This window comes from Lissotriton vulgaris, chromosome 11, assembly GCF_964263255.1.
Source record: "Lissotriton vulgaris chromosome 11, aLisVul1.2, whole genome shotgun sequence".
Taxonomy (NCBI): Eukaryota; Metazoa; Chordata; class Amphibia; order Caudata; family Salamandridae; genus Lissotriton; species Lissotriton vulgaris.
Window position 1 is genome coordinate 958,647,691 of NC_141699.1, and position 576,716 is coordinate 959,224,406.

At 45.1% G+C, this 576,716-nt stretch overlaps 1 protein-coding gene across 1 annotated transcript; it reads left to right on the plus strand.

Annotated features, from left to right (window-relative positions):
* Positions 1-3,209: 3,209 nt before the first annotated feature.
* Positions 3,210-267,382, plus strand: LOC147683754 (vomeronasal type-2 receptor 1-like). The gene is made up of 6 exons (XM_086944906.1): positions 3,210-3,619; positions 153,751-154,042; positions 218,986-219,843; positions 243,441-243,665; positions 264,482-264,605; positions 266,166-267,382. Exons 1-6 carry the CDS (start codon positions 3,390-3,392, stop codon positions 267,158-267,160), a joined length of 2,724 nt encoding a protein of 907 aa, XP_086801032.1. The 5' UTR covers positions 3,210-3,389; the 3' UTR covers positions 267,161-267,382.
* The last annotated feature ends 309,334 nt before the right edge of the window (positions 267,383-576,716 follow it).

Consider the following 576,716-nt stretch of genomic DNA (forward strand, 5'->3'; position numbering starts at 1 on the left):
CCAGCTACGCCACTAGTATAGCAGGAGCAGTCCATCAGAGTACAATTCTTTAGTTGCAGATCAGGGTTCCAGCAGGGCAGTCCTTCTTCTCTTTGCAGTTTCAGGCAGGGATCTCAGTTGCTGGGCAAAACTCCCATATTTAGTCACAGTTCCTGTGTGTCAAGAAGGGGGGCACTCCTGACCAATGGGATGCAGGGTACCACTAAATTGAATGACCACTTTCCCCAAAGTGTGGCATATTCTTGACCGAGAAAGCACTATTCTTCCAAAATTCAAAATGGAGAAACTCTCTCCTGGAAGGTTAGATCTGGCTAAGCCAACCCATTGGTGGGGCTAAGTTTCCCTAACACTCACCTTCCAAACCCTCTGCTAATCAAATTACAGGGGTTTCTGTCTTGCTATGGGGTGCAGGAAGTGGGGGTGAGTTTGTGCTACCTTAAACTGTCATTCCCTCTTTGACAACCAATTTGGCTACTCCACCCCCATCCTGCCTTTTGGACTGCAGCCTGCAGTTTTCCTCCCACCGGAAATCCTTTGTCTTTCGTCAAGCCACTTCACACCTCATTAAGACAGCTTGGTTCAACCTGGCAGCTTCTGACCAATCAGAGCAGGACTACTTGAAGGCTGGATTTTGGCTTACATTAAAGAAAGTTCTATAACTTATTTTCTGTGATTGTTATAATAAATCTAACAGTGGCAAGTTGTTGTATTTATCCTCACTATCATTTTGATACTTTGAAGTATATTTTAGCGCCTTTCTTTCAATAGTTACACGTTAGAAAAAGTAATCCCATGTTAGCCTATAGAGCCATTGTGCTACAATGAGGAAAAAACGACATTGGCAGCTTTTCCCTCACAAAATATCATTTATAATGCCCCTTCTTATAGTTACAAGGCACCCTACCTCCGGGGCACCTAGGGGATACATTAGGGATGATTTATATGCAAAAATAAGTTAGTTTGAGACTTTGGATGTAGCTTTAGTTCCAAAGTCGAATTTGTATATAATTATGTTTAAAAGCAGCCTGCAAGCCAGGGCTGGCTTTTAAAATGACAGCATGCGCTACAGTAGTGCACACTTAAGTACATTACATCAACTGGACCTCTAGGACTACATGCCCTACCATATACTAGGGACTTACAGCTAGGTTGTCAGTACCAATTGTAATTATACCAAATTACCATGTACTTTAATCAGAGCACAGGCTCTGGCTAGCAGAGCTCAGAGCACAATCAGAGTCAGAAAAACAGCATCTAGTAGTCAATATTGGGGCAAAAAGTGAGGAGGGGCACTTCAAACAAGTCCTAGTTTCTCACACTCATCTCACTCTCCCCCTTAGGTTCCCTGCAAATGCCAAGCTCAATTTAGCTCCTTGACGCTCCAACTTACTCTCAGATATCTAAGTGTCCAGCCTCAATCTTATCTTGCAGAGGCACCTGCTAACTGCAGTTTCAAGAGACTTCTGCCCACCCTTCTGAACCTCACTCTCCTAAAACCTATCACTCTTAGGGCCCCATTAGGATGGCGGGCAGATCGCCCCTCCCGGGCCGGCAGTAGTCACCATCGACCCGGCGGGCGATCCACACGCCATCCTCGCAGCAAAGACCCCCCGCCATATTAAAATGGCTGGGGGGTCCGCGGCGGACGGAAAGACCGTCCCCCGCTTTTCCAGGGTTCAATATGGTGGCGGTGTCTGTTAGACACCGCCAGCCATATTAGAATGTGTGCTGGGACATGCCCTTCCGTGGCGGCATTGCAGCCACGGAAAGGCATGCGGAGTCTGCTTGGGGGGGACCGTTGCCGGCCCTCAGGGTACTCCGGTATTACCTCATCTGAACACCAACCCAGTCAGAATGAAGGCAAAAATCTTTGATTATAAATTGTAATCTGCACCCATAATTACTGGTATCATACAATAGGGTACAAAAAGAAAGACATAAAATGCAAGACTTCAAACGTAATGCATTTTGGCAAAAATATGAATGGTCACCTCATCCAACCGTCAAGCACTTGCCTCCAAATGAAATGAAATGAAAATGCGTTTTGTAAAGCGCAAATAGTTGCCTGGAGGCGTCCAAGCGCTATGACTAAAAGGTGTTCTTACAGTAAGGCAGATGGCATGGTGGTTGAAGGGGACCTATGCTATCACTCATGATGGATTAGTAATTTGACCTGTTTTACGTCAGAAGGAGATGAGGTTGGCTGGATTTGGAATTTTTTACAGGTCAAAAACTTAGTAGGCAGACATTTTGCATGGTTAATTATTTTGGGGTCTGCTTTTGTGAGTAGCCTGTTTTTTTTAAGTGTTCACTTTCACATCTAATTAATCTAATTGAGAGACCTATATGGATCTAGGAACCATAATACAGGCCTCACAAGTACGATTGCGGAAAATAACTTATCAGATATAATATACCAATCTAACTTTTTGTGCCTGCCCAGTTAAAAGGCTTTGAGCCAGTTCACAAAAGCATTTATGACTACAGAACAATGTACTACTGAAGCCATAGTTGTTGCTGATTTACCTTACACAAACAACCATTGGCTTTTTCAATGGTTGTTTGTGTAAGGTAAATCAGCAACAACTACGGCTTCGTTGTATAGAATACTGAAAATGCTTCAGTTCTGAAATGATGAGACTGAAGGTGTTAAAGCTAGTCTCTTTGACGATACCTCAAAGTAGTGAAGGGTGAGGTAAGGTTTTTTCCTTCACCCTGAGGGCAAAAATGTAGAGCCCTAGCTTGTATTTTAACATGTTTATTATGCAATAATTGTGTGTATATTTTATGTTTATAGAACTGCCGGTGCTGAGCCCTGGAAAGCCCGGCCCACGTAAAGCCCCCGAGGGTAGGTAAAAGTGCACCTCAAGAGTAGCGCTTTACCTAGTCAAAAAGGCCTTGTTTATATGCCCGATGGTGCTAGTAGAGCCTCGTGCCAAAACCAACAAAGCAACAGAAGCGATCTGAAATAATTAAGACTTTTCAATTGTTTGCACTGAATTGTTGCATTTCGTTGCATAATACCCCGATAATCAGTGAGAGAAGTGATCTGAGGAGTCGCTCCGTGTTTGTCACCCCCGCATCCTCTTCTTTGACAATTAGCGACGCACCTGCGCGCGAGCCCCAGCCGTTGGCTCATTTCTAAATGACACCGCATGCAAAGCCTCAGCTCCGCGCATTGCACAGAGCAGGAGCGTCAGTCGCTTGATTGACAATTACAGCATGCTCAGCGGAGAAGCCACAGCAGCCGCAGGTTCTGTCTCCGAGGGACTCTTTTCCACACATGCCACGGGCCAGCAGCTTCTCGGAAGCATCCACCGCAAGGACCTGCCTGATAAAGCGCCCTGACAAGCTCCCGCTGGTCCCCCCGCGAGGGTAGTCCGCTCACCATGGGCAAGGTGAACTTTTGCATGCTTTTTGGACTTTTCTTCTTCCTGCAGCGTCACCTGGTTGTCCGCGGCGAAGAAGAGTGCAGGTTGATTGGAAAATTTGACATCCACGGATTCGTCGAGTCGAAGGACCACGAGCTGATCATTGGAGGGATGTTTCCGTTCCACTTCAGGACCATACTAACCAATGAGTCGAGCTGGGAGGAGCCCAAATCGCCGAAATGTGAAGGGTAAGGATGCGACCCTAACTGTTGCATGTTTAAAATAGCTGTTATTGACACAGGTGGTTCTGTGTGGCTGCAATTGCGATGCCAACTGGTGTACTGCTGAATATTACGTCATAGGGCCTCATAAACTGCCCTTCAGCCTGAATAAGCGATGCAAACCGGTGTGTTTTGCATGTTATGTTGTTATAGGAGCTCATATAGGACCAAAGACTGCGGCATGCGATGGCTGCTGGTGTACTTATATACGCTACGTCATTGGGCCTTATAGACTGCCCTTTGGCTGCAAAAGGCGATACCAAATGGTGTACTGCTGAAGGTTAAGTCTTAGGGCGTTATAGAGAGGTCCATTGGAATTATGCGACCCTGGAACACCGTATTTTGCAGCACGGGTGACTAAATTATGCGACAAAAAAGCAAATTATGCATTAAAATGCGTCACATTTTTTTAACTGTATTAATTTTTTTGTCGTTTTTACACATTGTAATACTGCCTGGTCAGAGATTTCACCTCGTTAGTACCAGTTCGACAACCAAATACACAGTGCTTCAAATGGAATAATAGAAACTCATTTACGCAGGGCCGGCTTTAGCTGTTGGCGCACGGTGCCATAATAATTTTTGGCCCTACTCTCATGACCACCGGGCAAAAGGGGCCCTCGTCTCTCCATAGAAACACTCTCACATACATTTCATTTGTTTTAAAGCACTGGTAAGGCCGACTTTACTAATAAGAATGTATATCTACCCAAACAAATCCTTTTCATCAACATTAGAAACAGATAATGAAAGACTAGGGAGAAATACATAACTTCCTAACCTATTTTATGCAGTTTGCATGCAGCTCTTTGATGCCAGTTCGCAACAGTCACTGTTATATATTAGTGTTGTATCTTATGAACTGCGGTAACAAACGGATCTCTGTGGCGAAAGTGGTAATCCACTCAGCTATTCACACAAAGTACAAATCTGTGATCTGCACTGTAAGAGTTATTTGCAGCAGGTATTAACCCTCGGAGCTACTTTATGGCAAGTAAAAACTGCCCCTAGACAAAACTCTGATGTCTCTCTCTAGCAGGGTGTTTATTAGCCTTTGATCCGTTTCTGCTAAAAAAAAATGTTTGTGTGAAAGTATGCAGATTGTGCAGCCCGTGAAGAATTATGTGGCAAATGCAGCAAATCCATCATTTGCTAAAAAGTTGCGGCCGCAGAATTGCATAATTCCAGTTGCCCTGGCTTCAGCTGCAGTAAGAGATGCCAACGGGTATCCTTTTGGAAAATATGCTGTATGACCTTACACTGGCCGCAAAGACTGTACTGTGTGATTGCAGCTGGTGTACTTAAAAATTTATTGTTATGGGACCTTCTGGAGTACACTGTGTGGTGGGTGCCATTCCTTCTGGTGTATTACTAAATGTTATGTTATCAGACCTTATTGAGCACCCAATGGCTTTAGTGTGTGATGGTCAATCGTACAATATTGAATGCTATATTGTAGTACTTTACAGACCACACTGCAAATGCAGTTTTGATGCAGTTGTTATGTTCTAGGACAGGGGTCTCCAAACCGGTCCTGGAGGGCTGGATCCATGCCAGATTTTTGGGATATCCCCATTGAGATACATGTAGTAATTTAAAAAATCTGGCATGGATCGGCCCTCCAGGACCGGTATGGAGAGCCCTGTTCTAGGACGTTACCCAGTGCAGAATATCTGCGGTATACTACTCCCAAAGGTCTACTACTCACTGTTATATTTATAGGACATAACAGAGCTCATTGTGGGTGTGACACTGGATGCCCGTCCTTCTACCACTGAATTTTATGTTATAGAAACTTACCACTTTGAGGTGGGTGCGGTATGTGAATCAATTTGTTGTATTTAAGAATGTTATGGTATAGGACTTTATAGAGTTCCCTAAGGGTGTGTTATTTAATGCCCGAATTGTCTACTACTGAATGTCATGTTATAAGACCTTTTAGACCACACTGTGGCTGCAGCATGCAATGCAAGTGTTGTACAAGTGAATGCTATGTTATTCGGCCTATACAGCAAACAATGGCTTCCGTTTGTGATGCTCAATGACCTAGTATTGAATGTTTTATTATAGGACTCTACAGACCTCACTACAGCTGCAGTATGTGATGCAACTGTTATATAAGGGATAACGTTTCCTCTGCCGTACATTATAAGGATAATGCAAGCCACCAAGGAATTCCATAACCATATAGAAGAACAAGGACAAAGGGCAGTTTGTTTATAATGTTATGGAACTCTGAGTGGACTTGCAATATCCTTATCATGTACACCAGTGAGTACTTTAACCCATATAATACCTGGTCACACCATCACCCTTCCCACAACCCACTTAAAACCTTGACACGTAGTTCTTTCATATGAAAGAGCGATCATGTTTGCAAACATGAATAATAAAAATAAAACCTCTAGTGTAAAAAAAACCCATCAAAAACCTGTTAGATATGTGTTGCAAACAGAACTTTAAAAACTGTTCAGTACGGTCAGTTAAAAAAAAAAAATCTACAGTGCACAGAACATGCAGAAACAGGCAGAAAGATTCTAGGCTTTTTCTAGCTAAGGAGTGAAAAAAACACATTCTCTTTGCTTGTCATTATAAGCTATTAAAATAGAGCTGAAGAAAGAAAAGCAACACAGGTGCATCAGGGTCGCCGGTTATAAAGAAATTAGAGACCGTTGTTTATACAGGGATTACAGAATCCCTTGTAGCATAGGACCTTATAGAGCACACTAAGGCTGAGGTATACCATGCCCAATGGTCTACTACTTAATGCTATAGTACAGGACTTTATAGAGTACACATTGGCTTTTGTACAAGATTTTCAGTGGTCTAATATTGAATGTTATATTATATGACTCTACAGACCGCACTACAACTGCAGTGTATGATGCAACTAGTATGTTATGGGACCTTATAGAGAACACTATGGCTGCGGTATACCATCCCCAATAGTCTGCAACTAAATTTGATACTAAAGAACCCTATGGAGCGCACTATGGCTGCGGTATACTATGCCCAGTGATCTACTACTGAATATTATAGGACCTTATAGAGCACACGCTGGCTGCGGTATACCAGTGCTTAATTTGTAAAATATTAAGCACCAGGGCTGTGATCAGGAGGCCACTGCAGCTTGCACCATCCATCACCCTGTCATTGCTGCCAAAATAATTACTAATCACCTCTCTCGGATGTAAATGCAACAGTTCAGATTATTCCAGGTCCCCAAAGCTAAAGGAATGGCTGGGGAGGCAGGTATTAGCAATTTTTTTTATGTATATTGTTTTCCTAAACAACGGTTCTACTTCTCATCTCTAAATTATATGAGCAGCGCCACCTTGTGGCAGACTGCCCTAAGTGTGGTGTTGACAATTAGGTGCCAGTGCCGAGCACATGAAACCAAGTAAGTGCCGGTGCTCAGGACCGGAAAGCACCGGCTCAAATTAAGAACTACCATCCCGAATAGTCTACTATGGAATGTTATAGTATAGGACTTTATATAGCGTGCTTTAGCTTCAGCACTGGGTGCCCAGTGGTCTACCATTGAATATTATGTTCTAGGACTTTGGACAGGGGCTGCAGTATAGAATATCACTACCTGCAACGTTTGAGGATGTTGTGGCCAGTCTTGGACTATTGACCATGTTCAGGGCTCTGTTGCTTCCTAGCCCGGTTTGCGCTATACAAGTAACCCTACTTATATACCTGTATAGGACCTTCTAAAGCACACTTTTACCACCCGTGGCATATCCAAACACAATTAATTTAAATTTTGATAAATATTTATTTATAAATGTTTTAAGTAGCGTCCACATCAGTCATTACAAATGTTGCACTGTCTTAAATTCATAGAAACCTCAGTAGTCTTCTATAGCTTAACATGCCAAGGCTAAGTAAGTTAAGACAGGCTGGACCCTGATGTCCCTCTGTGAGCACCGTACCCAGCCCTATTGGCCCACAACCGCCCCATCAACAGAGCTGTTGAATGAAGCAGGAGGTGACACAGAAAAACAGACACTGCACCCAACCACACTTATGAATTTGTCCAGATACCTTTCAGTGCAAAGCAGTGTTGTTTGATTAAAATGTATAAATTCTACCTTGTTCACACACCTGTGGCCCCCTTACAATTCACCTCTAGAGGCACCCCTGGGATTGAGTGCTGGATATATATAGTATACAAAAGGACGGAGCGTTTGAGCAAATCAAACACTCACCCCCAGTCAACTGATCTGGAAGTAATCCATCACCATTCTTTACTCACTCCGCCAACCAAGTTCAGACATGGCCATATGCAAATCAGTCTGACCCTGTGCCTCATGGGAACAGTCCAGCCCGAACTGCCAAGTCATGTCTTACCTGGACTGGAAACAAGCATCCTGGGACCGGTTTCGGGTTCATAACCCTCATCAGCCAGGCTATGTTGAAACCAGTGGCAAAGTGAGAAAGGGACTCACGTCTGAGCATACCCTGCCAACTTAGGGCGTACAAAGCGATACAAAAGGGGATGATGGACGGAGCAATTGAGCAAATCAAACACTCACCCCCAGTCAATTCGGTCTGGACTGTTCCCATGAGGCACAGGGTCAGACTGATTTGCATATGGCCATGTCTGAACTGGGGTGGCTGAGTGAGCTAAAGAAGGGTGATGGATTAAACCCAGATCAGTTGACTGGGGGTGAGTGTTTGATTTGCTCAAACGCTCCGTCCATCATCCCCTTTTGTATCACTTTGTACGCCTTAAGTTGGCAGGGTATGCTTAGACGTGAGTCCCTTGCTTTCTTTGCCACTGGATTCAAGATAGCCTGGCTGATCAGGGTTATGAACCCGAAACCGGTCCCAGGATGCTTGTTTCCGGTCCAGGGAAGACATGGCTTGGCAGTTCGGCTGGACTGTTCCCATGAGGCACAGGGTCAGACTGATTTGCATGTGGCCATGTCTGAACTGGGGTGGCGGAGTGAGCTAAAGAATGGTGATGGATTAAACCCAGATCAGTTGACTGGGAATGAGTGTTTGATTTCCTCAAACGCTCCATCATCCCCTTTTGTGTCGCTTTGTTCGCCTTAAGTTGGCAGGGTATGCTCAGACGTGAGTCCCTTGCGCCATTCACATTTGTATTCCGGCCACCGCACCATACACCATGAAACAAAAATTAGCCAGCCCCTTTCAGCCACTGTCTAACTTTACTGTGAGTTACAGAACAATGGGGAAACCCAAAAGCCACTGGACCTGGGTTATATACAGTACAGCACGAAGTGATCACAGTGGAGATATATTAATCATTAGAAACATCACCTTAAGTTATTAAATTATCCAATTTAATTATACTTAAATTTATTCACATCCGCAATCTGATAGTATTTCTCAATTGTTTGAATGCATCAGAAAGGAATGAATCCCTTTCTGAAGCATTCGAGCAATTGATGTGGATGGACAGGTCAATATTATTCTATGATAAAAATATTGCACATTGCCTTTCCCTTTCTTATAACCTTCACCTAAATACATTCTCGAGCACTCATTTCCTCTCTCTTTGGAGCACCTTAGTATAAATATGCAGATACTTTGCACATCAAAATGCGGATGTGAATATATTTAAGAATATTAACATTGGATAATGGAATTACTTAAGGTGATGTTGTTTCTAATGATTAATGTATCTCCACTGTGACCACTTAACTTTACTGTGAGTGAGGCAGTCTGCTCTTTGACCAAGAGAATATTCACACAATATAGTTCCATTCAGTACAATGACTATTATGTCAATTGGTTCTTTTTAAGACCCCAAAAATATTTTTTCTTTTAGACATTTTTTTTAGATTGATCGAGACCCGGCAGCTTCTCAACAATAAAGTTTTACAAAACCGTGATGAACCAAAACAAGCATTGACAAAGTCAAAAGGATGGTAGACAACGCCAGTTTTATATTTGCTTTGCCAATGCTTGTTTAAAACGGAGGTATCTGAATTACCTTATTGTTACTAGAGCAGAAAATTGTTTTATTTGCAGAGCAGCAGGCAGTTGATATTTGTTTCACCTTAACAAACACAAGAAACTATATGCAGTGTAAATGACGTCTTTTAGTATGAGATAGTGGTCTTGGAGAATGGTAGATTTGTGCTGCATGTTTATAATACTCTGTCAGTTATCATTGCTTTAAAGTAGTGTGTATGTTATTTATAATGGTTTGTATATCTGTTGGTTCTCAATTTGCCAAATTACCAACTTAGTAAGCGACTTGTTCACATACTGCATAATTTACGAGTGTGTATATATATATAAATATATATATTCACTGAAAAAACCATAGGTTTCAGACATGTTATAGTTAGAAATTAGCATTTAAAAAACCTTTCAAATTCACTGAAAAAACCATAGGTTTCAGACATGTTATAGTTAGGAATTAGCATTTAAAAAACCTTAGAAATTCACTGAAAAAAACATAGGTTTTAGGGGTGTTATAGTTAGCTGGACATTTCACTCGTACAAAACCATACAATACATCAGTGATGTCATTTGAGATGTCATCAGTGATGTCATCAGTGATGTCACTGACCATTTCATGAAGGATGTAATATGTGACATCATCAGCAGTGGATTGCGTGCACGCGAGTTATACTTAGTACAACTAACTATGATGGAGGAATTTCAATGGTTTTGTACGAGTGAAATGTCCAGCTAACTATAACACCCCTAAAACCTATGTTTTTTTCAGTGAATTTCTAAGGTTTTTAAAAGCTAATTCCTAACTATGACATGTATGAAACCTATGTTTTTTTTCAGTGAATTTCAAAGGTTTTTTAAATGCTAATTCCTAACTATAACATGTCTGAAACCTATGTTTTTTTCAGTGAATTTCAAGGGTTTTGTAAAAGATAATTTTTAAATGTATTGTTATATTTATTTTTTTGATACTGATTTACTACATTTTTTTACACTTTATTTTTAGATTTTATTTTTTAAATTACATTATAATTACATTATAAAATATACTTTCTCAGAATGAATTACTTTAGTTTAAATACTTTGCAAATAGGCAATAGACATTTAAGTACAGTAGTTACAGTTGTTGCAATGGGCAACACAATTTGAAACAGAATGCAACATTGAGCTCAATGGGAATTTCTAGTTAAATTTAATTAGTTACTTTATGGATTACCTTTCTAACCACAGGACTGGATCCTAGATTCAGTCCTGGGACATCTCCTGTAAACAGTTGAGTAAAAGTGTTTTGATTACAGTTGTGATTTTTAAGGAATATTATTGTATTTTAATTCATGTTCAGGTACCTCACCTCCTGCCTGTAAGGCAGAGTGAATTCACACAGTAACCATGGCTCCTTCATCCGAATGGAGTATTTAATTTTCCTTATTGTAGAATCTCAAATGTTCACCTTTCTTATAGAAGAACACAACTATTTCTCCCACCAGTTTATTTCTTTTTGTTGTTGTAATAGTGTCTTGGCGCTTGCCGATTAGTGAGCAGCCACTGTTCCAATGAGGTTGATTTGTGGGTCTATATGTATGTCGAGTCCCTAAAGCAGTGCTGATACTTTTCACTTGTAGTGGCTAATGCTGCAGGTCCTTAACAGCAATCTTACTTTCTCTCACTCCTGGTCTTCCTTATGGATCAGGGGTAGCACATTTTCTGAACTACCAATTAAGTACTCCCCCTTATACTCTGGGAAAACCCATAGACAAAGGAGGTAGGTAGGTCAGAACTGGGACTCAGAGTAATAAAGATTCCTGGTATTTAATTGCTGGAAGGATGATGGAATGCGCTCCATGTTTATGAAGGCAAATTTGTACTACAGCAGAGTACACGACTAAAAGAGTAACTCATGGTCAGAGTTTTTTAGTGCAACGGAGTGGAGAGCTGGTACGAGTGACGCAGGCTCCCACATGTCATTTTATATAACAACACAAGTGTCCAATATTGGTGATTGATGACTCTGCCCTGACAAAATTGCCTTGAAGGATTGTTGGCAATGAAACATGTCGGCTGAGTAATAAAGTGGTCTGCGTAAATGCAGCCAGTTTTAAATTCTGAATAAGTGCACAAGTGAAGAATAAAGTTGGGATATTTTCACGGGTTTTCGTCTTTGTGGTAGTCGTGAGGTACACATCACTGTGGTATTAATTTTTTGCATTAATTTTTGGGACACATTTTTATTTTAAGGCAAGATGGTTACCAATGATGAGAAAAGTGAGCATAGCTGGTGAGTACCAATCCGCAAGCTCGACTGGTGGTGTGCATGTGAGGTGCCATCTTGTACTTGCACATTTTTTTGTAAAGGTAACACATACATTGATGTAACCGGTTTTAGATACACCTTAAAAACCACACCCCTATATTTACAGGGGGATGTGGGTATTGACTGTCATTTGCAAAAACTTTTGCTTTATGAAACTTAAGCAGTAAAGTGGAAGGACACTATCTCCGATAAAAGTGAGGAGTGGCAGGGAAAGAGAGTGACGGAACCCCCACCTCGACTTATATGAATACACTCAAGAAGAGAAGCTGTGGATGAACAGCTCTTTGTGTTTATGTGATGTAATTGCTTATTACCTTGTCATCCAATTTGAGGAAGTATCCAAGTCAACATCACTTAATCACAAGCAAAAAAAATTGCTGCAGACAGAGGTTTACACATGTGAGCCAGAACACCAGAAAGTGTGGTATCCTTGATACTGCCTTTAAAGCAGCAGAACCAAAAACCCTACTCCAGCAATGCCTCTAAATCCCTTCAGAAACACATCTTCATTTTCAGTGCTGCAATCAAATTTGCAACTTTTTCGATTCAGCTCAGACCATTTATGATCTGCAATGCTTAGTGCCTTATAGGATTAGTATCTATGTACAAGACCATCTTCGACCTAATTAAATTTGGTGCATTTATTTATTTTTAATATGGAGAGGGTGTGTGAGACGCCCTCCACATCCAGGTATTGGGACCCTATCCCTCTGGACCTGGCCAATTTCTTACAAAAAAAAAGCCAGCCAGGTATTGACCCTGGGGTTGCCATTCTCCGAGGCCAACAAACAAAGATTGCTTCTGGCTTTGGGGGGGAGGAGCAGAATAGTTCGAGCGTGGCAGGAGCAGAACAGAACCTCCCTGCCTGCGCTGGCAGGGACAGTGAATGTGCTGTTGCAGTGGGAGCAGAAATTAAGTTCCCAGTGGGTAGGAGCACACCTACTGTTGCCATCAACCACTGACACCCAGAACGGGTGCTGGCTGGACAGCTCCCTTTGGCCCCAACAAAACAAGATCTTGTGAGTGTCCTGGTATTTGATGGGGCACCCATCAAAAATAAAAACAGGGCAGAGGGCCCTTTGGCCCTACAACTAGGCCCCCCCCCCACAAAGCAGTATTTTGTGGGTGTTCTAATTGGAACATGGGGCACCCACCATTAAAAAAAAACGTGGAGTGAGGCTGCATAAACCTAGGCGAGCAGCTTGGCTGCTTATCAAATATTCACTGCTTTAGAAAGCAGTGCCCCATGATTCCTTGCGAGGGGTTTCTATTTGCATTGTTTTCTCTGTTGTGGTGTCTCAAGGAGGGGCAGGGGCACCACTAACTATTTTTTTTCAAATGTTTTGATGGGCTGCAGAGACTGCAGCAGCCCTCAGAACCTTTTAAAGAAAACTTTCAGTAAGTCTTCTGGGTCATTAAATATATGACCCAGGGAAGCTTCCTATCATTTTAAGCACTTTGGTTTGGAGAAGTATGCTGTTTAGCTGGAGTGCAGGAACACCTTGTGGTTTGTTCTTAAAGATGTAAACATAAGATTATTGTTGTTTTGATTACAACTGTTTTATTAAAAATGATTTAGTTATACTTATTTTTAATTAACATTGTATTGTATGTATTCATTACAAATACACTGGATAATGTTGACAATAGTTTAATTTGGAAAATATGATTACTTTACTATCGTGGTGACCTTTTGACAAAGGCAATGGGTCTGCTTTATATATGTTGAAGGGAATGACCCACTGAGAAAGCTAATAAGGCTGCCTTTAATGTATTGATGTTCTGAAACATGGACATACAGTGGGTCTGTCTCATTCAAAATGACACCTTTTATATTGTAGTGATCAACCCATATGGCCCAGTGGTGAGTATCTCTGCTCTCCTGTTTTCCTCCTGTTTCTACTTTTTTGCCTTTTTCTCTTTTTCTACTTTCCTTTGCCGCTGCTCGTCCCGTGGCTACACCCCCTCCAGAACCGCTTACTGCCTCCCAGCTGTCCAGCCCTCCCCAAACACTTCCTAATGGCAGCCGAAGCTTGGCTGAGCGGCTGGCGTGCCAAAGGCCAGCCCGTCTGCGCCTGGACCGCGCCCAGCACAGGCCCTGGTTCCTGCACCTTCCATTGCTACAACGCCATCACCCTCAATGCCTCCAACACTGGACGTACCACCACATGTCGCTTCACGTTGCTCAAACACACCCAGGGCCTATTCACCTGCCCCAACTGCACCTTCTCCTGCCGCCGCACACCAGACCCACCAACCACACGACCAACAAGAACCAGACCTGACTACCTTACCTGCATTCTACTCAACACACATTCCCTCCACAAGCACTCCGTGGAGATCTGGGAGCTGCTGAACTCCATCTCCCAGACATCACTTTCTTCATGTAAACCTGGATGAACCCCACCTCAGCCCAGGACACCCCCACCACCATCCCCGACGGCTACAAAATCATTCACAAGAATCGCACCATCTAACCTGGAGGAGGTTTCCCCATCGTACATAAAAGCACCCTCTGCTTCACAACTAGCTCGGACGACCACTCAGAGGCCATTCATGTTGGTGGTTTGGCACAGTTAGGTATGGTAATAATATATTACTTTACATTAAAAAACCCTGGAAATTCACTGAAAAAAACCCAGTTAAAATTCACCAGTTATACTTAACTGAAGCAACAATAATTTGCGCCTTAACCATGCACTGCTTATGATCTCACGTGTTGCATTACTTATGATATGTTATATGACATCATTGATAACATCAATGATGACATCTGAAATTACATCATTGATGACTACACTGTGCATGGCGAGGGCTCGAATTATAGTTATCTTAGTTAAATATAACTGGTGAATTTTAATTTTCCGAATTAAAATATTCCATATTAACTGACTATACAATCACTTTAATCTATCTATTTATCTATCTAACTATCTATCTATCTATCTATCTATCTATCTATCTATCTATCTATCTATCTATCTATCTATCTATCTATCTATCTATCTATCTATCTATCTATCTATCTATCAACGGAATGCCCGTGACAATCGCGGCAATGCTAGTAGGCGAGGAGGGGGGAAATGTACAGCCACCCACTGTATGATACTTGCACTCACACCCTTCCTGCGCCGTTCTCGCTGTTTTTCCTACCCCTTGCGTCGCTATCTCTCACTTGTACACCATTGAGCACCAAGTATTTTATGGTTGTCATTTGATTTGTCTGAATACAGTGCTGCTACAACTGTATGATCATGACCCTGTTTTACAATTCCCTTTGAATACAAGATGAATAACAACAAAAGAGTAATTGAATATCTGTCTCCTTTATTTCCTTTCGTGTAATGTTTTCAACATACATGTATAATTGTCTACCAAATATTACCTGTTGGGATATGTAGCTTGAGTAAGCACACCAAAGTCAGGATTTTGTCAAAGATACACAATTTCATAATAATTCCAGATCTCCAGCTGTGGCCTTGCACCTTTGCAAAATCAGTGTGGTGGTAAAGATACTGATGAACTCATTGAAATGCTTACCTACTTAACTTGTGAAGTTCCACCATGCTTCACCCATGTGTAGGCTACAACAAGAATTGGCCACATGCAGCAGAGGTCCTTCTAGATTTCAGCTCATTAAGTCATCACAAAGATCATCTGGTAAGTTAAGGATTCTAACCAGCATACGATGCATGAATGGTCAATCTGAGACCATGGCAAGGAGCTTCAACATGGGGGCATGGTTGTATGGCCCATGTCCTCCATGTGACTGTGTAGCACAATGCCCTGTGTTCATGTTGTAGAAGTGGAGAGATCAAGTGAAAAAAAGTGTTGCTGTACTCTGCCAAACACCAAATTAGAAGAACCGCTGCTCCTTTCATTTCAGCAGCTGAGCAGAAGACTGTAAAGACTGTCTGGCATAATGCGCCATTTACCTGTGTCTTACTCAGTGGTTAATTTGTCCTGGAAGTTGCTGGTGGGTGGTCCCACCTATCATTTTAAGGGACCGGGGACTCTTATTTACCTCCTATGGGCTGTGATGCGGTTTGCCAAGGCTCTACACTATGCCATGCCGCTCCTTCCTTAGCGTCGGCCATTGCCAACAAATGAAGCCTCTTTCCTTGGCCCCACCATGTCACTAAGCAGGGACTCTCTTTCCTGAATGCATGTGAACCTTGAATTAAATGGAAGCATGTAGTCTGTGTTGTTAAAATTGTTAAAATTGTGTGTGTTACAGCAGACCAAGCCCATGAACAGACATATGTATATTATTGTGCAGTTTCTCAGCCTGATTCGGTACTTCAGAGAAATCACACAACAACATGAGTCTCCTGTAACTGTGTAGCTGTGCAGTACAGGTCCCAGTCAAGGGATGTTAACCCTGCTGTTTGGCCATGGAACTGCCTGAGCTATCACCTGTCATCTACCCTCAAGAGCTATACTTGTGTCTAGCAGTAGCAATCATGATCTGAGAAAATGACTTGCAACAAGCAAGTGGTGTGGTGGGGATATTTAGAAGTAGCCAAGGTCAAACCATGCACCACCAGAGATTTACGCTTCACCCCATACTCTCACATTCTGCAGAGATTCAGCCTCTTACCCCCTGCAGTTTCTAGCGGTTGACAATTATAGCCTTCATACTGCCTTAACCAGGGTCAGCTGACCCCCTGTGGTTTGGTCTGGGTGATTTCCCATTTGGTTCCCCACACCCACAACTACCATCAGCCTGCTTCAAAAGTCTAATTGAACTCCTGCTGGGAATCCTGGGAAATCTCAACATCTTCTGAGTTTATGACATGGAACCAGTAGCCCAAAGTACTTTCTTAGATCAAATAAGGACAATGCTGTAAACTCAAGGGAGATGGAATAATTACAAGATAACTAGAACAAAATGCTTCCAGAAGAATTTACTTTAAATACAATGAATGTAGCACATTTCATAAGATTAATGACAATTTGGAAAAAAGAATCTCATTTGTATTCACACATATATATGTAAATATGGATAGGAAGAGGGTAACAAGAAGCAAACTCACGTAGAACAAAGAGCATAAAAAATTAAATTTAGACAATACACAGTCAAAATGTGATAAAGTTCTGCTATCAAGACATAGGCATACACTTCCAGCTAAACACATTTTTTAAGTACAAGATATATTCATTTTTAGAACTTAGTAAGAACCAGCGTTGAACTTTCGATCGCACAGTGTTACACATTCACAACACATTCACAATGCTCTCCTCAGGACATAGTACATTCTTAGTTCCTATAAGTATAACCAAAGCTACAACCGGAACATAAACAGAGAACAACATCAACAAACAATACACAGTCGATACAACTAATGATTTTGACACTATTAGGATTACATATGATACGCAAAAAAGTCAATAAAAAGCACAATAAATTGGCATAGCAGCCAATTAGAGTACACCATATTTATTTAGCAATACTTCCTGTAGAATAGAACATCAAATAGTTTGCATAAAAAAAACACATCTATAATACCCAACATCAAGAGAAGGTAGTCCAACACCAATATCCACTAGTTCACCATTAGCCAACACCATGAAAAGAAGGCACCCGTATGTGGATCAGGTAGAGTAATTAGTAGAACAAGAACACCAATGATGGTCAGTCATCCCTCAAACTGCCATGTATAAATCACGTAGCCAATTAAGTGCAAGAGTCAGTCAAATTAGTTGGTGTTGCACTACAATCTCTTGATGTTGGGTATTATACACTATGCACCATTTGACCCCTTTAATTAAAAAAAATCGTAAGAGGTGTGGAAGCTCCTGAATCCCATTTAGGAAGACACGCTTGCTTTATTTGCAGCTTTTCATGTCAGCTGTTACACGCAATCACTTACTAAGATAACCAGCTGCCACTGATCCAGCATGTTATATTTTGAACAATTTACTTAGCAAGAGCATGATTGAACCGTTTAGTCTCCTTCACACAAACAAGAAATACTTGCCCCTCAACCATACTCTAATCTGACAGGTAGTGAGAGCACTGCAGGCTTTGGACCTCATCAGAGATGGAAGAAAGATGTGCCAGTGGTAGAGGTGGGCCAAGAACTTGTAAGAAAAAAGTTTGGGCACCTGCACTTTTTTAAAACAGATTAAGCACTGATTTTACTATGTAATTCTTTGCTTCTTGCCAAGTATAACACACACCATACTCTGTTATAGAGTAACACTCCACTGAGACTGGATGAAAACAAGATAGCCTGCTGTGCCTATGCTTCCATTGTTCTAGTGCAATATAAACATGCTTGTGCAGCTGCAGCTTGTCTTGCTTCTGGGTAGGAGAGTGTCTGCTGCACCCTCAAACTGAGAAGCAGTCCTTGTGTACTGATCTGTGCCTGAACGGGCCGTTTTTCATGCTCTGAGGCCCAGATCCTCTCTGAATGAAGACCGGCAACAATGCTGATGCAGGAATGGCATTGTTTAAGGATCATTGAAGTTAATTAAAAGAGCATAGTTTTCATTAAGGATAATCAAGAAAACAAAGGATCCTTAGATACTCCACAGTAGGAAGCAGAGGAATGAACCACGAGCAAATTAGATGTACAGTATGAGAGGGTGTACAAAGGAAGCGCTTGAAGAATTTAGAGGCAAAATCTGTGTATGTTAGAGTCTTGTGTCTTTCTATTATGCTATGATTGCTGAAAGTGTCCAAAGCTGCTGACTTGTCAATATGAATGAGTATGGTCCTCGGTCCCTCACTGATTGTTCACCGAGTTAATCTGAGGACTACCAGTAATATATGTAAGAACTTGAGCAAGTTTTCCCATTGCAAATTGTAGCTCCACTCCCTCTAATTTCTTTACCTTAGTTTCAGATCAGAGAATTATATATTTGTTGTTCACCTATAAGGGATTGATTGTCTTTTTCCTCTTTCAAATTGTTTGAGACAAGGATTACAACAATTTCCAATTTAAAAATAGCAAAGCTGTCATTTTTTTAATTGAACAAATTTAGGACATCACTGGCACTGTATTACAAATCCCTACTTCAAAAAGATCTAAGCCTTTTCCTCCTACCGCTATTGTTATAACTCCCAAAACACTTTTGCTGTAAAGAAAGCACCCTTCAGTCTAGTACGCATTTGAGAACAAAAGGAGAAGGACCAGGAGGCTTCCAGCCTGGAGTCGGTAAGCGTGGGGCATATTTGATGTGACAACTATTCCTGGGGAATGTGGAACTTTTATTAGACTGAAGGGTGCTTTCTTTACAGCAAAAGCGTTTTGGGAGTTATAACAATAGCGGTGTAATGAGGGACTAATTTTAAGTTTTAGGCTTTAAATACAGATATATTCACCTGGAATATAATTGTTTTTTCCCCATTTCAGACCTGTATTCAGGGGAAACCATGCTTTATATACCATTCAGAAGGACATAGACCTAAGCAGATATCTAGGAGGATTCATTGTAATGCCTTAAAAGAATTTTAAGAGGTGAGAACCAATACAATTTATGAATGGAATAGTATTTTCCATTGTGATGCTCAGAAAAATAAAGGATTCTTTATATATAATTTTTTTATACCATAGAAACATATAACTGAAGAAGCGAATAATTTAAACTGAAGTAAGGGGAGTGTAAGGACAACAAGCTCCAAGGACAGAACTATTAGGTAATTAGAGAGCAGGATGAGAAGTTATACCCCTGGAATGGTCTAAAGGGGTCCTGGTGTGTAGATCACAGGAATGGCAAAACTATTTAATATGGGAGTTTATCAATATTTTTTTTTAAAAGTGACTTTGAAACAAACTTGTTAATGGGGTCTGTAAAAACCAAGGACTATTGTGGGGATGTAATGTCATGAGATAGGACCAATGTACAAAATATATGTTAATTCACCAAGGGAGATCGTGAAATTAATGTACTCTCTGTGGCCCTAACAAGTGTTATAGCGAAAATTGCATTGTCAATAGCACAAGTGTGTTGTTAAATAGATTGATAATATTTTAGATTATTTTATATTATGTTTAGATTTTAATTTATAATCAGTCTATGTTTGTGACAGCCCTAAAGAAGCGCAGCGGAGCGCAAAACACGTGTTGGTTTTTTCTGACTGCTTACAGTATTTAAGACTGGTTTTGGATTGATTGACATGGAGAATAAAACTTAAAGAAAAAATAAAATACAACTAAAGAAACCAAACAAGAAGATTTTGTTGTGAATTGTTGTTCTTGTGCACATCTCAGTATTGTGTGGTGTTTTATTACCTACTGGCGGTGGCCAGAAGGTAGTTATAGTTAGGACCAAGTTTCCATAGGAAGAGCATTTTTGTTTTGCTTATAACTTTGGCGTTGGTTGATGAATCCTCATCAATTTTCAAAACGAATTCCTTGTTCATATCAGCTCCTATGTTGAAAGTTTGGGGGTGATTGGTCAAGGGGGGTTCCAAAACGTGTTGTTTCCATGTTAATTTCCATAGGAAACTTTAGACAAGGCTACAGGTTGAACAGGTGAACGGAATTACCCGAAATTTGGCAGGGAGAAGGGTCTTGGTCTACAAAGCACGCTTTTTTTTATTTGGTGTAAATCCGTTCAGTAGTTTTGGAGAAATATCAAAATTTACAGATATCCATATTTGGGAATTCTGCCATCTGATTGGCTAAGGAGTTACGAGCACGAGCTTGCTGCTTATTGGTTGCGAGCGGTTGCAACTAGGAAGTGTTGGCCCCCATTTTGTGATTCTGTTGAAGCGAGTAAGGGGAAAAAGGGTGAAGAAAGGAGGATAGGAGCACTGTAACCTCCGTGAGGGAGTGCGAAGTGAAGTAGTCACTCTTACCGGTCTGAAAGTGTGGTGTTGCTCAGAGTGACATGGTGCTGCGATGATATGCTGCTACACTCGGGTATGAAACCGAGAGCCTAACCGTGAGCTCATTGCTGTAAAGTGATGTGCTTTGGTCTTTGTAGCATATGTGTGCAAGTAGTGTTAGTAGGCGATAATACCATACACGGAGTGGGAAGCGAGCTACTGACCTCTATCGTGCGTTTCTACTATACCGGAAGTGGGAAGCGAAGTAATCACGCCTACCGATGTGAAGACTCGGGGATCAAACCAAGGTGATTGCTGTAAAGGGATGGACTCTGGAAGCTGTAGTATACCTATGCAAGTAGTGTTAATAGGCGTTTATACCATACAGGGAGTGGGAAGCGAACTACTGACCGCTACCATGTGTTTATACTATACCGGAAGCGGGAAGCGAAGTACTCACGCCTACCGGTGTGAAGACTTGGGGATCAAAGCGAGCTGATTGCTGTAAAGTGATTGGCTCTGGGCACTGTAGGATACTAGCCATTGTAGTATAACTGTGTAAGTAGTGTTAGTATGTGTTTATAGTATATAGGGAGTGGGTAGCGAACTACTTTCTTCTACTGGTCTAAAGACTTGGGGATTAAACTGTGAGCCTAAATCGTGAGCTCATTGCTTTAAAATCATGGTATACCTGTGGAAGTAGTGTTCGTTTGCATTTATACAATACAGGGAGTGGGAAGCGAACTACTCACCCGTACCGGTTTCAAGACTTTTTGATGAAAGCATAGGGTCATTGCTGTAAGGTCATGTGCTCTGTGTAGTTTTCCAATGTTAGTCATAGTAGAATGTTAGTGTGTAATTCTACTAGAATGTAAATATGTAATGTTAGAATGTAGGGCTGTCATGAGGGGAACCTTGGGGAGTTTGTACACGGTACTGGAGAAAACGGTTGCCTTGCTGTCTGCTCCTGTTGGTGGCTGTTTAAGGTGTCTTGTTTTTCTGCAATAAATCTACTTATACGATCCACTGCTGTCTTCCTCTTCACTACATAAATTTGGCAAAGAGCGGGAGAAGTTGTTTGCGTTGTGCTGAAGACCCGTTTTCTTCTTGTAGCTGTTTCTACTCAACCCATGGTCGTCTGCTCATTGAACTATGTCATCCGACCTCTGGTAGGATTTATATTTTTAGATTTTGCGCTTCCTCTGCCTCTTCACCACACTCTGGTTGCTGTAGTACACATGTATAAGTAGTGTTAGTATGCGTTTACCAACCAATGCATCATGGTCCTAGGGAGCACAACCTCCTAGGTGCAGCTCATACAATGTCCCGGGGTGTGCATCCGCAGGACATTTATTTATTATTTATTTATTTAAAATATTTATAGAGCGCGGCTGTCACCTGGCAGGTATCCTGGCGCTAGTAGCTACTCCTGGGGTTTATTGCCGGGGGGAAATGAACTGTGGCTAGCTGGTTTAAAGGGGTAGAGGAAAGAGCCATGTTTTGATTCGTTTCCTAAAGGGGAGAAGATGGGAGATTTGTTTTCTATTAGAGGGCGGGTGCATGTCTTCCACCCTGTGATAGCAAATCCTTGTTTGACTAGTTGAAGCGAGGGGAGGAAAACCACGTATCGCTTTAATAGAGCGGATCCGGATGGCAAAAATGAAAGAGAAAAAAAAGAGAAGCAGGGTCTCACCCGTTCATTTAAATGTGGCCCCTGGTGGGTAATGTTCCATGGCCAATCCTTTTATTATATTGCGGGTCTCTGTAGGACTGGGGATCTTAATGTCACATGTAAATTAGGCGCAGGAGGGCACAGAGACATTTTGCAGCCTAGGGGATTGCCACCTTCCTGGGTATTGTTTCCTAATTGTTCGGGGGGCTTCGAGGCCAACTGAAATCCAGGGATCGCCACCCTCCTGGGCTTTACTTAAATATGCAGGGTGGGCCTCGGCAATCCCTGAAGCCTTGGTGGTCCTAGGCAGTGCCTTATTGGTTCTGTAATCACACGGGCAGTACTCATGGTGTTATAAAGTGATACACGCATAGAACCCTTGCAGTTGTAGAATTACGCAGGCTTCATTTATGTAATAGTCTGTTGGTTCATATTTGGTAGGTGCACCACAAAATTACAAATGTTTTCCATCATAACCTCCTATAAAGAGATGATTTTCACAATAAGCTACAGACAAGTGTTGTCAGAAAAAGAAGACCTATACACTCACTTATTTATTGGGAAAAAAAGAACCTTTATTAAAACAACACAAACAAATGGAAACACAAGTTTATTAGAACAAACAACAGTATAACATGAAGTATGTGGGTCGGACTCCTCCGGAAGCAGCGTACAAAACCTGCAAGACAAAAATGAAACCTAAGTATGTGTGCCATGTGGAAGAGGAAAAGAAAGGTAGTCCGAATGAAAGGAAGATGGCGAGAAGGGAAGGGAGAGGGGGTGAGTGGAAGGGAGAAGGGGAGGGAGAGTCAAAATAACAGAGGGAGGAGGAGACAGAGCGTCGGCCTTCTGCAACAAGCCCTCAGTGTTTACCTCCCGTCACCCGTTTTTCTAGGGCGCTGGGGTCTGCGAGAAAGAGTGTGGTCAAGCAAGTCCTTAAAATGAAACATATGAATGAGGCCAGAGGTTACATTATTAGCTACGGAAACATCGCTTCCCTGCACCTGTGCACCCAGGGTACTGCACCTCAGCACCTTCCGCCACACTGTGCTCAATTGTATGTCCTGCACACCCAGGCTTCACTGCTCACCTGCTTCCATCGGTGTGTCCAACGACATGTTGGTGCAAGCCCCGAGTCTGGTGTACCTTTGTAGGGTGGGAGAGCAGGTCTCCGGTTGGGGACGGTGTCTTGATACCATGATGGAAGGTGTAAAAATGCCGAGGCATCATGACGGGGTGAGCACCCGCTCAGCCCATTTTGGCTCAATCAATTCAGTGTCTGAAAAGGGAGAAATAATTTAATGGTGGAAACGTCTGGAGGTAAATAAAGGTTTATTTCAAGCTTAATAGAAAACACCAGTTGAGTGCATCCTTCGTTTTTGAAGTACGATCTACCAACTGTTAGTAGTAATCGTGGTTCAAAGAGGAGTTGGAGTGCACGAAAATACAGAAGGTTAAATAATAATATGTTATGCCATTGTTTACATACAAAGGAACAGAGTGCATGCTAGAAGCATAATGTGCGCGTGTAATGCAGTGGCAGAAGCCTGTGTGCATGTACACTTAGTTATGTTATGTTATATAAAGCTTAGTAAGTGCTCGAATGCTGAGGCGTCTTGGCGCTGATGTGTGTAAGCAGGGCAGGGTGCTGAGCTGGTTACTACTCGGAATTAAACAGCCGGGATTTCAGGCTTTTCCTGAAAGATAAAAGATTCGGCTGAAGTCTCAAAGCCACCGGCAGTTTGTTCCACAGTTATGCCGCACAGCTGGACAAAAACCTGCCCCCCCATCTAGCCCGTCAATACCTTGGGGTACATATCAGGCCAAGATTGGCCGACCGTAGGTCTCGTGAGGGGGTACAGAGCCTGAACCTGTCCTGACAGTCCTCTGAGTCACCTCTGTATCATGCCTTAGGCACCAGGCAGAGCGCCTTGAATTAGATTCTCTGCTGGATGGGGAGCCAGTGTAATGTCCTCGTACCCTGAGTCGTGGGGTGGCCTTTCAGAAGCTTTAGGATCAATCGTACTGCAGCATTCTCAGTGATTGGAGTTTGCTGATCTGATGCTTATCGATGCCCAGAAACATTGTGTTGAAATAGGCCAATTTGGACAGAAAAAGGGCGCCAATACCGTCTTCTGCAGTACAAGGGGAATAAACGGGAAGATTTTACGCAGGGTCTTTAATAGGAAAAAACTACTGCCAGATGTTAAACTGTTCACCTGAGTCAACATGCTAAGTTTGTAGTAAAAAATGACCCAAGATTCCACACCTTCTTAACGGGTAGAGGACATTCCCCAGCCTCCAACAGACACCAAGAGTTGTTCCAAATTGGTGGTCCGGTTACCAAATTCGATCACTTCAGTTTTTTCAGTATTGATTTTCAGAAAGCCCAGACTCATCCAATTCATGACATCCTTCAGACAGGCGTGAAAGCACGCCGCTGTTAACTCCGGCATGTCTGGCACAGATATCACCAATTGCAAGTCGTCTGCATACGACACAAAAGTGAAGCATGTTTCCTCACGAGCATAGCCAGCGATTTCACATAAACATTAAACAGTGTTGGGAACAAAGCTGAACCTTGAGGCACACCACAGGGCAGATTAAAACTGTCCGATTGTAGGCCGTCCCTGTTCAGACTTTGTTTCCTGTTCTCTAGAAACGAGGAGAGGAGGGCCAGAGCCAGATCACTATTTCCTATCTCCTGTAGTCGCCGCACCAGCACCGTGTGGTTCACGGTGTCGAATGCGGCCGACAGATCTAGGAGAACAAGGATTGCCCTACCCCCACCATCCACTACTCTCCGAATCCTCTCGGCTGCAGTGATCAGGGTGGATTCAGTAGAGTGTCTTGGGAGAAAGCCATAATTGGAGGGGTCCAGTAGCCTGTTACTGTCCAGGTATTCAGTTAATGTCTTATTGATCGCTTTTTCAAGGACCTTAGCTATGAATGACAAACCCGAAATTGGCCGATAGTTTTTAAATTCAGTAGGGTCTAGTGTGGCCTTCTTCCGGATTGGCCTTATACTCGTGGTCTTCCAGGCTGCAGGGTAAGTCCCTGATGCTAGGACTTGATTAATCAGAGGTGTAAGGATTTCACTGATCCTCTCAACGGCCAGGTGCATGATGGCCGGGGGCAGGGGTCACAGGACGACCCAGATTTAATAGATTTTAAAATATCTGTTACCAGCTCTTCCGCTAGGGGTTTAAAGCGGGTTAGTTTAGATGGCGCTGTCTCTGCCCCCTGGGAGAGTTGATGTGTACCTGCCAAAATGTTTGGTGAATTAGCCAGGCCATCGTATATTGTTTGTACCTTGTTCTGGAAAAAAAACGCCAGCTGATTACAGAAAACTTGGTCAGGTTTAAACAAGCTACCCTGCTGCGGTTTGGCTAAATAAGTCACAGATTTAAACAGCTCTTTTGCTGAGTTTCCAGCTCTTGAATTTTCAAAGTGAAATACACTCTTTTGGCTTCTAGAATGGCCTCCTTATATTTATTCAAGGCTACGCTGTAGGCATCTTTACTACTCATACTGTAATCCACTCTCCAAAGACGTTCGAACTTTTTGCATTAAATCTTTAGCCCTTTAAGTTCAGGGCCATACCACGGCGTTCCCAGAGGGCGCCTCCTAGCTGTTCCGGTATGCTCAGGAGCAACACAGTTAACCACTCTCAGGATCCATTCATTAAACTTTGATGCGGCAACCTCATTATCGTTATCTAGAATTGGAGGGGAGTGGTTTAGAGCGGCCTCTAAATCTCTGCTTGTTATCTTATTCCATCGTCGAAACGTCACCTTAGTGGCTTTGTGGGGGGAACACCTCCTGGTAGCCTTACCCCTAACCTCGAAGAATACCGCATTGTGGTCCGTCCAAGGAAGTGCCTCCACCGGCCCATTAAAATGTCAGGGTGGTTGGAAAAGAGTCCATCTAAAATATGACCCCCTTGGTGTGTAGATTCAGACGCTAACTGATGTAAGCCATACGCTTCCATGAGGTCTAAGAGTCTCCCTGTCTCAGGGTTTGTGCCCAAATCCTAATTGTAGTTAAAATCACCTAATATTGTGAAAAATTCGGAATCTGTACAGGATTCCACGTAGGACATGAGGGCCAGTGGAAAAGCAGGTCTGGGGCCCGGCGGCCGTAGACCAATAAACTGTTAAATAAAATAAAGTCTTAAGCCTAACACAAAATTGCATAGCTTTGGCCTGGGGATCAGCTACTGCTTCCACCTGTACCTTCAGGCCGACTTTATAAATGATAGCTATGCCGCCCCCTCTGTTTCCTGATCTGTCTAGGTTGCATAGTGCGTAACCAGATGGCAGAGCCACTTTCCAGTCTGGGACTGAAGTTTCATCCGTCCAGGTTACTATTAAAAAGACCATGTCAGGGTTGTGTAAATTCAGAAACATTTCTACTTCATATTTGTGCTTAACTACAGTACGTGTGTTCAGAAGTAAGTACAAAAGACTGTTTACTGGTGTAACCGCGGGTCTTGTCGCCGGCCCTTGATCATTGGGAGTGGGGGATGTGTTGTTGTGAGAGCCACCCTGTTTTCCCCCTCTACGTTCTTAGCTTCCCCACCATTCTTCCTCGTACTATTATCCATGTCCCCTCCCACTCGATAGTGACAATGAGTGTACAGGGACGCTCCCCTCTCACCGTCCATGTTAAATATGGCGCAGTCTCTGCAACGCTCCCCACGGAGCTTCAGCAGCGCCTCTCTCTCTCGAGTAAAATAGGGGCCCCAAACAACCAGGGGTCCTAGCGCTGGGCGCGTTCCGGGCGCTGACGGGCCCAGACGGGCTTGCCTTTGGTGTGCCCACTGCGCGCTCGCGCCGGTGTGATTTTTAAGCAATTGGACGGTCGAGAACTAGAACGCTGACCCAAGTGGAGGCGGGCCCGCTCTTACAGGTGAACACCGCGGGTCATAGCGTAAAGGAAATTCTACCCAGGAGAGTGTGTCAGCAAAAGTTAAAACCGGCAAAATTAAAACCCAGACAATTTCTCTAAAAGTACATTACATTTAGATATTTTGCACAGTGAGCACACTCGCAGCCAGAGTAGCCGCCTTTCAACAGCACTCAAGCCACAGCATTACACACCTTAGTAATGAGCTCACTGCTGCGCCCAAAAAGTCAACACCACATGTCTGTAGGGCAGGGCTGGCCGCTGTCTCTGGCCTACAGTACTGTCCAGCCGGTCCTTAAAATGAGACAGAGATGAGACTGAATCAGGTCAGAGATCACATCATTACACACGGGAACACCGCTTGTTTGCACCTGCGCACCCAGGCTGATTCACCCCGCCCCTTCTGCAGCAATGCGCTCTACACATGTCTGTAGGGTAGCGCTGCCCGCTGGCTCAGGCCTACAGTACGGTCCAACGGTTGTTAAGCTTAGACAGAGATGTGACTGAATGAGGTCAGAGATCACATCATCACGGATGCACCTAACCCCTCCCGCAGTACGGCCAGAGATTAGATTATTGCCTGCACCTGTGCACCCAGGCTGCTGAACCCCAGCACCTTCTCCTGCACTGTGCTCAATTGTAGGTCCTGCGCACCGAGGCTTCACTGCTCATCTGCCACCATAGGTGTGTCTAACGACATGCCGGTGCAAGCTCCGAGTCTGGGGTCCTTTTGAAGGGTGGGAGAGCAGGTCTCCGGTCAAAGACGGTGTCTTGATACCACGATGGACGGCGTCAGAATGCCCAGGGCATCATTACGAGGTGAGCACCCGCTCCGCCCATTTTCGGTCAATTAATTCAGTGTCTGAAAAGGGAGAAATAATTTAATGGTGGAAACGTCTGGAGGCAAATGAAGGTTTATTTCAAGCTTAATAGCTTAATAGAAAACACTAGTTGAGTGCATCCTTCGTTTTTGAAGTACTAACTGTTATGTTATTGGTAATCGTGGTTCAAAGAGGAGTTGGAGTGCACGACGATACACAAGGTTAAATAATAATATGTTATAACAAGGATTCACATACAAAGGAACAGAGCGCATGCTAGAAGCATAATGTGTGTGTGTAATGCAGTGACCAAAGCCTGTGTGCATGTACACGTAGTAATGAGGTCACTAAAGTGCCCTAAAAGCCAACGCCACATGTCTGTAGGGCATCGCTGCCCGCTGGCTCAGGCCTACAGAACGGTCCAGGAGGTCTTTAAAATGAGACAGAGATGTGACTGAATCAGGTCAGAGATCAAATCATTGCGCAAGGCAACATCACTTGTTCGCACCTGCGCACCCAGGCTGATGCACTCCACCCCTCCCACAGCACCGCCCTCAATTACAGTCCCTATGCACCCAGGCACCACTGCTCACCTGCTGTCATTGTTGTGTGTGCAAACACTACGGGCAGCAGTGTTCACAATTCAGATGGAGTTTTGATTGCCAGGATGGTGTACACCTCAATGATTCCTTTTTTTTATTGCGCATTGTGATATGCGAGGTGAATGCGGCCATATCACCTGAGGCAGTGTGGAAGAACTGGGACATGTGGCGTCGTGGTTATCCTATTTATGCATACGCAAAGTGGGCTGGGCTTTTGTACGCAAGGCCAGCGTAGGGGGGTGAATAATTTTTCCGGGGATCTGGGCGTTGTTCAGTTCCTGCCTGACCAGGAAGTGTAGATATGTGTGTTTCTTTTGTAGTTTTGACGTCGCAGAATGCGCAATGTATATTAATGTAGAATGTATCGGTGGCAACTATCCCTAATGAGATGCTGTTCGAAAAGATTGACTGGCGAACATTACATGTCGTTGTCAAGGTTGTGGATATGGGCAGACATGCATGTCAATGGTGTGCGATAATATTGAAAGTGTGGCTATCGCGAAGCGTACACATGTGAATGTGATCGGATGGAGGGAGGATCAGCAGTGAGGCTATACACAGTGATAATCCTCATTACAGTCAAGCAATGTATGTCAAACGTGAATCTGAAAGTCACACAAATGACGCACTACTATATTGGTAAATCCTGACAACAGAGAGTACAGCAATAAAAATCTGCACATTACTGTTTGTCACATGTGATCTAGGATGTGCACTCTGCCCATGGCTGATTATATTCCTTAGAGCCACCAATACCCAGACCGAAAGGCAGCACAATAATGTGCACACACACACACACACACACACACCAGGGTCGTGTAACACACATTCGTTTTTTGAGGTAAGTTTGAGATGCATGGCCATCACACTTGGAAGGCTTATTGTACAGAACATGAATATTGATCAAGATGATGGTTGCATGTTGTGTGTAGTATAAGATATGTGTACACAGATAAAAACTTTTCGAAAAAGTTGTTTAAGGTGAAGTAGTGTTTCTCATCAAATGCTGTAGAGAGAATGACTAAAATGGGTGGGGTCGTCCAACTGTTACAATGGGTAATGTTATGAACTAATCAAATGCTTTTATTTAAGGTCACATGGCAATCGCGCACCGAGCGTGCATGGAGACCGCACCCGATGCGATTTTGAGAAAATATATTTATCTTAATATAAGTTTACTACAGTTAGAAATATATAAATGTTTAAAATATTTTAGATTATCGCTTGCTCTCATATACTGTTTAAATTTATTTAAATATTCTTTTGAAACCCCCCCCAAAAAAAGAGGGAATGGCGTAACCGGCGACGCACTATACGTCTGTGACGTAACACAGGGCCTGGCGGCTTGCACTCGTCGCATACGCATCGCGCGCGACCCAATACGTACATGATGTAACGCGTGGCTTGGTACTGCGTATCCGCATACCAAAGTAGCAACCGGGGCGACTTCATGCATATATGATGTTCCGTGGGACGCGGTGTCACAAACCCGTCGAATACGAAATGTGCATCATTTACGAGTCTAGCAATATGGTGAATCGGATTCGCGTGGTGATGGAGCTTGGTACGCTACCGGTATGGGAGTGCAGTTTTCTAAAAAAATGTTTTTTTAAAAATACATATTTTTGGGGGAAGATATAAAACATTGCATAATTTTTAAAATTAAAAAAAGAAGTATAATAAAGTTCCAAAATATTTAAAAATATAATAGGAAAAATATAGGTTTTTTAAACATTAAAATATGAAATTAACATTTACAAAACCTTTGAAATTCACTGAAAAAAACCATAGGTTTTACAGACGTTATAGTTAGGAATTAGCATTTAAAAAACCTTAGAAATTCACTAAAAAACATAGGTTTCAGTAACGTTATAGTTAGTTGACCATTTGAATCATATAAAACTAGAGAAATTCGCCTGATATAGTTAGTTGAGTTAACTATAACTCGCGCGCCCGGAATGCACTGGTGATGACGTAACATATTACATCACTCATGACATGGTCAGTGACATCACTCATGACATCACTGATGATATCTCAAATGACATCACTGATGGAGGGATAAAAATGTATATTCCCACTCCAATGATTGCAACAGTAGGGAAAGTGTTGGATAGCGGAGGGGTAAAGATTACTATTCTCCCTCCAGTGAGTGCAACTGTAGGGAAAGAGTTGGATAGCGGCGGAGTAAAAATAACCATTCCCACTACAGTGAGTGCGCCAGTAGGGATAGTGTTGGATACAAAAGGGGTAAAATACTATTCCCACTCCAATGAGTGCAACAGTAGGAAAAGTGTTGGATAGTAGAGGGGTAACAATTACTATTCCCACTCCAGTGAGTGCAACAGCAGGGAAAGTGTTGGATAATGGAGGGATAACATTTACTATTCTCACTCCAGTCAGTGCAACAGTAGGTGTTGGATTGCAGAAAGGTAAAAAAATAATATTACCACTCCAGTCAGCTCAAAATTAAAACAAACAAAATATCAACAACAAAAATATTTTAAAAAATAAAGAAAATACAAATATATAAATATATCATCAAAGCTTTATTTCGATATAAAAATATCATAAAAGCATTTTACAAATTATGTAAAAAAGATACAGTGTAATAATTACATAAAGAAGCCAGGTTAAAAAATCTTAAAAACATCATTCGGGGAGTGCAAATTGCTTTACAAAAACAATAGAAAACCTATTCTAAATTTTGAACAGATAATAGACTGCATACCATAACCTGGAAAATTCATTTCGCGTAATCATCCCATCAATAAATAAAAACTTGTTAAAAGATAAAAAAGAAAAATGCCCGCGTGGGAAAGTTAAAAGATGAATAGATCTATCTCAGCTTTGATACAGAATAAGAGCGAATTTTAGAAAAGTCTTCAACCAGGACATAGCGCTTTTGATCTTGTCTCCCAAGCCCAACTAAGGAATTCGGCCACACCGCAAGCCAGAGTTGTATTGGTATCAGCTTGCAATATTTTAAGCGCTTCACGGTAATTCCTGGTTCCTAATTGCCAGCAGGTAGGTTTTAACCATCTAATTCTTAGTTTAATGTAAGCAGGGCATGCGAACAGAAGATGTGGGACGCTTTCAACCACTCCTTTACAGTGTGGGCAAGTTGAGAGTGTTTGATGGGGAGGCTTCCATTTATTTGTGTGTTCACGAACAGGGAGTGTGCCCAATCTAAACTGATTATAAAGGGCCCTGTCCCTGGGTTTCTGGATAAAATCTAAATAGGACTCCAAGCTGGGGGCCTGTTTGTGCTGACGAAACTCGTCAGTTAATCTACCTGGGCCAGGATTTCTATTTTCCTGGCTGTCAACCCATGCCCAATAGGCTCCCTTAATATCTAACCTGGTCAACGGAGTCCCTAACTCCCAGGCTGCTTTGAATCCCAATACTATAAGGAACTTTTTTATATTTGTTAGCCAGCTAATCTTATAGGATCCCTCAAGATTCATCACTTTTCTTAGGCCGTCGGCGTATTTAGATAACTCAGGTGTGCGCCAGAGACGGGCCCAATAGAGAAGTGGATGTAAGATAACAAGATCCTTCATTGAGCGACATCCCAAGTCGCTCAATAGTGGCTTAGTGGGTGTTCCCTGTGGGAGTGAGACCAATTGGCATATATCCTAATGATGTCTTAGGAAAATCAAATGGTTTGATTGCTGCAGAGGATGATCTAAGTAAAAGAATCCAAATGGCCTACAAGTCAGCTAGGGAACATTTGACAAAAGTGAAGGTCTCTTACAAACAATATGCAGACAGAAAAAGGAGGAGCAATCTAGAATATTGGAAAGTTGACAAGGTGTGGTTGCATACTCAACATTTACATCTAAAAGGAAACAGGAAAATCCAACCCAGGTTTTTAGGACCATTTAGAATTAGTAAGGTAGTGAATCCAGTAACAGTGAAACTCATCTTGCTTCTCCAAGTGAAGGTTCATCCAGTTTTCGATGCTTGAAGAAATTCTTGCCTGCTTGTTTATGAACTCATTTGGCCAGAAAAAGATGCAATCTGGCCTTGTATCCCCGTTGGGTAAGATGGCGCCCGCATGCCTGTTTTCTGTTAGAAAGATTGATGCACCATATTATGTACCTTGAACCAATGCTCACCCAACATGGCGGCCACCATGCTGTCTGAGGACAGCGTTCTAGTTGTTGCTGTCTTTCTTGCCTGACAATGCTGTTGAAGAGCGAAAGCAGTAGAAGCCTCGCACTTCAACTGAACTTTATTGAGGAGAGCAGTGTTTTCGTCAGGTGCCTGCTCTGAAGAGATTTTCAAGTGTTCTCTCATCACGCCTGTTCAGCGATTAATCAATTACTTTTTTCCCTATTTTTGGCTCCTCCTTCAGGTGAGTGGTGTGCACACCAGGAATTTCTCTCTGTTGGACCTGGGGTCTCCAAGTCACATAGGGTAGCTTGGCACAGAGTAGGAAGGCCTATCCCCAAAGATACATGTGTAAAGCTTGCATCACACCCTTCAGTATCACAGCGTCCATCCACCAAAAATAATGACACTACACTGTAATTTATAAAAGTAGAAAAGCTTTATCTTTCCTTAAGTTAGTTTTGCAGTTACACGCAAATTATTAAATCATCAGCTAATCTGTTTCCCTCTTTTAATTGATATCATAAACACATGGACTAGCATAGGTACACCATACAAGAGCACTACTCCCTTCGCAATTAGATTACCATGTCATGGTATACTCATCAATTTATTACATTTCCTAAAAGGGTGAGAATTTACACTGATGACGATTTTGCACACTGGTACCTTGTTAAAGGAAATAATCCACTATCTGCCTAGAATTCTAATTGTGGTTGGTAACAGTACATCATTATCCTTTCATTGCATTCGTTTAATTACATACATTAAAGAGTATTTATTTATTTTATTTATTTATTTATTAAGCAACTTGTATCGCGCAGACTAAACCCGAAGGTATCAAGGCGCCTACCAAAGTAAAAAAACAGAAAATACAGAATACCACTACGGGTATGCAAGTGTGAAGAGATGAGTTTTAAGCGCGGATCTAAAAGTTTGCAAAGAGGGGCTAGATCTTACTTCCAGAGGGAGGGCATTCCACCACTTGGGTGCCAGAAAGGAAAAGGCCTTACCTCCCCATCTTGCTTTTCTGACACGGGGTACAGAGAGGAGGAGTTTGTGACTGGAGCGAAGATTCCTACTAGGGTTATGCCGAGAAAGAATGGATCCCATGCTTGTAGGGCTGGGTTTAGCAAGAGCTTTATACACCAGGCACATGGATTTGAAAAGGATCCGTTGTTCAACGGGGAGCCAGTGCAGTTGTTTTCGGGCTTCAGTGGCAGAGGCACGTTTTGGTAGGTCAAGAGCAAATCTCGCTGCCGCGTTCTGGACCACCTGCAAGCGCTGTAGGTGACTCTTGTTCAGCCCTGCATACAGCGCATTGCAGTAGTCCAGTCGCGAGCCCAGAAAAGCGACAGCAAGTTGCTTTCTTGCCTGGGGTGACAAGAAGTGCCTGATTTTCCTCAGTGTGTGGATAATCCCCCAGCAGGTTGAAACAGTCCTGTTGACCTGTTGGCACATACTAAGGTTGGGGTCGATCATAACTCCCAAATTTTTTGCTGACAGGGTGGGCTCTGGACATGCGCCCAGCGAGTTCGGCCACCACTCCGCCGACCAGATCGATTCCTTTCCTCCAAAAACCATCACCTCCGTCTTCTCCCCATTCAGAGTATAATTCAGATTCTCTTTACATCCAGCCTTCCGGGATTTCCTGGAAGGATTAATCACTTTATGGAGGCCACTCCTGAGGTAAATCAATCACAAGAGGCTTATTTCTTCAAAGAATACTGGCAACCCCTACATTTCCACAACACCTTCTGTTCCTTTCTTTCTTTCAGCACCAGTCCCAGGTTCGCCCAATGTTAAAGAGGGTGGCTCTTGAGCTCCTAGATCGAACAGTGACTCCCCCTGGCCTTCCTGGCCCTCCTCCTATTAAAATCAAAAGGGTGACTGGTCTCCTCACGTTTCAATCGGGGATATGGGAACACTGCCTGGCCTCCCTCCAGCCCAATGACCCCACCTTACTTGACGTGGTGTGTGAAAATCAAGGTCCTCGTGTTCCCGAGTGCCCGAAGATGTAACGTCCCCACAACAGGCGTTCTCTGCAGTCAGGCAGGAGGGCCCTCAGCGGCTGGCACACGGAAAGGAGCTTCAGCTGACCCCGCCTGTCAGAAGCCGGCTCCTGGTGTCTCCGCCCTTTCGCTCTCCAAGAAGGGAAGTTCCTCCCCGGAGTCTGGCTTCCTTCGCAAATGTTCCGCCTCCTTGCGCTCTTACTGGTGGCGCGGGGCGGAACTGAACTCGCACCCGATCTCCTCACCTCACACAGATCGCCTCCCTCTGCCACACGAGCAGACTCCCGGCTACCAACGGGTCCGAATCCCGCTCTACACCAACTCCACAGCCGGGGCGCCGGGCAGCCTGCAGCAGCCCAGTCAGGTACGAAGACAGCTTGGAATTTGGGCCAGTGGGAGGGGGTGGATTCTGAGGAGTCCGATCAGATTACCAGCGGGTTGGTGAACCGGACCTCCAGGCAATTTAGCGAGGGCAGAAGGGGGGTGGAATACAGCAAATCCAAGCCCTCATGTGAAGAGGCTACTCTCTCCCTTCAGTCCGATGGCCTTGCCTGCCCTCTCACCCCTCCACTGACTCCAGGACTTTTCTCACAGGAACGTTCAGAGAAAAAGAGGGGGGGGGGGTTGCAGTGATTTCCTAACCCCAAAGCAGCAGGGTCAGATCCACACGCAGGGGAAGTATCAACAGCAGGGGATAGCAGCCCCAAGGGACCATCAACCCGCCTTCAGTGCACTAATCTCTCTGACCGGTGGTCTGGACTCCTAGCTGAACTCTCTGGTTTTCCCACTTCTAAAATGGCTGCCCTGGTGTTGACCATTTTATAGGCTAGCCTCAGGCTTCCAGAACCAGCTGGAAGGTTCTGGAGCTTCCCTATATTGTCCTATGGGTCTATCCTCAGAAGAAAACAGTTATGGCAGTTAATGGCCACCATTTTGTGTATCCCCTAGTTTTTAGTCAGGAAAGGCACCTAAGGCAGGGGGCAACCAAACCTACAGGGGCAAGGAGCACCTAACCCCTAGGTCAACATCTGAAAAATGCCAATGGACATCAAAAATAAAAAGATTGAGGAGCAAAAAGGAGACAAAAATAAATAATTAATAGGAGGGATCACCCAGAGGGCTGACAGGTCTAACACTCTCTATCTGAATGTTAGCATCTCTGGATAATTATGAGGGAAAACAAAGTGTTCTGAAGAATCCTGTGAGAAGAGGAAGTCTCGACATCGCCAGTTAAAGGACAGTAAGATTCAAAGTTACTGTTTATTATAGAGAACCTTGAGTTATACTTCAGACTTGGTTGTCGTATTTGCTAGAAGTCTCAACATCACCTGTATAAGGACAGTTACATTCAGAGACATTGTTACAGTTTTTTCTTAGAAAACCTTGAGCTATTCCACAGACTTGGTCTGTGACATTTGCAAAACATCAACCTTGAGATAATTCCAATATTTCCAACTTTCAAGTCGTATTATCATTAAGGGAATAATCAAGGTTTTTTAAAAATTTATATTATCACATTTAATAAGAAAGGGGCCAGCCAGTACAGTGTCCAGGTAGAGGAAAAATATGATTGGTAAATGAGTATGTTAGAAATAAGAGGAAGTTAGGTAGGGTGTTTGAACAAATGTTTTGTCACCCAATTACAGGTTCCGCCATAGAAATTTCCCTGGATGTGAAAGGTTACCAAGTGCAAATTAGATGATCACAAGCAGTATCGAGCGAAGACTCAGGCGGAATTCCTAGACCTGGATGCAGTCTCTCTTTGTTTCCCATTCTTATTTCCCCTGTGTGGATGTGAGGAGATTTTTGAATTCTGATCTGCCCTTGCATCTCGCACAAGAGATATGGGAAAAGGCATCTGCTCCTGTGGAAGTTCCGGCACTAGCAAGTTCTTGACTGTTAAAATATATATTTTTATGTTCCCTTTGACATATTAGTAAATCACGCTACTTAAGCCTTTAAGCCCACAAAGCAGGGTGCATTGTATTCAAAGCAGGACATGTACAAAGTTAATCTTATTATGTCCTTAATGTTAACATGACCTAATATCTATTTTCACTGTGGCAGGCCTAGCTGACCCATGAAGAAAATCAGAGTACAGATTAAAATACTAATACTGCATTTTGGGAATGGGAAACTGCTATCTTTAAGATTTTTAATAATTATTAAAAATGTATGCCAATTGTGAAGTCTGACTTTTAATAAATATTTTAATAAATATTAAGGAAAAGTACTTTTAGTAAGCTATCTTTCCCCTGTTTGACATTCCCAGTGGCTAATTTGCATTAATTCTCCAATTTCCCCCAACATGTGCTCAGCCTGAGAAAAGGTGAACCCAACACATTGACCTGAATGGCAGAGATGACATCTCAGAGCACAACAGAACATGCACCTCCTATTGACACCTCAGTCTCAAATTCTGTATGACAGGTCTGTCTGCAGCACATGTGAAAGGGAGAAAACAGGATCCCAAGACAATTCTTTTGCATCCCAGATCTGACTGCGTTTGTCCTACCAGACGTCTGTGTCTTGGTTTATTGTGGGTACAGTGCCTGCCTCAAACTGGATTTTATTGTTTCCTACCGGGGGTAATTTCCCTATGACACTCCCACACACCCCCTCTAGTCTTGAGAGGTCAATGTCAGTTTGATCAAATAATTTTATTATCTTGAAAATGCCCTGACACAAGGCTTTTTGTACCTGTTTGCATTCAAACAAGAACTAATGAAAAAGTGATTAGGGTCCCTCCCTGGAACTGTTTGGTCAGGCAATGCCCAGGAGTCGCCCCACCCACTATCTGTTTTCAAGCACAAAAATGACATCCCAATGCATCTTGATCAGAATACTGCTGGGCTTGTGAAACAATACCAACAGGACTGAACCTGTCAGCATCTGCGACCTCTGAGAAGGACCTGAAAAGGTTGCACCACCTTCCACTTGCCAAGGACAGCAAGATCTCCAAGGATCTTAAGGCTGATCTCCTAGAGGGCTCTAGGAATACAACATAGCAGAGGATGACCTTCATGTGAACAATTCCAGCTTCCCAGTGGCAGCTTGCCACCTACTGAACTTTGCTGTTGCCCTCAGACTGACACCCTAGAGGATCTAAGTGCTCTCCCTTTGTGGGCCAGGGGGCCTTAGAAGTGTACTCCTGTTGTTGTATGGATACCACAAGATGTTTATTTCCAAAGCTTTTCCTCCAGAGCTTCAAGGAGACCGACCACGAAAAGTATGCGAATGGCAGTTCTATGGAGCTGTAATGAATTTCAGTTTTGTCGCTTGTGGAGAAGAGTTTTTCATAAAAAATCAACAAAGTCCCCTTTGACAGGCCTAAAACTTAGGGCACGTCCTAAAAAGGTCCAGAAGGCAGGTGCATTGAATTTAAAAGTTGGACATATACTTTTAAGTTCTACTTATCCTTGTAGTGAAAAAAGCCTACATTTGTTTTCACTACTACAAGGCCTACATCTCCCATAGGATAACATTGGGTTACCCTAGTACATTTAATAAGTGATACCTTTTGTGTGGGAGTAAGTAGGAATATCATATTTGGTTTCTGAGGAATTGTAATATAAAACCCTCTTTAATGTTACAGTCGGATTTTATGTCCCAATGTGGAAAATGCCACTGAGACAGCCACACAACAGAAGGTCTGCGTGTTAGTAGGATAAGCCATATCTGGCAGAATGAGGGGGCAGTGCTGTTACCTACCACTCTTGCAATTCAATGGGGCAGCCTTAGCACACACACATACACACACAAAGGACTTCACACAAGCCTATTGTGCCCCCAGACAGACTGGGACCAGGGCATGAACATTTGTCTGTAGGGGGAACGAACACTCCAGGAGCTTCTACCACTTTAAAGTGGGCACTGGGTAAAAAAAGGTAACCCAAAGACACACTCAGTGAATTCTTGGACTCCTAGATACTACAGAAGTAGGATACCCTGCTTCCCTGCCACTTGAGGCCTGCCGTACTTGCCAAGAAGGAAAACTGGACCAGCTCCCTTCATTTTAGCCCGAGTGACTCCAAAGGTAAGCTGACTGACCTACTGTTCTGAGCTACAGGAACATAACAAGCTCCAGAAACTTCCCTGCATATGCACAGCTGACCTGCTAGCTGGACCTGCAACTGGATCTGCACCTGGAACTGCCTGAGCCCTGCTTTCCTCTTCAAGAGTGAGTTCTTAATCATCAATTTGTGCCTCCCTAGGCCCTGGACCCTTGGCCGGCATCAGAGTGCACTCCTCAGACTCAAAAAGAAGAAATCTTGAAGTTTTGGGCTCTTTGTGACCCCAAATAGGCCAGTTCGCACCAAGATCTTACTGCCCTGCTAAATGACAAAGCAAAGCTCTGGGGAACGCAACTCTTCGCGCTACATCAATCGTCAGCGACGACCGACAATGGAAGTTTTGCACATCATGATACAGCATTGTCACCCACAGTCACGGCCAACATGAATTGCCAGTGATGACCATCTGCGACCCCTAATGGGATCTTTGCTCTACAGTGACAACCGTCCATGAGACTGGACCTGCGCTTCACGCTGAATCAATGACCATACACAACGCTCCCCCTGCTCCTTGTGGCCTCCTTCACTGAGAATGGATCTCTTTGCACTGGATGTCAGAAGGTAACTTTTTCTGTGGGACTAACTTGCTCCATGTATCTCGCCAGCGCTCCATCCTGATTGGCCTTAACTTGTGACTTTCACCCAATCACGTACAGCCAGACAACCAACAGCGACACTTTATGCTTTTAGGTGGTATACTTACCTTAAATCTTTGAAATTACAAATGTCTGATTCTACTGATTGGATTTTTGTAATTTTGGTGCCAAATAATTTATTACATTTTACTCTATTTTTCTAAATTGGTGTGGGAATTTTGTTGTGTTGTGCTTTTACTTTATTGCCCTTTGAGTGCTGCATAAACACTTTACTTATTGCCTCTAAGTTAAGGATGACTCTTTTAGTGCCAAGCTACCAGATGGTTAACCCCTTCGATGCTCATGACGAGGTCAGCTTGTCATGAGGCACAGTGGAGCTGTGCTGATGACGAGCTGAGCTCGTCATGACCACACCCATTAACATTGCCCCTCAGCACAGGAGGGGAAGATCTCAAGCAGTGATGGTGTTAAGCATGGGTTAGCTTAGTGACTCTTGTGGTTCACCCTGCCAAGGATGGTGGCTGTTCCTTGAGAAGTGCTCACACCCCTTCAAACAACAACCAAATTTCTCACAACCTAGAACTTCCAGGCTGTGTAGTTGAAAGATCGCTGGGATTACATATTGCTGCAGCTTGACTTCCACATGACTTGAGACATCTGCCCCGCCGTTAGAGTTCAGCAAGGCTCCCATTTGCAAGGCCAGGGAAGTTTAAGGCACCAAGCACTGCTTTACCTGAGACATCTTCCATCACAAATAACCCTGCAAAGCTCTGAGTGGCTTGCAGGCGAAGTTTAAGGCATCAAACCCAACACAGCCCAGTCACGAAATTTCTATGTGACATGTCCTAGCACTATATTACACAATAGTTATTGGGATCTTCAAACGCCTACAACCAAAAATTGTACGTTTATAGACTATGACTTATCCTTCTCGGTTATGTTAAAAAAATAGTTGAACATCCTTCCATTACAATGACAATGTGAATGCTTATATAGCACACTTTAGCACCAAGAGAGCACTTTATGATGATAGCTACTATTAATAAAAGCACTTTAACGTAATGTAGCATAGTATAACATAACTGACAACCTCCCCAACCAATCATACGCTTAAAAATGTTCATTGATTGCTTAGGTCTCAAGGCTTTAACATCATCAGTGGTATTACTATTCCACCAATGCATGACTTACTGTGTAGCTACTCTTTCTGCTTCACCTGCCCTTTATGCCACTCTTCTGTTATCCCAATGGCATTTCCACCGCCCCTCTCCTCCACGGCACTTTGTTAGACCCGCCAGCTTTATGGTGTTTTTCCCCCAAAACGTTTTGCCTGCTTGCCTCACTTTTTGCTGATCTGTTTTTGGTGGCCTTAGGACTCTGGCACTTTACCACTGGTAACCAGTGCTAAAGTGCATGTGCTCACACCACTAAACAGGTAACATGGTAACATTGGTGTATCCACAACTGGCATATTTCATTTACTTAAGTCCCTAGTAAAGTGCACTATCTTTGCCCACGGTCTGTAAATTAAATGCTACATTGACTTGGCATTCAAAACCCCTTGCTAAGCCTTAAACTTCCTTTTATTATGCATAACCCCTTCCATGCTCATGACAAGGTCAGCTCGTCATGGGCGTTACCTGCGCTGTGCTTATGACGAGTTGACCTTGTCATGAAACTATAGTATTCAAGCAATCTCAGCACAGGAGGGGAAAACCCCCTAGCAGCCAAGGTGTTAAATAGTCACCCCTAAGGAAGGACCTAGGTAGGCCATAGGGCAGGGTGCTGTGTGAGTGAAAGGTAGGATATATAGGTTTTAGTTTTACATTTCCTGGTAGTGGAAAACTCCCAAATTCATTTTTCACTACTATGAGGCCTACCCCTCTCACAGGTTAACATTAGGGATTCCTTAATTCATGTATTAAGTGTAATTGCTGAGTGAGAAGGAGCATTTTTATATGCTAACTCTGCTGTCCAGAGGATGTTGGGCATTCACCTTCCTTATCTAGGAGATACAGATGTAAGTACTATTCAATTTCTTGATTAACTCTTTCTGTCTGTTCTTCTGTTTCTGGGTGGTAGCTAGTGGAATATTGAGAATCTACTGCTAGCTGCTGCATCAAGACCCTTCAAAATCAGACAAATTGAGACTCAGGATCTGAAATCATTACTGCTAGAATACCATGGGCCCTGACTATATGTTGTGAAAACAACTGAGCCAATTGAGGTGCCCTGGGAGTCTTCTTTAGTGGAATAAATTGTCTCATCTTGGTGAAGGTATCGACAAATACGAAAATCATGTTGAATCCCTTGTTTGAGGGCAAATCTACAATTAGATCCATGGTAATTAATTGTGTGCCAAGGGTAAGGAGCAGTGGGGAGAGGTTGAAGCTTTCCCTCTGGGGGTTGTCGATTTGCCTTTCCTCAAATGCATTTTCACAAGTCTGAACGTATTGTCTTATTTGGGGGGTGATGGCGGGCCACCAGAAATATCTTTTTACTAATTCTGTGGTTTTTGAAATTCCTTTGTGGCCAGTCAAACGGTCATCATGACAGGCCTGTAAGGCAGCCATTTGAAATACTTGAGTTGGTAGATATAAGGCCTCTCTGACATAAGATAGATTCTCTAGGACTCTTCTATTCTTGTCCTCTCTAGCCAAATTTGAGATTTCTTTGTCTGAGATGGTTTCTTTGATTTTTTTCCTTGATCTCGGAAAACTGTAGGATGCAACCAAACTTCTCCTCTGGAATTATTGGAAAAGTATTCACATCTTCTGATTATGATTTAGTATCCATTCTTGATAAGGTGTCTACTTTACCATTAGTAGAACCTGGTCGATAAGTAATGATAAAATTGAAATCGGCAAAGAACAATGACCATCTTAATTGTCAGTAGTTATGGTCTTGGCTGATTTCAAGAATTGAAGATTTTTATGATCAGTGAATACTGTGACTACGTGACGTGCTCCAAGCAAATAATGCTACCACTCTTGAAAGGCGTCTTTCACCGCAAGCAACTCCTTGTCTGCAATTGTGTTGTTAATTTCAGGTGGAGTCAATTTCCTCGATGTAAAAGTGACTGGATGCAGTTGTCCTGTTTCCTTGTGTCATTGGGACAGGATTCCTCCTATGGCTTGGTCTGACACATCTGCTTCCACATAAAATGGTTCATTTGGATCTGGATGAAGAAGAATCAGTGCTGAAGTGAACGACTTCTTTAAGAAAGTTAATGTCTCCTCAGCATCACTGGATCAATGTAACGGTACACTGTTTTTAAAAAGTCTGGTAATAGGAACAACCTTCGTAGTAAATTCCTTGATAAAACGACAATAGAAATTGGCCAACCCAATGAAGCTTTGCACATCCTTCACATACTTGGGTGAGGGCCAATCCAGGATGGCTTGAATCTTAACTGGATCCATGGAAATTCAGTTCTCTGACATATGAATCTCAAGAACTCCACTTCTTTAACATGAAACGTACGTTCCTCCAACTTAACATACAAGTGGTTCTCTAAGAGCTTCTTAAGAATTGCTTTTACATGCTCCACATGATCCTGTAAATTTTTGGAAAAGATCAAAATATTGTCGATGTAACCCACTGAAATTCAATCCAGAAATTCATCTAAAACATTGTTCACAAAGTGTTGGAAGGCTACTGAGGCGTTACATAGCCCATAGGGCATGACTTGATATTCGTACAATCCAAATCTGGTACGGAATGCTGTTTTCCGTTTGTCTCCTTTTGCCACACGAATCAAGTGGTAAGCACCACAAACATCTAATTTTGTGAATTCCTTTGCCTCTTTTACCTGGTATAACAAGACGGAAATCGGAGGCAATGGATATCGATTCTTCACTTAAACCTGATTCAGGGCTCTATAATCTATGCAAGTTCTTAACTCTTGATTCGTTTTGGGACAAAAAAAGGGGGGAAGAGACGGGATTGAGAGGGACAGATGAAACCATTTGCCAAGTACTGTTTGAGATATTCCTTGAGATATTTATTCCTATTTTCTTTAAGGGCATAGATTCTACTACAAGGCAAATTCCCTCCTGGTTCCAACTCAATCTTGCATCCATAAGGCGGTAACTTTTTTGCCTCTGCCTTATCAAAGACTACTGCTAAATCTTCATACTCCACAGGAATGACCACTTTATCCAAGGCACAGACTATCTTGGAATCTTCGTCTGTCAATCCATAACAATGTTTCTGGCAATAACTTGAAGTTAGCCGGACTGTGCTTTGCTCCCTATTTACTTCTGGGTTGTGCTCTGTCAACCATGGTAAACCCCGAATCAATTGGAACTGCGGGGCCTTTATGAGATTTAATGATATTCTTTATCGAGGTCCAAGAGGATCCTAGAGCACTATGGGTTCCGGCTCATCTGTGATTGGACCAGAGGACAAGTTGGTACCATCTATGGCTCTCACTGACTCTGCGACTTCTTTCTTAATGACATTTATTCCTGTTCTTTTAGCGTATTGGATGTCGCACAAATTTCCAGTTGCACCAGAATCTATCATGCCTGAAACTTCCTTCATAGTCTTTCCTCCAAAATTGAGATTGAAAGATTTGGTTAAATGGGCGGAAGCCGATTGTACGTTATTTGCCACCTGTTGGTGATCTGGGAATGATTTTTGATGAACATCCATCAGGGTAATCCTCTTCACTGATGGGTTTTCTCTTTTCCCGAATTATTTATCTTTGGTTTCTTAGGACAAAATGTCCTGTTTTACCACAATATAAACAGAAGTTTCCGGATCTTCTTTTTTCTTTTTCTTTTTCTTCCTTAGTTAAGGGACCTGTAACACCGCCAATCTGTATTGGTTCCTCCACAGGGTGCCCTTCAGAGGTCTTGGAAACTTCTGCCTTGCTCCTGTCAAATTGTGGTGGCATAGGGCAAACATCTCTTTTATGTTCAGCTCTCCTCTCAAGCAAGCATTGGTCAATCTGTAAAACTAAATCTATTAATTTTGACACCTCTGCAGGTCAATCAGGTATTTGAGCCAGTGCATCTTTTAATTCATCACGCAGCCCTTGATAGAAAATCGCTGCTCCCTTTATTTTTCTAGCCATTCTGTTTCCACAATTAATTTATTAATTGGGCCAGGTACAAAATCAGATCTCTGTTGCCTTTAAGATCTAGTAGCTTATTATCAGTAGCTTGGGAGACTAGTCTGCTATCAAAAATTCAAAGAAATTCGGTCTTAAATTTTTCAAAATCATATAAGATGGGGTCGTTTTGAGAAACCGATGGCATGGACCAGGATGCCGCATCACCACTCAAATTACACAATACAAAGGCAGACTTAGACTGATAATCTGCAAAAATAACTGGTCTGCAGAGAAAATGCAGTGAAAATTAGGTGAGGAAAATTTGGGCCTCATGAGGATCTCCATTAAAGCGTTCGGGAGGGGCTAAAGGAATTACTGGGGAAATAAAATGAATTACCTGAATGGTGACCTCAGGAGTTGGGTTTAGGAAGTTTTACACGTAGTTTCAACAGCACTAGAAGATGTTCCTTGAGTTAGTACATTTAATCTTTGCATCAGTTGTTGAGACTCTACCTGAGAGTTTTTTAATTTCCTCTCTTAAATTTTTATTCTCTTCAATAGTTAAGATCAGTTGTTTCTGCGTATTATCTATGAGTGTGGCCAGGGCATTTACGTCTGAACTGTCAGCCATTTTGCTCAGGTGAAATATTATGCCACTTCAATCTGTCAAGAACTTACTAGTGCCGGAACTTCCACAGGAGCAGATGCCGTTTTCCCAAATCTCTTGCGCGAATGCAAGCGCAGATTAGAATTTGAAAACCTGCTCCTCGCATCTACCCGGGGAAAAGGGGAATGTGAAACAATGAGAGACTGCCTCCAGGAATTCTGGGTGAGTCTTCCCTGGATACTGCTTGTGATCATATGATTTGCACTTGGTAACCTTTCACATCAAGGGCAATTTCTATGGTGGAACCTGTACTTGGGTGACAAAACATATGTTAAAACATAGGTTAAAACACCCTACCTAACTTCCTCTCATTTCTAACATTCTCATTTACCAATCGTATTCTCCTCTACCTGGACACTGTACTGGCTTGCCATCTCTGATGATATGTTATAATGTATGTTAAAAATCCTCGAATACTCCCTTAATGATAATACGAATTGGAAGTTACAAAATATGGGAATTATCCCAAGGTTGATGTCTTGCAAATGTCACGAACCAAGTCTGAAGAGTAGCTCAAGGTTTTCTAAGAATAAACTGTCTCTGAATGTAACTGTCCTTATGAGGATGATGTTGAGACTTCTAGCAAATACGATAACCAAGCCTGAAGAGTAAAGGTTTTCTATAGAAAACAGGTACAATGTCTCTAGACTTTGAATCTTACTGTCCTTTAACTGGCGATGTCGAGACTTTGTCTCACAGGATTCTTGAAAAAACGTAGTTTTCCCTCAGAATTATCCGGAGACGCTAATCTTCAGATAGAGAGAAATTCCTGGTGTGCACACTGCTACCCTGAAGGAGGATCCGAAAATAGAGAAAAAAGTTGTTGATGAATCGCTGAGTAGGCACGATGAGAGAACACTCGAAAATCTCTTCAGAGCAGACGCCTGACGAAAACGCTGCTCTCCTCCATAAAGTTCAGTTGAAGTGCGAGGCTTCTACTGCTCACGCTCTTCAATAGCGATGTCAGACAAGAAAGGCCACAACAACTAGAACACTGATCTCAGACAGCATGGCAGCCGCCATGTTGGGTGAGCATTGGTTCAAGGTTCATAATATGGTGCATCAGTCTTTGTAACAGAAACCAGGAATGTGGGCGCCGTCTTACCCAACGGGGATACAAGGCCAGATTGCGCATTTTCTGGCCAAATGAGTTCACAAACAAGCTGGTAATTGTTTTTCTGACAGGCTACAATGGTAGGACTGAAGCCATGTTTTCCTTTGTCACACTAGTTGATGGAACAGTAAGTTCTTCAGGCCACAGGTTATTTTTTTAACTTTCCAAGCCATGGGTGCTGTTTCTCCACCATATACTATAGCTCATTAAGGATTAGAGGATGGATCTAGTTAATGTATGTTCTTATCTTATTATAAGTATCAATTTGTAGATCAAGTTGTTGGGTTCGAGAGGGTGTTGCCTAACAGCTAGAGGGGTTAACCTCAAAGCAGGGGAGCCTGGTTCGAGTCTCGGCAGGGAGGCTCAACATCCAGTGATAAGATAAGGTTCTTTTATTGTTGAGTAAACAAAGGAGCTGGTTCAGAGCAGTGAACCAGATTATATGAAAAGTAAACAGCCAACACATGTTTCATATGGACTACTCTGAACAGGACGTCATAAGCCCTTTTGCCACTTCAGATCGCAGTTCTTTCAGCTAACACATTTGACTGGGCATATATGACTCTCTACAGGACCAATAGAATTGCTGCCTTGAGAAAGTCTCAGGCCTGCATACCAGAAAGGGGTGAAACACCTGTTGGCTGTTAACTACGAAGTGATACTTATAATAAGATAAGAACATATCTTAATTCAATCCATCCTCTAACCCTTCATGACTTATATCTTAATGGGTAAAGGGTTTCCCATTCTCTGAGGACAATTAGGAATTTCAAATTGATCCAATAACAAAGGATTGGCGATCCCTGGCACATCAACACCTCCTTCTTTCTATAACTATATACTTTAGGGCCTTATATGAGTTAAATATATGGCAAACAGAGATTAGACAATTTCGACATGTTTTAGAGGTCAGAGTGTATACACTGGGCATTGTACAAGAGTCCCCCAGGGTGCAGAGTCCAAAGCCAGGGATAAAAGTAAACAATAATGGTGGTGAGCTCACAAAAAGGGGCATTTTTCTACACTTTGAAAAAATGTAACAGCTCCCTAAACAAGCAATCTTGGCCAATGGAGGAATGCATTAAGTGGATATCAATTTGTTTTACCCAGAAGCAAACACACTAGAAGTACCTTTTTCAACCCCATAGAACTTATTGCAAAAGTAAATCTTTCATCTGGAAGTTATTGGCTTAGATTTACTTTGAAGAGGCCAATTTACCCAGAAGTAGTCAAGTAGGGTCAGTAATCAGTCTTTGATGTCTAAATGATGATTAATGCAAAAGGATCAACTGTAATTTAACCTAAGGTGCAATATAAATCTGAAGACGTCTTTTCTTTCAAAACAAGTTAATGTCAAATTTATCAGGGATCGAAGATACAGATCTCTATTTTCCTCCCTGTATTTCCCCCATCTCTCACTTCCTGCAGCTCTAGCATGCAATGTCTCTCTCTCTGGCTCTTTGTTTAGCTGGCTTGCCATTTTAGTGATGCCTCTCTCACATGCTATCTACCACTTTACTATTTTCTGCATGTTACTGCACTATGTGCCTTTCTCTCCTGCCTTAGCTCCCTGTTAACCTTAATGTGTATCTCTCAACCCCTCTCCCTTGCCTTTTCTTTCTCTTTGTATCTCTAACCATCACTTTTTTATATTTACATATTTTCACCACTTTCTTCACATCTCATTTGCTTCATCTGCCTCAGTCAATTCCTGTCTCCTGCTAGTCTTCTCCCCACCTGACTGTCCTCTGCTCCTTGCTGCCACATTCTAAGCATACTACATCCTCACCCCAAGTAGGCATCTCTGTACTGGACACAGTCAGGGGCAGAAGAGCTGGACACATTTTTTCTAGTTGCTAGGTTGCACTAGTGAGTAGTCTAAGAAGGGAGGAAGTAATCTATGTTTATCTGGAAAGTAGCTCCATGACTAGGGTTGCCACTCGGCCAGTATTTTATTGACATAACCGGTAATTCTACACAAATACCAGTAATCAATTTGTAAAATAGTGACATCCAGATTTTTACTCTTTTTTGAAATCTAAACTTAAAACAGCAACAGGGGCTAGCTGGGATTTGGGGGTCTTGAGTGTTTTCAGAGCTAATAAGAAGACAAGAATAAATCTCCTGCAGGAATAACTAGGGTGACCACCTTCCTTAAAGACAAATACTGGCTATTTGCTCATGTTTTTGAGGTGCTTGAACATTCTTCCTCCCTCTCCTTGCCGAAGGGCTACTCTGCTCCTGTAATACCCTTCATCCCTTAAAGCAAACCACGAAGGAGCCTCCCTGATAATTATTTGTTACATTCATACCTTGAAATAATTTTGGACTCCATTCACAAAGTTTAGGTTGTGATGGACTTGACTTACCCTTGTAATACCTCTTGCTTACTAGTGTATACTAGGAGTGAGCCATCAATACTCTTGCTTACCCCTGCAATTCAGTAGCAAGCTAAAAGTACCACAAGAATAAGTCACTCCTCACAACCAAAACATTGTGCATCAAGCCTATAATTCTTACTTTTAGAAGCTTTGCTGATACTGGTAATTAATGTAGTTTTTCTTCATATGGTTTATGCTGGATTTATGTTTTGTGATTTTGTTTATCTCACAAACCTCCAACAAACCAATGATTAGATGTTGATATAATGCGTTTTACTAAGGGGCATGAATCACAAATCATTTGAAGAAGAGTGTACTTGAGGAAAGGAACACAGTCCACACCAAAATGATGACAAAACTATATTTCTGTTATAACCTTGCTTACCATCATCTTGGTTTGTCCAAATTAGATGTGGAAATTCCAAATTTTTCTTATCCTTTCTTAAATATCAAAGAGGATCAGCTTTAAATGTCAACATCAAGGCTAATTTTCTCATTTTAGGTTTTAATAACAGGTTGAATGACAGCCAGTCAGGAGGCAAGATCCCTGAAAATAAAAGCTGCACCTTTCACTTGTGATTTAATTGTTCCATAGTCAGAGGGGCAAATAGTCCATGTCATATGGTTAGAGAGTTTAAATGTCAGCGAGCAATTTGAAAGGGCTGCAAATATTTTCTGCAGGCAGGACATAGATCTTCTCAGGGGGCCTCTGCTGACGTCTTGAATACGTGGCACCCACGCTTGCTTGACCTTTGTGATAGTCGGTGGGATTTTGTCTGCTTGTGTGTCTACTACTGTCACCCTCTAGTGGAATTCTGGTTTGCCAAAACCTAAAATCTCAGTGCATCCTACTATGGCTGAACTTCAAGAGAGACTAAGATACTAGAAGCAAGCTCTCCTCATCCATCAAAATGGATTGCAGAGAGATACACACCCAGGATTACCAGTTTGCCTAAAATAAGTCCCCATTTCCATTATTGAGGAATGAAGATGGATTGAAACTTGTCAGAAAGGTCTTTATCAAGTCGAGAGCAAGAATCGTATGTGATCAGCAAGATTATGTGCTGAACATTGCTTGAGAAGAGAGCCAGTCTAAACCACTGTGCACTACTTAGCTGGATTGGTCGACCATGAGCACCATGGCCCAGATTTACATAGCAATCAGGAAACACGGGCCGCAAGTACAACTGCAAGCTGCATTGTGTGAATGGGAAAGAGCAGAACAGTGCCATATCTACCAAGGTGTGTCATACAAAACAATTAACTATAAAAACGAGAACTAAATTAATGTAAACTATACTAAAGCAGGGATTAAAGTAAATGATGTTCCTATAACTGGTAATTCAAATCAATCAATCAAACAAACATGTGTAAAGCGCGCTACTCACCCGTGAGGGTCTCAAGGCGTTGGGGGAGAGCAGCTACTGATCAAACAGCCAAGTCTTGAGGAGTCTCCTGAAGGTCCACAGGTCCTGACGAAGGTGTATGGGGAGGGTGTTCCATGACTTGGCGGCGAGGTGGGAGAAGGATCTGCCACCGGTGGTTGTTCAGTGGATGCGTGGGACGGTGGCGAGGGCGAGTGATGTATATACATGTGTTCTGTACCACCTACATTAATAATTTGCACAAATACCTACAGAACTCAGTTTTGAAGTAAAGTGAGTGTGAATAGGTAGTTTTTGCAAAGATTAAAACAAATGAACTTCATAAAATGAGGGATAATACAGATTCACAACATGTAATAAAAATAACTGTAGTAATATTAATCAAGGTTGTTAAGCAACAGGAATGTATGTAGCTACACTGTACTTCAGCAAGTGGTCTCTTGTCACTGAAGGAATGTAGCATTACTGCACAATGACGTTCATCCTTACTGTATGAAATTGGGTTGGTGCTTGACTGGGGTGTAAGCCCATGGTGAAGCAGCAACCACAATTCTTATCAGGGTGAGGCACTAGCCAACCATAAATTAACCTTTGCTTAACCCTCTGGTAGCTTGGCACAGAATAACCCGCCTTATCTTCGCGACAGTGTTTAAAGTGTTTGTGAAACGCTTCAAACAGTAATAAATTGAAACTACTGCAGAAAAAGGGATCCCACACCAAGTAAAATAAATAGAGTACTTTTTAATAAAAAAACAAGAACAAAACAACAAAAAATCCACTCATTAGAACTGGAGATATTCAGTTTTAAAGGTTTAGTGAAAATAGCGCCAAAAAGCACAAAGCGACAACTATGGGTCAGATGTGATGCTGACAGGATGCCCACTCTGCTCAACTGCTGCTCTGAAGGACTGTTGCCATGCTGTGCTGACCTCCTGCCTGATGCCCTCTTGCCTAGGTAAGAAGAACTGGACCTGTATATCTTGAACCCCGAACCCAGAGTAGCTCCAAGGGCTAGCTGGCCAGTCTCCTGATCTGAAGCCTCAGGAATGTAACAGGCTTTCAACAATCTTGCACTTGCACAGACTCTGCCATCTGTGAGTCTATCCTGTCAAGTGGTGCCATCCCAGTCCTGTACCCTGGAAGTGGGCTAAAAGTGCTCTGCCAACCTCTGTGGGTCCAGCGGAACTGATGTATCTCCTCTGCAGCGCAGCATAAATCCGAGCAGAACCGATGTACTGTAGCTGCTGCATCGATTGGACTTTTCACAAAGACCTGCATCATCTTTGCAGCCCCACCGAAACCTCCGCTGCGCGAGGCACCTGAGGCAGCCTCAATGAGGACATTGAACTGCACAGTGCAGCCTCACAGCTCTACGGAACAGAAGGATCGCCCTGTCTGTGCACTGCATCCTTGAAGCCGAACTTCCCTTCGTAAGCCCCGTCAATGGATCCTGGACAAGGACTCAGACCCTAACATCGCAGCCTCATTGCATATCGGAACTAACACATTGCTTCGGCTGTGCAACGCATCTTCAACCAGGATCCTTGTAATGCTCTGCAAACCAGGGTTTACGGTACTCTGTTCCGCCGGTCTAACTTGGTCACTGTAGCTAGCCTAAGCTCCATTGCTGTCAGCCTGAACTTGTGACTTTGTTCCAGTCCAGTGCAACCAGACAAAACATCAGATATAAGAGCGTCCACAAGATTTCAATAAAAATATCTGTATCATCAAGATTAAGGTATCTACTTAGAATGTGCATAAAGCACACAACGTCCAAACAGCAAATACGAGGAAGGAAAATCTGATGGGATGTCAGTAATTGTGTTGGAGTCATTAATTTAAAGGGGTACAGTAGAATTGTTGTGATCTAATCACAAATCCAGAAAGTACAGCGATCATTCTGGTAAAGGGAAACCCCGTCAGTGTGCTCATTCAAATGCCTAATTTAGCCGCCTCATTCCACCAGCCTCCCGTCTTGGGTCACTGCCCAAAGTGAAGTGGGAACGAGGCGGCTAAATTAGGCATTTGAATGTGCACTACAACCAGTCCAAGTACATCTTGGGTACTGTAGTTCATTATAACAGTCACAGTGCCTGGAATGTACATTAAAAGTACATGAAAATGAAAGTAGTAGTTTAATTTACAAATACAGATAAACCCAATACCTATAGTAGTCAAGTATGTTTTAAATATATAAACCATTAACATGTAGAGAATGATTCAACAAAATAGGCACCAATAGTATGCATGTAACTGGTTCAAATGCATCAGATCCCAATGATAAGGTCAATGCCCAGAATACATTTAAAAACTCAACCATATGCAGAACTAAAGTTGTAGGACTAGAATAATGTTTTTCCATCCTGTACAGAGTAATATAATGTGCATACATCAATGATAAGGGTAGCTTCATATCAACAGTTTGTACAATAGATACCACTACATATAAATACATATCAGCAATAAATATAACATTACATAAAGAGTTACTAGGCATCTGGAGGCCAAACCCAATAACTATCCAGTTAATTAATGATATCATCCAGGATAATTGATATTTTATATCAGGCACATAAATAGGTAGAGAGCCAAGACTCAAGGAAATAAGATAGTCCTTCCAACAAGTTGAGGCCAATGAGTTTTAAGGTGTAGAAGGTCAGTATTATGCCAGATTCCATCTGCATCGTCTCAACTCACAGTTGCCTCATCTCAAATGTATTTTCGGTTTGTATATCCATACAAATTTTAACAGTTTGAAATCATCACATTTTGTAATGACCAAAATATGTTCATTATCGGTTGCTTGATGGGTTTGATCATGCTTCTAATGAATTTTTTCAACAGGGATAGATTATCATTTAAATCAGATGAGTTGTGTTATTTTAAATTAATTACCATTGTTAACATATATTCTTATAGAATTTGTGCAATGGGGACAGAGTACCCTGTCTGCCAAACTTAGGGTGTGCCCGCCTGAATTTGAGTCAGACAGACCATAAGTTTTAGATAAACAGAGTAAAATCTACTTTGTTGGTGTAAAGCTTCCTTCAATGTCCCAATGGACTAGGGTGGTGGAAGGTAAGCCATTCGACCATCTACCCTATTTAGAGTGGACCGTCGAATGGCAATGCTTTGACTATCTATTGCTGCTAGGTATTTTTTTTTCCTCCAAAACAAAATCTCACTTTAGGAGAGTGTTTTTGAAAAATTACAAATATTGAAAATGTTTTACAGCCATCCGTCTATTTTTGATGCAGTTTTCTGTCAAACCTTTCCTACATTAACAGAAACCGCCAATGTACCAGCTGACATTTCTGCATTTTGCAGGCAGGGTATTGGCTGGGTGGCTGACGTAAAGTCCTCTGCTACCATGTTTGTCTTTACTCCATCATCAAAATCTTGAGTAAGGCCCTCTATTTACAGTGGTACAGTAGACGCAAAATGATGGGTTGAAATGCTTCCCGAGCGATTGTTAGTGGTCATACTATTTTCAAGCATTCACCCCGTCACCCTTTGGGTATTTGTTTGCCAGTAGTGTGCCCAAAAACTTGAAACTGACACAGCTTTCCATGCCTACTACTGCCAATGTTTGTGAATTACATAAAGTAGTAAATCCATATCCATTGAAGGAGAACTTATACAGGTGCAGATTTACTCCTTTTTTTGGTAAACCGGTCACTATATATATTTAAGTTCCTGATCCAAAAAAAATGAACATGTTAAAACCTGTTAGTGAAATGAGGACGATGAGAAACACTAACACAGACATATCTGACCCGACTCAGGGCCTCCAGACCCACTACCAAACCAAGAAAACAGTTATTTGGTAGGTATCGCAATTCAAACTGCCCCTGTGTAAGCTTCATATAAAGGGGTTGGGTTAGATTGGTAAATCTGTGTGTCTGTGTTGAGATAAACACATTGTCAAATATAAAACAGTTATTATATGGGCACCAAAGTACAATGCTTATCAGCAGTTGTGTGTGCTTTAGAAGTGTCCGAGGTCTGGCACTAGGAAAATATTTAATGGACCTGAGTCCATTGGTGTGTGCTATATAGGTGTACAGTGATATTACATCCATGGTCATGCGGTTAAGCATGATACATTGGTGTCTGTATGATAACTTTTTTTATTTGGTAAACAAGTTTACAGGCAGATCAGCGGGCCAGCTATAGGCACCTGCTTTGCCCCCTGCTATGCTAATTTGCATATAGGCTGGTGTGAGAAGCAGGTGCTTGTAGACCAATGCGCTGAAGAATAGACTCACACTGGTTTTGTGGACCCAGTATTTTGATGATTGGTTTATTATTTTGAGGGGATCTACATGTTCTATCAAATCCTTCATCCAGACACTTATACATCCACTCATTCTTCAATATGTAAAACATATTTAAACGTTACAGAAACACTCAGTCACTGGATGATGTCATCAGTGATGTCAAATGAGATGTCATCAGTGATGTCATCAGTGATGTCATTTGAGATGTCATCAGTGATGTCATCAGTGATGTCACTGACCATGTCATGAATGATGTAATATGTGACATCATCAGCAGTGGATTGCGGGTGCGCGAAATATAGTTAGTACAACTAACTATATAGGAGCAATTTCAATGGTTTTTTAAATGCTAATTCCTAACTATATAAGGCCTGAAACCTATGGTTTTTTAAGTGAATTTGCAAGGTTTTTAAAATGCTACTTCCTAACTACATAAGGCCTGAAACCTATGGTTTTTTAAGTGAATTTGCAAGGTTTTCTAAATGCTAATTCCTAACTACATAAGGCCTGACACCTATGGTTTTTTAAGTGAATTTGCAAGGTTTTTTAAATGCTAATTTCTAACTATATAAGGCTTGAAACCTATGGTTTTTTCAGTGAATTTGAAAGGTTTTTTAAAATGCTAATTCCTAACTATATCAGGCGTGAAACCTATATTTTTTTTTCAATAAATTTCAAAGGTTTTGTAAATACTAATTCTATTATCGGATAGTTTATATATGTTATTATCCTTCTGGGACCACCTGAGCAGCCATCTTGTTTCTCAGGAGAAGTCAGGCACAAGAGAGCACAAAACAAGAGTGGAAAACGCAAAAAGGGGGCAGGGTTGAGACCCCCTAGCCCTTCTCAGGGGGTTCCAGAAGGACCACCAAGTGCAAAAAAAAATTCTTTTTTTTTTAAATCGCGGGGTACGCACACGGTACGCGTACCATACGCATACGGTGCGCATACCACGCGATTTCAAACTTTTTTTTTGTTGCCCTTGTTGGTCCTTTTGGGACCCCCTGAGAAGGGCTAGAGGGTTGGGGGGTCTCTACCCTGCCCCCTTTTCGTGTTTTCCACGCTTGTTTTGGGCTCTCTTGTGCCTCAGTTCTCCTGAAAAGCAAGATGGTGGCCAACACTTCCTGGTTTGGACAGCTTGGAATGTTGAAAGTCGACTGCCAGCCAATCAGAAACTCGCTTGCGCACGTAAGGGTACGCGCACGTACTCGTACGGTACGCGTACCGTACGCGTACGGTGCGCGTATGGTGAGCGCATATAGATATATAATTTGCTCAAATTCAATTTTCTCAACAACTACTGGAGGGATTTTCACCAAATATAGAAAAGGCACTACTGCATACCTGTCCCTACCATTTTGCCAAGTTTGGTGTAATTCCGTTCAGCCGTTCGGGCTGTAGCCGTGTCTAAAGGTCCCATAGAAAATGCCATTTGAAAAATTTCAAATTCAATTTTCTCAAGAACTACTTAAGGGATTTTCACCAAACATAGCAAAGGCACATCTGCATACCAGGCTCTACCATTTTGCCAAGTTTGGTGTAATTCCATTTAGCCGTTCGGTCTGTAGCCGTGTCTAAAGGTCCCTATGAAAATTAACAATGGGAAAACACGTTTTGGGACCCCCCTTTCGGCCCCCGCTTGACGAATCCCCCCGAAACTTTCAGGGAAGGAGCGGAGCGGAGCTTGCCAATATTCCGGAAAATTACACACAGATTCCTCAATCTGCGCCAAGTCTTTCCCAATAGAATGTTGAGCGCATTTAGATATATAATTTGCTCAAATTCATTTTCTCAACAACTACTGGAGGGATTTTAACCAAATATAGAAAAGGCACTACTGCATACCTGTCCCTACCATTTTGCCAAGTTTGGTGTAATTCCGTTCAGCCGTTCGGGCTGTAGCCGTGTCTAAAGGTCCCATAGAAAATGCCATTTTAAAAATTTCAAATTCAATTTTCTCAAAACTACTAGAGGGATTTACACCAAACATACAAAAGGCACTGCTGTATACCAGTCCCTACGATTTTGCCAAAACTGGTGTAATTCCGTTCAGCCGTTCGAGCTGTAGCCTTGTCAGAATGTCCCTATGGAAATTAACATGGGGAAAACATGTTTTGGGACCCCCCTTTTTTCTTGGCCCCCGCTTGACGAATCCCCCCCGAAACTTTCAGGGAAGGAGTGGAGCGCAGCGAGGCAAATTTAATGAAAATTACAGGCAGATCCCTCAATAGGCGCCAAAGTTATTCCCAATAGAATGTTCAGAATTTCCCATGGTAACTAGGTCCTAACTATATATACCTACTGGCGACCGCCAGTAGGTAATATAGATATAGATATAGATATAGATATACATAGATATATATATTATTTTAGGCTTAGATTGCTGCATAGATTAGGCAAAAAAAGGAAGCAAGGGGAACTCTGGGTAGACCCAAGTTTAGGTGGAGAGCAGTTCTCATATAGAGCACCGTGCAGCACCAGTATTACTTTGAATCTACTCACCTCAAGTGTCATTTTTTAGGCATAGGATTAGCGCAGTGCCCTCCATGCCGAGCTGGAAAGTGACAAGGTCTTTTGCCATTTTTACAGCAAAGTCTTTAAGCAGCTAGTGCCATCCATGCCGAGCTGAAAAATGACAAATCCTTTTACCACTCCAGGCACTGTATTGAGCGTTGGATTAATAAAATATCATCCAAGCCAACATGGAATGAATAAAAGCAACCCATGACGTGTTTCGCTCTTGTTTTAAGTTCTTCAAAGAGATATTGCCTTGTCCAGATACAAGGGAGCAACCAGTATACATCAGAACAATACACTGGCAGGCTGCGAGTGCTGCATAAATTATGAAAAAAAGACAGCGAGGAGCTCTTCCTTTTCTGTATCATTTATGTAGCCTACTATATATGAAAGTTCGATGTTCCCTACTACAGGCATGCACTAATAAACGCAGAAGACACTAGGGCACTTGTAATGAGGCCCCAACACCAAGCACTAAGCAAAACATAAAGCATAAATCATTTATTATGCAACCTGATTCACCAGCAAATCCCCAGGTTGGATAAAATCATGTGCCTGCATTCTAAGATGCAAGCCTGGTCTGATCTACGACATTCTCATTTAAAGATACCTTTGTATTGGAGAAGGTGATTGACCATATTGACGTTATTTCCCATATAGCATTGCATACCCTTGATTATTCAATATAAGTGTTTACTCTCAGATATCTCCCACCTGTCGCAGCATCAGCTTTTGTTTTAGTGTGAGGTGTTTTATATAGATACAAAAATACCACAATCTGCAGTATCAGTTTCCCATTAAAGAAACAGATAATTGTGAGCTGCGCTTTTAGGGGAATGGTGCTAGTTTTATATGCATATCCTAAACTGAGTTAAAGAGAAATAGCAGGTAAAAGATATATAAAATATTCTGCAAAAGTATACATACAAATCATAACTGAAATGTTCCTATTATCAATAAAAGCAGCATCTGCGTTCATTTCCTTCTCTTGCATCACTCGCATGTATCTTGTTATTTTCCACAGATCAGACGCTCCTGTCTCAGTTTTACCTGAGGCCTGTTCTCAAACACCTTGCAGGTCGAGCCCTTCCTTCGCCGTGTTAAGGCTTTCGTTTCAGAGGCAATTATTTCTGTCCCCAAGCTCCTGTTATTACATGGTTTTCGCAAACACTCTGTCACAGCAAACTGTCAAGGCAGCCTTCCCCGGGGTCGTATTTCTGCAACCACCAGGAATCTTCAGCATGCTGATAAAACTGCTATATTCTCCAGCGAGGACTGCTCTTCCACCTGCCCTTTTCTGATTGGCTAAGGAAGAGCAACTAAACGCCAGTATCCCACAATGGAAGGAAAAACAGTGCATTCACATCAGTGAATACCCGTTTTACCAAATAGTAATTAATCTACAAATATAGATTAAATAATTAAAAATCCTTTAAATACGTCAATCGATGCGAAATATGTGATCTCATGACTTAATTATTTAGCAAGGTACTCAGCCCTCGAGAGGCAAATACATAATCAGATTATTATATAACATATAACATGAAATCAAAACAGCTTAATCTATGGAAATGTTAGGAAAACGTATGCAAATAAAAAGTGGTTCAATCAATCAATAACTTTATATGATTATTTACAAATAATCTTAAAGAGCAAACATCAAAAATGTACAGGTCAGTTTCACAATATATAGATAAAAATACATAACAATTTCAATGAGTTCCGCAAACGCATAGCCTTTACTGAGCATGACAAAACCCTGGTTTAGCAAACATACATAAACAAGCATTTGCAATGCAATAGTTTTCGCATTTGGGAGAGTTTGACCTGCAAGCGGGGCGTAAAAATGCACTTTGTACTTATAGTCATTGCTTACGAGAAGCACGGCTGGCAGTAACTGTACCACTTTTACTGCTAGCCTTAATGTGAATGATGATTCTCACAAAAGGTAACGTACTGGTAAAATACTAAAACATGAAACAATGTGTACAGAGTAACCTAATTAATTGATACGAAATTGGGCATTTCCTTCTTAAAGATGAGAACCCTCACTCACCACTCGGGTGACATGCTTCATCATTGGGTTCCCTCTTACACACAGTGCCCGCAAGGTGTACTGTGTGGGTTATAACTCTCCCTCAGGAGAGGAGCGAGAGGTGTTTTTCACTCCAATGTCATAAGTGAGTGAGGGGCAGAGTGCAAAAATTATAACAAAAAGTGTATTAAAATCAACTCATCTAGGGAAAGTTTTCTTTACTCGGTATCCCCAATGGATGAAATAAAAAACAGTGTAACAGTAAGGATATAGATTTTCCTCATCAGACTGGGTCAACATGTTTCTGCCAGGTAAAATTTGCGGCATTCATCAGGACCATTATCATGTCACTCTGCTGTAAATTGTGATAAACAAAATACCATACTTATGTGAATTCTAACTCGACCACTATCCATCTGGTCTAGTCTCCTTAAGCAGAAACAATTCTGACTCTACCCTACATAGGTCCTTTGTCTAAATGAGGGTACCAGAGCGCCCGTCATCACGGCTTCCTGGACAAAGGCCAAAGGGAGGGAGCCTTAATGTGAACACATCAAAATGATTTTATGCACAGCAAGGGAGTCTTGTGTGGACATTTGAGCGCCAAGAGAGCCATTTGCAGAACTCAGAATGGGACCCTTCGTGTGTGCACACAGGATGAAGTACAGCAATGACTGCACACATGTCAAGTCAAGTCAAGTCATAAATTTGTATAGCGCGCTACTCACCCAGAGGGTCTCAAGGCGCTTAAGGGAAGAGGGGTTCGTAATGATCGAACAGCCAGGTCTTGAGTTGTTTTCTGAAGGAGAGGTAGTTCTGTGTAAGACGGAGGTGGGTGGGGAGGGAGTTACAGGTCTTGGCCGCCAAGTAGGAGAAGGATCTTCCTCCCATGGTGGCTCTTCGGATGCGTGGAATCGTGGTGAGGGCTTGGTTGGACGATCGTAGTTGGCGGGTGGGGGTGTAAAAGGTCAGGCGAGTGTTGAGGTATCTGGGTCCTAGGTCGTGAAGGGCCATGTGTGCGTGGGTGAGGAGACGGAACGTGATTCTCTTGTTGACGGGGAGCCAGTGCAGGTCTCTCAGGTGACCAGATATGTGGTTGTGGCGAGGTATGTCTAGGAGGAGTCTGGCGGAAGCGTTCTGAATTCGTTGAAGTCTATTCTGTAATTTGGCTGTGGTTCCGGTGTAGAGGGTGTTTCCGTAGTCCAGACGGCTTGTGACAAGTGCTTGGGTGACCATCTTCCTTGTTTCGGTGGGGATCCAACGGAAGATCTTTCGGAGCATGCGTAGGATGTTGAAACATGATGATGAGACGGCGTTGACTTGTCTGGTCATCGAGAGTGAGGAGTCTAGGATGAATCCCAAGTTGCGAGCATGGTCCGTTGGTTTGGGTGCGCTGCCTAGGGCCGTGGGCCACCAAGAGTCGTCCCAGGCAGAGGGGGATGATCCTAGGATAAGCACTTCCGTCTCGTCTGAGTTCAGTTTTAGGCGGCTGTTCTTCATCCACTCGGCTACGTCTTTCATCCCTTCGTGTAGGTTGGTTTTGGCTGTGGTTGGGTCGTTGGTGAGGGAGAGGATCAGCTGAGTGTCGTCTGCATAGGAGATGATGTTGAGATTGTGTTGGCGTGCGATGGATGCAAGGGGACTCATGTAGACGTTGAAGAGGGTGAGGCTGAGTGAAGATCCTTGTGGTACACCGCATATGACTTCGGTGGCGTCTGATCTGAAAGGGGGGAGACGGACTCTCTGGGTTCTTCCGGCTAGGAATGAGATGATCCAGTCCAAGGCCTTATTTTGTATTCCGACGTTCCTGAGTCGTTGTGCAAGGGTGCGGTGGCAGACTGTGTTGAACGCTGCGGAGAGTTCCAGGAGGATGAGGGCCACTGTTTCCCCGTTGTCGAGCAGTGTCCGGATGTCGTCAGTGGCTGCAATGAGGGCGGTCTCGGTACTGTGGTTGGCTCGGAAACCGGATTGTGAGGGGTCTAGGGCATTGTTAGATTCAAGGAAGGCGGCGAGCTGACTGTTGACGGTCTTCTCTATGACTTTGGCGGGGAATGGGAGGAGCGAGATGGGACGATAGTTCTTAAGCTCGGTGGGGTCCGCTGTAGGTTTCTTCAGGAGGGCACTAAGTTCGGCATGTTTCCAGCTTTCCGGGAAGGTGGCGGTGTTGAAGGAGCAGTTGATGATGTCCCGGAGTTGGGGGGCGATGATGGAGTCGGCCTTGTTGAAGATGTGATGGGGGCATGGGTCGGGCGGCGATCCGGAGTGGATGGAGTTCATCGTGCAGATGGTGTCTTCGGTGCTGATCGGGGTCCAGGCGCGGAGGGTGGTGGTGGGGGGCTTCTGTTCTGTGGTTGGGGGAGTGGTCAGGTCGCCAAAGCTGTTATGTATGTCAGCGATCTTGCTGTGGAAGAATGAGGCAAGAGAATCGCAGAGGTCTTGAGAGGGAGTGATGTCGTTGTTGCCGGCGTTGGGGTTGATGAGCTCTTTGACAATGCTGAAGAGTTCTTTGCTGTTGTGGGTGTTGTTTTCTAGTCGCTCCTTGAATGCTGATTTTTTGGTGGTGCGGATCAGCTGGTGGTGTTTGCTGGTGGCGTTCTTGAGGGCGGTCATGTTGTTTGTGGTTGGGTTTCTTCGCCATGCTTTCTCTAGGGTGCGGCAGTTCTTTTTGGAGTTCTTGAGGTCGTCTTTGAACCAAGAAGCTATTTTGCTTTCTGGCTTGTTGGGAGGGTTTTTCAAGGGTGCTAGTTCGTCAGCGCAGTGGGTGATCCATTGTGTGAGATTGATGGCTGCTTGGTTTGGGTCCGTTGATCTGGCGGGAGGGTTTTGGTTTAGAGATGTGGTGAGTTGGTCGGTGGTAATTTTGTTCCAGTATCTTCGGGGAACTTGTTGCGGGTGGTGGTGGGTCGTGGTCTTTCTGAAGCTGAAGTGGACGCAGCTGTGGTCAGTCCAGTGGAGTACTGTGGCGTGACTGAAGGAGATGTGCTTGCTGGAGGTGAAGATTGGGTCGAGTGTGTGTCCGGCGTAGTGGGTGGGGGTGTTCACCAATTGTTTGAGTCCGAGATTGGTGAGGTTGTCCAGCAGGGTGGTGGTGTTGCTGTCGTTGTTATTCTCCAGATGGAAGTTGAGGTCTCCTAGGAGAATATAGTCCTCGGAGGGGAGGGCGTGCGGGCTGACGAAGTCAGCGATGTCTTCGCTGAATTGTGTGCGGGGTCCTGGGGTTCTGTAGATGTGTGCGCACACACACCCAGAGCAATTAGACTCGGAGCACACACACCAAAATGGCCTAGCGTATGTATGCATGCATAGTAAGGGGACCATATATACACCCAGCGTGGTAGGGGCTGTGGTAGAATCCGGAAAAGTCTGGGCTCTACATTGAGTTGGCAGTGTAAGCTGGTTTCTCATTTTTCCTCTTTGCTATCTTGCCATGTCACATTAGCCAAGCACCTTTCATATGAGTAATTTCAAAACAAAGCCAGCTTAGACAAATACATTTCGGTGATTTACAAAACTGTATACGTAGCACACTGATAGAACATTTAGAGAACTGAATTGGGTCACTAGAGTGAAATAGAGTAACTTGGTGTAAACAGGGTGCAAGTTGAGATTCCAAACACTTCGGACCTCACAGGACATTGGGGCTGGAACAGTCAGTCACGTGTAATGCCAGGCTTGACATGAAACACTCAGCCTAAACCCACATTTTTTTAGAGGCACTGGCATGTCATGTGGTGTGGGGAGTGACATGGAGGGTGGGGGCATTGAGAGGGTTTCGATTTTTGCTACTATCCATTCTGCCACTGCTTTTTTTTATCTCAAGCTCTGCTATGTTTCTCAGATCATTATCGCCTTGTGATTATCACCATGTGAATATTTGTTCTTTGGGGCCAGTTTAAATTTTTCGCTTACAAAGCTAGATAATACGCCTGAGGCCACAACTACAAATTCGGTCACGTTTGAATGCAGCCAAAAAATCTTAGCTCGGTCAAACACAGCGTGTACCCTGCTGGTATGTAATAGACCTGAGAATCTTCCCGAAAATTGACTAATGCGTGATGTGATTTCCAGTAACACTATCTTTACTTCCAACATGTCCCATGTCTTTTTTAAACCACATTTTTGACCACATGCACCCATCAGTGACTGCAGATGATTGTTTTAGCTTAAATAAGTAGGCACTCATCGTCTGCACTCCCAAGTCAGCCTTGCACGTAGGAATGCGTGTGTGTCGCTTTCCATACCTGCGGCAATACTCCATGGTAGTGAACCCAATCCAAAGCGTGGGAGGAGTCAGACCCCACAAAGTATAGACAACAGATCGCCTAACAGCGCAATCACTGTTTAAGCCTGACCTAAAAAGGTTGAATTTTCTGTACGTGTTGAATGTGCATATGACAGGACTTGAGAACAGAAGACAGCTGCTCTCAAATAGTCAACGGTGAGTCAAAAAATCATCAAGGTTCTAGTAGAACAGAAAAATGGGATAGTAGTAGGGAAGGACGAGAAGCTATACTGAATAACGCAGGTATAAAGAGGATCTCACTTTTCTTTGGAATACGTTTTTTAAAAAGTGCAGAACTATTTGATTTTCTAGAGCAGATAAGCAGGGCATCATATAATCATGGAGAGAGTCAGAGAAAGTAGAAAAAGAGAAGTAGACATGACAGTCGTTAGCATAGAAATGAATGTCATAAGTGTAACAAGAAAAGATAGAGGCTAATGGAATGTAATGCCTTTTGTAGATTAATGACAGCAAATCAGAAGTGACAGTTGGTTTATCTTTGTTTTGAAAGTATGCATAGGATTTGCTTATTGATTGCTGTGCTATTGTTTTGAAACCTCTTTGGGTGTAAATAAAAAACTCTTTATTTTCTCTTTTCGGCTATGTATGTATTTATTTTATATATATCTATTAGCTGGTCAATGATCCAAAGACACAACCAAAGAATAAGAATGACTGACACGGTAACAAATAGTTCAAGATGACAACACAAAATTCCATCTTAGATGCACCTACACTCATTTTCTCGCAAACACCACAACATTAAGAGTCCAACTGCTTGCTATGTGTCACATTCCAGCATTTATATTTTATATTGCCAACATCCCTGCCAATGGCAAACTTATTCTCTCTACTCTGAAATGTAACATTGATGACTTCTGAGGCATGTATAGCACCCAATTTAAAATTATTCAGGATAATAAACCATTTCCACATCAGAAGTCACGAAAAAGGGTTAGTTGGTGAGGCAAGATGGCGCCGGAGTGAGTGGTCGCAGCAGCAGCGCTCTGTGAGCCTGGGCAGGCTCGTCAAAACCTTTAACCTTGACCTCGACCCTTCCGTGGTACAGATGGCCTAAGAAAACCCAGATGTAATGAAGGGCATGAAAAGCATGAAGGTCAAGCCTTCTAAGGAGAGACATTGAAAAAAGAAACCCGTGACAGGCTACAATCTTTTGCGATCGCCGTCTGTTCCCTCAGCCGCACTCCTCCCACACCTTTGAAGTGAAGCTTAGCTTCACTTCAAAGGCCCCTGCTGCTTTCACACCCTCTCCCCGCTCCGCCCCCTCCCCTGCCCGCCGTGTCGCCTTTCTCCTCCCCCCTCCCCACAGCAATGCCCTCAAGTGTCCCGGAGCCCCGCGTCTGTCATAGTCTTCTTTTAAAGCAAAGGGGCTATTGTTGGGAGACGTCTGCAGACTGTGAGTTTTGCACTATCGTTTGTGTAAAAGACCTCTTCCTACCTAAAAATCGACACAATAATGCATGCCATACTAAACTATAGCACTAAATGCCAGTTTTGCATATCACATCATTACATATAATTTTGTTCCATTTTTCATAAATGTATGCGAACTAAAAGAAAAGAAAATTACACACATTTCACACACCTTTATAAATACTACCTGCTTAGTGACCTCTACCTTTTCCTCAAACTTTCTCCTGCTTGCTTTGTCTTTGTTCCATACATCACCGATGAGGCAGTAAGTGGGCTAATCAGCAAGCTCATGCTACCCTTCACCTGGTTTTGCCAACACTAACCTACTATAGCAAGTGTTTCGATGTCTTCTTTCTCCCTTCCCCATCATCCTCTTCCTTATCTTGCAAAGTTTGAAGTGCTCAACACCTTCCCAGTGAATCGGGTACAGGCAGAACTCTCAGCAAATAAATTCCTTCAGCCGCAGCTTGACACAAATGCATAAAACACTCACTGGATCTTAGCATTTGTGAAGGCCGTAAAGTGTGTGTTACTTTGTGCTGGGGGGAAATTAGTAGTTGCTCTGCCATATGATGTAAAATAATAAAATGACCATGCCTAAGGCTATAGGCCTTGTTTGTTTATGTTAAAGCCAATAGGAGCGGCTTATTTTAGTGAAATGTCCATGTCATTTTGATAAAGGCAATAGGATTCTGGGTATTGTCGCACCACACGTACCACAGGCTGGAATCCTGTCCCTTGATTTGTGATATCCTTAACAAAGCCAGTAGGCACACCTTCTTGATAGTGAATAACTGTTCAGATTTTTGCTATAGGGATATAAAGGGGTTTTAATATTTTGAAGGGTATGGCTTGCTGGTGCAAACATTGTGCTTGAAGCCTCAGAGATAATCAGTACAGGCTCTCTTTAGAAGGTTTATTGCCCACTGTGACCTTTCCTTATAATATATGACTTAAACACAGGTTATTCTGTGACACCCATTTATGAAGTGTTCCAAATTGTAATTCCACCTGCAGTCCTGAACGTATATACAATTTTGCACATTGTATTTAGTTATGTGTGTAAAGTACGTTTCCATATTAAAGAAAGCTGTCTGTCATAGTCTTCTTTTAAAGCAAAGGGGCTATTGTTGGGAGACGTCTGCAGACTGTGTCCAGGAAACGGCCTTTTCCCAAAATGCACCCGAATAGCGGGCTTCATTTGAACAAACGGGACGGATATTTGCGAAGAGTGTACACATATTTATTTTACACTCCAGGGGAACACTTGTTCTAGTGTGTACCGTGTGCACAGCAAACCGTTACCTGCGCACACACGCCCACGTACACGCACACAATGGTGCAAACGCGCGCGCACAGACACATACAGAGAAACACACTCGCATGCATATAGACACACACACTACACACAATAGCACGCACATTCACATTAACGCAGGCACGTGCGAGCACACATACACACGAACATACATGTCGTTTTGCAATGAGACTCCCACAGATGATGATAAACACCTGCAGGCACGCAGTCACACGGAAACAGTCGCAAACACACAAACACTTCTACAACAGATGTCCCTTCAACCATTTTCTAACAAAGACTGACAGAGACACACAGACCTTCCCAGAATAAATGCACGTAAAAACGGACAGACACGCACCAGGACACACCACACAGACGCACACTGTAGGGGTGTAACAATGTCCTACCACTCACGCCTCCAGGGTCACCAGGTCACGTGCATGTTACCCACCTGTGTGCCACTGCTGTTATGTCAATAATGCCCAGCTCTGCTGATACAAGGCTTCTAGACAATATACACAACCACCCCATCCACCACCGCATCCACCATCACCACATCCACCTCATCCACCACCACCGCATCCACCACCACATCCACCATCACCACCACATCCACCATCACATCCACCACCACCACCACATCCACCATCAACTCCACATCTGCCATGACATCCACCACCACCAAATCCACCACCGCATCCACCACCACCGCATCCACCACCGCCACCACCACCACCACACCCACCACCACTACATCCACCACCACATCCACTACCACCACCACCCCATCCACCACTACCACCACCACCGCATCCACCACCACATCCACCGCATCCACCACCACATCCACCATCACCACCACATCCACCATCACATCCACCACCACCACATCCACCACCAACACCACCACATCCACCATCACCTCCACATCCACCATGACATCCACCGCCACATCCACCACCACATCCACCACCATCACATCCACCACCGCCACATCCACCACCACCACCACATCCACCACCACTTCCACCACCACCGCATCCACCACCACCACTTCCACCACCACCCCATCCACCACAACCACCACCCCATCCACCACCACCACCCCATCCACCACCACCACCGCATCCACCACCACCACTGCATCCACCACCACCACCGCATCCACCACCACCACCGCATCCACCATCACCACATCCACCGCATCCACCACCACCGCATCCACCACCACATCCACCATCACCACCACATCCACCACCACATCCACCATCACCTCCACATCCCCCATGACATCCACCGCCACATCCACCACCACCACATCCAACACCACCGCATCCACCACCACCACCACTACATCCACCACCCCATCCACCACCACCCCATCCACCACCACTACCACCACCGCATCCACCACCACCACCGCATCCACCACCACCACCGCATCCACCATCACCACATCCACCATCACCACCACATCCACCACCAGCATCACCACCACATCCACCACTACCACCACCACCACATCCACCATCACCTCCACATCCACCATGACATCCACCGCCACATCCACCACCACCACATCCAACACCACCACTCCCACCACCACTACATCCACCACCACATCCACCACCCCATCCACCACCACCACCACATCCACCATCACCTCCACATCCACCATGACATCCACCGCCACATCCACCACCACCACCACATCCACCACCACTTCCACCACCACCGCATCCACCACCACCACCGCATCCACCACCCCATCCACCACAGCCACCACCCCATCCACCACCACCACTGCATCCACCACCACCACCGCATCCACCACCACATCCACCACATCCACCACCACCACATCCACCACCACATCCACCATCACCACCACATCCACCATCACATCCACCACCACCACACATCCACCATCACCTCCACCACCACCACCACATCCACCATCACCTCCACATCCACCATGACATCCACCACCACCACATCCACCACATCCACCACCACCGCATCCACCACCACCGCATCCACCACCACCACCACCCCCACCACCACTACATCCACCACGACATCCAATACCACCACCACCCCATCCACCACTACCACCACCACCTCATCCACCACCACCTCCGCATCCACCACATCCACCGCATCCACCACCACCACATCCACCGCATCCACCACCACATCCACCACCACATCCACCATCACCACCACATCCATCATCACATCCACCATCACCACCACGTCCACCATCACATTCACCACCACCACCACATCCACCTCCACATTCACCATCACCTCCACATCCACCATGACATCCACCGCCACATCCACCACCACATCCACCACCACCACATCCACCACCGCCACATCCACCACCACCACCACATCCACCACCACCACCACTTCCACCACCACCGCATCCACAACCACCACATCCACCACCACTTCCACCACCACCGCATCCACCACCACCACATCCACCACATCCACCACATCCACTGCATCCACCACCACATCCACCACCGCATCCACATCCACCACTTCCACCGCATCCACCACCACCACATCCACCACTTCCACAGCATCCACCACCACCACAACCACCACCACATCCACCACCTCATCCACCACCGCATCCACCACCACCACATCCACCATACCCACCACCATCACTTCCACCACCACATCCACCACCACTTTCACCACATCCACAACCACCACCACCACATCCACCACCACTTTCACCACATCCACAACCACCACCACATCACAACATCCACCACCACCGCATCCACCACATCCACCACCTCCACCACCACCACATCCACCACCACCACATCCACCACCACATCCACCCCCACATCCACCATCACCACCACCACCACATCCACCACCACCATATCCCCCAGATCCACCACCACCACATCTATATGTGTGTGGCTATTTGTGTGTTTAGGTGCAAATATATGACTTAAACACGTGTTATTCTGTGACACCCATTTATGAAGTGTTCCAAATTGTAATTCCACCTGCAGTCCTGAACGTATATACAATTTTGCACATTGTATTTAGTTATGTGTGTAAAGTACGTTTCCATATTAAAGAAAGCTGTCCACCACCACCACACCCACCACATCCACCACAACCACCACCCCATCCACCACCACCACCACATCCACCACCACATCCACCATGACATCCACCGCCACATCCACCACCATCACATCCACCACCGCCACATCCACCACCACATCCACCACCACTTCCACCACCACCGCATCCACCACCACCACCGCATCCACCACCACCACCCCCACCACCACTACCGCCACCACCACTACATCCACCACCACATCCACTACAACCACCACCCCATCCACCACTACATCCACCACCACATCCACCATCGCCACCACATCCACCATCACATCCACCACCACCACCACATCCACCACCACCACCACATCCACCATCACCTCCACAACCACCACCACCACCACCACATCCACCATCACCTCCACATCCACCATGACATCCACCACCACCACATCCACCACATCTGCATCCACCACCACCGCATCCACCACCACCACCACACCCACCACCACTACATCCACCACCCCATCCACCACAACCACCACCCCATCCACCACCACCACCACCGCATCCACCACCGCATCCACCATCACCACATCCACCGCATCCACCACCACCGCATCCACCACCACATCCACCATCACCACCACATCCACCATCACATCCACCACCACCACATCCACCATCACATCCACCACATCCACCATCACCTCCACATCCACCATGACATCCACCACATCCACCACCACCGCATCCACCACCACCACCACACCCACCACCACTACATCCACCACCACATCCACTACAACCACCACCCCATCCACCACTACCACCACCACTGCATCCACCACTGCATCCACCAGAGCCACCGCATCCACCACATCCACCGCATCCACTACCACATCCACCGCATCCACCACCACATCCACCATCGCCACCACATCCACCATCGCCACCACATCCACCATCACCACCACATCCACCATCACATCCACCACCACCACCACATCCACCACCACATCCACCATCACCTCCACATCCACCATGACATCCACTGCCACATCCACCACCATCACATCCACCACCACCACATCCACCACCACCGCATCCACCACCACCACTTCCACCACCACCACTTCCACCACCACCGCATCCACCACCACCACATTCACCACCACCACCACTACATCCACCACCCCATCCACCACCACCCCATCCACCACCACTACCACCACCGCATCCACCACCACCACCGCATCCACCACCACCACCGCATCCACCATCACCACATCCACCATCACCACCACATCCACCACCACATCCACCATCACTACCACATCCACCACCACATCCACCATCACCTCCACATCCCCCATGACATCCACCGCCACATCCACCACCACCACATCCAACACCACCGCATCCACCACCACCACCACTGCATCCACCACCACCACACCCACCACATCCACCACAACCACCACCCCATCCACCACCACCACCACATCCACCACCACATCCACCATCACCTCCACATCCACCATGACATCCACCGCCACATCCACCACCATCACATCCACCACCGCCACATCCACCACCACCACCACATCCACCACCACTTCCACCACCACCGCATCCACCACCACCACCGCATCCACCACCACCACCCCCACCACCACTACCGCCACCACCACTACATCCACCACCACATCCACTACAACCACCACCCCATCCACCACTACATCCACCACCACATCCACCACCCCATCTACCACCCCATCCACCACCACCACCACATCCACCGCATCCACCGCATCCACCACCACCGCATCCACCACCACATCCACCATCACCACCACATCCACCATCACATCCACCACCACATCCACCACCACCACCACATCCACCATCACCTCCACAACCACCACCACCACCACATCCACCATCACCTCCACATCCACCATGACATCCACCACCACCACATCCACCACATCTGCATCCACCACCACCGCATCCACCACCACCACCACACCCACCACCACTACATCCACCACCCCATCCACCACAACCACCACCCCATCCACCACCACCGCATCCACCACCGCATCCACCATCACCAAATCCACCGCATCCACCACCACCGCATCCACCACCACATCCACCATCACCACCACATCCACCATCACATCCACCACCACCACATCCACCATCACATCCACCACATCCACCATCACCTCCACATCCACCATGACATCCACCACATCCACCACCACCGCATCCACCACCACCACCACACCCACCACCACTACATCCACCACCACATCCACTACAACCACCACCCCATCCACCACTACCACCACCACCGCATCCACCACTGCATCCACCAGAGCCACCACATCCACCGCATCCACCACCACATCCACCGCATCCACCACCACATCCACCATCACCACCACATCCACCATCGCCACCACATCCACCATCACCACCACATCCACCATCACATCCACCACCACCACCACATCCACCACCACATCCACCATGACATCCACATCCACCATGACATCCACTGCCACATCCACCACCATCACATCCACCACCGCCACATCCACCACCACCGCATCCACCACCACCACTTCCACCACCACCACTTCCACCACCACCGCATCCACCACCACCACATTCACCACCACCACCACTACATCCACCACCCCATCCACCACCACCCCATCCACCACCACTACCACCACCGCATCCACCACCACCACCGCATCCACCACCACCACCGCATCCACCATCACCACATCCACCATCACCACCACATCCACCACCAGCATCACCACCACATCCACCACCACCACCACCACCACATCCACCATCACCTCCACATCCACCATGACATCCACCGCCACATCCACCACCACCACATCCAACACCACCACTCCCACCACCACTACATCCACCACCACATCCACCACCCCATCCACCACCACCACCACATCCACCATCACCTCCACATCCACCATGACATCCACCGCCACATCCACCACCACCACCACATCCACCACCACTTCCACCACCACCGCATCCACCACCACCACCGCATCCACCACCACCACCACCACCACCACCACCACCACTACATCCACCACAACCACCACCCCATCCACCACCACCACTGCATCCACCACCACCACCGCATCCACCACCACATCCACCGCATCCACCACCACCGCATCCACCACCACATCCACCATCACCACCACATCCACCATCACATCCACCACCACCACCACATCCACCATCACCTCCACCACCACCACCACATCCACCATCACCTCCACATCCACCATGACATCCACCACAACCACATCCACCACCACCGCATCCACCACCACCGCATCCACCACCACCACCACCCCCACCACCACTACATCCACCACGACATCCAATACCACCACCCCATCCACCACTACCACCACCACCTCATCCACCACCACCTCTGCATCCACCACATCCACCGCATCCACCACCACCACATCCACCGCATCCACCACCACATCCACCACCACATCCACCATCACCACCACATCCATCATCACATCCACCATCACCACCACGTCCACCATCACATCCACCATCACATTCACCACCACCACCACATCCACCTCCACATCCACCATCACCTCCACATCCACCATGACATCCACCGCCACATCCACCACCACCACCACATCCACCACCACCACCACTTCCACCACCACCGCATCCACAACCACCACATCCACCACCACTTCCACCACCACCGCATCCACCACCACCACATCCACCACATCCACCGCATCCACCACCACATCCACCACCGCATCCACATCCACCACTTCCACCGCATCCACCACCACCACATCCACCACTTCCACAGCATCCACCACCACCACATCCACCACCACATCCACCACCTCATCCACCACCGCATCCACCACCACCACATCCACCATACCCACCACCATCACTTCCACCACCACATCCACCACCACTTTCACCACATCCACAACCACCACCACCACATCCACCACCACTTTCACCACATCCACAACCACCACCACATCACCACATCCACCACCACCACATCCACCACATCCACCACCTCCACCACCACCACATCCACCACCACCACATCCACCACCACATCCACCCCCACATCCACCATCACCACCACCACCACATCCACCACCACCATATCCCCCAGATCCACCACCACCACATCTATATGTGTGTGGCTATGTGTGTGTTTAGGTGCAAATGCAATGTTCTTGGATTTTCGTCACAATAAAATACACTGAACATAATCTTCACAAAAGTTATTTACAAACGTTTAAGCTATTGCCATTATAAAATACAATAACTTTTATTTAAGTATTAATTATTTACAAAATTAAAAGCCATTGTTATTTGTAATATCAATACATCTAAGTCACGTAAATACAACACACATTGCATTACAAATGCTATAGGTGTCACATTTGCAAAAGTTAAAACTATTGACATTGTAACTGACAAAGCTATTAATTTTGCTACTTTCAAAACCAACACATAAATAAAAAAAGTGTCATTTACAATACCAATAGCTCAAACTTTCCTAATGCGAGACCTATTGCATTTCCAATGCTTGTTTTTTCTTTTGGTGCTCGTAGCTGTGACTATGATCCTGTGATTCTGTGCCTGTGTCCGAAATAAAGGGAAAGAAAGGCGGAAGGTTTTGGCTGTAAAAACTGTGAGTTACCCGTGCAAACCCATCCCGTGAATATACATATATACTTTCAATGTTTCTCTCCAACTCGGACTCTGACTCTTAGACTATTGGTGGGTGTCTACGACCCTAAATTCAACTTGTGCCTTGCCTAATCACCCCCAAGGTCGGACTGTGTTTGAATTATGAGAGAGGATAAAGTGCACTGCTTGTAAGGCTGGAATGGAGCTGGCGTTTTTCCGTGAGTGAGGGGAGGAATGGAGAATAAAAGGTAACAGAGGCTTCTGTTTCTCTGCCGAATTTCTATTTTCCCTGGCTTTTCTGGACCTCCTCTGCCTGCCCGTCCTGCTCTTTGCCCGCTCTGATTGCTCATGCTTCGGCCTCATTCACTCTTCAACTCACCTGGTGTTTCTCGGCATCTGACTCGGCTGACTTGCCGGACTCTGAACTCTGTCAGTTCTGCTTGGCGCCATCTGCTCACACGACGACAGGCGCCGTAAATCTCACACGCAGCTCTTATCCTGTGCATCTCGGTGCCGTGAAAAACGTGAGAGCCTACGCCTATGCATGCAAGGAGAGAGGGGCAAACAGAAAAGAAAGCAGAATAAAAGGAGGCAAAAAAAAAAAGGGCGAATGCAATTTAAAAGGCAATCCAAAAGGCCGGTGTGGCAGGAAAAGCCTCGAGATTACTTCGGAGAAACTAAAAAACATTTTGAAACAGCAAATAAAGTCAATGTTACAATAATAGCGAAAATACATGTTTTCAACACAGACTGGCATATTGCAGGTGCCCTGAGCAAGCAGTATAGCACATTTAAAGGAGGTGCTTGCAAAGCTGTTAAAGCGGCGCCAAAAGTGCCCAAAAAAACGACTTATTGGTGTACCAAAAGGGGCAGAGAAGGTAGAAAACTACCAAAGCAACCTCAGAACTGGTGGCAGTTACGGGCACAGTACCAGACAAAGGAAGAGGCTTCGTTTTTGAAAACTACACAGGATATGGAGAGAAGGGAGAAAGGTGATGCTGCTGCCGGAGATGTCGGATCGGCAGCGGAGGCACAAACAGTTGTGAAGCATACTACAGCATTTACCGGAGATAATGGGGAAGAGGACGCAACGGCTTTGAAGAGCACAAGTGAGGTCCAGAAAAGAACCCTAGAGGACTTGAGAAACTCACAGATTCTGGAAAACAATCAACCCCCACAAAACGCTGAAATGGAAATGGTATATGCTTCGCAAATAACTAATGATAGACACAGAGGCCCTGAAACAAGAGGATCCAAAGCAAAGGAAAAGGAAAAAGATGTGGAACGGCAAGAACCGCATGAGAGTGGAAGAAATAAAAATAAAAATGCGGAAAAAAAAATAAAGAAGGAGAAAGAAAAAGCAAGACGGAAAGCCAAAGAGAAAGAGCGTGAGAATGAGAATGAGAATGAGAAGGGGAGAGATATAGAGGATAACGCAAAATTGGAGTTAATGGCCAAGAAAGCACAGAGGCTTCAAACAATAAAAAATTTAAAGGCTGCTGCAAAAACAACAGGCTCCCAGGCTACCTCTCAGCCCAGAATCTCTAATATTTTTAGTCCCCTACCCAAGGATGGTCCGACCAATGCTTTAAAAAATGAAAAATTACAGATCAAACATCCAAGCAATTTGAGCGTGGATGTCCAAGGTATGCCCCTAGAGAACCTCGATTTAGAGGAAAATGACACTTTAGATCCAGACCTAGGAAATCAAATCGCAGATCCTAGTGTGGACATGGAAGGGACTAGTGCTCCCATAGGGGTAAAACCGGTGAAAATTAAGCAAGGGGAGCAATCAGACCAAAGCAAGATGTACCCTATGGGCGTTCTAAATATCGAACATCCCTCTTCTTCTCTTAGTTCCCAAATGCTTCCACGAGGGAGAGATCTACATTTAGGAAATAAATCATTCTCCGAGGAAGATTCTGATTCGGACATCTACGAAACAGGGATGTCCATTTCAAGTGAATCAAGCGAATTAAGTGACACAAGTAAAGCAAGTCCAGGCCTACAAATCGGGACCTTATCCTTGGAGGTCTCCGGCTCTCACGAATCGAGAAAACCCAGCGAAACAAACTCCAGGAAAAAACGGGGAAAAACGAGGACGAGACGCAAAAGAGAATGTAATCCTCCTAATGAAGAGACAACAGATCCAGGCACTAATACGGATCACGCCAAAGCCAGAACAAATTCCGCACGAAGAAGCCAGATTTCAAAATCATTGGGAGAAACACCACGTCAAAACCACAGCTTGGATGAGATAGAAGTGGGAAGCCAAAAAACAACGGGAAACAGAGGCAGCCTTGGAATAACAGCAGAGCCCTCATTGAGTGAAGTGTTGAGCTCAATAAAGAATTTTCATATGGATGTCAAAAAAGATAGCCAAAGGAACCGGGCTGCCATTGAAAAATTGCAAGACGCGGTTAAAAAAGTCAGTAACATATGTACTGAGATCTCAGAAAGAATGGCCGCAGTAGAAACTCGCACGGAAAATTTGGAAATTGATGTCGCCAAACTGCAAAAAACAGAAAAGGAGCAGGATGGAATAATAAAAGACCTCATGGCAAAAGTCGAAGATCACGAGAACAGATCCAGACGTAATAATCTAAGGTTTCTTGGTATCCCAGAAAATTTTGAAGGAAATGACGCTAGAGGGACAATGATCAATATACTCAAAACAGCGTTCCCGGAATTGGAGGCCTGGGATATGGACAGAGAGACACAGCGTGTCCATCGCTTTCCTTTGATGCTACCAAAACACGCCCATAAGCAACGCCAATATCCCAGGGCCATGCTGGTCCATTTTGGAAACTTCCTTCTTCGTGAAGCAATCTATAATCTTGCCAGACCTACAAGCCAAAGGGAATACAAAGGGTTTAAGTTTTTTGTAAGACCAGATTTCGCCCACACCACCGTTGAGCGAAGATGGAAAATGCGCCAACTTTTCGCGCCTTTTGAAAAAATTGGAGCGACAGTTTTTTTACAAAACCCGGCACGGCTGAAAATCATATTCAAGGGCTCAACATGAAGCTTTACTAGCGAAGTACAGGCCGAGGACTACTTAAGAGAAATTTCAGAAACTGGGACACGAAATTCAGGAAAATAATTTAAAAAAAAAACCAAAAAAAAAACACACTTAAAGGAACTGTGGAAAGAGATGGTCATTGAACTTAGCTGTCCTAAACAGCCTTAGAAAGAGTTAAGGTTTGGAAGTATGGGGAATCACTAGAAGGGTAAAATGGGGTGGAGAAGAATACAAGCTTATAAAGCAAAATTTTGTAAGGTTATCTGAACAAGTATAAAGACTCTGGGAAACACTATATTCCATCAACCTGCTCAGGCCACGGGGTCCTCTGTGGCGATCTGATCATACGGACGCCCACAACTAGGACCCGGGACCTAGGATGCCTCATAGGATGGTAAGGGGGGGGGTTGGTGGGGGGAATCAGGGGTGGGATAAGGGAGTAGTGGGGGGACGTATAGGACCAAGAAATTCCAAGCATATGAAGGATAGAAAAGACTTTGTCACAATGGTGCCAGATAATTCTGTAATGACCAAGAAAATAGGACATGGATATGATACAAGGCAAATGATAATAATATTCATGATATTATGGCTAAGTTGAAAATTGCTTCACTAAATATATGTGGCCTCAATGATATTAAAAAAAGGCAGAAGGTAGCGGCAGGGCTGCAATTAATGGAAGCTAATATAGTTTGCTTACAAGAGACTCATATTGAAGGTTCTCAGCATTTCTTATTGAAATCATTGGGGTATAACCTTATCAACGCCTCGACACAGGGAGTCCGAACTAAGGGGGTGGCGATTTTAGCAAAAGGTGTGGGGCTCAATTTGACCGAGTACTTTCTGATAAATTTGGTAGATGGGGAATCGCCGAATGCAAGTATAATAATGGACTGAATAAAATGACAATCTGTACCATTTATGGGAGTGTTTGTGATGAACCCGAGACGCTTACATATGTTTCTAATGAGTTAACTCACTGGCCCCTACCTCTCATAGTTTGCGGGGATCTTAACTTACATCTCCCCGGTGACTGGACAATGGGGCTGGAATTTAAATATCACGGTAGGAAACCTAGAGTTTTTCGGGCACTTAAAGATCTGTGTATGGTACATGGCCTAATAGATGGGTGGCAACATAATCACAGTGGAGATCCTGGCTTTACGTTCTATTCATATCCACATTCGAGACATGCTAGATTAGATTACATGTTTATGTCAAATTCATTGAAAGCTGCATGTACGGTAGATAAACTTCCACGTTTATTATCGGACCATAACCCTCTAATTCTGAACTTATCTTATACTTTGAATAAACGTCCAATTACTACCTGGATGTTTGAACGGGCTCTGCTAAAGAATGCAAATTATTGTCAACACATGAGGGGGTGGATCCCGGGTTTTATAGCAGATAATTTTGGAAGTGCTCCCGTAGCTATAGTTTGGGATGCTCTAAAAGCGGGCATAAGAGGCAAGACACTGCAATTCTCGCTTAGGTCTAATAAGGAAGGGAAACTACGCTTAGCTGTACTACAACATAACCTGGGTAAAGCCGAGGAGGATCTGATCGCTGCAGCTCAAGAGGGCCAAGTGCTGGACAATGCATTGGCTCAGGTAGCCATCGCAAGACATTTTATCACAGAAATAATAGTAGAAAAGGCCATCATTAAAGCAATAATCAGTTAATAAGTCAGTTAATAAGGAGAAAGTGTACGAGCTGAGCGAACTGGTTGGGCATCAGCTGGCGGTGCGCACTAGAGAAGTGGCATCAGCAAGCACTATCAAAGAAATTCAGGACCCCAGATTAGGCTTAAAGACTGAACCAAACGAAGTAAGGGCCGCATTTCAGAGATTCTATCAAGAACTCTATACAGAACCCATTGTGGGGCTTGGGGACCCAGATTTATATTTTGGATGTAAATCTGGGGCCCATGCTCAAGAAGGAAGATCAGGAAATGCTGGATGAGTTACCTAATTGGGATGAGATCCTGCTCTCTTTAAATGCGCTAAATAGTGGGAAAGCGGCAGGACTGGACGGGATTCCATCAGAGTTCTATCTGAAATTTGCCGATCAATTAAAAACAGTAATGATGGCCTTATTTGCTCATATATTTCAGGGAGGGACCCCTCCCTCCTCATGGTCTGAAGCTAAGATTGTGGTCTTCCTGAAAAAAAACAAAAATCCACTTGATTTAGGTTCATATCGTCCAATTACCCTGATTAATGGAGATTCAAAAATGTATTCGAAACTTCTAGCAGCTAGACTGGCCCCAATAATTAATAAAATAGTCTCCAAATATCAACATGGGTTTATACCAGGACGGTCAACAACTGACCACGTTCAACGGGTGATCTCGCTATTTGATTATACAGAGTCAACAGGAGACGCTATGGCGCTTATCCTCCTTGACGCGGAGAAAGCATTTGATAGGGTCTCCTGGAGATTTTTATGAGAGGCAATGTCTCATTGTGGAATCAATAACAGATTCATCATGGCTTACCAAGGGCTATATAATAAGCCAAGTGCTAAAGTATTGGTTAATGGGCTCCTGTCAGAGAATTTTGCGATCACAAGAGGAACCAGACAGGGTTGCCCATGCTCACCTCTGTTGTTCGCGATCTATATTGATCCTTTTATTCGGTGGTTAGACAATTGTGTATCTATACCACCGATTCAAATACGTAATTATAACACAAAATTTTTTGGCATACGCCGATGATATTGCGCTTGTCACTAGAGATCCTAATTTAGCCATGCCAGTGATTGAAGAAGAGGCACACCTATACGGATTAGTATCTGGATATAAATTGAACTCCAACAAAACCCAGATTGTACTCAATAATAAGATTGTGATGGTAGATGCAAGAGTGACGGAGGAGGCCGTTTACCTAGGTGTTACAATAAGTGCAAAAATTCTAAATATTGTGGATATCAACCTAAACCCATTGATCTCTCGTACTAAGAAAGAGTTGGCCCGACTGGATAACCTACATTTGACCATAGGGGGCCGCTGTAATCTGATTAAGATGCTTTTTTTGCCCCGTTTTTTATACTTCTTCAGGACCATTTGCCTTGAGTTCTCCCCCAAAATCTTTAGGATTATTGAATCTATGATTTCAAGCTTTATTTGGGGATATAAGAAACCCCGAAGAGCCCTTAAACGGCTGGTATTACCAAAGGAAAGAGGAGGGTTATCTCTACCTAACTTTAAGCTGTATTATTGGGCCACCGTCCTGAAATATTGCGTTAAACTGATATCATTTGATGGTATTAACCTAGAGATCCCGTCACCTCAAGAACTTATACTAGGAGAAGATTGCGTTGGTTGTTTTTGGCGACATACCAACGATAGCTACTTTAAAAAAGTCAAGTTTAAAACTATTGTAGGGGTTTATAAAGTATGGTGTAATGTCCGTAAGATTTTGGGGTTGGGACGATTTTCATTTTATACGCCAGTGAACAGCAATAACGATCTACCCCCTATATTTCACGATAGCTGTATGAACAGATGGGCCTCGGTAGGGGTGGTGCAGCTGGGCTGTTTTTATAAACAAGGCTGTCTCAAGATGTTTGAAGACCTACATGAGGAATATAATATTAGCCATAGGGACTTCTTTAAGTTTCTGCAGGTCAGGGATTTCTTATTAAAGAAAACTGGCGGGCGGGAGAATTTTCAGAATAATCAATTGATTGATAATTTATGTAAAGAAATTACCCCCAGGATTGGGGAAATTTATGAAATATTGAATCTAGCCTCCCCAGATGATATGGATAAACAATGCACTGCTTGGCAGGCTCTGCTGGGAGTCCATATTACAATCCCCCGCATGGCTTATGATTTAGCCCAAAACTCGTTAATGTCGATAAAGCTACAAGCACAATTTTATAAAACATTTTTTTTCCTGTATTACACAACTAAGAAAATCGCCAATTGGGGAACAGGGAAGGGAACTACGTGTCGTCGCTGTGCACTCTATGGGGCTGATATTGTTCATATGTTTGCCACTTGTAACATGCTCTCCGGCTTGATTAAAGATATGTCAGAATTTCTTTCTGAAGTATGCCAAACAAGAGTAGAAGTTTCAACAGAGGAAATCATGCTGGGGGTAGCGAATGGTGAACAGCAGTTAAACATACAGGGATTGATATTTGTGGCTATGGCAATATTCCGACTTAGTATCGCCTCTGCATGGCTAGATCCTAACCCACCGGCATTCCAACAATGGAGGGCTAGACTATTAGCGACCTGCAGTCTGGAAATGGCAATCTATAGGAACAAAGGAGCTAAAAAAAGATTAAGGGGCATGCAGATCTGGACACCTCTCTTGTTGTGGATTCAGAGACATTTATGATTGTATTCTGTTTGTTCATTTCTTTTTCTCTTTCTATGCTTAGGAAATGCGAATCGTAATGTATTAATTTCAGATTTATGAATGTAATAAGTCGTTTCTTTATGACATGGTCTTGGTCAGGGTGACGGGGGGAGGGGTGGGAGGGAATGCATTTATTATGTAAAAAATGTTAATAAAAAGATTTAAAAAAAAAAAAAAAAAAGAAGTCACGAAAAAGCCAACCCAGAGCGGTACGAAAACATACCAATAACAGGCACATGCCACTTGGAATAACGTAATACATATTTCTAATGCATATCATTTCCCTTTTACGAGTGCTAAGGAGTGATCATTCAGCATTTTTTGGGTAAAAATGATCACCTGCAACGATAACACATTTTACTTGGTAAAGGAACGTATATATGTAAGCAAAATACATTAAGATGTGTGCAGAAAATGTCATACAGTAATGGACCTGGTTATTGAGGGACTCACTTGTTACGTCGATCTTGTAATGAGGGCCAACGTGGCGACTTGAATAAGTATAGACAGGGGGCGTGCAATTGTATGAAATCATCTGGTCCATATCCTTGTCCGTGCCCCACGTTGCATTGCATGTCTCCAGCAGGAACATCCTCAATGATTGTACATGCGCCCGCAAAGAGAGATGTGTATTGTCATAAAACCTTTCAGTTTCGACCTACCTTTCAGTTTCTGGGGCTCAACCCACTCATATTTTTTTTAACAGCGCTACTTCATAAACTTGTACTCTTTAGATTCCGAAAGAAGTGAAATAATAGGAATTATGTTGTAATTGCCGCAACCTTCAACATTAGACCTTAATACAGTAACAAGAAGATTCCCATTGGAATCAGTTCTCCCTCATTCTGCTGCTGGCAGTGTTCTGATGTCAAAAGATGCATGTAGGGCACACTTGTGAAGAAACTGCTGCTCAGAAACTAAAACATTCAATCATATTGCTGTGGGTGACGTGAAATGCCAACACAACTAAAACAAGCAGTGGCGAGTGCAATCTCCTTTTAACCCACTTACCCCCTCATCCTGCTGGTTTTTGCTGCCGTTTATATGCATTCAGGTCGGTTAAAAATAATGCTAAATCCAGTGACAAAACAAGTACATAAAGCGCAGCACTCGTGAAACGGGCACTGCACTGACACAGAAATGACAAAACGCGAGCATTTGAAAAAGTGCTTGTTCTAAATAGAAAACTAGTGGTGGACAACAATCAGAACGGCTGACTCGGGAGCAGGGGATCCATGTTCAAGCCTCAGCGTTGAATCAACATTCTGTGAATCTGGGCAAATCATTTAATCTCCCCTTGCCCAGCTATATGCTACTAATTTAAATTAGACCTAAAAAACAGCAATCTTGGAGGAGTGGTGGGTGCAGGCAAAGACAGCAAAGGGAGACAAGCTAATGTAAATGAAACAAAAGATAACAAGCAGCATGCCCGTCAATGGGACTTAACTTGTGAAAAAGGTGGGGCATGTACCAACCATTAGCCACTTGCAGGCTATCATTTTTGAATGACACAGTAAATCCAAAGCGTTGGAGGAGTCTGATCCCACAGTAAAGACAGCAGATCGCCTAACAGAGCAAGCACTGTTTAGTCTCTACCTAAAAATAAAAAGCAGGTTTGTGCTGATAAAATCCACTTAACTTCAAGATAGACCGTACATAGTGTTGATAACAATCATCATAAAATTACAGAATTGAATAAAATTAAGTAAAGTCTCTGGGGAAGATTCATCACAAGGGCAGATTAAAACTAAAGCAGAGTCGAATGGACCCAAAGGGAAGCACAGATAACTTTTTATTGAAACAAGAAGAAATTTGGTCAATAATGACCTTTCCCATACATTTGTACCTGAAGGAAATAAGGATCTATACCAGCACATGTCCGCATAATGGCATTGTTGCATGGTGTTTTTCTCCATTCTACCTTCTCTCTATTGGCATGCGCCAAAATCCTAAAGAGGGTCTCCACCTTAATACCACCCTCCTTAACAATCAAATCAGTGGATGACTACAGGTCAGGTCTTCCAATGGCTTCAGTTATACCCTTAATGTAGTGTAGCCAACGAATTTTGTGACCTAAATCGCACGATAGACCAGATGTAATAACCTCATGATTAAAGGTAGTGTGCTGGTTAATGTGAGAACTTGGCCTGATATGTGATGTCCACTATTCTAGTGGGCACATTGTATCAGTCCAAACAACCCTTATGGTGATAATTGTAAAGTCAACCTTATAGACCAGCTATCCTAGTGGTAGCATGGACAAAGCAGTTTTAGGTTAAACTCAAGAGGGCATGTGAAGCCAGCTGTTTTACCATATGTAACCCTTTTAATACCAAGTGAAAGGACACCACACAGGTTGTATATCAAAATATATATGTATTTATTTCTAACACAATCCTCTGAACTCTGTATGAGGTCAGAGGCACCAGCACAATACAAGATACTTAATTAAAATACAATAAGTTGCACAAAATACAGTAATGACCTAGGGGCACTTTGAACCATATACTAAATAGTGGTATAAGAACCAAGTCACGAACAAAGGAAAGGCCTAGGGCCTGGAGAATCGCTGGGGCTACACTGTACTACCAATGGATAGAGAGCAGGAGGCCCACGGGATGCGCGTGCAGGGTCTCATTTCATTCAGTCCTCCCTGCCCCAATACACTATAGCCTGTCTGGGGTGGTTCTAGCACCTCCAAAGACAGGAAACCTATTGTCCAAGCCTCCCTCGCTGGAAGGACTCCCAGCAGCAGGAGGTCAGACTTGTGTCTGTGGCAGCAGCATCCATTTTGTGATGCTGAGGCTCTGGTTAACTTTAACCAGGATTACTGGAAGTAACATGTCTTCTCCCTCTAGAAGGGTGGAATGCTACCCCCGTCGCCAGAACTGGCGAGGGGGTAGTATTCCAAAGCGTATGACACCTTACACAACATGTTTTGATAAAGCCAAACCAGAGTTAGCATTTAACCGCGAGGTTCATAATGCACTTAAGAGTATATGGTATGGCAATATCCTAGAACAGCTATAAGGACATGGTTCCGAAAGCTGCAGACAGGCTCAGCTCATGCTAGAGCACCATCTCACATCAAACCAGGCACTCTGCCTCCAGGATTGTTAAGGCCTGACATAGGAGTGACTTATAGGTGCAAATGTGTCTAGATATAAGGTTAGATATAGGTATACTATATCTAAGCAAGGGGTGGTTACATGACCTTGCCCCAGCTGAGTGATCAGCCAGTTGTGTCAGTTTGGATGGCCAGCCAGGGTGGCAAAAGATATGCTGCAGCCCCTGGTACGCCTTGGGTGCACCTATGCCCTGGGTACCTATAGTACACTGTACAGGGACTCACAAGAGTGTCCCAAATCCCAATTGGTGATGTACCTAAAGTACATGGTGTGAATTTAGAGTGAGAACAGCAGGGCTGTGGGCCTGATTAGCAGGCCCACAGCCACAGCTAAGTCGAAAACCAGTGAAACAAAAAGCAAAAATTGGGGTGACCATAGGAAAGCAGACCCTACTCTCCTACAGTTAACACATAATGAAATCCAAAGAAGCAATGGGGCAAGTTTCATATAATTCTCTACACATGTAGTGAGGTTTAGATGGAGGTAAACCTAATAAATGTCTACAAAACTGATTCTCTTCCTGCTAGAGCTTTGAACACTCTTGATATCCCCAAGCAGCCACTCCTTTAATCATAACCGGCAAACATTTGCGCTTGTAAACTTTCAATATGGATAAAGTCTGTGTGCTTCCAATATCTCTTATATAGTCAAACACGGCCCTTACAGAACTATTAAATTTGAGACATCTATTACAGACACAAGATAACCATGTGCTATGTGAATCAAATATAACCCACAAATATAAGGACTCATTGACCTTCAATATAATCTTCCCCTTAACATGGGACTAATTCTACTAGTTGAGAACCACCTGCCATATAATAAGTTTTAGAAATGTTGGTCTCCCAAGATCTACATTTTCCATAAACCTAAAGAAATTATCTATAAGTGTTTGAAGGTCATTTGAGGTGTGAGAAATCAAAACTGCCTCCCCAGCCTACGGAAGGACCAGGACAGGGGTAGAGCCAATGTTGGGCATGTTGTTACCTTTCAAAATTGAAAAAGTCATTCTGACTATATTGACAGCATCCCTGACCAACCCCACAGTCTCAGCCAGAAAACATGGTACACTCACTCACAGCCCCATACCAAACAGTTGTTTTAACTCCACAGTTTAAAGTATGTAAAAATCTAGCAGGGCACACGGCAGCCCTATCTTCTGAAGGAGGACAATAACTTAGATCAGTTAACCCAATCAAAGGTGCTGCCTAAATCTATGAAATCCATGAAGGAGAGGTATAAAGCCCCCTCTCATATGCTTATTAGTTAATAAGTGCTAATTCAAGCATTGCTGTTGTGTCTCGAGCCCCTCCCTAAACGTGGATTGAACTGCACTATTAACATTATTGATGTCTGCCCAACCCTCAATTCTACGTAGAACAACGTGGCCTGAAACCAGGAACAATAACTGCTGACTGCCATGATTTAGGTATCCCAGTAGCAAACATTGCATCCAAAATATTAGTGATAATCGGTGCCCTTTGATCAAGATTTGTTCAAATAAGTCTATAGGAAGTCAATTGGGAATAAACTAATGTGATCATTTAACCTAGCCCAAGATGGTTTTTACTTAATAAGTTGCTGTGCTAGATTTGGCTATTCATAATTAATGATCTTACAAGTCCCCCAAAACTGTTTTTCAGTTGGACCAATCCAGTTAACCCTTGCTGAAAATAGGATGTTCTCATTATCCAGAATGTTAATTAGTATTTTTAGTCGTCCAATGGAACGCCTTCCACCGCCCCACTGGTAATGGTGGAACATTTGCCAGAATCGTTACAAATGGGCAACATTCAGGTAGAAGACTAAGAAGCTGGCAGAAATATGTAAGCTTGATTACCCTGCATGCATATTTGTGCTGATATGTCCCTGTTGGAGTTTAGACAAATACTTTGTCCACCCCAAGCATCAGGTGGCACAACTAAAGTAGTGGATGGCTGAGAAATACTTATTGGCAAATGATATAGGATGGGCCGTGAGAACCCACTGATATTTCACCTATTGCATGAATAGCAGTTGGAGAAACTGGTGTTGGGACATAATTCCAGGAGCTAAATTCAAACTTGTAGTTTATTTCATTACTCCTCCAGATTTCTTACTTTTGCCCCAAGTAGAGAAGTGTGATTCAAAAATAGCTCTAATTTAACCTTTTTAAGATCTCAACTTGGGATGTTACCACATCCTCCTGAAAACATGGACCCATCATCAGGATTCCCGGTGTAAGAGAAGTTGGTAGGGCATTCCTTTAGCCCTAACAAACGCTTAACCCTTTTTTGCCCTTTTTGGTAAAGGACCAAAGGGTTGTGTCAGACTAAAATAACAAACAAAATAACCCCCCTTGGATCCTCACAAACTGCAGGAGGCCCTAAGGAGGAAACAAGGGGAGGAGTTAAAGGATGATCCTTGGGGGCTTCAAAGATAAATGTCTCTCATCCAGATCAATCTCTTTGGAAATCACTCCAACTGCTCTTGCTAAAAAAGCATCCAAGGAGGTCCCTTTATATTTGGTTACAGCCTTAGACCTAGGCATCCTCCTCCTCCCCATTACAACTAGATGGATTGAAGGGGGTAAAATCTCTATCGGAAGAAGAGTCTTAAGGCTAGCCGGGTATGGTGGCTACAGTGTGCACTGTAGGGGTATGCGTTTGACCTCATTGTCACAGATTCAGATCTTGGCAGGTCCACTCAGCTTTTCATCCTTCTGAGGTCAATAAAATGAGTACAATTGAGTTGAGTAACAATAAACATCTGTTTTTCAGCGCCAAGATACCCTTCGGAGTAAACGTGAAGTTTACAAATACAGATGGTATGTTGCTTATCTAGTTAGTACGTAATACAGCATATGCTAAATGAAAGTAGTAACAATAGCTCATAAATAGTGCAGCACAATGAAGAAGATACAGTAGCCAAGGGACTTGGCACAGCCCAGTCTCTTCTGGGCAATGATGAGCAAAAACAAGCCCGATCCTGGCCAAAGTCTTCGTCCGAGGGCAGCCTGGCATGTTTCACATGTGTCCTGCACTGTGGGCTTCAAGTGTGATTTTTATAGCGCTGAAGGAAGTACCCCTCCTCTAGTCACAGCAGTAGTCACAGCACTCTGATGCCCTCAGGTCAAGTCTGTGCTATATGAAACTCAATAAATAAAAAAAGTAAAAAATTATATGCAACTGAGTCCTGACCGACACCTGCAGCAATAAGGTGTCCTGCACTGCGGATTAAAAGTGTATTTGTTATATCACTGGAGGAAGTACCCACTGTCCAGTCACAGTGGAATTATGGGCAATTGAGTCCTGGCCAAATTCTCTCTGCTCAATAGAGTTAGGAAGGCCGGGATCAGACCCAATACATCAGTGCAGCTGTCTTTTTGTAGAAGTTTCTTCCTGACCAATTTCATATGTCATATTTATATTTCATATACATGGTCAGACTGGCCATAGAGTGCTTTAGGAAATTCTCCGTTGTGCCAGTGTCTTGAAAGCAGTTTTTTATAGGATTGGGCCTACCTCACTCACTTGCCCCTCATTTCTCTAAGTGGCTACTGGTATTACCGTTCCAGTTAAGGTCTGGTGTTAGCCAATACATTTTGATTTTAATAAAATTATATATAACATTCTTATAGGGGTATTTATTCAGTCCTCTTCATCCATTTGTCTGTTATTGTGTCATTCACATATTTCTTCTGTCCACTGGAGCACACAGCATGGGGCAGTAGGTCTGCCCTCTTCAGCCATTGGCTAACTTTACTGTGAATGATGGCATTCAGCGGTTTCACAAGGAGAATACACACACAAAATAGTACCCCGCAGTAGAAGGAACTTGTTGCAAGGAAATGAAAGATATGTAGTCCAGTGATGTATATTAGGATCAGAGCTTTATTCTCGAGAGAGTATCCAAGCTATGCCTCATACTATGCTTCATACAATGCCCCACCAGAAGCAGCCTCCTTGCCGCTCAGCCCTTACACACCGACTGATTCCATCTTCCACTCAAATACACTCAACATTCTGATGACATCACATAGACTGAGCAGCAAGGCAAAGGGTAACAACAGAGAGGATGCATTAATCACTTACTAGATTATAAAACAACTACTATAGCAATTTGTGCTTTTTGAGACCAAAATATTTTAGTTTTTAGCCAGTTTGTTCCTTTTTTATATTGTTGAGGGTCCAACTGCTTATCCAATAATTTTATACAAAACCCATATAAAAAAACAAGCATTAACAAAGACAAAAGGCTAGCTGCGAACAGTAGACCTATTGGCTTTGCCAGTACTGGTTTTATAGTTAGTCTGAGATTCTGACTTTGCACCAGTTTAGACAGTTGTAGTCCCTCGGAATAATAAATAAAATCACAAAGGTGAACTGCACATGTCTGCTTGGCCGAGTTATTGTACTGAAGAAGAGCTCCATTTAGAGGAATTGCCCTGCTGCAAAAGGGACTCACCTCTTGTTAACACAGATCATCCCAAATTGCAGGGTACAACATATCCCATACAGTGTAATTATGATGTCCATCACACTGTACATGTTACATCAGCCATTGCCAATCTCAATGAGCTGCAGTTCCAATTTACAACAGATTGCGCATGCAGGTAGCAAACTAATGTGAAACATACAAGCAACCAAAAAGCTTAGGCTTTTTCAGATTTACTCTGCGCTCCATGTAAATATATATTTTTTCTACTCAATAAAAAATTACGGAAATAAAAAAAGAACCACTGGAAGAAAAACGTAGGACAGGGCAAACAATGTGTAACCTGGGTGCTGTGGCATCCCTTTTCATTTCATGCTTGGATTTTCTTTCCAAGAAGCTTTGATCATTTTGACTCAGTATCATTGTACCATTGGTCAACTGATTACCAAAGCATGTCATTGTCAATGTAAACAAACAAACCCAAAACATATATTGGAGTCTTGTGAAAACAACAATGCCAAGGAAAGAAGTCAAAGGTAAATAAAACAAAATCAAAAATTTAAAAAAAAAAAAAAATGGCAAAGAGTATTAAGTGGAATCATCTGACTTACATCATATGGCCTTTGACCTAACTGACAATGACATCACATAACATGTGACCTAGGTCAGATTTGTAGGAAATAACAGTGGCTCTCTGGGGCAGTTTCCTCAATTCAATTCTCCAATAGCAATATTTTAGAGTGACTAAATCCTGAGACTTGTTATGAACCGAAAATCCTGAAAGTAGATCGAATCATAAGCAGCATAAGGAAAAATGTGATATCCTAGTTAAACATATTTTCTACCCATGGGACTTGCACATGTTCCCCAGGTGGATACTGAGTTAAAGATTTATTAAAGGTTTGTGCAGTGCAAAATGGGGGAAAGTGGTGCAAACAACAGCAATGGATCGACTTTCAAATAGCAAGAGCTATTATGTATTGAAGGTTGACCCCCTCCCAGAATCCAAACCTTTTTGTACCATTGTTTTGTTAATGCTTTCAAGGGTGAGTGTGGGGAAAAATATATCTCAATCCCATATTCTCCTCCACACTGTCTCAGTCCTCCTGAGCTAACCGCTCTGACCAAGCTACTTGCTCCGTGCTCCTGAACACCCCTCCCCTTACAGATCTATTAAAACTTGACCCCGAGCCCTACATTGACCTCATTGACACGTCATGGGTTAACAGCTGTGGAAAGCCTCTGAATCTTGCAGGTTGGCTTAAACTTGCTTTCTGGTCCCTTGTGCCCATATATTGCTCTATGTTCTGAGCCTGCATGGCACTTCTATTTGTATATGTACAACCGTATTTGGCCTTGGCCACATCTTATGAGTTTACTGATGACTGCACTTTCTGCCCTATATATTCTGCTGTGACTATTCACAAAGGGCAGAAGAAGCTTGTTCCAAGACGTGACAGTGCGTCTGCATTCTGCCTTGGCATGCCAATAAACGGACAAAGGTGCAAGAACATTTCCTGTGTTTTGGGAGGCAGCTGTGGTTTATTTGCTTTGCGTCTTCGTCTTCGCTCTGAGGAGGAGGGTTGGAGGATTTATTACCCAGCTTAATGGATTTATTACCCAACAGAAGTGGTGTTAGAAGTGGGATCATTGAAGGACTGTAAAGTCACCAGTTGGTAAGTAGGCTGTAAAGCTAAAATAACTTGCTGACGTGACCTTTCAGTGTTTCAAATGGTCAGTTAGAACATAGTATTTTTTTAAACAAAAAAAAAAGAGAGAGATGGTAGTAACCGGCATCTAATATAACTAGGGGACTGGAGAGAAACATTGATTGATTTTTTTTTTCATCATTGATTGAAGTCTTTTCCATCAAGTGATTGAAATTTATATCATCATTGAAATATTTCTCTGTATCAACACCTTGGAGTTGATATGCGGCAGGGGTCTACGGGATCCCATACGCGACAGAAGAGCCTAGGCAGGACAATAATTTATGACCCAAGAGTAGAGGGTTGAAAAGATAAAAAAGCCCTCCCAGAGTGTGGCGAGGGAAGCGGTGACCATTGGCTGGCTGCAGGACACAAGGAAATGTTTTTCAATTTTGCACTGTCCTGTCATTGATCAATGACTGTATTTAATTATGTTTAGAGTCTTTAAAAAGTATTGTCCTGCTATGTTTATTTGAAAATGCTTCTTTGAGTGATATCAAAACAAAATTGCATCAGAGAAGTCAAATTGTTTTATGTGGTGTCTGAGTGTTCCACAACTGTATATTTTTTTCTCTCAAGTCTCTCTATCCAAATCTTAACAAAATTTTACTTCCAGGAGACAAATTTGTTTTATCTTTCAGAGTTTGAAAATTGTGAGTAAAGGGCACAATGGGTTCTGGTAATTCTAAAGGAACTATGGAGGTGGTAAGGCCTCGCATGGTGAAAAAGACAAAGAAATTGTTTAAACAACTGTCATTAGAGAAGGATTTTAAATTACCAGCAGATAGCCCTGCAGCTCAGGTTGTGAAAGATACAAATTGTTTAGAATATGTAACTCCTTTTTGCGCACTAGTATGGACGTGGAAAGGGAATGAAGGGCTGTGGCCTAGATTTGGTTCTCTTGAGATAGATGATATTGAACGCTTGACAGAAAGAATACACTTAAAAGGTGACCCATCATGGGATTCACATTATGTAAAAGATTGTTTACAGCAGTGGCTTTCAATTGCAAAAAATAAAGCCCTCCTTTCAAAAAAGAAAGGCCAGGGGAATGCCTCCACTGAATATAAAGACTGTTCTGCAATATCAATGGTGAATAGTGAGTGCAAGAAGCCTACTAAAAAAGAGCTAGAATTAGCAAAAGATTGGCCCGCATCTTATAGCCAGTGTTTATTGGAATTAAGTAACTATGTGCAAACAGAACAGCATTTGTTGTCACTATGGCAAAAGTGTGGGTTTTCAACAATTGAAGCAGAACGTGTTAAGGAAATACCAAATGCCACTACTTCTAGGCGGGCTGCTGCTCTGCTATGTATTTGGACGCACCGCCAAGTAAATATTGATATAAATACGTTGAAAAAACTGTTTATCGCCTCCAAGCCTCAAGGTCTTTTTGTCAAACTGGGGGAAGGAACAGACAATGAGCAAATAACTAGTAGCGCATTGACTGAGGAGGAGATTTTGTTGTTTACTGAGGAAGAAAGGAAAAGACAGAGAGTAGATGCAAATAGTGAATCTAATTCCTGGGTCTCTCATAGAGCCAGCAATGAGAACAGCCACCAAACAGTGGGACAAAACACCCTTCAGTCTGCAGGGCCTGTTTCTCCTGCACCTCAATTCTCATCCCCTCTTCCAGCAACTTCAATTTACCCATCACTTTCAGGCCCCTACAAACAGTGTGAAAGACATAACACACCTGAGCAAGCACTGGCTTCACAACCAAGCTTAGCACGTGTACCTTATTTCCACATATCCCTGGAAGGTGATTTAACTAGGGTACCTGACATACCAACTAACCCCAGAGAGGGCAGTTTTAGAACACCAGTCTTGAATGGGCACTTATCCTTAGGGGGGGACATGCTACATGCTTTTGAATCCCCAGCCCAACCTTCCACTTTTGGTCTGAGTGAAGACTTAGAGCTGAGTGCAAAAGAGAGAAAGGATGAGGAACATGAGCAGTTGGCACACCTGAGGAAAGAGGCAGATGAGTTCCAAGAAGAAGTGAACACTGATAGGGAGGAAATACAACGCTCCATTAATAAACTACAGGATAAGCTAGAGAGAAGGGAACGGCTGATACATATACAGTCACAAACACGGTCCCTAAAGGGAAAGGGTGAGAAATCATATACTGATGACATATTATTGAACACTAAACTAACTGCACCAAAAATAGTGTTGGGGGGGACAGCCATGCTAAAACCATGGACACCCTTGGAGGCAACACAAATGACTAAGGACGCACCTGACCCACTGACTGCCAGTATAAAATATTATGAGTGGCTCCAAAAAATATGTATTGCCTATACCCCCCTCCCTCGAGATGTAGAAATGCTATTAAAAATAGGATATGGGAGCAGATGGTCTTTAGTAAAAAGTGCATTCCAAATTCCACAGGAAAGGGATTGGACCATACTGACTAATAATATGGATGTCACAGAAAAAAGATTGATTAATTGGTTAGAGTCAATCAGGGACACAATTAATGGCCTAGCAGTTAAACATGGTGATTTTTCTCAAGTCACTGCCACGTTGCAGAAGCCAGGTGAGTCAGTGGCTGATTACATCTTAAGGTACAATGAAGCATGGGATAACAGTGCAGGGGTACCATGCACCACAGAGGCCTATAAGGTATTGGCTACGCAAACCCTTATGAATGGATTGCTAGCTTCTGTGGCCCACAGTTGTAAACTACGCCACCCTGATTGGTCCACTAAAGGATATCACGAGTTGTGCACGCTTCTCATAACTATGGAAAGAGATGGTATTTTTAAGGTAAGGAAGGACATCGCTAAAAATGACAAAGGAATGATGTTGCAGCAAATACAAAGAGAGGAGGAGCCAGAGGGAATGTACTATCAGGGGGCACAGCAAAGACAGGATAATGGACAAGGATACCAGAGGAGAGACAAGAGTGGGGATCGGTGCTATTGTTGCCAGAGGTATGGGCACTGGGCACGCAATTGTAGAAATAATAGAGGTAGAAGGGACTGGAATGAGAGAAGTGACCAGTATAATAGAAATGATAGAAACAGGAATGAAAGGTCCGACAGAAATGAGACCCAGCCATCTGCACCACCCATGCCCAGAGACCTGAAGCAGACCCAGCACTCCCTGAGGAATCCTTTCCAGGAGCAACATGGATCAGCATAGGACAACACGGAGAGAGAGATGGGACAAACTGCAGCAACCAGAGCCCAGTGCTTTATGATGAAGGTATCAGAGACACCAGAGGAGAATCCCATGTTTCAAATTAAGGTAGGAGATAAAGAGATCGATTTCCTGATAGACAGTGGTGCAACCCTATCCGCAGTAAGAAACAAGTTGGGTCCTGGTAGTGGTGAAACAGTTACTACTATAGCAGTAAATGGAATGATGATGCATGAAGAATTGTCAGAACCCCTACCAGTTTCTGTTGATGACCTCACAATGACCCATCAGTTTCTGCTGTCACCAGATGCACCCATCAATTTGCTGGGGAGAGACCTCCTCTGTAAATTGCATGCAACATTATATTTTTCACAAAATGGGATTTACTTACAAGTACCTGAGGACAGGTTAGAATTGGCTAATAGAGCACTTACTGCTTGCAAATTAAGTGAGGACTCTGTGTTATGTGCACCCCCTGTCTTCTCTCTCTCTCCAACACGTTACCAATGGACTCCATTACATGGAGGTTTTTATGAAAACATGTTCCAAGAACTGTTTAAATACAGCCCTGACATTGAGAGTGAATTGGTCACTCATTTAGTACAGTTGACATTAGTACCTGAGCCCATACACTGTACTGCAGCATTTTTCACAGGAGCAGTGCCTGAATGGTACGCCTACAGGGCAGATAAACATTTGCACTGGACAATGGAGTTGTTTGAGCACACATTATATGTAGGAAAAGAAGGGTGTGCAGTGAGCATTGAACTAGGACCACAGGAAATGAGATTATTTCAAGTGCCAGATTCTGAACCACATGTATCCATAGCTGTAGCACCAGGTTACTACCCTAAGGATTTGGGCCCCATGGTCAAACGCCTTCAGGACTTACCTAGAACTAAGGATTTTACATTTCCTTTAGGAATGGTGTCTGTGTTAGGAGATGGAGAAGGATGGTGTTGGACGTTGTGTATGAACAGAAAGGACAGGACTGCAGTTTTTGACAAACTTGAAGGGAATATGGCTTTACAGCTGACTAAAAACAAAATCCTAGAGCAAGTGAACTCAGAAGTCTGGGGAAAACACAAAAATGAGGCAGGATTATTGAAAACATGCCCTCCCCATAAAGTGACACTTAAAGAGAATGCCGAATTACCTTATGTCCGTCAGTACAGGCTGTCACCTCAGGCAGAGGAGGGAATAAAACCTGTGATTGAATCTCTCTTGCAACAAGGTATCATTAAAAAGACATCCAGCCCCTTTAATAGTCCTATCATTCCATTACCCAAGGGCAATACTGGGCAGTATAGGTTCATACAGGACTTACGACAGATAAACAACATTGTGGTTCCTTTAGCACCTGTTGTGCCTGACACCAATACCATATTATCTTCCATACCTGTAGAGGCAGAGTACTTTTCAGTCATTGATCTCTCCTCTGCATTTTTCAGTATTAGAGTCCATCCAGAGAGCGAGTACCTCTTTGCTTTCACAGTGAAAGATACCCAATATACTTTCAGAAGACTGGCACAAGGCTATACTGAGAGTCCCACGGTCTATGCACAGGCAGTAAAGAGAGACCTGGATAGCCTACACCTGGAAGGAGGTAGTATCATCTTGCAGTACGCGGATGATTTACTCGTGGCATCCCCATCACTTGAAGCCTGTGAAAAAGACACTGTAGCGCTGCTGAATCACCTCCAGGAGAGAGGACACAAAGCTTCATTGTCAAAATTTCAGTGCTGCCAAAAAGAGGTGACTTACCTGGGTTATGTGGTATCCAAAGGAACTCGCCGCATATCACCTGACAGGATAAAAATGATACAGGCCATGCAGCCTCCGTCTACCAAGAAAGGAATGCTGTCATTCCTGGGGATGATGAACTACTGCCGCCAGTGGATCCCTGAGTACAGATCCTATGATGCCATCCTGCGACAATGTACACTACAAGATGCTCCCAACAACATTGTACGGACTAATGAACTTGCAATCTGTTTTAAGAAACTGAAAGAGACTTTGTGTACTGCGCCAGCCCTGGGGCTGCCTGATTACAAACTGCCCTTCCATCTCTATGTGTCAGAGCAAAATGGCATTGCAAATGGTGTGCTGACACAGCAGCATGGCTCAGGAAAAAGACCTGTGGCATACTACTCCGTGACTTTGCCTGCAGCAGTAACTGGGCATCCAGCTTGTTTGAGAGCAGTGGCGTCAGCAGCTGTGATGGTAGAGAGGACGGCTCCCATTGTGTTGGACTACCCTTGTATTGTTTATGTGCCACATTCGGTACAGTTGTTGTTGTCATCTGCAGCAACACAACATTTTTCGGCGGCCAGGCAAACAGGTTATGAGGTCACTCTGTTGTCTAACACCAATATCACCATTAAAAGATGCCCACCTGTTAATTTTGCAACATTATTACCTCCACTAGGTGATTCAGATGAGACCCCTGACCATGACTGTGTTGAAGTTGTAGAGACATGCACCACACCCAGACCAGATTTGCAGCAAACACCATTGAAAAAAAACTGACTATGAGTGGTACACTGACGGTTCCTCCAGCAGACTAACAGACACTGATTACAGAGCAGGGTATGCTATAACAACAGTAGACACCATAATTGAAAGTGCAGCCCTCCCACCTGGCACATCTGCCCAGCAAGCCGAGCTGTATGCTGTAACAAGAGCATGCATCCTAGCGGAGGGGAAAGATGTTAATATTTACACTGACTCTCGTTATGCCTTTGGAGTTGTACACGATTTTGGCCAGCTGTGGCAGTATCGTGGTTTCATAACAGCAGCAGGACGCCCCATTCAAAATGGCCCCTTAGTAAAGAATTTGCTACAGGCAATACTACTGCCCAACAGAGTAGCAGTAATAAAATGTGAGGCACATACAGGAGCTAATACTGAGATAGCCAGAGGTAACGCGATGGCTGACACAGCAGCAAAAAAGAGCATGTTACAGCCAGTACAGATGGTGCCTTCAATGGCAAAAAGTATTCCAAAAATACAGCTGATTCAGAGACAATTGTTGCTAGCTGATGTGAAAGAAGCACAATGGTCTGCACCTCCAGAGGAAGAAAGAGCGTGGAGTGATGCTGGATGTGAGCCAAATGATGAGGGATTGTGGGTACACCCGGATGGGAGGCCTGTGGCCCCACGCAGTATGTTCCTGCCCCTTACAAGGCTTGCCCATGGACCCACTCACATGGCTCAAGGAGGGATGAATGCTTTGATTAGACAAGAATGGTTTGCACCAGGGATAACAGCTTTCACTGCACAATTCTGCTCCCAATGTCTTGTCTGTGCCCAACATGCTAAAGGTCAGTCCCCCGCTACTCATGATCACTTGCCAGTACCAGAGGGTCCCTTTACCAACCTTCAAATAGACTTCGCCTACATGCCCCCAGTGAATGGATTCAAATATTTGCTGGTATGTGTGGATCAGTTTTCAAAATGGGTGGAGGCGTTTGCCACTAGGAAGAATGATGCAGCAACTGTTGTGCGATGCTTGATGAATGATATAATACCCCGATTTGGGGTCCCCCAGAGCATAAACAGTGACAGAGGGGGTGAATTTGTTGCTGCCATTGTGGAAAAGATGTGTGAGTGTTTGGGAATAGAGTGGAAACTGCATGCCCCTTACCACCCACAAAGTTCAGGGCAGGTGGAGAGAATGAACTCCACAATAAAACATAAATTAGCCAAAACAACTGATGCAACAGGCCTGAAATAGCCAGAGGCGCTGCCTTTAGTGCTGCATGCCATAAGAGCAACACCATCTAGAACAACTCTCTTGTCCCCCCATGAGGTATTGATGGGGCGGCCTATGTCGGTGGGGTTGAGGTTGCCTCTCACAGCATCCCAAGCAGCACTGCTGTGGACGGATGAGCAGATTTCTGACTATGCTGTACAATTATCAGTGGTATTGAGGCATCACCATCTCCAGGTGAAGGAAGCTTTGCCCCATCCTTCCGTAGAACAAACACACCCTTTTAAACCTGGCGACATGGTCATGGTGAGAAAAATAAAAAATGTTTCTCTTACTTCTAGGTGGACTGGACCCCACATTGTGCTCCTGGTTACCAGAACATCACTAAAGGTGGAGGGACGTCCCGAGTGGCTGCACGGAACAAGATGCAGAGCTGCACCAACAACGCCTGAGGCAGAGTCACCTTTAACAGACGAGCAACGGCCACAAGTGGAGCAGCGCGGAACACAGGACAAGGGGGAGACAGACCAGACCTTTCCTAACAACAACGCTGAGGGTCCTTCATCAAGTGTCCCAGGAACGGTGACACCAACTGATGCTGTTGAGTGAAGCACGCAGGGCAGGTCCGGGAAACCGCCCCTGAACAAGACGACTACGGACCAGGAGGAGAAGCAGATGACAGCACACCACAAGAACTTTCATTATTGACACTTACAGAAAGTACCCTGGAACTGAGACAGAAAGGCACTGCCTAACAACATTTTAAATTCTGAAAGGAACATTTACCACTGTCCAGAAAATGCATTGCATTATACGAACAATATTTTTAAGTACCTTAATTATGTGTGTGCTACCTGTACTGCAACAACCTGCTGACCATCCCCTCATTGCAGTACATGAGAAAGTTGCCCAGGCTTTAGGTCTTCAAAATTGCTGGATTTGTAGAGAGTTATCCAGACACCAAAGCGACCCTATTGGCCTTTATGAAACGCCTGTGCCTATACAAAATTATGCGCAAGGAATAGGATGCCTCATATCCAATGTAACCTGGGATTGTGGAGAAGGAAGGATTGGATGGTACCCACGTTGTACCATACTGCCAAATATTCAAGCCCAATATCAAGTGTCTCCTACAGTAGAATACAAAGACAAGGAAAAAGCATTTCCTGTATGTTTAAAGCATCATGTTTCAGGATATAACCCAGCTTCGCGATACTTAGGACATTTAAAAAGCAGCCAGTGTCCTAACATATTAGAATTTGATAATATCACAGGGAATTGGAACATAAAAGACAGACAGTTAGTAAGTAGGAACTGGACAGCTAAGGTACGGGGAAAACAAGTAAACTATACTTTGCATTACTGGAACATCACTGTAGATAGAGAGACACTATTAATAACACCTGATGGCCTTCTATATGATCCATTTATTGAGCAAACGAATAAGCGCGCTAGGGCACCAAATCTGATTTCTAAAATATTAGAATACCCCTTATGGTCAGCTCGCTGCTCATACATGGCACCATGGGCAAATGTTACGCTTATAAATTCTTCATGGATTGATTACAAATGGTGTGATCAATTCCAAAATACTTTCCCTGAAGGGGTAGGCCTTCCGCTTAGTAAACATCACACATTAGACACACAGTTACAGGGCGGAATGTATTTTGTTTGTGGCACTAAAGCATACAAGGTGCTTCCCCGCCACTGGGAAGGCATGTGTGCTATTTCTTACCTTACACCAAACATTTCAGTCGTGCCACACATTGCAGCTAATGAGCCACTAAATTTGGGGAGTTTTGCTCATAGATATAAAAGAGATATGCATGCACCTATTCTGGAAACTAGACAAGGTCTATTCTTTGAACTAATGCGTATATTTATTCCTGGATATGGGGTATATGATTTAGAATTGGCTCTAGTTAATATGTCTGCTGAGCTAGCTGTAGCATTCAATGCAACAAGAGATGCACTTCAACAGTTGCAGATGGAAATTAACTCAGTAGCTGCCATGACTATTCAACATCGAATTGCACTTGACCTCCTGACACTACAACAAGGAGGACTGTGCGTTTTATTAAATTCCTCTTGCTGTTATTTTTTAAACAAAGGTGGGAACATAGCAAGGGATGTGGCACAAATTAAGAATGCAGTTCAAATATTCCGTGGAGCTGAAAAAATTACAGATTCTGATGACTGGTCCTGGCTATGGTCATGGCTACCAACAGGATGGTTAAAGCACTTACTTTTAGTGCTTCTGGGTATCTTTTTAACAATAGTGATATTTTTGTGTTGTCTTCAGTGTTGCTGCTCCATGGTACAGCAATGGTGTAGTAAAAGCATCCATTCAATTTCTGCAGTTAAAACTCTACCTCCTACAGAACAGGAGCTAGCCTACAAATATTTCCAAATACAACAGGATGTAGAGAAAGCACACAAAGAAACATTTCAATTAATGGCTATAGAGATATAATATAAAAGCATTAAGTATTAGTATATAATTTTATCTATGTAGAAAAATGAATACCTCTTGGATGGTTCTACGCCAATATATGCATGTTATTTAAAGACTGTGATGCTAGTCAAAGATAAGTACTTTTTCGATATTTCTACCATATGTATGTAGTCATATTTTTCTTACAATGGTATTTGATATTGCTATCAAAAAGGAGGGATATTGTGGGGAAAAATATATCTCAATCCCATATTCTCCTCCACACTGTCTCAGTCCTCCTGAGCTAACCGCTCTGACCAAGCTACTTGCTCCGTGCTCCTGAACACCCCTCCCCTTACAGATCTATTAAAACTTGACCCCGAGCCCTACATTGACCTCATTGACACGTCATGGGTTAACAGCTGTGGAAAGCCTCTGAATCTTGCAGGTTGGCTTAAACTTGCTTTCTGGTCCCTTGTGCCCATATATTGCTCTATGTTCTGAGCCTGCATGGCACTTCTATTTGTATATGTACAACCGTATTTGGCCTTGGCCACATCTTATGAGTTTACTGATGACTGCACTTTCTGCCCTATATATTCTGCTGTGACTATTCACAAAGGGCAGAAGAAGCTTGTTCCAAGACGTGACAGTGCGTCTGCATTCTGCCTTGGCATGCCAATAAACGGACAAAGGTGCAAGAACATTTCCTGTGTTTTGGGAGGCAGCTGTGGTTTATTTGCTTTGCGTCTTCGTCTTCGCTCTGAGGAGGAGGGTTGGAGGATTTATTACCCAGCTTAATGGATTTATTACCCAACAGAAGTGAGCGTGTCTGAAAAGGGCCAGTGCAAATACCATAGCTTTCAGGACAAAGCCAGTAGTGTAATCTCACTTGGCGCTAATGCCTACTTTAACCAGGCGCACGCAAAGGGTCAGCTGTGTCTTACATGCCGAACGTGCAACACTTGTGCATTATACTAATGCACATATCTTACTTGTCTGATTACTGCATTGTTTACATTTATTTTTTATTTTTTGTAAACAATAAGATCTGCGTGTACAAGTAATCATCTGCAAAAACACTTCATTACAGTTATTTCATTACTTTTAGCAACGGTCGACCTCACAATCCTCTCTCTATTATTACATATAATCTTCTGAGTCACTTTCTTCCTCGGCGGGGTGGCGGGGGGGGGGTATATATATCTCCTCTATACATATTCCATTTTCCCCATACGCTACTCCATTTTTTGGGGTCATTTCCTATTAACAAATGTGGCCTTCTCCGCCACCATAGCCACATCCATATCATTGTTCTATTGCGCCACAGATGGTGTGTTTTCAACCCCCCACTTTCGAGCAAAGTTTCTCTTGGCTATCATCATGCCTGTCGTTGCCCATTGTCGTTCGGCGTGTGTAGGGTCCATAGGTCCCCATATATTTAAAAGACAACATTTGGGCTCCAGCTGGACTTGTTTCTCTGTTACCTCTGCAATGGTCCTCACCCATGCCTCCCAGTATGGTCCCAGTTTCGTACAGCCCCACAGCGTGTGATAGAAGGTGCCCACATCCCCACACCATCGCAGTCAACTCGGGTCAGAGAACCCTCCCATCTTGTGTAGGACTACCCTGGTATAATAGGACCTATGTAGTATTTTGAACTGTATCAGCCGCAATTTGGAGGAGATTGCCACCTCCTTAGGCGACGCTACCGCATCTCGCCAATCAGGGTCATCCATTTCTCCTACCTCTATCTGCCAGGCTTCCCTGAGACGATCAAGTGGGTCCACCTGGTTATTTATTATTTTTTATATGTTAGTAAAGTTGCTCGTTTGTATAAGTGGTCCGTGAGCAATCGGTCTTCTAGGGGTGACGACTCCAGGAGAGTCTCGGCTGGGGGAAGAACCGCCTCTATGGCATGTTTGATTTGCATGTATCTAAACTGTTCCCTCGGGGCCATCTTGTACTGATCTTGCAGATAGGCGAAAGTGACCACCTCCCCATTACGCCATAGGTCCCCCAGCCGGGAGATTCCAATCAGGTCCCATTTTTGGAACCCGTTGCTATTGCCCAATGTTCCTAATCGGCCTGTGTCCCATAAGGGCGTGTGCTGTGTATACCTACCCGTCCACCCCAGATGTCTATTAGCCGTATGCCAAATGTGAACAGTATGCTTCGCTGGGCCCATGAGGTTACTGGTTCTGCGTTGGGCATAAAACGCTCTTTTTTTTTTTTTTTATTTTGTTTTTCTTTTTTTTTTTTTTTATCCTCATTTGCCGTCTCGCCACCCAAATCCTCTAACTTAGTCCACCACTAGGCTTTTTATATCTCATAAGCTGGTTAGAGTATTGGGGCATAAACTCCACCTATTTTGAATCCGGCCCCCAATCGACCGTCCGTTCTTGGCCGTTTGACTCACCAGGTGTGTCCACCCCTTACTCCATTCCGACCTGGACTCCCGTATAATAAATACCAGCGAGATAGGCGGGGGCTTAATCATCGGAAATTGTATCAAATAATATTATCTAGCCAAAACGTTACAAAAAAGGCACCCAAAAACTCCGATTTCTCTTGGTGTGATCTAAAGTATCAAGCTTAGCTGTATACCTCATAGCCAATATCCAGTCCATTAAGCTGGGACTGAGTGGTGAGATCTATAATTTACATATTTCTCTACGTGCTAATAAACACCCATAGAAAGTAAGTCTTACATTATCATTCATGCGTTTACTTTCTAAATCAAATCTTCCTGTAATTATTAATTCGGGGCTTACCTCTATTTGCAGAGTCAGAACTTCAGATAAGCAATTACTTACGTCCAGCCAGAATTGTCTTATATTTGGGCAAGAGACGAACATGTGAAGATCATCCACATTTGGAGTTTTACATTTCGGACACCCCACAACTCCGCCATTTTTGAATTTGAATTTGGATAGTCTGCGAGGGGACCAATATGCCCTATGAATAGTAAACAGAAGGTTTCGCCCTAAATTTGCGGGTTTAACAATACTGTACAGCATAGACATTGTTACTTGCCATTGGTTCTCTGTCGCGATCTTCGGCAAGCACTCTTTCCACAGCACCTCCGGAAGTAGAAAAGGTCCGTCTTCCATTTCCAATATCGTCCAATACCAGCAGCCACTTTTTTTCTTAAAGGTCCCTAAGCCCAACTTCATCTCAAAGTCATTCTGAGTCCCAATTACATTTTTTGGATCATTTGCCCATCTCTGGATCTGTACATACTTATATCTCGAAAATACCTGGCCCCACAATTGTTGACAAAGGCCCCATGGGACTAATTCACCTTCTTGAAACAAGTCTTTCTATCTCTGCATATCATCCTCTTTTTTTAACTGAGCAGCGAAAGCATCTTTTGTCCAAAGTGGCGCTCCAGGAGAGTCCCATATTGGGGCCATATAACTGAAATAAGGCAATTTCAATTTTCTTCTTATCTTATATCATACCTCCGCTAAATCTCGTAAGACCTTTAATCTCACCTTTTTGAAAAATTTAGGGTCTGCATACTTATATAAGAAACCGAAATCATTATATCCACAGCTTTTCAACATCACATCAAATATTTCTCCAATCGTTGAGTTAATTAGGGTACCGAGCAGCATCCTGCAATTCTTTAAACAGAAAACCCAAGCATAAATTTGTAAATCTGGAGCCGCCAGACCACCTTTGTTAATTCTCCTCCTTAACTTTTTCCACGATAATCGTGATCCTTTTGAGGCCCAAATGAATGATGCTATCTCACTCTGTAATTTAGCTATCCATTCTTTTCTAAATCCAAGGGGGATAGTCTCAAATAAAAACGTAACTTTTGGCACAATCACCATCTTCACAAGATTAGTCCGGCCATATAACGTCAAAGGGAGATTCATCCACCCTTTTAAAATGGCCGCAACTTCTTTTTTAATCTTGAAAAAGTTCACTTTAGCCAAATCTCCAACATTTTGAGTTATCCTAACCCCCAAATACCTCATTTCTGATTTACTGATTATCCTTTCAGTGTTTAGATTCCAAGCCATTATCTCAGTTTTGTCTTGATTTATCTGATAACCTGAAACGATTCCAAATTCTTCTGCTATTTTCACCAACTGTTCTAAAGAGTTATGTAAATTAAATGAATAAATAATAATATCATCCGCATATAAGCCCAATTTTTTAGACCAGTCACCGATTATAAAGGGGGGTATCTCCTCTGAGGCTCTAATTCTACAGGCTAAAGGCTCAATATATAAATTAAACAACAAGGGTGATAGAGGACACCCTTGTCTAGTTGCACGCATTACTTTAATGGACTGAGTAAGTATCTCATTGACTAAAACACGTGATGTCGGAGAACAATAAAGAGAAAAAAGAGATTCAGTAAAATTCATTCCTAGGTTAAGGTACTGCAAAAGTGTTTTTAAATAGGCAAAGTTAACTCGATCAAAAGCCTTGGCGGCGTCTAAAGCAATCACTGCCAAGGGAAGCTCGTGCGTTGAAGCCATATCTATTATACTAATCAAAGTAAAAGTTAGATCTTTCAGATATCTCCCTCCAATAAAACCTTTTTGGTCCTCGTGTATCAGTTTATGAATGATCTTACTGAGTCTATCTGCTAGAATTTTTGAAAAAAACTTATAATCACAATTCTGTTAACCCCTCCAACCCCCAGGGTCATCCTGTCTAAGTGATATGTGGGATCTGTGTCTGGTACATGTAAGCACTGGTTAATTACTGTGAGTTTGTGAGGCTCAGTAGTACGCCTTTATGTATGGCAGGGCTATTCCGCCATCGTACCAGCTCCACGTCAATTTGTGTGCAGCTATTCTGTCCGGTTTGCTGTCCCATAAAAGGCCTGTTACCTCCGAGTTAACTGCTTCAAAGTATGCGTCAGGGACTGGGTATGGCGTGTTGTGCAGGACGTATAGGAATCGGGGCAGGGCCATCATCTTAAAGAGGGCTGCCCTGCCCAGCAATGTAAGCGGTAGTGCTCTCCAGTGTTTGGTATCTCTTTTTAGTCTTTGCAAGGGGGGCTGTAAGTTTAGGGTAAAGAAGGAATCTTGGTCTGAGGTAATATGGATACCCAAGTACTTAAAACTGTTTGTGACTATCTGGACTTTACAGCCTCTCGGCAGCCGTGGAGGGTCTTCATGCAAAACATATAGGGGCTCATTATGATCGCGGACGGACTTGAGTCCGTCCGCGATCATCGAAGAGGAGGGAACCTCTGCATGGCCTGCGGAGTTCCCTCCTGTCCAATTAGGATGTGACCGCCACCCTGGCGGTCACATTCTCTATTTTTAACATTGCGGCGGGTGCGGCTTCAAGCTGCACCCGCCGCAATGTTAAAAATGCATACATTGCATTTGTATGCAGAAAGCGGCAGGCACCGCACGCTGCCTGCCAATTACTGCCTACAAATGCAGGGGTGTACCATAGGTACCCCAATGTGCACCCCCCACCCCCCCTTCACCCAGGGGGCCCGCAACGGGCCCCCACAGTGAAGCTCCGTATGCTTTTCCACTGCGGAAAACCCGCCGTGGTAAAGCATTTCTTTTTGGGCATCCTAATATGGCTGGCGGTTTCTGAGAGACACCGCCACCATATTAGGGCTTTTCTGCCGCGGTTTTAAGGCAACCGCGGCGGAAAAAGCAGCGGACAGAAACCAGGACCCACCAGCCATCCTGATGTGGCGGTGGGTTTTTGGTGGGTCCGCTGCGGTTTTTCAGCATCCTCCGGGCCGGCGGTGGCTTCCACCGGCCCGGAGGATGCAGAAAAACCGAAATCCTAATCTGCCCCTAAGTACAGATTTATCCCAGTTAGTGGCATATCCTGATACTGAACCGAACACAGCACAGATGTTAAGAATGGCATGTAGAGATCGTGTAGGCGAGGTGATATATAGTGATACATCGTCGCAATAGAGGGATATCCTGTCCCCCCATTCCTACCTCCACTTTAATCCATGTATCATAGGGTCCCATTATATTCACGTCGCCAGTGGCTCTAAGGCTAATGCAAACAATGGGGGTGATAGTGGACAGCCCTGTCGTGTCCCTCTACCCAGAGTCATTTCCTTTCATATATGACCATTTACTACTACGTGCGCAATGGGGTTGGTGTAGAGTAAATGTACCACAAGCAGAATTTTGGTCTGAATCCTAGGTGTTGGAGTACCGCAAATAGGAAGACCCATTCCACCGAATCAAAGGCCATCTTTGCATCCAGTGATAGGACTGCTGTGTCCTCCAGTATAGTGTGTTTTGTGCCCAAAACGCAGTGTAGGCGCCTTAGATTTAGTGCGGTGTTCCTACCGGGCATGAAACCAGACTGATCCGGATGAATCCGTTTCAAGAGGTATGGTGCGAGTCGAAGCGCCAGTGTTTTTGCCAATATTTTCCCCTCCATATTGAGTAAAGAGATCAGGCGATACGATGAACATTCCTACACTGGTTTGCCTGATTTATGTATGGCTACGATAGTGGTTAGCTGTTGGACTTTAGGGAGTGTCCCCATTTCTCGACGTGTCTCAGACATACGCAATAGGTATGGGGTTACCTTATCGTCTGTGCACTTATATTATTCTATAGGAATACCATTTGGGCCGGTGGCCTTCCCCGATTGTATTTTAGTGATAGCCACTTTGAGTTCATCTACTGTCATGTTAGCTTCTAGTTTGTCAGCCTCCTGGGGTGTGAGTCGAGGCATATGAATATCTTTGAGAAAAGCTATTGCTTCCTGTGTGGTGGTGGTATTTGTGGATGTGTAAACTCGCTCCTAGTGCTGTGCTAGTGTGTCCACTATGATTTGTGGGTTCGTAATGACGCCCTTATGTGTTTTAATCTGTGCTATACATTTATGTGATTTTTCCTTTTCTTCAAGCCACGCGAGGAGCTTGCCCGCTTTATCTCCGGATTCGTGGATCCAGTGTTAAGTGGCTTTCATGCGGGACATGGTAGCGTTTCAAAGACTTTTGCGGTATTCCTGTCTTTTAATGCGCACAGTGTGATCGATCCCATCTGTAGGGTTTGACCTGCCGGGATTCCAATCGCTCTATCTCATGCTCCATTGTTTCTAACTCCTGTTTCTCCCTTTTCTTATGCCCCTCAATTATTGATATAGCGTGACCTCTTATTACTGGCTTGTATGCTTCCCACAACGTAACTGGGGAAGAGACTAAACCTTCGTTATCTTGAAAGTAGTGCATGGTTGCCCTGACTAAGGTTTTCTTGATCTTAGAGTTCAGGAGGTACCCCAGGTATATAGGAGACATACGAATTTAAGTAGTGCGATGTGTTACTAGTTCTGCCGTGACCGGTGAGTGGTCATAGATACCCCTGGGTAGGTGTGCGGCTCTACCTAGCTTATTTAGGCTGTCTACTGCTACTAGTACGTAGTCTATACTAGAGAGACTATTGTGCACGCCTGAATTGAATGTGTAGTGCTTCTCATTTGGGTTTTGGAACCTCCATATTTCTAACAGGCCATGGGCATCTAAGAAGTCGGCTAGAGGTAAGCTAACCCTATTTTGTGGGTGGGTCGGCGTGCGATCCAGTGTGTTGTTTGTAGTCATATTAAAATCTCCTCCTATCACTGAGTCTCCCTCTGGTAGTGTTAAGAGAAATTTGCCCAGATCCTGTAGGGCGGGAGTTTGTAGTGCAGGCGGTATGTAGACAAATACTAAATTAATTGGGCGTCCTTCCCACTGCAAAGAAACTGCAGCAAAGCGGCCCTGGTCATCTTTAAAGGCAAGGTTGAGAATGAGGGGGAACAGTTTCCGTATCAGTATCCTCACCCCCTGGGATCCGGTCGTGAACTCGAAGTGCGACACTAATTGGAATCCCCATCTGTCCAGGGCCCGACATGTGGAGCCCGTCTGGTGCATCTCTTGTAGCAGTGTAACGGTCGGAGACATATGACTCAGGTATTGCAGTACTAAACCCTGTTTTATCATATCCCGCAGGCCATTAACGTTCCAGGAAAGAAAGGGCAGCCTCGGCCGTGTGGTACGCTGTGTTGTTAGGTCATGTAACGCCATTGGGCATGTTAGTCTTCGTGTTAAGTTGAGGTGTGAAAGTCGTGATGTGTACGTTTTCAAAGTGTATATACAGTGACAACTGCTGATCTAGAACCATTAAAACTTCAACATTATAAGCATATCTACCAAGACGATACAAAGATAGCAATAGTAACTTCCCCATTTCTTCCCCCCAAACATTTCTCCCCTCCCTGCATCCCTGCCTAGTAGGTTCAAAACTACCCACCTCCCCAATAGCAGAGTGCCTATAATTCCCAACAATGAAGGAATCATGAACATAGGGTTGCATGGTGTGGCGCCTGTGAGTCTCTCCCTCCCGGGCCCGTAGCAATCCCAATCATATTATACATTCCCTGATAACGTATATGAGTGTCTTTAGTTCCCAACTGAGACTGTGCACCCCCAGTTCGGTCACGAGCACCGCTGAGGCTTCAAATCAGAGCTTGTCCAAACCCCATTCTAGACAAGCCAATAAGTAAAATATCTACCGACCATTGTAGTCGTTGCAGTCTTTCATTTCCCGGAGCGGGCAATGTCGCTGCCAGGGCTCCCAGACCTGAAACTTCTGGATCTTGATGGTGAGCGTCGCCTATCTTCGAGTCTGCGATCCGTGTCTTTGGTGTAGGTATTGGCATTTATGTTGGCTGTACCTTCTCTGTGGCGTTGGGACTTGGCCGGTCCCTCATCAAGCCTTTGCTGGGCGTCGTCCGGTGCCGTGAAGAACCATGATTTTTCTCCATCTAGTACCTTCAATTTAGCTGGGAAGAACATCATATACTTTATACCTCTGTCTCTGAACGCCCACTTAACGCCCTCAAAGGAGCGACGGTCTCTCTGCACTTTCAAGGTGAAATCGGGGAAGAATCTGATCGTCACGTTATCATAGGGAAGATCTTCTTTCACTCTAGCTGCTTGCAGGATTGCATCTTGGTCACGGAAGTTCAAGACACGAGCAATAATAGTGCGGGCGGTGCACCAGGCCGTGGCTTCGGGATTGAATCCCTGTGTTCTCTCTCCATGGAAAATAACGGAGAGGGACTCTTGGGTTTGACTTGATTAAGGATAAGGTCTTCTAGGAAGAGCTCCAGTTGGGCCCTTACGCTCCTTCAGGCACCCACACTGCTCGTATGTTGTTACGACAGGCTCGTCCTTCCTGATCAACCAGGTGTAGCACCATTTCCTTATGTTGATGTACCAGTTTTTATACCTTTTTCTCCAATTCATGAGTGGCGTCTTGCAGGTCGCTTATATTTTCTTCTGTGGCTGTAACTCTTTCAGACGTCTTCCGCATATCAGCCCTCATAAGGTTCATTTCGATCGTGACCTTGTCGATGTTGGTCTCCAGGTTAGTTCCAACTGCCTGTATTGCTGCCATTATTGAACCTAGCGAAGGTTCTTCCACTGGCGCGTCCTCTTCATTTACTCCAGAGTCCATCGTAAGCTGCCCTGGTATTGCGTATTTGTCCATTTTGTTGACCTGGACGGTGGTCGTTCCAGTCTTCGGTTTCGTCATGGTGATGTGGAGGAGTCGTCTGGACCGCCGCAGCGTCACAGCTGTACAATTGTTTTATTCCGGGTTGGGAAAACGTTAGGGATGCGTTCTTTTTAATGGCACCCCGGAATGCGGAGCTGTCCCCGCTACCGCTTCATTATCTGCCGGTGATGCACCGTGTCTGCCTCTATTCGTTGGGTGTTTCCTCACAGCCCCCGTCAGAGGTCCGCTCCTATGTCGCCACCCGCCAATTCCTCCGTTTCACCTCCGCCAGGATTGCTGTGTCTATGGGCGACAATGGAGCTTACAGTGGCTGGTGCTTAGTTTTGCGCCCTTTGCAACGTGGCTTATTCCGCACCGGTTACACCCGGTCTTCCTTGCTCCTGTATCACGCTTGTCCGTGCCTCACTGTAGGGTCCTGCCTGCACCCCTCGCACCCTCAGGTATGGGCCAAATATGTGTTATATTCCCGCACCTGGCTGCCGCTTTCTCATGCACTGTACGAATCCTGGCTGTCTCAGCAGTGGCTGGCGGTCAATTTGGCGCCCTTTGCAACGTGGCTTAGTTGACACCAAACACACCCGGTCTTTTTAAAAAAATAATGTTTTAATTAATTTATTTATTGGCATTTCAAACAAGAATCAAAAAAAGAAACAAAGGACCAGCACAGGAATTAGTAGCATTAATCAGCGACACTGTAGAATACACTTATCAGTCCAATAAAAGGACAGCATTTCAGAAACAATAATCAATACTAACATACAATAAAAACATAGTCACACCCAGTGTGCTCAGGCTTAGCCCACTAAGGGCATATCAAACGTGGACCCAAGACCAGTCCGGAGCCCCCTTGGTCAACAGTTACCTACTCGTCAGCGTGAAGGGGCGAACCCACCTGTGACCTCCCCACCGTCAAAGTTGTGTCAGCCTAAAGTGTAGTGGAAACGTCCCGACCAGACCTTTTCTACAAGTACAGTGCCCAGAAGTTCTTGGGTCTATTGCTGGGGGGGGGGGGGTCAATAAGTCGCCATATAACTCAGTTTGTGTGCAGCAGTAAAGCATTTCTTTTGCCCACTGGGAGAGCGTCGGAAAAGGGCCAGGAAAGAGCAACGCACCTCTTGGCAACAAGAAAGGCCATGTCTTCTAAGGTCTGTCACAATGGACTTAGAGTTACCCAAAATAGCCAGCAGTGGAGCAGGGACCAGTGTAAGTGCAGTGACTCTATTTACTTCCCCATAAACTGCGCACCAAAAGGCAGAAATTCTCGGGCAGGACCAGGACAAGTGTACAAAATCAGCCGCTTGTGCTCCGCATCTCTCACAACAAGGGCTCTCTCGCAGTCCGTATCGAAAAAGCCGTCCTGGGGTGTAATAAACCCTATTTAAAAACTTAAAATGCAGCAACCGATGGAGGCCATTTAACGATATCTTTTTGATATTGGCGCAGCAGTATCACCACGTTTCATCAGGTAAGTCAACGGCAAGGTCAGTCTGCCACGCTAGGTGAAGCTTAGTGTAATCCGTCGTTCTTTCTGAAAGAGTGATTCGGTACAAATTCGTTATTAGCTTAGTCGAAGTATTAGCATTAATGATAAAATCATATGCCGTAATCACCGGAGGCTCCGCCATGTCCTCCCCCAACAGGTCTTTTAGCGCATGTCGGACCCTGTGAAATTGAAAGCGTGGAAGGAGGGAGCGAGTAGTATCCTCGGATTCTAGCTCTTCCCAAGTACGGGCCTTGCCATCCAAGAATAAGTCTCCCATGTGATTTATATCTAGAGCAGCTAGCGCTGCCAGCACTCCCCTATTCTTGCAAGGGACAAGCCATGAATACCAAACCAGGGGCTCCCTTGGGGCATTCAGTCCGCCCTCCTCATAAGGACGGGTAAGGATATCCCATGCGACTCTGGGTTGTTTCCCAGCCCATGCCAGCCGAAGAATAAATGAGTGTAGTTGCGGAAAAAACATACTAGACAGGACCATGGGTATGTTACTCAACAGGAACAGAAAATGAGGGAGCACAATCATCTTTATGAGGGAAATGCGACCCATCAAGGACAAATGAAGTGCTATCCACCTAGCCACATCGTCTTCTAGCTTGGAGACAGCCACGCCACAGTTCTCTCTGAGAACCACCTCAGAATCTGTGTGCAGTCGGATCCCCAGATACCGTACCGCATCTGTGGTCCACTGAATGGGATATTCCGATTCAAAGCTCTTGGTGGCGGGCGTGAGCGGGAACATGAGCAGTTTGGTCCAATTTGCGTGGAGCACCGTCTGCAGGTTTACCTCCGGATCACGCTCATACAATAATGTGTCGTCCACGTATGTGGACACAATCAAGTTGTATGTAGGGAACCGTATACCCCTATGTCCATGATATTCGTGCATGCGAGAGGTTCGGCCACCAAAGCATAAAGTATAGGAGAGAGGGGGCATCCCTGCCTAGTTCCACGACCGATGTTGAAGGAGTCCGTGGTAAGCGACCTAATACGAACCCGGGCCATAGGATAAGTGTAGAGCGTATTCAGTAGTTAATGAATAGGTCCCCCGCCCCCATACGATTCAAGACATGACGTAGGAAAGGCCACTCAACAGAGTCAAAGGCCTTTTCCATGTCCAAAAAGACAGCGATAGCGGAGACATCTGGACGAGTATGTTGGAATGCTGCAAACACCGTCCTCAAGTTGCAAGTGAGGTTACGACTCGGAACAAAACCCGCCTTTTCAGGGACAGCTAATGTGGAGACCATAGGGCTGAGGAGATTAGTGATGATTTTTGCGAAAATCTTCGCATCAACATTCAATAACGATAGCGGTCGGTACGACGAGCAATCCCCCGGGGGTTTCCCAGGTTTGAGAATGGCAACAATTATCGCCTCTCGCATCGTGGGGGGCATCTCACCCGCCTCTGCCATGTTTTCAACAAGTGTCAATAGTCGAGGGATCAGTAGGTCAGAGTACGTTTTATAAAACGACACAGTTAGTCCGTCACTACCCGGCGCACTCCCGGCCCTCATTGACGATAGAGCCCAAGCAATTTCCTCTTGCTAGAACAGCCGTATCAAGAATTCGCAGTGCAAGTTAGACAGCCAGGGTAGCTCAATATGAGTCAGATAGTCCAGAACACGTTCCTCCGGGGCAGGGCCTCTGGAGGCATATAGTGAGGTATAAAACTCTCTGAAGCTGTCCGCCACCTGCTCATCAGTTAGGAGCTCGTCTGTCTGGGGCGATCTCATGTCAGGAATCGCTGTTCTACTCCTGCGCTGCTTGGTCAGCTGTGCCAAAACCGACCTGGGACATTCCCCCTCCCCGTAGGATCGCGCAGTGGCATATTTCCCCAAGTGCTTAACCTCGGTATCAGCTTCTTCACTCGCGCAGCGTTTGGGCAAGTTCCATGAGTTAGGTCTTCATCATTATCCAGTAGGCGTCGTGGCTCAATATCCTTAAGCCTGTTTTCCAGCAGCGTCAGGCGTCCCCAAAGAGATTTAAGGACCCCCGCGTGTTTAGAGATGACAACTCCCCGTATGAATGCCTTAAAGGCCTCCCAGACGGTCAAGAAAGAGTCAACCGAGCCGACATTAGCGTCAAAGAATTCCTCAATGGCTACAGCCAGTTCCTCCCTGAAGGCAAGGAATAAGGGGGGAAGCACCAAACAAATGGTGGGAGGCGTTTCGCCAGCGCAGTAAGTGTGATAAGGACAGGGGAGTGATCCGAGAAGGTGCTCTGGAGTATCGAACACGCCCGGACCTGGGAAAGAAGATGGCAAGTGGACAACCAGTAGTCAATCCGCGTATGAATGTCATGTGGAGCTGAGTAGTGTGTGTACCCCCCTTGAGTAGGGTGCCTAGATCTCCAAACATCTTGCAGTCCTAAGTGCGTCATCTCCGCATCTAGCACTCTGGCAGAGGCCAAAGGGTGGCGATCAGGGCCATCAGATCTATCCAATAAGGGCTGTCTTGTCATGTTAAAGTCGCCCCCCCCATAGAACATGTCCTCCGCAGTATTCTCAGACCCTAGTAGCTAAGTCAGAGTAAAAAGCAGGATAGTCGTAGTTAGGTCCGTAAGTATTCACTAGATGAAACTCCATACCTTCCCCATGCATTTGGTGATCGTGTATCGCCCCTCCCTGTCCGTCATAATAGGGGTAAAGGTCAGGGATGCCTTAGGGTTAACCCATGTTAAAACCCACCTAGCGTGTGAGGTAAAGCCTGCAGCGTGTATGTTATTCAAGAAACCTCTGTAGCGTAGTGGCGGGCTGTCTGGGCGTACGTGGGTCTCATGTAGCAGCGCTACATCAATCCCATGTCTCGAGAGGTACTGGAGGACTCTCCTAACCTTGCGATGGTCATTAAGACCCCTAACATTCCACGTCAGTATTGTAATGGTATCTGTAGTGTTCCTCTGGGGTAACCATATGTAGGGACGTCTGTGCAGTGTAGTCCATACCTGTACCAATTGTACATGTCGCTTCGCATCTATGCAAAAAGGTCCATCATTCACACATACAACTCGTAACCAGACCCCCCAACCCCAGCAACTATGAAAAGCAATAAAACACTCCCCTCCCATAGCCCACCCACACCTGCCCAACCCCAACTAGGCCGCAATCTACCCTCCATCCCACCAATTCGCTCTCACTACCCACCCACACCTGCCCATCCCCAACTAGGCTGCGAACCTCCCTGTCCCCCAACTAGCCCACCCCGATCTCCCCTCCCAACACAAAATTTCCTAAACACATAAGGGAACAGTTCCGTAGTCCAAATTCAGTGGGATTCACACGAGGGCAAAGGTAGCAAGCAATATTCAATGTTTGTGCACAACTTATTCATATTGTCACCCCTCCCTCCCCCGTCTCAATATCCAAATACCTTGTGTGTGACCTTAACCTGTATCCTCCCAAAAAATTCCTCTTTTTATCCTTCAATCATATTTAGGGTTCCCTCGAGCAACTTACTATGGAGTAGCATTGCCTTCAAAGATATCAACCCCTTAATCATAAAGCCTGACATCAGTGCACTACAGGGTCATATAAAAGAGAGATCTTCCTGTTGTGGGGACCATGCGTTATGTATCTGCTCACTTGGCAGCGGAACACGCAGGAGATCTGAATCTAACCCAGGTCGCCTACCTCAAGAGGTGTCCTCCACCAACAGACCTCCCTCCAAGCTACTGCAAGCCACCCGGCGACAGGGGGCACACCCCCGAAAGGGCAGCCATCAGGCCATCGAGTCCCCCCTCCCCCTACTCGTGTCACCATGTCCCAGGGGCGCATAGTCCAGAACCTATCTGTACGATGAGACGTTAGTCCTGATCTTCCAATGAGCCCCCAGCCGCTTCAGACTCTCCATTCAGGGAAGGTCTATTCTCTTTCCGCCATTCTTTAATGGACATTTGCAGTACTTTAGGATCCGTGGAAAAACAAAGACTTCCCCTGTCGGTTAATCCTAAGTTTCGCAGGGTATAGCATTGCATAGTCAGCTCCCAATTTGCGCAGTTGTCGTTTCATCAGTGTAAATTGTCGCCTTGCCTCTTGCACCTTAGAGGTGAAGTACGGGAACAGTGAAAGGGTAGACCCTTAAAATTGTAGAGGCTGTTTATCTCTTGCCAACCGGAGTGCTACATCGCGGTCTCTATAGTTAAGTAATTTTGATATTATTGGTCTCGTAGGAGCCCCTGGTTTGGGTCACGGGCTCAAAGAGCGGTGGGCTCTTTCCACCATGAACATTGTGGAGAAGGCTGAGTCTCTGAGTAGTTTCTTAAGCAGACCTTCTACAAAGACCTCCATATTTCCCATCTGCATGGTCTCGGGCAGGCCTGTGATATGTAGGTTACACCGCTGAGAGCGGGCCTCGAAGTCCTCTGTCTTGTCCAGTAGGGACTGCATGGCTCTGGACATCTGTTTTTTGTCTGTATCCAAGGCAGTCTGCGCTTCTTCCACCTCCGTGATGCGCCGCTCCGCCATATCCATCCTCTCCACCTGTTTATCTAGTCGTTCGGCCACATGATACGATCCATGCGATAGGAAAGAGCGTCCATCTTGGTGCCCAGTGAGGATATGCCACCCTGCAGGCTCTTCTTCATGGCCAGCAGTAAGCCTTGGATATCTTGTTGTGAGGTGTCTTCCACCGGGTCACGTTCCCCCACATCTTTACCCGCTGTGGTGTCGCTTGCTTTGGTACCCTTTCAATCAAAGGACAGTTTAGGTTGCGATCTGTCTGTACGTCCCATGGCTGAAGGGCCAGTCGTGTCCCCGCAGCAGGGGGGAGGCAAAGTAGGATCAAAAACAAGATCACTGCAGTATGGCGTATTATAAATGTGTGTACTAGTATGGACTTTGTACAGTGGGCACGATCACTATGTTAGCCCCTCTGAGGCAGTTCACAGCAGTGCGATCTCGATGTGTCTGTGTACCCTCTCATCTCAGCTATTCACCCACTGGCACCACAATGCACTCGTCCAAGGGTATCGCTTTGTTCCACAGGAATATCTCACTGCAAAGCGGACTTAGCGAGAGTTATCAAGCCTCATGGGGTGAACCTAACATCTTACACGGAAGACACTCAGCTGGTACTGGCTATACAAAACAACGGAGAGAGAATAGCAGCCAATTTTCAGCACGCCATGTTGGCTATCAGCAATTGGATGGCCACTAACTGCCTTAAACTCAACTCCGAAAAAACGGAGGTGATGATTTTTGGCAAGCTTTACCCGACTTGGTCAAACTCTTGGTGGCCCACAGATCTAGGTCTTCCGCCCAACCCTGTTACCAAGGTCAGAAACCTTGAAATTATACTTGATGACAAATTGACATTTGCTGCTCATGCAAATACTATCGTCTCAGCCTCTTTCTACAAACTTAAAACTATTTAAAAAATCCTCCCCTATCTCCCCCCTAATTCAGGAAAAACACTGGTCACAGCTTTTGTGATGTCCTCACTGGACTATTGCAATGGACTCTTCATTAATGCCCCAAAAAAATTTTAATTTGAAAACTGCAGTCTGTGCAAAACGCCGCAGCCAGAATGCTTTCAGGAACCCCAAAGTTCAAATTCATTGCCCAAAATATTAAAGGCTACCACTGGCTCGCGGTGAAGAACCGAATAAAGTTTAAGGCACTGTGCATCGCCTACAAAGCTTCCTGCAAGCAAGGACCACGCTTTCTCCTAAATTCTTTAGTCTTTCGTGTCCCCAACAGATCATTACGATCTTCTAATGCACTTCTGATGTCTGTGCCACGGACTAAAACCGCCTCCTGAGGCGATCGTCGAATCGTTGTTTCCACAGCCAAACTATGGAGCTCTCTGGATATGGAGATCAGATCCAGTCCAACACTGATGGCCTTCAGAAGAAAAATAAAAACTTGGTTGTTCAATCATTAAACCCTCCCCCGCCCTCCCTAATGCCACGTTCACAGCGCCGAGACGCCCTTGGGCATTTGTGAGCTTTATAAATGTCATAAATAAATAAATAAAAGTGTATTAACCCAGCGCAGGTCCTCGCGATCCTTCCCATCCCTTACGCTAGCTCCAGAAGGTGACCTCCAACCAAGACAGGCGGGGGGAGGGGGTGAGACTACCTCAGGGCCCCCCACCACCAACCCGGGCGAAATGAACAATGTCAGAGCCCCTCCGCGATGCCTCCAGTTAGCAGCAACTGACTATATGCCAGGGCCTGTTGTGATTTCAGCAATACCTCTCAGTCAAAATGGCGGCTGTCTCACGCTCTCCCACTGCCCGGTGTATCCCTGACCTATCTGCCTCCAAAGCGTAGAAGGGGACGGTCTGCCCTCACTCGTGTCCCTCGAGGGAGTGCTCCCCTACCGACAGGACATCAGTTCGCAGCTCTCCGCTACAATCAGGGCGTTGAGGCGGTCTCCCATACCAGGGGTCTCTGCCGAACCTCTGCACTGCCGCTGCCCCCAGGCATCTCTCTGTCGTCCGCGGGCGAGCCTCCCAAATAGCGATCTCAGGCCGGCACTCACTCCAGGGACCCGTGCCCAGCCGCCGTTTTCCAGCCGGGTGCTAACGTGTAGCTTGCTCCCCACAGAACGCGCGGCTCACCGTCTCCGAGGCGGGATGTTGTGGCGTGCGTTGCAGCTCTTTGGGGGGGGCGGCCTGATTCCCTCACCCTCCCCACGCCGATCTCTGTCACCCTTGCATGCCCAGCGTTGCTGCAGTAGACACGATGTGAGCGCTTCACTCTGCTGCAGTCCCTGATAGCTTCTCCGCTGTCCGATGGCGGCCGAGCACCTGGCTCCGACCTCCGCTCTTGCCGCAATTTAGACCGCGGCTCTCTGACGCGGCTCAGCACCTTAGGCCTCGGGGGTCGTTTCGGTCTCCTCCGACAGGGTCCCAGCCCGGATCTACGCCAGATCGTGTCCCCGGGTGCTCCGCTCCAAGAATCTGTAGCTTAGGGGGATTTTACATCAGCACACGAGAAGTATAAATGCATGATATTTTTTTCTTGAGATGGGGGAGCTCTCTGCTCATTACTTGGTCCTGGTGGAGATTGTAGCTATGACGCATTATTCAGTCGGCTAATATTGCCGTTTATTATCATTCATAGACACGAGAGGTGGGACAGTACTATGCCCACGTTGGATGGTGATGAAAAATACATGGATGAGGAGCATCCGACTGCACCCAAAACAAACACAGGTAACTCACAAGATGCCTGCGTTCCCTCTTGTCATCATGTTGACAGTGCATAGGAATAGAAGGAGTTTACAAAAATGGCTCCTATTATTATGTTTTTACAGGGTTTTACTACGTACATTCAGGCTTGAACCAGTATCACTTTTCCAGTAAATTCGCCTCATCTTTAGAATTGAGGGATAAGGACACCTTGAACACTATAAGGTAGAGTTATACCGTCCCTCTAACTAATACCCTATGAGTATCACCCTTGAGGAATGACACTGATAGACATAATTATATCCCTTACAGTGCTATATTCATTATTGAAATTGCATCCCATCGACTACATATTCGGATTTAATAATTTTTGGAAGAAGCCATTCCTCTCAACACCATTCTGGTAAATATTAAATTTGGAGTCCTATCATGATTAATGGACCGTTTTTAGTGAGAGCAAGTTTTTCTATATATACATGTTTTTAATATCTATTATTGTAGGATTGAAGAAAACTTCTTGGGAGCGTGGGAATAATCGCCACCCCATTCTTCTGAAAGGGTAAGCCACTTAGAAATGGGTAGGGCTTGACCTCTACAGTAGCTGCGGCAGTACTTATAGAATCCCTGTTTTTGTTGTAGGGTCATCTATTACCCTTGGTTGCCTCGCCAGTTCTTTGTCCTGATGAAGACTCGCATGGCCAAGGCTTAATTGACCGACAGGCCGTAAAGACGAGTCGAAATGTCGACGCCCTTAGTAATAAATACCTGGACCATTTTGTCTCTGTATATTGATGTGCAGACCTTAGTGTTGACACTGAGGAGTCATGAACATTCAAAGAAAAACATTTGAGCCAATTTGTTTTTGATTTTGGCCAGGTTGTACACTACGATTAATTAATTTCTTCGTATGGTATATATAAAAAACAGTTATGATTATTTTATGTCATAAATATTTTCTGTGAATTTCCTTTTCCATCTTAATCCTTCACACACTTTTTCACCTAGAGCTTTTCTATCTGCATGCTCGAATCGGGGCAACCATTGCTATTTATATAAACAATGTTTGAAATTAGTAATTTGCTGACCTGGTAATATTAAATATTACTTGTGCTTGAATTATAATTTGTCTTTTGCTGCTGCCTTTTTTGAATGCTTTCGAAGTTCTCATGTCTTGTAGAGTGAGATACATTTATTGTGATGAGCTGATCTGTAATGACAAGCTTTTGATTTGAAAATGTACTGATTAATTCAGGTATCAATGAAAACATAGAGGTTTTGGACCATTTTTTCTGTATCGTAAATAACTCAGGTCCAGTACCTTTTTGGGTCACTCCATTACTTTAATGATATATTTTTTCTGGGCTTTTCTCAGATTTTTTGTGATGTTTGTCAAGGGCTGATTTAAACTTTCCTTTGTCCATCAGGTCTTTGGATCGGCGCCATTGTCGTTCAAAATGTTTGCACTTGCTCTTCTCTGATCTAAGATCTGCTGAGTACCAGGGGGTCTTGGGACGGGTTGAGGCCTCAGCCCATTTTTTCATGGGAATTAGGGTGTCTATGGTGTGTCTAATAGAGTCTTGGAAAGTTGTCAGGCGTTCCTCAACTGTGGCCATAGGAGATTGGTGGGGATGTATAAAAGTTTCCCGAAAAAGGGTTGGCACACGTTTGTGCCATTGTCTGTAGCTATAGGTCGTTGAGGATTTATTGTGTGCGTGCTCGTGAGGGCCAACCAGGTCGAATGAGACTATCGAGTGGTCGGACCAAGTCAAAGGGTTGGTGGATTTATAAATTGTCTCGGAAGAGTTGGAGAGGACCTGGTCTAGAGTATGACCAGCGATGTGTGAGGGGGCGTCATTCTTTTTTATAAGGCAGAGGGCTGCCATTTCTTTAAGGAAGGCGGCCGCTTCTGGGTCCTCTGCGTCCTAACTATGGACATTAAAGTCCCCAAGGAGAAGAAATGTATTGGAGGAAATTACGTGGGGAGGAATCAAGTCCATAAGAAGTGCAATGGAGTTGGAAAGAGGTCCAGGGGGGCGGTAAACAAGTGCACCCTTCCATCTCAATTGTGCATGGAGGTCCAGCCTGAATATGAGAATTTCTATTTTATCACAGATATATTGGTCTATTGTAGTGGCTTTTATTCGGTCCTTGTATATAATAGCCGTCCCGCCTCCCGCTTTGTGGGGTCTGTCCAGTTTTATGATGCAGTAGCCATCAGGGAGTGCAAAAGCGATGGCTGGGTTGGAGGTTGGTTTTAACCATGTTTCTGTCAGAAATCCAATGTCATGGAGAGATGTGGCTAGTATATCCCAGATTTTAGTGGCATGTTTGGGGAGCGAACAGACATTGGCCAGGAAGCAGTCCCAGCTGGCTTTGATGGAGGCACTGCTATCCATGTGGGAATTAGTGTAAGGCTTACTAAATACTGTAGGAATACTTTGGAAACCACAATAGAAGCACGAAAGGGTCCCTTCCATAATGAGAGGGAAGTGGTGAGAGCATACGTGAGAACCAGTGTCCAAGGTGGAGGTAGGTGTGCGATCCCTGATTAGTAGCAATTCCTGACTGGAGTAAATTGTCCTTGTTTTTGGGTTGGGGGTATGATCAGCATGGAAACCGGCAGGGTTTCTGGCTCCTGGCGACAGTCTGGCGCGGACGGGTGTAGACGGGCTTGCCTTTGGCGCGCCCGCTGCACGCGTTCGCTGCGCGTCGGCCAGGGCATGGGTATTTATCGTTCTCGCCAAAGGCCAGCTGATCTGGTCTCTGACGTCACTTCCTGGTGGTGTGACACTCCCTCTACACAATCGGAACTTTCCGTGGTGGAACGGGGAGGCGCTTAGTAATCAACACATGCAGACAAGTACAAGGTCTTAGCGACGCAATGTGAAGTTAAAATAAGTGAGAACTGTGATTTTTAAAAGAAGCAGTGACTTTGTTCTGGCAGGGCAATCTCAATAGCGCTAAACTAATGTGTGGCAATAGCGAGCGTGCGAGCATCGGAGGGGGTGTGTCAGGAAGGTTTCAATGGCAGCGTGTCTTTCCCAGAGCTAACTGCTTTCCCAGAGCTGACTACTAACCTCTAGCGCGTCCAAGGGGGGTGGGGAAGCAGAATAAAATCAATGGTAGAGTCTATTTTTCTACCAGTAAAAGTTGGGGGCATCGATTCACCATCATCAAAAAATCACTATTAAAAAAGTTATGTTTCAAGATGCTCTGGTTTCGAGCAGACCCATAGGGAGAGTGGCTAAGGTGTGGTAGATGTTCCTCATTCCCTATTTCAGTCATTTACCCTGCAGACCCTATCTATGCCAAATGAGCATGTAGAAGCATTACATTTGCCTGCTCATAAAATGGACCTCCTGTCTGGGTTTCTCAAAGAATAGTCAGAAATAAATTGGCCACTTTCAGCTATCATATCATTTGGACAGTTTGAATTTTTTTAAAATAAAACTTTATTACAAGAACGTCCAAAAACTCACAAAGTCATATTGTATTGTATTAATTAGCTTCTTAGCTTTTCAATTCCTATTTCTTAGTGAAATGAGAACTCCTTAAGCCCCTTTGGGTGTACCGGACAGTCTTGCAGGTGCACAGAATTATTGGAACCCATCAACATAGAATTCCTTAAGAGCCCAGGTGTCCTGGTAGCAAACAACATCATATTCTTTGATTAGCTCTAATCAATCTCTATTATCCAGCTTGTTGCAAATACCCACAATATTCCAAAACAAGAATTTTGAACAATCTGATTCAGCATCACTCAAAATTCACGGAATTGATTGGGTTTCAGATCTCATAGTGATGGAAAAGATGACTAGAAGGGTTGGGAGCCGTTCTACATCTGACAAAGGGTCAAAATCTCAAAATAATTTTCATGCACTAAAGAAGGAGTCGGCTTACAAGTTGAAATGGGGATATGACATGTAGAAGTACAAGGCACTGGCCTAATGTGTGTTGGGGGGAAATCTAATGACAAAGCACGGATAGTACATTTAACACTTACCCAATAATTCAATCTGTGCAACAACTGACTTACAAGTCAAGGATTTCTAAAGTTTATGACAACACAATCACCCCTCTAAAGCTTAGGTGAATATTTCACCAGGCCCCTCTTCTTGCCGTGATAATTTCATCAGCAAGGTTTGTGGGCCAGCATGAATTTACTGTACACCAATGTGCAACTTTATTTTTTTTATCTTGACAGTCCTCGTGGGTGTTATTCGATAAAGGGGGGATGCCCTCTAGAAGGATAACGCATGGAGCACATTCTTGCTGGAGCTGTAAAAGGTCCACAGGGTGTTTGTTTGTGGGGGAAGAGCTCCTTCCAGATGGGTTGTCACAAGAACGGAGTTCCGCTGCATCAGCAAGTGCTTGCCAAATGTTTTGGTGCCTATCAACATTTTGTGTTGGATGAGTAGGCAGCCTACTCGGGATTAAATAATTCAAAAGGATTCGATTTAGACCTGCGACCCTGTTCCCAGGCCTACGCTCTCCCCTCAGCTCCGCTCCACCTGCGCTGCCGCTGAGCCCTCCTGCCCCTCCGGGAAGGGTTCGAGATCACTGCCAGCTTGTCATCCTGTGAGCTCTGCGCCTTGCCTCCTCACTGCTCCCGTAATCATTGTACTGTTATTTTTTTACTTTTAACTCTGTTATTGTTAATTTTGGTTACTGTACTGTCTGCTGCGTTTTTCTTCGCATCTCGTGTTCCCTGTTTGTGACGCCCAATTGGGCTTCTGCTAAGCTAAGTTGTAGCTTCCTTGCACTTCAAGCAGTTCCCGCTGCTGCTGCCCCTGTGGCCCGCCCCCGTTCATGCCCAATCGCTCCTCGCCTCCCAGCTGCAGTCCCTCCCCTACTTAATGGGGGCCACTGCACGGCCGCGCAGTGTGCGCGCCGAAGGCGTGCCTAAGGCAAGCCCATCTGCGCCCATCCGCGACCAGCTCCAGGAACCCTGGATAATCAAACATCCATTGCTACTACACCAACTCCCTCCTCGCACTCAACCCCAGAAGACGCAGAGACTGCAAACTGGCCTCATCAAACACGACCTACGGCCAGTTCTCCTGCCTCCGCTGCCGCCAGACATTCACCACCACTTCGACCTCCAAAACACCTAGAACCTACACTGGCGACACCCTCAGCTGCATCCTCCTCAATGTGCGCTCCTTAGACAAGCACGCCATGAAAATCTAGAACCTGCTTGACTGTCTTTCGCCCAACGTCGCCTTCTTCACGGAGACCTGGACTAACGCTGCCTCCGCCCATGACATCAACACCGCCATTCCGGATGGCCACAAGATACAGAGGAAAGACCGCCTAAACCACCCGGGAGGAGGCCTCGCCATAGTTCACAAAACCACCCTCTGCCTTACCACTTCCAGCGAGACCCTCCCCTCTTGCAGAACACCTGCACTTCCCGATCTGTGGGGCGCTCATCTACAGAACCCCCGGCCCCGGGCACGCTGTGCCACCACCATCACGGACTTTATCGCACCCTACGCCATCACATCAACAAACTACATACTCGTCTGAGACACAGAGCAGTGGACACCATCGCTCCCCAACTACAACACACCATCAACACCACCTTCAAAACAGGCAGCTTCCCTGATAACTGGAAACGCGTTGAAGTGAGACCGATTCTCAAGAAACCCACAGTGGACCGCACCGACCTCAGAAACAACCAGCCCATCTCACTTCTCTCCTTCGCGGCTAAGGTAGCAGAAAAAGCAGTCCACAGAGAGCTGACACAATTCATCAAAGAACATACCGTCCTCGACCCATCCCAATCCGGATTCCGAGCCAACCACAGCATTGAGACAGCACTACTCGCCGCCACAGATGACATCCGTACCCTCCTGGACCAGTGCCATTCCGCAACCCTCATCCTCCTCGACCTGTCTGCAGCCTTCGACACTGTCTCCCACCGCACACTAATCAACAGACTATGAGAGGCCGGCATTCAAAGAACTGCCCTAGACTGGAGCCACTTGTTTCTCACTGGAAGAAGCCAAAGGATCAGACTACCGCCCTTCATCTCTGCCCCCACCGACCTCACCTGCGGAGTACCACAGGGGTCATCTTTGAGCCCGACCCTTTTCAACATCTACATGGCTCCCAGACATCGTCCGACAACATGGCGTCAACATCATATCCTAGGCCGACTACACACCCAGCTCATCCCCTCCCTCACCAAAGACTCCCCAACCGCAAAACTCCAAAACTCAACTTCCAGAGAGGAATGCAAGAAGTGGCAGTCTGGATGACCGACAGCTGCCTAAAACTCATTGTAGAGAAAACAGAAGTCCTTGTCCTTGGAACCACCCCCTCAGCATGGGACAACACCTGGTGGCCCTCCGCCCTCGGAAGCCCACCCACCCCCTCAGCCCACGCAAAGAACTTCAGCATCGTACTCGACGCATCACCCACCATGAACCGACAGGTCAACACAGTAACCTCCAGCTGTTTCAACACCCTCCGCATCCTCCGAAAGCCCTTCAAATGGCTTCACCCCCGAATCAAGGAAAACAGTCACCCATGCACTCATCACCAGCAAACTCGACTATGGCAACGCCGCCATCAACAAGTCCCTACTCCACAAACTGCAAACAGTACAGAACACCGCAGCCAGACTCGTCCTCGACAACCCCCGTCTAGAACACATCAGCCAACACCTGCTGCGACTCCATTGGCTCCCCATAAAGAAGAGGGTCACCTTCAAAATCCTCACTCACGCCTACAAGTACCTGAACAACTACGGACCCAAATACCTAAACAACAGAGTAAACTTCCACATACCCAAAAGAAACCTGCGATCCTCCAACCTCGCACTGGCCGAAACCACATGGATCCACAGACCCAGATCAGGCGGAAGATCGTTCTCCGATATTCAAGCCAAGTCCTGGAACAAGCTGCCGGCAGACATCAGACGTGCCCCCTCCCTCAACACCTTCAGGAAGACCCTTAAGACCTGCCACTTTGGCTGAAAAGAGCTGCACCCCCCCCTCCGCCCCCCTCCCCAGCGCCTTGAGACTCTCACGGGTGAGTAGTGCTCTGTATAAACCCACTGATTAATTGATTGATTGAAAATGGGTGGTAAAAGGAGAGGTTACCTTAATATAGCAGGAATTACTCCAGAAATGACTGTAGGATGACAAGAAAGACTATTTTGTAGCATGTTCAGGTTAGGCAGGTGATCCGTGAGGGCTTGCAATACATGTAAATGTATAGGCATTTATATAGCGCACTACTTACCCGTAGGGTCCCAAGGCGCTTCGACCGCTGCAAAACCCTTCCTGGCTTCCCTGAGAGATGGTCCCTTAATGGGTATCTCCAGGGTGAGACCAGGCATCCCCGGCGGTCTGGTGGGGCCGTTAGTGAAGATGAGGCAAGCTAATGCCCAGAGTTGCCGAGTGTGATCGCTGATCAGAGTGGGCACCGAGGCGAGAGAATTATCGAGTCCGCTGACCCTGGTCCAGAAACCTGCTGCGCCAGGAATCGAACCCTGGTCCCGGGCCGTCCTCTGCTCTCGGGTCTGCCGCCTCTAACCAGTGAGCCACACTACTTCACTTAATGACTTAATTTTTGAGAGGGCAACTTGTTGGAAATACCATAAATTAGCCTCCAAATTATGAAAGAAGGGTTTACGTGCTGCCTGAAATATAAAACTAAGTTCTGCAGCTGGCATGGAGTTACTGATATCATTAGGGGTCATTCCATCCTGGTTAGTGAGCGGTCTTTTTGCACCAACAGTGTCCTATTGGATGTTTTTTTCTTTTTGTTTTTCTGCTTAGCTGGCAAAGGTTTAAAGGTGAAAGGAATCTGGCTGTTTGTGGTATTCATAAGAAGATTTGAGGGGTAATCCTGAAAAATACCAGAAATTGTGCAAGAAGTACCAGAAATCGGAGCTGTCACTGGGGCCAATAAACTGTCTTGCCTGGGATTCAGGGCAACTTCCAGGATGACATCGGATGGGGTTAGGGAGAAACTGAAGGTTGACAAGAATCAGTTGTAGCAATATGTTTTTGCACAGCTTCTAGCCAACTTTCAACAATCTCCATTTCAGATTAAATAACACCCATGGCCGAGGGAAAATAGGTTGTAATTGGAGGCGTACCGTTTGTACTCTTAGCCCCAGGCTTCCTTTGAGCAGAGATGATCTTTTTCCCCATATCAATGTGTGCTAAGCTTTTCTTTCATGGTTGGTGCTAAGGATTTTTAACTACATCCCCCTTTTCCCTATATCCACCCTTCAGCCTGTTTACAAGGCCCACCCACCATTAGAGTATGCTTTGGCGAGCACGAGATGGCCGATGATGAAGCAAGACACCCAGGGGGTGTGTGAGGCCATCCCATTTATTTTAAGGAAATCCCCATCAGGTCCTACAGGTGGAACACTGGGACAGACAATTCACCCGCAATAGAGGAGTCTCTCAAACTACAGGGTGTCTTGCCCTGAGTTGTTACTCTTTTGGCAAGGGTGCATTTGTTTTTTGTTATTTAGCATTCACAGATTTACCAGAAGTGGTAGATCTGGGAAAGTGCCAAAATGCTACACCTTCCCAGGGGAGGCGTTGCAAGGATAAATATATATTGTTATCCTTGTCTAATCCTCTTTTTACCTGTGGTCCATACTGCAGCTCCCATAGAAAGAGAAAACAGCCTCAGAGGATTGTTGTAGTGTCCTGCACAAAAAGAATCTTGCTTGCAACAGAGGCTCCCTTGCACCATGACACTGGAGTACCTGCATTGGTGCTAGGCACCCAAAAGTGCACCGGAGCAAGGAGAGGACAGAAATGAGCCATATCATGTTAAATATGGAACATTCCTGTCTTCTCCCTTTCACACAGCGCAGTGAGGGGTTTAGCTGCGTTGTGTTGCATAAAATATTGATAAATCTGCCGCTAAGTGTGGGAGATGTATAGCCTGTGACCTAACGAATGAAACAAAGCTTGTTCAGTATCGAAACCATAACATCACTCTAAAAGGTTTCGCTACTCTAAAAGGTTTCACTAACGATAGGGTTAATAGTGGGTTGAAGGAGTATGAAGACATCAGCAAACAAGAGGTCAATTTTATCAATGGCTGAACGTTCTAATTGATACATGGCAATATCGTCATCAAGCATATACAATCAGGTTCCTGGTTTCACTATGGGATGTTAGTTGACAACTGTCAGGATGTACTCTGTGCACAACATTTGAGAGTCATTCACTGTTTGTTTTTAGGATGTGCGGCAGCACATACGTCTTGCGTTGTGAAACGCTATTGTTTACAAAAAGGGCTTGCCATTTGTCTGCTACAGCGTCAATCTTTGCGGCATCCCTCATTTGGCAGTCCAGCCGAAATGTCATTTCGGATGCTTGCTGTTGAGCAGGGACCAAGCACAGGTTAATTAAACCTAATCCATGCCTGTTCACTGCTCCTGGCGTGATTGAGGTACTATTTATTCCCCCTCAGGCTCCTTAAATCTTGTTCTTATAACATTTGCTGGGCATTCAAAGACCGAGGTCAAATGTCAGCCGCTGTTTTATGCTTCCGAGTTCTCCCTTTCTGTAAACAGGTTTGTAAACCTTGTTCTAAACTTGTCTCCCTTGCTGGGCATTCAAAGACCAAGGCCAAATAGCAGGCACTGCCTTCTGAGGGCACTTGTTTGCTTTTCTTTTGCTGACTTCAAAGTGAGAGGATTTATGTGACAATCTTGCTGGATACTGGGGGTAGGTAGAAAAGAGTTTTTCTAGCACACGACATTTAAATGAACTGTGTTAGTATTTCAGAATATATCAGAATTAGCACACTTTTTGTTATTTCTAAAGTGTGTTGGAAACAAATACTTTAATATGATCAAAACACATCATTACACTGAGGTGATGCAATTTCCACACGTTTTCGTCTGTGCACTGTACAATTTTATTAGTACAAGTGTATGTCTGTGCAAATGTAATAATCATTTCAATTGAAAGTGTGTTGTCTGTAATGGCAGTGTGCTTCCACACCATGCATACTCTTCTCCACTCTACACCACTCTACTCTACTCTGCTCTCCTCCACTATACACCATGCCATTGCACTCTGAGCCACTGCACTCTACGACACTCTGCACCACCGCACTCTATGCCACTGCACTCTACTCCACTGTGCACCACTGCACTCTACTCTGCACCACTCCACTTAACACCACTACATGCCTTTGCACTTTGCACCGCTCCACTCTACACTGCTGCACTCTGCACCATTCCAGTCTAGGTCACACCTATCTACTCTGCACAGTTCCACTGTACGCTATGCCATTCTGCAGCACTGCACTCTTTGCCACTGCACTCTGTGCCAATACACTCTATGCCAATGCACTTTACTCTGTAACATTCAACTCTATGCCAGTGCACTCTACGCCATTCCACTGTCCACCACTCTAATCTACTCTGCACTATTGCATATTGTTCCACTGCATTCTACACCACTTTAGTCTACGCAATTACACTCTAAGCCACTCTATGCAATTGCCCTCTACCCTGCACCACTCCACTCTACGCCACTTCACTCTATGTTGAAACAATTTACTCTACACCACTGCACTCTATAGCCCTCTACTTGACTGTACACCACTCCACTCTATGCCACTGCACTCTACACCACTCCACTCTTAACCACTGCACTCTGTGACACTGCACTCTACACAACTGCACTCTATGTCACTGCACTCTACACGCCTGCACTATACTCTGCATCACTTTATGCCACTCTATTCCACTCTGCAGCACTGCACTCTGATACTCTACTCTGCAACACTGCACTCTCCACCACTGAACTGTACGCTACTCTACTCTGCACTACTCCACCCTCCGCCCCTGCATTTATGTATTACCAATGATCGGATAATTACTGCAGCAGAACAGCTTAAACTGCCTGCATTCAAGGTATGTATGGAAACATATGGCTCTCCCTTCTCACATCGACCTTAATTACGTCCTCATTATAATGTCCATGGATTATCTAAAGCCAGTGGCGTAACGAAAAGTGAGGGGGCCTCCCTGCACGGTACTTAGGGGGCCCCCTCCGAGCTCAATCAGGAGCGCTCCCGGCCAGAATTCAGTGCTGAGGAGGCCCCTTGGAGCAAGGGGCCCCCCGCACCGCGTGGGCTGCGGGGGCCTGTGTTACGCCCCTGTCTAAAGCGATCATTGTGTAGATATTTCCAGAGCTTTGGACTTCTTCAGGCTTACTGGTCCATTAAGAATACAAGTCGCTGCTCTCTTTACAAAGAGCAGGGCACAAGTCGGGGAACCCGCTATTTTCACAGGGTGGACTCCATTCCCCCTGGCACGAAGTTGGGCCCCAGTGAAACATGCTGAATGTATCCTGGTGTAATTTACCGGCACAGAGACACATTCAGCACCGCCTGCATGTCGTCTCCTTTACGACAAAAGCAGCAAAGTGCAGGCGGCGAGGGGGCTTTCTTATCTGAGACTCCAGCTGGGCCCATAAGAAAACCCCAGTGTGAAGGGCCATCAGCACTCCTTTTGTTCCAGTAGGAACCTGGTTGGGGGTATCTGGGGCCTAACACCTAGATGCCTATGCAATGGAGGGGAAATAAAGGCACACAACTTATCCCTTTACAAGTACTTAACAGAAAATACATCTGGAGCCTTGTTTTTCCTTTTGTATTCAGCCTCTGTATACAATTAATATGCAAGCACAGGTTTGCTTGCACCACATACAGCTCTTGAGGCACAGCCGGGAGCAGGGCACTGACAGCCCATTTTAAAACTATTGGGATAAAATTTGTATTGCTTTCTTTTACTTTGCGCCGCATTTCGAACCTTCTCCTACTCAGCAGAGTGCTTGCTGACGTAGGCTCAATCTTCCCTGCTGAAACGACGGGATTGGCCGGTCGCTAGGCCACGCCCACCTCCGTAGCCACGCCCCCTCTGGACCCCTCTTCCCTCTGCTATAAAGCATGTGTCCCCACCGGACACAAATCTGGGCCCTAAATGTCCCCACAACGCCCCCCACCATTTCCCCCTGCCTCTGGTCAGACCACTCCCTCATTTCCTTTTCCCTTGCACTATCCCCTGAGGCTAAGGCCCTGCTCCCCAAGAACACTTGGATTAGGAAATGGGGCAAAGCAGACATGCCGTCTCTCTGCTCGTCCTTGTCCGAGTCCAGCCCTGACCTTTCAGGCCTTGCAGCCTCAGCCCAATTGGAATCCATCAATAATTGGCTGATTAAATCGGGCGACGATTTCGCTCCCCTGAGGCGGATTACGGTCAAGCGAGCCCATGCAGCAAATAGGTGGTTCCACTCTGACCTTAAGGTGAAAAAACTAGCGGCACGAAGAGCTGAGAGAGCTTGGAGGAGAGCCTACAGCCCCTCACTGAAAGCCGCATACCACTCTGCCTTACATATTTACAAAAAAGGCATTCTTGAGGCTAAAACAGAATACTACTCAGGAAGGATTTTAGCGGCAGAGTCCCAATCCAAAGAGATTTTTGCTACCGTCCATGAACTGGCAGCATCCAACAGAGTCACGACAACAGTCCCTCCCTCTCAACATCTCTGCGATTCGCTGAACGAATTTTTCATTGAGAAGGTCGCACAGATAAAAATCAATATACCACCTCCTTCTCTAACCTTTGTTAACCCATCCCCTCCCCCTTCTATTTCCAAACTGGCTAGCATTCCACTGCTGACCAAGGACTCCCTCCTTCCCCTCCTTCGACGGGTGAAGTCGGGTTCCCCTTTGGATTTTGGTCCCGCCCATGTTTTAAGAGAGATCTTCTCGGCCTGTCCCACCCCTCCTCTTACTTTCCTTAATGACTCACTAAGCAATGGTGTGGTTCCTCCCTCCCACAAATCAGCAGTCATTATCCCGATTTTAAAAAAAAATGGCGCTGATCCCCTGTCCCCTGCCAATTACCGCCCCATTTCCCTCCTACCCTATTTGGGAAAGGTCTTAGAAACCCACGTCACGAGTACCCTGAGCACTTATGTGGAGGCAAATCAGTGCCTCTCCCCTTGCCAGGCGGGCTTCCGACCTCTGCACTCCACAGAGAAGGTGGTGATCTCAGTGATGGACAGACTCCGCGAGGGTATTGACATCAACCTCCCGCAAGCCCTTGTTCTTTTGGACCTGTCCGCCGCTTTTGACACGGTGGATCACTCCATCCTTCTCACTCGTGTCAAGGCGGCGGGCATAGAGGGCTCTGCCCTCTCCTGGCTTAATTCCTTCCTGTGTGACAGGGCACAGGCTGTTCATCTCACTGGTTTTACTGCCTCCTCACGAAAGGTGGAGTGTGGCGTCCCTCAGGGCTCCTCCTTATCCCCCCTTTTGTTTAATTTATATATCTACCCCCTTATCTCTTCACTACAGCAGCTTGAGGTCACGGTGTTTAATTACGCCGATGACCTCCAGCTTATCTTTAATCTCTCTCACTCTGCCTCCTCTGTTCAAAACTTTCAAACCGTCATGTTATTCATCCAAGATTGGATGAACAGCAACCACCTCAAACTCAACCCTGACAAGACAGAGTTGGTCTTGACAGGAGGTGGTTGCAGTCCCTGGTCCCCTTCGTTCTGGCCCCCTTCACTTGGTGTCCCCCCCCTCCCGGTCCCTAAAGTTAAAACCCTTGGTATCTTTCTCAATCCCCAACTATCTGTAAACCCCCAGGTGAGCTCAGTGGTCTCCTCCTGCTTCTTTTCCCTCCGGATAATTAGAAAGATATCCCGCTTCTTTTCCCTTCCGGCACTGAAAATAATTGTGATGGCAATGGTGCTCTCGCGTCTCGATTATGGGAACATAGTCTACAACGGCGCACCGGCCTATGCCATACACAGATTGCAGCTAGTGCAAAATCAGGCTGCCCGCCTGATCCATGGGCTGCCCAAATACCATCGAGCAACCCCACTGCTGAAATCATTGCACTGGCTACCTGTGAGGGAGCGGGCCTTATTTAAACTAGGTTGCCTCACCTTCCAGGCTAGAATGGGCACTGCCCCCGAGTTTATGTGCTCGGCCATCAAACCTTACCTTCCGGGCAGAGAACTCCGCTCTACCCACATGGCACTCCTGGCCACCCCTCGCTTTAAGAAAAAGAAAGCAGGCGGGGCGAAATTTGCGGTCCTCGCACCTGTCTTCTGGAACTCCCTCCCTATGACCCTTAGATCCGCAACTTCCTATTTGGAGTTCCGGAAGAATCTCAAAACCTTCCTCTTTTCCAGAGCTTTTGATGCCTAATCTGTCCCTGTTGTTGCTGTTGCTGGTAATAGCTCCTTCAGCGCCATGAAACCGCTGGGTATAAGCGCGCTAAACAAATGCTTTTAAATTCAAATTCAAATTCAAGCACTGTGAAAATGTCAGCTAAATCAGTCTGTATGAGTATTCACACGAATAACAATTTTAATACCGTTATTTTTGTAATTTTATTATTTTATAGTGCTATGCTTTTAAGGTGTTGGAATGCTTTACATCACACACAAATTATGTATTGACAGTAAATCATACAAGTTTGCAAATCAATGTACAGGATGTGTTCCATAAGGCAATGAGGGTTACAAGTTGTAGGATTTATATACTGCCCTTACCGGTATGCATTACGTAATATGAGTGCATGGCCAGGAGAAAGAAAGTCAGGATTTCAAATGTAACCCAGTGCTTGGGGTGGTCTATGCTAATAAGACTTTATTACTACCCAAAGAACCCCTTTTTAACAGCCTTATAATAACAACATATTGAGAAAAAACATGAAGGTATAAACCAAGGCCACTGGAATGATGTGGCAGCAGAAGTCCAAATCTTACAGCAGCAGGGTTAACTAAATTATGCGGGAAGAAAAGCAAATGATGCAGAGTAATGTGGCACATTTTGTGATTTCATTAGCCTTACTTCATTATTTTGTCAGTTTTACACTGCTAACATTGTTTGTCCAAATATTTCACCTTATTAGTAGCAGTTTAATACCCAAATACAACAATAAGCAACTGAAAGATGACCAGTCAACCATTGAAAAGGGCTTTCCATTGCACAAGGACACATGGCACCATACTTTTAGTAACTTTTGATCTGTTTCAATTAGAAACAGTTTTTTTGTTAAATTTGCAGATTATGCAGCAGATGGAGGATTGTGTGGAAAGTGTGCCAAATCCATAATTATGTGGAAAACGCTGCAGCTGGGGAATAATACAAATCCATTGGCCCTGGCAAACCCATGCTTTGCAGTTTGCATGCAAGTACTTGATGGTGCTTCACAGTGGCATAACACAGGCCCCCAAGCAAAAGGGGGCGCCCTCAGCGCAGTACTCTGGCCAGAGAGCTCCTGATTGAGTCCGGGGGTGGGGGGCTGCATGTTCCTTGCAGAGGGCCCCCTCAGGTTTTGTTACACCAGTAAATGTAAATGTCCTGGTACTTATAGAGAGCACTGTCACCAGACGGTCACCTATTCAGTTTCATGGCGCTGACACTGATACCACTGAGGAACCCCTCCTGGCTTTCCCTGTGAAGTGTCCACTCCTGGGCACCCACAGGGTGAAGCCAGGCATCCTTATCGCTGTTGGGGCCGGTGTGGAGGCTAAGCAAGCTATTGCCCAGAGTTGCAGCTTGGGGCCCATGATCAGAATAGGCACCGAGGCGAGAATTAACAGGTCCGAGGAAATCGAGCCTGAGACCCCGCCGAGGCGGGAATCGAACCTTGTTCCCTGGCCAGAACTCTGCATCAGGGTCTGCCGCTCTAACCAGTGAGCCACACTCCTCCACTTACACCAGTGCCGCTTCATAGTTTATTACCAATCTACATAAAATAAAAATCTCTCATCTGCATGTTACAGGATGTGCTTTGCAGAATACACAGTAACTTTCTATGCTACTTTATGAGTTGTGATATCTTTTAATTTCTCCTGTTTTGCATTAAAGGTTAATGCTTTGACTTTAATTCTTGGCGCACAAGGGTGGAACATGGGTGGCAGGTGAAATCCACATGCCTGGCAATTGTCATGTGCACCTTAGATGTAGCTAAAATTTAATTGATGGAACCTGGTTGCGGGAGCGGGCTGTTCTGGAGACATCAGCAGAATGTTAATTATCCATGACTAAGAGGCAGGAGCCTCTCGAAACGCGTCGTGAAAGATTGCACATGAATGCTGCAGCACGTTTACTTGAAAATAAGTCGGATGGTTCCTTTTGAAGTTGAGTGCGTTTTAAAGCTTTGGGGCATCTTTGTATGTATATATATATATATATATATATATATATATATATATATATATATATATATATATATATATATATATATATATATATATATATATATATATATATATATATATATATATATATATATATATATATATATATATATATTCCAGTACTCTATCCTTCAGAATCCAATCACCAGCCAGGACTCAGATAGACAAACGCGGACCCATTTTTTCGTGCTTTTCATTATTTATTAAAGGTTATTTCGCCACGCATCAGTATGCCGCCATGACACGTTTCGGTCCGACCTGGACCTTGATCACGGCTCCCTCCAGCTCAAACACATGATTGTAGTTATAATTATGCCGAAAAACTTGCGCGAATGTGTATATACAATGTTGCACTTTCAACATGACATTTAATTCGGGCAACTCATAAATATTACGAGTTGTTTGCGAAATGTTTAGAACTCGCTAATAATGCACTAGCCTGCTTGAACTACGAGTCTTTTACTTATGTCTATCTTGTAGTCCACTGTCACGTGATCGGGGTTGTACTTTGCACTGATGTTATAATTGCCGCTAAAAACATTAGCCTTCGGTGATCAAGCCTGCAGGACAGGCGAAACGTGTCCGAGGGGCTGACTTAAATAAAAGAATTTTGGCCAGCACATGGTATCGTCAAGCGTGGTGTTTCGCTGCGCGTTTGAAAAATTAATGTTAAGGACTTGGCTACGGAAGTCCTCCTACGACGATACACCCGCTGATCTGGCAGGCAAAGGCGTACTCTGTAGGAAGGAGTTGGGAAGATATATATATATATATATATATATATATATATATATATATATATATATATATATATCGCAGCTCAATACCTTCTTGATTACAAAGATATATGGACGACACCAGTGGTACGTTGCAAAATTTCTTTATTGCAGTCACACAGCAACGCGTTTCAGCTGTCATTTATTTTGATCATATTAGTGTTTGCATCCTAGCATAATGAGGACAGATAGAAGGGGGCCAGTACCCCTGATTTCATTCGATTTGCACTAATGCCTTATTTTACACAAATAATTGCACTAAAGGCGATATTTGCACATTAAGAATCTTGCACTTGCTCTTTATATACCTGTTGATCTAATACACAGCAATTGATATAGATTGATATGGCACTATAAACAATAATGCTGTACCCAGAAATGTGGATATATTCAATTTTTATAGTCTTCAAAATGTAAGGTATTTGACCGTGACACCTCGTTTTAACCATAATGTTGTCAATGTTGACAGTCCAATTCAATGCACTATTTGAATTGTCAATTGTTGCTAAATTTGGTATTTTACTGTAATTTATAAATAGCATCTAACCAACACTTTTATACATCGCAACTACCGTATAAACCTAGTATTTTGTTTATGTCCATGCACAGCCCTCTCATGTGACGACAGTGAACCTAAATGTAAATGTAAATGTAAATGTATTGCGATTTATATAGCGCACGTATCACCCGAAGGCATCAAGGCGCTTGCCTTGGGAACCCATCCTGGTATTCCCCTGTGAGATAACCCCAGCAGGGTATCCACAAGGTGAAAGCCAGGCATCCTATCACTGACACTTTATAAGGGCCAACCATATACGAGAACATTGTCATGTGAACAAGGCTCTTGGAGCCGAAACGTCATGAGACTACCTGCACTAGAAAATAAATAAGGAAATCACCTAACTGGTCCGTGTCCGTGTGCTTTGTATCCTGGCTGGTGTGACCCCAGAGCGCGAAACGAGTGACGGAGTGTTGGATATATATATATATATATATATATATATATACATCAGCACTTTACTGTAAAAATGTGTGTATATATATTTATACATGATTCTTATCATTTGCTTAAACTTGGTAACCCACATTTTCTATAGATTAGCGCAAATTGCACTTTATTGCTCATTTGCACATGGGTAAGGTTTAATCCATAATATTGCATTGGATTAATGTCAACTTCAGCAAAATACAACAGAGACGGACTATTTTAGAATTATATGCAGTCACTTTGCCTAGTTTGGAGTGTCAAGTGTCCACTTTAATATATATTGTTTATACAATGTTATACAATGTATCTTATAAGGATGAATGTAAAGACCATCAAAATGTGGATTTTAACCATTTTGCACTGTTTGAAACAGACCCTGGCAGAAATTGTTTGGAAAACAGACTACGAAGTACTATAAATGTAGTATGTCCTCACCCTCTATGATCACATGGTGTAATGCAAGAGAAAGAAGAAAAAAATTTAACTTGAAAAAAACTGTGGAGCACTAGGGGCCTCATTTATGAAGGCCTTGCGCCGCCGGTGCGTCACTTTTAAAATGGCAAAAAGTGACGCACCGGTGGCGCAACGCCCTCATAAATAAGGCCCCAGGTATTTAACTGTGGTTGTTTTACTTACTGACTGTCTGTGAGCAAGGGCGGATGCCCGAAACGCGTCAGATTTTGTTAGACTCAGCTTTTAAATAAACCTTTGTGCCTTCAATTACGCTGGATTTGTGTGGTTTTCCATGGTCGTGTGAAACGGAGCTCTGGGAGGCTGCAGCTGTTGCATATATATATATATATATATATATATATATATATATATATATATATATATATATATATATTCACAAGAAGTTCCATTTAGCGGGGGTTCCGACCCTGCAGGGCGGCCTCTTGAAGGCAGGAATGAAGATTCTACTGCTTGTAACTCCTCACAAAACTCACTAGAGCCTGACTTCGTCCAACAGCAAGAAGCCAACTTTATTAGTCTCGAGCATTGCAGCTTGTGACACACTTAAGTAGTCCCGACGCGTTTCAGCGTTACTCCGCCTTAATCATAGGTAGGTGTGTCTTAATTACTTCCAAGTGGCCCTGGTCCCTCAGTTGCTGAACTGCAGGTCCCAACATGCACCAGGTAGGTATCCGCAAGTTATACTGGACTCGTGCCTTTCTGCTCGATAGCGTTCTTTCTCCCAGAATCACCAATACTTTTGCCAGCCTGACGGTGCATTAACATTTCTGCTGCCAAGTGCTTTTCAGTTGCCATGTGCTTAAGTAGATGCTGCAGTGTTCCCAAAATGTGTGCTTCAGCAGCGAAGTTGCAGGAGAAAGGAAGACACCCTTCTCCTCTCCCTTTCTTCAATGAAATACCAAATGGCCAAGGAAATCCAGATATGGCTGGCAACGTTGCAAGCGGGTCATCCCCCTCTATTAAATATTCACAAAGAGTTCCAACTTCGTCAAACAGCAAGAAGCCGACTCTTTAAATAAAAAAATAAAAATAAATAAAACAGACAGTGAGACACATCAACACTGATTGTTAAAAAAAGATGCTGGTATAGAACATCAGAGTTGTGCATCTAAATTTCAATCCTCATCCGAAATGAGTAAGGATACTGAAACACAATGCATCTTTAAATGGGTGACTCAAGTGACCCAGAATGTGCCCCCTAAGAATTCAATAAACGAAAAGAGGAGCTCAACAATCCAGGTATTAGCGCCAGAAGTTTTTGACTTTACAACTAGATCCAACCAAGCCTCCTCTGCTGAAATGTAATGAACCTTCAAGGGAGTCTCCCGGAACAAAACTTAGAAAGGGACGTAATAAACACTGTATAAAAGGAAATTCCCTCTTCATGAAAGGAAGCTGGTTCTACTGAATCATTGTGACACAAACTCGAGCACAATCCATGGACAGTTTAACACTTAAGTGCCCAAACGCATGGCTAGAGATAGCGATTCTTTCACTCGCAATGTCTTGTTCCAGCATCCTACACAAGAGAAAGTCGAGAAGATATTTTAAATATGGGAAATCTTTTGTGTCTCTTTGCGGCCATTCCAGCACTGGCCAACATCAAGTCATATGATATTGTTGATTGAATGCGAATTTCTATAGCGTGAACATTACCCGAAGGTGTCAGAGCGCTTTACAAAAGAATCAGTTGCGATATAAGGTTACATGAGTTACATAAAAGATACAAACAGGAAAAAAATTGCAAATGTACAAGTTGTAAAGTCACACAGGGAAGAGATACACATAGAAAAAATTGCAAATGTACAAGTTGTAAAGTCACTCAAGGAAGAAGAGATACAAATAGAAAAAATTGCAAATGTTCAAGTTGTAAAGTCACTCAAGGGAGAGATACAAATGGATAAACTCTAAGTATCACATAGGAATGGTAGTGAGTACAAAGGTCTACTACATATACTAGTGGTTAGAGTTATCTCTATATAAATATATGCAAATAGTAGATTTTCTCAGGATTCCATTTTACCGGGGTTAAGGGGGTACAAGGCGCAGTCCAGGGTCACACATTGTCCAGTAAGTCCATTTGCGCCAGAAAGTCCGTCAAGATGGAAGATTTAGGTTAAAGGCCACTACGACAACACTACAAAATGGTGGTGTTGCTGTTTGGAGAGAAACCAATCGGAAAAACTGTATGAGTCCACGGGGAGATGGGAGGGGAAGGCAAAAGTGCGGCCCCCTTCTCTCTCTCCAGGGCCCCCTTACTGATTCCGGGGGTCCCTCTCACCTCAGTCTGTTGTCTCCCGGTGTCTGTGCTGTCTGCAGGCCTCTGTGCCCCCGCAACGCCCTAGGAAGAGGCTCCAGCATTTACTAAGGAGGGAGGCCAAGCCACCACTCCCAGACCCTGACTGTGGCACTCTAATCTCCGTGCCTGCTGCCAGGCACCAATGTAGCCAGGCTCTCACCAGCGGCAGCCAATCCCAGCGCCGTAGGTGTCGCCTGCTCCTCGGCCAGCGGAGCCCCGCTTCTCGGCACACCAAGTTGCTCGCAGGCCTCAGCACCCACGCGCGCCTTCCTCAAGTTCTTCGCTGCTCCCATGGTGTCTGGTGGCACTCTGCTTAGGTGGGCCGAACTACAGTCCGTGGTGCTCGCTGGGCCCTGTTTCAGCTCCTCCGGACACTGGGGTCGCCTTCGGGCACCGCTGCAGTCCGGTCTTGGCGCCCTGTCCGTAGCCACTAGGCCCAGCGCCGGGCGCTCTGGCTCGCTTCTCGGCCGGCGGTGCTCCGTCGTCTTGCACTGCGGCCCGGTCCCTCCGCCACTGTCAGTCGGCTGTCCGGGATCACCCTGCCTGCTACAGCTCCGCTAACGTCGGGAGAAGGGCATCCGCAACCACACTCAGCATGTCCCTGTGGCCGAACAGCCCCGGGTGACGTCTTGCCGTCAGTCACTCCCTCAATGCGCCTCCATTTGGGTCGGCCCGGGCCAAAGCTTGAACCAGGGCATCCCCGAATTATCCACAGCTCCAAATGAGGGCACCCAGTATCCCGATGGCAAGGATAATTTAGGATATTCTTCTTTCCTCTCAATTAATAGCTAATATTACCCCCAAAAATGGAGCTCGATTTAGTGTTTGCACGCCTTAGAATAATCGTTTTTGTTGTCATGAAGAAAGAGCATATTTACTCTTTTTTTAGGCAGTGTGTGGCTTTACTTTCACTTTGATTGATTGATTGCCTCACATCAGCGCAAGAATGGCCGCATTCTTCCCGCCACGGAGAGCTCTTAATCAGCTTCCTTCAGGTCCGGACAGGGGTGGGGTGTTAGGAAGGGTGGGGGCGGGTGTGTGCCATCCATGAATGCAGGAGCATTTGCATTTCAAACCAACATGGAGTTGTGGGCCTCCCAGTACAAAGTCCAAACCTTCTCTAAGTAGAAGGTTTGCTGCTGGTGGATTATAAAAGTGGTGGGACAAAAAACTGTATTATAGTGTAACGAGCGAATGAAGAGAGCGAGCCCGAACTGCAAAAGGAGGGTGCGGGGGGGGGGGGGGTTCCCCCTGCAAGAAATTTTTTCAAAAAATTGATTCAAATGGCGGCTTTTACACCACAAATTTACTGCAAATTTTTGCAAACATAGGCTCCAAATATAGCATTTTAAAACACAAGTGAGAAGAAAACTTTAGAAACATATCAAAAATGTGCCCAATATTATAACTGGTCTGCTTGCAAAATGACCCTGAAGCCGAGCAACGGAAACAGGCCCTCTAAGTGTTTTCTACCTGTAACATATCTCTGTCTCTTTACTGTATTGGTTGATGAAGTCATCAAGGCTCACATCATTGGTAACATCGTACATTGCAAATACTTTAAAAATTAGATGGCGAAAGAGTTCCATCCCAGGATTGCTGTTCAACCTTGTTTTTTTTAAGATTAGCCAGAGAAACATAAATTATATTCCAGCAAACTGTGTTTAGTTTGTAAAATATAACATTTATATACTATAAATGTACACAGACAGAAGGTCCACATAACAGAAATTGATGTGTTTGTCACCCTCCTCCCTCTGTCTCCCTCCCTCCCTCTCTCTCTCTCTCTCTCTCTCTCTCTCTCTCCCTCTGTCTGTCTCCCTCTGTCTGTCTCCCTCTGTCTGTCTCCCTCCCTCTGTATCCCTCTCTCTCTGTCTCCCTCACTCTGTCTGTCTCCTTCCCTATGTCTGTCTCCCTCTGTCTGTCTCCCTTTGTCTGTCCCCCTTTGTCTGTCTCCCTCCCTCTGTCTGTCTCCCTCTGTCTCCCTCCATCTGTCCCCCTCTGTCTGTCTCCCTCTGTCTATCTCGCTCTGTCTGTATCCCTCTGTCTGCCTCCCTATATCTGTCTCCCTCCCTCAGACTCCCTCCCTCTGTCTCCCTCTCTCTATGTCTCCCTCTCACTGTCTCCTTCTCTCTCTGTTTCCCTCCCTCTCCGTCTCTCTGTCACCCTCCCTTTGTCTCACTCCCTCTCTCTTCATCTCCATCTCTCTGCCTCTATCTATCTGCCTCTGTCTCTGCCTCTATCTCCCTGCCTCTGTCTCTGACCCTATCTGTCTGTCCCTGTCTCTGCGTCTATCTGTCTCTGTCTGTGCCTGTCTCTCTCTGTCCCTGTCTCTGCTGCAACCGGCAGTGTTTGCTGACAGTCTTAAAAAAAAAACCACAGGTACGATGTCTGCAAGGTCCGTGGGCTGCCAAGGAAGGCTTGACAGGTCGCTGGTGGCCCGTGGGCCGTACCATGAGGACCCGTGGCATAAATCAAACACAACACATGTCCAACCACACAAGCCACAGGGTGTAGTGTGCTACCTGCATCGATAAGCCGACAACATAGGGGTAGTAAGTGCCTTACAAGCGCTATAATACAGTACAGTAAAATACTGCAGTGGCCTAAAACTGTGAGGCTAAAGCAACAAACATTTGCAATGCAATAGGCCTTCCAGCCACATAAGCCTAAGCCACTAGCACTACATACGACAATGCCTTCCATTTATGTTTTAAAACAAAAACAAAAGGCATTGTCACCCACAATGTCAACAGCTCAACCTCGCACAAATGCAAGACCTATTGCATTGCAAATGCTTGTTAGTACATCTGTGAACCTGGGCCACTTGGCCAGTCTGTTACTTACTGACCAGTTATTACATCAGTTAAGAGGCTGACATCACAGTAAGCGAATTAGCTACATGCTTTTTTAGGGCTGCTAGAGAAGTAGTATACACCAACACCAGTACACTATGCTGGCCCTCTTGGTATTTCTTTTGACAAATGAGTGCACTCTGGGAATTGTAGTTTTTCTTTGTTTCAATTAAAACAACTGAACTAATGCACGTAAAATGAAATGAAAGAGGAATCAGCAAATCTTCTAGGTCACAGGAATGATGGGAGACTAGAGTAAAGGTCGCCGTATACCGAAAAAAAACAACAAAAGGGACCCCAAGGGCCAAACTGGGTTCAAAGTGTAGCAGAACTCGCAGTTTACAGGCATAGTAAAAAAGACCACCTGCCACTTTGCAGAGATGGCAAACATGACCTAAGGCACTTTCTTATTGGGTCTCGCACTAGTGCAGAAATAACTTCCCTTAGATCCAGCAGTGCCACGACATTAAAGTGGTTTATTAAAAGGGCGGGTAAATAGCTGCTGTTAACGTTTACTGGCACTGTTAGCTTGAAGGGGAAAGCCCAGCAACAAGTACCACCCTAGAAGCGCTTACTGGACCATGGCACATTCATCTGCCAACGTGTGTATGCTGGTGTGCCACAGGGTGAGTCAGTTCCATGGGGGTGCCTCCCGTGAGCAAATCAATCTTGTAAACACATGCGCTCTCCACGTCCACCAGTTCAAAATGAGAGCCTGTACACAAACTGTTGTGCACATGACACCACATCCTCCCAGTGTGCCCCGCAGGCCCCTCGCTCCCACCCTGACCCCCTGCTCTAAGTGGCTGCAAAAGTGGAATGAAAACAGACCATCTCGATTGTTCCCAGGGAACCCAGGGATGCCTCGAGGCCACGCCTTAACCTCTTCTCCTCTTCCTTGCTTCATCGTCTGGCCAAACTCTAAACAACCCGTCTTGAAACAAAGAGAAGACACACCAACCAGTTCACGTAGCGCAACGCAACATTTAGGAGCATATTATCAACGGGCAGCGATAATTATCGCAGGCCATGCTTAGCGATCATTTTTTTATCGCAGGCTAGCTCCGGAATTCATCGCTCTGGTAGCGCGTTATTAACAACACGTTACTCCAGGGCGATAACATTTCCAGAGATAGCAAGGTTATCGCCGTTTTGCAAGGAACATATCTGGTTTTCCAGCGTTGTTCCCTGCAAAACGGCAATAACCAATCCACCCTAATGTTAGGGATAGGTAAGTCTGCATTTTAGCAGACGTTAATTACTGGAGAAAACGGTTTTCTCCAAAAACTAGTGTGTGCCAAAATGCTGGGGCAGCCTTGCAAATATCGCGACGTGAACATCAGCGATATTTGCTAGGTAGTCCAACCGTGGTACGCCAGTGACGCCCATTTTGCATCTCATTAGAGATGCAAAGGGAGGCGTTGGGAAAAACGGTGCTAACATGCGATTATGCATGTTAGCACCCTCTTGTAAATAGGGCGATAGTTTTATCTCCGCATTTTTGGCTTTTTATGCTAAGTCCTTGTAAATATACCCCCAAGTCTCTTCATACACAAACCCAACCAACTACACAACCAGTTCAAACACAAACTCACCAACCCCACACAACACCAAAGATAGTACAAGTGAACACTGAACAACCACTAACAACTACCCAAACTCACCAACCACCCACAACACCAAACATAGCTCAAGCAAACACTCACCAACTACTAACAACTACCCAAACTCACCAACCACACAAAACACCAAACATAGTACAAGCAAACCCTCAACAACCACTAAGAACTAACCTGACATATAAAGCCATTCACAATTACCAGGACAGGCATTGAAGTACCCAACTGCACCCATAAATAGCATAGGCACACAAACTCTACTGGCCCGTGGTACAACTACCACAAACACAGAACTGAAAACACATGTTCACTACACACCTCAAACTCAGATGTACCATCAAACATACCATAGGCCTACATCCAACTCACACAAACTCCCACATCGCAGAGTGACCATATACCCATCTAAAGACACACTGGCATACACCAAATCCAAGACCAACACAATCACGATACACATAGAGCCTGCATACACCCTTACCATTTTGAGATCTCAGGCACCAAACATACAAGTACACTCAACATTCCAGACATCAAACTACCCGCCACACATTCTCAGCTCTGTTAACATACAAAGGTGTGTGTGTGCGCACACACATGTCCAAATCCACTCGATAAACATTATCAAGAACAGACACATAACACACCATAGACACAAATGAAACACCTGCATATACCCCCTACAGACAGAGCCATGGACATGCCCCTTCTCCCCCACCCACACATATAACACAGGAATAAACACTGACATACATCTACACCCATGCAACTACTCTGTAGACATAAATTATGACACACACCACAGGACCACAGCTAAAAACCTGGCACCCACATACACATTATCTGTCACACACAACACTTCAAACACACACATGCGTACCCATCATGCATGCACATGTGCACAATTGCTCGACCTCACATGCAAAAACATAGCCAACGCCTTCACTGTGCATACACATAGAACAGACAGGACACACATTTGCACACACACTCATGCCACAGCCACACTAATGATAAAAAAATAGCCAGGGCCACATTAATTATGCGACAGGGAAGGATCGAATTATGCACATTCCCTGCAAGCACACTGACTGCAAGAACTGACTGCAAGAACTGACTGTGTATGCGCACGTCTAAGAGCAGCCCCTCAAACACACACGCAGTGCACAGTCCTGGCACACAACCCCTCAGCTTGACACTCACATACAGGCTGCACAAGAACACCATAGGCCTGTAAACTCACACATACACACCCGCTCCCACCATTCCCAACCTAACCCCCAACCCCAGCCCCGGCCCGAAGGAAGCAGACCAAGAGCTCTCCATGGGGATTTGTTTTAACACCCCTCCAGCTAATGACACGGGTGGACTGTGGTGCCCAGTACAGGAGCATGGGAGCATTTAGACCAGGGATCATGTGTGTGCAGAAGTGGTGAAAGGAGGTGCAAATACTGAAGATGCTCCTCCTTTTCCCCTTTTGTTCTTCCTCCGTTGGGTCGGCTCCCTGGTTTTCTTTGGACTTGGCCCTCGTAACTTTTAGACTGGAACTCGTGTGCGCCCCGCCATTTTGGGACCCTCTCCTGTTGTTGCTCTAGCCCTGTGTGCATCTTGCCATGTTGAGATGGTTTCCATTGATGCCCACGACCCGGGTCTCCCATTTTGTTGATTCTTGTCCTTTCCTTTGGTCCCTTGGATTCCATCCTGCTGACCTTCAGACATTTCACTTACGCTGGACTGCCTTATCTTTTTCCACCCCTCAGGTCCCCCTCTCTCCTCTCACCAATCTCAGCCTCCAACTCTTCTCCCCCACATACCGCTCTCGACCCCTTTCTATTAATAAAAAAGAAAAATCAATTTTTTATTTCTCTTTTTACTCTGTAAATATGTGATATATACTTGTCCAAGCCAAATCGCTGGTAAAATGTAATCCTGAGAAAATCTACTATTTGTATATATATGTATATAGAGATAACTCTAACCACCAGTATATGTAGTAGACCTTTGTACTCACTATCATTCCTATGTGATTCTTAGAGTTTATCCATTTGTATCTCTTCCTTGAGTGACTTTACAACTTGTACATTTGCATTTTTTTCTATTTGTATCTCTTCCCTGTGTGCTTTACAACTTGTACATTTGCAATTTATTTTCCTGTCTGCATTCCCCATGCAACTCATGCAATCCCAAGTCCCCACGCATCGCAACTGGCTCCCCCGCAAAGCGCTCCGACTCCCTCGGGCAATGCCCGCGCCATAGAAAATCGCATTAAATAAAATAAAATAAAGGGTACACAAATGCCCCATAGCTCCAGTGTGGCCTATGGAAGAGCAGCAGTTCTGTCTGCACACAACCATTGACGTGCCTTGTGAGACTGTGACGCACACACATTCATTCAACCACATATGCACCCACTCCATGCATCACGGACTAGAATTGATTCTGTTGACAGGACTTCTCAGCAGCAGGCTGCAGCTCAAAACAGCCTCGGAAGGTGGCGGTGCTCAGTTACCAGCCTCATTGTACAGCGAGTGAGTGCAGGGCATCGCAGTGCAATCCTGGCCCTACACTGGGAGTTGGGGGAGTTGCGGGGGCTTGGGAACTTCTCTATACATAGATATTTTTAAATATGAAGCACTATGTTTCAAATCTATTGGCTGTCAATCAGTAGGTTTCACAGGCAGTTCTAAATAGAAACTCTTAGAACACGGAGCATTATTTTCCCACAGGTGCAAGTCTTGTGCGTGCCACTGCCTATATGAAAAATGTTTTGTGCCCTCTCACTTTTCTGCTAAGCCCGTCTTCCTGCAATAAATCCCTGGTCTGCAGCTTAACAGGGGACCAGCCCAGATCTACTTAGAGAAGGTTTCTTTTATTTTTATTTATTTTACTTAATGCGATCCTCCACAGCACGAACACCACCCGAAGGCGCCACAGCGCCCCACAGAAGAACCAGTCGCGACACACAAGGACCCAGGACCACATGAGCCACATAAAAGATACAAACAGGAAAAAAAACTGCAAATGCAAATCGCCTCACTTCCCGACGGCACATTAATTCAGATCTCTTCACCCCTGATGCCTGGAATATGTGCCCCCTTTATGTCCCTATACTTCTCCTCATCACTGCTTTCCTAGTAACACCCTTCTCATATCCCCTCCACCCTCCTCCTCCTCATTTTCCCAACATAGTCCAAGATATCTATATTAGGTATTCACACCATTAATATTTTCTAAACTCATATAGACACCAACCCATGACAAGAGGTTACTTGATAATGGGAACATCCTAAGGAGCGCCTTGGGAGCACAGCAAGTAGTGAGGAAAACAGGACATCTCTATCAACAGATCCCTGGTGAACAACTTACCAAATGCAGAATTATTTTCTACAAGGAATAACAGGCCCCAAAATCAGCAGATTGGGGTTGGCTTCCATTACTCCTTGACTCGTCCTCATACACGTATCAGCTAGTTAAGTACTCTAAACTTCTTGGAGGCAATTGGAGTGTGTTATCGCTACTCTCCTGGAATACAGCTGGTGTAAATGAACTCAAAATTGATTCAGAGCTAATGGGATGGGTAAATAGATTTAATGTAACATGATATGTCTACAGGAAACATGGACAAAAGAAAATGGTGTGCCTCTAAGGTGAAACCCACTGTGCAGTTGTTGGAACCTGAAAGACCATTGGCAGCCTCACAACATTTATTTCCAATATGTTGGACCACACATGGTTGACAGTAGAGATAGCCTCTAACTACATCTTAGTCACAGGTAATACATTTCGCAGCAGGAATAAATTGTGAATTATGCCTTACAATATATATATTCACCCAGATCTTGCTAGAAGAAGATTAGCCCAAGAAATACCGTTCATTCACCTGAAGGATCAACAGAGCACAAGAACCTGAGCACTGGTTAGCAATGGTGAAGAACACAGACTCCTAATATCATCAAAAACCTGGTCAGAAAAAGTGTAGAAGGAAGGCAAAAAATTGGAGGGAAGATGACCCTAAGGCTGTCAGGTCTAACACCAGACATGTTAGAAGTCTTTGTAAGACTTTGGGCCAAATGTTAATGCAGACAATTTTGATGCTTCTTCCTATGTATTAAAAAATAAATATATTTGAGCTGAGATAAAACATGGTGTCTGGCACCATCTACCCCTCTAGCCTCTTTTAATGAAGATGCCACACAGGTTTCTTGCAATTAATTATCTGTAAATAGGGGGAGAGGGGGCCCCGTAAAGCACCAAGCCTGGGCCATGATACCTTCTCTGCACCACACTAATACTCTGATTGTTCCAATCCCATTGAATAACTTTGCTTAATTGGAACATTCTTGGGAACGTTGAGAGCTGAACAGCTAATATAACATCTCAGAATGGAGTCCATAACTCTTGGGATGGCACTGATCTTGAATGTCTCAGAAAATACATCCCTCATCCAAAGCTCTGGTAATAAGAAGAGAAGGAATTATTGTAGGGCTAGTGCGAGTGCTTAATTTGAGCCAGTGGTTTCTGGTGCTCGGCACCGGCACTTAGGGGCTGATTCCGATTCCGGTCGGAAGGGCTCTGAACCATGTTCGGAGCCCTTCTGAACGCATCGGTATGAGCTGGCCGGATTCCTTTCCGACCGAGCCATTCTGATGGGCTCGGTCGGAATGGAATCCGACTCGGATTTCCGGATGGCTTACGACCGGCTCGGAGAGCCCGCCTGCCATCCGTAAATCCTTCAGCACTCCCCCGGTCGCCTCTTTACGACCGAGGGAGTACGATGGTAGTTTTTTACTGCCTCACGAAAAGGCAGTTGGAAACTGTGTCTGGGGGCCCCCAGCAGGGCCCCCATGGGTGCGAGGACGCCAAATGGTGCCCCTCTGTTGATCCCTGCACCCGGTGGCAGGCACCTTGTGGTGCCGGCCACAGGGTGCAGGGATGAAGTGCACCCCTGCTTTACACAATGCAGGCATGCATTCCGCTCGGAATGCATTCTTCCATTGTGAAGCATATGAATACGACAGAACAGGGTTCGGTCGCATCGTACTCGCAGGGCCGTAACTGACGACAGCAGGTCGGTCGGTTATGGTTCCTGACCGATGTCGGACGGACCTGAGTCCGTCCGACATCGGAATAGGCCCCTTATTTGTGAACACCTGCACTGTGACAGTCTGCTAAAAGGTGGCGCTGTCCTTGTATTTTAGAGGTGAGCACAACAGCTGTTTATTCAATATACATTAAACACAAATAATTCATGTCACTCAAGTCATTCTTTGGGGGCATGGAATAGTCTGAACAACTCACTTGAAGGAGTGTTATGGTTGGTAGGGTTCACTGACAGAATATCGATGTAAAAAATATAGCAGTAAAAAAATATTGATGAAAAAATATAGAACGCAAAAATATCAACTTGCTATTTTTAAACAGGTAAGAACAAAAATATCGGAAAAATAAATCGATGTAAAAAATATAGTTCTACAAAATATCAATTTTTATATATCTATAAAATAAAATAATAAATATTAAATCTGTAAAATAATAAACTGTTTATAAAAAAAAAGTAGATTTAATATAAATGTGAAAAAATAACAAAGTATTAAAAAAGGTAAACAAATACATAATAATTAATATATATTTACTTTAAAACAATTAATAAACTATTCATTTTAATTTATTTTATGATTTTAAAGTTATATAAACATTTACAAATATATATTTATATATATATATATATATATATATATATATATATATATATATATATATATATATATATATTTATATACACCAATAACATAACATCTAATAAAAACATTCTATTATAAATTAAAACATTAAACTATTTAAAAATCTTCAAACTTAAATTTCACACTCCAGTCAGTGCAACAGTAGGGAAAGTGTTGGATAGCGGAGGGGTAAACATTGCTATTCCCACTCCAGTGAGTGTAACAGTAAGAAAAGTGTTGGATAGCGGAGGGGTAACAATTACTATTCCCACTCCAGTGTGTGTAACAGTAGGGAAAGTGTTGGACAGCAGAGGGGTAAAAATTACTATTCCCACTCCAAAAATTGTAACAGTAGGGAAAGTGTTGGATAGCGGAGGGGGAATAATTACTATCCCCACTCCAATGAGTGCAACAGTAGGGAAAGTGTTGGATAGCGGAGGGGTAAAAATGAATATTCCCACTCCAGCGAGTGCAACAGTAGGAAACGTGTTGGATAGTGGCAGGATAACATTTACTATTCCCATTCCCATTCCAATCAGTGCAACAGTAGGGAAAGTGTTAGATACCAGAGAGGTAGAAATAACTATTCCCACTCCAATAAGTGCAACAGTAGGGAAAGTGTAGGGTAGCAGAGGGGTTAATATTCTCACTCCAGTCAGTTCAAATTTAAATACAAACAGCATTTTAAAAACTCAAATATTTAAAAAACAAAATAAATTAAAAAATATATAAATATGTTACAAATTTAAATACAAATATATTTAATATTAACATTGTTTAAAAACATATTATAATGTTAAATACATATGACAAATACTTACAAAGATTATGTTAAATAAAATAAAAAATTACTTCAAAACAAATAAATATTTTTAATTAGAACTATTTAAAAACAAAATCATTATTACATAAATTGACTTTTTTAATTTCCTTCCGTATAACACCATACAATTCACAACCCACATCTAAATTTTTTTAATGTACTTCTTTAATTAACATAAATAATTACCAATTAAAGAAATATTGTTAATTAAATAACAGATTAAAACTCATAAAAAAATTGACTTCCCACACTTTACCCCATAATCCCCACAGTTACAATGAAACTGTAAAATAATTCATTACACAATTCAAACTTATTTTCAATTAAAAACAAATAGTGTTTAACAACTAATTATAAAGTAAGTAACATTAATTTACTCCCACACTGTACCCCATAACAGTAAAACCCACACACAAAACAAATATATACAAATACCCTAATTAAATATCAATTAATTAATTAATATTAATAATCAACCAATTATTAATTAATTGAACATATATTACTTCCCAGGTTTTACCCCTATAAACCCAACAGCCAACACCTTAAATTAATTACAAAATGTCCATATTTATTTTCAATTAATTAATTAATATTAATGAACTACTAATTATTCATGAATTACTTCCCACCCTATACCCCTATAAACTCCAAAACCCGCACCTAAAATTAACTAAACAATTTCCATAATTAATTTTCAATCAATTAATTAATATAAATTACCAACTAATTATTAATGAATTAAACATAAATTACTTCCCACCCTTTACCCCTATAAACCCCACAACCCACACCGAAAACCCATTACACAATTACAATAATTCATTACCAATGAATTAATTAACATTAATTTACAACGAATTAATAACAAATAAATGACTTCCCATCTTTTACCCCTATAAACCCCACAACCCGCACCTAAAACAATTTCACAGTTACCATCATGAATGACCAATTAATTAATAATTTTTAATTAACAACCAATTAATATTTATTGGCAAATAAATTACTTCCCACAATTAACACTATCAAATTTATAAATAAAAAATTATCATTAATTTATTATAATTAAATTACTTCCCACCCTATTCCCCTATAAACCCACAACCTGCTACGGAACTAAAAAACGCAAAATGTGCTTAAATTAAAATTGATAGCTACTAAAAATGTAACATATATATTAAAAAACATAATACTTATAGAAAAAAACATACATCACATACATTTAAAATATAAATAAAAACACATACCACTAATTTAAAAATCCACATTTTAAACAGCTATATTTTTGCCATCGATATTAATGACTTCTATATTTTTTAAAACAGTATTTCTTACCTTAAATTCGATATTCTTGACCATGATATTCATGCTGTCGATATTTCTGTGATTCGACATTTCCAACTTGATATTCTGTCTGAATACCAGATGGTAGTTGCATAGGTGTTGTGGTTGTCAGCGCTGGCAAGACAATGGGTGGTAACGCTGCAGTGGCCTCCTGGCGCGGACCCTGGCACATATTTTATTCCAAATTAAGCACTGACTAGTGCAGCATAAATGGAAAGAGACACGATAGAGAAGGGGGCTGCACTGGCAAATCATATCAACACAGCTTCACTAAACAGCAGATATGGGCTCTAATGCTAGTTATTGTTTCCTACAAACCCACCTTACATATTGATTGATTGAAACAAGCTTTATTTCGATATATAACACATATCTTAAAAAGCATTACAAAAACACATGTATATTAAAAACACAGTAGAATGTAAAAACGTTTCATTTCATTATAAACATGGAGACGATATGGTGCACAGATACAAAGTAACCAGCTGGCTATTGGGGTACTATGAGTAGCTTCAATGATCGGGTACGCCATGCCCAGGCCAAGAATTTAGCAAGGCAGGTAGCAAACAGAGGGCGTGGGTCAGATTTTAGGATTCGAAGAGCTTCAAGATGGGATCTAGTTCCGAGACTCTTACACAAAGGCTTTAACCAGATTCGGCGTGGGGCAAAATAGGCTGGGCACTCAAAAAGTAGGTGGGGCACAGACTCTATTCTGCTGCTACAAAAGGGACAAAAAGGAGATGGATGTGAAAATGACCTCCAGCTAGCCGTCAATTTTCCCACTGGCAGTAACCCCAACCTGAATTTGATGTATAATGACCTGTCCCAAGATTTAGTAATCAGATCTAAATATGGTTCACAGTAGGGGACATCCTTGATCAAGAGGAATTCAACAGAAGTTCTACAAAGATTGGAATTACAACTTCTGTTGGCCGTCACCCATGACCAGTATAGCGACTTTAATGCCTGTTTAGGCGGGGCAGATCATGCCAGCCCACGCATCCTCAAGGCCCAGTTCGATTAGAAGACACTTGACTTCCTTGAACCAGCGGATTTTGGAACAGCCCGGTGTTAAAAGTAATTCCCTTAGACCCTCAGCATAGCTAGTCAATTCTGGTACCCTCCAGATACGTGCCCAAAGGAGGCGGGGGCGCAACCTCGCCTGATCCCCTATGGGACGGGTACCTGAATCCAGGAGGATTGGGAGAGCAGGAGTGCTGTGCGGCAGGCCCATAAGGTCTCTGTGAAATTTGTTTTCCGCTCTAGACAAAAGGTCTGTGTTCTGGATGCCCCAAAGTTCGGATCCATAAAGTGCTGCGCTCAACCCACTTGCCCTGTAGATATCCAATACTGGGCTAATGGGTTTGAGAACCGAGGCCCAATGTTCTTTCAAAAGTGCCCCCACCACCTTCTTGTGGGCCAACGATGCCTTTTGTAGGTGGGGTTGCCAGCTCATTGAGTCGCTTAGGCGAATGCCCAAATAGTCGAATTCCTTTACCCTTTCAAGTGGGACAGAGTCCAAAGATGGTGGGGTAACAGTTTGCTTACGGGCGTTCAAGGCCAGGAACTTGGTTTTGCTCACATTTATTAATAGACCCCTTGCGTCGCAGAAGTCCTTAAAGCCAGAGAGTAGGCGTTGCAGGCCCATTGGTGTTTTTGAGATCAGGAGGGTATCGTCTGCGAACAGGAGAGTAGGAATTTTCCTACCAGCCAGGGAAGGTGCGTCAGCAGGATGTTTAAGAAGATGCTCCACCACTCCATTAACGTATAAAGAAAATAGAGTGGGGGCAAGCACCTTACACATCCTTGTCTGTGGCTTATCCCTATAAGACAAACAGCCAATAAGTAAAGTTATTGACTGGCTGTGTAATGATGCATGAGTTGCAGTGACAATAAGAAGTTCATGTTACATTTCTGCCCCATTCCTGTGGGGCTTTTTAAAGTAAAGAATCTGGCCTGCAATCCCTGGGGCAACTGACTAGATTCTGTGCCCATCAGAAACAGACACGCAGATGCAGTATCTTCCTGGTGCCCATCTCTTTAGGCGAGACTAATTGACCTGTGAACCACTTGCATTCTGGTATGCCCTGAGATGATTAATATAACACAATCTTTCTTGTGCTAGTTCATCATGCAGTTTTAGAAGCTTGATGCAAAACATATGCCCTCCTCCTCCCGCTGGTTATGAACAGTAGCCCCTAAGTTTCAAATCTCTCCCACAAATTCATTGCTTTGAGCTGAATGGGGGCCCCTTCAAGGGTTGGGGTGCCCCGAAGGGTTGGGGGCGGGGCTGCTTTGCATTACTCCCCTATGTAGTATAGTTTTTCTCATGAGTTTTCTGAAAGCATTGACATGCAAACAGCAAGTGTTTTATCTTTACATTCCAAGGGTAACATTGATTGGTTCAGCGACATGATACGTTTTATGACCATAGCAACAACACTATTTTGTTCTTTATATGTAATATTGATGTAGATTTTGCCAAAAATCACTTGAACATTGTTAAATAGCGCTTTACATTCATTTTCTAAATATATGTCCGAAACTGTGATATTTTGTTACTTAATTTTTCATTTACGTGACTTTTGTAACACAGTCTTCTTCTGAAAAGTGGATGTTTTGGATTCTTCTATAAGGCGAAAGCCCACACTTTTTCGACTAGTACACTGTGAGATATATTTTCCTGTTTTTCCAGGTTTAACTTCCGAAGTTTACGCTGGGCCAGAGCCATGATGCACGCGATCAGAGAAATTAATAACAGGACGGACATTCTGCCCAATATAACTCTGGGCTATCAGATATTTGACACCTGCTTCACCATATCCAAAGCTGTGGAAGATACATTGACGTATCTAACAGGGCAAAATGAAACAATGCCTAACTTCCGGTGCAGTGCTGGTGCGCCATTGGCCGCAGTGATTGGGGCTGGTGGATCAGCCCTGTCGATTGCAACTGCGAGAATCTTCGGCTTGTACTACTTCCCACAGGTATGTTTAGTGGAAAACACACAAACATTGCTTTGTTAGATAAATGTTACCACTGAATTTGTGTGCTGCCCAGCTAGTTAATCGCAGTATTCTTGTAAGTAGGCTTTATATTTGCCATTTAAATTCACCATGCACGCTATAGTAAAGGTCACCATTCAGTAGAATTGATTCACAACAAATGTTTTATTTAGTTATGCATTTTTATATAGCGCTTACATTATCCAAAGGTGCTAGAGCTCTTTACAATAGACATATTGTTGGACTTTGCCCTTTCTGCAGGATTACTGCCAAACTTTTTGCCTCCACCCCTTCTGTTTTGTGAACTGGTTTTTGTGGGCTTTTAGGACTCTGTGCACTTAACCGCTGCTAACCAATGCCAAAGTCCTTGCGCTCGCTCCTTTAAACATGGTACCATTAGGAAAAAGAGAGAGGGACCCTATAACACTAAAGGGTAGGGTACCAATAGACCAAAGTCAACAAACGATCCCCTTGGGAGCAAATATTAGGCCACAAACACTACTAATCACATACACCACTCACAAATTCTCATTCAGACAGGAATATTTGGGTGGTGTATTTGATTAGTAGTGTTTGTGGCTTAATATTTAATATACTTATAAGTTCTTAGAAAATATTAATAGTGTTTGTTTGGCAACAGGTAGAAATGTCATGTTTTTTCTAAAATTAATTGTGATTTATAACCTTCTTTAATTGTAAAGTCGGATTTTAAGTAACAATTCTGAACAGTTAGCATATTCTTGTCCTAACCATTTGGCGCCTGCAGCTGTATCCTGGGTTACATGACTGATTTGCAGTTGGCATTTGACCTTTGTGTTTTCCTCCCAGACAATGAGACAAAGGGAGACCAGATGTTGTCAGGATGGCCAACCTACCAGGATGGGAGGAGAGGAGCTATTCCCTGCCCCACTCAAACTTTAATGGAGCAGCCTCAGCACACTCTATTGTAACCAACACCACTTGGAGCCTGGCCAGGGAAGGAAGGAATATCCAGAACCAGATGTGGGGGGCAGTCTATAAGTTCCTCCCACTTCAAAGCTGGCACTAGGAATAAATATTGGCCCCTCGTACCAACTCTTTAGTACACTTCTGGATCTATGGACATTGCAGAAGAAGTACTGCCATGCTGCCAGGACTGCCCGGCTGCTTGCGACCTGCCATGCTTTATGAGAAGGAAGACTGGACATGCTCTCTTCATCCTAAGCTATCTGAGGGACTTTTTTTGTAAACACATTTTTATTGAGTTTTCTGGAAATTAATGTCACATTTGTCCGTACCACTTTTAACATTGTTTGCTTAGTTCTTATTACAGTACTACAAAGTTATGCCCCTCAGTGGTAAAGCATTTATCAATGATATTCAATAGCTTGACTTCGATGACTCAAATTCAAATTCAAATTCTTTTATTCGGTTAGACAGTTAGTTAACCATAAAAAGTACATCATAATTTTAAAAATACATATTCACATGAATACAAGACATATAATATTATTACAATGTTATAATACAGTTTAAAACGCCTATAACGTTACAAAGAAGAATAAGAAAAGGGAAAAATACACTTTCAATCAACTACCTTGCTCGATGTTTCAATGTGTTAGTTCCTCATTCCCTATTGCTTTACGCATTATTATACATGATTTCAAATACATTGCCAGGCTTTTAGCCTCGTGTTGTGAGTTTAGCTGTTGCAGTGCAAGAAGCGCTGGTCGACAGGTCCTCAACCCCATCTGACGCAACACGGGCAATACCCAGCGTTTACGGGGTGTGGCATAATAAAAGCAGAAAAAAGCTATATGCATGGTGGTTTGGGATGAGACCTTATCGCATGGGCATTTCTCTAGATTGTGGGACCAATTTAATGGATTTGGAAAGGTTATCAATCGGAAAAACAAATTAAAACGAAACCTAGTTAGGAGGTATTTTTCGTAGTTAGTCAAATAATAAGTGAGATAAGGCTGTAAGCCTGGAGATACTTGTACCATCATGACATGGGCATTAGATTGCTTGGGTAGTTCGCCGCTCAAACGAAGTTCCCTAAGATGGTTAAGGCAATGGTACTTAAAGGTTTTTCTAGTTAGCTCACTGATTAATGACGGCTCCGTTATGTATTGGTTAAAATCCAAATCTTCCAGGAATTTGACAACGTATGCCAACATGGGATCTTTTTCCAAGAGGTCAGCCCCAGACAGTCCGAGATCAGGGCACGGGTAAGGTGACATTCAGGCTTAGACCAGATACGGTGCCATAGGAGCATTGGTTGACATTTGATGTAATCAGCTAGGTAGTCAATCCCAAGCTCAATATGGCATCCGTATGTGGGGGCACTCTGGGGAAGGGCCAACAAATATTTTACGAAGCCATTTTGAATTTTTTGGAGTTCAGCCGTATTTACATAACCCCATACACCAGCCCCATATGTGGCAATGCTCTGGCACTTAGCTTGATGGATTTTAAGTAGTGGGGTGGGAGATGGCTTACCCAGTTTTCTAGAAAGTGAGATTAGGGCAGATGTAGCACGTTGGTACAGCAATTTTCTAGTTACCAGTGCCCTTTTCCATGTTAGCTGGTCATCTATTAATATACCCAAATAAGGGTATTCCCTGACTCGTTCTAATTTTGATTGCTCGATAGAAAGGTACTTCGAGCTTGTCACCTTGGGCCCCGATTGCATGACAAAGGTCTTGGTCTTATTCACCTTTAACCCCAGGGAAAGCATAAAGTTGCAGTATTTGTCCAGTTGTTTCTGCAGTTGTACCAGAGATCTAGCAAAAATAACTGAATCATCAGCATAGAGCAATGCTGGGATAGGGCGGTGGTTAATGGTAGGTAAATCCTGGCTCCCTTCAAGCATGGCTGCTTCCAAACCATTGGTGTATAAATTAAACAAGAAGGGAGCCAGGACACAGCCCTGCCTAACTCCGCGTGTTATTTGGAAGGAAGATGTTAGTTCGCCACCTGTGCCAAACCTTACGCGTGCCGAAGCTTCAGAGTAAAGCTCGCGCAAGAATTTGATTAGCGGCGGATCAACCCCCAGTTTCTCCAGGATGGGCCATAGCTTGGCGTGAATTACACAGTCAAACGCCGCACTAAGGTCGACGTAGACCATGTATAGGTTTCCCCGTTTAGCTCCCACATACTTCCCCATTAAAAGTGTCAGATTTAAAGCCTGTTCGACAGTGCCCAGTCCCTCCCGGAATCCATATTGGAGGTCGGTAAAGATGTTATTCTCAGCCGCCCAATCCTGCAAACGGTCAAGGATTAGGCGACCCGCGACTTTTCCCAATGAATCCAGGAGGGAGATGGGCCTGTAGCAGGCAGGGTTGTTTCTATCCCCTTTTTTAAAAATAGGAAGAAGTATGGAGGAGGACCAAGAATCCAGAAGGCCAGTGCTAAGAACTGCTTTCATTAGCTGGGTGATAATTGGAGACCATAGGTCAATATTGGAGACAAATATATCTAATGGGACGCCATCCGGGCCGGGAGCCTTTCCAGTTTTTGAAGAAGATAGAGCGCTTATGACCTCCCCCAGGGTAAAGGATAGATCAATTGGATACACTCCTTTTCTTGGGGATCCAGGTTCTTGATTGCATTGTGCCGTACTGTCCGAGGGGAAATCACTAAAGATTTTAGAAAAGTGAGTCACCCACTCATCCGCGGACACTGCTACGTCTAGGTATTGGTGAGAATTGGCCTCAAGCAAGAAAGGAGATTTTAAAACTTTCCAGAACTGGGAACTGTCCTTTATTAGGCAGCTCTCATGTAGCTGTGCCCATAGTTTTACCTTGGTCTCTTTTTTACAACTAATTTGGGCCTGCTTATATTCAGATCTTAGCTTAGCTATTTTGGCATTATCTCTGACTGGATTGTGGAGTTCTTTCTTTAGGGCATTTAATGCTTTTCGGCATGCCGTGTTGAACCATTTTGGACCTGGATGGGTAGCTGTTTTGTGAGTTCGGACTAATTCACTCTGGATAGTTTTGAGGATTTCCCCAAAACTGGAAATAATTTGGTCGGGGGTAGAATCCTCATCAAGGCATGAATTTATCCAGGGGAGTGCTTTGGTTACAATTTTAGTTGATGTTATTTGGGGGTCTACCCGGGACCATTTCACTGAATAACCATTGGTTCTATCCATAGTTAGTGCATTTTGTGTCAATAAACTCTTCAGTGAAGGGTGGGGAGTATTAGTAGGTAGCTTCAGTGCAATGCTGTTGGAAAAATGATCACTAGATACATCTGTTCCTGTAGTGAATTGAATAAGCGTACCCTTTAAAGAATATGAACACAAAATAAAATCTATAGTACTAAAACAGCCCCTACCGTGGAACGTAGGTTTAAATTCCACTAGGGGGTCAACTAGTTCGTTGGCATACAACAGTTCTAAAAACATTAAACTTTCGTTAATAGAGTCTCCTACCGCAGAATGAGTAAAATGTGTCAGTGGGCAGTCGTTTTCATCTGTAAGGCCACAATCAGTTGTCCTATGTTTTGGGCACAATTGTACATTGAAATCGCCACCCCATATTACATTACACAATGTGGGTGAATGTTTAGCACGTTGTTCACTTATAGACATAGTAATTTCTGACACAATTTTCATACAGTTTGGCGGGGATAGATTATTGTAAAAGTTGATTATGCTATATGATGTACCGTTTTTAAAAATGATCACAAGAATTTGATAATTCGAAGAAGTACGTTTTATAAAAAGTTTTCTTACTTCAAGTTTATTTGAAATATATATAACAAGGCCCCCATCGGTCTACCGTGAGTTGATGGGCAGGCCGGTGAATGAAACGTTAGGTAACCCTGTATATGCAGTGGGACAATTGCCCAAGTCTCTTGGAAGCAAAGTATCTGATGTGCGATAACAAAGTCCAGCCAAGCAGTAGATAAGATCTTGGTACGGAGACCTGCCACGTTCCAGAACAATATTGATACTAGCTGGAGCGACTCCGTTTCATTAATAGATACAGGGCTTCTTATCTGTGCAGATGGATCCAGAGATGCACGGTTGATGTTCTTAAGGGGGGAGAACTGGGAAACACCGTTGCTGGGGTTAATAACATTGATTGCATTGGTAGAACACCAAGACGGGACTGGGTGGAGTGAACCTTCCGCCTCAATAATGTTTATATCTGTTGCAATTTTATCTACTGTGGGAGATAAAAGCATCATATTAAGCTGCGGACTTCGGGATTGAGAGAGATTTGCTGGGGTTGAGGATGGTAGATCAAATAGAGATAAGATCTCATTTTCCAGACCCTGTACTGCTGATGGTCAGTCCACCATCTCCAGGCCGTCAAACCTGTTGTAGGTGGATACACCCCTCCAGTCCGGAAATGACGTAGTTTCCCTGCCTCCTTGTCCTTGCCAAGTTGACCAGTTCGTTTTATTATTCCAGTTGCCAACCTGGGTCCAGTTCCATTCGTGTCCTGGTAGTAGGGGCTTGGCTGGTGGGTAGAAAAAAGCTAATCTTTTTGTTGAAATTCCTTCAGGGGAAGTTTGAGGCCCCCATGAGGAAATAAGTTCCACGGTTTGGGGGTCTTCAAAGTTTATTATTATGCAATCCCCTGGGATCAGTTTTGGCTCCTTCCCTACCCACGGAACTCTACGGACCGATACAACTCTGTTGTTTGCGTAGGGGGGAAGTGGACGATTCATTGACAACCAGTGAAGAACCTTGTTTTTTAAGGACCAGCCGGGCTCATCGGAGTTAATATGTAGCTCCGGGACCCCAGTCATAATAATGACATAAGGTGTTGCTTCTGGTGGAAGGTAAGCTGGGCGCGCACCATTGCGTCTAGTATTATATGCTGCGTTCTTTGTAGCGGGTGTCTTGTTGGGTACGGTCGTCTTTTTAGGGGCTGGTGTCTTTGCTGGAATTGGGGTAGGAAGGTGATTGGTAGATTGGCCCTCTAGTACAGGTGGAACAAGAAGGGAAGAAGAGGCAGTGGTAGTAGGTTTGTTTGCTGATGTAATGACTGATGGTTGCTGCGAATTAGTGTGTATTGTGTTTGCTGATTTTTGTTGGGTCACTATTTTCTGTTGGACCACCGTTGTAGCATTAGCCGCTTTGGGTGCTTTGTGTGCTTGTGTAGGATTTGTTCCCCCGGCAGTTTTTTGTTTTGAGTTACAAGTTAAGACTGCAGGTAGTGGGTGCGTAGGAGGTAAGTTTTTCTTGGATTTAAGGTCGGAGGTTAGTGTAGCTAAGGATTTTTCAATCTTAGTTAATGATACCATGAAAGGTTGAAGGTGATACTTTATTAGTGCCTCGATTGAGTTTAGCAGGTTGGTATCATGTATAACTATGTCCTGCCCGGTGCACATATTGCCACTCGAAAGCAGGTTATGGGTGTCAGATGAGAGATTTATGGTTTCTGAAGCAGGTATAGCAATTGGCTGTTGGAACATGGCCGAGTGATTTGAAGCTGCTGATGAGGAGGAATTTTTATCTGATTGTATCAAAAGATCCTGTCGTGCTTTGCTGGTATTTTGGGGGGAGTTCTTATTTCCTTTTCTTTTTCCCTTGCTTTTTTTCGGGATAGCACCTTCTCTCTGGCCCCTCGTGGAGGGGGATGGAAGGTCCTCCTCTGGGGGGTTTGTAAACAGGGTCGGGGTTCGCTCAAGTGATGGGGGAAGGTGAGATACAGAGGTTTGAGATATTTGAGTTGTGGATAGGTCAATGGACACAGACAGGTCTACAGTCCCAAGGACTGTTGGGGTCTCTTGTTGGGTACCAGAGCCGAGGGTACGTTGAGGAGTTACGGCGGATGCGAGTAGTCCCAGTGAGGAACGCCTTGCTGCCGCTAGGTCCTGCGAGACCCTCCTTTCTAAAAGGAGGACTCCTTGGTTAATAGCATCGTTCGCCTTGGCGATGAATTGGTCAATGACTCACTTCTGGACCATCCGCTGCAGACTTAGAGTCTCAATATGTACTCATTATTTAGCTGTAACTTCACATTACCTATGTATCTTATGCAAACTATCCCCAACTGTTCCCTCCCCCCTCCCCCCTGGGTGTGTCACATTAGCCCTTTCAGTATGCAGCCAGTGCAATGTAAGGCCACCACTTCTGGCTATAAACTCAGATATCGTTTATCAGCTGGCTGACCTCATGTCCTGGGCTACAGGGACACAACAAGCTCCAGAGCCCTCTCTGCAACTGTCCAGCTGAACTGTTGCAACTGGAATTGTCTGAGCCCTTCTGGCCTCTGCTAGAGTAACCCCTGATCTCCAAGAGGCAGCTCCTCAGGTCCTGGGCCTTTGGCTGGAATCGGAGTGCACTGAAGGAAAGTGACGAATCCTGAGGTATTGGGCTCTGCACAACCATGACCAGGCCTTTTCACGCCAAGATCTTGCTGCCTGCAAATACCGTCCATGACGCCCTGCCTGTTATTTGCACTATATCAAAGACCAACTGCAGTGTTCTCCCTGCTCTTTGCGGCCTTCTCCACCACAGCCTAACTCTTCACACCAAATTTTGAGAAGGTAACTTTTTTAGTAGGACTAATTTGTTCCCTATATCCGGTCCACACTCCATCACGGTTGGCCTAAACTTGTGACTTTTCCATGGTCTAGCATGACCCGATGACCGTGAGAGGCAATTTGTGCTTTTAGGCGCTATACTTACCTAAAATTTGAAGCTGCATATCTCCGTTCTACTTATTGGATTTTATTAGCATTTTGGTCTAATTTTTTTAATGAAAGTTTACACTAGGGGGCTCATTAGGATGACGGGCAGACTTAGTCCGCCCGCCATCCTATCGGTGATAGGGACCGCCCGCCATAAGGGCGGGGGCCCTGTGGGGGGTATTTGGATGCGCCCGCCACAGTGGCGGGCGCATCCTGCAGTTTTAACATTGTGGCGGGCAGTGCTCTCAGCACCGCCCGCCACGCTAACCCACAACCCGCCAACCCATGCTAATATGGCTGGCAGTGTCTGATAGAAGTGTTATTTTGTTATATGTATGTTGGAGTTTTGTTGCTTTTGTCTTGTTTGGTTTAGATAAAGATATGTTATTCTTCTAAACTGCTGTGGTGTCCATTTGTAGTGTTTTCACTCTGTTTCTGAGTATGTTATGTACAAATACTTTACACATTGCCTCTGAGATAAGCCTGACTGCTCGTGCTAAGTTACCAAGGGTATGAGCAGGGTTTGTCTTGGGTGTGTAATACCCTTACCCTAACTAGAAAGAAAAGGTCCTTACTTGGATAAGATGCAAGACACCGTCAACTAGAGACCCTCATTTGTAACACTCCTCTACACACCTTTCAGTGATTTTTTCAAGGAAAGGTAGGTTGAAGATGATTCAATAGTTGTTAAGCTCATTAGTATCGGCAAAGGATTTTTTGAGGAAAGGGATGACCTATCCAGTTTTTAGGCAGTCGGGCTATGCTCTTTGGCTGAGAGAGAGATTCACCAATTTTGTCCAGTAGGGGAGCATGTGAACATAAAGTCTTTGTCAATTGTACTCAGGATTCAGTCTACAAAGTGGTTTGAGGGTTTGGTGTTCATTATAATTTAGAGTAAGTCTTCCTTCATAATTATGTTAACTAGTTGCCAAGTGTCTTTAGATTTGCATACCAAGGCAAGGGTAGGATGGATGTCTTGACATAAAATCGATTTTACTTAGGAATCTAAGAACTATAGAAACTCTTCTGCTTTCGGTGGTGGGTCATCAAATTTGATAGGTATGGACGTGGAGAGGTTGTTAGAAGATTTGAGCAGATCAAAGAGTCGCTTCACTTGGTTCTTGGCTGAGTCCAAGGGGGAACTAAAGCAGTTACATTTCTCACATACAAATTGTCTTGTGCACAGGCATCTTGCAGTTTGGAGACATTTGAGGTTAGTGGTGGAGGATGACAGTCTCCATTACCTCTCTAGAATTCTTAAGGCTTTCCTCAATGAAGTCCTTGTTGAATAATGCAACTGATAGTTTGGGGCGTTTAGTTTGGCCTTGTGATGGAGCTACATCATCAAGAAGAACTAAAAGACATTCAAGGCTGTCAGTGGTCCAGCCATTGACACCTGTGTTTGGGTTGATCAGAGGTAGTACTTTCTAAGCAGTAACATATAATTGCTCTTTTCGGTTGGCCAATTGTCATGGTGTGAGAGAGTTGTACAGTGAAGGGAATATGAAAATGATCATAAAAGTCTACCAGCATGGGTTCATTCTTTAAAGGCAATTCTTTAGAGATTATGAAGTCTAGTTTAGAACCTTCTGTGTGTGTTGGTTTTAGGTTATGTTGGATCACATTACTGCTGAAGAGAGTGGAGTTGAAGTGGTTCACTGCTGAATCTTCTGTGGTGCTCCAGTGCAGATTAAAGTCTCCCAAAAAATATGGGTTGTTGGGTCATTTACAAGGTCCCTGCATTCCTCTGAAAAAGGCCTTGTCATCACAAGGTGGGTGGTAGATTGGATTTATTCTGAAATGGGAATTGTGTAGTGCAGTAGATTCATAGTAAAGTAGGAAAGCATTGGAATGCATAACAATGCCTTTGGGTATTTCTTTGCATTGCAGTGAGTCTCTGAAGTTGGCTGCAATGTCTCCCCTTACTTTGCCTACGTGCTCCTTTCTGATGCTGGAGTAAATTGGGGGAAGTAGAAGATCTGATGTGTTGTAGGATTTGTCATTGAGCCAGGGCTCTGTAAAAATTAAGAGATCAAGGTAATAGTGTGTGAAGATACCCAAAATGTACAGCTTGCGGTTCATTGCAGATCTGTAGAGATTAGCACAGATTGTGGAGCACACAGCATAAAGCTGAGATAACTAATTTGGTGTAAGGGGAGTCAGGGTTTTGGCCATGATAGGAATAATGTTCCTATAAGCCATTGTCAGCTTTGGGCGGGGTAGGTGTTTGGAGTGAGTCAAGGGAATGGTCTGAATTCTGGGTTGATTAGAGTTATCTATGGTGGTGGTGGTGGTAGTGAGAGTAGAGGAAGTAAACATGGCTGGAGGTAACGTGGAGTTGTAACTCATAATTAGGTCAGCAATGTTAGTTTGGGAGAAAATGGGTATGAATCGATTGGGTCGATCTAGCCTACTACTCCTCATCATTGAGCTCCAGGGATAGTGTGCCTTCAGCTAGGAGGTACAGAGTCACAGAGAGAAAGTGGTCTAGAGCTTAGATGGGATATAATATAATTGAGCTAGAAGAGTTTCAAGTTGAGTTTGTGTTCTAGAGGATGAATTATGGAAATTAAAGTATGGTGGGAGTGGAGTTAGAAGGATGGCCATGAAGATGTGTGGTGTGTAATGGTGGTGTGTGCAAGAAGATTAGGCTGTGTGGGTGAGCGAGTTGGAAAATGATGTAAGGTGCAGTTTAAGGGAGTGACGTCAGGTGATATGTGATATGCGTCCTTGGTGGGATTGCAGAAGGTAGACAGTGGTGGTAATTGAATGAAGTGGGGACAAATACCAGTTGCTGTGTGCTGTTGTCATGTGGTGAGAGGAAGTAAACTGAGTGATAGACGAGGAATTGTACTCTGAGTGAATGAGGGGGATGCGCACATAGCAGGCTAGGTATTGAGATTAATCGTCAGGTATTGGGCACCGGCATGATGATTGTACAAGCGGTGATTTGGTATGAGTGGAGAGTTCTTGTATAGTAAATTGAGGGGGGAAGGGTGCAAGGTGGTGTGGGCAGGAGTCATCACAGGAGGTGGTGTATAATGTGTGAAATCAGAGGGAAGGTAAAAGGGGTGAATGGGGGTATGCTGCTGCTGAAGGCACTAACTCACAGTAGGTCACACAGAAGGGTGTTTGTAATGTGGGAGGGGACTGGGGTGTTACGTGGTCTGTCACTGTGAGGGGGAATGTTACAAGATGATGTAACATTGAGTTTGCTGTGGAAACTTGTTGATCCATGACGTAGTGTTTCATGGGAAGAAGATGAGGTCAGTTTTAAGCTTTTCATATCGGCCACTGTGGTACTGATAGGCAAAGAGTGTGTCTGGAAATTCTTCTAAGGTGTTATATTTAGATCTTTTTGCCAATATTTTGGAGAGATTCGAAGGGTATATATTTTTAATTAGTTGTCTTCTGCTTTCTCCATCTTGATGGACATTGCAGGTGATTTTGGGGCAAATGGGGTAGTGACTCAGAGTAGTGGAAAGTCAAGCAGTAACAAGAGTTTGCAGTTCGCATCAGCATAGAGTTCACTTCCATGATTGCCTGCCCGTCCGCGCCTGGACCGCGCCAGAACCCCTGCCCCCTGCGAACGCCACGATGCCCTTCTCCGCTACGAATCCAGCACCATCCACGCACTCAACGCCGGTCGATCACGCATCTGCTACCTGCCCACCCCAAAGCGCACCCAAGGACCCTTCTCCTGCCAGAACTGCAGCTTCACCAGCATCTGACCCGCCAACCCACCGACCGGGAAAGAACCCAACCACCGCAGGTGCATCCTTCTCAACACCCGCTCCGCACGCAAACACGGCGTTGAAATCTGGGACCTTCTCGACTCAACCTCCCCAGACATCGCCTTCCTGACGGAGACCTGGCTGAACCCCGCCTCGGAATCCAACATTGCCATAGCCATCCCGGAAAGCTACGAGATCACCCGCAGGGACCGCACCAACGGAGTAGGAGGAGGAATCGTATCGTCCACAGGAACACTCTCAGAGTCTCGACCAACAACGATGACACCCTCAGCACCACTGAACACCTATACTTCCAGATCCACACCGACCCCAACACCACCCTCAGAGGAACCCTCGTCTACAGACACCCCGGCTCCTGACCACAGTTCAGCGACTCCGGCACCGACTTCGTCAGCACACACCCCCTCGCCTCCACGGACTACATCCTCCTCGGGGCCTGAACTTTCACCACAAGAACAACAACAACACCCACACCACCACCCTGATCGCCAACCTCGGACTCAGACAGCTTGTAACAACACCCACCCACTCCACCAGCCACACCCTCGACCCGATCTTCTCCGCAAGCTCCCACGTCATCTTCAGTCACACCACCAAACTCCACTGGACCGGCCATCGCTGCATCCACTTCTCCTTCCGGAAAGCCACCATGCACCAACGCACCCAACAGATGCCTCGCCGCTGCTGGAGCAAAGTCACTGAGGACCAGCTAACCACCACCCTCGCCCGGAGCCCACCCGCTTACCCCACCGACCCCGCCACCTGCAACCTCAGACAGTGGATCGACGACTGCGCCAACACCCTCTCCCCACTCAAGAAACCCTCCAACAGCCACACCAGCAAGAAAGCCAGCTGGTTCACTGAAGAACTCCAGGCCTCCAAGCAAACCTGACGAAAGCTAGAGAAGAACTGGCACCGTGAATGAACACCGAACAGATACGCAGCCCACAAGAACGCCACCTGCAGACACCATCACCTCATCAGATTCGCCAAAAGGGCATCCTTTTCAGACCGCCTAGACAACAACGCACACAACAGCAAAGAGTGCTTCAACATCGTGAAGGAACTCTACAACCCCGGCTCCAACACCAACGACATTCCACCTTCGCAAGACCTGTGCCACTCGCTTGCCACCTTCTTACATCACAAGATCACAGACATCCACTACAGTTTCAACGCCATAACTGCCTCGACAACCACTGAGACCTCAGCCCCCACGACCTCCATCCGCACCAACCGCCTGCTCTCCTGGACCAACATAAAAAACAACAACACCATCAAGATCATGAACACCATCCACTCCGGGTCTCCGTCAGACCCATGCCCACACCACATGTTCAACAAAGCCAGCACCACCATCGCACCCCACCTCCGGAAAGCCATCAACATTTCCTTCGAGACAGCAACCTTCCCGGAAAGCTGGAAGCACCTCAAGAACTTCCGGCCCATCTCCCTGCTCCTTTTCCCGGCGAAGGTCATCGAGAAGACCGCCAACAAACAACTGACCCGCTACCTTGAGGAGAACAGATCTTGGACCCGTCCCAGTCCGGGTTACGCAGCAACCACAGCACCAAAACTGCTCTCATCGCCGCCACCGAGGACATCAGGACCCTGCTTGGCAACGGAGAGACCGCGGCCCTCATCCTCCTGGACCAGTCAGCCACCTTCGACACGGTATGCCACCATATACTACGCACACACCGCCATGACACCGGGATCCAAAAGAAGGCCCTGGACTGAACCACCTCCTTCCTCTGCGGCAGAACACAGAGCGTCCACCTCCCCCTTCAGCTCTGAAGCCACCAAGATCATCTGCGGCGTACCCCAGGGCTCATTCCTCAGCCCAACGCTGTTTAACATCTACATGGCACCGCTCGCCCACAGGCCCGGACTGGCCATAGCGGGCACCGGGCAATCCCCCGGTGCACCGCAAGGGTGGGGGCCGGTTTTGAGCCCCTGGGGGCCGATTTTGTTACAGCGCCGTTTTTGCAGCATAGCTGCAAAATCGGCCCTGCAACAAAATCGGCCGAAAACCGGCCCTAGCAAAGCGCTCGGCGGCACCTCCACCTCCCCCCCCCCACGAGTGGGGAGGGGGGGGGGCAGCCAAGCACTTTGCCAGGGCCGGTTTTGTTTCCCAGTCCGGCCCTGCTCGCCCACGTCGCCCGATTCAAAGAATTATGACAAATCTTCTTAAAGGCATAGATGGTGTTGTGGTTTTTCAAGATGATGTGTTGGTTCATAGTGCAACATCTGAGGGACATGATGAAGCGGTTGGTTGTGTTTTAAAAACTTTATGTGACGCAGGTGTTGTATTGAAGAAAGAAAAATGTGTTTTCAAGGTACAGAAGATAGAGTATTTGGGGCATGTAGTGTCTGAACATGGTGTGGAGCCTAGACCAGGTCTAGTCAAAGCTATTGTTGATTCACCAGCACCTAATGACAAGGTAGGTTTGAAATCTTTTGTTGGGTTGTGCGAGTTTTATTCGCGTTTTCTTCCTGATTATGCTTCAAAGGTTAAACCGTTATCTAATATGCTTAAGAAAAGTGTTCCTTTCGTTTGGAATGAGGAGTGTGATGCTGTTTTTAAGTGGATCAAAGAAAGCTTGGTAAGTCCTATCGTTTTGAAACCTTTTGATCCTAATGCCACATGTACCATATCTCTGGATGCTAGTGGTGTGGGTTTGGGTGCCATTCTCACTCAAAATGTTAAGGGGCAAGAACATACTTTGGGCTATGCTTCAAGAGTTTTGCATGGTTCAGAATTACATTTTTCTGTAATAGAAAGAGAGTTATTGGCATGTTGGTGGGCCATAAGAAAATTTTCTCCATATATTTGGGGAAAGCATTTTAAGTTATGCACGGATCACAATCCCCTTGTGTCTATTCTTTCTGGAGACAAATTGAAAGAACATACGCCCAGAATTGCGCGTTTGTCCACCAAACTTTTACAGTTTGATTTTGAGGTTTCGTTTATTCCTGGATGTAAATACGTTAGAGCGGATTATTTCTCTAGACATCCTGTAGAATGTGGTGAAGATCCCATGGAAGATTATGATGAGGATGATTGCTTCGTGGCTGCTGTTATGTTGGATGAAATGTGGGCTATAAGTAAAGAAGAATGGAGAAGAAAACTGCCTGAGGACATTTTACTTGGTGAGGTAATCAAGTGTGTGAAAGGTGGTTGGTCTAAAGAGAAGAATGCCCACGTTTCTCTTCAGACTTTTGTGAAGGTAGCTTATGAACTATCCATTGAAGATGGATTGTTGATGCGTGTAGATAGATTGGTTCCTCCAGATTCTGTAAGGTCTAGGTTGATTCAGGGTGCTCAAGAGGGTCATCTGGGCAGAACGTTCACAAAAAAAAGATTGAAGGAAAATTTCTGGAGGCCACAGAAGGACAAGGATGTCGATATTTTTGTTGGGAAGTGTGTTATTTGTTCAAATTCAGAAAAGAGTTTGAAAGTGCGGACACCTCCTCTTCAACCTATTGACTTACCTAGCAGACCATGAGAGAAAATTGGAATTGATTTAGTAGGACCCTTTAATACCCTTCCCATGAATGCAAGGTTTGCTATTGTCGCTATTGATTACTATTCTAAATGGCCAAAGGTTTGTTTTATTAATCAGCCCAATTCTGTTAATGTCATAGATTTTCTGAAGGCTATATTTTTACGAGAAGGTTGTCCAACCACCATTGTTAGTGACAATGGTGTAGAATTTGTAAATTGATATAAATTGATACTTGTATAGCGCACTACTCACCCGCAAGGGTCTCAAGGCGCTTGTACGAATACCGCTGTGGAACCCATCCTGGCTTTCCCTGTGAGGCATCCACTCCTGGGCACCCCCAAGGTGGAGGCCAGGCATCCTTAGCGTTGTGGGGGCCGTTGTGGAGATTAAGCAAGCTATTGCCCAGAGTTGCAGAGTGGGACTCCATGATTGGAATAGGCCCTGAGGCGAGAATTATCAGGTCCGTGGAATTTTTGAGCCCAAGACCCCGCTGAGGCGAGGAATTGAACCCTGGTCCCGGGCTAGACCTCTGCATCAGGGTCTGCCGCTCTAATCATTGAGCCACACTTCTCCACTAGTTTTTTGTTAGTCAAGAGTTTGAGAGTTTTCTTCTCCAAAGCGGCATCAAACATAGTAAAAGTGCACTTTCTCACCCTCAAACCAATGGTTTGGTTGAGCGTATGAATCGAGTGATTAATAATTGTGTACAGTGGGCTTTATCAAGTCAGTGTAATGTTCAGAATGCTGTAAGATCCATGCTATGGTTCTATCGAACCACACCGCATTCTTCTACTAAGGTATCTCCCTTCGAACTTCTTAGGGGAAGGAAACCTTGCTCGAAAGTTTGCCCTGGTTGGATGGCTAGTTGGGTTAAAATGAATACTTTAAACAATGTTGACAACATTGTTAGGGACAATGTTTCTCATGCTCAAAGTCAACAAAAGAAGCATATTGATTTAAGGAAAAGATCTGCTTCACAGGTCATTGAAATTGGTGATTTAGGTAGGATTAAGATTCCTACCCTTGCGAAGAAAGGTTTGTCTAAATTCTCAGAACCATTCAGAGTTGACAAGATGTGTGGAAATGCTGTAAGGGTTAATAATAAAAATTGGTGGAATTTATCTAGAGTGGTTAAGATGTTTAATCAATCAGGACTCAAGGTGAATGAGATATATGATCAAGGAGAACACAAGTCTGATATTTTGTATCAACCTTCATCTAATGATTCTGTTGTTTCTACTTCATGGAATGATTCTTATTCTACATGTAATCATACTGTTGATTCTCCTTCTTCTTTGAATTTGCGGAGAAGTGAGCGTCAGCGATCCTTGCCATTAAGATACCGATTTTAAGATTCTAAGATACTGGTTTTATTCTTCTGTTTTCATCGCTGTTTTTTTTTTTTGTTCTTTTCTTTTGTTGTTTTAAGAGGAGGAGGATAATGTAGTATTCTCTTCATTTCCTTGTGCTTGTTTATTCACCCATCTTGGAATGCTATACATGTCACAGTTAATCGCATTCCACTTGTCACTGCGGTTTTCAAATGTTGAGTCAGTTGCTGCCAGATTGATTTAAGATGACGCCGCTGCTGCGCAGCACCTGCTAAAGATAGTAAATTTATCTTACAAACTATATATTGTTGTGACTACTTACTACAATCTGCTTCAAAACCAGCACATTCACCCTGATGGATCTAGAGGTGTGATATCAATGAACACCGCTAGAAAGTGCTACCTCTGCCTTCAAGTCAGGCCTGCCACATGCTCAGCACACCGCGGTCACCAACAGTCAACTCATGTAGGCCAGGCTGTGTCAGGCCCCGTTACGCCACACTAGTTGGTAATCAATAACTCTCACAACGAACACCACATTAAAAGTCTGCAGCTATTGATTGTATCTATAGGCTGAATGCCTTATATGCTTCTTAAATTGTTTTAAATCCTTTTTATTTATAGGAACGCTGCAATTATTGTATGTTTCATTAAACATAAATCGCTCTTTAGGTCCATGTATTCAGTAAATAAATAAATATATGAGCATCTCCTGTACTTGTTTCTAGCACATATGAATGAAAAATTACAAAAAACTTTACCCCTGACTTGCCTCTTGTCCCAACGGCAGGCCACCTTTCAGTTACTGATTGCTCAATTTAAGTCACAAACTGGTATAAATGACGTGAAACCTTTGCCCAATCAGTATTGACATTTGTAAAAAAGACCAAATAGTGAAGTAATACTGCTCCAAAATGTGCCCCATTACATGGTATAAATTGCATTTTCTTGGTGCATAATTTAGTCAGCCCTACTGCATAAGAAATATCTTAGTCCATTCGCACTCCACCACAAATTCATAGAGTCTTTTTCAACTCCAGTGTTATGTTTATGTATTAACTTCATTGATGCACAATCAAACACAAAAAATGTCTTCCTAAAATATCTTTCATGGAACTTCATCTAGGCTAAGATTAAAAAACAAATATATATATATATCGTACATAAAACCTTAACATGAGAGTAAGAGTTGATATCACTTCCTAAAGAAGACCCTTGAGCCATAGAAGTAACTTTCCTCCACTATCAAAAACATCTAATTTCAGTGAATATTTTGTTTCTATGAGAAGATAGAACAAAGCCAACACATGTAGGGACCACTTAGTGGCATAACAAAGCCCCGACAGCCAACGCGGTGGGGGGACCCCCGAGCTCCAGGTGTGATGTGGGAGATTCAGATGTGGACAGAGCTAATTATGTATCACCAAAGTAAAAATAAATCTGCCATACATCCTAAAGGATGCAGTAGTCTCCCTGCAGGCAGCAAACTCCCTGCAAATCCCCTTACCAAATTTCAAGTATTATTATTTTGTAAGGTTTTGCAAGCTCTGGAGAAGTTTGCAATGTACCACAATACCAAGGGTGCTGAAGCTTGGGTGGCGGCTATTATGGGAGTACTGTTGTACTTCACAGGAGAGCTGTGCCGTCTTGCGAGAGTCACTCTCCCTTTGGATCCCAGTCACAAGTTTCAGAGTGTCCCTATACTGTGCCCTTAAACTACTCTTTTGAAATAAATTCATGATATTGGGTCTAGTCCCTAATGGGCACATGCATCGATCCCGCATTTTGTGATTTCCAAATATTGAATTTTTACTGATTCGCTATTTAGAAATCGCAAAATGCAATGCATGAAGGAGTCGCAAAAAAAATGTGATTCCTTGAAATTCCTTAATTGAGACTCACAATTAATGAATGGCTTCGATGGGCCCCAGGCCCATAGAATCAATGGGAATTGCATGCGTAATTTGCGAGTACCATATAGATACTTGCAAATTGTACATGCAATTTCAAGGGTGTTATGGGGGCCAAAAGGCACCTGGATGCACCCCTAAAAGAGCAATTAAAAAACAGATTTCGAAAAATGCACTTTTGTGCATTTTTCAAAGTTGTCACGAATTACCATCAACTTGACGTTGATAGTAATTTGCATTTCTTAATAGCAAAATCGCAATTTTTTTTTAGTTGCACTGCTTTTAAGGAATTGCAATCGCAAATTAGGAACTCACAAAAAATTGCTAATTATTAAATTGCGCTCCCCAAACATGTTCATGCATCGCAAAAGGCTAATTTGTGATTGCCAAAACCTTTGATGCATGTGTCCCTTAGTCCAGTAATGGCAGCCGCAACATTTTTCTCTGGGTTGTGGCCAGCCAATAAAATTGCTTGGTTCTCTGGGACCGGTGCTGGTCTTCTGGCACCAAAAGGTCTGACGAGATACAAAGCTCCCTCGGCCAATTGGAGGGCCCCATTTTTTCAATTTTTTTGCTACAGCAAATTTACACCAAATCAGAAAAGGCATGCTTTCTGAGTAAAGTTCTAACTTTTTGCTAATTTGGTGCAGTTCCATTTTGCCATTTTTGCTGTACTGATGACGGACATTTCGTATCAGAAATATTGTAGAAAATAAACATTTTGAGACAACACCCCCCCCCCTTTTTTTCGTGGCCTCCCCTTGATGAAGCACTCCAAAACTTTCTGGGGAAGAGTTACGTTGGATTAACTTTTTTGTGAAAGTTTTGTGCAAAGTTGTTAATCAGAGCTAATGTTATTAACAAAACAAAACACTCCCTATTTTTGCAAACTCTACCTAACTATGACTAGTTGTGGCATCACAGCCAGAGCTGGTGACTTGGAAACTGAGGAACTTGGGGGGTGATTACGATGTAAAAAGGCCCGCCACCTCCAGCCGTGCGGTGGCCGGCCCTCTCCATCGGACAGCAATTTCCCCCGCCAAATTAGGATGGCACGAGAAATCGGACGCGACTGTGGCAGGGGCAAAGACCGCATGCGTGATGGAGTGGTCAGCATCTCCAGAATTTTGGGGGTGCCTAGCAGGCCCGTCTGCCAAATTACAATGATGGTTGCAGCCTGCCTTTCTGTGGGGGGTAAACTGCCATTGAAAGGCTGGCGGGGATTGTTTTGGGGTCCCCTTGCGGGCCCACCTATTGTTGCGGGGAGGTGGTGGTACACTGGGTGGGTACCCAGGGTACCCCCTTACATTTTCCTGCGCTACGTGGCAGGCACCGCATGGTGCCTGCCACATAGTGCAGGGAAACACACTACATGCATTTTCACATTGCGGCAGGTGCTGCAGCCAGCAGCACCCGCCTCAACGGCAAAGATGCAAGATACGAACACCACGGTGGCAGTCACATTGTGATTCTACGTGCGGGACCGCCGCCATACATGTGGGCAGTCCCAAGCACCACCACAATGGCGGATGGACTCAAGTCCACCCGCTATCATATTGACCCCCTAGGTTCGAGCCTTGGCATCAGCGAAACATTCTGTGATTCTGAGCAATAGCTTAATCTCAACGTGTCTAAAAACCAAAATGAATGTGTCCATGTGTAATACAACGGTTGCTCACTTAAAGTGCTCCAATACCTTTGAGTCAAGTTTGTGCTGTAAAAACACTGCAACAGAAAAAGGGCTCTGGTTAAGATCTCATAGATTGCATCACTCATGACATATCATTGATAGTATCTTAAATAACAGCACTGGGCACAATGAGGGCACAAGTTCAAGTTAGCTCAGAAAACTATAACAGGTATTTTTTTGGGGAGTATGAAATGTAGTTTTAACTGGCGTTTTCAGCTAACTGTAACATCACTTCAACCTTTCTTTTTTTCAGTGAGTATATATATAAATGTAGTTAGGCTAAACATCCCCCAAAAATATTTTCGGACCAAAATATTGTGTATAAAATTATATTGTGATATGGAAATATCATCTGCAAGAATATAGTTGTCAAGAATATTGATTTTAAGGTAAGTAATATCAATTTTGAAAATATCTAAACCATTAATATAGTTTACAAAAATATAGTTGTTCATAATATCATTTTTTAATTATTGTTATGTATATTAGTATATATTTTGAATGTATAGTTATACAAGTTTTGTATAATTATTGTTTATGTTTTTTAATATAGTTGTTTAGCAATTATTAAATTTAGTTTAATACATGCTTGTGCTTATTAGTACAATAGCAGGTTGTGGGGTTCATAGGGGTGCAGGTCAGGAAGTAAATTAATTATAATTAATTAATAAATACATTTAGATTAATATAAATTATGTAATAGATAATTAATTATGTAATTATTTTTTATGTTAAATATGAGGTGTGGGTTGTGGGTTTTGTAGTGGTATATGGTGGGAAGTAAATTCATTATCATTAATTGATAGTCATTTTTCTAATACTACATATTTAATTGATAGTTAATTATGTTAATTGTGTAATGTTTTTTATGTTACATTTTAGGTGCTGGTTGTGGGATATTTAGGGCTATACGGTGAAGAGTAAATTAATTAGAATTAATTAATTACTTTTAAATTAATATTCATTACTTAATTGATACATTTTTTTAACAAAGATTTTTAGCTGCATGCTGGGGGTTATGTGGGGGGATAGGGGTTGCACTGACTAGTGGGAAATGAAGATTTTACCCCTCCACAATCTTACACTTCCCCTACTTTTGCACATACTGGAGTGGGAATAATACATTTTACACCTCCACAATCCAACACTCACCCTACTATTTCACTGACCGGAGTGGGAATAGTACATTTTACCCCTTCACAATCCAACTCTTTCACTAGCGTTGCACTGACTGGAGTGGGAATAGTAAATTTTACCTCTCCACAATATAACACTTTCCCTATGGTTTCACTGACTGGAGTGGTAATAGTACATTTTCCCCTCCGCAATCCAACACTTTCCCTACTGTTGCACTGACTGGAGTGGGAATAGTACATTTTACCGCTCCGCAATCCAGTACTTTCCCTACTGTTGTAGTGACTGAAGTGTGAAGAAAACGTTTTACCCCTTCGCAATGAAACATTTTCTATACTGTTCCACTGCGTGGAGTGGGAATAGTAAATTTTGCCCCTTCAGAGTCCAACATTTGTATCAATTGAATTGTGAGTAGTATATTTATCATTTGTAGAATTGTATAGTTTAGTTTAGTTTATATAAAATTAAATGAGGTTTTTGTGTATGTAAAAATATAATATTTATAATTAATAATAATTTAATATTTAATATATTTTTTGTGCATTATTTTTTTTATGTTGTTTAATTTGTTTATTTTAATTACATTGGTATGATTTTTTTAAATGTTATTATGTTATTAGATATATGTATATAGATATATGTTTACTAAATTATAACATTTAAAATACATTTTAGAATCAAACATTTTATTAGGCGGCTCAGTAGCACAGTACACAGCCCAGCTGCCTACATCTATTCGCCGTCTGTGCGTACTCCTACATGAATCTTACACAGCGTCTGGGCCTACAACCCAGAGGTCGGCCCGCGTATCTGTGGTAGCAGAATCACTCCACCGGATGCATCGTAACCGCAATTTTGAAAAGATAAAAGTCCAAAACAAACAGAAAAACATTTCCACCTACCCCTACCCCCTCCTCCCTGCCAACCCCCTGTCCGCCCCCCCTTCCCCTCCCAGCCCACCCCACTCCGCATTAGACGAAACCAGGCACAATTATCACACAGGCACCCCCCTTCTCTGGGGCGTGTCTCCCAAAGACTCAACTGCACGTCGTGGCTCCCACCGGTTCCAGAGGGATAAGTTGAAGAATTTGCAGATATTTCGGGCAAGTCACTTCCCGAAGGTCTTTGGACAAGAGCTGCAGAAATGGCGCCCATAGAGTGGCATATTCCGACCCCCTGCCATCCATGCCTAGGGAAAGACGCTCCATAGCTAGGTTGTGCCACAAATGCTGAAACCAATCTCTAATGTCAGGCACCGCCTGCGAGCCCCACCTTGCCAACAGCACCTGTCTGGCAGCCAGTAGCGCCAACGCCAGTTGCCGGCCTATAATTGAGCGTAATGGGAAATATTTAGGATGAGGCAACCCAAGTAGCATGTGTTCCGGGAGTTGGGGCAATGTTATCTGAACGCACTGTCTAACTCATCAAGCACCATTGTCCAGTAGCGTTCTAATTTCGGGCAGCGCCACAGCAAATGTATCAAATTCCCAGACATCCCGCACCCCCGCCAACAGAGGCCTGATTTGGCTTTATCCCACTGTGCGACACGCGCCGGTGTATAGTACCAGTATGTCGCTGTCTTGTATGCTGATTCGGTCCCTGCCGTGTTGGATGTCGTGTGATGCGCCCGATAGAAAACCTGCTCCCATTCCTTGGTCGAAAGGGGTCGTCCTAGCTCTACCTCCCACCTCACCTGCGCCTTTGGGCACTGTTTCGAAGAGCAACCTAGGATCATAGCATACAGCTCCGAGATGAGACTCCGGTCATCAGTTTTATGAACAAGCCAACGTTCAAAGGCCGCAAGAGGTCGTGACATAGGGGACACATTAGCTGGGCTAGTCACCCAATGCGCCACCTGAGCATGGAAGAAAGCGTCCCCCGGCTCCAGCGGAAAGTATTCCGCCCGCAACACAGGGAACGGGATCAGTCCATCCAACTCAAAGAGCATTCCCACTCTCTTGCAGCCCTTCTCGCGCCAGCGGTGGAAGACCGGCGACGCACGCCCTGGGGGAAAGTCAGGGTTGTCCACAATCAGCGTCATATGAGAGGGGAAGGAAGTCCATCCTCTACGCAGCGCCAGCTGGTCCTAAGCCCGTAGCGCCGGGGAAGTCACTGGAGAGGAGTACAACCCCCACGCTCTATGTCTACGCGGCAACCAGAGATCCCTCCAAATATTGCGGCCTGCCACCGTTTGATCCATGAAGAGCCAATGTTGGCTGGACATGGGTCTGTTCCATTCTACCACATACCGCAGGCAGGACGCCTGAAAGTATGCCGCGAGATTCGGGAAGCCCAGTCCTCCTGCCGCCTTCGGGGATGTGTGCGTTTGTTATACCATAAGAATTTATTGAGCAACCCCTGGAGTTTCTGCAACATGCCCTTCGGTGGCGTCAGTGGTAGCATTTGAAACATATAGAGTATTCTAGGGAGGATCGTCATCTTAACGGCAGCTAATCTACCAAACCAAGCTAAATTCATGCGGGACCAATCCAATAAGGACTTAGATACCTGCTCAGCCAGCCCAGTGTAATTCAGGGCAAGCGTTCTAGGCAGGGTCGGGGCTAGACGGATACCAAGATATGTAGTGTCGGACTGTGTCCATTGAAAATCAAAGTCCCGTTGTAGATCTGCCACATCGACAAGCGGGACCGACACATTCAGAATTTGAGATTTGGAAAAGTTGACCTTAAACCCTGCCGCCTTTTGGAATGCCTGAATTTCTGCTGACAAGTGTCGTAGGGAAGGGTAGGGATCCCGCAGCGCCAAGATAACATTGTCTGCATATAAACTTATTTTATGCTCATCAGCCCCGAAGCGCAGGCCGGTGATGCCGGGGTGGGACCTGATACGTTGGGCAAATGGCTCCATATAAAACGCAAGGAGGAGCGGCGAGAGTGGACACCCCTGCCGCGTCCCACGGGCAATGGGGAAAGATGTCGACCTGCAACCATTGACTCGTACCACAGCTTTGGGAGCAGCATAGAGGCATTGGACCCAGCGCAAGAAGTTGCCACCAAAGCCGAACGCTCTCAGCACCTCGAAGAGGAACCCCCAATCTACCCGATCAAAGGCTTTCTCCACGTCAATGGAAAGCAGAAAAGCTTGTGCCTTCGACCGGTGCACCAAGTCCAACAGATGGAGCAGTCTCTTGGAGTTATCGCCACCCTGCCGGGTGGGTATGAAGCCTGTCTGATCGGGGTCAATCACACCATCCACTAGAGGGCTAAGACGCGCTGCTAATATTTCCGCGAACAACTTAGCGTCTATGTTCAGGAGCGAGATTGGCCTGTAAGAGCTGCAGTCGGCAGGCTCCTTTCCGGGCTTGAGGATGACCATGATGGCCGTGTCGGGCATGGACAGGGTGACCGTCCCAGTGTCCAGGAAGGAGTTGAAGAGCCGCGTTAAAAATTGGGCCAGTTCCCTGCAAAAAGTTTTGTAAAAAATGGCTGAGAACCCATCGGGCCCGGGGGACTTGGCCAGCTTAAGCCTAGAGATGGCCGAAATGACCTCCTCGACGCAAATCTCAGCCTCAAGCGATTCCGCAGAATCAGGGCTTAGGGGCGTGACACCAGCGGTCTCGAGATATTGCTTTATGTCTGCAGGCGCCGCATCCTCACTTACGTATAGCGACTGATAGAAGTGGTGAAAGGAGTCAACAATTTCCGCATCACTATTACGGGACATCGCCCTATTATCCCTAATTTCCGTGATGGCAGTTGCCTGGGCCCTCGCGCGTAGGCGGTGCGCCAGCATCCTGCCGCCCATATCGCCACACAGATAAAATTTGTGGCGCAGGCGCAGCAAGGCATATTCTGCTCTTTCAAGATCCAGGTGCTTAAGCATGCGTCTCTTAGTTTCTAGTTCTCTCCACACCCTAGGTGCCCCTGTCCTCTTGTGAATCGCTTCCAGTCCCCGCACTTCTCCCTCCAACTCCCTCGTTTCTCCCTACCCAGCCTAGCATACGTGGCCCCTAGCGCAATGAAGTCCCCTCTGACCACCAGTTTTAACGCCTCCCAAATTGAAGCTAACGCAGTGTCCCATACTGTATTTTCAGCCAAGTAGTGGGTGATCGTGTCCCTAATTTTTGTGACAACTGAATCAGCATGCAACATGGAATCACGAAGCCGCCAGCCAGCAGAAGGGGTTCGTGGGCTATTCAGTGAGACCTTTACCGAGAGGAGCGCATGGTCAGAAAGGGAGCGTGGGGCGATGTCAGCATCAGACAGGTGTGGCAGAAAGGTGGATGTGGCCAGGAAGTGGTCTAAACGTGCATAGGTTTTGTGTGCCGCTGAATAATATGTATAGTCTCGCTCTTGGGGATGCTGTACGCGCCACACGTCATAAAGCCCACCCTCCTCAAGCCATTGTTTCCCTTCCTGGGACTAAGCACCGGTGTGAGACACCCTATTTTCTGACCTGTCCAACCTCCCATCCATCACAAGATTAAGGTCCCCACCAATCAGTATGAGCGTATCGGGGGAAGCAAGAACCTGCGCCAGGGCCGTGCGCAGAAAAGGCTCCTGTTGAGTATTTGGGGCCTAAAGGGACCCAATGGTGAAAATCGTGTCCCCCCACTGAACCCGCACCGCCAGGAACCTCCCTTTGATCTCTACCAGCTGGGCCAACACTTTGCATCGCACACGAGAGCTAAACAGCAGCAATACTCCATTCTTCTTAGCGGGGCTCGAGGACCAGAGCTGCAAGGGGTAGCGCCTGTCACGCATGTGTCAAACATCTTTAGGCAGGAGGTGAGTTTCTTGCAGGAGGCACACATCACCATCCACATTCTCAAGTAGGGACAGAACTGCAGAACGCTTCACAGGGTTATTGAGCCCACGAACATTAAGGATCACCACTTTCAGCTCCCTAGACAGAACACCACAGGGAAAAGATGGGCGCTATCGTGCTAGTCCCTACCAACCACAGGCATATTGTACTCTGCCGGCTGAGTACCCTGGTCCATCTCTCAACAACCCAGTGACAGCACCATCTTCGCAGCACCCTCCCGGGCTCCCTCTCAGGCACTCTCTCGTAGCGTCCAGGAGTCAACCACACCTCACACTCTTTCAGAAGCCCCCCATGTCTGATGCGGAGCCCCCCTCTCCTGAACCACCCACCTCCAGTTCCCCCCACCCCCCAAAAAAAACCCCAACTGAAAAAAACAAGCTAGAACAATGAGCGGGCAACAAACGACAGTTCGTAAGGCAGGACCCAAAGGTAGGGGAATGTGGCACCAGTCGTCATTCCTCCAATTCCCGATACGGGACTCTCCCACAATTAAGGACATAAAGTTCAAGTTGTACCTGTGTGGAGCGACCACCTCCAACGCCAGCAATCTACCCTCTCAGGACCTCGCGGGACCTTTGCACCGTCCTTCATTGCAGCTTCTGTTACGAGGGCCACAGAAGCCACCGCAGCCCCTCTCTCTTGACGGCTCGCCGATGGGTCAGGCAGCTTCACCGTCACAGGCTTACCCACTCTCTGCCAATCCGAGGGGCGTCGCTGTCGCCCTGTAGATGTGCCGCCGCCGTCGGGCTCGGAGTCAGGGTGATCCAAGCCCAGGATTTCCATGGCTGTTGCTAGGGAACGCACCCTGATCGGTTTATTCTGCCACCTGAAGATGAACCGGAACGGGTGTCCCCAGGAGTAAGCCACATTGTGCTCCCGCAGGTGAGCCGTAACGGGCCTGAATTCCCACCTTTTCAGCACGGTAGAGGCAGCCAAGTCCTGGTAGAGCAAGGGGCGATGGTCCCGAAACTGTAGAGGGTCGAAGTCGCGCGCTTTCCTGAGAATTCGCTCTTTTAGCTGAAAATCATGAACGTAGACCAGAATATCAGGGGAGGGGCCTTCGGACCCCGCGGTAGCCCAACACGGTGCACTCGGTCCATGCGTATCTCATGTAAGTCCTCTTCATTCAGGTCTCCACGTACTCTCATAAGTCCGACCCCTCCCCCTTCCAAGGAACTGCATGAATTCTTATATTATTGCGGCGGGACCTGTTCTCTAAGGCTTTGGCATGGGCTTGAAGATCCAGGTTCTGTTCCGTCAGCCGAATGACATCCTGCTGGAGCTGGTGTATGTCCTCCGCCATCCCCAAGTAGTGCTCCTCCAGCGTCGCAACCCGTTCCCCCACTCCATCCACATCTCTCCGAATTTCCCGTAAGTCCGATGCCAGCTGGGAACGCAGTTTTGCAATATCTTCCTTGATGGCGGAAAAGAGTTCGATCATAAAGGCCTTGGTTGCGGGTTCCTCATTCCCGCCCTGACGCGGTGACTTATCAGCCACGGGTGACACTGACTGCGCTGCACCTTTCGGTAGGCCATCCTTCCCTGTCTTGTCCTTTTTCAATCCGGCAGTCGCCATGCTGCCCCCCCTCAAACCGCACCGTCAAGGCACACATGGGACAAGGGGGTGTCACCACAGCCGTCTAGGAGCGCTTCGCCTACCGCACAACCGTGGGGGAATCCAACGCCGATTCGTCTAGGGCTCTCACACCAATTCCCTCGTGAAACTCCGCAGGCCAACAGGCTCGCTACTCCACTGCTCCGCACACCTCGCTCTCGAAATGCACCTCCCCAAGCAGCAAGCAGCCAAGGAAGGCAGCACGATGACTCTTCACAGTGCTGGCCTCACTGGGATGTTCACATTGGACGCACCACGGGCCTTCTCCTCCATGGGGCGCCCCGCAAATGGTCGCCTAGCGCAGCTCAATGCCCTGCTGGCTGCCGGGCGTGTCTCCCATCACCGCCTCTCACCTCCGCAATATCTCACCGTGCAGGACGGGCTGGATCTCTGGTCACCAAGGCCAAGCCGCATCAAGCCGCTAATTACTCCAGCGGGGCCCTGCTGCCGCCCCACGGCCGGCAGATCTCTCAGCCCTCTCCCAGGGCAATGCTAGGTAGTTCGGGGCTCCCGCCCTGCTATATCGATGTTTCACCACTCCTACGTCGCTGACTTCACGGGCCCCAGGCCACCCTTCGTCACATCAGGGCCCACAGTTGCCGCCAGCAGTGACAGCGCCGCGGGGGCTCCTCCAGCGTTATCGGGACACCAGGCCCACCTAGACCCCAAAGCCCCGGCCTCGAGTGGGCGGTTCAGCCGGATCTCCGCACTCCGCGCCCAATTCCCGCTCACTGTGCCTCACGTCGGCGGGCACCAGGGGTCACCGTAGCCTCACTTCCCGGCGCCTCCTCCAGCCGTGTGAGGTATGCCGAGGCTCCGACTCTGCCGGCTCTCGCCCGGCAGCTCCTCCGCTGCACCGCCTCTTCCATTCCGGGCACTCCCGCAGCTAGGGCACACTCCAGCACCTGGTTTCTGGCGCGCTTTAGGCCGCTCCTACAGCCGCGGCGAAATGTTGCTCCGATGGGCGAAATAGGAATTCCAGCTGGTCCGCCGCTGCAACAGAGCGTCGGGAGGCCAATAATCCCCGACGGACAAAGCTTTTTAAAATACATTATAAAATGCAAATATACATTGATAATCATACTAATAATAATATTATATTTACATATTATTATACATATATGTTAAAAAAATTGAATAAGTAAAATAAATATGTATATGTTTAAAATTAATTAAATCTGCTGATTTTGTGTTATGTTTGTGTTACTTTTGAATATATTTAATGTTTAATATTAATATATATTTAAAAAACAATATTTTGTACAATTATATTAATGACAATGATCTTTTTAAATCAATATTTATGTAATGTACATCATAAATATAGGATTACAGAATTTATGACAATGATATATGTCACGATAAATCTGAACCTAACCATAATGTCCCTGAAACCTGTCTTTTTTTGTGAATTTCTGTTTTTAAATTTTTTTTATTTCCTAGGGGCATTCATATATATATTTATATACACACACACACATATATATATATACAGGTGCGCGGTGTGTGAACAAGAGCACAAGTTGCTCGAAACGCGTAACCTGAGAGGTTTGGATTAAAATCTCCCTTACTGCAGCCTTCGTGGTCCGTGTCTTCATTTCTGGCAGGAGTGTGCTGTTTGAAGATTTGTTTGTATATAAATTTATATATATATAACTTCATTCTAAGCTTCTTGCCAATCCCCTCAGTCGGGAAAAACGAGTGCGGACTCTAATTCACTTCTGCAAAGTATTTTATTCAACCACTAGCAGCCCGCCCCAGCGTTGCCTGGGGCAGAAAGGGGCTGGGGGCAGTACACCCGCTCCCGCCCGACCCCCTCCCGCACCGACTCCCTCCCGCCCGACTCACTCGCGCCCCCCTCCCGCCCCGACTCACTCGCGCCCGACTCACTCGCGCCCCCCTCCCGCCCCGACTCACTCGCGCCCCCCCTCCCGCCCGACTCACTCGCACCCTCCTCGTAAACGATAGGAGAGAGGATGTGCTGTGCTGTGTTTCTGAGCTAACTAAACCACAATTAGTACTTATATGTTTTAATGAACTGTGTAAATCAATGTCCAGTTTGATGGCTTCCAAGAAAACTTCCATTGAAAACCCATACCCCTTCCCCTCCACCAATGGTTTAATTGCACCTGTTCAGTACTCGCGCCCCCCCTCCTGCCCCGACTCACTCGCGCCCCCCTCCAGCCCCGACTCACTCGCACCCCCCTCCCACCCCGACTCACTCGCGCTCCGACATTTTCCTTTACTGCTGCCTCCTTATTGCCTCCCCCTGCATCACACAGTCTCGCACTGAATTCTCCCTTTCCTTACCTGTGCGGCCGCTCCTCACTGCACAGCCGCTCGTCACTGCACCGCCGCTCCTCCTTCGTCGTCATCACGCAGGTCGGGTCGCGGTCATCACGCACATCGCGTCGCGGCCAGCGCTAGGTCCCGGCCGGCGCTACTTTCAGGGGACTACTTTGTTTACAAACTTAATTTTTTTAATTTACTTTTTTTTTTAAATTTATATAGCCTATCTCCATCTACACACCCTGACATTTTCATAGATGTATTGGGTGTGTAGATTGGCGCTGTGGTTCCCGAATTTACCTGGCCAAAAGGTGCAAGTTCTCTCTTTATAATAGTAGTATAGATTACAACGCCATGACCTGAACAGGCCTTGATCAATGACGCGGACGAAGAGTAAATTACCATATTTAAAATGATGAGTGCATAAACATGTGGTGCAAGCTACAATAAACAGAGAAGACATACGTTTGGATGCATTTGTATCGTCTTTGCCCAGGAGAACTGCAGACAGATACACATATCTGATAAAATTACGATGTCAATTGGAAACCACAATTTACTTTAGTTCATAAATATACTGTATATATGTTTTCTCTCCAATAGATAAAGACTATTTCGATACAAAATAAAATTCAATTAATTGATTGGTACATTGTGTACCTATTTATTGAAGCATTAATGCTTTGTATGTGGTCTTAATTAATGGTACCTATAATCATGCATATTAACATTGTCATGTCCTCTGTGACTTTGACCACAAACAATATAGCCCAAGTGGGTCTACTTTCATTGCATCTTTCTGTTAGGTATTACATTTAAAGTGCCTTGGTGCATAAAAAACCTTAAAGTGCCACCCTAAAAAACAAACACTGTTCGTAAGTGCTAACTTGAATAAGTGATGTTTAAAATATGAGACTTAGTGAATTGCATAAATGGGACATGCATGTCTAATGTATTCCTGAAATTGTGCGTTTACCTTACAGGTAGAAATGTGATCATTCCTAGATGTTAAAGACAAGTATAAAATTCCTCACTGGAATTATGTCCTTGTGGAGTTTTGGTGTCAAGCTCAATGGTGTAGCGTGTTTCAAGTTTTCTTAGTTCTGCCTCTCTGTTGCCTCCATGTCTTAAAATGGGAACTGAGTCTACAACAAAGTATTTGAGATGTTCTAAGTTGTTGTTGTGGATGTCCTTGAAATGTTGTGCAACCGGATATGCTGGGTCTGAATTAATAATTGCCCTCAAGTGTTGGAGTATTCTCTTGTGGACTTGCAGTTTTGTGCTGCCCACGGTTTGCAATCCACAAGAGCACTCCAAAACATATATTGCATAATCCGTTTTGCATGTGAGGAACTTTCTAATGGTAATGGGCTTGTCTCTGAATGGGGTTTTGTAGCTTGTCTCGTTTACACCGAACCTACATGCACGACAGGTAGTGCATTTTACAAACCCTTTTCTTTGTGTTAACCAGTTAGTTATTGTTTTGACTTCCTGGCTGCTACTGACTGGGGCATCACTCATGGAACTTGCCTTTCTAAACGTAATGCTTGGATTTCTGGGTAAAACACCCCCTTGTACTGGATCGCTTAAAACAATGGGCCAGTTTTTCTTCATTATCTTACGCAATTTGTTTTGCAGTTTATTATATGTAAGAATTAACCTCCTGTTCGGGTCTTTATGTTGTGTTGTTGCTGTACTTGACTCTTTGTTAGGTGTAATGGCCAACTAATCTGATCTGTTTAGTGCTCGGGTTTTTCTAATTACGGTATCAGTTGTATTTTCAGAGTAACCTCTGGCTAAGAACCTACTTTTGCTGTCATTTTGGGCCCTGACTAAATCAATATCATTATTGCATATCCTCCTAATTCTAAGCATTTCCCCATAGGGAATGCTGTGTATCAAATGCTTAGGATGGTAGCTTGGGGCGTGCAGTATAGTATTGCCAGCTGTCTGTTTCTGATGCAATCTTGTTTCGATGTTATGATCATCTATAAATATCCCTACATCAAGGAAACACACTGATTGTCTACTTAGGGTAGCCATAAAGTGCAAGTTAATAGGCACATGCATCAATTGCGCATTTTGCGATTTCCAAATAGCAAATTTTACCGATATGCTATTTAGAAATCTCAAAATGTAATACATGAAGGATTCGCAAAAAAAATGCGACTCCTTCAAATTCCTTAATTGCAACTCGCAAACTGCGAGTCGCAATTAAGGAATGGCTTCCCATTGATTCCTATAGGAATCAATGTGAACTACATGCGCAATTTGCGAGTACCAAATAGGTACTTGCAAATTGCGCATGCAATTTCGAGTTTGAAAGGGGGCCAAAAGGACACCCTGATGCACCCCTGAAAGTGCAATTAAAAACATGTTGCAACACACACGCACCAAGGGCATGTTTGTGTGCAACATAGAACTTAGAATAATTCACTTTTGTGCATTTTTCAAAGTTGTCGCAAATTAAAATCAACTTTAAGTTGATGGCAATTTGCATTTCTTAATAGCAAAACTGCACTTTTTTTAGTTGTTGCATTGCATTTAAGGAATCCCAATTTGTGATTCATTAAATGCAATCGCAATTTAGGAATTTGTTGAAATACCTGATTTTGGAACATGAAGAAATGATTTTCTAAACAGAATAAGACCATACTGACTAACATCTTGTTGTGTTGGTAAAGATACATTGGTCTTGAACCTAGGAAAATTTTTATAGCCCTAGTACCGTCTTGATGGTGGATACTAGTAAATAATGCAATAACATCTAAAGACATTAATAGATAATCTGAGTGCCATGCACAGTTACTAATATTTCTGAGAAAGTTACTAGTATTTTGGATATAAGAATGCAGTGATCATACATGTTCCTGTAAAAAAAAGTCAATGTATCGGGAGGTATTTTCTAGGAGGCTTTTTCACGATGAAATGATATATCTTCTTGGTGGCCTGGTGGCTTGTTTGTGTATTTTGGGGATAAAGTAAATTACAGGCATGATTGGGTGATTGTTCTTCAGATATCTGTATTCATCTATACTCAGAAGGCCTGCACTTTTCCAAGCCAGTAATTTGAAATAAACTAATTTCCAGGCACACAAGTTTTCTGGTTGTTACTTCTTTTGTAGCACTCTCGTTGTTTAGTTGTTTCATTGTTTCTTCCAAATAGTTCTCTTTTTGCCAAATTACTATATTGCCCTCTTTGTCTGAATTATGTATGACAATTTGATCATTGCCTTGTAACTTCCCCTTTCGCTCCTATCTTGAAAGTTTCGGGGTGATTTGTCAAGCGGGGGCCGAGAAAAAAGGAGGGTCCCAAAACGTGTTTTCCCCATGCAATTTTCCACAGGAACCTTTCAAACAGCTACAGCTCGAACTGCTGAACGGAATTCCATGGTGTAAATCCATTCAGTAGTTCCTGAGAAAATGACATTTAAAGGTATTTAGATATCTATGGCCGCGCAGGATCCGCTCACCCTAAGCGCACCCTGCCGTGCACGAGCTGTATTCTAATTGGCTGTCAACACTCCAAATCAGAAATTGTTGGCAGCCATCTTGTGCCTCGGTAGAACTGAGGCACAAGAAACCTATAAAAACAAACACGTAAAACGCGAAACGGGGGCAGGGTAGAAACACCCTGACCCCCTAGGCCTATTCAGGGGGTCCCACAAGGACCCCCAAGGCCAAAAGATAAAAAAAAATCTGCAAAATCCGTGCAGGGTGCGCGGATCTTGCAGATGAAAAAAAAACGAAGTGTGGGCTCAAGCGCTATATTAGTTATTAGCCCCCGGGGGGCCAAGTCCCGGGGGCATCTTGATAAAAAGAAAGTGTTGGGGGGCCAATCCCCCCATGCTGCCCGGGGAACCGCCACCCCTGGGACAAAAGTATGTATAATTGCAGGGGGCACACTGTCCCCCTCAGCCCTGGGGACCGCCAGCCTCAGGGCTTAATACTTTATTGTTGGGGGCCTCTAAGGCTCCCCGAGCCCGGGGACCGCCACCCCCCGGGGCGTTTTAAAATTTTTCTTTACATACCCTGTGTGGGGGGGGCTCAAGTCCACCCACATGCCTTGGGGACCGCCACCTCACCGGGGCACTAAATATTTTAATTTGGGGTCCGTGACCGAACCCCCCATCCCCGGGGACCACAACCCCCGGGCTTTTGCAGATGGTGGGAGGGGGTGCGGCCCACCTCCTGGAGCCTTGCAATGGCCCTGGGGACCGCCACTCCCCCCAGGGCCGGCTCTTGCAGTGTCCCGGGGTGCCCACCCCCGGGACACTGTAGTTTGCTATGGCAGGGCGGGAGCCTCGCGGCTCCCACCCTGTCATAGCAAACTGCTTTGCCATTTGGAAGAGAGAGCAGGAAACCTGCTCTCTCTTTCAAATAGCAAAGCAGATTGCTTTTCCACATGGGGAGAAGCATGTGAGCTGCTCCCCATGTGAAAAAGCAATGCTGGCTCCCGCAGGAGGCAGGGAGGCGGCAGGACTGTTGGGGGATTGGGGACCACCCCACGGTCCCCAACGGAGTGGGCCAGCCCCGGGGGATGGGGTCCCCGGGGCTATTAGTGGCCCGGGAGGGGGGCCACGCGCCCCCCTCCCAAAATGTAAATTATTAATAAATAAATAAATAAATAAATAAATAAAGGACGCCCCGGGACCATGAATGGCCATAAGGAGGGGGGAAAGGCAACCCCCTCCTATATGTAATTTTTTTTTAAAGGGCCACGCCCCAGGGGATGGGGTCCCCAGGACCGATTATGGCCTCTGGAGGGGGGACACGTGGCCCCCTTCCCGAATAAAAAAAAAATAAAAATTTAGGGGGTAGACCGTGGGGGATGGGGTCCCTAGGGCCAAACTATTAGGAAAAGAAGGGGGGGCACACAGCCTCCCTTCTTAAACCCCCAAAAAAGGAAAGAACTGGCATCACTTCAGAGGCCACGACCCCTTCTTGTAGCACTCTGCAAACGCGCCCCCTGGCGCGTTTGCAGAGGGGGAACAAATTCCCCTTGAATACTGGGGGTCCCTGGGGGCCAACTAGCCAACCAGAAACCTCCAGTATGCGCCAGGGGACTACGTTGCAGAGAGGTGTTCTGAGGCATGCCCCTTTTTACACCTCTCTGCAACGCAGCTCTGTGGCGCTTACTGGAGGTAGCTGGTGGGCTAGTCACACCCCAGGGACCCTCAGTATTCAGGGAAGTTAATCCTCCACCTTAAAACATGCCACAGTGGTGAAGGGAGGGGGCGGGGCCTGAGTTCACATGTGTGCAAACACACCCTGTGGTGCAGTTTAAGTTGGGGAATTAATTCCTTGTCAATCCTGAGGGCCCCTGGGGGGCCAAATAGCCCACCAGGTACCTCCAATATGAGCCACGGAGCTGCGCTGCAGAGTGTTGTAAAAAGGGTCGTGGCCTCTAAACACCTCTCTGCAAAGCAGTCACCTGGCGCATACTGGAGGTACTTGGTGGGCTAGTTGGCCTCCTGGGACCCACAGGATTGAGGAGGAATTAATTCTCTAACTTAAAACGCACCACAGGGTGTGTTTGCAGACATGTCACCTCAGGCCACGCCCCCTTCCTTCACCACTGTGCAAACGCGCCCCGTGGCGCATTTTAAGTTGGGGAATTATTCTATTTCAATACTGAGGGCCCCTGAGGGCCAAATAGCCCAACATGTATCTCCAGTACGCGCCAGGGAGCTGCGTTGCAGACAGGTGTTCAGAGGCCACGCCCCTTTTTACAATTCTCTGCAACGAGGCTCTGTAGGGCTCATTGAAGGTACCTAGTGGGCTAGTTTGACCTTAGAGACCCTTAGGATTGAAGGGGACTTAATCTCTCAATTTAGAACGGCCACAGGGCTCGTTCACACAGTGGTGAAGGGAGGGGACGGGGTCTGACGTGATGTGTGCAAACATGCCCTGTGGCGCGTTTTAAGTTGGGGAAAAAATTTCACTTAAAACCTGAGGGACCATGGGGGCCAAGTAGCCCACCAGGTGCTTCCAGGAAGCACCACTGCGCTGCGTTGCAGAGAGGTGGTACAGGCCGTGCTCCTTGTTACATCTCTCTGCTACGCATCTCTGTGGCGCTTACTGGATGTACTTCGAATTCCGGTTTACTCACCTGTTATCAGGAGAGACCTCAGGGCTGCATCTTTGAACCCAGTACTGATCCTGAAAAGTAATTCTAACCATACTTACCAGTAACTTGAATTCTCCAGTATTAGGGTGTCTTTCATAGATTCACATGCTTGAATAATTCCCCTTCGTTGAAGTGGGAGTCCCACGGTACATAGAATAGTAGTAAGAAACATATATACATAAATACATAAATATATATATATATATATATATATATATATATATATATATATATATATATATATATACTTGGGATGTATTCTTTGAACATTTTTTCAAAAAGGGTTTGTTAAACATTGTCCTCTTGTAAATCATGAAATTTAACAATGGTTTTAAATGAATTATATATATTTATATATTTATATGTATATATTTATGAAGTTTTTTTGTACATGCTATTTATTTGCGTATTTGCACATGTATATACTTCAGTTTATTCACCCACTATGGGTTATATTCAAGATGGAACTGGACTATATAAAATAACGGTAGTCCCTTTATTGTTTCCATGTACCCTTTTGAAAGAATGCTAGGTTTTAAATGTGGTGGTTATAATTTAGTCCACCTTTAGTGTCTATGACCAGATGGATAAAATCCCATGTAACTTTGCGATCACATCATGTGATCAAGACAGTGGATACTGTCGAAACGCGTAATGGCGGGCATGCTGAGCGAGATTGAGCTGAAATAAAATCACACTTGTTTGGCACCATTCCTGGGTTCCTCTCTTCGTTTGTCCAGAGCTGTACAGGATTTTTGCAGCCTTGTGGATTTGGGACGAGTTTTTCTTGAATATATATATATATATATATATATATATATATATATATATATATATATATATATATATATATATATATATATATATATAAAAGATATACAATATAAATATCCAATAGTATGTATATTTAAAAATAACATTTTTGAAGTACCATAAAACAGTATTGACTCATAGAAAGCATTGAGGGAGTGTACACTTTTCTAACATATCCATGTCATTATAATGGTCAATATTCCAGCCAATCAGGCTGCAGCACCCTCTAGAACAGGGGTCTTCAAACTGTGGGGGGCGACCCCTAGGGGGGCCGTGGAACGATGCAAAGGGGGTCGCGCCTTCACAGTGTCACTTCTGCCTCCAGGGCTTCAGCCCCCCTCCTCCCCCATCCTGTGTCTCAGCCCGGGCTGCTGCAGTGCAGCTCGCGCTCCTGGGGCCTCGGCTGGGAATTGTCTGGAGTCTAATCTCCGGCCGAGTTTTCACAGGTCTTAAAAGACCATTAGCATATTTACATGTCTTTGTTAACTGATTACTAAAGATTAGTTTTTATATGGTTCCAGTACCCCCTGGGCCCCCACTCTGTCTATTTCTTACATTTGTATTTTTACACTTACTGCTGTAGTGTGAGAATGCATTTAATGAAAAGAAATATAAAGTTGGGTTGCCAAAAGAAACATGCCTGGTATGTGTTGTTTAAAGATCCTGCAGAGGCCTACTCTTGACACTAAATTGAGTTATAAATAAAAAAGTATGTATTAATTAGGTATGTGACTGTTCTGTCTTTATTCTCTTTAATTATTAGCCATGGATCATTAAGGCATCCCTAGAACACAATTAAAAGTGCTTTCTATTTATATTTGCTGTTCTAAGTATTCACAGATAAGTGCAAAAAATACAGCTGTAGGTGACTGCTTATTTCTGGGCCATCGAAATTATGAGCTGGTAACCCTAATCATTAGACTGGAAGTTTGTTGCAGGATCAGCACATTATTTATTTCCTCCACCCTCGAACCCTGATTAATGCCATTATAGCAATAATTTAACTTATATCTGAAACCCTACGCTTCAAGTTTTTGGGAATGCACCCTGCTTTCAGACTACTCACTTCTCATTCTCGCCTTCACTTTCACGTTCACCCTGCACTCCCAACAATCACAATGCACTCACACTGATCACCATGCACTCATAGCGATCACCATGCACTCACACTGATCACAATGCACTCACACTGATCACAATGCACTCACACTGATCACCATGCACTCACACTATTCACCCGCTCACCCTGCACTCACACTATTCACCCGCTCACCCTGCACTCACACTATTCACCCGCTCACCCTGCACTCACACTGATCACCATGCACTCACAATGATCACCATGCACTCACACTGATCACCATGCACTCACACTGATCACCATGCACTCCCACTGATCACCATGCACTCACACCAATCACAATGCACTCACACCAATCACCATGCACTCACACCAATCACCATGCACTCACACCAATCACCATGTACTCACACAATTCACCCGCTCACCCTGCACTCACACTGATCACCATGCACTCACACTGATCTCCATGCACTCACCCTTGCTGCTCCCGGCCATGGACAGCTGAGCTTCTAATGTGGCAGCGTGTATTTCTGCAGATTGGGAGGCCCTTCACAGAGGTTGACTAGACATCTTTCTGTTGTTAATTTCTGTATTTTGGTTATAAACTGGTACTGATGGGGTAAATTCTTTCCTCAGTATTACTGTGTTTAAAACAATTCTAAATAATAAAGCAGTGCTACCCCAAAATACACAGCATCACAGAACATTATTTACATTTTCTACTCACACAATTTAGTCAAGCCTGTCGCATAATTTGGTCCTCACCTTCCTCATAACCTAGAGGTTTAGAAATTTTTGTCAGGAGGGGGTCCTTACGCTTGAAAATGTTGACAGGGGGGGTCTCGGCATCCAAAAGTTTGAAGACCTCTGACCTAGAGGTTTAAAAAATGTTGTCAGGAGGGGGTCCTAACGCTTGAAAATGTTGACAGGGGGGTCTCGGCATCCAAAAGTTTGAAGACCTCTGCTCTAGAACCTTCTCCTCAGAAGCTCTAACCCTCAGATTTTCTACTGCAAGTCATGTGAAGGGAGTCTCTCTGAGCTTTGCTCACTTTTCTTCTATCAAAATACTACAGAATCTTCAGAATATGTCTTCTTCTAAAAGGTCTTTGTTTCGACCTTGTGTTGCCTGTGGAAAACTTCGCCTTTTTTCTGAGGACCCTCATAAAAAATGCATTTATTGCTTGTATCCGGATCATGAGGTGAGGAATTGCAAGTTGTGCAGGACCTTTTCATCAAAGACTTTAAAGGACAGAGAGGCCTGTCTCCTTCTGTGGCTGCAGAAGTTGAAGACCTCAGACAACCCAGTGTCTGATGTAGAAAGCGTGTCTTTCCACCATTCCAAGACCTCTCTTAAGCGTGGGTGTGAGACTGAGATTCCTTCTCCTTTCCTTAAAAAGAAGAAGCTCTCTGATGCTCTAAATCCAGTTCCCCCACAGAGTTTGCCGGCCTCTACGCCTACGGGACCTGGTTCTCTGGTGCTGCAGACTCCAGCTGTGCCCTTTTCCTCTAAAAAAGGTGCCAGCCCGTCGACGAGCTTGTCGACGCGCACGTCGACGACGACGAAATCAGTCAACGTGATTTCTACCTCGACGACGGCCTGCTCTCTGTCGACGAAGACAACATCTTCAACATCGTCGACGATGGTTCTAGAGGTTCGGCCTATCTTGTCGACGATAAAAATCTCGTCGACGGCCAAGAAGTCCGTCTCGTTGACGGCTCCCCCCAAACGTCACTCGTCGACGAAGGCTTCGTCTTCGCGTACATCGTCGTTGATCCTAACCTCTTCATCGACGATGGTCTCGTTGTCGGCGAGTACCTCTTCGGCGGCAGTCTCGTTGGCGGTAGCATTGCCGTCGACGATGGCTCTGTCAGCGCTGAAGGCCTCGTCGACGCTAGTACCCTCTTCGTCGACGGCAGTTTAGTTGTTGACGATGACCTCCACGACGACATCGACGACGAGCTTGTCAACAGGAGCGTCGACGGTGCATTTTTCTTTGGCGACTGCAACCACCTTCACAGTGGCAACAGCTACAACTCGACGTCTTGCACCACTAGTTTTGAGCCCTGTGCAACATTCCACAGCTCCGCCTGCTCAACTATTTGCATCTGCAGATGAGGATGCCTCTGACGGTTCAGATGTGGATGACAACTTTCGAGCTGCAAATATCCCGTCTGAATTGAATATAAAATGGCAAGATTACGATGACGAGGATCTAGAGTCTCGTATCTCCATTGCAGATGATGATAATGATGATGATCAAGGAGTTCCTATGGCTCAATTACCACTTTCGTTGATTTCAAACCTACAATATATGTTAGAAGACTATAATCGTAGTTTGCCACCCTCTACGCAGGCCTCTCCCCTACCAACATCAATACCGGTGACAGTTCCGGTTGCACCGGCTCGGTCACCAGTTCCTCAGGACGCCGATGATGAGGATAATAATATGGAGCAGGATGATGACACTGTTCTGCAAGATTGGGACAGTTACCAAACTCATACTCCGTCCCCTCCTCCAGATCCCCCTCTAGCATCTCCTCCGGTGGATATAGGAGGGTTCAACCTTTTAATGGAAAGGGCAGCAAAGCACTTTCATTTACCCTTGGTCACTAGACAAGAGGATTATTTTGTCTATGATTTCAAGGATCAACCTTTAAAGCAAGTGCGTTCTATACCAATTATAAACTTTATTTGGTAGGAAGGACTCAAACTTATGCAACAGCCGAATTCAGTTCCGGCGGTACTCCCACGCCTCGACAAGAAATATAAGGCGCCTGACAATTCACCTGCCTGCCTTGTTTCCCAGCCAAAGCCGAACTCTGTGATTATGCAGGCTGCCCAAAAGAGATCCCGTAATCCGGCTTTTCCTTTAACATCCCCGCCTGACCAAGAAGGTCGACGCCTGGATACCATCGGCAAAAAATTCACCACCATGACTGCTACTACAGTGAGGGCAGCAAATTCCCTGGCCATCCTTGGACGTTACGACCGACAAATGTGGTCTGAGATGTCAGCATTTGTTGACCTTATTCCTGATTTATTTAAGGCGGAAGCCCTGAAGATCCTACAAGAGGGTGAAAAGATTTAGTCAGAAATTATAGATTGCGCAATCGACATTTCCTCTATAGGTTTCAGACAGCTGGCAGGAGCCGCAGTTTTAAGAAGGCAGGGCTGGCTTAAAGCCACGTCCTATCGACCTGAAGTGAAAGCAAGAATACTTGACATGCCTTTTGATGGGGAATCCCTCTTTGGCAAGCATGTGGACGATGCCTTGAAGTCCATCAAAAAAGATACGGACATTGCTCGTGCATTAGGATCTCTCCAATATCGGAAGCCGCCTTTTCGTGGAGCACGTGGCCGGGGCTCCTCATCCTCCTTTCGTGGCTCTTCCACTCAATATCGCTCCTATAATGACAACAGACAGCATTACTCTAACCAAAATCAAACCAGACAAACTGATTCTAAACAGTATAGGAGGAAATCTACCTACAGGGGAGGCAATTCCTCTAAAAAACAATGTCTTTCTCAAAATCAAGTCACATCCTACTGCGGAGATTGGAGGTCGGATCTCTCAATACTCTTACAATTGGTCGAAAATAACATCAGATCGTTGAGTCTTGGATGTGATCTCAAAGGGCCACACACTAGAATTTGTCAAGTTTCCTCCCAACCGCCCTCCAAGAGGTCCCCCTACTACACACTTAAAGGAACTGTTGGCGCAAGTTGCAGTTATGATCCAAAAAGGAGCAGTCAAAGTGGTTCCTCGATCACAACAGGGGACAGGGTTTTATTCCCAATTTTTTCTTATCCGAAAGAAATCCCGATATTAGACCTCAGGGCCCTCAACAAGCACATCAATTCTCAGACTTTTCGAATGCTGACACTGACAGAAATCTTACAGTTCCTAAACCCCAGCGAGTTCCTATTTACAATCGACCTCCAAGATGCCTATTTTCATGTGTCAATCCACCAGAGGAACAAAACACTTTCAATTCAAGGTTTTACCGTTCGTCCTTCTTTCCGCTCCAAGGGTCTTTACAAAGATCATGGCTCCAGTGGCGGCTTTTCTATGACTGCAAGACATACAAATTTACCCCTACTTAGACGATTGCCTGATAAAGGCTCCATCCTTTCTCACAGCAAATCAACACACTCAAACTTGCCTGTCAGTCTTCAAAAACTTGGGTCTTTCAATCAATCACGAAAAATCTCAAATACTTCCGGCACAGAAACGAGTCTTTCTGAGAGCATTGGTAGACACAAACCTGGCAAGTGTGTTTGTTTCCATAGAATGCCAGACACGCATCCCCAACATGGTGACTCTTCTACGTTCAAAAAAGATCTGTTTCAGTCTGAACATTTAAATCCTTTCTGGGTATGACCTCTTCCTGTATTCTGTTGATCCCCAACTGCAGTTTACATATGAGAGTAATTCAGGAAGAGTTGGACAAACAATGGCGGCAAGTATCAGGTACGTTCAACGACAAGGTCTCACTGACGCCTCGCATACAGGTGGCATTGGAGGGGTGGGCTCACCCTCCCAACGTTGCAAGAGGACACTCTTTTCTAGAGACAGCTCCCACACTTACCCTTACCACAGACGCTTCCATGGTAGTTTGGTTTGCCCTGTTCCCATCATGCACTGGGACAGGGACAGACTAATTTGCATGTAGCCAGGTTCGGAGCTGGGATGGTGCAGTGAGCTAAAAATCGGTGATGGATCAAGCCCTGATCTTTGGACTGGGTAAGAGTGGTCTGCTTAATTCAGACACTCTGTTCATCACCACCCCCTTTTCTGAATCGTCCATGGAAGGTTGGGGCACTCACCTACAAGGAGTGTCCATCAATGGCAAATGAACGTGGCACATCAAACGCCTAGAGCTCTTGGCCATCTTTCTTGCTCTATAGTCCTTCCGTCTCCTAGTGGAAGGAGAGTCAGTGTTAGTGCGAACAGACAACACCACCAGTATGCACTACCTCAACAAGCAAGGAGGTACGAGATCACTACTACTCTCCAAGCAGGCACAGCAGATCTGGGAATGGGCAATAAAACATCGAATTCACTTGACTGCAGTTCACGTACCGGGCATCTCCAACGCCCTTGCAGACTCTCTGAGCAGATCTGCCACCAACAACCACGCGTGGGAACTCCACCAACCAACTCTGGAGTATGTCTTTCGCCTGTGGGGCCAGCCGGATCTGGATCTCTTTGCGACTCCGCTCAGTCGTAAATGCCTTCACTACGCAAGCTGCCATCCCCACAAAGGGTCGAGCGGGAATGCATTTTCGATCAATTGGTCGAGAAAATTTGCATACGCTTTTCCACTGATCCCTCTTCTGCCTCGCCTCCTGCACAAGATGAGAGCACAACCATGTCACATCCTGCTAATTGTGCCCAGGTGGCCATGGCAGCGCCGACCATGGTTCACGGACCATCTTCTCCTCTCTCAGTGCGGACCAATAACTCTTCGCCCCCTGCCTCAACTTCTTACCATGAACCACGGACAGATCTGCCATCCAGACCCGGTGTCTCTCAAGCTTACCACTTGGAACCTGAGCACCATGAGTTTGCCCATCTAACTATTGCACCTGACTGTAGGGAGGTCCTCGCTCATGCACGGGCTCCTTCTACCATTAAAACTTATAAATTAAAATGGAAGCGCTTTTGCATTTGGTGCAACTCAGTAGACATTGACCCTATGCTCGCTACCCCATAGCAAATCTTGCCTTTTTTCCTTCTCCCGACGAGGTCATGCCTTTCTGATCCCACACTGAAAGTCTTTCTGGCTGCGCTTTCTCGCTTTCAACATGATGGTTCCACATCTCTATACTCCTCCAGGATCATTCGCCAGTTCTTTAAAGGGCTATTCCGGATGTTTCCACCCATCCGACGTCCTCCGCCTTCATGGCGCCTGAATCTCGTCTTGGCCCAGCTTCTCAAGCCTCCATTCAAACCAATCCACTCAGCGGATTTGAAATCCTTCCTTGGCAGGTTTCCCTCCTACTCGCACTTACGTTATCCCGGCGTGTGAGTGACATACAAGCTTTTACTATTCAGCCCCTTTTCTACAGTTTTAATAGGACGCTGTCATACTACGTACAAATCCAAAGTTTATACCAAAGGTTCCATCAGATTTCCACCTTAATGAACCTGTGATGCTCAAAACTTTCTTCCCTAACCCTCAGTCTCCTGCGTAGCGTACTCTTCATTCACTTGACCTAAAACTATGCCTTAAGTTCTATATCCAGCGTACTGCTGCATATCGAAAAGCGGACCAATTATTTGTAGCATATGGGCGGATACGCAAGGGGCATCAAGTCACCAAGCAGACTATCACACGCTGGATTTCTTCTGCTATTTCCTACTGCCATCAACGGGCTGGTAAGCCTCTTTCTGCTCCAGTGCGAGCACATTCGACGAGAGCAGTTGCATCTTCTACTGCCCTGTTCGCTGGAGTGCCTCTCCATCAGATCTGCAGGGCGGCAACGTGGTCCAGCAGGCACACGTTCACAAGGCACTACTGTCTGGAGACAGCTAACACTGCGGATACGGCTGTGGGTCAAGCGGTGCTCCAAAATCTCCTCAAATAAAGGTGAGCATCTGTTGCTTCCCGCCTCCTGTCATTAAAGGTTTTCTTGTGCAGATAATGTGTTGTTACCAATTTGTCTTTCTATGATTGCAATTTCATGCATTACCTTTTATGGTTATTGTTATTATTGCTTACTGCTTTCTATTCTTATTCAAGCATGTGAATCTATGAAAGACACCCTAATACTGGAGAAGAACAAAAGTTACTTACCTCCCCTTAGAGGCTCTCTTCTCCTCATGCACTCCTTGGTCACTCTTGTGCTACGAAAATCTGAGGGTTTGAGCTTCTGATGAGAAGGGGGTGCTGCAGCCTGGAATATGGACCATTATAACAACATGGATGTGTTAGAAAGTGTACACTCCCTCAATACTTTCTATGAGTCAATACTGTTCTATGGTACTTCAAAAATGTTATTTTTAAATATACATACTATTGGATATTTATATTGTATATCTTTTTATATATATATATATATATATATATATATATATATATATATATATATATATATATTTATGTATATATGTTTCTTACTACTATTCTATGTACCGTGGGACTCCCACTTCGACGACGGGGAATTATTCAAGCATGTGAATCTATGAAAATACACCAATACTGGAGAACCACAGTTTACAGGTAAGTAACTTTTGTTCTTTCCTTCCATAGGCTAACATTGACTGGTTTCACTTGGAAATTCTTCTAAGTGTGGAGTTTTGGAACTTTAAAATATTCCCCTAAAATCATCCGAACAACGAATTCCAATTTACTCACCTGTTATCAGGAGAGAACCCAGTGCTGCATCTTTTAGCCCAGCACTGACCCTGAAAAGTAATTCTAACCGTACTTACCAGTAACTTGCATTTCCTTCTATAGGAATCCATTGTCTGGTTTTCACCAGAAAAGTTTTTAACCCCTTTGATGCTCATGACGGAACGGTTCCGTCATGAGCGTCGGTTGGCCTGTGCTCATGACGGAACCGAACCGTCATGAGTCCATAAGCCCAATGCACGAATTTGCGCCGCGCTGATGAGGTTAAGTGTCTATTTTCACAAACTACAAATATTCCTAAAAAATCGCCTGCATGACTTAAACAAATTCTTTCTGCTGTTTACAGGAGATGCAGCAGTGCTGGATCCAGGATCTACCACTGAGTAAGAAAAAGTAACGATAACACTACTTACCTGCTAAGTGAATTTCCTTCTATAGGGTAATATTGACCGGTTTTACTTGGAAATTCTTCTAAGTGTGGAGTTTTGGAACTTTAAAATATTCATATAAAATCAGCAGAACTACGAATTCCGATTTACTCACCTGTTATCAGGAGAGACCTCAGTGCTGCATCTTTGAGCCCAGTACTGATCCTGAAAAGTAATTCTAACCGTACTTACCAGTAACTTGAATTTCCTTCCGTAGGATATTATTGCCTGCTTTTTGCTGCAAAAGTTTCTAAGTGTTGATTTTTTAACCCATAACCAGCGGCGCTAATTCCGCCGCGGTGCGGGCGTTTCCTTGCGCGGGCGGGGCCTCGTCAGCCGTTGGACGTGCGCAGCACTACGAAGGTAGTGCTCGCGACGGCAAACAGCCGACGGCTGCACGCAACGGGTTAAACTTACAAATATTCCTCTCAAATCAGCCGAACTACGAATTCCAATTTACTCACCTGGTATCAGGAGAAACCTCAGTGCTGCATCTTTGAGCCCAGTACTGATCCTGTACCAGTAACTTGAATTTTCTTCCATAGGCTAACATTGACTGGTTTCACTTGGAAATTCTTCGAAGTGTGGAGTTTTGGAGCTTTAAAATATTCACCTAAAATCATCCGAACAACGAATTCCAATTTACTCACTTGTTAGCAGGAGAGAACCCAGTGCTGCATCTTTTAGCCCAGCATTGACCCTGAAAAGTAATTCTAACCGTACTTACCAGTAACCTGTATTTCCTTCCATAGGAATCCATTGTCTGGTTTTCACCAGAAAAGTTTCTAAGGGTCTATTTTCACAAACTACAAATATTCCTTAAAAATTGCCTGTATGACTTAAACACATTCTTTCAACTGCTTACATGAGATGCACCAGTGCTGGATCCAGGATCCACCACTGGGTAAGAAAAAGTAATGATAACACTGCTTACCTGCTAAGTGAATTTCCTCCCATAGGATAACATTGGCGATTCTATGTGAAAATTGTTCTGTCAACTTTTAAAATACAATAATATTCCTTAAAAATCACTACTGTAACTAAGCGCTTTTACTCAACTGTTTACCAGCCGCGGTGCGTCCATTGGGGCGTAGGGGCGTAGCCCCACAAGCCACATGGACCCGCATCGCGGCCGCAATCCGGCTTTTATAATAAAATTACTCACAGTCTAGTGTATGAGTCAGCCGCCGGGACACACCCGGCGATTTCGGAATGTGCAGGGGGGGTTGCCTGCTGCAGCTTGAGTGACAGTACACTCAGACTGCAGCAGACAGACGGACCGTAGTGCGCACGTGTAAGTTGAGATCCAACTTTCCGAAGCATGCGCAATGAAAGTTCCCCAGCGGGGCCCAGGGGTACTTCTTAGCCTGCTGTAACGGGGTGCCCGAGGCGCCCCCTGGGGTCAAAGTAACTTGTGGACCCCCCTTTGTGTTTCCACAGCCCAGCCTGAAATCGCCGTGTTGGCACCAAGTGGAGGAAGCGTACAGCGGAGAAGAAGAGGATCTGGGCGGCGGCCCCTTTAAGTGGTCTCCAGGTGATGAGGGGGAGTGGCCACACTACACTAGAAAAGAGGCAGGTGAGCCAGAAGAGGTGTGTTTGTACACCGGCGGAGCGGTTTGTAGGAGGAGAGGAGCGGAGCGAAGCAGGGACGAGGAGGACAACGTGTGGTGGGACGACGACTCCCCGGACTGGAGACTACAGCGACGGATTCAGCCCAGGGAGCCTACGGAGGAGGCAGAGACCTACGAGGGATTCCAGCGGATGCAGGAAGATCCCCAGGACTACCGACAGGAAGACAACGCGGAGCCGGAGCCAAGCCCGTCGGAGATCAACCCCGCAGAGGAGAGGCGTCCGGTGAGACTCGAGGGAGACTTCGGAGAGGTCGTCTACAGGGTTGACGAAGAGCGAGTGGAGCCCCGCCGAGACGAGAGACAGCCATCTCCTTCCGGAGGGGAACCAGAGCTAGGAGCTGAGCCGGGAGGCCACCGACCCCGCGATCCGCCCAGCCACTCCCCCGGAGGGGCGTGGCTTCACGAGGTACGTGAGCGCATAGCGGGTTGGATCGGGAAACGGGTGAGGCGCTAGAGCGCTTCAAGCGTAGACACGGGAAAGGGGAAGGTGCGGATTGGTCACTTCTGCCCCTTATTCGTCTCACAGTCTCACGGGGGTCCAGAGCCTATAAACTTGGGAGCACTTTGCCGAAGTCACCTCACACCCTTTCCCCCCCCTGGTGTATGGGATTTGTAAAGAGAAAGGCCGTGACAGTAACGCGCTTTTTCTCCCTTCATTTATATGTATCCTGGTTGAGAGAGCGACACGACGGAGCAAGACGGGGCCGACCGAAGGCGGACCTTAAAGACAAGGCGAACCGAGGGTGTCCTTTCTAAGAGTCGGACTGAGAGGAGTCGTTCCCCAAGGAAGCACCCTGGCAGACTCAGAAGTACCGACCAGCTTTTGTCCACAATAAAACCTTTTCCTTTGGTTACAAAGACCCGCCTACTGCCTCTTCCTGTAGTCCCGCTTACAGTGGTGGAGAATGCGGGCAGTTTGACCATCTGTGACGCCAAGATGGATGAGGTGGTGCAGTCATTGGTAAAAGGACAAGAGAGATTAGAGTGGGCCATTCAACAGCAGATCATCACGTCAGCGGCAGACAGAGAGGCCATGAAAAATGTGGTGGCTGCAAGAGCAATGGAGAATCCAGTTATCACCGGGCCAGCCACCGCGTCAGCCACTAACCCGCATATAAGCGGCGTATCCCTCCAAAAGTACCAGCCAGGCGAGGACCCGGACGCCTTCCTGCTCAATTTCGAGAGGGCGGCCCGGGCATGTGGGTGGCCAGTGCCCAAGTGGCCGTTCTTTTTGGCACCCCTCCTCGTAGGAGAGGCACAGGCGGCCTATCAGGTGGCCAACCCCACGGGTGATACTACCTACGCTGATGTGAAGAGGATTATCCTAGATCACTTGGGCCTGGACCAGGAGGCCTACCGAATCCGGTTCCGTAAAGAGAGAGGAGCCCCCGGAGAGTCCCCAAAAACCTTGTTCGTGCGGCTCAAGATGGCCGCCGACAAATGGCTGACCCCGTCAGTAAGCTCAAGGGAAGAGATCATGGATAGGATATACTTAGAACAGTTCTTAGAGGCCCTGCCCTACGCCACCCAGAGGTGGCTGCGACAACACCACCACCTCACTATAGAAAAAGCCGTGGACATGGCGACGACCTTCTCTAGAGTCCAACCTAGGATTGCTCAAACCTGGGAGAGTGAGAAACATAAGACACCGATGAAAACCGAAAAGAAACCAGTGAAACCTACGGAAATCCCTAGGACAAGAACCTGGAGAACCGAGGGGCTTCTGCCTGCAGGGCCGCAATGTTTTGAATGTGGCACCTGGGGACACATCGCCCGGCTCTGCCCCCGTAGGAAACCTCCGGAGGAACCTATGGAGGTCGGGTACCTTCCCAAGGCGGTGATGTTCTCCAGCGAAATGGGACAGGCATTCAGGGTAAGTGTTGGGGTAAACGGCACCTCCCTCCAGGCCCTGTTAGACTCGGGCTGTCGCCAGTCCGTAGTACACGCCCGTCTGGTTCTACCCTCCCAGATCCTCTCACAAACCCGGGTGAACATACGCTGTGTACACGGAGATGTCAAGGCCTATCCAGTAGCAATGCTGCCCATTGAACCATGGGGGAGGAGTCCACATACCCTAAGGGTGGGGGTTTTTGCCACTCTCCCTGAGGACCTCATTATAGGGACGGATAACCCAGATTTTCTAAACATGTTTAAGCACAGCCTATCAACAACAGACCCCCCCCCAGAGACGGGAAAAGAGGAGAGAAACGTCCCTGCCTTGATATCAGACGAACCATGGGTGCTGGACCGTAGTTTTCGGTTCTCTCAGTTAAATGACGCATCCCTCTCCAACGCGTGGGACGCGGCAGAAAGAGATAAGAACCTACTTCCCTTGCAATATCCAAGGTTTATGGTCAAAAACGAATTACTGTATAGACAGGCACAAAAAGATGATCCAGAGCAACTGCTAGTACCCTTATCATTCCGGGAGCAGGTGTTGTTCTACTCCCATGCCCATTTGGTAGCCGGTCATATAGGGGCAGAGAAAACCACGCAAAACCTGCTCCGCCACTTCTATTGGCCCGGGATATACAAAGACACAGTGAGGTACTGTCAGGAGTGCGAGGTTTGTCAGAAAAAGAACATGACCCGCCCCCCGGCCGTCCCTCTACAACCCCTGCCCATCATAGGTACCCCGTTTGAACGGATTGGCATGGACATAATAGGACCCCTACCAAAAACAAGAAAGGGTTATCAGTACGTATTAGTGATTGTGGACTATGCCACTCGCTTCCCAGAAGCCTATCCATTGACCGTCACGACAACCAAACACATTGCAGACCGGATGATTGAAATGTTTTCAAGAGTAGGATTCCCGAAGGAGATCCTCACCGACCAGGGCACGCCCTTTGTATCAAGGCTCATGAAAGAGGTGTGCCAGCTGCTAAGAATCCATCAGATCAGAACGGCGGTCTACCACCCCCAAACCGACGGCCTCGTCGAACGATACAACAGGACCCTGAAAACCACCCTAAGAAAGATGCTAGAAATCAACGGAGCAGAATGGGATCAAGTACTTCCACTTGCCTTGTACGTCCTAAGAGGTCAGAAACAGAGTAGTCTGGGGTTTTCGTCTTTTGAACTGTTATATGGGCGACAACCCCGATCCCTCCTAGAAATGACCAAAGAAGCCTGGGAGAAAGAAACACCGGACGAAACATTGAAAACCCTAGAATACGCCCGTAATCTCAGGTCCAAAATCGGAAAGTTAAGAGAACTCGCGTATGTCAATCTTGAGAAAAACCAACAGCGCCAGAAAACATTATACGATAAAGGAAAAAAATGGAGAAGGATGGCAGTGGGTGATTGGGCTCTGGTACTCCTACCATCCTCCTCCCAAAAGTTCAAAGCGGAATGGGGAGGCCCTTACAAGATCATAAGTACTATCGGTAACACCAGTTATAAACTACAAATCACCCAGAGGAAGACTCAAGTCTTTCATATCAACCTATTGAAGAAGTGGCTGGGACCCCCCCCTACCGGGGTACACTTGACGGAACACCTCCCCATGCCGTCCTCCAGCACGATAGACCAACTAGTCGTGAATGAAGACCTGATGGACAAAGACAGACGAGAGTTGATGAACACCTTAAAAAAAAACGCAGGAGTCTTCTCAGATGTTCCCGGAAGGACCACGTTAGCCACTCACAGGATACGTACAGAGCCTGGAAAAATCGTGAAAATCAGGCCATACCGAGTCCCAGAGGCCAGACGCCAAGGGATAAAACAGGAAATCCAGGATATGTTGAAGCTGGGCGTGATACGCCCCTCAAAGAGTAACTGGTCCAGCCCCATAGTGTTGATTCCAAAACCCGACGGAACAAGAAGATTCTGCATGGACTTTCGCGCCCTTAATGAAGTATCGCTGTTTGACGCCTATCCGATTCCCCGCATCGATGAGCTGATCGAGAAGTTAGGAGAGGCCAAATTTATCAGCACCATCGATCTGACCAAGGGGTACTGGCAGGTACCCCTCCACGAGGATGACAGACATAAAACAGCGTTCTCAACCGAGGACGGTCACTATGAATTCACCGTCCTCCCCTTCGGTCTTCACGGTGCCCCTGCCACCTTTCAGCGATTGATGAATACGGTATTGAAAGAGTTGTCCATGTTCACCTCGGCATACCTCGACGACATTGTCGTCTTTAGCCCTGACTGGGAGACGCACATGGAACATCTCCAGAAGGTATTAGATACACTGCAACAAGCAGGATTAAAAATCAACGCTAAGAAATCACGAATGGCCTATCAAAAAGTAAAATATCTGGGCTATGTCTTAGGGCACGGGATGATAGAACCCCAGATAGAGAAAGTCCGTGCCATTGCCGAGACCCCGTTCCCCAAAACGAGAAAAGACACGAGAGCGTTCTTGGGGTTGATTGGCTATTATCGTAGGTTCATTCCAATGTTCTCCCAGATTTCGGCCCCCCTTTCTGACACCCTAAGAAACCGGATCCCGGAGAAAACACTACTCCACCCCACTCGGGAGATGGAAGAGGCTTTCACCAGCTTGAAAAAGTGTATCACTTCCTCCCCGGTTTTGACGTCCCCTGATTTTTCAAAACCTTTCTTTTTGCACACAGACGCATCAGATTATGGGATAGGGGCGGTCCTCTCACAAAAATCCGAGGAGGGGACAGACCACCCTATACTATACGTTAGCCGAAAGCTTTTTCCCCGAGAACTGAAGTATGCAACGGTAGAGAAGGAATGTTTAGCGATAAGGTGGGCAGTTGATAAATTGTCTTATTACCTGGAGGGCAGACCGTTTACCCTGTATACTGACCACGCTCCCCTGCAATGGATGGCCCGTAATAAGGCGAATAACGCCAGGGTGATGCGCTGGTTCCTGGCCCTGCAACCTTACTCCTTTTCTGTGGTGCATAAACGGGGAACTGACAATGTTGGTGCAGACTTTCTTTCACGCTATCCCCTTCCCGAACGGAAGAGTTCAGGGGGGGAGGAATGTAACGGGGTGCCCGAGGCGCCCCCTGGGGTCAAAGTAACTTGTGGACCCCCCTTTGTGTTTCCACAGCCCAGCCTGAAATCGCCGTGTTGGCACCAAGTGGAGGAAGCGTACAGCGGAGAAGAAGAGGATCTGGGCGGCGGCCCCTTTAAGTGGTCTCCAGGTGATGAGGGGGAGTGGCCACACTACACTAGAAAAGAGGCAGGTGAGCCAGAAGAGGTGTGTTTGTACACCGGCGGAGCGGTTTGTAGGAGGAGAGGAGCGGAGCGAAGCAGGGACGAGGAGGACAACGAGTGGTGGGACGACGACTCCCCGGACTGGAGACTACAGCGACGGATTCAGCCCAGGGAGCCTACGGAGGAGGCAGAGACCTACGAGGGATTCCAGCGGATGCAGGAAGATCCCCAGGACTACCGACAGGAAGACAACGCGGAGCCGGAGCCAAGCCCGTCGGAAATCAACCCCGCAGAGGAGAGGCGTCCGGTGAGACTCGAGGGAGACTTCGGAGAGGTCGTCTACAGGGTTGACGAAGAGCGAGTGGAGCCCCGCCGAGACGAGAGACAGCCATCTCCTTCCGGAGGGGAACCAGAGCTAGGAGCTGAGCCGGGAGGCCACCGACCCCGCGATCCGCCCAGCCACTCCCCCGGAGGGGCGTGGCTTCACGAGGTACGTGAGCGCATAGCGGGTTGGATTGGGAAACGGGTGAGGCGCTAGAGCGCTTCAAGCGTAGACACGGGAAAGGGGAAGGTGCGGATTGGTCACTTCTGCCCCTTATTCGTCTCACAGTCTCACGGGGGTCCAGAGCCTATAAACTTGGGAGCACTTTGCCGAAGTCACCTCACACCCTTTCCCCCCCCTGGTGTATGGGATTTGTAAAGAGAAAGGCCGTGACAGTAACGCGCTTTTTCTCCCTTCATTTATATGTATCCTGGTTGAGAGAGCGACACGACGGAGCAAGACGGGGCCGACCGAAGGCGGACCTTAAAGACAAGGCGAACCGAGGGTGTCCTTTCTAAGAGTCGGACTGAGAGGAGTCGTTCCCCAAGGAAGCACCCTGGCAGACTCAGAAGTACCGACCAGCTTTTGTCCACAATAAAACCTTTTCCTTTGGTTACAAAGACCCGCCTACTGCCTCTTCCTGTAGTCCCGCTTACACCTGCCTAGCCCGGGTTTGAAGGGGCGACAGGGCGAGCAGCAAATGGGCCCCATGCAGCGCTAGGATTGGCTGGTCCAGTGCAGGCCAATCACTGTGTGATTTCGGGACTCCCGCCGCTGTGACGTGTAGCCTGGAGCTGGAGCTCGCCTCGTGCGCAGGCAGCAGCACCAGACCGTGTGTGTGACTCCCGCCTCAGAAGCCATGGATTCCGAGCCTCGAGTGTCCCGGAAGATAACCACGAGCCAAAACCGGGTCAGTAAATAAGTCTTAAATAATGTGAAATATGTCAAACAGGGCTAAGACAGTGCGTGCGCCCTGAGAACAGGACGTGCCAAGCTTGCTTGTGGCTTGTGTCTGCCTCTGTGTGAGGTATTGTTGTGTGCCGTGCTGGCTGTCCACGTCTGTGCCCAGGGCTAATATCTCAAGGATGTCTTCATCTGTGCAATATGGATGCGTCCTGCTTGGTGTGGACCTCTTCATGGGAAGTGGGTTCGAACGAGGCCTCGGGCATCCCTCTAAAGTGGCACCGAGTTCACCTTTACCGCCTCTTTCCTGCAATGGAGGAAAGATTTTACAATTAATATTTAAACCAGTGAAATTCTGTCAACAGCTTTTAAGAAGGGTGCTATAAATCTTCCTTTTAAAAATATGTAGCTACTCGTTTAGATGTTGGGGACAGTGCTTAATTTGAGCCTGTTGTGGTCACCGGCACTCGGTTTGGGGACCAGAGTTTTTTTTTCTACATCAGTCAATAACCAAAGAGAAAAAAGTGGGCTAAAGCGCTAAATGGGAAGACAGAGAAAGAGAAAACTGGTAATACCGTCACAAAGGGGGAACTCAGGGGCCTGCTAGAGTGAGATACAGTGGCAGGGAGTGCCTGGCAGGGGCAGTGGTTGACATATTCTTGAAGTTGTGCAGACTAAATTGGGCGGCTGCTGTCTAGTGATAGAAAGGATATATAACTGATGCATACAGTGCGAGGTGTCGAGGGACATAAACGGGGTTGTGCTGAAAGGCAGGATGGAGGAGACGTGCGTGAAAAGGTGTACCGTGTGACTCACCGTCGTCACGGTACAGGTAAGGCCACAGTTTGTGCATTATATGCGTTCGCATGATGCCAGGTAGTATTCAGCAGTGTCTTTGAGCCCTGTGTGTTTTACACTGTCATCTACGGCCAGCAAGTCTTCGGCGGTGTCTTTGTGGTCTGTGCAGGGCCGTTTCTACAATTAGGCAGCACTAGGCGGCTGCCTAGGGCGGCAAAAGGGGGAAACATTTTTTAATTCGAAGGAGGCAGCAGCACCGGTGTGATTGTGAGTGCAAGCGCACCTGCTTGCACTACATGCTGCGTGCGCAGCGCAGCCTAGCGTAGTGCCACTGTTCTGGAGTGGGCCGGTGGTATGTAACAATGTATGTGGATGACTTGTCCCAAAGGCCGTCAATCTTGTAGCGCAGGAAAGCGCTACTAATTACGGCCCTGGGCATCAATTTTGCCAGTCCCCGAGAGGTGCTTAAAAAGTGACGGTGACTCACGGACGTGCACGTCGTACCACCTCATCTCTCAGCGTGCAGGGGATGGCTGTGTGTGTCGGGCTATGCAGTATCAGGAGGCAGAACGTTCTCATGTTGGGTGAGTGACACCTCCAGGCATGTGCCATGTCTGTTCAGCATGTTGCGGTGAGAGCAAACGAGGCAGGGATGTGAGCAGACCTGGATGTGATGACACCTGAGGCAGAGTTGTGAGGACAGTGGGCACGCAAGTAGGACAGTGTGCGCAGGCAAATCAGCGAGGTGACGGTAGCTGGGTTAGGGCACGGTGAAGAAGAGCAGCAGATGAAGTATACCAGTGAGGGTAGGTGGAACACTGTGAGAGCAAGCAATGCAGGGCAGTGAGAGCTGATGGTACATTACAGTAAGCACAGGTGGGGTGGGCAGGATGGCGAGTGCAGAGAAGGTAGACTGGGGGTAGTTGCGGGTAAAATGGAGCAGTGAGAGCAGACGAGACAAGTCAGGAAGTGGAGAGGAGACAAATGGTGAGGGCAGGTGAGTCATGGCAGTGAGTGAATGCATGTAAGTGAGAAGAAGTGAATGAAGGTGAGAGGGGTGAAGGCAGGTGGGAAAAGGCAATGTGATAAGGTGAGACAGAAAGTCGAAGCTGGAGAACATTTGTGACAGGACAGTAAGAGGTGGTGAGACAGGGCTGTAAAAACAGATGAGAAAGCACAGCGAGTGAAGCAGGACAGTGAGAGGCAGAAAAACATAGTTGCGGTAGGAAGTATAAGTGAGGCAGGTCAGTGAAAGCAAGGGGATAGTGAGGTGAGGTGAGACAGGAAAAGAGTGAAGATGAGGCAGGACAGTGAGTGCAGGTGAGAAACGACAGTGAGAGCATGGATATAGTAGGGTCAGGTGAGACAGGAAGTGAGCGCAGGTTAGTCAGGACAGTGATTGCTGGTGACGCAGGGACGTGAGAGCAGGGTTATAGTGGGGTCAGTGAGACAAGAAGTGAGTGCAGGTGAGTTAGGACAGTGAGTGCAGGTGTGGTAGGACAGTGAGAGCACAGAGCTAGTAGGGTCAGGTAAGACATGAAGTGAGAGCAGGTGAGTCAGGACAGTGAGTACAGGTGAGGCAGGACAGTGAGAGCACGGAGCTAGTATGGTCAGGTAAGAAAGGAAGTGAGTGCAGGTGAGTCAGCGCAGTGAGTGTAGGTGAGGCAGGGTACAAAACTGCTGAGACAGCTCGGCCAGCGCAGGGATATCCTAGGAGTGGACAGTTCCTGAGCACTGGACACTAGTATTTTCCTCAGCATTGGGCATCAGATATGTGCCTGAGCACTGGACTCTCGGGGTTATCTTGTACACTCTGCTTTGGGGTCTTCAAGACACTGCTTATCTTTAGAATTACAATGCAGTGAGTACTGGCCATTCGTTAGCATTGGAGATTGAGACATTCTAGACACTGCTTGTCTGTCTTTAGTATTACTATGCAGTGAACACTGGATATTCCTGAGCACTGGACATTGAAGCTTTCAAGACACTTCTTGTCCTAAGAGTTACAGTAAAATACCTGTAATACCTGTAATACCTGCTGCAATGTTTTCTTCGGTGGTATGATTTAATAGCCATTCAGCACACAGCAATGTACTTGGCATCTGAAGAAGATTAGAATGTTTCTTTACTACTGGCAGAGCGCAGATGTGGAAAATGCCCCAATTTGAAGCATTTTATCCTTGCTACTTTAAAGTATACAGGCATGCTCTTGCTCCTCTTTCAAATCTCGTCCCAGGTGCTGTAAGGTTTCTTGAAGCCACTGGGCAGAAGGTCTTGTGGCGCATATTAAGCAGATTAATGTACCTTGTTTACACCAGGTCATGAAAATCCTGAATTGTTTGGGCTCTACATGGATCCCTGGCTAGAGTAGAAACTAGGTGCCAGATAATGCACATTCTGATTTTATCATGTCAAATTTTCACTCTCTCAATTTTCTACTGGACATCTTCTGAAACCTTTACAGGTGTGGTGGTAGGTCAGTCACACTTCAAAGTCTGTCCTTACATGCTGATGGGTACTTCTCTTTCGCTCCCTGTCTTTGCTTTTACCATTCTTCCCACTTGTCTCTCCAAGCGCTCACATTGCCTTAAGTGACTTATCTGAAGCAAAAAAAAGCGAAATCTTGTAATTGTCTGAAAGTGATTGGGAAATGCTTCAAATTGAGTTTTTGTGAATACATTTGCATGCAAAAAAATGAACCTGCACAAAGATCAATATTTAACAAACCTACAGCTGTAATTGAAAATAAAGGACTTTTCATCCAATTTCTCGTGAGTATCCCACCAGATGCTTCAAATAAATTCCTTTCCCTGTCCACTAAAAAAGCACCCTAGTGCGTGGCATATATTTCTTTGCTTGGAATGTAATCTACCATCTCTCTGTGCTGATCAGGGCACATGCCTTCTAGAAGCTGTTCAACGAGAAGGTTTGTTATCTGTGAGGTGCACTGGCACCCACTGAATAGTATCTTAGTTATTTATGCATGCCGAACTGAAGTCCCAGAGGGCTTGATTCAGGCCACAATTTTCAGGATTCCTCCTGAAAGTCAACGAGATTCGCAGGGGTTCTTTGTATGTACATATACCTTATGTGGATGTCGGGAAGATGCGCAGTTTATCAGTTTGGGTGAAAGGGGAAGAGACGGGGATATGGATATGCATGCGGTGTGGCTTTGCTTTTATTTGATAATGCATGGACAGATATAGGGGTCAGGCAGGCTTGTTTGATTAGCCGTCCTTCCTAGGAAAAAAAAGCTCTGTTCAGGAGGGCTTGCCACTTGTTGGAGGAATAGGCCAAAGGATTTCCCTGGGCTGTCCCATTTTGAACCAAATTGTAGGAGAGTAATGATCTGCGTTACACCCTTCTTTTTTTCTTAATCCTCCAAAACGTGGGTGGAGGTTTTTTATAGTGTCGCCTGCTGGCAGGTATTCCTCGGTGTTTCTGAGCTCTGTGTGTTTTACACTGTCACGTGTCGCTGGGTATTCTTCATTAGTGCCTCAGAGCTGTTTGTTCTAAACTGTCACCTGCAGCCAAGTATTTTTCAGAGGTTTTGGCTTTAACTCTCAGCTTTGGGTGTTTTATAGTAGCAGCTGCAGACAGGTATCCTGCCGCGGATTTCCTTGTGTTTTATAATGTCACCTGCTGCCAAGTATTGCTCAGCCGCGTCCCTATGCTCTGTGTGTTTTACGTCACCTGCTGCCAGGTTTCAGCTGCATTACCTCTGGGTATTCACTGTCACCTGCTGGCAGGTTTAATTCGATTAACTTACAGCCTAGACATGATGATTTACCTACTACAAGCAGGATTTTCCATTTGCTCAGCGCTGGCTTGCCCATCTTGAGTCGCACAGAATTTGGTTTGACTTACATTTATATAAATTAAATATATATTGTGAAGTATATACAAAGGTTGAGTGAGTCCCTGTCTAATAGCTTAAAAAGCTCAGTTGAAGGGAAATTGATGAACTGGGTGCTAAGTGGTCTGATCTGTGGTGTGAGCACTTTTGAGAATCACCGGCCTGCTTGGCACGAACTACAAATGAGGCATCAGACACTGGATAAGCATGTACCTCATCTATGATAAACTTAAAAATAAGAATGTGTCATTTTCCAAGTGACCTGAATGTTATAGCAAAGAAAGTTGTTCAGCAATTATGTGGAACGTTTTTGTATGACCGAGTAGCTGATCCAGTCCATGTTTTTCTTTGCATTCTGGTGCTTGTTGTCTCGGCTTTATAAAGGCATACACATGACTGAAAGTCCCAGATTTAATGAAAAACAGTGGCTGGAGTAAGCTATTCCCACGTGGACCTAGAAAACGTCAGAGCTCTGGAGTAAAATTGTCAGAGCCTACAAGCTACTTGATTCCATTTGTAGGCAAGGGATTAATTGCACTACTATACATGTAGTCTGAACATAAACAGGTCAGATTAAAAGTAACCCTTAACACGTATCACCAATTGACGTTGATGGATTTAGGATTTCAAGGATTAGGCAAGGTTTCATATCTACTAAGTGGCTTCCTAGTTTGCAACACTTTCACCCAGTTCTGCCAACATCACTGCCAATGCGGGTGCTACCTGACAACACTTCTAAAAAATAAAAACAAAACTACATGTATCAAGTTACTAAGTGTCCATAGCTATTAATGTTGTTCTTGATGACGGCATATTAGGTGGCATATACCCTATTGGCAGCTATTGGGTGGCTATCATCAGCAGGACACTCAGAAATTTCACTGTGATCTCAATCTTTGACAACTTTTGAGGTTTAATGCATAGTTTGGGGGTAGGTTTACTGGACAGAAAGGAAAACATTCGTTGACATCTGTGAATGGCTGATCCCAGAGTCCCTGGGCAAGTAATAGAGAGCTGGTCTCATTGTGTTGTCTGTTAAGATGCAAACGTGGCATTTAACTGGGGTTCTGCATTGTGTGACTAGGTTGGAATTAGAGGAAAAAGTTAACCATGTCCTAATGAGTTTTGTGATGTGTGTTTATCTGAAATGGTAATTAAATAAAAATCGAACAAATGTTACGTCGTTTTTTATGTAAGATCAATATTGTGGCAGTTTATATTTTTAAGTCTGTTACAAAAAGTTTGTCATCTGGAATTATTATATTATAAAGGTGTGTTAAATGTATCTGGGTTTCTGTTGAAGTGCTTCGTATCCAGTGGGCTGTGTCCTTACACCATGAGTTTCAGAATGGTGAACTACACACACTTAAAGTGGCCAGTCCAGTGTGGAGAAGAAAATCAGATCTCTTTATCTAGGCTTGCAACGCTAATACCTACTAGCTATAGGCATTCTAGAATGTTACTTTGTTTAATGTCAGCTTGGATTTTGAGATGTATTCTGACATCTTTCACCGGATTGCTTTTTAACTCCAGTGTTAATACTTTGAAGATGTGCATCACCTCCAGTTTTTCAAAGCGCTAATGGCGCTCATAGTAATTGGGGTTCTACACTGGACAGAAGCTACGTTGACATCTCTTGTGTCGCACAGTGATGTTTGATGTCCTTCACAAATAGTACTTGAACATGCATTTTTATGGCAGTGAATTTTCTCAAGAAAATGTGATTCTTAAGCATAGAGCAATTAAAGTAAGATACGAGAGTCCGGAATTTCTCGGCAGGTCGCAAATAGTCTCTACCAATTTTAGCTGAGGTCATGGTCGTTATTCTTGAAACAGTTGTTGACTTTCATGTCAGTGAGGCTTTTGTTTTCATAAGTAATATTTTGTACACATGTAATTATTTGACATGGTTTTAAAATTATTTTTTTATATTCGAAGTATTTAGTCTTTTAATGTTCCCTGTGGAGGATGTCGGTTGCAAGATTAACCTCCCAGCTACTGATGGAGACGCCACAATGCTGTGGGTCGAGGAATCTGGAAGATGCATAAACATTAAATATATAGGATAGTGCTGTATGGGTGTTGCCCTTGAGCAGAAATCCTCCCCTTATGGAGGTCACTAGTTCCCTGTTTATCAGTCTAGCCATTGGCCAAGTGGATGGAAGCTGTGCCTATTTAATATGCAGCAAGTCCCTGTGCTCCCAAATTGTTAACCAGCCACTATAAAATTAACCAAGTATGTTGCCAACAGGTTTAATAGTTTAGTCATGCAGTCTTGTAACTGTAGAATTGGATGATGTTTTTATGTCCTGTCTTGTATGCTGTGTATCCAGCCCTGGTTGTGGAGGTCGCACCTTCAGGTTGAATCCGTAAGTAAGAACATTGTCTGCTAATGGAGAGAACATCTAGAGTATTGTGTCCAGGGCCACTGCTCCAAAAAGATAAATAATGCAGATTGAAGACAGATGTGAGGCAAGCCATGAAGGCTGTACAATGCTCCTCTGATATTTTATGAAGAAAGATGAAAGGACAGGGTGGTCGGAAGGTGGACAGGGGGCATGGGGTGGGTACAGGTGGGCATTATTCCCCAGGCTTTTCCAGGGCCCAACGCCCATACTGCAAAATGTATTTATGATTTTTGGAGCAAGTCTGGTCTGTTTATTAATGATGACACAACCAACACAATTATGCTACTAGATGGCGCCAGACGCTTCAGCTGCTCTCTTTTCTTTTGCTCCAGTACCATCGGGTCGAGTTTGTTCTATATAAAACTGCACAAAAAAAATCGTTTCACATAGGATGGGTCATGAGGTCTTGCGGTGCAGGAAACCCATCTTGGGGAGTGGGTATGAGATAGCACAGGGTAGAAGTCACAATGTGAGGAGTGGACATGAGCAAGTACAGGGCAGGAGCGACATTCTGAGGAGAGGACATGGGGTGGTACAGGGCAGGAGCGACAATCTGAGGAGAGGACATGGGTGGTCCAGAGCAGGAGTAACATCCCATGGAGAGGTCACTGAGACTCTCAGTGACCTCTCCATGGGATGTTACTCCTGCCCTGGACCACCCCATGTCCTCTCCTCAGATTGATGCTCTTGAGACTATGTAGGAGTCTCACCCATTGAAGTGGGCATGAGGTGGCAGTGTATGAACCATGCTTTATAAATCTTTGATTGATTGACATCCCAAGGAGTGGCCATGAGGGGACACCTTCCATGAGTCTCATTCTGTGGCGTGGATATGAGGTAACACTGTGTAAGAGTCAAAACCCTATGGGGGATCAGGTCTTCGCCACTGACTGGACTCAACACGGTCTCATGTAGATTCCAACAAGTAGAGTGAGCATCAGAAGACTGATGCATGCTTTGTCAAGCAGGCTGTGAACCAAGTGACATGGGATGGGCAGATTGGACTCCATTTGAACGAGGGTACGCTGGACTTCACGTGACACTCTGCAGGCCACATCCATGGGTAGTGAATGTATGAAGCTCTGTGGTTATACTGAATAAGCAGCTACCTATGTTATGCCATCTATTAATGTAATAACTGCACTTTCACAATTGCTTTATTAACCTTCCTGCTTTCTCAAATTTGCTTGAAAATGCACGATTTTTCTTCATTTTTTTCAAAATTTTCTTGGGGGGGGGTTATCCCCCCAAACCCCCCTTTTGGGGTTCGGGGTCGCTCGCTGCGCTCGCTCGCTGCGGTGCTGTATGCAAATCACATTGCGCCGCACCACTTTCAAATGTCACCCACCGCCCCTGCTGTTTACAGGAGATGTCCCAGGACTGAATCTAGGATCCAGTCCTGTGGTTAGAAAAGTAATCCATAAAGTAACTAATTGCATTTAACTAGAAATTCTCATTGAGCTCAATGTTGCATTGTGTTTGAAATTGTGTTGCCCATTGCAACAACTCTAACTACTGTACTTAAAAGTCTATTGCCTATTTGCAAAGTATTTAAACTAAAGTAATTCATACTGAGAAAGTATATTTTGTAATGTAATGTATAATGTAATTATAATGTAATTTAAAAAATAAAATATCTAAAAATAAATAGTTTAAAAAAATGTAGTAAATCAGTATAAAATAAATAAATATAACAATTAATACATTTAAAAATTGTCATTTACAAAACCTTTGAAATTCACTGAAAAAACCATAGGTTTTAGATATGTTATAGTTAGGTATTAGCATTTAAAAAACCTTCGAAATTCATTGAAAAAACCATAGGTTACCGGGATGTTATAGTTAGCTGGACATTTCACTGGTACAAAACCATTGAAATTCCTCCGTTATAGTTAGTTCTACTAACTATAACTTGCGCGCCTGCAATCCACTGCTGATGATGTCACATATTACATCATTTATGACATGATCAGTGACATCACTGATGAAATCTCAAATGACATCACTGATGACTTCACTGATGACATCATCCACGTGATAATCTGATAGACCTCATCATACACTAGTATAACCTTTCAACACTCATTATAAAATATGGGGTACCATATTTGAAACCATTGACACACCAATACAAGTTTCTATAAACCCACTCAGTGATTCCTACATCTACTCACATCTAAACACTTACCTATAGATTCACTCATACATGCTAACAAAGATCAATAGAACATTATTAAATATACTTATACACCTACATCGACATTACACACCAGCCCACATCCTATTAATTTATCACTCATCCTACTCACTTATACAAAAAATTGATCATACTTACATTTACTAAGCTACACACTTTATTTATTCACATAGATAGTAACTCATACTTAGGGGGGTCATTAGGATGACGGGTGGGCTTAGTCCGCCTGCCATCCTATCGGGACTAGGGACCGCCTGCCATAAGGGCGGGGGTCCCGTGGGTGGAATTAGGATGCGGCCGCCACAGTGGCGGCCGCATCCTGTATTTATAACATTGTGGCGGGCGGTGCTATCTGCACCGCCCGCCACAATGCCATAAATGCATGTATGCTTTTGCATACACAATGCGGCAGTCACCGCACGGTGCCTACCGCATTGTATATGCACATGCAGGGGGGTCCCACAGGTACCCCCGCGTGCACCCCCCACCCCTCCTTCAATTTGGGGGCCCGCAGGGGGCACCCCAAGTGAAGACCGCATGCCTTTCCGTGGCGGCATCACCGCCAACGAAAGGCACCTGCCCAGGGCCATCGTAATATAGCTGGCGGTGTCTAATAGATACTGCCACCATATTATTCCTTTTCCGCCCCGGCCGCAAGGCGACCGGGCGGTAAAAGGGGCGGACGGTCTTGCCGTCCGCCGAGGTCCTCCCCGCCATACTAATATGGCGGGGGGGAAAACGAGCGTGGATTACAATGCAAACACAAATGGTTTGGTCCCAAACTTCTGTTTACCTATGGTAGCTTTTGCTGCAGCCGGTACCCGCCTGCAGCACAAGCTTCCATAGAGAAATGGGATTTTGTGGGAATCCCTACACCATGTGGCAGGCTCCTCACGGAGCCTGCCACATGGTGCAGGTATTTTTCCAGGCCCACAACAGTAGGCTGTGGAGGGAAGGGTGCCCTGCTAGGGGCCCCCAAAGTCATATCCGACAGTTTTTCCATGTCGGAAAGCCCAACATAGAAAGCCTGTCAGAAACCAACATCATAATCCCGATGGTGGAAACGCCATCCGTTAGGGATTGTATGCTGCTTCCCACTGGAACCCAGTCGGTCTGACAGATCAGTTTACACTCCAACCACCGACATCATAATTTGGCGGTCGGAATGTAAACCTACGATGTCGGTCGGTAAGCCTCTGACGAGCGGTCAGAGGTTTACCAACCGACATCGTAATGAAGCACTGCGTGTTGACCATGTGCAGTGCTCCCCTGTAGTGATGTGCTCCTTTGTTACTGAAACTGAATCTAATAGATGGTTTATTATAAAGAACATTTATTCAATATTACAATGTAAGAAGAGGATTCAATCCTCCAACGAAGGAATGTTTGCCTAGGCTTTCAAAATGGGATTCACTAATTACAGAGAGAGTTTTAATAACAACGAATCATACTAGGAGTGCTTTAAGTTTATACATTAAGTGAAATTGTGCTGTAGTTTGTTGTCAAATGATTATAATCCAGAGGAAGTTTCATATCAGAAAGAAGAGTTATAAGTCAAATATCCAGAGCCTGATTCATTAAGTCTATTCAGGTCATACATTTGCATTTACGATCAACAAAAGGATGGAATTGCACTTAATAGTTACATCAGGACACATATCAGACATAAATCTATTTACCTCTGTTTAATTTTACATAGCAACTGCATACTTTTACGTCCAGGTAGCTCCCGCTGAGGAAGGGAGATTTGTGGGGACATTGCATTGCAAGATATAGTAAGCCCAGGGAATTTCTGATATGCAAAATATATGCCAATTTGTCATCCTTAGAGGGATCAATAAAGCTGTTTTTGTCCTTAATCTTTTTAATTTTTAATTTGTATTTTATTTACGTTTAAAAATGGCTTTATGAATCATGTCTAATGCTCACCTTATCATAATAAGCTGAGTTTGTCAGTCCACGCAGTGCTCTTTTTGCCTTTTTTGACACTAATAAATTGGGAAGTTCTTTCTATACCATTTTCTGGCTACTAACTGCTGTATTTTCACAGAAAACCAATGTTGTAAATTGATCAATGTTTGTTGAATCACTCCTGAGGGACCATTGTTCAAAATAACTGAATGCTACAGAAACTTATTTTTGTTAGCCTTGTTCTGATTTTCATTGGTTCTCTTGCTTCTGTTTCGTTATAGGTTGGTTACTTCTCTTCTTGCTCAGTTCTTAGTGACAAATTCCAGTTCCCTTCCTTTCTCCGCACTATTCCAAGTGATGCGTATCAGTCCAAGGCAATGGCACAACTTGTCATATATTTTGGTTGGACCTGGGTTGGAACCATAGCAGCGGATGACGACTATGGGAAATATGGAATCAAGCTGTTCAAAGAAGAGGTTGAGAAGGTTGGCATATGTATCTCTTTCTCTGAAACCCTTCCCCGAATATATAATAAGGATGCAATCCTCAAAATAGTGGAAGCTGTGAGAAAATCTACAGCAAATGTGATTGTTGTATTCTCAACGGATATCGATCTTAGCGCTTTAATGGAGGAAATGGCAAACACAAACATAACTGGCAAAACATGGATTGCAAGTGAGGCCTGGATCACTTCCGCACTGATCGCCAAGCCAAGTTACTTTCACCTCCTTGGTGGAACCATAGGATTTGGAGTTCGGAAGGGTAACATACCAAATTTCGAGAAGTTTCTCCATGAAGTACATCCAGAGAATACTGAAGATGATCTGCTCTACGAGTTTTGGGAGAATGCTTTTAACTGCACATACCATGCAGATAGAAAAGCTTTATATACAGATAGAGTCAATGACACCATTGAACGTGAAAAGCATATTTCTTCTAGACATTGTATTGGAAATGAAAGGCTAAGAGATATTAACAACACGTATACAGATGTTTCAGAGCTCAGAATAACATACAGTGTTTACAAAGCGGTGTACACCATTGCTCATGCTCTTCATAATTTAGACACATGTGTGCCTGGGAACGGACCATTTCCATCAAAGTCATGTGCTTATATTCTTGACTTCGAGCCATGGCAGGTATGTATGCTTTTTTGGTTAAGAGGGCAATATAATATTGTCAATGACTGTCTATGCATCGATCAGAGTTCTAAAGGTGCTCTTCTAATAATATAATATTACATAAGGTTGTATCCAGAATATCGACGGATAACATAATGGTAAGGTAAGTATACAACCAAGAAATTCCAGATGTCAAACGCCACATGGCAAGGTCTCAATTTACACTATGGAGAACCTCGCAAAGACACACTAACCTTTTTCACTCAAAAGTCAGAATAACACCAAATATCCATTCTGACATTGGACTTCATGACCACAACAGCCTGAACTTTATGTACACTGACGTCCCATCACAAAAGGTTAAAGGTCGGTGATTGATCCTTTAGAATTACTCCCATTTTTAGAGCAATTAGATACTTTTTTTGGAATTCTGATCAAATTATAGGAGTACCCCTGGAGAACTCTTGTAGTTGTAGTTTTCCAGGAGCACTCACATCAGCATTTACACATGCAGAGTTTGTTGCAGGTATACAGTTTTGCATTCTGAAAAGCAACGCTAATGTGCATTCTTAAATGTAATTTTTTTTTTGGTTTCTCCACAAAAAAACATTTTTACCGATGCAAATGCTCCTGCCAAAACGTCTTCCTCCAAACTTCCATAAATGATGGTGGTGTTTCCTCTGGATTCTCTTCCTCTACTTATAAACCTACTCTTATCTTTTAGGAATGAACATCTTTTGCATGGTATTCCCCCCTGATTTTTGCCTTCTTTTTCAAGTCAAGTCAAGTCAAGTCAAGTCAAAATATTTGTATAGCGCGCTACATACCCAGAGGGTCTCAAGGCGCTTGAAGAAGGGTGGGGAGTTACTTGTCGAATATCCATGTTTTGAGTTGCTTTCTGAATGCTAGGTGGTTCTGGGTAAGGCGAAGGTGAGTGGGAAGTGAGTTCCAACTTTTAGCTGCTAGGTAGGAGAAGGATCTACCTCCCATGGTGGTTTTGTTGATGCGAGGTACAGTGGCAAGGGCTTGGTTGGAGGATCGTAGCTGGCGGGGGGGGGTGTAGAAGGATAGTCGTGTGTTGAGGCATTCGGGTCCGATTTCGTAGAGTGCTTTGTGTGCGTGGGTTAGGAGCCGGAAAGTGATTCTCTTATTGACGGGGAGCCAGTGGAGGTTTTTCAGGTGATCAGAGATGTGTTCTTTACGCGGGATGTCTAATATGAGCCTGGCTGAGGCGTTCTGGATGCGTTGTAGTTTTTTCTGGAGTTTTGCGGTGGTGCCGGCGTCAAGGGTGTTTCCGTAGTCCAGTCGGCTCGTGACCAGAGCGTGGGTGACTGTTTTTCTAGTTTCAGTAGGGATCCAGCTAAATGTTTTTTTGAGCATGCGTAGAATGTTGAAGCAAGATGAAGAGACGGCGTTGGCTTGTCTGTTCATCGAGAGTGAGGAATCCAGGATGACGCCCAAGTTCCGTGCGTGGTCCGTCGGGATGGGTGCTTTTCCAAGGGCCTCTGGCCACCAAGAGTCGTCCCAGGCGGAGGGGGAGGTACCTAAGATGAGGACTTCTGTTTTGTCCGAGTTCAGTTTCAGACGGCTGTGCTTCATCCACTCGGCTACTTCTTTCATTCCTTCATGTAGGTTGGTTTTGGCTGTGTTAGGGTCTCTGGTGAGTGATAGGATCAGTTGAGTGTCGTCGGCGTAGGAGATGATGTTGAGGTTATGTTGGCGTGCGATGGTCGCGAGGGGGCTCATGTAAACGTTGAAGAGGGTGGGACTGAGTGAGGACCCTTGAGGTACGCCGCAGATGACTTCAGTAGCCTCTGACTTGAATGGTGGAAGGCGGACTCTCTGGGTTCTTCCGGTGAGGAACGAGGTGATCCATTCCGGTGCTTTTCCTTGAATTCCGACGTTTCTGAGGCGCTGTAAAAGGGTGCTATGACAGACTGTGTCGAAGGCTGCGGAGAGGTCGAGGAGGATGAGGGCGACTGTGTCTCCATTGTCCAGTAGAGTCCGAATGTCGTCTGTTGCTGCGATGAGGGCGGTTTCGGTGCTGTGCTTGGCTCGGAAGCCGGATTGTGAGGAGTCGAGGGATTTGTTGGTTTCGAGGAATGCGGCGAGTTTGTTGTTGACAGCTTTCTCGATGACTTTGGCCGGGAATGGAAGGAGTGAGATCGGGCGATAATTTTTGAGTTCGGTGGGGTCAGCTGTGGGTTTCTTCAGGAGGGCGCTGAGTTCGGCATGTTTCCAACTTTCCGGGAAGGTTGCGGAGTTGAGGGAGCAGTTGATGACGTCTCGGAGGTGCGGTGCAATAATAGAGTCTGCTTTGTTAAAGATGTAGTGAGGGCAAGGGTCTGTGGGGGATCCTGAGTGGATAGAGTTCATCAGACGGAGGGTGTCCTCAGTAGAGATTGGCTTCCAGTCATTGAGGATGTTCAGGGGGGCAGGGGGTCCTGCAGGGGAATGGGTGGGTTGATCTCCGGGTTGGTTGTCGAAGCTGTTGTGGATGTCTTCAATTTTGTTGTAGAAGAATGAGGCTAGGGAGTCGCAGAGGGCTTGAGAGGGGGTGATGTCGTTGGAGTTGGCTGATGGGTTGGTAAATTCCTTGACGATGTTGAATAATTCCTTGCTGTTGTGGGCGTTGTTATCTAGACGGTCCTTGAAAGCTGCTTTCTTGGCATTTCGGATTAGTTGGTGGTGTATGCGGGTGGTGTTTTTGAAGGCGTCCTTGGTGCTGGTGGTTGGGTCTTTTTTCCAGGCCTTCTCGAGGGAGCGACAGAATTTCTTGGATTTCTTAAGGTCATCGTTGAACCAGGAGGCCTTCTCGCTGCCTAGTTTGATTTGTCGTTTTTTCAGGGGTGCTAGGATGTCGGCGCTGTTGGATAGCCATTGGGTGAGGTTGGTGGCTGCTTGGTTGGGGTTAGAGGATTGGGCGGGGGGCATTTGAAGAAGCGATGAGGAGATCTGGTAGATGGTGATTTTGTTCCAGTTTCTTTGCAATGTGGGTCGGGGTGGTTGTTGGATGTAGGCATGTTGTAGGTGAAGTGAACGCAGCTGTGGTCAGTCCAAAGGAGAGCTGTGGTGTGGCTGAAGGAAACATGCTTGCTGGAGGTGAAGATGGTGTCGAGTGTGTGACCTGCGATGTGGGTGGGGGTAGTGACAAGTTGTTTAAGTCCGAGGTTTGCGAGGTTGTCCAAAAGGGTGGTGGTGTTGCGGTCGTTGTTCTTTTCAAGGTGAAAGTTGAGGTCTCCCAAAAGGATGTAGTCCTCGGAGGGGAGCACGTGTGGAGTGATGAAGTCCGTGATGTCTTCACTAAATTGTGCGCGGGTCCTGGTGGCCTGTAAAGGAGGGTGCCTCTGAGTGTGGTCTTGGGGTCGATGTGGATCTGGAAGTGAAGGTGTTCAGAGTTGGCGAGATTGACGTCTGAGCTGGTTGAGATGCGGATGGATTTCTTATGGACGATAGCGATGCCTCCTCCTGTGTGGCCGCTGCGGTCCTTGCGAATGATCTTATAGTCTTCCGGGATGGCAATGGTGATGTCTGGGGCTGAAGAGGTATTCATCCATGTTTCTGTTAGGAAGGCGACGTCCGGAGAGATGGTGTCGAGTAGATTCCAGAGGTCAATGGCGTGTCTGTGGACCGAGCGGGTGTTGAGCAGGATGCATTGTAGGTGGTTGGGATCGGATATCTGTTGTGTGTTCGTGGATGAGGAGTTGTTCTTGGTGCCGTCGAATTTGCATGAGTAACAGGAAAAGGGTCCATGGGTGTGTCCAGGAGCGGCTTGGACGCAGTTGGGGGAACGGCCGGGGTTAAGGGCTAGGAGGGTGCTGGCATCGTATGTGATGCAGGAGGGGTGGACTTTACGAGGTCCAGGGGCTCTGGCGCTGGGCGCGGTCCAGGCGCAGACGGGCGTAGATGGGCTTACCTTTGGCGCACCTTCGGCGCGGCTGGGGCGCGGTCGCTGCGCGTGGACGCTGCGCGTTAATGCAGCGGTCATATATGGATGGTGGAGGGGGAGGGGCGAGGGCGGCTCAGCTGGGAGGCGGGGCGGGCTACAGAGGACGACAACAACAAACAAAATGGCAGCGTGGGGGTCAGCACAGCAGAGCGCTTGGGGCAAACGCGCAAACAGAGTGAAAGTTTCAATTGCAAATCAAAAAGTGCATACAAAGCAAAGCGGCAACCAGGCAGACAACAGGCAATAATTATTAGGCAGTTTTGCTCAGTAGCGCAGCACAACGATACCAAATGTCGCCAGGGACACTGGGAGCGACCACTCAGCCCGAGAGAGAGGAGCGAGTCACGGCGCTTTCAGGTAAGGGAGCGCTGTTTGTAGTTTGTGGGAGGGCGGCTCAGCTGGGAGGCGGGGCGGGCTACAGAGGACGACAACAACAAACAAAATGGCAGCGTGGGGGTCAGCACAGCAGAGCGCTTGGGGCAAACGCGCAAACAGAGTGAAAGTTTCAATTGCAAATCAAAAAGTGCATACAAAGCAAAGCGGCAACCAGGCAGACAACAGGCAATAATTATTAGGCAGTTTTGCTCAGTAGCGCAGCACAACGATACCAAATGTCGCCAAGGACACTGGGAGCGACCACTCAGCCCGAGAGAGAGGAGCGAGTCATGGCGCTTTCAGGTAAGGGAGCGCTGTTTGTAGTTTGTGGGAGGGCGGCTCAGCTGGGAGGCGGGGCGGGCTACAGAGGACGACAACAACAAACAAAATGGCAGCGTGGGGGTCAGCACAGCAGAGCGCTTGGGGCAAACGCGCAAACAGAGTGAAAGTTTCAATTGCAAATCAAAAGTGCATACAAAGCAAATACCAAAGGATAAGCAGATCATAACAGGAGTCATGCATTCCATTGTGTTACAGTGGCAAACTCTACATTCTTTTTCAAGGAGAACTTGTCCTTATTATCCAACTTTTACTTCAGAACATGCTACCCGGTCTAGTACCATACATCTTTTTTGGTTGCTGATATATAAACTTGAACAGTTAACGTGTCCCCCCCGAGTCATGTTAGTCTTGCCTTGTCAGTTCCAGGTTCTAAGAGCCAAATCTCTATCTGTGCAGTCTATGTGACCATGGCTGTCTCAGATGTCGGGAAAGTCCTGTGTACGCCTGCAGTCTCTGGTCCGTCCGAGCCTGCATGAGTCTCATCCATTTCTTCCATAGGGAGGTCATCCATCTGTGATCAGGGTGTACCATGCTACAGGGTGATCTTTCAGTTTATCATGCCTCCTGACTTTCTTCATTCTGATTAACTCTGCAGTGGCCCATTTGCGCATATCTTTGTTCCAGCCTTCCCACCGCTGGGGGGGTTGAACTCATCCATCTGATGGCTATCCGCCGTTTGGCTAGTACTAGTCCCAGTTGAAGGAATTTCCTAGTAAGCTTCTTGGCTTTGGGCTTGGGGAGAAGCCCTAGTAGCACCCCCTTTACAGTGCATAGTACCGTCCATCCAGGGCCTTCTGCAAGCATTGTATCACCTGCCCCCAGTAAGTTGTCAGCTCTGGGCAGTCCCCGATCATATGCAGAAAGTGAGCGTCTATATGTCTGCATTTTGGGCAACAGGAGGATCAATCCGGGTATATTTTATGGAGCACTTGCGGGGTCAGGTAAGTTTAATGTACTATGTTATATTGTGTAAGATTGAATCTAGCGTTGGAGCAAATCTGTTTGACCCCCTCGTGTACTCTCTTCCACTCTGCCTCCGTTAGGGATTCCTCTTATATAGTGTCCCATTTAGCCTGAATTGGGAGGGGGCAGGTGGGGAGATCCTCCTTGTGTGCTTTGTAAATATGGGAGACCAGTTTGGTCCTCCTGCCAGGGTGGTTATTGCCTGTAAGGTTGTCGTGATGTGTGGCTCCTGTGGAAATGTCAGCCACAGCTCTCGGGTCACTGCAGAAATGTTTGCGTACTACAGGTGTTGCCCTCTGCCTAGCTCAAGCACACTCTCTGCTTCTTCCCTCGTAAGGTATTGTAGGCTGTATATAAGTCACTCATCATTTGACATCCTCTCTCAGTTCCTTTAGCAATTGGCATATTTTGTCCTATCTTTTTAAAAGGCTGCATGGCCCACATCGGGGCTTCAGGGGCATAAGGCGCCTTTTTCACTACGTTTTTATTGCAGCTTCCCAGGTTGCGGCTACATGTCAAATGATGTATGGGATGCACTCAGGTACTCCGGCCCTCAGCTTGAGGAGTTCAGGGAGCGGGATCTCATGATTCATGCCCGCTAGCAACCGTTTCTCCCAATTATCTTGGTCATCCAACCAATGCACCCCATGTTGGAGCTGCAATGGCATACAATATAGCTCCAGCCGAGGGACATCAAGCTCCCCCCTCTCCCACTTCCTACGCGGTGTATCCAGTTTTACTTGTTTGCTTTTCGATCCCCATATTAGCTCCACCATAAGACGCTCCAACTGTTGGAAGTACATGTGCAAGATTCGGTAAAGTAAATTCTGCATGCCGTATAAACTTAGTCGCAAGATCACCATCTTCAACAGTGCAACCTTACCCATCAATGATAGAGGGAGGTCTTTCCAGAAAGCTATCGATCTCTGGATACATCCCACACATCTCCCCATTTTGCTCTCCAAAAAAGGCTGACTGCATTTGTACTAGCTTATTCCCAAGCTATCTCGCCTCGTCACCCACCCAACGCATCCCCACATGGGGCAGCACAGTCTTCTCCTTTCCAGCCAAATTGCCCATGGGGAAAAGTTTAGATTTCCCTTGGTTGTGACGCAGTCCTGACACCTCCCAGAATCTCGTTAGCTCCATAGTAAGCACCAGTACAGGTTCTTCAGGATGTTGGAGATATACGAATGTGTCATTGGCGTACATAGACCCTGACCCTGACCCCAGAACACCCCCCACGCCGCACAGCTCGACAGCTGTGCCCCCTCGCTGCTACTCGTTCACCCTGCTCCGTTCTTGCCTCATTTTCGTGCTCTCTGTGACTGTACTTTAACTTGTGATTGTACCTCTGGTGTTGTACTTATGTTTTAATTGACAGTGTGCTTTTCGTTTTTCACGGAACCCTCTGGTGTGTCCCCACCCGCTCCCCGCTTCCCCCCGCCGCTCCCTCGCGGCCCGCCCCCTTTTCATTCCTGTACCCCATTGGCCGCCCGCTCCCGCCTCCCAGCTGCTCCTCCCTCCCACTTGGCCTCATATGGAGCCCGCGCGGCGCAGGTGAGTGTGACCTGACCCCAGGACACCCCCCACGCTGCACGGCTCGCCAGCTGTGCCCCCTTGCTGCTGCTCGTTCGCCCTGCTCCATTCTTGCCTCATTTTCGTGCTCACTGTGACTGTACTTTAACTTGTGATTGTACCTCTGGTGTTGTACTTATGTTTTAATTGACAGTGTGCTTTTCGTTTTTCACGGTACCCTCTGGTGTGCCCCCACCCGCTCCCCGCTTACCGCCACCGCTCCCTCGCGGCCCGCCCCCTTTTCATTCCTGTACCCCATTTGCCGCCCGCTCCCGCCTCCCAGCTGCTCCTCCCTCCCACTTCGCCTCATATGGAGCCCGCGCGTACGCGCAGCGGTCACATGAAGCGGTCACGCGCAGCGGGCGCGCCAAAGGCAAGCCCGTCTGCGCACGTCTGCACCTGGACCGCGCCCAGCACCAGGACCCCTGGTCCCCGGAGTTGCCAGCCCACACGACGGACCCTTCACCTGTCAAGCCTGCAATTTCACCTGCCTCCGGACCTGCACCGCACCTGAAAGGCCAAGCACCAGCAACAACCACCTCAAGTGCATCCTGCTCAACACCCGCTCCGTTCACAGACACGCCATCGAACTTTGGAATCTGCTCGACACAACATCACCGGACGTCGCCTTCCTGACGGAAACCTGGATGAACGCCTCCTCAGCGCCCGACATCACCATAGCCATCCCGGACGGATACAAGATCACCCGGAGGGATCGCGTCAACCAGTCCGGAGGAGGCATCGCCATCATCCACAAGAACACCATCCGCATCACGAGCAACTCCGACGACACCTTCACCGCCGCCGAACACCTTCACTTCCAGATACACACCGACCCCAAGACCACCCTCAGAGGCACTCTCATCTACAGACCCCCGGGACCACGCACACAATTGAGCGAAGCCATCGCAGACTTCATCAGCCCGCACTCCCTCACCTCCTCTGACTACATCCTCCTAGGAGACCTCAACTTCCACCTGGAGAACAACAACGACGGCAACACCACCACCCTGCTGGACAACCTCGCCAACCTTGGACTCAAGCACCTGGTTAACACCCCCACCCACTACGCCGGCCACACGCGTGACCCCGTCTTCTCCTCCAGCAAACACATCTCCTTCAGCCACTCCACCGGACTTCATTGGACTGATCACAGCTGCGTCCACTTCAACTTCAGGAGAACCGCGACCCACCACCACCCACAACAGGTTCCCCGCAGGAGCTGGAGCAAGATCACCGCCGACCAGTTCACCACCTCCTTCAGCCAGAACCCTCCCGCCAGCACAACAGACCCCAACGAAGTCACCCGCAACCTCACACAGTGGCTCACCATCTGCGCTGACAACCTCGCCCCACTGAAGGACCCTCCCAGCAGACCCGGCTTCAAGAAAGCCTCGTGGTTCACCAACGAACTCAAAACATCCAAGAAAAACTGCTGCACCCTCGAAAAAGCCTGGCGCCACGACCAGACTACAGAAAACATGACTGCCCTCAAGAACCCCACTCGCACACACCACCAGCTGATCCGCACCAGTAAAAGGACAAAATTCAAAGAACGACTGGAAAACAACACCCACAACAGCAAGGAACTATTCAGCATCGTCAAAGAGCTCTCCAACCCCAGCACCGGAAACAACGACATTACACCTTCGCAAGACCTCTGCAACTCACTTGCCTCCTTCTTCCACCGCAAGATCGCCGACATACACACGGCTCACCGACCACGCACCCAACCACCCAACCACCGCCCCCCACCACCACCCTCTGCAACTGGACACCCATCAGCACCGAAGACACCACCCGCACGATGAACGCCATCTACTCCGGATCCCCTACCGACCCCTGCCCCCACCACGTCTTCAACAAGGCCGACTCCATCATCGCACCCCAACCCCGGGACATCATCAACATCTCCTTCACCACCGCCACCTTCCCGGAGAGCTGGAAACATGCCGAGCTCAGCGCCCTCCTGAAGAAACCGACAGCAGACCCCACCGACCTCAAGAACTTCCGCCCCATCTCGCTCCTCCCTTTCCCTGCCAAAGTCATCGAGAAGACCGTCAACAGACAACTCTCCACCTTCCTAGAGACCAACGGATCCCAATTCCCCTCACAGTCCGGATTCCGTGCAAACCACAGCACTGAGACCGCCCTCATCGCAGCCACCGGCGACATCAGATCCCTGCTTGACAACGGGAAAACAGCTGCCCTCATCCTCCTGGACCTCTCTGCAGCGTTCAACACAGTCTGCCACCGCACCCTAACACAGCGCCTCAGCAACATCGGAATCCAAGGAAAGGCACTGGAATGGATCATCTCGTTCCTCGCCGGAAGAACCCAGAGAGTCCGCCTCCCCCCGTTCAGATCAAAGGCCACCGAAGTCACCTGCGGCGTACCCCAAGGATCCTCGCTCAGCCCCACCCTCTTCAACGTCTACATGAGCCCCCTCGCAGACATCGCATGCCAACACAACCTCAACATCATACCCTACGCCGTCGACACCCAGCTGATCCTCTCCCTCACCAATGACCCTGCCACCGCCAGAGCCAACCTACACGAGGGAATGAAGGACGTCGCCTAATGGATGAAGAACAGCCGCCTGAAGCTGAACTTGTACAAGACGGAAGTCCTCATCCTGGGATCATCCCCCTTCACCTGGGACGACTCCTGGTGGCCCCCTGTCCTGGGCATCACCCCCAAACCAACGGACCACGCACAAAACCTGGGCTTCATCCTGGACTCCTCCCTCACGATGACCAGACAAGTCAACGCCGTCTCATCAGCCTGTTTCAACACCCTGCGCATGCTCCGAAAGATCTTCCGTTGGATCCCCACCAAAACCAGGAATACGGTCACCCAGGAACTCGTCACATCCGACTGGACTACGGGAACACCCTCTACGCAGGTACCACTGCCAAACTACAGAAAAGACTCCAGCGCATACAGAGCGCCTCCGCACGACTCGTCCTGGACATCCCCCGCCACAACCACATCTCCGCACACCTGAGAGACCTGCACAGGCTCCCCGTCAGCAAGAGGATCACGTTCAGACTCCTCACCCACGCACACAAGGCCCTCCACGACCTGGGGTCCAAGTACCTCAACAACCGCCTCACCTTCTACACGCCCACCCGCCAGCTGCGATCAACCAGCCTCGCCCTCGCCACCGTACCACGCTTTCGCAGAACCACCATAGGAGGAAGATCCTTCTCCTTCCTGGCGGCCAAAACATGGAACTCCCTCCCCATCCACCTACGACTGACCCAAGACCATCTCTCCTTCAGGAGGCAACTCAAGACCTGGCTTTTCGAGCAGTAACGGACCCCTCCCCCCCCCAGGGCCTTGAGACCCTCCGGGTGAGTAGCGCGCTATATAAATTGTTTGATTGATTGATTGATTGATTGATTAATAGACACCAGATGGTTAGTGTCACCCAGCTGGATACCCTATCGCTGCATCTTTTTCCTGAGGTTGATTGCCAAGGGCCCCATCGCAATGGCGAATAATAGCGGGACAAGGAGGATCCCTGCCAGGTACCCCTTTGTAGCATGAAGCTATCCGACACCTGATCTCGAAGGCGCACCCTGGCTGTGGCTCTATTGTACAGAGTTTTTATCCATGTAGTACATGTGTCACCTAGTCCCATCTTTTGGAGCACAGCCCATATATAACTCCATTCTACAGAATCAAAGGCCTGTTGCATGTCCAGTAAGCTCAATGCCCAGATTTCTGCTTCAAGATGTGGTGTATGCCAAATATGTGCAAGCCTGCGCAAATTATGTGTAGTGTTCTGCCCAGGAATCAGTCGGGACATGTATGGTAGGAAACGAGCTGCCATTATGCCTCTTAAAAATTTTCGTCAATGTTCAGGAGGGAGATGGGCCTGTAGATACCCAGGGAGAGAGGGTCTCTGTCCAGCTTAGGGATCATAGACACTGTTGCTTCCAGCATAGTCTTGGGGAGCTCTCTATGATGTAGAGCTTCATTGTACACCTCAAGGAGGCGTGTAGCCAATTGTGGGGCAAATGTTTGTAAAACTCCGCCAGGAGCCTTTCGCTTCCAGGGCATTTCTCCGGTTTTAGCTTTTTAATTGATGTAAGCAGATTGGTGCCCCCAAAACCTCTGTGTCCTCCTCTCCCAGAGTGAGGAGCGTCATGCCCTCAAGGAATTCCTGTAGAGAGTGCGTTTGAACATGGGAGTCCGCTGCACACGTGTTTTTTAAGTGGGTCACCAATTCCTTCAGAATCGCACCTGTATTTACCATGTTTCCTTCACCATTTCTCAGTTGTAGGATAGGTCTGTGCTCTGTTTCGCATAAGAAGTGCCAGCAACATGTACCCCTCTATGTGTAGTCTTTGTCTGTATGTGGTGTACATACATTTTTCCAGCCTAGTCCAAGCCTCAAGTAGCTCCTCGTGAACTTGTGTCCAATCGACAATCTGGGCAGGTGTCTTGTGCATAGCGCTATCTAGTCTTTTAAGTTCTTTCTCCAGTGTTGTGATATTGTCGCTCAACTGGTGTCTTACCCCGTATGTGGTCGTCATGCACACCCCCTAAGGACCACCTTCATTGCCTCCGATTCCGTAGATATATGAGTCGTCGACTCCCAGTTATCTGTAAAGTAGTGTTGCAGTGCCTCTTCTGCAGTATGTGCATAGAGAGGGTCAGTGAGTGCCTCGGCTCAAAGTCACCAGTGCGGAATGGCCGGTCGACCAGGCCCGCTCTTAAGAGTGAGCAATAGCAGTGCGTGGTCTTAGAGGTAGCGAAACAGATATGATAGTCTCTCTGTGGCAGCGGATAGACCAGCTGTGAGGCAGCAGTGATCTATTCGCTCAATGTGTGAGCCGCAGGGGTACAACATAAGAATTCTCTGTTGGCGGGATTACGAGCCCTCCATTTGGCCCTGAGTTGCATGCCCTGCATTATTGTGGCTAGCGATCTTGACATGCGAGGCTTGGTGTTGTCTCTGAGGGGGTTTCCTGTTTAACACTGCATCAAAGATGCGGTTAAAGTCTCCAAAAAGGATGAGTTTGGTCCCCATGTATAGTGTTGCCGGAGTGCTGGGAAAAAGTCAGGGAAATCGGTGTTAGGAGCATAGACATTAATTATGCAAATCTCCTTGCCCCCCATCTCCCATGCAAAATAACAAAGCTCCCATCTGGGTACAGGACATGGTGTAAATGTTGAAAGGGGATGCTAGGCGCCACCCACACCAGGGCTTCCCGTGCGAAGCCCGAGTACGAGGTGGCATACAGTTGGGCCCTCCACCTCCTCCGTACACTCATGATAGTGTTACCCCAGACATGTGTTTCCTGAAGCCCAGCAATTGCTATTTTATATCGCTTCAAAAATGTGTGCACTCTACAGCGTTTTTCTAGCCCCGCCATCCCCTGAATAGTCTAATTAAGTATCCTCAGTGTTTGTACTGACATGATTGGGTTGTCGTGCATGAGTCATTTCTGTCTCCCTATCCCATAGAAGTCCAGTTTGTCTTCCCGACATCTTGTTTGACATGTGTGAAATTTCCCACAACGCTAAGATTCCATCAACAACTAGAAGAACATTGTAAACTAAATAATCCCCCCACCCCATGGGCAGTTGCATTACTTCTGATGCATACATTCTGACCCATACAAATAGCAGCACATACCGCCCCACACCTCCCCCCTACCCGTAAAAAACATTAGAGTTCCCAACACAAGGTTCCAGAGGCAGAGAGCTAGTCTGGCCTTGCCTAATAAACGGGTATATCTATTGTATCTGTTGCTGTGCTAGAGAACTGGCTTCATCCAGGTGCGAGATTGCTCTCTAACATCCCAGGCTGGCCTGTACTCTGTTGGGGGGCGTTGCTGCCCCTGTGAGTGCCCTTGCCTCTACTGTCATCATTGATGAACATGATAATTATTATTAACATACATAAAGGGGGAAAAAACAGCCCCCATCGCCCTCATTTGTAAGTCTATTCGGAACTACACCTGGCCATAGTAATTGAATTTACATTTATCTTTACAATTGTCTCTCAGGATCTCCGCCTATACCGTTCATTCGTGCCCACTGCCTGGGTCGCCTGCACCGGCCTCTTGGTCTGGCGTCATGTCAACGGAGTCCTGGACTGTCTCTGTGTCCGAGGCCTGCAGTGTGGCATCCTGGAGGACTTTTATTCCACCGGAACTCGCCGCCCTACCGCTCTGTAGCTGTTGTTGTGGTCGTCTACGGCCCTGCAGTGTGTTCTTTGCCACTATTGGTCCAGTGGAAGCCGTGGAGGGCACCAGGCGTCTCCCCCTGGACCCCTTGCATCCCGTCAGTCGCTCTCCTCACCCGCTGAGAAGAAGAACAATGTGCGGCCCTCATTTTCCACTCAAAGTTTAGCAGGGAACATTAAGCTGTATTTTAAATTCAGGTCCCGCAGTCTCCGTTTCACTGGAATTAAGGTTTTCCTCTGCTCCTGCACTGTTTGAGTGTAGTCTGGGTACACCGAAATAGAATGTCCGTCAAAAAAGAAGCGCCTTCCACTACGGGACAGCTGGAGGACGTGATCTCTGTCTTGGAAATTGAAGAGCTTTGCAATGATAGCTCGGGGGTGCTCCGGGCGTGGGCGTTGGCACTAGCGCCCTATGTGCCCTCCCAATATTGAAGGAATTAGATAATCTGTTTGGGGTTATTTCCAGTGTTATCCACTCCTCAAGTAACAGTTCAGCTGACGGGCCCTCTGATTTTTCAGGGAATCCTACAAACCTGAGATTCCCCCTCCTTCAGAATTCTCAGCTCTTTCATCTAATCTTATGACCTGCCGCTTAAGGTCCACCAGCGTGTCGCCAAGCTTCCATATCTTTCTCGGTGACTGATACTCTGTCCGAGACCTTCCGCAGGTCACATCTCAGTAGATTCACGTCGAAGGCCACCGCATCTATTTTTTGGACCATATCATCCCTGATCGACTGAATAGCCTGGATGACGTCCGCCAACGTGGGAGAGTCCTCACTCGACCGCTCAGCGGCCCCATTCCCTCCTGCAAGATCCTCCTCTCTAACCTCGGCGCCGTGGGGCATGGGTTTAGCAAAATCACAATTTTAGTTGCCTGAGCTTTAGGCGCTTTATCCTTCACCATGATTGCATGCGAATCGAGTTGCCTTCTGGTGCTCAATGTGTCCCCAAGTAGACTGATTTCCAGCCCTTAGTTCAGCAATTCCTGAGGTAATACTAGGTTTCCCAGTCTTGTAGGCCTCCTGTAGGCCACTGCGATTCTGACTGGAACGCGTCTCCTGTGCTGAGGATCCCTCTTGTGCATTTGTGCCCCAGTCCACTCGTCCTCCGTCCCGGGGCCCCACATTAATTATGTCTTCTCAGTACTCACTTAGGGTGCAGTAATCTGCGTTGGGTCCCGATCAGAACTCCGAACCAGCCCGTGCACCACAGTAAATCTGTTAGTGTTCAGCTGCCTGAGGTGCATAGTGTGCTGTCAATCTGGGGCGGAGTGCCTCCGCTCCCAGGATACCTCCACATGGACAGGCGGCATAGGCCCAGCACCTATCACTAGACCTCTCATTGCTACCGGTCATCAGCAGGTAGGCGCCTTCCACCCATCCAAAGGGGGGCACCCCAATCACCAGCCTCTCGTTTTTATCATCCCCCAGGTCTCAGGGTCTGCCCTTGTTGCTGACGGGACCTTATAAATTCCCCCACCGTAACGCGTCCACCTGGGGCCCAGGAAACCAGATTTCCAGGCCTGGGGTCGGGCCAGCCGCCCACCTCGTCGTCCCTCCGGGGAATCAGCATCTTCTCGCCTTCACCATAGGCCTCAGAGGCCACCAACCTTCTCTCTTCAGCTCGCCCACCCGACATCAGGGGTAGCGCCCCCTCAAGACAGGGAGGACCGTTCCCCCCAGGGCACGCTAACTTAGTCCGGAGCTGCAGCCTGATCTCTGCCCCAGGCCCCAGCCCAGTCCTTCCACTTCCACCATTCAGCATGCGGGTGAGCGCTTCGGTGGGTACACAATGGGAGTCTCGTAATCACCCCCCTGGCCACCCACCAGGGCCTGGGGCGCTCAGTAGGTGTTCTCGGCCTCCAGAGAAGGCCCCTCCTCCAGGACCTCCGCCTGGGGTCCTTGTCCCAGGCCCCTCAAGTCTCGGCTCGGCATTGTTCACTTCTCTGTGCACCCGATGGCTGTCACGGGCCGGCCCCCTATTGCCGCCTCTTGGGATGTGGCAGCAGTTCCTCACCTCCAGGGGGGGCCTCGCGGCCCTCCGCCATGGTTGTAGCTCTGGGTCAGGCCTCGGAGTCCTCCGCCTCGCATTCACTCTCCTCTGCCAGCAAAGATGGAGCCTCCGCCCTCCGAGGGCAGCAACACTGATTCAGCGGTCCCAGAGGCATACTCAGGGGTACAGCTGCTGTCCGTGGCCGTGTGGGGTCACACAGCACCTTAGAGACCTTGTAGAGCTTGCAGTAGGGGCAGCATGTTACAGTATTTCTGTTTTGCATAATTAGGGCCGTTGTGCGGAGCTCTGCTGAAACGCGTCTACTCGGCCATGCTGGCAAGCCACGCCTGTTTCGTTCTAAACTTGTTAACATTGGTATACACATGTCTGATACATGTAATGTACCTGTAAATCCCTAGTATATGGTACTACTTGTACTCCGGGCTTGTAAATTATATACTACCAGAGGGCTGCAAAATTCATTGTGCCACTCTCCAAAGTAGCATTGTGAAATTCTGTCTCTGGACCTTCCAATACAGTCTGAATGTGCAGTTTTAAACTGACATTTCGACCTGTCAAAATAACCTTTTTTTACAGACCTAAACTTTTCTTTTTAAATCTTATGATTCCCTTCAAGGTAGGCCTTAAATACCCAGAAGGCAGGACAGGGAGCATGGTTTTTAAAAGTTGGACATGTATTTTTAATGTTTTACATTTCCTGGCAGTGGAAAACATCCACATTCGTTTTTCACTGTGGCAAAGCTGGCTCCCTGACAGTTTAACTCTGGTTCATACTATTACATTTAATAAGTGCTAAAATCCGATTCGTAACAGTTAGAAAAATAATTCAAGGACTTATTTTAAAGAAAATTTACAATCCATTTTAATGTCAAGGTATTTTGGAACAGGTACTTTTAGAAAGTTGTCTTGCTCTTTCCTAAACCCAAAAGTCTTTTTTGCCAGTGTCTAACTGTCACCTGACTACTGAAGGCTCCCCTGTGGTGTATTTCTCCCAGACAGTGGGCAATGGTGTGGGGAGAGTGTCACCCTCCTTGACAGAATGACCCGGGGGCTGTGCCCAGCCATTTCCTGTGCTTCAGAGAACGCCTTTCCTGTCACTGGTAAATAAAGCTCACATCTAGGCCTGCCTCCCTCCCTCACAATGCATCACACATAGAAACAAAAAACACAAGGAGAAATAAAGCATTTCTCCTCATTTCACCTGTTTAAGACCAGGTTTTCCCTGGTCCTAATTTTGGTGCTGCCCCATATTTACACCACTTTTGTAAATATGGAGCAGCGTCAACATCAATGGGTGTTGCTGTGGAACGCCCACTGCAACACCCATTGCCCACCCCTTTCAGGCTAAGTACAGTGCTTAACGCCGCCTTGTGAATAAGGCAAAGCCCCTGTCGCCACAAGAACGGTGGTAAAAATGGTGTTCCTGGGGCTAGAGGGGTTTGTAAATATGCCCCTTACTCTTTTACAGATTAAGCACTGGAGATAAAGGAACATGCAGTGGATGGTTGTGGAAGAAAGGAGTATGAGGTGCAATCAAGACCACCCAACTTTGGTATTTGGCAATTTTGATATTAGGCAACGTGGACAACGGGCTCCTAATTACAACTTTAGTCACTTGCACTTATTTTTTGATAATTAAGTACTGAATACGCGGTTACCAATATTTATTTATCACTTTTTGAAATGTGGGACTTTAGCACAGGAGGTTAAAACATATAAATACTAATATGCAATCAATAAAGGTAGTTGGAAATGAAAGAATTTTCCGACCTGGTATTAGGACCACATTCTTGACAGATAGGGACTTATTTTGTGGCTGACGTTTTGCGTGTGTAGTCTAGGTGTGTCGTACTGCAGAACAAGGAAGATCCCACATGGGCGGGCCGAGGAGCAATTCATATTCATGTTCGGAGGGAGTCTATCTCAGTTTTACACTAACACCCCCTTTTGTTCATGTTGTTGTCCTCCATCCTGATTAGTGAAAATATTGATGTCCCTAAACAACAGCTAGGAAAATTGACAGGTGCAACCTTTTTTGAAGTACCACATACAGCAAAATGATTTGCTTCTAGGAGACTTATGCATTTTGGTATGAACAATTCATGCCTATGAAAGTTACAGTTATGAGTGCACTACAGGACTTTGAAGAAGTGCATTTCCCCGCACTAACCATCCAATAACAGTACAGGAGATGGTTAATCAAAGTACATACTCATTCAATAGAAAAACAGTTTTCCACAGCGGACCAACCGAGAAAGCACCTCAAACTTCAAAAAGTCCCATACACTATTCAGTCTCTTGTGCTGTTCAACCTCCAAGACCGTCTGTGGTTAGGTCCCACTGGGTTCCCAGAAAGAAGTTTGAAGACACATGGAGGCAGCACCAATATCAAAGTAATTTGCAGAGGCGGTAAGTAGTGTAAAAATATATATTTCTTTTTATTAATCTTTTTCAAAGGTGCACAAGACAGCCAAAGCGTTTCGCTCTCCAACTTTGGGAGCTTCGTCAGGGCAAGATCAAGCGAATTTAGAACCTTTATAGGTTTCAAGGTCAGATAGGAATGGCATCGTCCATAATTATGTAGCTTGACAGGCGCTGTGTACAGGTATGTAGCTCAAACAAATTCCAGTTGGACAAAGACAATACTCAAGATCAAGCGAATTTAGAGCCTTTGTAGGTTTCAAGGTCAGATAGGAATGGCACTGTCCATAATTATGTAGCTTGACAGGCGCTGTGTGCAGGTATGTAGCTCAAGCAAATTCCAGTTGGACAAAGACAATACTCGGAGAAAACTAGAAATGACCGATTACTCCACGTGTTAGTCCAAACGCATCAAGGGGGCCGTGAAACACTACAATCAAGTTGCAATGGTATGTAGTTACCTGTAGAAGTTACATGTATTTCATGTTCGTGTAGGCGAGTATAAGTGCCGTCACGATGATGAGCAGTCCTTGATAAGCTGCAGGGTATACTCGGTCTCACGTTATGGTAACATCCGGACAAGCCCCCATAGAAAGACGCCAAACTCATTCAATCCATGCCCATTCTGCTGAGACCGTCTGTCAGTCAGTCATATACTTTATTCAATAACTTAATATCATAAAAAGGCACAGATACAATATTCAACACATATATACCAATTCACAATCAAAACATTAAAAAATTCCATAAAATCTATTACATTTACATTTCATTTCGTAGGTCTTCAATCAAGGGACAGCTATGACACTAAAATAATTCCATACGTGGATAAACATTAAAAATTACAATAAAAAGTTTTCCTAAATGCTGAGAATAAAATTAAAAGCAATACCATATATAATAGACTAAAAATAAACCACATCTTCCTTCATAATCAAGCTACAGCTCCCATAAAACCTAATCTTTTCTTCATCCCATTAATACGCACCGCTGCCACTAGAAAATTTGCAACATGAAAAGTGGTTCGAGTACTATCCAGGAGTTGCAGTTAAAGGAGTGCCGGCCTAACCTGCACGAACCCTGCTCCCCTTAACACTGGTTCCAGATACTTTTTCCTGATGTCTGCGTAATACTCGCAGAACATTACAAAATGCATAGTATCTTGCAATGAAAAATGATCCCACTTACAAGGTTTGGCATCATCATAAGGTGTTCCACATTTAGGGAAATCTCCCAGTGTAAGGTGAATTATATTAAGTCGAAATCTGGTTAGTAAATACCGATGGAAAGGGCGTGTAACTAGTTTCAGGTAAGGCTCGATTCCAGGTGAGCTCACTAGACCATAGTTCGCTCTTATCATAGGTTTGTTCAGCTCTAATTCCTCCCTTTCAGAAGAAAGAAGACCGTCTGTCATGGGAGCATATTATAGTGGTAGCATGGATGAAGTTGACTTTTAACCCCTTCGCTGCGGCGGCTATTCCGCCGCAGCGCTAAAGGGGCGGGGCGGCCGCGCGGTGGCCGCATGCTGGTGACAGAACCGCTCCGTCACCAGCCGCGGTTGAGCTATGCTGGTGACGGAGCGGTTCCGTCATGACCCGCCCCGCTCATTAGAACGCCCGCGCAGGCGCGAAATCAGCGCCGCGCAGGCGCGGCAGCTGGGCCATGACGGAACCGCTCCGTCATCAGCACAGCTCAACTGTAGCTGATGACGGAGCGGTTCCATCATCAGCAGGGGAGGGGTTAATCACCGGGAGATGGAAAAGATCACCAACCTATCATATGTACCAGGGTAACATGAGGAATTTAAGTTTGATTACTCCATAGTTCATAAAAAACTAAGACTCACAAGTGTTTAGTAGTATATTGCAGAAACAGGGTTCCAGGAACTTGAAGGAGTTGCCTTCAGTATAAGGTGTGGGACCTTTTCTTTTACAAAGCAGGAGGACATCAATCCCATCAATCCATCTAAATAAATTTACCTGAGTGCATTGTGAATCATTTTGGACAAGGAAAGGGTGTCCTTGTTCATGAATGTCTCAGACCACCAGTATGGAGTGATTTAAGCAGGGGTGATGTTTCATTTCTGTCATTTCTGTTTGCCATTGAATTGGAGTCTTGCTGCTGCATCTTGCAAATTTTGCTGGATTCATGTTTTTTTAACTTAGACAACAAGGCGTGCTCAGGTATGTTTTGACAGGTAGGAGACATGCATCATTTGACTATAAATGGTTGAGTCTAGGTTCAACCTTGATATTGATGGCTTTTGAGCTGTAGCAGAATATAATCAGTAAGATGGCAAACGTTACCGGTATTTCACTTCCCCCCTCCTCAACTGGGTGTCTGGCGTCTTCCTTGAAGCTAGAAGCGGGGGTGGAGTGGGAGTTTATCCATGTAGCTGTGACGTGGAGTATACATTGGTATTGATCAGTTTTTCAGATAATACCAATCTTTAAATATTGTACACCTAGGACTCCTGATGGTTGAGTTTGGTGGTATGTATATGTGGAATATTGCATAGCGTAAACCTAGTTCTGAGGTATGATTTCAGGCTGAAAATTTGAGGGCAGTGTACTACAATGTTCTCTTAAGAGGCCAGAACAGGACTTCATGTTGTTCACAGATATTTATGTTTATGTTTTTTCTTAAACTAAGTTTTTCTCAGGAAGATACGTGGAATAGCATTCCTTCCTATTGGTCGCATGGCAGTACGTAAACAAAATGAATGTTGCAGTTGTAGCTTTGCGCACCCCACCAGATGTAAAAAACAAAAACATTTTCTATAGGTTTTTGAATAACACATGAATTTACAACCTTCAGGTAGACAAACAGAATGAGGCCATTTAAATTCTCCCGGTAGCAAAAGTATCATTGAGTGCCACATTCTGCAGAATGTACAGTGTAATATAAAGAAAAAGAAAATAAATAAGTGCCCATCATAGTAGAGCAAGTATTCTTAACATCAAGGTGCAGGAGCACTCTAAAAAAAGGCATCCACAGTACAATTGAGTCATGGATGGCTATTCTGTTGCCCCCAAATGTTCAGGGACAGCCACATCTGACTGGCGTATACAAGCTTTTAGGGATGTTAATGAAAGACAGTTTATGCATGCTGTGATGGAGTTTTACCTTGCAACTAATGTGGTTAAAATGTATAATGACATTAGTTTTACGCCTAATTTTATAAAGCTTGCAAAGGGTAATATGTGGAATATCAGATCTCTGCACATGGCACACATCACTTTAAAAGAATGCCTGTATATATGATGAAAGATAAATGGCATTCTATGCCAATAAAAAATTGGGCTTCCTTACAATATTAACAACATGCTGGGACTTTATAGTTTGCAACTATTTACATTTTAAGTGCCAAAATGTACCACTGTTTCTTTGGAAACACAGCAAATGCTGCCAGCGGAAAGGCAATGAATGGACCTTTTTTGAGCTCCTTTTTTATCTGAACTGTATCAAAGGTATGTGGGTTGCTTAAGCCCCTCTGGCACCCTTAGTTTTACTATCACTGCCCAGACCATGAAGCGTCATCTGCATAATAGCAGACATCTTCGCCGCTAAGTGATGGGATTGTTTACAGGGCTGTGTATCATCCTCCCAAATCTGGAGGAACAGAAAACTGGCTTGGGAAGATCGCATAGAACCAGGGGCTCCAACTGAAAGAAAATAGCACAAGTTTGACTTTAGTCCATCTTTCCTCAAGAGAGCAATTCTTTCGGTAAAGGTTCTTATTGCTGAGAACTAAGGGCCTCCTTACGATGGCGTACAAACTTTAGTCCGTCCGCCATGGGTACATATTTGCGACCGGCCGCCTATGTGGCGGAATCCCCACAATCCTAATCATGATGCGACCGCCACCACAGCGGTCGCATCACGTATATTTTGCATTGTGGTGGGGATGCGGTCAGCAGCCTCCGCCACAATGCAAAATAGATGGTGCAGACACATCCCTGCGCTACGTGGCAGGGATATGTAGGTGGGCACCATAAGTGCCCCCCAAGGCACATGCCCCTACACCTGGGATTGAGGGGGGCCCGCTACAGGCCCCCAAATCCGATTCCACCATTCATTTTGCGGTGGGTTGACCGCCGCAAAACGAACGGAGATAAGGGATGTCATAAGCCCTACGGCGGTGCCTGCAAGGCACCGCTGCAATGTTAGGCAATGTTTTCCTTCCCGGACCCGGCAGAGAGGGGTAGGTCTACCCGAGGAGACACGGGATTTACAAACCTGAAAATTAAGAGGTTGAACCCGGAACTCGACCTGCCGGGTGCTGTTGTTGTAGCTCACATCCACTAAGATAGGCTATTACAGCACAACACAGGTATTTTTGAACCTTTACACGCATTGGAATACTGTTCTGTAGCAAGGTAAAGGCTCTCTGTAGACAGTTTGAAATAGCACATACTATTTGTTTATATTCGGTCCTGAAGAATCGCTTGTCAGTAGACAATCAGCGAGAAACATGTCGACCTATTAATATATTCACTAGTCTAGACTCGCACCAGGGAGCATTATTTCCCTCCGAGCCTATTCTACATTCTATTTTAACTTGGAATAAGGGACCACTAGAATAAACCTGATCCTGGTACCCTTTACCCCAATTTTTACTTCCATAAACGTCTACACAGCACTGGCCCCTCACCCACACTTCACCCATACGGCAGTTGGAAAAAGATCTCCGCCAAAGAGCCCCTCTTTGAGGTGTTGCCCGTTGGGTATTGCACCGCCGACCCAACGAGCCGCATTGCCAATGATGAAGCATGACACCTGCAATGGTGTGTGAGGCCATTATATTCAACAAATTGGATACCCACGCGTTCTACCACGACGCACGGGTGCCACCAACACCAAACTCCCGCTCTCATTAGGAACAGCCTGGTACTTCTTGTGTTTCATGCCACTTTGGGCGAACACCTAGCTGGACCTACCACTCTCTCTTTGAGTGGAAAACTCGCCCTTTCACTGTCTCCCTTCTTTGAAAACAATGTTTTCCTTCAGACAGGCAGTCGGAAAAAGACCGCCTGTTGGAACCATGACAGGTGGTCTTCATGACCGCCACGCTTAATCAACGATTCCCCTCGCTGTCATAATATGGCGAAGAGAAAACAGCAGTACGATGGTGGAGGGCCCGCCACCGACTGGCTGGGGGTGACGGGCCCTCCGCCATCATAATGAGCCCCTCTGTTTTTGTAGAGAGATACAAATATGTTGGGGTACAGCTCTACAAGTACAGGGTTGCTACCCACCTTTTTTCTGGTGTCAAAGTTGACCATGGCAAAGTCTGGAAAAGCCATACAACCGACTACTCTCAACTAGTCTATGGACTGAGATCCACACTTAAAATACCTACATTTGTATTCAGTCTTCCATCTCATTTCTTTGTAATCTGCCTGAAAAACCCTCCTCCAACACCCATTGCAACCACACTGACTGGCCTCTGAGACTTCACAGAACCTGATTACAGCATCTTTCATTTCATAACGTTTCTTACACAGGTAACATCATATCTCAGTAACATCATATTTCCCCCATGCACTTGAGCTAGCTTGAAATTTAGGAAAAAGATCTTTATCACATGAAGATTGTGTTACTTTTTCATTCTGTACACAGAGCTGATGTCATTCACAAGAGGTGCCAATTGTTTCATCTGTTTTGTGATACGTTTTTGTAATGACTTCAAATTGTTAAGCAACACTTGATGATTGTGCTGTGTTGCAGGCTGTGCTTCACACGTTCTACCTTGTTGATCTATTTGCAGCTGATGTACTATCTTAGGCATGTGAAATTCAGTACCTTTTCCAATGAATCGATTTCGCTTGACGAATCAGGAGATGTCGATGCCTACTATGACATCTTAAATTGGCAGATGCATGACAATGGAACCATCTCCTTCGTGCGCATCGGCAAGTACACCGGCTCAAGTGCAGGGTATGACATGAAGATCACCAACAGCTCCATATTCTGGAACACCGTCAGTGGACAGGTTTGTATCCTTTCCACTAGTTTTCTAAGTCTTAGATGATGTCTTGAATAGCTTCATAGACCTTATGAATAATACTATATGTCTCATGCCATCGTGAGTGATCAAAGCCTGTAACAGTGGCACTGTATCAAAAAGAACATCTTGCTTCCAGTCTCATGAGGCAACCCTGTGTACTATTTGCATTAAATAACGTATAACATAACATCTAAAAGACATGGGCAAGGATTGTTGGACTGTGTACCATTCGAAGTTAAACCGAACCTTCATAAGTATTTTTGGGGACTTTGATGCAGACATAGTTTGAGGTACACAATGCAAAGTAAAGTAATACAAATAACACACAGAAAGTAGGCAGACATCCATCATAGGCAACAAAATGACTGGGATCCCATAAACTACTTCTACGTTTTGTTCACTAGAAAAATGCTGGGTTTATTTCAGCTCATTTGGGAACATTTTATGCAGGAGTGACTTGCCTTTATGTGGTGTTTTTGCCGAACCACACCTGAGATATTTCCTGTTTCTCCAAGGGCCCAGACGTGTGAAGTGCACAAATCCAGATCTGTGGAGTGACAGGGAAACCAAACTGTGCAAGCGTGGAGGGCCAGAAGTCCATGCTCGACCCAAATACATCTGTATTGATTGCAAGGCGCTTGCACTCTGTTAGAAAGCTCAGACATTGAAATGCAATTCTCAGCTCCCCAACTGAGCACTTTGCGCCCATTCTCCAGAAACAGTGCATGGCCTGTAACACTGGCCATCACCATGTAATTTAAGCTGCGTGGTGACTGGATGTGTTACAGGCAGTGTAGTGTCAATTACCCTGCTAATGTGCACAAAAGGCTTAACATGTTCTGATCAGTGGACCAAGCACTTTGTTAGAGGAAACTTAGTAAATGGTTAAAAAAAAAACTCTGTTGCTGCTGTGTGTGTTTGTGTGTGCACACGTGCATGGTTGTGTGTGATTGTGTGGGTTTGTGTGACAGGGAATATGGAAGTGTACCTCTAACCAAGTGGCCACCCACTCACCAGTTTCTTACAATGCTCTCCTTGAACATAGGGCGATATCTTGTATAATGGAGCGTATCTGGTATTGGGGTCTACTTATAGCACAATTGTTGTAATTATTGGCAAACAGGGGACAATCTTGGTGCCATGATGGTACCCCTGATAATACTGATAATCCTTGGAATATTCTGGACATTCATACCTTGATGATGCTCACCCTTGGGACACCGCTGCTCATGACATAATGGTGGTCATTTTCCCCACATTTTGGTTTTCAGGCATTATGATGCCTTTACATAGAAAGTGCTAAACCGGTCATTATGGTGATAATTCCTGGCATATTATAAAAATCTAGGGGTGATGTTGAACACCTTTAGTATAATGCTCGCCCCAGCATAATATTGGTACTTTGTGACACATTGTGCATACCTCCAGAGGGATGATTCATTCCCCTGGTATAGTGCTGGCCCAGGCATGATGGTGGTAGTCCTTGGCATATTGAAGGCATCATTAGCATGATGGTACCCAGGCACAGATTGGAATTCCTGGCATATTATGGGCATCTCTTGGCATAAGATAGTGATTTCCATGTTTGACAGTAGTTCGTGTGGGTGTGAGTTCTTTTTGGCAATCGAAAACTCATATCTGAACACCAAGCAGGTGTATATGTTTTGCTAAAAATTACAATATTTTAGGGCAAAACAACTATTGTTGATTTTTCATGAAAATTCCCAGCTTTTATTGGCGTAACATACGTTTGTTTTCAAATTAAAAGCTCCTATTTGAAGGCAAAATGTGAGTATTTTTGTGAAAAGTTAAATTTACGTTTAGAGGGAAATTGTTGTATTTGCTCAAATGTATTTAAAACTGATATTTGAGTGATATTTCTCCATTCCAATTGTGACCCGAGCCTGTATGATTGCTCTAATGTGTCTGCTGGCTGATCCTGTATGGCCCCCACAACCAGAATGAGCACTGGTGTATGATCCTGCACAGTGTGCCTAGCTATAAGGTCTGCATCAAGCGACAGTGAAATTGGTGTCTTTTTTCTCTTTCCATCCATCCCTTGAGAGTCTCAGTATTCTTCACTTCCTTTCAATTTTCAATGTTGTCACTTCAGAGGAGATTCTGAGAATAGGATATAGGACTGAGACTATCACTGGAAGGTGCAGAAAATAAAATGTGAAAATGAGGGAAGACAAATGAGAATATCCTTGGAATGGGCAGGATGTGCAAATAAAAAAATACGTCACCTCACAGTCTCATGCCCCAGGCCTCAGATCTGTTCACAAAACATGACTGAGAATGTCCTTAAAGTGGAAGAATGGAAAAAGAAAGGAAGTGCAGGAAGATGCCCTCTGTCACATCCTAGGCCATGTAAAATAATTCAATTCTGGAATTTCTAATTTTTTACACTTTGTGTAGGAACATTATACTTAATATTGAACCATTTTGCCACTAGTTACTCAAATGTTTCTCTCGGGAGGGTGAACTCCTAGCATCCCCTGTTTTGGGACGGTCCTTCTTGTCACAAAATTAAGGTATTCAAGAATTTTATTAGTGCCCTTTAAGTACTTATGGCTAGATAGCAAATGTATCTGACATTTTGTGCTGTGCTTTAAAATGGAGTGTTTGACCTCATTTGTATGAACATTTCCCCCTAGATGGAGAACACTTGCAAGCGCTCCAAAAGAACTTCAACTTGTTCACCTCATTTTGTTTCCATAAATGAAGAACTTCTAAATAAGCTCCAAGTCTTGCAGAATACAGCAGCTAGACTGGTTTTAAACCTTCCCCATCACTCCCCGTCTGCACCCAGCCTGAAGGCAGTCCATTGGCTGCCAGTCAAGAAGCTGATTAATTTAAAAATCTGCTGTCTTGTCCATAAAACTCTCAACGGACAGGGTCCCCATTACTTGGCTAACAAACTGAAAATATATCAGCCAACAAGAACTCTTCATTCTGCTAATAAAACACCTATTAATAATCCCGGTTCATACAGTCAATTACGGCAGTAGATCATTTTCGAAACTAGCTCCCACTCTTTGGAACTCCCTGGCACTTTATCTTCGTACTGAAATTGACCACAAGAAGTTCTGTAGGCCCTTAAGATTTGGCTATTTTAAATCTATTTTCACTTTCCAGTCATCTTTCTTGTCTGTTCCTGATTCTCGGCAAAGAGCTATGAGACCGTAGGGTGATATATATGCGCTCAACAAGAACCAGTACATAGACATATATTGTTTTGAAGCATACAGACAGGGTTGATGATTACTTATAAAGAAAGCAAAGCTTGTTGGAGAACCCTGCCTTCAAGGGGTCAGTTTAGGAAAGCATTAAGAATTATTTTGAAAAAAAGAGGCGCGTGCTGACCACGTGACAGCATTGGAGCCACTCAAAGCCATCATTAGGGTTGGGTGCACACAGATCACAGTAGAATTTTGGATGGTAAATTGTTTGAGTTGAAGGACTATGTGAGGGACCATAAAAAAGGTACTATCCCTGTTTGAACAGACAAAGCTTCACTAACTGGGGCCATAGAGAGGCATTCATAACTGATAAAAAAAGGAGATGTATTGATCATAATGCATACGTGGCCAAGACCCACTACGAATCAGACAAAATTGGCAGATTGCTCTCACACCTTAACAAACAGGAGCATATAATAACTCCCACTACAGCTATATAATCCTCCCTGGACGTTATAGTATAGTCTCAAAACAAAATACCCTCCGTATTCCTTGACTGTTATAAACTAATGCACTTCCATAATAGAAGATAGCCGGACAAAACAAGATCCAAACTTTTGGTAGTTTTGAGACTGCCAAGTATTGCCCTTTATCTAAAAAGAAACTGGGGAAGAACCACATTTGGATCTCTGGCCCTCGTTGGAAAAACAGATGTAGATGACTCATTTATGGAGTTTTACAACACTTTTAATTCCCAATTGATGCCAAATGTTAGTTGAGTAGTACAAAGTGACAGCGGAAATTGGCCCTTCCTTGCCCAAATCAGGGAAGGATAATCACAGAGATCACAGCCCATACTAAGTAATGACTGCACAATATGAAGCCAGGTTCTAGCCTCATGGTTGTTGCCGGGGCTCAGATGAGAATGGATTTAGCCAGAGTGGCAGTATTTCTCTTACCTTTTGGATGGTTATATTGGATCATTAAAGCTGTTTCACTCACCTGGCTGTACTCAGCTTGCCAAGTATGGGAATTTGGAAAGGCCATCAATACTCTCAGGTGGCAATGCATGCTTTGCTGTTCTGTCAAAGTTTGGGACAGGTCAAAATATGCTCCGTTGGATAAAACTGATATATGTGGAACAAACAGCTAGGGGTAAAGCATTTACAGCTAGATTCATGAAAGAAAAATCGGCTCGCAAAGGGCCGGATTCTGCGAATCTGGCCCTTTGCGAGCGCAATTTTTGCATTTGGGATTCATCATCCCAAATGCAAAAATCGCTAATTGCGAAATCGCATATTTGCGAGGAATTGCATTTAAGGAATCTCTATTTGAGATTCCTTAAATGCAATTCATTATCCATTTATTATTTGTGAATTCGCTATTTCTGGACGCTATTTACCGCGAAGTGTAACTTCGTGGGAAATAGCGAAAACTTAGAAAAATGCACTTTAGTACTTTTTCTAAGTGGTATGTTACACACACACATGTCCTTTGGACATGTGTGTGCGCAACATCAGGCTACATTTACATTTCAGGGGTGCAACAGGGTGTCCATTGGAAACCCCTGCACCCTTGAAATCGTAAAATCAAAATGCGAATCGCTAATAGTGATTCGCACATTGATATGTCTTCCCATTCATTCCTATGGGCCTTCAGGCCCATAGGAATGAATGGGGAGTTATTCCTTATTTACGATTAGCAATTAGCTAATCGCAAATAAGGAAGCTGTAGGAATCGCAATAAATATTGCGATTCCTACATGAATCCCGTTTTGCGAGTCTGTAATAGCGATTCCTTATTATTCACTATTACAGACTCGCAAAACATGCTGATGATGAATCTGGCTGTTAGACTCATATCCAAGGCATTCTGGGAGCATGAGGGCACTTGATGGAGATGATTCCTGCAACCTTACTGTTTGTCCTGCCCATGTAGCAGCTAGCTGCGAAGCTCCATCTATCAGGAAGAAGCTGGGGCATAACCCTGTCAGATACAACTGATGCAGTGTTGCTGTACTTAGACAAGTTGCCCTACTCAAATGTAATATGCATTTTTTTTTGGTATTTACCTTCACAACTTCAGAGAAAAATCTATTGCTCTTTGGATGGAATGCAGGGAGATTTTATTTGGAATGTAGACATACAAAGGGTTTTACTAGCCACTAGTACTTGACAGTGGGAGATCACTTTCAGGATGGCACTCTTCTTCCCTTTGAGTCCTTAGTAGAGCAATGCAGTTTACAAACTGGACGGTTTCTAGCCATTAGAAAAGCTAGCCTGGATAGTGTACACTTGTTGGGTGATCACTGACACTAAACCTCATACTTCCATTGGTATGCGCTTTATTACACATACCTTAGTTCAAACGCTCTACACCAGCAAGATTGGGAAATATTGATCATGTGGCATAGGAAGTCCATATATTCACACACAGGTATTGACATATTTTCTGTGGTTTTCACTGTATAGCGGTCTATTGAGGAGAGGTTTGCAACACAACTTAGGCTGCAACTAGATATTGTGATAACCTTAAGAGCTGGCTTCTAGGTTGCTTCAAACGCCCCAAAAATCATAGGGCCTGATTCACAAAGGTAAGTTACACTTTTGAGTAAGTTTACACTTTGTAGTAAGTTTACTACTTTTCGTATTCACAAACTTCGAGTGTAAACTTACTACAAAAGTGTAAATTACATGCCCCCACCCCCAGAGTAATTCAGTTAGCTTACTGTTGACTGGGTGGGTGACGCTCCTCCCTAATCTTCTCCCTGACCCTCTGGAAACCCCTCTTACTCCCCCCTAATCCCATTCCCTTCAGTAGTAAGTGTGCTCTTTTTTCCACCTACTCCCATGTGTCCCTCTCACATTTACTAATGAAATCTATACCTACATGTGCGATACTCAGCCTTGGTGGAGAACTCCGTAGGCAAAAGCGTAGGCAAAAGCATACACTTTGTAGTACATTTTGTGCAGTACAAAAAATCCTACAAAGTGCAGTGTGTGAATCAGGGCATAGAGTGGAGTTTCAATTTGTAGATTTGGACTTATTATTAGCCAAGAGAGCTACTGCCCAGGGTGGATGTCAGCTGGTTCCCGCCAAGGTCAAACAGTGGCTTAGATCCGTCTTGAAATGGGCTGAAGTTGAAAGTACAGCTGCCAATATGTAGGATGCTAGAAGCCTTAGAAAACACCCTATTGAGCTGCAGTTGGATGATATGTTATTCCCCAAGAACAAGATTAGCAATGACAGTAAATCACCTTGATCTCATATGCATATAATGTTTTACCTGGTAGTACGATAAAAAAGAAATGTAGTTTTGTGCACAGCACTACATTCCTATCCTGGGAAAGTATCTGGCAGGTTTTGCGAGTTTTATTTGACAAGTTCTGACAACAGTCGCCTCACTCCCCTTGGTGTCTCTGTACTAACCATACTGCACAAGACAGGGTCAAACACTGGAGGGGCTGGAGAAGAGAGGGAGAGAGAGAGAGAGAGAGAGATAAAATGTGAGCAAGAGAGACAAGAGGCATACACAACTCTTTATTTTGTCGTAATTTCTGTTGTTTTGTCTTTGGTCACACTGCAGGTATTTACTCAGACTCTCAGGGGGTAGTGCGACTCACTAGTCAAAAATGTGGAGGTCAGAAATACATGATATTCAAATAAACACATATTAAGCGTGTATGCTCGCCTGCTTCTGAAATGTAGGTCACAGTGAACCTAAGCCAGGAGAAAGAAAAGCCGGTAAGCCCCAAACTCGCACAAGGATCCGGGATATGCCTGAGCGGGAACAGGAGTGGGAGAAACACAACCAGACAACAAAGCAGATTACACAGAGAAATGTAAGAATACAGGGGAAAGGAGTCAGGGAGTCATATATGTAAATACACAGTAAAACGTCAGAGCCATAAGACAATCTGAAGAGCAAGGGCAGCATAAATAGGCCAAAGGTGAGAGAGCTGGAGAGGAGGGAAGCCAAAGCAATACAGAATCCAAAGAGTAAGGTCAGTTTACACAGGCAAGGAGTTCAAGTTAACCTATGAACCACAAAGGGAGAAAACAATAAAGGTGAGGGACTGGAATGGTGGACCATATAGCGACAGTAAAGAGTCCATGCAATGCAAAGTTGCCGGGCAGCTTCCTAGTGCTTTTCTGGAAGTTTAATATTGCAGCTGCCTGTCTTGACTCAGAAGTCCTGCCCTTAATCCTGGCCGGATTGCTATTCACAGAATCCCACCTTCCATCGACCGGTATGCCACAGCCCTAAAGGTAAACAGCTCACTGCTGTTCTCAGTATCTTGTTTGAACCTCGGAAGCCCTGCTGACTCCTCAAAATATCATCCAAAGCATGGGACATCCCATTACCAACATTGCCTATCCAGTATTATGTTGTTCAGTCACTCTTCTGCATCCTGATCTATACAACATGCAGTATTGGTTCTTTGGTGTATTTGCTTAATCTATAAGTCACAGTTTTGTATTTTATAGATGTTTTATAATTGGACAATGTGTCAAGAAGAACTAGAGTACATTTAGTTTTCCTTTTCTAATGCTTTATTCTGCTCGACCTAGTGTGATGAGGTAACCTCTGCACACAAATATGTTGCTTAGAGTATATTATGTTTGCAAATAAAGCACTGGTAGACACACAAAAAGCAACTCCTTTACACAACTGTAGCATGAAACACATCCATTGAAATAATAATATAGAGGAGTTTAAAAAAGATCAAGCATCTGACAGCAGAGCTATTCCCCTCCATATTGATATCTCACAGGCTCTGTCTTCTAGCAGCAGAGAAGGTCCCTCAGATAATCAGGATCTTGCAGGCTTCAACTTCAGACAGTTGAGTATGCCTAAGGTCCTGTGCTTAATTTGTAAAATAATGAGTCCTGGTGTCCAAAGTGCTTCTCTGAAGCCTACAGCCAGCGCTATTAAATGTCACTTTGCCGAATACCTAGCTTGCGTAGTCCTGGATCCACCTCAGGCCTCTTTAATTCACTATATAACATACAAAGGGAGAAAGCAAGAGGTCCAAGGGGAGCCAATACACCGACCTCCAAATAAATGTATGACAAATGTAAGGCATAGTGGCTGAGACTCAGAGACCGAAGGATAGAGAAATCCCAGGTCTGCAAGGGAAGGGTTCAGTGTATTTTTTTTCACAAACCTGTGTCGATATTTCAGGTCTCCTATTGGGGATGGCCAATCCAAGAATTGCATGAGGTGGGCTTACTCACATAATGTGACATGATTCATCATAAGCCACCTCCTCTCAGGGCGGAGTCGACCTCGGGTTGAACTGTCCCGAGGGAGTTCTTAGATATTCTTCTACTCGAGATAACAATGGTCCAGTTCCTAAACTAAAAAGACCTCAAGGTATACCACCAAGTATCCTTTTATTTATTTGGTACCTTGGGTATGAAGACAAAGTTAAAACTTGATTTCCAAGAGGTAATCTGCAGGTATAGCTGCAGCAGATTATTATGGTCCTTGCAATCTCAATTTATTTACCAACATTTTTCTGCCCTATTTAATAGTCAGCTCTGTCTGGGGCATTTGTTAGGGTTATGCACTTCTTTGATATCCCTTTAAATGAGTGAGGGTTGTGCTAGTCAAATTATTACACCATACACATTAGAGCTAAACAAAAGACAGGGCCTATCTCTGTCAACAACAGACATCTAAGTAAGATATCTATATTTTGTAGGTAATTTCATCATAGTCTGTTGAGGGGGGCACATCCTGTAGTCACACATCCGTCAAGGAGCTGTGCCCTCTTTTATCCTAACCGTTCAATTACCGACAGCCGTCTGGTGGTTTAATACACTGCCAGACACCCATGCCCCTTTATCGCACTCTTGCAGGTTTCTGTTTTCTCCCATTGGGATGGTTTTTCCATCTTTCTAGTCCTCCTTCTTTCCCATTTGTGTGTTTTACCTCTATTGCTACTGGCAAAAGTCTGAAGAGAACAAATAAGTGCTGGTCCCCCAAGCATAAGTGCTGGCGGCCCTCAACAGCTCCCACCAGCTCAAATTAAGCACTGCTAAGGTCCCAGAGAAATTTCAACTTAATTATTTTCCTGATATAGTCATCTTGTGCTGCAGAAAGGTCTTATAGGTTAAGGTGTCATACATCAAAAGTCTCCACCAGGTTACAAAGATCTTAAACACCTAGGGGCCCATCTATGAGCCAGTTTGCATCGCTCTTGCACCACGTAACGTGGTGTGAGAGCGATGCAAACCTTACATGTGATTTATGAAGCCATGCAAGGCCACTTTGCATGGCCCTTTGCATGGCCCTGAGTGGCTCCCTAAATCTGGAGTAAGTCAGTGCAGTGCAAATCGCTGTGTTGCCTTACTCTGCCCTGGGAAGGCATTCCATGGGTGTTTTGCATGGGTGTTCCCACACAACTCCCATGGGTTTTGACTCATTCCCAGATTTACCAAAATCAGTAGACATAGGAATGTCTTTATTTCTCCTCGTTACTTCCTCTTTCTATGTGTGTTGCATTCTGTCCTTTCCTGCACAAAAATAATCCTGGATAGAACATAGGCACCCTTGCACCATGGTGAGCTGCACTGCATGACAAGTTTGTAAATAGGTTCCCTCATCCTTGGACACCAACGCTATCCCTTAATTTACCCAACTTGAAAATTCAGATATGCAATTGGGAGAATCTTTTTCTGGGTACACAGGTCACAAGGTCTCAGCCACTAGTGCAGAGCTAGCCATAAAGGAACACAGAAAATGCAGACCTAGTATTACAAATACATAGCTATCTGGTGTGCAAAAGGGATTGTACAGGTTAAAGTATCTGAGCAAAAAAACAGATATATTCTTACACTGACATAACTGGTTCAGGAATGTAAGAGCAAAGCTGTGCATCAAGTTAGTCCTTTGGAAAACCATTCACTCTCCTGTTGCTTTATGGAAGCAAAACTATTATTGAAAATAGCTGAGCGAGTGTATTTATTGATTTACAATTGTCAGTAGCAAAAAACATTAAGCTCAATGTGCACTTTTATGTTTCATTAGTCAATGCTTAAAAGAGCAAAATAATAGATCTTTTTTTTAATGAAATAGGTGATAAAATTCATAATGCCTTGCTGCTAGTTGAGAGGGTTAAATAACCACCTCAAGTAATAATCGCAATACTTGTTAGAATGAATGACTAATGTCACTGAGTAAATATGAGTCCAATCCCCTGGCAACTATGACACAGAGCAGATAGGCCTAAAGTAGAGGCGATGTGCAAAGGATGTATTCAGTACTAAAATAGTAATAAAAGTGAAATACAATACATTCAAAATCCCAAAATGAATTCTACAAATAGAGTAACATTGAATAAACCAAATGACACCAAAATGAGAACCGGAGATTAGAATTTTTAAAATTTTGATATAGTGCCAAGAAGCACAAAGTGCCAATGATAGTCTGATCGTGATAGAACATGTGGACTGCCAGTTGGGTTCACTAACTGGTTGTATCTTGGTCAAAAATGTTACCTTCTGACTTCAGTTTTATAAGTCCCAATCCACCACTTGAGTACACTTCTAAAGCCCTCCAGGACCTCAGGGAAGGCACTTAGAGGGTGGCAGGCCCAGGCGCATTGGAGGGTTCAGTCCAAGTCGAGCTGCCACTGGTAAGCTGGGCAGTTACAGGAAAATAACTTTTGTAGCTTGTTGCTTCCCTGTAGCTTTAAGAGGTCAGCTTTATGACCTTTGGAGGCTATTTCTTTGGCCTGGGTACAGTGGAGAGCAGGTCCAGTCTTTTAGGCTCTTCTTGGGTCTCAGATAGCAGGCTCAGTCCTCATCTGATGTTCCACAGGTCTGGAAGTGTTCTGAAGTGGGTGCCTGGAGATGCAACTTTTATGCCCGGCACTAGCTAGTGGGTAGGAATGACCCCTGGGGATTCCCTAACTAATGGGGTGAAGGTTCCCAAGGTTAACGCTACCCACTTTGGGTATTTTGAAGATGGGGAAAGTCTTAGTCCACAATAAACTTGCACTCTGAGGGCTGGTGATGTGCATGGGGGTGTACTAGGGTAAGCCTAGTGAACTCCCACATTTAACACTAAAATCTACTTTGAGGCAGGTCTTGTACCCACAACAACCTCATAGACTGACATCTGGCAGAACAAGAGTTTTCAGCACCCAGACAGTGAATGTACAAGAATTGTTTTGCATCCTGCTCTCACCCTTTGAAGTGTGCTTCAGGTGTGATATGTAAAACCCCTGCAAGCCTGTCAATGCTGTTTTGCCAATCCAGGGGGACTTGACACTGTCAAAAAGAAGCCCACTGTACTTAGGGCCATTCTGGCTCAGGGGGGGACAAAAGAAGGGTGCAAGCCTGGGTGTTAGCTACATCTGCAGGTCAGATGGCTAATCAAATTCCTGACCCAGCCTACAGGACATTCCTTCAACCGCATGTCACCTCCCCACACCAAGGTCTTTCGTCCCTGTGCTGGGAGTAAGTTCACAGATCAGTTACACCTATTCAAATGCTAACCACTGGCTGACAGAAGTAGGAGCGCAAAATGCAGATTAGCTTCTATGGATTTTAGACAGGGCAAAGGTAACTTTCTAAAAGTACATAACAAAAGTTATACAAAATCCAACTATACAATTAAATTAGATTTTAATAAATACTAAAAAAGGCCTTGAATTATTTTTTGAGCTTCTTCTAAACCAAATTAAGCATTGTTAAATGTAATAATGTAATCTAGTGTTTTCCTATGGTGCAGCTGGCCTTGCTACAGCTAAAATATCATTTTGGCCTTTTTCAGTGTAAAGACATATAGAATAGTAAACCTTTACATGTCCAACTTTACAACACCATGCACCCTTCCTTAAGGGCAATAAAGCCTTCTTAATGGGTGATTATTAATATTTTTTAAAGTTTTGACCTATCAAAAAGGTTTTGTTTTGGCAGGTCGAATTGGCAGTTTAAAACTGCACAGCCAGGGTACAATGGTATGTCTGGAAACCAGTTTTGCTTGGTCACTGCAGTGGGTGACACAATAGGTGCTGCATCCTACTAGTGACATTTACCTTACAGGCCCTCGTATACTCTGTACCATATACTAAGGACATACAGTTACATTAAATATGTTAATTACGTGTACACCAATCTCAACATGCTGCTATGGGAGCACAAACATTTTTCTATTGGTTAGCAAGAGTAAAGTGTGCAGAGTTCTAAAAGTGTGTGGAAGAAATAGAAAGGTAACCAGCAGCACACCTGAACCTGCTTACCATCATCACTCCTGCCAAAGAAGAAGAAACAGGGCCAAACCCTAGCCCTAGAGTAATTCAGCAGCACACCTGTCCTTGAAAGGCAGGAGAGTCATTTGACCCTTACTTGCTCACCAATTAGCATAACAGACACTGGGAGTCAGAGGGGTTTTGGGACCCAGGCCTCTCTACCAATTAGCACCCATTCATATGGCCCCACCGGCCACCAGCTCTCCCATCAAAGAACCACTTGCCAGCACACTGAGTGTTAAGAGGCAAGAAGTGTATGTAACCTAGGACTCTCCATCAATCAGCATAGCTGATACTTGAAATGACCATCTCTTCTCTTTTCACAGAAACTATCAGGACATCCCTCATCTGGGTGTTTTTAGCTAAAGGCTCACAAAGACAAGGACAGTTGACCGTTTGAACTAGTATGTGGGTTGGCCTAAGTCTACACTATAGAGCAGCACACCATATGCTTATTGTCCAAAGCTACCTACACCATGTCTAAAATGGAGCTCGATACAATCTTGGCTGAGATTTGCGGTTTAAAGGTACAACAAGCTTTGGATATGGAGATCTTAAACCAAAGGCTCTCTAAGATGGAAGAAACCTTGCTGGCGCTTCCAAAACAAATACAGGAAGCTGAGCAAAGAATCTCTGATATCAAAGATAAGCTGGTGATTGTTCAATCTTGCATTTCACCTGAGTTCTCAAAAATTACGGAATTGGAGATGAAATAGAAGTGTAGAATCATTCATGATGCTCCAATCTCAGGTTTACGGAAATTCCTGAAGGAAGAGAATCTCAGGGCCTAATACAGTCTTTTCCTCAACTTATCAACATGCTGATTAAAGATCAAATTCTACCATCCTCCCCAGTGTATTTGACAATTATGCACATACAAAGAGTTCCTTTCTGTCAGTTACCAGGGGCCAAATATCCACAAACTATCTTGGAGAAAAACGAGTCGGTCGAAATCACTTTTTCCTGTTTTTATTTGTATAAAATTTTTTAGTTTTTATGGTGCTAAGAAAGAACATAATTTCATAACAAATGCAAAATAATAAAATAATTTCGGGAAATGTGAATGGGCTATTGAATCATAGAAAAGAAGCCTCTATGTTGACCTAGTTGTCGCTTTTCCCCCAGATCTTGTTCATTCAGGAAACACATTTTAAGTCAAACTTACCCAAAATGAACCTTCCTAAGGGGTACGGTCAAGCTTAATTTGCTTCTGCAAGCATGTCTGTTCGAGGGGCCGCCATTATATTCCATAATAATTGCAATTGTAAAATAGAAAAAGTAATTTGAGATTCTCAAGAGTGAAGGCTCTTGCTAAAACTTAAGTTTGGGGATGTATTGCTCAATCTCTTGAATTATTATGGGCCCAAATTCGATGACACTGAGATTTTGCTGCAAATTTAATATCTAACAATTGCTCCAGAGGGCTCTATAATTTGGGACGGGGATGTTATATACATTCGGGACATTCGGCTAGACACCTCAAATACAGCTAAGAAGCAATCGAAGCCAAAAACAACTACATTGATTAATAGGATGAAACAGGAACTCACCCGTCTTGATCCTTAATGTCAAGGCCTCCAAGGTCAGTCTCATTATACTTTGTTATTCTTCCAGGTCCAAAATCTCGAGAAAAAAAATTCATAATTGATAACTTGCTGTCTAGAGGAGAGTCAGCGATTATTTCCAACTCCTTTTCTGATCATTCACCTATTTCATCAATAGTTAAATGAAATAAATCTGGGCCCTGAAGTACTAAGCTTTGGTATTTTGACAAATCTCTTCTTTGGATTCAAGAAACACAGCTTTTTATTAAAAAAAAAAACAGCTTTGTAATTAACAAGAACTCTGCCCTGTGTTTTTTGTTTGGGAGGCTTTTAAAACAGCATTTAGAGGCCAGGTAATGGCCTATAAGGCTGTGGAGAGTAAAAAACAAGCTCAAGAGGTGTTGACATTGTAGTCAGTGGTTAAAGAGCCCGAAATAAGTTAAATAAGGCCTCGTCGGAATCCCAAAAAACAGCTTCTCTGCTAGATCTAGTGACAGCCAAAGACAATTCGAGGCAATTTTTCAATCTTTAGGTAATTAAGACTTATAAACAAAAACTCTATGAGGAAAGCCAACATATAGGATGTTATCTGGCCTGGCAGTGCAAATGTAGTCACTCAGATCATAGATCCAGAAACAGGTAAATTAGAAGATTCAAGGGATAAAATTGCCAGGGTTTTTCTGCGGCATTTCAAAATCATCTATGAGGAAGCGCAGATTATAGACTTTCAATCACTCATACAATATTTAAAATCTCTACAATTACCCTCTATTTCAAAGAGTTTGAGAGATTCCCTTTATAAGCCTATTTCACGAATTGATGTCAGCAATATATTAAAAATCATGGCTAAAGCGAAAGCCGCAGGCAATGATGGTATCCCCTTTGAAGTTTTCAAGACATTTGAGCATCTATTCCTGCCTCTTCTTACAATTTTTTTTATCTGATAAAAATGGTGAGCCCATATCACAAAACTTTAAAGAAGCAGTGGTGGTATGTTTTTTCAAGACAGATAAGGACTCCAAGGATCCATGTGCATATCACCCCATCAGTCTATTAAATGTAAACTATAAAATGTTTATACAAATTTGGGCATCAAGATTGGGCCCCCTTGTGCACAACCGGTGGTCCATCTGGATCAGACAGGTTTCATACCTCATAGATCTAAGGCCTCAAACACCTACTTCTTAGCACAAGAAATTGATTTCCTGTCAGTCAACAAGGCCAAGGCAGCGATCTTAATGCTTGATGCAGAAAAAGCATTTGACCTTGATGACTGGTAAGCTTTGTTTTTTATATTACAAACATTAAGTCTCCCCGTTCAGTGTTAAAATGTTAAGAGAGCTCCATGCAGGTTCAGAGGCTAAGACCATGATAAATAAAGAAGAGATGGAAGTGGTAAAGATCAGACGTGAGACTAGGCAGGGGTGCCTGCTGTCCCCTCATCTACTTTGTTTTTATAGAGCCTTTGGCAATAGAAATCCATAGCAATTCCCAGATAGTGCCACCTTTGGATGCAATGCCAAAAATCAAACTGTTCGCAGACGATATTATTCTTTATTTGTTAGCAGATTCATAAATATTCAAAATGCATTTGAAGAAATATTAGCTTTTACACAAATAGGTGGGTGTAGGTTAAACCAAGCCAAGACTGAGGTTCTGTTGTTTAATGCTCCGACAGTGTTGCTTACATTTTCCCTTCAGCAGACAGCTACTAAACCTATTAGATATCTAGGGTTATTTGTGACTAACCAATATGATCAATTATTTATGCTAAATTTTGAAAGAACATTTAAAAAAGCCAAGAAACTATTGAACATCTGGTCTCTCCTTCCTTTAACACTAATTGGTCGTGAATCTATGGTTAAAATGTCAATTTTACCATTATTTTTATTCTTGTTTATGACTCTTCTTATCAAAATACCTAAATCCTATTTTTGGGATTTAGATAAGATAATTCGTAATTTCATAGGGGCAAATAAAAAGCCTAGAACTTCATTAGCAATATTACAATTAGAATCAACTCGGGGGGGCTTGCAATCCCAAATTTTGAACTTCATTTCCATGCAGCCTTGCTGAATGCTTTGGTTCAGCTCCCAATCACATCTTCAAAATTTGAAAATGTTATGCTAAATACATTGTTGACTAAGAGTGCAATTAAGTTACCTGTTTTTCTTCGCTTTCCGCAATTGCCCAAGAAATCTAGATATAAGACAATATTAAATGTAGTTTATCGCATGCAATGATTTTCTATATCACGTAAAATACCTAGCTATCATCCATATATAAAAATAGTCAATTGTCAGGGTTCCGGCTTATAATTCGTCTAGGGGACCTTAGAATTATGGAAGGAGGTGGGGTTTGATCGGTTGGGCGGATTTTTATAATCTATCAACCTTGATTACTTGTGAGTCGTTGACTCAGCAGTTGGGCTCTAGAATTTCAGCCCTTTCTTTTAGTTGTAATCAAATAACCATCTTTTTAAGAACAAATTATGGTATGGCCAATAATTCGGCATTAAGGATTCTAAGCCAACTATATAATCATGGCTTAACTGGAGTCCATAATTGGTACTCTTGTTTAACTTAGCTGGGGGAGCAGAACGAGATTGGTAAATTTCTCTCCAAACTAGTAAAGGAAACTGGGTGTAGTGTCAGCAATAAAGAGTGGTGGGCGTTATGTGAAGTAGGGCATAGAGCGCTGTGTGCTGCTAACTATAAAAGAATGGCCTTTTTGTCAAGATGGCTGACCTACTTTATGCTTAAAAGGCTTCACAAGATATTACCAGTTTCATCAGAGTATTGCTTTAGGTGCCCAGATCTAAAGATAGGGTCTTGGAACCATATTTTTTCAATTGTCGCCCTTTGCGACAATTTTGGTCGGAAGGTTTTCAAATGATTAATCAATCGTTATCACTATCAGTCTACATTACACCTTATCTTAAATTGGTCTTTTTTAGTTCCTCTTGGAGGTCCACCATTTGACAAAGTAGCAGCAATATTTTTTTCCATAGCAATAGCTGTAGGCAGGTCATTAAGTCTTCAGAATTGGAAATCCGATAAGATACCTTCGATTCATCATTGGCATGAGAAAATGGCGAGGACATATATTTGAAAAGAAGCATACGCTAAACGCATAGGGGCCTTACGCAGATTCAAAGCGATTTGGTAAGGATTTTTTTTAGCTTTGTACATTAGGATCTCCTTTTTTGCACTTTCGCCGATAATGTTTCTAATCTTTTGTATAACACATGTTTTTACTTTTTTAGATGGGAACCTATTTCTGAACTATTATGTTTTCTATTCCTATTTGACTTAAGCGAGATCTACGTTTAAGATGCTGCTATTGATGTAACTTATGACTGCTTTTTATGCTCTTCTATGATGTGTGTATACTGTATTCTTTGCTGGAATCTTAGCACCATATCGCACTAGCACTTTATTGGGTTTCTGTCTTATTTTATGCCATGCATCGTTTGCTCTATCAGACAGTTTTGATTGATGATTGGCCGTTTTTGTTTTTTTATTGATGCATTACATCAATTGTAATTATGTTTTAATCCACTCAATTCAAAAACAAAAAACAAATACAAAGTGTTGTTAAAAATAATTAAAACCTCATACACACAACTCAAAGTAAAAGTGCACAGGTTTCATCAGCTTCTCAGTTGTTACAATTGGTAACATTCAGTGCTTAATTTGAGTTGGTGGTTGTGTTTGGGGCCCATCGGCACTCATTTCTTGGGACCAGCACTTATTTTTCCTCATCAGACTTGGACCTAAAGCAATGGAAGGAAAAACTTCCAAAGGGGAAAGGAGGTAGAAAACAAAAGAAAACCAGTGACAAAGGAAAAAGCTGGGAACAGCATGAATAGATAAAAGGGCTGGAAGTGTTTAGTGCAATAACATCTCTCAAAGAGTCTCTGAATCGCTTCACTTTATCACTCACCCACAGCGCAAAATCGTTAAGCTTCCACTTACACACCAATCTCAGTTTCCGAACTCACACTGCGTAAACCAAAGATGGGCTAGAACCAACAAACCCTGCTCTACAGAAAGAAGACCGTCTTGTCCCTTACGAGAAATGGATTTCACTATATCTGTCCAGGCATAGGTGTAATATCACCATAATGGAGGAAATATTCTTTTGGTTGGCGACCCAACAGCCATTTGAGGCTGCTGAAGAGCATCCTACACGTAGGAACCCATTTGTTAGGTCTCTCCTACTGACAGATTTAGCTCCTGATTGTCAAAGACCTATTGTCTTCAATGAATGAAATACATAGTGTGGGGATTGGATCAGCCCCTTGCTCATGGTTGAATTACTTCATTGCCTATTTCAGTTTACTGGTCCTGATTAAATGGCTTTTCGCCCTATTCATTTTGTCCCAGCCCAGGAGCATTTCTTTTTTACCATTGTTTTGGATGGGTGAATTGTATCCTTCCTTTGTTGACACCCTTTTGACACCCTTTTATATCATTTTAGCACTGAATACAAGTATATGCTTTTCCTTGCATATACCCTCTCCACTTGCTGATTTTGTGATGTTTTTGAACTCCTCCAACCTCTGTTTGTATTTTGCTCCACCCACCCTCTCAGCCAAGCCTAGGCCCAGGTACATTTGTGACATGTGAATGCTTATTGTTGAAAGCACAGATTTGCATTGGATGGCTTTTGCTATTTAGTGGCTGTGATTGAGTGCAGTTAGGCTTCAGGGTTAAATCTTTGAATCTGACTGTCTCAGGAAGGGCAGGGGCCACTCGCATCCAGACCACGAGAGGTGGCGGAGGACCGCATGAAACTACCTTGGAATAATTGTTGTCAAAGTAAGTGGCTTGGCCGCGTCACTGATCCACTATTAGTGTGACACCCTCCGTATTAATGGCACCTGGCCTATGGTATGCCACCAGCATGGATTGTTGCCAGTGTCCAGACCCTTCACATTAACGAGAGCCGACTTATGAACTTGTGCAACTGTTAAAGGCTCTCAGTTTTTGTGACAGGAACATCCTGAGCTGCGTCAAGGGCTGTTAACCCCTTCGATGCTCATGACGAGCTCAGCTCGTCATGAGGCACGGTGCTCGTGTGCTCATGACGAGCTCAGCTCGTCATGACCACACCCAGTTCTATTATGGCCCAGCACAGGAGAAGAATATCTCAAGCATCGATGAGGTTAAGACCACGTGTCTTGTAAACATGGGCAGCCCCTGGGTGGGCACTCACAAGTCCTGTGATGCTGTGACAGGCGTGCAGGTCAGTACATAAGCTCCCCCACCTAGGCTGGCACTCTGCACTAGAATTTTGTTTTAGCTGAATTTATGTAGTGTTTCATATTGCTAACGAGGTGCCGTGTTGGAAGAGTGCTGAATCCCTTTCGAGTAGGAGTAATTCAGCCTACCAGCGTGGACTAGCTTTTTTTTAAACTGATCCCAGGAGTCCCTCCGGAAGTAACAGGGATTAATCCCCAGGCACGAGCAGGAAGGTGTAAGTGCTCTTCAGGGTCATGTAGGAGAAAGTAGAGTGGCCCATGGGCGTGGAGAATATCTCATGAGTGGACATTTTGACCAGGCAGGTGGTGTGCTCTGAGTAGAAGCAAGCGTTGCACAGAACTTAAGAGTCAGTAAGTTCATGACATAGGTATTCAGGAATTCATGAAACATGTAGCCGTGTTGCATGTTCTGTAGAGCTTTGTTTCCCAAACAGCGGATCCTGATCCATTTGTGTGCCATATGCTGATTTTTGGTGGTTTGTCAAAGTAATAAATAAATTGTGCCTATAAATTCTATGTTTAACTTGGCATGTTTGTGTGATTCAAAGACAGAGATCAAATGTCAGGCTGCTTAATTCTTTTAACATGAGATTGATGTTAACTTTTCGTTCCCTGACTGCAAAGTGAGAGTTTTTAAGTGAATTATGTGACAATATGCTATTGTATTATGTGCTTTCATAAAGCATGCAGTTATTAACTTCACTGGTGGCGAGTGTGAAAGGTGTATTGGGAGATTAAAGACAGAGCTCTGTTGTTCATGCACTGGCTCACTATCATGACTGAGTTTCTGGCACTAGGAGAAGAGACCAATATTGATATTGGCTGATTTCAACTTGACTAGTGAATTCTCCATTGTTGTACACTATGTGATAGGTTCATAATCATTACTCCATTATCTTAATTGTATATCTGAAGATACTTCCTGAAACAATGTATGCCAGTGCGTATTCAATAGGATTTAAAGTATTTCTGTTTATAGGGTACTTCTTTTGTATCTGTAGAGATTTTCGAGCCTTTTTGTGTGTTGTAAGTAAACAAAAGTTAGATGCTTTGCTTCCTATGATAACACCAAGTCAAAGGTCAAGCAATGCCGCTTCCTTTGATTTCACGGTGGTCTAAAGGGCAGGTTATATCACTTCCGATGATGGCACCACGTCAAAGTGTGCATGATGTCACTTCCTGTTACATCATTGGGGTGGGTCAAAGGGCAGATGATGTCACTTCCTGCGATGCCATCAGGTCAATGTTCATGTGATGTCACATCCTGTGACATCAGTCAGAGGGTCACGTGGCATTGATGTCACTTCCGCTACCCCTGCCATTTTGTTGAATCCGCGTCCATGCATAGAGTAGGCGTTTCTTGCATGGATTAAACCTCATTTATGTCCATTTTACTGTCACAGGAAAGAAAGGTGTGCACGCTTTAAAAATGTTGCTTGCACTAACATAGAAACACGCAAAGTTGATATAAAGGAAGGTCCAGCAAGGATATTTATGTGGATAGAAAAATATTTACACATTTAATATTTTAATGTTCTTTTCACAGTCGCCCCATTCAGTATGCAGTGAAAGCTGCCTCCCTGGCACCAGGAAGGGAATCAGACAAGGGGAACCGGTCTGCTGTTTTGACTGCATTCAGTGTGCTGAAGGAGAGATAACAAACGGCACTGGTACGGTACATAACACATATATGCACACACAAGCACAGAGAATGTAAGTTACATTTGTGTAATGTAGGCATATTCCTGACATCCAACTTTCACATTTGAGAAGGGTTCAATTACTCCTCAGACGTACGTGACCATTTGTAAACATATGAGAACAAGCTGTATTTGTTATTTATTTGTTTGTTTGTCTGTACATAGACATCAGCATCTCGCTTACTGGAAGCAAAGCTACTGCACAATAGTTCAAGTGCTTGTCTTCTGAACTGGTACTGTAAATCATGTGGCACACTGTAAGCACAAAAAACAAATACATTTATAATGTTTCAAATTATCCCGAATAGAAAGTCCCAATAACCGTTTTTTGCATCTAAAATACAGGTGTCCATCTTTGGTTCTCTAGGCCTAAGGCCATAGCAGATTTTCAAAATTTGCATTTAAATGAACCCCTTACGATAGGAGTTGTTTACATAGATGGTGATAATCTTGAGAAACAGTTGGCATGTAGCCCTCAAGGAGAAACGTTGGGACCGCTGATCTGAAGCGGTGCCACCTTTTTTGACTGGAAAAGTCATTGCAGTTTATTGATGAGAAGGGTTGTTCTCTAACATTGTACTTAAACCTTGGGATGCTCAGGCCTTCATTACAAGCAAACCTTTCATTCAGGTGGGGTTGTTAACTTTTACATTTACTGGCCCCATCAGAATTACAAGTTCTGAGGATTTTCCACTGACCACTTTTCTCCCAGACATATCACCCACTCCAAGCTATTGAAAGCTCTGGAAAAAATGGGGAAAATTCGTCACTTCTTAGTTGACTCTCAGGATCCAACTAGTGTTAGCCACTAGTGGCTGCTCATATTGCCAAACAAAAATATACAGAATTATAAATCTATAAAATAGGACTTACCTTCTCCAATGGCCACCACCTTGTTCCTGATCTTCGCCTCCCGTACAGGAACTGCTGCACACTGCGCAGGCTCCCAGCTGCCAATCCCAGTGCTACTTTCATGCTGGGAATACCATTCCCAGCATAAGAGCAGCTTGGATAGGAGAAAGGCTAAGTGCACATGGCAGTTTGGCCAGCCCTAAAGGGCTAGCCAAACCGCCATACACACTTAGCAGTGCCCAACACTCCCCCCACCTCCCTGGCACTGCAGCTCAGTATGGATGCCCCTCCCCTCCCTCTGCTCGCACAACGAAAAATAAAATTTTAATAAAATTGTTTTATTATCATTTTATTATTGTCCTTTGCCTCTGCGTGCTACAGCGGGGGTGGGGGCGACGCTCCTGCACCATAACAGAGGATCCGCCCCTGGTAATAGCCTATTAACTCCTTCCACCCCTCTAATTCCCATTACCCCAAAAATTGATAACTCGGGCGGTTTTTAAGGGTGGATTACTGGGCACATGTATTAGTATCTATAAATCACTTTGTAGTTTAATTTCTCATTTAAATTTGGGCTTGTTCTTCAGCGTGTTCTTTTTGAATTGTATTGCTTCTGGCTTAAGTATGTTTACACCTATTAAGTCCGTTTTCTGATTTATTTCTGTGTTTGTCCAACAGATGAGCGAGAATGTATTGCTTGCCTGTCAGACTACTGGTCAAATGCAGCAAGGAATGAGTGTGTGTTGAAGGAGGTGGAGTTCCTGGCTTACGAAGAAGCATTGGGAATAACACTAATAGCGCTGTCTGTGTTCGGAGCCCTCATTGTCATCGCCATCACTGTGGTTTATGTGATGCACCGGAAGACCGCTCTGGTTCAAGCCAATGATAGAGAGCTAAGTTTCCTTATTCAGTTTTCATTGATTATTACTCTACTCACATCAATCCTCTTTGTTGGAAAACCAGTTGAGTGGTCTTGTATGGCTCGCCAGACAACTCTAGCCCTCGGCTTTTCTCTATGTCTATCCTGCTTACTGGGAAAGACGATTGTATTAATGTTATCAGCAAGAGCAGCCAAATCCAAGACTCCAGGAAAAGGTGGGACATTAATGAGACCTTTGTATCAGAAACTGGTGGGCTTGATTGGCTTATCGATTGAGGTCGGGGTCACTACTGCGTATCTTATATTATACCCGCCATGGGTGTATAAAAATATGGAATCTCAAAATGTCAAAATCATTCTTGAATGCAACGAAGGCTCAATTGAATTTTTGTGTTCCATGTTTGGATTCGACGTTTTCCTGGCTATCTTATCCTTTATTACCGCCTTTGTCGCACGCAAACTTCCCGATAACTTTAACGAAGCCAAGTTCATCACGTTTGGGATGTTGGTTTTCTTCATCGTCTGGATATCCTTTGTTCCTGCCTACTTGAGCACAAGGGGGAAGTTCAAGGTGGCGGTGGAGATATTTGCCATTTTGGCCTCCAGTTTTGGGTTGCTTGGTTGCATTTTTGTTCCAAAATGTTATATCATTTTGTTAAAGCCAGAAAGAAACACCGAAGAAATCGTAGGGGGCAGAGCTGCCACTAATGATAAGAGTGCTCCACCCACCTCCGCCTCCATGACCAGTGAAATTAACAACACAACAATATCAACTGTTGTGCTTGATGAATAGAGCTACCTTTTGAGATATCGACCATGATTTTAATTTAAACCTTGAAAATATAATCGTCATCACATGCACGTACTTAAATACATTTGTTTGTTTGCTCGTAAATATATATTTTTGTTAAAGCACAGTGATCAAGTATGACCTTATAGCGTGAATGGGTGTTGTTTTTTTCCTCTTTAAATTCAATATTTATTCTGTGTTCAAGAGATTGATTTAGTTTTCTGTTTTGCCCCTCAATCTAACATTTACTTTTGTCATTTATTGGACTGTGTTTGATATAAATATTCTTTTTAAAAAAAGGCAAGGTAGGTAGAGCAGGAGAATTCACAAAGCAGATTCGCTGAGCTGTGAAATGTACCTTTATTGCAGATTGACATTAAGTAAATCTAGTATTGAGCGTATATGTTAAAAACAGAGAACTATGGGTGACAGGGAAAAATGATATATGACTTTTATATATGTACACACACACACTCACAGACCCAACAATATTTTCTCAGGTATCATTTCGATAGAGATTAACTAAAACTATAAAATACTGAATACTGTCAACGTGGACTAGGGCTTTGCCATTCACCTTCAGAAAACTCTTTAAAGACAGTGGCCAAGAGATGTACATTTTCACTTTCGTCTGTGATAGCTGATCCCTCTGGACTGGGAGCTATCTGAGCGCTTAATTTATCTGCAATACATGGCTGCATGTATTCGTGTGCCTGACTTTTCGAAAATTTCACCATTTTGTCCTCAAATACAGAAAACGTTCGTAGAAGGGCACATACCATATTATGACCCTCACTTTTTCCCCACTTGTTACAAAGTCCAGAGACTCCAGTACTTCAAGTATAATATTAAAATTCATAGCAGTAGAGACACAACTAATATTTTAAATTACCTGAGGCCAAAACATACCTATTCCAGAATTAGTTCATTGTATTGTTATATATAGGTATAGCTCTTTCCAAAAAATAACAAAATACTGTGGTGACCAACAAAAGAAGCAAAGGAGATACTAGGGGCGTTACATAGGCCCTGCTGTACAGAGGGTCACCCAAACCGTCAGGGTCCCCCCAACTTTTTGAGTAGCCCCAATTCAACCTGAGACCACAGAATGTCTGGGAGATATGGGAGACTCAGGGGCCCCTCTTCACATTATGGGAAGGGGGCAGCTCAATTTGCTTTATGCCACTGGGAGATACATCACTTATGGAATCTGTAACATACAATCACATCCGAACAGGTTGGGAGAGATAAATAGAAGGCAACAAGTTGTAGGATTGATTTTGACAAGATCTGGCAAGGTAGTGCAATACTCTTGGTCCTTCCAACGTAAATATCTAAAGATCACAACTATAATAGTGCTGTTCGTTGGGTGGTGCCTTCTAAAATCACTCAACACTGTGATTGGCTAATACAAGATTGTTATATCTCCTAAAAAGGTATGAACTCATTGTTGAAATAAATAATTTTATCTACAACCTCGATTTCACAGTCTTTGTTTGCTCTTTGGTCAGTTTTTAACGGTTACCTTATCTCATACTGCATGCCATTAAAAATGTTATTCCTTTGACCTTTAAGTATTCCTGGATCACACTCAGTTGTTGGTGGTTCTTCATTTAGAGAATAAAGTTGGTACCAAAATATGGTCTGCCTTTGAAGAATCCAGTCCCCCTCGGAGGGCTTTTCATTTAATTAAACTGGCACCGCAGGTCCATGCCCAGGAGTGAGAATGAGGTTTTTATTTGGGTAAGTTGTTTTATCAGACCTAACATTTAAGAAGGATGATTATCATCTTTTCCTTATTTCAAAAATTAAAATTTTCACCCACATACATTGATTCTCATTCCACACTTCTCTCCCACGGTATAGACCTGACCAGTGTTCAATTACCTAGCTTTATTTCCTCATGAGTGAACGTGGTGTCCAGACCAACTTTTCCTTGCTTCAGTGGACAAGAAGGCCCCGGCATGTCTCTAACCTTCAGACTTTTTCCTTAGAAAGGCACTTTAACCTTTAACCGATTTCGGCCGTTACCGACCGGTAATTGGTTTTTGAAATGTAGGAGCAATTATTTTACAGAATCAGAAAATTTACCGAATCGGTAAATTTACTGAATTGTAATTTTACCGATTCGGTAAAACCCAGATGTAGGTAGCACTGTTTACAGTGCTACAGGCCTTCAGAATTCGGAATTTTACCACCCAATCCAATTGGGTGGTAAAATACCGAATTCAAGTGTACATACACATCTGTGCATGTACACCTGTGCCGTGTGACACACAGACATGCCCTTAGGGCATTTTTGTGTGCCACATGCCACACAAGCCTGTACTTGGGGTGCTAGAGGGTGTCAAAGTGACACCCCCTGCACCCTTGCAGGATTCGGTATTTACCGATTCGGTAAATACCGAATCAGTATTTTCCATTGATTCCTTTGGGCTTCAAGGCCCATAGGAATCAATGGGCAATACCGATTCAGTATTTACCGAATCGGTAAATACCAACTCATACAGATTCGGTAAATCTAAAATAAGAATTACCTACATCTGCCCCCTTCCGATTTACTGACTCTTAAATACCGAATCGGTATGATTCGGTATTTAAGAGTCGGTAAATCGGAATTACCTACATCTGGCCCTTAGTACGATCACTAACTAAGCTATTTGGTGACTATTTCGAGATTCTTAGTGGATTCTTAGTGGAGTATGATATAAATGACATATAGGGCCAGATGTAGGTAGGCATTTACCGGTCGGTAACGGCCGAATTCGGCCGTTACCGACCGGTAAATGCAATTTGAGATGTAGGGCCCTGTATTTTACAGAATCGGTAAATTTACCGATCGGTAAATTTACCGATTCTGTAAAATACCGAATCGGTATTTTTTCCGATTCGGTAAAATTGATATGTAGGTGGGACTCTTCTGAGTCCCACAAGCATTACAGAATCGGTATTTTACCATCAAATACTATTTGATGGTAAAATAACGATTCTGGTGTGCATGCACATGTGTGCATGCACACCTGTGCCATATGACAGGCAGACCTGCCCTTAGGGCAGGTATGCCTGCCACATGGCCCCCGAACCTTTTTTGGGGGTGCTAGAGGGTGTCAAAGTGACACCCCCTGCACCCTTGTCAGAATCGGTATTTACCGATTCGGTAAATACCGACCGCTTCAAAGCCCATAGGAATGAATGGGGCATTACCGGTCGGTATTTACCGAATCGGTAAATACAGATATTTACCGATTCGGTAAAAGGAACATCTGGATGTTCCTACATATCCACCCCTCAGATTTACCGATTTTTAATTACCGAATCGGTAAAATTCGGTAATTAAAAATCGGTAAATCTCATTTACCTACATCTGGCCCATAGTCTTATAAGACTGGAGCCTTACGCTTGAGGAATGAGCCACTTTGTCCATATGTTGGGCGGTAACATTAAAACCTAATCTATTAGTCCATTTTAAAGCCATTTTGGGGCATTCATCTGTCAATGACTTTCATATCCATGAGCATTGAACAGAAAATCTCCTATTAGTCTTAGAGTGTAGCTTGGTGCTAGATAATGTCAGAAGCATTGAACTGCTGAACCTTAGTGTCTTTTCTGGATTGAGCCTATAGGTAGGAAGGAGCTGTTCCTTTCAGACATTTTGAGCACCAGGCTCTCTATTTTAAATGATTCTGGATAGAAGTAGCTAATGTAAGGACACTATACCAGCCCTGATGCTGTCAGAATATTTCAGTTTTAGAACCAGCTTTGCCTGAACAACCTGAAGCTGTTCAATCTTGCCCTCACGCTGTGTTCAAGTATCATATGTGCATAATAGAATTTAGGAATAGGGTAGAGCCTCCTTGATATTTTGTGCTGTTTTGATCACGGTAGGGAAATCCTTATTTCAGCTGCCAAAAAAATGTAGACTTTAAGGTTGTGATCAGAACTTTCTTTTTGACTTTATAAAGATGGCGAGACAGTCGAATGATTCAGATGGCGCTGAGGCAATTTATGTAAGGCTCATATTTTGTGACTTGATCACCTATGAGAAAATTATATTCTGCTTTAGCATCATTCAGTTTTAGTCCACTGTTATTCGTCTAGATCAGCCAAGCCACTATTTAAGTTAGAGAAGTCATTTGTGGGACATTCATATGTAAATAAAAGGGCTTTTTATTTACATGTGAGTGAAAATGTAGGACTCTGGATCTGATGATGGAAAAGAGTTGCTTCATGAATATAACAAGCAGTGGGGCCACAGTGGGGAATCCTGGAGCACTCCATCCTCCACTCTCAAACCTGTAGACAACAAAAGGATGCTTTTGACTCTTTATGTCACACTAGAGGCCGTCCCGACGTTGTCCAGGTATGAAGAGTTGAGTGGGTGACAGCTCGCGCTAGAGATGCTGCGTGTGTGGGAAAGTGCAGTCAGTTTCAAGGTTAGTGTGCCAGCAGGTTAGTCACGTAAGCCGCCGCTTGAGGCCGGCTCCAGACTCGTTGATGTTGGGTGCCATGTGCAAATTTATGCAGAGAGTTGAGTGACAGCGCGCAGGAAACGCTGCAGTTATTGTCCCCACAGGCACGCTCAGTGGCGTGCGCCCCCGCTTGAGGCCCGGCTCCAGCGGCGACCGTATTATAATGCAAATTATGTGACCCTTGAAAGTTATTTCCCGGTATTATTATATTTTTTAGGACACAGATGGCGTGAAGGCAGGAACGTAACGGCAATTTAGGAAAGCACCGATGGCATTCGGCCCCAGTCTGTTTGACACGCACCCAGCACAAGGCACACACTACATTCGGCCCCAGTATGTGTGACACGCCCTCAGCACAACGTGCAGGCCCACAAGTGAGTAGAGCGAACGGTTACTTACCACGCCTCCAGCTGAACGCAGACGCCCATTAAACGCATACGCCCAGGTGTGCGATTGGCATCATTGTTTCGGAATGTGGGGCGATTGTTGGCAGCCGATTGCCATGCCCATTGGCCACGGCCCTTGCTCCTGTGCAATTCCGCAATTGCCGCGCCCATTGTTGTTTGTCACGGCCCTTGCTCCCGCGCAATTGGCGCGCCTCCAGCTGAACTCAGACGCCCATTGAACGCTCTTGCTCCTGTGCATTTCCATGCCCATTGGCCACGCCCCTTGCTCCCGTGCAATTGCGCAATTGCCACGCCCATTGTCGTTTGTCTTGCCCCATGGTCCTGCGCGTTTGTCACGCCCCCAGCACACGCCCCCAGCCTTTGTCACGCCCCCAGAACAACGCACACATTTAAGGAACGCTTTTTAATTGTCGTCATGCCGCGCCCCGCCCACGCACACCCCCACAAGGGACTACTTTGCTGGCAAGGTTCTTTTACCTTTCAAATGTATATGGTGGCCATCTCTATAGCCTATGTCCTTCTGCTGCAACTGCCCTTTCCAATGCTATATTGGGTGTTGTGATTGGTGCTGTGGTTACTGAGATTACCCACCTCAAAGGGCTCTCTCTTTATAATATTAGTATAGATATAGATTTTAGAGGATATCTTGGACCCATCCAATTGCTTCCTCTGATACCATGGCCCCTGACCAAAACACATATCAACAAGTTTAAATCCACTATGTTACAGACCATTTCTGACAAAGTCTGTCAACATAGGGATAGGAAAAGAAAATATGAATAGATGTGTCCTGGATGGTAGGGCTTGACCCTAGAAAAAAACAAGAATCCTGGGGCAAACCAGCAAAGTGATGTCCTAAAATAAGAAAAGCTATCAGATACCAGAGGTCCGGTCCCTGAGGACATGTAAATACCAGAGATCAAGGTGGAATCTATAACACTCAAGACAGATAAAAAGCATGTGCCCAATAAAAGGCAGTGGCCTTGTTTTGTTTTTGTAAGATGGTAAGTAGATTACACCAACAGGAGTAGTCCTGGCATGCCACAAGTCATTGGTTTGCTGATGGCACACAGACATGCTCTACCTTACGGTCTCTATGCCAGGATGGTGAATTTTAATACAATGAACATTGCCCCACCACCTGGAGACCTCTATTCCTATACTAAAGGTCTATGCACTAAATTGCCTTGTAAATTCATGAATAAATGATCGAAATATGCTATAGCAAGACAAATGTGCGAATGGCGGACCTAAGTGTCAAAAAGGGTAAGAGGATTATCGGGAGGTTCTTAATCGGGAGTGGGTAAGCAGGAGGAGTGATTGTCCATTCCCTTTTCTTGAGACAGTATGATGTGGCTCGAAAAAGGTTTCATAGAGGGCTCCTACCATGCATGCAAGAATTAGAAAGACAGAAGATGGCCAGGGAATTACCTTCAGTAAATATCCTTACAAGTGTGGTGACTGAGAATATGGGCCGAAAGGAAAGGGATTTTATGATAGTACTATCCGATAATCTAATGATTTCACCTTTGATCATCATCTCAGAAGAAAGGAAAGCGTGAATTTAGATCTATTCTTCATCTACCCTTAAAATCCACATTCTAGTTGAGCTAGTGAAAGGATTCAGCTAAGGGATGAAATATGAAGCGTAACATGAAGTGTACCTTCCTTCTTCTGTGGATTCATCCAAATGATAAATATCTTATATACAGTTGAATTAAGGTTGGATATTTTTGTGGGCACGCCCGCTGCCTGTCAGCATCTTGAAAACGTGTTCAGATTGTTTCTTCAATGTGTAGCTAAGAGGGAGTTAAAGTCTGAGTAAGTGCTGTTCTACCTCAGTGACTTACTTTTGTAGAAGATAAACAGTTGCATGGCCAATTTGGCAGAGTGTTGACAGGGTTAAAAGCGATAATTGCTGAATTGATGGTACCATTAAACATAAAAATTACATTGAGTTGGAATTGAAGACCGTTAAATCCAGTTTGCCAAGGAAAACTGGTCAAATTGTGGGCCTATGTGGCTCACATGAATATTTTGAAGATGCAGCAACTACTAGGGCAATTAACATCTCATATATAATGTAGTGGCGCTGAGACGAAACTTCTTGAGGCACAGAGCATTGGCCAGGCACGTGGGGGCATTAAATCCACGACTATGAGAAGCATCAAAGTGGGCATGGATGTGCATTACATTTTCTTAACCTAGTCCAACAATACGTCAATGTGATGCATGAGTGATCAGGTAAAGCAGGTTAGCTAGTTTTCTACTTTTCTTGCAAGACATACAACAAAGTTAGAATAAAATAAGGCACAGGCTTAGGAAGCACTGAAAGAGGCAGATTTCACGGTGATAGAGTGTGAATAGTCTATCTACATTTGTGCATGGCTGTGTTTGCCTCCGTTGGGACTTTAAAGCCAACCTGAATGGCTTTGCCAATGCTTGTTTTACTTGGTGATGCTTGGCAAGATCTGCTATGGTAATAGGAAAGGTTATGTTTCTGAAATCTTTTCACCAGAGCAGGTGAAAGGGCATGGAAAAGGCGCTTTGTAAACTATACCAGCCCATTACAGGCGGCCATAAAAAAGTAATTGTAAACAAACAACATTGCAAGAGGATAGTCCAAAGGTGAACCTTTTCTATTTTAGTCCGAAATGTGTGCCAGAGATACAGCACACTGCTGCTATCTTGTTTCCATGATGTTCTCTCTCTGAAGTAAAGGAAACACAATATGTGCCTTGTGCAGGTTGGTAGAATCTTACAAGCTGAGAGCCCAGGCAGTAATCCTCTGATATGGATACAGTATTATAGATGGTAACAGTAAATTACGGGGATGCTTTCACTGAGGGGTTCTGCAGTGACATCAAGTTGTCTAAGATGTCTGCCAGTACCACAAGGTGAAAAACATACCCATAATTCACTTTTTATACAGCTGTAATTTTTTATTATCTTATGTATTGGCCCCTAAAATCATCTGCCCCTGCTTTCAACTGCTACACAGTGGCTGGGGGACTATATATTACATGGCCTTTGTCAAGTATCTCTGTCCCAAAGGTTAAATTTTTTTTAATAAAAACGTACATGACATCCTTGACCAACCCCCACCACCCCTTCCTTTCTTCCTCCTCCTGCAGCTATACTTCCTGCTTTCAGTCAAAGCAGACACTCATTGCTGGCAGAGAGGCTCACAGGGAAGGTTGTCAGCCTGGCCTGTGAGAGTCATACATATTAAAAAAAATAGTAAAATCCACTGGCAGATATTAACATGTATTTCTTCCTCAGAATCAAAAGTGTTTTTAAATAGCTCTGCTGTGAAAAATTCTAGGGCGCAATTATTTTACACAGGACCTCAGTGCTCTGTGAAATGCCAATATAACATGGCATGAAGCACTGAGCTGAGGCGCATGCAGTCAGACACTTTGTAGCTTTAGGCACAGAAATAAAAGTAATGTCTACAGAAAGGGAAAGGAAAACAGCCCTGTCAGGGACAGGAAGGGGGGGGGGGCGAAAGACACGAGCTTGTTAATTGAATACATTGTTAATAGCCTAAAGAAAATACAATTTTATCAATCTAGTCTCAAAAGCAAGGCTATTTAGATTCAGGGCTTGTTGCAGCTAGACTTTTCGTAACTTATGAGTATGGTGTAATATTTCATGTATTGCTTTCTTATGCATGTTTGATAAAACCAGTATCTAAATTGTTTAATGGGGCTACTAATAAATTGACTAAGATTTTAAAATTGACAATACATTTTTATCAGTAAATTTCCAAATAGAAGCAAGGGAAATGTACAAATGGCTCTCGGCGGTGTCTTTTCGGGTCTCGAGCCTGGAAGGGGGGACCTTTAGATTAGATTTGAGGACTCCTGAGCGTCTGGTCAGGCCACCCTAGAGGACACCTACATTATTTAACACCAAATGTTAAGCTGGGCCATCATATAAGGAAATGACAGATAACAATACCGAGAGGATTATTTACCAACGTTCTGTGCTAGTTCTGGGTAGTGCGAACAGTGCTTAATTTGTAAATTGATAAGTGCCAGGGCTCTCATCAGGAGGCCACTGCAGCTTCCTCCACACATTGCCCCTACTGTGCTGCCAATTATAGTAACAATACAACTACCAACCATTACACTCGTACAAATGTGACAATCTAGATGGTTTCGGGGCCCACAACGCTATAAGAATGGCTCGGGTAGCAGGTTATGGTCATTTTAATGTATATTGAATTCATTATTAACAGTTCGAGTGTTCATCTGTATATTTGCCGGACAGCGCCACCTGGTGACGGACTGTCACAAGTTCCAGTGTTGACAATTAAGTGCCGGTGCTGAGCACCGGAAACCTCTGGCTCAAATTATGCACTGAGTGCGAAGCAACAGAAAGCACTTACGCAGCTTACTTATTATAAATAAGGCTCCCAGGCATAGTGCACAATTGTGACGTGCCAGGTGAGCTCCTATGTAAAACTTAGTAAATCTCAGCCTAATTCTAATATTGGGCGCATAAACAAGAAACAACAGTTTTGCTTGCAGACTTTGGTAGAGTTCCAATACTGCTGGACAACTATAGAAACAAGCATTTACAATGCAATGGTCTCGGCATTCTTAAAGTTAGAGCTATTGGCATTGCTCATGACATTATTTTTATTTATGTTTTTGTTTTTAAAACATAAATAAATGGTATTGTCATTTACAATGCCAATAGCAGGGCAGGAGAGCAAGCACAACGAACGAGGGGGCAGGACAGCAAGCACAAGCAACGAGGGGGCAGGACAGCAAGCACAAGCAACGAGGGGGCAGGAGAGCAAGCACAACCAACGAGAGGGGCAGGAGAGCAAGCACAACCAACGAGGGGGGGGGGGCAGAAGAGCAAGCACAATCAACGAGGGGGGGGCAGGAGAGCAAGCACAGCCAACGAGGGGGGGGAGGCAGGAGAGCAAGCCCAACCAACGAGGGGGGGCAGGACAGCAAGCACAAGCAACGAGGGGGCAGGACAGCAAGCACAAGCAACGAGGGGGCAGGAGAGCAAGCACAAGCAACGAGGGGGGGGCAGGAGAGCAAGCACAAGCAACGAAGGGGCAGGACAGCAAGCACAAGCAACGAGGGGGCAGGACAGCAAGCATGAGGTGGCAGGAGAGCAAGCACAAGCAATGAGCGGGGGCAGGAGAGCAAGCACAACCAGCGAGGGGGGGCAGGAGAGCAAGCACAAGCAACGAGGGGGGCAGGAGAGCAAGCACAACCAGCGAGGGGGGGCAGCAGAGCAAGCACAACCAACGAGGGGGGGAGGAGAGCAAGCACCACCAGCGAGGGGGGGTCAGGAGTGCAAGACAAGCAACGAGGGGGGGCAGGACATCAAGCACAAGCAACAAGGGGGCAGGACAGCAAGCACAAGCAAAGATGGGGCAGAACAGCAAGCACAAGCAACGAGGGGGCAGGGGCAGGAGAACAAGCACAAGCAAAGAGGGGGCAGGACAGCAAGCACAAGCAACGAGGTGCAGGGGCAGGAGAGAAAGCACAAGCAACGAGGGGGCAGGGGCAGGAGAGTAAGCACAACCAACGAGGGGGCAGGGGCAGGAGAGCAAGCACAAGCAACAAGGGGGCAGGGGGCAGGGGCAGGAAAGCAAGAACAAGCAATGAGTGGGCAGGAGAACAAGCACAAGCAACGAGGGGGCAGTGGCAGGAGAGCAAGAACAAACAACGAGGGGGCAGGGGCAGGAGAGCAAGCACAAGCAACGAGGGTGGCAGGAGAGCAAGCACAACCTATGGGGAGGGGCAGGAGAGCAAGCACAACAAGCGAGGGGGGGCAAGAGAGAAGCACAACCAACGAGGGGGGGCAGGAGAGCAAGCACAACCAACAAGGAGGCGGGGGCAGGAGAGCAAGCACAACCAACGAGGGGGCAGGACAGCAAGCACGAGGTGGCAGGAGAGCAAGCACAAGCAACGAGGGGGGCAAGAGAGCAAGCACAACCAGCGAGTGGGGGCAGGAGAGTAAGCAAAATCCAACCGGGGGGGGCAGGAGAGCAAGCACAACCAACCGGGCGGGTGAAGGAGCGCTAGCACAACCAGCGAGGGGGGGCCAGGAGAGCAAGCACAACCAGCGAGGGGGGGCAGGAGAGTAAGCACAACCAGCGAGGGGGGCAGGAGAGCAAGCACAATCAGCGAGGGAGGGCATGAGAGCAAACACAACCAGCTAGGGGGCAGGGGAGCAAGCACAAGCAACGAGGGGGCAGGAGAGCAAGCACAAGCAACGAGGGGGCAAGACAGCAAGCAAAAGCAATGAGGGGGCAGGACAGCAAGCACAAGCAACGATGGGGAAGGACAGCAAGCACAACCAATGAGGGGGCAGGTCAGCAAGCACAAGCAACGAGGGGGCAGGACAGCAAGCACAAGCAACGAGGGGGCAAGACAGCAAGCCCGAGGTGGCTGAACAGCAAGCACAAGGAACAAGGGGTGGGCAGGAGAGCAAGCACAACCAGCGAGGGGGCAGGACAGCAACCACAAGCAACGAGGGGGCAGGGGAGCAAGCACAAGCAATGAGGGACAGGACAGCAAGCACGAGCAACGAGGGGGCAGGAGAGCAAGCACGAGCAAGGAGGGGGCAGGACAGCAAGCACAAGCAACAAGGGGGCAGGACAGCAAGCACAAGCAACGAGGGGGGCAGGACAGCAAGCACAAGCAATGAGGGGGAAGGACAGCAAGCACAAGAAACTAGGGGGTAGGACAGCAAGCACGAGCAACGAGGGGGCAGGACAGCAAGCACAAGCAACGAGGGGACAGGACAGCAAGCACGAGCAACGAGGGGGCAGGACAGCAAGCACAAGCAACGAGGGGGCAGGACAGCAAGCACACACAACGAGGGGAGTCAGGACAGCAAGCACAAGCAACGAAGGGGCAGGACAGAAAGCATGAGCAACGAGGGGGCAGGACAGCAAGCACAACCAACGAGGGGGCAGGACAGCAAGCACAAGCAATGAGGGGGGGCAGGACAGCAAGCACAAGCAACGAGGGGGGGCAGGACAGCAAGCACAAGCAACGAGGGGGCAGGACAGCAAGCACGAGCAATGAGGGTGCAGGACAGCAAGCACAACCAATGAGGGGGCAGGACAGCAAGCACAACCAACAAGGGGGGGCAGGACAGCAAGCACAAGCAACGAGGGGGCAGTACAGCAAGCATGAGCAAAGAGGGGGCAGGACAGCAAGCACGAGGGGGCAGAACAGCAAGCACAACCAATGAGGGGGGCAGGACAGCAAGCACAAGCAACGAGAGGGGGCAGGAGAGCAATCACAAGCAACGAGGGGGCAGGACAGCAAGCATGAGGTGGCAGGAGAGCAAGCACAAGCAACGAGGGGGGCAGGAGAGCAAGCACAACCAGCGAGGGGGGGCAGGAGAGCAAACACAACCAGCGAGAGGGCAGGGTAGCAAGCACAAGCAACGAGGGGGCAGGAGAGCAAGCACAAGCAAAGAGGGGGCAGGACAGCAAGCACAAGCAACGAGGCAGCAGGACAGCAAGCACAAGCAACGAGGGGGCAGTACAAGCAACGAGGGGGCAGGACAGCAAGCACGAGTAATGAAGGGGGCAGGACAGCAAGCACAACCAACGAGGGGGCAGGACAGCAAGCACGAGCAACAAGGGGGCAGGACAGCAAGCGCGAGGGGGCAGGACAGCAAGCACAACCAATGAGGGGGGGCAGGACAGAAAGCACAACTAACAAGGGTGGGGCAGGAGAGCAAGCACAACGAACGAAGGGGGCAGGGGAGCAAGCACAGCGAGGGGGCAGACACACAATGTGGGGCCAGAGGCAAGAACACGGGCACAATCAGGGTAGTAAGGCAAGAAAATCTCACACTCACAGGACTCGGCAGCTTCTCGACTTCTTCCGGCAGCGGTTGGGCAGAAATGGCTTCAGGAAAGCGCTGCCATTTTCGCATTCGTGGGCGTGGTTTTCATTCTCTCCTCTTCCCAATGGGAAGAGGAGAGAAAGAAAAGAGAAAGAACGTCAAAAACACCCCCGAATCCGGTCTTAAACGGAGTGATGCCCCTCTCCTCCAATGGCTGGCCTCCGTTTAGGAAGCCAGCCAATGGAGAAGAGGGGCGGGTTCAAGCCCCCATACTGTAAACATAAAATCTCGGCTGCACGATACTGCTGTGCAGTGTACGCTAGGACAAGACCTAAAAAGGGTGAAAACCCTTCGAGGAAGGATCAAAAATGTTGTTCTTAATTTAAAACTCGGGGTAAGTGAGTTCGGAACAATGATTATAGATTGCAAGAAGACAAGCTTGGGTTCAATCCTTACAGAAAACATTTATATGAGAACTTAAATCATTCCATGATGAACAGGTCCAAAGGCAAGGAAGGGGATCCCATTATCATCTGTTGGGTTTCAGGCAGAAGTAAACCCATTTCATAACAATGTTTCAATCCTAGAGAAACACATCCCATTTTGGAAACAGTTGAAAATGGTGGTTGGCTCCTTCTGCAACCATGGGGCCTTATTATGAACTTGTTCAGGCCAGTGCGCAGATCCAGAAAAGTAATGTACATCAGTTTTTCAAAGGAATCGCACTTTCTACAGCACATGCAGTGTTCAGTAACTCTATGAGTTGGTGCCAGGTTTTCAGTGAGTTTGGTTGGAAAAATGGATCAGTGGTTGCTTCTCTCTGTTTCTGAGTGATGCAGTTTGGAACTCATGCACTGATTCGAAGAGTAATTGAGTTAGAGTATCTACCAGGACTGCAGAGAGTGGGCTAGGAAAACTGGATCAGTGGTTGCGTCTTTGTGTTTCGAGCTGTGCAGTCTGCAGCTCATGCACCAACATGTAAGGTCATCGCATTGGTACAGGCATTGGCGATATAGTGAGCATCAAGGGCTGTAAAGCAAGGACGTTGGTTGGTTGGTTAGTGAAAGACAACTATAGTGCGTTCAGTAGACCCTTCACATCCATTAGGCTATGAGGAACTGCATCTGGAGAAGCTTAGCTTGAAGGTGGTGTTTGGGGTGTTACATCCCCCTACTAAATATATATTCTGTAGTTAATAGTTGGGTGCAGGTGCTCTCAGACAGGAGTGGGGAGGTCGCTGTTGGATTTGTACAATGTGTGAGGGATGGGCGGAAAAAGAATTGAGCAGGTCTTATGCGTGGATCAATGATGGCGTAATTTATTGAAGGTTAACCAAAAATAGTCAAATGTGAAACAAGGATGAACGATGATCTTCTTCTTCAGTCTTCGGGTTGGTTCTTTTCCTATCCAGATGATGGGTGCCAACGTCCCCCGGGTACCATGGAAAGAAGAAATGGTAGGCGGTAAGTGTTTAACTCTCTCTGAAGGCTTCAATCAAAGGACAGAAGGACCGTCACCAAGGGAAAAGCAAAGGAGTGTGGGACACCCAAATGTGCAGGTTGGAATATGCAAAGTGAATAAAGCACAGTGAATTAATCCTTATACCGTGCCTAGTCTTCTACTCTTGTGATTGTTCTATCTTTCAGATATCTATTAATTAAACACTGGTCTGTCTGTTTTCGCAGGGTTTCATAGCTTCAAAAACCCTGTTGTTAATTAGCCTGTTTCGGCTGGGGGGTTTGTAAATAAAACAAGGGGGTTTCTTTCCTTGTCCGCTATGCCAGCTTGAGGGGGTACTTTGGCCCGGGGTTGCCAGCCCGCGTGTGCCAGTATGCAGGATCAAAGAACCACTACATAAAAACCACTACGCAAACAAAGTACCACTACACAAAAACGTCTTCGCAAACAAAGAACCCCCTTTTAGGTTCACCCTGTCCTCCACCCTCCCATTCGGTCCCTTTTCCCGGTTCACCTACCGCGGAAGCCGTAACTCTCCCCAGAGTTACTGCGGAGTGAAGGCGTCCTCTGGGGGCGTCCCCCAGTCCTCCGTCCAGGCGTTCGGCTCCACGTCTTCTTCCTCGGGGTGACTGTGCTCTCGGCCGTCGGTCCTCCTCTCTCCTTCCAAGCGCTCCTTTCCACCATCCACGACTCCGTTCTTCTCCTGCTCCTCGATCTTCCACCCCTCGTCAATTACTGGCGTCTTCCTTGTAAGGGTTGACCCCACCTCTCGAGTCCCTGATTGGTCTTCCTCCGGGCTGTGTTGCATTCCTTCCTGCATGTGAAAGGAGTTGGGGTTAGTTAACCCTTGAGCTCCCGACGATGTCTGCATAGCGTTCTGTCTGTACCCAAGAGGCTTTCTATCATTTCTCCCGAAAGGAGTGAAAGCGGGCTCCTCCTCACATATATACACACACAGATGTAAACGCACACACTCTCTGTCCTCTCTCTCTCTCGCTCCCCCCGCATATGTTTTGAGGGTGTTCAGGAATGTTGGTTGTTTTACATAGTATTGTGTTACCTGTCACATGGTACCCATATTAATCCACACTCCACACTCCTTTCCCTCTCCATTGCCCCTTAGCCACCCTCATATCATATAATGTGTTATTCCTGGATAAGCCAGTGTGATTTTAGGAAAATCTTAAGGTCACCCCCAATCCTTCTCACCAAGATACGCCCCTGTGCACCTGGCATGTTATGTTCTGTAAAGCACTGCAATCCAAAAAACACACAGCTGACTTTTGTGCACAGGCGCAGAATGAGATCATGATCAGCATTTGGTGGTAAATGTATATATGAACTGGGGCTACCGTTATCATTTTCCTTTACTTTGAAACTAAAGTACAAATCTTACCAAAAAGAGATCTCAGTGTCAGTTTGGTGTGATGTCACTAGTGGCTAATTCTTGTCCATTGTTAATAGTGCGGACTGAAAAACTGAATTCTCTACATTCAGGCTTGTGTCTAGTGATTGGGGCTGTGACATCACATTATTTTTCAGGCTTACTCCGCCTGCATAAAAGAGGATTTACAACTGCATCTACTCTGACATCATAACTGCTCCACCCCCCCCCCCCCCCAACAATTTAAGAAGATGAAGACAGGTGTGGGTAACAATGCTGTTCCTTCCCTTTATTCAGTTTATTTTACATATTTTTTTAAATAAAAAAACCCGATATTTTTAATAACAATATTTTTGATGTCGATATTTTTTTCTCGATATTTTTGTTCTTACCATGTTGTAGATAGGATATCGATATTCTTGACATCGATATTCTTGCTCCGATATTTTTGTAGGCCGATTTTTGGAACTTCGATATTTTGTCAGTGATCCCTTTGACAATGCTGGGTGGCTGAATTGGTGCTGCTCTGACCCAAATACCCAATTTAGTCAACCACTGCACTGGCAAACATGGGAGCATATTTCCTAACTAGCCATCCTATGGCAAGATCTAATGGCCGGTCAGTGCTGTCACAGATCACCAGCAACTCTTGCAGGAAATCAAATGGTGGAGAAAGAAAATGGAGTAGCCTTTTGGACTAGAGAGGGAGTGAAAGTTCCAGGAATAGTCCCACAATGCCACAATATAGACATCCACAAACTCTCTGACCTCAGTGGCTATCAAATGAATGGATGGATGAGTGAATGAATAAATGAAACTATTTCTAAAACGTGGCAGCCGCAACAAGCTGTGACAGAGCAAAGGAACTTTCCCAATGTGCCTTGTTAACATGTTGAAAACAGCCTGATTTTTTAGCAGTTTTCTGAAATGCAGCTCTGTACAAGTATGGCAAAGGGCTGATAGAAGATTGTTGCAAACCTTGGCTGCCATGAAAAGAAAAGGAGCACCAACCCCTTCTGTAATATCTAATCCTAAGGATCTGAAACAAATGACCAGCAGATAGATCTCAAAGTTCTGGATAGGGTATAGAGCTGGAATCATTGTGACGTATATTTAGGACAAGAATTGCAAATCCATCTGTGAGCCAGCTGCATTGTTTTAATGTGAACCCTCTTTAAAACTGGCAGTGGAATTGTTTAAGAGGATGTGGGATCAGTCCGCAAAAAGGTATCTTGACGATTAATCGCTCTGCTGCTTCTGAACCTTCTGAGGACGATTGATCAGAAAGTTTGGTAGGTCAAGATAATCAATGTTAGCATAATCCAACCTCACCATGATCAAAGGGTGGACCCCTTTCAAGAGGAACTTTCTTGAGGGAATTTAATAGGGCAAAGCCAGAGCCGAAAACAGATCAAACCTGAGGGCGAAAGGATAAATCATTGTTGAATTTCATTTTCAAATCTCTGACTATTGTAGATGGCTGAGAGGGGGCCACCAGACCTGCTGGCCACCAATCAGTTGACCGGTTTGTCCTGTGTGTTCCTGTTAGAAATGGGTGTCTCTAGTTGGCAGGTTGTTACCCTGTCCAAGTAGGGACCCTTCATCCTAGTCAAGAAAAGGGGGATACACTTCTAAAGTAACCCCTGCTCACCCCCTTGGTAGCTTGGCACAAGCAGTCAGGCTTACCTCAGAGGCAATGTGTAAAGTATTTGTACACAAACACTCAGTAACATAGTGAAAACACCACAAATTTACACCACACCAGTTTAGAAAAATAACCAATCTTTATCTTAACCAAACAAGACCAAAATGACAAAAAGATCCAACATACATATATCAAGATATTTATTTTAAAGGCTAAGTTCATATAAACCATGAGTGGGCCCCTTTTTGAGCAAAGTACCGCTGATGTGTAAAAATTACAGTCCGAAAAGAGGCGCTGGGGAGGTGAGGCGCCAGAGAGTAAAGCGAATCATCGGTTTCTTGCTACCAGGGGAAGTAATGCATCAGTTCCTTACTATGAGAGGAGTTGATGCGCAAGTTTCTTATTGCATGGGGAAGTGATGCGTTGTTTTCTTACTGCATGGGGAGGTGATGCGTCTTTTCTTCTGAGGTGCGGCCTCGGTTCCTTACTGAAGGCCAGCATCGCTAAAGACTTGCCACACAGGTGCGATGCATGGAAAATTCGGACGCGCTGGAGTCGATGTGGTGAACAGGTGCTGCGGCAATTTCTTCAGCTGCACTCCAACAATGAATTGATTCTTTCAGCCGCACAGCAGGGCTTGCATTGGAGTCAGTGCTGGGGTCTCGGACTTTGGAGGTACGGTGCCATGAACTCGGGTTGCAGCTGTTTTTTGGGCCATGGACAGGCTCTGCTCTGCCGCGCGGTGGCAGTGTGTTGAAATTTCTCCCTCACAATGGTGCCGCGTCGATTTTGCAGCTTTTTGTTGCAGGAAAAACCTCCAGGGGCCCGTAACTGGAGTTGGTTTCACAAGGCACCACTCTAGCTCAGCATGGCCCATCAGCCTGGTGATGGACCATCAGGATATGCAGGGCACATCTCAGCTCACTTTGTATGACTGTCTAGAGTGAATGCACAAAAAAACCCAGCTGTCATTCTAAACCAGACATTGATTCCACAGGCAGGCTGAGACACAGGATGGTAAAGCAAGAAAATGCCCGCTTTTTAAAAGTGGTATTTTGAAGCACACAATTTAAAAACTACCTTTCCTAAAAGTTGTGATTTTAAATTCTGAGCTTAGAGAGCCCAAACTTGAAATCTATAGCTTTTCCCAATTGAAAATGACACTTATAAAATGTTACAAGGCAGCTCCAATGATAACCCATGAGAGGGCTAGATCTTGCAATAGTGAAAAACGAAACTGGCAGTATTTCAATATATGGACATGTAAAGCACACCAGTACATATCCTACCTTTTACGTACACTGCACCCTGCCCAGGGGGCTACCTTAGGGGTACCTTACATGTAAAAAAAAAGGGAAGGTTTGGGGCTGGCATGTGGATGCCCTTGCCAGGTCAACATGAAAGTTTAAAACTGCACTCACAGACACTGTAATGGCAGGCATGAGACACGTTTACATGGCTACTCATTTGGGTGGTACAACAAGTGCTGCAGGCCCACTAGTAGTATATGATTTACAGGCCCTGGGTCCAATAAGTGCTCTTTACTAGGGAGTGGTAATGTGCCCAGAGTCCTAAAGCTAACAAAAGCAGGGCAGAAAAATAGGAGGGAAAGGTTAAGAAGTTTGGGGATAAACCTGCAAAAAGGACCAGGTACAACAAGTGAGCATTAGAAAGTGCTAAGCAGGCGAGAAAGTGCACAGGTTAATGTTGGTACAAAAGTCTGATTTATTAATGTATGCTCCTTATGAAAAACCTAGTATTACATGGTTAATACAAGTATATATTACAGTACCTATTAATGTATTGCACTTAGAAACATGTTTTATCAGGAAGATATTGGTTGGTGCACACAATTTGGAAACTCAGTTTTAAAATATACATATTTACACATGTGAAATTCTATATTTAATGCATTGTTTACTTGAACAACAACAATCTGTGTTTTTAAAGGCAAATGACCATTTAAATCTATTGGTAAATTGTAAGCAATCTTTTTTTATAATGAATGCACCAAAACTACAGCTGAAACTATGAAAAATGGTTCTCGCAGTGTGAGATTGAAAGAAAATTGTTGCTCACTTGAAAAAGGAATCACTTAGTTAGTGACTGTGACTAGGGTGATTGAGTGTTGTTATATATCATTCCAGCTGCACTAGAAGTGATAACTACACTCTGTTGGCCAAATACTAATAAAATCTTGTGCGCAAATCTGAACAAAAAAGAAGCATAATTGGTTTTAGTGGTAAAGCAATAAGTTATTTTTATCGAATGAGATTGCACATAGTGCAAATAAAATAACACATTTATTAGTGACAATATAACCACATTCCTTTGTTAATCGGTTAGAAAACATAATTCATGTGTCTAATACGTCAGGTAAAAGTAAATACACAGAAACAGTGAGTAAAAATATGTTTTGCATCTTAACAATCACTAGGATCTGCTTTGCATACGCTAGGGTATATAATATGTTTTCAGGCTTTCTCTGGGATTGGCTTCGTTCATAATAGTGTGTGCAATGCACACCTTGTGATTCTGCTGATGAAGAAAATAACACACTTCGGAAACACAAGGAGGTGTGCAAAGTGTGGGTATGTTGAAACTAAATGCTAATCAGAGCAGGACCGCTCTAACATCTCAAGAATTCAAGCCCTTCTGAGAAATGGCTGTCATAATAAAGATATATGAAGATTGAAAATCAGTGCTTTGCTTACACACTGAAAGGTATCACTCTGAAGCAAGATTGTCTGAATGTTTAAAGAGCCTTTCCATTAACATATACATTGCATACACATAGTAAGTAAGATATTTAATGACTTACAATGTCTTAATAACAGAACGTTTGTCATCATTAAGTAAGTAAGTAAGTAAATCTTTATTCGGTTTTCAAGGTACATAAAAAACCATAAAAGAATTTCAACAGACATATCTTATCATATACAGTTGTCAAGTTATTACTATTACATCATAAAAAGGAATAATTTTCCCCTTATTAGGTTTAATATCACTTTAAAAGTTGTTTTTTTTTTAAGAGTTTAAACATATCGAACAGTTTTTCAGTTTCTCTAATTTTTCCTAAAATGTACAACAGAATTTTGTCAAAGATTTACTCTATGCTTAAAAATACATTTTAGAAAAGTCGCTATGTATTTGCAAGCCATTTCTGATTCTAAAAATTGCAAGCGCAGCATGGCGGGGCGACATCTTCTTAGACCCATTTTTCTTAACAGTGGGATTAGCCAAAGTTTACGATGTACAGAGTAAAATTTGAAAAAGAGAAGGGTGTGCATGGTGGATTGTTCTGATTTGTCATCGCATGGGCACACTGTTAGACACTCTTCCCAACTATTTTTTGTCGGGAATGCCACCAATCTATGGAAAATATTCATTCTAAATCTTGTCAGTAAAAAACACTCGAATTGTGACTGGACATATGTCACATACGGCTCAATCTCCAGGGTGGTCATAACCGCCATGGAGTGTTGGACCAAGGGTTTTCTTGCCTCAGTACAAATTTGTAACTCTTCTACATGGCTCAGTGCCCTTTTTTTTTAGATATTTTCTGGATATTTCACCAATTAGTTCCGGGGCAGAATAATATTTACTAAGCCCTAGATCTATGAGGAAGTTCTTTACATACATGAGCCACTCAATTTTCCCCACATAATCCAGTGACATACAGTCTGTCACTATCTGTTTAGAAAAGGTATTCTTCGTCGTGGTCCAGATATGTCGCCAAAGCAGGAGCGGTTGTATTTTTGCCAAGTCCTCTATATGCGGAATACCTAGCTCCATATGGCAGGCGAAAGTAGATACACGTCTGGGGACTGCCAAAAGGAATTGTAGAAAGGTATTCTGTGCAACCTGTAGGGAATTAGGGGCAGATTTATGTTAACTGGCGCATCCCCAGGGATGCGCCAGTTAACATGCGCCACAGTGCGCCACTGCTACGCCACCCATGGTGCGCCGCATTTATGATGCGGCGCACCATGGTGCAAGTAAGTGAAGATGCGTGACACATCTCTCGGCGTACGGGCGGCGCATTGCAGGAGTCATGTCGCAAGTGCGACATGACTCCTGCAATGCACAGGAGCCACCTTTTCAATGCATGGTACGTCACCCTTACGCCTGCTTCAAGCAGGCGTAAGGAATTGACGTAGAAAGTGACTGAGTGAAATCTCATAGATTTCACTCAGCCACTTTTAGGAGGCGTTCCTGCGCAGGAACGCCCCCCCCTGCGCAGGAACACCTCCTTATGGCGCAGGGCTTTACAACGTGACGCATCTCCTAGATGCGTCACGTTGTAAATAGGGCGCATTGTTTGCGCCGCCGTTGCGTCACATTAAGTGACGCAATTGCGGCGCAAGGGCCTCATAAATCTGCCCCTTAGTGTTTTTGTGTCCCCATAGTCCTGCCCCATAAAGTGCTGTAGATTGACACTTTGCTTTATAAATGTGGAGCAGTTCTACTGGAGGCCTCTTTTAAGGGCAGCGATTGCTCGCAGCAACTGGTGCTTTCGAGCTTCTATGGCTGGTTTCCAGTTTATCTTTTCATCCATCATTATGCCAAGATATGGATATTGGGCAGTCGTTTCAATCCTTTCGCTGTCAAGGAAGATACCTTTTCCCCCTTTTTTCCTTATTCCTGCCACCATGACGTAAGTCTTTTTTATGTTTATGCGCAGATCCAGGCTGCCCATAAACCTTGCGTACCTATCTAGTGCCTTCTGCAGTTCGCGCGGAGTGCGTGCGAGTATCACGGGATCGTCCGCATATAATAGACCGGGAACCGGCCGATTTCTTACGCGAGGAAGGTCCTGACACCCCCTCAACATCTTTAAGTATAAATAAAGCATACAGAGAGACTGGGATTATCTCTAGTTCATTGTACAAGACAAGGGTGACTTATGTGGTAGTTTTTTCTTTTTTTAAACTTAAGCTCTGAATTGGAGTAATAGTTAAGAGAGTGTACAAGATCGCTGCACCATTCTACAAACAGGTTGTCTAGAGTTGCACTAACAAAAATAACGGAAATAGTGCAAAGATGGAAGCTTCCATTCTAATGTTTAGAAAGTTACTTGTAATAATCTATATTGCAAGGTCATCCAGTTGAGCACGGAGCTAATGTGGAATGGGGCATATTTTTGATGCACGCGCTTGACTTTGAGATATGTATCTAACCAATGCATTGTTCACACAGTGATGCCGATATAGACAGGCCAGGGGCGGCGCCTCCGTTTGAGCGGAGGAGCGTTACCCCACATGGAAACGCCCCAGGCCAGAGCTGGAAAAAAAATGATAAGCTTATTTATTACCATTTTATTTTTCAGCAACCGACCCGTCCTGCAGGTGAGTGGCAGCAGCAGGGGGCTGTGCGCTTTAAAATGAGCATGTTTCGTTGGCTGGCCGGCTTGCAACGGCCAGCCAGACAAGCGTATTTTAAACTTCTCTAACCAAGCTGTCTTAGAAAGCTCGGTTAGAGAAAATACAGGCCTCCAGTGCTCTTGGAGTTCTGAGTGAGGCCACAACAACCAATCCTGTCACTGCTGTAATGCTGGTGGTAGCGGCTCCAGGATTGGTTAGGGGAGTTGGCTGGGTCCCGTGGAAGAGAGACGACCCGTGGCAGAGGATGTTGCATCGTGTCTCAAGGTAAGTGTTTTTTTTAACCCCCTCTGCCCCACCACCCTTGGTACATGGCAGACCCCACTGCAGAAAGCTGCACAACAACTCTCTCTCCCTTTCCTCTACATAGAGATTGATTTGGGCGAAAGCATAAATAACTCTAAGAATTTGAGGCGGGTAGGCACAGAGACTGGCTGTTTAGGGAGTATGCTGAAGAGCTGAGATCTAACTGAAAATGTGAATGCTGACTGAAGGTATGCAGGGATAATACTTGGTATTGCACTAATATAGTGAGGGAAAATGGTAATTATTCAGCTAAAACGATAAGTTGGAGGCTGACAACAATATAGTTATAAAAGTTGGGTAGATGTCAGAAAAAATATTGCAGATAGTAGTGAAGTGTGATACAAGATACACAATGTTTGTCTGCGGATTGTACATAATAAATAACCAGTCATTATGAACACAAATCAATGTATGTGTCTACTGCTTACAGAGATCTGGGAATGTATCCATACAACTACAAATAAACCCTGTAGATAAGAGTATCTCTGACAGAGTTGTCTGACTCATAACACTCTCAATCTAAACATGCATTACTTGTTAGGGAGAAGAATGAGAGACATCTGTCTGTCTTTCTTTTCACCAGAGGAGGGCGATAAGAAAACATCCCTTGGGAATAAGAACATCTATCATGGTGTACTCTGCATTTAGAGGGATTCACACCATAGTAGGACGGACCCGAAAACACCAGGAACAAACAACCTCAATCACCACAGATGGGGCCCAGTAGAAGAACCGCAATGGAAACCTAAACCAGCCCTGGCAATTTTGATGGATCAGTCTCCCCTGTTGCTTTTTTTCCTGGGGGCAATATAGGAGCACTGCTGCAAAACCAGCCCCCATTGACAACAAGCATTTGCAATGCAATAGGTCTCACATTATAAAAGTTTGAGCTATTGGCATTGCTAATAATAATGCAACACCAATAGCTCAAACATTCAGTAATGCCAGACCTATTGCATTGCAAATGCTTGGTTTGTCTTAAAATGGCAAATGGATTTAATGAATTTGTGAGATGTGTAAAACTGAACTCGTAGCCTATGTAGGGTTTATGGAATGTATGCCATTCTTATGTGTGATATGTCTATCTTAAAGTCAATAAAGAAATGTAAACAAAAATAAACAAAGTCACAATCCATGGCAGCACACAATGTTCTAACCGCAAAGGATTTCCTGGATTATGAGTAATGAGAGTCACCACTTTATCCCTCTCTCTTCTCTGAACAAAAAGGAAGGATTATTCTGCTATTTCCTCATAGCAAACAGTTCAAAGAAATAATATATTCCCTCTCTAGAGTACATCCTAGTTTGAATGCTCCTTTCTCGTCACCTTCTCTGCTCCATGCTACCCGTTATGTCAGCAGTCAGCTTTGTAGTGAACGCCCCCCCACCAAGCAGTGATAAATTAAGTCCAATTGTAGATAACCATTGACACTGCAGAATGTTAGCTCGTGTTCAACTTAGTGCAAATGCACATCTGAATAATTAAGACTGTTGTGAATATTTAGAATTGGAAATGTTTCAATAGTGGAAATATCAGACGGAAGATTAAGCATTACTATGGTCTGTGTAGAAGGGGTAGTGGTTCTTCTAGGTTTTCCAGTCACTCCTGTTATCCCCTTTAGGGCACTTTCTCCTAGAGTCTTGCACTCTGTTAGTCACCTATGCCCATCCCCATCTGCATGTATCTCCTTCCAACTCGTCCACTTACATTTCCACGCACAACCCACCCACGAAACTGTAAACACAGCATTTTCTTTTCCTTTGGCACTGGCCATAGTAGGGCTACCCCCTTTTGTTTAATACCATATTTGAACAGTTGAGTACCCCCTTCACATATTTTCCTACAGTTAAAAAAGGCAGAAAAGTGACCATTATTGTTTGCTCAGCAGAGAGGGCAATGGGTGAATGAGCATATAGTCTGTACACCTTTATGACTCCCAGAGAGGCACTGCATGAAACTCACACTTCCTTCTGCCGCAACTTCAAAGCATTAAAGTGTGTCCTTCATAAACACCCATCCACTCCCTGATCTCAACTAGACACAACTCACTTCACAGTATGCTCTGTACAAGAGTCACACCTTGCATAAAAAAACTACAGTCACAGCTGGAAAAAATCCCTTAAGGATTTTAACCATCACTGTTGAGAACTCGATCACTGTTGGTGTTTTTGCTTGTACAGATAAGGACACGTTTTGATAGTCAGTTTTTGATTCCTGCAGGGTGGCAGACCCGGCAGGACCCGCCCCGCTTAAAACCCTTTGCAAAGTGTGTGTGCGCGAGAGAGAAAGAGAGGGAATGAGATAGATAGTGAGCGTTCCTGTCTAAATGTATTTGTATAATATGTGTGTGTGTTTTTGTGTTTTAGCTGTGTGAGCTGTATGTGCATGAAGTGTGTGCGTCTTTTTGAGTGTGATTAAATGTTATTGCATCCCTTTACGACTGTCTGTGTTCATGTATGAATGGGTTATGGTGGAGACGGAGGGACGGGCAGTTTCCAAGTCTTTTGGGACAGTGTGTAGGTGCACTTATCATTCGTATCTGTCACTGTCTATTTGTGGGTGTGTGTGTCAAAGAGAGTGCGGTTTCTGCGTGAGAGCTTTGTAATCATGCGTGTATGAATGAGAAATGCTTGTAGGGATGTGGTACAGAGAGAGACAGCCTGTGTGCGGATGTGCACCCTGAGTGAACGCGCATGCTTTGTGTGAGGTTGCACAGAGTGCGTGCCCTGCACGGGCCTGAGGCTCGCGCCGAGGAGTCCACTTACAGGTGTGCGAGCCCCGCTTTCTTGATGGCTGAGGAGATGGCTTTGACAGCCGTGCAGAGAGAGTTGAGCAGCTGGGTCATCTCTCCCTTCCCCTTGGCCTTCCTGCCCTCCTGCATCACGAAGCGGGTCAGGGTCATGACGTCTGTATCGAATGAGGCCTGGTCCAACATGGCTGCGGCTCGGTGGGGCTGTCAGAGAGAGCTGTGAGGTGACGAGCACTGCCGGAGCCCCACACGCCCTGAACCTCCTTTAAAAGCCGCTCCACATCTGGGCCGGGGAGGAAACCTCAGAGGGCTGCCGGCTGTGGGTGTGGGCAGTGGCAGTGTCACGGCATGAGAACGCACCCAATCCCTCGAAGAGAAAAGAAACTCCAGCGTTTGGCGGTGGTGTCCCTCCCACATGTTATGCAGAGTGGAGCAAAGTTCACCGTCACCCAGCAGCTCTGGGCACAACAAACAGGGTGGACCTATCACAGTCCGCTGACACGTTAATACAATGCAGGTGTTTGCAAAAACCACAGTACACTTCTGTTAAGCAAAAACGAGTGCGCACAATTTTATTTTAAAAAAGCTGTTGAAATAAATCTCACCCAAACTCCACAGGTCTGGATAGTGTGACATTAACATGCTCTTTCCTTCTTTCATTTAGTTGCTTCCCTGTGAAATGGATCCAAAAAAGAAGAAGCCCGTGAGTGGTGCGCACGCACGCGCCACAGGGAGACATGTGGTTTCAATGATCGCGCCTGTGTCTGAGCACGATAATTGAAACCACATGCCAGCGGTGCACGTAATAGACACCAATGGGCCGTGGGTGGAGCAATGCGCCTGCCTTTGGTCAATTGCGTGCCCTTGATCTCCTTCCTCTTGAAGCGAGGCGCACTATGACACAGGCTCTAGTGACCTCTAGAATAGATTATGGGAATGTGCTTCTGCTTGGAACATCGCAAAATAACATCAGGAGACTTCAAGTCCTCCAGAACACAGCAGCACGTCTAGTCCTTAGACTTCCCAAGAGAGCTCCATCTAAACCTGCTCTAGATACCCTCCACTGGCTACCCATAAAAAAAGAGTTCTCTTTAAAGCACTCTTAATGTGCCATAGGATCATCTCCCAAAAAGCTCCTCCCTATATGAATGACTTAGCTATTCCCTATGAGCCCAATAGAACTCTTCGCTCTGGGGGAACTGGCTTGCTCACAATACCCCGTATCAGGAAGGCCAGAATGGGTGGCCGTTCCTTTCGGGTTATGGCCGCCAGGGAATGGAACGCTCTCCCTATGGAGATCAGACTAGCGGACTCGGAGACCACCTTCAGGAAAAGCTTAAAAACCCACCTGTTTTCCCTGTAACACCCTACTCTGGTCTTGACTTCTTTCCACAGCGCGGGGACACGCCGTGATGGCGTCACCAGGCGCTTTACAAACTCCTTTGTTGTTGTTCTTCTTTCATCGAAAAACATACGCAAAGGCCAATAGCGTGCCCCAAAAGGAAAAGCACTTGCACGAGCATGTGCGATTCCTAGGTCCATTTCCAAACCCCCTACAAAAAGTCTCTTGAGGCGCGCAAGACCTAAAAATGGCTCCCACCACTGCAAAATAACCCCAAACCCTTCCAGCCTCCTGGGGAAACACCCAATGCCCCTTACGGTCAGTCCGGCCCTGCCCATTAGCCACTTTCTGCACTGTGGTCCCCCCCAAACAGAGTCTGACAGTGGCACCATTAGCTTTGTTTACCACAGATATGCCTGTTGTGCTGTACTATTGAATTATAGTTTTAAGTTGGGGTGTGGGTTCTAACATAGATTTCTGTAGCATTTAAAAAAACGTTGCTGGTGTTCCCGGGGAATTTGAATGTGGCTGGCCATGGGATTGCACCGCTATTGTTTAATAAAGGCGTTCAATCTACATGTTTTGTTGTGTGGAGTAAAATACTTTTTGGAATTGGCTAGCCCATTGGAAACTGAGAAAGTGTTAAGTGGTGTTGTAGACTCATGGTGGGGATGTTCAGGATCAAGTGGGGACAGGACTGAATTGTATGCCTTAAGTGAGTATCTGTACTTATTGGAGGTCGCACTGAGAATCAGAGTTATTTTGATAGTGGGTTCTGCGCTTGTGTGCTTCTGCCCTCTAGCAGACAAGCATTGATGGAGTAAGCCGAAAGCACATTATAAACTGTCAAAGGGAGCAGAAGATGATGGTAGCAGACCATTTGATTGTAAACCCTGCATAAGCACAGTGCATTTTGACGTCACGTGCAGCTGTTCCTAACATTATCGCAATCCACCATGCGCTGAGCAGAGTGTTAGCATCAGCTTGATGAGATATGCACTGACAATAACACGTTGTTATTATCACTTTGTTATTTTATGCTGGATCCAGTTTTGGGGCTGGGCTGGGCTGGGCGTGGTTGTTGTCAGCCAGCAGGGGGAGGAGGAAATATGAGCACTTAAGTGCGCATGACAGTTTGGCCAGCCGTCTTGGGCCATCCAAACTGTCATGCGCACTTAGGGGCAGACTTACAAGAAAGTGACTCATCTGTAGAGATGTGTCTCTTTCCCTGCGCCACCCTGAGAAACCCTTTTACCACCATGGATGCGCCATATTTACAATACTGAGCACCATGGTGCAAGGATTGACAGATGCGTCAGAAATTGTGACGCATCTGGTGGGGCAAAAGTCACACATTGCTGGAGTCATGTTGCAAGCACGACGCAACTCCAGCAATGCATTTTGAGGCCGATTCCCACTACACTGTGTCACTCCTTACGCCTGCTTCAAGCTGGGGTACGGTTTTGACACAATGGTGTCCTAGAAGTGACACAGTTAAATCTTGTAGATTTCACTTTTACAAGGTTTCCTGCGTGGGAACACTCACCCTGCATACATTATACCTGAAGCAGGTATAATGTGATGCAGGGCTTTACAACTTTACACATCTCCCTAGATGTGTCACCTTGTAAATTGGTCGCATTTATGACACTGCTGCTGCATCACAGAAGTGACGTAGCGGTGGTGTAAAAGTGTCACAAAGGGCTTATAAATCTACCCCTTAGTATGCTCTCCCCCGGGCTGTAATGCACAGCTGGGTGGAGATCATGCGCAGGCTCGCAGTCCCTGTCTGAGCACTGAACCACAGCGCTCAGGCAAATCACAATGCTGCTGTCATGCAGGTGATTGTAGCGTCATGACTGGCTTAGGGGAGCCTGTGTGCTTCCTGATTCCAGAGAGACGACAGAGGAGAGACAGCGGCATGCAGAGTTAAGTGTGTTTTTGTTCTTTTTTACCCCACCTTCCACCCTGCCACCCCAATCCCATACCAGCAGACACTGCAGGTATCCTTTGCAAAGGGCTTTCCATCACATGGCAAAACGTTTTTGGATCACCAAGACTCATGAAGAAAATGAAACAGGTTTATTAAGTCCTGTACAACAACCCCTGAAGAACTCCTCTATCAGCAACTGTCTGCTCTCTATCCCTGGAGCCCACACTCTAGAATCCAGATAGCAAACAGATGCTGTCATAGTTGCTAGGATATAACAAACGCGCCACTGTGTTTTTAGTAACTTTGGATCCATTTGGGCTAAAATAATTTCTTTTAAATTAAAATCTGCAGATTATGTAGCAGAAGATGGATTCTCCGACAAATGTGGCAGATTCGTAATTGTGCACTGCAATTTCAGTGGCCATACATGTAATTCTTCTAGATACCTTTTCTTTTTAAAGCATCAAGTATTTGGCAAAAAGGAAAATGTGATACTGAAAATCTGGGATGGAGCTGGCCCTCTTGAGCAAACATTGAAAACCCTGTACTCTTTTAACTTTACGTGTAACAGCTTAATTTTTGAGTTTCTGCCTTTTTAGAAAATTGCATGCAGGGCTGCGCCCCTATATAGTGGTGTTGCCAAATTACTGAAAGAAGTACAAAATGACCTTTTCTGGTCTCTGTGAATTTCACCAGTAAAAAATTTTTTATTTTGACTAAAGTGCTGAAAATCCTTGCCAGGTCCATAAACATTTATCCTCATGATTTATAAATGAAAAAATACCTGCTAATATTTGTAATAAATTGCTTTACTGGTTGAGGTGAGGCACAAGCAAACCACAAATTAACCTGTGCACAACCCTCTGGTAGCTTAACACAGAGCAGTCAGGCTTAACATAGAGGTAATGTGTAAGGTATTTATGCAGGACTTCAAACGGTAATAAAGTAAAAACACAACTGAAAAAAAATCCCACACCTAATTAGATACATAGAGTATATTTGAAGAAATATATCAAGACCAAAATGAAAAACATTCAATCAGTAGAACCAGATATTTGCAATTTTAAGTGAAGTGAAAATAGCACCAAAAAGCACAAAGCACTGAATGCGGATATCTGGTTGAGCTAGACCAGAACAAAGTCTCAAGCTCAGGCCCACTGCGATAAAGCGTGTGCCAGCTACAGGGGCCCAGCTAGACATGCTGAACAAGAAGGTACCTTAACTCCTGGTTGCAGAGTTTGCGCATAGGATGTGCCACGCAGTCGATGCGAGGTCTGGGTCTGAAATGCGTTATGCAGCATTAGTTCTGGGGGATTGCAAGACTGAAATGCAAGATTGTTGTTGAGGATACCATTGATGAGGAGGGCTTGCGATGGGAAGTCCTACTTCGAGGATGCCTCGCGCACCGGCTTGTTCCAAAAAAGCTATGGGGATTTATAAAGCAAAGTCCTACGCTGTTGTTGATGTTGTCATCGATGAGAGGGTTGCGATCCATGAGCCTACATCAAGGATATGACATGCAGTGGCAGTTTCCAATAGGCTGCAGGATGTGATGTGACGTCCTTGCGCTGGGAAAGCCCACACAGCAGGCAATGCACTGGTTCTGCTCAGGGTTGCACCGCGCAGCAGAGGCGATGTACCATTTATGCTGGATCCACTGATGGGCTGGCAGAGCACCTTCAGGCCCACTTCCAAGGTTTCAGGACTGGGGTGGAACCACTTCTCAGGTGCTGGGCTCAAGGTTGTTGGTGCCTTCTGTTCCAGAGGCTCTAGTTAGGAAGCCAGCCAACTAGCCCTTAAACTCTTTCTGGTGTCCTGGGTGAAACAGTTGTATGTCCAGTCCTTCTTACTCAGATAAAAGGACAGCAGATCAACACAGCAGGGCAGCAGTCCTTCAGAACAGCAATCCAGCAGAGTGTCAGTCCTTCCGGCAGCACAGCAGTCCTTCTTCCTGGCAGAGTCCATAGGTGTAGAAGTGTACTGAAGAGTTGGGTCTAAGGGTCCAATTTTATACCTGTGCCCACTTTGAAGGGGAGGAAGCTTCTAGAGGTTTCCACTCCCTGAGGTGTCAGGCATTCCCTCTCCCTGCCCTGGCGCTTGCTTGTTAGGGGTCAGAAAGGACTAGTGTTAAACCCTTTGTGATGTGCAAGTGTGGTAGATGACAGCTCCTTCCCCTCATTAACTCAGAATGGCCCATTCTGCCAACGCTTTTCTTCCCTTTGTCTCAGTGGCTGGGAGCAATACGCAATGATCAACTGTCAGCTACCGCTAGTCATCTGACCCAGGATTAGGCTGCAGGCACCAAATTGTTAGGAAAAGAAAATGCCAACTTTCTAAAAGTGTCCTTTTCTGAATTGTGATTAAAAATATGACTTTATCATTAAAGAGCACTTTAAATTAAAAATGTATAAACACCAAACATGATCTATCAACCTGCACCCAGTTGGAAGTTACAGCTTATTAAAAGAAATAAGGTACATCCAATGTAATCCAATGGGCACCTTGCTGTGGTGACAAATGACTTCACTATCAGCACATGTAAAACATAAAAGTACATGGCCTACTTTTTAAATAAACTGCACCCTACCCTCTGGGCTGTTCAGGGCCTACCCTAGGGGTGACATATAAATTAAAAAGAAAGGTTTACAGCAAAAGGTTTATTTTGCAAGGTCAAAATGACAGTTTAAAATTGCACAGACCCGCTGCACTGGTAGATCTGAGACATGTTTAATGGGCTACTTAAGTAGGTGGCACAATCAGTGCTGAATGCCCACTTGTTTCTCTTCCCCCTCACAGGCCTCCAGACTACGTACCAGGTAGCTGCTCCTCCTACCCCTGACCCCCTCTCCTTCCTTCTGTTCATACCCCTTTCTTGAATCCTTTCTTTTTTCCCCTCTTTTCATACCATTATTGCCAAATTAATATGTGTAATCCCATCTTGACTTTGACCTGAAACAACACAATTAACATATTTCCAACACATTTTTATCACAATGTTCAGGTTATGTGCCACTTTTTAACTGCAGCGTCTCACCATTTTCTTCACCGTATCACGTCTCGCTTTGCGCCGTTCACATTGCCACTTTGTGTGCGCTTATATTTAAGATTACACTTGCGTATATGAAATGTAATATTGCTGTCTGAAATTATTGCTTTTTCCAAACACTTGAATACAGACCGTGAAATCCAACTCTGGTGTTTTTCCCTTTTCTTGTCTCCTTCTTGTAATCTATTTTACATTCTAGTAATTGCCTTTTATTACCTGTTGAGACATTTTAGCATGTTACATCAGCCCCACCAGTACCATTTAATTCACAGGCTCTGTGTACAGGCAGTGCTGCATTATTATAGACTTACAGGTAAATTAAATGTGCCAGTTGGGTGTAAGCAAATTCTACCATGTTGTAAGGAGAAAGCACAAGCAGTTTAGCACTGGTTAGCAGTGGTAAAAAGAGAAAGGTCCTAAAGCCAGCAAAAATTAAGTCAGCAAAACAGGTGTGCTGAGGGCAAAAAAAGTAAGGGAAGAACCACGCCATGGGTGCCAGGTCTACCAATCATTTTTTTGTTAACAATTGTGTTTGCTAATAAAATTTTCATTTTTGCTGCACACTTGTCATGAAGTGCACTTCATGTTTCTGTCATTATAACAAGCTCCTATAATTAATTGAGCGAAACGTTGCAGTAGTTTGAAGCCGCATACAAAATATTTATGTACAAAAGGATAATTTATGGTTTAATTTCTGAGGCGGTCCCCATGAACCCAAATGCATCAACATTTAAAATGAAATAAATCATAGCTTTGTCACTTTTCATACTTTTCTGTACTCTTCAGAAATAAATTCATGTAAATACATGTTGGATGTCTGCCAGAGACTACAAGAGAGCAAACAGGAACTTCATGCAATGTTTATACTAGCTCAGTGCCCTGTGGCGCACAGACTGGGGATTTGTATCAGCTCAGGATGGATTAATTTCATTAAAAAAAAAAATGTTTTCATCTTGGGAATGAAATGCCATCGATGTGGGCATGAATGTCGCTTCTAAATTAAGCAATGCAATGAATATGTAACGAAGGTAGTCAGAAGTGTGTATATATTGTGTTAAATGTAAATAGAAACACTGCAGACGATTATTGTAGGCCCTGATTACCAGTGCCCTTTAGGGATATTCTGTACCCACTACATTCTGACACCCTGGGGTTGCGAGTTTAATGCTGAGATAAATAGTACCTATTACAAGTTTTGCTCCACGAAAGGTCCAGACTTACGAACTTACTGGGAAAGAACTGTATACCGATTAAACAGCGCCGCAGACGGCTTGAATGTGCTGTAGAGGGAGAACAGCCATGACAACGCGGGGATTACCCCGCAATGCCATTACAACGCAGGGATTACAACGAAAGTCGTTACAACGACTTTCGCTGGAGGGCGCTGTTGGATAGGGAATAGTTTAATTTTCTATCCAACATTGTCCCTACTGTCAACGTGGGCTGGAGTTGGAATAGAAAATGAAACTATTCCACTATCCAGCGCCCTCCAGCGAAAGTCGTTGTAACGACTTTCGTTGTAATCCCCGTGTTGTAATGGCATGCGGGGTAAAAGCCTGCGTTGTAACGTCATACAACCGCTGTAGAGGAATGCCCAGCAGGTTGGAATCCACACACCAAGGAAAATGGAAATGTTGAAGTACTGCTACTCACTATCTAGAGTACCTGTTTGCCACTGGGAAGTGCCAACACTCTCCCATTGAATATATTGTAGCAGAGAAGTGCAGGTACTCTCCATTTCACGTTAGAGAAGTGTAGGCACTCTACCGCAAGGCAGTGCTATGCGTTGCGTTGCGTTACTTTGAATCTGCTGAACTATGCAGGGTTACACTAATCGACTGTGCATGACTTAGTAAATACCAAACATTATTTTGCGCCAGGGCTGCATCACAAAGGTGACGCAATCCTGATGCAAAATCATAGTAAACCTGAGGCTAACAATATTGAAGTGGATAGCATGGTCATTTAACATTAAAAATAGCATGCTAAATTGAGGGGCTGCAAAAAAGAACAAAAAAGAATTGAAGAAAAGATTCTCACGAAGACCAACTATGAACCAACATACATAATCAAAAGCACATAACATACCAAACATTGATACCCAGTGTACTCACCTAATGTTAATAGCAATTAGCAATTTAGGCCCATATGAACATTTTTGGAGGTCGCAGAAAAGGGAATGATGAAAATACACTGTTGTAAAGCAGGTGTCTTTCCCAAAAAATGATGGGAAGTTGTCTGTTATATTCTTTTGACTGATTTGTTTTAAAACAATTAAAGCCCATGTAAACAAAGGTTTCTACCATGCACATTTTGTTGCTTACTGCACTCAAATCTGCATGCCCAGTGAAATATAGGACCATTTTTCCCTCTACCGAAATTTAATGGGGGGTGTAGACTTTATAGCAAAGGGTAATTACTGTTGTGATAAAATCCGCAAAACGTATACTTCCTACCCTGCGCAAACGGAGGTTTACAAGGGTCGGTGGAATGTGTTGCAACTTGTTCAGTCCATTAGGGTCCATTCGGTTAGTAGTGACAGTAGGTGTAGCTGTGCCACCTCACTAGCAGTAAAAAGCCAGTTTGGCGAATGAGCAGGGGCGGTTCCTTCGCTGGAGCAGCTGAGAGTCACCCCACCTAAATGCCATTTTATTTTTCAATAACCTCCGTCCCGAGCCATGCATCAGGGTGGTGCCGGGCCTGCTGAGTGGCACCAGCAGCAAGGAGGATGGTGGGCTGCCTTTGCACTGTTTAAAGTGTGCATGTCTCTTTGACTGGACATCTTGTGACGGCCAGCCAGACATGCACACTTTAAACCTCTCAACCCAGCTGTCTTCAGATAGCTGGGTTGAGAGTAAGTGCAAGCCTCCAGTGCACTATGGAGCACCGAGACAGGCCACTCTCTCCAATCAGGACATGGCTTTCATGCTGTGAGCAGCTCCAGGATTGGTCAAGGAAGTTTTCTAGGGCCTGCTTTGCAGTCGTGACGAGGTCTGGAGTGAGGAGATCGTGTCATTTGGTTAGTGTTATTTTTAAAAATTTTAATTTTATTTTTGCCCCTGCGTGTTCCCATTTCCTCAACTCTCCATAGATAACAGTTGCCACTGAGATTGCGGAGAGGAGGTTGGCTAGTTACTAGTGGGCTAGCCGGTAACCGAGTATTGAGATTATATGATTCACTGAGGTTAGCCATTAGAGATCCTTAATCACTATATTTTTTTTAAAAACATCCAGGAGATAATCTCAATGTCACTGCCTAGTGGCAAGTTAGGTCCTTGTAAGGGTAAACAGTTCAGAGTCCCTGCACCTCCAGCATCACATACCCCAAACAGCAGAACTTAACAGGATTGTTACCATGTGCAGTTATCCTTTCTGTCTTTTTTTGTTTTCCTTTTACCACGACCACATACAAATTACTCACCCATTGATCCCATTGCTGAGGTCACACAGCAAACAATATGCAATGCAAAAAAGATTTTAAAAAATACGATTTGTGGCTGATTAGTTCATTGCGTAGATAGAAAAGCTGTTGATAAATTAAGGCTCAGATTTATGTACATTTTGTGTAATGCAATGCAGCAAGTAAAATTGCTGCACTGCGTTGTGTTAACAGAAGACAGCAGAACACTGCCTTTTCTATTAGATCAAGTAATGAAGAATGGAGAATTAAGGGGCATATTACCAAGCAATAGTTTATCGCTATTGCTTGGTGAGAGATAAAAAACTATCGCAGAGCTGCTGCGATTTTTATCGCAGATAAACATTGGTATTACCAAGGTTTATCGCAAATGCGATAAAAATCGGTAATAATGCATGAATATCGCTGAAAAGTCAGCGATATTCATGCATTACCGAGCTAATGCTCTTAGCCATGTTATCCACCTCCCATTGGATAACATGGCTAAGAACTGCTCAGGGCAGGTGTTAGTTGGTAATAGGAGATAGCGATGTTAGTGACTGTTTCCAGTCGCTAACATCTTAGCGCGCCCACCTTGCATGTCATTAGTGATAAATATCACTGACATGCAAAGCGGGGCCCAAGATGGTCGCTGTCTTCTACTAGCTGTCGTTAACTGGTGTTAGCGACAGCTAGGTAATAGGGAGATAATTTTATCTCCACTTTCTTGGCTTTTAAAGCCAAAAAAGTGGAGATAAACCCCTGTGATAGTATGCCCCTAAGTTTTATTTTTAAAACAGGTTTTAATGAAGCCGATCTACCTTTAGGATGTTGGAATGTATTTTATTGCTGTATGGAATTGGTTTTAACTATGATGGAGGATATGGAACATCATAAGTACATATGGAAATGATATGTGGTTTTAGTAATTATTTTAAGAATTATAAAATAAATGTGTATTCCTTGTGGTTTAGAGATCAATGATCTAAATAAACTTAACATTTTGACTTGACTTGACCTTTTCTACTAAGGTATGGCACTATTCTGCTCCCCACTTGTGCTAACACATCTTTTGGTTGCAGTGCACCAATGAAGACAGCCTTGTGCCACTGTGCAGGGGTGTCTGTGCTGTGTGAAGTATAGTTTTGTACTGGAAGATCTCCCAGTAGAAAAAACTATGCTTTAAGGCATTTTCCCTTTGAATGTGTGTTGTAGAATGCAGCACACATGCAAAGAGGGAAAAAGATGAGAAATAAAAACATTTTTACAAATTATATCTGCCTAGAGGAAGATAAGGGTTTTGTCTCAAACCCCTTTCTACAAACAAATGGGTGGATGTGCACAGAACACCCGTGCACCACTCTTGGAAAGCCCCTTTGATGCAAAGTAATACCAGGCAGAACATTGCACAGCTTTGTTTTACTTTGGGTTACAATTCAAAGCAAATCCTGATTAGAGTTGGATTGTAAATCCAGCCACAACACTTTGCAGATGGTTTGCATTAAAAAGTAACACAAACCTGAAGCAGGGAGTCTGTACATCTGGGCCTAAATATTGAAGATGTAGTCAGTTCCAGGGCAGGCTTTAGTGCAAGTGGACAATCTTTTGACCTCCCCCATTTCCTCCTTCTCCATAGATTCCCTCACTACCACCCTCCAGCAGTGCCTCGAATCTCTTCTTAGCTCCTCTCTCACATGCATTTCATTTCTTTCCAGCACTACTCATACCACTGTAGGGTATCTGAGCACTTTACATCACACAATAAATCATATATGTGTAGATCAGTCTATAGAAAATGTTACATAAGACGGTGAGGATTACAAGGTGTAGGAATCACATGTCATCCATTCTAGTTGGTGGAGAATACTTTAAGAGTGTTTGGTCTGAAGAAGCACAAACTCGGGATTTAAAACATACCATGGTGGTTGGCTTTACTAATACGAATGTATTTCTACCTAAGCAAACTCATTTTAGTAACATTAGGATATTGAAAAACCGGTTAAAAAACATAATATTCTAACCTATACTATGCAATGTGCACACAGCTCTTTGATGACAGGTCATAGTTCACTGTGCTTTCCTAGGATTGTAATTTATGAACTGCAAGTAACAAATGGATATCTGTAACAAAAGCAGTAACCTTGTGAGCTAGCCACATAAAGTAAAGTACTGTGGTTTGCATGATATATGTTTTTTGCAGCAGGCACATTATCCTCTGAGCTACTTTCTGGTGAGTCAAAAATGCCACTAGACACAACTCCATCTCTCTCCAGCAGGAACATTAATCACCAGAGTTATCCTGACTTTGTCATTTTTTTGTGAAAACTGCTGGTCACACAAGGAACTCTGCAGCAATTGCTTTTAAACCCCTGAGTTATTTCTAAACACAAAGGCTCCTGTCTCAGGGAAAGCGTCCACTGGGTGCACCACTGGGAATCCCTGGGAATGGGGTGTATTCTAATTGTTCAAAAAATAGTTAATCATCAAAGCTTATGAGTTCAAAGTAAGATCTCCAAAGGTAATTCATTTAATTTATTACAGGATATTACTTTTGAAGAAGAGCCTAGCCCGAAATGCTTTGAGATGTTTGCAGTTTGAAAGTCAAAGTCAAGCACTTACCTGCGAATACAAATGGATACATTTGGAATGTTCTGATCAACAGTATCATTCAATGAATTACATTTGGAGATCTTACTTTATAATGTATTTTAAAGTACATTTTTGGGATAAATATGATGACTAACCTCACTGACGAGCTTAATACTATGTTGATGGGACTCAAGCTAGATTTTGGTAAGCCGTGATGCTTATTCATACTGCAGCCTTGAGAAAATTAAGGATTGAACTAGTGTTAGTAGATCCTGTTCTAATGTATTTATGTTTGTCAATGGGGCCCAATTGCCACAAGCAATATTGTTGATGTCCCCTTGTTGTAAGAGCCAGTTATCAAGCATGAAGTGCTGGGAGTTGGCTTAACTGACAATTGCTTGTTGGATCCCCAATGGGTTTGATGCCATTATCCATTGGCTGGGAAAAGTATTGCTGATGCTAGGAAACGTAAGAAGGAAATGTGTGTGTAGCCATGACTTAGTTACCTCAAGGCCTTTCATGAGATAGCTGATATCCTGTTTGGAACTATCAACAGCTATACTTGATACTAAGAGAATCTGAGTGATGTAGCTTTTGCATTAAAAGTGCACCCATTCGCACATCATTTTAAACAAAGTCATCTGACACTGGGGTCTGGATTGGACTGGTTGTATTTAAGATATGTAGCGCTATCCTAATCGAGGGTAACGTCCCCAAGCGCAAACTATGAAGAAAATTGTAAGGCAATTGTAGTTTGGTTTACACGAATAAAGTTTTATTAAAAAAATCCTTGTTTATTTTTTGATGATATTTTCGTTTTTTGATTTTTTCATTTGTTTATAATGTTGCTTACGAGATTGATTAACGCCTTGTTTTGAAGGTATCTGTTTAAACCTAGTCCGGCATTTATTTCTTTCACATTTTTTTGAACCTCGTTATATATCTTGCATGGTTTAACATGCTCAGACCTTTCATTCCTGACTTTGAGGCTGGTACACTTCATGGACATTTTTAGTGTTTTTCCAACACACACGTTTTTGACACGTTTTTGATATTTATTTATAAACCATCCTACCAGGCACCTTGAGGGTTATAAGGTTTCACAACCGGTGTAAAGTATAAGTGATGATACACTAAGATTGAAAATTAGTTTAATTGAAAGATATGTGATTATTCATGTATATTGATGTAAACCTTTTTTGTTTGAACAGAGTTTTGAGCCCCTGAAGAAGGGCCTAGTGCCCGAAATGCATTGGGCATATGATTATAAAATTTATATAAATGTTTGGATAAGACTACAACATTATAAACAAATGAAAAAATCAAAAAACGAAAATATAATCAAAAAATAAACAAGGATTTTTTAATAAAACTTTATTTGTGTAAACCAAACTACAATTGCCTTACAATTTTCTTCATAGTGTGCGCTTGGGGACGTTACCCTCGATTAGGATAACGCTACAGTGAGTTTATAGGACCCCGATACTCAGAGGGGCACACCAAACAGCACCTACCTACCCATATTAAAATATCACCTTCAATTGAACAAGGAGTGCGACCGTTCTTTCAATTTCGAATATATTTAAGATATGCCCAGACACAGACAAAGTCCTTTGCTCCATGACACTCCCTTTCAGTAATTTTGTAGGGATTAGCATGGTATAGTATTAGATTATTGACTTTTAAAGATTGTGGTACAAAAATATTGCAGCCAGAACATCAACTCCAAAATTATTGTGAAGGTTAGTATGTAAGGTAAGTAGAGACTAAGGGGTATATACATAAGAACGTGTGCTAAACATCACCAAAAAATTCGAACGCACCATTACACATTGCAGCCTATCGCAAGAAAATAACCCCATGTTAACGTGGAATTCACAGCAAGGCGGTAGCATGCGATTGTCTGCCGAAACCGCGGCCACTGTCCTCCACGGATATACAAACACAAACCACAGCACAAAAAAACATGTGAAGAGCCCATTTGCGATGATGAAAGCAGGGATAAGAACTGCCAGGCCCGCAAAACACACGGCAGGCGGGAATAAGCACAACAAAAGCCTGAAAAAAAGAGACAATCAAAACAGAAACCAACAGCCAAGCACAATGGAGGCAACTAAGCCAGTATACGACCCCTCAAGCCTCATTGGCAACCAAACATTGTACATGGCAGGCCATCTTGGACAAGGTGAATGCAGCCTCAGAGCGGAGAAGGACAATAGAAAAAAAGCAGAACATCCAGAATGATGCAAAACGCACAAACAATCAGAAACACGCCGAGAACAAGAAGGCAGCAATGCACACCGGAGGTGGGAGACTAGCGCCACACCAGGAGCTGGATGACAGGGTGGAAATGGTGTCCACCACATCAGTCTGGAGAATGGTGGCAGGACTCGGGGGACCAGAAACTGCCCAAAACAACTTACACAACAGCAACAGGGAGAGGAACCAGCAGGGACCGGGGGGACGGGCACTATGGCACACATGCACAATTAAGCACAGCACAACTGCAGACAAACAATGCCCAAGAGTAACAACGCCAACCAAGAGCACAAGTCACACAACCCAGAAACATCACACCACACCACTGAACAAGCACAGAAGTGAAAACCACACAGCCTGAAAGGGAGAAGGATGAGCCAAATCAGAGCTAAAGGGACATCTCACACACAATGCAGCACACACACATAGGAAGCAGAGCACCCAACATCGAACACAATGTGGCACAAACACCAACATTTGCACAACCGAACACAGGACACAAGTGCACCCGTCTGGTGCTGGGAAACGGCCATATGCATCTGGCTAAGCACAAAACAGGGACATGACAATGCACAAGTACTAACCCACAGTCCTGATGGGGTAGAAATGCACGTATGGCAGGGAGCCAGAGAGTCTGTGACACACACATTGGCATACAAATCAAGACAACACAGTTGGAGACAAGTGAAAGAGTGGAAACTTTATCAAAAAGTGAGTGTCAATCACTGGCGGCTGGTGACATTTGAAAGTGGTGGGGCGTAAAATTATTGGTGGAGCACACCGAGCGAGCGCAGCGAGTGAGCCCGAACCACCTAAGGAGGGTTTGGGGGGGTTCTCCCCCCGAGAAAATTTTGAAAAATTAGTAGGCAAATGGTGGATTTTCAAGACTTTGAAAGCCACTGTGCTGAACAGAAACAGACCACTGCCTCCCATAAAACTATCATCAGTTCCAAGGCCTCATGAATAAACCATTCTAAATTGCAATAAACCACAATTAATGTTATCAATGTTGCATAAAGAGGTTGGCTCTGTCTACTTAGCCAGTGCCTAAGTGAGATAAAGTGGCATTTAAGATAGCCCATCAGAGTAAAATACCTACTTTTTCCACATAGAATTGAATATCATATTGGTTAGTGTTACACGCCCCTGAAGAATAGGTTAGAGTTGCTCGTGCATTTGTGTTGATTAGGTTACATTCGGTTTTAAGTAACTCATCCCCTAGACTAGATAGCTCAAGATATGACTTATTGATTGCTTTATAAATAAATGTTTATTTCCATTATTTAAAGTTGTGTTTTATATTTGCTGACGGGTACTTTGTTAAGTGCTATGAGCTTTACTACTACATTGCTAAAGGAAAGGTCTGGGCTAGAATGTACATCCTACCTAATTACATTTTTGCATGCATGACTGTGTAGTAAAAAAATAAAATTAGTCCAACAGCTCCCACGTGTAAAGAGGCACACATTCCACCATACAATATAACTTCCAAAGCTGAAGGGAAGTAATCATTGCCCCACTCCTTGTTGTCCTTTTAGCTGCTCCGAATTAAGAATTATTATTATTATTATTATTTAAAATCTTATATAGCGCGCAGCTACCCTTGGGCATCCCGGCGCTTTCCAGACAACATCCGATGGTAAAGGGGACAGAATTGACGCATTATACAGGAAACAAAAAGGTTTTAAGACCTTTGCGGAAACGCAGTGTGCATGGCTCAGCGCGGAGTTTTAGAGGAAGCGAGTTCCAAAGCTTTGCCGTATTAAATGAGAATCTTCTCCCGCCCGTGCGGGCCTTTTTTACTCTAGGAACTAGCAAGAGATGTTTCATCTCTGATCGCAGCGTTCTGCTTGCTTTGTATGGAGTAACTGGGTTTTTTAGAATGAGGGGGCCTTTACCTGCGAGGATTTTATGGGCAGTACAAAGTGCCGTAAAGGTCACTCTCTCCCGCACAGGGAGCCAATGCAGCACCTTCAATGCCGATTTCGCTGATTGTGTCCTCGGAATGTCCATAAGCAGCCTTGCCGCTGCATTTTGGACCTGTTGAAGGGTCTTGAAGGTCGATTCAGGGGCGCCCAAGAACATGGCGTTGCTATGATCGAGTCTAGATGTTATAAGACCCTGAATCAGCAGCTTCCTCGATGTTAACGGTAGGAGAGGGAAGATTTTCCGAGCCGACCTAAGCAGGGCATAACACACTCCTGCTGTTTTCTTAGCTTGAGTGCGAAATGACAAGTCTGGTTCTAGCCAGACTCCAAGGCTCTTGATCGCTTCTTTGGGGGCCGGGGGATCACCCATGCATCCCGGCCAGCTGAGTGAAGGGAGAAGGGTAGTTTTACTCCCCAGCAGCAGTATTTCCGTCTTTGAGCCGTTTAACTTGAGGGAGGATTCTCCCATCCAAGTGTGAACATCTGCCAGGCAGGAGTTCAAGGTGTCCGGATTGTCGGCCAGATGGGATAAGGAAACCACTAGCTGCGTGTCGTCAGCGTAGCTGACGATTTTGATGTCATATGGGGCTACTACGTCCTCCAGAGGGGCCATGTAAACATTGAATAATGTAGGGCTCAGCGACAAGCCCTGTGGCAACCCACACTGGAGGGGAATAGATTTGGATCTCTCAGAGCCATCCCAAACCTGGTAAGTTCGATCCGAGAGAAAAGATCTCAGCCACTGCAGGGCCACCCCAGACATCCCTACCTCAGCCAGCCGTCGAATCAACACCTGATGGCTCACGGTGTCAAACGCCGCGCTGAGGTCCAGGAGGATCACTGCCACTGACCCTCCTGAGTCCAGAATACGTCTCGCTTCATCAACGACCGCCAAGAGGGCCGTGTCGGTGCCCTGACCTGGGCGGAATCCAGTTTGTGATGGCCGAAGGAGTCCATTCGACTCCAAAAAGGCTGACAGCTGCTTGTTGACCAACCGTTCAGCAATTTTGCCGAGGCCCGGCAGCAACGAGATGGGCCTAAAGTTCGACAGGTCAGTGGGGTCCAAATTGGTTTTTTTTAAAAGAGCCTTAACAACAGCCATTTTCCAAGTGGGTGGCACCACACCCTGGATAAAAGAGGCGTTCATTAGGTCTGTCACGGGAGCTGCAATGGACGCTGTTACCTGTTTGAGAAACTTCATGGGAACAGGGTCCATGGGGGAACCACTTTTAATTGACGATAAGGTTTTGGCGACGTCGCTCACTAATACTGGGCCAAAGGTGTCGAGGTCGAAAGCGGTCTCTCTGGCCTGAGTTCCCACGACCTGCTTGCCATTGTCCTGAGATAGCCTGGGCTGGGGCAAGGAGTTTAGGATCTTCTCGATTTTTGTGTGGAAGAATTCAGCTAGTTCCGTGCTTTTTTGTTTATCATGCATAACAGAACTTTAAGCAGTTCTTTAACCACTTTGAAACTCTCCCTAGAAGAACTAGAGGCAGATTTGATGCGGTCTTCAAAGAATAAGGCTTTCGCACGTCGCAGGGCGGACTTATAGCCCCTCATTGCAGCACGATATTCTTCTCTTCTAGAAACTTCCCAGTTCTTCCTCCATAGCCTCTCCATCCTTTTACATCCCTTCCTAAGGGTGCGAAGTTCTACGGAGTACCACGGAGCCGAGCCAACTCGTTTCTCCCTCTTTTGAACTCTCTTTTTGGGGATCAGAGCATCCAAAGAAGCGGATAACCAGTTGTTGATATTGGCATCGGCCTTAACTGGGTCCGACTCAGAAAGAGGGGGCGTGTCTTCCAGTTTAGAGGTCCAGTTATCGACCGATAATCTGGACCAGGCTCTATCCACTAGGAAGGCCTGTTTGGTACTTGTAGGTGGTAGGTCAATTTGCCAAAGTGCTGATACCAGAAAATGGTCTGACCATGGAAGGGGAAGGGCCGGCCTAGCTGTAAGGCGGGGAATGTTCGAAAACATCGGGTCGAGTAGGTGTCCCTTTTCGTGAGTGGGCCCGGAATTAATTAGGTCCAACTCACACTCTTTTAAGTCGCTCTGGAGGTCCAGAGCCGTTTGGTCAGTGGGCTCATTGAAGTGAAGGTTGAGATCACCCAACACCATGAAATTGGCCGTAGATGCGGCCTGGATCATCACTGATTCTACAAGGGAACTCACAAAATTCCCCAGTGCGCCCGGAGGCCGATAGATCAACAAACCTGATATTGACACTGTCGGGGATATCCTGAGAGCGAAGTGGCAGCTCTCACAGTCCGAAAGTTGGCCATTCTGTGCCCTGCAAACAAACAGGCTCCTGTATACGATCGCAAGGCCGCCCCCTCGCCCCTCTGGTCTATCCACCTGACAGATAAGGTAGCCCGGCGGAAGAGCTTCCACAATGTCCGCGTCGGAACTAGGAGTTAAGCAAGTTTCCGTTAGAAACAAAAGATCTAGAGCAGAATCTTGGATGAGTAGATTGACTTCTGTCGAATGACGTGGGAGGGATCTACAATTCAGTAGACCTACAACCAGGTCGTTCTTCCCTTTAATAGCAGAGTGATTCCTCTTTGCCCCCCCAACTGGAGGGGGAGATGGGCATTGAATAGAAGGATCATCGCTATAAGACAATGAGTGCCGAAGAGCCATGAGTTCGTCGCGCTCATAAGCGCGCCTCATGGGAATAGGTTTCGACAGAGTATCAGGCCCTAAGCCCGTCTGGGCCCGGACGGGCACAGACGGGCTGGACTCTGGCGTGACTCCGGCGCTGTGACGGCGCTTCCGCTGCGCGTCACCGCTGCGCGTCTTCATGGTAGCTTTAAGTAGGGGCCTCGCCTCCTGTGTCTCCAACTAGAGCGCTCGCGGAAGTGGCACCTGTACAGAGTCCCTAAACTACCCCCAAGATGGCGGCGATGCAAATTACAAGACTAAAGACCCGCGAAAAGCGCGATGAGGGGCCCAATTTAAAATGCAAGTAAGTGCTACTCTCAAAATTATTATCTAAACAAGGGTACAACAATTAATTAAATAAAGCAATATATTTTAAGAAAAAACGGGCACTCGGTTAAAAACGCGCTGCTAATTCCACGCGCTGTGCTGGCCTAATGGAAAAGCTCCTACGCTCGAAAATGCAGGTGATTAGTGCTGTCCGCTGCCAAATAGGTAGGACGATGTCAAGGAGTGAGCTGCCTGCTCCACTCGTCTTAAGTAGGGGCCTCGCTTCCTGTGTCTCCAACTAGAGCGCTCGCGGAAGTGGCGCCTGTACAGAGTCCCTAAACTACCCCCAAGATGGCGGCGATGCAAATTACAAGACTAAAGACCCGCGAAAAGCGCGGTGAGGGGCCCAATTTAAAATGCAAGTAAGTGCTACTCTCAAAATTATTATCTAAACAAGGGTACAACAATTAATTAAATAAAGCAATATATTTTAAGAAAAAACGGGCACTCGGTTAAAAACGCGCTGCTAATTCCACGCGCTGTGCTGGCCTAATGGAAAAGCTCCTACGCTCGAAAATGCAGGTGATTAGTGCTGTCCGCTGCCAAATAGGTAGGACGATGTCAAGGAGTGAGCTGCCTGCTCCACTCGTCTTAAGTAGGGGCCTCGCCTCCTGTGTCTCCAACTAGAGCGCTCGCGGAAGTGGTGCTTGTACAGAGTCCCTAAACTACCCCCAAGATGGCGGCGATGCAAATTACAAGACTAAAGACCCGCGAAAAGCGCGGTGAGGGGCCCAATTTAAAATGCAAGTAAGTGCTACTCTCAAAATTATTATCTAAACAAGGGTACAACAATTAATTAAATAAAGCAATATATTTTAAGAAAAAACGGGCACTCGGTTAAAAACGCGCTGCTAATTCCACGCGCTGTGCTGGCCTAATGGAAAAGCTCATACGCTCGAAAATGCAGGTGATTAGTGCTGTCCGCTGCCAAATAGGTAGGACGATGTCAAGGAGTGAGCTGCCTGCTCCACTCGTCTTAAGTAGGGGCCTCGCCTCCTGTGTCTCCAACTAGAGCGCTCGCGGAAGTGGCGCCTGTACAGAGTCCCTAAACTACCCCCAAGATGGCGGCGATGCAAATTACAAGACTAAAGACCCGCGAAATACTTCATGTAAGCACTGGATGGAGGAGGTATGCCACTGTCAAGTGGAGGTATTGGAAGAGTTTTTCAAGGCAAAAGGGAAGGGTGTTCCTGAAATAAAACTTCACTCAGAGAATGGGTTAACTATTAACCACCCTCTTGTATTGCACAGCCAAATCAAATTCCTTTTCTCTATTTTAATAATTAAAGGTACAAATGTTCTTTGCAGTCAAATGTGGTGGAATCTTTCAAAAGAAGGCAGTAGAACAGAAGCAATGTAAAACGGATTTAGAACGTTTGCATCCTATGAATAAATTATGCTTTATACGTCACAACAATAACTTCTAACCTTTGCTCTGGAGTGTCACATCAAACCTCACAAGGTGATTGACGCTAATAATATTATTTTACTGCAAGGTGAATTATGCCTCCGAAGCACACAAGGTTATCCACCACATCAGAGAATAAATACAAGTAACACACTAACAGACACTGCATCAGTAAAACATGCAGCTCCACAACAACAATCAGTGCAACATATTTTGCAGTGAGGCGAACACGTTTTTAAGGAAGCTAACAGGGTCTTGTCACTAGTGCAATCAACTCCTGTCTTTCACATCTCTCAAGTCTCAACCACATCTCCCTGAATTCGAAGGAGGTTCTGTGGCTCCCACCTAAGGTACATGTCATCTTCAAGACAATTTGTATCACTTACAAACACCCAGCAGAGAAAACCTTTGTGAGAAACTTTCCTCCTCCAGTCGCAAACCCCACTCAAGGAGCCAGTAGCTTGACTGGTTTCTTTGTGGAAATAGGGGGCTCACTGCTACTCTCAGATTTGCACACAAAGGGAAATGGTGTGACCGCTGGAGTGCTGTTGAAACATACAACACAAAATAGAAGGAACTTTGACTACCAAACCCATCAGGTTTGCACATTTCCTTGCCTGATGCAACATTTGCCAAACATATTATTAATGGACTTACTTAGATTTTACTTAGATTTTGGCAGACATGTTCACATTTGTGGCAGAGTACTATATACTAGTACTATATACTATATACTATATACTATATACTATATATATATGTCTGTTTTGGTTGCTATGCTGTCTTAAGCATTTTTATAAGTATATAGGCTACAGCTAACAAGGTATTGACTGGCTACAAATGTCATTGTGTCTGTGCCTTCCAGTTCTTCCATTACCAGCATAGACCCAATTTAGTTTCCACATCTGTAGGACGGACGAAGCTAACAGCTCACGAGTCACGACATCTCGCAACTTGAAACAAACAGGTCACAGGTGTGTCTTTTCAAGCTCTGCAGTATGCACCCACCCAGTGGCCGGAACAACATCGGAGGAGGAGCAAGAGCTGGAGACAAGGCCAGGCCCCGGTGGAAATGCCAGAAGGAGCGCAGAGGTGCCCACAGGCGGCATCCAGCGCACAGTCCTGCCAAGTATCACGCACCAGGCGTGATTCGAACGCATTTCAGTGTGGTGATCCGCATCACCGCACTGAAATGCATTATCACGCATTTGCATAGTACCCGAGCGTCAGCGAAGCCCTGCCTAAAACAGTAATATATCATGAGTGTGGCAGCAAGCAGTGTGGCGCTGCTCCTTAGTCCTGCAGTGCCAGCTTGGTGTAGCTCACTGGCTGCTGCAATGTATCCTAAATGTGCGCTGCACGGCTCTCAGTAGTGCGGCTGTGCAAAGGCTACAAAGGGTAATAACGTAACAGAGAGCCACAGTCAGATAAAGCCATACCTGGTGCCGCCCGCCGGGTGACGTCATGTCCTGGTGCCAAAGGCAGGGAATTTGTTTTTGAAGGAATTAGGCAGAGGCATTACTGCATATCATCATGGCGGAGGTCCTGGGCTCGCACCAGGCTGGCTGCCGCCTCCTTTGTCAGGTCCGTGTGGCTCAGCTTTCTCTATGTGAGGAGCTGAGATTGAGAAACTGCTGTAAATTTGACCCCAGGCCGGTGCCACAAATATAATTGCTGAGAGAGGAACTGGCTGGGAAATTCAGGTCTCTGTGTTTTCGAAGATTCGTGGCTTACTCTCTGCAATATGACCTGATTGATCACCATTAATCACCGCAGCCCGAACCCTGCATAGATGGATCTCAGACAGCACCAACACCATAGCCCCCCTCAAGAAAAACAACAATACCCGTGCCAAGAAAGCCAGATGGTTTACCACCGAACTTCGAGAGTCCAGGCGCACATGCCACCACCTCGAAAAGGCCTGGAGAAACAACAAATCCACAGAAGCCCACAACAACTTCAGAGCCGCCACCAACGCTCACCATCAACTCATCAGAGAAATGAGGAAAAAAGCGATTGAAGACAGAATCTCCACCCACGCACACAACAGCAAGGAACTCTTCAGCATCATCAAGGAGTTCGCCCAACCCACCAGCAAGTCTACCGACATCCCTCCCTCACAAGACCTCTGCGGCAAACTCAGCACCTTTTTCCACCACAAAATCAAGAGCATCTACGACAACTTTGACGAAGACAACCAACACACTGAACCCTCACCAACCACCCCCGACACCCGGAAACCAGCGATTGATGACTGGACAGCCCTCACCACCAAAGACACACTGAAGACAATGAAGTCAATCCCCTCAGGGGCCCCCATGGACCCCTGCCCCCACCACATCTTCAACAGAGCCGCTGACAACATCGCACCCATGCTCTGCCACACCATCAACCGCTCCCTGGCGACCGCCTCCATCCCCGATGACTGGAAACACGCCGAGGTCAACCCCCTCCTGAAGAAACCCTCAGCGGACCCCACCGACCTCACAAACTACAGACCAATCTCCCTGCTCCCTTTCCCAGCGAAAGTCATCGAGAAAGCCATCAACAGCCAACTCGCCACATTCATAGAAGAACACAACATCCTCGACTCCTCCCAATCCGGCTTCAGAAAAAACCACAGTACGGAAACCGCCCTCCTCGCCGCAACAGACAACATCCGCACCCTACTGGACAAAGGAGAAACAGTAGCCCTCATCCTCCTAGACCTATCAGCGGCATTCGACACAGTCTCCCACCGCACCCTAATACGCAGACTCTACGACGCAGGAATCCAGGACAAGGCCCTCGACTGGATCTGCTCCTTCCTCTCCGGCAGGACGCAACGGGTCAGACTCCCCCCTTTCCTCTCAGACCCCCACACCTACCACCTGCGGAGTCCCCCAGGGCTCCTCCCTCAGCCCGACGCTCTTCAACGTCTACATGGCTCCACTTGCCCCCATCGTCAGAACCTACGGACGCAACATCGTGTCATACGCAGACAACACCCAGCTCATCCTCTCCCTATCCAACTAGCCCAACACCGCCAGAAGCAACTTTCGAGAAGGCATGGAAGCCGTCGCCAAATGGATGAAAAACAGCTGCCTACAACTAAGCACCAACAAAACAGAAGTACTCATCATGGGCCAAAACCCCGACGCCTGGAGCGACACCTGGTGGCCCACCGCCCTCGGAAACCCGCCAACCCCCACAGACCACGCACGCAACCTGGGAATCATCCTGCGCTCCGAGCTCAAAATGGACCGCCAGATCAACTCTGTCTCATCTTCCTGCTTCCACACCCTCCGCCTCCTTCGTAAGACCTTCAAATGGATCCCCCTCGAACACCGAAAGACAGTCACTCACGCCCTGGTCACCAGCAGACTCGACTACGGCAACGCACTCTACGCCGGAATAAACAAAAACCTCATCCGCAAGCTACAGAACATCCAGAACGCCGCCGCAAGACTAGTCCTCAACCTGCCAAAACACTGCCACATCTCCCAGCACCTGCGCACACTCCACTGGCTCCCCGTCGAGGCGAGATGCTCACCCACGCACACAAGGCCCTCCACGGCACCGGACCAGCATACCTAAACAGCCGGCTCAAATTACACGCACCGCCAAGGACCCTACGATCAGCCCAGCTCTCCTACGCCGAGGTCCCCGCACCAGAAAGACCAGATCGGGAGGCCGCTCTTTCTCCTTCCTCACGGCCAAAGCATAGAACGCCCTTCCGCTCCACCTCAGACAGACAACATTGCTCCCCATCTTCGCAAGAAACCTCAAAACCTGGCTCTTCGACAGACCCCCTCCTTGATGGAATGGAACCTGCACCCCCCCCCCCCCCCACCCCTATCGCCTTGAGACCCTTATGGGTGAGTAGTTGCGCTTTACAAACTCCTGATTGATTGATTAATTGATTAAGGCCCCCAGGTAACTCTTCCGTCTCGTGCTCCTTAAGACCACCGAATAGAGTCAGCTGCCTGGCAAGTGGTTTGGAATGTGCCTGCTGATGCGACGTCTGCTCTTTGCATTTCTGCAAATGAAAAGCATTTTTTTTTTCACAGGCACATAATTGTATGCTCGCTGCGCCTTGAATTTTACAGTTTTTATGTGCCTAATAAGAAATGGTACCATTATGTGGAGAGCTGTGAAGTGTCTTTGGGATGGTTTTGGCGCCCAAGCAAGTATCAGCCAATCCTTTCTTGAGAAACCGTCTGCGTTTATTTTTTTCTCATACTGTGCTTACTGTTGCACACATAGTTTGAAGGAGTTTAACAATTACTTAGTTAGCGTTCCTCTTAGAAAAAGAGGTTGGTCTGGCCGCTGATAAAGTATAACAGGGCAGCAATATTGTTTGGTTAGTAAAACTTATGCAGAGTTTTCTTTCAATCCGCACATTTTCACTCCTTGCAATATCAGTAACAGCGCAAACATATTACAAGGACTTAGCGCAGACAGGGAAAATGGTGAATTAGATGGTATTACCCTCTCTCCAGTCGTTTGTAAGACTATCACTGCATCGATCAGATGGACAATAAATTGTAAAGTGCAGTCGGTGCTTTAACTTCAAAAAAGGAATTGTACTTTAAGGAACACAAAGCTAAATACTTTGCCTAGAAACCACAAATATATGCACAATATGAATTTGGTAAAATAGTATATCAAGCAGTAATCCCAATCACAGGGGTAATAGCAATTTAAAAACCTTCCTGTATGGGGCCTCGCATATAGGGGCAGTATTTTGCTATTTTGACTCGAATTAATGCTGCCTGGGTAAAAGATGTACATTAGTATGACTAGTTTAACAAGAGTTTCTCGTTGCTCGAATGGGTGTTGTATTTCTGATATTTTCTTTTGTCTTCATTGCTTGATTTTGCACGTAAGAAAGTGTCACTCATTGTCATTGAAATTTCCGTCATAATTACACTGAAATTATCAAAATGTCACACATAGCAATCTGAAACCTTGGCAGCTATGAGCGCAGCGCAGCACACAACAATTGTCTGATGGGCCCGAGAATTTTAAACACAGGGAAACAATCACAATGATCGCTGCATACTTAGACCTGAGCCCAGCGCCCCTTAGCTTAGCTATCAGCTGCACACTGTATTCTTTGGCTGGGGGTCTGGCTTCGGGACAATTTACCGTGGAAACTGCAAATTAATGTCATGATGAAAACAGCTCTCTGCAGTAAACAAAACAGTGCACACCTAGGAACACAAAGCCTCTGCGTTCCAACGAAATACTGCGCCACCAAGAACCAGAACAAAAAGTAGAGTTTGATGGTGAATCACAGCAGGACACATGCATTCAAAATGTTCCCCCATAAACAAAGTTAATAAGTGCCCGCCTGAGCCTTTACCTGGCGAACTGACCCGAGTTCACACGGTGAGTCCAGTCCTTCCTCCTTGCGGCTCACCGATGCAGTCTGCCGGTCCGAGTCCGACCCTGTTTGGGTGTAAAATCAATGGCTGCACAAGTGTCATTTCAAAATACAGACACGCGCGCGGGAAGCATCGAGCCTGTGCAGACTCAACTCACCTTGGCTGACAGTCTGACACACCCTTTCCCACTGCTCACAGGGTGGGTCCCTCCCACCACGCCCTCTGACGAGTGGGAAAGGGGTGGTGACCAGTGACAAACTCTCCTCTCCACTCTCTTATGGACGTGAAGGTTTTGTTATCCCGGGCTTGCATTTTAAACGCCCGGGGCTAACTTAACCTCCACGCCATCAGGGGGTGGAGACTGCGCCTTCCAGCTATGTCTTTGACGAGCCGATGAAGTCACAGCCTTCAGGGCTGTGAGGGTGTCAGCCCAGCAAACACATAGCAGGCTTTATTGGGCCCGGCCGCCAGGGAGCTAAGGAGCAAGCAATTAATCACGTGACGTGACAGTGGACCTGCGGCAGTAATGGCGGTGGGTGCGGTAGATTGCTGCTTACTCAGGCCGTGCCCCGTCACCCTCGTGTTCTGTTTTTGTGAATTATTCACATACTTATTTATTAAAATTAATGTTTTCAAATCCCTTCGTAAATGTAGAAAATTTAACGGGGCGGAGCCCCGACGCCCTAACAGAGAAACCGCCACTGGTGTCAATACGGCCAAGAGATGTGCCACGATATGCACACCAATGCAGCAGCATGTCTGAATGAGAAACGTAGGAAAGCCCCCATTTCCACCTCGGGGGAGTCCATCACCAACATAAGTCAGTGCCAACCCACGTCGGTTGTTCACGCACGGATCTTGAGTCCAGGCCAATGCAGCCATGTCCACTGTCGTCTTGGAACATGTGACCAGATACACAAATGGCAACCAGGCGTTGGGATACGAGCAATGGGTCACATCCAGTTGTGGCTGCAGGTACCTTGTCACTCGTCTATGAACCCAAGTGCAGCTGCGTAGGCCAACATCTCCAATGAGTGATCGTCGTCCACCACATCTGATATGTCGTCGACATAATCCATCAGCTGACCTGGACAGATGTGCTGACTCCAACCACTGGCTCCAATTTGCCCAATCGGGTAGTGGCTGAATGTGCTCACTGCACACGAGGACTCGTGCAGTCTCCCAGGTTCAGCTTCCAGCCTGCATGCCAAACATCCATGCATGCCATAAACGGGCATCATGGTGACACTCCAGGCCATGGGCCAATGGGGGCGAACACACACGTTGTAATCCAGGTCAGCTACCGTTATGTTGGAGAGACAGACATCCATGGACCATTAGAATATGCAACAGCAACAATGCAACACAGGCTGAACGCAAGTGATGGCCGCAAGACGGAGGCTCAGCCGGTAACTCATCTGCAAGACGGCCAACAGCAGTGCCCCACAGTACATGCAGCAGACGTGCACGGTACAGGTCCACGTGTCTGGATTCGAGTATGTATCCGGGATGGTCTGCCATTGCGTCAGTGGCTCTGCTAGAAGCAGCACTGGCTAGCCCTGCACCAGTCCTGTGGATGAAATGGCACAGCTCGGTGCAATAAGTATTGTCTGTGTGCAACGGGTGCAGGCCTGGGGTGGGGTGGGAGTACGTGTGAAGGCCATTTCACACACACCAACTACGACTAAGGACTTCTGCATGCGGGAGGTGTACATGTTGGTCTCACTTCGGGATGTATGTCAGTACAACGCGATCTTTTAGATCGCGGTACTTGACATCGCAGGCATTACAACGCAAGTTGGAGGGCGCAGATTTTGGAATTTTATAATTTTATAATTTTATATTCCAACACCAGTCCACGTAACAGTAGGGAAGGTTTTGGAATATAAAATTACAACATTCCTTGTCCAACAGCGCCATCCAGCGCAAGTCGTAGTAACGACTTGCGTTGTAATGGCATCGTTGTAAAGGCACTGCGGTGTAAACACCGCGTTGTAAACTATGCTCCCCTCACTTCGGGCAGTGCATAGTGTGGAAGTCGCAAGCAAATGCTATTATATCTGTCGGGGGCCAGACACATGCAAGTTCGTGCTCAGAGCTGCAGATGAGATACCGGCTGATAGTTCAGACAATGGACCTTTCATCCCTACAGTAACTTCAGCATCTGCATGCATACAGGAGATGTACAGAGGCCGGTTGTGGGTGTGGTGGGATATCTGTGACCCTGGGAACACCGTGACCCTGACCTCTGAAGGTGTGCGGCTAAGTGAGTGTAGGCCAATGGACCGGACAGGGCGGACACAGGTGTACAGCCCATGGCTGGCTGTGATTGCGCTGCAAATGAGGCCAGGCAACTGACTCATGCATCCGCAGGGCTGATACACATAACACTTGGCATGCATGTGCCAAGACCCCGATCGGTTTTGCGCTCCTACATGTCCCCAAACGTGCGGGCATGTCCTCCTGGTGCATGCTACATTGCAACATCGACTAATGTTGCCCTGGTGGCGACAACACTCCAACACAGAGACACACTTACAGCACTTCCAGCCCCAAGGCCAGGTCTGAGCCACACCCTGCTCCCCCTGACGAATCAGCACACCCCTGCGCTGACCTGACGTACGCCGGACCAGCACACACCACTTGTGCATGCAGGGTGGTGCGTGTGCAGCTACATGTCCAGGGTCACTGCCAACGCTGAGGTGACATGGAAACGTCCGCTGAAGACAGCACACTGTGATATTGCAGGGCCAGTTCCCATCATGCTGACACAATGATCACACAGACACACTAGCTCAGATGGTGTGAATGGCAACGGGCACATGCGTACAGCCACATTTATTAGCAAGCACATATACTGAGTGACACCTGTGTTGGATGTGTGTGGGAGTGTGTGTACACCAGCTGGCAAGGGCTGCCTGGTGCAGTCAGAAATCGACAACAGTGTACATCGTAAAGGACAAAAACATTCAACCATAAAGGCCCCATGACATGTGCTGCACAGAGTTAGTGGTCCTGGATGCACAGCATCCTGGACGGGCCTACCGCCACGGAACACTGACTTGCGGGGCAGGGTCACGAGTGCAGAGCCGGTTTCCATAGATGTAAAAGGAGCTTTTCGCGGAGTGTCTCGATGGACAGTGGAAGGTGTACCCCCAGGGCATGATGCAGAGGGCAGGACCACGCTGAAACTGTCACTATGGTGGAGATGAATGGAACAGACACATGTCGGACACCAAGTCCGGTCCAACCAGATGAAGATGCAGGAAACCACCAGTTCATGAATTCAGACGCCACCAAGGTCCAACCAGATAGTGCCCATGACTCATTGGGCACAGAGTTAGTGGCACCAGTGCTGTTAGGGGATGCCGCCTTCGATGAGGTGTGTCCAATGGTGTGGACTCCTCCACATCTTGCCCAAGACACAGTTCCACATTTGTGACCTGCTGGTCCGCAGGGTAGGCCTGAGCCCTCATCCACGTGTCACCAGCTTGCATTGAAGAGGGTTAGTGGCACCTAGTGTTGCCAGCTTGCGTTGAACAGGGTTAGTGGCACCACATGTGGTCGGCTGGCTTTGAACAGGGTTAGTGGCACCACATGTCGCAGGCCTGCCATATGGAATTATGCCTCACCGATCGAAGATAGTCTGGTGCTGTGGCCGCTACCACAGACTTGGGGTCACTGCCATTCAGGACTCAGGACAGATTTCCACATGTGGGACCTACTGGACCGAAGCAGAGGTCGCGGGATTGGCGCTTGGAGTTTGCACCGGTATGTGGTGGGCCCTTTTTGTCACACGCCGGAGTAGGTAGGTGAGCTGAGCCTCGTTGGTGCGTTGGGGCTACATTACGGGTCTATGGACCCCTGACCCGGAGTGCAGCAGGCGCTCAGGGATTCAGGCCCCACAGCGCTTGGCGCAGGACTCGTGGTGTGCTGAGAAACACGACCAGTGCAATGGGCTTTTTGTTCACACCCCTATACAGGCCTGGCGTACGCAGGTCCAACCCACTACGCACGTGCATGCAGGGGCAGACGTAACGTGCAACATTTCCGCGTTCTGCCCCACAGCCTGTGGGGACATGGTAGTGTCCACTGGCCACGACACTCCATGCACCAGCAGTTGATCTCCACATGGCCATTTCCGTGGTTTGCACTCTGTGGACTTTCCGGCACCTCCACGCCACACCTGGCATTGGGTAGGTTCACATTCCTCAGTCACTTGACGCTCTCGCACATGCCTGCTCCATGCCTCTCCTCACATCCTTCTATTGTGTATCTGTGGTGCCATGCTGTGGCTGGGTTGTGGGCATGGCAAGTCTGGATTCCCAATGGAGTCGTATTGTTGTGTCTGGTCAGTTAGCATGTTGTGTGTCATGTTGGATGTAGTTCTGCTGCGTGCCCATTGGCAGTGTCGTGAGTTGCATAACTGTGGGCGGCCAGTGCGTTTCAGGTGGGTCCGCTGTCTTTGTGTACACTGCCTCTATGGTGTTCCGGGGGAACGGGGACGGGTCCTGGGGGTGGTGGCAGGCCTGGTGTGGTTGCAGTGGGTGTTGTGGCCCTCATGGGTATCCGCGGTGCATGATCATTGTCTCCATGGCGACTGTGGGTCTACAGGTGTGGCTCTTGGCTGGGCTCCCTTTTATGCTGCAGGTAGTCGTCCTGCTTAACACCAGCAATAGGCAGGTGTTAATTCCCTGCTGCTACTGCAGCTTATTGCCTGTTTTTGTTTCGCATCGCTGATCTGCCAGTTCGTTGTGAAAGTGGTGTTGTGGTTTTTTCGTGTGTTTTTGCACGGGAATGCCTACTCTGCATCTCATTAGGGTTAGTTGGTGGTGTTCACCGTGGAGATACATTTTGGGGCAGTTATCGCGGGAATACAGATGATGTCTGCAGTTTGCACCAGCTTGTTAATGTGGTGTTAATTCTATCTCCACTTTTGATGCGTTAAGGTGGGGATAAATCGGAGTTAAGTCCTTGTGAATATCACCCTAAGTGTCTGATTTAGAGCTTAGCGAATGTGTACTCCGTCATAAACGTGACGATATCCTGCCCACCTTATTACAAGTCTATTATATCCTAATGCACTCTTAGCAAGGCATCCCACGGTGTGGCAATTACTACTTTTTTTTCTATTTGGAAACACCAATTTGCAGTGAGTGTCAGGGCCTGACTCGTTTAGGAAAATGGATCCCTCTGCCCAGGGCCGACTTTAGTACTGGTGGCACCCGGTGCGACAATCACTTTGGCACCCCCCATGCCCCATGACCACCTCCTCGGATTCTCTCCCTACCACCGGGCAAAGTGCTCCTCATCTCTCTACTCATAAGATATTGCTAAACACAGCGCCCCCGGAGGTCAGCGTCCCCCTCCACAAGACAGCACCCAGTGTGGTCACGCCAGTTCCACTGCCCTAAAGCCGTCCCTGACTCTGCCTCTATTCATCATCTTGGAGTGAAGAGATCTTAGCCTACAGATCTACTTTGAGTTACATCTTTTAATTGGTGGTCAAAGAAGGATGTGGTGATTTTGACACATTCAACACACCCTATTGCCCTTAAATGCCTTGTCATGTCTCTGAGTCCAAAGCGATGGCGTCATATACCCAAGAGCTCTCACATAGGGCACATTGGGGATAATTGTCTCACATAAAGTGGTCTTGCAGTGAAAACGTCACAGCTCATGAACAGTCTGTATTTTTGCTGCCCAGTACAAGTATAGGTGCTAACCAAGGGAAAATCTCGCAATTGTACTTTTGCTTTTAGTTTGCACCTGTTTCGATTTAACATCAGGATTGCGGCAAAGCCAGGTCCTGCTATTTTAACTAATTGCGCTTTGAGTGGAACGCTAACGTGTTTTTGCACTGTTCCCATTGAGTTATACGCAGTTTACCCGAATTATCTGGTGATTGGCACTACGCGATGCAAAGTCATTTAGCACTCTGCCTAGATCAGCTTTCCATGCCAAAAACTCTTTTGTCCTTCAAATATTGATTGTTGCTGCCATTTGAACCACTTTGCATATCTTAAGGCCCTGCACACTCTTTTAGTCAAAGTAGACCTATGTGATTATTCACATCATAGGACTGGTTTTTAATTTCCCAGCCCAAGAGGTTGTTTGGAGGATGAGGCTGTCTCAGTTTCGATCAGCTGATGAACCCGGTTTAAATCACAATAGGGATGCAAGCTGGCTCAACGGTTTATCAGAGATTCAGGGCCACACGTACGAGGCCTTTTTGCAGTCACAATCTGCCCAATTTGCAGTTTGCAACCGCAAAATACTTTTTCTGATGTATCAGACCTAAACTACGATTTGGTAACAACATTATTGGTTCGCAATTTGGGCTTGCAACCTAATACCGATTTGGCATTCAAAAGGGGCATGTTTAGAGCTCCCCTTCCAAATACCGAATTGAAATGCTATGTGTTGATGTTTTGTGCCTGAATTTCGATTGCAGAACATTAATATTGTACCACCTCCTTAGAGAAGGTGGTCAGCCATTAAAGAACGGGAGGTTTTCCCCTTTGGGAATGTTTAAAAAAGTATTTTTTAAGAGTAGGAAGTTGGACCACTGCCTACTCTGAAAAAATGAAACGTACTCTTTTCATTTTTGTTGTTTAAACGCATCCCATTTTCCTTTAAGGAAACTGCGTTGCCTTTAAAAAAAACTTTTTATTTAAAAGCAATCACAGGCATGATAATCTGCTGACCTCAGCAGGCCACCATTCCTGTGATGGCTGTGATTCAGAATGTCTCACAATTTGCGACCTACCTTATTAATATTCATGAGGTAGGTTGAATTGCGGCCCACTATGATATAGTAATTGGAAAACCGACCTATTAGTAAATAGATCGCTTTGCAAATGACCACACTGGTTTAAAAAACATACTGGTCACAAACTGTGATCATTATTTTACAACCATTTGTACTTACATCTGCCCTTACTTTCCAGCACCAAACTTTATTTGCCCTCAAAATTAGCCCTAAAGTAACGCAAAGTACCACTTCTGGTGCGGCAACAGGGTGTACCATTGGTGCTTTTTGGGCGTTTCCATACAGCAACCAATGAGCTTTGACTCAAAACCCTGTCTACCAACATTTGTAGGCTGAGTTTTGTGCCAAAATATAATGCTGATGTTAACTTACAGAAATGTTTTTATTACCTTAAACTGTGCATGTGTGCTGCAGGTACAACACACATTCCAGTGGGAAATGTTAAAGTATATCTAAGCAGAGTATTTTGTGCCAGAAGGGTGTCTGTCCTTCCAGTACAAAACCTGCCCTTGACATTATGCACTCAAACGTGATCTATTGTGAAAGGGTGTGTATGTTTTCACGCAGCAGTCTAAAGTGTGCCAATGGAGAGAGAAAGGAAAACAGTGCCACGTTTGAATAAACATGGCTCTCTTCTATTTCTCCCTTTCATGCCGCACAGTGCAGCTTCTTTGGTTGCTGCACTGTGTTGCATTATCATCTAGTGAATCTTCACCTTATAGTCTTGCCTTAGCAATAGTGCGCACACCGCCAGCGCTCGCTCCACACTGCACATTATACACTTATATACCAAAGGAAACTCATGAGACATATTTGTGGGAAAGCAGTGTTGCAGGTTTATTTCGTACAACAGGTAGCTGTTAAGGTGGGTCATCTTACAGGCGATCCAATGCGGCAGCCCCTCGCTGACCCGCATGCCTAAGGAGCCATCTTGCACGGCTAGACGATGCTCTGACGGTGCAGTAAATTACCATTTCGTTATACTCCCGCCCCCCCTGTCAGGGCGGAGCGATGAGGCACACCCCCGGTCGGTTCAGGCCCCCCGACCGCCCGAAGGACTAACGGGGCGCCGACGCTGTTTCCTGGAACCTCCTTCGGCTCCAGGTTCTTGGCTCAGGCACCCTTACTGTGCCAGGCAGAGGTATCTAGACTGTATCCTTCTGCCGCAGAGGTGCCCCTACTCTCCATCTGCTTCCAGATCGCCCTGTACTCCGCCACAGCTCTGGAGGAGGCCCACGTCGATGACAAACCGCAAAATACTTTTTCTGATGTATCAGACCTAAACTACGATTTGGTAACAACATTATTGGTTCGCAATTTGGGCTTGCAACCTAATACCAATTTGGCATTCAAAAAGGGCATGTTTAGAGCTTCCCTTCCAAATACCGAATTGAAATGCTATGTGTTGATGTTTTGTGCCTGAATTTCGATTGCAGAACATTAATATTGTACCACCTCCTTAGAGAAGGTGGTCAGCCATTCAAGAACGGGAGGCTTTCCCCTTTGGGAATGTTTAAAAAAGTATTTTTTAAGAGTAGGAAGTTGGACCACTGCCTACTCTGAAAAAATGAAACGTACTCTTTTCATTTTTGTTGTTTAAACGCATCCCATTTTCCTTTAAGGAAACTGCGTTGCCTTTAAAAAATAAACTTTTTATTTAAAAGCAATCACAGGCATGATAATCTGCTGACCTCAGCAGGCCACCATTCCTGTGATGGCTGTGATTCAGAATGTCTCACAATTTGCGACCTACCTTATTAATATTCATGAGGTAGGTTGAATTGCGGCCCACTATGATATAGTAATTGGAAAACCGACCTATTAGTAAATAGATCGCTTTGCAAATGACCACACTGGTTTAAAAAACATACTGGTCACAAACTGTGATCATTATTTTACAACCATTTGTACTTACATCTGCCCTTACTTTCCAGCACCAAACTTTATTTGCCCTCAAAATTAGCCCTAAAGTAACGCAAAGTACCACTTCTGGTGCGGCAACGGGGTGTACCATTGGTGCTTTTTGGGCGTTTCCATACAGCAACCAATGAGCTTTGACTCAAAACCCTGTCTACCAACATTTGTAGGCTGAGTTTTGTGCCAAAATATAATGCTGATGTTAACTTACAGAAATGTTTTTATTACCTTAAACTGTGCATGTGTGCTGCAGGTACAACACACATTCCAGTGGGAAATGTTAAAGTATATCTAAGCAGAGTATTTTGTGCCAGAAGGGTGTCTGTCCTTCCAGTACAAAACCTGCCCTTGACATTATGCACTCAAACGTGATCTATTGTGAAAGGGTGTGTATGTTTTCACGCAGCAGTCTAAAGTGTGCCAATGGAGAGAGAAAGGAAAACAGTGCCACGTTTGAATAAACATGGCCCTCTTCTATTTCTCCCTTTCATGCCGCACAGTGCAGCTTCTTTGGTTGCTGCACTGTGTTGCATTATCATCTAGTGAATCTTCACCTTATAGTCTTGCCTTAGCAATAGTGCCCACACCGCCAGCGCTCGCTCCGCACTGCACATTATACACTTATATACCAAAGGAAACTCATGAGACATATTTGTGGGAAAGCAGTGTTGCAGGTTTATTTCGTACAACAGGTAGCTGTTAAGGTGGGTCATCTTACAGGCGATCCAATGCGGCAGCCCCTCGCTGACCCGCATGCCTAAGGAGCCATCTTGCACGGCTAGACGATGCTCTGACGGTGCAGTAAATTACCATTTCGTTATACTCCCGCCCCCCCTGTCAGGGCGGAGCGATGAGGCACACCCCCGGTCGGTTCAGGCCCCCCGACCGCCCGAAGGACTAACGGGGCGCCGACGCTGTTTCCTGGAACCTCCTTCGGCTCCAGGTTCTTGGCTCAGGCACCGTTACTGTGCCAGGCAGAGGTATCTAGACTGTATCCTTCTGCCGCAGAGGTACCCCTACTCTCCATCTGCTTCTAGATCGCCCTGTACTCCGCCACAGCTCTGGAGGAGGCCCACGTCGATGACAAACTGCAAAATACTTTTTCTGATGTATCAGACCTAAACTACGATTTGGTAACAACATTATTGGTTCGCAATTTGGGCTTGCAACCTAATACCAATTTGGCATTCAAAAAGGGCATGTTTAGAGCTTCCCTTCCAAATACCGAATTGAAATGCTATGTGTTGATGTTTTGTGCCTGAATTTCGATTGCAGAACATTAATATTGTACCACCTCCTTAGAGAAGGTGGTTAGCCATTCAAGAACGGGAGGCTTTCCCCTTTGTGAATGTTTAAAAAAGTATTTTTTAAGAGTAGGAAGTTGGACCACTGCCTACTCTGACAAAAATTAAACGTACTCTTTTCATTTTTGTTGTTTAAACGCATCCCATTTTCCTTTAAGGAAACTGCGTTGCCTTTAAAAAAAACTTTTTATTTAAAAGCAATCACAGGCATGATAATCTGCTGACCTCAGCAGGCCACCATTCCTGTGATGGCTGTGATTCAGAATGTCTCACAATTTGCGACCTACCTTATTAATATTCATGAGGTAGGTTGAATTGCGGCCCACTATGATATAGTAATTGGAAAACCGACCTATTAGTAAATAGATCGCTTTGCAAATGACCACACTGGTTTAAAAAATACTGGTCACAAACTGTGATCATTATTTTACAACCATTTGTACTTACATCTGCCCTTACTTTCCAGCACCAAACTTTATTTGCCCTCAAAATTAGCCCTAAAGTAACGCAAAGTACCACTTCTGGTGCGGCAACAGGGTGTACCATTGGTGCTTTTTGGGCGTTTCCATACAGCAACCAATGAGCTTTGACTCAAAACCCTGTCTACCAACATTTGTAGGCTGAGTTTTGTGCCAAAATATAATGCTGATGTTAACTTACAGAAATGTTTTGATTACCTTAAACTGTGCATGTGTGCTGCAGGTACAACACACATTCCAGTTGGAAATGTTAAAGTATATCTAAGCAGAGTATTTTGTGCCAGAAGGGTGTCTGTCCTTCCAGTACAAAACCTGCCATTGACATTATGCACTCAAACGTGATCTATTGTGAAAGGGTGTGTATGTTTTCACGCAGCAGTCTAAAGTGTGCCAATGGAGAGAGAAAGGAAAACAGTGCCACGTTTGAATAAACATGGCCCTCTTCTATTTCTCCCTTTCACGCCGCACAGTGCAGCTTCTTTGGATGCTGCACTGTGTTGCATTATCATCTAGTGAATCTTCACCTTACAGTCTTGCCTTAGCAAGTGTTGGCACGTTTCGATCTCCCTTGGGACTGCAAACGTTATGAAGTCTTCATCAGGGCATGGTGCTCAACATTATACCTTTCATTATTATAGGGGTGCAGTGCTAGTCTGAGAAATCCAAAGCAGAAATTGGGGTTTAGGTCAAGGATGCAACCTACCTGAAAAGCAAAAACTGCTGCCCTCTGAAATGCCACATGCATGTTTTTCTCAATTGATTGAAAAAAAGCTTACATCATGCTGCAATTTCCTCGATGTGTTGCTTGCCTGTGTGCACATTGTGTTTGGATCCGTGCACAACAAGATTTGCTCACCCAAGGGCATTGGGAACTGTTTGGTTAAATAATTACATTTAATAGCTATAGATCTCCAAGGAGAGTAAGTTGCAGGAAACGTTTGCAGAATATTTACACAGCATAATAAAACCTTCAGAAAAACTCAAATCGTGCATTTCTTTTGGTATTTGGTCTAACCTGGCAAGCACTAACTACTTTAAATGATTTAGACACCCTCATACTCTTGTTCATAATATTTGGTGGCTCCCCACCTAACTCTCATCTCTGTTTATCATTTTCTATAAATTTGATCTGAATCTTGTTTTTAATGTGTTATTGTTTCCCTCAAGAGGTTTGGTATGAGCTGACAGTAACAGAGCATCCAAACGACCTGACACGGAGGAGCCCATTTAAATAATTACAGGACGCACAATCAGAATCACTTATCAGACAGATAACGAAGCAGTATGTACATTTTTGAGGCGTAGTGTAAAGACTTTATTTTAATTCGTTTTATGATGCGTCCCTCAGCAATCAGCTCTCCAAATTTTTCATCACATTGGCATTCGAGGGCAGAAGACATCTGCATTAGAACCTACACCTACAAAATTACTCCATTTTAGCTTATTACCGCCAAGACTGCAGACAGTACAGAGAACAATGTTAAAAACCACAAGCACAAATGTGATGTTTGCAGCTATGTTGATTGTGTGTGGAAATTGGCATGCCATGTTTTCACATGAGCACCGTTTAAGTCCTGATTTCAAAAGAGGCAGAGAAAGTTTATAATTTGAATACATGGTGCTACTTAGAATTTACATGTATTATGTCGAATACATTTATTTATTTTTGCCATTGGTAGAGCACACTGTAACCCCACGGGCATCCTGGCGCTAAGAGAACATCCGAACCGTCCATTACTTTGAATGGTCAAGTTTAAGCGGGGGGGGGGGGGGGCGGTGGGGGGGGGCAGGGGGTGGGGGGGTTAGTACATAAACATTCAAATTTTGGAGCTTTCTGATTTCAGGTATTCTCCTTATGAGTTCTGTGTATGCATCTGGGAATAATGGGATTCTAATTCACATACATTAGGTCACTCCGATGGTTTCTTAGGCCACACTTCATATAAGCAAGTCTTACCTCTTAGACTGCACACCCTTTAGGGACACTTTACCTTTTTCATCCCATTTAAATCTTGTGGGAAGAAGTTGTTGAATGGGAAGTAGGTACATTAGGAGGAAGTTTGTTTTGGGGGCATGGCTGGGGCGGCCAACATGGCGGACGCCTAATTCTGGTGCTCTCGGTCGGAGCTCCCAGGTCTGCTCCCAATCTCCTCCATTTAGGGAAGCCTATGGGAGGCTGCAGGAAGGCTGGGGAGACTGGAAGCGGAGCAGCGAATGCCCCTTCTTCACTTCTGAGCTGAACTGCCTGTCTCCCTGCGGGTTTCGATGTTGCAGGGCCCTGCGGGGTGAGCTCGTCCACTGTGCTGTGGTCTCTCCCAGTGGCCTAACATCGTGCTCTCTTTGGTCCTAAAAATCGCCACTACTGAGTTGACTGGGAAAGCAACTGACTGAGAGTGGCATGTTTACACCCTGGTCCAGTACTCAGGGTTCCCCTGGGGATGCTTCCCCCCTCCTGTCTAGTGGGCACTGCAGCTGAGCGTCATGCCCTGTCTCTCGGCCGGTGGTGGCTGCCAAGATTGATCCTGCTCGATGCTGTGGGAGGACCACAGAACTGTTGGGGTGTTGTGTCCCACTGGGGCCACTTTTCGTCAAACCTCCTCCGGCTCTGGGCTGCGTAGAGAGACCACGTGACCGGATCTGTCCGATCTGCTCCCTGCATAGCTGTTTTTCCAGGACCTGCTGCACTGATAATGGTGGCCCAGGGGTTGTGGGCTCTGATTTCTCCCTAGGAACTTCTGGACTCATGGATGCTGCTTGGCCCGATCAACCCCTCTGATCATCCTCCCATGTGCCTTGTGTCTGGGGACCCCCTTAGCATGAGTGTTAGCGTTAGCATGAGCTGACTGGAGCTACTCAATAACAATGACTTGAAGCCCCTGGTGGGCTGGGCTGATCATGCTGCACAGGGCCAAGAAGGGCTGACTTTGATGCTGTGACCGTTTGACCCTCTGGAGTTGCTTTTCCCTTTTTGGACTCACCTGTTCACGCCAGGATTTTTCCAACCTCCAGAGCTGAATGCTCTTCTCTATTGGACCTACTGCCCTCGTTGCCTGCTGACTTTATCTGCCTGTACTGTTTGAGCACTAGGATACTTGTCCCTGACTTGGCAATTGCTTCCCAACTGTTCCTGAGATGAGTCACACAAAATTGACCAAGGCTGGACCCCTGTCAACACGACTGCAGGAGGAGGACAAAGCACAGGCTTGCGCCATCTTATCGGAAGAGGCTGACAAGCTAGACTCCATCCTATGCTGCACAGTACCAAGCAGGGCTGACTTTGATGCTGTGACCCTTTGACCCTCTGGGGTTGCTTTTCCCTTTGTGGACTCACCTGTTCACGCCAGGATTTTTCCAACCTCCAGAGCTGAATGCTCTTCTCTATTGGACCTACTACCCTCGTTGCCTGCTGACTTTATCTGCCTGTACTGTTTGAGCACTAGGGGCTAGATGTAGGTAAAATAGATTTACCGATTTTAAATTACCGAATTTTACCGATTCGGTAATTAAAAACCGTTAAATCTATGGGGCCGACATGTAGGTATTCCAGATGTGCTGGAATACCGAATCGGATGATTTCGGTATTTACCGATTCGGTAAATACCGAATCGGTAAAGCCCATTCATTCCTATGGGCTTTGAAGCCCATAGGAATGAATGGGCATTACCGAATCGGTAAATACCGAATTTCACAAGGGTGCAGGGGGTGTCACTTTGACACCCTCTGGCACCCCCAAAACAGGCTCGGGTGCCATGTGGCAGGCATACATGCCCTAAGGGCAGGTCTACCTGTCACATGGCATAGGTGTGCATGCACACATGTGCATGCACACCGGAATCGGTATTTTACCATCAAATTGGATTTGATGGCAAAATACCGATTCGGTAAGGCTTCTGGGACTCTGAAGAGACCTACCTACATATGGGTGGCTCAGATTCGGTAAATTTACCGATTTTTAATTTTACCGAATCGGTAAAATTACCGAATCGGTAATTTTACAGATTCGGTAAAATAAAGCCCCCTACATGCCAATCACCTATTTACCGATCGGTAACGGCCGAAAATACCGATTTTCGTCTGTTACCGACCCACCTACATCGGGCCCTAGGATACGTGTCCCTGACTTGGCAATTGCTTCCCAACTGTTCCTGAGATGAGTCACACAAAATTGACAAGGCTGGACCCCTGTCAACACGACTGCAGGAGGAGGACAAAGCACAGGCTTGCGCCTCTGCGGAAGAGGCTAACCAGCTAGACTCCATCCAATGGGTGATTGGATCATCGATTGACGTGAACTTACTGCGAGATGACCATAGGAAACTGGTGGAGTGGCTCTCAAATTCTACCTTCTAACCAAATTACAGTCCACATCGGAGGATCCTTCAATGGCAGGTGTGTCAATTAACTGACAGGGTCTGACTCCTTGAGAGCAAGGCAGAGGACACTGATGGCCACTGTGCCACAGCAAACACCCACACAATAGGTCTCCTTGGGGGAGTTGAGGGAGGGGACATAGAGGGATTCCTGGAAACCTGTCTGAGGGCAGTATTGTCATCCTTTCTATCTCATCCCTTAAAATTTCTTCGAGAAGGCCCACAGGGTCCTAATGTGCCATCCTATGGTGGGTGCTCAACCACACCCCGTGGTGATAAAAATACCTCATTATAAGGACCAGGAGGTGAATCTGAAATTTATGCTGCAGCCCAATCCCATCATAAAAGACAAACAGGGAATCCTCATATTCCTGGACTACATACTGGCAATCCAGCCTCTGCATGCCTCTGCAAGCTGCAGGAACCAGGGATTAGGTATGCTCTACTTTAATGCCGGGTATGGTGGCTCAGTGGACTAATGCATCCACTTCAGGGGCCTGTGTTCGACCTCATGGTTACAGGTTCAAATCCTGGCGGGTCCACTCAGCCTTTCATCCATCTGAGGTCGATAAAATGAGTACCATTGAGCTGGATAACAATAAACAGCTGTTATTCAGTGCCAAGATACCTCTGAGTGAACGTGCGCTTTACAAATACACGTTATGTTATGTTATGCCTACGCTTCCTGGCCAAACTTAAAGTTATGATGCATCAATGAATTTACTTTTTATGAACCTGACTGAAGCCTGGGACTGGACTGAGGCCCTGGGTGGGCCTGTGCAAAGGTCCTCTACCATTGCCTGGTTGAGGCGGCCATCTTGATGTCACACTGGTGATGGCTCAACGTTCCTTGTCACTAAGCCGGCTCAACATGGTAGGTGTGCAGCCCTGAACATGGTGGTCAGCTTCAGCGACCCACCAATTGAAATTCTTAGCTACTCTACAGGGGCCTCAGACATGGACGGCGAATCAACTGTTGCCAGAACACACACTCCCTGCCACATATCACCTGGCAGAAGACCTTCTGTGATCAATGCTACTGCCCCACTTGTGATCCACCCTTTCCCTCTCATTTAATTTCACGACATCCTGCTGTTAGTAGCTGCCAAATGGCGTCAGCTGTGCAAACCATCAATATCCCTCATTACTGAGAAGCTCCTGAGTAGCCTTCACTTTCTTTCATCGTCCTGACCTCACTCCCCTGTAGCCTATGCAATGGCCTGCCACACAGGCTTGTTTGGATGGTGGGTACTTCACCTCCGCCCCTGGTATTTATACTAGTTGGAACCATGTAACTTGATACTCCGGGCTGATTTATGAGCCATTTTGCATCGCATTTGCACCCCGCAACGTGGTACATGCCCAATGCAAACCTTACCTCTTCTTCCCAGGGCACTGGGTCAGCGGCAGACTCAACTCGGAATCTGGGTGTGATGTTCGAATCTAACCTACAGCTAGACGCGTTTGTCAATAAAGCTGTGGCTACGTGTATGATGCTGCTCCGAACATTGCGGAAGATTCTCTCTTTTTTCCCGGTCCATGCTCGCCCAGAGGTAGTGCGTAGTATCATCTTAAGCAGGCTTGACTACTGCAACGCGCTACTTCTGGGTGCGCCAGCTATCCTAGTGGGTAAATTGCAGCGAGTGCAGAGTATAGCTGCTAAGCTGGCTCTTTCTAGACGGCGTCTTGATTCTTCTTCCTTGGCGCTTATGGACCTTCATTGGTTGCCAATCGCCCAGCACATTGATTTTAAAGCACTATGTCTTGTTTTTAGGGCCCTTCATGGTCAGGGGCCGTCTTTGCTGCAGGCGATGTTCTCCTGGTATATTCCTACCAGACTCTTCCGCTGTTCATCAGCCTGTTTGGTGGTAATCCCTAAGATTGTGAGGACTTGGATGGGCGGACGCTCTTTCAGATTCGCCGCAGCTAAGCTGTGGAATGCTTTACCCTTGCCCTTGAGAAGTAAGGAGGATTTTGCCTCCTTTAAAAAAGGATTAAAAACATATCTCTACCCCAGGATAGTGTAAAGATCGAGGCAGTATAACATCGCGTATGGCTGGTCAAAGTCAAAGCGCCAGGATACCCTTTGGGTGACAGTTTTGCGCTATATAAATATGCCATACAAAATATGCCATACAAAATGTGATTTATGAAGCCACACAAGGCCAGTTTGCGTTGCCCTGAGTGGCTCGCTATATCTGGAGTAAAGCAGTGCAGCGCAATGCAGCACAAATAGGTGCGTTCCCTTACTCTGCCATGGCAAGCCTCCCACAGGTGTTGCATGGGTGTTCCCATGCAATTCTCATGGATTGTGATGCATTCCCAGATTTACCAAGAGTGGTAAAACTGGGAATGCTCCAAAATGCTACGCCTTCCCGGAGAGGTGCAACAAGGAGAAATATCTTTACTACTCCTTGTTACTTCCTTTTTTCTGTGTGCTGCATTCTGCAACACAAATGGATAGAGAAATATGCCTCAGGGGATTGTTTTTGTGCGGGAAAGCGTCCCTTCCTCCACAAAAACAATCCTGCATGCAACAGAGCAAACCATTGCGCCATGGTGCAAGGGTGTCGGCGTTGGCTTTAGGCTGCCAAAAGGGCAACAGTGCAAGGCAAAAGGGAGGGATGCACTGTATTGACTTGAATATGGCGAATTCCTGCCCTTCCCTGTCATGCAGTGCAGCACAGCAAGGTGACTCGCTACACTGCACTGTGTGACAATCTGGTAAATAAGCCCATCAATTCTAGTTTTTATTTCGCTGGAGTGTAAAGCTAGCTATGGGTCTCGCCTACTTCCTATATTCTTCATATGTTATGCTAGATAATGGGGATTTCTATGGATTGCTATGACAAGGGAATTTCTGGGATATTTCTGAGATCTATCAACTCTTACCATTGCCAGAGTACAGACATATCACATTATATCCTCAAACATTAAAGAGATGCACACCCTCACCAAGCTTTTCAAAATCCACTCATACTTGAAGCTCAAGGGGTCTATATCACACTACTGTATAGTGGTTAAGGCAGCTACACCACTCCCAGTTCTGTCCGAAGATATTGATAGCAAGGGTTGCTTTGTCCTCCTTGAGGTCAGGCTTGACAGTTACCACTTAGTGCTCATTAACATTTATGCCCCAATTCTGAACAACTCAGAATCTTTGAGCATCTTTCCTCCCAATTAGCTAAATGGGCACACATTCCTTTGCTGTCAGGGGTCGAGTTTGATTAGGTCCTTGGTGTGGCAATGGATGGATCTCACCCCCGCTCTCTTCTTCTCTTCTTGGCTCCAACATGTTTGGCATCACCTAAATCCTGAGCATAGGCTCTATTCATTTTACTCTCTAGTTTATGATCTTTATGTCTGACTTGATAGGATAATCTGCTTAGTTTCTATATGTATGGCTATCTCCTCGCGGATTGGGTGGGGAGGGAGCTATCAGATAATACAGCCCTATTACTTGCCCTTTAATGGGGAAGACGGTCTTTTTTGTTCTACCTGGTGCATGCAGCCTACTGCCTTGGAGGACCCTGTGTTAGCATTAATGAGTATTTCAAAACCACCTAAGTAGAATGGGAGACATTTAAATAGGTGATCTAGGAGATCAGTGTTAAGGCCTCTAAAGGGAGCCACAAATGTATCCTTTGGGACCAAGACACAGTTGAGAAGAAATACACTGATATGGAACGGTGTGTGGTTGATGACCAGGCACTTTGGAACTCTTTGATCTGGCTGTGTAAATGGGAAGCGGTCCTCCCAGAAAGTATTTGGTGCCTTGATTACTCAGCCAATTGAGCCTGAGCACATTCAGAAGGGGACAAATCAGGCCACCTATTGGTATGACCACTCAGATCTCAAGTGCAGCAGACACAGGTGACGATGCTATGAAATACAGATGGGGTGCTCCATTACTCCCAAAGAGCTAGCCTCCATATGATTCATTATTATTACTGGGACCTCTCCTCGCCACTTAATGTTGCTCTGTTGGAGATAGCCTCCTTCCTGGATGGCACACCTTTTACACAGTTGCTGCCAACTGATTGCAAAGAGATGTATGCCCCCATACATGTCCAGTATGTTAGAGGGGTGTGTAACGGGTTGTCTAGTAATGGGCAGGAGTCGAGTTTTGGTTCGTGCAGGTTTTATTTGTTGATACAAAAAGTCAGTGCATGTCTTCCGTGCAGGAGCCCTCCGCGGAGATCTGCTTCTCTCTTTTTTGGGTCTTCTTCTGATTCCTTCCTCCTTTCTTCGGATGAGGCTCCGTCGAGTCCGTTCCTCGTCGGTCTCAGTGATGAAATGCACTCCGCCGTGAGGGAAGACACAAGAGAGGTCGTATCAGTCTCTAGTTATATGCCAACACCGGGTAATCAGGAAAGGGGGTGAGGGGACACCAACAGTGACTTCTGCTCCAATTAGTGAGGGAACGAGGGAGTGTAGGGAGGGTAATTCGGGAAGCGAAGGGAAGCCGTTTACGTTACAGACCCCCCCTCCTCCCAACCCAGCCCGTGATACGCTTGCATACCTCTGAGAGCCACACACCTCCTGGCGTGCGGCTGGGCGGCTCGTGTTGCCGTTGACCTCCAGGCTCCCGCACCGCCGACGGGTCTCTCCTCTCCTCTTCTTCTTCCTCCGTAGTTGGAATACCGGGTACTGTCCTTGCCTCTCTCGATTGGTTTCTCTCGCTCCGCGCCTCTGCTCTCTTCTCGCTCCACGCCTCTCCTCTCCGCTCGCCTTCCGCTCCTCCGGTGAACAAGCACACCTGAGTGCTTTCATCTGCCGTATTTGAGGCGTATCCGGGCTCCTCCTCTTCACCGGTCCCAGGCCAGTTAAAGGGGCCGCATCCCTCCTCTTCGGCGTCACAGCTAATAGTTCGTTGGTCCCCGTCCAGACCGGCGTGTGCAATGGCTGAAATGAAAGGAGGGGGGGGGCACAAGGTGAATACCCGCTCAGGGTGTCGGGTTCTCAGAGTGACCCTGAGGCATGTCGTCCTCGTTACAGGGTGATTGTTAACCTGGCCACCAGTACAGCACTGGGCTCAAACGGACTGCTGGCTAAGTTCTAGAAATTGGTTGCCGCCACTCTGGCACCTAAGCTTGTTGAGATATATAATGAAGCCCTGGAAACTCGTTGCTCTCCCACCACCATCCGGAAGGCCTTTCTGACGTCGATATTAAAGCTGGGCCAAGACCCTATCCTATCACACTTTTGCCATTATAAACATGGACTATAAGATCTACAGTATAATTCTGGCTATTAGAAACCAATAGTGATTCCACCGTTAGTCCATGCTGATCAGAATGGATTTGTCCCCGGGAGAAACACCACCTAGAGTATCTGACATCTCTATTGTATTATGGAAGTGGTGAACCTCACCTGGCCCAAAGTGGATGCCTTCTGCTGGACTTGAAAAAAGCATTTGACACACTGCTCTGGGATTGTCATTTCTTGGTTTCACATTTTTTCTGATTCAGAGTTCCCACGATACAGATGGTCCGGCTCATATATGCAGGCCCAAAGTCTGTGTCCATTTCAAGAGGCAAATATTAGCTCCTATCCTGGTGCAGAGGGCTGTCAGACAGGGTTGCCCACTTTTTCCCCTCCTATTTCCGCTTGCCACAGAGCCTCTACCAATCTGGGCTCAGCAGGGTGGAGAAGCCTGGGGTATCATCTCCCAGGCAGATTTCACAGAAGAAGTTGTTTGTCTACAGATGTTGTAGTATTTTATTTCAAAGCCTTTACATGTGATACGTCTCATACTGCCCTCACATATTGAAGTTCGTAGCAGTGTTGAGCTTTAGAGTCAGCTGTATCAAGTCCTGCCTGTTCTCAAGCAATCCCATGCACCCCCTCAGTTTACCTCGGAAGATGAACACATTTGTTGGGAATTAGGGCCTGATGTAGATCTTGGTGATACACCGCCGTCACTCCGAGGCTGCGGTTTCAAGAACTCCGTCGACTTGACAGATTCCTGCCCGCCGTATTTAGATGTGTGCCAGGTCTGCTGGCTCTTTCGCCACCAGGACAGAGGAACTGCGCTGAGCTGATTTAGTTGTCCCCGTTGTGCGGGCTGGCACTAGCAGAGGTTTGCTGACAGAGTGAGTCCCTGGTGGAGTGGAGACTGGTAAGTATAACTTATTTTCATGTCACTACACATATATGTTGTGTTTGCTTCAAAAACATTTTTAGGTAACGTGTTATGTCCCTTTTTGTTACATATTGCCTGCCACACTAAAAACATACACACAATATTGAATGTACACCCACTGGCACTACAAGCACAACACCCCAAGCACCACAACAGCAATATTTTTTTGGATTGTCAATACATGTCTTTCCATATCCCATTGATAAGTTGGAAAATTAACACTACTGCATTACACATAAGAAAAAATTGGATGTATGAGCAATTCAAAAATAGACGAGGCTACAGCAATTGTCAACACACGATTCATCGTAAAACAATTGTAATAGTTGCTCACCTTATATTCCGGTGACAACGGAGTTGTTTGTCATTGTGTTGGAGAAGAAGCAGCAAAGATGGAAAGGGAAGTGGAAAACAGTAAAACAGGTAAATTCTTACCTCATTTCCTTTGATTCCGCCACCTCAAAGTAGGAGGTATTCCCACTACAGTTGTCTCAACAGAAAGCAGTATCATGATCTGCCCGGTGGTCATCTTGGTTGAACTCCCGTCAACAGCCACTTCTGCCTATCACACTGTTGACACAAGTGAGAATTCCTGGCGTAGTTGGCAGGACTCTGGTTGTCTTTCTTCCATGGACCCGCCAACATCAAAACCGAGGGGAAGATCGCTATGTGGCGGGCGGAGAGTCAGTTGAAAAAGTGACAGTAGCACCATTACCACAAAGGTCTAAATAGGGCCCTAAGTTTCGTTCCGCTACCTGGGCATCCGAATCTACCACTCCGACACAGACTTCTTAGAAGGGAATGGAACCTGCCTCCAGCAGTTGCATACCTCCGTGTGCAGGTTGCATTCAGGCTAGCGGTCCTGCTGTCCGTCATGAGGTGCATAGCCGTGACTAAGATGGTAATGCTGCCTCGCCTCTTATACAACTTTGCCAATCTCCCTGTGTTTCTTCTCTGGAAATGTTCCCAAGGGGGCCTGCTTATTTGACTGGGTGTGGAGGTTCAGTCGAAGAGCCAGGTCTTGAGGTTCTTCCTGAATTGGGTCAATGATGCAGATTGCCTGAGGTGGAGGGGCAGGATGTTCCAGGTCTTGGCGGCGGGGTAGAGGAAGGATCTTCCTCCGGTTCTGGTCTTGTGGATCCACACGTCTTACATTAGACCTTGTATCCATAAGTACAGATGGATGGAGTTCTAGGCGGTATGGAACTGGCTATCAAGGGTGAGATTTTTAGCTACATAGTGAGGCTTTTTGTGTGTTCAGCTTTATATTGATGCACAGAGCCTTAAAGTAAATGTATGACAGGAAAGGAAGTCAGTTTAATTCTTTGAGAGTGGCCTGATGCACACTCCATGGCTTTTAACATGCAAAACATTCAGTAGGACCGCTCCCGCCCAAACCATTGTTATGAAATGGAACCAAAGAACCTGGATACATCAATGTCAGACCCCGTTGCGACTAGGAGAGGCTATTGGGTCTCAGCCATGGGGGTTGAAGTTGTTTGTCTTCAATATCCATGGGTCCTTCCTACCATGGCTTTGCAAAGCTGGACCAAGTACAACCCATTAACCACTTGACTCTCAGCGGTAGCGATGGTGAGCAGTCACATGCTTCTCAGGGAAGTAGCATGGGAGTACTTGAGCACAGCACTCAACAGCCACACAACAGCATAGTAAGTGAATGTCACATCCAGTGCTTTACTTTCAAGAAGAAAAGTACTTTATTGAACACCACAACTAAATACTCAAGAATTTTTCAATGGTTCTCTCTATCTGCCCGTTCCCTTCCTACAGTTCAGGTGGTTCCCTCCCAGAGTCAAACTTATTGTGTTATTAGGCTCAGGTGCATATTACCTCCATTAATCTCAGATTGCACTCATCAGGGACAGATGCTCTGGAACGGAAACTGTCCTTTTGGGCCAATCAGTATCCTCGAGATGAGACCATACCCAGTCCATTTGTGGGATAGTGAGGGCCATGCACAGACAGGTCTCAGGCTGATGGTAAGGCCCTTCACTAGTGTCTCATTCTCTGGTACACTTCTAGGAAAAGAGCAATTTTGCACCGGGTTACGTGCATCAATTCATCAGCACAAGTCAGACGTTGTGAATTAAGTCACGGACTACTTGATGTTTATATGGTCTTTCTATTTATTTATTATACAAAAATTATTTTTTGGTATATATTTTTATCTTTGTTTTTAAAAAAAAGAACAGATTGTTTTGACAAATTATATATTTATACATAAAGCATCATGTTGCAAGTAATTATATACACATATTTGTCAATTGCAATTAAAAATAAATCACAACAAGTTCATTGATCATATCATACAATACAGAACCAATTCCTCTTCATTCTCTGGTACATGCAGGCTGAATCTTCTCATCACTTGGGTTTAGGTCATACCACAATTACTTCTTTGGCTCAGATCATGCCGCTTTTTTTCTTTCGCATAGTGGTTCAGGTGATGTTGCAATTTATTTTTTGGCACCACATCATAGGCTACACTGTAATTTTTTTGTGGTAGCTTAGGTCAAGTGACATCTGATAGCAGCCCCAACTTGCCTGAGTGATATTTGGTCAGGTTGCATGGTTTCTGCCAGAAACTGCAGGCGGTGAGCCTGACACCAGGGCACTCAAATCACCATCTGCATCCTTCCTCATACTGCAGACCCCACCTGGTAGTCATGCTACACCTCTTTCCTCCTGGACAGTCACTCCCCCTGAAGGGTTGGAAAGCTCTTTCTCTCTCTCAGTAGGCAGGCTTGTAAGCAGCTTCAGGTCAGGTAAACAGCTTTTCCATCAATTGGTAGAATCAAATGATGTCTTCTCACTTCTGGGAAGCTGGCTATGAGGCAGACACCAACTCTGGTTGTACAGCAGTCCTTTGAATACTCTGCAGAGCTCTCCCATCGTTGGTCATAGAAAACTTGGACTAGAAAAACAAGTGGGTAAATGGGTCTTACTTTTATACATTAAGAGCAGACAGGAGATGTAGATCGAATATCTGCACTTTCAGAACTGGTTTGGGGTGGTTCTTCTTTCAAGTGCCTTTTCCAGGATACTCTCCAGACAGCCTTTGTGTAGAGTGATGCTTCTCACAGCAAGGTTGTCTCCAGTCTGGAGCGCCCATAACAGAATCACAAACAGGTGTGATCTTTCTGCATCAGACTGTCATCCACCAAATTGAATATGTGATCAGGATAATATAGATAGCTGGGCTTCACCAAAATATTTCTCTTCCCAGAAACTGCCTTCACCCTCACCATCTCCCAAATGGATGTGCTTCATGAAGACTAATAGCAGCTCTTGCTCCGCAAACAACCTAATTGAATTTTTAAAAAACCTTGTCTCCTCTTCCCTTATTTCAGTGTCTAGGTCTCCTCCCTTCAGCTACAGGAATGTCAGCAAAATACTTCCCCTTTCTGGGAAAACAACCTCACCTCCATCTTGTGAAATGACCAGGCCGAAGAAATCCAAAATGGATTTCATGGGCCAAAACTCCCATAACTCTGGCTCACTTCATGGAGGTGCCAAGCAGGCTACACCAACAAAAATGCACAACATGCATTTGGAATAGTAGCGTTATAGTGTATGGATAAATGCATAGACGTTGAATGTTACACAAGTGAACCAGTGGACCAGTGGGACCTCCACTCCAATGACACAGATGAAAAGGTCTGGTTGCAACTATTGATTCACCACTCTATGTGGTAATCCCATTACAGGACAGTAACCCACTGTCTTTTTAATGAGGGCACACTTGGTGTGAACTTTGAGGTCACAGAACATGTATTGGACCTCACTTGAGAGAAGAGACTTCCCTAAGCATTTATGCACATGCAATATTAGTGTGATGTTAGGGAGAAACTTAAAAAAACAGAATACCAGATACTTGCAGTCAGACATTTAGAGCAGGGGAGCATGACTATGCACCATTCAGGGCACATTTCCATAACAACAATAAAAGAGAAGGTAAGGCATTCTTTGCTGTTCATTATGATGTATTCAATAAACAAAATGAGCCCAAATGTGTTAATTAACATTATATATTCGAATTTGCATGAGTAGTTCAGACCCTGTCATGTGTTTTCGGCATACATAATGATGCGCACTGGAAGACCTACCTTCCTCCAACTGATATATAACTTGGTCAAGCATTCATTCAATCAAGGAGCTTTAGGAGACTTATGGACTAGTGTAGCAAGGTGGTAATATTATATGGTATGGCTTGGAGGCCTTACCATGTAATATTGACACAATACCCAAAAGTGGACCTCAGATTTACAATAGTAATCCTGCTCTAGGGGTGGCGTTGGGGGTCGGTTTTAGGGCTCAGGGCGGGGGTGGGGTCGGAGTAGTCTTTTTAAAGGGAGGCAGGGTTTGTGAGCTCAAGGCAGGGGGTCGGGTAGTTTTAAGGGCAGGGTGGGGGTACATTTTGGGGCTCAAGGCGGGGGTTCGGATTGGTTTAGTTTTTGGTAGGGGGCAGGGATAGGGTGAGGGGCAGGGGTAGTTTTAAGGGCACAACAGGGTCAGTTTTAGGGTTCAAGACAGGGGGGTCGGGGTTGTTTTTTTGTAGTGGGAAGGGTGTTTGTGCTCAGGGAGTGGCAAACAGTAGGGGTTGTTTTAAGGCCGTGGTACGTTTTAGGGCTCAGGCATTGGGGACTGGGGTCGGTGTCGTTTTTGGTAGGGGGCAGGGTTTTAGGCCTCAGGGCGGGTGGAGGGGAAGGGATAGATTCAAGGGCAGGGAGAGGTCGGTTTTAGGGCTCAGAGTGTGGGGCAAGGCAGGGGATACGATTTTAGGGCTTAGGGTGGGGAGGGGAGTTGGGGTAATGGAAGTAGTAATTTACCATGCATATCCCTTTAGTAAGCATGACTTTACAATTAAATTTGTTGTAAAGTCATGCGTGGTAAAGGAATGTGTGTTCAAGACGCATTCATTGTTGTGACCACGTTGTAGAGGCATGCGTGGTTCAGCCATATGCGCTTTTGTCATACAACTACATTCTTTTGCTGTCATCAAGTCAGAGAGTCAAGGGCAACCCCTTAAAAATTCACTTTGTACAATTTATATTCACCCTTCTGGTACATCATCACCCCAGTCAATTGCTGTATCCGCCCTAACCTTCTGTGAAGGTTTCCGACACCTACTAGATTATTGCACGTGTCTTGTATAATTATGTAATGACCAAATGTTTTTGCTTCCCAATACTGTATCCCTCTCACCCAAAATTGTGAGGCGCTCTGATACCCGTAAGGGTCATGTTCGCACTATACAAAACTTTTAAAATAAATAAAGGAGGCTCCTGGCAAGCAGCTGATGTTGGCTCTTTTACATCATTACGTTATTTCTTCTGCATCCTAAACTTATATTGCCCACTAAAACATCTATCAAAAAACCTTCCCTATTGGGTGTCTGGCAGATGCGGATTGATCATTCGACAACTTCCCCCTAAAGTATCCCCATGTGTCTTGGTTTTAACTGAAGTACCGGTACTAACCGCGGATAAAAACGAGAATTTTATCATGCTTATAAATATTATGGTACACTGGCTTCATAAGCTGTAAAGGGGTTTGTCAACTTTATATGATGAAATTATAATGTGTAGACATTATTTTCCATTGGCCTTTCACCCAAATTGTACATAGTTGATTGTTTCTAATTAATTTTTAAAATGCTGCCTTTTTGAAGAGTTTACTTACTTAACTTAATCACAGATGACCTATGGAAACTGGGATTATGGCAATGCCTTTGGAATTATTTTACAAACCAACAGCCAGATTCATCATTGTCCAGTTTTTTGAGTCCTTAATAGCGATTATTAAGGAATCGCTATTAAGGACTTGCAAAACGGGATTCATGTAGGAATCGCAAAATAAATTGCGATTCCTACAGCTTCCTTATTTGCGATTAGCAATTTGCTAATCGCAAATAAGGATGCGATTTCAAGGGTGCCAGGGGTGTCCAAAGGACACCCTGTAGCACCCCTGAAATGAAAATGTATACTGATGTTGCGCACACATATGTTCAAAGGACATGTGTGTGTGTAACATACAACTTAGAAAAATGCCCTAAAGTGCATTTTTCTAAGTTTTCGCTATTTACCATGAAGTCAGACTTCGCGGTAAATAGCGGCCAAAAATTGCGAATTCGCAAATAAAAATGGTTAATGAATTGCATTTAAGGAATCTCAAATAGAGATTCCTTAAATTCAATTCCTCGCAATTTAGCGATTTTGCTATTAGGGATTATTGCATTTGGGATGATGAATCCCAAATGCAAAAATTGCGCTCGCAAATGGCCAGATTCTCAGAATCTGGCCCTTTGCGAGCGCAATTTTCAATGATGAATCTGGCTGCAAGTTTATTAATTACACACAGAGACTTTACTGTGTTTAGCTGAGTAAATTTTACTGGTTTCTCTCTTATATCTTCGATCCCAGCATCAAGTTGGTTTAAGTCACTGGAGTCAAGGAGGGCTTAATCATCTGGGTCACGGTTTCATTGGGCTGTATTATATATTAATTGGCAACAGGTCAACCAAACATTCCAGTACTATCTATCAAATGGAATTAGGGTTATAATTCTCTTTAGTTGAATTCTTATAATGATATTTTTCCCAACAATCATGGTAACTTTGGCAGGTTGCTTACCTTTATCAATGACTCATTGTCGCTCTGCATTTTCAAAGCTAGTCTAGGCCCTTGCACCATTTTAGATGGTGACTTGAAGACTAAGTTGGGCATAAGGTTCATCCCAAATCCCTCTTCGGGGGAAGGCCAGTTTAAGGAGTGGGCTGCCTTATAACCAAAGCAGTATCGGAAGGGGATATGAAATTGGAGAGAAATCTAATAAATGTTCACAAGATTGACAAGTTCTATGTCACAAGTAGCCCCACAGATACTGGCTGTGGCTGATTAAAGGTTAGTTTCTAGTAACCTGATGAACGTTACTCTTCAGCACATTCTCTAATAAACACGGGCAATGCCAACAATACTCCCATTACAATTACTCTTGCTTTCTGGAAAAGTTTTTCATTCTGTGGACCCCTTCTCAATCACTTTGCAAAGAGAATAGGGGTTTCCTCCCTTTCAGAATCAATCAAAATGACATCCATTCATTGTTTGGCATGTACGCCTTTATTTTTAGGTAAGTGGTTCCATGATCTAACAGGGGTGAAATATACCACTTGATGTACAATTAGACATGTGTAGACAGCTGACACGTGTTTCGCTCCCTCTGGCTAATGAGTTTGGGGCTTTCTCAAGGCTGCGAGAGACAAAAAAGAAAGAGCAGAGATGGTCAAAGTTAAGGGTCCTATGTTCCGGAGTGACCATCACCACCGGGTGAAGAGAGGGGGCACCTGTATCTCCATCTGCAGAGACTAGAATTTGCTAGTCATTCTAACTCTCTTGTGATAGTGCTAAGGTACATGAAGTGATCATTGGTGATCCCGAGAGGGCAAGAAGAAGAGAGGTGGGTGTTTTGTCTAGGTTGTAGGTGCTGGGTGGACAAAGTGTTGTAAATCATTCAAGTGAAGCTTTAGCGAAAAGCTGGAGAGAGAGAAGGGAATGAAAAATGGAAAGGAAAGAGGTTTCATGCTGGAATGAAGCATAATCATAATAGTGTGTAATATTATTTCGTTTGAATTATTTTTGTTAATACTTAAGGTGTGTAGATGTCATAAGAGAGACATAGTTGATTGCCATTACATTAGCATAGCCATGATAACATATCATAACATATCTGAAAAGGTAACAAATCCAATCATGTCTTTTTAGTGTATGCCTGGTCAAACCCAAATCCATGTTTCACTAATCAGAACTCAAAACAAGGAAACTCAAATTGTCAGAGTGCCACATTACATCTCCCCATGAGTTTTCAATTTCACAGCTATTAATAGGCTATTACGGTTGGACTGTTAGTTCATATATACATATCTAAAGTACAAAATGTAGAGACCATAACAGTGTACGACATCCTGCTCACCTGTTCCATATGAGTTATGTCAAACATACATGTCAGAGAATATTGAAGGATCCATAAAGCACCAGAAAGCAGTTGCATTCACTCACTCACAAGAGAATTAGAAGGAATAGCAAATTCAAGTCTCTGCACATGGAGATACAGGTGCCCCCTGACTTCACCCCGTGGTGATGGTCACTCTGGAACACAGGACCCTAGGCTTTGACCACCACTGCTCTTTCGTTTTTGCCTCTCGCAGCCTTGAGAAAGCCCCAGGCTCATTAGCCATGAGGGGTGAAATATGTGTCAGTGTCTACACATGTCTAATTGTACATCAAGTGGCATTTTGAAGCCCTAACAGAACATGGAACCACTTACCTAAAACTAAAGGAGCACATACCAAATAATGAATGGATGTCATTTCGATTGATTCTGAAAGGGATGAGACTCATATTCTCTTTTTAAATAGTTTGTTACTGGAGTAAAAAGGGTCCAAGCCCCATTGAGTGTTCACCTGAAGAAATTCTGGGTATTTCAATCGACAGGAAGATGGTACCGGACCTTGCATACTGTTATCCTACCCTCCTCAATCACTACTGGATACCAGTGATCCTGCCTTAAGCAGTTTCTAATTTGAACCCCAAAACAATACACAAAAATTAGGAAACGGGTATACCCAAAGTAAATACAATTTTTTTTGTATTTATTTTGGGTATACCTGTTTCCAAATTTTTGTGTATTGTTTTGGGGTTAAAATTAGAACCTGCTTAAGGCAGGGTCGCCGGTGTCCAGTAGTGACAAAACAATTAAATACAAAAATCCAAATTTTAATGGGAAATTCTGAGCAAGACTCTGGCATATAACTTCATCATTTTCATTCCTAATCCATGCTTTCTTTTAATTTATACAAAAAAAAACGATGGATGGAATGCTTGAATTAATCTCTGCCACTGGTAATCACTCCGGCCGCATCCCAGTTCATCTTATAATTAGCACATACCAGTGCTTCAATTGAGACCATCAATCATCCATACGATATTCTGTTTGATGTACCTGCACAGCTCCCATGAATCAAGCTAAGAATACAACCTCAAGTCTCTCTAGAAACACACATTGGAACCTGTCAATGCATACCTCATCCTTTAATTACTGAAAATGCATGGACATTGAGAATCCCAAAAACAGGCTAATAACTGTCAGACTGTACACACTCACCTAGCGTTTACATGAACAGCAACACATTTGTCACGAATTGATTTTGCAGAATTATCTCTCTGTAATTTTCTTTAACATGCAAGCATTGATTAGCACCGAAGAATTCAATGTCTTAATTGACAAGACGGAACACTTCTTTGCTAGAATCTGTATATTGTCAAGCACCGGACAATGTTGTATTAAAGACGGCTATCCTGGCTGAAGAGGGAAAAACATCAATTGTGTGTCTTTTGCTATTAAAGAAGGCTTACACATATGGCACTGTGAAAAGACTTAATTTGTGAAGAGTTTGCTCACACCTATGTATACAGAATTACACCAAATTTAGAAGAAAGCTAGATCTTTACTCAGTAAGCATACTTTTTGTGATTTAGTGTGTTGGAACCGAAAGGTCCTCTGCATGGTAAAAGAAGTGTATCCCTGCCCTGAGTGTCCAACTGTACTGTTGTCTGGATCCCGAATGCTGATTTTTGTTGTAATAGGCAAAAACAGACCATGTATGTGTGTGATGACGTAGGCCTGTCTCACCAATTGTGGTCTTGTTGGACTGTGAGAGCACCCAAAGAACTACCCTCATAGAGGTGGAGGCCTACCGCCTTCACTGAGAGTTAAGCAGCACGAGCGCGGCGGTGGCAGCACACCGTGTAGTGATCAGTAGGAGTGAACAGGTCCTTTTTACCCGGTGTCACTGGAGTGTGGCCAACAGGCTTGCTCACCTTTTTAAAGTTCTGCTGCTGTGTGCTTAACTCACCCCTTGGCCTACATCAGATAGATGTAGAGTGCTGCGCAGCCGAGGTGACTCTGCGCTAGATGCATGTGTGCCATGGAAAGGTACAGTACAGGGGTAGAGCAGTGCTGTGTAGTACATGAATGGTTAGTGCACATCTTAAGTATAAGCCATTCTGTGAGCAAAACATTACATGAGAGGTGTAGTGCTGTGCATGTGCAATCAAAAGCATGTGCTGGGTGTATGTGGTCTTGCGTGAAGTACAATACATGAAGGGTGAAGTGCACACACATGGTGAGTGTGTGTGCTGGCACTGTTTGTTTTTGCAAATAGCACACCCGGGTAAAACACAGAAAGGCTACAGTACAGAACGGTGTGTGCAGACTGAATGTGTGTGCTGAATGTATGTGTGTCTGTAGTGGCACAGTGCATGGAGCTAACAGCGCTAGCCAGTATGTGTTCTGTGAATGCACACTGAGTTCAAGTGTACCTACAATGGTATGTTACATGGAGGTTCCATTTTTGAAAGCCCAGGTCTGGCTGGTGTAGAATTGAAGAGTAGAGGAATCCCTCCAGACAGATTTGTATAATGGCATGTTCCTGTGAACTTGCTGGGACACACACTGGAGAAAGTGAGAGAGAGACTCCCCCTTTACCCTTCAAAAGGGTTGTTCTTTGATTCAGAGTCAGAACACAGGGACCAATTGAGGAAGGAGATGGGGCTGATAATCGAATCAAAAACAGCAGGGTTTGGAGCCTGGAAATCACCTTTTGATAAGCATATCACTTTGGCTGACATCCAGGTGTGATCTCTAGTCAGTGCCATGGCCTGTGCTGTGGGACAATTCACTTGGGAGTCTTTCTTTTTTATTTTTTTTATTTTTGAAAACCTTTATTTGAGGAAATGGATGCATACAAATACGGGCCTACAACCCGGGGGCCGGCCACAGAACCAAACTGGAAAGCACCATCATCAATTAAAGGCACAGAGTGGGTAGATGATATTACTTATCGCTGTAAGTCGATGTTATTAACTAACTGGAACCACTCGACATAGGATAAAAGGAGGTTAATTTTATATATTAAATAAGAAAGGATCGGTTGTATAGGTAACAACATGGTGTACGTGGCGGGGAATAATCCAACTGGTTCATTGCAGTACAGTCAAAAAACAATAATCAGAAAGGTCCATAGCATGCAAAACATAGGTTCGCTTATAGTTCCTCAGTGGTAGTATCCACGCCCGACCACATGTACCCAGAATAAGCATGGGCGAATTTTGCGAATCTCGCGTTCGCGAATTTTGCGGATTTGCGAACTCGCAATCCGCAAAATCCGCGAATTCCGGCGAATTTGCGGATTTTTTTTTGTTGTGTTCGCCCGTGTTTCTGCCAGTTCGCGAGGGTTTTTACAATTTCGCAATTTGCGAACTTACCTGTCGGGTCGCAAGTTTTGCGAACTTGTTGTTTCTACGTGTCCAGCCTGTTTGGGACACTCTTCTTCATCACTGCCACTCTCTGTCACCACTGCCACTCTCTGACTACTCATGCCACCCTCTGGCCCACCCATGCCACCCTCTGTTTCATCACCACACCCTCTGGTTGTCCAGTGTACATTATTTTCGGCAAAGCAAAGCACACCTTCCCTGCCTCAAGTGACCTGAATTAATTTGGGGCTGATTAATGTGTCACAGAATATTTTTTTAGCTGGCACCTGCTTCCTTAGTGCGCCCTGATTAGTGATCTTTTGCACTTGCTAAGTGCTTTCATTGTTGCAAAATTAGTTACAACACCTGCCCTGCCCCAACTGACAATAATGAATTAGGGGCTGATTAATGGATTTTAACTTCCAGCCTGGCTCCTGCTTGTCTCCCTTAGCTGTAATTCAGGACCTTTGTGGCATATGTGTAACTATTCTGAGGTTCAGAGCAGGGTCACATAATAGTTGCAACTGGCAACTGAACTCTGGAGGGGCCCCTCAGGAAGCACTACAGGAAATGGCTACTAATGATGAGCCTGAACTTTTGAACCTGGTAAGTAGTTTCAGTTTTGCTAAGATCGTATTTCTGCAATTTAGCACTTATTCGCGGGGCGCGAAGTTGTACTGGGAAGCCGCGAACTCACGCGAACAGTGCGAGCAGTGCGAGCAAAATCCGCTGCTCGCGGATTTGCGGATTTTGCGGGAGATTCGCAAATCTCGCGGATTGCGAATTTCCCGAAAATCCGCAAAATCCGCGAGCGAAACGGATTTTCCGCCCATGCTTAACCCAGAAACAAACTGAACAGCGATTCCGCAGTAATAAAAACCATCAGGGAAACTGATAAGTTGCTATCACTATACATCCCAACCCATGATGTAAGAAAACAAGAATACTAAAGAGAAAGGGAAGTAGGGGGACTCCACGTTACTGTACCCGCCCCCCAGTGGTAATAGCGAGCAACAGTACAACTAGCGAACGTGCTTGGGGGCGGATCGAGCAATTCAGGAGAAACAGTACCACGGGGACCATACTACCCAAAATACCTATCCCTCCCCTCACAGTAACTCACCCCGCGGGGTTACGCACAGTCGTGGAGATCCAAGAAAAGGACACAAAAGAGCCATAGAAACAAAGAACTACCTAATAGACCCTAAACCACCCATCCCACCCTGCACCCCTGCAGAAGGCTATGGCCTACCCCCCCCCCAGCAGCGTGCCTGTCGCCCTAATTATGAACCCGAAATATAGAAAAGATAATATAGAGAAACGGAAAAAGAAGAGAAAAAAAAAAAGGAAAAGCCTGGGGAGAGGAACCATTTAGCCAATGGTACGGCCCCCGCCCACACACGCCATGAGCGTGGCCCAAAACGAAACTAGCAAGTGTTCAGTTATACGTAATTACTAAAGAATCAACAAAGCATCACAATGTAGGGCAGTCCACAATTCCATTCACCGATTAGTAGTCCTCCGAAGTAAGAAACGGATTCATCCTAGTCCTTTCTTCGCCAACGTCGCAATGTGCATAGACCCAGTGGGCATAGGACATGGCGATGAAGAAAGGCCGTGGAGAAGTTGCTGGACCTTCAACGGAAGCAGCCAATAGAACCCCCTCTCCCGAGGGCAATGCAGAAACTGTTCACAGCATCCATTTATACCAGTGTCAATGAACACCAGCGGTTCCACCCGTTCTGGTATCGGATCATCGCTACCCCGACCAGAAATCGGGGAACAATCAACGACCTCACCGGGCCCATCCGTATCCTCAAGAGCGGCCCCGGGAGCAATGGCGGTCATCCCATCCCCCTGCGCACAGGAGTCCCGGACCATGGTCGACCTCCAGGTCGTCAAAGCTTGCAGGACGTCGCCAATCGTGGGTTCGAGCTCACCAGTATAGGCCCAAGCGGGACACAAGGGCAAGAAATCGGCATCCGGGACCCCGCACAGGACATGGCAACAGCCGCCATTTTGCGACAATTGCGCCGTCTCTCCGGACTCATCTCCAGGGGTGAGCTCAACAGCAGAACCCCGGCGGGACCCCCCTCAAGCGCACAAACAGCACCCAAAGCACTGAAATGGTGACCACAAAAGAGGGGGACCCGCCGGCGACACCACTCCGCCAAAATCCCTCTTCGCCACCGAGCAAGGAGCCCGGTACGGCCGGACGGCAACAAAGGGGGGAGCTACCAAACTCGGCGTCCCCAACCAACAACTCGCCGCACACCACCTCTGGAGCACCGGACGGTTGTCCCAGGCTCGTTCATTTGCCTCCGGGCTCTTCGCACATCAGCATTTCGGACGGCCCCAAACCTCCACCCGAGGCCGCCACCGACACCTTCTTGCCGGCAACTCGCTAAGGGCGAGGCCCCGGTCTCAACCCCGGGGAGGCCGCAATTTCCGGGCGGACGCCGCTGTGGATCCACCGAACACCGGACCCACCAGGATGGATGGTAAGTGACTGCAAAGCTCTGCATATAAGTTGTTGTCCATTTTGGGCAGGATAAGCGACAGGATATTCGAATTTAGGCAGGTAGGACGGCGGAGCCGAGCTAACGTGCGGCCATCTCGTTGTCGAGCTTAGGTCCTCCCCCTTGGGAGTCTTTCTTGATGTGATAGACCACCATTTAAGAGGAAAGAAGAGAAAGAAAAGTGTACACTTTAAAAGAAGTATAACCCCAGGGACTCAGACCCTAGGGGCCACCATTGAAGTTCTTGCTACGAGTTGCTGTGACTCCTAAATGTCATAGTGGTAATCCTGTATGCCAGGATAGGCCACTGTGGCGTGGCAATTGCAACAGAGGAGTCTGCGCTTGAACCTTAAAGTACCTCGGCAACTCCGTATGCCAGCAGGGGCTGCCAGTACCAACATTGCTAGGAATTTTGGGCCATTGCCCAGGGAAAGAATGGACTATAATTAGAGAGTCGAACCTGCACAGCAGAGTTGATCCTGACTGACCGCCGAGGACTGTGGAGGACACCGCAGACAATGTTGCACCCTTGCACGGTTCCAGTCGGGAGATGGAGAATCACTACCTGGTCCCACCGTGTGAGGAAGATTGACTTTTCACTTCTTTGGAGGCTGGAAACATCTCCAATCCCTGGGAAAAGCTGGCAAAGCCACTTTGGAGACAGCCTGCACCTGCCGGGTGCTGCTGGGTGATGCTGTATGCACTGCATGCAGCTCGACTTCTTTGAACAGGATCAGAACTCGCTAGTGACGGTGGCCAGAGCACACTCTACAGCATTAAACGCTGTAGTGCTGCAGGAGTAGGTAAGACAAGAATTGGTTAACACAGATCCGTATGGAGAGAGGGAATTGTATAGCAATCTCCCCTTGCACAATCACAATACACTTGAAGATATCCCACCCTATTTAAACAAAGCACATTGGTAACCAGTGAGTATCACCCTATGCAATAAGAAAAAAACAAATGTTTTTTTTGTTAGACCCTCACCTACTCTAGTAGTGACATTCTTCATCATTGAATATCATCCTGCTCCCTAAAAACTAGAATGGGCTCGGCCATATTCCAGGGAGCACTTTTGATATGAATTGCAACTGAGGTCTTCTGAGATTACAAATGCCTAGAACATCCAAATGAATCCCTTTTATTAGTGTTTGTTCAGGTATAGTTAAAAACACCAGTATGGAGAGGTAAATTAAGGGATGTAATGGTCCTATTACCCTATCAAGTTTGTAGACATGTTTCTGCCCCAAAGATAAGGCCAGGGCTTTCATCAGCACAAAAGGGTACCCCGGCAAAACATTTTGTTATTTAATTCCTAACCATCGAAATTCCCTAATGAGGAGGGACAAACACACATGCAACATGAAAATACATGCATGTAAAGGCTTACTAGCCCACTCGGTAAAGAAATGTCCAAACTTAATTCCTGTGAGAAAACACATGACTTTTTTTATCAAACATTTACATATGTCTGGGTGAACTCAATATCCAGAGAGAATTTTACACTCCTTCCATTCCTATTTGTGATTGTGCAAACTCACGTGAAAAATGCAAAATGTGTCGAAGCCAATGACAACTATGTGGATCAGAACTGGAGACATACAACATGTGTTTGTGTGATGACGCAAGTGTCATAGGACTGCAAACAGTTACCTCTTGCCCTGTAATGGAATCTCCTAAGGCAACATGGGAAGAAGAGGGAGACATACCCCTCTAGTCACATCCTGTGCGAAAATAGCAATGGTATATAGAGGGTAAATTGTCTAAATGATAAAGAAATAATAATACAATAACAAACAGAATGTGTTGGTCTTTCACCGCTTGGCTTACGTCTTTAAGGCTGCTGTGTCACCTGAAACCTATCTTGGTCCTCTCTGCTGCCAGCTCCGCAATGAGAGCAAACCATGCAGCTTCGGTTTTATTTAAACACGCTGCCCGTAGTGGACGCTGGCAGCAGAAGACTGAATTGAGCATTTTGGGCCCCAGGGTCCCCCTGCTGACGTTTCGGCTGCACTATAGACACTTTAGACTAATTCCTAAAGAATCAAAGGGGAACTCTTGCGTATATCCCAGTAGTGCCTGGATGAGGCCAAACGTTAATGGGGAAAAACCTGGACCACATTATAAGGAAGAGGGTGAGACAGGGATTTGCTTGGAAAATGCTAGAGCCTCAAGGGAATTGTGTTGTTGCTTACGAATGTTTTTCCTTTGAGTGTGTAGACTTAAATATAGAATACTTCTTCTTACAAAAACAAGTACTTGACTGGACATTGATTTATTGACAGGACTGTGTGCACTTTTAGTTATGAGTAGTACTCGCTAACCTGTATGTACTCGTCCTCCCCCTGAGGGAGCCTTTGACTGCTCATCCTCAGCTACTACTGAGAGACAGGTGCAGAGGGGGTGCTCCGCCCAGTTGCTCCGATCCATAGTAGATCAGGTCTTGGGACATCAGAAGTGAAAGTCTTCAACCCCACGGTTGGACCCAGTAGCCCTGTCACCCCTGAAAGGGGTTCCAACATGGTGCAAATATGTTCAGCCATTTTTTAGAAATTTAAGGTAAAAATATAGTGCTATCTGGATGCGTGGTACAGTGGTACACCAGCGGGGCTGCTAATTCAAAAAAGAAACCACTCTTATTGGGCAAGAGTGTCTTTTCCCTCTTCTGTCCCTTCAGTCCCATGGGATCTGTACTGTTTCTGTGGGACCAAACAATCTAATTGGATGGCAGCACAATCTACACAAAATTGTGGCCACCAATTCAGGACTTTGAGTCAGTCCTTAGGCTGTGTGTGGAGTGAGGTTAGTCATTTGCGGGTGGTTGGCTGGAAGGTGTGGCCATAGGCTTGGGCCTCAGGGTATCCCAACCTGCACACGGCTGTCCTTGGGGGGGGCTTAGGCCCCCCGTGGGGTGGGGGTGTTGGGTAAGGGCCAGGTCACAGAAACCAACTGAAAAAAACAAAGGTAACAGTGATGTTATAGTTAAATATGGTAATAATATCTTACTTTAAGTTTTATAAAAAAAAAAAACTAGAAATTCACTGAAAAAAACAAAGGCTAAAATGAAATTATAATTAGGTAAGGTACTAAGACGTAAGCTTATGTTAAAAACACCCTAGAAATTCACTAAAAACACAGAACGGTTAAAATGACGTTAGTAGGTCTTTTACAAAATAAACAGTAACGTTTAACAACAGAAAATCACTGTTATAGTTTACTGAGCTAAATATAACTTGAGCCTCATCATGCACTGTTTATGCCCCCACCTATTACAGCATTCATGACATGTTAAATAGCATCAGTGATGACATCAATGATGACACTCAAATGACATTATTGATAAAATCACTGATCAAATTCAATATTCACAGCTAGATTCAAAGGTTGACCCAATGTTGCTCTTGTGGCGAGGATGTGAAGTAATTGACTATGGTCTCTCCTCTTGCAATAAAACATTATGAAAAACTGTGATCTGTTGGCGAGCAGATCAGGGATAACACATTTGCAATCGAGCAAGGGGGTGATGCATCTCAGCTTCCTTTCATGGAATAAACAAGGAGGGCATGAGAAATGGCAGATGAAACTTTGCCTGCAGACACTCAGAGACTCCAGAGATCTCTAGCATTAATTACACAGGATTACATTTCCTTGAAAAACAGGAAGAGCCTGATGTAATAGACAGTGACATGTGTGGTACAAATTCCCTTGAGAAAAGTATCTATTCAAATATTTCTAATCGGCTGAAAGTGGCAGACTGGGTACTAGGAGTCTTGACAACATGGCAACTTAAAACAGCATGTTTTGTGGTTCCAGAAGGAATACAAGCAGAATCGTCATACCTGCACACATCACACATTCAACAGTTTTTTTGTTTTTTTTCTCCTCAGCTTTACACAGCGCAAACTCGACGGAAGGTATTGGAGAGCTTTACATGAGCACTAGTTACATTATGCAAGGACACACTCATTTTGTATGCACAGGGCGATTAAGTGATTTGCCCGGTATCACAGGATGTCGAGCCGGCGTCTTGACTCGAACCAGGCTCCCCAGCTCCAAAATCGGCAGCTCTGGCCGTTACGCCAGCCTGTAAAAAGTATATTAATGTACCATAATACAGGGTTACACACTGACAGCAAAACAGCATTTGTAAAAAATGGTATCGAGAAGAATGTGCAAAGTGATCTTTATGTAAAAACAGACAACACGTTTCCACCATTTTGCAATTTGGCAGAATTTGCAGACTCTTGACACATTAATACATATTATTGAGGAGAGATAGTGTATGCAAATCCTACTGAATGGGCTGCAAATGCAGGGATGGTGGCCTTCGAGGATGGACAGCAGCCCCCCACCCCTGTAACTAGCATTAGCAAAATTAGGAGAATACATACATTTTTTAGTGCCCCCCGGTCTCTTAAAGGGACATGCCTTTAATCAAAAATAAAATAGTAATTTGGGGAGCTTTTAGAGGTCCCCTTGCCCTCTGTCTGAGACCCCCACCCATTTCCACTTAGATAATGGCTATCTGTCTCTTTTGGGCTACAGTTTGGCAAACCACTGATACATTGCATTTGAGTTCAAAAGGCCAGTCTTTCCTGTCCTCCATGTTTCCAAATTGCAATGAGTTGTAAAGGTCACACGGAGAGATAGAAAGACATTTCATACCCACAATGGGGCAGATTTACAAGCCCCCTGCGCAACCAGTACGTCACTTTTTGTGTCGTACCGATGGCGCATTGATTGCCCCATATCTACAAGGACAGGAAAAGCCACCCTGCATGGTTTTTCCTGTCCTTGTAAATATGGCCCCTTTACACACAGCACCTTGCGTGGAAGGGGCGTTCCATGGGTGTTGCTGTGGGTGTTCCCACGCAACACCCATGGAACCAGACACATTTCCAGATTTGCGAGGAATCGTAAATCTGGAAATGCGTGTGAATGCTACGCCTCCCCAGGGGAGGCGCAGGGAGGTGCAACGAGAAGAAATGTTTTCATTTCTCCTCGTTTTTTCCTCTTTCAATGCGTGCTGCACTCTACAGCACGCATTGAAAGAGGGAAATGCCTGTAGTGATTGTTTTTGTGAAGGAAGATGCCCCTTCCTGCACAAAAACAATCTCCCCATGACGAAGGCATCCTTGCACCATGGTGCAAGGGTGCGTGCGCCGGAGCATGGCAGCCGTATGTGCGCCAGCACAGGAGGAAGCACAGAGATGCGACATATTGTTGTAAATATGTTGCATCCCTGTGTTTTGAAAGTGACTCAGTGCGGCGCAGCCAAATGGCTTGCGTTCGGCACTGAGCCACTTTCTTGTAAATCTGCCCCTATGTGCCTATGGTTTATTGTGACTTGTTGTTTTACGGTTGCAGAGTCTGTGAGTTTGCAAATCACAGACTGTATGACCACTAAAGAAACCATTTTTCTGACTCCAGTCCTTGTATAAACAAATGGCAGTACTTAGACCAAAAGGCTACTGTATGCTGAGACAGTCATAGTGAAGTTACAGTAACAACTAGTGTTTTTTTTGGAGGGGGGGGGGGGGCTTTCATCTGGATAGAGGGCGCTCGTTATTTTAGCAGGGAAAAACTACCTGAATACTATGTCTTTTTATCGGAATAAAGACTAAGGGGCAGATTTACAAGCCCCTTGCGCCACTTTTGCGTCACTTTGGCGCAAGGGGCTTGTAAATCTGCTCCTAAAAGCGAAATCGTGCAGATTTCGTGTATTAGCTCTAATCTCCTGTGCTGCAATGCAAATGGGATCAGTTTCATAATGCTGGCATCATCTTTCGTGTCTAAGTGGCACCTGCCACTGCCAGGGGATGTTAGCCCCGCCCTCTTCAGCGTCCCGCCTCGAGGATGTGAGGTATAATGAGTCTCACAGGGACACTCGTGCGTTCATATCGTTTACAAGCCTCGTCAACGTTTGAAAGCGCTACATTGTAAGAACCAAATTCAACCCGGAGGTGCAGACTGTTTTTTCAGTTCTGATCTATAAAGGTGGCGGTTGGTACCAGGAACCTCATTCTAAAATATAAAGAAATATAATTATGTTATACTTGCTATTATTGTTTTCAACCCAACAGCTTGTGATTTTTAGCTGTTGTGTTTCACAGCTCAGAATGTAGCGCTGCGATAGCATAAACGGGTGACCTTATTTCATTCAAATCCCATGCACACGTTCCATGGCTGCAGCACTTTTTCTTGGTCTGAGAACTTTTTTTCGCGGTAGTTTTATGTGAAAGTTTGCAAGTAGGCGAATAGTGCTGAGTGCTGAGTGCACAGCAATCAGTACATATGGGCTTCCTTATGCAAACGCCCATGCTATTATGGAGTGTTTATCACATTGTTTACTGTGGTCAACGCCCCTTCATTCACACATCTGGCCCTATCGGCATAGGCAATCCCTGATAAACTGTTAGAAGTAGCAGAGGGGTGAGACACTACCTTGTAGATTCATTCAGCCAGTGCACCTCATATGTGAAAAGAGTAGCAAGTAGCATATGTCTCAAAATAGCAAATAACCAATGTCAGGGGATAAATAGGATCATAGCGATACCTAACAAAGGAGAATAACAGACGTGCATGAGGGCACTTTGGCATACCAAAGGGCCCCTGTGCAAAAATATCTGAGAGCTTCATTCCTTGTGAGAAAATCAAGTTGTACAGTTTGCCTGTAAGCAGATGATCAGCCCAGTTAAATGAGCCCATCCTTCGACTGCCTTTTATTTATTTATTTATTTAAAACATTTTGTATAGGGCGAACAAGACCACATATGGGTATCAGAGAGCTTTACATCTTGGCAATTAAGAAGGTGCAAGCAGTGGAAACCATATCACAACCAGAACAAGAAACGAACATAACAGATCATAACAAACATAACAGATTGATAAAGGACAAATGCAAACTGGCGCGTCCTAGGGTGATAGGGATCTAGCCCAGAAATGTCTTCATCAGTATCTCTTTGACTTCCCTTTTGAAGGGAAGCCGTGGAATTAAGTCTTATTTCAGGTGCCAAGGAGTTCCAAATTCTTTGTGCTATACCAGAGAATGCTCGGTTGTAGGTTATCTTTTTATGGAATTTCGGTGGCTTGAGCAATCAAGTGCTAGAGCCTCTAGAGGATCTAGTGCCCCAGAGAGCTCACCTTTTTGTGCAAGATATATGAGGTGTTGAAGTGTGAAGCTTTATTGGTCATGCATGCAATTTTAAGATGTATCCTTGCTTCTTACAGGAGCCATTTTAGTGATTTCAACACAGGAGTGATGTGATGATAGAGTTTGGAGTCTGTAAGGAACCTTGCTGTGGAGCTGAGAGAGGCCCTAAGTGGCGCTGCCTTCGATCTAGGAAGGCCAAAGGGGGTTGCGCTACCACAATCCAGTTTAGAGATCACTAGGGCTTGCACCACAATCTTGAAGTCATTGTGGAGTAGGAATGGTTTTATTTTCCTTAGGACTCTCAGTGGGAAGTTAGCATCTTTGGTTAGAGCACTAATGTGCTTTTGTATGTTCAGATGCTTATCTAGCATTATTCCAAGACAACTTGCCGAATCAATGATGTTTGGAGTGCATTTGAGAGCTGTGAATTGACACATCTATTCTTCAATGTCTGGAGAGAGTTTGACTGGGGCGATAAGGACAAATTCTGTTTTGAGAGCATTTATTTTCAAGTGATTAAGAGTCAACCAGCTTTGTGTTTCCTGAAGAGTTGAGTTGCAGGCTATGATGTCCTCAGGAGAGAAGACTTTCAGGTACAGTTGAGTGTTTTCAGCATACATGTGATAATGGATGTTTGACAATTTCAGGATTTCTGTTAGAGGCTCCATGAACAAGTTGGAGAGGGTGGGCGAAAGCGTGGATCTCTGTGGCACCCCCAGAGTGTTTGACAAAGCCTAATTCACCTTGAGTCTTTGGGTTTTTTTGGGAAGGAATGAGGAAAACCAGTTTAGCACAGTCCCTGGTTGCCCCATCCTGTGCTCCAGAAGCTCGATAAGGGTATCATGTTAGCCCGTATCATAAGCTGACGATAGGTCATGGAAGATCAAAAGGTATGATTCATTTAGGTCCAGTATTTGAAGAGCATCATCAACAATGTGGGTAAGAGCGGATTCCATGCTATGATGCTGACGGAAGCCCAATTGGAATTGGTCCAGTAAGTGAAATTGTTCAATATGGCTACATACCGCCATATTCATGAAAATCGGCATTTGCGATTCTGAAATAGCGAAAAAAGCGAATCGCTATTCAGAAATCGCAAATCCGAATTCATGAATAATTGCGATAAAAAAAAGCGATTCACACGCGATCGCAAATTCCGTTTGCGATGACCGATAATCGCAGAATAACCGCTATTTCCGGCTACCCACGCCTGGACTGCGAGCTCGCAAATAGCGATATCGCTATTTGCGATATCGCTATTTGCGAGATCGCAAACTCGCGAGATCGGGAAAACGGGAAGTCGCATTTCGAGCCCAGTGATGACATCACAACCAGGAAGCTGCCGGTTCCCACTACCATTTTCCACATTGAGGCAGAGAGAGAGGGAGCATTCTGGAGAGCTGCAGCTAATCTGGAAAATACACTGATCCACAACCCTGGTACCATGGCTGAGGAACCTGCTCCTGGCACCAGCAGCTCGTCTGGGCGCAAGAGAAAATTGAAATTCTCAGAGCAAGAGCTGGAACACCTCATTGAGGGGGTTGTGGCCAACCATGACAGACTGTTTGGGGCAAATTCTCGGAGGGTCCCTGAACAGGAGAAGCGGCGCATATGGCAGGGGATAGCCTCGGCTGTGAACTCCGTGGGAGTGGCGGCCAGGTCCCTGGAGGAATTAAAAAAGCGGTGGTACGACCTCCGAGGCCGTGCCAAGGAGAAGGTGGCGGCGCGCCTTGGGGAGTCCTCGGGCACTGGAGGAGGAGGACCAACTGTACCACCCAACACTCCCATGGAGGACCAGGTCGAGAACACCCTGGAGAAGGAGGCCTGTGTCGGTTTTACAACACTGGACTCATCCCGCACCACCCAAGACACCCAAGGTAAGTGGCATGCGACTGCGACCCTGCCCCCTATGGATGTCCATGACCAAATAGGCTCCCCCAATGTCCCATAGGCATGCCATAGTTGCACATCAAGGAATGTCCTGAAGCATTGTGGGAGATGTAGTCTGGCCACAATGTTGTAGTACCACAATGCAGCCAGACAGGTCCCAAAGCACACAAAGCCACTGCCATTCAGGGAATGTCACCCAGCATGCATGTAGCAACTGCACGTCTGCCAGATACATGCAACTAATGATCCACCACTTACCCCCACAGGTGGCGATACCAGCGACAGCGATAGGCTGGAGATCAATGAGGGCGTCCCGGAGGTGGAGGTGCCAACACCAACCCAGGCACCAGCCCCTGCCGCTGCATCTACACCAGCAGCAAGTACCACCTGCAGCGTCCCCCCGGCAACTGGTGCAGCACCCACATCCGCTGGCAGGCCAGCCCCCATTGTGCCTCCTGCCACCGCTGCTCCTCCCAGAGCCGCAGCCAGGGCAGTCACTCCTGTGCCCCCTGCATCTACTACAACAGCCACACCAGCAGTCACACCCCTGCGTCTGGCGCACCTGCAACACCGGCGGTCATACCCCCAGCAGCTGTCGCCTCTACATCCGGGGCTGCGCCAGTGTGCACACAGCGGCCAGCCTCACACTCAGGCCAGCAGGGCAGGCGTGGCAGGTCATGCCAGCACTCCACAGCAGCAAGCAGGCGGGCCAATGCTCATGGACTGGCGCGGCTCAGCGTCGAGAGAAGCATGCTCCGCATTCACCAGCGCCAGGCTCAGCAGCAGGGAGCTATACAGCTGCAACTGCACATGATAGGGCGCAATGTGGCCTCTGTTGCAGGCCACATGGAAGGCATGAGGGCAGACATGGCAGGTGTGGGAGAAGGACTGGCCTGCATGGCTGCAGCCTTGGAGGCCAACACCGCGGCCATGTCGAGAGAGCGCAGTGGAACGCGCCGGCGCCACCGCCAACTAATGACCCAGCTTGCCACTAACAGCAGGGCAAGTTATGTGTCAGCGAATGCTACATCTCTGTTGGCGCGGCGCTCCCTGACCCAGCAGCACCAAATCATACAGTGCAGCGAGGACATGACAAGGGTGCTGGAGACCCTCACCACGGCCGTCATCGCTCTTCACCCTCCAGCTATTCCATCTGTTGTGGGGGGTGATGATGCGAGTGAGGGGGCGTCCAGCGTCAGCTCTCAATCTGCCTCACAGGCCCCACCACAAGCCCGCAGCACCATGCCCCCCCCCATTGCCTGAAGCCCCGGAGGAGGATGCCCCTCAGAGGCGCTGTGGCGGAACGCGCACTGGGCGCTCCTAGAGAACTGCAGTTAATCAATGGCACAAGCTGAGGTTAAGCCTGCCATGTAGTGAGGCACAGCAGTATGGCGTAATACTGTTTGTTGGACTTATTTGGACAGGAACCTTATTTTTATTTTTGTGAATTTAACAAATACATTTATTTTGCTACACACATTAGCGTTGTGTCATCATTACATTTTGCATGCATGGTTGATTTGTGGGGTGATGGAAGTGGTTGTACTAGAAACTGTTCACTGTGATGTGGTTGCGACGTCTGTGCCCTTCTGCTGGGTTCTCCCCATGTGCATGGCGCGCATGTGCAGGTGGCCGGTTGTCCCCCTCAGATTCACTGCCAGAGATGTCAACAGGTATCCGGCGCTTGGTTGCAATGTTATGTAGTATTGCGCAGACAGCCACAATGCGACAGCACTTTTCAGGACTGTAATACATGGCCCCACCTGTCTTGTGCAGTATGCGGAACCTGCTCTTGAGCAGGCCAAATGTCCTTTCTATGCAATTCCTTGTCCGTATGTGTGCAATATTGTAGCGCCGTTGCTGGGGTGTAGCAGGGTTGAGGTATGGGGTCAGGAGGTATTCACGGAGGGCGTAGCCACTGTCACCTGAATGAGAGGAGCAGATGGTGATTGTCTGTGCTGCGCTGTTACATCTTTGCAATGTGACATTTCAATCAAAGTGTACTTACCAAGTAGGTGTCCTTCCCCAAACTCTCCCCTGACCAGTCGTGTGTGGAGTCCGCTGTGCCGGAAAATGAAGGAGTCATGGGTACTCCCTGGGTACTGTGCGACAATGTCAGTGATGTATGTCTTAGCATTGCAGACCATCTGGATGTTGAGGGAGTGGTAGGACTTTCTATTGCGGAACATATACTCCATGCCAGCTGGTGGGCAGATGGCGACGTGGGTACAGTCTATACATCCGAGCACATGTGGAAAATGGGCTACATTGTAGAATTGTAGCTTGGTCATGTCCAATTCCTGTTGGCTGGCGGGGAATTTGATGTGACGGTGTAGCTGGGTGAGCATGGCGTCAACAAAAGTGTGGAGGCAGCGTGACATGGTGGGCTGGGATATCCCCCCAGCAGCCGCTACTATCCCCTGGAAACTCCCGGAGGCCAGGAGGTGCAGGCTACACAATACCTGCACATGTGTAGGCACAGCATTGGTACGGCTTGTTGGGTGCTGCATCAGGGGGTCAAGGTCCTGATTTGGCTGCATTATCATTTCCCCATTCAGCCTGTATTTAGCATATATCTGCTCTCTGGTTTGGCCCAGCAAGGTGACCCGCTGGCGGAATATCCTTTCCTGGATCCTGCGTCTCCTCCGTGCTAATCGCTCTAGCCTGCGACGCCTCACCACCATGTACATTCCTGGCATTGTGGGACTCCTAATGCTGCTGATGATGATGGTCCTTATGTGTGATTGGTCAGGCCGTTGTCCTATCACCTGTAGGTGATAGGACAACGGTTTTTTGAAAGTTTTTTTTCCATGGCTTTCATGGTTACCACCTGCTTTGAGTTGTCCTTATTTTGCGCGGTGCAAATTGCGATTTTTTGGTTTTTCGCTAATAGCGATTTTTCTTGAATACCGATTGCGATTATATTGCGATTTCGCAAATATTTTCGCAGAATCCGTGGTGTGTCGCTATTTCCGAATCGCTAATGCTCACCTGTCGGGATTCTGCGAATTTGTTAGCGAATTCGCAAATATGTGTTTGCGAATTCGCTATTTTGTTGTTGAATGCCGATTACGGAAATTGCGCCCGCATTTGCATTTTGGCAGCGATTGCGGGCGCAATTTTACTTCATGAATCAGGCTGCATGTGTGTACGCATTTCTCTAGGAGCTTAGCCAGAGATGGAAATTTAAGAAATTGGGCGAAAATTCTGAAGGTTAGTTTGGTCTGCTGTCAGTTTTTAAGGATGGGGTTGGCCTACCCAGGTTTAAGGCAAACTGGAATCGTACCTTGAAGCAGAGAGACATTGATTATCTTTGTCCAGAGAGGGAGTATGGATGATGGAAACCATCAATATAAATGTCTGTGGCATAGCTAGGCCTTGTACCGCCCATGGCGGCCACCCGTGGCAGCCGAATTGAAGAGCGGGAGGTGCTACAGTTTCCTGTGTTGCTGCCTGACAGCTGCACGGAAGGGGGGGCAGGTAGACCACCGCCCCCTCTTGCTACGCCACTGATAAAACTTCTCGTTCATCCAAGTTTCTTGGCAACGTATAATATCAAAAGCACTGACAAACATAAGCAAGTCTGGATTTGCAATTTTGGTAAGCGCCCCCACAATATTCCATGAGATGAGACTTAACCCACTAAAGATTAAAGTGTCTTTTCATATAAAGAACTCTCTGATTCAACCGGGGTTAAATGAGCATCTTACCTCAAAGTGCAAGATTTGTCTTCCACCTGAAAGTTGTACTCGTTTAAATTTGTATAGGGAGGCAGTCAATCAATCACGTCCATTCTTTCAATAGGCTCAAAGCGATTTCCAACAGAAACATTATAATAGTCCTGCAATCATGCATGCGGATATGTCCATGAGTCCCTCTCATCATTAGTACACTTGTTCGTTACCCGATGATTTGGTCTATAAGAGAAGCCAAGGGGATGTGCCCGTATTCCATCTTGTTTTTTGGCAAATAATTTAAACATTGTAATAAATGTTTAACAGGCGTTGGATTCCTGAAATTAATCACCACACATTTTTTGCTATTTTGCCTGACCTATCCAGCTGTATGGGTAAAAAAAAAAAGATCTTATTATAAAAATCATCAGAATGACCTGCTTTGGACTTAACCATTGATCAGTCTTACGTTTTGGCTCTAGGCTCATGGTGGCCCTGGGCAGGGAGCGTAGGTAGGGGGCCCGGAAGAGGGGGTCCGGGCGGGGCGGAGCGCGCAGGCCAGTAAAGAGGGGAGGGGGTCAGGGAGTTTAGAAGTGGAACAGAGCCGGAGGCCGCCAAATCCCTGCCAGGGGCCACCACGCAAATATGTATCCATCCTCAGAGGATTAATATATTAAGGATATATATTGGCGTGGTGGCCCCTGGGGTTTGGTGGCCCTGTGCAGGTGCACAGCTTGCACATGCCTAGAGCCGGCCCTGAGCCAGGTCATCCTCTTTTGACCTATTTGTTAACGAGGCATAGCTTCTAGCACAATCACAAAGGGGGTGCATCCTGGTGTTAATTGCAAAATCTCTTTGAGGGCGGAATGTTTGAGGTTTACCAACCCTATCTTTAGGGAGAAGGAGAGGATCCCTTTTTGTGTTAAGTCCCTTCGAGGGCACGTAAAGCTTGATTGCAGGGCAGGCCTAGAGTTTTCCTCAATTTCCTCTCTTGCATTTCTACCAACAAAGTATGTGTATGGGCCCTCAGGATGTGTTACAGGGTCTATATTTTTAATTGTTGGATTCCACCAATTTCACCAATGTCTCTTCCATGTTTATAATTAGTAGTTAATGAAAGTGTATTCATTTGTGCCAGTGGTGCCTTAGCAGGGTCATAATATTGGCTTTCATTTTTAACACAAAAGTAATTTATTAAAGATTTTGTTTCCATCAAAAAATAGTTGCACAATTATGGGTATCTTTTATTGCCTCATTTTCGTCATTGATCTCCATCTGCCTGTTATACATTTATTCACCACAAGATCTTTGGTTCCTAATAGATAGAACAGGTATATATTGAGCAGGTGTTGACTTTCTGGGTACTTTGGGCTTGTCCTCCCTTCTTTCCTATTTAGTGGAGGTGGGCTTGCTAAGATTGAAATATTACCCCCTGGGTCGCTCTCGTTTTCCAAACTGGTAGATGAGGTAAAGGGTCTTGGCCCATTAAACAATTCATTCATTCATTTTCATAACTTTATTGCAACTGTTACAGTCATAAAAGCACAAAGGTTAATTTAAAAAACCAGCAATACAATTTCATACACAATAGCACAGATTATGGTAGAGCCCTTTACAGTTGTGAGGTGCAAAACTAGCTAAGCTTTTTGGTCAGGAAAACGTTTTCGAGTATAAATCCCAATTTTATCAATTTTCTTTTTTTTTCCTTTTTCTTAAAAAATAACCCCCTTGTCTACAGGAAATGGAGCCGTCAGTCGGGCGTCTTTCCCATATCTTACTCTGGCATAAGTGCCCTCGTGGAGGCGTTGAAGTTGTAAACAAACGTAGGGTGGAACCCCCATATCTAGTAGGATACCCCATAACTGGTCTGGATCAACCATTTCAAACGCAGATTTTAAGTCCATGAAAGTAAGATAGAGGCTCCCCTGTTCCAGGACCACGTGCTTCCAGTGGATCAGCTGTAGCCTAAATAACTGGTCCACCGTAGACATCTTGGCTCTGAAACCAGCTTGGAGTGGGGTGAGTATATCACACTCCTCCATCCAATCCTGCAGTCTCCCTAGCAACAATCTACCATACAGTTTCTGGGGGACATCAATGAGACTGATAGGCCTATAGTTTGACGGTTCCAATGGGGATCCTTTTTTATAAATTGGAACGATCTCTGCACCCGCCCACGTTGGTGGTGCAGGAAGGCAATATTGGATCGCATTTAATAAAGCTAAAAGGTATGGGGCCCAAATCGTCTGCTCACTTTTGAATAAATCACCCGGGATTCGATCCAATCCCGGGGCTTTATTAGGCTGTAGTTTAGCTAAAGCAGATAAAAGCTCGCACATGACAAACGGGGGTGCATCACATGGGTTCTGGGAGTTAAAATTGCACAGTGGAGCGTTATTAATACTTACAACTGGGTGGGAACTAGAATATAATTCCTTAAATGCGAGAGCCAAGCTTCCTCATCAATGTTGGGATCACGGGTGGTTCTACCTTCCACTTTCCCAAAGTGGACCAAGTTTCAAAAACCTTTACTATCTTTTTGGTCCAAGGCCAGCTTGATCTCGTGCCATCTTTCTGTTTCCCACTCTGTTTTTGCGGTTAAAATTATACTCCTGTAGGCCGCTCTAGCCTCCCTAATACGGGAAGGATCGGCTCCCTTTAGTGCTGACAACAAAGTTAGTTTTGCTACCTTACAGGGTTTTGAGTACCATGGGTTTCTGGCAGCACCGGTTTTTCGGTTATGGGTGCAATCTGTGTAAAAAAAACGGACAGAGCCTCGGTCATTTCTTGGTGTAGTTGCCCTAAGTCACTATCAAAGCTAGGATATATTTGTTTTGCCACTAATGCACTAGTTCTCTCTAGTAGAGGTATGATGCTAGCATATAGTTTAGACATTAGTTTCTCCGAATGCTTTAACTTTGACCATCTAATCCGCCTTCCTCCCTCAACAATCGCGAGATTGTTTGGGAGCGGCTCATCCCTATCCCCTCTTAGGCTACTCCACTGGAAATCCCATACCATGGCTATAGTATTGTGGTCACTCTCACATCGTTCCGCTACAGCAAAGTCCACCACCTTAAACAATTTTGTTACCAACCTCTCTCCCTGTATACCTCTATCAGCACTTTTCTGGTAATTCTGGTGATTCACCTTACTATTAAGTACTGTGGGTCCAAAGTAGAATTAAGTGCACAGCGTCAATCCTTTCCTCAACTTTTTTAAGTTTGGTTGATATCTCTCACATTACAGTGGTTAAGTAATTCATCATAGAGGACTTTTGAGCATAAGAATCCCCCTTTCCTATCTTTAGAGGATATAGCAGCGGCGGCCAGCATGGATTGGAGGTAGAGGGGCAGGAGAGGCTGAAAACTCAGGAGGTAGGGTGGAGGACGCAGGAGGGAGGGGGGACACAGGGGAAGCAGCTATAATTTTTAAAAATAAAAACTTACCTTTTCGCCACTTCCTCGCCATGTCTCTCCTCCGTAGTCCTCCCTCGCTCTGCCCCAGGAAGCCCACCCAGGCCCGAGTCAGCCAATCACGCTGACTTAGCAGCTTTGTGATTGGCCTGAGCGCCATGTTTCGGTGCTCAGACACAGACTGGAGGCCTGGGCATGTTCTCCATGTAGGCTGTAATGCAACCTGCATGGAGAACATGCGTAGTGTGCAAGACTGTTTTGAGCGGCCCGTGAGGGCCATCCAGTCAGTCATTGCGCACTTTAAGAGGGTGCTACCACTCCTCCCCTGCCCCTCACACAAAGCTGTGAACTGCAGTAGGAGAAAATAAAATTATAATAATGCGAGTTATTATCATTTTATTTTCTCTGTGTTTTAATGCAAAAAAGAAATGGGGAGACGCTCCTCCGCCTTAACTGAGGAGCCACAACTGGAATAAAGTCTTTCTTTCCCCCATACTTTTGCCAGTACAATATCAAAAAAGCCTACTTGGAGATTGTGCCACAGACCCTGATGCATTTAGATATCAGAGTCAAGGTTGAGTCGCCCAGCTCTGCCTCTGTTAGGCTCTCACAGGCGCAGATCGGCCAGCTCTTGGCCCAGACATGTGCGAGGGCACATCATGTACTGCTGGCAGCCATGGGTGCTGCAGGTTAGAGCGGTGGGGAGGTGGGACCGGGTGGGGGGGGGGCTTTTGAGACACGACCACAAGGGAAAATGTATTATTCATTTAATTTTCCCTCGTGGTTGTCTCTCGAAATCCCCCCCTGCCGGCCATACTGCCCCCACTGCTCTTACCTGCAGCGGCCGCGGCTGGCTACTGGCTTGCTTCCCTCGAGATATGTATCCTTTTGGTGCTAGGCTCTGACTCCTGGGCCAACAGCAGAAGCGGAGGACAATTAGTCACTGCTCAACCAGTCTGCAAGTTCCTCCAAGCGTTCCGCCCTGCGGGTTTGCCTCCCTCGAAATATGTGCCTTTCTTGTTGCTAGGCCCCACATTCTGGGCCAACAACAAAAGTCTGGGACATGTAGTCCATGCCCCAGCAGTCTCCAACCAGCCACACTGCGGGCTTGCTTTCCTCAAGATATGCAGCCATTTGTACTAGCCTCGCCTCCAGGGCCAACAACAGAATTCTGGCACAATTAGTCCCTGCCCAGCAGTCTCCAAGCGTCTCAATCAATAGAGTCACAATAAAAAAAATGCTTCCACTTACGTTTGATTCCAGTGCTCCTGGAACAAACCAAGAAAGCTGTCAAATTCACAAAATTGGATCTCCGGGGTGCTTACCATCTCGTCTGAATCCGTAAGGGTGATGTATGGAAAAAGTGTTTAGAACCAAATTTGGTCTTTACCAATACCAGGTCATGCCCTTCGGGCACTGTAATGCCAAAGGATCTTTTCAATATTTCATGAATTAGGTTTTGACTGGTTATCTGGATGTCTATGGCATTGTCTATAAAGACAACATCCTCATATATACTCAATCTTTCTACCAGGGCATGTTAATCATGTGCAGGCGGTGCTTACTAGATTGCAGAAGCAACATCTCTTTGTAAAAATAGAAAATCTCCTATTCACGTCAGTGAGCTTGAGTTCCTAGGCTATGTGATCAATTTGAAAGGAATCCAGATGGATGACAACAAGGTGAAAGTGATAGTGAACTGGTCTGAGTTACAGTTTATTAAAGACTTCTCTTCTATAGTACATTCCATGACTTGTCTGTTGCACATAAAGGCATTCCCTTTAAGTGGACCTCAAAAGCAGAGATGGTCTTCACACAGTTGAAAACATGATTTGTGCAAGCCCCTGTTCTAGACATCTAGACATAAATCTACCTTTTCTTGTTGAAGCGGACGCTTCTCATTATGCCATGGGAGGAGTACTATTGCAGGGACACCCAGACATCGGCCAAGCGCATCCTCTGGCGTTTTATTCTCGTAAATTCACTGCTTGTGAATTGAATTACAGCATTTCAGACAAGGAACTTCTAGCCATAAAGAGAGCATTCGAACTATGGGGCTATTATTTGATTGGGGCAGACATACTGTTGAAATTTACTCAGACCACAGGAATTTGCAGTTCCTAAAATCTGCACAAGCCTTGACATCACAGCAGCTGTGCTGGTTTATATTTTTCTCCAACTTTGATTTCACCATATCATATCACTTTGGAACTCAAAATGGTAAGGCCGGTGCCTTATCAAGGGCGTACACCTCAGTGACCTTAATTCCTGAATGTTTACCACCTCTAATTGTACAGGAGATGGCTAAATTGTCCAAAGAAGTACTGACTATTACCAATTCTACAGAATTTCTGAATATGTTACGAACCCGAATGAAGGAGTTGACATTATAGGAGTGGTTGTGTGAAAAACACAATAGACTAAAGTTGAAGGAGTTGAATATACAGGAGTAGTTGTGTGAAAGACTCAATAGACTTGAGTTAGAAGGGTCACTCTACCAAGATCATAGCTTATATATTCTGTTTCCTAAATTAAAAGAACAAGTAATCTAGTGGCCTCATGACTCTGATTTAGTGAGCCAATTGGGAGTACAGAAAATTACATCCATTATTTAATGCACCTTCAGGTTCGCCAACAGTTAAAGCAGACGTAGAAAGATATATTGTCACCTGTTTCTCCTGTGCTCAAGCTAAATCAGGCCAAAACACACCTGTGAGGTTATTGAGGACAATCCTTATACCACTGTCTCCTTGGCTTACTATCTCCTCAGGCTCTGTGGTAAAAATGCCTCCCAGCAAAGACAGAACCATCATTCTTGTAGTTATTGACATCTAACCAAAACAGGGCACTTTATTCCACTACCCAAACTCCTCACTGCTCCTGCATCAGCACATATCTTTCCCCAACACATTAACAAGTTACATGGCATCCACAGGGTCATCATTTATGTTCAGGGTTTGCAACTCACATATCATTTCTGGCAGCATTTTCATTAGAATCTTAAAACTGATGCTCATTGTCCACAAGTTATCATCCAGAAACGGATGGAAGGATTGAACAGTTAAACAAACTCTGGGGAAATATTTGTCTTGCCTAGCTTCGCAACACAGAGAAGATTAAGCAGGATGCCTTTGAAGGGCAGAATTTGTGTATACTATTAGAGAAAATTCAACATTAGGTTGTTCTCCTTTCTACTGCAAGAAACAAGTTTCTTCCTAATATATTGCCATACGAGTTACCGGAGATTTCACTATTACCTTTAGTAGGAGACCACCAAAGGAAGCTCAGAGAAACAATAACAAGAGCTGAGGAACATTTGAAAGAAGCTCAGAAAATCACCCAAATAAATATACAGATAGAAAATGCTCCAAGGATTTTAGCATGTCTGTCAGATAAGCACTTAACCTTGCATGAAACTGTAAGTTAAAACCACATTTTTCATTTTTTAGGGCCTTTTCCTATTAGTGACATAATCAATGCAGTGACAGTGAAAATTATGTCATTCGAAAACCGAATGTTATAGAAGGAGAATAGGAATATAAAATCAAGCAAATTCTAGATTCAGAAGTTGAATATACTATTTGGCAGAGTGGGTGTCCTTTTGACCAGAGGAAAGGTCATGGGAACCAGCAGAAAACTACTCCATGCCCCTCGACTTCTCAAACAATTCCACTGGTCAGACCCAAACATACCCAATGCACCTCTAGGGTGGGGAGTTTTGCAGTCTAAGGAGGCACTGTCAGGTCTCTATGAAACGGTCAAGCCCAAAGAAAAAAGTAGAAGCCAATGTTTACCTCCATAGGAAGCATTTTGGCCAAAGAATCCGGGTATGGAGAAGGCACCGAAATGCATGAAATGGGCATGGACACAGATGTATGGGCACCTGTGGATCATAAGTGTGTAAGCGTTGACAAGGAGGAATTATTGAGTGGAACATAGCACTTCATATATGGCTATCTCACTCTGCTAAGACAAATCATTTAAGATTCACTATGAATGTTAGATTTTTCCAGCATAGCATGGAACATTCTGGAACCCGTTAGATTCTTCCACTATAGTCTGGAATATTCTAGAACCTGTTCGATTTCTCCACAATTGTCTGGAACATTCTTGAACATTTTCATTCATGGTCGTCCATCTTGAAACCACAAGGTAAAAAAGCCATGCCTTGGACTGCCAGGCCTTGCTTAGCAAACAGTGAGCCACAAGGAGGTGATCTGATCAGAGGAGCCACATCCAGTATTGAAAAACCACCTGATTTTCAGTCCTCATCGTATGAGACTCTTGTTCACTCCAGCAATATGTTTTTGGATTGGGAGAAAGAAAGAAAGAAAGAAAGAAAGAAAGAAAGAAAGAAAGAAAGAAAGAAAGAAAGAAAGAAAGAAAGAAAGAAAGAAAGAAAGAAAGAAAGAAAGAATCAAGTAAGAACTCTGCGAAGGTGGCCAGCGTGAACACTCAGACAACAATTAACCATGAAGGAAGCGTTTGTTTACAAATATTGCACCCTCCAAAGTATAACTTATTTTCAGGATAGCATTAATCAATTGAAAGAAGCACAAGAAGTTCCAACAAGGTGACTCCAGACTTTGTAAAGACATGTGAAGATTCAAGTAGTGTAGATCAATCTATAATTAAGGTGCTCATCTTGGTTAAGTTAAAGGACATTTTTGTATTTGGACAGCTAATGTTTGTTTGCTATTTGCTTAAACAGAATGCATGTTTGAACAATGTTTTATTTTTGCAGTACCCCAAGCTGAGTCAGTCCGAAGAGCAATATCTTCTAGTGTGACCCGATGCGGGGCTAGAGGCCCATCCAAAACCGACCGAGCTGGGGACTTGCTCCATAACACAAGAGCAAACAAACATATCTCTATTATTCCCCTCCTCTTCCCCTCTACACTCCTATGTGACATAGCTCTCCATGAACATGTATCCCTCACAACACAGTTGGGCAATAGTGGAATCTCTTCAGTACATCGTTCCTGCTGGGCCAGTAAACAACAGGTTAGTGCATCTTTAGTTTACTAGAGGTTTGTTCCATGCGTATTCTGAGGGAAGGGGTTAAAAATTACATTTACAATTCCAAACATTTCCACATTTGGGAAATTGCTGAACTATATAGGAGAACATTTCCCACTCCAAATATAACCACATTGAGGAAAGTGTTGGACTTTGTAAGATTCTGATGTACTATTCTCACTCCAAACATAACCACAATGGCGAATGTAATGGACTTTGCGGAGAGGGACGTATTTACTAATCCAACTCAAAACATCACCACATTGGAGAAAGAGAAGAACTTTGATGGGCGGGGGGGTTCAATTTACTATTGGTACTCCAAATAACCATTTGGGGAAAGTATTGTTCTTTGAGGGGTAATATAGAGTATTCCAACCCCAAACTTCACCATACTGGGGAAAGTGTTTGACCTCTTTTGTGTGTTGGGGGTAAGACTTACTATTCCAAGTATACATTTAATAACTTAAGGGAAAGTGTTGGGCCTTGAGTGGTCCACCTTCACTATCCAACTCCAAACCTAACCACATTGGGGAAAGAGTTGGGCTTAGAGGATGTCAAATTTACTATTCCCACTCCAAACTTAACACCTTTAGGGAAAGTGTTTTACTTTTAGATTTCACAATAAACTACTACCACAGGATTATTACACACATTAAACTAAAAAGAATATATTAAAGAAATCCATTTAATTATCCCAAAAAGCAAATCACATTTCATAAAAAAGTAATTGAAACAAATAAATATGTACTGTAACTTTAAAATCAATAACTATGATTAATAAAACATTTGCAAAACAAAAAAAATAAACACATTTTTTATTATAAAATTAAATTTCATAAATAAAAATGTTGAAAAATACACAATTCACAAAAACACCTTTATTCAAAACCAATAAATATTTTTAAAAAATCATAATCAATTATTTTCATTTAAAAATAGATTTAATTTATCCAGGTATGAAAACAACATATATATATATCATCTGTATATCGAAACATTTGCGAAACACTTTGACACAGTGAGAAGGCAGAAGTTGCAGAACAGCAAAATAGTACGAAATTATATGTCGCAGAGTGAACAGAGTACGGGCACAGGTTTGGAACAAAAAGGATCAGGAAGGAAAGGAACACCCTCCACAAGAATCACTGTGTCGGATGAGTTGCGTTTTTCACAGTTAGACCAGAGAGTTGACAACGGATCGACAAGGGGGTGCAGAAGACCAAGAGGAAGAGGAAACAGAGGAGAGGGGGTAAGGGATACAGAAGATCAAGAAGGAAAGACGGAAAGATCAATGAGATCGCATACAAAGAAGAAGACCAAATAGTAAGTGAAAGAAACACAATTATCAACTCAAGTCGACTGGATCTTTCTACAAAAGTTAGGAAAACCTTGGAATTGGGTTTATCCTGCTGTCACAACAATGAATTCAATTATGCTCACTGTAGAATGGATCTATTCAGATTTATAAGGAAATTGAAGTTGAATAAATTGCATGCTAATCCCACTAGAGACTATTCAGTAGGAGAACAGATCAGTGATCCTACAGCACCTTCGAATTTGACTGTATCAGACTTCTCAATTCTAGAGGATATGTGGTCCTTGCAAAATGAAACAGAAAATGACTATCAAGAGGCAAGAGAACCAGGAAACAGTGATGGTACAAATCCCATGAATCTGTCAATAAGAGTAAGAGCAGAAACACCCTTCCCACCCAGATCCATATACATATCGCAGATTCGTCAAGATAATTAGGATATTTGTCATTCAAGATCTTAGGCATCTTTATTACAAGATCACCGACCAGTAAAAATGCCACGATCCCAAGGAAAGACAAATGTTTCAAACTATTGAGAAAATCAAAAAGAGCCCTGATGTAATACATAAACCATCAGATAAAGGAGGCAATGTTGTACTTTGGGGAAGAGAGTTGTACAGAGATAAAGCAATGAAACCATGTAATAATGTTGAATGCTACAAGAGGATCACAGTGAGTGAATATAAAAGAGTAAAAGAAGTATTCTATGATAATTTGTCTGCATGGATAAAAATAGATCTCTTAAGCTGGGATGAAAATCGTTTTTTAAACATGAGCATCCAGTTCTCCCTACTTTTTACATGATCCCAAATGTACAGAAAGGATAAGAATAATCAGCCTGGGAGGCTCATAATTTCTGCTCAAAATAGCTTACTTTAAAACGTCTCTAAGTACATAGATTTCTTTTTAAATCCTATTGTGACAACCTTGCCATCATATCTAAGGGATTCAGCTGATTTTTTAGAAACATATATATATATATTTTTTTTATTTATTATTGTTCTTGGCACAGTAAACCTGCAAACAGTATCAGATTAATATACAACAGAATCATCATCAATTAACAATGTCCAAATTATATTCATTTTCAGAAGGTATAAGCTCATGATTCATAATAATCTTGAAAAGCGCTCCAGATTTTTATACTCAGTCTCTTTTTCCTTACTCCTTTTATTGAAAATAAACTCCACTCCAAATTATATAAACTCAGCATTTTTGCACGCCATTGATGGAATTCCGGTGGTTTTTCCTGTAGCCATTCCCTGGCGATACATAAACGAGCAACAGTCATTGCAAAAAAATTAAATGCCGATGTTGAAAAAGTGATTCCACAATATTGTCTTTTGGAATTTTTCCAAGCAGCATCATTGCTGGGGAGATAACAACCGTTATTTTAATCACTGAAGAGATACATTTTTCCAAGTGTTCAATAAATCCCTTTAACTTAACACAACTATAAAAAATATGTATCGCCCCAGCGTCCTACTCACCACAGCGAAAACATTTACCTTGATTTCCCGTTGCCCATTTTGCCATTCGCTTGGGCGTGTAATATAGATCACATAATGACTTAAAAAACTGCGCTTTCAGGTTTGCCGACATGAGCCCTTCCTTTGACAAAGTTAAGAGATCCACTACATCAATCTCCGGATCTCCAAGAAATTCTCTCCATTTCAACTGCATTTTTTCTAAATCACCTTTCTTGACTGAGATCAAGGATTGATAAATCACTCCAATTTTAGCTGATCTACTAATTTCTTCAATGACTTGGCGTTGATTTAAATTCCCCCCCCCCCTTCGATTTACATAATCCCGTATTTGTAAATATTTAAAAAAATACCATCTAGGCAATGAGAATTCATCCTTGATCTCTTCAAAAGATTTACATGTCCCATTCTTATTAACGATATGTCCTAGTGTCTTGATACCTTTCTGCTGCCACTTATTAGACATAGCATCAGAAAAAATGCCTGGTAAAATCCTATATGCATTAAGCGGAGTATAATATGACACTCTCTGTAAGTCCATATTTTTCATGAACCATTTTCAGACCTTAAAAGCCCCCATGGTTACCTTAAACCTAGTTTGCTTAAAATAACTCCCGTCAATTTCCTTGACCAGAATATGCTTTGCATTTATCCCTAGCTGTATGTCAAATATATTAGAAATGGTTGGATCATCAGCTTCATTTACTCCTAATATCAAAACTTTCATTTTCATTAGAAAACATGTAATGTAATAAAGAAAAAAGTCAGGTACCCCCATTCCTCCCCTTAGAATTGGCATCGTCATGTATTTCATTACCCTCCTAGGTCTCCCAGGGCTCCATATAAATTTCCCGCACTTCGATTGCAAGTCCTTTATTTTATCTTTAGTTATTTCTAAAGGTATCGATCTAAACAAATACAAAACCTTTGGCAATATATTCATTTTTATCACATTTGATCTTCCAATAATGGTTAAATACAGCCTTTCCCATCTTTCCAAAGATACCGTAATTTTTGCCATTAATGTATTCCAATTGGCTTGCACTAGTTCCGTCATGTTTACCCTGATTAGAATTCCCAGATATGTCACTTCTTTAACCACCCTACTATCTTGCCAACCAATCGTTTCAGAGCAGAGGATTTGTGTTTTAGCCTCAAGGAGGCTCTGATATTCTTTTGACTCAAGAGGCACAGTTACATGATGATGATGATGATGGCGCGGGTGTAGGTCTGTCTGAGGAAAATGTCACTGTTCAAGCGGCTCTAGAGGTAGCAGACAATGAAGGTCTCCCAGCCGGTAATACTGGTAATACTTCTGCCAAACACATTGAGGGCACAGACTCAGCAGATTTCTATTCGCTTTCAGAGCACTCTATATCATCTACAGAGGATCTTGCTCAACAGTATGCAGTACAGATGAGAATGGTGGTAGGAAGCCTTAATAGCAGCTTTGATGTGGAGGATGGGGGCTCTGAGCAAATGAATGGTCAGTCTGGACAGACTGTACGCAGACTGCGGTTATCACAGAATGGCCATCATGATCATACAGGAGCTGCCTCACAGTCTGGAGAGGAGCAAGATGATGAGATATCACTTGAGCTAATTTACAAAACCATGATACTACACAGAGAGGAGCATAGACAAGATAGTCTAAGAGTGCAGAACTCATGTAAAAAATTACAAAACTCTGTCAGGCGCCTGGCTAAATCTCATGCAGAGTTCCTGGGTAGAGTTACGGAAGCTGAGACCCGCATATCGACCTTAGAGGATGAGGTAATACAACAGAAGAAGATTATAACCGAACAATTGACTTATAAAGAGGAGATTAATTGGAAAGTCATCGATTTAGAAAATCGTGCGCGGAGAAATAATTTGTGATTTTTACAAATTATGGAAGGTAAAGAGGGCACTGATCCCTGTGGCTTAATAATTGAGCTTCTTAAAAAATCATTCCCAGATTCAATCAGATGGGATTGGGACCGGGAAGTTGAAAGAGCGCATCGTTTCCCTTTCAAAATACGGTCAAATTATTCGGAACATCGTAATCAGAGACCTAGAGCCTTGCTGGTTGCCTTTAATAGCTTTTTAGCAAGAGAAGAAGTTTATAGGAAGGCAAGGCCAGATAAGAAAATTAGTGCACTTGGATGTGAATATTTTGTCCGTCCGGATTTGTGCAAACAAACGGTGGATTTGAGATGGCAACTGCGACAGCTTATTCCTCTTTTTCAGTCCAAGGGAGCTCAGGTCTACCTTATGTTTCCTGCAAAAATAAAAATTGTTTATAAAGAGCGTACTCATTATTTCACAACACCATTGGCAGCTAAGACTTTTTTGGACTCAATGTAACTAGATTTAGTTAATGTGCAAGTTCATGCAAGTCCATGTAGTGAAAGGAGTACATAATTTCGTATCTCTAGAGGTTAGTCAAGAGTCTGTGAATTATTTTTTATGGCCTAGACCTCAGCTCAGTATGAGGATGCATATGAGTCTAACATGCTGTTTTCTTTTCTTTAAATTAGCAATAAGTTCACGGGCGAAGGCAGGGAGAATGGGGCAAGCTCGCATCAAGAGGACCATAAGTCCTAAAGCCTCAATAAAGGGTTGGGGAGGGGGGAAGGGGACACAAGGTTGGGGGGGTGTATGGGTGGCACTGAGGGGAGGGGGGAGGATAAAAGGGGAAAAATAGTTCTTGGCGACAGTGAACTGTAAAATGAGAAGTCTAACTGTGATTTGGTGCTGGTACGGAGAATTATGCTTTTTGTTCCATGTGACTGCTTAGAAATCATTTGGATTTTGAAAGGAATCGGACAAACCAGACCAGAAGGATACCTACCTAGATTTGTTCAATGGCAACTAAATGCTTAAAAATTTGTTCTCTAAATGTTTCCGGACTTAATAATGTGAATAAAAGACAGAAAGTTGCTGCTGAATTGAGGTATTTTGGCCCGCATATTGTGTGTATACAGGAGACTCACTTACCTTGGTCTAAAAGACTGCTTTTAAGAGAACTGGGATATACACCTGCAGTTGCTACAGGCCAAACTAGTTTGATTAGGGGGGTAGCTATTATGTATAAAGGCAACATGATTGTAGTAGGTAAAACTTTAGCGGACAAAAAGGGAAGATGGGCAATAGTGGAAATAAGTGTAGAAGGGAAGAGACTAATGCTTTGTAATATTTATGGTTCAAACTTAGACGACCCAGAGGTACTGATGGAAATGAATATTGAGTTAACTACTTGGGCCCAACCTATAATTATATGTGGAGATATGAATATAAATTTGACTAATACTGTTCTAAAGGGAGGGCTGGATACGTATAAAGGCCGCAAACCAAAAGTATACAAGGCGTTGGTAAGCTTAATGCAGGACCATGGGCTGGTCGATGTGTGGGGACAATTAAGACCACAAGAAAATGGCTATACGTGTTATTCTTACCCTCACAAAAGGTTAGTCAGGCTTGACTATTTTTTTTCCCCTGTCTCAATTACCTCAGGTGCAACTATTTCTGTATATCCTAGGATATCATCTGATCATTCTCCGTTATTATTGGAGATTGATATGGCGTTACATAAACCTAGACAAACTAGCTTCACATTTGACAGGAAATTAATTTACAATGAGGAGTTTAGAGAACACATAAGGAAATGGATGAAACTATATTTTGAAGAGAATGAGGGATCTAGCTCTCAGGGTATAATCTGGGATACTTTTAAAGCTGGATTCCGGGGAGAATGTATAAGTTTTTCGTGTCAATTTTAAAAAAAAGCTAAACAAGAGTTAGACAGATTATATGAGCAACTGATTCATTCTGAAACACAGTTAATGCAGGGGATAATCAACAAAGGGGCAAGTATAACTATATTGGAGGACAAAGTTGCTAGGGATAAGGCGAAAATATCAGGTATCTGGTCAGAGGAAAATGCTAGGAAATATCTCTCTTCAAAAATTGATAGACATGAATATGGAGAAGCAATTGGGAGAAGATTAGCAATTCAACTACGCATCAAAGAGTCGGCCAGTAATATTGCTCAAATGAGAGATTCGACAGGGGTGATGCAGTCAACATCACAGGAGATACTTAAGATTGTCCAACAATTTTACTCCGAGTTATATGGAGACCCATCTGTTATAGGACCAAACTGGGATATAACATTAGCAGAAGGATTAAAAAGGGTGGATTCAACTGATTCTTTGGGGCTAGAGGATGTAATTACAGAGGAGGAGCTGGATAGGGCTATCAAAAGTTTAGCTAAGGGTAAGGTGGCTGGTCCCGATCGACTACCCAGGGAAATATACATACAGTTTTATCAGGACATTAAAAAAGAACTCTTAAAGACAGTGAGAGAAGCTCAGGCGGGGAATCCCCCAAGGACATGGGCAGAAGCAACTATTGCAGTCTTCTGTAAAAAAGGCAAACCATCAGATTGCGTTGGGTCATATAGACCGATATCGCTGTTAAACTCTGATAATAAAATCTATTCTAAAATTTTAGCCAATCGGTTGTCTGACTGTATCACCCCTTTAGTATCACAGCATCAACATGGCTTTATTCCCAAAAGGGAGACTGTAGACCACGTCAATAAAGTTATCTCTTTATTTGATACTGCCTCAGTTTATAAGAATGATCTAGCGCTGATTCTATTGGACGCGGAAAAAGCGTTTGATCGTGTGCATTGGGAATATCTTTGGGAATTGATGAGGAAAATGGGATTTGGGGTGAAATTTATCAGAGCAATACAATCTTTGTACTTAAAACCCGTGCAAAGATATCAGTTATGGGTCAACTCTCTGACAATGTTATTATATCATGTGGCACGCGACAAGGCTGCCCCTGCTCTCCCCTTTTGTTTGCTCTTTATATAAACCCTTTTATTGAGTTACTGAGTCAGAACATTTTGATCCCTCCCTATAGGGCTCAGAATTTTTATTTTTCAGTTTTTGCTTATGCTGACGACATTGCAGTGACAACAACCAATCCTGCAACAGCAATCAAAGAAATTGAACGATTAGCGCAGGTATTTGGTCTCATAGCAGGCTATAAATTGAATGAGGCTAAAACACAAATCCTCTGCTCTTAAAACATATTTATGACGTAAAATGGGAGAGCAACATGGTCCTGGTAATGTTGGATGTTTCCACAGTATACATTAATATAAAACATCAAGATGGACTAAAAGCTACTGAACCTTATTTGCGTATGAAACCCATGAAATTCACAGAACACAATCGAATGTTATTAGACATGATGGAAGATTGCCTAACAAGGAATGTCTTTTTATTTGAAAACAAACTGTTCCAACAAAAACAAGGGACAGCCATGGGCACCTACTTTGCCCCTAGTTATGCCAATTTACATCTAGGCTGGTGGGAGGAGTAGGTGCTCTGGGGACCTACATTGGAGCAGTGGAAAGATAAGATCTTGTTATGGCTAAGGTTTTTTGATGTTGTCTTCGTACTGTGGCAGGGCACGGAGATAGAAGTGGATCAATTCATCAGTGAACTAAATGAAAATGATTTAAATTTGAACTTTATGGGGCATAAAAGCATAACAATCGCAGACTTCTTAGACATACGAATAGTTATGGAGGGTGGTAAGCTAGAAACAACAATATTTAGAACGCCTACAGCAGGAAATACAATCCTAACTGCAAAAAGTGCACACCCAGACCCTCTAATGAAAAGTATTCCCTTTGGAGAACTCTATAGAGCTAGGAGGGCGTGAAGCTCACAAGGGGAATATGACAAAATAGAGAAGGAAATGAAATATCGCTTTTTTGTACAAAGAGGGTATTCGCCTGGATTATTATAAGCAGCCTCTAAAAAAGCTAGAAATATGAATAAAGAGAAGATACTATTTGAACCGTTTAGAGCAGGTACAAAAGGAAAGAGTAAGGAGCAAAGGAATACTCACAGATTCATAACAACCTATAACAAAGAGCATCTAAAAGTATGACAAATCTTACAAAAGCACTGACACTTTATTAGACAAGATCCGGTAATAGGACACCAGGCTACTAGAAACCCACAGATCACATATATAAAATCCAAATTATTAAGGGGTTATCTAGTAAAGAGTGATAGTCTGGGAGGCACACAACAAAATATGTGGCTTCAACAAAAAGAAGGTTTTACTAAATGTTTAAAGTGCAAAGCCTGTTTGCATGGGGAAAATATTACAACTTTGTTCGTTTTTAACAAAATTGCGAAGGCGAAATGATTTTTAACATGCAAATCAAGTTTGTTGTGTATATTTTAAAGTGTCTATGCAAAAAGATATATGTCGGGAGTACAACTCTACCGGTACACAAAAGGATTTTAAAGCACAGAAGAGCAATAGTAAATAGAGATCGAAACTACCCAATGGCGAGACATTTTGAAAAGGAACATTCCAGTAACCCAACATCATTGTGAAATAAAGATACATAGCACAGGTGCCAAAGAGAAGGAGAGGTGGAGACAGGGAGAAAAAGCTAAGAAAACTTGAAACATACTTCATCCTGGAGTTAGATAGCAAAGTACTAAATGGTTTTAACGTGGATGAAGACCTATCTTTATTGAGCATTTGAACCTCTAAAAGCACATTTGTCAGTAGAGCATGAAATGTAAATATAAGAATGAGGACAGAAGAGCACAGTTGAAGCACTTTATATTTATAAGGGAATTGTTTTTTTCTCACTTTTTATATAGATTGTAGGATTGTAGCTAACCTTCGTTCTATTATTGGGAAAGTATGGGGTCTTAGAGGCAATACCAACTATCAAGAAGATAACCCGTTTCTAATCATTACTTTAAGGAGATCCCACTAGATTATAGAGTAGTAAGAGACTATCATCTGGGATTTAGGTAGCACTTTAATAAAAACTCATGCACTTTATAGCAGCACATAATCACTTTATATGCACTATAGCACTTTAACAAGATCTTGTTTATAGGGATAAGATCAACTAATATACATTAATTTTCCCAGAGAGACTGAAGCAAACAGAAATTAACAATCAGGGATTATGAGGCATTTGCCTTAGAATTTTGGATTAGGAAGGGCAAAGGATATAGATTGTATCAAAAACGTAAAAAAGTGGAAAATTCAAAACAATTCGAGGAATTTAAATACATTCAAAAAATCTTTTACGCACCTTAGCATGAGTCACCAACAAAAAAGTGCACGAAAGAAAGATTTTGCACAACATGTAAATGATGTTAAACAAATTGTTTCATAGTCAAAAAGAAGTTTCTAAACAAGAGGCTACCAAGAGATGTTGGGCAGGTGCTGTTAACACATATATTAGACAACAGTAAACTCAATAGAGGAGTACAAAGGTTTTTAAAGATTTTATGTAGAAACATTTATTTCTTTGGAAGACCAGTTTTAAACATGTTCCAAGATGGCGCCCATGTTTATTCAATATTATGTGTGCAATTCACGTAAGCTATCCACTTTCTATGTCTAAATATAAACACGTACTGAAATGTAAAAATGTTTGATGCCCACCATCGTGAACAAGGCTGTGCCTGGGAGCCAAAAGGCGTGTATGTTTGAGTCGCTCACAGTTAAATAAACCACAGTGAAAGATCCACAGGAGTGCGGATATCCTCTTTGCTGAAACAAGGTGAATGTGTTCATATATATATATATATATATATATGTATATATATATATATATATATATATATATATATATATATATATATATATATATATATATATATATATATACATCTATACTACTATTATAAAGGAAGAACTTCGAGGCTTTGAGGCGGGTAAACTCGGGGACCACAGTGCCAATCCACACACCCGATACATCGTTGAAATCCTCAGGGTGTGCAGATGGACATAGGCTATATAAATTTAAAAAGTATGCTATATTTTAAAAATTTACATTTAAAAAAAAGTAGTCCCCTCGAAGTAGCGCCAGCCGTGACCTTCGTGCTGACATCATCCAGGAGCGCGAGGAGGAGCGGTGTCCAGGAATGCAAGGAGGAGCGGCGGACATGGCGCGGGGGAGGAGCACTGACGAGCGGCACACAGGCAGTGAGCAGCAGCAGACCGACGGAGCGGCGAGGAGCACTGAACTGAGGAGCGGTGGCTGAGTGGCGGACATGGCGTGGGGGAGGAGCACTGACGAGCGGCACACAGGCGGTGAGCAGCAGCGGACCGGCGGAGCGGGAGGAGCACTGAACTGAGGAGCGGCGGCTGAGGTAAGGGTCCGGGGGATAATATTCGGGCAGGTGGGGGTCGGGCACGCGGGGGATGGGGAGTTACAACAAAAAAGCTCCGGGGGACAATGTCGGGGCAGGCGGGGGTCAGGACAGGCGGGGGACCCTCTGGCATAATTGTGCTCAAGCTCCCGACTCCCGCCGGCCGCTCCATAATCTGTGAACTCCTACTCTTATCCCTGCAACCTCTGCTCATCCTCGCCTCCCTGCAAACAGAGCGCCAGAGCCCCACTTACCCAGAAAGCTCCCCAGTGCCTCAGGCGATGCTGCTGACCACCACTGCAACACTGGGCCTGCATGTTGACAACAGTTTAGTGACAACTTTGTTCAGGAAAAAGACAGCAGGAAACAGCATATTACATGCCACCAGTAGTCACCCAAGACACCTCATTGACAGCATCCCGTTTGGAGAACTGCTGAGACTGAAACGTATCTGTAGCTCGCCACAAGATTTTGATAAATGTTGAAGTGAGATGATGGTGAGGCTACAAGAGAGGGGATACACTAAAGCAGTTCTCTCTCGAGCTTTAAGCAAGGCTAAGGACAGGACACAAGATTCTTTGCTAGCCCCCAAATCTATTCAGAGTGAGAGGGTAGAAGAAAGCCCTAGACTAATCACCACATTTAGTAAGCAAGAGAGAAAAATTAAATCAATTATCAAAAAGAACTGGCCTATTATGCTTACAGATGGGGTGATAGGAAATAGGCTACCTGAAACAGGCACCATCACATATATCATTTATTTATTTATTTATTTTTAAAATTTGTAAAGCGCATCGTATGCCCTTGGGCGTCTTGGCGCTAAGACTCACTGGTAACCTCAAAATACTCAATTTACAGTTTTAGTCATGCAGATAATACATGTGGAGAAGAACTTATTGGTCAAAGAGCCACGTCTTCAACAATTTTCTAAATTGTAGCAATGTGGGAGTGGATCTAATTTCCAGTGGAAGCGTATTCCAAAGTCTGGCTGCAGCATTGGTGAAGCATCTGTCTCCCCAAGTGACTGTCTTTGTTCTTGGTACAATAAGACGGAATGCATTTATTGACCTTAAATGTCGAGTGGGGCAATATAACATGAGCTTCTGCTTAAGAAACTGCGCCCTAGCTGATGGATGGCTTTAAAGGTGATGCACAGTATTTTAAATGTAATCCTGTTTTTCACCGTCAGCCAGTGATAGCTCCTGATTGCTTGTTTAATTGGTTTATATTTGGGGGTACCAGACAGCAGCCTTGCTGCCGCATTCTGGACCAGTTGTAGCTTGGCAACCACCCGAGCTTGGGCATTCAAAAATAAACCATTACAGTAGTCCAAGGAGGACAATACCAGTGAGCTCACCACCGTTTTCCCTCCATTGTCTGAGAGGAATGGAATTATTTTTCTAAGAAGTTTGAGCTTGAAAAATGCTGTGGAAGCTACTTGATTAGCATGGTTGACGAAGTTGAGTCTCTCATCGAAGATAACTCCAAGATTTCTAACCTTCTGCACCGGGGACGGCAGTACTCCGAGCAACGGAGGCCACCAGATTGATGACAAGATGGGAGAAAGTTTACCAAAAATGATCACCTCCGTTTTCTCGGAATTCAACCTTAAACAGTTGCAGGCCATCCACTCCTTAATTGCCAGCATGCCTTCCTGAAACCAAGCTGCCACCTCTTCTCCATCATTATTGACGGCTAGCACCAGCTGCGTATCATCAGCATAGGTGGTGAGGCTCATCCGGTAGATCTTAATAACCCTAGCTAAGTCCGACACATAAATGTCAAAAAGGGTCGGACTTAGGGATGAGCCTTGCGGCACTCCACATGGAAGAGCCAGGTCCGCCGATCTAAATAGCCCCAGAGTTACTGCCTGAGTTCTTCTGGCCAAAAAGGAGGCAAGCAAAGCTCTGGCCGTGGACTGGATACCCAGCTCTTCGACACGGTCAATCAGGATGGAATGATTGACCGTGTCGAAGGCCGCTAATAGATCTAGCATAATCAACACCACCGTGCCACCCTGGTCTTTAATGGCCCTGATATCATCCGCGGCCTTGATGAGCGCAGTCTCAGTTCCATGCAATTTCCGAAAACCAAAGTGTGTGACTCATCAAGCAGGTCATTTTGTTCAATATATTCAGAAAGCTGACTATTCATGACCTTCTCCACCACTTTGGCTAAGAAAGGTAAACTAGCAATAGGCCTGTAAATTTTTAGTAACTCTTTATCCAAGCCTGGTTTCTTCAAGAGAGGTTTTAATAGCGTGTTCTTTAGCCTATCCGGAAAAACACCTGATGTGAACATCGCATTACAGATTTGTATTGTAAAAGCACTTATTAAGTCCATTATAGGAGGAAAAATCTTAGGGGGACAGGAGTCAAGAGCAGAACCTGATTTAATTAGCTTAATAATGTCTGTGATTTGATCCTCCTTTGCCTCTTTAAATTGAGTGAATGAGCACGTAGTTTGTTTGTTGGATAGTATAGGTGCCAAATTAATTGGTGTATTAATCATAGAGAACTCGGCATAAATGTCATTCACTTTTGAGAAGAAAAAATTTGCCAAGGCATCGCAAAGAGTCTGCGAGGGTGGCGGAGCCAAATCGGGCAGTTTTCCAGTAAATGACTTCACCACCTCATACAATTGTCTGCTAGAGTTTTTAGTGCTTTCCTTTTTGTTCCTCATAAAAGTTCTTTTTGGCCTCAAACATCATTTTTTTGTATTTGGCCAATATCTGTTTATATACTATTTTGGTTTCACTATCATAGGCTTTACGCCATCTTCTCCCATAATTCCTGCAAATCTGTTTTTGCTTTCTCAATGATTCCGTAAACCAAGGTGCTGAGGGCGTCCTCCTGTTTTTAGAGATAGTTTTTAGTGGAACAGATATCTCTACAGCCGAACTTAACCAGTCTGAAAATTGCTGCACGGCTACGTTAGATTCTTCAGAAATGGTTGGCCAGGTGACAATTAGAGATGTTCTTAAGATCATTGTGTCAATATCTTTCCAAACTCTAAATGGTTCTTGCGTTGGGGGATTATGGTTAGATTTGATGGCCTGACTAATACTAATGCTACCCATGATAGCAAAATGATCAGACCAGGTGAGGGGTAATATTTCCTTTATTGTTATCTCGTTTATATTGGTGAAAATGCCGTCCAGTGTGTGACCAGCCTCATGTGTAGGTGCTGTCACCAACTGGGTTAAACCTAAGGTGGCAAAATCAGCCACAAGCGATGAAGTTTCGGTATCGTTAAGTTTTTCCAAATGGAAATTTAGATCCCCCAGTACCATAAAGGTATCTTCAATTGCCAAAGGTTCCATTATAGACAGAAAGGAGGACAGAAATTCAGCCCGTGCTCCTGGAGGTCTATAAATAAGTACTCCTTTAAGATTGTATGATGGGGTTAGCTTAATGGCAAAATGTAGGGCTTCGCATGTTTTAGAAGATATTGGCGAAAGTCTGACTGAAAAGTTGTTCCGGGTAATAATTGCCAATCCCCCACCTTTTTTCCCCTGTCTATCTTGTCGGTATATGGAAAAACCATTAGGCACAGCCACCACTAAATCCGGACCAGATGTATCATCCATCCAGGTTTCTGTGATAAAAAGCAGATCTATTTTTTTTATCCAGAATTAAGTCGGTGATTTCCTGCCTATGCCTTCCCAAGGAACGTGCGTTTATAAGTGAGATAGTAATGTCGCTAGACTAACTTTTATGTGATTTGGATGGTGTGACTTTCAGATCTAAAGATCTAGGTGTATGAGGAGCCAACTGGCTAAAATGAGTCCTGAAATTGGCATTGGAGGTTCCTGGCTCAAACCTAAAGCAGGTTTTCATAAATGTTCATCGTGCCGCGCATGTAAGTTCGGCATTAATACAACCCATTACAACACCCCTTTTTCGCACGTCATTGTGGCAATTAAAGGAAGCTATGGATGCCGCACTGAGTATGCTGTGTGTGTATGTTCTGACGTGTACCTGTGGATTGCGCTATATTGGTAGCACCAAGCTACAGGTGCACGTCAGAATTTTGCAGCATCTCAGGGCCATAGTAAATAATGGCACTGCCTATCCAGTTGCCAGGCACTTCAAGGCTATTCATAATAATGATTTGAAATGCCTCACATACTTTGTAATCAATGCAGTGGCCCCGCTGAGTAGAGGAGGGAATAGAGAGAAACTCCTTAGAAAATTAGAGACACACATGATAGTGGAGCTGGATAGTAAAAGTCCGAATGGGTTGAATAACACCGAAGACTTGCACAATTTTTTATGAGCTTGTATGTTATCTGTGATCCTTACTGATGTATTTATTTATTTATTTAACTATATATGTATTAAGGTTATTAGGTCGAGCATGAAGTCGTGTGAATATTCAATTATTCTGATAAAATCTGATGAAATTTGATGCCCTCACATATTACATCACTAATGACATGGTCAGTAATATCACTCATGACATCTCAAATTACATCACTGATGATAATATCCAGTGATTGCATGTGTTTTCTAAATGTTTTTGTGTGTTAAAAGTATAAACTAAGGTAACACAAAAGTTAAATTAGTATACTTTGTGTACTGCTAAGGGGTGATTCCTTTTATAACATAGTTTATGTAAGTCGCTGTGTGACTGCGTGTATCAGTGCGAGTGGGTGTCTGAGTGACTGTACAGGTGTGTGAGTCTGTATGTGAGTGGCTGTATGGGTGTATAGGTGGGTGTCTGACTAGCTCTGTGCATGACTTAGGGGCTGTGTAAGCAGCTGTTTTGGTGAGTGAGTGGGAGTTGGTGGCTGTATGGGTTGGTGAGTGAGTGGCTGTGTGAGGGGCTCTATGGGTGGGTGTGTCAGTGACTGTATGGGTGAGTGAGTGTCTGAATGGCTGTATGAGTGAGTGACTGAGTGTGTAAGTGACTGTATGGGTGAATGGCTTTTTGATTGAGTGTTTAGGTAAATGAGTTGGTGTGTGAGTGACTTTATGGAAGAGTAAGTGACTGTGAGATTGGCTGTATGGGTGAGTGTGTGGCTGTGTGAGTGGTCTTATGGATGTATGCGTGGGTATTTAAGTGGCAGTGTGGGTGTGTGAGTGAGTGTGTGAATGGTTGAATGGGTGAGTGAGTGGCTGTATGGGTAAGTGACTGGTTGTATGATCAGGCTCTATGACTTTGTGAAGGGTGTGTGAGTGGCTCTGTGGATAAGTGAGTGGTTGTGTAAGTACTTGTATGGGTCTGTGAATCAGTATGTTACTGATTGTGTTGCTGTGTGAGTGGATGTATGAGAGGCTGTATGGGTATGTGAGTAGATATATGCGTGGTTCTGTGGATGAAGTCATCAGTGATGCCATTTGAGATATCATCAGTGATGTTATTGACCATGTCATGAGTGATATAATATGTGAGGTTGTAAGCAGTGCATTGCAAGTGAATAAGTTATAGTTAGCTTAGGTAACTATAACTGCTGAATTGCTCTGGTATTTTATGAGTGAAATGTCAGCCTAACTATAATGCCCCTGTAACCTTTGGGTTTTTCAGTGAATTTCTAAGGTTTTTTAAATGTTATTTCAATGTTATTTCAATGTTATTCGACAAAAACTGCACGGACACAGAGCTGCGTTTCCAGAATTGTCTCACGGAGGTATTTCAGTGGTTGAACAAAAACCACTTGAAATGCAACAGTGGGAAAACAGAAATCATACCATTAGGTAAAGATCTGCCCTTTCATCCCAAGGATTGGTGGCCCAAAGATTCCGAGGCCCCGCCTAGTGCTGTGACCTCGGCACGTAACCTAGGCGTGCAATTTGATGCAGCCCTTTCCTTCGATGATCATGTCAGGATCACGGCAGGTTGCTGTTTCGGACTTATCAAATCCTTAAAAAAATTCTTTGACTTCCTCCCCATTGCGTCCAGGAAATCGGTCGTGGTCGCATTAATACTCTCCCGACTCGACTACTGCAATGGGTTGATGGCTGGAGTGAAAAAGTCCACGCTGAAGAAGTTGCAAAGTGTACAGCACGCGGCTGCAAGATTAGTGTTAAAACTCCCCAGGAAATCCTCAGCCTCAGCAGCACTAAATCGTCTTCACTGGTTGCCCTTGCACAAGAGGATCCTTTTCAAACTTCTACTTACAGTCTTCAAAGCACTGAAAAACATCGGTCCTAAATACCTTGTCAACCGTTTTGTTCACTATGACCCCGTACGAAGCTTGAGATCCTCCGGTGGTAACCTTACCAAGATCCCGAGGTATAAATACAAAACCAAGGGCGGAAAAACCTTCACAGTCTTAGCAGCAAGGGCCTGGAACAACTTACCCTTAAACCTCAGACTGGTTGAGACTGAGAGCCTTTTCAGGAAACAACTGAAGACCTGGGTCTATCAGCAATCTGATGCTTATGTGATGGCCGCTATCTAGAATCTCCATCTTCTAACTTCATCTCCACACAATTTCTCAGCGCCAAGATGCTCCCTTCGGAGCGATAGGCTGCGCTTAACAAATACTCACAAATACAAATACAAATTTCCTAACTGTAACCACTAACCTTTGACACTGAGGGGCTGGTTATAAGTTTGGTGGTGCAGGAGCGGACCACCAAGCCAGCGGCCCTCTCCCACTCTGCCAAACACTTGGTCGTACTGCCCAACAGATTAAGAGTTTCCTTGTGCCTGGCGGGCTTTTTTTTGGTGGTCCCACAGTGGTGCCTCTAAAAATGGGCACCACAATGGGAATGCCAAAAGTAGTTGCTGCATGGCATGGACTGTAAATTCCATGCTGTGTAGGACCTGGGAAGCAGGCATACAGGTGGGCACATCTTTTGCCCCTCTGCATGCATCTCCATGTTCATGAGCAACAGAGGGACCTGTAGGGCGCCTTTTGTTTCACAACCACCAGCCTTTTCCTGGAGTAAAGACCTCCATGGCACTGCTGGCAGTCCTAAAACTCGTAATATGCATGGTGGTGCTACAGTGGCACCATAAGAATATTACCTAGCTCCTGCCTGTCGTGCCACTGCCAGGAATGGCTGTTCCCTTACGGCTGCGACAGGGCAATGGCCGTCCGACCGCCAAAGTTGTAATTAGGCTGTCAGACTGATGGTGTGGCAGTGGCTGGACCGCCACCACTGTTCCCCCACAACTATGGCAGTCCGAGGACCACTAGACTCATAATTTGTCTGAGTGAATGCATAGGTGTCTCAGTGGGTGTATGAGTATCTGAGTAGGTTTGTAAGTGAGTGTGAAAGAGCATGAGTGTGGCTGTAAGTGGGTTCATGAGTGTCTGAGTGGGTCTGTGAGTGGGTGTTTGAGTCTTTGAGAGGGTCTGTGAGTCTGTGTGTGAGTCTGAGTAGATCTGTGAGTGGGTATGCAAGAGTATGAGTGATTCTGTAAGTGAGTGCATGAGTGTCTGGATGTGTTTGTGAGTGGGTGTAAATATCTGAGTTCATTTTTGAGTGGGTGCATGAGTGAATGGGTCCATGAGAGTGTCAGAGTGGTTCTGTGACTTGGTACATGAGTGCCTGAGTAGGTTCTGCTCGTTTTCTGTAGGCCTGGGTGTAGCTCGATGAGTTTCAGTCTGTGGAAATCTGCAGAGTTACCCAAAACTCTGCCAAATTCCAGGGGGTTCCATGAGCATGGGGAGAATTGCTCGGCCACCCCTAATGAAGTTCCCTTGGCTGCAGGGGGATAAAGTTAACTTGACTGCTGAGGGTCATTGGGGGCCAAGAACCCCTATTGTTGACATACGTAAGTCCCCCACAGTGGGATAGCTGAGACCCTGTCAGAGGCCCCACCCCCTTTCTCCACCACTATGCAAAGGTGCCTTCTGGTACACTACTGTACTGGTTGGGGATGAAGTTCCCTTGGCTGCTGAGGTTCGTTGGGGTCCAAGAACCCCTACTGTTGTTACTAGTAAGTCCCCCACAGTGGGACTGCTGAGACCTTGTCAGAGGTCCACCCCCTTTCTCCAACCACTCAGCAAAGGCGCCTCCTGGTGCACTACTGGTTGGGGGATAAAGTTACCTTGAATAATGAGGGTCATTGGGGTCCAAGAACCCCTATTGTTGTCACAAGTAGGTCTCTCACAGCGGGACTGCACAGACCTTGTCAGAGGCGCCAACCCCTTTCTGAACCACTCTGCAAAGGGGCCTCCTGGTGCACTACTGGTTGGGGGATGAATTCCCCTTGGCTGCTGAGGGTTGTTAGGGGCCAAGAACCCCTATTATTACCGCAAGTAAGTCCCTCACAGTGGGATTGGTGAGACTTCGTCGGTTGCCCGCCTCCTTCCTCAACCACTGTGCAAAGGGGCATCCTGGTGCACTTTAGTTGGGGGATGATGTCCTCTCGGCTGATGAGGGTCGTTGGGGGCCAAGAACCCTTATTGTTGTCATAAGTAAGTCCCCCACAGCGGGATTGCTTAGACCACATCAGAGGCTGCACCCCCTTTCTCATCCACTCTGCAAACGCATCTTCTGGTGTACTACTGGTTGGGGGATGAATCTAGGGGTGAGTGCACCAGTAAACTCCACTGCGCAGCCAGTTGGCAAAGTTTTTGCCAAACTCTGTGTTTCATTTTGCCTCTTTCTGCTCGTTTCTGACCTTTAGTCTGTCTTTTCTGCTCGTTTCTCACCTTTATTTTGCCTCTTTCTGCTTTTTGCTGACCTTTATTCTGCCTCTTTCTGCCCATTTCTGCCCATTATCTTTGCCTCTTTGTGCTCATTGCTGACCTTTATTTTGCCTCTTTCTACTCATTGCTAACCTTTCTTCCGCTTCGTTCTGCTCGTTTCTGACCTTTACTGTGCTTCTTTCTTCTCGTTTCTCAACTTTATTCTGCCTCTTTCTGGTTGTTTCTCACCTTTATTTTGCCTCTTTTTGCTCATTGCTGACCTATATTCCGCCTCTTTCTGCTTCACACACACACACACACTTGAGTTTTTATGCATTTAAGATCTTTTCTCCAACTACTGAGATTGCTGGTCAGTTGAAATGACAATTGGTTTTTGCTCTTTTGATGTGCGACAATGTGTTTGATTTTTAACACAGGAACAAGGTAAAAAGTGAAACAAATACTAAATGCTTTTAGAAAAAAACATTACATTTAAAACTGTTAATTTTCTTTAGTTAAAAGCAAAAAATATATATTTTCATGAAAAATAATTTATTACAAAAACAATGTTAAACATAACAAAATAAAAAATATATACATTTGAAATAACTCCCACCCCATTCCCCTATTAACCTACCATCCCACTCCTAAAACACATACAATATATTAAAACAAAACAATACACAAAATATACTTAAAAAAGATATAAATTACACTGATATAAAACAAATACAATAGATTTAACAATGCTATTAAAAAATATTTTGAACACGATTCTCTTACTTGTGATATTCTGATCCACAATATTTAAGAAAAATGATTTGCGTTTCATGATATGCTTTTCACTAAATTGTTTTGAAACACCCAGAGGAAAACTTGAGACTTGTGGACTATTTTAAAGGCAAGTCGCGGTACACGAGTACTAACTACAATTAAACAGATTACATGACACTTGTTAGATATGCATTCCTTGTTATCTTGCTAAATAATACACCTGTGTTTAACAGTGCTTAGAAAGGGCAAACGTGTGATAGGGAGACTTTGATAAAAGTACATTTTCAAAAACTATTAAATTAATTTGTGTTAGGCATGGTTTTAAATAGACATCATGCTTATTTTTATATATGATGGAAAATTAAGTGTACACTCACAAAACTATAAAGATGAGGTTTACGCATGCGAGGTGAGCATAAGCAATGTTTGAAATAAACATGTCATTTTTGAGGGAAATGTAAAAGCCAAAAATTGTTTCAGATTGTGATTTTGTTACAATTTGTTTTATTTTCAAGGCAGTCACATTCTAATGTTCATATGCCAGAGCAAAAGGGAGAACACAATAACAAATTATGAAGAACCCAAGAGGCAGATTCACGCAACGCTGTGCAGCAAGGCTAGTTGCTGTGCTCCATAAGCATAAATGAGAGTGTGATGAAGAGCGCCATATTCCTAAAACAGGGTACTTTTCAGCTCTCTCTCTGCGCTGGCGCACTTATGGCTGCCTGATGCCAACGCAGGCCGCCTTGCACCATGGTGCAAGAGTCCCCAGTTACAGACAGGATTGCTTTTGTGTGGAAAAGGATACCTTCCTGCACCAAATCAATCCTTAGAGGCATATTTCTCTTTCTATGTGTACGGCAGAATGAAAGATGAAGTAATGAGAAATAAACATATTTCTGCTCATGTAGCATCAATGGGGAAGGCATAGCATTTTGATGCATTCCCAGGTTTGCTAGCTGTAGTAAATCTGGGAATACCCTACGGTCTATGGGTGGATGCATGGGAACGCCCACACTCCACCCATAGAACATCTTTCCAATGCGCAATAATGCAAGACAGCGCTATGCGCTGCGTTGAGTTGTGTTACTTTGTATTTACTAGATCACACAAAGTGATTTTGCATGCTTAGTAAATATCAAAAATTATTTTCTTCGGGCCAGTGCAACTAAAGTGATGATGCAAAATCATAGCAAACCTGCCCCATATGTCTAGAAATGCTGATCTTGTATTACTGCACTGGACACCTACAAAGGCCACATTGAGCCCCTCTACGAGGGGATGCAGATCTCAATGGGAAACTACCTTTACAACACAGTCATTACATCGCACTGCATTTACAACACAGTCATTACATAGCAACATACTTTACAATGCATGGCACTACAACGCAGCCATTACATTGCATGTCACTACTACGCATGACACTGCAATACATTTCACTACAACACAGGCATTACATCGCAATGTCATTACAACGCATACCAATGCAACACATAGTACCCCTACACTATCCAACACTTACCCTACTGTTGCACCCCCTGGAGTTAGAATAGTAATTTTAACCCTACACTCTCCAACACTTACCTTAAATGCAATGTAATGGTATGCGTTGTAATGGTATGCGTTGTAAAGGTATAATGCGATGTAATGGAATGCGTTATAAATGTAGTTTTAAAAAATTTGTTGTAATGGCATGCAATGTAAATGTATGCATTGTAAAGGATGTTGCGGTGTAAAAATTGTGTTGCAAAGGCATGCGCTGTAAATGTATGCGTTGTAACGTCATACATTCGATCTGACAACATGAGGCTCTGAGTCCTTGAGGCACCACTTCACTTCACCCTCTTTAAATATTTATAGGGCTGCCTGAGATAAACTCAACTAAACCACTAAGTAATGCAATTATTTCACGTTCAGTCTTTATGAAGCTGGAAGGCAAAAACTAAACCAACTCCTTAATTGATGTTTTCTGAAATTTAATCTGAAAAAAGCTACGAGACAAACGCTGCACTAAACTCCTAGCTGAGGCTATTATTTCTTTTTAATCTTTATAAAGCTGTCTACTCAATTCAGACACAATCATGAGATATGAATTTTGTGTAGAAAGGTAATCCGTATGTTTAGTGATACAAAGAAAAACCTTTTTGTATTTTATTTTTATGTGCATGTTACTTGTACTTCGCGCAAAAAAGGGAGATAGGTCCTTGGCGGGGCTGAGGGAGGGCTGGACCCTATATAACTCTAACACACAAAAAAGTGCCCCCTTCTCAGTCTACTTATAGTATAATCTCAACTAGGACCAAATAAACAAATTCATTGAACCTGGTCGGTATATTTATTTATACCTTTTAGCCATATGATTTCATACAAAAAAATATTATTTGTGATGGCAGAAAAACAATACACACTACAAAGATTTACGTACAGTCTTACTCAATAAACAATAAACATAAAACGTATTACAAAATTATTCAAGAGAATAACATCAACAAAGCATCCAGCGAACAGTACAAATTGCAGTTAATCAATTTTCCATAATCAAAATTATTTTCCTTCAAACAGCTTGAATCAAGAGCCAGCTTTAACATCTAGTGTTTCTTTCGATAAATTGATACATGTTTTGTTGCTCTTGTTATAAACCAGCTGTTTGAAGGAAAATAATTTTGATTATGGAAATGGTTTAATATATTGCAAAATTGATTAACTGCAATTTGTACTGTTCGCTGGATGCTTTCTTGATGTTATTCTCTTGAATATTTTTGTAATACGTTTTATGTTTATTGTTTATTGAGTAAGACTGTACGTAAATCTTTGTATTGTGTACTGTTTTTCTGCCATCACAAATAATAATTTTTTGTATGAAATCATATGACTAAAAGGTATAAATAAATATACCGGACCAGGTTCAATGAATTTGTTTATTTGGTCTTAGTTGAGATTACACTATAAGTAGACTGAGAAGGGGGCACTTTTTGTGTGTTAGTGTTACTTGTACTTCCGCATACGTAAAGAACAAATGTAGCTGTATGTACCCGAATGTAAAGAAATAGAACGACAAGATTAAGTGGCACAGTGGCATGTTACAGCAAGGTAAGTTGTGCAGTAAATTGTTTTTTGTTTAAATGTTGTCTGCGGTATGGCTTGCAAATGTTAGTAATAGTCTGCTGTTGCCTGCTCTTTAGCTGCTATGTCTGAATTAAGCATTAAGGCTTCCTGCACCTTACCTCCTCTTTCTGTACCTCAAAGAAGCTTGCACTGCCCATATTTATGATCTACATGCTCCTTGTTGGTGAGAGAAAGAAAAGTGCAAGCTTCTTTTGAGACATGCATACATAGAGGAGTTTCAGTATAGGGAACAGGAATGTTTCTTCTGCTCTGATCAGGAGTTCACATGTCCATTCAAATACTGGTCTCTCTACTGAGATTACAAATATCTCTCATTGTAACACTATTAAAAGTACGTTATCCATGATATTTAGTTGCGATATTGTCAATTTAGAGGAGTTCCGCGATGCTCTGGTACAGTTAAGAATGTGAGGGGCATATTACCAAGCATGAGCGAAAAATATCGCTCAGCTTGGTTAGCGGCCGAAATTATATCGCCGAGCATCACCGATTTTTATCGCTTAGGAGCCTTGCTATTATCAAGGTTTATCTCCTAAGCGATAAAATTCGGCCGAAATGCATGAATATCGCTGTAAAGTAAGTGATATTCATGCATTATCGAGTAAATGCTCTTAGCCATATTATCCACCTACCATTGGATAACATGGCTAAGAACTGCTCAGGGGCAGGTGTTAGCTTTTGGAGATATTCACGCTTAGCGCGAATATCTCCAAAAGTTGGTAATAGGAGATAGCGATGTTAGCGACTGTTTCCAGTCGCTAACATCTTGGCACGCCCACTTTGCATGTCATTAGTGATAAATATCACTGACATGCAAAGCGGGCCCAAGATGGTCGCTATCTCCTACTAGCTGTCGCTAACTGGTGTTAGCGACAGCTAGGTAACAGGGAGATAAAATGATCTCCGCTCTCTTGGCTTTTAAAGCCAAAAAACCGGAGATAAACCTCCTTGATAATATGCCCCTGTGATCTCTGGCGAGAATATCCGACAATGTCAGTTGGCAAGAAAAGGAGCCAAGTTGATAGGTTTGTCTTCTGTCTCATTACTATATCATTACATGACTAGCATCAGTACTTTCCCATTGAAACGTGAGCAGCACCGCTGTTGTTTGTTTGGCATGTCCTACTAAAATGATAAAATAAAAAATAAAACTCACTCCGTTGACTCTCAACTCACCAGAGGACACTCTATCCCGTGTTCTTGGGAGTTTTTACCTGGGAGGAGTCCAAATACATAAGTTGCTCTTCGCACACTTTGTGGTTACTAAATGGGGAGGCATAGTTATTCCCTCTCTCTAAGATAGCTGCCAGCAGGAGCTACCACCAGCATTGCCACATTCAAATTCATACGGACCGCCGCCGTGAGTCACTTCCTGGTCACTGGCCTCACCTAATGCACCGCACCTGTTACTTGAATTTGCTCAAATATACAAGAGACAGCCCAGATCCCCGACTTCCAGGAAGGCAGTGAGAGGGGAAGATCCGAAGCAATACTCCTACCAATGCTCTCCTACGCCGTGGTCCCCCGAGCCAGAAAGACCAGATCGGGAGGCTGCTCCTTCTCCTTCCTCGTGGCCAGAGCCTGGAACAACCTTCCTCTCCACCTCAGCTAGACAACCCTGCTCCCCATCTTCACAAGCAACCTCAAAACCTGGCTCTTGGACAGACCCCCTTCTTGATGGACCGGAACCTGCGACCCCTCGCCCCAGCCCCTTGAGACCCTTACGGGTGAGTAGTCACGCTTAACAAACCCTTAATTGATTGATTGATTGATTGCTTGACTCCATGTATGAGTCCGTGAGTATGGCCACCACGATGGATGCTTGGTGTCTGTGAGTACGTAGTCAGTACTCTGAGGAGCTCATTCTTCATGAACTACTCCTGTTTGTTTGTTGTTCCAGACTGATAGCTGCAGTAGTTACGCGGTCCTCTACCTTGACCTAAGGCACACGTTTCTAAAGAACTCCTAGTTGGAGCTCTAAGTTCATCGACTGAGTGCAAGGTCCTCTTGTGGCTGTTTTTATGGATACATTTTGAGGGCTGAAAAACATAACAAGAAAATGTTACAAGAAAAACTCAAGTGACATATAGATTTTTTTAATAGCATTTTATTAAACCTTGTTTATGATGATCCCTTTTATTAAGCATTGCATTGTGTGAATTAGTAAAATCTACATTTGCCTATAGCTATTGTTGATGATTTTTGGAAAAAGTTGATAGATCTGCTTTATATATATTGATATGTTCACCCTTTTGTAAAGCCAATAGGTCCTCTCTTTTTATTTTGGTGTTGTGACCTTTTGATCAAGTCAGTAAGTCTGCCTAACTTAAAATAACACTTTTTACATGGTAACATCACATAATCATCAGCCTGTGGAGAGGTTGGGTACAGTGCCTGACCACAAACCAGGCCTTGCATCCAAATCCACACTGTGCACAGCCAAAGGCCACACAGACCCCACCTACCGAAGTAAATACAATTTAGAAACACACAAAAATACCCCATTTATAATATTTCTATCAGTTCAGATGAAGAGAAGAAGCAAATATTATTTATAATATTTTCCTCCCCACCAGAGTGATTTCATTCTCTCAGGTGCAAGAATAATTCCTCACTTATATTGAGACCTGCTGGTTATGGGGTGCCTAATTCAATAATATGCCAGGATTATATTCTCCTGAGTGCTCTTTTCCTGTCCTCACCACTTGGTGTTTTTGGGACTTGATCAATGACAAAGAAACAAAACTGGGGCTGTATTATGCAAATAGAGCATTTTCATTGTTTGCCCTAGGCACACCTTTTAAAAGGTGCGCCCAGAGCAAACAATGAAAATGCGCCACATTATGGTTAATGCACTGCCCCTAAGGCAGCTGTGAACTCGTGCTGCCCTGGGGGAAGTGCATTCATGTGCAAAACAGAGAGGCTGCTTTAAAGCTTTTCCGTGTTTTTACAGTGCAGACGGCAACCCACCTGATTAGAGACCCCCTTGCAGGCAGGTTCAGTGAGTGAGGACTGCCATAGTGAGCACACTGACAGTGCGCCACATTATAGGCGGCACACTGTCAGTGCTCCTCCTGGGAGATTATTTGCCTCTGCACCTGTGTCTTTAATATGTCACGTGCACAGAGGCAAAGGGATTCCCTCATTTGTATGGGGCCACGCCCCCACCAAATGAGGGAAAGCCCTCTGAAGATAGCACTCTATATGGGTGAGCGCTATTACAGAAGGAGACACACAAGCATCTGTGGCCCCTTCTGTAATACCAAAGGGACCCGGATGTCACAAAGTTGGCGCAAAAAGCCATTGTGCACCCAGGGCACCTGTATAATACGGCCCCTGATGCTCATTCTTAACATGTATGCCATTGAAGTGCCTTCTTACTGGGTAATTAATGGGCCCATTTCTTACCGCTTGAGCTGGGCCTGGGCAAGTGTATAGGCCTGGAAAATAATACTTCCCAAGCAGCACCTCTTGCATCTGTATTGCAGCACATTCACTGCAAAATCTGCTTTGCAGTTAAAAAAAATCCTAATCTTTCGGGTTTATGGCAAAAGTGGGCAATTGAGCTCCCATATATTTGCACCATTTTTGCAAGCTTTACATTTCATGCATCTTTTGAGACCCGTTAAAGCCAGGTGTTGGCATTCCAAACACGAAAACAATGGCTGGAATTCAGCATGTCCTCTTGAGATTGTTTTTTTTAATATGTGATTTACGGCCTCTTTCCTACAGTGTGAATCATACTGGGTCTTAACTGCAAACGCTTCTAATGCCTTCTAAATACCCCTTTTATCTCCCAGTGTTGTTTACTGTTTGTAGAAATTAAAGTTCTATTGTTGTTATCTATTTTAGTCCTTTGTTTTCACAATAGCTTCTCTCTGTTAAACACTTTAACTCTGACGAGGTTGGCACAAAAGTATCTTTTTCAGGTCAAGGTGGCAAAGCTGAAACAGTGACCTTTTTGTCACTTTAAATTTGGAGGAATAACATTTAAACCAACTATGGATGGTGCGCAGTCTTTTCTTTTAAATATTACGGCGTTTGGACGGAACATATTGAAAAAAAATATTTTTATACAAAAATATTGTATCAAGCATATCAAAATATCATAAATATCATTGTTAGTATTATCAAAAGTAAAAATATAATTGTTGTGCTCTGTTTAATCTAGTAAAGAATATAAATTTACAAAATATTGTATGCAATATCATTTGTAAGTGTTAATAGGTATGTAATTTATTGTAATGTGTTTCACTGTATATGTGTATTATTTTTTTATTTGGGTTTTTAGTTCGATCCTTTTTTTAGTTATGAAATTTTTAAAATGTGTGTTTTTAATTGTATTAATGTATATAATTCAATACATTCATTAAGCAGCGGGATATTGGGTTTTTAGGGGACAAGGCTGGGGAGATTAAAAACATTTATGGTTTAAATCTACATTCTAAGTAAACAATTATAAAGATAAGCAAATTATTAATTTATAATTTTAAATTTTATTTTGTTATATTATATTATATTAATATTTTTTATATATTTTGACTTCATTCAATTAACATATATTTTAATGGTATTAGATAATGATTTTCAAGAAAAAAGTATAAAATATAAGTACATTTTTTTAAATGAAGTCAAATATTTAGAATATGTTTATGTTGACATGTATTATTTCAAATATTTGATGTTGCACATAAATGTCCAATCTTTTTATTTAAATGTTATATTAAAATGCTTTAAAATGTTTTATATTATAAAACTGGGTATGCTCAGATGTGAGTCCCTTGCTCACTTTGCCACTGGATTCAAGCAAGCCGGGCTGAAGACGGCTGGAATGCCAGAAACCGGTCCTAGAAAGCTTGTTTCCGGTCCAGGGAAGACATGGCTTGGCAGTTCGGGCTGGACTGTTCCCATGAGGCACAGGGTCAGACTGATTTGCATATAGCCTTGTCTGAACTGGGGTGGCAGAGTGGGCTAAAGAACGGTGATGGATTAAACCCAGATCTTTTGACTGGGTGTGAGTGTTTGATTGATTCAGATGCTCCGTCCATCACCACCCCCTTTTGTGCCGCTTTTGGCCGCCATAAGTGTGGCAGGGTATGCTCAGACGTGAGTCCCTTGCTCACTTTGCCACTGGATTCAAGCAAGCCGGGCTGAAGACGGCTGGAATGCCAGAAACCGGTCCTCGGAAGCTTGTTTCCGGTCCAGGGAAGACATGGCTTGGCAGTTCGGGCTGGACTGTTCCCATGAGGCACAGGGTCAGACTGATTTGCATATAGCCTTGTCTGAACTGGGGTGGCAGAGTGGGCTAAAGAACGGTGATGGATTAAACCCAGATCTTTTGACTGGGTGTGAGTGTTTGATTGATTCAGATGCTCCGTCCATCATCACCCCCTTTTGTACCGCTTTTGGCCGCCATAAGTGTGGCAGGGTATGCTCAGACGTGAGTCCCTTGCTCACTTTGCCACTGGATTCAAGCAAGCCGGGCTGAAGATGGCTGGAATGCCAGAAACCGGTCCTCGGAAGCTTGTTTCCGGTCCAGGGAAGACATGGCTTGGCAGTTCGGGCTGAACTGTTCCCATGAGGCACAGGGTCAGACTGATTTGCATATAGCCTTGTCTGAACTGGGGTGGCAGAGTGGGCTAAAGAACGGTGATGGATTAAACCCAGATCTTTTGACTGGGTGTGAGTGTTTGATTGATTCAGATGCTCTGTCCATCACCACCTCCTTTTGTACCGCTTTTGGCCGCCATAAGTGTGGCAGGGTATGCTCAGACGTGAGTCCCTTGCTCACTTTGCCACTGGATTCAAGCAAGCCGGGCTGAAGACGGCTGGAATGCCAGAAACCGGCCCTCGGAAGCTTGTTTCCGGTCCAGGGAAGACATGGCATGGCAGTTCGGGCTGGACTGTTCCCATGAGGCACAGGGTCAGACTGATTTGCATATAGCCTTGTCTGAACTGGGGTGGCAGAGTGGGCTGAAGAACGGTGATGGATTAAACCCAGATCTTTTGACTGGGTGTGAGTGTTTGATTGATTCAGATGCTCCGTCCATCACCACCCCCTTTTGTACCGTTATATTATAAAAGGCATTTAAATATTTTTTTAATGTAAGATTGTTAATTGTGTATTATGATTTTATTTGAGTTTCTTTTTTAAAGTTTATGAATGGTAGTACATTTTTTCAACAACATATACATTTTTTGCAGTTATTAAAATATTTATTGTATATAGTACAATTAAAAAATGTATGAAAGGGTCCGTAGATTTAATTAATGTGCTTCTCGATTATTTTTTTTTGATAATCAATTTTATTGAGTTTTGAATATAACAAGGGAAACAGCACCATTCAGAATTACATCTTAAAAGGCTAGACCAAGGCAAAAACACCTCACATGGGCATAAAAGGATAGACACACAAACGTTGTGTCAGCATATCCACTTCAAATCCAGAGATTGCAGCAATCCACAATAGTATTCTAGCACTCCAACCCATTTGCCCCACATTCGGCGAAATTTCTTAGGACATCCCCTGGCCATGGAAAGAGGCCGTTCCTGCCCCCTGCGCACGCGCCAATCCACCCCCTGCGCCAGCGCGGCAATGTGAGCGTGATAGTGTCCAGCCAATGAGCTGCAATATCTCTCTTGGCTACCACCAATGCTGTATTTAGGAAACGTTTCTCAGTCTTGTTGCCATCCAGCCCCTCAGTGACGCCCAGGAGAACACACATAGGATCCAGAGGAACCTCCCAGCCTAAGACCTCAGTGAGCTCTCCTGTTAAGGACTCCAAATAACCCTGTATCGCAGGACAAAGCCATACCATGTGATAGAAGTCTGAAGGAGAGTGGGGGCAGCGGTGACAGAGAACGTCAGGCCGAAGCCCCGTGTAATGGAGATGCAGCAGTGTAAGATAGGCAGCGTGTAGGAAGTATATTTGGACCAGCCAAAGCCTCGCTGAGACCGTGATTGTTTTAGGGGCTATCAGGGCGTCTCTCCAGTTAGCGTCCTCTAGTGCTCCGAGCCAACCCTTCAACTTGTCCTGGAGTTGGGAGAGGGAGATGGGGGTATTGTTGGTGAGTGAGCGATAGATGCAGGAAATCCCTCCTCTCCCCAAATCACCAGTCATGACCTAAGCTTTGGGTGGACTATACTCTGGCATGGAAATGCCATCTGGAATATAGGGGCAGAGGGCATGGCGCAGCTGCAAGTATCAGAATAATTGAGGTGAGTGGAGGGAGTTTCAGGCCTGCAAATCCTTAAAGGAGCGCATATTGGTATCACTCCAGACATTGCCCAGTAGGGAGATCCCGATGAGGTCCCAGGGCCGGAACCCTGATAAGTAAGCAACCTCTCGGAGCCTGGTGCCAGATCACAAGGGAGTATATTGAGTCAGCGTACCCGACCAACGGCTATGACGCAGTGAGGCCCACCAGGCCTGGAGTACTCCACGTGTGACCTCAGGTAGAGCCTGGGAAACAACGTCACCATACAGCACCCCCTGGAAAGAGTGGAAGCCCAAAGTGTGCAGTTACAGGTGATACACCGGGTCGGACCAGCCGGCATTAAACCAATCGTGAACCGTAAGGAGCCTAGTTCCTAAGTAGTAGCGATAGAGGCTTGTCATCCCAAGACCCCCATCAAAAAGTGGAATTCGGCATTGGTTCAAGGCCAGCCTGGGCCTCTGCCCCCCCCCCATAAAAACTTGGTGACAGACCGTCCATTTCACAAAACCAAGACCTAGCAAAGGAGAGGTGTGTATTTTGGAGTATATAAAGAAAGCAATGTAAAATCATCATTTTAAAAAGTGCGATCCTCCCAGAGGGTTTAGTGCAGGGTACGCCATTTAAGGAGATCAGTACGGACCTGCTTAACTAGAGGGGTACTGTTCAATGACCATGTGAGTTCAGGGAGAAGGGCTACCCAGATCCCCAAGTACTTGAACGTCTGCTATTGGAGGGGAATCATCGACTGCAAATCAAAGCACTCACGGGACAAGTGAAGAGGGACCAAAATGGACTTGGCCGGGTTGAGCGGAAGGCCAGAGGTATGCTCAAAAGTTCCAGTGCTTGGAGGTATCTGGGCCCTGATTGGGCCGGGTCAGCCAGGAACAGCAGTACATCATCTGCATAGAGCGTGATCTTATCCTCTTCAAAGCCGGGCCATTTCTATCCAGTGAGGGAGTAGTCAGATTGAATAAGGCAAGCAAAGGGCTCCATTGCCAAAGCAAATAGGATCAGTGAGAGGGGGCATCCCTGCCACTTACCTCTCCTGATGGGGATGGGGCGAGACAGGGCTCCGTTAACAAGGACCTGGACCCAGGGGTGGTGATACAGCATCTTCACCAAGTTGTGGAAGGGGATTCCAAATCCCATCTGCTCCAACACCTCCTCCAGATAACCCCAATCAACCGAATCAAAAGCCTTCTTGAAATCTACAAGAAGGAGAGACAAGTAGGGAGACAACAAGTGCTGGTTAGCAAGGGCAAGATGAAGGCATCTAAAACAGTGCCTGGTCCCTTGAAGAGGCATGAAGCCGCATTAGTCTGGATGGACCAGATTAGCCAAATGTGGTTGTATGCGGTTGGCCAGGACAGAAGCGAAGATCTTGAGCTCAGTATTGATGAGTGAAATGGGACAATATTCCGAGCAGCAGCTCGAGGGGGGCTGAGACTTAGGAATCACAACAATGGTAGCTAGGTCCATCTCCGGGCGGAAAGAGCCACATTCCACCGCTTTCTTGTACATTGCCATGAGAGGTGAGACCAAGATGTCCCGATAAGATGCATACAATTCTTGGGGGAGTCCGTCTCAGCATGGTGTCTTACCGGCCACCATGCGTGATATGGCATCAGACACCTCCTTGGGGGTAATTGGAAGGTCTAGTGCCTCTGCCTCAAGTTCACTAAGGCGCGGAAGGGGAAACCGTTCCCATCGAAGGAGCTTTGGGAGTGAAAGACCAGGCGTCTGGGCTGAATAGAGGGTAGCATAGTAAGGGGCAAAGCATTGGGCCACTGCTGTCAGGGAACGTTGGATCTCACTGCTCTTATCAATTACTTTCAGTATTATATGATTGTCCATAGGGTAGGTGGCAAGGCGGTAGAGAAGCTTCCCATTTTTGTCTCCCCAACCATACACGCAGGCCACGGAGGATCGCCAAAGCAATTTGGCGGCTTCCAGGGAGGTCTGTCTGATCTCATCCCTCAGGAACGCAAGTCTCCTGTCATGGGCATCAGTTCTGTCGTCAGGGGGGAGTGTCTCGAACTGGGCGGCCTGCGATTCCAGAAGCGTGAGTTTAGAGTCACGGGCCGTGCGGGCGATTTTGAGTTGGCCCTTGGCAAAACCCCGAATGGTGGCCTTTCCGGCCTCCCAGTTGGTGCGGGAGGAGGACACCGACCGTTGGTTAGTGGTGAAAGAAAGTCGGAGCTCAGAACCTATTTGGTCCTTAAACTCCTCGTCCTGGAGAAACCTGGCGTTGATTCGCCAGATTGGGCGGGATGATGGGGGGAGGGAGCCTATGCGTAGCATCACCGGGGAATGGTCTGACAGGCCTTGGGGGAGGCTAGAGATTATTTGAATCGTCTGGCAGTCCTGAGCCGGCAGAAGGACGTAGTCTTTGCGGGCATGCATGCTGTGAGAGGCCAAGGTATGTGTGTACTGTCTCGCTGTCGGGTACCATAGTCTCCAGGCATCCCTGAGACCCAGGCTAGCAGCCCATATCGAGAGGAGTCCGGATTGGGCAATCCTGGAAGCAGAGGGGGGTGACGCGGTATCAAGGCTGGGGTCCATAACTGCATTGAAGTCACCCCGACAACGGTCAGTCCCAGGGGCAAGGCAGCAACTTCTGAGGTAAGCCTTTGGAGTGTAGAAGCCAACAGGGTGGGAGGGAAATAAACAGCTAGTAGATTAAGAGGACAATCCCTGAGGGTCCCTTCCAGAAGAATAAAACAGCCCTGAGGGTCATGTGTCACTTTACGCGCCACCAAAGGGAGAGTGCGACGCACCAAAATAGCTATACCTCTTGACCCCATACTAAACCCAGAGTGCCAGACTTCACCATAGCCGTGTCACGCAAGGAAGGGACAGTGGTTGCCTAGTAGATGGGTCTCTTGGAGCAGGAGTACGTCTACGGCTTGACGCTGGGCATATCGCAGGACAGCTGCGTTCTTGATCTTATCTTTGTTATTTATGAAGAGTTTGACTTAAGTTGTAGCATGTCTTACATTTGTCGGTTTGTTTGCCACATTTAGGGGCAATTTGACTGAAAGATTGCTTCATTCGTGGATCTTACTAGCTTGGCTCATTTTGTAATGCTTCAATAATTTTGTAGGTTATGGGTTGAGTTCTGCCTAGTGTGGATTGGAATGCACTATGCCATCCTTCCACTGTGTTGTTTGTTTTGGTTTCCTGTGCCAAGGTACAGTCATAGACATTCCACCATGGTAGTTGAAATTTGGGTTGGCATCTGTAACGAGAGTAATGCAGTCTGCCAACACAAGTGTGTTTAAAATAGTCCATTAGGGGACTATGTTTGCCTTTATTTCATTGGTAGAAAGGGCTTTCCAATAGTAAATTGTGGTGATTTGCTACTTCTGTGACTGAGACACAGACTAGTGCTATCATTTGCTTATATCAAGTCAAGTCAAAGAAGTCTTTATTCGATATTTCATCATAAAAGACATGCTACACAACTTACAACATAACCAGTGATATATCAAAGTTACAGATAAAATATACAGATAAAAAATTGTGAAGTATTTTTAAGACAATAAATTAATATACAATTTAAGAACAAGCTAAGAATAATATTAAATCAAGGACGTCAGACTTCATGTAGACGATAAAAATTCAGATAAAAAACAGTTTAAAAAATGGCAGTAACACTCAATGGTACAGAAGACTGCTGTTCCAATTTAGAGTTTACGCAGCAGTAGAAAGAGACTTGATCAGCCTAGCCCGTAAAATCCATGCCCAGCCCAGGAATTTCGCCACTCCGATTACAACCTGAGCGTGTACCCAGAATACTACATACTGGGCATAACCACTTTTGTCGTGGGGCTTTATACAAAGGGCAAACAAACAGGAGATGGTTAACTGATTCACTCAACCCTAGACACAGTGGGCAGTCGGCTGGTCCACCAAGGCTCCATGACTTGGTTAGGCCCCTAAGCGGAAGAGACCCTACTCTAAATTGATGAAATAGTTTATGGTCCATAGGCATAGTAATGACATCCCAGTAGTTTTCCAGCTGGATGGCATCCTTCACTAACACAAAGGATGCCGTAAGAGAACCATCTACCATTATAGAATGCCTTTTGCAAACAGTCCACTCCCAATACATGCTTCTTAACACCTTTTTCGTAGGAAAAGTAGCTGTATCCGGATTAGACCACAAAACTCCCAACCCCATCTCATATAGAGAAGACCTTAGGTCTCTCAACCAGCCTATCTTGTGGGAACCCTGAAGGTCCTTTACTTCAAGACACGCTTTTTCATAGAGCGAATGTTCTGGCGTAGTCCACATACGCCGCCAGAATGCAATGGGTCTGTATCTTGCTATGTCCTCCACTGGTTGGCACCCTAGATCATAAAGGAGGGGTATACGTGGTGTAGATTGCGGTAGTCCTACTGCCGACCTGAGAAATTTGTTTTGAGACACTTTTAAGGCATCTAGTTTACTAAAACCCCATAGCTCTGCACCGTACAGTACTGAGGGTAAGATTTTAGAACCATAAATTTTCATAAGAGGAGACATGGGCCTTGTATAGGAGCTTTTGTGTTCTTTAAGTAGAGCTCCACCAATTTGAGCATGTTTTAAGGCTAAAAGCTCACGCTGCGGGCCCAACTAAGATTCTCACTGAAGGTTACTCCGAGGTAGGTAAATAGAGAGGTCTGTTCAAGGGTATAGAGAGGTCTGTTCAAGGGTGAGAGAGGTCTGCTTATATCCAAAAAGCAAATTGGCTATTTGTACCATATTCTACATTTAGTGCAGATTTTTGTGGGCATCTCCATTTACTCTGATGGAAAAGATAGTAGCAGTCTTGTTTGGCTGTGTGGGGGTATATAGTTTGAATCATGGCTTGCTCAAAGTATATGATTATTATTTGGGGGGTGTAGTTATGTTTTATATGGTTTAAGAGGTCGTTATAAGTGCTTCTTTGTTTGTTTATTTGTTATTGGGGCACAAATAAAGGGATATTTGTATTTTGATATTCACCCTGTCTGTGCATATCTTAGTGAATGGTCTGAGACACCTTTTGAAGGTTCCGTCATCATCCAGGTTTGACATTGTGTACGTTTTATTAAGTGGTCTGCTGTTGAGAACATTTGGATTTGTTTATCATTATTTAGGTTGTCATGTAAAAGAAAAGGTTCCTCATTATGTGTTATTGTTAAATGTTAAGGTATGTGTATGTCTTGCTATCTTGTCTTTCTTCTGTGATTTAACATCAAATACAGCGTATTAATCTTTTTGTAATGTATAGGAAGAAATGTGTCAGGTAAGCAAAGTCTGTGGAGTTAGGGAAAAGTATTTTAATTGATGCATATATTTTTCTAAAAGTTTAAGATATACCATGGTATTTTCTTGAAATTATCTAGAAAGTATTGCAGCAGGTATTGAAATCTAAAAGAAAAACAATACTAAAACTGAAATGAGGTAAGAAAATAAACTAGTCAGTGGTGTTTAACAAGAATTAGCAAGGCCTTTGCAACACACATTTCTGGTCACATTACAATGAAACCGAATAGAAAACTAGATAAGAAATACAATTAAGAAGAAAGGCATTTTGTGATTGATTAATACCTCAAAGTGGGCCATAAACACAGCCCAAAGCTACTAAATACCAACAACAACTATAGAGACAGTGCTGAGTGTTGGTAAGCAATAGGGCTCTATTTCTTCTTCAGAGCCATAACAGAGAAGTTGAATCTTACACCTCATCACCTTCATCTATATATTTCTACATTCAATGGGTACATTTCTATTTGGATCTGTATGGATGTTCTAGGAAATGGTACTCATAAGTTATGTTAGATGATTTAGGAAATATGTCATTAGGTGGCCTGGCATGGGTGATGACATTTGAAAAAATCTGCTCTAAGTGTTGTTGTCTTCTATGCTTTCATATATATCAAGTCAAGTCAAGTCAAATGGTCTTTATTCGGATATAAAAACATCCATAAAAGTACAATTCATCACAAGCAATAAGCATAAATATGTAATCACGTAAACATTTTAAGATGGTTTGGAAAAGGACTTCAATAACAGCAATAAAACCCTTTGTCTAAAGAATAAAAGAGGGTAATCATTTAAAAACTGACACACTGTGAACAATGCTTCTGACAATAGCTATGTACAAAACAAATGTATGTAAACATTAGACTATGTGCAAACAACAATTGTGTGTGCTTACTAAAGTGCAAATGTTTATAGTACAGGAATAAATAAACAGTGATACCATAATATCTATGTGCAAATCAGCATTATGTAAACGTTGTGAGCTATGTACAAAACGGCAAGTATGCGCACCAATAATCCATTTTAACTATGGCATATTCATAGAATTTCGTGAGCGTATCGCAGATTGGAGAAAAGAGCTAGCTCTTAAAATCATTTCATCACTACCTAACAACTGTATTTCCCGAAATGCCAAATTAAAATCAGCAATACCCTGTACTTTAACATAAGGAATTAAATACTGTCTGGTATATCTGGCATAATATCTACAGAAAAACAAAAAGTGTAACAAAGTTTGCTTACATCTAGTGTCACACGGGCAAGCCAGGCTCTCTAAACTTTTGTTAAAACCTAAAGGGAAGGAGAGAGAATATTTTATACTCCCATCCCTAAAACAGAATAGCAAACTTCTATTCCATCTCCCAATGTTTTTTCTGAGATATTCCTGTGGCATATTATTAATCCTGCCCGGTGACACAAGAAGAGGGGTATATTTAATTATTGACCATTTATGGAGCTCCATCTCTTCTCTTTCCTTCCGGTACAATTTATACAATGCCCCTCTCACTGACTTATAGTTTGTGCCTTCAGTAGCTAAAGGGGAAAGGAAAGTATGCTCCATCTCCACACTGGCTAGGCTTGCCTGTACTGCTCTAAGCCAGGGTATGTAACTCCCCCATCACACTTAATGCAATCCATAATAATTTCTTGTGTTAAAAATGCGGCGGGATTCCGACAGATCTTAAGCCAGAATAAGGCCGGCCTCGATCTGATGAAGTCCTTGATATAAAGAAGGTTCAATTCCTTATGGCATACATAGGTAGGTGCAGAAATGATGGCCCCTAATACCTTTCTACAGAATCTATTTTCTTCTGTTTGTATACTACTACAGTTTGTATGCCCCCACACCTCGGCACCATAAGTTGCCGTCGGTATACATTGTGTTCTATAAATCTGTAGTAACGGTATTACAACCTCTGCCCGTTTTGGTTGTCGGAGGCTAATGATAGAATTTCTAGCCTTACCGAATTTATTTTTCCCATGGACTACATGAGGATGCCAAGATCCTGAATATGAGAAAATTAATCCCAGATAAGGAAAAGTGCTGGTGCTTTTTAAGATCTCTTTCCCTGAGACAATATGACGGATGCAATGCTTTTTGGACCCACAAGACATTATATACGATTTATTAAAATTGGTGCACAGATCAGGATCACCCATAAAAGTTACAAAACCCGTTATTAAAGTGCGGAGTGCTTTTGGCGTGCGGCCCATTAGGACCGCGTCGTCCGCATATAAAAGTACGGGAAGCAGTTTGCCATTAATTTTCGGAACATCGCTGGATAATTTAGACAGGGAATTGTTTAATTAATTTATATAAAGAATAAAAAGTAGGGGGGCCAAGACACTTCCTTGTCTAACCCCCCTGCCAATTAAAATATCCCCGGAGACCTCGCCTTCATTATTTATCCTGACTCGGGCTTTCAGGTCTCTGTGCAAATGTGCCAAAAAATATACAAGTACCTTATCCAACCCATAATTTAAAAGAATCTCCCACAAACGTGAACCGTTAACAAAATCGAAGGCCGAACTCAAATCTATAAAGCCCAAATACAGGGGAACTTTTTTGGCGATGGTATATTTGCCCAATATGAGATTTAAGTTCAAGCACTGTTCTACGGTTCCCACGTTGCTCCTAAAACCCAACTGACAAGGATGTAAAATCTGATTATCCTCTGCCCAGATCCTAATCTTATTAAAAATCACTCTTCCTAAAATCATCAAGGTATTGTCAATCAAGAATATAGGGCGGTAGCAACTAGGATTAAGTCTATCGCCCTTTCTGAAGATAGGGACAATGATGCTGTTAGACCAGGTTTTCGGGATACTGGTATGGGATAAATTATTAAAAATTTTACATATCAAGAGGGACCAGAAATCTAGCTCTGATTTTATCAGATGAATTGATAAACCATCAGGTCCTGGCGCTTTATTTGCCGCACTTTGGTTTATGGCTTCTTCCACTTCAATTACAGAGATGTTAACTGCCTTAACTGATTCATTATTATCAGCAGTCTTTTGTTGGGATGACTATATACTTGAAAAATGGTCTTCCCACATTTTACTGGCTATGTTACAGCTGATCGGGGTGGTATTAGAACCCAAAGACCTCATTGATTTTACCTCACCCCAAAACCCAGTAACATCTTTAAGAGCCGCGGAGCGGGCCAAAGAATTCCACCGGTCCTTTAGTAGCTCCTCTGTCCGAGTTTTTGTGGCTTTTTTATAGCGTGTTCCCAGAATTCTTACCAAAGGCCAATCCCTTGGGTCAGCAGCAAGTGCTGCCCGCAATTCACGATTGGCCCGTGAACATGTGCCGTTAAACCAGCTAGGAGTTTTATTCAGGTTATTGATGTATTTAGAAATTTCTTGTTTGATACCCACACATAACCCAGAAAAAGCTTAAATAATCTCTGGGCCTGAGCGTCTACATGACAATCAAGTTTCCACAAGTGAGGGATACGTTTTTATAATGCGCACTAAGAGGGCCTTATTATCTACGCCCTTCCAAATTACTTTAAGTTTATCGGTTGAAACAATCAGATTCCTTGCTCCTATTTCCTTCCGCCTTTTTGTTTTGTTAACGGATTTAAAAGTTATCAGAATTGGGTTGTGGTCACTATGAGCAGTGCTTAGGACATCGGCTTTCACTGAACAGTTCACAAGGGAGGAAGATATAAAAACATAGTCAATTGTCGAGGAACAACCGCGTCCTCTAAAGGTAGGCAGTGGGCCATTATCCTTCAGGCACCCAGCTTTCTCCATAACATTAACTAGGTCCCTAGTAGCTAGGTGATTGAGGAGTTCTTCCCCTCTTTTACAAGGAAGTGCCCGAACGGATGCAGCTGCTGAGTTGGCTATTCTTTTGTACAAATGGCTATGAAATCGCCACCCAAGCAGATACCATCCAGTTTGCCACACCTTTGATCAACTACGATTTTATCAATAAAATCAAACAAATGTATAAAATTCTTATTGGGTTGTGAAGAAAAATCATTATTGTAAAAAGTAATTAAACATAACGACATTTTGTTGGAATAGATTATGGCCTGGAAATTACTGTCGTTAGTCTCCAAGGGTTTAATTAGACTTCCTGCGGTAATCTTTATGCATATGGATAGGCCCCCACTCGGGCGACCTGCTACAGGATTAGGTACGATATTATTATAACAGAGGAATCCCTCCAGGAGCAAGCCACTAGTACACCATGTTTCCTGAAAAATTAAAATATCAAAATTACTGATCCAGTCAACCCAATCTGTCAGTTCCATTTTTGACTTTAAGCCCGCAATATTCCAACTAAGTATGTTCAAATTATGTTCTGCAGATCCATGACCTTTTTTGGGGAGATGGGATGGTGATGGTTCTACCAAACAAACTGTATCAGGGGTACTGGTGGAATTGTGTTTATTCACAAACTGGTTGACCGTTGCACTATTTAGAGGCCTTTTTTTGGCATTTGGGAGTCGTATTGATGATCAGTCCTGGCTCTCCAGGTCTGATAAAACACTAAACCGGTTATGAAGCAGAAATATTGGTGTGACTAGGTTGAATGCTCTCTGTGGTGGTCTATAAAAAAAATCCCAAAGGTAACAGACTTATGGCAGTTGGAAAACTAAAGTGAATTGTATTACTTCACAATGTATAATTCACTAGGGATGGGTGTCTAAAATTCACGACTATACAGTTGCCAGGGATGTTCTTGGATGTAGAGCCAACCCATCCCACCCGTCGTACCATTAGGATTTCGTTAGAGATCTCCATCCCTACCCCTTTATACCTAAACAACCAGTCAATGCTTTTATTTTTAAGCTGTTCCCAGGACTCACTTTGGCCATCTTTCAAGGGTGGAACACCCGTTAAAATTATAACACAGGGACAGGCTTCTGGCGGCAAGTTAAGAGCGGCCTCAGCCTGTTTTTTAGGCAGTATACCAGGGGTGGGCCTATTATTTAAATCATTTACTAACTTTTTTGTGGCTGGTACTGGCTTGGTAAATGGAACACCTGTGGGCAGACAAGTTGGGCCAGAAGACCTGACAACTGCAGGCATCGATTGCTGCAACAAAACGCCCGCAGCAGTACCAATAGAATCTTTCGAGGGAGGTTGGTTACTCTCTGTATCACATTTTTCGCCTATGATCTTAGTGCCCAGTGTGCTGCTAACATCCCTTCCCTCAGTGGTGCTTCTGTTTACGGCCTCAATATCCTTCAAAAGCCGTTCACCCCTGATTTGGTCACTTATAGTGGCCCCTTTTCTTTTGACATTTTCTTTTTTCACCAGGCTTTCTAACCTATCCAGACGTTTAAAAATAAGATGAAACTGTTTGACCATTAGACTTTTCAATTGGTTAAAAGTTGAGTCCACTATAGTATCAATTAAGTTCCTATCATGAATACCATTTGTGATAGTAGACTCAGTCTGTGTATGGGTAGAGTTAGACCCTACTACCGTTGTACCTAAGTCCAAGTCTACAATACTGTCAGCTGGCTGCACAGTCTCATTAGCTGACACCCCGCTGGATACACTTTTTTCTCGGGATCACATGCTCTGCGGGGTTGGTTGACCTTTGTTCCGAGGGGGTTGTTTCCTCTTATTGACCGGTAGTTTTGAAGGCCCTCTCTTCCTTTTCTCTCCTACATTCTTACTGTTAACGTCCAAAATAGTGGAACTGGTAGTAACTTCAGAGACTTCAGTATCCTGTTGAGTATCTGGGATGGTAATTACATTTCTGTCCATATCCGGGGCAGCTGATAAATTGTCAGGATGGACAGGTTTAAAAATTATTATGTTTGGTGATAACGGCAAAGGATTTATATCACCATTATTTCCTGAATTAACCTGAGAGTCTAAATGGGGTACTGATAAACCCATGGACATTCTTCTTTCAGTGTTTTCTATCTCGGTTGTTACCATATTAAAAGCATTTTCAAGCATGCTTTCAAATGAAGAGGAAATGATAGATGAATTCTTGGAGGCCTGAAGGGTGGTGCTGGTGCGTTTCCTCATTTTAATATATGCACTTACTTTATTAACCGCTTAGGGGGGTGGCCCACCCAACCACTGTTGACCACGGATGGCCACAGACGGTCCCGCCCTTGTCCCGGGCTTAACCCGGAACCGCCCACGCGCGTCCCGCGATGCGGGAGGCGTTCCGATCTTTTCAAGCGCCTCCGGGTGCTGCGGTGGCGTCACAGTGCGCCCTGACCCCCGGGGCACCTGGGAGTTGTAGTGCCGGCGTGGGGAGCACCGAGATTGCAGGAGCCGTTGCCCTCACGGCGGGTACTGCGGCTAGCTGGAAGACACCTTGAATGTAGAAGCTGTTTCCCTCACGGCGAAGACTGCAGCAAGGTGAGTGCTGCCCAGACGTTCCCATATATATAAAATTACAAAGCTGAATATATTACCAGTTCGACATGCACAACATCTATGGGATTAAGTTGTTTTTCCCCAGCGTTCTATGATGACTACTACCACATGATCATCTTGAACTGTCAATGTTTAAAATGATGACAAGTAGTGTAACAGAAATGGTAGTTTTGTTTGAGAACCATTAACAGGAAAACAATGATGTATTGTCTCTGTGTTATGTTTAATAAATATAATAAGATATCACTGTAGTAGTCTATTATTAACTTACTGTCTACTATGAAGTGAACATAAAGCATATGTTTCACTAACCTTACACTTACCATTTATCTCAATCGTACAATTTATTATTTCTGATACCTGAAACAATATGGTTAATATTAGTAGAAGTTCTTCATTTTTGAGACATTTTGTTAGTTCTGAATATAAGATTTTTTGGTGTTTTCTTAGGTTTGATGTTTTCTGGAATTTTGCAAGGCCAACACAAATGACCAAAACAATAGTCTAAACAGGAACAGAATAACAACAAAGGCAAAAAACGAATTTAGGGTGTTTGGGAGGATACTTGTGAGTCATGACAAGCTCATGGTGGATGGTCATATTTCTCATGGGAACAATGAGAGTATCTCCAAAACAATAGAGGAAGTGTAGAGGTAATGATAGAATCACCCTCCTAACAAATTTATCTAAACAAAAGGATTCTATCAATGTGTGATGGTGACTAATTTTTTATTTTTATATAAAATATAGGTGCGGTACTAGGCTCTCTCTTTAGGATGTAAAGACGAGGGCACTATGTGCTTTTAAAATACCCCTCACACACTAAGAATCCCTTAGTGTCATGCTTCATCATGGGGGTCTTCCCGTCCCTCTACGGGGCGGGGCGTGCTGCAACCTACGAGCTACGCGGGAGCACTGATCGTTGTGACGAAAGGCTTATATGTTGGTGCAGTGTAGGTGATATCAGTCAGGTGTAGGGACCTAAATATGTGAGTGCAAGATTAAAAGGGGGGTTTTCAAAATTCCCTGGCTAGTAGAAAAAATATATTTTATTCACTTCTCTGGCTGGGAACATTAAGAAGGGGATTTTGAGGTAGAGCAATTAGCTGGCTACCTGGTCGACATGTTTCATAAGCAGTCCCCTACTGCTTACTCATCAGGCCTTTCGTCACAACGATCAGTGCTCCCGCGTAGCTCGTAGGTTGCAGCAATGCCCTCCCCGTAGAGGGACGGGAAGACCCCCATGATGAAGCATGACACTAAGGGATTCTTAGTGTGTGAGGGGTATTTTAAAAGCACATAGTGCACTCGTCTTTACATCGTAAAGAGAGAGCCTAGTACCGCACCTATATTTTATATAAAAATAAAAAAATAGTCACCACCACACATTGATAGAATCCTTTTGTTTAGATAACAATGAGAGTATGTCAGGGGAAACAGTATGTTGCTTTACTGCCATGGTGCTCTATTGTATTACAATTCTGCCTGAAAAGATGTATTCCATTGCGGTACCAGGAGCAGGTACTGGGGAAGGGACAGATAAACCAAGTGTTGGTGGAGGTACTGATGGAGCAGAAGAATTAGAAGGTACTATTAGAGGGTCGGGTTCAGCTATGGTAGAGGTGCTGATGAGGCAAAATAAGTCAAAGCTGCTGAATTAATTGGAGATCTTCCTGCTTTAGCCTCTTCTATCTCCTTCTGACACCTTCTTTCCGCATGTGCCAACCTGGTGGAATACATTTCCTGCAGGTTTTTCCCATTCCTGTGGTACCGTAGGAGTGTTGTTTAATATTCCCACAGGAACTAGACTTTTTTACATAGGTTGCATGTAGCAAGTTTGGAATTAAAAATGTTCCTCCAGGTGGCAAAGAAAAAATCCTATAGAATGTAGTCCTTCAATTTCTCCCTCTGTACCACCTCTTAGAAATAATAATAAAAAAAACATATTTATTCAATGAAAAAAACACATGATTAAGATTAGTTATAGTTAGTAAAACTTAATGTAATAGTTTCAAACAAAACCTACTTAAACTAAACAAACAATAGAAAATTCTAAAGTTATAGTTCTAACATTATAAGTTATAACTTAAAGTTATAATTTACGCCCCGGCCAAAGCTAACTATAACTCGCACATTATACTTAGTGTTGCCAACTGGCTAGCCAGACTAAGGGCCTGATTTAGATCTTTGCAGGTGGGTTACTCCATCACAATGGTGACGGATATCCAGTCTGTCGAAAAATAAATCTTATTATATCCTATGGGATTTCTATTTCAGCAGACGGGATATCCGCCACCGTTGTGACAAAGTAACCTGTCTAGCAAGATCTAAATCAAACCCAAAATTATTTATAAAATGGCCCTCTACCATCAACACTCTTCTCATAAATTATATCATTTGAAGTGTTATGAGTGTTAGTCTCTCTTCGGAGAAGCAAGATGGCGGCCGCTACTGCAGCCGTGTGAGGAGCTGCGCGTGTTTCCCCCGGAGATCTGCCCTGTCCTGGCGTGAGAGAGGCGTTTTGCTGCTGCCGACTGTTTTGTGGAGCTGAGAGGCGTGACGAGGTTCCTTCCGCGGCGCCGAGGAGAAAGACGAAAGGAGAAGGATCGGCTGACCCTCCTGTATGCTACGTGAGCTGTTTGTCCCGGCTACCGGATTGTGCTGACCGCTTTCCCTGCCGGCTGGTGGGGGGCCTGAGTGCTTTTCGAGCGCCCGCAGCGTCCTCAGCCGCGGCGCCCGTAGGTTGGAGTCAGCTGTGGGACCGGGCGGACTGAGCCGCGGAACCGCTGCGGAGTTGTTGTGGAGTGTTTGGAGAAAGCAACTCGGGACGTCTGTTGCTACATTGTTGCATTGCGGATATTTGTGGATACTTAGTTGCTAACACCATTTCAAGGAGGATTCGAAGGATTTGGACGGTGCTTTTGGTTACCGTATAGACGCGATTAAGGCGTTTAACGAAAGTACTTGCTCAAGCAACTGTAGCTGCTCACAATTGTAGCAACTTTCTTCCTCCTGCTGCATGCTTAATTTTCTACACCTTTGGTGAGTGAGGAACACACTTTTTTCTTTTGAACTTGCTATACTGTGGATACTGTGGAACTAGCTGCACTTAGTAAAATACTTTTGGCAGTTTGGCAGTTAGCAAAGCCTAGAAAAAAATTGTACTTTTTAGAGTGCACTGGGAAAAAGATTCCTCTTGTATTAAAATACTCAACATGGCTCCCAAAGGCAGAGTTACAAAAAAGAACGCCTCTAATTTAGCCAATTCTACAAATACTTCAAGTTCTGCAAATGCTGCAAACAGCACCACAGCAGTAGATCTGGAACTTCGTAACTTACAGTCTAATGGGGTTTTAAAAGAGCCCACAATACCTGAGCTATTCAAGAAAAAACCTACGACTACCCTTAATAAAAGCTCTACAACTGAAGCGACCCCTGCAAGGGCTACTGAACGCTCTAACCCTGATAAATCCAATTTGAACCAACCATCCAAAAATGATACTGGTTTAGCTGGAGCTAACTCTAATGGCAATGAAGATGGTGTAAGGGGGGAAGGTAACAACGATGACGCAGTATCAGAGCTTTGTCTTGCGGTAGAGGGAGTTAGAGTCTCACCCAGACCAAATGACCGACAACAACAACATGCTGCAGAATCGATAGAGTCTGGGGGCCAATTCTTTTCTATGTCTGATCTATCTGTTGCTTCAGAAGGTGATATGGAGGAGGAACTCCTCAGCGAAGAACATTCTCAGTTCAAAGATTGGGCGGAGGAGTGTAATCAAATTACAGAGGAAGATATCCTAGGCCCTGACTTTCTAGCCAATGAAGGAGTTTCAAACACAGTCCGTAAGGTTATAGAGGGAAAATCTAAAGAGAAAACAACAGTTATGGACCAACCTCAATGGGACGGGGCCGGTGCTAATAATAATGAAGCTGATGATGAAAACTCTGAGACTCATGAGTTACTAGAAGAGTCTGAGGAGGTCACCTTAAAATCTATATACAAGCTACAGGCCTCTATGTATCGTATGATATTAACTCATAGAGAAGAAACCAAGGCGGAAGGTCTTCGGACTCAGGGAGCAGTTCGAAAACTTCAAAATGTAGTACGACGTCTGGCCAAGTCTAGCACAGATACTAACTTGAGAGTGCAGGAGACGGAAACGCGTATTTCAGCAGTAGAAGATGAGCTAACGCTACATAAGAATTCAATCAAAGATTTGGATAGCACCAGGCAAGACGTGGATTGGAAGTTAACTGATTTAGAGAATCGCGCTCGACGTAATAATCTGCGTGTACTGGGAATTGGAGAAAAATCTGAAGGGAAAGACACTCGACGCTTTGTAATAGACTTGTTTGCGGATGCCTTTCAGGATCTCACTGGATGGGACTGGGATAAGGAGATTATAAGAGCTCATCGGTTCCCATTTAACCAAAAGACTGACCAGGAAGGCAGGAACAAATACCCAAGAGCTATTCTCATTTGTGTGCAGAATTATCTTCTCCGTGAGATTCTGTATGACTTGGCAAGACCTTCGAAACCCAGAAAAGGCTTGGGGCATGAATTTTTTGTGAGACCAGATTTCTGTGCTGCAACTGTCCAACAACGTTGGAGACTAAAACAGTTGATGGCACCAATGCAAGCTAAGGGGGGTCAAACCTTCCTACTTAATCCTGCTAAACTCAAAGTTGTGCATAAAGGAAGAACTATATTTTTTGTATCAGAGATAAAAGCTCAACAATACCTAGAGACTATGTAGTAAAATGCTATAGGAACAAAGCTATGTTCAATCGGTTATGATCCAGTTACCCCGAATAGGCAGATCCTCTTGGCAGTATTGGGCTTAGATGCTTCTTTTTTTTTTTTTATTGTATTTTCTTTGGCTATTTTTACCAGGAGGGTCAGATCCGGGGGCAACTCACAGCTGATACTCACATTCCATCAATGAGGGCACTAGCCCTTACGCTTCTGGTGGGGGGGTGGTGCGGGAAGGGAGGGGTGGGGGGGAACAACGGGGTGGGAAGATTTTTTTTTTGGGGTGCAAGGTCATACAGCTGGAATGTCTAGTTGACTTTTGTATAAGGCTTATTTTTGGCAGATATCGAATTTTGGCAGGTGATGCTCATATGTTTATGTTTAGTTTAGTGTACTCAAATATACTTTATAATGGCTAAATTATCAATATATTCCATTAATGTATGTGGTTTGAATGATAAAAGAAAAAGAGGTATATTGGCCCAGATGTTATCAACTATGCGGGTGGACGTAGTTTGCATTCAAGAGACCCATATCGCTTGGCCCAATAGAGGGACCCTAAAAGATCTTGGGTTGGAAGTGGTAGGATGCACTCGTCAGGGTTCCACTACACGTGGGGTTGCAATACTTAAGAGACGTGGAATGGGTGAAGTTAAAAGAGTTAAAGAGGATCCAACTGGACGGTGGGTAATTGCAGAACTTAAAGTTGGAGGTTTGATAGTTACTATATGTTCCTTGTATGGATCTATATTGGATGATTCGGGTGCATTGGACTTTTTAAATATAGAGCTGGCACAATGGTCACCCAATATTATTTTTTGTGGAGACTTTAATCTGCATCTGGAAGAAACTTTTGATATTCATAGTAGGGTTCCATACAAGGGGAGGAAGAAGAAGGTTTTTACAGCACTTAAAGGGATCATCGAAGAGTATAGATTAATTGATGTAGGGCATGAGAAGCGAGGAAACATATTTGGGCACACCTTTTTTTCTGCACCGCATCAAAGATTTTTTAGATTAGATTACTTTTTTGTTTATAAGGGATTATACGATGATTTAGCACAAATTGAATTTGAGGTTCTCCCAAAAGTCATCTCAGACCACAACCCTCTAATACTTAAGCTTGTCCTAAATATGGTTAATACTACCTGCGCATGGTCTTTTGAACGTAAATTACTGTATGACCCAGGTTATGTTGAGCGTATGAACGTTTGGATTCCAGAATTTTTCCACAACAATAAAGATACTACATCATTAGAAATAGTTTGGGATACTTTTAAATGTGGGGTTCGGGGTGAAACACTTAGCTATTCTTTGAATAAACAAAAAGAGACCCGAAACCAGGTAACTTCTGAACTTAAAAATCTTAGAGCTTTAGAGATTCAACTTATTCAATTATGTAAGCAAGGGTTATCTACGGAAAATATTACAAAGAAACTAGTAGCTCTAAAAAATACGATTTACCAACGACATGCTATGAAACTTGCACAACAGATCTCTGCATTTAGGACAGAGCTATATGAAGTGGGTGAAAATTCGGGCAAAATTTTGGCAAAGAGGGCAAGGCAGAAGGCAGCTTATGCTAGTATCAATAAAATAGATAACCATTTAGGGATAACAGTCAGCAGAGCTGAAGATATTCTGAGAGTTTTTAGAGATTTTTATTCTCAATTGTATACGGATGAAGCTCGTCCTGAGTGCTCAGACCAGATCAATCAATTTGTCAATCCAGTATTGAATACTATTCTTTCTATTGAAGAGAAGGAGAAACTAGATTTGCCATTTACTTGGGAGGAGATTGAACTCTCTTTAATGTCCCTAGCCTCAGGAAAAGCTGCAGGACCTGACGCCATTCCGCTAGAACTTTACAAACACTTCAGGAATGTATTAAAAACAGAATTATTAGATTTATGTTTAAACGCACAGCAAGGTAACTCCCCTCAATCTTGGCATGATTCTATCATCACGGTGTTTCATAAAAAAGGTAAACCTCCTTTATTGCCCTCATCGTTTCGCCCTATTTCACTTAAAAATTCTGACTGTAAAATCTTTTCTAAAATCCTAGCGGGTAGACTTTCCAATATTATTTCCCCTTTAGTCTCTAAATACCAACATGGGTTTATCCCAGCTAGAGACACCGCTGATCATATTCGACGTGTGATTTCTTTTTTGGATTGGTCCCAAGCAACTCGGTCTAATATTGGACTAGTATTTTTAGATGCTGAAAAAGCTTTTGACCGGGTTGCTTGGGATTATCTTTGGGAAATTTTGCTTAGGAAGGGATTAGGTCGGGGGATTGTTAAAGCTTTGCAAACTTTGTATATTACCCCAAAAGCATATATTCAAATTAATGGACAATTATCTTCACCTTTATTAATTTCTAGAGGTACCCGTCAAGGATGTTCCTGTTCTCCTTTACTTTTTGCTTTTTATATTGATCCCTTAATCAATCGTTTTTTTCGGAAATGGATATTAAACCCATACATTTAGCCAATACTAATTACCGAGTCCTTGCTTACGCCGATGACATTGTGATTTCTACTACAGACGTTCAAACAGCTTTACCCATTATTGATCAAATTGCCAAACAGTTCGGATACTTTTCGGGCTACAAACTTAATCTAGAAAAGACCCAAGTTTTGTGTTCTGGAGAAAACCCACCTGCTAATATCCCCACTTCTTCAGAAGTTACTTATTTAGGTATTAAAATCTCGCTACCTATAGAAAAAATTCCAGAGCGTAACTTAAACCCCATTATTGCTCAAATTAACATCCTATTACAGCGTCTTGATCATCTGCGATTGTCCCTCTTCGGTCGTTCTAACATCTTAAAAATGCTGGTCCTACCGAAGGTTTTATATTTATTTCGCACAATTCCTCTGGATTTCTCACTACATTCTCTCAAAATCTTAGAAAGAACCACATTTCGTTTCCTTTGGGGCTATAAACGCCATAGAAAAGCAGCTAAAAAAATGATTCTTAGTAAGGAATGTGGCGGTTGGAATGTACCGTATTTTCTTTTTTATTACTTTTTTGCTGTTTTACAATATATTGGTCCCCTCATTTTGGGAGAAAGAACTGAACTTGCAGAATGCCATACCCCATCAATGTATCAATTGCTTCTGGGCGAGAAAGCTAAGGGTAGCTTTCTGAGAATAGTAGAACCCAGTTACTACAAAAAAAACTAAATATAAGACTTTGAAATCTGCTTTGGAATCTGGCAGAAAATTCGAAAACATATTAAACTAGCGAAATTAAATTTCTATACTCCTCTTATATCAACGGAGCTATTTCCAGAAGTTTTCTTTGATTTAACTATGCACAGGTGGCAGCAGAAAGGAATAAAGCACTTGGGGGATTTATTTTGTAATGGGCAAATGATCTCGTTTCAGGATCTAATAACCAACTTTTCCGTGGGTAGAAATGACTTTTTTAAATACCTACAACTTCGCAGTTTCCTACAGGGCCACCCTGTTATGCCACCAACTTAAAATTCTTTATTAGAGCTTTTACAAAGAAAACCTCGAATAGGTCCTTTATATTTAAGCTTAATGCAGGAATTTGGTGATGATCTAGGCCAATGCCAGACTAAATGGGCCAATAGTCTAGGCATAGTAAATGTTGATGTTTTATTGTCAATTAGAATGGCTGCAGAATGTCTTGTAACCGGGATGATGAAATCCCAACACTTTATGTGTATTCACAACCTTTATTATACTCCTAAAAAAGTAGTTAAATGGAGCACGACGGCAGGCACGAATTGTAGCCGATGTGGATTGTATGCAGCTGACGAATTACATATGTTTTTCTTTCGTCCTAAGTTATCATCGCTGTTTCAAGAAATTGAGATTTTTTTGCTTATTATTTTGAAATGTAACATAAAGTTAACTAATGAATTAGTACTGCTTGGTATAGATCATACTACAACTCGGCCTAGACCAATCTCTTATTTTCTTTTTCTGTGTATGGCTGCAATTAGATCTTGTATCACCAAAGAATGGATTAGCCAGGACCCCCCTACGTTTTTTATGTGGAAGGAAAAATTATTATTTATGTTTAATATGGAATCGGCTATCTACAAGCTCAAGGGGGTTAAAAAAAGAATTATGGGAGAAAAAATATGGGCACCAATTGCTGAGTGGATTTGATTTAAATCTATGTATTTTATAGTCGCTATTCTAATTTGTTTTCTGCCAAAATTCTGTCATATAACTTGCTTTTTTCTTGAAAATAATCTGCCCTTTTATTTACATGTTTTTTTCTGTCTATGTTGTTTAGTATAACGCCTTGCTGTATTTCCTTGCAATAAAACAATAAAAAATAAAAAAAAATAAAAAAATGAAGTGTCATGAGTGTTGATATGATTTAACATGCTATAAGTGATGTAATAGGATAGCGTATAAGCAGTGTATGGGGAGAGCATGAGTTATATTTAATTTAGCCTGGCTAAAAAAAGCCCCTGCCTGTGTTTAAATTTCAATAATTGGACCCCCGTTGTGGGTGAGGATCCGGGACTCTCATTTTTAGATATTTGGGGGAGGAGGAAGTGAGGTCATCTACCTGATCCAGTCCTTGCCCCGGGTACCCCATCCCCCCAGTTAATTTAGAAATCAAGGGGAGGGAGCCATGTTACCCACTCCAGATCACAATTGGTCCCTGGGCATCACCACATCTCTCATGGCTGATGACTATAAAGAAGGGGGGCAAGTGTTTCGCCTCCTCGAGGCTCATTTGGGCCCCAGGGACCCCATCCTCAGGGGCCAAATTACTAATAAAAGGGACAGGAGCTGCATGCCCTCTCCCCATGCCAATATTGGCCGCGGCGACATCTGATCATTATGGTGCCCAGGGGAGCCCAGCCCCAGGACACTGTGGTTACCTGCCAGGTTGAGTGCAGGCATACCCTCCCTGCACTTTCCCAGGCAGGGAACTTCACTTTGCTCCCACCTAGCAGGGGCAGTTTAAAACAAATGCTAATGCTGGGCAGGAGCAAAGAAAATGTGCTGGTTCCCACCAGCACCTAGTATGGTGCTGGCTAGGGAGCAGACTATGGCCCTGCGGGCCATAGTGTTCCCCCGCAAACCCCTAAAGTAAGGTTCTGTGAGTGCCCCAGGTGGGCACAGGTACACCCCCATTGGCCACAGGGGGTGATAACCTCAGAGCCTTTACTAGTTCGGGGAGTGGAGCACCTCCCACTCTCCTTAATTTTTAAAATAAAGACCCCAGGGGATTGGGTCCCAACGCCCTTACTTGCTCAGGCAGGGCAGATGCACCCCCGTATTACGTAAAAATGCCCTGGCCCAGGCCAGGCCCTGCAACCAATCCTCAGCCATGCATGGCTTTTGGCCGTACGCAGCACGGTTTGGTGTTATGGATAGTAATGAAATGAAATGAAATATTAGATTACAAATAAAATAAAACTAGAAATGCACTGAAAAAATAAAACTTAAGTTATAGTTAGGTGAAAGTATCAGTTACAAAGTAACATTTTACACAAAAAAACATTGAAAGTCACCAGTAATAGTTATTTCTTACTATAACTCATGCCCTAAGCTAACTATAACTTGTGCACCTATCATGCACAGCTAATTCTTCCACATATCAAATCACTCATGACATGTTCTATAACAGCATTGATAACATCAATGCAATATTTGAAATTACATCATTGATCACAAGACTATGCATGGAAGGGGTGCGTGTTAAAGTTATCATAGGTCACAAGTTATATTTACTTGAGATAAGTATAACTGGTGAATTTCAGTGTATTTTCTAGTTCAAATATTACCTTGCCCCTGAAACTTTCACCTAACTATAAATCAGTGGGTGTATGAGTGTCTGGGTAAGTTTATAGGTGGGTATGAGAGAGCATAAGTGGGTTTGTAAGTGGGTATATGAGTGTCTGAGTGCGTGTGTGAGTCTCTGAGAGGATCTGTGAGTCAGTGCATGAGTCTCTGAGTAGATTTATGAGTGCGTGAGAGAGAACATGAGTGAGTCTGTAAAAGGGTGCAAGAGTGTCTGACTGTCAGTGAGTGGGTTTTCATGTCTGAGTTTGTCTGTGAGTGGGTGCATGAGTGAATGGGTCTGTGAGTGGCTGTGAGAGTGTATGAGTTGTTCTGTGAGTATGTGCATGAATGCCTAAGTGGGTTCTCCTATTTTCTGTAGGCCTTAGAAGAGCTTGCAGAGTTTCACTCTGCGAAACTCTATGGAGCTACTGAAAACTCAGCCAAATTCTGCTGAGTTCCGTGAACGGGTGGAATATTGCTCAGCCACCCCTAATGAAGTCCCCTTGGTTGCTTGGAGTAGTTCGGGCCAATAACTGCTATAGTTGCCACTTGTAAGTCCCCCACAGCGACATTGCTGAGAAATCGTAGGAGGCCCCTCCCCTTTTCTCAACCACTCTGCAAATAGGCCTCCTGGTGCACTAATGGTTGCGGGGTAAACTCCCCTTGGATACTGAGGGTCGTTGGGGGCTAAAACCCTTATTGTTGCCGCAAGCAAGTCCGCCACAGCAGGATTGCTGAGACCTTGTCGAAGGACCCTCCCCCTTTATCAACTACTCTGCAAATAGGCCTTGTGGCACACTTCTACTTCGAATGTAGGTGGGTCTGCACACCGTCTTAATCAAACTAGTGTGATATGTAAACACAATTGTATACTCTATTTGCGTGTCCAAGGAAACCTGGGACTAAGCTCTGCACAGCTTAACGGCACTCAGGCCTAAATGTCATAAACAAACCTTTCACAAATTGTAAACTAAAGTTTTTTACTTCAATAATTTCACAAGAATCAAAATATAATGAACAATTGAAATAAAAATTGCAAGCTAGTACATTTCAAAAATCTAATCTAATGAGTTTCACAATATTAAAGAATTGAGACACATATTGTTTAAATTAACATCCCAAAAAAACGTTCATCAAAAACCCGAAATGCATTGGGTTGGTGATGAACGTCTATTTCTGCTTGTTTCTGCTCTCTATTTTGTCTCTTTCTTCTGATTGCTGACCTTTGTTTCGCCTCTTACTGCTAGTTTCTGATCTCTATTTTGACTTTCTACTCATTTCTGAGCATTATTATGCCTTCTCTGACCTTTATTCTGCCTCTTTCTGTCCTTAACTCTGTCTCTTTCTGCTCATTTCTCACCTTTATTCTGCCTCTTTCTGCTTGTTTCTGACCTTTTTTCTGCCTTTCCTGCTCATTTTGGACTTTATTTTGCCTCTTTCACCTCTTTTACCCGGGTTCATGGGGGGAACCTCAAGGCCCCCTGTGGTCCCTGTTGGCTCCCAGCTTCCTTTGAGCTGTCTGTGAGTGCACTTCTCTCACAGACAGGGAGCTGCTAAACATGCCCTGCCTATGAGAGCAATAGTATCATCTGTTTCCCAGCCGCTTAACAGCGGGCAGTGAAACAGATGAAAGCTTTACTTCCAGCAAGTGTGAGCATTTCTCCACTGTGTTCACTGTGGCTTGGCGGGAAATATTAAAGCTCATGTGAAGCCACAGCAAACCGTTATGTCCCGGGTGGGCCTCGTGGGACATAGCAGGAGCCGACCCTTGGGGTCGTGGTCACCACAGCCATTATTGGCTCCCTCTCACTTTTATGGGCCTGCTGCGGGAAGGTGGTGGTCCTTGGGGTCAAGAACAGAGCCCCCTCCTAAAAACAATAGAAAGTCCTGGGGAGATGGTGGTCCCTTGGGCTGCTGGGGTCTGTGCTGCCCTACATGTATTTTTTTATCTGTTGCAGTGGGGAGTTGGTGGTCCCTCAGACCTGTGAGATGTCTGAGCAGCCCTCACTTACTAACTCATAAGCCATGGGGAGCTGATGCTCTCCAGGGGATAAATTAAGCCTGGGGGGGATGCGCCCCGCTCTGTGTACTTCCTGCATTCCCCCAGGAACTGGCCCACTCAGGGGCTAATCAGTAGAGAAGCGCAGGAGACTGTGCTTCTTTTTTTAAAAATCTCACGAGGAACTGCAGATCCAGCATGGCTCCTGCTGAACACCCCCCCCCCCCGCCCCCAAAATGCTTTTTAGCCCAAACCGGTGTCCATGCGGGATCACTCCAAGAGGCCTAGGAGGTCAGGGTAGCGGATTCTCAAGATGGCTGCTAATCACATTTCAGTACAGGGACTGTTGGATCCTCGAAGGATCTGTGTCCCTATATATACAAATTTGGATTTACATTCCCTTTAATATCTCAAAAAACTACTGAACGGATTTATATCAAATAACAAAAAGGGTTCTTTCTTGACCAAGAGCTACCTTTCTGCTACATTTGGTTCGGGCTGTAGTCGCGGCTAAAATCTCCATGGGAATTAACATGGGAAAATACATTTTTGACCCCCTTTCTTCTCATTCCTCTCTTGACGGATAGCCCTGAAATTTTCCATGCACAACAAGAATCGCTTGCCCACTTTTTTGGGAACATTTCGTGAAGATTTTTCAACTGTAACCAAATATATAGGTAAGTCAAAAAACATTTTTCCTATGGAAACTAGGTCCTAACTATAGGGCTTATTACTAGTCTGGTAGTCCACGGTCCGCCAGACTTGTGGGGGCACGGTGGTGGCGGTCTTCCAAGTGCCCTCTTAGGACTAGGGCAGTGGGGCCACCCTGGGACCACTGGAACCCCCACGGGAGATCCTTGGGGGTGGCGCAGCTGTCTTAAGGCAGCAATATGCTACGCAGGGACTTTTCATGGCAGTGCGACTGCCATGAAAAGTGTGGCGTTGAGGAAACAAAGAGTCTACAGGCCCAACAGGGCTCCCTGGTGCCTCATTCAATGTGAATGCTTACCAGTACTGCATGGCGTGGACTGCAGCAGTCCATGCTGTTCAGGTACTGCCTTTGATGTTCCCGTTGGGATGTATGTCGTTACAATGCATACTTTTACAATGCATACCTTTACAACGCATTTTTTACACCGCAACATCTATTACAACGCATTCCATTACAACGCATGCCATTACAACGAATTCTTTGAAACTACCTTTACAACGCATTCCACTACAACGCATACTACATTTACAACGCATACCATTACAACGCATACCATTACATTGCATGTATGGTAAGTATTGGATAGTGTAGGGGTAAAAATTACTATTCTAACTCCAGGGGGTGCAACAGTAGGGTAAGTATTGGATAGTGTAGGGGTAAAAATTACAATTCTAACTCCAGGGGGTGCAACAGTAGGGTAAGTGTTGGATAGTGTAGGTATGCGTTGTAATGGTATGCGTTGTAATGACTGTGTTGTAATGACATGCGTTGTAGTGGTATGCGTTGTAGTAACATGCTTTGTAATGGTTGTGTTGTAATGGCGTGCGTTGTAATGGATGTTGCGTTGTAAAAGTTTCGTTGTAAAGGTAGTGCGTTGTAAAAGTTGTGTTGTAAGTGTTGTTTCCCTTCCCGTTGTGATCCGACACCACCCTGAGAAGGCCAAAGAACTGCCTGACAGACCAGGAGAAAACTTCTGATCTGGCGGGTGGTTCCTACACAGGTTTGGCAGTGCCAGAGTGGGGCTGTCCCCCTCTCGCCCCGTCAAACTCATATTATGGCCCTATAACTACCCACTACCTTCACAATCTTCACAAAATATTAAAAATTAGTATGACAATTGGTTCAGTTCGTGTTTTTAAACCTTTGGGGTGATTCGTCAAGTGGGGTGCTGAGAAAAGGGGGTCCCAAAATGCTATTCCCCTATTCAATTTTCCATATGGATTTTAGACAGAGCTACATCCCAAACCACTGGACGGAATTGCACCAGACTTGGCAGAAAGGTAGCGTTTAGTCCTGAAAGCGACCTCTATGAAAACTGGTGTAAATCCATCCAGTATTTTTTTAGATATTAAAGAAAATCCATATTTGTATATAGAGGGAGGTGAAGGCTTTGCAAACACTCCCACTCTCGTTAAAAAAAGAAGGGGGCAGTGTAGGAACACCCTGACTCCCAAAGCCTCTTGGGGGGTTCTACAGGGCACCCGCCTGGAGCAAAAAAGCATTAAAATACAAAATAGAAGTCGGCTGGATCTGTGGCTTCAACCCAAAAAAAGAGCCTGCGCTTCTGTAATATTTAGGCTGCGGTGGGCCATGTCCGAGGGGAATGAGGAATTTTTAAAAGGAGGGGGTGCATGGGGCTAGGGCTTATAAAGGCCCGGTGACTGCCACCTGCCCGGGGCACTGCTTTAATGTATACGGGTTTGCCCGCGTGGCACCCCGTGCCCTGGGGATCGCCACCTCTGCAGGGCAAATCTATATAAATAAATGGAGAGGGGGCCACTTACTTTGCTGTCGTCAAAAGCAACCAAATATAAACCAGACAGTGTTTTAACCCGAGATAAGGCTACATTTGACATTCCTTCCCTAAACACTACTCCCAGCATTAACCAATGCAGAATCTACACTTAAACCTTGATATTTATAAATACTTACAGCACGTGCTAGAGAAACTGGATAAGGTTTCTTTCGCACATATAAGTCTTTCTCAAGCAAAAAAAATGCAATGGCCCTTCCAATCTGCTTTGCAGATCAATCTGTTCATATTTAATTGCTAAGTAATGTGTCTCACTCCTGTTAGGAAAGATACTGAAATCAATAATTTTACCCATAGCACCATTAAATAATCCTTCATCTAAATTTAAATTTCAGTGCAAAATTACTTTATAGTTTGCAAACACTTAAACATTTCTGCAATCCTGCAATTTATTAAACAGGGTTTTTCAATTAATCCAATTTTGTTTGCAATTCTTCATTTATCAATACTGCAATGCCCTGATGTTACATTTTGTCTATGGCCGTCAGTTCCAAACTTTCATCTATCTCCAATTGCAGCAATTATTTGTTGAAAGAGGCACACTCTGCTAGTGTGGGCATTAGGCATACAATTGGTTTTTCATAACACTCAAACTCTCCTAATAGTTCTGACTCAGAATGCCAAGGCTTAAAGAGTTGTAGAAGTGACAAATAGAAAAACTCCCTTTAATCAGGATTGTGGGGAATCAGGATTTTATGATTAACCAGACTCCCTTTGCTATGTCGTACCAAATCATCATTACAACCAACCACTACAAATGTACCTTCAACTACATTTTCTGTCACATTGTTTCTATATCTATAGGTTTGAAGTATTTCATAAAGACATACATCTTCAAGATGAGGACCCCTTTTGTGATAGTAGGTGTCCAGCATGTTTTTTTGACTATAGCTATACTTTCTGGGTCAAGTTCTGCACAGTACTAAATTTCCGGAAAATACTTCAGCACTCTATTCCTCATGCATGCTAGACCTAGACTCACCCAAACAATTCCTCTTGATTTATTGTACAACCCCAACAATTTCTCTTGACTTAGAGTACAAAATAGTTGAACTTAACTGATCACAGCACTCATAAGATCAATTCCACGCATGAAAGCATCCTCAAACTGAAGCTGTACAGTTTTTTCGTTAAAGACTTTTCAGCAGAAATCTCTTCCCACATATCCTTTATCTTCATTTTTTTCAGATTTCGGTATGTATGCAGTAACATAATGAGCAACAGCTTTGGAGTTGTCTGCCACAAACTGAATAGACATATTGGCAATCCACATTTTGAGAAAGACAGGATTGTAATCGTTGACACATTTTGAAGCTGCTGTTCTCCTCAGGTTGTAGGTGTATTTGGGTGATTTTTGAGTAAGTGCATGCCTGATTTCAGACAAAAAAACTGTTGACTTTTGCTATAGAAATAACAGGTCTTGGAAACCCAAAACGACATTTAGTGTAAAATGTTCCTTTCTCTGTGTACTTACGCCCATAGTACTTCCCACAACTATGTGATTGAAAATGCACAACTTGCTGTTTTAGGCTTTTTTCAGCATTTTCTTTTGGGATGGTAAATGTAACATTCTGCTCTTTGAAAGATAGAGCAGACTCATTTGTTTCTGTTCCAAATGTTGGTGCATCTTTAATCCACAACAACATATGAATATGAGGAGCACCTCATGCTTAGTACTCTTTACGCCCCTTAAATATCAGTGACTTCTACAAGAGGTTTTTTTTGTTGTTGCAGATGAAGGCGAGTTTGGCTTGAAATCTGTGGTTAAATTACCTACAAACATGTGCAGGTTCTGAAGAGAAAAGGTCTCCAGGTAACTTCAGATTGATGTCCTTAATATTATAGTTTGCTTCTCTAAAATAGGCATTTAAATCATCCCATGTGTACTCTGCGCAACTGAAAACCACAACCAAGTTGGTACACCTAAATTTCATAACATACATTTTAGTTCACCAATGGCATGCCATCAAATGTGTCAAATTGTATTCCAACTTTTCAATTACTTTTGTCAACAAAAGTCTTTGCAGACATATTTTGTACATTAACTCCTGTCTTCAGAATATGGTTTAAAAGTGTATGATAGTCCAGACAAATCACTTTCAAATAAAAGATTTACTATATATGAAATACTTTGAAAAAATCTAGGGTCCTCTGATTATAATGCTGCTGGCATTTGCAGTCATCATACCGTCCGCCTATTCCACTTGGAAGTGGTTGTGGAAAACAAAGAGCTTCTAAACCTTTCTCCCAGACACTCGTTGGAGCTCCATTTTTTGTTTGAATCTGTTTATTAAAGTTTTTCCGTTTACATTTTACAATAGCAGAGCATATGACAGGTAGTACAGCATACAGTGGAAAATATAAGGACATACAATGCAGGCAGGATATTGTGGTAAACATGTTATGTCCAAATCGCAGTCTAGTCACAATAGTGAGAAAGCATCAGGTAACCGGTATGCTATGATGAACACTAAGGTTTAGTTCCAAACTAGGACTACAGTGCGGTAGGCGCAGATCAGCAAAGCTAACATGACATCTGCATGACGACTCCTGCAATAAAGTAGCAGAAAAGGTAACATACCAGGAAAATCCCAGCTGACAGTTGGGGACAGATTCTTGCATTATGATAAATGAGAAACAATAAACTCTAACATCAAGGGATTGTTTGTATCATTATCCCGTTTCACAAATGCAGCCGTGAGTTTGAATAAATCATAACAACAAAAGAGAAAACAATCATATTACCACCCACCAGTCTCATTGACATCTCATAGGTAATCATGTAGTTACCCACACACCTGCCCAAAAGGTAATACATTAGGGAAGATCAATATTATGGTTTAGTTAGGGGACAAGTCAGGAGAATGCAGTTCGTAATGTGTGTCATTAACTGACCCGGATAATCAGTCTGGCAAAAGTCAGGAATAACTTATGTGTGAGGACGATACATCGTCCTTCCCATTAACTCTATAAGAATCTGGAGGCGGGAAGGAAAAGAGGTGGGACAAATCAAAATAACAGTACAAACTTAGCCCAACTGTAACTACATCGGCCCATATTCTAGGTGACTAGAAATTATTTGCCATAGATGTCCTCCGACCACGTCAATCTGTTGAGGTGCGTGAGGCCTACACCCCTTCCTGGGTGTCTCCTAGCGTGCAAAAGTCACAAGAGGGAGGGGAGGTCTCCACTGTACTTCCCCTCCGTGGTATTGGGTTTACCAGTCAGAGGACTTGGCTCTGACGGGGATCCCTCCTGAAAGTGATATAATATTGTGTCCCAGTGAGTCATAGTGGGGAATTTCTAGAGGTAGAGGGTGTTTTCTTTATGCAGGGCGATGCTCTCAGCTTTGGCCCGCACCAGTAGCGAACACCCCAGGCTAGCAGAGGAGGAAGGGCAAGAATGTCCACTGTCTCATGATGATGCGTCTAGCCACCAGCAGCTCTAAGTCCAGAAAGGGTGAAGTCACCGTCTCCCATTTACTCCTAGAAAAAAGGTGTAAAATGCACTCCTCCCAGTTGTATGTCATGATGCGTTCAATGCAAAATGAAAGAGAAGCTGTGACCAATAGCCAGTACGATGCAAGCCGGGAACAGGACCACATCATGTGTAGCAGGTCCACGCCCACAGCATGGCATTGGGGCAAGCCGCATCGGAGAAATGGAAATATCGGTAATCTTATCTGGGGCAAGGTATGCCCTTTGCATAATGTAATATTGGATTAGGAGAAAACAGACATTTTGAGGAATCCTTTTTAGGGCCTCATTGGAGATTCTTTAGCTTGTTTCATATGGTACAGTTCAATGGTATCCCCCAAATCTTATTTTGAATGCAGTAAATGGATGCCAAACTGTGCATTTGAAGGTAACATTTCTTTCTCCATGCAACTTCCATCTGAGTGAACATCCACATGTTTGTAATACACAATATTCTGTTTCAGATAGATTGTAGCATTCTTCACCTTATTCACATCCACCAGTTCTTGCCATATTTTCTTTGTTTTTTTGTGGGCATACCATTCTCTAGCATAATTAGCAGTTCATCTGTATCTCTCTCTACGCCCACAGTTTCAATATTCCATTTAAAATCTAAAGGTAAAGACACACCTCTACCTTTAAGGCCTTTGTGTAGCTCAGACACACCAGTAAATGTCCTTATAAATTAGTATTTTTCCGTATTTTGCACGGATCTAAACATTGCAACACTTTCTTAATATATCTATGCATTCCTGGTGAGCACTACAAGTACTGGTACACTCCCATTTATACACAGGGGCATATCTACACCTTCTTTGTAACTCTTCAGCTATCTCTTCCCCTACATTTGTGGGAACCATCTCTTCTTTAGCAATGGAAGTACCATGTTTTACCTCATAGCATTGACCAGTTGTTTCAACTGCATGCACTAATGTGTGATCTTGCAAGTAGCTTTCTTCACTAAAGAAAAGCTCTGTACTAGAAGTATTCTTCCACTCCCCTCTGAAGATTTTCCCAAAAGAACCTTTATTAATAAGTCGCTTTTCCTGGCTTTTTCTCTTCATAGACATGTTCTCATTCTCTTCATCAATAAAAGAAATAGTTTCCGCTTCACAACAAATGCTTTATTAACTACACTCTACATGATTTTGCTTCTTTGTTTCCCTTCTCCCCTTATACAGCTTCATGTTTTATACAAAATTCTATATTAACCTACTATGAAACATTCTCTCTTTAATTTCCTTAAATTAATCTTCTCTTCATGTTAAACTAGTTGTTTTCTTATGAGATTTCTCACTTTGAATTTGACTTCCGTCTTCTCCGTTCTGAACTGATTTTAAACATCTTTTTTATTAGCATGTTTTTGTACATTTTCCATTTTTCCACATACTATTTTTAGAAACTTCTTTGTTCCCTTACCATTAGCTCTTTTCTCTATAACCACATTTTCTGAAGTATGTCCCTTTTTAATGTCAGTTGTAAGCAGAGAGTACCGTTTCCTCTGTTTTTTCTTGTTTCTGTCTTGTTCTGCATTGTTAATCTCCCTTTGTAAATACAAGTAGATGTCTGAAAGGCAAATAAACAATTCATTTACTTTTACAGAACATACTATTAAATTACATACTACAAGCAAATATATAGCTACATAAGTAATTTTATCACTGTGAAGCAGGCAGTGGACGTCCGCCACTTACTGTATGGGTGCATGATTTGCTGGTTGTGTTAGCCGGTGATGCGTTATGTAACTGTGTGTGCAACTGGCTCAGTTAATGCTGGGTACATTAGTGTTTTGTGTGTGTGTGTGTTGGGAATGACCTTTTTTGCACGGTTACCCCAAACTTTTGACTTCCTCCACCTCTTTCTTTCTCTGACCTTCATTTTGTTGTACTTAGGACTCTGAACACTGTTCCACTGCTAACCAATGCTGAAGTGCATGTGCTCCTTCCCTAAACATGTGTGTAATTGATGTATACCTGATTGGCATATGTAGTTTACTTATAAATTCCTTTTGAAGCATTATACCATGTACCCAAGGCCTGTAACCTAAATGCTAGTAGTGGGTCTGCAGTATTTGGTGGGCCACCCAGAGGAGTATCCTTTCAAACCTGTCTCAGGCCTGCCATTGCAATGCCTGTGTGTGCAGTTCACTGCCACTTCAACTTGGCATTTAAATCCTCTTGCCCAGCCTTAGACACACCTTTTACTACACATAAGTCACCCCTAAGGTAGGCCCCCTAAGGTAGGCCCCAAGTGACCCTAAGTACAGGGTGCAGTGTAACTAAAAGGCAGGACATGTACTTTACAATTTTAGATGTCTTGGCAGTGACAACTAATTCAATTTTTCACAGCTGGGAGGCTTCTCCTTCCATAGGCTAGCATTGGGAATTACCTTAAATATGTTTAAGCGGTAATTTCTGATCAGAAAGTAGTAGCTTTGTTATGTTCGGTATGGTTGGAATACCTATGATGAATTGTCTTTACTGGTAAAAATTGATATAACACTGCTATTTCAGAATTTCCACTTTTAAGAAAGTGGACATTTCTCTGCTCCCTTAGCTCTGTGTGCCTGCAGCCTGTCTGCAATCCATGTCTGGCCAGGGTGACAGCTACACTTTGGGCATACTCTCTGCATCGCCGCCTCACAAGACGGGTTGGGTGTGACAGGAGACACATCTGCATTCATCTACATACTGATAGACTTCCTGGGCTGAGATAAGGAGAGCTATCTTATACTTACATCTGAATAGGGTGTGTCCTGCTCTCATACAAAAGGCTGGTTTACCTCCGACTAGTAGTCTGGAGCCAGTGCTGGACTGAAAGGGATCCTTGTGTACTTCAAAAAGTTCTTTGAATTTATCCCGACATCAAAGGCACGTTGGGGTATAAACATGATGGCTATGGCCCTATCGAATCAGTACACTACCTAGAAGAAGCTTTGCTGGAGTAAAGCTTGCTGCGCTGAAGGATAGCCATCTTACTGTGCTGACTGATTCAAGGAACTGATGCCCTGCTTGGTTGGGCTGCCCTAACTTTAACTTTCCCCAGAGTGACTCCAAGGAACAACTTCACTTGTCGCCTTGCATCTGTCTCCTTCAAACCGTCACCTTCCTGGACAGGACCCACGCTCCTCAGCCGGGAGCTCCCGGACAGGGATTGCCGTTTTGGCTTAAATCCCCCTTTTTCCCTGCAATTCTTCCTGTATCTTGACAACAGACATCCAGACGACATGTGCCGATGACCGGTGGAGCCACTTGGTTTGGCTAAAGAGGAACCTGACCCGGGTTTCTCCAACGGCCGTCACCTTCCCAGCCGGACATCGGGGCATGGCACTCCTCGTCCCCTGCTCCTGTTTCTCCCTCTACTGCCTCCTTCAGAACGATTCGCCACGGATTGCTGTGAATTGGACCTACCTTGGCACAGCTCCACTTTCATTGGAAAACCCTGGATAGTGGTGGATTGATTGGAGACATGATTCCTCCTTTCCTGAATGTCCCCCTGCCCTACGAGCCAGGAGTAGCTGTCTGCCCGGACGTCGGATCACCTGCAGCGATGAACTGTAATTGAGGGTGAGTGCCACGGCACTGTTGGTCCGGGGGACCCGAATTTCCCGCCTGCAGTTCTACCATTCTAAGAAAGGATCACTCGCCCAGCCCACGCTGCTGCCTCGCTGCCGCTACCTCCACCATACTGGCTGTCTGCTTGGGTGTGTGCCTTCCAGGTAGGGGGTGCGGGAGCTACGTCCTGCGGTCTCTTCATCACCAGTGCCCCCATGGTCCAGAGCCTCTACACCCCTTCTACAGCCTGCCGTCCACCTTTGGTTTAGTTGCTGCCTCCCCCTTTGACTCTTGGCACTTATATCCTGCACTCTGGTTCTTCCCTATGGAATTTTGAGTTTTGGACATCCTGCCATTTTGCTGTTGGACTCAGTTGATACCCTTGACTCGGACCCGCCATCTTGCAGGACCCCAATCTTTTCCCCCTTCCCTCCGGTCTCCCCTGACGATCCTCTATCTTTTTTCTCCTTCTTCCTGGTCTGCCTAAACCTCATCCCTCCTCTGGTATCCTCCTCCCTCCTCACCCTCTCTCACAACAATACTTTCGTCCCTTCTACCTTCTCTCCCACCATTTTTTCACTCACTCTGTTATGATTGTGCAACTAATTGTTTAATTTATCGTACCTCTAACATGCTACTTGTTCTTCTTATGTAAAACGCTCCGATACCCTGACTCTTGTGACTTTTTTTACATCCCTCCATTTCTTTGTGGAGATGGTCTCAGTTGATTCCATTGACCCGGACGCGCCATCTTGTATGACCCCTGTCATTCCCTTCTTTCCTCCCTCCTGACTCCTTCTGATGACCCGCAAACGTTTTTCTCTTTTGCTGAACACCCTTACCCCATCCCTCCTCTGCTGCCTTTCTCCCCGCTCAGGTATTCCCTGAATCTTATTCTTGTCCTTTTTTTCCTTCTTCTGCCTCTTATTACTTGTCCTTTTTTTGTAAATTGCTGTGAATTTTTTTTAAATTACTGTACCTTGTATCTCGCTATGTTGGTTCCTTATGTAAAGGGCTCTGATACCTCCAGGTCTAGCCAGCACTATATAAAACTCCATAAATAAAATAAATAATAACTAAATAAAGATCTCCTCCAAGTAAAATGGCAGTTCATGCTCGAGGGCATTTGGAGCCCTTCCTCGCTCTGCCCCAGTGTGTTTAGAGAGTGCTAGTGTTGTTCTACATCAGCGCAAGGGGAGCGCTCTGCCATGTCCTTGCCGCTGCATGTGTTAGTGCTTCATTGCATGGGTGATAGGGCGAAGATACTTAGTAAAACAAGAATTTTGGAATCACTTAAGGAATGAAATCGTGTGGGCTTAGTGATTTGAGCCCACTAGTGCTGGTTATGCAACAACACATGCTGTGATGTAATGACTAACCCCTCGATAACCTTACTTAACCTTTGTGCCAGTGATTTTGAGTATATTTTTGTATCCGCGTTGAGGAGCGTTATTGGCCTGTATGATCCTGGTTCCAAAGGGGATTTATCCTTTTTTAATAGCACTATTATGTCCGCCCCTGCCCAGGAGCAGGGGTGGACATAATAATGTTTCTAGAGGGCGAGGACTGCTGATGATGAAGCATGACACCTGGTGATGTGTGAGGACAGTCCTTCACTTTTGTGAGATGCCAGCACTCACAGTGAATACCTAAAGATAACTTTTTTCGGCCAGTACTCTAGGAGTAGCTTCTTTTGCGTAATCATTTTGTGTTGTAGGTTAGCTTGCTCCTAGAGCCCTGTGCCTCTAGTTCCCTCCCCCTGGATTTTCCTGGAGTTGGTGTGTTTTTACTCCTCTAACACACCCATGGTGTCAGCATACCTCTACCCTGACCATTTTAATCATCTTGCAGACATATGAGGCCCCGGGAACATTCCCTGATAGTTAAATTGGTGACCGCAACCTCCCAATCAGGCTCTGGTCAACAAATCAGGGTGTTGCTGGTGGTGCTTGGCTTCGCAAACCCACAAACACTGGATCCGCGGAGGGTCCACTTCCCTAGATAGCTAACTTTTTTGTCTTTAATAACTCCACACCTACAGAACGAATTTACACCAAATCGCAAAAAGGGATCTTTCTAGACCAACAGCTACCTCTCGCCAAATTTGGAGCAATTCAATTCAGCAGTTTGGGCAGTAGTCGTGTTCAAAATCACTTCTGGAAATTGCATTAAAACACACTTTTTTGGACCCCCTTTTTCTCGGCTCTTGCCTGATGGATCAATCTGAAACTTTCCATGCACAACTAGACTTACTGTGTCACTTTTTGGGGGGGAAATCTTGTGAAGATTTGTAAAACAGTGCTAGAGTTATAAGCAAGCCAAAACATGCTTTACGTATGGATACTAGGTCCTAACTATAACTACCTACTGGTGACCGCTAGTAGGTAATATATGTGTATGTCCATATACATATACACATATGTAGCGTACTTACATCCAATGAAAAGGCTGATGAAGTAACACAAATAAAAACATACCTGCAATGTAAATATCTCATCCCTCCCAATGTACTTTCCTGTGATGCAAAGTCCCATGAAGTAAGGACTGAGAGGTAATAGCAATATACCACTGGTGAACACTATAGGGACTTGCAAAAGGTCAGTACATATCAGAATGCTTCAGTTTTTAGTTTCAGAATACATTTTTTTTTATGTATCTGCCAACGAACTACATACAGAAGCTGACTAAGTGCCATACTCAATTTTGTTCCCAGTTGCAACAAGGGTTTTTAACCCCTTCACTGCGGCGGCTATTCCGCCGCAGTGCTAAGGGGGCGGGGCGGAAGAGCGGCGGGCGCATGCTGGTGACGGAACCGCTCCGTCACCAGCGTCGGTTGAGCTGTGCTTATGACGGAACCGCTCCGTCATCAGCACAGCGCCACCGCAGCTGATGACGAAGCGGTTCCGTCATCAGCAGGGGAGGGGTTAATAATAGAAAACATGTCATAGCGCTGCTGAAAGATGGATTTACATTCAGATAGGGCGACAAATACTCAATCATACTATTTTAGCCTCACTCTAGGGTGTTCTTATAGAGCACTCGCACTAGTTAGTAAGTTACCTGATTTCCTCTATTTCTTTTTCCTGAGTAGCTGTAGTTTTAATTGCCCCAGAACTTTTCCTCCACTTACCATGAGCAGCGAACTGTAAATGGATGAAACACAACTTGTTATATAAGGAGGTGTGAGAATATTGCCCTGTCGGTGGCCCTCCAAGGGCAATATTTGTGTCCGGTTGGTACCACTGAGAGTATAAAGGTGTGAGATAATCACTATGAACCAGTGTCTGCGTGGCAACAGACCCCCTTTTTGGAAGAAAGTTCCCCTTGGTAGGGTCCTATCAATTGTACATTGGTTTGGAAGCCCTTAGAGATGACATGCTGTGTTTTTCCAACCTGAACTCTGGGTGTACCAATACATCTCCTGTCGTCCTATGCCTCTGCGTCTGGTGAAGACAGGCTACATGACACAGATAGGCTCAGAGAATCTACCCAGATTCAGCTCGATGGGGCCTGGTGCCCAGCTTTTGGATTTCCCAAGGACTTGGTCCTTCTTGCCAGGCAGCTTACCGCCAACCAATAAAATTACTCCCCTTCAGTCTGGTGTCTCCCAAAGATGCGAGTCATTGTAGGGCAGAGGCCCCTCAGGACAGCTTCAAGGACAGTGGCCAAAGGTATTTCCCAACTGAGACCAGCTCCAAACTGAACTTGAGACATCCATCTTGTTTTCTGGAGTACAAACTAGGTATTCCAAATTTTAGTTCTGCAAACATGCATTTTACCTGGTTCCCAGCCTACAATGCAGCTGCTGAAGTCCTCATAGGTCAACATACACATCCATGAATACCTATAGGCAGGTAGTCCTACAGGTGAAACAAACCAGCATTTTACAAGCGAGCATCCTGCAGAATGTGTTCATGAGGGAATGATTGGACTCGAAGTAACAAATGAGCATGGTGGTCAACAAATAAAAAGGTTATACAGTGATCTCGAGCCCTACTCACTGTAAGCGTATATAGTTGTCTGAGTTACAAAATGTAACACCTTAGTGGATGGAGAAACCAAACATAAATGTTTAAAGGGAGCGAGAGATTGGCTTTCTGGGAAGAAAGTCACGCTCGATGGAATCTTGTGCATTTTTGATAAGTCGTCTGGTGTTACTGTACCTCACCAGGCTCCAGACAGCTGTCTCAAAATGACACAAATCCACGCTGAAGTGTCAAACAAATCCTCCTGGACACAGACTGCTAAGGTGAGACTTCTGGACTTCCAACTCAGCGCGCGACTTGAGCGCGGACGTTGTCCCTTTTCCTCAGAAATAATACACAGCCACCTATAAAATATTGGTTTGCTTTTTGGTCTGTGAGGAGGAGGTCTGCTTTAATTATCAAAAAAGAGCAAAAGAGTAAAAAACTGAAACAATCTTGAAATATGGAGGGGCAGATTTACAAGCCCCTTGCGCCTCTTTTACGCCGCCGTTGTGTCACTTTTGTGATGCAGCGGCGACGCAAAAGATGGGAGATGCGTCACGTTGTAAAGCCATGCGCCAGAAGGAGGCGTTCCTGCGCAGGGGGGTGGGGGGGGGGGGGCATTCCAGCGCAGGAGCGCCTCCTAAAAGTGGCTGAATGAAATCTACAAGATTTCACTCAGTCACTTTGGGGCCCATGCTGCGTCAAAACCCTGCGCCTGCTTGAAGCAGGCATAAGGATTGACGCAAGATTAACAAGATAGGGCATCCCCGAGCATTGCTGAAGCTGGTAGCACTTGCGACGCAACTCCAGCAATGCGCCGCCTTTAGGGCACAGATGCGTCACGCATCTGTGCCGTTTTTGCCCCATGGTGCGCCGTATTTACAATGCGGCGCATCAATGGTGGCGGAGGCATGGCGCACAATAAGTGGCGCATCCCTGTTGATAAGCAGGGATGCACCACTTATTGTAAATCTGCCCCCCAATTTCAGATTGTAAATTCTATCACTGATAACAGACACTGGGGGGCAGATTGACAATAAGTGGCGCATCCCTGCTTATCAGCAGGGATGCGCCACTTATTGTGCACCATGCCTCCCCCACCATTGATGCGCCGCATTTACAAATTTATCTTGTTAATGTTGGGTCAATCCTTACGCCTGATTCAAGCAGGCGCAGGGTTTTGACGCAGCATGGGCCCCAAAGTGAATGAGTGAAATCTTGTAGATTTCACTCAGCCACTTTTAGAAGGCCTTCCTGCTTGGAATGCCGCCCCCCCCTGCGCAGGAACGCCTCCTTCTGGCGCAGGGCTTTACAACGTGACACAACTCCCAGATGCGCCATGTTGTAAATACCCTGCACCATGGCGCATCTTTTGCGCCACCGCTGCGTCACGAAAGTGACACAACGGCGGCGTAAAAGAGGCGCAAGGGGCTTGTAAATCTGCCCCTTGTAGTTTTCACAACTGCAAACTGTTGAGGTACATTTGCATGTGTACACATTTTCTTTTTAATATTTTCGAAATTTTTAGGTGTTACTACATTTCTTAATGGAATCGAACCGGGCACAATTTGTGCAATTTCGATGCACTGGTAACGTAGGTACATAATTTGCAAAGCAAATGCCTTTCTTGCAAAATAATTCGCATTTCTAAATAAACATGTTTTGATTCATACCAGCTAAGTACTAGTTGTAAATACGGGTTTCCCCTTTATAATGCGTTCTAATGCTATCACTGTATTTTCTTTTACCTTTACAACAAACATATACGTAAAAAAAATAAGGGTACACGCCCGGTATAACCTCTCCACGCTGATTACAGTGGTCCCATAATCTTCTTAGTTTCATTAAAAGCATTATCAATTTCTTTTAAATAGGACGCTTTCCGGACGTTAAAATAAAATAAAACAAAACGTTAATGTCTGTTGTTTTGCCACGCGTTCTAAAGCCTCCCGTGACCTACATACCGACAGCAGACAGAGTAAATTTCGAACTGCAGCCTGCTATGGACAGACAACGTGCAAGTGGTAGGGAGAAAGTCCTGTCACTTTCTGGGGGAAATGCTCCGATAATTGTTTAAAAGAGGGGTCCCGCCGTGCGCCCTTATAAATCTACTGTTGCGGGCAAGAGGCGCTTTCAGTTGCGTCAGAGACAATTCTGCGGCCCTTCACCCTCTCAGACACCGAGCGCGGGGATCGAGTTGCGAGTCTGCGGCCGGGCTGAGGTTAGAGGGGAAATTCGAGGCAGCACCGACCCGATTCAGATGTCTTAAAGACGGAGACGGAGGGAGTCCCCTCCTCGGGCAGAAGGGGCACGATGTTTGCTGCGCGGACGGGGCCTGCGGTTGCGGGGAGCAAAATTCCTATCGACGACAATGCCAAGATGCGGAAATATTCGGTGGTGTCCCTCAGCAGCAGGGACAAGTTTCTGAAGGGCCTCGCGGACAATGGCAAGGGCAAGAGGCACAGCATGGCGGGCCAGGCGCCACAGAGGGCCCGCAGGTTTGGACTCATGCGCGAGCTGGAGATGAACTGGTACCTGAGCGCCTTTGAGCTGTCCTACGAGCACACGGTGGGCATCACCACTGGAATGCCCTACAGGTAGGAAGAAGCCTGTGTGTGGGACATTGCTAGTGCATTCATGCAGTAGTCTACTGTTATTATTTTACTAAAAATCAAAAACTGTGATTCACCAGAATGCATTCTTGTGGTTCTAAGGGGCAGATGTATCAAGATACCTATTTGCGATTCTCAAATAGCGATTTTTTTGAGAATCGCTATTTGAGAATCGCAAATGGGATGTAACAAAAAAAATCGCAATTTTTTAGCGATTTCTTGATATTTCTTAATTGCGAATTCGCAAATTGCAAATTTGCAATTAGGAAATACTTTCCCATTCATTTCTATTGCCCAGGAGGCCCATAGGAAGGAATGGGAAGTTATTCTCAATTTGCGATTCGCAATTTGCTAATCGCAAATTGAGAATAATTTCAAGGGTGCAGGGGTGTCCAAAGTTCACCCTGCTGCATCCCTGAAATGTACATGTGTGTGCATATGGCGCACATACATGCCCTAAGGGCATGTATGTGCGCCACATGGCTCCTTTACAAATGCCAAAAAGTGCATTTGTAAAAGAAAGAATTCGCACAATGTGGGTGCTTCATACATAGCATTTAAGGATTCGCAATTTGCGATTCCTTAAATGCTGACGCAAAATTAACGAATCGCAAATTTTGAGATTCCTTAAATTTGCGATGCGATTTCCATGATACATCGCATTTTCCGTTTTTTTCCTCGCAAATGCTGCTTTTTTGCGAATCGCAGCGTTTGAGAGAAAAAAAACGGATGATACACCTGCCCCAATATCTTTTAAAACTTTGGAACTGAATTCCTAATGTTAAATTATTTGGATCAAGTTGATACAGAATCAGTGGGGGTGATGACTATTAGGGGCATACTTATCAAGCTTTTGCGTCGCCTTTGCGCCACGCAACGGGGCGCAAGGGTCACGCAAAACCAAAGGGAGATTTATCAAGGCACGCAAGGCCACCTTGCATGGCACTGCAAGCCTTGATAAATCTAGAGGAACGCAGGGCAGCGCCAATCGCTGCCTTGCGTAACTCTATACAGGGAGGTGTTCCATGTGTGAAGCGTGGGGGTTCCCATGCATCCAGCCATGGATTTGGTCACATTCCCAGATTTACCATTAGAGGCAGACCTGAGAATGCGCAAAAATGATACATCTCCACAGGTGAGGTGTAACGAGGAGAAATATCTTTATTTTGCCTCGTTTTTTCCTATTTTTATGTGTGCTGCAGAAGTAGGAGAATGCCTCTCTGGATTGTTTTTTTGCAGGAAGGTGTCCTTTACTGCACAAAAACAATCTTGCTTATAACACAGGCTCCCTTGCAACATGATGCACGGGAGCCTGCATTAGGAAGTCAAAAGTGTGCCAGCACTAGGAAAGGACAGGAGTGTGCAACATAATATTCAATACAGTGCATTCCTGCCTTTCCCTTTCACACAGCACAGCAATGTGGCTTGCGGCGTTGCGCTGTATGAAATATTAATAAATGTGCCCCTTAATGTTACGATGTACCTCTTTATTGCCAAATGGTGCATGTGCATTGGGTAACATCCAAGTCAAAGTTTCAGAAATTGAAATATGAAATATGAAACTATTTACTTGAGCCTAGGTTATGTAAACTGTTGCTACTCCTTAATTATCTGAAGAGGGGAAACTTAATTGTAAAGGCCATAACATACTGTGTCCAAAAAAAAACTACACATTCTAGAAAGTGATGACATTTCTATATTTGAAACAATGTAGAACTAGCTCCAATTAGCTGTTCATATAATAGGAGCATCTTAAACACAAGGTGTTGCTCAAGATAGTATAGTGTGTGGGTCCAGTTGAGACCTGTTTTGCCGAAATTTGGATGTGATAGGGTGGGGAGAGGTAACATTTATTAGGTACAGCAGACTGGGCATTTGTGTACCAAGAATTACCAAGGGCCTTGCAGTGCAGGGCTGTGCATGAACAGAAAAGAGAAGTTCATATTTACTAAGCATTGCATGTAAGATATATATATATATATATATACATATATATATATATATATACACATATATATATATATATATATATATATATATGATGTCTTTATAATTTGGCAGGGTTGTGAGGCTTCTGCTGAAGACTTTGTTAAAGAAATTAATAGCATCGCATTGAATCTGGAGTTTACATCCACTATAAGTAGTATCAAAGTTGATTTTCTTGATGTTGAAGTGTACATTGCCAATAATGAGATTAAGACCAAAATGCACAGAAAGGTCACAGGAGGGAATTCTATTTTGCATGCCCAGAGCAATCATCCTTGCCATTTCATTAAATGTATTCCATATGGGGAATTTTTAAGAATTCAGAGAATTTGTAATAACAAGGCGGATTTGAATATCTGTTTGGAGGTTTATTTTCAAAGATTTTTAGTTAGGGGTTATGATAAAAATGAACTGACTAATTCCCTGAGGAAAGTGATGGGCAAAACCCCTATTGCCTCTGCAAACACTGCGGTCACCACCATTATGCCAGCAGAAATAGAGGAAAGTGGGGCTGAGAAAACTAAAATTAGGCTTATCACTACTTTCAATTGCCAGGAACGCAAAATTAGACAAATTGTTAAATCCAACTGGCCGATCCTTATGACACACATCACATTAGCCCCCCTGCTGGAAGATCATCCAGCAATAACATTTCGAAGAGCACCATCAATGAGGGATGCTTTGGTTAAACCAAGTCCTGAAGTTACTATTAAATCGAATTGGTTATCCAATAGAACTGGATTTTTTAAATGCAGCTCCTGTAGAACATGCAAATTTGGAGTGAATACCACAGAGTATTAAGAAGCATTTTCAGAGACTATTAGTAAGATCAACAATATATACACATGCAAGACCGATCATGCAGTTTACGTCTTACAGTGTACTTGTAACCTACGAAAGGAAGTACGAAACTTCAGGTGTTTAACCGAATCTTACAACATTTACGGGCAATAGTCAACTCCGATTCTAGTTATCCAGTGGCGCGTCATTTCAAATTAGTCCACAATAACAATCTTAATGATTTGAAATATTTTGTTATTGACCAGTCCCAGTCTCCAAGAGAGGAGGAGATAGAGAAAAAAGATTAAGACAGTTGGAGAGCCATTATATAGTACTTCTTAACAGCAAAATCTTGAATGGCCTTAACATGGGGGAGGACCTACATAACTTTCTGTAAATATGCTTGGTTATATATCCTGGAAACTTATTTAAGGTTTTGGGATAATTATGAAGGTCCTTTGTGATTAGCTTCCTCTTTATGCAATAATATTATATAGCTTTTAGATCTTGGCTTTTATTAATATGTTGTTATTAGCACGATTTTATAAAGGTTTTACTGATTTTATGGTTTTACCTATTTTAATGCGTGCTGAGGATGATACTGTTGTGATTTGCAATTAGAAATTAAAGTTTTAAAGAAGCTTTGAAGAAATGTATAAATTACCTGTAAAGAATTACCGGCTAAGGTCTGTTATCCTATATCACTGTATGCACTTTTTCCGAAAAACTTTCCTGCTGCTATTTTAAAGCAATATTGATAATTTAGCAGAATTTACATCTTAATGCACTTTATCGCACTTGGCACTTTACACATTTTTATACGTATGCTGCTAATACTTGTTACTGTTTTGGTATTATTGCTCATTATATTTTGATTCACGAGTATGCACAATCAATTTTTGCACTCTTTAGATGTTATGTGGTTTTAATTATATTGTGTGTGATACCTTTGAATCACCTTTTTTAAGAAATCCCTCCTAATTACATATTATACCCAACACTTTTCTTAGGGCACTTGCCCTTAATTGTTGAAACTGCTATATTAGTCCAGCTCTTCGATCCTTTTGGGCTTCATATGAGTTATTAATCTAGGGTGTATATAAAATGATGAATTTTCCTCAGGATTAGTAGTAAGAGTTATTGTGAGATTTACAGTTTCATTAATGATGTAATGATTATATTGTATTATCTGGAAAAAATATAAGATGAAGTATTGTGGAAATATGAATAAGTATGTTTTTCATTTCTATGATGGGTAGGAGGTGGAGTTACGTAAGGTGTGCACAGTATTTAAACGGCATGTGTCTCTGGGTATGGTATGTGATCAAGTCCAGGTTTCCCGGACGAAACGCGTCATGCTACCACCCATCTTGGAATAAAGCACTTCTTTTTTTGCATAATCCATCGCTGTGGTCTGTACCTGTTTGTGCTCGTGTTCTCATCTGGATCCTTGTGCTGCAGGACTGTGGAGTTCGATATTTCCGAGAGCCTTCACTCTTTCTTGGGACTAACCTGCATGTTGGATATATCTATACTACTATTATAAAGAGAGAACTTGCACCTTTTGGCAAGGTAATCTCAGGAACCACAGCGCCAATCTGCACACTCGATACATCTTTGAAAATGTCAGGGTGTGTAGATGGACATAGGCTATACAAATTTAAAAAAAAAGCAAAATAAAAAAATTAATTTACAAAACAAAGTAGTCCCCTGAAAGTAGCGCCGGCCGGGACCTAGCGCTGGCCGCGACGCGACGTGCGTCATGACGAAGGAGGAGCGGCGGCGTCATGGAGGAGCGTCGTCGTCATGGAGGAGCGGCGGGGCGGTGGTGCAGTGGTGCAGTGAGTAGCGGTGGCGACGACATGAAGAGGCGGCGGTGCAGTGGTGGCAACATGAAGAGGAGGAGCGGCGGGTCAGGTAAGAAAAGTAAATAGGAGGGGGCGGGAGGGAGTCGGGCGGTACTGGGGAGGCTGGAGGCGGGGGGCGGGAGACTGGAACTGGAGGCGGGGGGCGGGAGGCTGGAGGCGGGGGAGGCAGGAGGCTGGAGGCGGGGGGGGGGGTGGGAGGGAGTCGGCGGGTGCAAATCTCAACAACATGCTGCCACAGCCACCTTCTGGCCCGGCCTAAAAATGCATCCCCCAGCCCTCTTATGCCCCAGGCAACGCTGGGGCGGGCTGCTAGTATATATATATATATATATAAATATATATATATGTAGGTGGGGTGGGCAATACTGAAGGAGTTTTACTCAGCAGAAATCCGCAGAGTTACATAAAAACTCTGCGAGATTCCAAGAGTATCGGAATCTCGGCATACCGTGCTGCTCACGCTGATTTTTACCACCGGGTGCTTGTTCTGCTCTGTAAAATCAGCGCAAATGGCAACATGCACTGTGCCAGAGCACGCTGCTTCTTTCTGCCACTTCAGTATTATATATATATATATATATATATATATATATATATATATATATATATATATATCCAAGCTCACTGCTCCAAAGTTCGGGGCACTCTTGCAGCGGGTGCTAGTCCAAGCGCGTCGGAGCTTCGCGCTGAAAATGTGAAAGCTCTCTCCCTCCCGGTCCCGGGTGGAAATAAAGACAGCACACACGGGAATTCTCGTTGGTAGCAACTTTACTCGCACAGACGAGTTTCGGAAGCTACGCTTCCTTCCTCAATGTTTGTTACACCACAATGCGCGATTAGGCGCCATTTTATTTCAAAATACACAAACAACTCACGTTGGTAAGCATAGAGAGGGGACTGACGCGTGAGCGCCATCTTGCTAGTGCATATAATTCTACAGTAGCATGACTGAAATTAAACAACACATTCTTTTAGTGGTTGCTAATATTCATAAACATTTTAAAAAAAAAACCTCACATATTTACAACGAGGAATTTGCAACGTAATATTGCCGTGGATCGGCAGGTAACCCTCTCCTAGATACGGTGGGCAATGGACTGTGATCTCGCCGTGGATCGGCTTGTGGCAACACGAAGGTTGCCATTTGAGTTTCCATTGGCCTCGTATACAAATTTATACCAATTAGTGTTGCATGATTAATTCCAAAATATTAAAAAGTTGCAAAATATTGAACAATAATCCAGAAATTACCAAAAATACCAAAGAATTGTCAAGTACGTGATGCAGTATTAGTAAAAAGCTCTCAGTTCATTCTAAAGCACCTACTAACCATTGGTCACAGAAAGACACACATTACAGAAACCATGATCATTTAGCTGCGATTACTTTCATGTCCATACTTGAGATACTGCATTACTGGCATCTAGCTCCCTAAATGCACAGTCAGTTCCTCCCCACAGTTCAATCCCAAGGGGGCCTTTGTTTGGCAGTCTATAATGTAACGGGATTCTAACCTACGAAGTTTTTGCAGTTTGTCCCCTTTGCCTGGACGCAATTTCTGACAACATAAGGGGAGGGGACAAACTACAAAAACTTCGTAGGTTAGAATCCCGTTACATTATAGACTGCCAAACAAAGGCCCCCTTGGGATTGAACTGTGGGGAGGAACTGACTGTGCATTTAGGGAGCTAGATGCCAGTAATGCAGTATCTCAAGTATGGACATGAAAGTAATCGCAGCTAAATGATCATGGTTTCTGTAATGTGTGTCTTTCTGTGACCAATGGTTATTAGGTGCTTTAGAATGAACTGAGAGCTTTTTACTAATACTGCATCACGTACTTGACAATTCTTTGGTATTTTTGGTAATTTCTGGATTATTGTTCAATATTTTGCAACTTTTTAATATTTTGGAATTAATCATGCAACACTAATTGGTATAAATTTGTATACGAGGCCAATGGAAACTCAAATGGCAACCTTTGTGTTGCCACAAGCCGATCCACGGCGAGATCACAGTCCATTGCCCACCGTATCTAGGAGAGGGTTACCTGCCGATCCACGGCAATATTACGTTGCAAATTCCTCGTTGTAAATATGTGAGTTTTTTTTTTAAAAATGTTTATGAATATTAGCAACCACTAAAAGAATGTGTTGTTTAATTTCAGTCATGCTACTGTAGAATTATATGCACTAGCAAGATGGCGCTCACGCGTCAGTCCCCTCTCTATGCTTACCAACGTGAGTTGTTTGTGTATTTTGAAATAAAATGGCGCCTAATCGCGCGTTGTGGTGTAACAAACATTGAGGAAGGAAGCGTAGCTTCCGAAACGCGTCTGTGCGAGTAAAGTTGCTACCAACGAGAATTCCCGTGTGTGCTGTCTTTATTTCCACCCGGGACCGGGAGGGAGAGAGCTTTCATATATATATATATATATATATATATATATATATATATATATATATATGATATCCAACTCGTCTCAAAAGTGCTTCACTGCACTAACAAGTATGCAGACTGCAAAAATACGCCAGAGTCAGTCTTTAGGTTCCAAAGTTTTTTAATTCATTATGGTGCAAGCCATCAGACGCGTTTCGGACAAACGTCCTTGCTCACTGATGGGGAGTGATTGAGCAACCGCTGTGATATAGGATCTTACACACAAAACGCGCCATTTCTGAAACCTCACATCAACATGGAAATAGGACTGTGATGCCACGTATGGTCCTTGATGTGTTGCTAAATGAGGGCGCCATTTTAAAACATGTCATAGTTATCGAGAATAGTAGTTGTACTATAGCTCTAGTATAAATACATGTCAAATAGATATTACATAAAATGGAAAATGACATTTAGCGATCATATGGAAATACCTAATACATGTCAATTGCCACATATATTGCCTAAATATAAAGAACGCCCGCTAAAGTGCAAACTTCATATGCTTATGTGTCAGTGAAATGAATCGAACGTGCAATTAAAATACTGGGCATTTTTTCCTTAATCATTGCAACTTGAGGGGTTTCGGGTATATATATATTTGATAAATCACAAAACATCATGAAAAGACCAGGGTACTATACCCAGAATTAAGAACAGTACACTAATGTTACCAAAATGCTGAAAATTATAAGCATGCCAAGTCTTTCTTTTATTATTTTTTCACTGAAATGTAACAAAACTACATATCCCATAATGCCTCATAAATGGCTAACTATGGGCTAGTATAAATAGAAACACAGTAGAGGGACTAACCAACCGTGAGCAAGGCCGTGTAAGGCTGAAACGCGTTGGTGGGGTGAAAGTCTTGAAATAAATAAGGCTTAAAAGATATCCTGATTGTGCCGCCTCCTTTGTTTTCTAAAAATATATATATATATATATATATATATATATATATATATATATATATATATATATATATATATATATATATATATATATATATATATATATATATATATATATATATATATATATATATGGGTGGTCAAAACTGATGGAGTTTTACTCAGCCGAATTCCGCAGAGTTACATAAAAACTCTGCAAGATTCCAAGAGTATCAGAATCTCGGCATATCATGCTGCTCCTGCTGAGTTTTACCACCGGGTGCTTGTTCTGCACTGTAAAATAAGCGCAAATGGCAACATGCACTGTGCCAGAGGACGCTGCTTCTTTCTGCCACTTCAGTACAGACGGCTGGAATGCCAGAAACCGGTCCTCGGAAGCTTGTTTCCGGTCCAGGGAAGGCATGGCTTGGCAGTTCGGGCTGGACTGTTACCATGAGGCACAGGGTCAGACTGATTTGCATATGGCCATGTCTGAACTGGGGTGGTGTGGAGTGCAAAAAACGATGGATTTAGGCCCAGATCTCTGTACTGGGGTGAATGTATGACATTGTTCTGCATTCTGTCCATCAACTGTGGTTTTTGCATTTTCTGCTACAGCTGCAGGATTCTCAACGTGAACAGTAGTGACCTGCTGCAACCACTTGCATTGAGAAATCGCGCTGGGACTGGTCATAGCGCTCAATTTTTCTTGCTCGCGCTCACCATCTTAATGACTGCCCCGACCATTTAGCATCCCCAGGAATCCAATCTCAGTGGGACAATTTTTATTTTTCATGAAAAAGTGCGTGCGGCCCCCTCCCCGATCCAAAGTGGGTCCCCGCAGAACCCATCCCTTGGGCCAAACAATAAATAGAGAGGAGGAGGTGCACGGTCCTCCTCCCTCAGCCTTATAAGGCACAAGGAATATCATCCCTGGGGGCTGGATCTTTAACTGTGTCTCGGGCTGCCCTCTATTTCTTTTTTTATTATTGGATTTCTACAGATGTCAAGACCATTCTTTTGAATTCCCTTCATACCCTTCATGCACCATCTTTCTACTACACAGCAGTTCACTTGTTAATTTGTTTCTTCCTCTCTTCATCACTTTTTCTATACTTTGCATGGGGCCCTTCCTCTTCTCCCTCAGTTGTGTTTTTTTGCCTTTATACTTTACTACTGTATACTCTAGTTCCTTTCCTCTCACACCCAAGAATCACCACCACTTCCTAAACCCATTTTCTTTACCTTCTGCCTATGTCCTTTTAGCTGTACCTCTGCTTCTACCATCTACACCTGCCCCTTGTATGCCCTGTACCATTTCTTATTACTCACATGTATACATATACTTGCCAATTTTCTTCTTATCATTTTCAGGTTGAGCCTGGGCAGCGCATGGGCTGCTCTGTGAGGCATGCTGTATTGGAGTATGTAATTGAAGTCCTGCCCACTCTCTGCCCATAATTTTAATTGACTTGTGTCATTGTCCTTCGTAAATGCTGGCTTCTGATTTTTTATTAGGCTTGTAAGTCCCTCTTTAGTACCGCCTTGTCTTCATTTGTAACCTCTCATGGCGACTGGCCCTTTTACTTCTGATGCCACACGGTATGCCTTATTTAGTCTGTAAGCACTATTTTCTTTAATGAATTTCTCCTACTGTAGGCAAGACGTGCTTTCCGTACATTCAGCTCGCCATGTGCGCTTTCACTTTCAAGCTGTCCCAGACAATGAATGCCATGTCTTTGAAGTGAAATAGGTCTCCCATTTACAAGAGTTTGGGCTATTGCCCTTGTACATGACAATAGCTTAAACTCTCGTAAATGCGAGGACTTGTTGCATTGCAAATGCTTGTTCCTTTATTAAATTCTTGTCTCCTTTGTTCCCTTTTCCTGTTTTTTGTAAAGTTTCCTCACACAGTTCAAGGCAAATAACTAAGATATTGCTCTTTGTCCTTCCCTGGTCCACAAGGCAGACAGGGACTACTGTGGGGGTTACCACTGGTGTTAAGGGGTATGTACTACTACGACTGCAAATGGGGACCGCATACCCCTCCTGCACTTGACTCTTAGAACAGACTTCTAGGGAGGTAGTGGACAGGTGAGGAAGGGGGCAAGAGTGCAGAAAAACTCAACTGCCAACCAACAGTAACAACAACGTAATGTTCAGCCCTGTGCTTCCCCTTTAGTCAAATGAAAATACTTTAATCTCACAGCAAAGTGAAATACAATACACTTCAAAAATGGTTCAGTTACAGGGTTTGCAAAATCATCTATGACTTCTAGGGGCATATGTATGAAGAAAGTGATTTCGAGTCCTTGGGGGGGGGGGGGGGGGGGGGGGCTTGGAGCTCGGCAAGATGGCTGCACTTTAGTGCAGCTCTGCCAGCCATTAACAATAATCTTTCATTATCCTGACCCTAACCCTACCATCCGGAGGTTTTGCCCACTGTATCTGTACTATCGAGAGCTGGGGACACTCGGCGCTGCCCGTTGCTGAATATGTTGGGGCACAGGAGCCAGTTTCGAGACGCCGCATGGCCGCCCGCTTGTTGGGATTAATGGCGCCGCACTAGTGACGAGGACGACTGCCCAGGACTGAGAGGAAGCATCACCGGCAGACAACCAGCTGCAGATCTAGCCTTCGATCCGCACAAGACCGGGTGCACCTGCAATCAAGGTACCGGAGGGGGCGGAGGTCGATAGCTGCGCAGCTGAGGCGGAGCACGGGAGTGTCCGGGAGAAAGCCCAGGCAGTGATTCACGCGAGTCCCCGGCGCGGCGCGCGCGCACAGGCTGCACGACAGCAAAGCACCGTGAAAGAGGACTCACAGACTGTGTCCGACCCCCCCGCTGCCCTCCTTGGTCTGAGCACGGCATTACAAGCGGACGTACTATTCCGCCACAAGGACGAACTGCTGGGGGCTGATTGCGGTTGCGACCCCCCCTGAAGAGCTAAGCGTCCAGCATTTTTCCGGCACGATCCCACAGGCCATCCCCGAGGGTACACATCTTACTGAGTGGCTCTGAGACACCTAGAAAGAGGAGACCAGCGGTCACACGTTATTGAGGGCACGCGAGGGGGTAGCCTCAGAAACCCCCCCCCCCACATTGCAGCCCATGAGAGCGGCGTCCTACAGGGAGTACGATAGCTGGAACTACTCAGACTGACATTTGTAACTGGGTCCACACCCAGTTAGTGCATCCGGCCCCTTGGGTAATACCCTTGCAGTCGGCTGCTGAAGACATGGGCTAAAAGAGGGCATTTGAAGACCAATGTGCTGTGATTTAGTCATGGAACGCACCTACAACTGCAGTCTCCTGAGGTAGTTGCATAAACCGCGCCATCCTGCCGGCGCTGCGACCACGGCGCAATTTTGAGATTCATCACGCGAGGTGAGGCCTAGTAGAAGCACAGCCTAACCGGCTGGAGAGCCCGAGGTCCTGATTGCGCACTCCCGACACACCAGGAACAGCTGAGGCCAGCGAGCATACAGATATAAGGGGGCACAGAACGTCTCCTGGGCAGTACCTGCACATAATAACGTGTGTAACTCGAGACATTACGACTAGGCATATAACATAGGGAAGCCGGAAAAGAATCAGCCCCGTCTTACATTCGAGCTGCGGAAAGGGGGCAAACTGGGACAAGCCCTAACGTCGGACTCTGAGTTGGGAACGGCGTCACCTCCTACCACGGCACTTGAGAAATCACTCGCCGCCATACAGGCTAGCCTACAGGCCATCGACGGAAAGATCGAAGCGTTGAATGGCAGGATGGACCACTTCTCGACGAAGCTGGACAAACAGGCAGCTCGCCTGGGTGAAGCAGAACAGCGGATAACCGATGCGGAGGATGGGCTACAGCAAGTCGCAGAAAAGACGACGGACATCACCAAATTGCTGGCAGTCATACAGGCTAAAAACAAGGACATTGAAGCGCGGTCCCGCCGCAATGCCATTCGCGTACTAGGACTGCCAGAAACCACCAACGTGGGAAGATTGGAAGATTACGTCGAGGCAATGCTTCAGGAAATCTGCGGCAAGGATGAGCTCTCCCCACTGTTCACCATTGAGTGAGCGCACAGATCCCTAACAGTGCAACCTCCACCAGGGACCCCTCCTAGGCCGGTCATAGCCTGGCTACTTAACTTCAGTGATCGAGACACGGTGGTGCGCATCACCAGGCAGAAGGGCTCGATCACATATCAAGGCAATGCATTATCATTCTACCTGGATTTTACAGCCACTGTCCAAGCAGCCCGCAAGGAATTCCAAAATGTCAAGAAGCTGCTCCAAAAGGAACAGATCCCCTATGCACGTCTCCGGGTTGGAACAATGGAAAATGGCAAAATATTCAAGAGTTCTAAACATGCTATGGAGCACGCACGACAACTGCGACACCAATGACAATGCTCAACCGCATCCCCCACGTCGGACATTGACGAATGAACAGTAAGAGGGTACTCTATCAGACTTCCGATGTGTAAGGTCGTGCTGTATGTACGGAAGCAGTGCGGGTGGTAAAATAGTGACAGGGATTGCATAAGGGTGATAGCAATAATATTGCAAGATATGTAAGGATATACGGCTGCTGAGTTCCGCAGGGTTGGTGGAAATTATGAAGCGTCGATGGCTACCCTCCCTACGATCTCTGGGAGTGGCTGTAGCCGCCCGACCCCCGATGGGTGATCCCCAATGGGAATTATATTTTCTCAAGTTGATGTTACTATGGGAGTTGACTGGGGGGTATGTCTTTGGCAATTGGGGCATGCTGAAGTGGGAGGAGGGAGGGGGGGGTTGTTTTCATTTGTTGTAGGCCAAGGATACATGATTTTAAGTGTAATGCAATGTACTGTCGCAATGGATTGATGCACTTACATGCTATCATGAGCACTAGGTACTACTCTACACCTTCAAACCGCACATGACAGGGGCCACATATAAGGTTATCACATGGAATGTACGAGGGCTAAATATGCCGTAGAAAATCAGGCAGGTATTGGCGCAGCTAGACCGACACAATGTTACAATAGTGCTCTTACAGGAAACCCACCTGACCAAGGTGACGGAGGATAAAGTAGCCAGGAAGTGGGCGTCCTACAGACTAGCATCCTCATACTCCTCATACGCGAGGGGGGTCCTCATTTTACTCAAGCGGGGAGTGATTTTTAAGGTACTGGACTCTAGCACAGATCAAGCGGGGCGCTGGGCGATGGTACTCGGCAAGCTGGGTAATACTCTCGTGACAATAATACGTTTTTATGGGCCAGTGGTAGATAACACAACCGGCTACCTGCACATGCTTAGGACATTGCGCACCTGGCCTGACACGGCAATCATATGGGGGGGAGACCTAAACACACACTTAAATCCCACACTGGATAAATCAAATCCACAGGGGTCCCAGGATGGTCAAGGTCGCTAACTGTGTCAAGGATGGAATGCTAGAATGTGGATTGGTAGATGCTTGGAGGCACAGACACGTAGGGGTTTTAGCGGGCACGCATATCACACCGGCGACAAATAGCTGGTCTAGATTAGATTACTGGCTGTTGAGTGAAGGAGCTTACAAATGGGTAACGGACGTCCGCAATCTTCCACGAACATTATCAGATCACAATCCAGTGCTTCTCACACTGACCATTCCCTTAAACCCTCAGAAGCCTTTTACGTGGCGGTTCAGAGCAGAGGCACTTCTAGACCCGATATACGCTGAGACACTTAGAACTGCTATTGTACAGTACTTTGAGACAAATGTGGGGACAGTGGACAGCCAAGAGATTCTGTGGGAAGCCTTTAAGGTCACAATAAGGGGCACTTGTATAAGCACATCTGCGGGGATTTTAAGAGACATACAGGGCAAACTACACACTCTGGAGAAGAAGCTTGGTGACGTCGAAGCCCAATATGGTAACGCACCCTCTAAAGGTGTGTTAGCAAGTATACACGAACACATTGATGAATACAATGCTCTTGCAGAGACGGATGTAAAATATATATCGAAAAGGCATATCGCCAGGCGGTATGGATAGGGTGGCCGCCCGAGTAGGTCGTACAATGTAGGACTGCTTAACTCCCAGTTGAGCGGATTGTTGATATCAATGGACAGGCACACTATGCCCCCACGGATATGGTGGAACAATTTCGTCAATTCTATGCAAGGCTTTACACCTCCAGCGGCGGAGTAGACGTGCAGGCTCTGCATGCATACTTGGATGACATTGCCTGTGCGTGGTTATCCGACGTGCACAGAAAATATCTTAGCCTCCCATTAGACATTGAGGACGTGATAGAAGCTATAAAGTCACTCCCAAACGGAAAAGCTCCTAAACCGGACGGTCTAACCGCGGAATTCTATAAGGCGCATACCGACCTCCTCGCTCCACATCTTCTGGCTATGTATGCAGAGGTGTACGAAACGGGCCATCTACCCCCTCCTTGCGGCAGGCAATGATTATCACTCTATTGAAAAAAGATAAACCTCCCGAGAGTTGTGATATACTTCCACAACAAGATCACGGACATACACAGCAGCTTCAACAACCAACCAACGCACACCATGACCGAACAACCACCCCCCACCACCACCCTCCACGCCTGGACCCCGATCAGCACCGAAGACACCATCCGCACGATGAACTCCATCCACTCCGGATCACCGACCGACCCCTGCCCTCACCACGTCTTCAACAAGGCCGACGCTGTCATCGCACCCCACCTGCGAGACATCATCAACACATCCTTCGACACCACCATCTTCCCTGAGAGCTGGAAACACGCCGAACTCAGCGCTCTACTCAAGAAACCAACAGCGGACCCCACCGACCTCAAGAATTACCGCCCCATCTCGCTTCTCCCGTTTCCAGCCAAAGTCATCGAGAAGACCGTCAACAAGCAGATGGCCGCCTTCCTCGAGACGAACGGATCCCTCGACCCCTCACAGTCCGGCTTCCGAGCCAACCACAGCACCGAGACCGCCCTCATCGCCGCCACCGATGACATCCGAGCCCTGATGGACAATGGAGAAACAGAGGCCCTCATCCTCCTAGACCTCTCCGCGGCATTCGACACGGTCTGCCACCGCACCCTAGTACGGCGCCTCAGCAACATCGGAATCCAGGACAAGGCGCTGGAATGGATCATCTCCTTCCTCGACGGAAGAACACAGAGAGTCCGCCTACCACCGTACAAGTCAGAGGCCTCCGAAGTCATCTGCGGCGTCCCCCAAGGATCATCTCTGAGCCCCACCCTCTTCAACGTCTACATGAGCCCCCTCGCGGCCATCGTACGCAAACACAACCTCAGCATAATCTCCTACGCCGACGACACCCAGCTGATCCTCTCCCTGACCAACGACCCCGCCGCCGCCAGAGCCAACCTGCACGAAGGGATGAAAGAGGTAGCCGAGTGGATGACGACCAGCCGCCTGAAACTGAACTCGGACAAGACGGAGGTCCTCATCCTGGGCTCCTCACCCTCCGCCTGGGACGACTCCTGGTGGCCTCCCGCCCTGGGCACCGCACCCAAACCGACAGACCATGCACGAAACCTGGGCTTCATCCTGGACTCCTCCCTCTCCATGACCAGGCAAGTCAACAACGTCTCCTCGGCGTGCTTCAACATCCTACGCATGCTACGGAAGATCTTCTGGTGGATCCCCACAGAGACCAGGAAGACCGTCACCCAGGCCCTCGTCACCAGCCGACTGGACTACGGCAACGCCCTCTACGCCGGTACCACCGCCAAGCTCCAGAAGAGACTCCAGCGGATCCAAAACGCCTCAGCCAGACTCATCCTCGACATCCCACGAACCAGCCACATCTCCGGACATCTGAGAGACCTTCACTGGCTCCCCGTCAATAAGAGAATCACCTTCCGCCTCCTCACCCACGCACACAAAGCCCTACACGACCAAGGCCCGAGCTACCTCAACAGCCGAGTCAACTTCTACGCTCCCAAACGCCACCTCCGATCAGCCAACCACGCCCTCGCCGCCGTCCCCCGCATCCGAAGAGCGACTACAGGAGGAAGGTCCTTCTCCTACCTGGCCGCCAAGACCTGGAACTCCCTCCCGACCGACCTGCGCCTGACCCAAGACCACCTCTCCTTCAGGAAGAAGCTGAAGACCTGGCTGTTCGAGCAGTAGCGGCACCCCCCCCCCCCCCCCCCCCCCAGCGCCTTGAGACCCTACGGGTATGTAGCGCGCTTTATAAGTGTCACTGATTGATTGATTGAATCATACCGCCCTCTGTCTCTTATTAACCTAGATGCAAAGATACTAGCGAAAATTCTGGCCACAAAGCTACAGCCTCTAATGCCTCTACTGGTCCTTCCGGACCAGGCTGGGTTCATTCCTGACAGGTCTACATCCCTCAATTTACACACCATATTCGCCATGTTGCACGTTTCCAATCCAGACTTGCCAGCGGTTGCAGTATTACTGAACGCCACAAAGGCATTTGATTCCATAGAATGGCGGTACATGCTGCATATACTGGGCAGGATGGGATTTCCCCCAATGTTTATGCACTGGATTCAGCTATTGTACACAGAACCATCAGCGAGAGTTCGAGTGGGAGGGGACACATCTGAGCCATTTGACATAGAGCGGGGTACACGACAGGGCTGCCCGTTGTCCCCACTCTTATTCACCATCGTCATAGAACCTCTGGCGTGTAAAATCCGACAGATACACAGGGCAGCGGCCCTTAACTTCAGCAATAGACTGGTGGGGATCTCCATGTACGCAGACGACATGGTCCTATATGTCCGCGAACCAAACCAGTATCTGTCTCCTGTCCTCCGCGAATATGTTCAATTTAGCTTATATTCTGGTCTCAACATAAATTGGGACAAGTCCGTCATCATCCCACTCACTACAATAACTACGCCTCCGGTGGTTGAGTACCCGCTGGTCTGGTCTGCTGACCCTGTAAAATACTTAGGGGTGTGGGTACACAGAGACCCAGGAGTAGTTGTCACTGAAAATTACGGCGCAGCTTATGCAAATCTAGTCACGCAAGTAGACAGATGGCTGAGCTTACCTTTGTCATTGGCGGATCGGATCTCCATAATAAAGATGGTGATCTTACCTAAATTTTTATACCTATTTTGCAATGTCCCAGTTCCACTAGCAAAACATTTTTTCTAAACCATCCAAACTCAGCTCTTATGGCTCGTATGGGGCACCAAGCAGCCGAGAATAAGCTGGCACACGCTGGCGTTGCCTTACGAGAGAGGGGGGGGTTCAAAGCACCGGACATATATTAATACTATCTCTGCTGTCAGGCTCAATACGCCTATTACTGGTACAAACCGCACAAATTTATACCATATGTTGCGGTGGAGGAAGGCGACGCATACCCTGCACCGCTGAGAGGCATCATAACACACACACGCAGACACACTCCACGGAGGGAGATCAACGCGATCGACGTTACAACAGCGGCCTGGCAGGCGATTGGCCGACGAGTGCAAAAACTTCCCCTATATGCTCCTGCACTGCCCGTGATGGGCAGATTTGTGCAAGTAGCCGCAAGAGACGCACGCTATTTACATGGGACAGCAGAAGGTGCCCCAAAGCGGACAGCTGGTTGAAAGACATGGTGTATTGCAGGGACCAATTAGAGATATATGCAGAAGAACTTCCAACTTCGTCCAAGCCTAGAGACATTTGGGTCCCACTCCGGGAATATTTATTAACAGACTCTGAAAGTGAATTGTGAATATGGATTGTGTGGGTGGGGATGTGGATAATGCCTGATTGCTGCTATTACTTCATGACTTGTTTAAGCCTGGCGATATTACAAATGATGGCTGAATATCTTCCCATTAATTCCTATGGACCTAGAGGCCCGTAGTAACGAATGGGAAGATATTCGCAATTTGCGAGTACCCATTAGGTACTCGCAAATTGCGAATGCAATTTCAAGGGTGTCAAAAGGACACCCTGTTGCAACCCTGCAATATGTATGTGTGCACATGTGGTGCACATACATGCCCTAAGGGCATGTATGTGCGCCACAGGCCACTTTGAAAAATGCAAAAAAGTGAATTTTTCAAAGAGATCGCAAATTACCACCAACTTGAAGTTAGTGGTAATTTGCGATTTCTTAGGGCAAAATCGCAAAATTTGCGACTTCTTAAATGCATTCGCAAAATAGGGAATCACAAATGTTGTGATTCCCTCTATTGCGATGGCCTTTTGGGATGATACATCAGAAAAGGCTTTTTCCTGTTCGCAAACGGGCCGATTGGGAATTAGGCTTCATTCATATGCCCCTAAGTGAAGTGTGTTACCTTATATGGTGCCTTCTCCCGACTGCGTAATTCCTAACATCTTTGGTAGCTTAGACAAAAGATGGGCACAGGCATTGCATAGGCACAGACGCAGATCATTATCAGTGGATTGTTCTTAGATCAGTTTAGTACTGTTTATTCCCACAGAGTTTGTGCTGGCAAAGTTAAGCGCCCTGGCAGCAGGATTCACCATTGTGTGAAATGGGCCCAGACTCTCAGTTCATGTCAGTTCAACTTCTCATTATCTGCTCAGAAGCATTGTGGATCAGTAGCCCTGCACTGTGCAGTCAGCACACTCTGGATCAGCATAAGTGAAGGAGGACTGTGGATAGGGATCTCACTCTTCCTTGGGCCCCGGATGTTGAACAGTGCATTAGACCTTCTCAGCGCTCATCATTGGCAGTTGCATCGTCTGGGCTGGTGCAGGTGCACCCAAGCCTTCAGCCACTGCGGCCTGTGGGCTGGTCCAGTGGATGCTTGACCACCAGTTGCGGTACCCAGGCTGGTGTTGGCAGGGTCTTGTTTTTAGTGGGTGCAGCCACAGGGCTGATGCAGATGAGTGCTAGGTGAACATCTTGGGCAGTCAGCAGCAGCACCAGACTTTCAGGGCCTGTGCTAGGAATGTCAGCATAATAACATTTTAATATGAAGCTTCTTCACGTAGCTCACTGGGAACCTGGGGGAAAACGCACTGGGAGCCTGGGGTCCCCTCACAACGTGACTCAACACCTCATTTGCTCCCTAAAGATAGTTAGATACTTGTGAGGGGTTCAGTGTTAAGAGCATGAGGGGCTTCTCCTCCTGGAAAGTCCCCCTTCTACTTAGCCAGACTCTCACCTTCCCTCTCTGAGAAGAATGTAGGCTTCTAGGCTCTAGGCAGACTCTGAGCTTCAATGGCAAGTTGCAGAGCTCCGTTAATGTTCCCCTCATCCCTGGGGAACTGGCAGTTGTGCATACATCAGCCCTGGGCATACAGCAGCCATTGGAGTACTTGGCAAAGCACTCCCTTCCTTGAAACTGGAACAATGTGGGGTGGTTTAAGTCCCACTTTGAGAATCATTGTCCACATATTGGTTGTGGAGCCACTGTTTAAAGTCTCAGACCTGGTTTAGGTTGGTTCTCTTTTAACTTTCATTTTGGGGCTGCTCCTCAGCTACAGCCTCTGCGCAAGGTGATGACTCTCACAGGAAGTAGCAACAATACTGGCTCCAAGCTGGGGAAACAGTTTCCACCCTCCATCTTGCCGGACAAGACAGAGGTTTTACCTATTACCATCGCCAGCAATCCATGGCACGACGGGTTTTGGCCAAGGGAACTTGGGCCGCCCCCGGAACCGGCAGTGGAGGTAAAAAGCCTAGGCATCCATGTGGATGATAAACTATCCATGCGGAAGCAAGTCACCAGGTTGGTAGGAACTTGTGTCGGCCTTCTCCGACAACTTAGAAAAATTGCGCCACTATTGTCCTTTTCCACCTTGAGACGGGCGGTGTCCGCAATGATATTATCAAGGTTGGACTATGGCAATTTGCTCTATTTGGGACTGCCCCAAAAACTTTTGGACAAACTTCAAGTGGTGATGAATGATGCCGCTAGGCTCATTTTTAAGAAACCTAGGAGCTCGCATGCGTCCCCACTTATGCGTGAGTTACACTGGCTACCAGTAAGGCAGAGGGTGCTCTTTAAAGGGCTATGCATCGCACATAAATCGCTCTATGGTAAGGCGCCAAGATATATTAAGACCCGCCTGACTCCATACAAACCGTGTAGGTTGTTAAGATCTGCTGAAGGAACTTTTCTTACCCAACCACGTTTCAGACTGGCTACAGTGGGTGGCCGTGCCATCTCTAATACTCTCCCAGCAGTCTGGAATAAGCTATCGGCGGATCTGCGGAGGGAATCTAATTTGATGTCCTTCCGGAAGAAGCTGAAAACTGTTCTTTTCCAGAAGGCTTGGGCTGGGCTATAATTCCTGGTAGGGCTTTTTCTAGGAATTTCTGCTGTGTTTACCTGACAAGCGCTTAGAGACCCCCGGGTTATAACGCGCTATATAAATCGAATAAAATAAATAAATAAATAAATAAATCTTGTGCCATCCTAAAATGGGGCCTATCCCAAATGAATCCTGTTGCCCCCGGTACTCACACTCTCAACCCACACCAAGTTCTTCTACCAAAAACGTGTTACACATCCACCACAAATTGACACATTCAACACACACAGAATGTCAGTGCAGGGATCAAGGGTTCACATTCAGCTGAACTTTACACAAGTGGTGTCATTACACAGAAGTAAAGATCTGGTCACCTGATGGTTAACAATGTGGTGGGAACTCACTATCAGGTTATGTGACAGAAATAAGGGGATGAACTGTAGTCCTTCGTTAGCTATAAAGGCACACTTAGTGCTTCCCTCGAGATCCTCACGGGTGAAGCTGCCGACTATGGAGCTGGAGAACCAGGTTTAAGTCTCTGCATCGGCTCAGCATCCTGTGATTCTGGGCAAATCACTTAACCTCCCAGTGCCTACCAAAAAATGAATGTGTCCTTGTGTAACGTAACTGGTGCTCATGTAAAGCGGTCCAATACCTTTGGGTTGAGTTTGCGTTATATAAATCTGCAGCAACAAAAAACTAGGTCCTGGATCTCTCCTTACGAGGGACAGGAGTAGGCCTTTGTGCATGCACTTGAATAGTGTTGTTACAGGGCAACACCACAATCTGATACTAGTTTCACATGCTCTTGGGCATTCATGGTAGGTGTACACGTCCATGTATCATGCAGGCAACATTCCAGTCCCGACAGTCAATGATGCAATCATATTCAATAATGAGATCAAAATGTAAAGATGGTGAAAAAATAGAACATTATTACTGTTTAAGCCATATATGCTTGCATGCATCCATCCATCTTTTTGTCTGCAAATCAATATTCCTATTCTTGCATCTATCTATCTATCTATCTATCTATCTATCTATCTATCTATCTATCTATCTATCTATCTATCTATCTATCTATCTATCTATCTGTCTGTCTGTCTGTCTGTCTGTCTGTCTGTCTGTCTGTCTGTCTGTCCTTCCGTCCGTCCGTTCGTCCGTCCGTCTATCCGTCTATCTCAATTTGTTTTCCTGCCGACATCCTTGACTGCTTGCCTGTCTGTCTGTCTGTGGACCTATTCAAATAATGTTCTATGATAATCCCACACCCGCAGTCCTGGGTTTGTAGAAATTGACTCTTCGTTTGGATTGCGTGGTAATAGCACCAGAAGGTAAGCCGAGGACAAGGGCTGATTTCATTTTTCAGGGATTAAGAATACAGTGTGTATGAGCTGTCGGCAAGTCAACAGTCCCAATCCAAGGAATATTACTTTCTGTACATTGGTATTTAAATTAAATAAAAGAGTTAAAATAGCGCAGTAAATCCGATCCCACTAACTGCTTCTGCATGCTAATCTGCCAGGTCAGTGGTAATAATCAATTGCTGGAGACCTGTGTAAATCAGAAAATCTTCTCTTAAGCCTGCCACTGGTCAGCAAGTAAACCTCCGACGTCAATAACATTATTCGTATATATTCAATGGCCTTAAAATACTTTACCTCATGAAAATTAAATCTTAGATCTTCAATCTTCAATCAACTGCGAGGCACACTGGTATGATTCTCATGTTTGTTGGTGCATGGCTTGAACTTTCAGAAAACACACAAGAGCAAGGCTGGTGTTTCCTTAGTAGGATTTGTTTGGGGTAAGGGTTCGGCTATGCTTGCACAAGGGCGCGACTGAATATTTGGAAACCGGTTTGTTATGTTGTGAAAAGTTTCCAAAAGTGTAGATAACTTCACCTAAGGGCAGGCAAAACCAAATCAAGCCAAGTGTGCAACAGGAGAGGAAGTGGTGTAAAGCTGCCGACAGTGGAGCTGAGGAACCAGTTTTGAGTCTCGACTTCAGCGCAACATCCTATGATTCTGGGCAAATCACTTACTCTCCTTGTGCCTAAAAAAACGAAAGCATCCTTGTCAAAAGTGCCAGTACCTTCAGGTCAACTTTGTGCAATAAAAAACTACAACAACTCCCCCCCCCCCCCAAATAACCTCCGATTTCCTGGCACAGGATGTCCTGTAGAAATCACGCCCTGCACCAGGAAATCCTGAGGAAACAATCTGCAAGCCCCCTGCCCGAGGGTAAAAGGTGTGTTGAGAGAAAGTGGATAGGTGGAAGGGAGGAGCATCAAGTTAGGGCCAAGGACCTTCTGATGATGACAGGGGATCAACAGCTTCAAGGTTTAGAGGCTATACTCTGTCCAGAGGTGCAGCCTGGAACAGGAAGGTGGAAACCTGTTGAGTGGTGGCAGTTCACCCCATGTCCTGCATAGCCCTTTGAAGCAGCAGAAAGACTTCCACCTCCTACAAACATTTGCAATATTTACCTTTTTTGTTTTAAAAAAGATTGCTAGTTCCAAACTTTGCAAAGCACAAAACATTTCTTTAAAGATTGAATGAGTGAATTTGTGAAGATGAGACCTTTGTAAATTCACACACCTATGTTTCAGACCAATGTGTTTGTATACACCCATCTACATGAGTATAACACTGTAAACACGGTCTTCTACACATGGAGGAAATAATTTAGGGCCAGATGTAGGAACACATTTTCCCATAGACATAGAATGGGTAAAACTGTTTTGATACATCTGGCCTTAAGACCCTTTGTTAAAACGGTAACAGACAGCAGAAGCATGATTTCCAATTATTTTATCATTTTTGTAAATGTAAAGTTTTGCAGACGTTTTTGGTTCATGTGGTTTTACCACATCACTGACATGCTAACCCTTCAAAATTTACCAACACCTTTTTTGTCCAAATTCATAAAATAGGCTGGCAAAAAAATGGAAGTCCCCTACTGTAGGTTTACTGATATGTTTGGGATAGATTTTCAGCAAAGAATCTCAGGAGAATTCCTGGGAGTGTCTGCCAGTCATGGATTTAGCAGAGTACTTCTACTTTGCAAAATGTACTCATGCTGACTTTCCACTAAACTGAAAATCCATATGAGTAAACAAGGTGGAAATTTCCACTTGCTTTTCCATTTTTTTCTGCGAGAAACTATTTGCCTGTGGATAAACCACTTCCCTTACACCCTTCTTAAGCAAGGGGTTGTTCCCTTCCCTTTACCCAAAGTTGCACATCCATGTGACTAGCTGTTCCTGCCCAGGTTTTTCTTTGCATTCTGGGACTTGTAGTCCCATAAACAATATGTGGAATACACAAGACTACAATTCCTGAGTGCACAGAAAAACCTTGGAGTGAAGAAGCATTTAGTCACCAATTCACCAACTCGGGAAATGTTCCTGGGCTGTATTTCCTACTCTGGAAATGCCATTATTACTACCTTGACCAGGAGCAGATGTATTTATATTCTAGTGTCTGAACCTACCTGCAAAATATTTGTGAACTCCCCCAAACGTATGTATTTTTGATGGTTGAAAATCTGCCACATTGGTCAGTTTTCCACATAGTTGAATTTATAATCAGTAAATTCCTTAAATGTAATATTGAAAATTGCTTTTTCCATAGGTGCACAGAGAAGGTTAGTATTGGGCCTATGTAACCCATAGTGGTCAAAGCAAAGTTTGCTTTGCTACTAGTTTCAAGAAATCCATGATAAATAGCATGTCAAGTACCCCTAGAGGAAAGGAAGAGATGGCAGGTGAAAAAGGATGCTATCTCATATAGATAGAAACAACAAATATAAAGGGCGGTAATGCACATGACTTAAAGTTATTAGGTGACTGATAACCAGAAGCAAAAACTATATAAAATAATTTTTGTAAAATAGAGAATGATTTCATCCTAAACTTATGAAACGATGAGCAAATAAATCACTTGTATGGAATAAATAATAGAATGCAACAATTGGTTATATGTTTGGAGCATCTTTAGTTGTGCAACAAACACATAAGTTGGGCACCTACTTTGAAAGTGTGGTGTATCAACTTACAAAGAACATATTTTGTTATTGTAGCCGCAGAATCTTCAACATAATGGGGTAGATTTATAGCAACTAGTTAGTACACGCTATAAAGGCCGGCGAGTGTAGTGCAAAATGATGCTAGTAAATCTACCCCGATGTGTTGCACATAGAAAGGACTGACCTATGACTGTTATCTTCATTCTTAAAGTTTACGAGCCATATTACAAGTCCCCTCTTAATACGCTTTGGGTGGAAACGAGTTTGAGTGACAAAGAGGCAGGGAATCGGGTTAGCACTTGAGAGAGCGCAAACTGAACAAATTGTATGAGTGCACCACACTTACACGTAGTACGCACAAGTCATGAGAGAAATGCCATGAGTGCTGATATTATATTCAGCTATATTCTGAAATGTGTAGTTAATCTAGAAATTTTATATAGAAGTGGAACTAATGCAGAAATGTGTGAAAATGTATAACCTTATTAGGAGTGATTAATCCTGATCCATATTATGTAGCTGCTAATGAAGGAATGTCAAGCACAGAACGGAATAGGCCTCATGGCCAGAGCTGAAAGAGTTGGGAAAGGGGTCCACTTACATTAATATGGATTGCACTAATGTTATTTAGTAATTCTGTTTCAATAGGTTTATATTTTATAGATGTGTTTACATAATCATAAAGCAGAGTATTAAAGTGATATTGATTAATGAAGGATTTGAAGAATATAATCATTATGAGAAATGTTGTAGGCCTGAAATGTTTAAAAGACTCTGATTTACACGTATTAGTCTGTGCCGAGAAATAATGTTGCAAACTTCCGTTAGAAGTTTATGAGAATTGGGATCCTAGCTGCAGATGTCTGTCTGCAAGTGAGAGGGGGGATCCAATTATACATTGAATGAATAGAGGGTTGTTCAGGAGACTGGCACAGACACGGAGGAGGGTTCAGGAGTGTTTTAAGGGGTATCGGCGGGCCGGAGAAGAGTCTGAGAAGCAAGGTCAACTCTAACGCACGAGGCCCAAAAGAAGAACATTGTGGAAAAAGCCAGAAGCAACACCACGTGAGGGGCATATCATGAAGGGCGTCTCAAATGTTGTTGTGTATTTGGTATTAGGGACAGCACCCCTGGGTGGAGGGAGAGCAGAGGCCTGAGGACCCTTTAGAGAGCGGATGGGTAGGCAGAGAGGGGTCATGACTGGAGATCATAGGTTTTCACCTAGAGACTAAGAGTGGGTGATCTTCCTTGGAAGTCATTCACAACTGACACCTTTTGTTAGGTTGGGATTCTGTTAAGTAGGGATACCATCCAGAGCAGGGTAGGGATAGCCTAACCTGAAACCTTTATTCCGGCTGTAAATGACTGAGAGATCACAATACGTGTCTATGCTTGCAGCTCTTTTAATTTTGGAACTAGTCCTTGTAGTTTTCTTTGCTCGTCTGAGGGCTTTCAGAGAGCACATGTATGTAGTTGTACCCGTATATCTTTTGAATCTCATTCTGAGATGCCTGTATTTGCAATTGACTTTAACCTTATAATAAATCTTTGAAAGCTAGAAGTAGTTTGTGGTTCTTCCGAGCGGAGTCCATTATTGATTGAACTAACCTGGTAAGAGATGCACTTTCTTCCCTCAATGACAGGCAATAAAGGTTCAGTCGACCAGAACGGGGTTTAGATCAAGGGTGATAAGATAGCGATCAAAATCCCGCCCCCGCAGTTGGTAGCTATAGAGGATGGTTGCCTTCTTGAGGAAGGTGATCTAGGCCAGGTTAGATTACCCCAAGGCCCCTAGAGATCGATGATCGGAAGAGCCGCCCGCCGAAGAAGGTCCGGATGACGTGAGACAGAAAAGCAGCAGTATCGGTCGAGAGTGAGTATAAAGGGTCATGCGTGTTAGATTGCGGTGTTTTTGTATTGTATCTATGTTGTAATGTCTGGCGGAGTTGAATGCCTGTAGAGTGACTGTGGAACAGGTTGTGAGCGCGCACAACCGGTGGAAATCTTAAGTTCAAGGAGAGCTTAAGTGGTTCGGGTGTATCGGACATCCAGAGTAATTGTCAACCAGTGTGAAGGGGGTCATGAGGTACCATTGATCGCCCGCAGGACCGAGATAGGGGGAACGTAAGAGTGAGTGCGTGAGTAACGGACGCTGGTCGGAAGTTACTGTGTGTGTAAGCAACCTATCAGAGAGACGATAGACATTTCGTCAGTTGTGGTGACAATTACAGATAGACTGTGGACGTACAGTCGAGAGAAGTTCCCGCTTGGTCGGAAGTAGTCATTTTTCAGAGTATGAATGGGACGCATGCATGACCGGGAGACGAGCTGAGAAAGGAGGGGTGCTGCTGCGAAGCGGAGACGAGTGACGTCAGAAAGTGCCGCGCTGGGATTGGCCGGCCGGAGCGAGACCGCGCTGCGATAGGCCAGCTAGCAAAGCCGCGCTAGGATTGGTGGATTGTCATCAGGAAGTAAACAGAGTAGTGAGGCTGGAAATTGTGCGTATAATCATGAAGTGTTTTAAATGGTTAAGAGCGGCTTTTAAAAGAGAGAGGCGGAGATCTTATGAAGGGGAAGAAGCCCCGCCGGAGGGTACGCCGGCTTATTATATGGCGGTAAATGTTGGGCTGCATACAATAATGTGAATTTCAGAGTGGAGTAAGATTACAGAAGGAAATGAGGAACTGACGTTTCCGAAGTACGGGACGTTCAGATTAGAGGTACTACACCGATTAAAAGCAGTTATGACCTCAATGAGACCTATGCCTAGACCGACCCAGTTTGAAGCTCTCAATGCCTGGATTAGGGCAGCGCACGAGAGGAACCTGAATAGACGACAAGAGAGGGTGAAACGATCGGTAAGAGCAGTGCAGGATGCCAAATGGGATGCGGATGCTAAAAGATGGAGAGTGCATAACATTGAAGTAAATAAATTGTACCCAGTGTTAGAAGCGCCCGGAAACAAAAGCCCACTAGAAGAAGATGATGAGAGCGAGACGGAGGACAGCCTGATAAATAGGCTACTGACAGATAGGCCACCCCCGTATAACAAAGAGACAGGAGATGTTGAGCATAGTGAAAGGGGGGGGGCCAGCATAGGAGAGCATGGACCGCTTCCCATTTCCGATTGGGATCCCACTGCAAAGAAAGAACTGTCCCAGCCTAGTCCGGTGCAGCAGGTGGTCAGGAGGTTTGTGGTACAAAGGGTGCCAGAAACGGAGTGTGCCACATCCTACGCACTGCCAGATGCCCTGCAAGTACCTGTTACTATAGGTCCTATAGTATCGATTTATGACCCAGAAAGAGCTAGAGGGGAGGAACAGGTACGGAGGGACAGAGAAAGAGCAGAGATGGCAAGGAGGAACGATACGATCAATTCCCCAAGTCAGTTGCCAAGACCAAGGGAGTGGAGCACCCCGGTAGACACAGCAGGGGATCCAGTAGGGGATCCGGGGGGCCATAGATGGCCAGTGGATATGAGGGGATCAGGACGGAAATCCTTCCAGGAGTTAAGCGAGTACATGAAGAAATGGGACGAGGCAGTAGAGGCTCACAAGTGCATCATAGCTGCGGAAGCTGGAAGGGAATGCCAGGATAGCAGGACCCGGACTCACTGCGGGGCTGATGAAAGCAGTCCGGAGTGGGACGGGAGGGAAAAGGACAGTAGGGGAGACACCCATTGGGCCAGGAGTGGAGGTAGATCAGACCTGGAAAACAGGGGCCCCGAGTGTGGGGGGGTGTCTCGCCCAATACACAGTGAAGGAGACAGGAGAACGCAGGAGTACAGAGATAGCTTTAAGTGTACCCACTGTGTGCCTGGCAATAGTGAACAGAATGGGAGTTGCGAGAGGTCTCGCCATAGCCCCTGCGATTACGGACAAGAACGCAGTCCAGGGGATATGGGGAACCGAGAGGGATCTTACCAAATACTGAGTGACACTAGACAGAGAGAGAATGACGACCGGAGGGAGAATAGCAGGGAAACCTGCCGTGGAGAGAGAGAAGAAAGAGAGAGTGGACAAAATAAGATTGGGGGTAACAGGCCCGTGTTCCATCACCTTCCAAGATCGGATGGCCGAGCATGGGACCTAGAGAGATGGGAGCAAGGGAGAACTCTCCCTAACTCTCCTGAGCCCAAGCGTAGGGCTCGGAGTTGGGATGGTAGAGAGGCCAGTGAACCCCCTTCGAAAGACATACTGCGAGCTGAGATAAAAGCCAAGAGACTCGATGTTGCCAGCTTAAAGTCAGATCTGGTGACATGGTAGATGGTACCTTGCCTCTAGAAAGAATGGAGATGTATGAGCAGGATGAAATACTGTTCATGGCAAAGGACATCACTCGAAAGGCGAGAACAATCCATGAGAAGTTAGTTGAACTGGCAGGCAAATATATGGTGGACCTGTCAAGGACCAAAGCATTACAGGGTAACCACAGGCTACATTATTCAGATCGAGACCTAGATGAGAGAAGAACAATAGGATTGAAAACACACATAAGGGAACTGATCACTGGAATAAGGACGTGGAGGGCACTAGATAAATGGGAAGAAAGGTGGTCCAAGAAGGGGACCGTCAGGAGAAGCATGCTTGGTATGACACCAGGAGGATTGCAGAGAATAGAGGCATACCCTTTGCGTGAGGTTGCAAACGGGAACTATGTGCATGTGCCATGGAGTAGGGGAGATTTAGCAGCCTTTACTAATTCCTTCCCCAAATTGAGGGAGAACCCAGTCGAGTGGTATAAGCAGGTGGAGAGGTTCGTAAAAATCTCCAAGGTCCTATGGATAGATCTGAACACCCTGTTTGACATTGTGGTACCAGGGGACTTGTGGACAGCGTGTAAGGTTAGTGCTGAATGGCCCACAGCAGAACCAGAGAGAGATGCACGGACTAATGGACCGTCCGAGATAGTAATGGCAAAATTTGAGAGAGTGATGACTTGGCTGAAAGACAAGGTGCCAATGCAGGACATAGATTGGGTCAAAATAGATCGAACTAGACAGGAACCCAAAGAGACGGTTCACGAATATTATGAGAGACTGCTGAAGGCGTTTAAACAGTATAGCGGACTTGATGTAATGGATCCTAAGGATATAGGGCAATTTGTGTCTAAATTCGTTTTGGGCCTGAGACCGGATATTAGTTTAATGATTCAGCAACACTTGATTTGTTGGCAAAATAAACCTTTGGACGAAATTCTGAGATATGCTAGATACTGCTGTGATGAAATAGACTCAAAGGCAAAGAAGCTAAAGGAGAAATTAATGGTGGTGCAGATGCAGTCAGCTGGTAAGGGTGGGCAACAACAACAGCAACAGGGAACAGGAACTGGGGGAAAGAAACAGTATAGTCAGAACAAGGGCAATGAGGAGAATTCCACCTTTAGACCTAGGATAGACATAGCCGCTTTGAAGAAAACAACTCGGTGCCACCAGTGTAACGAGGTGGGGAATTGGAAACGCGAGTGTCCCTATAACGTTGAAATCGGGGAACAGGAGATAGAGGAGTAAGAGGTCCAGAGTACGCCTGCGAGAGGGGTAACGCCATACCAAGGAAAGGTGCTCAAAGGGGGGACCCCTCCTCCACGAGCCCAGTTCCCTCAACCACCCAGAGTAGGGACTATGGGCAAGACATATAGACAGATGCCTCTGTTTGTAGGAGGAGAGGAATGCTATTACGTTGACCCATTAACAGGACAGAGAGTGGAAAGAGAAGACTGTACCCTCGGGGCAGCCTTAGAAGTGGATCAAAGGGGACCCTACGTTGAGGCCGAAGTGGCAGGGTGCCCCACGACATTCCTAGTGGACACAGGAGCCACTCGATCCACGATAAGAACAGCCGCAGTTCCAGGCCTGCCCATGTCTGGAGAGACCATTCAAGTGGTGGGGGTCGCAAACAGGAGAATAACCAGCCCATTGACAGAACCAGTGCAGGTGAAAATAGGGAAATACAGCGATGAGCATCAGTTTGTGGTCTGCGATTCTAGTCCTGTATGTCTGTTAGGAAGAGACCTTCTGTGCAAATTAAATTGTACAATATACTGCACACCACAAGAAGTGGAGGTATTGACCAATGATGACGATGCTGACTTCAAAGTCGCAAATTCAAGAATATGTGTGGAGCTGTATCCCGCTTTGACCGTGGATGAGCTCCCATGGGATCTGAGAGAGACTGTGGCACCGGAAGTGTGGGATTTCACTGGGGAAGAGATTGGACTGGTTAAGGGAGTGGACCCAGTGAAAATTGTAGTGAAACCGCATGCTGAGTTTCCGAGAACACCCCAATATAAATTGACTCCAGAAACGATTGCAGGTATAAAGCCCGTGATCGAGTCCATGATTAAGCAGGGAATACTGAAGGAAATCGTGGGTAGTCCATGTAACTCCCCGATTATGGGTTTGCAGAAACCAAATGGGAAATTCCGGATAGTGCAGGACCTCCGAAAGATTAATAACATAGTTGTCTCATGTTGTCCAGTGGTACCGAATCCATCAGTGATACTGTTTCAGATACCGTTTCAAGCCGAATGGTTCACTGTGATAGATCTTTGCCAGGCTTTCTTTTCGATCCCTCTGGACGAGGAGAGCCATTTTCTTTTCGCATTTAAGCTGGAAGGTCGCGTACTAACATGGTGTCGTATCCCCCAGGGGTATACAGAGAGCCCATCGATCTTCAACCAGCTTCTGAAGAAAAATCTTGAAAGTCTAGTGCTGCCCCAGAAGTCAGTTCTGGTCCAGTACATAGACGACCTGCTTGTGGCGTCAGAAACAGAAGAGGCTTGCAGGGAGGACTCCATTGCTTTGCTAAATCACCTAGCTGCAAATGGGCACAAGGTGTCCCCGGGAAAATTGCAGTACTGCCTGACAGAAGTGCAGTACTTGGGGCACAGAATTGAGAAGGGCAAACGAAAAGTGTCACCAGACAGGATAGAGGCGATCATGAAAATGAATGCGCCTAAAACACAGAGAGAAGTCAGGATGTTCCTAGGGATGGTGCGTTATTGCCGACAATGGATCGCAAACTTTTCACTGAAAGCAAAACCCTTGCAAAAACTGACGCACAAGGAGGTGAGCGATCCGGTACCATGGGACAAAGACTGTTTGATGGCGTTCCTGCAGCTGAGAGAGGACCTGTGTCGTGCTCCTGCTCTGGGAATGCCTGATTACGATAAACCATTCTTGCTTTACTGTTGTGAGAGAGAGGGTTGTGCGTTGTCTGTGTTGGTCCAAATTCATGGGAATGCCCGTTGACCAGTTGCCTATTTCTCGGCTACTTTAGACCCAGTAGCCGCAGCGTTGCCCGGATGTCTCAAATCCGTTGCTGCAACAGGTGTCAGTATCGAGCGTTGCGAGAACATTGTGATGGGGCACCCGTTAGAGGTGTACGTGCCCCACTCTGTTGAACTGTTGATGACCAGGACCAAAACACAGCATCTGACCAACAGCAGGCTCACGCGCTATGAGCAAGTCATTCTTGCTGCAGAGAACGTGACCCTCAAGAGATGCTCTGTTTTGAACCATGCTACCTTGATGCCACTCCCAAGTGATATCGATGATGATGAATGTACAGACCATGATTGCCTCGATGTGACTGAACTATGCACCAAACCGAGACCTGACATCGTGGATGAGCCACTGACTGACCCCGATGAAATTTTCTTTGTCGATGGCTCATGCGTAAGAGACGAAGTTGGGCAGTTGAGAGCAGCTTACGCTGTTTGTACAATTTCTGGAGTTGTGGAAGCCGGATGCCTGGAAGGAGTACACTCTGCTCAGGTAGCCGAGATTATTGCATTGACGCGTGCCTGCCTGGCAAGCAACCAAATTCGAGTCACCATATACACCGACAGCCAATACGGTTACGGGGTAGTTCATGATTACGGGCAGTTATGGTCTCAAAGAGGTTACATGACATCTTCAGGCTCTCCTATTCGCAATGGAGAGTTTGTGCGTTTGCTGTTAGAGGCTTTGCAATGTCCGGCAGGTATCGCAGTTGTAAAATGTACCGCACATACTAGGAACATGGACTTCGTGTTGCAAGGCAATAGATATGCCGACGAAGTCGCGAGGTACTGTGCGGAACAAGGGTACTCTTTCACAGAGGTGGAAGTGGGCGGAATAAATATAAGAACTGAATTAGCCATGATATTGGAAACTGTCGACACTTGGGATGAGCTGAAATGCATACAAGAAAACGCACCCGATTTTGAAAAGCAAACATGGGAAAGGGCAGGATGTGTGATGGGTGAGGCTCATTTCTGGGTCTCGGCAGATGGAAGGGCAGTGTTACCCAATGAGCTGGTGAGCCCAATGGCTAGACAAATCCATGGTCCAGTACACCTAGGGAGAGACGCTATGCTGAGGGTATTCAGACAGACCTGGTATAACCCTAAGTTCAGAGTAGCAGCCGAAGCAGTGTGCCAACGTTGTGTGACCTGTCAGCAGCTGAATGTAGGAAAAAGAACACCAGTTGCACTGAGCCACATAGGGAGGTCTGGAGGTCCATTCAATCGAATGCAGTTAGACTTTATTGAAATGCCAAGGTGCAACCGCCTCCGTTATGTCTTGGTGGTTGTTTGCGTATTTTCCAGATGGGTCGAGGCATACCCTACACGCAGGTGTGACACCCTCACAGTAGCCAAGTTACTGCTTAGGGAACTCATCCCTAGATTCGGGGTGCCGGCCTCTTTGGAATCAGATAGGGGAACGCATTTCAACAGCGAGCTTGTGAAGATGATTTGTGCGGCCCTGAACATAGACCAGAAATTGCATTGTAGTTACCGACCAGAAGCATCAGGAATCGTGGAGCAGATAAATAGTACCATTAAGGCCCGAATTGCAAAGATGTGTTCATCAACGTCCCTGAGTTGGCCTGATGCTCTGCCATTGGTCCTTATGAGCCTCCGTAGTACCCCAGACAGAAGAACGGGACTGTCGCCTCACGAGGTGTTAATGGGGAGAGCAATGAGGTTGCCATCTGTACCAACTGCTGCACTGTTAAACATCACAGATGATATGATCCTGGACTATTGTAAGGGGCTGTCTGACGCCATTCATTCTGTGTCCCTTCAGGTGCAGGCTGCCGAAGTTCCGTCGTGCCAGGACCTGTGCCATGACCTGTGCCCTGGTGATTGGGTGCTTGTGCGAAAGCACGTAAGAAGAAGCTGCCGGGATGTTCGTTGGCGTGGGCCCTACCAGATCATCCTGATCACGAACACTGCAGTAAAGGTGGGAGGCCTGCCCAATTGGATCCACGCGTCGCATACGCGGAGGGTTCCAGCACCTCTGGAAGAAACAGCTCCTCTCTCGGTTAGAAGTCCAGCTGCGGACCGAGAAGCCATAGAGGGGGCTAGCCAAGCTGTAGAGGTGCCAGAAGAAGCAGGGAACGAGTCTGACAAGCCTGAGGACGGTCAGTACAACAGCGAAACGGATGACGCTACTGAAGGAGAAAGTAGCTGGGAGTACGAATCAGACACTGACCAGGCTGAAAGAGAGCGAGAGCAAAGCAGAAGGACAAGGAGCAGAAGGGTAAGGCGTGGAGAAGCCAGCTGGCCTCAAAGAAGGAGTTCAAGCCTGAGGTCGACTCCAGAGAGAACCCTTCCTCCAATATCCGAAGACTCAGACCTGGAAGAAGGTGCTCAGGGCGCTGAAGCACCAGATCTAAGAAGGTCAAGAAGAGTGCGTGTGCCTAGCAGAAGATACGCCACCCCTGAGTGGACATATCTGGCGACAAATGTCTTGGGAACGAGCGACAGGGAGGATCAGAGCAGTGCTGGTGTCCAGCTCTGAACCCATCATCACAGTAGAAGTACAGCTGTTAGTGCCCGGAGTCGAAGCAGAAGGGTCACTGACGTTCACACTCCCCAACCCTCCCCGCCTCAGCAAGTTAAAGCACATGTTTTTCACAGAATTGCAATTCCCCGACTTTGGAACAAAGATAACCAGCCATGAAGAGCACGTTCTTCGTTTGGAAATATTGAACTATGCTGTCCAAGCTGCAGGATCAAGCCTTATAGTAGATGCTTAAAGACTTTGTAAATAAGCAAGAAAGAGAAGATTACCTAGCGCCCAGGAAGCAGAGAATCTTAGGGACCTTCCTATAAGTTGACGGAGAAGGGCTAGGGTTGTCTGTGTTAAAGCTTTAAAAGGACTTTTTCAAAGGAGGTTGTCAGCTTCCAGTTGTGGGGTTCTAAAGACTGAAGGAACAAAAGAGACTGTAAAGGGACGAGAAGAAAAGAACTTTGCGTTGGAATAAGGAAGAGAATCCTACTGTCTGACGAAATGGAAGCCGGCACCCCGAATCGTAGAGCCAAATGTATAATAGGCACACTAATAGTAGGAGTGATACTTCTAATAGCTTTAGTAGTTACAGTTTCATATGTAGTGGGACATGAGAGGGAGGCAAGGGTATCAGACGAGAAGTCTGTAGTGACACCAAAACCCACTGTTGCGGGTGAGAAAGGAGAAAACATACAGGAGAAGGCGTTATTAGCAATAGAAGCCCGTAGGTTACATATGGATGAGTCCCAAGGCGACTTTAGGTCAAATGCTTATGCTAAACTTTTGTATGAATACGTGGATGCCATGGAGGTTAAGGACTGCTATGTCTGCATGCAGTTGCCGGCGTCTGTAGATGAAGGCATTAGATACCATCACCTCCCGCTGACATATGGCATTACATGTAGCTTATTGCTTAGCATATTTTATGGGAGAGATAGTTTTGAATACTATTTCTCCAATTATGATTCAGTGTTACCAGAAGTCCCAAATTACAAGCAGATGAATAAATGGGACTACTGGAAGAGTGAAGACAGATTGGCTAAGTTTTTCATTCCTTGGATTACCTTAGATACTTCACATGCCCGCAGAAATAACTTGACATGCAAGGTGTCAGAAGTCGAGAAGAAGTTTATAGGGCAGGTGGATGATCGATACAGAAGGCAAAAGATTTTGAAAAAATCAGGACAATGGAAAACAGATTGGACCGAGGAAGAGAAGGCACACAAGAGAAAGGGTAGTAGTGGTCCAATAGCTTTGGATAAAACGCAGAGAGGAAAGTTATGTCTTCACAGAGCCAAAACGTATTATGAAAATGTATACGTAGGAGAAGTCAGTTGTGAACATGCTTTCAATTTAGAATATTATACAAAAGATTTCCTGAAAGGAATGCAAGTGATTCCAAATGTATATTTTGTGTGTGGAAGAAATGCCTACGTGAGACTGCCTGACAACTGGTATGGATCATGTTACTTGGCAATTATCTTCCCCAAAATATACCATGCCCAAGACTTAGAGATCATCGAGGGCAAGGCTTCAGCGAGGGGGAGAAGAGACCTAGGAGATGCAGAAATGGTTGGAGATGTATTTGGAGCTGTATTTCCTCTTTTAGGACTGATCCTCAATGATGTCAAAATTAGACGACTGGCAACGGTCGTAGACAGATTATCTGCCAGCACTGCTAGGTCCTTAATGTTGGTGGAAGGAGAGATGCAATCGATAAGGGCCATGGTGCTTCAGAACCGTCTTGCATTAGATGTCCTGCTAGCAAAAGAGGGCGGAGTCTGTAAGGCTTTGAAGGTCCAGGAATGTTGCACTTACATTCCAGACAATTCAAAGCCCCTGGAGAAAGTTATCATGAACATAACTAATATTCACAAAGAGATCGAAGACCTGAGTAGAGAAAATGTTTGGGAAAAAGTGGGCCATGGAATGGGTGAAGTTGGAGGTTGGTTCGCCACCTTAGGAAAGAGCTTCGTGTGGTATGTGCTGAAACCTATCATCATAATATTGATCTGTATGATCATGTTGTGGGGATTGGTGAGGGCATACAAATGGTATAGATCAAGGAGATTGGAGAGATCCCAGAGAGAACAGCTACAGCGATTAGCTGCCATACAAGACAATCAGTACAGGAGCCTGAGGGCTCTAGAAACGCAGAAACGAGGTACACTAGCAATCACTTCAGTTTAAATGTTAGTGATGACCCCGAGAGGTCATCAAAGGGGGGAACTGAGAGAGCGCAAACTGAACAAATTGTATGAGTGCACCACACTTACACGTAGTACGCACAAGTCATGAGAGAAATGCCATGAGTGCTGATATTATATTCACCTATATTCTGAAATGTGTAGTTAATCTAGAAATTTTATATAGAAGTGGAACTAATGCAGAAATGTGTGAAAATGTATAACCTTATTAGGAGTGATTAATCCTGATCCATATTATGTAGCTGCTAATGAAGGAATGTCAAGCACAGAACGGAATAGGCCTCATGGCCAGAGCTGAAAGAGTTGGGAAAGGGGTCCACTTACATTAATATGGATTGCACTAATGTTATTTAGTAATTCTGTTTCAATAGGTTTATATTTTATAGATGTGTTTACATAATCATAAAGCAGAGTATTAAAGTGATATTGAATAATGAAGGATTTGAAGAATATAATCATTATGAGAAATGTTGTAGGCCTGAAATGTTTAAAAGCCTCTGATTTACACGTATTAGTCTGTGCCGAGAAATAATGTTGCAAACTTCCGTTAGAAGTTTATGAGAATTGGGATCCTAGCTGCAGATGTCTGTCTGCAAGTGAGAGGGGGGATCCAATTATACATTGAATGAATAGAGGGTTGTTCAGGAGACTGGCCCAGACACGGAGGAGGGTTCAGGAGTGTTTTAAGGGGTATCGGCGGGCCGGAGAAGAGTCTGAGAAGCAAGGTCAACTCTAACGCACGAGGCCCAAAAGAAGAACATTGTGGAAAAAGCCAGAAGCAACACCACGTGAGGGGCGTATCATGAAGGGCGTCTCAAATGTTGTTGTGTATTTGGTATTAGGGACAGCACCCCTGGGTGGAGGGAGAGCAGAGGCCTGAGGACCCTTTAGAGAGCGGATGGGTAGGCAGAGAGGGGTCATGACTGGAGATCATAGGTTTTCACCTAGAGACTAAGAGTGGGTGATCTTCCTTGGAAGTCATTCACAACTGACACCTTTTGTTAGGTTGGGATTCTGTTAAGTAGGGATACCATCCAGAGCAGGGTAGGGATAGCCTAACCTGAAACCTTTATTCCGGCTGTAAATGACTGAGAGATCACAATACGTGTCTATGCTTGCAGCTCTTTTAATTTTGGAACTAGTCCTTGTAGTTTTCTTTGCTCGTCTGAGGGCTTTCAGAGAGCACATGTATGTAGTTGTACCCGTATATCTTTTGAATCTCATTCTGAGATGCCTGTATTTGCAATTGACTTTAACCTTATAATAAATATTTGAAAGCTAGAAGTAGTTTGTGGTTCTTCCGAGCGGAGTCCATTATTGATTGAACTAACCTGGTAAGACATGCACTTTCTTCCCTCAATGACAGGCAATAAAGGTTCAGTCGACCAGAACGGGGTTTAGATCAAGGGTGATAAGATAGCGATCAAAATCCCGCCCCCGCACACTTCTCAGGTGGAAGTGTCCATCATTGTCCCACAGGAAGGAATGTCCTGGTTACTTACCGGTAATCTTCATGAGCACATTTACACCACACACTTTCACACATCACACTAAGCCTGTCATTACAAGTGGCCCAGACATCTTGGAGTGGCTGAGAAGGGTATTTACTGCCCCCATCAGGATTACAAGTCCTGTAGGAGTGAAGAACTCTCCAGTTTCCCAGGTCCATATTTAAGTAGCTCTCGTTGTCCAGGATTCTTCTTTGCATTGTGGGACTTGTGGTCCTTCATCTCACATTATTAAATCAGGACAACAAATTCCATAAAATCGTAAACCAAATGAACTGCTCACCCATGGACATGGGAAACCTGAGAGTAATCGCTTTCTTTCACCCTGACACGTTGCCTGCTGAAAACAAGCAAAATAGACAGGTTGAATTCTGGGGGGGGGGGGGACAGCTTAACCGCAGGAGCCAGGTTAAATACAACATTCTGAATAGACTCCCCGAGAGCAACTTGTACTATCTCCCTAGCCCGCAAACAGCTTGCACTCTGGTTGGCAAGACCTAAAACCCTGCACTGAATGAACTACTCATACATCGACCCGGCAAAGTTGAGAGCTCCACACCAATATTTTATCTGCATTTAAAGGTGCGCAGCATCGGGTGGGGGGGGGGGTTACACCCCCCTTATAAATTCAGCAAATAGTTGGGTACAGGAGCTTTCTTTCGGGTGTTGTCGGATTTGACCTGGGATGTTTAAATACTCACTCTGACAAAAACACAAATTTATGGGCGCAGATTTACAAGCCCCTTCCGCCACTTTTGCGTCACTTTTTCCATGTTAAACGTGACGCAAAAGTGGAGCAAAGAGCTTGTAAATCTGCCCCATAGGATTTTTGACTAAATACTGGGACTTATCACAAAAGCCCCTTGCATCACCCGTAAGTCACGTTTTCCCATATTAGAAGTGACGCACCAGCGGCGCAAAGGGCATGTAAATAAGCTAGGGTGACCAGACGTACCGGATTTGCCCGGACAGTCCCCGTTTTTCACCGGCTGTCCTGGCAGATTTTGGTTATTTTGGTTCATGTCCCGGTTTTTAGAGGGGGTCGACTGAAAACATTGAGAGGCACTTTTTGGGTGTTATAAAGCTGTGCTAGTGAGCAGCTGTTATAAGTAAGCAGTTTAATAATATGTATGATGTTGGTTATAGAAATTACATATTATTTATTTTCTTAATGCCTTTTCTGTGATCTTATGTTGATGAGAACTGTCATTCTGCACCATTCTGTTGATGAAAAATGGTAGTCCTTCTTCTATTTTCCTAAAATGTCCCGGTTTTTAGGTCTCGTTCGAGACCTATTGCTGCCAAGTTGCTTGTCAACGGACACAGAGAGGGTCACGAGCGGCGATTCAGGTCCGTGATCGTGCAGATTCTGGTCCGTGCACGCGCACCAGCCGCCACCACATGCACAGACGCACCAGCCGCGCGCACACGCACCAGCTCACACACGCACCAGCTCACACACGCACCAGCCGCCCCCAGCCACGCACACACGCACCAGCTGCCCACACACGCACCAGCCGCCATGGCCGCGCACACACGCACCAGCCGCCCGAGCCTGTGCACGAGCCCCAAAGGCACCAAGTCTCACTCACCGGGTGTCATCTCCTCCGCCTCCATTGACGTGGCACACACGGGGCTTCCCTCACTGATGGGAGCCCCGCACTTGTATCCACAGCCTCAGTCACCACTTTTCTGCTGCCACCGCCGGGCTCCCCCTCCGGCATGGGAGCCTGGCGTCACCACGTCCATCTCGGCGAGTCACTTCGTGCACGAGCTTATGGCGGAAGTCCCGCCCCACAGTAAGCATGACGCTGCCGGACTTCCGGATTTCGCGCCAGTCGGGCCTGTGGCTTGCCAGGAACTCAAGCGATTTCCAGGTACTTGTTACTTTAGTGATGTGTAACCCAAGTGCATTTTAAAGATTTAGCCAAATGGGGAGTAGTTGACAGGGTTCAGATTGTGCTTTACAAACAACGCAGAAAATAAACTCTCTTGGGCGTGTCCCGCGTTTCCTTCATCCATCTGATGAACACGTAAAGCATTTAAACCCAGAATATAACAGGTCGCATTGCTCCCCGTTCATAATAGCGTATTTCTGAGCTATCACAAGTCTATGAAGTCAGAAAGCCAGGAGTTGAAATACAATAATTCTATTCTTTTTATTGTTCATTTGTAACCCGCACATGCAGTTCGACCAACCGCCCAAAGTGCCTATGAAACGTCTCCAGGCGCTCTGCTCCGTGGCGATGGCGAAGGGTCAACATTCCATACCGTGTAATGTTCCTCTGGCTGGGATTCTTAAACCAAAGTGCAAACTGTTGCACAAGTACAGTTTTAAGGCACCAGCAACTGAAAGTAGAGACTAGAAACAGAAGCGAACTCGAATATAAGCAAAGAAACTAATGGAGTAACATATTAAAAAGGCAGAGTTAAACCTTTCTAGACAAAGGGAATCCCCATATTCCCCACAGAGGCTCTGATTCCGACTGTGTGGGGCTCCAGCTGTCTGTTGCTGCATCAGATAAATGCCAATACCGTGGGCTCTGTTATTTATCGGGTGCGATAAGTGGCACCTTTTGTCAGTTTCTTGGGAGCAACATGCAAAGTCTGGTGGTTACTGCATCAAAATCCTCATGGTACGGTACATACCGTACATTTTTCCAATGTTAAATTCCAGCAGGTTTGGCCTGCCAAAATGTAACAAAGGGTGAGTGTTAGACCTGTCTGGCTTTTTGGCGAAGTCCCTCCTAATAATTATTTATTTTGTCCCCTTTTTGCCCCTCATACCCTTATTAATTTTTGTGTCTACTGACTTTTTGTAGGTGTTGGCCAGGGGGATAGGTGTTCTTTCCCCCCTCATAATCTTTTACCTCAGGCCCAGAGGCCTGTTCTGACAGGAAAGTTGGCACCACCTAAAATGGTGGCCACCAACTGCCCCAACTGTCACCAACAGAACTTGGCCATAGCCTAACATAGGGCATTCCAGAACCTTCTGGTCCATTCTGGACCACTGAGAGGGCAGCCTATATAAGGCGGAATGCTGGACAGCCATTTTGTCTGTCAGTGAGGAGCAGCTAGAGTGAAGGCTGAGGTCTAGTGGGGGTAGGATTCTGAAGGGTGGTTCCCTCTACAAGAGTAGCCCTCTGTCAAGGTTTTTCCACCTCCTTTGTCCTGTTGTCCTAGCCAAGTTAGCTCATCCTGCTGATCCTGGACAGATAGGTTAAGGGGTTAACTTTAGTAGTCCTGGGAGCTGAGCTGAGAGTTCCCCCGTGCCCCTAGTCTGCCCAGTAAGGAGGAATAGGGGGTTGGTGCTAAGAAAGTACAACCTGGCTTTATTCTGAAGGAGCCCCCCTCCCCTCCTCTTTGTTTTGGTGAAGAAAGGGAATAAATCCAATGAACAACTGACAGCATTCCCTACCATTGACTGGTCCTGTGGCGTGTGGCCAACCCCTCTGCCAGCTGAGTAGAAGGTGTGAGGTGAACTGTGACCTTGTTAACATCGATCGCGCTCGGGGCCAGCACCCTCCCGGGATCCACTGAGCCTGGGAAGCCTGGCGAGGCTTCCCTTTGTGAGCGGGACCCCAGGGGCATCGATCGCGTTGGAGTCGCGTTGCCCTGTCCTGAGAGGAACCGGAGGCGTTACTGCGCACGCCCCGTTTGTGCAGCTATCCCCGGAAGGAGGGGCCGTGAGGTGAGCAGGCCCGAGCGAGTAGCGTCTCTCCCTGGAGCAGGACCCGTGGGAGGCGGCCTCGGCGAGAGCGCTTCCGCGCATGCCCGCCGGAGAAGCGGCTGCGGAGACCAGCGCTGAGAAGAGGCGCCGGAGTGTTTTGTGGCTGACTGAGGAGTCGGCGCGCTCCTTCCTGCCCGAGCGCCGCGTTGAGGAGCCGGCCTGGGCAGGGGGGGAAGAGGTAGAAAGGTACCGGCAGGGATCTGGGGATTTGTGGTGCCGCCCTGTCCATTGCCAGCGCGAGTGCAGCGCAAAGGAGTCGGCCTGAGGCGAGGGAGAGCCTCTTCCGCCTTGGTTCCCCGGGCCCTCGCGCCTGCTAACCCTCTGCAGCTGAAGCAGAACTATCCAACAGCCACAAGTAAGGAGAAAGCGTGGGGGATTGGCTTCCACAGGTTATTGGATAAATTAAGACTCTGACTCTGGGAGTACAGCGTCTAAGTGGAATCCCTGTCAGGGTTCATTCTAATTACAGCAGTCCTATAGAAAGGTGTCTGAAGTGGCTTAAACGATTCCTTCCTGAACAGGAATAGAGTGAGGACTGTAAGGTTATCCCTGTAAAAGAAAATGTGTTCTAATCTGATTTGAGTGCTGATTTGACCAAAAATACAAAATAATACAGTGATAAGAAATGTTATACATTAAGCAGAGTACAGTAGAAGCCTAACTGAGCCAAAACAAGTGTCAGAGTTACCTACCAGTCTTGGGTTAAGAGATCTATCTAATCTATAACTGCTGGTGGTCATTAGGATTTAGAATTGGGAAGCACTTCTGCTTTATTCCCCACAATTTGCAGTGTAATTGAATTGTGTATCCTAGAGTAAAATGTGTGAGAGTACTGACAATTGGATTGATTAATTGCTTAGCAGCTTAGTAATATACTTGCTGATACTAAAGTGTCTGAAAATGTTCTGAGCTATTTATATTGTGAGAACAGAAAGAATATTATTTTTACATAAAGCAGTACGTATTTTCACATAATTTTGGTGTGGTGTTTTCTTTTTGAGTGCTATTGCGTGGAATTACTTTTGGGTGGTCTGCAACCTTTACACTGTGCCTCTGAATGTTAGTCTTGCCCTAGGCCAGGCTACCTAATTCCAACATATTGGTGCCTAGCGGTGGGATTACGGACTTGGTTGCAGCTACTTACTAGTAATTTGACGTAATACACCCAACCTACACCAGGAGTTTTCTCCTTGCGGCCCTCCCAATTAGTCTTTTTGTTTTTTCTAAATTTATTCCTGGTGGTGGGTGGAGTTGGCTTTAGGTGGCCCTTGCCACTCTGAAATTTCTGGTGTGTATCCAGGTTTGCCTGACTCACAATGGAGTTCGCTGTGGAAAACCTGGAAGTCTATTCCGTGTCCCAATTGAAAATGTTCTGCCAACAGATGGGGGTCTTTTTCAAACATGGTGCCAGGAAGGGGGAGCTCCAGACTAGCCTTAGGGCCTGGGTGGAGGCACACCAAGGGACGAAGGAGGAGGATGAAGAGGTCGACCAGGACACGGTGGGGGAGGTAGAAGAGTTATTCCGCCATGAGGGAGAAAACTTACTCACCGGACCAGTGTCCTATTCCAGAAAGGGCAGTAGCATCTCTGGGAGAAGCCTAACGGAAGCCGAGCTCACCGATAGGAGGGAGAAAAGACAGTTAAGGTGGGAGTTGGCTAAGTTGGAGCAGGAGAAAGAGGAGAGGAGGATGGTCCACGAGTTTAGACTGAAGGAACTGGAGCTCCAAAGTCTGCGACGGGGGTCCTCTCCTGTTAGGAATGGTGGTAGCGAACCAAAGGAGTCAGCCAGGGAGACCAAACCCTATATCCCAAAGGACCTGATAGCGAGCTTCAGTCAGGGGGACGATGTAGCTAAGTGGCTGGCCGCTTATGAGGTTTCTCTGAAGGTTCATGGAGTGCAGGAGAAGCACTGGGGGGGTAGTTTGTACAAGTACATGCCTCCTGCTGGTCGGGACACCTTGCTGGCCCTGGATCCAGAGGAACAGACAAACTACCCCACCATGAAGCTGGCGTTGTTGAGGAAGTTCGGGCTCACCCCAGAAAGGTACCGACAGAAGTTCAGGGGGAGCCACAAGATGAGCACTCAGAACTGGGTGGACTTCCTTGATTACGCCAGAAAGGCCTTAGAGGGTTGGGTCAAGGGCAGTGAGGTAAAGGATTATGAGGGGCTGTACGATCTGTTTTTGAGAGAACACCTCCTCGAGAAATGTTTTCCCGAGCTGCGCCAACACCTGGTAGACAGCAAGCTGACCAATCCCCGGAAGCTTGCAGAGGAGGCGGACATCTGGACAAGTACCCGGGTGTCCTCCAAGGGGACTGGAGGGGAATCTCAAAAAGCCGGACAGGGCGCCTCCCAGAAGAAGGAGGGGGGGGAGAAAAAGAAAGAGTTCTCTAAAGGTCCCCAAAATAACTTCCAAGGGAAGGGAGCAGGTTTCACCCCTAGGGCAAACCCGCCCCGGAACCCTCATCCTGGCCAAAGCCAGCAGCCCAGGGTTCTCCACTGTTTTGAATGCGGTGGCGTTGGACATTATAAGGGAGATGTCAGATGCCCAAAGAGACCACCCCCTCCCACCGGAGGAAAGTCACCGGGAGTAGCTAGTGTAGCGCTCGGGGAGGAGTTGCCCTTAGATAAGGGGGGTGAGTGGGCGGGTGTCACCTTAGTGTCCCTGGGAGAGCGGGAGATGGTGCCAAAGATCCAGGTGCCCCCAAATACTACAAAGTATGGGCAATGGGTTACCATCAATGGCCAGAGAGGGGAGGCTCTGAGGGATACAGGAGCCAGTATGACTATGGTGAGAAGTCAGCTGGTGTCCCCAGAGCAGGTTGTTCCTAATGTACTCCACCCCGCCGCGATGGCTGACGGCAGAATGGGCCACTATCCAGTGGCTGAGGTTCCCTTTGAGTGGGAGAGGGTTGCAGGTTCACTTCGGGTTGCCGTAAGCCCTGCTGTGCCAGTCGATTGTCTGTTGGGGAATGACATGGAACACAACACTTGGAGAGAGGTGGAATACCGGACGCATTCTGCGATGCTGGGTACACCTGACTGGGCCTGTGTCAGCACACGGTCTGCGACTGCCCGGAGAGGGAGTTCGCCTGGGTTGGAGCCTGGAACAATGGCCCAACCCGCTGCTAAGAAGGGACAGACCCGGAGACAGAGAAAGCCTGCTCCGGCTTCCACACCCCATGAGACAGATCGGCCACCTGCGGTGGTGGACCAGGAGTCCGTGGAGGGGGAAGTAGACTCTCTGGAGGATTTGCCCATCCCTGCGGAGTGGCATGTGGAGGGAGGTCCTACCCGAGAGGAATTCTGTAAGGGGCAGAGGGAGTGCCCCACCCTTGAGGGACTGAGGCGACAGGCTGAAGCCTGAGCAGCAGGTGATGTTACGGGACATTACCATATTTACTGGGAGGATGGACTCCTCTACAGTGAACCCAAGGTACCCTCGCCTGGTTCATCGAGGGCCTTGGTAGTCCCGCAACAGTACCGAGCCTTTCTTTTGGAATTGGCTCATGCCATACCCCTGGCAGGACACTTAGGCCAGGATAAGACCTTTGCACGGCTTGTCCTCCACTTTTACTGGCCTCAGATGAAAGTGGCGTCCAACACATACTGTAGGACATGTGTAACCTGCCAGGCCAGTGGGAAGACAGGGGTGAAGCTAAAAGCTCCCCTAGAACCACTTCGAGTCGTTAGCACCCCCTTTGAGAGGGTGGGCATCGACATTGTAGGGCCTTTGGATCCACCAACAGCCGCTGGTCACAGGTTTATCCTGGTACTGGTGGATCATGCCACACGGTACCCAGAGGCAATACCTCTGAGGACAGTCACTGCACCTGTAGTGGCAAGAGCCCTAATGGGAATCTTTACCCGAGTGGGATTTCCCAAGGAAGTTGTGTCCGACAGGGGGACCAACTTCCTGTCAGCTTACATGCGGGCCATGTGGAAGGAGTGTGGAGTGACCTACCGGTTCACCACTCCTTATCACCCCCAGTCGAATGGACTGGTTGAGAGGTTTAATAAGACCTTGAAGGGCATGATCAGAAGTCTGCCCGAGAGCCTGCGGAGGAAATGGGATGTCCTCCTACCCTGTTTACTCTTTTCCTACAGGGAAGTGCCCCAGAAGGGAGTGGGCTTCAGCCCCTTTGAGCTTCTGTATGGGCACCCTGTACGCGGTCCTCTCAGCCTGGTGAAGGATGGTTGGGAGAAATCTCCCAGGAAACCCCCCCCAGGATGTGGTGAGCTACATGCTGGCCTTCAGGAGCCAAATGGCGAAGTTGTGGAAGCAAGCTTCTGACAACTTGGAGGCCAGCCAGGCAGTCATGAAGGAGTGGTACGACCACAATGCTCACCAGGTGGAACTGGAGCCTGGACAGAAAGTGTGGGTGATGGAGCCTGGAGAGCTTAGCGCCCTCCAGGATCGCTGGACAGGCCCCTTTGAGGTGTTGGCAAAGAAGGGTAAGGCCACATACCTGGTGGACCTTAAGACCCCTCGACAGCCCCTACGGGTGCTGCATGCCAACCGACTCAAGCCCCACCATGAGAGGCCCGAAGTCATGCTGATGATGGTGACTGACGGGGAAGAGGAAGCGGAAAGCGAACCTCTCCCAGATCTCTTTTCGTCCCAAGAGAAGGATGGGTCAGTGGAGGGAGTGATTCTCTCTCCTACTCTAACTCCTGAGCAACGGGAGGACTGCCGCCAGATCCTGGAGCAGTACTCTTCGTTGTTCTCCCTTGTCCCGGGAAGGACCCACCTGTGTACCCATGATGTGGACACAGGAGACAGCCCACCAGTGAAGTCCAAGACCTACCGGCTGTCTGACAAGGTGAAGGCTAGCATCCATGGAGAAGTTGCCAAGATGCTAGAGCTGGGAGTAATTGAACCTTCCAACAGCCCTTGGTCCAGTCCGGTGGTGCTCGTGCCAAAAGCCGCACCCCCAGGCACCACACCTGAACTTAGGTTCTGTGTGGATTACCGAGGACTGAATTCAGTGACAAGGACTTATGCTCATCCGATCCCTAGGGCGGATGAATTGATTGACCGGCTAGGAGCTGCCCAATATCTGAGTACCTTTGACCTCACTTCAGGGTACTGGCAGATCTCCTTGACAGATGGAGCAAGGGAAAGGTCAGCCTTCTCCACGCCTGAGGGACACTACCAGTTCTGTGTGATGCCCTTTGGGCTCAAGAACGCCCCCGCCACATTTCAGCGGCTGGTGAACCAGGTCCTCTCTGGAATGGAGAGTTTCTCTGCTGCTTACTTGGATGACATTGCTGTCTTCAGTAGCAGTTGGGAGGACCATCTGCAGCATTTGCAGGCCGTTCTCCAGGCCCTGAGACAAGCTGGATTGACCATCAAAGCCAGCAAATGCCAGATTGGGCAGGGGTCGGTTGTGTACCTTGGACACTTGGTGGGTAGGGGGACTGTGCAGCCCCTGCAGGCGAAGATTGAGGCAATCATGGCCTGGGAACCCCCCAAGACACAGACTGAGGTCCGAGCTTTCCTGGGCCTCACAGGATACTACCGTCGCTTTGTGAAGGGGTATGGCACTATTGTAGCGCCCCTCACAGAGCTCACCTCCAAGAAACAACCTCGACGGGTAGTTTGGACAAAGGCTTGTCAGCAAGCCTTTGAAAAGTTGAAACAGGCAATGTGTGTGGCACCGGTCCTGAGGGCCCCAGACTTCTCCAAGGAGTTCATTGTCCAAACAGATGCATCAGAACATGGCATTGGGGCAGTGTTATCGCAACTGAATGAAGAGGGCCTGGATCAACCCGTAGTCTTCTTGTCCAGGAGATTGCTTCCCCGGGAACAGAAGTGGAGTGCCATTGAGAGGGAAGCTTTTGCAGTGGTGTGGGCTCTGAAGAAGCTGCGGCCATACCTCTTTGGCTCGCACTTCCTGGTTCAGACTGACCACCGACCCCTTTGTTGGCTGATGCAAATGATGGGGGAAAATCTCAAGTTGTTGAGGTGGTCCATCTCCCTACAGGGAATGGACTTCCGGGTGGAACATCGGCCTGGAGTGGACCACGCCAATGCAGACGGTCTCTCCAGGTATTTCCGCCTTAGTGATGAGGACTCCCAAGGGGCTGGGTAGTTCTCCCCACTTTCAGCTGGGGGGGACGCGTGTTAGACCTGTCTGGCTTTTTGGCGAAGTCCCTCCTAATAATTATTTATTTTGTCCCCTTTTTGCCCCTCATACCCTTATTAATTTTTGTGTCTACTGACTTTTTGTAGGTGTTGGCCAGGGGGATAGGTGTTCTTTTCCCCCCTCATAATCTTTTACCTCAGGCCCAGAGGCCTGTTCTGACAGGAAAGTTGGCACCACCTAAAATGGTGGCCACCAACTGCCCCAACTGTCACCGACAGAACTTGGCCATAGCCTAACATAGGGCATTCCAGAACCTTCTGGTCCATTCTGGACCACTGAGAGGGCAGCCTATATAAGGCGGAATGCTGGACAGCCATTTTGTCTGTCAGTGAGGAGCAGCTAGAGTGAAGGCTGAGGTCTAGTGGGGGTAGGATTCTGAAGGGTGGTTCCCTCTACAAGAGTAGCCCTCTGTCAAGGTTTTTCCACCTCCTTTGTCCTGTTGTCCTAGCCAAGTTAGCTCATCCTGCTGATCCTGGACAGATAGGTTAAGGGGTTAACTTTAGTAGTCCTGGGAGCTGAGCTGAGAGTTCCCCCGTGCCCCTAGTCTGCCCAGTAAGGAGGAATAGGGGGTTGGTGCTAAGAAAGTACAACCTGGCTTTATTCTGAAGGAGCCCCCCTCCCCTCCTCTTCGTTTTGGTGAAGAAAGGGAATAAATCCATTGAACAACTGACAGCATTCCCTACCATTGACTGGTCCTGTGGCGTGTGGCCAACCCCTCTGCCAGCTGAGTAGAAGGTGTGAGGTGAACTGTGACCTTGTTAACATCGATCGCGCTCGGGGCCAGCACCCTCCCGGGATCCACTGAGCCTGGGAAGCCTGGCGAGGCTTCCCTTTGTGAGCGGGACCCCAGGGGCATCGATCGCGTTGGAGTCGCGTTGCCCTGTCCTGAGAGGAACCGGAGGCGTTACTGCGCACGCCCCGTTTGTGCAGCTATCCCCGGAAGGAGGGGCCGTGAGGTGAGCAGGCCCGAGCGAGTAGCGTCTCTCCCTGGAGCAGGACCCGTGGGAGGCGGCCTCGGCGAGAGCGCTTCCGCGCATGCCCGCCAGAGAAGCGGCTGCGGAGACCAGCGCTGAGAAGAGGCGCCGGAGTGTTTTGTGGCTGACTGAGGAGTCGGCGCGCTCCTTCCTGCCCGAGCGCCGCGTTGAGGAGCCGGCCTGGGCAGGGGGGGAAGAGGTAGAAAGGTACCGGCAGGGATCTGGGGATTTGTGGTGCCGCCCTGTCCATTGCCAGCGCGAGTGCAGCGCAAAGGAGTCGGCCTGAGGCGAGGGAGAGCCTCTTCCGCCTTGGTTCCCCGGGCCCTCGCGCCTGCTAACCCTCTGCAGCTGGAGCAGAACTATCCAACAGCCACAAGTAAGGAGAAAGCGTGGGGGATTGGCTTCCACAGGTTATTGGATAAATTAAGACTCTGACTCTGGGAGTACAGCGTCTAAGTGGAATCCCTGTCAGGGTTCATTCTAATTACAGCAGTCCTATAGAAAGGTGTCTGAAGTGGCTTAAACGATTCCTTCCTGAACAGGAATAGAGTGAGGACTGTAAGGTTATCCCTGTAAAAGAAAATGTGTTCTAATCTGATTTGAGTGCTGATTTGACCAAAAATACAAAGTAATACAGTGATAAGAAATGTTATACATTAAGCATAAGCAGAGTACAGTAGAAGCCTAACTGAGCCAAAACAAGTGTCAGAGTTACCTACCAGTCTTGGGTTAAGAGATCTATCTAATCTATAACTGCTGGTGGTCATTAGGATTTAGAATTGGGAAGCACTTCTGCTTTATTCCCCACAATCTGCAGTGTAATTGAATTGTGTATCCTAGAGTAAAATGTGTGAGAGTACTGACAATTGGATTGATTAATTGCTTAGCAGCTTAGTAATATACTTGCTGATACTAAAGTGTCTGAAAATGTTCTGAGCTATTTATATTGTGAGAACAGAAATAATATTATTTTTACATAAAGCAGTACGTATTTTCACATAATTTTGGTGTGGTGTTTTCTTTTTGAGTGCTATTGCGTGGAATTACTTTTGGGTGGTCTGCAACCTTTACACTGTGCCTCTGAATGTTAGTCTTGCCCTAGGCCAGGCTACCTAATTCCAACAGTGAGGTATTTAATGCACCTGGTAATCGCTGGATGCAGTCGACAATACCACCCGAAGCAGACTTCCGACACCTCAGGGATTCAGGAGTCGGAAAGCACTGACAAAGTCATAATCTGGGCAACAGTAGGGTGTTGAGCCCCATGCACTATACTCACTGGGCGGCCACTGGTCAAGCATTGGATACCAGTAGGTCTCTCCTACGTGAGGTATTGGCTTGGTCATTGTTCTTTAGCCATGTTGTACAGAAGCGTGGCTGTGGCCCAGCATAGCTGAAAGCTTTAAGAAAAACAAAACTGTGATGCAGCCAGCACTAGGCACTTCATAGCCTTTTTTACTGCTACAACTACTTTGGGAGGTAATGGGTGTGGGGGGCAAGCAACAACAACAGGAGGTAAGGGGCATAGCTAAAAGTTTTTTTTCTAAACTTTTTTTGGGTGGGATGGCGGGATAGGAGGCATCACGGAGGAAGGAAGGAACACAGAGGGTGTGGGGGGAAGCGGGGTGATGTGGCCATTGTTGTGGCATTCCCAAGTTTCAATCCACCAAACATGCGATAAGGAACTACCACTGGTTAACGGTGAAAAATCGTATTAAATTCAAGACCTTGTGCCTCACATTTAAAGCTCTGAAAGGTCTTGGACCAGCATTTCTCAAACAGAAACTCCTCCACTACCAACCGAAAAGATCCCTACGATCGGAACAGAGACATCTACTGGTAGTGCCACGCACCAGTACGGTCAAATGGGGCGACAGATGTTTTATCAACTCTGCAGCCAGACTTTGGAACACGCTTCCACACGAAATAAAATTGGCACCCTCCCTTCTCCAATTCAGAAAATTGATAAAAACTTGGTTATTTGACCAATAATCTGTTCAGGCCAACTCTTCTTAAATTAAGATACATGCTTAATCTGAGACTGCTAGCTAAGTCATAGCGCCAAGACACCCACGGGTATACGTTGCGCTTTATAAATTTTTAAAATAAATAAATAAAATGATTGTTTCTTTTTAGGTCGAAGCCTCCATTGCAGGGCATGGCCCTGCTGGAGGCAAAGACCTATTGTGAACAGGAGAATTTCAGTACTGCGTGAAACCACGCCCCCTTTTTCCATTGGCAGACCTCGCAAAATGGAGGCCTGCCATTGGAAAAAGCTCCTGTTTAGCAGATTTGTCTGCTCTGGATCCCACCTCTCGAGGACTCCATGGCCTGCCTTATGGTAGCACGACAATATTTTCAGAAATATTGCCTTGGCAACCATGAGGCAGGTCAGGGAGTCCTGGAGGGGCGGGATTCAGTATTCTGTTCCTGCCCCGTTTTTTGTTTTTTTGTTTCGTTGTGCCGTCATTCCAGCACGTTCCTGGGCGGTGGAGGAGGTAGGGGAGAGGCGGTGCTGGTTATGTTTGTTTAAATGCAGATGATCCTTTGCACGGCCGTGCAGCTTTACTGCACGGCCGTGCCTCCCTTCTTCCCCGGCTCTGCTCAGTGCTTGTTTTGTATTGCCTGCGTAGCAGACACGGAAGGCGTGCTCCATTTGCAGCCCAGACTGACCCGAGAAAGCCAGCAGCTGGCAAGGCAGGACGGATGCGTCCCAGCTGGACTGTCGATCTGCCACGAGCCCTGCATGGCCCTATCCGCCCTCCACACCCCCCCCTTCTTTTTTGGAGCCAGCCTGCAGATGTGGAGTGAGCTCCTGGAGTCTGCAACCTTAAGGCTGCACGCTTCCGTCCTACATTTAGGCTCCCTCGCTTCACCACTTTGTGCTACGGGCTCTGCCTGTGGACATGCAGCGTTGGATGCCTCTTCCCTCTTTCGCCTGCTCCAAAACATCATGTTAAATTTTTTTTTTTTTAAACCCACACCAGCAAAACACAGCAGTGGAACAGCATTCTGCTCCACAGGACCAGACACACATTCCTAGTGTGCCTGATATGTCTGCTTACCATGGCAGTTCAGGTTTGATTTGGCCTCGCCAAGAGCAGTTTAGCCGGAGCTGCATAGGCAGTATGAGAAGTGCACTGGATGAAAGCAGGGCTCTAGGGCTCTCGTGACTCAGAGGCTTGTGGCGCTCACTGTCTAGGAAAACGCTTTTTGAGATTTTGCTAATCACGATATTCCTTTGAAATCCGCTGAAGCACGTGATGGCCGCTATTTTTAACAAATGTGCTGCTATAAAATAAATTGTGGCCTCTAGTGTTTTTTTCTTTTACTACTGTGTGATATTAGTTGTGTGCGCCAAGGTTCAGGCACACAGCCGTCTCTTGCTGCATAAGTTGTGCACTGCACGGCAACCACGGCTTTAGCTGCCCTCATAGTCTCACATTTCCACTGGGATGTTAGGGCAGGCAGTTTTGCAAGAGGCATGCGGATACAGAACATTCGCTGACACCGTGTCCACAGGAGCAGTATGGGCATTCACTGGCTCTGTCTGATCTGGGGCTTAAAGGGTAAAGCGCTTTAGGGATGCTGGTGGTGTAGGGGTACAGCATTACATGGCATATGCTTTAGAACTGTCCCTGATAACGTAAAACAGGTGCAGGTTGTGGAAGCTTAACATGACGTCATGGGCAGAGAACTTCGGACCCGGCCGGTAGGTACAGGAGGAGGCTACAGAGGCTCGGCGTTGCACAGAGTGCCATGGGACCATGGCGAGGCTGCAGAGACTCCGCTTTTCCCAGTTAAATGGGTAGAAAGCGTTATCTGTGCATGCAAGCTGTTAGGGGAGTAATTTGGTGCGTAATTTGTGAAATAATAAGTGCCGGGCCCAGACCTTTTTGCTCGTATGCTGCTACCAGCGATGCACAGTTGTGCCGAAAATCAAAACTGCATAGTCATGATTTACCCTCATGCATATTGAATCCATCACAAGACACTCCATGCCCCTTAAACACACTCCTGCACGTTCTTTTTCGCCCCTACTTTCTCCCTTTGTCACACTTTTTCTCTCTTTCTTTTGATCCCTTTAGCACGGTGCGTGCTGTTCCAGCGAAGAGCAGTAGAGTTACTGCCGGGCACAGTGTTACATGGGCAACAAGCAGGCGCGCTACGTGTATAAAACTAGAACCACCATAGCTTCCAAGGTTTCAGATTGCTTATGGTGACATTTTCATAATTTCAGTGCACTCTTGAGTGACAATCCAATGATTTAGTGACACTTTCTCGTGAGCAAAACCAAGCAATGAAGACAGGAAAACATATAAGCCCTCAGGAGAGTAAGTATGAGGCACACATAGGTCACAGCCAGGCTGTATTATTTTAAAAAGACTTCAGCTTTCTCAACCCTATAAAAACGCTATAAAAATCATAAGCTGAGCAGTCTGCCCCGGTCCGGCACATTGCATGCTACCTGCCCAGCTCCGCAACTGGCACCAGATTACACCAGGAATAAGTCAATGCAATAGGTCTCGCATTTTCAAAATTTTGACCTATTGGTATTGTAAATTACAATGTCTTTTATCATTGCATGTTTGTTAAACACATATAAAAAAAACGTTCCCATTGCGGGCCATATTCAGATGCATTCATTCTATACGTACACTTACTTACACACCGCTTCACTGGCAGCCAACACATCAATTTTAAGTACACGGGAGCTGTGCTTTGTCTCAACGCAGGACCGCTTTCAAGTTAGGAAAACATGAGCCATGTTTTCCGTAAAACCTCACCGAGCAGGGGCTCCCGCTGCAGGCAGACATCAGAAACAGACAATACTTTAGCCGCACTTTATTTTGAACTTTTTGCACGGCTCAAACACCTTCATTTTAAAGAAATCTAACAAACTGAAATGCGAGTAACAGCCTTGGGGCAACTTTTCACAGCGTGATTTCAATACCTGGTGGGATTATTTCATGGGAGCATGCCAAGAGTCTAAAGCCCAAAGCGTGCACTGGGTAGCCACGTGTCATGCGTTGTCAGCACCTCAAGCGCTGCCCTTTGCTTTGCTAACAGGTCGTGAAAACTTGTTAACGCTGTGAACTGCAGATGACTGTGCCTCCTTAATCTTTCTGCCATTTTTTGTTGTTCTCAATTTACTTCCGAAGTGTCTCCTAACACGTTATACAATAATAGACAACAACATAATGCTCCCTCCCACAAGTCTGCTCCTTTGCTGACCTCAGTGCCTTGACCCACGGGCCCTACGCAAGAGTGCACTTTTTAGCTGGCCTAGGTTTTATCTTGCCCAATTACAGCTGTGAAACCTCCCTAATTGACCATCATAATTATAAATTGATTTCGGTCTTCGACAGTGACAGAAACTGACAGGGGGCAAATCACACTTCATGGTGAAAAGTGCAAACTTGTGCAGTGTTGTGTTACGAAATAGGATTTTTCTAATCATAACTGTTTTTTTCCCTCTGTGCAGGTGTGCCCTCTTAGCATGTGTCACAATTATTAGATTAAAACAGAGTTCTTAGCCGTTCTGTCCGCGCTTCATGTTTAAAAAACAACCCTATCCCAAAATGGTGAACAAAGGGAAATAACAAGAAACAAGCTAACCTCTACTTTCTTTGCGAAAGAAGGAGCTCAGCTCACACGTCTACCGAGAATGATACCTCCTCCCAGAACACAGTTTTTAAACAGTTCTGCAATATACTCAGGTAGCGTTTTCTTCTTTACTTTGTTATTCCTCTATGTATGGGGTTAAAACTCATTTGAAGTGTGTGTGCTTTGAAAACGGAGCTTATACTTGTACCTGATGAGACAATGATGGCTCTGCTTTAGTAAACAGGAAGTTGTGCCCCACCACCAGGAAAGAGGGGCCAGCGTACAACATGCACATCATGGGCCAACTTTGACTTAACTGCTTCAGGTGCAGTATTATCAACTGGTCTGTGCAGATTTTATGTCACTTTTCGTCGGCAATTTTTGCATCCTTTTGGGTTTAACATCTTTTTTTGCCTACATATTGAGGGGTAGCTATTCCAGCAAGTGTTCTTCTAATATTGTTTCCCACCTAATCGCAGTGTTTGTCAAGTCCACTTTAAAAATGCTGCCTGATTCCCGTTTACTCCTTCTATCTCAGTGTCAATGTTGCTGTTGCTTCTTTCTTTTTTCCTGCCTGTGCTGCTTCTTTCGTTTATCCTTCTCTCTGCTCACCTTCTCATTGTCTGTGTTAATTCTTCACCCCACCTCTCACTCAGCCATTGTTTGTGTTACCCCAACCATAAATTAAACAAGCATTTGCAATGCCTTGGGTCTTGTTGTGCCTTTCTGCCCACTGCATCACCACATCATCACTCAGCGCTACCACAGTATCACTCAGCACCACCACAGTATCACTCAGCACCACCACATTATCACTCCGCACCACCACATTATCACTCCGCACCACCACATTATCACTCAGCACCACCACAGCACCACCACAGTATTACTCAGCACCATCACATTGTCATTCAGCACCATCACAACACCACTCAGCACCACCACAGCACCACCCAGCACCACTACAGCACCACTCAGCACCACCACAACATCACTCAGCAGCACCACTCAGCACCACCACAGCATCACTCAGCAGCACCACTCAGCACCACCACAGCACCACTGAGCACCACCACAGCATCACTCAGCACCACAACATCACCACTCAGCACTACCACAGCATCACTCAGCACTACCACAGCATCACTCAGCACCACCACAGCACCTCTCAGCACCACCACAGCACCACTCAGTACCACCACAGCCCCACTCAGCGCAACCACAGCATCACTCAGCACAACCACAGCATCACTCAGCACAACCACAGCATCCCTCAGCACCACCACAGCATCACTCAGCACAACCACAGCACCACCACATTATCACTCAGCACCACCACATTATCACTAAGCACCACCACAGCACCACCACAGCACCTCCCAGCACGACCACAGCACCACTCAGCACCACCACAGCATCACTCAGCACCACCACAGCATCACTTTTCACCACCACAGCACCACTCAGCGAAACCACAGCATCACTCAGCGTAACCACAGCATCACTCAGCGTAACCACAGCATCACTCAGCGCAACCACAGCATCACTCAGCGCAACTACAGCATCACTCAGCACAACCACAGCATCACTGGTTCAAATATGTTCTCTCAATGTTTCAAGCTTTATTACAAATGTCACAAAAAGATGTTAATATTTCACTTCTGTTCTTGGATTTTCGTCACAATAAAATACAATGAACATAATCTTCACAAAAGTTATTTATAAAAGTTTAAGCTATTGCCATTATAAATTACAATCACTTTTATTTAAGTATTAATTATTTAAAAAAATTAAAAGCCATTGTTATTTGTAATATCAATACAGCTAAGTCACGTAAATAGAAAACATGTTGTATTACAAATGCTATAGGTGTCACATTTGCGAAAGTTTTAACTATTGGCATTGTAAATGACAAAGCTATTAATTTAGCTATTTTCAAAAACAACACATAAATAAAAAAATTGGCATTTACAAGACCAATAGCTCAAAATTTCCTAATGCGAGACCTATTGCATTGCAAATGCTTGTTGGTTCTCAAGATCCGGTCACCCTAAAATAAGCCCCACTGTGTTTCAAGTCCCCCTCACAATCCACAATCCTTTCCTTTTCCATTGTTGGCCCTTACGCCTCTTGTCATATAATAATTAACATGATACCCGCTAAATAACCCTCGCCTATCCACCCCCCCCCGCTCCCCCCACCCCCACAAGTCTTACTGACCAAGCTACACCCCAGTGCATTTGAAGCCCCAAATCTAAAGTATAACAGGTGATTTTTGAAGCAATCTCCTTTATTTCTGCCAGAGCCGCTTTCCAAAAGACATTGAATTATGTAAGCTTTTCCATCAGTCGCCACTTCCGGTCCAGCACACATTTTCTGCCCCTGTTCTGTGAATGTGATGGGATTAAAAGGCTCATTCATCAGGCGGAGTTTCGTTCCCTGTGTAATCACGAGCGTCTCGCGGCAGCTGGATAATGACTGGGACGGGCAGCGCGCGGCTGCGATACCTCCTTATCCAAACTCATCAGAGGCCTCCATTCAGAAAAGGGGAAATCAACACGGGATCGTTTCGAAATGTCATTTTCCATACAAAACCCTTTCTGTTGCACCCACTCGCTAAATATTCAATAGTCATTTTATTAGAGCGCATTGAATAATAGGGCATTTAACGGGGGCGTCGGGCACAGGGCACCTGTAAGGCTTTGGTGCATGACTGAGCCATCACATCTGACTGCAGTCAGACCTCTGTAGAAAGAAAAAGCATCATTTTCATTAACCTTGTTGCGAGGAAGCAGTTTAAATTCATCTGCCGCTGGCCTGGCTCGGATGCTACTAATCAAGTTAAAGAGCAGACACCTGTGTTTTTTTTTACAGTTTCCTAAATTGGAGCATTTAAACTCTTACATCAGTCACATCATGGAAATAATTAGAAATTACATAAATATGTTTCAGGTTTTTAATATAGATCTCGGTGACCCTGACAAAAATGCAACCTGAAAGTGTGTGCAAGGGATCCTACAAAACAAAACGGATTTACTAAAAAATGCGAATCTTACTGGTTTTGTAAATATAACAACATTTATCATGGTGAATCATAGTCTGAAAAAGTAAAACTGTGTATAGGAGGAGGGAGGGTGTTATATCCAGAGTCTTACCGAGGGTGGGTCTAGAATAAGACACACCCCCTTCGGATTTCTATGCTAATGGCCCAGTCATTGTGACGTCAGGATTTATTTAAATGGTACGCGCATATGGTGGCAGCAGGATCAGAAGTGAAGACCTGGCTCCATTTTATTTATTTATTCATGTTTTTTTTTATGGACCGGACATTACCCAAAGGTGCTAACGCGCTTTACAATAGAAATACAGGGTTACTTAAGGCATAAGGTTGCATAAACCAAGATTTTAGTAGCATTAAATAAGAAACAATATTACATTATCCAAAAATGATGGTACTTTGAAATAAGCCAAAAACATGAGAGTAGGGTATGAATTAGAAAGTGCAGCTGTCATAGAAAATGAGTGGCAAAATGTGGACTAGTACCAAGTGCAAGATGGAGGCTAGTAAATTGAGGTAGCGAGCTACGCCTGAAGGCACCGATCAGTGCGGAGACTCAACCAAAGAAGTGAGAACTAGAGAGGTGAGGTTACCTCAAATGTCTTTGAAAGAGAAGGGCTTTCAGCTCCGCTTTTAGGATGACCTCCAAAGTAGTGGTGCAAAGGTTCAGAGGTAAGGAGTTCCATACTCTGGTTGTACTTGCTGGCAAGGAGTACGCCATATATTGGTCCTTGTTGAAGGTCAGAGGTTCTAGCAGCAGGGTTTCGTCAGTCTGTGATGGGATAGTGCCCCCGGATAACTTCGGTTTGCCAGCCAGGTGCAGTGGAATGGGTGTTTATTGGACCTTGCGAGCAGGCACGCAATGCCCATACGGCTCAAAGGTCTTCAGCTCCCCGTCGTGTGCTGGCTGCTCTGGCGCCCGTCTTTTTGCTGCCGCACCAGAGTACTTCACAGGTCTTTAAAAGACCATTTACTTGTTAATGAGGCTTTGTTGTTTTTCACCCCTTCTGAGAGCCCCTGCAAGTCCACTCTGCCTATTGCTAGAAGACTTAGCCCCCCCCCAAATTTTTTAGTAGCCCCACCCCCCGAAATCTGGCTAGAGTTGCACCTCTGTTTGTGAGAGACTGATGTAAGCTGTCTTGTACATCCCCCTGGCATCAATGGGCAGTCAGTGAAGTGTTGCCAGTATCATTAAAATCTGGTAATTCTTTTTGGCCGAATGTGTCATTGTTTGTACCGCAAGGACTCCTGACTGCACATTACCACAAATGTGACATTTGGTGACGAGGAGGATGAACCTCAGATCCTTGTTTGCCTAACTAGCTTCCTGACATCCTGCGGCTTCTGTGTCGGTATGAGTCTGCTTCCAAACCATCCCTAACAACGCCCTTCACCCAGCACAGAGAACTGTTCAAGTTGGACAAAAGCGGTTTCATCATCCTCTACTGATCATATTGACAGGGCCGTTTCTAGGTGTTTTGCTGCCCTAGGCGAGAATTGAAAAATTCCGCCCCCTCCCATTTACTACCATCACTCTCTCTCCCTGTCATCCAGGCTAACTGTCCTCTGCAGTTTCTCACTCTCTAAACACTTTCATTCTTTCTCTTCCAACATCTCTTTGAAATGGCCCATAAGCACGCCGTGTCAGTGAGTTGTTAAAATCTACAGAAACAACACAATCATCAGGAATGCACTATAGAGTAAAATGTGGTAAATGTAAACAGGTTATGCGTCGGTGTCATGGATTGCCTTTAGGGTGTTATATATTCTTCAGCACTCATTTAGCACTTTTTGAGGACTTCTACTGCCAGTTACAGTGGCCACTCTGCTAGTTTTGCTGCTGAGTAGACTCGCCTTGGTGTACAACGATCTGCTCTCAGAGTCAGAGCGGCTGCTTGGGACACAAATTATGTTAGGGACGGGGAAGGGGCTCCAGTGACTGCCAGGAGGCCCTTCGTTTTTTTGTGATGCAGGGCCCAGGGGGATAAAAAAAAAGCATCTTGCCAACACCACAGCGTAGGGCAGCTCAGTAAAAAGAACCAAACAACCCATTTCAACCTGGAATCTCTACACTGCATATGCATAGTAGTGACTGTCTGGGTGTCTTGCTAACATTTAAAATGGAAGGCGAGGCACCACCAGATCTGCGTGAGGCTGCCACCAGTGCCCGCGTTCGGATGTGATCCGGATCATGTTGTTCTCCTCCATATGTTGAACCGCACACTAGGAAAGCCTATGGGGCAGCTCCGATCAGGCAATCCCTCTCTTCTTCTCTTCCAGGAAGAGATCCGAGGAGTTCCTGCAGCTCTTCCATGTTTAGTCTCCATTCTGGGCTTGTAGGAGTGGGGCATCCTAACCAATTGGGGTAAAGCTACCTCCCTCTGCTATGACCACTTCCTATGAAGTGTGGAATATTTCTGGTCTAGAATAAAACATCTCCCAAGAATCAAAATGGAGAAAATCTCTCCATTGTGTGTGTTTGTGTGACCCAAACCATAGGTGTGGCTAACAACTGACTACACTCCCCTTCCATCCCCTCTTCTAATCTAATTAGGAGGCTCCCATCTGGCTAGAGATCAAGGAAGTGGGAGTGGTCTGGGTGCTGTGACATCTGTTTTCTGCAGAGGCTCTGGCTTTTAAAGTCCAGCTTATCTACAATGCCCCCTTCCTCTCCCTGGCTTCTCCAGGAAGGCAATCTCCTCCCACCAAATGGCTATATTGTTGCGGCCCCAGGCCACTTCACACCTACTCAGGGAGCTGACCATCAGAAGAGACTGCTACAGGATTGCTTTAGGTAACTTCTAGATAGTAAGTTCTAAAATGACTTCCTGTAATAGTTACATTAAATCCAACCTTGACAAGTTGTTGGGGTTAATGTAATTATTAATATGATACTTTGAATGATATGGATAACTAGCTCCAATCCAAAGTTTAAATTATTATTATTAAATTTAATTTAATAAAGCCTTAATAAAGCCTTCCCCGTGTTAGCCTATGGAGCTAGCAGCACTGCAATAGGGAAAAGGGAATTTGACTGTTTTTCCTTACCAGGGCATATACAACATATTTTACATTGTCCCTGCTATTTACAGCTATGCACCCTACATTAAGCTGCCTGTGGGGCAGCTTAATTGATCACAGGTTTTGATTTGGGTTTATTGTGATGCTAAAATAATAATGTGATAAACATGCCAGTGCTCACCTCTCTGAGCCAGTCCTGGCTCAAATCTATGTCACACACCATTGATTCAGTCAAAGTCAGAATCTGTCAAGAATCTGCAGCGGGATGTTTGAGTTAGGCAGCAGCCGAAAGCCAGCAGCAAGCAGCTCCCTCTGCTACAGGCTGCCAGGCAGCAGGCTCCTGCTCTCGACGGGGAGTCTGAGTTAGCCAGTGGTGATGGTGATAGGGTGAGCCTGAGAGGGCCACGGTATCCATTACACCGCCCTCGCGGTATTGCAAACAGCGTAAACACTGCAGCTAAACTTCAAGTTCCGCCAGCTCGCAGCACCGCCCTAGTAAAGTGTCTCGCCATTGGGCACTTAAAGTGACAGCTACGCTGGCCGTGTGTTTCGGGTAATATTCATTGTAGTATGGTACTCTAGCGTGCACATGAACCACCAGTCCTCAAGCCTGCTGGGACATGCACGCATAGTGCGCTTACAGTGCAGCTATCGTTTTGGTGCATACGGAGATGGGGGCTGGCGGCAGGGGCCGATGACAGAGGCAGCGGAAAGTGGCCACGCGCTAAATAAAACAGCTATGAAACACTAAGTTATTATGAGCGTGCACTGCTGCACTCACAGGGATTGGTAAAAGATAACAGGCTCACCGGAGTCTGAGGTTTTCTGTGGTAGGTCAGTGGTCTAGTAGAGGTCACGCACGCCTCACATTAGCAGTTCGCTGCAAAGTCTTGCACACTAGTACCTCGGCTGGATAACGTCAGGCGTGGATGTAGTTGCCAGCGAGTGACTCAGCCGAGCTGTGGGCGGGAATTTTGCAGCAGGCTATTAGCGGAGCTCACTGCCCCTGCTCGTGGCGCCGAACTTGACATTGCGTCATATCGAATTGTAGAAGGTGCTAACCAATACGCATTCGAGGTCGAAAGCCATTCAAGGAGATTCCCAAACTCATGTTCCCCCCCCCCCCCCCCCTTTTGCCACCCTAGGCAGCCGACTAGTCTTGTCTAATGACAGAAACGGCCCTGCATATTGGTAATGACAGGAGACACTTAAAGGAGCAGTGCTTATGAAGTTTTCACAACAAGAATTGTATCTTGAATTCTATTTTGTATATTTATTGATTATGTGGTTGCTTTTGAATTAGGATCTTGAGTTATGAGGGGTAATATACAATAGGTCTTTCAAGAAAAATATAGGGACCCCCTTCAGTTTTTCACAAAGGAAGAAAATATCCATCTATGCTTTGCAGATTTGAGTTCTGCATTTGACTGATTTGCAAAATTATGGGAGGTCATGACGGAGATGGGCGCCCCTGCCGATATTATATCATTCCTCTCACAACTATACTCGAGGCCGACATCTAGAGTAAGATATGGAAGGGGAGAGGAATGTACCACAAACTTTAAGGTTCTAAGGGGAATACGTCAAAGGTGTGTTATTGGTCCACTCTTATTTTCATTATATATAAATGGAGTCAATAAAACCCTTCAGAACTCCAATACAGATACCCCGAAAATATGTGTGAGATCGAGCCCTCTGCTCCTGTATGCAGATGATACAGTCCTAATTTTGAGAACTGCAAATGGACTGCAAAAATTGATTGAAGTGTTTGATTCATACATGTAGCAGAGGGAATTAAAACTAAGCCTCACCAAAACATTTGTAATGACACGTGGTAAAGGTAGGGTTAAGAAAAAGACCCATTTTGTCAGGAAACATAAGTTAACTGTAGGTAAAAATGTCTTTTACCTGGGTGTTCTATTCATCTCTAACTGCAACTGGACCCCCCATATAGACCAGACCAGACTCAAATTGATTAGAACTATAGAGGCGATGTTCAGATTTTGCAACAAGTTAGGCAGTAAACCTATTCAGGACATATTAAAAGTGTACGATAGCAAATGTTTACCTGAAGCCACCTAAGGCTCTTTAGTATGGTGTATTGCCAACTGTAATGGATTGCAAATATGTGATAACTACTTCCTATGCCATATGTTGGCTGCCCCGAGATCCACGTCAACATATATCCTGCACAAACAATTAGACGCTTCATATGTGAAGGATCTAATTCAAGTAAGAGCACTTTGTGCTTGGCACAACATCTGGTGCAAGGAAGGTTTAGCCTCTTAGCAGCTATGGAACGTCCAGCTCCAGTGCTTAACGTTCCATTGCGCAGGTGAGGTTCGAACGTCCAACGGCCGACGGCAGCACTCCTGAGGTAGTGGTGCCGTCGGCAGTTGGAATAGGCGCAGCACCTAAGAGGTTAACATTTACTAGGGATGTTATCATGGACTGTCTAGCTCTAGAGAACACAAACAAAATACCTTGGTTAGCTTATATGGACAGCCTACTAAGGAGCATTAATAGAGACTTATTGTTAAAAAAAAACACAGCCATACTACAATTCAGTAAGAACGATATGAAGAAAATGTATTTGGAGAGAGTAAGCCAAGTAAGAGCCGGGAGAGAGGAAGGGAAAGTTAGCGTATTAAGATATGAGTATATAAGAACGAGTCACTTGGCCTCCCAAACTATTTGGTAAAAGTCACTAACATGCAGGATAGATTTTATTTGACACGAATGCGGCTCGGTATAGTCCATGAACTGGTGGCTTTCCCCAAACTGAACAAATGGCAAAAAGTAGAACCTAGATGCCCATGTGAGGGAAAAGCCAACCAAGCAACAATGCATTTTATGTTGTTTTGTAAATTTTACCAAGATATTAGAAAACAATATTTGCGTCCAATTTTTATCTCACAGAAATTGTTTTTCTATAAGGATGCGCTGAAATATATATGTACCCTTGAACAAGAATTAATTTATAGTGCTGTTGTTGGTTTTTTAACTCGGGCCACACAAAGAGGAAAATCCTCAACATTTTTAGACCAACTGGTTTACGAAACAGAATGAAGGATGGCTCTAAGTATAATGCACCTCATGATCAAGTGGGATTACTCAACAATGTGGACTGATGAAGTTCTTAACCAAAGATTATTGTATATTTTTTTAAATGTGAACATAAATTGTAAACTGTATGTACTTTTATGAATCCAACAAAGATTCGAATAAAGTTTTCATTGATTAATTAAGAACTTTTTATTGAATTAACAACCTGATCTGAGTTATTATAACGTTCTCAGATGTGGTAATCAAAGAAAAGGAGGCACAGTGTTGCAAAGTTATTGCTTGGGATAACACTATTTGATTGAGTAAGAAGGTGGGATTGAATTGAGGGTTCCTGGCTACCCATTGTGCAATTCAGCCACTTGATAGTATCTCCTCTTCTCTACCTTTTAACAAGAAGGAACTTTCTGTGTGTTTAATTTTGTGAGGTGCTAAATTAGTACAATGTGTTAAATACTTGTTAAAACAAGCTGACACCAGAAGCTTTTTTTAGAAAAGAAGTTATGAGTGGTGTAAGGTAGGGAGAGGCTCAGCAAAGGAAATGCACGTTCTTGCAAACAACAAGGTCTTAGACACACCTCAAAATCACAGCTCTTCACTGAGACTTAGGAGAGGTGCAGAGCTCAGCTGCAGAAAGATTTGCCCACAAAGCTCTTAGTGTCCCACACACATCTTGTGGCTTTTTGTCCTTTTGACTACCCCCAGGAAGTAAGGGAGTGCTGATGTTCAGATGGGCCGATTGTGGAAAAGTGGAGTGCTCTATAAGAGCTCTCAGTGGGATGTAATACTAGTTGTTTTCTAAATCATCCAATAAAAAACAGTCTTTTTGAAAAAGCACTACAATAAGATCGCTCTCCGAGCCCTTTCACAGCACTCCATGGGGTCTTCATGATCAGTTTATTAAAATCCTAACACATTGAGACACAGCGCCTCCTGTGTGGCTGGAAGTGAAATGGTGGGGTAGTGGGGCCTGGAGAATAAGGTGACAGCCTTGGTCCTGAGAAAAAGGCATATGAAAGTTGGGCTTGTTTTGACTCGTCAGGACAAGTGGGCCTTGGGCGAAGCCAGAGTCAGACATTGAGGGCCCGATTACAACTTTGGCAGTGCGGCACCAAGTCTGCCCGCTGCCACACTGGCAAAGCCATGGTCAGCCCGCCTACCAGATTTGAGGTTTCCTCCGGTCTGGTGGGCTTTGTTTTTTTGATGTTCCCACAGCAGTGCCCTGAAAAGGGGCAGCGCAATGGAAACACCAAAAACGGTTCCTGCATAGCATGGGCTGAAAAGTCCATGAGGTGCAGGAACTGGTGGCAATGCACACAGGGGGGCACATGTTGTGCCCCCTCTGTGCATCCACAGGAGGTGGGGCACCGGGGGACACTGTAGGACCCCTTACTTTCCTCTCCGCCACGGTTTTCATGGCAGTGGAACCGCTATGAAAACCGTGCTGGAGCGGAAACTTGTAATATGCTTGGCGGGACCGCAGCAGTCCAGCCAAGCATATTACTGCCTCCTGTCCTCCACAACACCACCAGAGAATAGCGGTTCACTGGCGGGTGCAGCGGGGCTGTGGGGTTTCCACTGCCATATCGTAATAGAGTGGTCGGAAGACCACCACCGCCGAGCCATCGCAAGACTGGCGGTCGCTGGACTGCCAGACCCGTAATGGGGGCCTTAGCTTTTGCCAGTATCAAGTTAGTGATTCGGCTTTGTCTCCTCTTTACCTCCTCAACTCTGCTTCATGTTCTCTATCCATTCTCTCTAAGCTCTGTTGGTGCTTTTGGAGGAGCACTAATTGAAGACAAACTACCCCCACCTTTCTTCTATTTTTGGAGAAAAAAAATTGTGCTTTTAATGTCTAACATTTTATTTAAAAATATAAACGTGTGCTGACATTTGTCAGTCTTTGCTGGACGTTTCCGGATCTTTTGAGACTTAAGAAACTATTTTTAAAAATTGAATTTTTCTTCCCGGGATATAGTTCTAGGTCCATTGTGTTAGCATTCATCATCGTTTGACAATTACAAAGCATTGTTAACTGTGTTTTGTCAACCATGTAGTCAGTCAGGGGTGGGTTTAGAGAGGATAATTTCTTTGAAATTGCACCTTTCAGGTTAGCTTTTAATTAATTTTTCATAGCGCCACCCTGCATTACACCAACATATCACTTTTTTGCCACTTTAGGTTTTGCCTCAGCTTTTACTCTCACATTTCTACAATTTTTTAGTTAGACCGTGTAACTGGTAGCGTTGGTGTTCTGGGTAGAGTATGCACCTTACTTTCTCCGAGGAGACGCAGTTTTATTGAAGTAGGCTCAATTCCCATGTGGTGGTTGTGGGGTTCACGGTGTGGTGGTTCTGTGCCTGTGTGCTGAAGGTGGTTAGAGAATGGGGGGTTGCAGGCTATTTGCTAGAGATCTGTGGCTGCTGCGTATGTCACAATGAAAGATGGATTCTTTTTCCACTGTCACTCAGTTGATGCATCTGAGGGTGAGTTAATATTACTGGTGTCCACATTGTTGTAAATCCATCAACTCTATGTATATATTATGTAGAAAGAGCACCAGTTCATACCCTCCTCAAATGTTAGCACTGCATTCTTAGGGTGCAAAATCCACTTTTTGAATGTTTTTTTTTTATCTAGGATTACATTCTAGCACAAACATATCCAGGTATTTACTATTTGTAACCTTTGTTTTGCACATTGCACTCCTTGCACGTCAATGGTCGTTTCCATTTAATTTCCAGTACAAAACTACTGCAACTACCTTCAACCTGCATTAAATACATTCAAATTGAGTCTGTATTAAGTAATTGAAATAAAAACGTATTAACTTGTGTAACTTTCCAGTGAAAAAGAGCTTTAGTTGGAATCTAATCTCTAGGATAAATTCATATTCAGTCAGCACAGTACAAACCAAATTAAATTGTATTCAATTATTGATAGTTTTTTTTAGAGCAATTAAATTGTCATTTAAAAATGATAATCCCGAAACGATTCACCAAGCAGGACTGTATTTATAACACGTTCAGTCTCTCGCCATCCGCTATAAACAATGGTGTGATAGTGCTGCACCTGGAAACACCACACCGAACAATATTCAGACAGCTTTACTGGGCCATTCTGAGTTTTGCAGCTGTCATGGAGAGTTCATGTTTTACCTGAATTATTGGCCCTTTAGCAGGTATGTATTCCACCTACCAACCATCTCTTAGAAAGTAGGTATGTGTCCAGAAATACCTGGACAATTCTATTCAAATTTTGAATGAAATTGTATTATCAGGCCACTCAGAATAAGAATCTTCCTTTTTATTAGCCCTACCTTTATTCCATTTTTGTGACCCTCAAAGACTTTACGCCCACATGCATCATTGAGAATTGCATTTGCTAATGGTGCGAATCGCAATTTTCGTCCGTTTGCGAATGCAATTCTCAAATTTGGGATGCATCATGCTTTTCGCTATTTTAGGAATCGCGACCATGTTGCGATTTCTAAAATTGCGATTGCATTTAAGAAATCGCAATTTTAGATTTCTTAAATGCAATGCATGAACATTTTTAATTTGCGAATTCGCAAATAGGAAGGGGTAAATTAGCATGAAGTTGACCTTCATGCTAATTTGCGAAACGTTTCAAAAATGTACAAAAATGCATTTCTGAAAGTTTCATGTTACACACACACATGTCCTTGGGTCATGTGTGTGTGAAACTTGCACTTAAAGTTACATTTCAGGGGTGCAGGGGGGGTCCTTTGGACCCCCCTCTGTACCCTTGAAAATGCATTCACAAATTGCGATTCGCAAAATGCTAATCGCAATTTGTGAATGCCTTCCCATTCATTCCTATGGGCCTCTTGGCCCATAGGAATCAATGGGAAGGAATTCCTTAATTGCGATTCACAAATTGTGAATCGCAATTAAGGAATTTTTAGAAATCGCAAATAAAAATTAGATTTTTTGATGCATAGCAGTTTGCGATTTCTTAATTGCGATTCCTTAATTTTCGTTATTAAGAAATCGCAAATGCTAACTTTGATGCATGTGGCCGTTGATGTTTCTCAAATAATGGTAAAGTACATTGTGCTGCTCACTTCTAAGATTTTTTTTCTTCAACACCAGGTTCTCCTGTTTTTTCTTCTTCAGCCCATCCCTCTGTTGCATGAATCAATGTAGTTGCCCTCTCACAAAAATAGACATGCAACCCTCCATTTAATCCGCAATGGCCTGTAATAGCATTGGTGATCAATACAGGATCTCGGGCTGGAAATATCTTTAGAGGCTGTAGAGACACTGGGCCCTATTCAAAAAGGTATATTCAGTCATAAACATAAGCTACGATGAAAATTATGGTAGTTGTGGGACTAAATTAGTTTTTTAATGCACAACTATTATGCTCGAGAATGCTTGATACCATTGATAAGCTCAAACTTGCCTTTTCTATTTATTCTTGTATTATTTTGAGAGAAAGTAATGTCTGGGTTGTCCTTTGTGCCTTTAATATGAAGGGGGTGCATAATAGAATGCCTTCTTCTAAAAGGATTTGGAACTCTAGTGTTTTTCATTTGGTCAGAGTTGGACTGTGTTTGTGGTGCAAATAATAAACCCAACTTCACATCTTGAAGTCACTGTTTCTTTGGTAAGATTTTGCTATGTGCTCCTATTGGCTGACATTGGAATTGGTGTGTGTGGTCTTGCAAGCCCTGTATACCTATTTCAAAGCTTTTAACATCCCTGTTCAGTCTAAGTAACTTTTGAAGGGTGCATAGGCATGAGGCCAAATTACAATTATTGTATTTGGATCTCTGTTGGAATTTCATTCACATAGAACCACAAATGTTACAGAGTTTGTTAGGTAGGTGGAAAAGTGAGTGATCCCCGGGGCTTCACATAAAAGGCAAGTGTTTTATGATCATCTGAGCAAGAGGCATAGTTGTTATGGTAACAGCCATAAGCTGACAGTGTTGCGAGGACCCAAGCTATTGTGCGAGAGCTGCTAACTAGTAGTGAGGCTGCAACATGAGGGCAGAGAGGTACTGTGAGGGTTTATCAGGTTGCACACACAGTTTAGGAGAGGGAGGGCACATGCAACAGTGGAGAGGGATTGTTTGTTTGCACCAAAATGTGGGAGGCAAGTTATGGAAAATGCAGAATGCGGCTTGCTTTTGCCTGGTACCCACGTATGTTAAACTGGTGAGGGTCTCCTCAAGTGATAGTAAACTGGACGTTGTGATCTGTAAGCTGCTAGGCCACCATGATTTCATTTTTAGCGAGTGTACACTGATGGTGTGCAGTTCCATCTTGTATTGTGAATGTTGTTTTGTTTAGCACCCTCAAGGTTTGTGTGTTCTGTTTTGAGGGTTATATGTGTACTTGTGCATATGATTTGTGTGGCATGGCACTTACCTGCTATCGTGACACTGTGATGTGTGAGTTTCTTGCTGTGTTGATGGAAAGTTGTGCTGTAGTGAATCCTTTTGTGTAATTGTTTGGCAAATGAAGGGAACATTCTGTGTCTTGTGCTGAGTGTGAGTCTGTGATGTGTATCCGGCAGCGGTCTAGTTGCGGTCCAACAGCACAGATAGTTTTGTTGAAATGCAGGGGACTAAGACTCATTAGAAGGATCTTTTGCCGATGACTGAACTTCCTCACCTGAAACGATAGACATTGCGGTCCTACCCTTAACCGCACCATCCAACAAGTGGAAGTTCTCAGGAAGAACTCGACAGCAGCCATTTGATAACAAACGATTTAGAAAAGGGGGTGGTGATGAACAGAGTGTCTGAGTTAAACAGACCACTCTTACCCAGTCCAAAGATCAGGGCTTGATCCATCACCGTTATTTATCTCACTGCCCCATCCCAGCTCAGAATCTGGCTATATGCAAATCAGTCTGTCCCTGGCCCAGTGCATCATGGGAACAGGGCAGACTAAACTACCAAGCCAATTCTTCACCAGAAAGGAGACAAGCTACCGGGGACCGGTTTCTGGCATTTCAGCCTTCTTCGGCCCGGCTTGCTTGAATCCTGATGGAGCAGTGAGAAAGGGACTCATGTCTGAGTATACCCTGCCACACCTATAGTGGCCAAAAACGATTTAGAAAAGGGGGTGGTGATGAACAGAGTGTCTGAGTTAAATAGACCACTCTTACCCAGTCCAAAGATCAGGGCTTGATCCATCACCGTTATTTATCTCACTGCCCCATCCCAGCTCAGAACCTGGCTATATGCAAATCAGTCTGTCCCTGGCCCAGTGCATCATGGGAACAGGGCAGACTAAACTACCAAGCCAATTCTTCACCAGAAAGGAGACAAGCTACCGGGGACCGGTTTCTGGCATTTCAGCCTTCTTCGGCCCGGCTTGCTTGAATCCTGATGGAGCAGTGAGAAAGGGACTCATGTCTGAGTATACCCTGCCACACCTATAGTGGCCAAAAACGATTTAGAAAAGGGGGTGGTGATGAACAGAGTGTCTGAGTTAAACAGACCACTCTTACCCAGTCCAAAGATCAGGGCTTGATCCATCACCGTTATTTATCTCACTGCCCCATCCCAGCTCAGAACCTGGCTATATGCAAATCAGTCTGTCCCTGGCCCAGTGCATCATGGGAACAGGGCAGACTAAACTACCAAGCCAATTCTTCACCAGAAAGGAGACAAGCTACCGGGGACCGGTTTCTGGCATTTCAGCCTTCTTCGGCCCGGCTTGCTTGAATCCTGATGGAGCAGTGAGAAAGGGACTCATGTCTGAGTATACCCTGCCACACCTATAGTGGCCAAAAACGATTTAGAAAAGGGGGTGGTGATGAACAGAGTGTCTGAGTTAAACAGACCACTCTTACCCAGTCCAAAGATCAGGGCTTGATCCATCACCGTTATTTATCTCACTGCCCCATCCCAGCTCAGAACCTGGCTATATGCAAATCAGTCTGTCCCTGGCCCAGTGCATCATGGGAACAGGGCAGACTAAACTACCAAGCCAATTCTTCACCAGAAAGGAGACAAGCTACCGGGGACCGGTTTCTGGCATTTCAGCCTTCTTCGGCCCGGCTTGCTTGAATCCTGATGGAGCAGTGAGAAAGGGACTCATGTCTGAGTATACCCTGCCACACCTATAGTGGCCAAAAACGATTTAGAAAAGGGGGTGGTGATGAACAGAGTGTCTGAGTCAAACAGACCACTCTTACCCAGTCCAAAGATCAGGGCTTGATCCATCACCGTTATTTATCTCACTGCCCCATCCCAGCTCAGAACCTGGCTATATGCAAATCAGTCTGTCCCTGGCCCAGTGCATCATGGGAACAGGGCAGACTAAACTACCAAGCCAATTCTTCACCAGAAAGGAGACAAGCTACCGGGGACCGGTTTCTGGCATTTCAGCCTTCTTCGGCTTTTGTAGTTTGGTTTGCCCTGTTCCCATCATGCACTGGGACAGGAACAGACTAATTTGCATACAGCCAGGTTCTGAAACTGGGATGGTGCAGTGAGCTAAAAAACGGTGTTGGATCTAGCCCTGATCTCTTGACTGGGTGAGAGCTTTCTGCTTAATTCAGAGACTCTGTCCCTCACCACCCCTTGTTGTAAATATTTGATAACAAAGTCATCGTGAATTTCTAAAGATAGGCATGTCTCCATCCTCCTCACTTCAGTGTTGGTAACCCCTTCTAGCCACAGGAATTCAGACAATATATTTTCACAGTCTGAGAAAGCTGCCCTCATCCTCCACTTTGTGCCATGGAAAGCCAGGAACATCCATAAATAATCAAAAGATGTACATGATATACGTGATCTACACATGCACTTTCACTTGACATACATGCACAAAGCCTTCGCAAGGTTCTGGATATTCACATAAAAGAGGTAATTTATATGAGTGAAGCATTAGGCCACATTCTCACTGACTCATAGAAAAGGTTTGTTCACACTATATCAATTTCAAAACATGCCATGCTGCCACCACTGACTCCTATGCTGCCCCAGAACAGTGAGAGTGGTCTTCTGTCTACTATGAAGGTACTCTTGGGGAGCTCACAGGACTGGCGTAAGCCTCTGCCTTTATATCAGATTTACATGACTCTCTGGCCAAAATAGAAGTTAGGGTACTAGAACCAGAAGCAGGCTGTCACTCACAGTGGGGAACATGCACCATGAAGGGGACATTCCTGTCCCAATAATCGTCCTTCTCAGGAACTCTTTACATCTCTCACATACTGCGGTCAAACCAGCTCTTAGTGTAATTCCTATAGAAGCTTTCTTCTCCCAAAATGTCCTCTCAAATTCTCAAGTATCATTTTTGCTGAGGGTAGCTTCCAAATGTTTGCTCACCTCCACAAAAAAGTACCTAAAATCAGCATATAATAATATGATAAAAAAAGAGCACAGAGCACTGCTGTCCGAGAAAACAGTACAGCCTCTAATTAAAGGCCAATATTGACATTACTGTGCTGAAAAAGCTTGTTGATGAACTTTGCATGGGCACACCGACACTAATTTGTTTCCCACGCAGGCATTTTTGGAAATATTCCAGAAGCATGATAAAAGTTGTATACACTGTCTCAAAATATACAGCAACACTGCGGCGCACAGGACCCATAGGGACAACAAAAGTGCATGAGGGTGTTGCGACCATGAGCAGTTACTGGAATGCCGAGTCCATGCCAAGAGCCGGGTGAACAAAAACATTCTCATTTATTGGATTTTAGATGCAGATCCTTGTCTTTGACCCAGTGCCCCTGTTCTCCTTCCCATTTACATGGTAACAACTCTGGACAGCACCTTCTTACCAAGTAGACAGTCCAGAACTTGCAAGCCACTTTTGAGGCTGACACCCCCTTCCTGCCCCAGATGAATGGGGTTGCGAAGTTCACCTTCTTCCATGCGTGGCTACTATGAGTGATCTCCCTCTAGCTCATAATCAATAGTCTAATGAATGGGCAATAGATGGTGTAACAAGATCATTGATCTCATTATCTATGTTTAAATGGGATTCAACAACCAGAATGGGAGGGACCAGATTGGTACAGCCGCACTGCTTGGCTAGAGGGCGGCCAAGCTGTCTTCCCCATAACCTATGGGGCCATTTAAACAACTTCACCCGGAACCTATTAAACCCAGAGGACAGTGTTCCGCCTGACGTGGGAAACCAAGGGATCTCCCCATTCTAGCGGTCCTGACGAAAGCCACCGACCCGTTGAGGGCAAAGTTGGGCTGAAACAGGTAGACCTGATTTTGCTTTTTATGAGGGATACATTGTATATCCCTAATACACATCCACTTTTCTTTTACCCATACCGCTATCTAGGTTTTTAATACATCCTTTTTTCTAGCTAAGAGATTATTTTCCATCACTTATTCTGTTATGGATCCCCATTAAATCTCTTAGAACAGGAGAGATTACCTCCTGGTGGAGGAAAAAAGACCAGATGATGATTCTACCAACTACAAGTACGCGAGAGGCAAAGCATATACCACTAACCGAAAATGGCTGTTGGGGATCCCATAGATTTTTCCAAAAGGGATTCCTCCAGAACATCTGATCACACTCTCCTTTGATTTTTTGTTGTCATATACTTGGAAGCCGAGTGGGCTCTAGTTACTCTTGGCTTCTCCCTCTCTTCTAGATATTTATGAACTCCTGTACCAGATAGTTTCTTCAAGGTTTGCGCAGTCCATGTACAAACATTAGAATGGCACATACCTTGACATTTGAGTCTCAGTGCCCATGATACATTTATACACTTAAGTGCTGGCTGTGTATACATTGTATGATGCATGTGTATGTAAATAGGACAGTCAAGTTTAACATTTCTTTGGTATTTTGAAGTAGCAATGTCCTAGCTTGGTTGCCACAAAGGAATTTATATAGGGCTGCAGCCAAAACCCTAAACATTATACAGAATACCCAAAGTCATGAAACACCACTCATCTATGGTACTAAATGATCCAACTAGATCTGGCAGCCAGAGAAACAGTGTGCCCTCTTCAAAGACTTGTGCCAGCCCATTAAGCTGACTGCAGGCTGATCCCCGTCTATCTCGCACAATGGCTTCCTCTTCACCTGATGTCCTGTTGTATGCCTTCCACTGCAAGTTGAAGATTAAATAAATTTGGGAGCAGATCCCTCCTCCTTCAAGGCTTCATGGTCTGGTACTCCTTCCTCACGTGCCACTGAATGGATCCCAAATTCCTGAATAACAGAAGAAGGCTGAAAAGGCTTTTCCTCAACTCCGTTTATGGTTCTTAGATGTAGGAAGCTCCACAACTTGAAAATATGGCAGAGTTTTGCACTTTGACACTCAAGCCTGAAATGTGTGACTTTCTAAATTTTAAGTAGCACATGCCCATATTTAATATAATGGTTCTGCTTACCATATACTTTGCTCAATATGTTAATAAGGAAAGTGTTCTTGGATGCAGTGCATAGAAAAGGTTTGCAAATTATAAACTTGGACAGAAAAAGTCTACCCACATTTTCACACTTTTTTGGGTTTGTTTAGAGTGAAAGTTACCCGACAATGTAGCAAAAGGTATCCTGCAATGCAAAAAGCTCTTTACGCAGCCAAAGTTAAACTGTGAAACTTTGAAAACTTCGCAAAATTTTCGCACACTCCTTCCTCGGCAGTCGAGCTACAAATCTGACAATCTTCAGCTCCTAGAAGTCTGATGTGACCATTATCTTTCAAAATTGACCACTATTCTACCTTTTCAAGTACCCTGAGGAGTAATACTTCCCTTGGCTAAAATAGACTCAGATCACAGGACCAAATGGTTCTCCAATTTAGGAAAAAAGCTATTTTGTTAGAATGTGGTTGGGTGGTCAGTGAACCCAGAAAAGAGGGCAACTAATGTAAATATTGGACAGGATTGTGATCTTTCATCAAATGTGACTCAAATTAATGGGTCAAAATAGTTATTTTGAACGCGTGAATACAAAATACATTGAGGAAAACTTATTAAAAGTGAAAATTGAAACAAAGTAGGTCACTGTATTCAGAAATAATTTGCATTGGGACATCTTACATGGTTCACCTATTAAATGGAAATTATATTTGATCTAATTAGAAAAGAGAGACCCGTCATTGCATCTTTTCTGCTCCGTGTTCATCAATTTGAATCTTAAAATAATCCCCTGTGGAAATACTCTTTCATTATTTTTTTCTTCTTCAATTTGCAGCAGTTGCACCAACCCAAGAGGCAAGTATTGCACTTTTAATGTTAGGAAATACTTTAAACAGGTTTATTCCGACAACTGAATTCAATTTCCTTTTCCAAACCTGAATGTCCACTATCGTTTCCCTGTAACTTCATTATGGGCGTGCAGACCCATAAGCATAGGAATTCTCAAGAAAATGGCAGACAGTGGACTTGTTGGTGTATCGATTGTCTGTCTGTCTTTTACCTAATGATGTAATTCAAGTCAAGTCAAGTCAAAACCACTTTATACGATTAATTAAAATCATAAAAGTATACTAAAACAATGTTAGGTACATAATTAAAAACAGGATAAAAAGTCACGTTAATACAGTTAAATTCATGAAAAAAGTTTAAAAAACCAATAATGATGTAATTCACAATTTACACTATATGAGATTGCACTCGTTACTGAAAAAAAATGTGAACTTCGTTTTAAATAAAATACGAAAAGGAAAATAAAATATGATATAGACTAAAGACATTAAATAAATGATAAAACGCCAATAAATGCCCTTCAGCACACTCCCGACTTCTGTTTTTTTAGTACAGACACGTACTTGCCCGGATAGTGTGGAAAATGAATAGTGCCTTTTCACATGGGAAAGGTGAATTGATTCGCTCACGAAATTGAATTGTCACATGTAACAAATGTTATATATCTCCATGACACAAATGCAATAAGATCATGTCTCATGGATTTGCCCTGAATTACATCAGTGGGTGCCTGGGGCGGCTTCTTTGATGAACTACACACAGGTTTTAAATTAAACCTGAAGAAGTCCAGAGCATCCTTAACATGCAGACTATCAAATAAAATAAAGCTCAGATCATCAAAGCACATCTATATATTTGTTGTTCCAGGGCGACCGCAGGGTGATAAGAACGTTTGCATTCCCGCTGACTACAAAGCTGCACATTTTTCATCTGTCTTTTTACATTTGCTTTATAAAAGAATTTGGAGAAAATAGATGTTGCCTCCTGGAATGATTGAAGCAAAATATAGTTTACAGGCATTAACAATGAATCCTAACAGATGTCCCCAGAGGGTACTAAAAGATTGTATGAGCAGGGTGCTAACATGGCAGGAGGGCAGTGCTAACAGACCACTGGATGGTGGTAACAAACCGCAAAAGGCTAACAAATGTCAGAATAGTTTTGCGAACAGGCAGCAGGGCAGCGATGCTAACAGGGAGCAGGGCAGTGATGCTAACAGGCAGCAGGACAGCGGTGCTAACAGGCAGCAGGACAGCGGTGCTAATAGGCAGCAGAACAGCGGTGCTAACAGGCAGCAGGACAGCGGTGCTAACAGGCAGCAGCACATCAGTGCTAATAGGCAGCAGAACAGCTGTGCTAACAGGCAGCAGGACAGCTGTGCTAACAGGCAGCAGGACAGCAGTGCTAACAGGGAGCAGGACAGCGGTGCTAACAGGCAGCAGGACGGAGGTGCTAACACACGGCAGGACTGCTGTGCTAACAGGTGCCAGGACAGCAGGCTAACAGGCGGCAGGATAGCAGTGCTAACAGGCGGCAGGACAGCAGTGCTAACAGGCAGAAAGGCAGCGATGCTGACAGGGAGCAGGGCAGTGATGCTAACAGGCAGCAGGACAGCGGTGCTAACAGGCAGCAGGACAGCGGTGCTAACAGATGTCAAGACAGCTGTGCTAACAGGCAGCAGGACAGCAGTGCTAACAGGCGGCAGGACAGCAGTGCTAACAGGGAGCAGGACAGCGGTGCTAACAGGCAGCAGGACGGAGGTGCTAACACATGGCAGGAATGCTGTGCACAACAGGTGGCAGGACAGCAGTGCTAACAGGTGCCAGGACAGCAGTGCTAACAGGCGGCAGGATAGCAGTGCTAACAGGCGGCAGGACAGCGATGCTAAAAGGCGGCAGGACAGCGGTGCTAACAGACGCCAGGACAGCGGTGCTAACAGGCGGCAGGACCGCGGTGCTAACAGGCAGCAGGACAGCGGTGCTAACAGACGCCAGGACAGCGGTGCTAACAGGCGGCAGGACCGCGGTGCTAACAGACGCCAGGACAGCTGTGCTAACAGGCGGCAGGACAGCAGTGCTAACAGGCGGCAGGACAGCTGTGCTAACAGGCGGCAGGACAGCAGTGCTAACAGGCAGAAAGGCAGCGATGCTGATAGGGAGCAGGGCAGTGATGCTAACAGGCGGCAGGACAGCGGTGCTAACAGACGCCAGGACAGCTGTGCTAACAGGCGGCAGGACAGCTGTGCTAACAGGCGGCAGTACAGCAGTGCTAACAGGCAGCAAGGCAGTGATGCTGACAGGGAGCAGGGCAGTGATGCTAACAGGCAGGAGGACAGCGGTGCTAACAGGCAGCAGGACAGCGGTGCTAACAAATGTCAAGACAGCTGTGCTAACAGGCAGCAGGACAGCAGTGCTAACAGGGAGCAGGACAGCGGTGCTAACAGGGAGCAGGACAGCGGTGCTAACAGGCAGCAGGACGGAGGTGCTAACACATGGCAGGATTGCTGTGCACAACAGGTGGCAGGACAGCAGTGCTAACAGGTGCCAGGACAGCAGTGCTAACAGGCGGCAGGACAGCGATGCTAAAAGGCGGCAGGACTGCGGTGCTAACAGATGCCAAGACAGCGCTGCTAACAGGCGGCAGGACCGCGGTGCTAACAGACGCCAAGACAGCGCTGCTAACAGGCGGCAGGACCGCGGTGCTAACAGGCGGCAGGACAGCGGTGCTAACAGACGCCAGGACAGCGGTGCTAACAGGCGGCAGGACCGCGGTGCTAACAGGCGGCAGGACAGCGGTGCTAACAGATGGCAGGACACTGGACAGTGGTGCTAACAAATGGCAGAACAGTGGGCTAACAGACGGCAGGACAGCGGTGCTAACAGACGCCAAGACAGCGCTGCTAACAGGCGGCAGGACCGCGGTGCTAACAGACGCCAAGACAGCGCTGCTAACAGGCGGCAGGACCGCGGTGCTAACAGGCGGCAGGACAGCGGTGCTAACAGACGCCAGGACAGCGGTGCTAACAGGCGGCAGGACCGCGGTGCTAACAGGCGGCAGGACAGCGGTGCTAACAGATGGCAGGACACTGGACAGTGGTGCTAACAAATGGCAGAACAGTGGGCTAACAGACGGCAGGGCAGTGGTGCAAACAAGCAGCAGGACATCGGTGCTAACAGACGGCAGGATAGCAGTGTTAACAGACGACAGGACAGCGGTGCTAACAGACAGCAGGACAGCGAGGCAAACAGATGGCAGGACAGTGGCCCTTACATGCAGCAGGACAGCAATGATAACAGGCGACAGGACAGCGGTCCTTATAGATGGCCGGACAGCGGTGCTAACATGCGGCAGGAAGTGGAGCTAACAGATGGCAAGAAGCAGTACTAACATATCAGGTGGGCAGTGTTAGCAGGTGGGCAGTGCTAATAGGTGACTGCACGGTGGTGCTGGCAGACTGCAGGACAGCAGTGCTAACATATGGCAGAGCGGTACTGCGTACAGCCAGGATGTCACTGGCGCTAATAGGTGGCAGGACAGCGAGGCTAATAGACGGCAGGTCTAGAGTGGTGGTCTCTACCTGGCTTTGGCACAAGCCTTAGCCAACAAGAGATCCCATTTCTAACAGGGAGATATTTTACCTTTCTGCCTCCATTATTTTCTGTGGGAATGTGTTGCAGTACTTGTGAGTTGCTTTGAGTGGCACTTGACTTACTCCAAGACTGGGATGGAGTACATTTACTACTGTTTGACACCATTAGGCCTCTAGTAACTCTAGAAGCGTAGTCTGTGAATAGCAATGGGCTTACTCTTTTGTGGATGGTTGTTTGTAGCAACCAGTCCCTTTCTAATCCTCTACTTACTTTGACCTGACCCCCATTTTATAGTAAATATTCACTATTCTATACCCACTTACTCTGGTTGCAGCCATACATGTGTGGTATTCTCCCTGTAAAAAAGCTAGTAGAGGTGGAGATCTATATTAACAAGGATGGCGCTAGGCATTGAAAGTGTGGGAAGCTGCCCAGGGCCCCTTATTCATCTCACCAACATGGGGCACCACACCACTGTGTCACAGCTTGGCTGGGGCACTCTGGTCCTCTTGTGCCCTCTGCCTATAAATTTGAGATAAAGGTGTCTTGTTGCAAAAGGGCCCACAGGAAGGGGCTCATCTCCTGGCCCTCGCAGCCATAGTGTAGAGCTGCAAGGCCTAGGAGAGGGGGACACCTTCTATGGTACCATTTTCAAGGAGACACATACCGTAGGTTTTTCCTGCAATCAGGCCTGCTGCCCATTCAGAGGCACAACAGGACACCAGTTGTCCTCCAGTTTAGCTCCCCACAGTTTTAACCCTCTTAGATGTTAAGCAACTCTCACACCTTCAGCTGAGCTGAGCTGTACAAGTGGTGTTTGTAGGTGGCTGAGACTGCAGCTCAGGAGGGACTACACAAAGCAGGTTCGGTACCAGGATCATTTATTGAGATGCAAACAGCCCTGAATGTGTTATCTGGTATGGAAATTAGAGGGGCCTCACACATGGGGATGCATTGGGCACAACAAATCACAAAACTGTCTCTGTCTGCTAGTAGGTTTGCGAACTTCATTTTTAGTAAGTAAGTAGTATTACTGTAGTACTAGTTTATGTACTACAAAATGCAGTTTATGAATCAGGCCCATTATTAGCAGTAGCAACATACAATTGTGAGCAGATCTACAGAAGGGTGTAACAAGTCTAAACCAATAAGGTATATTAGTTTGAGGGAAAACAACCAGGTCATCTGGTCCTAGTGCAATGCCCTGAGTCTATATATCAATCAAAAATCTCCCCTTCACTTGATCAGGCCATCCCATTCCACATGTTTCTAGGTTGTCTGAGACTCTGATGCCTTAAATTTCTTCAGTGAATCACACAGGTTTCCGGTGGCTTCTCTGTAACCGTCTGAGAGCAGGTTGTTCAGCGTCGACCACTTCCTGGGTTGGGCTGGCCTTTTCACTTTCTTCCTCTGAGGTATTGTTTGCTTCTGGTTCACCTAGGATCATCTTTCTTGCTTGAAATGGGATATGTTGCTTGCTCCCCTTGCTTAGGAGAGGGTCTGGAAGGGGAGCTCAGTGAATTATTAGCCACACCTGTGGGTTGGGACAGCCAGGCACACTGCAAGGAGAGAATTTCTCCACTATGATTTTTGGAGGACAGTGCATTCTGGGTCAGAAATATGCCACACTTCCCTGTAAGTGGTCATAGAAAAGGGCTGGCAACTGTACCCCAAAATTTTGGGCTGCCCCCTCTTGCCAGCCCTAACGGTGAATAAATATGGGAGATCTGCTGGAACCCCTCAGATCACTGTCTGGATCATCTGGAGGGGAAGGACTACCCATCCAGAGTAAAAGTTCTCCCCACAATATCTAGGGCCCTGACATATGATACTCTTCTGCATGAGATCAGACATAAAAGGGTGGCCAACTTGGCTAATAATTTTTTATCGGATAGATATTTATTATTAGGCAATGAGACAAAAAGGTTCAGAACCTTATTGACATCCCAAAGAACCGAGTATCTTAGTTTCAGTGCAAGGGACAAATGGATGGCCCTGTGCAGTTTTTTAACTAGGGTCTCTGACTGGAAAGCCCCCCACCATAGCATGTCTGGCACAAATCGTCGATTGAAACATATTGCCTGATCTGAATGCCATTCCATCCGAAGCCAACAAGGCAAAGAAATTCAAGATGTTGGCAACATCTGTCACCACGGGATCCAGGCTCTGCTGCTGAACCCAACGGATGTACCATGTTACAACGCATACCGTTACAACTACCTACTATTACAACGCGACCATTACAACGCATACCATTACAACGCATAGCGCTTTGAGGTGCTGGATAGTGGTAAGTATAATTTACTATTCTAACTCCAGTCCCCGTGGACCCTAGGGAAGGTGTTGGATAGTAAATTATACTTATTTTCTATCCTAGAGCGCCCCCCAGCGCAATGCGTTGTAATGGTATGCGTTGTAAAAGTCGGGTTGTAATGGTAGTGCGGAGTAACAAATGCGTTGTAACAGGTGTATACCAACCCAACTATCAAGACCCAGCCAATCATAACGTTTAAACCATACCATCCTCCCATGCCTCAGAAAGGAGTTTCGATGCGCTTCTTGAACGGCCCGGGATTTGCAATTGAGACCTCTAATCCTCCACGCCATAAGTTGGAGTGTTCCGTTCATCACCAGAAGATGGGGATTCCCTGAGGGATCGCTGAGGAGAGAGGAATCTAGGAATAGATGGTTTGGAAAATCCCAAGAAAGTTTCATCAGAACTGGAAACTATACTTGCCACTTCCACATCAGGGTCACTACCACCAGAGCTGCTGCCTACCTGTGCACTTGTGTTGCCATTCTCATCAGCATTGCAAAGAGAGGAAAGGCATAGCACTTCTCTCTTGACCAATCCTGAAGGACAGCATCAGTCACCACTGCGCCAGGATCCGGCCCCCAATTGAAGCACCAGAGAAGTTGGTGATCAAGCCGGGACAAAAATAAGTCTATCATGAAAGGGCCCCACTGGGCAGAGAGGGGTCGAAATATGGTTTGAAGAAGTTTCCACAGGCTTGTGTGACGATTGTCAAACCACAACCTGGTTTGCATTCCCTGGGAGATGTTCCGCCATCACCGAAACCGGGTGTTTGAGACAATACTTCCAAAAGTTCATGACCAGATCAAAAGGCCCTGGATCGGGTACTTCCTAGATGACTGATGTAGCAGACCGCTGCTAGATTGTCCATCTTCAGAAGCACGTAACATTGTGCCCAGTCTTTGGTCCAATATTTTACAGCGAAGGAACCCGCCATTCTAAGTAGTTGATATATAGGGATTGTTCTGTGGTGTACCATCTGCCACCTGTGGGGAACTCTGCAGAGCATGCCTCCCAACCCATACCACTGGCATTGGATTCGGTCCCAAGATCTGATTGGGAGCTGAAAATGGCTCACCCGTTCCTTGCCAATGAGTAGGTGAGCCACCATTGAAGTTCCTCTTTGGCCTCCTCCGAGAGAGGGACATACTGTGACTTAGGTGTGAAGCTATCAGCCACTGGAGGACCACAAAAGTGTATGGGACCTGGGAAGATTGCATGAATGGAGGATGACAGCGGTCTGCCACTCTGGCGATTTCACAGAGGGACGTCCTTGACTTGGATAGAGCCATGCGTACCTTGTGTCGTATTTTGACCATCTTTCCGGGAGGGAAGAGCCAGTGAAGTCTTCACCGAGTTTATCATGAAACCCAAGAAGGTAAGGGTCCAGGAAGGGTAGAGGAGGGGGTGGACTTTTTGTGATACTGAACCCCAGGGATTGGAGGACATTCACCACCAGTTCCAGATGAGTGGACAACGTGCAAGAATATTGATCCATGAGGAGCATATCGTCCAGGTACACTATCATGCATATTATGGACGCCGTCAGATGCTCGACCATCGGCTTGAGGCCCTTGGTGAAACAACAGGGGGCCAAGGAGAGTCTGAAAGGTAGAGAGGGGAACTCGAAAGTCTGGCCTTTCCATTGAAATTGGAGAAACTGCTGGTGCGGTGGAAAGATAGGGACCATAAGGTAAGCATCCTTGAGATCTAGCCTGACCATCCAATCATTGGGTCTTAGCAGATCCTGCAGAAGGTGGATGCCCTCCATCTTGAAGTGGCATAATAACAGCTACTCATTGAATTCTCAGGGATTCATCACTGGGCGTTAACCACAATCCCGTTTTTCCACCAGAAACAGATTGCTAAGTAACCCTGAGGGATGAGTGCTGGGTGGCCGAATGGCCCCACTGGCGAGGAGCTCCTGAATCTCCACCTGGATATGGGTGGACTCCTGTTCGGAGGAGTGGAAGGGGCGAGGGAGGACTGGTTGGAAAGGAGACCCATAGAATTCTATGTGGAACCCTTGAACTGTTCGGAGCATCCTGGAGTTGCATGTGCGAACACGCCAATCATGTACAAACTGACCCGGTCGACCCCCCCACTCTGGGAGAGGTGGGTTAGAATCACTGTGTATGCTGGTGGAAGGACCTCCACCTTTGGATCTGTTGAGGGAGCCCCTGTGTCGTGGGTGTCCTCTAGTTAGGTAGAAGTCCCCTGATGCAAGAGGAATGTTGCTGCTGACCTCTTTGAGAAGCGTGGTCCCTGTTGGAGGCGTGAGAGTTGGCGCAGCCCCTTCTGTGGCTGGTCCCTGTGAAAACACGAGGGGAAAAGATACGCTTGATAGATGACTGAGCATTATCAAGTGAGTTAAAGGTTGACACAATCTTTCCCAGCTCCTTGATGAATGGCTCGCTGAAGAATCCACCGTGAGCCACCGGTCCAGCCTCAGACATCTCCAGCACCCCAAGTTTGGGGTCTATTTTTATCAGCAGTGACCTGTGCCTCTTAGTAGAGATGGATGCAGTTGTCATTGTCAAGAAAAATGATGACACGCTGGGCCCAGCTGGAAAGCACTTCTGGGGATATGTATGCCCCTGACACTTTGGCATTCTCTGCCATGTCTGATATATTTGTCAGGGGTCCTGTTACGTCCACAAGTTTATCCTGGAATGGCTGCCAGTAGCAGTCAATACTTTTCTTCGGGTCCCTGATATACTTGTCCTAGAAGGTGGCCATTTTGTGTCAATCTCGGGCGTGATGGCCAACTTTCAATCTAGGGAAGGCTGGGGGACACCGCACAAAGGTGGTTCCGTATCTCTTTATCAAGAGGTTTGCATGATCTACCAGCCATGTATGTGGCGACTTTATCCCCGGAAACCATTCGCAAGAGTGGATGCATAAGTTCCTCGGGATCCAACATGTCGGCTTGCGATCCACTGTGTCCTTCAATAGTCAGGTGTGACCCTTTGGAGGGTTTAGTTGCCAGTCTCCTGGACCGTTTGTGGTCCGAGTCGCCATTGGATCCAGTGTGGTATCCATCAGAGTTCGAGGGAGAGGGAGGTGACTTACTCTCATTAACCGTGGACCCACAGATACATCTGGAAGGGGCATAAGAGGGGATTTGAAGGCCTAAGAACGCTTTCTTTAATCAAGAAAACACATCTAGGCCTGCCCCTGAATACTGTGAGTGCTTTCATGGGTTCTCTGTGGGTGGGGCGTTGGGCAAACCTGGAGGTATGGGGGCCAAAGACTCAGAGTTCTTCCCTCCGTAGTGAGGGATTGTAGGCACTTCTTTGACATGTCTAGTAATTTCTTCTCCAAGGGGGCCACTGCAGCTGAGACCACCTTAAAAATGGAGTTGGCTGTGTCACAGAACTCATCTGTGACATAGAAGTAGGAGACCTTCTCCTCTTCCGTATAGCAGTCATTATATTCCTCCATGGGATCTGAAGGTAAATTTGCCCACAATTGTAAGTATATGGTAAATATCAGTGGTATACCTAAGTGTTAAGATGGCAGTTTTAGCTGGGGGACCCAGGTAGTATATATAGGTAGCATAGGCTACAGTAATCCCTGGTAGAGTTTGCAGGAAAATGAGGTCACATGCCTAAACAGACACCAATTCTCCCTCATGTACAATGGGCAATATTTACTCCACCTGGGCAGTGCCTGTAACTGAGAGGGTGATGAAACTCAACGAAAATTACTTTACAGACCTGTCAGGGTGTAAATGCTCCAGGCGGGATAGAGTCAACACAATCTCTCACACTGCACCGTGGACGGAGGCACTCAGCAAGCAGGGAAAATCTAACTCGCTTTCTGATCCATGGGGCAGAGAGAAAAAGCCTCTCTGAGTGCGAGGGGCGCACGCCCTATGGCAGTTAGAAGACTGCCTCATGCCCCGCCCCATTCAGCCAAAGCCAATGGAAAAGCAGCCACAAAGGAGCGCTGAGGCGTTCCCGCGGCTGCTACACACAATAAGGCAGTAGTGCTGCAGAATCGTCTGACCCAAAGGCACCAAAATTAGCACAAAATAAGAAAAGGGAAGTGGAGTCTCAATACTTAGCTTTCACACAGCTGCGAGCAGTGAAGAAAGAGGAACAGGGAAGAAGGACAAGAATGGATAATGTTACACTCTGGTGTTTCATTGGACATTACCTTCTTTTATCTTCAGTTTCCCTGGGTTTATGGGAAATGAAGTCTGTTACAATGTTCTAACATGGCTGCTATAAAAATCAATGAAGAAAGAAGCGCATAATCATCACCTCCGGGTTCAGCCTTAGAATTATAACTGCTGCTCGACTTCTTCCCATGGTGTTGGTTGCCTTGCAGGGTTCTTCCTCCTCCCGCAGCATGGAAGAGCTGAGAGCGACTTTGATCAGCGGCTTGGACCTTTGTCACCTGACGCATGCTTAGCTTCTTCCTATTTTAGGTTTAAATCTTTTTATTGGAAAACAATGCAATAAAATACACAGTTTACAGGAATAACACAGGCCAGTGCCCATTAAACTCGGTAGAGAGTTCAGTAGAGGCCGGAGGGCCTTTGGGGTATTGGATGAGTGCGACCTGTCTGGAAGAAGGCAGTTGTGTTCAACAACAAATTCGATAACTCCCAAAAGAAAACTCCCCCCACCCTCTACTACCCCATTCCCCTCTTCCCCTCGGGCCCTCCCTCCTTCCACCCCTTGTCCAGTGCTCAGGTTCCTTCTTGGAAGGTCAAGTGTCTGGTCCAGCCTGGTCGCATCGATGTTGTGTATCTCACTGATCTGAGGTCGTGGGCGTGGTAAGGCATAGAAGTCTAAGATAGCGTGGGCATTTGATTTCGGTGAATTCAGTGAGTAGTAGAGACCGGAGTGATTGCCAGAGCTCTTCAAATTGGTCTCTATCTCCGGCTAAAGTGAGGGTTATCTTCTCCATACCTAACACATGCCACAGCTGGTGGAGCCAGCCTGTGGTGGAGGGGACCGTGGCTGTGCGCCAATGTGTGAGAGTGTTTTGCAAAGCTGACCCCAAAGCGATGGCGATATGTTTTCCTCTGCGAGATCGAAGGGGATACATCAATGCATTAGGGAGTCCTAACAGGACGTATGCAGGGAGGCGTGGTATGGTGGTCTGAAAATGGGTGTCTAATATATGTGTCCAGTAGGATTGGAGGTGAGGGCATTCCCATAAAAAGTGCACCAGGGTACCCACTTGGTCGCAGCACCTCCAGCAGCGTTTGTCTTGGAGTGGTCCATCTCGTGTAACCTTTCTGGGGTGTAGTACCAATATGTGGAAATTTTCGTAAGGGTTTCAGTGAGTCCTAAGTGATACGCAGAATGGCGCGCCCTGTAGGAGACCCCCTCCCATTCTTTGTGGCTGAGTGCCCTGCCCAGGTCCCTCTCCCATCGCTCCCGACCCGGGTTATGGACATGTGTGGGGAGTGTTTGGATCATCTTGTAGATGTCAGAGATAAGTTTGGTGTCGGAGGTGCGTGTAACCAGCCACCTTTCATATGGTGTGAGACGTCCGTCTGCAGTCTCCCGTACTTCCGGATGAAGCGCCCAGTGCCGCATCTGAAGGTATCGCAGGTGTTGCGTCTCGGGAAAGCTGTATTCCTGCTTGAAGAGTGTAAAGGGGAGTACGCCGCCTAGGCCGTATACGTGGTATCAGAACCGGCAGCCTGCCGGGCGCCAGTGCGCGAAGGCTCCCTTCTCCATACCCGGGGTAAAGTCTGGGTTGTCCACCAGTAGCGTCAGCGGGGAGGGAAAGGTAGTCAGCTCCTGAGAGCTGTTGGTTGCGTCCCAGACTTCCAGCGAGGCTCGGGTTACCTAGGAAGCGTAGAGGTTTGCGGGTATGTGCTTTTTCGGTAGGAAGGGGACTTCCTGTAGTGGGCGCCCCGCCACTGCTTGGTCCTGGAAAAGCCAGTGTTTCCCGGATTCCCACCGGCTCCACTCGACCAGGTAGCGGAGTTGTGCTGCCTGGTAGTATTTATGCAGGTCTGGTATGCCTAGCCCCCCGAACTCTGGCACCATCATGGCGATTGTCTTCTTCATTCATGGCTTCCGGCCCTGCCAAATAAACTGAGCCAGGTCTGCTTGTGTCTGTCTGATCCAGCCTGCAGGTGGTCGTAGAGGCAAGGCTCGGAAAAGATAGAGGGCCTGCGGCAAGATGGTCATTTTGACCGCGGCAATTCTCCCTAGCCAGGAGAGGGGGAGATGTCTCCAGTGGCTCAGTTCTCCTCGAATCCGTGTGCGAAGGGTAGCGTAGTTCGCCGTCGTCATTCCTCCAAGCGTAGGGGCCAACTGAATCCCCAAATAGGGAACAGTATCAGTCGCCCACCGAATTGGTAGGAGGCTCCTCAGGAAGGTCTTGGTGGAGGCAGAGAGAGACAGGTCCAGTGCTGTGGATTTGTCCACATTCATTTTGAACCCCGCCACTGTCGCGAAGGCCTCGAGCTTAGTGACACAAGCCGGTAGGGCTGTGCGTGGCTGTTCTAGGGAGATTAGGATATTGTCCGCGTAGAGACTGATGGCATGCATGTCTCCCCCAAACCTAATGCTGGTTATCTCCTTGTTTTGGCGTACCTTTTGCGTGAGTGGCTCCATGTATAGGGCGAAGAGCAGGGGCGACAACGGGCACCCCTGCCTCGTCCCTCTTTCAATTCTGAAGCTGGATGAACTGCAGCCGTTCACCTGCACTGCCGCGGTAGGGGATTTGTAACAGTTGAAAATCAAGGTACGGAACTTTTCCCCAATCCCGACCTTGGGCAGGACTAGTTCCAGATAGGGCCAGTGTACCCGGTCGAATGCTTTCTCGGCATCGACTGCCAACATCATACGTTCCCCTGGTATGCGGGAGGCTTTTTCAATCAAATGAACCACTCGCTTGGTGTTGTCTACCGTTTGTCTTTCGGGGACAAAGCCAGCCTGGTACGGGTCAATGAGGCCTGGGAGATAAGGTGCAAGTTGTGCCGCCAGTATGCCGGTATAAAGCTTAAGGTCGACGTTAAGAAGCGAGATCGGCCTGTAGGTTCCGCATTTGGTTCTGTCTTTCCCCGGTTTCGGGATGACTGAGAGGGACGCTCGAAGGAGGTCCGGTGACATGGCCCCCGGCTCAGCGAAGGAGTTAAAAAGGCGGGTGAGGATGGGAGCCAACTTAGCGCAAAAGGTTTTATAAAAAATAGCGGAAAAACCATCCGGGCTGGGTGCCTTCCCTGTCTTCAATCAAGCGATAGCGGTAACTACCTCTTCAATTCGGATCTCCCTCTCCAGAAAGGCTGTCTGTACTGGAGCCAGGGAGGGGATCTCAACCGTGTCTGGGTAATGTGTGGCTGCCTTCACATTCGGTAGTCACCAGAGTACAGGGCGGCATAGAAGTCACGAAAGGTCTCCGCTATTTGTGCGTCTCCTGTCGCCGTGGATCCGTCCGATCTGGAAATCTCTTTGACGATCCATTGCTGTTGCATTGCCCGGAGCCGGTTGACTAGCAAACAACAGCATCTGTCCCCCCCTGTGTAATAGGTGTGTTTGAGGCGCAGGGCTGCATATTCGGCGCAGACCGAGTCTAGTGCTGTATCAGCTGCCGGGCCACTTTGACCTGTTTCCATATTCGTGGGGCCCCTGTCCTCTGGTGCATTTGTTCCAATGTGTGCACTCTTTGTGTGAGTTCGTCCCGTTTAGTTTGCCTAGCCTTATTCTCCGCAGAGGAGAGGGCGAAAAACTCTCCCCTAAGTACTGCCTTCATGGCGGCCCATTGAATCGCAAGGGTGGTGTCTGAGTTGGCATTGTGGGTCAGATAATCTTGGATAGCTGTCTGCATGTGTTTGACTACCTCTTTCCTATGAAAGAGAGTGCCTCTAAGTCTCCACACCCTGGGTGGTCGTGTTATAGGGGGCAGGGTTAGCGTTGCGGTAACTGGAGCGTGGTCTGATAGTGAGATGACCCCAATGTCGGTGGATGACGTGAGGGCGCATATTGGGCTTGCGGTTAGGAGATAGTCCAGCCGTGCGTATTTTTTGTGTGCGTTAGAGTAGTAAGAGTAAACCCTCTCCCGCGGGTAGTTAAGGCGCCATAGATCATGTAGATCGTACTCTGTTATCCTTTCTAAGCAAGAAGGGGGGAACGTCCCTGCCTGGTGGGAGCGCTGCCCTGATCTGTCCAAGGCTGCGTCAAAAACCATATTCATGTCTCCCCCCAGTATGATATGCCTGTCTTGCGTGGCAGTGATGTCCGTGAGAGCTGAGTGGAAAAATCGGTCCTGTCCTTCGTTGGGGCAGTACAGGGAGCCTATTGTGAAGGTGAGGCCTCCTAAGACGATGCGGTGTACGAGTAGCCTGCACCGCAGTTCAGCACACTTATGGAGGATTTCCCCCTTGAAGTGGCGCGCCACCAGGATCGCGACCCCTGCCATTTTAGTATGGCTAGAGGAATAGTATTGACTAGGGAATTTCCGTGAGCGGAGTCTGTGGCAGTCTCGGGCCAGTAGGTGTGTCTCCTGGAGTAGGCAGATGTCTGCCTGCGTGCTTTTGAGGTAGGACAGTACCGTCCTTCTCTTGACTGGGTTGTTAAGACCCCGCACATTAAGGGTCAGTATCTTCAGGGTGTTAGGTGTCATGATGCGTGGATCAGTAAGGTTCGGCTGTTGTGTCGATCAGGTGTCCTCTGACACGCTGGGGGTTGGAGAGCCTCTAGATGGCACGCACTGACAAGGACCGAAATGATGATGTGGGCAAGAAAATATAAAGAAAAAGAGAGCACTGGACAGCCCACCCCCCCGCCCGAACCCCCCTACCCTTCCCCAACCGTCCCCCCCTCCAACCCCTGCCCCAACCATTCCCAGAACAACTGGATCCCTCCCCCACTCCCCCTCACCCGATTCCCAACTTCCCAACTCTATGAGTAGTTCAGTGTCCCAGTCCTGCCCAACCATTGCAGGGCTGTGGTAGAGTTACTTAGTGGAGCGTGTCCAAGTGACGGCCGTCGTGGCCCCCCACCCCCCCCCCCCTTGGTACCTGCATAGAGAAGCGAGTGGTCGACCCCACCTCGAAGGAGATCATTCTGATGTTGATGTCTCTTTGGCCACTTCCTGAATGGCAATAACCCGTTCTTACGAGATGACATGGCTCTCTGGTTTGGAGTGTAGCTTAGGCGATCGCCTGCGTCTCACCCTCTGCCAGTTCTCCAAAGTCTGTCCCTGAGACAGTGTCATAGGTGTCTGTTCTTCCGGTTGTTCCAGGCCCAGCAGTGTGCACGTGTCCTGCAGGGATCGTAGTTGTTGTAGGGACCCTTTCCATTTGAAGATCAACCTGAACGGGTGGCCCCAGGAGTATGGGCTCTCCTCTTTGCGAAGAAAGTCTGTGACCCCTTTGAACGACTTCCGCTTCTGCAGGGTTATGGCCGATAGGTCTTGATAAAGTGCAATGGGGCAATTGCGGAATTGTAGTGGTTGCTTCTGTCTTGCTTCCCAGAGAATCCATTTTTTAAGGGGGAAGTCCGGTAGGAAAGCCAGGATGTCGGGTGGAGGGACGGCTGCCAGTCTGTGGGGTCCCACTCTGTGCGCCCTGTCAATCCTAATGTGAAAGTCTGGGGGTTCCCCTAGGACGTCGCGAAAGAGGCCTTGTAAGTAAGCTGTGATGTCCGCTCCCTCTTCTTTCAAAGGGACTCCCCGGACCCGTATGTTGTTGCGACGGGACCGGTTTTCCAAATCCCCCATGTGTGCTTGCAGGTCCAGTTGTTGATCTCTCAGGCGGATGACCTCCTGTTGTAGTAGGTCTATTTCTTCGCTCCTGGCCTCATCTTTCCCCTCGATGGCCATCACCCGTTCCCCAAGGTCGTCCACGTCGCTCCTGATCTCTTTGACTTCTCCCGCCACTTCTTGCTGTAGCGTCTTAAAATCGTCACTGAGCGAGTTGAATAGTGACTCCAGAAAGACCTTGGTAATTGGCGCGTCCGTCCCGGTGGGGTTAGGGTTTGGTTTCACGGGTTCGGGCGTGAGTGGTCCTTTGTCCGTTTTTGTCTGGCCCTTCGCCAGCATCTCAGGGAGCGTCCCCTCTCCTTTCTTCCTGAGGCCCGCCATGGTGCCCCTTCGCCGGTTCTTCTCAGCCCCCACTCGGCCTCGCTCCAGCCCCCGATAGGGCGTCCGGACTGGGAGTGGGACACTCAGCCTTGGTGATTGACCGAGCCCGGTAAGGACAGACGTGGAAGGCTTGCCGGTGCTCTCTCAGCCCCCGCTGTGTGTAGCTCAACTCTAGGCCCACGCCTGCTATGAAACCTGCCTGTTGGGTCTCTGGGCTTCCGCAGAGTGTCCGTGATGCGTTGCTATTCCTTCTTCCCCCTTGGTCGCATTGAGTGTCCCTATCGCCGGTCCGGTCAGCGGTCAGTTGCCCCGGGGCAGCGCCGTCTCGCTGTACACTCCTTGGGCTAGAAGGCGAGTGGGCCTACTCGGTCGTGGACCTCAGGTACTCTTCCCCCGACCCCACCCCAGTCAGGGTCTCATCACTCAGGCTTCCTGCGACTTTCTTCAGTCTGTTGGTGCTAAGGCCCACCACACACCTCGTTTCCCGGGGCTTTTGTCAGGGCCACAGAGCAGGCGGGCTCTCTCCGCCGGGGGCTCGGTGATGCCCCCCGAGTTAAGCTCTTCCGCCGGCCACCCTCCGCGCACCTCACCTCTCTGTGGGTTTTGGGGGTTCTCAGCTTGGCCTGCCGTTCCGTCTGCCGTCTGGTTACTGCCCCCGCCGTCACTCGTCTCCGGTGCGCCTGGGGTTCAGCGCCGCAGTCTCCGTGAAGGCCCGAAGCCGGGGCCTCGATTTTGGCCCCTCCGGTCCATCCTTCCGATATTGCCGCGAATGTTGCGGCGACAGCAGCCAGCCCCCACCGCCATTCTCCTTCGGCCCCGGGGTTGCTCCGCTGAGCGGGAGGCTCGGGCGGTCCACTACGGGTGGCCCAATCAGCCGCCAACAGTCGCCCGCTTAGCCGCCATTCTACTCCGGCTGCTCGGACGGGTCACCCCTGGTTCGGGAGGTTCCCGGGAGTCTTGCCGAGCGATTCTGGGGTTCGCCGCACCTGTCTCGTCCCCTCTGTCGGGCGGCTGGGTTTTGGGGTGCTAGGGGGGGTCGTGTGAATATAATAAAGGGCGCCAAGGGGGTTTGGACGGGGAGCCTCCGGCACAGACGTCTGCTTAGGCCGCCATCTTGGCCACGCCCCCCTTCTTCCTATTTTAGAGGGTTTTTTGAGGGTACTTACAGTGATTTTACAAATATATCACATAATTACAATCAGCTATATATATAACATGAGTATATGTTAATTAATAATATATCCACACATGTACACCTAGAAATTCCACGCTGCATATGACAATGGTGTTATCAGTGATATCATGCATGATGTCACTTTAAATGTCATCTGGGATGTCATGAATGATATGATTTAGCATGTCATGAATGATGTAATATGTGTAGTCATAAGCAGTCATGGCAGTAGTGAAAGTCTAGTTAGCTCAGCATTTTTTACCTTTGGCTGTGCGCAGCTCAGGGTTGGCCTCAGTGCATGGTCTGCAGGGAGAGCTGTCCCTTGGAAATGAGGGCTGTGATTATCTGGCCACAGCATGAAGAGAAATGTTTTCACTTTAGGATTCGTGAACTCGTCCCGATGTCATGAAAATAAAAACTGAAAAACATATAAGGGTTAGAGTAGGGATACCCTGACCCCGTTAGCCTCTTGTGAGGGGACCAATATTTTTTTTTAAACATTGTGTTGCTGCAGACTCGCAGTACTTAGTGCAGGAATTTGCGGAAGTGCTGCAAAATTACACCAAAATTATGATTTTCCTGTGAGACAAAAAAAAAGTTAGATGGGTATCTGTGAGTTGCTGTGCGACTGTGGTGCGTTGACTATCAGTAGGGCGGTTAGTTACCCAAGGGGGTTCCATGCGTGGCGCAGGGTAGGCCTACTTAGGTATGTAATACACTATCACTTTATGTTTTTAAAAAACTATCAATCGCTGAAAAAAATATGCTTTAAAGGGCAAAGTGGCAGAGTTAGGTGAAAATGTCAGTTAAAACGTTCTATTTTAAACTTTAAAACTCACTGAAATTCACCAGTTATACTTAACTCAAGGAACTATAACTTCCGCCCTCGTCATGCACTGCTTATGACCTCACATATTACATCACGCATGACATGTTCTATCACATCATTTATAACATCACCGATGAGATCTGAAATTACATCATTGATCCCGCCACTGTGCATGGCGGGATCACGGGTTGTAGTTCCTTGAGTTAACTATAAAGGGTGAATTTCAGTGTTTTTGAGAGTTTAAAATGTAATGTTTTGACTGATAATTTCACCTTAACCTTTGCTTTTTTTTCAGTGATTGTATGTATATATATATATATATATATATATATATATATATATATATATATATATATATATATATATATATATATATATATATCAGCAACATTCCTGACCGCTTACGAAGCGGCAATACAACAGGCGCGGACCTCTTCTCTGCCAAGTCAGTTAGCGGAAAGCTAAGACGCCATCACACCGTCTTTACAAAGTGGAATATTTTATTAAACAAAAAGTGTAGAGCTAATGCTCTCCCTGACGCGTTTCGCTCCTTCAAAAGGAGCTTGGTCACATGACGCGCCCACAGCAAATGAAACAATAAATAGTGTAAAGCAAGCTCAATCACCCATAAAAATGGGATAAAGTGCATAATGACATCGATTGACATGATATAAATCTCATGTTTAAAATACCACATGTATATATAGATATTGTAAACTGATTAATGTAAAACCCAACCAATTAAAGCATAGTGCTTAAGTCAAAATGTTGTTCAATTATTCACTTTGTTTGGGTCAAAAATAAGTAAAACCACACAAATTAAGGGTCACACAAAGACAACTATATATATATATATAGTTTTTTCACGATTTTTCAGGTTAACCCGTGTAACAACTATTCTGCTTATGCCTACCACTGGGCGTGGCCTCTGCCTCTCTTGCAAAAGAAAAATAATGGCTCTTTGAAAGCAACGTTTCCTTTATTTTGGTAGCTATGTAATCCCATCCATCAAACCTCCAGTTATGTTCCCACAAGTAAGCTTTTAAAGGGGATATAGAAATCAGTCCACACTAGTTCCTCCTCTTCCTCGAATGCGCGCTCTTGCAGCTGCTTACGGTAGTGCTTAAAATACACACATGTGAACACAGAGCTGTGTGGTGCCCTGGACTGTATCCTACGAAAATGTTTTTACTTTACCCAAATAAAGAACATGGGAATTGCAGAAACTTGTTCCCAGTAAAAATATGCGATACTCTTTCGCAGAAAATGTGCTGGTGAGTGATTTCCATGTTTGTTGTTGCTGGTTCTGACTGGGAACGTCCCTGTGAGGACAGCCAAACAAACGAGCCAGCCTCATTGGGACTGGGAGCCATATTCCCAGGACGTTTATTAGCGGTTAGACTCAGCTAAATTGTGTCACCATTCTGCGTCCTGAAGGAAATCCAAGGGCAACCGGAGTCGCTAATACAATAAGACGTTCAAGTGAGGGGAGAGAGTAGAACGCGCGTTCTAATGTACGGGGGCCCGGAAGGATTCTGAGACGACCTTTGACCCCCCGACCATGTATTTGTACAAAGCGACCTGCACAGATATTCCTAACCCTAAAGTTGGGACTCAGAAATCCAGCGACACCTCGTCTAAAGTGAAGCGGACGAACCATGCACCGAAGATCCACCCCCCGGCGAGGTGCTGGCCCGTGAGACTGAGCGGAACCGTGGAGCTGCAGTGCCTGGAGAGGTTTCTAGGCGCGCACGGGCTGTCCTTGCACGACACCGTGAAGGCCGAGACCGGAATGACTTACAGGTAGTTTCTTTTACATCAGTTAGGAAAAGGAAGTAACGTTGTTAGGGTTAAATGGGCCATTTGGCTATCTGGCAGTCCCAGAAGAGATGGTCTGAAAGGTCAGTGTGAGGGTTGATTTATTTGTTTATTTATTTGGGGGGGGGGGGGGAGGGGGGGCTGTTTTATGATCTGGTGAACCGGTTTTTAGTGTTGAATTTTATATTACTACGAATCCTGCCTGCAGCAACCACACATGCATGCAGAACTTGTTACAGGTCCAAGCCATGTCATTGAGGGTCATCTTTTCAAGCTATCTGATTCGCTAATGGGGCCACTTTCGTTTTGGTGCGAGGGCCTATTTAAGTCCCAGTCTAAACCTGGATGCTGTCACACAAGAAGACGAAATGTATGTTATGTAATCATATTTTCATGCATTTGCTTTATTAATGGTCCAACTTGCAATATTTGTATTATAATATTTTGCCTTCTTTTTTTATTTCTTGATGGTGGATCGTGTTGTATACTGTTGACAGACGTTTTGTAAACTGTTGACAGACGTGTTGTAAACTGTTGACAGACATGCCTATATGTTTATATGTATTTATGTTAATAGACAAGTCGGAGATATTGCAGAAACATAGACAGGCAGAGGGACACACAGATAGAAGCCAGCATGATTGACAGGTGGGTAGATAGATAGTTATGTTGGCAGAAATAGTAAGACAGACAGATAATTATATAGAAAGGGATGGCTTGCTAGAAAGAACCCCATGCAGTACATACAAAAAGTACATATCAGAAGACTTTAAATTTTCTTTTCCAGAAGAGAAGTTTTGCAATTTTTTTGTATAGGGTGAACTTGACCCGAACGGATTGGTGCGCTTGACATAAGCACCAGTAACAGTCATTTATAGTTTTTCAGGCAAGGGGATATTATGTGATTTGCCCAGAATCACAGGATGCTGAGCCGACGCCGAGACTCGAACCTGGTCCCATGGTTCCAAAGTTGGCACCTGCGGCCCTAACGCGGCATCCTGTCTTGAAAAACTTTCACTTATGTGCTGAATGCCAGGGGGAGGATGAAATATACTGATACAACTTTTCAAAGTTATCTTAAAATCGATTCAAGGAATTAATCCGATACAACTTTCTAAAGTTATCCAAAAATCAATTCAAGGGTCGAGGCTCGTGGAACCACATTTGGCAGACTGTGCTATGCGTCAGCTTGCTGCTTTCTTTTCTTTAAAGTGCATTTTTATTTAAGCGTTGCATTGTTTGTACCAAGATGACTCGAACACCAGAGAAGGCAACGTGGCCTAGGCCATAACTAGACAGGTTTCCAGCAGTTTAATTATTTGCTTTGTCATTTTTGACAAAAGCTTACGTTTCAATGTCATTGGATGGTTCCATTCGACGTAATGAATGACACCAGCACGTCTTGCATGCACGTAGCTGCATAGGGGGGCAGTGGTGGACCCTGTGCTCAGGAACCCACGGGAAAATGCTACTTCTTGCAGTGGCAAAACGCAAAATGATGGCCCCTGGCAGAATGGGATGAAGGGCCCATGAGTCTTCCATAACCCTTGAGCTTCTGCTCAATGGGGCTCCTTAAAGGGTTTGGGGGCCCCTTAAATAGCTGGGGGACCCCTTGACCTGCAGGGGCTGCTGGGCCCTGCGTTACGCCCGTGATTACGTGGCTTATTACCACTAACCCGCTCAGCTCTTACACAGTCCTTCGAATCTACCTTCACAGGGGCCCAGATATATTAATGCTTACAAGCTGCAGCCTGTGCAAGTTCAGGGGTGATCATGCGGCCCTAAGGGGTGTCCCTCAATGCAAAGCGGTGCAAAAAACATAGTTCATCAACTTTTGAGCACAAAATTCATTTTTATGTCACAATTAAATAAGTGCACACCCATGTGCTATTGTGTTGACTAGCACAACTGGTGGGGCTATCTTAAGTTCAAATCTAATGAAATTTTAATTTTCTCTGCTTTACGCCACACATAAAAAACATTTTTGCGCCAGTGACTTCAATGAAAACAATGGCATGCACCTTTTTTTTGACCCTGCACTATTTCCATGCATTATTGCACTGCCCACATTTTATTGGTTAATTTGGGCTTGGGTGCATGTTAATACCACAGTCTACGGTCACTTCATCTCTAAGAAGGAGGTGCTGGAAAAAGCCTCTGGAGATGCAGCATGACGGACCTCCATTTATATTTTGAAGACTTTTTTTCAGACTTCAAAGAGGTGAAAATCTGCCTCAACTGGACCAATTTCAGAGAGTCTGTTACATGTGTAAATATTGCTACTATAAATAAAGGGGAAAGCGCCTATGTGTTTTATTTTGAGTTGACCAATCCCAGTAGAATACATTTTTTTTAAAAAAACATCTTTTTATTAAACAATAATAAAAACATTACATAACTCAAAACTGACCAGAGCGCATTGAGTGACTTAGAATAACATTTTTATTATAAAGCACTTTTCCAAAGCACTTTCTGAGCTCTCATGTTCCATTTGTGAGCAGCTCATTCAGTTCAGGCTTATTCTTTGTATTGTATTGTAACATTTATACAGTGTTTACTGCCTCATGTGGGGCACTGAAGTGCTTGCCCCAGGGTATCTCCCTGCACTGTGTGGGCTTGTGGTTGGATGGGAGTTGTCGAGCAGCGGCCCTTACATGTAAGAGCAGTCGGGCCCGGTGGGAGGGGGAAAGGGGATTTCGACAGACGATGACGAGGGGAAATTAAATATTTATTTCATTTCCCTCGTCATCGTCTGTCAAAATTCCCCCCCGCACCGGGCCCCACCACCCCACCGCTCTTACTTGCATGACCCGGGGCTGGAGTTGTCTTAGCTTTGATCGTATGTTGGAAGTGAATCCATGTGATGCTTGAGGACCACAGGGGTTTGGTTATCGCGTTATGGGACTAATGGAAGAGAGTTGTCCTTGATCCTATGTGGGAAGTGTATCCATGTGATGCGTGAGGACCACAAGGGTTTGGTTATCCTGTTATGGGACTCATGGAAGAGAGTTATCTTTGATCCTATGTGCAAAGTGTATCCATGTGATGCGTGAGGACCGCGGGGAATTGGTTATCCTGTTATGGGACTCATGGAAGAGAGTTGTCTTTGATCCTATGTGCAAAGTGTATATCCATGTGATGCGTGAGAACCTCAGGGGTCTGGTTCTCGTGTTATAGGACTCATGGAAGAGAGTTGTCTTTGCTTCAATCCTATGTGCGGAGTGTATCCATGTGATGCTTGAGAACCACAGGGGTTTGGTGATCGTGTTATTTATTTATTTATTTTAGGAGTTTTGTATAGTGCTAGCAGGAACCATGGGTATCAGAGCGCTTCACAGCATATACAATAATGTACAAACATATGATACAGGAGAATGGGGAAACATGGGGGTTAGGGCAGGAGGGGAACAGGCATAAGGCCGCAGGGGAGAGGAGCAGAGGGTGCAAGTCGAATCTGATGATCAACCATACATAATCGACAATCAAACTGTTTATACACAAAAGGATTTCTTGATCTGAGTCCGTGTTGTCAATCTCGAAATTAAGGAAAGATGGAGTGTCGGTTGGGGAACTGTCTAGGGTCTGGCAATTCGCTCGAGGGCGGTCAAGGAAGAGGGCTTTGAGTATGCTCTTGAATTTTGGAAACAAGGGGATTGTTCTGATGTGGGGTGGAATGGAGTTCCAGATTTTTGGTGCGTTTCCAGCAAAAAGATTTGTGTGTGGTTCTGTGCTTGCGAGTTTTCGGCGGGATGAGCAGTAGAAAGTTGGAGCTCCTGAGGTTTCATGACCGGCCTGCTCTTTTGAGTTTGGCGGCCAGGTACTCTGGTTTACCTGTATGCAGGACTTTGTGCGTGAGGCAGGCTGTTCTAAAGCTGGCACGCAACTCAACTGGGAGCCATCTAACTTCTCTGAGAGCTGAAGAGATGTGCTTGAATTTCTTAATTCTGGTAACCATTCTGGATGCTGCGGTGAGGCATTGTCTTCAGGGGGGCAAGGTGGGTTTTCACTGTCCCTGTCAAGGTAGCGATCTCGTAGTCTATTCTGGAGAGGACCAGTGCTTGGGTGGCTTGTTGAAGGTCCTTGGGTGGGAGGTTGGGTTTTATTTTGTATAGTAATTTTAGGTTGAGAGAGGCACTTTTAGCGGATCTTGAGATGTGTTTCTTCATGTCAAGTTTTGGGTCCAGGGTGATCCCTAGATATTTTACTGAGTCCGCCAAGGAGAGGTTACCATTGAGGGCAACAATGGCTTCGAGCCATTCTTCGATTTGATGGTTATAATCTTTGTTGGAAATGAGTAGTATTTCCGTTTTTTCTTGGTTAAGTTTCAAGTGATTGGTTGTGAGCCAGTGTTGGACCTCCTTGAGCGTGTTGTTTAGTCTCTGGATGTCGTCAATTGAGGTGGTTTCCAGATAGAGCTGCGTATCGTCTGCATATAGATGAAAGGGGATGTTGGATTTCCTGAGTAGAGAAGTAAGGGGTTTAATGTAGATGCTGAAGAGCTGGGGGGAGAGTACAGACCCTTGTAGAACACCTCTGATGACAGGGTGGAGGTCAGATTCAAAGTTTTTGATTTTTTTTCTTTGTGATCAAAGTGAAGAAAGGAAGAGAACCAGTTAAGGACCGTCTCTTGCAGACCGGCCCTTTCTTGAAGAACCCTTAAGAGCAGTTTGTGGTTGACTGTATCGAATGCAGCCGATAAGTCTAGGAGGATAAGGCAGCATTGATCCGAGTCGAGTGACTTGAGTAGGTTGTCTATGACATTAAGGATTGCTGATTCAGGGCTGCATCCCTTTCTGAAGCCCGATTGATGGGGATCCAGTAGCTTGATGTTTTCTAGGTGTTGGGTTGGCTGTGGGAGTACACATCTTTCCATGATTTTGGACAAAAAAGGAAGGTTCGAGACAGGTCTGAAATTATTCAGATCTTCGGTGTCTAGTCCTGGTTTCTTTAGTAGTGGTGTGACGTGCCCTACCTTGAGGCAGTCAGGTACGATTCCAGAGCACAATGAGCTGTTGATGATCTTGCACCATAGTGGGGCTAGGACTAGCTTCAGGTCTTTGGGCAGGTGAGGAGGTAGCTGATCCAGGGCGTGAGCTGAGGGCTTGGCTTTGGAGATTAGATTGACTATCTCTGCTTCCTGGATGGGAGTGAATGAGGACCACTGTTTTGGAGATTTCATGGAGGCGCTAGCAAGAGTTTTGGACATTTTGATCTCACTGGAAGAGATGGGATTGATGCCAAGTGAGAGGTCAATCTTGGCGATTTGGTCATCGAAAGAGGTTGCGAAGCTGTTGCATCGAACTTTGGATGCCTGAGTTGAGGAAGGTATAGGTTTGGAGGTTTGATTCCTTATGATATTGAAAAGTTCTTTGGTTCAGTTTTTTGCGTTGTCTAATGCTGAGCAGAAGAAAGCTGACTTTTTGTTCTTAGTGTGATCTTTGTACATCCTGCGGGCTACTTGAAGTTGATCGCGGTGGAGGGCTGAGGGATTATTCCTCCAGGTTCTTTCTGCTGCTCTTAATTGTCTTCTTTCTTCGTTGATGTTAGAGGTGAACCATGTTCTAGAGGGGATGTTCCTAGATTTCTTTAGCTTTAGGGGAGCAAGATGATCCAGGGTAAGCGTCATAGTGGAGTTGTAAAGAGAAGTGAGTTCTTTGGTTGAGAGGTGGTCAGTGGAGTAGGGGAGCAGCAAGCTAATTCTTTCTTCTAGGTCCGCTTTTGTGATTTGGGCTGTGTTCCTGACCCATTTGGGGGGTCTAGCTTGGGAATTAGATTGGTCAAGATCGAATGGTTGATGTGAAAGAGAACTATGTGATGGTTGGACCAGTCAACGGGGAGGATGTGGTCAATGGAGATAGCCTTGCTTTCAGCTATAATAGCGTCAAGGATTGCTCCTCGGTAATGAGTTTCTTCTGAGCATTGTTGGGTCAGATTGTTAACTAGTAGTAGGTTGTTTAGGGTTTGAATGAGCGGGTTCTTTTGTTTCATTCCACCTTAGATTGAGGTCGGCCAGAATTACGTTGTTAGAATTGCCAAGTGCGCAATGGGAAATCAAGTCAGAAAGGTGAACCCCGAATTCTGAAGAGTTGCCTGGGGGGGTTCTACCATTGGTTGCGTTTCCAGGTGGGCCGAATCAGAGTCCCAAACAACGCTGCAGCTGCATCGGCAAACTACAGGTCCCAGCATGCACCTCTAACGGCATGCTAGGTGAGTGTCTCCCCTCGGCTCCATATGTCCCTTCCTGGGTCCTGGATAGGTTTAAGAATGTGGGACAAGAATGCTGGCAAACATTGCTGTAGAAATTAAACTCCTCTCCTGGGTCCCCAAGACGCCTCAACCGCATTATTCCAAATTCAACCAGGCCTGGAATTGCGTTTGCAGTGACCCAGGATCCCTCCTTGCAGTCATAGACTGCTTTTTTGCAGCGGCACTGTTGCTGGATCTGGATGCGGTGGATCAGAACTTAACCAGTATCCTGGAAAAAAGAAAATTGCCGAAGCTGCACTTGTAACTCAGTCCACTTGTGACGAGGCGGGTCTCCTGCAGCGCGCCCGGGGCCAACGCACATTATATGCCACAAAAGATTCTTACAGTCAGAAGAACCGGAGGGACACAGAGGGGATTCCAAGTAAGTCATTTTATTTCATCAGAGCTTTGGCATGACGCGTTTCGATATAAAATGTCTTTTTCAAATGTCTGCTAACAGAAATGTTTCCCGCCAGTACTCTTAAAATACCCCCATCCGTTCTGCCATTGGTTGCGTCTCCAGGTGGGCTAAATCAGAGTCCCAAACAGCGCTGCAGCTGCATCGGCAAACTACAGGTCCCAGCATGCACCTCTCACGGCATGCTAGATGAGTGTCTCCTCTCGGCTCCATATGTGCTTTCCTGGGTCCTGGATAGGTTTAAGAACGTGGGACAAAAATGCTGACAAATATTGCTTTAGAAACAAAACTCCTCTTCTGGGTCCCCAAGACACCTGAACCTCATTAATTCAAATTCGACCAGGCCTGGAATCGCGGAGGCAATGACCCAAGATCTCTCCTTGCAGTCATAGACTGCTTTTTTGCAGCGGCACTGTTGCTGGATCTGAATGCGGTGGGTCAGAGCGTAATCAGTATCCTCGAAAAAAGAAAATCGCCGAAGCTGCCCTTGTAACTCTGTCCACTTGTGAGGCGGGTCTCCTCCAGCGCACCGGAGCCCAACGCGCATAATTTGCACAAAAGATTGTTCTTACTGTCAGATATATGTGTGTGTGTCATGGCAGTGAAAGTAATTAGCACCAAATAACTCATCGTTTTTAGAGCAACTGTACGAATGAACGCACATTTACACCTTTGTTACTAAAGTGCATGGTCGAATTACTGTGTCTTACTAAAGCAGCGTGAACTTCACATGAGAAAATCCTTTTTTAATATTCTAGAGCTTGCATGTCATATCGAAAACCCATTTTAAAAACAAATGCAGATGAAAAATGCTCCGGCATAATCCCTATATGCAGGTGTGCGATTCTGTATTAAATGCATGTTACAGAAAAGTCGTGGCAGTCCACAAGTTCGCCCCTTAGGTTAGTTTACTGAGATTGGAATGTGTGGCCAGCAGGTAGAACATGGTATTATATGCAGAGCATTATTTTTTACAAACAATGAATATTTAACATTTCCTAAACCAGCATGACATCTCTTTGCTGATTACCATAGTTGCAAAGCATACTTTTTCTTGTACCAGAAAATATTTCCCTTTAGTGACCCTAAAGTTTTAAAAGGTGGTCTTCAGAGTCTCAGTATACTTCACAGAGAGACTCTGTATCTATGGAGCAGTTTCATATCAGTGTTTTAGTGTAAGAATGTCCCTGTGTACTGCCTCATACTGACTCAGGGTTATCTTTGTGTCTCTATAGAATGCTCATCAGTGAGTTGATGAACAATGCCTTACTTCAATGTCTCTCAGTCGCTCAATATAGTGTGATCTCTACCCAAAGGTAGTGAAGCGCTTTACACGAGCACCAGTTAGATTACACAAGGGCATTTTCTTTTTTTTGTAGGCACTGGGAGATTAAGTGATTTTTCCAGAACCAGGTCCGTCCGACATCGGCCAGGAGCTGTAACCGACCGACCTGCTGTCGTCGGTTACCGCCCTGCTAGTACGACGCAACCGAACAGTGTTCGGTCGCATTCGTATACTTAACAATGCAGGCATGCATTCCAAGCGGAATGCATGCCTGCATTGTTGAAAGCAAGGGTGCAGTTCATCCCTGCACCCTGTGGCTGGCACCCCAAGGTGCCTGCCACCGGTTGCAGGGATCAACGGAGGGGCAGCCTCACACCCATGGGGGCCCTGCTGGGGGCCCCAGAGACAGCTTCCGCATCGCCTTTTCGTGCCGGATACACCGGCAAGAAAAGGCAGCCAAAAGCTGCCATCGTACTCCCTCGGTCGTAAAGAGGCGACCGGGGGAGTACTGAGGGATTTCTGGACTGCGGACAGGCTCTCCAAGCCTCTCGTTGGCAATCCGGAAATCCAAGTCGGATTCCTTTCCAACCGAGCCCATCAGAATGGCTTGGTCGAAAAGGAATCCGGCCCACACATTCCGGTTCGGTCGGAAGGGCTCCAACCGTCGTTCAGAGCCCTTCCGACCGAAATCGGAATCAGCCCCCAGGGTGTCCGATTTACAAAATGCCTCTGTACTCGTGGCGGATGCCCCGCTGTCGTGGTGGTAGCCCGCACTGGTTGTGGCACCTCTACACTGCAGTTGTTCATTGTGGAGGTCCCGCGACGAGCGCAGGACCCCCTCCACGAATGCCGGCTGACCTGCCACGACTGCGGGGCCTCCGCCATGAGTGTGAAGGCCCTTTGTAAATGAGCCCCCGAGGCTCGAAACTGGTTCAGCAGTTCCAGAGTCGGCAGCACTGTCCACTACACCACCAATTCCCTATATAATACCCATTGGAGTCTCAGTATCATTAATGGATTGTTGTCATCAGTGGCAGATATTATTATTGTCCCAGTAGTATCAGGAGCACAGAATTAAATTTGACTCAGTAATATTGGTTGTTCAGTATTATCAGCTCTGTACTGCCAGAATGAGTTGTTTTCTATGCCACAGTATTATCGGTGCTTAGTATCAAAAGTTGCTCAATGCTGTGGCTGGCTCAAAATCGCTGGCTTTTCACCATTGTTTCTGCCTCTGTAGAGACTCAATGCCATTAGTTGTTCACTCTTGTGAATTGCTCGGGGGGATCAGTTTGTCAGTATCATGCATTTTTCAATACTAACCATCATCATACATCATTGGTTACCAGTAGCATACGTACTGAAACATATCACTCGGTATTGCAAGAGGTCAATATCACTGGATTAGGCCACCAAGCAAAATGAAAGGTTCAAGGTGTTAATACCTCCACAAAGCTCTCGATTACTAACAACAGAATTCAAACACTGCTGCCGTGTTATTGATTGTTCGGTGTCTTCAGTGCTCTGTTGTCTGTAGTTTGTCAGTATTGTCGGTGGTAAACATTTCACTGGATTTGTATCAAAAGTGGTCAGTATCAAAAGTTAGAGCATGTAATTGCTGGCTCAATATTGCCACTGTCTCTTTATTATCAGTGGTGCTGGTTTGGTATCTGGTATTGCTCATTTGTTTCATCCTTGACTCTGGATTATCAGTGACTCAGTATAATGAAAGACTCCATTTCATCAGTGGCTTTTTGCAGGTACTGCTGAGGAGAGAGGGGTAGATAAAGATTAAAGTAGAGTCAGAAATTGCAGGACCCTTTGAGCAGCTTTTACTGCTGATGATAGGGAGATGCATAGAGTGGAAATATAGGAGAAGCAAGGTAACTGTTTTTTTTACGTCTCTTTGGGGCATATTATCAAGGGGGTTTATCTCCGCTTTTTTGGCTTTAAAAGCCAAGAAAGCGGAGATAAAATTATCTCCCTATTACCTAGCTGTCGCTAACACCAGTTAGCGACAGCTAGTAGGAGATAGCGACCATCTTGGGCCCCACTTTGCATGTCAGTGATATTTATCACTAATGACATGCAAAGTGGGCGTGCCAAGATGTTAGAGACTGAAAACAGTCGCTAACATCGCTATCTCCTATTACCAACTTTTGGAGATATTCGCGCTAAGCGGGAATATCTCCAAAAGCTAAGACCTGCCCTGAGCAGTTCTTAGCCATGTTATCCAATGGGAGGTGGATAACATGGCTAAGAGCATTAGCTCGCTAATGCATGAATATCGCTGACTTTTCAGCGATATTCATGCTTTGCGGCGATTTTTACCGCATTTGCGTTAAACCTTGGTAATTCCAAGGTTTATTTGCGGTAAAAATCGCCGCAGCGCTGCGGTAAATGTTTGTCTCTAACCAAGCAATAGCGATAATTATCGCTATTGCTTGGTAATATGCCCCTTTATTCTTTATTTAGAAAATTCACAAATCAAAGCTGAAGGGTGTGTCTCTGGGAGAGTAAAACGCTTTCACAGACAATTTACTATAGACACAGTGGTTCTCATTATTTCACAATACATCTTATTTACACATAATTCACTTAGGGGGAGATTTTTTTTAAAAAATCATGCAACGCAGCGTAACCCCCGCGAGGCTGTGCTGCGTTGTGCAACAGTGAGGGAGCAGGAGAGCACCATACCTTAAGAGATATGGCTCTCTCCTCCCCTTTCCCTAGCGCCGGCGCTGATTTCAGCTGCTGTGCGCCATGCACACACCTTAGCGCCGCAGCGCAGGGGTGTGTGCATGAGTGTAGCATAGGTTTTGTACAGGTACCATTCCTGTACAAAATACTATGCTAGGCACAATGCAAAGCTTTTCCCACTTTGCATATGTGCTGCTCAGTGCAGCACGTATGGAAAGTCAGAAAAGCATGGAGAAATGTAAACATTTCTCCTGTCAGTGCCTCCATATCTCACGGGGCAGCTAGCGGAGGACACCCTTACCTGCACAGTTCCCTGGGCTGCTCACGCTGTTGGTCTCCCTGCCGCCGTGTTCATCACCGCAGAACGGCCGCCGCAGGGGGAGACTACACCTCCCAGGCAGCAACACAGCTCCGCCCACTTTTGCCCTGCAACGCGCCCGGAGGCGCTTAAACAACGGATGCTCCCTCGGTGGAGCGGGGGCCATATCTCACGGGGCAGCTAGCGGAGGACACCCTTACCTGCACAGTTCACTGGGCTGCTCATGCTGTTGGTCTCCCTGCCACCGTGTTCATCACCGCAGAACGGCCGCCGCAGGGGGAGACTACAGCTCCCAGGCAGCAACACAGCTCCGCCCACTTTCGCCCTGCAACGCGCCTGGAGGCACTTAAACAACGGACGCTCCCTCGGTGGAGCGGGGGCCATATCTCACGGGGCAGCTAGCGGAGGACACCCTTACCTGCACAGTTCCCTGGGCTGCTCACGCTGTTGGTCTCCCAGCCGCCGTGTTCATCACTGGAGAACGGCCGCCGCAGGGGGAGACTACAGCTCCCAGGCAGCAACACAGCTCCGCCCACTTTCGCCCTGCAACGCGCCCGGAGGTGCTTAGACAATGGACGCTCCCTCAGTGGAGTGGGGGCCATATCTCACGTGGCAGCTAGCGGAGGAGACCCTTACCTGCACAGTTCCCTGGGTTGCTCACGCTGTTGGTCTCCCTGCTGCTGTGTTCATCACCGCAGAACAGCCGCCGCAGGGGGAGACTACAGCTCCCAGGCAGCAACACAGCTCCGCCCACTTTCGCCCTGCAACGCGCCCAGAGGCGCTTAAACAACGGACCCTCCCTCGGTAGAGCAGGGGCCATATCTCACGGGGCAGCTAGCGGAGGACACCCTTACCTGCACAGTTCCCTGGGCTGCTCACGCTGTTGGTCTCCCTGCCGCCGTGTTCATCACCGCAGATCGGCCGCCGCAGGGGGAGACTACAGCTCCAGGCAGCAACACAGCTCCGCCCACTTTCGCCCTGCAACACGCCCGGAGGCGCTTAAACAACGGACACTCCCTCCGCGTCGCGGACGCGCGCGGGCGGTGCCGGGCTGAGCCTGGGCAGAGGGCGGGCCATCTGTGGCCATCAGGGGCCAGAAGAGGCCTGGACGGGGCACCCCCCTTTACATTTTCTGACCTCGGAATGGGACTACACTAAAGACATAAGGTACTGTTATCTACTGATACTCCCCAGTTTCCTTACAGGCCCCTGCAGAGCCTTAATACAGCTGAACGTTTCGCTGGTGATTGACTCAGACCAAGTTGTAACTGACAGAACCCATTTGTGCTATGACCCGTGAGGAGGAGGTTACCAGAAATACTCCCTCCCAGAGACACTCTCTTAAGGGGACAATGGACTATTTCATTAATAGGGTAACTCTCCCTATTTTAAGTGAACTAGAGAGAATAGAGCGATCCCCTGCTATGGATTGTCCCCCTAGTATATGTTCTCCTGTACAGACTCCTGGTGCAGTACCGGGTTTATCGCTATTGGATGAACTAAATAAATTATGCAAGTCCACGTACGCTCCTGTGGATTCAGGTAATGTGCAAATCAATGCTCCTATTTGCACCATAGCAGCCCTTAGTCCCCAGCCCTGTAGCCAACCCCAACTAACTAAAAACTCCCAGGGTACTCCCCTCTCAGTATGAACAGAGTCAAATCTCAAACCCACAGGGCCACCACAGATTTCCTCTACCAAAAGCAAGAGAGTTGGGGTTATACAAATGGGGAGTCAGGCAAAGCAACAAAAACTAAAACCTAACCAAAAATTGACCTTTGCCAACCAACATCGATGGTACTATACTATCTGTCAGAAGGGTGGGCTGGCTAGGACCTTGACCAAAAGACATTGCAGGAGATCTGATACTGGTAAAATTTAGGAGCAAATATGTCATCCCACTTCTCCAATCATGGCGGCCACAAAGAGGAGATGGCCCCATTTCCACCTGGAGCATAAGTGACTTCTATCCCAGAACATTATATGTCCCGTCCCCATGTCAATAAGCACAAAGCAATCACATGAAGGGTACAATTGGATTTGTTTCGAGTGGCCATTTCACCCCCATTTTTAATCAATTTGAACCACTCTTGGGTCAAACCTTGATGAATTAAAATGTATGGTCAGAGACACTATTTAAAAAAAAAAAAAGTAATGATTTAAACCCTTTTTACCGTGCTAACAATTCTTTATCACCCCGTTTTATTCACTGTCTGTTTTTATGGAATTACACTTTTTATTGAACTTTTTTTTGTTATTTTATAGTGTATGTAATATCACAAGTTATGCTTTTATGGTTATATTTTTAACCGAATAAAGTTCTTTGATTGATTGATTGATAGTGCCTCCTATGAAGGGGTGTTAACTTTTGGTGCAAATCCATGTTTACAAATCTTTGTAAATATGGTTTTGCGTCAAAAGGCATGGGTGGTTGCATGGCCCATATACCATCCATGCAACTCCTCCTCGGCGCAAAGGGAGCTGGTTTGCTCTACGTACAGGGTACTTTCTAGAAAGAAAAAAAAAAAGTGGGCTAGTTTGCTTCACTTTTGTGGCGTTAAACCAGCGCGAAAGGTTTGAAAATCTCCCGCCTAGTTTGCTTTGCACCTTTGATAGAGCCATTACTTACCCGATAGGTTTACATGGGAAGACATGTTTAAGTAATGCATCACACTTATTTCAGTGGCATTTTACTTCTACTGTAGTGTTCTGTCTGGTCGATACAGCTGCACGTAATCAATCTAGATCGGGTAGATCTTCTCATCTCTCCTGAATTTGCTCGTATGGATGACCTTTAACCTAGATCATTTCATAGCATCTTCTGACCATGTTTCCAATTTGTGGTTTTAAAGTATAGCCATGTAAACACTGTTCTGTGCCCCTCCTGTATCAAGGACAGTGCTAACACTGTTTTCCTAATCTGGCTTCATCTTTGCTTTGAGATTAACTTTCATCAAAGAGGTTTTAAGGATTTAGGTCTTCTGTTACGAAATATGTCATAAACCAGTCACAGGTAGAGCAAGACAATACATGTTATGACATTGTACTCACTGGCACACAAATTCAAATGGGGGTACCAAGGAGTGCGTGAGAAATGTGCATATTTTACTGTAAAATGTGTCACAGACTCCAAAAAGCATCTCAGCTAAAAATAATAGCACCACAGACACAAATGCTGCGAACTGTTGCTCGTGTTCTGGCCATTAGAGCTGCTCCCAAGTTCCTGCGATGGAGTTTTTGTCTTCAAATGCATAATGAAGCCTAATGGCATAATTGCAAGAATTTTGCATATCATGAAATGCTGAAGTTTATGCTAGATTATGCCGGTGTAAAGATATTTCCCCCCAGGGTTACTAGTAACTAGCATAGGAATGATGATAAACAATACATCTCCTGGCATACTGTTTGAAATTGATGTTATTTCACTTGGCACAGGATTAATGAGATATATGTTTCTGCTTGGTCACTATGCGCCTGATTAAGAGTGGGCCGTTGTTTTCCAAGCCATGTTTACTCAGGGGTCGTTATTACCAGTTTGGTTGTATTATAACGCATGCGATAATTATCAGATGTATTGAATAACTCAACTTTCATTAACCCCTTTGCTGCGGCGGCTATTCCGCCGCAGCGCTAAGGGGGAGGCGGGGCCGCGCGGCGGTCCCTTGCTTGTGACGGAACCGCTCCGTCACGGCCCGCGGGTGAGCTGTGCTTGTGACGGAACGGTTACGTCACGGCCCCGCCCGCTCTTCAGAACGTCCAGCGCAGGCGCGGAATTCGGTCGCGCAGGCGTGATGAGCGGGCCGTGACGGTACCGTTCCGTCACCAGCACAGCCCACCCGAGGCTCGTGACGGAACGGTTTTGTCACAAGCATGGGAGGGGTTAAATTTCGGATGGTCAAACCTGCCAAAATTTTACTGAGAAAAAGTATACAGTATTTACTTCATCACACACGGCATTAAATACCACAATCCACATATGATTCCCCACAAACTCGTAATAGGTGCTATTTATCGCGCCTGATGAATAACGTACCCCGTAGTATAATTAATTATCAGGTGCAGCATATAGCACCTATAATCGTAATCATGGCCAATGTGTCATAAAACCCCTGTTTGTCTACTGTACAGCCAATAGTTCGACCTGGCAAACTCTTTTCTGTTGGACACCTTCTGGTCCTTGCAGCAGCAAAGGAAAGATGTTCCAGGGTTATCCGGCTCACACTTTAGCCCTTGATTCATCTATCATCTTCCCTTTGCAACTGTCTGCAGAAGCTGTGGCTTTCTGCTCAAATATTGATAAATGTGCATCATTTTTAAAAAACTAATTAGGGGAGGTTAATGCCACTCATCAGCTGTGATGGATTGGGTGATTCAGGGACTGTTATCCACTTCAGTCATTCGAGCGAGATTGTGCTTATTTGTAAAGTTGTGGATGTGAAATATTTTTGTTATCTTGGGCTACTAAATTATTACAGGGGACTTGCCTGGTGTGACATGGGGCGACCTGAATCACTGAGATTGGTGGGAATAAAAATTATTAATAATGCCTCTATCTGAAATGTACAAGGTTCTGACAATTTTGTTGGATGATTGTCAGGTGGGTATGCCTCACATTAGGCTCAGACCTTTGTGGGGCAATAAATAACATGGGCTCTACAATAGAGAGAGCTTAGAGCAGGGGTCTCCAAACCGGTCCTGGAGGGCCGGATCCATGCCAGATTTTTAAAATAACTACATGTAACTCAATGGGGATATCCCAAAAATCTGGCATGGATCCGGCCCTCCAGGACCGGTTTGGGGACCCCTGGCTTAGAGTAATAAAGCAACATGAGAAATGTAAACAATATTTATGATGTTCTGAACTATGTACCACAAATAAACACCATGAACCAAGGAATGCAATCAAGTGCCCTTTTTCTTCTATACAAGGAAGGAAAGGTTACATCAGAGTAGAAAACAAGGACCATGGCTTAGGTCAGCAAATCTGGTGGCTTATTGATCCATGCATCTGTCCTCGCTGCCACATTCCGTGGAACTCATTGTAGGGCTGGTGGCATTGATGGCCTAGCAATCCTTTTCTGTGACTCCACCTTTCTTTCCTATAAACATTCCAGGTGACCATATTATGCCACCTGGCCTAGCGCTCTTGGGTCGCTCGATATCCCTCCGCCCATCCATCAGCTGAGGTCTTGATCATCTTCCACCAGGCAGACCAGCAGGCCACTTGACCATCCACCAGTCTAAATAAGGCCCTGCGGTCCTTCAAACCAAATCTTGATATTTTCATGAAGAAGCGCTAATAGTCCCAAAGCAACAGCATTTTATTTTTTAGAAAATACAAGTTTATTCCCAAACACAAGTTCCTGCTATTTTCATGAAGTACTTCCATCACTGCTGTACACATAAACAGAGTATGTGCATGCCCATTCGTCACCAATACGTACCAATTCCTATTCTATGCTTTTATTTCCTCCTTATGGCCACGGTGAGTTCAAAATGCCTACAGTCTACCAGGAATGGGTATAATAGTGCCACTGCATAATGGTGACTATGGCATAATCATGCTAGGGATGGTCTTCGTAATGCCAGGAAGGAGAGAGCCTCATGATGCTAAGTATGGCGAGGATTGTGATGGAGTGGACACCATTAAGCCAATGACACCCTCTATTATTAGATTCTCAATGCATTATGGTTGTAACACCAGCACAATTGTGTTTATGATTCCAATCAGGATTTGCAACAGTGCATAGAGGACAAGCGGTTTCGCTTGGTTATATTATTTCATGTTCCCTGGCGCAGTTTGGGCATTGAGCTAACCTCTGTAGCACGCATTGAGAAGTAAATTATATATTGATTTAGATTTGATATAATTTTGGTGTGCCTCTCCTATTAATAATTTTTGTAACACCAGCACAACCATCATGCAAAGGTTGACACTTACATGCCAGTAGAAATCCTGGGGTAAGCACCAGATGCAGTGTTGCATCACAACTGGCCATGTTGCAGACCTTGTACTGTCAGTAACACTGTGTGTGAGCGTGGGGCACTACTAGTGGCTGCTGGCCTTTGGGTCACGGTTGTACTGCGCATAACTTCAGAGTTGATATGTTTATCAGAGCACTTAGAGCACCAGTCCATGCCCCCCTAGAAAGCAAAAGTGAGCAAGCATAATGTGCCAGTCTTACAGATATCCCCATACACCTTCTGAGCTTCATTGGTCTCCAGAATTCATAAAGGCCTGGTTGTATACATGCTAAGGTTAGACTAATTGGGCCTATAAGAGCTGTTTATTTCACTGTCAGTATCTAGGTCGGGCTGGGACAGAAAATAGGCCCGGGCACCAAAATCAAAGCCAGCTCCATTACTGAATCGTATAGCTAACAAAGTAGTCCATATTTGCAAAACAGGTCTGTTTTGAAATTTGTAAAGACAACATGCATATGTATTTTACAAGGTGTGGGAAACTGCACGCGTTTGTTCTTACTGCAGGCAATGTTCATGGTAATATCAGTGAAATCAACAGTACAAACTGGCTAAGCAATAAATCAAGTTCACAAACAGCCAAATAAACATTGGCAATGCCAATTGGTCTGGCTTTTAACCCCTTGCATGCTGATGACGGCCCCCAGCCGTCATGCATCACGGTAGGCGTGTGCTGATGACGGCTGGGGGCTGTCATGAACCCGCCCACTCTTTGAAACGGCCGCACAGGCGCAGAATCGCGGCCGCGCCCAAGGGGTTAAAGCATTGTCGTATAGTAATGTGAAGCATTACCAGTAATTAGCATAGGAATAGATATGTTTTATGTGGAAGAAGAGAACTGTAGAAAAATATGGGTGTAGGTTAAAAGGTCAGGTGGCAGTTGCACTATCAAGCCAGATCTAAACTTCCATGTAGGCCAATTACTTCCTCCTCCCAATTGTACTGCTCCCAGAAAAAAAACACCCTAAATTATGCACTTACCTAGGACACTTTTATAGCATGTACAATGTTATATGTGTGCCCTTGAATGTTCAGACTCCTACAGCTGGTAATAAACAAAATGAACACAGCTGCCTGGAAGGCAAGCAATTTTTTTGTGGAAGCATACAACTTCTGCCCAATCAAAAAAGACACTCTTGGCACCCAACATGTGAGTGGAGCGAAAGCCCCTCTCTAGTGATGCTCACAGAATTGTCTGGCGACACCTGCCCTGTCAAGCCAGACCATAAAAAACGGCCAACACACTGACCCGTCAGACCAGCCCTTCAGGCTTTGCCATATTGCCCTATAGGTCAGCCTGACCCTGCTAAGTGTATCTTGTGACACTACACAGTAAAACATAGAACACGTTTTGAAACAATACATAAACCTATTAAATGAATGTGAACTGTGAGCCTATTTTGAAAGGTTATTACTTTTAAGTGCTAGGAACTGCAAATACAAAAGAATATTTCATGAGAGTAATAGCCGTATATTTAAATAAATCATCCTCAAAAGGTGTCAGAATGCATTATGATTCGCACGGCTTTTATTCAAACTCTTTAGTTCAAATACCTTATTATCTTTGTGTTGAACCAGCATTTTATTTAGCAAAATAATGCAAAGAGCGTCGAGACCCACATTCTCTTTTGCAAATAACATGGTGAATGCAGATATTAAAGTTTGAGAATCAGCAGTTTGCATTAGACAGACAGACATGCTTTAGATTTAGATTCAGTGCTTTGTGTAGGTCAAGCCATACTTTAAAAGGGCTTACAGTAAATATAACAATATGAGCACAGAGAAGGCTGCTTTGATGGCATGTCGCCCACCACAGAGGATCATGTATTTGGGTCTAGATTCTCACTGTAATGTCTTAACAAAGATTAGCAGTATGTCCCATCTGAAGATCTCTGAAGGCACACAAAAAGTGACTCTATTTCACAACTTAATCTTAGAAGACCTTTATATTGAGTTCCATTTTTCTTGCTCCCCTCACCAAGGCCCTCTTTATGAGTGTGCAAAAATTGGTGCAATAGTTATCCCTCCAAAAAAAAACGAATTCGCGGAGTCGAAATTTATCGGATGCTATGGATACTACTCTCTTACGAGTTTTTCTCCGATATTGGGAAGCAAGCAGATTTTGCTGGTTATCCCACCAAAATCTTCATGCCCCTGTATTTAACAGGGATTTTTTACCATAAATATCGGCATGTTTGACCTGTCAAAAGTTATCCAGGATGCGTATTTTATTGCACCCAGATTGTACCGGGTGCAATAAAGATATGGGCGGTAACAAGTTACCACCCATATCTGAAATTATCGTCCAACTTGTAATGAGGGCTCAACTCTGTCACTCACATATATCAAGAAGATCTGCCCTTTCCTAGTTTATTGGATGTAGATTTATTTTTCTGTACAGCGTTTCTTGAAGTGAGTCTGTGGTTCATAATCAACCAAATAAATAAATAAATCGATATAGTAAGGTAACATGGGAAAAATACATTCATATATTTACACTCACATGTTAATGGTATTAGTGTATCTCGTTGTAGAATCCCAGTGAAGTTGGTCACACCACCCATGCTTTGCTTTCCTAGAATGTGAGATCCTTCTTAAATTTCAATAAAGAATTTTAACTTTAGAACAAGGCATAGAAGTACAAATCTAGTGCTCCTAAAGGTCACCCTTGGGGTTGCCTGGGTTGGGGAGACCTTCCATTGGTCTCCCCACCTTCTGCTATTGAGATGTTGCCCTCTGAACTCCCTCTTCACAGACCATGGCTGGTGGCAACATTATATGATTTTAGGTGTGGTAGTTGAACCCATGGGTGATGCCCACTGACCTTTGCCTCTTAAGTCCAGTGGCATAGTACTGAATGAGTGACCTGCATTTTTATAATTAGTTAATATGCAGATATTACGGTCTGATATGTGACTGACTCTGCTGTTTGCCTTGATGTACCACGTTATTAAAAGTGCTATTTTGTTGTGTTTGCTTTGGAGGGTGCAAATGTCACTGGCACTTGCGGATATTAGTTGTGGCAGAGGTTGGATGAGTTGTTAAGTTTTGTGTCAGTCACATGTGACTCATATTGTGTTGACAGGGTTGGCTTTAGCGCTGGTAGCACCCGGTGCAACAATAATTATTGACACCCCTAGACCCCATGACTGCTTCCTCAGATTCTCTCACTACCACCTGCATAAGTGCCCCTCATCTTTCCAATAGTAAGTCATTGATAAACACAGCGCCCACCCCTTGAGATTGGTGCCCCCTCCACAGGTCAGCACCCAGTGCAGCTGAACCAGTCGCACTGCCGTGAAGCCGGTCTTTTGTGTTGAATTTGCTCGGGTGCAACAGCTGGCATCTGTGCATGTCCTGAGTGCAGAAGTGGAATATGTTTAGTGGTGACTTTGTTATAATTTGAATAAATCCCCTCATGTGGAGTGTGGGAGGACTAAACAATTATGCTAAAGCCCAGAAAGGTATGGAATGTATTGAGAGTCAACGGATAAGCATGGCAGTGGTGTAAGAAATTATTTTGTTCAACGTAGAGCATTCTCATCCGGCTATGCACTGGGTTGCCGCATACACTTCTCTTTAAACGCTGTAGAAGCAATCATTCAAATGCCCTTCAACCTCAAACTTTTTATAGCTGTACCTAGACAAGAAGAGAGTATTGATACAGTTCATGTCTCAGTTAGCAAACATAATATTATTCTGCTTACTTTATACATGCCTCTGATTGTGGGAAGATGCTAATAATTTGTAATGGCCAAGTCTACTAGTTATACAATGGTACTGTCTAAATCCTCACACAGAGGCAGGTTTTCCATGGGTTTGCGCCCAATCAAGTCACACAAAGTGGTGCAAATCATTGAAAGGATACCTACTTTCCTTTTTTTAAAAATATCTTTATTTGGCAACACATAAGGATTATACATACGAGACCGACATATAGTAAGGATAAAAAGAAAAGTTTGTCACATAATTCAGTATAAATCAAATTCCATTAATACATTCAAGTAAAAAAAAAAAATATATATATATTTTAAAGCCATAAAAGAAACAGTTTATGATAACAGTTATAAAAAAAAACATTCCTAAAGATATCCATTAATTATAAAGATCTGTTACTATTGTTCCAAGTTTCAATAGGCTTCCAGCTTTTAGCTCCCTGAGCTCTGGCTTTCCTTCCTTTGCATGCAAAAATAGCTTTCTCTTGATTAAAGATACCTAAGAACCGGGCCAACCAGATTTGGAAGTAAGGAGGATCCACGTCCTTCCAACGGGCAGTAAGTATGATTCTATATACCGCGGTTCCTAGAAAAAGACATGTTTTCTCTTCATTCATATGGTTAAGCATATTATCATATCCCAGGATATAAAGAGTGGGGGATTCGACTACAGTATGCCCGAACACTTCTTGCCAAAAACCTGCTAACATTCGTCTAAGAGGTATTAATTTAGCACATTCATAGAGCATGTGAATCAGATCTGCGGTACTTGTTCCACATCTTGACCAGTCTGAATGCGGTCTCCTCCCCCATGAATGTAATTTGGCAGGGGTAAAATAGAGATTATATATTGTTTTATACAACTGGGCTTTTAGATTGGAGGAAACAAAAAGCTTAGTTAAGAGGTGTAGGGACATATCAATATCCACATTGGGGTTGTTTAGATCATCAAAACTCTTGAATCCCAAATGAGTCAATTTGTATGGAGCTATGGTAAAGTATGGAGATCTATGCGATACCTCTCTCTCCCATATTCAAGAGGTGGTATAGCAATCCCTAATATAGCACTATATATTTGGGCCTCGCTACTTCGGCAAATGACGCCATTATGCCTCATAAAAACACCAGACCCAATTATAGACAATTATATACCATCGATCTATGAGTTGGCAATTGGAAATAAGGCTAATGGCTTATTACTGAAGCAAGTTGAACCATCCTATTTCAAAAAAATTAAATTTAAGATAATAATTAGTGCCTGGAGAATCTGGAGGAAAACTAGGAAGTACCTTAATGTTCCTAAATTTAACAAGTATACCTCATTATGGCACTCCTCTGTACTACCCAAGCAAGCTAACGATGACATCTCGAGGAGATGGGAACGTCTGGGGGTGCTTACTGTAGGGGATTTTTTTCAGCCAGGTTCCACTAACCGGTTTCAATATTTACAAGAGAATTTTTTGGTTCCAAATACCGACTCATTCAAGTTTATCCAGATTAATACTATTCTGAATTTAAAACTTTCAGACATTTCTTTAGGTAGTATCCCCATATTGGATTGTCTGGGAAAGGCTACAGCCAGGATCGGTACTATCTATGACATTCTAATTGAAAATCAGGGGGATGATATGAATACCACGGAAGGATACCTACTTTCCAGTGCAAAACTTATTTTGCGATGGAAAGGTGCCCTTTTCTCTCCACAAATAGTACTTAGCCCTGCTTTGTGTTGCTTTGCGCCACTTTGCGTCAACGGGCTTGGGTGTAACTTGGGCAGATCGGTTGAAGCACCCAATGTTTTTGAAGCAAAGCATGACCTACAAAAATAGTCAGACCACCCCTTGCACCAATACAATGTCTCCTTAAAGCAGGCGCTAACGCGAAATGTTTTCATTTCTCCAAACATTCCCCACAGTGCATGTGCGCTGCACTGTACAGTACACCCGCAATGAGTGGAACGCCTGAGAATTAGTCTAGCCCTAGGATATTGTACCAGAAGGATATGCTCCCAGTACAGATCCTATCAGGCCCGGACTGGCCGTTGCGGGCACCGGGCAATCCCCCGGTGCGCCGCAGGGGTGGGGGCCGGTTTAGGGCCCTGGGGCCGTTTTTGTGAATGAGAACCAAAACCGGCCCCGGCAAAGAGCTCAGTCGCACCCCCAGGGGGCCGGCCGAGCACTTTGCCAGGGCCGGTTTTGGTTCTCAGTCCGGCCCTGGATCCTATCGTGGAAAACATGCACACACTTCCACACCCTGGTGCAAGGGTGGTGTGGTTGTCATTGTGCCACAGAAACCTTACTATAAACAACGTTCCTGTGGGGCAATGCCCTGCTCCATATTTACAAAGTGGCGTTAAGCTACTTTTTGTGGCTTTGCTCCGCTTTGTAGATATGGTACCCTTTCACGGAGGTATCTGCATGAAATGGGCATGCAATGGTGGTTGCTGTGCGCCTTCCACCACAACACCCATTGCTTTTTGATGCTGCCCCAGATTTACAATGATGTCTAAATCTGAGGCAGCGTAAACAACTTATGCCATGCAAGAGCAGGCGTTAGAATGGAGAAACGAGAAAAAATGCTTTTATTACCCCATTAATTATCTTTTATGCACAGGAAGGTGTCCCTTCCTGCACATAAACAATCATTAAATAATGATGATTTGCTACTTTTATGTGTGCTGCTTCCTGTAGCACACATAATGACAAATAGTCATTCTGGATTGTTTCTGTGGAGTCAGGTACACCTTCCTGCACATAAACGATCCTTCTGTGCAACACAGGCATCCTTGCACCATGGTGCAAGGATGCCTGCGTTGGCACTAGGCGGCTAATTTTAGCGCCAGCACTAAAGAAAACACAGAGGTCTGCCGCAATGTAGTAAATATGCCGCATCCCTGCGTTTTGGAACTGTCAGAGCACAGCACTGCCAGATTTGGAACCGTTCCGTGCTCTGTCATTTTGTTGTAAATATACCCCATGGGTGGCATGTTAGTGGACCTGCCCCGGGGTAACGACCAGCAGGCCATTTTTAGTAAATATGAGTCTGCGTTGCTTTCTCCCTCTTATTCAACTTCGGTTGCTGCACTGCCTTGCACTAAAAAGTAATACATCTGCCCCAAAGTATGCAGCAGCTTCAGAGATTGCACAAGAGGGCTGATACATGCTTCTGTGTTAATGGTGATGCCAGAGGGCATATAGTTCCCACTTTACTGTCCATTATGTGGTTTCAGGGATGAATTTCACATTATCTTAGAAGGTCTAGTGCTCGTTTAGAGGAGTATTTTATCCTCCTTGTAACAGTTTGTGGTCACTTTCCAAGGTTAATGAATATGGGCTTCCCTCTGGCCAGATTGCAACCTTATCCTAATGCTTCAAGAATGGTGTACTCATGCCTTGTGCTACTAATAAAAACAATCCGTTTTCACGAGTTAACCGCTCAGATGACTCTACACAATAGCCCTATTGCAGTAGTTTACACCTTTCTTCTCCGCGTGGAACTGAAATAATAAATTGCGCAATTTTAGAAAGTTTGTCCTACTTTCATCAGAAAAGAAGAAATTCCCATTTACTTGAAAAGTAAAATAATAAAGCAAAAAGGTATTCTGTTAATACACCTAATAGCAGTCTGTTACAAAGGCACTGACGTTGACATAGAAGCCTTGAGGAAATCTGCATTTATCCTTGAGTTCTTCTGGGAATGGGAACTTGCTTGTCTCCTGCTGAGAGGCTTCGCCATCTGCTCAGTATTTCATCTACTCTTCCCTGTGTACTTTACATTGCTAGCACGCCCTCAACATGCAAGTATATACCCCTTATGGATATACACAATGCATTTTTTTCAATGGCTTCCCATTGAATCTTGCATTAATAAAGATCTATCTATCATCCAACTATCTATCTATCTATCTATCTATCTATCTATCTATCTATCTATCTATCTATCTATCTATCTATCTATCTATCTATCTATCTATCTATCTATCTATCTATCTGTCTGTCTGTCTGTCTGTCTGTCTGTCTGTCTGTCTGTCTGTCTGTCTGTCTGTCTGTCTGTCTCCGCTAAACATAAATCCCAGTTCTCAAAACTTCAACTCAATCACATGCTTATTTCAAGTCACATATTAAACACTTGTCATCTACTTTATTATGGTGGTTAAAGGAGGGAGGTCGATGTTTTCTACCAGCCCCTCAAACTAAAAAGAAGCAGAATAATGGAGCAAAGGGAAGAGTAACATTACTTCATAATAAACCATTATAGGAGCTGATCCATAAATGCTCCTACAGGAGACCTATGCATTGCAAGCCTCTGTGCAAAGATAACATAATGTGCAATTTACTGATTTCTCCAAGTGGAGTGGCCTGGTTTTTGGAGGCTGGATATGTGGCGCAACATCCCTGGCTGGCCATCCCATGGATATACAGGAATCGGGCATAAACCCGGATCCTGCAAATTCATTATTGCTGCGTGGACCGCGTGCAGCTGGGGCAGATCTGCAGTCATTCCCAGCCCTATGGACGAGAGTCATTGGGCATAATCGCTCGATGTCTTGGTTTTTTGAAAGATTTAATTTTGTCCCTAACCAAGGGGCACATTACGATCGCGGACGGACTTGCGTCCGTCCGCGAGCCCTGAGTAGGAGGGAACGTCCGCATGGGCTGCGGTGTTCCCTCCTGGGCAATTAGGATGTGACCACCACCCTGGCGGTCACATCCTCTATGTTTACCATTGCAGCGGGTGCGGCTTCAAGCTGCACCCTCCGCAATGTTAAAAATGCATACATTGCATTTGTATGCAGAAAGCGGCAGGCACCGCGCGGTGCCTGCCGATTTCTGCATACAAATGCAGGGGGGTACCATAGGTACCCCCCATGTGCACCCCCCACCCCCCCTTCACCCAGGGGGCACGCTACGGGCCCCCGAGGTGAAGATCCGTATGCTTTTCCATAGCGGAGAACCCGCCGCGGAAAAGCATTTTTTGCCAGCCATCCTAAGATGTCTGGCGGTGTCTGAGAGACACCGCCACCATATTAGGGCTTTTCTGCCGCGGTTGTAAGCCAACCGCGGCGGAAAAGCGGGGGACTGAAACCAAGACCCACCAGCCATCCTAATGTGGCGGTGGGTCTTTGGTGGGTCCGCAGAGGATTTTCCGCATCCTCCAGGCCGCCGGTGGCTTCCGCTGGCCCGGAGGATGCAGAAAATCCTCCATCATAATCGGCCCCCAAGGGATGAAAATAAAATACTTTTGAGCTGCACTCACTCTTAACATGTGCGGATCTTCACAATGAGGAACACGGGTGCCAGGACAGGCCCTGGTATACTGGTGTAAAATTATATCCTATAAAGTGGGACTGGTTAACCTCTTTACAAAAGTCATATAAAAAGATCTGAAGCATTGCAGATGCCCAAAATTACATGGTCTTCCAAGATTTCCAGGATGGAATTTGTGCACCAGCTACAATGATTTTCGGTGCCTGTGGTAGGCCTTTTTTATTGGGTGTGTGCAATTGATATAAATGCCATTTGCTCCAGTAACATTACATGCCATAACGAGCAACCATTGAATTAAAACGATAGGCAACTGTGCATCGCAGGTAATCTGTTCACTTAAATGGAACTGCGCATGCCCGCGCTGTCAACAACATTCATTCTCCACTCCTTCCATTGGAGATGCCTTTGGCACAGGGACTCATTCCCTTCGCTCTCTAATTAAATGAACTGATTACCTGCGTTGCACCGGCATCGTTTCACTTTTGGCAAATTGTTTGCCACTATTTATTGACATTGAATCTACAAGTACTAGCAAACCCTCCTCTAGCCGAAACATTCACATACTAGCATCCTGAGCAGAATGTTTGTATCACGATCCCCACATCTGAGTTCCACTATTCAGTGACTAATTCATTGCCCTAGCTCAATTGTGCTTTGGTGTTATCTCCATATTACCTGATTGAAACTTAAGCGAGTCCTATTCCGTTTCATAATACCTACTCATTACATATAGCACAATGTGTTATTTTTTTCTGGACATTCCTCATCAAATGAATTGGGATCTTCCCTTGCTCAAGGCAGAAAATGGCACAAGATCTCTTGCACTGCCCTAGAGCAAACGTACAACAATAGCTTAGACTCCCACTCTGACGATCTCAATGTAGCGGTTCTTACATTTAATAAAGACCTCACGACCGCCATTGAGAAAGTCGCGCCCTTACAGACCCTCACCTCCCGCAGATCAAAACCGTCAGCTCCCTGGTTCACCCAGGAATTAAGGGAAAACAGAAGCAGTTGTAAAAAACTGGAGCGCCTATGGCGCCGGACCTATGATCCTGCAACTAAATCTCTTTACAGACAGGCCCTTAAAGAGTTTCATAAACTCAAACGTAATACCATGAGTGTATACTTTGCAGAAACAATTGTTAACGCACAAAACTCCACTAAGGCCCTCTTTAACATCGTTAAAGAGTTTACTAATCCCACTGCCCTGTCCGCTCCCGTCGCCCCCTGCCAAGCACTTAGTGAAAGCCTATCTGACTTCTTTTTTGAAAAAATTGCCAACATCACGGCAACAATCCTCCAGAATCGTACAGAAGTTACCTCAGATTTTGACATCACCTGTACTAAAGCATTCACATCTTTTAAACCACTCGCTAAAGAGTATGCCCTGAATCTATTTTTAAAATGCAAATCAGGCTCACCGCTGGATCCAGCCCCGGCTCTGATCCTAAATGAGATTGCCCCGCTAGTTATTAACCCCCTCCTTGAAATTTGGAACTCCTCCCTACATTCAGGTGTTGTCCCTTCCGTATGGAAACACGCACTGCTTATTCCCATTCAAAAAAAAGCTGATGTCGACCCAATGTGTCTGAGCAACTACCGACCGATCTCACTCCTACCTAAGCCAGCCAAAGTACTCGAGAAGGCGGTACAAGAACAACTGTCTGACTATCTTGAGTCAAACTTACTGCTCCACGACTCTCAGTCAGGATTCAGGCCGGACTTCAGTACCGAAACAGCCCTACTAGAAGTGTCCGAGTTGATTCGCGAGTGCACGGATAGGGGAGAGGAGGCCATGCTGGTCCTCCTCGACCTATCCGCAGCATTCGACACCATCTCCCATGAAACTCTACATACACGCCTGCAGGAGGTGGGAGTTGGTGGGACCCCTCTAGCTTGGGTCAAATCATTCCTCACGGATCGATTCCAACAAGTGATGCTGGGCTCTTTCTTTTCCACCAAGAAACCGTTGACATGGGGGGGTTCCACAGGGATCTGCCCTTAGCCCTCTCCTGTTCAATGTATACCTGAAGCCTCTGGCAAAAGTGGTGGAATCATGGGGCGTCAGAGTGATCTTTTATGCTGACGATACTCAGCTGGTGTTTTCCTTCAAAGATCACTCTGAAAGCTCTTTGCTAAACTTTCGCCACTGTATGGTAAATATTGCCGCCTGGATGTCCTTAAACAATTGAAAACTGAATACAGAAAAGACGGAAGTCTTATTTTTTAATCAGAAATCCCCCTTCTCTACTAGCCTCTGGTGGCCGGCTGAATTAGATCCTCCCCCTGTACCTGTCCAAGCTGCCCACAATTTGGGCTTCCTATTTGACACTGCCCTCTCCTGCAAAACCCAAATTAACAAAGTCACAGCGTCTTGTTTTGGAAAACTCCGTATGATGAAAAAAATCATCCCTTTCCTTCCATTAGACTCACGCAAGACAGTAGTCCACGCCCTCATAACTTCCCATTTGGACTACACAAACAGACTGTACGTAGGAGCCCCGGCGTATCTCATAAATCGATTGCAGACTGTACAGAATTCAGCGGCCAGGTTGATCTGTAATGTTCCCTACCGTCATTCCATCTCACCTCATCTGATCAAACTCCATTGGCTCCCAGTGAGACTACGTATTCAGTTCAAATCCCTGACCCTTGCTTTTAGAGCCCTTAATGGTCGTGGCCCCGCTTACTTGAGATACAGACTGAAGATCTCACAAGCATCCCGTAATCTCAGATCTAACCATCTGCGCCTAATGATCTGCCCCCGTTTTCGTCTAGCCCGAACGGGAGGAAGGGCCTTTGCAGTGGCCGCCTCCAGATTGTGGAATCATCTACCAATGGAACTGAGATTCCTGACTTCTGAGCCTCTGTTCCAAAAGAAACTTAAGACCTGGCTCTTTTCCTTGATCTAGCTCACTCGGTATCTCCCTAAGCTTCACTGAACCTTACTAGATGTTGTCTTTAGCGCCGGGACAACTCCGTCGGAGGTAGCTGCGCACTCTATAAACTTTTAAATAAATAAATAAATTAAAATATATTAATAATGAGTCTCTAAGTCCTAAATTCCACAGCTCTTCTGGCAAAGAACACATTCGGAATATAATTTTATAAGATAGCATCCTTAATGTTACACTTAACATATACTTATGATTGAATCTTTGGAATGCGAGTCAATTTTCTGCTGCTCAATATAGATCACTGTTGAAATGTATTTATATGAAAGGAGAATCTTCATTTATTCTAATGTGACGTTTTGAATATTTCAACAGCTTGAAAATGAAATGTGCTTGATTTGATATTTGATCCCGTTCAATATTTAATTAGACTGTTCTCTTTAACTAGTATTTACAATATCTTTTAGGGTGGAATTCTAAACTTTTCTTACTTCTTGAATACAGAAGTAAATCGAGTTTTCATAAAGTTGACATGTGTACTTAAACATACTCATTGTGAATGGTACCACCCCCAAATCAGAAATTAATTATTGCAGATCTTCCAATAAGACAGTGGAGGAATTTAGCAAAGTTAAACAGGATTAATAAATGTTCTATGTATGACTTCAGGCTCATTAATTTAATATTTCTCAATTATCTGGGATGTATGAATTTGAATAACAAATCCCTCCAAGATTTTTAATCACATACTCCAATGTGCTGCATATATCTTCTTTCTTCATACATGCTTTGAGGCGATTAATCACTGCTGGCCAGCGAGTTGGCTTAAAACTGGGAGGTGCCAGCCCTCCTTTCTTACTTGACAGTAATTGATATCTCTAAGGAACCCATTACAATGGCGGTCGGAGTTGCCTCTGAGTGACACCGTCTCAGTCTCGGGACCTACCGGCATGCGGTTGGCGGTTTTGACCGCCAGATTACGATGCGACCGAACATTGTTCTGTCGGATTCCCATTGTTCCCCATGGGAGCTCGTGTTCTGCCCGACAACCGGCCGTAACACAGACTCCTATGGGGACATAGGGTGTGTGCGGAAAACACTGTACCCTGACGCCGGCACCCCACGGTGCCTGCCACACAGTGCACGGTTTTACAGGGGGTCCCTTAGATACCTCCTCAGCAATCAACCGTAGGCCGTGGGGGCTAGGAGGCCTTGCCAGGGGTGCCCAAAGTCACTTTACGACAGCCTTTCTGTGTCGGACAGGAAGATGTGGAAAAGCTGTTGGAAATCAACACCGTAAGCCAGGCCGCGGAAATGCTCTCCATAGGGTGTACAATGCGGGTCCAACTAACATGAATACTTCACGAGTTGGTCGGAACCGAGTCGGAATGACTGCATGGTTTGCATTCCAACCGCAAACATCATAATTAGGAGGTCGGACTGTAAAGCGACCGAGTCATTTGGAAGGGCTCCCAACGCGGTCGGAAAGCTTTTGAATATCAGGTGGAAGCTTTCCGCCCTACATCGTAATGAGCCCCTAAGTCCTAATTGACTCCGGCTTTTGCAAAATAAATTTAAAAAACTGCTAGAAGTATTGTTCTTAAAAATTGGACCAAAATGTATATTTTTTTTATGTATCTAAGTAGATACAGAAAATGTGGGACTACTGTCATTTTAATGTGATTAATCTTTATGTCAGAATAAGTGGCAGCAAATGGGACGAGTAGTCAGTGGCGGCCATCTTTGTGAGGGCTCTCATACTTTGCCCCTCAGGCGCCATATAAAAACAGAAGACTCACTTTCTTCTGTAAATTGCTGTTTTAATTCCACCTGAGGCTTGAGCCGGGTGTTTGTTACTCCTATCGATTTTAAAAATATTGGCATTATTTTACCCTTTGTGTCCTTTCCCTCCCCCTGGCATCAGCGCGCTACGTTTCACTTTTTGAGGCGCTGGAATCACGCACCGTTTATGCGCGGATTCCTCACCTTCAAAGATCCTTAAAATCTTTTCTGCATTTGGCAGATTACTTGCCCTGCACGCACGTACTGGCCGAGTTAGGGCCAGCACTACTGAGGGACTGGGACGAGTAGTCAGTGGCGGCCATCTTTGTGAGGGCTCTCATACTCTGCCCCTCAGGCGCCATATAAAAACATACAGCGATGGCTCCGCGCAGCGGACGCGTACAGCGGGCGCGCCGGTTGCGCGCCGGAGTCAAGCCAGAGTCCTGCCCGTCTGGGCCCGTCCGCGAACGGACGGGGCAAGGGGCAGAACTCCATGACCCAGCCAACGGTGAGTCTCTGCAAAATAAGTCCACCCATCAATTATGCTATACTAAATCGGAGTTGCTGTCACTTAATCAGGAATCAGGCCTCAGCTGTTTTCATACATTCCCGGCGACTTCACTGCCCCCCTACTGTAAAATATGTAACTCCACACTTTCACTGGTCAGAGAAGAGATTAAGGAAATAGACAAATTAAAGTTGCTATTACTGAATTGCAGGTCCATGAGGAAGCATAAAGTCGAGATTCACGACTTACTGCAAAATAGGAAAACGGATGCCCTGTTTCTTACCGAAACATGGTTGGATGATTCATCCTCCCCGGAAGTTCTTGAAGCTATCCCCTGGGGTATAGTCTACTAAGATTAGATAGACAAAAGCAACGTGGGGGGGGATTAGCTATAATCTACAAACAAGAACTAGACTGTGTACTTACTAAAGCTACCATACCTAATACTGAGTGCGGCATGTTCACCCTTAAAATACACCCCAAAAATACGGTTAACGGACTACTAATATATCGCCCCCCAGGCAGTGTAGCCAACTTCGCTAACCAACTCCTGGACCTAATACATCAACCTGCTATCAGATACACAAAATTCCTGGTCTTGGGAGATCTCAATCTCCATTGTGAAGATGAAGAGTGTAATGAGGCACAAACTGTGATAACAGCACTTAACTCTGTCGGGTTTAGGCTACTATCCACTGCTTCCACACATCAGATGGGCCATACACTGGACCCCATTTTCTCTAACTGGGAAGGTGCTGTGGTCTTACTCCCAATCCAGATAGTCTGGTCAGACCACTGTATTGTCCCGTTCGAAATAGATTCTACCCCCCCGCCTATTAAATCTAATAAAGCTTTACCTATTAAGCGCAGGGTCTGGAAGAAATTCTCTTATGAACTATTCGAACGCGCCTTACTTAACCATCCCATGCCCCAATGTAACACACTTCAGGAAACATGGAACAGTTATGAAAATTGGATGGCCATGGCTCTGGATGAAGTAGCTCCATGGGTGTCTAAACCCCCGACTAGGCATTCCAAAACAGCTTCATGGTTCTCTGAAAAACTTAGATTGGCGAAAGCCAAATGCAAAACATTAGAGCGGAGGTGGAGACTGAATTATGCCCCTGAACTCAAAGCAGAATATAAAATAGAGATAAAGAAATATCACAAGCTACTAAGGTCAGAAAAGGGCATCTACTTTAAAAATAGAATCGAATCAGCAGACAACCCCACCAAAGAACTTTTTGGTATCTACAGAGAACTCACGACCCCATCCAGGCTTGAGGCTCAAGACGTATACTCTAATGAATTATGCGATCTTGTAGCCGATTATTTTGTGGACAAAGTGGACAAAATTCATGATACCTTCACAGCAAGTAACAATCTGCCAACCAATTTTGGGACTAATGTAGCTATCCCCACACAAAAACCGCGGCTATCATGCTTTACAACGCCAGAAAGAAACGAACTTCTAGGTATTGTTAAAAGCATACAATCCGGATCTCCATCTGACTCATGCCCTGTGGCGCGGTGTAAAGGTGTTATGGAAAGCATGCTAATCGATCATATTAGCCACATGATCACTCTGTCTTTTCAAGAGTGTCATGTACTGGAAGCATGGAAGACTGCCCAGGTCATCCCCCTAAAGAAAAAACCTAACATCCCCATTTCACAACTGCAAAACCTTCGTCCCATCTCCCTTCTTCCCTTCTGTGCAAAGATTGTGGAGAAAATTGCTAATAGACAGCTCATGAAACATCTAGAAGAAGAAACCCATCTCCACTCATCCCAATCTGGTTTTAGAACCGGCTACTCAACGGAGTCAGCCGTCCTATACTCCACTGAGGGCATAAGGCAGATAGCGGATGAAGGCGAGACAGCAGCATTAGTTTTATTAGATCTGAGTGCAGCGTTTGATACCGTGCTGCACTCCACGCTGCTGTCTCGCCTGATGGAGATGGGGGTGACGGGGTCAGCGCTAGCATGGCTGAAGTCCTATCTAGCTGATAGAAGCTTTCAGCTACAATGTCCTCCCTTCAGATCATCCCCACGCAAGGTAAGCCATGGGGTTCCTCAGGGCTCAAGTTTCAGCCCCACCTTGTTTAACATCTACATGGAACCCCTGGCTCGCGTGGTGGAGGCGTTTGGGGTGGACATTGTTAGCTACGCCGATGACACCCAGTTGGTGTTTAAACTCACACCCGACTGTAGTCAAGATGCCATCAACTTCTCGAACTGTATGTCAGCAGTGGCAGTATGGATGAACGACAACTGCCTGCGCCTTAATGGCGAAAAGACAGAGTTGTTGGTGGTCGGGAGAGCAACATCTTCATGGTCAAGGCTTTGGTGGCCCAGTGAACTTGGGGACCCCCCCATTCCGAGGGAGTCGGTACGTAACCTTGGTGTTATGTTAGACACCGACCTTTCGTATAAGACCCATGTTAATAAAGTCACAGGGAGATGTTTTGGTCTACTCAAGGTTCTGCGTAAGGTCTTAGACCTCCTACCTGCAGTAGCCAGAAAAACCATTGTTCACGCCTTAGTGACTCCTCACCTTGATTACGGCAACGCCATGCTGTTAGGGCTAAGCCAAAAAGCACTTCATCAACTTCAATGCGTGCAAAATGCTGCTGCACGTTTAGTGCTTGGTCTCCCGCGCAGAGCATCAGGAAAGTCTGCATTGGCTAAACTCCACTGGCTCCCCGTCAGGGACCGTATTAAATTTAAAGCCCTTTGCTATGCACACCGCATAGCCCAGAACAAAGGTCCGGACTATCTCAACAACCTCCTGACCATACATCGCCCTACTCGTAATTTAAGATCTTCTGGTGCGATGTTGTTTAAAACTCCTCGTATTCGTAGGGCCAGAATGGGCGGACGCTCATTTAGAAGCTTAGCCCCCAAATACTGGAATGCTCTACCACTGAATTTGAGGATGGAGCCATCTGAAACAGGATTCCGGAGGAAATTAAAAACATTCCTTTTCCCCACTTCATAATCCCGTTCTCTCAGGTCCTCTGTTGAATTTTATCAGTGATTAGCGCGGGGACACACTGTTCTATGTGTAGCCAGGCGCTCTATAAATGTTTTATTATTATTATTATTATTATTATTAAATGCCATATTTTGAATACCTTTACATTATTATTTGTGAATTATTCATATTATCTACAGAAGTACTTATTCCTCATTACGTGCAATATTTATTCCAAAGTATCTAGCTAATATAATCAATAACTCTGGGAGCAGGGTCAAGACTGATTTGAATATGGCTGTGTTCAAACTGGAATGGCATGGGGAGCAAAAAAACGGTGGATTTAGGCCCAGATCTCTGTACTGGGGTGAATGTATGACATTGTTCTGCATTCTCTCCATCAATTGATCTTTTTTCTGTTTAAATAAAGCAATATTTTATTTTGTAATGCAGTCTGTTTTTCTTAAAGGAAAATGGGCTGCATTACAAAAATAAAAATGAAAAGTTCTCTTTATATTTTTTAAGAGTAGGCAGTGGTCACTCACATTCACAAAGCGGGGGCCCCTTCCCATTTGGGAATGGATTACCGCCTCCTCTACGGAGTCCGTACATTAATAATGTTTTGCGACTGCATTCCGGCCGCTAAACATTAATACATACCAGTGCTATTTGGTATTAAGAAGGGACACCATAATCACGCCTGTTGCTAATACTGAATTGCAAAAGCAAAATGTGATTCGGTAACAAGTCAATGAGTCACATTTTGCCTTTTGTATAGGCAAAATGCATTTTACAGCTCGCAAGTGGCTCAATGGGTTGTTTGCGACCGGTAAAATGCTTCATACATCTGGCCTTCAAATGGCAACATTTTTATGAGTCCATGGGACTGATAGGAATGAGATCAATCCATTAAAATGGTACGTTATTACTGGACAGCACCGATTTTAAAATTGGTAAATGCAAATACTGATTGGTACCATCAGTCACGGCCAGCATGACTCATGGGTGGATGGGTGGGGGGAAGCGTGGGCGGGGAGGGGTCGCGTGGGGAGCAAGGGAGTTCATTTAATTAAAAAAACAAAAACCGTACCATCTCCTCCGGTCCCGCGTCGCGTCTCCTCTCTCCTCTCCATATAGGAAGCAGGCAGCCTCCCTCACCTAAGCCAATCACAGCGTTGCAATAGCAGTGTTGTGATTGGCTAGAACGCCGAACCCACAGGAGTCTATGGGGAGGCCTACATAGAGAAAACGCAGAGTGCGTACTGATTTGGTCGGCCCTGGGGCCGACCAAATAGTCAGAGCACTCAGAGTGGGCAAGCCACTCCTTCTCTGGACTCCTGCAGGACCGTCTACCCCCAACAAGGCACACCCTTCTTCTTTCTCGCAGGGCAAGAAGCAGAAACATAAAATGGTATTTAAAATACAATTTTATGTTTCTGCTTCTAGCACTGCGGGAAAGCAGTGGGGTGACGCTCCTCCGCCCACGTGGAGGAACCACCCCTGGGTACTATTCGCTCTTGACGGCCGATAGTTATGATCGGTAACTTGCAGAAAGATAAGGACTCCCTGCTAAATTTTGTTCAATATCAGTTTTGGACTCTGTAGCTATAATATTTGGGGGAAATGATTTTACAGCACTTGGACATTGAAATTAATGACAGTGATGTGTAACCAATGTTGACATCTCTTCCTGATTGTAGTGAAAAATGTATTTTTAAAGAAAGAAGTGTTATATTTAGCTTTCATAGAATTTAACTTAACGTATGGTTTAGCTAACCATAACAAATAAAAGTATAGTCAAATGCATATTAAAATAAACAACAAACAAATTGTGTTTTGGTAAGTGTCAATTAGTGGGACATCTGGCTGTTTCAAGCAGTACTGCAGCCTTGAACCTGCAGTATATAAGTAAATGATGACCAGTTGGATTTGTAGCATTCTTTATTATTAATGCACTCAGATATCATTAACAGGTACATAGTCACTTACCTCTCTGGTGACATTAGATCTCACGTAGCCATTCACATCTTCTATGACATCCCTAAAAGTTTATAAAAAAGTTTTTTCCCACATTCAAAACTACAGGATGGTGCTATATGTCTCCTAGCGAGGACATCTGAATGCACAGATAATGCAGACTCCCAACTACAGTTACTAAGTCTGAGTATATTATTACAATTATTGTAACTGTTTTTTTCTCATTCTATTATTGTCAAGGACTGGCTTCGAAATATCATTCAT

Excerpts from the sequence above, each read along its gene's own strand:
- LOC147683754 (XM_086944906.1), top strand. The coding sequence starts at position 3,390 with ATGGGCAAGGTGAACTTTTGCATGCTTTTTGGACTTTTCTTCTTCCTG. Across the intron at positions 154,043-218,985 it reads GCTTGTACTACTTCCCACAG|GTTGGTTACTTCTCTTCTTG; the intron begins GTATGTTTAGTG and ends GTTTCGTTATAG. Across the intron at positions 264,606-266,165 it reads AGAGATAACAAACGGCACTG|ATGAGCGAGAATGTATTGCT; the intron begins GTACGGTACATA and ends TTTGTCCAACAG.